Source organism: Polypterus senegalus, chromosome 2 (genome assembly GCF_016835505.1).
Source record: "Polypterus senegalus isolate Bchr_013 chromosome 2, ASM1683550v1, whole genome shotgun sequence".
Taxonomy (NCBI): domain Eukaryota; kingdom Metazoa; phylum Chordata; class Cladistia; order Polypteriformes; family Polypteridae; genus Polypterus; species Polypterus senegalus.
This window is the reverse complement of record NC_053155.1, coordinates 107,966,904-108,543,619: the sequence shown is the minus strand read 5'-3', so window position 1 is coordinate 108,543,619 and position 576,716 is coordinate 107,966,904. Positions and strand designations below refer to the sequence as shown.

The 576,716-nt window shown below is 37.0% G+C and overlaps 2 protein-coding genes across 3 annotated transcripts; one reads left to right on the top strand and one right to left on the bottom strand.

Moving 5' to 3' along the window:
* The first annotated feature begins 96,715 nt into the window (after positions 1–96,715).
* On the top strand, positions 96,716–512,497 carry arhgap42a (Rho GTPase activating protein 42a). 2 transcript variants are annotated; one of them, XM_039744345.1, is made up of 24 exons: positions 96,716–97,190; positions 232,338–232,433; positions 260,263–260,324; positions 340,422–340,493; positions 423,912–424,013; positions 425,674–425,784; positions 430,460–430,564; positions 433,159–433,288; positions 435,874–435,974; positions 439,195–439,304; positions 445,229–445,307; positions 449,921–449,960; positions 450,280–450,342; positions 453,290–453,364; positions 467,482–467,566; positions 468,304–468,362; positions 476,096–476,201; positions 481,445–481,604; positions 482,101–482,251; positions 484,992–485,363; positions 487,382–487,538; positions 493,117–493,179; positions 508,584–508,663; positions 509,959–512,497. In XM_039744345.1, the coding sequence occupies exons 1-24, from the start codon at positions 97,037–97,039 to the stop codon at positions 510,045–510,047; spliced, it is 2,622 nt and encodes an 873-aa protein (XP_039600279.1). In that variant the 5' UTR covers positions 96,716–97,036; the 3' UTR covers positions 510,048–512,497. The 2 variants fall into 2 exon arrangements, with proteins under 2 accessions (XP_039600279.1, XP_039600280.1); XM_039744346.1 differs by lacking the exons at positions 96,716–97,190; positions 260,263–260,324 and having other exon boundaries at positions 232,344–232,433.
* Positions 512,498–520,088: 7,591 nt separating this feature from the next.
* pgr (progesterone receptor) lies at positions 520,089–552,741 on the bottom strand. Its single transcript, XM_039744344.1, has 8 exons — positions 551,552–552,741; positions 548,612–548,766; positions 540,102–540,218; positions 529,168–529,473; positions 524,722–524,866; positions 524,467–524,597; positions 522,104–522,261; positions 520,089–520,405 (listed from the first exon to the last, which is right to left on the bottom strand). Exons 1-8 carry the CDS (start codon positions 552,373–552,375, stop codon positions 520,253–520,255), a joined length of 1,989 nt encoding a protein of 662 aa, XP_039600278.1. The 5' UTR covers positions 552,376–552,741; the 3' UTR covers positions 520,089–520,252.
* Between the last annotated feature and the right edge of the window lie 23,975 nt (positions 552,742–576,716).

Genomic DNA, 576,716 nt, shown 5'->3' with positions numbered 1-576,716 from the left:
TCCCATAACTATGATCATTATTTAAATATCCTTGTTGAGCAAATTTAACATACAGAAAGAAATTATCTATCAGCATTGTTTATTACAAAACTTATCTAGCAGCCAAGTTTTTGAAATAAATAAACACATTTTCAGTTGAAAACTGCATTAGATTTCTGAATCTTAGCAATATACGGTGGAGCATCCATCCATTTCCTTAACTTTATACACAAATCTGCAACGAACCAATGTAAGTTTGTGTGAACAGTCATGCACAGTGAAGGGCTGGTGGTTAATTAAATATCATGTTTTCTCTTATATTTGATGTTACCAAATTTTTATGATGGAAAAAGGAAGCTGATTATTCAGAAAATATATGGATGAATCAAGTTACTTATACTTTAATTGGAATAGTTGCAGACTTTAACCAATGCCATTTTTGTTTCATTTTGACCAGTTATTCTCAGCATGAAAGATAAAGAATGTGAGAAATGTGCAGTAAATATTATGTACAAATATGGGTAAAATGTATCTGTGACAGCTTTTTGACTTTTTCACAGTTGCTCAGTGGAAGTATTGAATAATGTTGCATATATTCCTTCACATAGATATTTTATTTTTGTTGTTTACTGGTCTTCCAGAATCTGAAAGAGGTAACTGAAGTAGATACACATAAAAGGAAAAAAAACCTGAAGGATTCTTTATCTTGTCAGTTCAACTAAAGGCAAAAATATAGTATTTCAGTTGCATTCTACTGCAAAGTGTCTCCCTAGCTCATTACTAATGTTTACTTCTAATATTTTAAACCCAATTATCTTATTAAAATTCTTTTCCAGTGTCCCTTCTGAATAAACTTTTTTGATTATGAATTTCTGCACAGGAATTGTATACCAGTCACAATGGGTACCATGTTTAATAATAAAGCACGCAATCACAGCACCTTCTGAAAATGTAATGCTGAAATATTTCCAACTTTTTTTGTTATTAGCTTTAATTAATTTTGAGTTTTTGTTTGCATGCATATGAGGCTTTTTCTATTTCACAAAAGGTACTACTGTATATTAAGGAAATTCTAATAAATGAGGATAAAATTGTGTTGGAATGACTAGTGCTGTGTCTTCACAATTCCAGGTAACTGAACTTTAATCCTGGTGACTGTATGTATGGAGATCATGCACTGTTATATTTTCTGGGTAACTTGCTTTCTTCCTGTAAGTTGTATTCATGTAATTTGAAAGGCAATATCTGAAAATGCATAAAGGGAATAATATATGTCAGAACAGTATTATTGTGCTTATTTATTTAATAATACTGAAGGTCAATGCAGCTAATTAACTTTATTAAGTGATAGACTGTAGTCTCTCTTTGTCTTTAAACCTGTAGCTTATTTAACACAATTAATAACAGAAGAAATATATTCGACAACCCTGTTTTAATACAGTATGTTTATAATGTTTAATTGGCACCCAACTCATTTATTTTCTTTGTTTTATTGATTTCTGTTTATTTTAAAAATTAAAAGAACTTTTCAGAATGGTGTCCAGATATTATGCAGAAGCTCATACTACTGCTCCTCCTGATTTAGAGGAATCAATTACTGTAAAGTAGAATGGGAATTTATATAAGTAACTCCAAGCACAGTGGGATAAGACTAAAGGCCAGATCCAGGACACAGTGGAAGGATCATGTCTTATAACTGTTCTAAGACTGCTTGGGTATTGCTCAAGAAGGGTTTGAGTGTACTTCCTGCACTAAATGGCATACTGAATGGAATCAAGAGAAGGATACAAAACATATAAAGTAGCCAAGGTCAAAACTAGGAGATAAAGAAATGAGAAGTTATACTTAGTGACAAAACAAGAAAGTCAAAAACCCAGGAATTCATGCAGTTTGGGACAGAAATGAAAGCTGAAGGATGTGTTCAGAAAGAACAGATAAAGAGTTTGCTAGCAGATATCAATTACAATAATCAAATCAAAAGCAAAAATGACTATTCTTTGTTCTCCAAAACCCCAAAAATGTTGTTTCAAATATTTTTTAAACTAATAATGAGTTTTCAAAAAATTAAAAAAAAAACACCATGGACCACATGTATAACACTGTGCATAGAATTCGCACTATAACATGGCGTAAGCACAAAAGTGGGACTGTGCGTACACACAGAAAAATCCAGATGCAGGAATCTGTGCATACGCAAACATCCACGTTCTTCCGCTACATAAATCCCGATCAGCTTGAAAGTAACGCTCGTGCACACGCCTGCTGTCCTGCCCCAACTCCTCCCAGAATTACGCCTCTTTGAATATGCAAATCATTATAAATAGCCCTTAAGCTCAGCCTTCTGTGAAAAGACAATAGGAAAAGCGCGGGGGAAAATATAAGAATTTCAGGGAATACCAAGCGGAGGCAAGGAAAAACGTACTATTTGTTGGTTTAAACAGTGGTATAATCAACAAAAGGAAGTTGAGCGAGTGACAGAGTGTCAGAGAAACTTGAAAGCTCAAGTTCACAAAGTCGCACAGTGCCCAAAATAAAAAAGAAGTTGTCACATATCAAAGCCACCGTGAAAAGGCGAGTTGTAGCCCACCGTCTGAGTGTCATATGAAAGCTTATTAGGGTACAGAGAAAAAAAATAAGGCACACTTTGGGAAAAAAGCACGAAATTTCAACTTTAATCTCTAAATTTCAACTTTAATCACGTAGTTTATATTGTCATTAAAGTAGAACATTATAAACTTCATCTTAAAATCGTTTAATTTACTAGTTTCTCAAATCCCATCGTAAATAAAGTAGCAGGTTAAATGCTTTGTTTTGTATTTGATCTTCTATGTGCTCTATGTGTGTGAATCACTATGTGCTTCCGCGCTTTCTCGTTCTCCGACAGGACACAGAATCCATTACACTCATAATATTACAGCTCTCTCTGAATAATTAAAATACTGAGATGTATACGTGATATCTTTTTCATGATGATAGGAATGAAAGCAAGTTATTAAACATGGGAACACGGTGGCGCAGCGATTGTGCAGAACCTTCGATGAAATTATTGCAGCAGTACTGTCTGTTTCCTGTCCTTACTTTTCTTTCCCCAAATACCCAATCGCCACACAATCAGCTCTATAATAGACCTTAAGCCATCAGTAAGCTTACAACGACGATTCCTCAAAACTTTTAAGGAACATTGAAATATCTTCATAGTACATGTTTAATTATTCTATCCATCTATCCTTCCAGTGTCGTGCCAGCCCAGCAAGAATACAGCACAAGGTAGGATCAATCCATGAACTAGCTAGCTCTGCTGCATCGTGTCCTCACATGTTTAATTATTAACAATACAGATTATTTAAATGAAGTTAAAGTTTTATCTGTATAATATAATCAACATATTTTTCTGCATTTCATCTTAAAAATGATATCGTCATCATATGTAAATACAATACTAGTGCAAGTTTACAGTGAGTTGATTGTACTTATAAGTACAAACAGTTCTACAAGGAGCACTTGATGGACTGATTGATTGTGTTTACTATTTCTGAACCGCGAGGTCTGTACTGGAAAGTCTCTGAAGCGTTTTTCTGTGGCTGAGGCAGCGTGTGCTTGATGCTGTATCCCGATAATTCTCTTTCCGATCAGCTGCTGCTGTGATTCCCCACTCAGATACAATGATATAAATACTCCGAGTGGTGCAGTGAGAGTAATATGGAAAAAGATGATCCGCTGTGGCAACCCTTAACGGGAGCAGCTGAAAGAAGAAAAAGAAGGTGCAGTGACAGTAACAACGCTAAAGCAGTTATGGTATTTGGAATACTGTGGCTATTCCCTGGACCATTATATTGTTACAGGTTAAATACAATCAGATGCACTACACTAATAAACAATATGCGGTTAGTTTCAATGTATTTATAAAGCCGCGTCAGGAATGTGGATCTAAGAAAGAAAAGGTAACCACACAGGAACAGTAGCACTGCTTTTGTGCTGGATGCCGCCAGTCTGCAAACTTCCGTACGACAGGGTATGAGGTACCATAGAAATGTGCGTGGCTTTATGCCAAGGTTAGGTTTTATACATCGCGCTTTGAACATGGAAACGTTCGTATGCAACATTTCTGTGCATATGCACCATTTATACATGAGGCCCCATTTCATGACATGGCTCCCCCCCTAAGGTACAGCCTCCAAATGCATTCAGTCTCGCTATGCAAGGGTTTTGCAGAAGTTTATCAGTACTATTGAGGCATGTACATGATCTGCTCTAAACCAAGTGTGATCCTTGGGACTATAGTCTTGCCAGTAGATAAAATATTTCACCATGGAACCAGTGTCAAGAAACCAAACTTTTTTGTACTTCATACTTGAACTACAGGAGGAGAGAATTTTGTTTTGCAATACAGGCTGCTATAAACAACTTTCAGTGGTGACATATGAAATGTGGAATGCAGGTTAAAGTGGACACACATTGTTTTTAATCTAATAAGATCCAATATACTTAGGAATTCACAGTATACCAAAGAATACCTGATTTATCCTTTGTGTTTGATCATTATTCTCCCGATGTTAACCCCAAGTCAAATGTATTTCACAACCCATTATTTTGCAAATGATACTAATTGGGGACTATGAAACACAATTATCGAAGAAGGAGAAGCATATAATCGATGTTCCTTTTTAATAAATTCTAGAAAAACGCAGTACCTATGACACTTGAAGTTTCTAGAAATAACATGGTTTTGTATGACCAACTGTTGTGTTTGCAAAGAATGACTTGCATTTATAATGCTCATGTTGTATGGTTGACCTCCACTTGTTATGCCTTTTGTTTTGCGATTGAAATATATGATTTTCAGTTTATCAGTTGGCTTGTGCAATGCACTTTACTGTCAGTGCCATATGCATGCACAGCCATTGTCTTCCTGTGTGCTCTGGCTAGTGCTCGCACCAACCCTTGTGGTTTCATGTGCAACCATTGTCTTCCTTCCTAGGGCACGTGCTTGCACTGTTGCTTGCTATGTCCCTTCCCTTGCAGCCGCTTGTTTCCAGTCAATCATGGTGCACCGCTGCAGTTCTGCTTGCCGTGAGAAGGACCTGAGGCTGAACTTTATGACTAAGATATCTCATACGACCAATTCATGGCCTATGTTCCGTATATCACAGCATAAGCTCTTAATTAAGATCAAGATCAAACTGCAAGGCCCAGTGGTTTGCAAGTTTTAATATGGCAGACAGACAACTCTTGCCATTTTATATGTATTAATATCTGTAAGCTCGCTGGCCAATTTCAGTTTCTTCAATGAGATGAAACTGACACATTTAGAGAACTGATAAGCCACTACTAAAACAGTTGTATTGCCTTGCAGATTAGGTAAATCAGTTATGAAATCTATTGATATTTGCTGCCAGAAATAGTTAGGAGAAGAGCTTTGCGCAGTTACAAAGTTTACATGGTAAAATGTAATATATATATTTTTAACATTCTATTTAATTGGGAGGCACTGAGATGCTTAAACATGTGGGGTGATCGTGTCCATTCTAGCACTTTTGTCCTTAATTCGGGCAGCACATAATGTTTCCCTCAGGGAAGCTGTTTAATTCAGGAATTTATGGCTGACTTACAACCTACTGTACATCCTCATTTGCAACATTTTCAAGATAATTAACAAGGGCAACACCAAGTTATTCATTGGGAGATATCTCCACTGGCTCTGCAGAAGTCTCATCTGGATTGTAAAGTCTGGAGATACATCCTTCTTTCCATTTTTACTTTCTGCATTATATGTTATGGTAAAATCAAAACAACAAATAAATAAAGACCAATTGGCTTGTCTGGCATTTAGTGTCTTAGCTGTCTTAAGGTAAACTAGATTTTAATGATCAGTAAATATTTTAATGAGATATTTGGGTCCCTTGAGTCAATGTCTCCACTCTTCTAGTGCAAGTTCAATTGCTAGTAATTTTCGGTTTCCTGCATCATAATTCTGCTGGGGAGCCATTTTTTTCAAAACAAAGTAAAAGGATGCATCTTACAAGAATCATGAAATTCCAGTAAAAGGACTGTGCTAACCCCTATACTAGAAGCATTTACTTCAACAATAAATTAATGGGTCAGGATGTCTTAAAATTGGGGCAGTTGTGAATTATCTCTTCAACTCATTAAATGCTGCCTGGGCTTCATGCATTAAGGAAAATGCCTTATGTATCTACTTTGTAAGTGATATAATGGGAAAGATAATTGTACTGAAGTTCTTAATTAACCATTAATAATAATTTTCAAATCCCACAAAGTTTTGAACCTGCCTTAAGCACTTCCAGTTAAGTGTTAATGTAACTTTTGTTGGATCCAAAGACAAATCTGTACAAGTGATTTAATATTCCAAAATAAAATTCTGTCTTTATGAATTTTGTATTTGCATGTTGAATCTTTAGATCGTCATATCATCAGTACAGATGACAACAGAGTCACAGAAAATGTCATTTACAAAGACTTGATATACTGCATTAGCCAATCCATAGGGCATTACCCTATAATTGTAGTGTCTATTAGCAGCATTAAAAGCAGTTTTTCATTCACTCCTCTCTCTAATATGAATTAAGTTGTAAGCCTAATGTACATCTTAATGCTGTAGATTCAGCCACTTGCTTTTTTAACAAGGAAGAGAAGAAAGAAATTGGATAGTTATTTTTCACTCTACTTTTATTTAGTTCCCGTAGTCAATACGCCCCCATCTTTCTTTTCGTTGAAGAAAAAAACTCACACTGATAGGACTATTGGACAGAGCAATAAAATCATTTTGTAAATTTCCTTTAATATAAGTGTCAATTGCTTTACTTTCAGGCTTAGAAAAGGTATGCATTTTTCCATTTAGAATTGAGGCATTGTGTAAGAAATAAATTGAACAATCATACTGTCAATGTGGGGGCAATAATAAAGATTTCTGCTTATGAAACACACCTTGATAGTCCTTGTAATCACTAGAAAGAATTTCTGCATATTTGCTGCAAAAAACAGACAACATGATCTGCCTTTAATAATTTTCTTCACAGACGTGGTTCCAGTGAATAATTTGTTTAATATGTCAGTCTTTAATAGGACTGTGTCACTGCAATTAAGAAAAATCCAATATTATTTAGGGAATGAATGAAGGAATGACAAAAAATCCCATTGCTTCTTCACGCAGTGAAGAAAAAAAATGTAATTGGCTGGATTATGTTTTCTAAAATTCTGTTTGAGTCAATGTGCTGTCCTCCAACACCACTGATTTGTAATGAAACCTGAGCACTACTTAATTTATTTCTAATGCAATGTTAATAAAGTTTTATATAGCCCAAGTCAATCGATGCTGACATCTCATGACCCTGAATCATTATTGGGACTGCTAAAGAATTCTTGCAATTAGTTGTCACACCAAGGACAATGTTATCCATATTCTACAAAACACCTGAACTTCTGTATTCCCCCAGTAGTTATTATTTTTATGGCAGATACTTAAACCCTTTTTATGCATTTGAATCTCAGTAGTCACATCAATAATTTTATTTGATGAAGGAATCTAGTATATATTCCTTCCATCTTAGGATTCTACATGTTTCTGTGCTAACTGCACTAAATGACAGAAGTGTTAATGAACAATAGAATAAGGAGAAGGGAATAAAACATAAATTAGCCAAGGTAAAGACAAAAGCAAGATTTGAGAAAATGCAAGCTCAGTCCATGAATAGTATCTAGGAGGCATAGCAAAAAATAAAGTCAAAAATCAGGTAATCTGTGCAAACTGAGCCAAAAATTCCAGCTGTAAGATATGGTCAGACAGAATAGAAAAAGTTTCCTAGCCAGAGATCAATTATATTGCACTGAAATGATCAGTAAAGTTGTTGGGTTGTATGGCTACTGAAAGCTCCACGACAAAGATTTATATATCTGTCATGTTGATGATGTAAATGGTGAAACCTTCTGGGACACAGACCCATTCTTGTGTCTTGACCATGAAGGCACAAAATTGTGGTGCTTTCAAGAAAAACAAGACGCGGTTGCAGGAGAATATGATTTAATTTTAACAGTGTAAAAATTAAGAAAATAGAAATATAGCTACTAGCTCTAAGACCACCCAAACAGTGTGTGAAATATTTTATAAAACCAAGGATTACTTTAAAAAAATGAAAAACAACCACCAGATCATGATATGAGGAAGCTGCTGGGGATAAAGAGACCTGCTTAGGCTTGTTGCCACTCTCACAAAGAAAAGCAGAACGAAAATGATGATGCCGATTATGTTTCTAGAAGTAAACTATGCTTTTTTATTAATCTGACTGAATCCTTCTTTCCACAGGCTTAAAAATTTAAATTGTTGTTGAGTTCTCTTAGGATTTTAAAAATGTACCTACTTGGCTGACACCTTTACCCAAGGCGAGTTACAACATTTATGTTGTAAATGTTTACATTTCTTTTGGTTTTCCAGTTGGGGTACAGGCAGGTCAAGTGACTTGCACACGCAATGTCAGTAGCAGGCTTTAAACCCACAACCTCAGGGTTTGAAATCCAAAGACTGAACCACTACACCACATTGCTTGCCTTTTCAAATGGCCATGGGCATAGCAGTGCAATCAGTTTCAAAATTATCCTGCTTCCGTATAAATGAATAAATGCTTTAGCATTCACTGCTTTTTTGTATTTATTAATGACATATGTTATTTATTAGAACTACTCACTTAAATTTAACTGGCAAATTCTTAAAAAACTGTACATATCAATTATGTCTGGAAATCACTGAGATATATCATCTCCCATAATAACACCAGATCCATCAACCACCAATTCAAATTCAAACATTGAGTATGGGTGTCTCAGAATTGGGACTGGTGTAAACATTTTTTTTGTTTTTTTTTTCAGTTGCATAAATTCTGTATGAACATATACAATATGTTCTTTAAAATTTTGGGATAGTATCTTTTGGGCTGGTCTATTGATTTAAATTTTTGTAGAAACTTTTTATCCAGACAATTAGATTTACATTTTGTAAAATTCATACTTTTCCAGTTTTGCAAACATTTCCTAATCGCAGTGTCAAAGGTACTGGATAAGCTAGAATCATCAATAGAAACACATTAAAATGATTCACACAAAAGATGCAAAATATGTGAATAGCAAAACACTGATGTGCTGACATTATTGCTAATCAATAGTAAATGACAAAGCAGTAATAATGTAGCAATAATAAAGGTAATCCTCAAATCATCTCCATCCTAAATTCAAATAAAAATATAATGTAAAAATTGTGGATTGCCTAGCTCATTAGTTGCTAACATTCAGTCCTTAGGACCTCAGGTGGCTGCAGGTTTTTGCCCCAATCCATTTATTTCCTTAATTGGACTCCTACCTCAATTAAGTTAGCTGTTATTTTTAAGTTTCTATGTTTATTACAACCATCTGGAAATTACAAACTAGTTGTGTAATATTTTTACTGAATGATGCAGGAATTTATATGTGAAAGATGGATAAGAGTTCTTAATTTTTCTTTTCAAAATATACATTTTTTAAATTTTGTAATTACCGTATATACTTGTGTATAAATCGGGCCTTGAAACCCAAAAAATCAATCATAAAATCAGACCCCGACTTATACGCCCGTTCAAAAATATGACACTAATTATTATTATTCTTCTTGCTTCCTTCAATCTCGCACCAGTTTCTCAGACACATCGAATTTTTTTGTAGCAGCGCAGTTACCAATTTCTTTCACCACTTCAACGATTTTTAATTTAAAACCAGCTTCATATTTTCTTCTGATTGAATGCTCCATCATAGATAAGGGATGCTCTTACGATAAAGGTGTGTGAGATTCAAAACACAAAACAGTGCAGTAATAGTTTATCTGTCTGGAGCGGATCAACCGCTATAAAAAAGGGTTTACTGTATAACTGTGCGGAGAATATTTATAAACAGTGTGGGAGAGTTTCTAAGAGCTTAAAATACTGTATATAAAAATAACCATACAAACATATGGTCTCTACTTCGCGGATTTTCACCTATCGCGGGGGGTTCTGGAACGCAACCCCCACGATCGAGGAGGGATTACTGTATATAGTTTCTTAAAGAATTGATCTCTGGTTTTAAAAGTTCATTCAGATGCCCCTTGTGTGTGGTGCGGGTTGCGACCACATAATGTTTTTATTGCAAAGCTATATGTTCTAAGAAGGAAATACTATGTTCTTCATCTTGAATTTGATTTACTGGTTGCCTGAAGAAATAAACAATATAGCAAGTATTTGAACTGATGGTAAACAATTATTGCAGTTCATTTTATGTCTTTGGACAATATCCTTTTGATCTAATTGGTATTGTACAGAAGCACCAAAAGAAGCCTCCAGAGTATCTGATGTACAGTGGATTCCAGAACCTTTAAATGTCTAGTACCCCAGCAATAGTTTACCAAGTTTGGAGAAATCTGTGAAATGGGGGAAATTGGCATGACCAATATGAAAATCTGGTCATAGCTTTTGGATTGACAAATGCACCACCTGTTTTTCAAAATTTTTTACTAACATATTTCAGGGTACTTTAAGAATCTATTTTCTAGTTTACATTGTTAACACTCTAATTTTTTCAGCAAATAAAACTACATACAGTATTTAAACATGTTTACAAGGTTTTATCTTGTTTATGGTAGCCACTGGATAAAATTATAGAAATGTGCTCTGTTTTATTTTGAGGATATAAAATTTCTTCTTCAAAGTTATGAATGGACCAGGCCATAGAAAAGCAGTCCAGGATTGGAAATCACCTACCTCTCTCAAACAAGTAGAGTGTGATATGCCAATTATTATTGCAGATTTATTAAGAATTTCAGTGCAATCAAAAATCAAAAGGAAAAAATGTGTGAACAACAGACACCCAGGGAGCTTTTTAGCAGCTAAAGTAATTATTTGTAACAGCTCCAATTTTGCAATATGCAGACTGTGCTCTTCCTTTTAAGCTCCACATTGATGCCTCCAGTATCTGTCTGCAGGAGGTTTTTATCCCAGATGTCCCCTGCCTCAAAAAAGCTTTACCCATGCATCTTTTTCTTTACAAAGTTAAGACTAACTCAACAAAACTATTATGTAAGGAATGGAGAATTATTTTTATGAGATTAGTCTTAGAGGAATGGCGCCACTGGTTAAAAGGACTATTATTCATTTTCATTGAACATAAAAACCATTGTATACTGCTATACTGTGTATGGGTGGTATGACAAAACCACTTGACTTGACTAGTAGCATATTTAATGATTGCAAAAAAGATGGATGCTTATCAGACCCACTGGGCCTTATTCTTTAGCTAAGTTAATTTTGTAAATTCATATCATTCTCGTAAAAAGAATCTAAAAACTGACTCTTTGTCTGTGTAGTTTCATTGAATGTTTTGAGAGCAATAAGGAGGCAGAACAGATTTCACTGACAGATTTGTGGCTCTACTCTTTTTTCTTTGGTGATCTAATTGATAGAATTATTGCCTTTGGAGGGAATCAATCAATACCAGAAACCTAGCAAGTATAGAATTAGTTCCTGAGGGTGTTTTATTTATCCTGGAGTACTATGCTGGACTACTAAAATTACAAGAATTAATCACAAGATATATTTTTGAGGCCCTCTATGAGAAAAGACATCAAAGTTTATGTGTAGCGTTGTAATAGGTCCATGACTGCTGCCGGATGATGTTTTCGGCCATTTCAGCCACTTCCTGACAGACCATGAAATCTGTAAGTTTTTATTTGTGAATGCCATCATTTCCATAGATTCCCCAAGACAGTTATTTTAGATTGAGGTCATAAGGCAAGTTTCCAAATTTGCAAACATCTACTGTATGTGCCAAAGGTTGCATACAACTGAGTTTAACTCTAAGTTATCATTCACAGAACAACAACCACTTAAAGAGGTAAATCAAGAGCTAGAGACATGTTCAGGTAGATGTTAACCACTCTGATTGGGAAGAGCTCACTCCCTTCCCAGTCAGAGAGTCAAGAGTTTTAGTCCAGCAAATGGCATATCCACCTTTGAAAGTCAAAATAATTTTAAATTTGCACTCTTATCTCCTAAATTACTAAGCCCTCCTCTTCTTTGCCTAACAGAGCACTTGCAAAATATGAAAAATTATTGAATCTTTCTAAAATATAAATTTGATTATGCTTTTAAATTTTTTGTCGGCTTTGATATCTAGTGTGATGATTATTTGTTTTCAGACTTTTGTTAGTTTTATGCATGCTTTACCCTTTGCATTTTTCCTTCTTCCTTTTTTCCACTGCTGAAGAAAAATCTTCATGAGCAGATGCCACTTCTCCGATGATCATAACATTAGGAAGGTGTGTTGCTTGGGGTGTTTTCTATTGGCTTGTTTTCTTTAGAGTTATAATAAAAAAGTATTGCAAAAATATTGTTTAATTTAAAAAGACAGGAACTGTCAATTTTATTTAATTTCATAGTTATACAGTCTTAATTCAAAACCTATTTCTCAGTATTTTTAGTAATCAATATTACTGCAGAATAGAACATTTTGTCTAACATTTCACAAACACAACTAGTTGTCCTCAAGTATAATTATTTGGAAACTTTTATACTTAAGATTTTCAAAGTGGTTGCAATGACATAACCTGTAGGTCATGTTTGTGTATGTGATGTCATTATCTGGTGAATATGATGCCTGAACTACATATAATAAAATACAGTATAAACAAAAGTCAGCATGAAGTAAACAGTTTTATTTTGAGATGCATTTTAAACATATTCCTAAGTGCTCCATTAAGTACTGAAAATCAATGCTGTATACTGCATTCACATTACGGGGATTCTACAGTTAGCACAATAAAAAGGTTCTTAACGCCTTAAGGTACCCAATCCAGCCACAGGGGATGCACAAACCAGTGTTTTTCATTGTGCTGGTCTCAAGTCCATATAATTGGTGAGGGTTACGTCAAGAAAGGCATCCGGTGTAAAATTTTACCAAATTAATATGTGACAACAATACAGATTTTCATACCGGATCAGTTGAGGTCCGGGTTAATAACGCCCACCATCAGTACTGTTACACAACAGGGTACTGGCAGAAATTGGGCTACTGTTGACTGAAGAAAGAGAAGAAGAGGGGGGACACATTTCCGGAGGCAGGAGGAGAGGAGGAAGGTAAAGAGAGTGGAACTGAGGGTAGGAATTTTGAATGTTGGCAGTATGACTGGTAAGGGGAGAGAGTTGGCTAATGTGATGGAAAGAACGAAGGTTGATGTATTGTGTGTGCAAGAGACTAAATTGAAGGGAGTAAGGCCAGGTGGATCAGAGGTGGATTCAAATTGTTCTATCCATGTTTTTGGGAGGAAAGAATGGGGTAGGGGTTATTCTGAAGGAACAGTATGTCAGGAGTGTTTTGGAGGTGAAAAGAGTGTCAGACAGAGTGATGATTATGAAGGTGGAAATTGAAGGTGTGATGATGAATGTTATTGGTGCATATTCCATGTAAGTTGGGTGTGCAATGCATGAGAAAGAAGATTTGTGGATTGAGTTGGATGAGGTTATGGGTAGTGAACCCAAGGGACAGAGAGTGGTGATTGGAGTGGATTTCAATGTGTTGGTGAAGGGTGGGTATGGTGTCAAGGAGATAAATGAAGAAGATCAGATGACAGTGGATTTTGTGAAAAGGATGGACATGGCTGTGGTGAATATTTTAGGAAGTGGTAGGAACATAGGGTGATGTACAAGAGTGAAGGAAGATGCATACAGGTAAGATTATATCCTATGCAGGAGGGTCATTCTGGAGGAGATTGAAGTGGTGGCAAGGGAAAGTGTAGTTAGGCAGCATAGGATGGTGGTCTGCATGATGACATTGGAGATCAAGAAGAGGAGGAGAGTGAGGCCAGAGCCATGGATCACATGGTAGAAGTTGAAAAAGGAAGACTGCAAGGTTGAGTTTAGGGAGGAGGTAAGACAGACACTGGGTGACAGTGAAGAATTATCTGACAGCTGGGAAACTACAGCAGAAGTAGTAAGGGTGACAGCAAGAAGGGTGCTTGGCCTGACATCTGGACAGAGGAAGTAGGAAAAGGAAACCTGGTGGTGGAATGGGGAAGTACAGAAGAATATACAGATGAAGAGGTTGGAGAAGAAGTGGGATAGTTAGAGAGATGCAGAAAGTAGACAAGAGTACAAAGAGATAAGGCATAAAGTGAAGAGAGAGGTCTTGAGGCTAAAAAAGGCATATGATGAGTTGTATTGAGAGGTTGGACAATAAGGCGGGAGAAAAGGACCTATACAGATTGGCTAGACAGAGTGACCGAGCTGGGAAAATTGTGCAGCAGGCTAGGGTGATAAAGGATAAAGATGGAAACATACTCACAAGCGAGAAGGTTGTGTTGAGCGGATGGAAAGAGTACTTTGACAGGCTGATGAATGAAGAAAATGAGAGAGAGTGAAAGTTGGATGATGTGATGATAGTGAATCAGGAAGTACAACAAATTAGTATGGAGGAAATAAAGACAGCTATGAAGAGGATAAAGAATGGAAAGGCCATTAATCCAGATGAAATACCTGTGGAAGCATGGAGGTGTTTAGGAGAGGTGGCAGAGGAGTTTTTAACCAGATTGTTTGATAGAATCTTGGAAAGTGAGAGGATGCCTGAGGAGTGCAGAAGAAGTGTACCGGTACAGATTTTTAAGAAGAAGGGGGATGTAAAGCGCCATAGTAACTATAGGGGGATAAAACTGATGAACCACAGCATGAAGTTATGAGAAAGAGTACTGGAAACTAGGTTAAGAAAGGAGGTGATGATTAGTGAGCAGCAGTATGGTTTTATGCCAGGAAACAGCACCACAGATGAAATGTTTGCTTTGAGGGTGCTGATGGAGAAGTATAGGGTAGGCCAGAAGGAGATGCATTGCATCTTTGTGGACCTGAAGAAAGCATATGACAGGGTGCCTCGAGAGGAACAGTATTCTATGAGGTAGTCGGCAGTGGAAGAGAAGTATGTAAGAGTTATACAGGATATGTACGAGGGAAGTGTGACAGTGGTGAGGTCTGTGGTAGGAGTGACAGATGCATTCACCATGCAGGTGGGATTACATCAGGGATCGGCTCTGAGTCCTTTCTTATTTGCAGTGATGGTGGACAGGTTGACAGATGAGATTAGACAGGAGTCCCCGTGGACTATGATGTTTCCTGATGACATTGTGATCTATAATGAGAGTAGGGTTGAGGAGACCCTGGAGAGGTGGAGATGTGCTCTAGAGAGGAGAGGAATGAAGGTCTGGAGGAACAAGACAGAATACATGTGTGTAAATGAGAGGGAGGTCACTGGAATAGTGAGGATGCAGGGATTAGTGTTGGCAAAGGTGGATGAGTTTAAATATTTGGGATCAACAGTACAGAGTAACGGCGATTGTGGAAGAGAGATGAAAAAGAGAATGCAGGTAGGGTGGAGTGGGTGGAGAAGAGTGTCAGGAGTGATTTGTGACAGACGGGTATCAGCAACAGTGAAAGGGAAGGTCTACAGGACGGTAGTGAGACCAGCCATGTTATATAGGTTGGAGACAGTGGTACTGACCAAAAACAGGAGACAGAGCTGGAGATGGCAAAGTTAAAGATGTTAAGATTTGCACTGGGTATGATGAAGATGGATAGGATTAGGAACGAGTACATTAGACGGTCAGCTCAGGTTGGACAGTTTGTAGACAAAGTAAGAGAGTCAAGATTGTGTTGGTTTGGACATGTGCAGAAGAGAAATGCTTGGTATATTGAGAAAAGGATGCTAAGGATAGAGCTGCCAGTCAAGATGAAAAGAGGAAGGCCTAAGAGAAGGTTTATGGATGTGGTGAGAGAGGACATGAAGGTGATGGGTGTAACAGAGCAAGATACAGAAGACAGGAAGATATGGAAAAAAATGATCCACTGTGGCAACCCAGAAAGGGAGTAGCTGAAAGAAGAAGAAGAAGAAAGCCTTGAGGTACCCAGCACTTAAATTTTTGAATAATGTAATGATGAATGAAAATAAGTATTGATTTTTCTGAGGAGCTAACATAGGCCTCAACACTCACTGGTACAGTGTGCTTTTCCTAAAGCCTTTTTCAGTTTTCAAGTCATTATTGTTTGTCATGTTACATTTAACTACAGTGCAGTTTCAAACCAAAAAACTCATCCTCGGTATCCTTTCACATCTCTGTGCCTTTTGTCCATGACTCTATTTGGACTAAGAGGTTTCTACTGACTTTGGAAAATCACTACATGGAGAAAGAGAAATTGAATGCCAGTGCTGACAGACCTAAGCATCCAAATATCACAGTTTTAAACAGTGGTGGACATTTGCATGGACTTGTTTCAAGGATAATAGATCTCTTAGGGTATAGTTTTAATCAGACTTGAGTTACTCTTTTCTAGTCTTTCACTATCATTCATCTATAATACTCTCAGAAAGATCATACATCTCCATCAATCTGTTTATTTTCTAATTATGTTAAGTCCATTTCGGGGTCCCAGGGAGTCATAGCCTATCCCATCTGCCAAGCATTTGAATGTGTCTGGCTGAATAAAGGCAACTGCCAATTCACTAGTGATCGGGGGTGATGTGGGCATTATAGGTTTTCATTTAAGTTACAAATCAGTTTCTTTTTCCTGTTTCAGTGACCATTGCAATTTACCATTGCTAGGCATACCACTCTCTACTATTCCTGACTTCACAAAATGACATGTACAGTTGCTCTCTCCTTGATCAGTATGGTTTTTGCTTAATTTTAAATTCTTTCCCTATTCCATTCTGGTGGTGTCCTTGTCCCTTAAAAGCAAAGGTCAATCTACTTTATAAACCCACTTTGACAGGTTCAAGTCTGTGGGGAGCCAGGGCCCGTCCCAACATTAATGGACTTTTGCAGGAACTAAATCGAAATGGGTGGAAGATTAATAATTCAATTCTGTAGTTTGCATCCACTAATCGAGAGACTTGAAGATAAATGGGAATAAATTATTCATTTGTTCATAGGCTGCATGGTCAAGGTCAATTGCAACTTTTAACCTATTTTCAGCAAATTTAGTGATGGAGTTAAAGCTGTTCTGGCCATACAGTTAGATTTGAACACTGTGAAGTGTCTATGTTAAGGCTTAGCATGGGGAATATAATGCGGGCAGTGCATATACAGTATGCTGTGGTCTGTTAGTTGGAAAGTCAAAAACTGAGGTGTTTGGTGGTCAGCTGAGAAAGTGTTAAATGCAGATCTGTATATATGACATACTCTGTGGACTGATAGGAATTGTAGACAAACTGGAGGTGACTTGGAATGTTCTGTTTAATGGATCCCAACGTCAGTCTCTCAAAGAAGTTCATCATGACTGTAATGAATGCCACTGGTCTGTAGTCTTTTAGACATTCCACTTTTGTTTTCATATATACAGGGATAATTGTTGAATTAGTTGAGAGCCACCGATTATTTAAGTGAAATATTAAATATGTCAAGTAATTATTTTCTAAAATAAGCCCTGAAATTCCTCCCAGACTAGATGTATTATGGACATTAACTTATTTAAAAGTGGTGTAGAAACAAATGAGGATGAATCATGTGGTTCTACAGGCAATCGAATGTTCAGCTGCTTGTTATTGTGATCAAAGTGACCACAGAAAGCATTAAGTTCATCAATGAGGGAAAGTGAAGGTAATATTGTTTTAGGTTTTACTTTGTAGTCCAATGGCATCTGTAATCTCTCTTTCTCTCTTTAAATTACTTCTGAATATTAAGGATTCACAGGTCTTATAATGAAATATGCAATATCAAGAGACATACGTCTCATTTAAGCCACCTCGGAAAGTTTTAAAGTGAAGTTATTTAATTAACCATACTGCAAAGATAAATAATCACGTTACTGATGCTTTGTAGGTGTATTGTCACCAAAAGAAGCCTTTGTTAAGTTAAATGTGTAATAGATGTTTTTTTTTTTTTTTATAACACCTAAACTAAAAGTGTTACCATAAACAATAATGCCAATGGACAGATATTGTTAGGGTCTTTTCATTTTAATTAGTTTGCAATTTATTTTACTGAATGTGTGAACTAATCTGTATTTTTATGTGTGTACAACATGTGATTTGTAAAGGTTATAATTGTATTTTACTTGTAAACTTGTTACAGCACTCTGAGCCTGCACTCAGAAAAGAGCATTTGTCACACACACTCGTGCCTGGGAAACAACTTCAGGGCTTTTCCGCTTGTAATTCCACCCCAAGCCAGGGACTGGCACTCTCTTTCCCTCCTCAGATCTAGAAACCAACATATCACTGGTCTATGACATCTTGTCATGCCCCTTCTGCATTACCAACTTCATAACTGGTACCACCACCATCTTTCTCCAGTCTGATTGGACGCTTGTGTCTGGAAAGACGTTGCACAGACGACACATTAAATTATGTATATTATTTTGACACCATAATATACAGTGATTTTATCTGTGTTTCTGTGCTTTATTTACACATTATACATGATTAAATTCAAACATATGTTTTCTTTTTTCAGTTTGACACCCTATTATTTACCTGGCACAGATTACTTTTTAATACCATACTGTGTCATTCATAAATTGCAAAATAAGCAATCATTCAAATGTATCCATTTACAAATCAAGTACTATTTGTATAAAAATGTTCAGCGATGGAAATACTGCACAAAATCAATCACAAAGCCAAAATATAGATATCATGGAAACAAAAGTCTTTTTAACCTAGTTTTATCTTTAGGAAAGCATAAACTAATTTTACACAATTTTCTTTCCTTTATTAATTTCATGAAACTATATATTACCTTTAGTATAATTGAAAAGAATGGAGACTTCAACAGATAATAACATATTTCTTATTAAATTCAGATCACAATGTATCTAGAGAGTTATGAAATTGAATAGCTCACATGTAGTTCTCATTCAAAGGTACTGAAGTATCTTGAGGGATAACAAAGTCCCATGCTACAGCATTAATAAATTCTGTCTGAAGTAGCTATGGACAACTTCTCAAATACTGTAGATATTTTTTTTCTCCTTTCAATTTTAAATAGTTTTGGACAGCTTTTTTCCCCCACTGTGTTATATATGGTGGACCTACTTGAATAAGCTGTAGTGAGAAGCAGTGGCAAGAGATGTTTTAGTGTGCAATATTATCATATCTGGTCAAACTCTGAACACTGATGTAAGTCGATTTGGGAATGTGAAGTGTAGGTAAATTTCTTTCTCCAGCATGCTCTGAGTGTGGAACAGTCCCAAACAGTGAGTAAAGAAAAATAAACCAAACATTTTGGGAGTTTTTACTTTGTTTCTTTGTACCATTTTATCTATGGCACTGAAGTGCCCTCTGTAGGCAAAAATCTAAATTACAATAGCTTTTTCCTTAAAAAAAATGTACCTGAATCATATGTGTTAATTATTGTTTTAGTTGCAATAATCACAATTTATAAGTTAAAGTAATGTTAAATATATGGGGAATCCTTTATAATTTAAACAGTCATTTTCATGAGAAACCTTTACTATCGCACAGCTCCAGAATGCTGGGTTCAAATTCCAGTCCAAGTTTATATATTCTACTCAGATATGCATGGGCTTTTGTTTCTGTACTCCAGTTTACCCTCAGATCACAAGGACACATCTTATAGAATAATGGTCAACTCTAAATGAGCTCAGTATGAGTGAGATGCGCTGGTATCCCGTCCAAGGTTTGGTCCCTACCTCACGGTCCACACTGCTGAGTGAGCCTCTTGCATCCCTGAAAAGAACTGAGTGGATTGACAGAATGTAACTATCCTAATTAGTTGTCTCCAATATATAAAGTTAAGTACCTGTTTTCTCACAATCTCTAATATGTCTTTAAACTGAGAGAAAGATTATTAATAGATTTTAAATTCTCCAAAGCAAAGAAAGGCAAACTAAAATAGCTATGTTGGCATATGTATAATAATAAAAGTCATAGGTCTAGAACCTGCTGATGGGGCATTAACAGGTTTGATTTTCTACTGTAGGCCTAATGCCCCTCCTATCCTGTAGTTTATGCCCTAACCCTGATTGGATTTTCAATGAAACCACTAGGTTGACACCTCCCACCTGAACTGTAAAGCCCAGACAGCTTTACGCTTCAGCCAAATTAAGGCTTAAGCATAAAATACAATAAAATGTATTATAAAATACAACAAGCTACAGTTCTTCCTTTATAAAATATACTTAATGTGTAAGCAAAAAAGTCCACTAGCACTGACAGATTCTGCCCTTCTCTTCTGTCTTCAAAACTGAATGTCTGACTTAATTAATCATCAATCCATTAATTAAACCATTTCTGGTCAACCCTGTCAATTTATTTTTTTTAACAACTTCTAGCCTTCTATAGTCATTTTTAGTACTTCTCCTTTTCCTCAACCTTAATTTAACACATATAAAACATATAAAATATACGTCAAGTACATTTCCTTGTATAATTTAATTTTTTTAATTACCCTTGTTTCTTATCCTAATTTTAGTTACAGCAACCCAAAAGTCTCAAGCTTACTATTCCATTACTTTGAAAAGCATATGGATTTATTATTTCATTAAATATTTCAGAGCAGAAAGCGTCATTCATGACACATCTCAGTTCAAAAGGTCACTTTAAACTACAACCCCCAAGAATAGAAATGTAATCCCCTATGGTTTGGCAAACTGTGTCCAGACCAACTCTTAGAATTTTTCTTAAACTTTCATCTTGCTTGATTTGTTAACTTTTTAAATGAATTCACATGTTTTATCTTTTGATTTCTTAGGGCTTGAGCACTGTCAGTTGACTTCTGGCCTGAATCAGTTCTTAGGTCAAGCCTTTTCTAGTGGGCCAAGGTGACAGAACAAAGAACATAAAAATACATCAAAACAGCAAATACAATTTGAAATCTATTACATATGTGCAAAATCTATAAATATAAACACAAAACAGTAAAAGTCTACTATTATATAAAGAAATATTACACTTATTTCAAAGTATCTTTTATAACTGATTAGAGTGAAGACAGGAACTATGGGATGAGTTATTATCCGTGTTGATGGCTGCATGTAAAAGAGTCCCATAGAGCATCATAGACAATAAGGTGGAATGAGCCACTAACTAAAGGTGGTCCAGGATAGAAACAATGGCCTATAAATTCACCATTATCATCTTTCTGACACTGAGTAGTAAGTCAGTGGTGCATGCACAGGGTGGTAAAAGCTTTGTTGTTAGTGCTCAGAGTAAATATGTGGCCATAATTGTACAAAGGCCACATTTCACAGTCCCAAGTACCTGCAATGCCTCCTTCTCCTCTTTCTCTGCATTGAAGGCAAGGGCATAGATTTCTCAAAACCATCCTCCAGGCTTTTCAAAGCCTGTGAATACCTTGGAGACAAAACCAAGAACACCCTCTTTCTCAGAAGTTGACACATTTCAAAGTGAGAGTTACTCACTCACAACCCTGCCCAGAAATGAAGCGATAAATGCGTCTTCACATTTGACAGATGTAGTGACGTACCCTGAATCCAGCATACATGCTGATTATGGGAGCGTGAACAAAGATTTTTCAACATTGTGTGTTGGCAATCGGAATTTTGTAAACACCGGAAGTGAGTCTACTCCGCTGGGCCATTGAGCAAGACAGTTCACCTGCAATTGCTTCTTCCTGGGTATGACGTTAAACTGCATCCAGCAGGTCCCCCAACTTACAGGGAAAACTTGGGGGTTGGTGGCTGGATGCCACAGTAAAAAAACCTCACACTTTTTCTGCGTCATGCTGAGGTGTTACCCGCTGCACTCGGGACACAATCTAGGTGGTGTAATGCGTGCGGCAATGCGCTATCAGCGCATTCTCCCAACTTCTGTGTTTATGCAGCTGAGAACTGCCAGTGTTGCCCACAGGTAGGGTTTCATTATAGATGATAGAGAAAATACAGGAACCCCTGCAAGGACTGGGGATATTCTTAACTAAAATCAACAACGAATTGAGAAGTAGAGATGTAGAGAATAAAGTAGAGAAGTTGAAAATGCCTTCTTGTTTAGCAGACACTGGCAGCATAGGTGTCAAATACAGTCTGACTTCTGCTGCCTAAGAGTAAAGCAACTTTGAGGTAACCTTGAGGAAGTTTGAGCTTTGGAAACATTTTTCATCCTGGCAGTGGGTGGTCTGTAGCTGGTAAAAGTGTAACAGTTGGAGATGATGGATTTGTTGATCACTCTCAAATCCATGCACAGTCACAGGCCTCCAATTTTCTTTTCAGCTGTGATAAAGATAGACACCCATGGGGAAGCATTTAATAGCTTGATAATACCCCTTGACAGCACATTCTGTAGTTCAGTGATGATAGGTACATGCAAGGCTGAATAAACAGAATGACTGCAGGACTTATTGATAAAAGGTTTATGCATAATAGCTGTCAGGTTGGACCTTTCCAGGCACCACAGTAAGGTAACATTCATGATATTGTTTAACCACTAATGTCCAACACTGTGTGGACTTGACCCAGATACAGACAGGCGGACATATTGTTAATCCTCACCACACGTTTATTTACAATATTTACAACATTAATAATGGTCACTCAGACCCAGTCAGTGCACACCACCCCAAATACTCAGTCCTGGCCACACAAATGCCTCTCTTTGGGCCGCCTCCACACCTCTCCTGTGCTTTGTCCTTCCGCCTCCTGACTCCAGCCCTGAATGAATGGAGACGGCTCCTTTTATCCAGTTCCCGGATGAGCACCAGGTGTTCCCGACAGTCCTCCCTTGGCCACGCCCCAGCATGGCGGAAGTGCCGGCTGTCCTCCCGGCAGCTCTCCAAGTGTCGTCCTAAATCTTCCCCCCAGGGGCAACAGGTCCCCAAGGCATTGGGGCGCCTCCTGGTGGTGACCACGGGCCCCTACAGGGTGGAGCTTCCATACCCTGAACCCGTGGCCCTCAAAGCAACCAGGAAGGCAGCCCCCATGTGATCCCAGATGGGCGCACGCCCACTTCCGGTCTTCCAAGGCGTCCCGGCCGGGTCATCGCCCCTGGCATCCACGACAACTGTAAACTGCAGACAGATGTAATGTAAAACAGAGAACAAAGGTCAGTCCTTATGTTTTCACCCAAAACATATTTTCACTTTCTTATATCATCATAGATTATTGGTTTGATTCTATAAGGGTAAGGACTGTAACATGTTAAGGAGTGACACATTAGCCAATGTGTTGAGCATAATGGATACCACCAAATTGAAAGACACAGCACAGGAACAAAGCAATATGAATGTCTGCAGGGGTATGTCAGCAGAGTTCAAGCTATACTAGACAGTCATTCTGGCATTAAAGTCTACCAAATGTGTTACCTAGTGCCATTTAGATAAATATTTTTGCTTTGGATACCGTCATAGGATAACTTACTCACAAAAGCTTATGCAAAAGACATCAAATAAAGCCAACATTACCAAACTGTTGGTGCTACTGTGCTATATAGGATCTAATTAGACATGCTCTACAAGTCTCAGTAAAACAAACAATTAAGGCTCATGTGAATCTTGAATAGCACATAGCATAAAGTGTTTCTATTCTCTGTGTGCACATTAAAGAGAGATTACACATTTTTGTCAGTGTCAAAGTGCTCTTTTCAAGGAGAAGACCCTTCTGCAACCATAAACTCACTAGCTTGGAGTTTTCTCTGTTGATTGGTCTATTAACCTTTTGGCATTGATAAGATTCAAAATGTGTGATGTGAAATTGTGTTAGCCTCCGACTGCTGACAGGGAGTGACCTGTGCTTTGATTGCAGTTCCAGTGCATCATGGGACACACTCATGCATACATCAACACTAACCACTAGCTGAACGAATGAACTGTTCTCATAACAATCCAGATTTGAGCTGCTCACCTGCCTGATCTTTATGTTTTTGGGATATGGGAGGGAAACCAAAGAAGACACAGCGAAAGAAATACAAACACCAGATAGAGACAGTGACCAAGAACAGGATTTAAATTAAGGTGCTGCCAAGCGGACACTGTCAGTGATAAGGCCATGATGCCATGTGAAGGATGTGCTTGTGTGTGTATGTGTGTGAATAAGAGACTGAGACAATGACAGTGAATGCACTTGTAGACCAACATTTACAGTAGAATGCCAATTGCTACTGTATAAATACTTTGGCCTGTTTATGTAGCCGCTGACAAGTCTTGAGAATGACCCTGGCTTGAATAGGTTGACTGAGGTGGGAAAAGGAAGTGCAGATGGTGTTGCCGCTGATCTCAAGTGACTGAGAAATGGATATATAAGAGAAAAGATCATTGGAGCTGCATGGAAGGAGCTCCAGTAGATCAGAAAAGTGGTAATGACTTAGAAGGTAGCAGAGGAAGAACATGGCTTTGGGTAAACCTTGCATGAATAAGTGAGTGAGAGACATTGTGTGTATTAGGCTAACAGCACCAGTAAATGATAAAATGTCAGCCAAAAAACGCCACAAGAAATCACATAAAATGATGATCTATCAACATATTATTTTGTCATATAGTACAATCACCAAATAAAAGTATTAAAATATATCTTAACATCAATGTCAAATACTAAACACTGAAAGGAGACACTCAAATGAATATTAATAAATCTTCCATTTTTGTTCAGTGGGCAAAATGCTAAATTATATTGTATATAAATAATCTATGTAATTCATGATTATGATGATGGCTACTCCAAAACTGCAAGATATGTAAGTATTCCACACCCTATAAATTGTGTCTCAAAAAAAATAATCAGTGGGGAATATAAAAGGGCTCAAGCCTTCAAGACCCAAGCCAAAACTTTAAAGTTCAAGTTGCACATGCACATATGTGATCAAATATAAGAAAACTGCAAGATTAAAGGATCTACTATAGCAACCCAGAAACAGGTTAGCATAACCATATACAACGGACATTTCACATTCTTCAGATAAGTATTTACTTTGAGAATGTCATTGTAAATTGGAAAAAGTTGAGTTTGCTATAAACATTTTAACATTACATTTAATTATTGAGGTATGTTTACTTCTTATGCTGGCGGATTGGGAGCTAGTGCCCCATCTGCCATTAATGCAGAGATGTCACTGCCGGAAGGTATGAAGCAGCAGAACTAAACATACTATAACCCAACTGTAAACAGATACTGTACATTTAGGTAAATGCAGTTATGAAAAATGAATAAAATGTATGGGATTTTATATTGCCTTTATTATGTAAAACAGACGAAAGTTGAGAATGTTTCATTTCTCTCAAATGTATCTCCTTGCATATTTCAAAATCAACAAAAAATTGCTCCTTTAATAGATAAAGATGCACATAACATTTCTACAGACTAAAGATGAGGAAACACGTTACAGAAGTAGACAAATAGTACAAATTAACAGAAAAGACAGGTGACAGCCACTACCAATGGCAAGACTTATTAGCAAATATTATGGATTCTCACCGCTTAGAACAGAGCATACAAGTTAGGAACTAAAAGAGTCTGCTTCAGTTTTTGCCAATCATGTCCACTTCTGTGAATGGACTGTACTCTTTTTCTTCTGACTTTTAGGCGTAAGAGCCTAAATTCTAAATAAAACAAGGTATTTTGACATTTTATTATCAGAGCTTTGTCATTTAATCATGAAAATATCTAAAGCTTGCTCAAAAGTAGTACACCATCCATTACTATCCATTTTTTGTTCTAGTAGGACTCAGCAGTACTGTGGTTAAGAACTAGTCCACTCTAGAGCGCACTTACTCTACACACACCAGGTATTTGGAAGAAAGCAAACAATGGCACAGGGAGAATGTGCAAAGCAGCAGCACTTAGCACTGAGCCAGTGTACCATTCTCAGTGTGCACATAAAGAGTTCAGATTTAGGATGATGATAATGTAAGCCTGGAATTCAGGGACACGACAACCTGAATAAGGCAGACAGATTTTTGTGATAACCAAATGTCACTTGATTTACTGCCATTATTATTCTTATGTTTAAAGTGTGACCTTCAATACAGAAGCGAATAACAGAAAAGGAAAATATTACTGTGAGCAGCTATGACAGGACTCATATATCCAAAGATTGTCCTCATAAGTGCAAGATGAGCTAAACAAATGGACAATTCCCCTGTTGCAAATGTCACCTCCTGCTTGCATTTTCTTTACAGAATGCTGTTCTTCACAGCTCAGCAAACATTTCCAAATCAGTTTTGTTCGAGTGTTTCATACACAGCATTCAAGATGCTGCCATTTTTAACATATCACCTGCTGATGCATTGTGTACACAAACAGACACAGTAGCCTTTCGTTCCCTTAAGCTTGAAATTACAAAATGTGTAAGCAATAAAGCATTGTTATGAAGTTAACAGTGTAGAAAACCAAAACTTAAATATAAAATGGTTATAATAATAATACAACGGTATTTTTAAACTTGGCTGTAGTTAAACACTATATATCTTATTTTGTTTCTGAGAAAGCAAAATATTTTCTATTTAGTTTTTACTGTGAATTTAATTGACATGCTGGTATATTAATTTCCTTCTAATTTTGGGGCTTAATCTTCCTGGGCGTTTTATATTCAGTCATGTTAGGTTGCATTTTATATTTGGAAAGAGGAAATTCTTATACAACAGTAGATTGAGAGTTTTGAAACCACACATAATTACTCCATATCTACTAGAACTTTCAGCACATGGGCAGAAAGCTTAGAGAGTTCCCTAAACCTTCTGATGGCAGCACAGCATACCTATGTACTTCACGTGCCACCCTCTGCCCTGTTACAAAGAAGAAGAGGTGTCAAGAATATGAGGTGTGGCCTGCCCCACCTTTGTTGTGGAGATTTAGAAGGGCAGAGAGACCTAGGACTGGTAGAAGAAGCTCAGAAATAAGGTTACTACATTTTCTGTGGGTATTCTTAATACCGAAAGTGGTATCTGAATTTATCGTGGATTTTTATGTCAGCTAAATTAATAAAATAACCTTTTTTTTTATTATATCTTGCCTGAAGAAGGTGCCTGAGTTGCCTCGAAAGCTTGCATATTGTAATCTTTTTAGTTAGCCAATAAAAGGTGTCATTTTGCTTGATTTTTCACTACATTCATAATGGCTAACATGGTAAAACACTCTAGTACTAAAACATCCTTTATAATTATTAGGGACTCTTACATATAAGAACTGTTTTTGCAATTTTTCCAAGCACTTTAATTGCTATTATAGTTTTTGATATGAAAAATTAAAAAATGATTCAAACTGAGGTGCTTAAAAGGTTAGCAGTTAAAATTAATGCATTGGTTGCCATGATCATTATACCGCATTGTTTACAATTGAAAGCATAAAGTTATAATCACTCATTTGCTTACAGTATATACTGTACTCATATTACATGGCACCTACTGAACTCCCAGTACCTTTTATTTACTGTTATACTTCTAAGTGCAGCAAGCATTTAATTGGTTGCTCTAGTGCACAGTTACCTGTTAATCAGCTTAACCACACATTTAAGTTCTTTAAATCTCCTTCACAGTTCAATATACTGCAAATGTTGTCATATATAATGTAATGTGTAATTAATTTAAACTTAACTATATTGTTATTTGGCTTTTCATAGTATTTATCTACCTTTCAAATGAACCTTGGGAAACATACAGTAGTTTTACTTCTCAGACTGTACTGAGTGTCTTATTCAAATTAAGCGGTTTAGACCACACATTAGCACATTCTTTGTTCACTCATATTACTCTGTTCTGCTGTATTTCTATACGAAAGTTCAAATTTCTAAATGTACAATTGATTTTCTGCAGAGGTGGATTTCAAATGAATTCACAAATTCCTTCATTGGCTATATTTTATTCTTAGTATTAACTCATCTTCTTTACTAGCAAAACCCATGAGATCAAATTAGGCTCACAGACATCTAGCATGTCAAAGTTGTGTCATTTTACTTTGGTGAAATGCCCTTTGATAATTCTCAGTCAAAGCATGGATACCATTGATTAAAACAGTAATAAAAAATTACCATTGCACATTGCATTCTTACTTCTTTATGACTTTTAATGATGGGTCATTATTACAAATGTAGAATCAATCCACCATGGTGGCTTCATTTATAGTGCACACAGTAGAAACACAGCATAGCCATACTAATGATGTCTTGCCTTGGTGGCTGTTCCTGATTTTATTTCTCAATAAATTTAGTATGCTAAGAACCTCAATTGAGGCTTTTTATATGGTACATAACATCCATCCATTATCTAACCTGCTATATCCTAACTACAGGGTCATGGGGGTCTGCTGGAGCCAATCCCAGCAAACACAGGGCACAAGGCTGGAAACAAACCCCGGGCAGGGTGCCAGCCCAACTCAGTGGTACATACAACATACCACAAAATGAATGTGTGACGTGGCCCCAATCAAAACTGCTTACAGCCTTCTATTTATTACAAATCTTGCTTAATTCATTTGTTTCCAAATCCTATTCCACGGTACTAGTTAAGAAGACAACAGCTGGCCTCAGATCATGCAGACTCAGATTCCTACCCAGAGTGACATCATAACTTATTATTGCCAACTTCGTCTTTTTATTGCAAATTGCAGTGAGTCACTGATATGCCTAAATATGTTTCAGCCTTTTAAAATTCCATCTGTGTCATTTTAAATGTAAATGTTGCAGTTCATTAGACTAAGGAACTTATGCAAAATAAATAGTGAACAATTACTGATGTCAACCTTAGCTATAACTTGCTAGATAGATTATTAAGTATATGGACTGAACAAGAGAACACAAACATAGAACAATCAAAAGTGAGCTAGTAGTTCCAAAAAATACACTACATTAAGGTAACCCCTCAAGGCAAAAAAGAAGCACCAAAAGAAATCTAGCTTGCTATCATTATCTCATGCATGTCCAAGATTTTGCATTAATACTTTATGTTTATTATTGTTGATTTCAGTGTTTAACAAAGTAATAGTCTGAATTATCACATGCTTTTAGTTTGGAGTGCTTTGAAATTACAGTATGTCTGGCTGTTTTCCATTATACTAAAATAGGTTCATAAGAGAATATACTTTAACTGTTAGCTTCAGTTCCGGTCTACACCATTACTGCATTTATGGTGTTCCCAAGTGTTGATGAGTGAGTGGATATACAGTACTTGAAAATATAGTTTCATTTTTAGTGCTGTAATGTTTTTTGTTAATAATTAACTTTATTTACTGTAATATCACATACTAACAGTAAGAAAATGTTTCCTCAAAATAAAGTATCATCAAATTTATTTAGAGACAAGTCAAGACAAGATCTTTGAACATTAGGAAAAGAGAATAAAAAATGAGGGGAAGAACGTGTCCCACTTTTTGTGGAAAAGTAGTGCAATGTATCTTAAATGCTACATCAAAAGAAGCGAAAATTAATCAGCATGACAAACAGTTGAAGAAATAGCTAGAAAACATATTACTAGAAGCTGCAAAATTATTACACGGAAAATAATATTTTATTCAAGTCTCAACCCTATTTATTCATTATATAACAATGTACATTTAATGTGATCCATTATATTAAACAGTCGATTAAACATTTATGAAAAATGTAACGACTTTGTCTACCTCTGTAAGAATTGCAATGTTTTTTATTGGGTTTATCTTGCTTCATTACATTTCATTTAATTTCTGTAAATTTACGAAGACATTTTGTAAGTCATTCTGGAGTTATTAATACTTAAAACTTATGAATGCTTAGATTTAATTAATGGCATTTACTTACTTGATGTTTAGTCTACAATTTGTTCAGTATTTAAATTTTTATCAATGTGTTTTGCTAAATTGTTAAACCCACTGAGCAGTCTTTATACATCAGTTTGGCTTTTATGAGTTTACATTAAAGTCTCATTAATTTCAGTTGTCATCCATGGCATAGCAATAAAGAGAAATAAAACATATAGAGTTGCCAGCAGTTAAGACTGGTAGTTACCAATCAAAATATAGCCTGTTTCAGAATCATTGCGTCTACGGTATTATATAATTACATAACACATTTTGTTGATTGAATGATTTGTGGTAAACAAAAAAAGTATCTTGAGATTTCAAAGCAAGATCTATGTGACAATAAACTTGAACTGGAACATCATATGAAAAGATTAGCTGAAATAAAACCTTTAGGTTGTAGTAGCCTATTTTTTCCATCAATAAGCATAGAAAGCAGAAGTTTTTGGTAAAGTGTTCTTAATAAGAAACTGGAGTTTTCTAACAAGTTACAATAGTCAACAGTCTAATAGTCACATGTGACCCCAGTTTTGGACTACATTTTATAAGCGAGAGAAAGTCAATCCAGATAGTACCAGGTGGAAGGGCAGAGTCAGCTATCAGGTTCAACAGATTGTTGAATGTATTTTCGCTGTTGTTGTCCATTGTTTTCTATGATCTATCACTCTAGATAGATAGATATTTCACTTATTTATTAATCATTCTCATCATAACAAATATAGGGAACTTAAAAGCAGAAGAGCACTCCTAAAAATAAGCCAGATTTTGCAAAACAGGTTTTACAAAATGATGATTCTTAGAAGTTAACAAGATACTTTATGGGAGACGTAAATAACGTACAAGCTTCTTTTTTAGCTGGTTTCCCAAAACTCTTTTTAATAGGCCACTATGTGGATGTGAGTATAAAGTACTACTTTGTTAACTTCACTTCTACAGTGAATCATAAGTTAGCTGAAAAACAATCAGTTGACAATACTTTCATTATATGGTGTCTTTTTTGGTCATTTGGTGGGATGAAATAAGGTTGTAAAAAGTAATATGTAAGTAAACATTACATCATAATTTAATAACCAAACAAGTTACAATTTATAGATAGCACAAAATTGGACACCATTTTTGTCTAAGTTAATACCTAATAAATAAGTAAATTACTCCTTTTTCCAACACAGTGTTATTTGTTAACACATGCAATAACCTTTTCAAAAGAAAGGAAAAATAAAAGTTGAATGAAACAGTAAAGAGAATACTTGATTTTCAAATTTTGTATTTAGAAAGTTATGATTTTATTTTTTCTACTTTTCAATAAATCAACTGTAATTATTATTTTGATGGACCTTGTTTTTTTGATGGTTAGTTCTCCCACTCTGAAAATTATCAGAACAAAATGGCAATCTTAATAAACTGTCACAGCTACATTCAGCCTGATGTTAATGCTATTCATGATTTTTTTTAGATATAAGTACTCCGATTTTACAGTTTCTCATTGATTGTTTGAAGACAATAACAATTTCGGATGAGATGCTGAATTTGAGTGAAAATTTAGGAAAGATTGATGAAGTCTTAATGACCTTATTTAATGTGTTTGCAAAAGTTAAGTCTGCAAAAAGTAGTTAGCAATTAGCAGAACCAGAGGAGCATTTAGCAAATCTCCTTAGAAATGTTAAAGCTGTGTTGAACACTTCATCTGACTATTTATAGTTATCTGATTAGTGTTAAATAGGTGTTGTGCAAATGAAACACCACTAATACTAGAAAAAACATCAATGAATAAAATTAACAAAAACAACTTGCACCCACCATTCTGCCACTCAGCACTGACCTTCTCAGCAGACCAGGTGAAGAAACAACTATGGAAACTCAGTCAATGCAAAGCTGCCCTGACTTGATGATGTTAACCCTAAGGCACAAAAGAGGTTTACTAGGCAGCAGGGTGTAGCTTTTCAGCATATCTTTAATCTGAGTTTCGTTCTACAAAGGGTTCCAGCTGTATGGAAAACATCTTGTGTTGTACCAGTCCCCAAGACAGTAAAGACGAAAATCTTAAATGACTACCAACTGGTGGCTCTGACCTCACACATTATTAAGAACCTGGAAAGGCTAATAGTGGCTCACTTGCAACCCCTAATCTGAAACACACTAGACCCTATGCAGTTTGCCTACCAGGACCACATAGAGGTGGATGGTGCTGTCATCTCAAAGTTGAAGAGAGCCTGCTCTCAGCAGGAGAAAGAGGGCAGCCGGGTGAGGATATTGTTTGTTCACTTCTCTTGTATATACAATACCATACAACCCTATCTATGGTCAATGAAGGTTGATACTAACATTGTGCCCTGGGTAATGGACTAATTAAATGGTAGAACACAGTTTTTGTGGCTTATTAATTATGTATCTGACATGGTCATGAGTAGCACAGTTGTTCCACAAGTAGCTGTACTGGCTCCTCTTCTGTTCACTCTGTATACCTTAGACTTTAAACATAATACTGAATCATGTGTTCGGCTGAAGTTTTCCCATGACACAGCCTTAGTTGTGTGTATCATCAGGAGAATGAATACAACACATTAATGAAGGACTATATTGAATGTTGCAAACAGAACTGCCTGCACCCCAATGTTAGTAAGATAAAGGAAATAATCTTAGACTTCAGGAAGGCCAAGCCAACTCTGCCTCTGGTTATAATTGATGGTGAAGATGTGGAGAAAGTGAAGACATAAAATTACCTTGGGGTGCATCTGAACGAGAAGCTCCAAGGAGCGCTATGTAAGGTTGTGTCTAACCTCAGACATCAGTGTCAACAATGAGTCACTCCTCGGCTGAGGAGATATTGTTTTCTGCTTGCTGAATGGTACTGAACAGATCAAGTGGTCATGTTAACTAGAAGTGACTCTGTGTGCAATGTTCTGTGCCAGTGACTGAAATCCTATACTATAAAATTATAACTTAGTTTATAAGTTGTGTATGTCCAATTCTATTAAATTTATACTTATTAAATAACTACACTTTGTTATTTTATTTATAGATAATCCTTGTTATATGTGTAGTTGCACCTTGTTAGCACAATTAAGATTAATATAATTCTTATTATATGTATATTTGTGCCTTTTTTTTCTGCTGTAACCCTGCAATTTTCTTTTGGATTAATAAACTACCTATCTATATATCTAGCCTGAGATTTCAGTACTTTCTACATAACATGAGCTTCCAGTCCAGTGGTCTCCACTGGGAGGTGGTTCTGCTGTCCTGTTCTCCGTGACCTCAGTAGAGGTTGATCTAGCGTTTTTGCACGAGTCCCAGACAGCCAAGATCCTACCAGAGTTTCTGCCTGAGTACCTTCCTGCAGAGAGCCTACCAAAATTGATGCCCCACTACACTCCAGCAGATCTCCAACAGCTGGTGGTGCTTTTGAGCATTTGTTTGTAGCCCTGGAGGAGGTCCAAAAATAGGAATAAAAGGATGAGAGTGTTTTGAGATAGTGAGACAGCTAAAGCTTTCAATAACAAAGAAAAAACCCTGGTGCAGTAGATTCTGAAGTGGGAGTAAAAAAAAAAAGTAAAAGATGGAGGAAAGTGCCAATTATATCTCTTGCAGACCGGATCTGATTCTGGGTACATTGGAGAAATGTTTACGATAAGAAATAGTATATTATTTGGAAAGTAATTTTGCTCAGATTTTTTCTTCTTGTTCTGTTTCAGAAAACCTAAGGGTATGCTAAACTATAAGAATTTATTAAAACTGTATCTATGAATTTTTGAGAAGCGGTGCCTGTACAGTCAAGAAAAGAAACATGCTTGGAATTTAGAATACCTGTACTACATTTACCAGATTATTTAATTTATCAATAATGGAGAATTGTAGTTGCTCTGAGTTGTATTACTTAGAAAGCTGGTGGAATTATGCTGAAGCTTTATCAACATATCCATCTTTAACACTCACTATATCAAGCATACACAAGAGATTAATTGCAGGCTATGTCACTGGAGGTGGAAGCACATCATTTGCCTTAAGGGTTCTGCTGACAGCAATGACACTGAATCAAAGTACTGCCTGCAATAATACCAAATTCTTAACAATTCTGGAAATACTGAATTTCTGACATAGTTATACGATTTATTTAATAAAAATGAACACAAGATAACATACTGTATACCTGTATACAAGTAGTGATACTAGACTCCATTTTAATTTTAACACAATCCAGTCCCAACTGAGTATTACATCATTCACTCCCAAATTTTAAAGTCTCTGCCATCACTGCCTAAAAGCCATGAAACACCAAATCTCCCTCTGTCTTGGGTTTTTGAAATAATGAAATTGGGTCACTTTTTAATCCAAATTAATGAGGATGTAATTCAATATAATTTTAATCATATGCACCGATTTTTTGTTATATGTTAAGTTCTTTGTTTGTTTTTGCTTTTTTTCCCCTTTGGTGCCACCATACAAATGCATACCAAAGGACTGAATCAATCTTTCGGATTCTGATGACATTGACAATAATTCCTATAGCCCATAACATATTTTATTAGATCAGTTTAGTGCACTGACTAACGGGGACAAGATTTGGTTAGAATTGTCCTGAAACAAGCACTAAGAAGATAAAAGAAATGCAATACCTTTAGCAGCCATTAGCATGGGGAAAATTTGACTTTTTTTTTTACTCTTTAAACAGATAAATATATTTACACACACTATGGTATGAACACACACCTGAATGGTTGAAAAGGAAGAAAAATGTAAAAAGAAAAAAATTAAACTTCTGACTTGGCAGTCACAGCCACAGTGAGGAATCATGCAGGCAGTTGGTATAAAGGAGCCCCAGTAGCATTTCTTGAGACAGTTACACTGAGTAATTGTTGGCTGGAAAATCCTCAGTTATCGCATCAGAGAGAGGGTGTGCAGCATTGTTCATAATGGCACTCAGTTTTATTTTAATTCTCTCCTTCGCTATGACCTCCCTGGGTCCAGAGTGCATCCTATAACTGAGCTTGCCTATTTAATTAGCTTGCTGATTCAGTGGGCCTCTTCTTGAAGTGATGTTACCAGCCCAGCACTCCACATTGTAGAAAACTGCATTGGCCATCACAGAGTTGTAAAAGATGTGAAGGATGTCACTTAATACCTTTCCTGATAAATCAGAACGGCCACAACATAATGCATTGCTTAGAGGAAAACTGGATAAACTACTGAGGCTCATCAAAATTCAGAAAGCTTTAAATTCCTTATGAAAGCTGCAGGTTCAGATTATCCCTGTTAATTAGTCAATATAATGCTAGCTATATTTGAATAAGTTAAAGATGTTAACATACTGCCACAAACATTATGCCCTGAGTTTATTCCCACAAAGTTGTAAGAATATGCATCTTACAGACCAATCTCATTACTGAATATTGATGTTAAGATTTTGGCAAATATTTTAGCCAAAAGAATTTAGAAAGTGCTCTCTGAAATAAAATCACAAGATCAAAGTAAGTTTGTTAAATTCAGGCAGATACTTGCAAATGTTCACTGCTTCCTTGACATACTATATACTCTCTCAGTAAATAAGTTTCCAGAACTCTTAGTGTGTCTAGAGGCAGAAAAAGCATTTGATGGATTAGAATGGGGATATCTCTTTACTATACTGCATAAATTTTGGTTTGGCCCAGATCTTTAAACAATATAAATTCGGAATATTTCTAATGAAACATAATACAAAAAAGTGATACCTATTTAAACCATAAAAAACAAATTTCACTGCAAAGACTTCACTGAGCATAATGATAAATTATAGTAATTCACAAAAGAAATTGAAATGATTAGAATACAGTATGTCAAAATAGTAAAATCACAACAAAAGGGAGCAAGATGCAGCATTTCAAACAGGTGAAAACCTAAAATGATGAAATGGGAACTTTCTTTGTAGGACAACCAACAGCAAAAAACCTATGTTTATGTTATTTGTACAAAATGAAGCTTCAGGACTGGAATATCATAGACTGACCCAGGCTATGACTTTAGGAATTAACCCAAATCTACATAAGTAGCCCCATTAAAATTTATCAGAACTTTTTTTGCATCTAGAGATGATAGTACTTGTGGCAAACCAGGTAAATATCCAGTACAATTTACAGGTGACAATTTAAAATAAAAATGCTGGTTCATAATAACACCTGATACATTTAATAAGATAATAGAATGTCAAATCCTGACAAAGTACATATGGAAACAAAAATGTAGCATACTGCAGCTAAAGAAATTTTAATTCAGAGAGTCATATTAAGGAAACCTGAAGGATTAGTTAGGGTTATCTCTCTAATGGTCTGTGCAAATTAAAAACTGAGCTAATTGAGCAGGCAACTGAAAATAAAGGCAGCTCTCAACCATTGTGTGCCTTGTACTTTTTCTGGTCTTCAAATGACAAAGGTGGTTGGTCTCTGTATTCTTTTAAGTCATAACAGTGAAAGGCATGGAGGTAGAGGTACAGTGGTGCTTTTTGGAAATTTTAGGGGCCAGATGGGGCCTGGGTAAAATCTTGAGGGGGCACACAAAAAATCAGTTGCATAGCTTAACTTGATGTTTAGAACTGTTGTGTTGTACAGTTACTGATGGCAGCATGGGTGTCCTGAATTAACTTGTTAAGTAACAATTTAAAAAGATTATCAAGTCAAATTAAATAAATAAATTGTTCAAATCATATTCTGCATCATTTACATTGCAAAAGTAACAGGCATTGCAACTTGAATTCAAATAAGCATCATATTAATTTATTGTACTTAATTGTAGATTTATTTATGAATGGTAAATAAAAATATTTTGAGGCATACTAAAATAATAAAAAAAAATCTTTAATTTCATTTATTCCTAGTTTATATTAAACTAAAGAACATGCTTGGTTCATTCTTTTAAATTCAGTCTGAAGACTCACTACTTCAGTTTAGCATATTTTGAGTCAAGCTGCTGATTAGCTGTGCATACTGCATCTCTTTTGTTAGTCATTATTATTAAACTATAAGTAATATAATATTTATAAAATGTTACAACCCATTGCCTGTTCTATTTCTCATCTCGAAACTCACATGTGGGACTTGGTGCCACTGCTCTACTACCACATTGTTTGCCAGCCAATGTAGAAAAGTAATATCAGATAAAGGAGCACTGGAATTATCAGGCAGAAGAGTCATTTCATCATATTGGCTGGCCCAGCACTGATTTAGCTCTAGAATGGCCAATGGGAAAAGGCAGCTTGTTGGCCAAGGTCTCCAGCACTTTTACTGTGTTTAGCTTGTCTGACTCTGGCAGTGGTTCTACAATTAGCTAATCGACAGGTATTGTTGTTTATTAGTTTTGGTAGTTATTGTCTATTTTGATGTTAATGTATTTAAACAAATCTTTATGTGATAGTTCTGTTTTATATTTACTCCATTTTCTGACATCCATTGAACGCCCAACCTACCTGGAATGGGGTCACTCTCTGAAGTGCCTTTCCCAAGATTTCTTCCATTTTTTCCCTGCAATGTTTTTTGGGAGTTTTTTTTTCTTGTCTTCTTAGGGAAGTCAATGCCTTGTTAAAAAAACAGGGTCTGTTAAAGCCCATTTAGGCATTCCTTGTGTGATTTTGGGCTATAGAAAAATAAATTGTAGTTGTTACTCTTCTTCTTCTTTTTCTCATTACTATACTATTCCACTAGTTTAGTTCTCATGTCTTGTTTTTGTATTTAGGCATATTTATCATCCTTAAATTTGGCTTTTTAGTGGGGCCACAGGATGTGCCCACCTTGATGGCACCCCTGTAGAGGTGGAGTCAAACATGGTTTCCCATTTGAAGGTTCTCCAAACGTAGGCAGAAAGAACAAATGGTTAGATGACTGTGTAACAGTAAAATGGTTCCCTTGTATAATATTTCAATCCTTTCTTGTTAGACCCACACATGATCCAAGTCTACATTACTACATTTTCATTTGAAAATTCAGACATTAGTCTCCGTTTTTGCCCTTCGACCATGCTACTATGGTGTGTTGCCAAAAAGGGAACTTTTGAAAATGATCCCCAGAACTGTATACTTCTGAAAATGTATCCTTAGCATTGTAATTAGGTTTATTGTTATTATGTGGCTCTTCCCTGACTGGTTTTTGCTTATTACAACATCTCATTCCCTGATTGGTCAACCTTCACTGAAAAAAACTGTATTCCAATGGAAGAGTTGCTTTCCAAGGAGCTTGTTGTGTTGCTTACCTGTATGCATCTAAATTGCATTTTGTACTGTTTGAATGCTGCATAAATGTGCAAAATGCAAATAATTTACCACTTGCTACAGTATTGAAATAAATCACTTTGCCATCAGTTTTAACATCTCTTCAAGGATTTTTCCAGCAATGTGTGTGTGCCCAGTGTCGGAGAAAATCTATGTCATATGTGTTTTCGGTTGTTTTAGTGTGGATACTTTTGGAAACAATTTGGAAATGAACAAGTGTAAAATATAGTAGCATGGTAGCATGGAAGTAGCCTCTGACATCTGCTATTTCTGAATCCCTGGCTGTGGCAAACAACTGCCCACCATGTGACTTCCAGTTTCTGACCTCTATGTAATGGGCAGACTTCCAGTTTCTGACCTCTATGTAATGGACAATTATTTTAAAGAAGTCATTGCTTTGGCTTGGAAGTCCACTGCTTTCCAGTTATCCCTTCAACAAAACTATAAAGGCTGGCATAAGAAAAAAGGGACAGTTAATTGTCTGACACCAAAAAACAGGTTATATGAGCACTAGTTAAAATTATAAAAGAGAGACCATAAACATAACCGATAGTTAAGGGAAATAAATACTAGATAAAATGAGAATCTCATATTGCTCCATGCTTTTTTTTTTTGGTATTTCATGCCTAGTGTGTTTTCTGACAGAGTCTCTGCTTGTCCCTTTATGTTCCTTACATTCCCTGCAATTTTCTTTGTTTTTAATAATCAGCACTGATCATAACTCTGTCCTTGATAGTCATGACAGACACCAGGAGCACACTTTATTTATTATGAACATAGAGTGTACTCCTGGCATTCAATACAAGTCTTTAAGAGTTTTAAAAACTTTACGGGAATTATAACATTTGATAATACAATGTACTTTCACAAAGAGTAACCAAAAAAGTATGTTTTTCTGCTGCTTTTGTGAATAGTGCTTGACATTACCAATGTGAATGGGCTTGTGCCAAACTCTGATATATCCAAATATGTTGCTTTGGAAAGCTTTGAACACCATAAAATAGAAAAACATTATGAAATGTGGTACATGAAAGCACATAGAGTAATACAGTCCAAACATTTCCTATACTTGCCAAAAGTTCATTTCACAAAAGCTCTGTGTGTTCATACTATCAACATGAGAATAAAAAAATGAACAAAATCTTTTTTTCCCCATATTATCAAAATTAACATTTCTTTTACCAAATAAAAATGTAAAAAATGTACTTCAAATGTAAGTCCTATTCTAGTTAGCTTTTAAGTCCAGGATGTCCTACTTAGCTTAATAGTTTTGGGTGTTTTGTTAAAGATTTTTATTTTATTTGTCGTACCAGCTAGGAGGGGGTTGCATCATCTTGTTGATGCTTATTTTTAAATTCTGCAACAGAAAACATTCAATCTGTTTCGAACACTTTAAAGATGAGCCATTCTGAACACTGTTATCATCAAGCAGGCAACTATAGATGAAACAGAATTCTAAACAGCATGTTCCTTTTGGAAACATAGCAAACTGGACCTGCTTGATCGGCAGCACTATATTAGCCCAGTATGAGTGTAAGTAAGGGTGACCTTTAGTGAACTGGAGCCTCCTCCACTATTGTTTGTTTTTTGTTTGTTTTGTACAAAATGCAATCAGAATAGGATCTTTCCCTGACTTTCTGTTATGAGAGTTTTCTATCAATTAAACAGAAATATATATATATATATATATATATATATATATATATATATATATATATACTAGCAACCGCAGCGCAAGTAAGTAGTGCATTAAAATTTTTATTAACAAGAAAATTAAACCTTTTTAAACTGTGGGAAAATATGCCAATAATTATTTGTTAAGGATCTCTTTGTATACCATGTTGTCAGTTCGGCCCTCCGGTTGTAATCTGACCAAGCTGTGCGCTGAGCTTACTCTTGAGCATGCAACTTACAGTTGGCCATGTGAACAGTAATCTTGTCTCAAATCTCACAGCTTGGATTGCTGCTGTCATAATCGGTTTTGAGTTTCATGGTTTGTTTCAATTACGACAGTATTTGTAGGACTTGTGTTGAAGTGACATTTGGCATCTGTCAAGCGTTGTAAGCACACAACCGGTTTCATCGATAACTTCACATCCAGCTTTTGAGAGTTTAAACATTCATAAACATCAAAGTGTCCACTACTGAAATCGTCACCTGTCAGTCTAAGATGTTTAAGAGGCATTGGCGGTTGTCGAAAGGTGTAAAATATTTGGCCTTTTCGGTACACTTGAAAGCGACAACCGAACAATTCAGTGGCAGCCATCAACTCACATGCAAAACCATAGGTGAAGGCCTTAAGCATTTCACTCTTATAAAGCTCATGTGTAGTCTAATTATCTCCTGTACCGTCATCAGTCCACACCTTGAACCTGTCCCAGTCATTCAATACATAAGACACAATGTTTCTCCAGATATTAAGACTGAGCCTGATATGGCCGTGCAATATGTAACAAAAAGAATGGAAAAGGTAGGTGGTATCTCCGGGCATGGAAACCACTCGGTAAGTGACAGTTCTTTGATTGATAGTGATCATCTCGATAGACATGGTAATGGGGGTTGGAATGATAAAGGAAATGGGTACCTGAGCAATGTAAAGTAAGTGTAAAATACCTACACAATAACTATAATCGTAATAAACAAACAATAAAACAGCGGAGAAGCTGTGGATTAAACTAAAAGGCTATAGTTATCAGTAGGGAGATGTGAATCCCGTGGCAAAGCAAGGAAGGGAATGCAGAGACCGGAACGACGGACAGCCTTATATAGGCAGGCAGCCAACAACGGGAGGCGTTGGGATGGGGGACCCAACGCCGTCTCACACGGTGACTGAGCTGCAGGCTAAGGATGTATATATGTACGCAAGTAGGATTAAGTTAGCGTTGGGAACCCGAGTACCAAATTTCTTGATGATGGGCCCATACGTAACAAAGACTGTTGAAAAGTTCAATATGGCGGCCGACAGTGGCATCATACCACCGAAATAAGTACACACATTTGTTTGGTTAGTGCAGGAAAGCCTACCAAATTTCGAGAAGATGGGGCCATAAATAAGAAAGTTCAACATGGCGGACGTTGTTGACCGTTATGACTATTACGCGTAGAATTTCGAAATGAAACCTGCTTAACTTTTGTAAATAAGCTGTAAGGAATGAGCCTGCCAAATTTCAGCCTTCTACATATACGGGAAGTTGGAGAATTAGTGATGTTGGAAAATTCAATATGGCGGCTGACAGTGGCATCATACCACCGAAATAAGTACGTACATTGGTTTCAGTTAGCTCAGGGAAGCCACCTACCAAATTTCGTGAAGATGGGGCCGTATATAAGAAAGTTCAACATGGCGGACGTTGTTGGCCGTTATGACCGTTACGCGTAGAATTTCAAAATGAAACCTGCTTAATTGTTGTAAGTAAGCTGTAAGGAATGAGCCTGCCAAATTTCAGCCTTCTACCTACACGGGAAGTTGGAGAATTAGTGACGTTGGAAAGTTCAATATGGCGGCCGACAGTTGTGTCATACCAACGAAATAAGTACAGACATCAGTTTCCGTTAAAAGTTCAATATGGCGGCCAACAGTGGCATCATACCACCGAAATAAGTACCAAATTTCAGCCTTCTACCTACACGGGAAGTTGGAGAATTAGTGACATTGGAAAGTTCAATATGGTGGCTGACAGTGGCGTCATACCACCGAAATAAGTATGTACAATGGTTTCAGTTAGCGCAGGGAAGCCGAATACCAAATTTCGTGAAGATGGTGCCATGAATAAGAAAGTTCAATATGGCGGACGTTGTTGACCATTATGACCGTTACGCATAGAATTTCGAAATGAAACCTGCTTAACTTTTTTAAGTAAGCTGTAAGGAATGGGCCTGCCAAATTTCAGCCTTCCACCTACACGGGAGGTTGGAGAATTAGTGACGTTTGGAAAATTCAATATGGCGGCCGACAATGGCATCATACCATCGAAATAAGTACGTACATCAGTTTTGGTTAGCGCAGGGAAGCCACCTACCAAATTTCATGAAGATGGGGCAATGAATAAGAAAGTTCAATATGGCAGACGTTGTTGACCGTTATGACCGTTACGCGTAGAATTTCAAAATGAAACCTGCTTAACTTTTGTAAGTAACCTGTAAGGAATGGGCCTGCCAAATTTCAGCCTTCTACCTACACGGGAAGTTGGAGAATTAGTGACGTTTGGAAAATTCAATATGGCGGCCGACAATGGCGTCATACCACCGAAATAAGTACATACATCGGTTTTGGTTAGCGCAGGAAGCCGCCTACCAAATTTCGTGAAGATGTGGCCATAAATAAGAAAGTTCAACATGATGGCGTTGTCGACCATTATCGACCGTTATGACAGTTACGTGTAGAATTTCTAAATGAAACATACGTAACTTTTGTAAGTAAGCTGTAAGGAATAAGCCTGCCAAATTTCAGCCTTCTACCTACACGGAAGTTGGAGAATTAGTGATGAGTCAGTGAGTGAGTCAGTGAGTGAGTGAGTGAGGGCTTTGCCTTTTATTATTATAGATTATATATATATATATATATATATATATATATATATATATATATATATATATATTATCACAAAAATGACACAGACATCTCAAAGGTTTGGGGCAGCCACCTGTATAAAATGCCTTGGCTGCAAAATAGGTAATGGTTAAGATATATTCACAGGTCAGAGTCGAGAACATAACTGATGGTAGGTATGAAGGAAAGCTAGTGGCTTCAAAGGCCAGTACAGGAAGTGACATCAATCGAATCTGGAAGTGATGCTGCCAGAGACAGGAAGTAATGTCATCAATGGCACCGGACCTGGAAGTGATGTCTTCGGTAACAGAAGTGACGCCTTCAATTGCACTGGAACCAGAAGTGACATCTTCATAGCGCTGGCACCAGAAGTGGCATCTTCAATGGTGCTGGAACCTAGCGGGATTTCCCGTGGATGGTCTGCAGAGGATTGAGAGAGAGGTTTAGTGCAGCTCGCCATCCCCTGGTCTGATGTGGTGCTACTGTTATTCAGGCCCTCTAGCTGCCTCCTAATCACATGTGTATGACAATATATAGTATGAATGGTAAATTAACCTGGTATTTTACTTATGATAAATATCATGATCATAGCAATGAAACAAATATTGTATTGTCATATCATTTTGTAATTATTTACTGCTTTAATGAAAACACTTTTTTTAATTCAAAACCCGCTTTTTTTAATAACATGATCATTGAAAGCTGAAATTGATCCTGGCAGCAAATCTTGTCACTGATATTTAAAACTTACCTGCTTTTGGAAAGGTGCACAAGCCATTTCCTAAGCAAAGGTCAGATTTTTATAAAACTCAATCTTGGCACTCTACCATATTCACTGAAATTTCATTTTCTGCATTTTCCAATTGTTTGTAGTAAAGACTTTACTCAGGAACAAGGCAAAGTGTATATGGTGATTAGATCATGAATGGTGTTTTTACACCATATATGTTTGCTGAAAGGAGGTGATGGGAAGTGCCTAAAAGCATGTCCATGAGCTCATATTTGATCTTGGCATGGCGTGTGTATGTACGGTTTTAAAATATGATTTTTATTTGTGTGTATGTCATTTTTGCATTTTGAGAGTAAGCAAAATTTTTAATAGGGAATCTATGCAAGGTTTTATACTTGAGGTCATAGAATTTTAGTCTTACCAATGAGTTTATAGTCTCCTATCAACTTAACATTATAACTTTGGGAGGAGAATGGAATACCCAGTGGAGACCATTATGGACTTACCAATACATCTGAGCATAGTGTATTAAGGATTACTGATTGAACGGGCCAAATTTGTTCTCAGGAAATAAACTAGTTATGTATTTCCTTATATATTGTTCAACTGGTTAAAGGGTTTATTAAGAGTGAAAAAGCATTAGTTAAAACATTTTTTCTTTTGTTCAACTACTATTGGTTATATACATAGATTATAAAGTACTACACGTCTGATGCATGTACAAAGCCTACTTAGTTTATTTTATATAACCTGTATTTCATATATCATCTAAACTTAGTATTCACACTGTACTATTAAAGGGAAATAAATGGTATATTATTCACCTGGGAAGAAAACTGTAACAAATAAATACAATTTTAACATTTATAGTGGATTCAGAAATAATTCAGAAACCTTCACTTACTGTACAATGTATTGTGTTGTAGATTTAATTATAAATGAATAGATTTGCCATTTTTGCTCATTAATCTCCAGTTAATAACTCATAATGACAATGTATACATATTTTTTCAGAAAGGTTAGAAAACTGTATTAAAAATCAAAACGTGATATATCTTATTAACATAAGTACACTCAAATTGTGGTCAGGTTTGCTTTAATTGTCATTGGGATGTGTCCAGAACCTGATTGGAGTCCAACTGTGGCAAACTGAATTGATTAAGCATCATTTAGAAAGGCACACATCTGTATATGTAAGGTCTCATCTGTATATATAAGGTTCCACAATTCACACTGTATGTCAGGACAAAAGCCAAAAAGTCCAATGAACTTTATGTGGACCATACAGCCAAGACAATGCTGAAGTGGCTTCAAGACAAGTCAAGACAGCTAAAGCTCAGACTTAATCCCCTTAGAACATTTGTGGAGAGACCTGAAGGTGACAGTTTACAGATCCTTGACACCCAATCTAAAAGAGCATGCCAGGAAGAATGGGATACATTACCTAAATTGTTGAGACTCAAAGCTGTTATTGTTTTTATTGGGGCTTCTTCAAAGTACTAAATAAAGGGTCTGAATACATATATGAATGAGAGATTTTAATTTTTGATTTTTAATAAATTTGCAGACCTCTTTGGAAACATGTTTTCACTTTGTCATTATGGGTTATTGAGTGTAGATTGTTGGGCTAAACTGGTAAATTTATCCGTTTAAATGAAATCTACAACACAGTAATGTGTGTCGGCAATGACGTGGTCTGAATACTTTCTGAATCCATTATAGAATATAATAATACTGCCTTTCAGAATTGTAAGGCTCTATTAATAATAATTATAATTAATAACAAATTATTGGATACTAAGTACTTCTTATTGTCTAAAGCAAATTGTTGGTTTATTTTTGCTTCTTTTGAATATATTTTATGTACTGTACTACAATTGATATGAAAGTACTGTATATACAGTATTAAGGAAAATTCATTTTAAATGTAAGGTTACAATTGCTTCATGAAGGTGCTTTAGCTCAGTATGTATTCATTTATTTGTCCAAATGTCCAATCATTTTCCTACAGATACTTTGGTTTTTCACTTATGCATTGTTGTAGCACTGCATGTTTTTCCACATTTTCATCAGTCTATCCATTATCAGATCCACTTAATTTTATAATATGGTGTTACGGGCAAAAACTTTACTTGTAAGCTTTGAGCACTATAGTCATGCATTCCTGTGGAAGTGTCACAAAGCTTGTGGACCCTGACTTAATGGTTTGTGGTGTGCTACATAATTTAACTGCTGTGGATGGGAGCTGGGTGTTTCAGTGCAGGAGCAGTTGAAGATCTGGTAGAATTTGTCAGAAAATGGGTGAAAGCAGTATTAAAAAGTATGTGACACCCTAAAAACATTTTAAAGCTATTTCACTGTAGATAGAATCATGCCACAAGCTATAAAAATGCATGAACAACATCTGTTCATATGCCAAGAACTGAGATTATATTATTAAAAGCTAAACCAGGTACACAAAGAAGGTCAACAGGTATACAGTACAACAGCTACTGTAGTTGCTTTAAACTAATGTTTAAATTATTAATTTCAAGGCTAAGCAATTTTTCCCTAGAACAAATTAAAAAAAAATTAAGCCAATACAATGCCAGTTTTGTCTGATGGTGGACTTTTTGGAAGTTTGTTTCAAGTAAGGGTACTTTTAAACATGTAGATACTCAATTAAGCTAACACTTCGAATGCTGGGCCTTTGACCTTGAGGGGGAGTTAGACAGCTGATATTGTAACAGTAAATTGCTGGAACTCTCCCAGGTATTGTTAGAGAAAGAGAGAGAGAGTGTAAATTCTTAGAATTGCATTAAGAGGAAACTACAGGCTGGCAGGTCGAGACAGGTGGGTCATGGTGTAAAATAAGAGGTGCACACTATGGGGAGGATTGATTTCAGAAATTACACAGGTGGTCGGTGACTCTGACAACTTTGGAGTTATAGAAATGACAGAGGAGCCCCAGCGGATCACTTCTTGACCAGCTCCCTGAAAGAGGGAAACATTGAGAGTAGGAGTAGTTATTAGAGGGGCTGACACACATGTTTGCTGCTTTGTAGTGTGTGTTGCCTTTTAGTTCATCTGAAAATTGTGAACCATGAGAAAACGTCAGAGAAATCTGCAGTAGATGAGTAAAAAGCTAAGAATGAAACATGAAAAAGAAAATCAGTTATATAACATGTGCAGGACAGTTAACTTCAACATGAACCACATGAAAGTAAGGGCAAGCAATACTTTAAAAATATATTAGGGGGTATTAGAAATAGTGAGGGTTAAATTAAATATACTGAAGCTAAAAATCAAATGCTCTAAAGTCATGTTAAACTCAAGTTTTGTCTATAAAGAACATACTCAGTAATTTGTGGAAATGAGAAAAAAGGTGGCTAAAAAGAAATAAATTGGCAGGATGAAGTAAGATTCATTTAATGCAGTGATTTTCAAGTTTAGCCTTTGGGACCCCTGTGGTTGAAGATTATTATTCCCAATAATATCACAATTACCACTGCTTATACAGTATACCAAGACCGACACAAGGCAAGTCAAGTTTATTGTCATGTGTTCATAGTGTAATGAAATTTGTTACATGTCTCCTTAGGACAGTTAACAAAATACACTACTATAGAAACAAATAAAGAAAGAAAGAGTATACAGTAGTTTGCCTGCAGCATACAGTATATACACAATTATATGCAATATGTATTGTCACACATGTGCACTTAGGGGGCAGCCAAAGGGCCCAAACGAGCGTGAAAATACAAACGACTGGGGAGCAGAGCAGAGTATTAATGCCTTTTCTCTTTCATCAACAGAACAACAGAAGTAAAATACCACAAATCCACGTGATCATGGTACTTCTAGCTGTCCGCAATCTCTCGACTTCTGGGTTCCACTACCCAGACATCACGTCCGTCCAGTATCGTTCCAGTCTCACGCCAAAGACTTCATTTCCAGCTTCCATTGATGATGTTGTCCCTGTCCACCAAAGAAGACGTTAATTTCACCTTTTCACTTCCTGCCAACTCAGTTCCATTTTGTGTTCATCTAACTACCTATTTCTCCTCTATAAAACACCTCAGAAAACTCTGTCTTTGTCGAACGTGTTCATATGCCATTTATGACCATGTTTCAATCTAAAACGACTACTCAGCGACGCCAGACATTATACAGTGAATTCCCCCAACCTTGATCGATTTCTCTGTGTTTTATTCTCGTTCATAGTATTTTCAAGTATTACATATCTAATATATACAGAATATGCATGCATTTTTGTTATGTTACAGTATTTGTTCTTATGAACAACAACATTTATTTATATAGCACATTTTCATACAAAAAGTAGCTCAAAGTGCTTTACATAATGAATAAAAGAAAAATAAAAGACAAAATAAGAACTTAAAATAAGACAACATTAGTTAACATAGAAAAGGAGTAAGGTCCGATGGCCAGGGTGGACAGAAAAAACAGAAAAAAAACTCTAGACGGCTGGAGAAAAAAAATAAAATCTGCAGGGGTTCCAGGCCACAGGACCGCCCAGTTCCCTCTGGGCATTTTACCGAACATAAACGAAATAGTCCTCTTTGTAGTTACAGTTCTCACGGAGTCACCTTGATGTTGATAGTCATACAGACTTCTGGCTTTTAATCCATCCATCATTGTTGGAACATCGGGATACTGGAAAAGGAAACAGAAGAGAGAGTAGGGGTTAGTACAGATTTTAGAGCCACCATGAATAGTTATTATAATGAGTTGGATATACAGAGTATCAGGATTTTAATTAGAGTGAAGTTATGAGAAGGCCGTGTTAAAGTAATGTGTTTTCAGCAGTTTTTTAAAGTGCTCAACTGTATTAGCCTGGCGAATTCTATTGGCAGGCTATTCCAGATTTTAGGTGCATAACAGCAGAAGGCCGCCTCACCACTTTTAAGTTTTGTTCTTGGAATTCTAAGGAGATACTCATTTGAGGATCTGAGGTTACGATTTGGAATATAACGTGTCAGGCATTCCGATATATAAGATGGGGCGAGATTATTTAAGGCTTTATAAACCATAAGCAGAATTTTAAAGTCAATCCTGAATGACACAGGTAACCAGTGTAGTGACATCAAAACTGGAGAAATGTGCTCGGATTTTCTTTTCCTAGTTAGTATTCTAGCAGCTGCATTCTGCACTCGTTGCAATCGATTTATGTCTTTTTTGGGTAGTCCTGAGAGGAGTGCGTTACAGTAATCTAGTCAACTGAAAACAAACATGTGAACTAATTTCTCAGCATCTTTCAATGATATAAGAGGTAACTTTAGCTATGTTTCCTGGTGAAAAAATGCTGTCCTAGTGATTTGATTAATATGCAATTTAAAATTCAGATTACATTCAACAATTACCCCTAACCTTTTTACCTCCGTCTTGACTTTTAATCCTAATGTATCCAGTTTATTTCTAATAGCCTCATTGTATCCATTATTGGCAATCACTAAGATTTCAGTTTTCTCTTTATTTAACTTGAGAAAGTTACTATTCATCCATTCTGAGATACAAGTCAGACATTGTGTTAGTGAATCAAGAGAATCGGGGTCATCAGGTGCTATTGATAAATACAGCTGTGTGTCATCAGCATAGCTGTGGTAACTCACGTTGTAACCTGAGATAATCTGACCTAACGGAAGCATGTAGATTGAGAATAACAGCGGACCCAGGATAGAGCCTTGTGGAACACCATATCGGATATCATGTGTCTTCGAGTTATAATTACCACAACTAACAAAGAATTTTCTCCCTGCCAGGTAGGATTCAAACCAATTTAAGACACTGCCAGAGAGGCCCACCCATTGACTAATTTTTTTTTTTTTTTTTTTTTTTATTTATTAATTTTATTACAATCAATACATAGCAATCAATTACAAAAAAAAAGAATTATGCTAAGAACAGATCAATCCCCACCCTTGAGAGAGAGAGCAAGCCAAACGGTGTAAAATTTAAGGCTTTTAAAAAATACCTAAATCAACAAATTCTCTGTACTTTATAAATCATTTCAAAATATTACTGATTAGATCCTGCCATGTTTTGAAAAAAGTCTGCACAGATCCTCTAACTGAGTATTTGATTTTTTCCAATTTTAAATAATATAACACATCAGTTTCCCACTGACTTAAAAGAGGAGAGTTTGGGTTCTTCCAGTTTATCAGAATAAGTCTGCGTGCCAACAGTGTAGTGAATGCAATCACAATTTGTTTGTCTTTCTCCACTTTAAGACCCTCTGGAAGAACCCCAAACACAGCTGTTAATGGGTTAGGAGGGATTGTGAGTCCAAGACTGTCTGAGAGGTAATTAAAAATTTTTGTCCAGAATAATGTTAATTTGGAGCAGGCCCAGAACATGTGACCTAGTGAGGCTGGGGCTTTTGCAGCGTTCACAGGTTGGATCATGCCCTGGAAACATTTTGAGAGTTTTAGTCGAGACAGATGTGCTCGATATATAATTTTGAGTTGTATAATTGTATGCTTTGCATATGGAGCTTGAGTGAATTCTCTGCATTGCTACTTTCCACTCCTTTTCTGATATATTAATTGAGAGGTCATTTTCCCAGTGTCCTCTTGGATCTTTGAAAGGAAGGGATTGTAAAAGGATTTTATATATTGTAGAGATGGAGTCTAACTCCTTGAAATTGAGCAATAATTTTTCCAGCGTGGATGAGGGTGCAAGATGAGGAAAATCTGGAAGGTTCTGTTTAACAAAGTTCCTGATTTGAAGATAGTGAAAGAAATTTGTAGCTGGAATGTTAAATTTGGAATGTAATTGTTCATAGGATGCAAAGACGTTGTCTATATAAAGATCTCTAAGCAAGTTAATTCCAAATTTTTCCAGATATTAAAACTGCATATGTTTGTGAGGGTTGAAAGAGGTGGTTCTTTTGCAGGGTGCCACAGAAAGAAGCTTCTCCGTCTTAAAATGCTTTCTACATTGGTTCCAGATTCTAAGTGAGTGGAGCACAATTGGGTTATTAGTGTATTGCCGATAACGTGTGTTTATTGGAGCACAAAGCAAGGAATACAAAGAAGTACTGCAGGATTTTACTTCTATTGCGGTCCATGCCTGTGTATGTTCTTCTATTTGTGTCCAGGTTCTTATCGACTGTATATTTGCCCAGTAATAAAACTGGAAGTTAGGTAGAGCCATGCCGCCTTCTGCCTTTTGTCTTTGTAGGGTCGCTCTTTTGATGCGTGGATGTTTAGAATTCCAAATAAATGAGGTTATTGTTGAATCTAATTGCTTAAAAACGATTTATTAATGTATATTGGTATGTTTTGAAATAAAAAGGAGCTTAGGAAGAATATTCATCTTAACAGTGTTAATTCTTCCAGCTAGTGTGAGATGAAGGGTTGACCATCTATGCAAGTCTTGTTTAATTTTTTCCATACAGACACGAAATTTTGTTGATAAAGAGCTTTATGTTTACTTGTGATGTTTACCCGAGGTATTTAAACTGTTCTGCAATGATAAAAGGAAGGGTGTCTAATCTAATATTATATGCTTGCGAATTCACGGAAAGAGTACACTTTTATTCAGATTAATTCTGAGACCAGAGAGCTTTTGAAATTCTGTGAGTGCTGCTAAGACTGCAGGCACAGAATTTTCTGGGTCCGATATATACAGTACCATGTCATCTGCATATAATGAGATTTTCTGTTCCAGTCCTTCTCTGCTAATCCCCTTTATCTGATCAGTATTTCGACAATGTATTGCCAGTGGTTCAATGGCAATTGCAAACAGCAGTGGTGACAAAGGGCATCCTTGTCTTGTGCCACGTTCTAGTTTAAAGTAGTCTGAGCAAATGTTATTGATGCAAACTGAAGCTTCTGGGTTAGTATACAGTAATTTAATCCATGCACAAATGTTGGGCCAAACCCAAACTTCTCCAAAATAGTAAAAGGTATTTCCATTCAATCATGTCGAATGCTTTTCTGCATCCAATGATAATAATATTTCTGGGGTGTTTGATTTAGTTGGTGAGTATATTACATTAAACAGGCGTCGAAGATTTGAAGATAAGTGTCGGCCCCTAATAAATCCAGTTTGGTCTTGTGATATTACTGAGGGAGCACTTTCTCCATCCTTCTAGCTATGATTTTAGAGAGTATTTTAACGTCGTTATTCAGAAGTGAAATTGGTCTGTATGATGCACATTGTAATAAGTCCTTATTTTGTTTTGGAAGACAGTGATTAGTGCTTGGCGAAAGGTTTGTGGAAGAGATTGGTTATCTCTGGCTTCTGTAAATGTTGCTAATAGGAGGGAGCTAGCTGAGCGGAGAATTTCTTGTAAAACTCTGCAGGGTAGCCATCAGGGCCTGCTGCTTTTCCACCTTGGAGTGACTTTATAGCATCCAGTAATTCTGATAATGACAGAGGTTTATCGAGCTCCTCCACACTAATAGCGTCAATTTGTGGTATCTGTAATTTATCCAGAAATGCATTAGATTGTATATTGTCTTCTTTAAACTCAGTAGTATATAGGGATTTATAGTAGTCTCTAAAAGTGTACATTATATTTTTGTGTTCGATGATTTTATCTCCATTCGTGTTAGTAATTACGAGATTGCGTTATGCATCTTGCTTGTGAATTTGTTGCGCTAAAAGCTTATTAGCTTTCTCTCCATGTTCATAATAATGATGTCTGGATTTGTAAATTAGTTGTTCGGTTTCTTTAGTTGTCAAGAGGTTTAATTCTGAATGTAGAGCCTGCCTCCTCTTATGTAGAGTCTCGCTTGGTAGTCTGGCATGTTCTTCATCTATTTTAGTAATTTCGCTTTTATCTCTGCTACTTTCTCGCTTCGGATTTATTTCTGTGGGAAAGATATGAGATAATCTGTCCTCTTAAGAAGGCCTTAAGAGTTTCCCAGAGTATTCCTGCAGAGATCTCAGGGGATGTATTTGTCTCTAGAAAGAATTCAATTTGTTTGGATATAAATTCAGTACAATTCTCGTCAGCTAATAGAAGCGGATTGAGACGCCATCTGCGGGGTGAGTGTATGGGGCTTAGTAATTTCAGCTCCAAGATCATCGGAGCATGGTCTGAAATAACAATAGCATCGTATTTACAAGATTTAATCTTAGGCAAGAAGTTATTATCTATAAAGAAGTAATCAATCCTTGAGTAGCAATGATGTACTGGTGAGTAGAAAGAATATGTTCTTGAATTTGGGTTTAAAACCTCCAGGGATCTGATAAGTTGTGATCAGTTATAAACTTTGTAATTATCTTTGCGGTGTTAGTTGCGTTCCCCTGTGGAGGAAGTCTTATCTAAAAGTGGATTTAGAACACAATTAAAGTCCCCAGCCATTATAAGTTTATGAGTGTTCAGATTGGGAATGGATGCAAATAAATTTTGTATAAATTCCTTATCATCAACATTAGGTGCATAAACATTTATCAAAATCATTTTACAGTTAGATAAGTCTCCCATGACCATCACATATCTCCCTTCAGGATCCAATACTACATCTGATGCTACAAATGGTACTGTTCTATGTATGAGAATTCCCACCCCTCTAGTTTTCTTTGTAAAACTAGAATGGAACATTTGGCCAGTCCAGTCTTTTTGCAGCCGGAACTGATCCTTACTTAGTAAGTGGGTTTCCTGTAAAAATACTATTTTAGCATTTAGACCTGTTAGGTGAGAAAGTACTTTCTTTCTCTTTAATTCGTGATTCAGGCCTTTAACATTCCAGCTTACGAAGTTAACTGTCCCATCATGGAGACACTGATTCTGAGTTTTTGGTGTCATATTATAGTCTTAACTGGAAGTGAAATAGTTTAGGTCTTAATTTCCTATTCCCCCAAGAGTTGTTGCCATGCAGCTTATTATTACGTTGATAGTTATAATTATAAAGATTGAGATGATAGATTAGATATAGATCAAGCCTGCTCTCTTTCTCTTCCCCCCTTAACCCCCACCCTCCCTTTTTGCCTCCCCAGGTGAGGCTAAAACCCACTTCATGCAGTCCCAGTCCTCTGACATACCCAGAGACAGAGCACGTCCAAAGCACATCAAGCCCCCATGCAGTGGCGCTTTAAGGTTAAAAGATAGAGATATCTGTTACCAATATAGTCTTTAAAAGAGGAAAAAGAAAAAAAAAAAAAGAATTTTGCACTTAATATATATACATATATATATATACACACATATACATACATATATACATATATATATATACATACACATACACATATACATATAATCTTCATCAATTTTAGTGCATTAAGATGATATCCCCAGATAATAAACCCAGGTGATGGTGTTAAAGATGTGTCCAAAACAAGCATAACAAGTCTTAATGCAGTAATAGCAATAACAGCAAACCAAGGGTATGATATTGAACAGTCTCATTTAGGGTACACATGAAATAATTAGAAAAAAAAAAAAGAGGAGGAAAACGTAATTAAGCACAATAAAACATAAACATTTAGCCCTAGTAATACTAAGTAATGATAAGTAATAAGTAAGTAATAATAATATAAGAATATGAGAATATATGCTGATAAAAACCCGTATTTTAAAACAAATAGATCAGACAGTAGATTATTAATCCTAGCGTTATCATTTACCGCCATGACTCACAATTATGTATCAGAATAGTCCCGGATCAGCTTTCTTAACTCATTTTCTGCCTCCTCCTTGCTAGCGAAAACATAGAAATGACCCTGCCATTCCACTTTCAGTTTTGCGGATACAGGAGGCCGTATTTGACATTGGCTTGCCGTAGCAGCTGTTTAATATTATAGAAGGCGGCGCGTTTAATAGCTGTTGCTGGAGAGAAGTCAGGGAAGACGCGAATGTGGCAATCTTCATATATAATATCTTCCCCTTTTTTTTTCCTGAGGAGTTCCATCACCTCTAACTTAAATGATAATCGTTCAAAACGAACTATAAAAGATCTTGGTCGGGTCTGACGGTGTTTGATCCGCGTGACGCGTAAGCGCTGCTATCTCAGATTCTGCTTTAAAGTCGCCCCGATTATTTTAGAAAAAGTTCAGTTCGAATTTCACGGGTTTAAACTTTCTCGATTCTCCGCAGCCTTCAATTCTGACATTATACCTTCTATTCCCATCTTCTAAAGCAGCCAGTCTGTCTCCAAGTTTTTCTCCGAGTTTTTACATTCAACTGACATTTACTGCTCTTTCCTCGGCACTGGCAGCTAGATGTTCGGCTATTTCGATCCGATTCGTGAATGTCTCACTAAGATGCTCCAATCGATCAGCAAGCGTGCTCAGTTTAACTGAGTTTTTCTCAATGCGCTCTTCAATTTTACCCAGCACCTGTCGAAGTTCAAGTTGTACCTCTTGGCGCAGCCTTTCATTTGCCTGTTGGATTTCCTGTTTTAATTCCTGTTTCAGTCTCTCAAGTGCCTTTGCCGTTGCTTTCTCATTAGCCTTCGCTTTTCTTTATATCTTGCCTGAGCTCAGCGAGCAACACTTTCAGTTCAGATAGCTGAAATGTGCCTTCTTGTACCGTAGATGAAGCAGCAGACTCTGCTGAAGCCGGTGTCCCGCTGCTCCAGTCCCGCGTAATTGCGTAACTGAAGCCGCGGACCTCCCGGCCTTTTCCAGTTTCAGGTAATCCTCTCCAATCGGCGAGCTATCCACATCTGCACTCACGATCGCACCTTCGCTCCCCTTTTCGCTCTCAGCCGGCGACGATGTAGCGGACCGTGGTCCCGAGGAGTCTGTACTTTCGCCCATCTGATCCAGGTCTGTCTCTGAGAGGCCGTATCTCGAACTAGGGCTTGCTGATCGCAGCTTGGATGTAGCTTTCGTCTTCGATTCTTTCGGACCCCCCTTCTTGTTGGCCATGTTTATATGTGTTTACATATACTGTAGCGGTCCCTCTCGGGTTGAATAAATACAGGATATCTCAGAATAATAAGCAAATAATATGAAAAATAGCACCACTGCTAGCGGAGCTCCACTTCAGACGTCCATCTCTCGCATCGGACGAGACCAACCCAGGCGATTTCTAAGAATGTTGTGGTCAATGGTGTCAAATGCAGCACTCAGATCTAAGAGGATGAGAACAGATAAATGGCCTCTGTCTGCATTTGCCCGCAAGTCATTTACTACTTTAACAAGTGCAGTTACTGTGCTGTGATTTGTTCTAAAACCCGACTGAAATTTATCAAGAATAGCAAGTTTATTTAGGTGGTCATTTAACTGCATAATGACTGCGTTCTCCAGAATTTTACTTAAGAAAGGCAGGTTAGAGATGGGTCTAAAATTTTCAAGAGCAGAGGGGTCGAGATTATGCTTCTTAAGTAGGGGTTTAACTACAGCAGTCTTAAGAAAGTCTGGGAAGACCCCCATATCTAATGACGTATTTACTATGTCAAGAACATTATCAATTAGCACTCCCAATACTTCTTTGAAGAAATTTGTTGGTATTGGGTCAAGGACGCAGGTGGAGGGTTTCAGTTGAGAAATTATTTTATGTAAATCAGATAAATCTATCCTAGTGAAAGAGTATAATTTGTTTATAATGGAATATTGTGTTTTAGGTGGATCCTTAGTGTTCGGGAGATATACTATGTTATTTCTAATATCATTAATTTTTTGGTTGAAAAATACAGCAATAGCCTCACAGGTTCTACTGGAAGTACTTAGGAGGCATTCCTTTGAGTTACCTGGGTTTAGCAGACGATCAATTGTAGAGAATAAGACTCTGGGATTACTAGCATTGATATTTATAATCTTAGAGAAATAGCAGCGCCTCTCAAGACGGACAGTGTTATTGTATTCTGTTATTTTAACTTTTAATATTTCATGGTGGATAGTAAGTTTAGTCTTCCTCCATTGACGCTCAGCTCTGCGGCATGTTCTCTTTAAATCAGACACTCTTTGGGTCTTCCATGGTATAATAAGGCTTGAAGATTTTTCATCTGTCTTTTCAGGTGCAACTATGTCAACAGCAGCTCTCACTTTAGTATTAAATCTTTCCACCTTATTATCCTGGCAATTATAGTTGGCACTATAAACGGACTGATTGCTTAGAATGTTTGTAAGTTTTAAAGCTGCTGATGAGTCAAAGAAGCGTTTTTTAACAATATGTTTCTCATGGGTATTTTCTATCATTATTTCTATATTAAAAAGTAGAAGAAAATGGTCTGATACACCAATATCAATGATCTGCTTTATATCAACTTTCAGTCCTTTAGTAATCACTAAGTCTAACGTATGACCTGCTTTATGTGTAGGCTGATTTACGAGCTGTCTCAAATCAAAAGAATCCAGGAGGTTCATAAATTCTTTTACTTTTTGGTCACACTGATTATCTATATGAAAATTAAAGTCGCCAACTATTAAGAGTGTGTCATAGTTCGTAATTAAAATTGACATTAAGTCAGAGAATTCCTCAAAAAAAGACGCGTTGAATTTTGAAGGTCTATACACGGATAATACCAAAACTTGAGAATCTCCATGGATAACAATGGCGAGATACTCAAAGGACTTGAACTTACCAAAACTGACATCTTTACATTTTAAAGAAACCTTAAGAAATCCAATATTTTTGTCTTGTAATTTGGCTGGCTTCCTTTCATTGATCAGCTTTTTTGATTCAACATTCATTGAAAATGTCCCCATTGCCTTTCAACTACAGTCTCTCCACGTTCTATGATTGCATCCCTGAAAGTCTTCCACTGTGTATCGAAGTCTGTGTTGCCAATGTCTTGCAGTTAAACTGATTTTTGAATTTGATTTGGAAGCATTAAGTCATTGTCTCTTCCTTGAGCTTCTCCACATCAATGGGGTGCATGATTTCTTTTCTTCCACGACATCACTTAAGTCGCAGTTGGAGATTTGCTCTAAGTGGATAATAATCCAACCCAGTGTCTGCTCCTTGTTTGCACTGTATGTCTAGCAATGTTGAAGGCTATCGTCTGCTAACACCTATGTAGTCAGTCTCATTTTTGGTATGGCCATCAGGTTAGCGTCACATTTTCTTTAGTATTTCTTTGTGTGGAAAGTATGAGTTGCCAATATATAGATTATTCATACCACACAGGAGGAGTTTGCCATTATTGGTTGTTCATGTTGCCGATCCATGTGGTTCTATTACTTGTTCCAATCTGTCTTGAATGTTGCTCATATGTGCATTCATGGCCCTAATCAGTGTTAGCAAATTGTGGCCAGGGATATCTGAGAGGACATCTTGAAGTTGATCTTAGAATGCATCTTTCTCAACTTCATCAGGGTCTTTGGTTGGACCATATACTTGGATGATCATCGTCTTCATACTGTACGTCTTGATTAGAATCATGCAGTGAGAATTTGTATGTTTGCATGTACTGTATGATGTGAGTCGTTTACCCAAAAACAAAATCATTGTTCTTTCACTAGTTAATTTTCCATTTCATGTCTATCCTAGTTAATGTCCAGAATATCAAGATGGTAATTCCCTATCACTTGTAACAACTGTGCCATCACTTGTAACAACTGTGCCAGTTGGTTACACTGGTGACGTATGTAAACACTCCATATTCCAGTTTGCATGAGGATCTTGGTACTGAAGACATTTGGCTGCATCTGGAATTGAATATCCAAAAAGGGTTTATTCCACCTCCATCTTTGAATATTTGCATCAGTGCTAATTTTGCTGGGGCAGCACGGTGGCGCAGTGGTAGCGCTGCTGCCTCGAAGTGGGTTCACTTACCAGGTCCTCCCTGCAAGGAGTTTGTATATTCTCCCCGTGTCTGTGTGGGTTTCCTCTGGGTGCACCAGTTTCCTCCCACAGTCCAAAGACATGTAGGTTAGGTGCATTGGTGATCCCAAATTGTCCCTAGTGTGTGGTTGGTGTGTATGTGTGGCCTGCAGTGGGCTGGCACTCTGCCCGGTGTTTGTTCCTGCCTTGCGCCCTGTGTTGGCTGGGATTGGCTCCAGCACACCCCCGTGACCCTGTGTTAGGATATAGCGGGTTGGACAATGACTGACTGACTGACTAATTTTGCTGAATTCATTGTTTTTTATGCACCATTTTGATACCAATTGTGGTTTTATGGGATGGGTTGCTAACCCTGCACCAAACCTTCTCTTTTCAAAGCTGGGCTTAGAATCATCCAAGGTGGTGTAATATTTACTATAATTTCCAACAAGGCCTATGCTGTTAAAATATCTCAGTTCAGGAAACTGAATACAGCACATTGTTATTTTTTCATGGAATGGTTTATATAGGGGTGAAAAAGTGCAAATTGCAGTAAAACATTCTGATGGGGGGTGTAGTTGTGAGATAAAGAAGTATATGAGCCTGTTGTTCATATTTCTGACTGTTCATCCTAAAATATATCAATCCAGCCAGGAAATTTAATCTGGCTACAAAACAGAGAAGGCAGCTTGGCACTGCACCATGTGGATATAGTGTATGCACATTCAAAAACACCTGGCACAACTAGGGCTGTTCTGGAAAAGCCATCGGAGAAACAGAATCTGTTTTTCTTCTGAGGTGCAGCATAAGGCCAGCAAACCAGAGCATCTTCTCATTTTTTGTTTTTTTCTTCCTTTTATACTCTTTCTTTATGTCACATATTCCAAAAAATATATAAGCTTAATTTTTATTCCCACACAATATACAATGATAAAGTTTTACAAGTCTGTCATAGACTAAAGTGAGACAATAGTGTACAGTATTTGTAGATTTTTACTGAATGGTATTTCAGTATATTAAAAAGTTAACTATAAATGCAAAAACAAGTTTACAGTAATGACAGTATTTCTTTACAGAGATCACATCAGAAGGCATAGTACAGTATATGTTGCTCAGGCATCACAGCCTCAGGTGAAACATGTGTCACAGTTTTTCATTCTTTTTTCTGCTTCTTTGCTTAATGATGGGCATGATTCTGTAGTCACTGGGAACAGAAGTGTAAAGGACAGCTATAGCACTTGACAGTGGAGGTTGCTAATTATTCTAAACCTCATGGCAAATGCTGTTTCTAACCACAGACCTGGTAAACTTTAATATTTTGTCCTATACTTAGATAAAAATTTAATTTGAGTTGTCACTCCTAGGAAGCAAATGAACATTTCATTTGGTATATTTATTTTCACTGAGAGTCTTTTTTTTTTTGCTTATTTGACTGTCCTAACTTGTTTCACAATGGTCTCTGCAAGGCATTTTTGTTGAGCCTTTGCTTTTATGCAAGAGGCTTTCCTTGTGGGAAAATGGGTAATATGGGCTCCTGAGATTTTTCTGAACCCAAATCAGCACCAGTTAGGGTATAAATAGTATAAATATTTTTTAATTATAAAGGCTAGATCACGGGTGTCAAACTCCAGTCCTGTAGGGCTGCAGTGGCTGCAGGTTTTCATTCTGACCACTTTCTTAATTAATGACCAATTTCTGCTGCTAATTAACTTTCTTTGTCTTAATTTTAAATAACTTGACTCAGGCCCCTTAGTTGTTTCTTTTTCCTTAATTTGCAGCCAAACAATAATGAGACACAAAATAAGCTGTCACATGACCAGCTCACCGGTGCCCATCACACAATATCTGAAAATAAAGAAAGGTGAAGTTCTCAGTAAGGTTGATCTCTCAGGTTACCAAAATATATTGATGGTGTTCTTAGGAAAAACAGAAAATCAACAGTTTTGGAAATGTCTGCTGTGAGAGAATGAGAGCAGCAATGAGCCATGGAATTAAATAACGAGTTTAATTAACAGCAAGAATTGGCTTCTCATTAAGAAACTGGTTGGAGTGAAATTGGCTGGGGTTTGACATTCCAATTTAGCTCGTCATCGGTTGGCTCATTTCACATCTCAGTTCTGTTTGGCTGCCAATTAATGAAGAAAAAAATCAATTCAGAACACTGAATCCTTAAAAACAGGGCTATTAAAATGATTGGAAAAGAAGTTAATTAGCTGTGAAAACTGTTTGTTGATTAGGAAAAGGGTTAGAATGAAAACCTGCAGCCACAACGGCCCTCCAGGCCTGGAGTTTGACACCCCTGGGCTAGATGAAGATACAGGGAAAACTTAAAAGTACAAAGGAATATACAAAATCAAGCCTAATACAACAGTTGGCCTATCTATGCATAAATCTGACTATAATGCTGCTCCACTTTCCCACATTGACCAAACACCACATGCTCATCACTGCCATCTGAATACCATGCTGGTTCTCTTCTACACTGGACTTTCATTTCGCTTGGGAATGGAAGGTTTCATCAGCAGTGTAAAGCAAGTTTGACTTTGACCTGGAATCTGTTTCCAATAACTGATTTTGTAGCATTGACCTTTTTATTGAGACCTTGTAATTTATTTTTTGTCCTGAATTCTCAGAATAGTTAATTGAGAAAATTACTTACCTGTTAATGTACTGCTTCCATGACTACAATTACATCCTAGATGAGTGATTTATCCTCTGAATCAAATCCAACAAAGTCCAATGTTTTGGAGAATAGTAATCTAGTATTTATGTATAAGAATATTCTTGGGCTCATCTTATAGCAAAAACCAGCTCTGTGGTTTGGTGTATTTAGATTAATTGTCTTTTGAAGTGTGACAAAATCCAGAATTTTTGTATTTATTTTATTTTGTTTGGAAAATCAATTACAGCTGATTTGAAAGACTTTTAATACATTTGCAATATCTATACTGAGTGGACTACATTAGTACTCAGATTTCAAAGAGCACTGTGTCACACACCTGTAGTTGGAAGACAACTTGAATACTTGCTTGTCTAATGGTAATTCTTCCCCAAGTTGAGGGTTGACGCTGTTGTCTAATGCTTATCTTCCTTTCTCCCCTACAGGTTAGATGACCAGCAGTCCCAGTAATAACACTTCCAGGTCATGGTTTCCTAGATCCGCCCTTTCTGGTCTGGCTTCTGCTTAAGAGGCTCTGCCGCCATTTTGACTCTGTCTGTAGTTTGACTCCAGTCTGAAAAGACTTATATGATATTTATTGTTTTTTCCATAAATTACATGGGGTTTGCCTTCAGGGTGCCCCAACACTTTGCCTTGTCTTATGTTTTATTACTGAAAAATATTGACCGGTTGTTGTTGTCCATATGGCCTACTTTTCTTGACCCAGGGTTACATGAACATTAAATTGTGGTGCTTATGCAGACCGTATTATGAAAAAGGTTTACAGTAACAGCTTAGTTAATGAATGCTTTGAGGACAAAGCTTTTTTATAACAAAGTCATGTGATAGAGAATTTGCAAATTGAAGTACTAGTCCACTAAACCCTGTGGTAGTCATTATGCAACTTCTTTAAACAGAAGTCATCTGTTATTGTTACCATGTGTACTATAGAATAAAACGTTACTATATGTGAGTGCTTGGCCATTTCATATTTACTTTATTCAACCATCCATTTTTTAATTACAAAATTAAAAAAACATCCATTATCCAACCCGCTATATCCTAACTACAGGGTCACAGGGGTCTGTAGGAGCCAATCCCAGGGCAGGAAACAAACCCCAGGCAGGGTGCCAGCCCACCGCAGGGCATGCACACACACGGGACAATTTAGAATCGCCAATGCACCTAACCTACATGTCTTTGGACTGTGAGGGGAAACCGGAGTACCCAGAGGAAACCCATGCAGACACGGGGAGAACATGCAAACTCCATGCAGGGAAGACCCAGGAAGTGAACCCACTTCTCCTAACTACGAGGCAGCAGTGCTACCCACTGCACCACCATGCTGCATGTTTACTTTAGTTTATAAATAATAAATATAATTTGCTCAGTATGCTACAAAAACATAAAACAATATCTTTGCAAACAAAAATTTACATTATAAAGAGGGTAGAAGAGAAGAAATGCCATGTAGCAGATATGCTGAATGTGCTACATAATTTAACCTGTTTGTTAAGTCTACTCAAACAGGAAGAAAAGACAGGAAGATACCATGTCTTGTACTATGTTTATTATTTGGTGTCAGCAGCAGCAGTGTGAGTGGGCAAGCTAGTGAGAAAAAAAATGTTATTTTTCAGTTAGGTGGATACCTACTATCAAATCAGTTTGACTAGCAGAGCATTAACAAGCCCTTTGACAGATAAGAAGTGAGCCTCTGTGCACAATTAGTCATTATTACATTTGTTATTTGTTAAATATGTTTCACTGTAAAAAGTATCTACAAATAAGGTATATTGATATGTACCAAAACCAATACTTTGTCCAATATGGATATGGATTTTTGGCCAAACCCTTATGCTTTATAAAGACCACTTACATGCATGCACTTTAAGGACACTCCTCTGCTGCTAAAGTGTATTGGCATTAATACATGGTCACTAACAAGTCTCCTTAAGGATGCTGGGTTGTATTGGGAGAACAAGAAACCTTTAAACCAGACTTCTCGGCTATGAGGGAGCCGCTCTAATAATTGCTAACTATTGCTATACCATGCCATCCATTCTGGAAGGGTGTTCCTCAGAAATGTTCAGGAGGATGGTTTATATATTGTCACAAAAACGCGAGTAGGAAGCAGCCAAAAAACCGTAAGGTGACTGAATACTCTCTCTTACTTCAGAAACAAAGAAGGAAAATAAAACCACTCTACTCCATTCCAGAAACCATCATGGCCAGTCCATACTCTCACTTCCGTCCTCCTATCGATGATGTCACTTCCAGTCTCATCATGATGACATCACTATCTGTTTTGTCACTTCCAGCCACCAGCTTGTTATTATTTATCTATCAATACCCCTCAGTATCAGTTGCTTGTGTCAAATGTTTTATTTTGAACTGCTTGTTCATTTTCATTTTGACCTGTCCTTTGGACATTATATGGGGAAATTCGGCAACTCTTTAAAATGACTCGAAGTCGATTATTTCTTTGTTACAATATATATGTGTTTACTGCTCAAATAATTATGGGAAAACTTAAATCACACATCGAATCTTAATGAGCAAAATATTCAAGTGGAAAATCTCTACTGAGTAATAATATGTAATTCATTGAGAACAAAATGATGTAACAAAAGTCAATGGAAACCATAATAACCAACCCATCGAAGGCTGCGTTCAACATCACACCGAAAATCAAAGTCAAAAATTGAAATCACAGGCTGATCCAACTTGTGTGAATTTCATCATGGCAACTCATAATGTGACTCAGTAGTGTGTATGGCCCCACTATGCCTGTATGCACTCCTAACAACATCTGGCCATGCTTCTGATGAAACAGCGAATGGTGTACTAGGGAATCTCCTCCCAGACTTGGATCAGGACATCAATGAACTCCTGGACAGTCTGTGGCGCTACTTGGCGGCATTGGATGCACCGATACATAATGTCCCAGAGGGTCTCAATTGGATTCAAGTCTGGGGAATGTGCAGGCCAGTCAATGACATCAAAGCCTTTGTCATCCAGGAAGTGCCTACACACTGTAGCCACATGATGCTGGCATTGTCCTGCACCAGGAAGAACCCAGTGCCCACTGCAGCAGCATAGTTGCAATGACAGTGGTTCTAAAGATTTCATCCCAGCATCTAACATCAGTCACAGTACCATTGCTGTACAAGTGGACCCTCCAAGGATATTTCTCCCCAGACCATCACTGATGCCCTGCAAAACCGGTCATGCCGGATGATGTTGCAGGCTGCATAATGTTCACCACAGCGTCTCCAGACTCTTTCAAGTCTGTTACATGTGCTCTTTGTGAACCTGCTTTAATCTGTGAAGAGAATGAGGCACCAATGGCAGAGTTGCCAATTGTGGTATTCTCTGTGAATACCAATCAAGCTGCTTGATGATGGGCTGTGAGCACAGGTCCCACTAGAGGACTTTGTGCCCTCATGCCACCCTTACAGAGTCTGTTTCTAAAAGTTTGGTCAGTAGCCAGCTGGAGGTCATTTTTTAGGGCTCCGGCTGTGCTCCTCCTGTTCCTCCTCACACGAAAGAGCAGATTCCACTTCTGTTGCTGGGTTGCCCTTCTATGCCCTTTGTGTAACAGCCCATCTCCTGGAGACACGGCAAACCTTCTTGCCACAGCACTTATGGATGTGCTACACTGGAGGAGTTGTATTAACTGTGCAACCTGAATCAGCTGCAGGTACTGCCTCATGCTACCAGTAATGAGAAGGACACTAGCAAAAAAAGCAAAACTAGAGAAGAATCTGCCAGGAAGGATAAGGAGAGAGCAATTGTCTGTGTCCACCACCTACAAAACCATTCCCTCTCCAGGGCACCTGTTATCACTTTAATTTGCACCAAAGGAGGTGAAGTTGATTCACAATTGCTTATGCTTCCTAACTGAACAGGTTGATATCCCTGAAGCTTAACTGACTTGGTGTTAGAGTGTCATGATTGAGTGTATCCTTCATTTTTTTCAGAAGTGTATATATATCATGCATTATACACATTTACAGTGCATCCGGAAAGTATTCACAGCGCATCACTTTTTCCACATTTTGTTATGTTACAGCCTTATTCCAGAATGGATTAAATTCATTTTTTTCCTCAGAATTCTACACACAACACCCCATAATGGCAATGTGAAAAAAATTTACTTGAGATTTTTGCAAATTAATTAAAAATAAAAAAATTGAGAAAGCACATGTACATAAGTATTCACAGCCTTTGCCATGAAGCTCAAAATTGAGCTCAGGTGCATCCTGTTTCCCCTGATCATCCTTGAGGTGTTTCTGCAGCTTAATTGGAGTCCACCTGTGGTAAATTCAGTTGATTGGACATGATTTGGAAAGGCACACACCTGTCTATATAAGGTCCCGCAGTTGACAGTTCATGTCAGAGCACAAACCAAGCATGAAGTCAAAGGAATTGTCTGTAGACCTCCAAGACAGGATTGTCTCGAGGCACAAATCTGAGGAAGGTTACAGAAATATTTCTGCTGCTTTGAAGGTCCCAATGAGCATAGTGGCCGCCATCATCCGTAAGTGGAAGAAGTTCGAAACCACCAGGACTCTTCCTAGAGCTGGCTGGCTATCTAAACTGAGCGATCAGGGGTGAAGGGCCTTAGTCAGGGAGGTGACCAAGAACCCGATGGTCACTTTGTCTGCGCTCCAGAGGTCCTCTGTGGAGAGAGGAGAACCTTCCAGAAGGACAACCATCTCTGCAGCAATCCACCAGTCAGGCCTGTATGGTAGAGTGGCGAGACGGAAGCCATTCCTTAGTAAAAGGCACATGGCAGCCCGCCTGGAGTTTGCCAAAAGGCACCTGAAGGACTCTCAGACCATGAGAAACAAAATTCTCTGGTCTGACGAGACAAAGATTGAACTCTTTGGTGTGAATGCCAGGCTTCACGTTTGGAGGAAACCAGGCACCGCTCATCACCAGGCCAATACCATACCTACGGTGAAGCATGGTGGTGGCAGCATCATGCTGTGGGGATGTTTTTCAGTGGAAGGAACTGGAGACTAGTCAGGATGAAGGTAAAGATGACTGCAGCAATGTACAGAGACATCCTGGATGAAAACCTGCTCCAGAGCGCTCTTGACCTCAGACTGGGATGACAGTTCATCTTTCAGCAGGACAACGACCCTAAGCACACAGCCAAGATATCAAAGGAGTGGCTTCAGGACAACTCTGTGAATGTCCTTGAGTGGCCCAGCCAGAGCCCAGACTTGAATCCGATTGAACATCTCTGGAGAGATCTTAAAATGGCTGTGCAACGACGCTTCCCATCCAACCTGATGGAGCTTGAGAGGTGCTGCAAAGAGGAATGGGCGAAACTGGCCAAGGATAGGTGTGCCAAGCTTGTGGCATCATATTCAAAAATACTTGAGGCTGTAATTGCTGCCAAAGGTGCATCGATAAAGTATTGAGCAAAGGCTGTGAATACTTATGTACATGTGATTTCTCAGTTTTTTTAATTTTAATAAATTTGCAAAAACCTCAAGTAAACTTTTTTCACATTGTCATTATGGTGTGTTGTGTGTAGAATTCTGAGGAAAAAAATGAATTTAATCCATTTTGGAATAAGGCTGTAACATAACAAAATGTGGAAAAAGTAATGAATTGAAGCAAATGAATTTGAGGCAAGTTGAACATTACTACTACAACTTGCATAACCCAGTTCTTGAAGTTGTATTACACCTCCTACTGGAGTTGTTAAAACATATTTATACCAAACAATATGAATGTTAAAAGATAACGTGGGGTCAATCCTTTTCAACAGATGAGACTTTCTGATTGTTCAGTATACTGTGTGCTTTCTTTTTTGATTGTAGCCTATCAGCGACTCAGAAGATATTCTTTGGCTCATATTACCATGGTTTGATTTTTGAAAGTATTGCATTTCACAACATTTAATTTTTAGTGATACAAAAATGGGCAACATTTCTCATTAAGCTTTGATTGCAAATACAGCATTAATGAGGTTCTTGAAGGGGTTCATATATAACACATGGTACTTTAGGGACATTTACCCTTTGGATATAAGATAAACATTCACATAGTAGAATGCACATAAAAAGTGTGCTGGCTACATCAGTACAGACAGATTGAGTAGCACATGTAAATTAATAATTTCACAGTTCAGAGTGGCATACTAAGAGCTTTTGATAGTCCAGTGAAATTTCTAGTGAATGTGAGAACCTTTTGTGGTCTTATTAAATATTAATTAAGGATTCACAGGTCTTATATTGAAGTATGCAATATTGAGAGACATACTGTATTATCGCTCACTTAAGCCACTAAAGTGATGTTATTTCAGTATACCTAAGGGCACAGTGATAAATAACCGATTTATTCATGCAAATCTTATGAAGATCAAAAGAAGTCTTATTTAATGTCTTATTACATAACAGTACTGTATATGATTAATAGATGCATTATAGGTAGTCAGGTCTGGTCTGGTCTGTAAAGCACTTTGAGCTACATCATTTGCATATATATCATTTCTATATACTGTAAATAAATGTTGTTGTTGTTGGTCGCTGGTAGGTGAGAAAGTAATCACAGATCATATTGAGGATGTCCCTAGCAAGGACCTTACCCGCCACTGAGAGCAGTGTTATCCCCCTGTAGTTGCCGCAATCCAGGCAATCACCTTTCCCGTTTTCCAGTCAGTTGGGATAACATCCATCTCCCAAATGGAAGCAAAGATTGCTTGCAATGCCAGGAGAACAGCCTTACCACCAGCCTGGAGAAGTTCACCCCGAATACCACAGATCCCTGCAGCCTTCCCTGCCCTCATTGGGTGGTTCACAGCTAATTGGAGGATCAGGCTCAAGAACCTATCTATCCTATAGTATGTAATCTAAAATTATATCAAACAATCCATAACTATTACACAATTCAAAGGCACTTTACAAATAGAGAAGGGTTACACAATAGTGTATGTTTGTATGTATTTATTTACCTCTAGCCCCTGTGGTCTCTATAAACATCCCCTCAAGAGGTCTCTGCTCCTCCTCAGCATGTCTGCTGAATGTCCCTACTCTCATTTGACATGTTAAAACTGGACAATGTGACTGAATTCTCACTTCCAAGCTATCGCGGCAACTTCCCACAATCACTGAACTGCTCTCAATGTCCTGTGTGCTCACAATTTTTACAGGGTACCACTTTACCAAGAACAAAGGGACATTATACCAGTCTGCTCTACTCTTTGTTATCTTTAGATGAACTGACCCAATAAGCCTTTGAGCAACATTGGTTCTGAGTTCCTGTTTATCCTAGCCTTGGTTCTAAATGTAGTATTATGATTCTTGTGCCCTACTTTAAAGTATATTCTTTGTTGATGGTTAACTTTTTTCTTTTGAATGACTCCAATTTTATGTATAATGGTTTGCTTTATAAGTCGCTTTGTATGAAGGTGACGATCAAATAAATCAAAACTCCATGCCATCTTAATGTGACGCTCCAAATGTATGATCACATTTTTGGGTTAATTTCTGGTCTCGTTTTTATTAATTTACTGTTTTTTGTGCAGTTCTTCTGGGTTGTGTTAAGTTAAATTAAAAGAAGAAATCATTCCTGTGGCAACCAGTACTGGGTGCAGTGAAATGCGTTGTGTGCTGTTCAGGCTACACTTTGACCTTGGTTGCCGCACGGATGCCTCACTCAAATGGGCATGGCTTCACACAAAGGTAGCACGGTTTCACTGCCTCTATTTTCCTTGTTACAAGTGGATAATATAGAGTTTTACCACAATAATCATCACCAAATTACATGGTAACACTTTAGCTTAAATGTATTAATAGTTCTAGTGCAGTGGTTCTTAACCTTGTTGGAGGTACTGAACCCTACCAGTTTCATATGCACATTCACCGAACCCTTCTTTATTGAAAAATAAAATATGATTTTTTTCAAATTCAGGACATAGGTATATGTTTTACTGGTTTACAAAATGAATAGTGTATTAACATCACTGAGTTCAAAGAGCAAAACCAATATAATGCATGAATTTGCAACAAATTGCATACCTTTTCACAAGGACATAACCTTTTTTAATATTACCACACTGAAATGATTTAAATTTTTAAACTTATGTATTCCAATAATAAACTTATTGTATTATGCTATTTTTATCATTTTAACACACACCCGTCATCTAATTTTCACCAGGCTACAATAATAATGAATATTTACTGCAAATCAGTGTGACTTCTGCTGTTGCCTTTGAGAGACCAGTTCAGAAATGTGTGGCTTCATCTTGGTAAATGCCACTCTCATGTCATTTTCACAACAAAGTCTGTTCCTTTTCTTCGTTTTTATGTCTAGCATCCTTGAAAAAGATTGCTCGCAAAGATATGTTGTAACAAACGGTATAAAAATTTCCAGGGCTTTCCTAGCAATAGTAGGATAACTTACAATTTGTCGACACCAAAACGATGAGAGCGTTGTTGTTCTGAAGAGTTGCTGTTGAATCTGGCTCTGTTGAATTTCAATGTTTTTGCCGAGGTATTCATCATTGACATCTGATGTCTCAATGTCAAACATAGATGGCTGTCTCACCCATGCTGGATATGACTCTCTTGTAGGGAAGTATCCGTCGAGAGACTTTGCAAGCTCATCTAAGTGCGTGGCAATTGCTTGCTTCAGTTCCGTAGGTACAGAAATATCTCCAATTCCAGACACATCTTCGATCTTACTTACACAGTCGTCCAGCAGAGGAAAGTTTGCGAAGTTATCATTCTTTGTTCATCGTTTCCATAGCGGCAGCTTTTTTTGAAAAGCCTTTAGGTTTTCTTCTGCTTCGATGATGTTGATTCCCCCACCCTGCATCTGCTGATTGAGATGATTAAGAGCTGTGAATGTATCGGCCATGTACGCTAAAATTAGAATGAACCTAGAATTTTTAAAACAATCTGCATGACGATGTTGGTGCTCTTGTAAAAACTGAGTTAATTCCACACGCATAGCAAAAACACGATTCAACACCCGTCCCCTGGATAACCACCGAACGTTAGAATGGCACAGAAGTACCTTGGATATCAGAACCCATTTTTTTACACAGCTCACTGAAAATGCAGTGCCTTGTCGCACAATTTCGCACATAGTTCACACATTCAACTACAATTTTTAATACTTCCGTCATTTCTGGAGGCAAGGTTTTTGTTACCAGCGCATGCCTGTGCAGAATACAATGTGTAACAATGATGTGTGGTGTGTCAGCTTTCACAAGCACACCAAAACCAGACTTTCTTCCCAACATGACTGGAGCTCTGTCCGTACAAACTGCAGAAACCATATCCCACGAAAGATTGTTGCCTCTGAAGAAGTCATCCACAAGTTTCTTCACATCGGCTGCCTTAGTTGTTGTTGTAAGAGGCTTACAAAATAAAAAATCTTCCTTTATCATGTCATCTTTCGCATAGTGCACAAATACAGCAAGTTGACTTAGATTAGAAACGTCTGTGGTCTCGTCGAGTTGGAGGCTGAATTTTGTCGGGCTTGAAATTAGATCTGCAACTACTTGAGCTAAGATGTCTTTGCTCATATCCTCTATTCTGTCATTGATGGTGTCATTTGAAAGAGGAATTTGTGATAATTGAACTTCGGCTGCTTTTCCCAGCATCAGATTCGCCATCTTCTACACAGCTGGTTTTATGAGTGTTTCACCAATGGTGTGTGGTTTGCAATCAGGTAAGCAACTTCGTACGATGCTGTTAGGATTGGTTTGTTGATGGGTATGAAACTGAGAGCAGGCAGAGTGGCCTTTTCATCAAATTTGGCTCTTTATCTTGAATTCAGAAAGCATTGTGTTCTTGTATTCTCTATCTCCATGTAGGTTAAGGAAGTGTTCTTTTAGTTTTGCCGGTACTAGACTAGAATTGCTTAACTTGGCATTACAAATCATGCAGATAGGATGCTGACTCCCATCACGTTCTGTTATATATGTGAATCCATGTTGTACATATTCGTCCAACCACTTTCTTTGTTTGTTTGACATAGTTAGTATGGATTAAAATATTAAGAAAGAAATCTCACAACATACTATCACGACAGTCACAAGTTGACTACTGAGTGCACCAAATTCCCTGTGGCACCGATTGGCCAAACAATGTAGCATAATTACCTACAGCTAATGATGACCAAGTGGGGCGTGTCATACGAATCATATGAGTCGGTATGAGTCGGGTGCATGTCTTGACCTCCCGGCGCCGAACCCCTGAGACTGACTCACCGAACCCCTAAGGTTCGATCGAACCCAGGTTAAGAACCACTGTTCTAGTACAAGAATGCCAATTTTGTATTATTAATGACTTACAAGTTTACTTCTTATGTTTTTAAAGAGGACAGTTTCTGTGTCATGTGACTTTACAGCCTATGGACAGCATATTATTATGTATTAACTACTGCACATTCTTAGTAATGTAATATTCTACTTTACACCCAAATCTCAGCAGATGAATCATTTTAATGGTTTTTGACCTTATTATGTTTTGTATTTTTTTTTGTAGTTTCTGTGTCATGTACTGTATATATTAGCAAGTGGAAATGTTCATGTTAAAGATTAAACTGTTAAACAGCTTGTTTAGATAAACAATATGTTGTTGTATTGTGTCAGGTTTTTAACATGGGCAAGCTCATTTCTCTACAGGTAATAAGTACTGACAACAATACTACAATATTTACAATATTATTGTTCCATTAATTGCTATGCATAGGGCATGTGTACATTTAAGCACCTTTTTATATTGGATGTTACCATTGAAAGAAATTGACAGTAATTTAAAGATGAAGCTATATTTAATAAAGATTCAAATGAGTGCGGCTGCACAGAAAGGCAGCATGGTTTCACTGTCTCTATTTTTCTGGTTGCATTTAGCTTTACTGCTAACACTGCCCTACATGTTACATTATCCAATCATTTTTAAAATTCAAACTTAGCTTTAGCTGTATATTTTCATTTCTTTAGACTTTGTTTTCTTTATGAATGGTCTCTACTGTTCAGTTTATATTTGGTTTAACATTGTATTCATTATCCTTTGAGAAGGCCTTGTGGGTTCTTCACACTTAACGTTTTTCACTTTATCTCTTCCCAAAAAGTCATAAATAATGTAGCAGTTGTCTTTATTCTACACCTTTTTAAAAGAGCCAGGGAGATGGAGTAAGATACTAAACATTTGTTTAAAGATGTGGAGACTGCCTGTGGGTGCCATTAGAACATTAAAACACTCTAGACGAGAACAGGCCGCTCAAGCCCAACAAAGCTTGCAAGTCCTATCCACTTATTTCTTCCAAAAAAACATCAAGTCGAGTTTTGAAAGTCCCTAAAGTCTTACTGTCTACCACACTATTTGGTAGCTTATTCCAAGTGTCTATCGTTCTTTGTGTAAAGAAAAACTTCCTAATGTGTGTGTGAAATTTACCCTTAACAAGTTTCCAACTGTGTCCTCGTTTTCTTGATGAACTCATTTTAAAATAACAGTCTTCATCCATTGTACTAATTCCCTTCATAATTTTTAACACCTCAATCATATCGCCTCTTAATCATCTTTTGCTTAAACTGTATAGGCTCAGCTCTTTTAATATCTCCTCGTAGTTCAGCTTCATTGCTCTTCCCTGGACCTTTTCCAGTGCTGCTATGTCCTTTTTGTAGCCTGGAGACCAAAACTGTACACAGTACTCCAGATGAGGCCTCACCAGTGCATAATAAAGCTTGAGCATAACCTCTTTGAACTTGCACTCCACACATTGTGCTATATAACCTAGCATTCTGTTTGCCTTCTTAATGGCTTCTGAACACTGTCAGGAAGTTGATAGCTTAGAGTCCACTATAACTCCTAAATCCTTCTCATAAGGTGTACTCTCGGTTTTCCGACTGCCCAATGTGTATTCATACCTATCATTTTTACTTCCTATGTGTAATTTTTACATTTACCGATATTAAATTTCATCTTCCAGAATTTGCCCAAGCCTGAATGCTATCCAAGTCTTCCTGTAATGATATAACAGATTCCAAATTATCTGCTAATCCACCTATCTTGGTATCATCTGCAAACTCACCCAGCTTATTACTTATAACCATCCTTTATCCAACCTGCTATATCCTAACTACAGGGTCACAGGGGTCTGCTGGAGCTAATTCCAGCCAACAAAGGGCGCAAGGCAGGAAACAAACCCTGGCAGGGTGCCAACCCATCGCAGCTTATTACTTATATTCCTATCTAAATCATTTATATATATATTAAAAATAGCTGCAGCCCTAGCACTGACCCCTGTGGAACATCACTCTTAATATCATCCAATTTTGATGAGGTTCTTCGCACCATCACCCTCTGCTTCCTGTGTCTGAGCCAATTCTGCACCCATCTAAAAACATCACCCTGAATTCCCACTTCTTTTACATTGATGCCCAGCCTCTCATGTGGCACCTTATAAAATGCTTTCGGAAAGTCAAGATAAATAATATCATAAGCTCCACTTTGATCGTATCCTTTTGTTGCCTCCTCATATAATTCCAACATGTTAGTAAAACACGACCTCCCTCTTCTGAACCCCTGTTGACTGTTCAGAATAACTCCTGTCCTTGCCAAGGCTCAATCTTATCCTTAATAACTCCTTCCATTAATTTTCCTGTGATGCATGTTAATCTTACTGGCCTATAATTGCTTGGATCTGCCCGGTCACCCTTTTTATATAATGGGACGATATTTGCCATTTTCCATTCCTTCGGAATCTCTCCAGTGTGCAATGACTTCCTAAAAATATGTGTCAAGGGTTTATATATGTACTCACTAGCCTCCTTAAGAACACGAGGATAAATATTATCTGGTCCTGGTGATTTGTTTGATTTCAGTTTATTTAATCTGAGCAGCACTTCTCCCTCTGCAATTTCCAAATCCCTCAGTACCTCCTTAGTAGTCGCATTTACCTCTGGGAGATTATCCACTTGCTCACTTGTGAACACCTCCGAAAAATATAAGTTTAGGGCAATCACTATTTCATTGTCTGGATTTTTTAATTCCCCTTTACTATTTCTGATGCACTTCACCTCCTCCTTGACTGTTCTTTTACTACTAAAATACTAGAAAAATCTCTTAGGGTCTTCTTTCGCCTTATCTGCAATATTCCTCTCCAACTGTCTTTTAGCCTCACTGATGTTGTTGTTAATGGTTGCTCTCATGTTCTCATACACACTACGATTCACTTTGCAGTCATTAGTCATATATGCCTTATGAAGCAGTTTTTTCCTTTCCTTTCTTTTTTAAATCATTATTAATCCACGGTGGAGTTTTTAAAAAATGTCCTATTAATTGCAGATTTAGATATGTACTGTCCTGCATTACATGTAAAAAAATTTTAAACCTATTCCACTGTTCCTCGACTGTCTCCACACTTAAAAACTTATCCTAGTGTATCCTCCTTAGACTTTGGTCTGGTCTGGTCAAAATTTGCCCTACCAAAGTTCAGCTTAACAATTTTAGTCTTTATATATGCACTCTTACAAAATACTGAGAATTGTATTATATTATGGTCACTTGACCCTAGTGGTTGAATCACCTCTACAATTTTAACTTAATTATTACAAAATACTAAATCCAGACAAGTTTCACGCCATGTTGGTGCTTTAACATACTGTGTTAAAAAACAGTTACTGATTATTTCTAAAACTCCTGGGTCCTCGTGCATAATGCCATGCGTAGAATTTACACTATAACATGGTGTTCGGACAAAAGCGGAAATGTGCTTACGCACAAAAAAATCCAGATGCATAAATCTGTGCGAATGCCAGCTTCCACGTTCTTCCGCTACATAAATCCCGGTCAGTGTGAAAAGTAACACACATGCACATGCCTGCTGTCCCACCCCAACTCCTCCCAGAATTATACCTCTTTGAATATGCAAATCAACATAAAAAGCCCTTAAGCTCAGCGTTCTGTGAAAAGGCAATGGCAAAAGCATGGAGGGAAACAGAAGAATTTCAGCGAATGCCTAAGTGGAGGAAAGGAAAAACGTAACATGCATTGGTTTTAACAGTGGTATAAACATCAAAAGGAAGTTGATTGAGCGATATAGAGTGTCGGAGAAACTTGAAAGCTCAAGTTCACAAAGTCGCACAGTGCCTGAAAAAAAAGAAGTTGTCAGATATCAAAGTTGGTGTGAAAAGGTGAGTCATAGCCCACTATCTGAGTGTCATATTAAAGCTTATTAGGGTACATAGAAAAAAAATAGGCACACAGTGGGGAAAAAAGCACGAAATGTCAACTTTAATTTTGAAATTTCCACTTTAATCACATAGTTTATTTTGTCATTAAAGTAGAACATCATAAACTTCATCTTTAAATCATTTAATTTACTAGTTTCTCAAATCCCATTGTAACTAAAGTAGCATGTTAAATGCTTTGTTTTGTATTTGATCTTCTATGTGCTCTATGTGTGTGAATCAGTACATACTTCTTAAATAGGCTTTCTCTTCCTCCGACAGGACACAGAATCCGTTACATTCGTGATATTACAGCTCTCTGAATAATTAAAATGCTGAGATGTATACGTGATATCATTTTCATGTTGATAGGAGTTAAAGCATGTTATTAAACATGGGAACACGGTGGCACAGTGATTGTTCATGCCTCACGCAAGATGCTTGCTGCGCGATCTTCGATGAAATAATTTATTGCAGCAGTACTGTCTCTTTCAAATGTACTAACCCCCAATTCCTGTCTTTAATTTTCTTTCTCTAAATACCCAATTCCCACACAATCAGCTCTGTAATAGACGTTAAGCCATCTGTAAGTTTAGAACGCCAATTCTTCAAAACTTTTAAGGAACATTGAAATATCTTCATAGTACATGTTTAATTATTCCATCCATCTATCCTTCCAGTGTCACGCCAGCCACAGCAAGAATACAACGTGAGGCAGGAACAATCCGTGAACAGAGCGCCAGCTCCTCACTAGCGCTGCGGCACGATGTCCTCACATGTTTAATTATTAACAATATACTGTAGATTATTTAAATGAAGTTAAAGTTATATCTGTATAATATAATAAACATATTTTGCTGCATTTCATCTTAAAAATGATATTGTCATCATATGTAAATACGCGCTTTATAAAGTGACTCAGGTTGTGCAATATTATAACTGTATCGCAAGTTTACAGTGAGGTAATTGTACATATAAGTACAAAGCATTCTACAAGGAGCTCTTGATGGACTGATTGGGTGCATTTATAGTTCTTGGGATGAAACTGTTTCTGAACCACAAGGTCTATACAGGAAAGGCTCTAAAGCATTTGCCGTATGACTGCAGTTCAATAGACAGCATGGCTGAGGCAGCGTGTGCTTGATGCTGTACACTGATAATCCTCTTTCCTATCAGCTGCTGTGCAGCTGTGATTCCCCACTCAGATACAGTGATATAAATACTCCGAGTGGTGCAGTGAGAGTAATATGGAAAAAGATGATCCGCTGTGGCAACCCCTAACAGGAGCAGCTGAAAGAAGAAGAAGTTGCAGTGAGAGTAACAACGCTAAAGCAGCTATTGTAGTTAGAATAGTTTGACCATTCTGTGGACCATTATATTGTTACAGGTTAATTACAATCAGATGCATTAAACTAATAAACAATATGCGGTTAATTTCAGTGTCAGGGATGTGGATCTAAAAAAGAAAGGGAAACCACAGTGGAACAGTAGCACTGCTTTGATGCTGGATGCCGCCAATCTGCAAAACCGAGCTCAGAACTGGCGTACGCCAGGGTATGAGCTACCGTGGAAATGTGTGTGGCTTTACACCAAGTTTAGGTTTTATACATTGAGATTTGAATGTGGAAACAGGATTATGCAACATTTTTGTGTGTACGCACTGTTTATACATGAGGCCCCTGGTCTTGTGCTCCTCCATCTGCAAGGTTATCCCAGTTAATATTCGGATACTTAAAGTCCCTCATAACTATAATATCTCCCTGTAAACTTGCCTTTTTGATATTACTAAAAAGATGTGTGTTGAAATTACAGTCTGAATTGGGTGGACTATAACACACGCCTATAATTTCCCTATTTTCCAGGCGAAGCCACATGTCCTCAATAACATGGGGCTCATTGTCTTACTGAAGAGGACTTACATTAAAATTCTGTTTGACATAAACAGCAACCCCACCTCCTTTTCTGTTCTGTCTATCCTTCCTAAATAAATGTGTATCCCTCTATGTTACACTCGTCCCCATCTTTGTTAATTAGCCAGGTTTCCGTTATTGCTATAACATTTAGTACATTTAAGAACAAATGCAGAAATTAAAGGAAAAGTAAATATTTCTTAGGTTAAAGACTCAAAATTTCAGAGTGTACTTGGAAGGAACAATCACTGGGTGAGGTCAGGTTTGCTGCAAGGCTTTCTTTGGCATACCCGTGTAAATAAAACCCTTCAATTTCTTCTGTCTGACTTTTCATTCTGGGAAATGTATGAATTTACAGTATATATTAACTAAATTGACTCTGTGTCTTGCTCAAGAAGTAAAATAACTTCTAGCCCTTGGGTGTGTTGGAAATATAAGGCTGAACTATAAAGATTTAAGCAGACCATGTAGGTGTACCTGTATTGGTGATTCCATATGAGCATCTCTAGTGCCCCAACAGGCATGGTAGATGTTGTCTCCTCTTGCACTTATTTTCAGTGTTTCTTAAAAAAACAGGTCGCTGACATACTTGTAATACGTCTCCACATTATTGTGTAGTAAAATTAGGTAAGCTCATCCATAAATTCTGCAGCAAGTGATATACCACCCTGTGATGTCCAAGTTGTACACAGCTGGCATAACATCTTTGAACCAAGGACATTAATAGTCATTGAATTGCACTTTATTACAGCAATATTCAAAAACAAAGTGCAGCACTTCCTCAAATAAACAAATAAATAATGAATCCCAATAAAAGCATTCACCATTGAGGAAAAAAAACAGTAAATAAGTTACAATACCACACTAAAACCATATAGACATCACATTTTCCTTTGTTTCCTGGCAGCTCAACATGTCTTTCTCCCTTCGTCTCCATAGCTCATCCATAGAGTGTTACAGACAGATGGAGACACCAAGAGCTGTGGTCCCTCTCTCTGTATCTCATCCTGACTACCATCCTTCAGCTTCTGCCAGGACACTTGGAGCTCCACCTCCATATTCTGTACATCCTCCTTGGCTTCTATAGAATCTCTAGGAGTTCACTTGATTGTTCTCTACTTCTTCATTGTGCTCAACAGGGATGATCCACCTATGGAATGTTGTTCCTTTCACTTCCTCGCTGACTGCTTGCCTCCTCACCACTGCATTTGTTCACACTCCCAATCCTGCCCCTCTTGATAATTGGTTTTGTTACTGACTTCCACCCTTGCATCTACTCAGGTTCCTTTTAAGCTCCCAAGGGAGTGGTGTCCTTATTACGACCTGCAGAGAGTCAATGAGGAAACTGGAATCAATCTCACACTCACATGCAGGCTCGATCAGCCCAAATCTCCCCGTTAAACACCTCGCGGCCACATTACCATGCATACCTATGGGGTCTGAGCTGCACTGTCTTTTATTTACAAACTCGAACGCCAAAGACTCATAACACAGTCTATTTAGTATACTAGTACTAGTATACGATGCATCAGCTTTCATTTATATGGTATGAAAATACAATAACTATTGTCCATTGCACCACCACCTCTCTTACTACCTGTGTGGAAATTAAACTGAGAAGACTAACAGGCATGTACAAAAAGGGGGGAAAGAAGAGGGAATGACATAGAAAAGCTTCTGAGATGAAGGAACTGTGGTGTTAGTTTGAAAATATAAGTTGTGGCACAAGGTTGTCATGATTTTCAGGGAATTGTGGGAAAAGTGTACATAGAGTGGGAGTATATATATGTATAGTACCGTGGCAGTGTTGTAAACTAAGTGCAGTTTTAGTGGCCATTAGCAATTAGCACTGTGCAGGGTAGCCTGCATATTTAGTACTCCCCTATGACTCTGTAAGGAAAACCAAGATCGGATAGATGAATATATGCGTTTATAATTAACATGAGTGTACAACGTTGGTGTACGCTGCTAATGTGAACAACATCTTTCTAGTTTGTGGCTGTTTTATTTGGGATAGAGCATGCCACTTAAGTATTCAAAATATACATTGAATTGCTTTTGCATATGACCATTAAAAATTTCCTCCGAAGTGGATATTTAAAAGGCAGGATTCTTCTAAATGATGTAGCATGTGTACATTAAAAAAAGAAATAATGACATATTTCCACATAGTTATTAAAACTAACAAAGATAATGCACATATTGTAATAAAAGGAGTTGACACCTTTTCTTCCAAAATTTTACAACTAATTGCATAGAATTCAATTAAACCCTTCTGCGAGAGTAGAACTATAATGAGCAACAAGAACAAACCTACAGCAATTTATTTTATAATATTATGCATTGTCCTGCAGTGCCAACTGATTTTTTTTTTTGTTCTTCACATCTGTCTCTGAAAATTGTTTTTTTTTTTTTTATCCTTCCACTGAATTGGAGAAAGATAAATCAGAACAAAAACACACAAAAAAGAAAGAAACAACACAATACACACAGGCACAATCTCACAGGTTCTTCAAAAAACAATGTACATTTGTTTTCTAACATCAGGCCTGGAAAACAATACAGTTAGTGTTCAGCAGCACTATGCCATCAGTTTTCTTTCCAGGCAATGAAAACTGGAAAAGCTAAGATAATATGCAGCTGCTATTGTTTCTGAATAGAAAGGTACTCATACTTTGTAAACTGAGTGATAAGAAAGGAAGCAAAAGGGAATTTGTTTTAAGATTGTGCCCTTGAGAAATGCCTATTCCCAAAAAAGCCTCGCGGCTACATGTTTTGCATGCAGCCGTGTAAATATACCTTACATTTCCTTAGGATACTATTTGAAGAAAGCTGTTCTGAATTTAAAAATAGATGAATTTGCATCATGGTTTTCTTTCTTAAGAATAGTTTAAGCTCCATTTATATTTTTTTCCCACATGTGTTGTTATAGCACCATATAAATTTGACTGACTAAATTGACTGTTGATCTTTGGGCATTAAGAGAACGTCAAACCACCCAAAGGACGAGAGAGTATGCATCTTCACATTGTAGATAAGCCAGCACAACACTAAGCTAATGACACTTAGGGCTACCAAGTGTCTTGAAAATATTTTTTTTTCTGAAAATGTGTCTGGATATTCTACAGGTAGGTAAATAAAAACTACAGCATATACAGTAAATTGAGAAAACACATTCTGTCTTAAACAGGAAAAAAAAACCTTCCATCAAGGAGTACAAATAAAAACAAGAAGCACAATGTAATAACACGACAAATCCTTCCCTCCTGTACACAAAACTGTTGCAGTTTTTCCACAATCTAAAGCATCATCACAGAATAATTTTGGACAAAAAGAAGAAAGTGGTGTATCTGATACAAACATGGGAATGAGAGCTTAAAAGCAACCTAATCAGGGGTGAATCCTGACTTTACAAAATAAAATGTTTCTAAATAGCAGAAAATATGTCAAATACTGGGCAAATACTTTAATGGAAAATTATTATGTACAGGCTTTCATATATTTATGACTAAATGAAAACAACAGTGGGGAGAGGGACAAATTTTCTATTTACTATATTTTGCCCCTCTGTTTGTATGTTTATTTGGTAAATTTGCAACTAAAATGACATTCCTATCCATGGTGTTGCATTAAGGTTTAGTTTGTATTATTTATTGAACCTAATACTGCAAGATAAAGCTTGAGTTCCCTGCAAAACTGACCAGTGTGTCCATAGAGTAAATGTAGCATCTAGTGGAGACTATATAATCAAAATAACATTGAAAAACAATTAAGAGTAATTGTAAAAAACTAAGCAATACCCAGGACTACAAGAAGAATTTGGACTAAATCAAATGAAGTGTTACAAATTTTCAGTCTTGTTGTTTCTGAATGCCTTCTGGTTTTGAGGCCTTTTTGAACTGGATATTTGACAAGTGGGTATTCAGAACTAAGAAAGAAAACTTGCTCTTAATTTTTTATTATTTCACAAAGTGGCTCATATGCTCTTCATGTTTCTGCTTGTATTGCCATATCATTTTATTTAGGCGTTTCTTTTTATAGTTTAACACATTTTTCTGGTAATTCTTATGCTGCTATATTTAAATTAAAAGCCTGCATTACTCATTATTAGAAACACAATATTTTTATAATACAGCTTACAAAAAAAATTACATTATTTAGTGAAGGAACATCCCATATGAAATATACTGTAAATATCAAGGTTTATGTTGATTTCATGTAAAAAGCATATACAAATGAAGAAAGCATGTAGCGGATGGGTTATGTGCTATGGTGCAACTCTTACAGTATATGTTCGTTATATATGACCAGTGTTTTAATAGATTTTATTTAAAGCAAAGCAACATTCCATACAATCAAGACTTACTTTTACAACAAAGGAAATAACATTACATACAACAAAGTCAAACTTAAAAAACCTGAATTTAACTCCAACCCGAGAGAGAGAAGAGCCAATAGCAAAAGCAAATTTTTAAAAACAAGGGAGAAGACAGAATATACAGGGCGAGTCAAAATTATGTTAACACTAATGGTACTGCTCTGTATATACTTATATACAGCTAGCCATGTGCGCCCAACTACGTTGCGTGTGTTAAAGTTGTCTGTGAAGGGCTCCCTGGCTGCCAGTCATGAACTGGGCCCTTTGTTGCACAGCATTATGATTTTTTATAAGGGAAACAAAATTACAAAAGAAAACCCTTGGACATTGATTCGATAGGAACGGCCTACTCGGAATCACTGTCCGAATAGTAATTATGTGGTGGTGTAGGAGCATTTCTGCTTCTGTCCGTTTACAGTCCGTCTCGTTTTCACGACGCTATCGTTTCCTCTCACGATGTCTTCTCAACCTTTCTCCAATCTCGCTGGTTGCTTTGTGGCAATCCAAAGAGTAAGGCAATATACACGGAGCAATGGTTATAAAAGGGGGACACATAGGTATCCAGGCTCTTTAAAGCATAAATATGGGTCACTTCACTGACATGTGAGCAAGCCATGGTACAACTGTGAGACGCGTAGCACTCGCCGGCTACAACATAAAACAATAATAATTTCCGGAACGTGCAGTTATGTTGTCATTCATTTTACCCACTGTCTTTCTTTCATTCATATGTAACGTAGGCACGTACCTTTTATCTTCGGCAATCTCATTCTCTAACCAGGCCACAGGAGCTAACCAGCGTAACACTGTCCACCACCCCTTTCTTTATTCCGGCACATTGTTGACATCCGTGAGCAACAACAACATACTAAACTGGAAGGTGGTCTATGCATGCATGGAATTCGTGGACAAACAAAGATCAAGATCTAAATGAAGATCTCTTTAGTTAATTTAAAGCACAACAATTTGTTTAGTTTGAATGTCTTCTTTTGAGGTTTGACTGGAGTACTACAGGCTTCAGTAGTATAATTCTGGAGGAGATTGTTAATGCAATGCCTATGTTTTAGCTGTCTCTCTACTGCCATCTAGTGCTTCTTCTTCTAATTCATTCACGGACAAACAAAGATCAAGATCCAAATGAAGATTATATATAGAGATTTTTGTGGACAATTTATGTGCCACAAATGGTATGTGAGTTGAACATAATGACGAACAGGTTGAGACATTCCTGTAAATCATCTTGCAAATATGAAGTATGTTTTGTGAATAAATTGTTTCCGCCATTCAAATGTTTACATAATTTTGACTCACCCTGGACTTTCTCCGATGTAAAAGCTAATTCTAAAATTGTATTAATTAGATCTTGCCATATTTTAAAAATAGTTTTGCATAGATCCTCTAAGTGAGAATTTAACTTTTTCCAGTTTCAAATAGTATACCCACTGACTTATAGCAGGTGAGCTGGGACTCTTCTAGCTGAGCAAGATAAGTAGTAGTGAGGTAAAAAGTTTGAATACTGTCTACGTTTGAGAGGTTAGAAAAAGGTGATTGTCATGTAGAGGTGCAACAGATAAAGGCTTCTTTGCCTTAAAGTGCTTCCTGAATTGGTTGTATATTCTGAGTGATTGATGGAAAAACTGCATTATTGGTATACTAACAATAATTTGTATTTACTGGTGCATAGAGTAGGACAAATAAAGATGTACAGCAAAATTGTATTTCTATTGCAAACCATGCTAGTGTATATTTATCAATTTGTGTCAAATTCCATGGTTTTGTAGCTTTTATATTTGTCTCCCAGTACTAAAACTGAAAGTTAGGTAATGTCATACCCTCTACTGCCATTGAAGGTTTCCCCCTTGGATGCGTGGATGTTTTGAAGTCCAGAAAAATAAGTTTATAACTGAGTCTAATTTCTTAAAGTTCCCAGTTGGGGCTGGGTGGTCTTTTGGCCTTTGTTTTTTTTTTTTTCTCCAACCTGACTGGAGTTTGGTTTTTTGTTGTTTTTTCTGTCCTCCCGGCCATCTGACCATACCTTTTCTATTGTTACTTAATAATAATATTGCCTAGTCTTAACTGTTTTTATTTTCTTATACCTTTTTCTTTGTCATCTTGTAAAGCACTTTGATAAACATTATTGTATGAAAATGTGCTATATAAATAAATGTTGTTGTTGTAAAGAACAAATTATTAATGTATATGGGGATTGTCTGAAATAGAAAATGAAGCTTAGGAAGTATGTTCATCTTGACAGTGCTGATTCTCCCTGCTAATGTAAGATGGAAGGTAGACCATCTGCTTACATCTTATTTAATTTTTTCCATGCAAAATTTTGTTGAAAAATATCTTTATATTTACTTGTGAAGTTCACCCCTAGGTATTTAAATTGATCTGCTAAAATAAATGGTAAGTTGTCCAGCCTAATATTGTATGCAAGAGAGTTCACAGGAAAAGCAAAGTTTTATTCAAATTAATTTTGAGTCCCAATATCTTTTGAAATTATGCTAGTGCATTAAGAACTACTGGTACAGAAGTTTTTAGGTCTGATATATACAGTACCATATTATCTGCAGATAGTGATATTTTCTGTTCAAGTCCTTCTCTGGTAATCCTCATTATGTCTGATGCATTTTGAATGTAAATGGCAATGGCTCCATGCTGATTGCAAAAATTAATGTTAATAGGGGGCATCCTTGTCGAGTACCACGTTCTAGTTTAAAGTAGTTTGAAATAACGCTAATGCAAACAGAGGCTTCTGGACTGATAGACAGAAATTGTATCCATCCACATATGTTTGGGCCAAACTCAAATGTGTGCAATGTGGTGCATAGGTAGTCCCATTCAACCATGTCAAATGATTTTTGTGCGTCCAAGCATAATTAGATTTCTGGTGTGTTTTTAGATTTTATGGGTGAGTATATTACATAAATCAAATATCAAAGATTAGAAGCTAAGTGTCTGTCTTTAATAAATCTGGTTAAGTGGGTCTCCTGTAAAAATGTTGAATTAAAATTAAAACTGAGATATCTTATGATAGTACATTCCAAATACAATAAATCTAAATAAGTCCCTTTTGGGAAAAAATGTAGATATCCTATAATAGTACAGTCAGGATGCAAAGAACCTGGGGTATGATGTAAAACAGTCCCCCAGGAAGGAAATAAAGTTTTTTGAGATATCTTACAATAGTTAAGTCCAAATGCAATAAACTTAGGGCATGATAATAAACAGTTCACTTAGGAAATTAAAAAAAAGGAATTTTTAATGGTTACCAAAATATACATACTGTATTGAATATTTAACAGAATAAATTTCAATATAGCAGCTGTTCAAAAAAAAAAAGTGGCCAAAAAAGGAATAGAACAAATAGTTATGGCAAATGTTGCATTTCAGATAACCAAGTAGCAAGCCGAATCTTCTGTGCATTATCAGGACGCTACATGGCTCATGTTCACATTCCGGACAATGTCAAGATCAGTCTTTTTAGCTCTTTTTCCACTTCTTCTGTAGAAGTAAAGATATAGAACTGGCCATCAGAAAACACTTTAAATTTGGCTGGAAACAAGAGGGCGTATGTGATTTCAGCTTTGTGTAAGCACTGTTTAATGCTGTAGAATGCAGGTCGTTTAGTAGATGTTGATGAGGAAGAATCTGGGAAAATATAAATGCGTTTATTTTCAAATGCAATCTTCTCTTTCTGTCTGAGAATCAACATAAAATTTCCATCACAGCTAATTTATCACCTGAACACTTTGCATTCGGATTTTATAGCAGTTGGTTTTTTGCCAATGGCAGATGTTGATTGTTCAACTTCTTCAATTTGAGCATTTGCTTAACTTCTTCCAGGTGATCGCCATTACTCTTATTTTATTCTCAATTCTGCTCAAATGTTCCTGCATTTTATCATCAATACTTGCTAGAAAGTTTTTAAGGTTTACATCAAATTTATTACTTCAACGTACCTCCTAATCTTTTATTTCCTGAAGTAGCTAGTCCATTCAGCTTTCTATTCTGCTATCCATTCTAGTGTCAGTTTTGTCTGTTCTTTTGTGTATATCCTCTGTTACATCAGTTATCTTTTCCCAGAGTACAGTAATCATCACCTTCAGCTCAGATAGCTTGTTCTGACTGTCTCCATGCTCCGAAAGCAGAGTTATCCTGCTGAAGTTAATTCTGCTGACTTGCAGGGGGTATTGCTAGTAGTTGAAAGCGGGGATAAAGAGGCCAGTGTCCCACCTGAGAATGATGAATTCTCGTTGACTGCCTCACTTGCAGTTTTGCTTCCATATTCATTCTCAGTTGGAGCAGATGCTGCAGCATGAGGTCCTGGCTGATCATCCCTTCGCCAGTCTCTTCCAACTCAGTCTGTGACAGGCTGTGATGTAAATTTGAGGCTGGCTTAGACTTTGAACCTTTGCCTACTTTTTCCCTCAATTACTGACCCCTTGATCTCATGCTTTTAATATACTTGTAATTATCCTCCCTGGTTCAATAAACACATGATATCTCAGACAGAATAGGCTAAATAACACTGGTGCCAGAGAAGCACCATCTCAGATGTCCATCTCTCGCAACAGACAAGACTAACTTGACCAATGGTTTTGAACATTGAAAGGAGCATGTAAGAGTCAGGAAAGGAGCTTAGGATATTCATAGATTAGGCAGGGTGCATCTTTTGAAAGTTATAATAAAATTATTCCACCCAAAAAGAACAAGTAAAAACGTTTACTATGGCACATAAATGAAGGAGAAATTAAACTCATCTTCAAGTTCAAATATATTGCTATTTCAACACAGACAATGAAAATTGTATTTGCCCTCAAACAACAACAAAAGGCAATGAATGCAGCACAATGCACTGAATGCAATTTCAGATGTTACATACTAGAATCACTGAGGCAGTTTACATTATGAGTAGCTGTTGAGCACCATTATGCTATGGCAGGTAATGGCCTCATACCATTTCTTAGAACAGAGAAAGAAAAATGAATATGTAAAACAGCCAAAGTGTTTTTCTAAGGCATTGTGTATTATATATTTGATGAACAGGAAAAAGCTGTGTGCAAGGAATATTCTATGTCAATATCACCACATTCTCCAGTTTTTAGCTGTTCTGTACTGGCAGTTGTCAGACCAGGGTGCTATTCAGTCAGTAAGGAAGGATTGCACTGTGCATCTACAGAACTTGGTGATCATAGATAAAGACACTCCAAAGAAAACTGAGGAGGTAAAGGTGTGGGCAAGCCTTACTGTTGATAGCCAAGATGTGTTATTGTTCTTTTTGGTAGGAAAGAACAAAAAAATTTGGTTTATTTAGGAACGAATAGGGGATGGTAAGTTCACAAATGTAGTCAGAAGAATAGCTGAGGGTTAAACTGTAAATCAAAACAAAACTGTAAGCGATGGATTTGGTGAGATACTAGTGATATTTACGGTAAAAAAATCCTTAAATTCCTGAAATGCTTTGCTAAAGTCCCCAGTAGTAAAAAATAATCTCTCAGGCTTTAAATGTTCATACTTTTTAATGCTATTGCATGCTGTAGTTTGCCCATTGCCATGCTTGTATTAGCTTAAAATGAAATATTTGAATACGAATCAGAAAAACAATGACAGTGGTAATATTTTAGAATGGTAAAATGGGCAGCACCTGATCAAAAATTACTAGACTGTGTGAGCATTTTGCAGTGAGTGTACTTTCTAGGCACAATATATTGTTTAACATCAGTTTTATGTTACCTCTTCTGCTCTTACCTGACAATTCAGTTTGGTAGTGATAGGAACTATCTACCTGCATCACATGATCTGGGGCCTCATGCATAATTCGTGTGTAGAATTCACACTATAACATGACGTAAGCACAAAAGCTGAAATGTGCTTACGCACAGAAAAATCCAGATGCATAAATCTGTGAGTTTGTCAACTTCCATGTTCTCCCGCTACATAAATCCTGGTCAGCGTGAAAAGTAATGCTCGTGCACGCTCCTGCTGCCCCACCCCAACTCCTCGTAGAATTATGCCTCTTTGAATATGCAAATCAATATAAATAGCCCTTAAGTTCAGCGTTCAGTGAAAAGACAATGGGAAAAGCACGGGGGAAAATAGAATTTCAGCGAATACCAAGTGGAGGCAAAGAAAAATGTACTATTTTTTGGTTTAAACAGTGGTATAAACAACAAAAGGAAGTCGATCGAGTGACATAGCGTGTCGGAGAAACTCGAAAGCTCAAGTTCACAAAGTCGCACAGTGCCCGAAATAAAAAAGAAGTTGTCACATATCAAAGCCACCGTGAAAAGGCGAGTCGTAGCCCACTGTCTGAGTTTCATATGAAAGCTCATTAGGGTACAACAAGAAAAAAAAAATAGGCACACAGTGGGAAAAAAGCACAAAATGCCAACTTTAATCTTGAAATTTCCACTTTAATCACACAGTTTATTTTGTCATTAAAGTAGAACATCATAAACTTCATCTTAAAATCATTTAATTTGCTAGTTTCTCAAATCCCTATCGTAACTAAAGTAGCACGTTAAATGCTTTGTTTTGTATTTGATCTTCTATGTGCTCTATGTGTGTAAATCACTACATGCTTCCGGGTTTTGTCTTCCTCCGGCAGGACACAGAATCCATTACATTCATTATATTACTGCTCTCTGAATAATACTGAGATGTATATGTGATATCATTTTCATGATGATAGTAGTTAAAGCATGTTATTAAACGGTGGAACAAAGTGGCGCAGTGATTGTGCGTGACCTTCGATAAAATAATTTATTGCAGCAGTACTGTCTCTTTCAAACGTACTAACCTCCAATTCCTGTCCTTCCTTTTCTTTCTCCAAATACCCAGTCACCACACAATCAGCTTTGTAATAGACATTAAGCCATCTGTAAGCTTAGAACATCGATTCTTCAAAACTTTTAAGGAACATTGAAATATCTTCGTAGTATATGTTTAATTATTCTATCATTCATTCATTCACAATCCGTGAACAGAGCACCAGATCCTTGCTAGCGTAGTGATACCGTGTCCTTTAATTATTAACAATATAGATTATTTAAATAAAGTTAACTTTTTATGTGTATAATATAATAAACATGTTTTGCTGCATTTCATCTTAAAAATGAAATTGTCATCATATGTAAATACGTGCTTTATAAAGTGGCTCAGGTTGTGCAATATTATAACTGTATCGCAAGTTTACAGTGAGGTTATTATACTTATAAGTACAAACAGTTCTACAAGGAGCACTTGATGGACTGATTAATTGCGTTTAGAGCTCTTGGGATGAAACTGTTTCTGAACCACAAGGTCTATACAGGAAAGGCTCTGAAGCGTTTGTGCCGTATGACTGCAGTTCAATAGACAGCATGGCTGAGGCAGCGTGTGCTTGATGCTGTACACTGATAATCCTCTTTCCTATCAGCTGCTGTGCAGCTGTGATTCCCCACTCAGATACAGTGATATAAATACTCCGAGTGGTGCAGTGAGAGTAATATGGAAAAAGATGATCCGCTGTGGCAACCCCTAACGGGAGCAGCTGAAAGAAGAAGAAGAAGGTGCAGTGAGAGTAACAATGCTAAAGCAGCTATGGTATTTAGAATAGTTTGACCATTCTGTGGACCATTATATTGTTACAGGTTAATTACAATCAGATGCATTAAACTAATAAACAATATGCAGTTAATTTCAGTGTATTAATAAAGCCACGTCAGGGATGTGGATCTGAAAAAGAAACACAGGAACAGTAGCACTGCTTTGACAATGGGTGCCACCAGTCTGCAAAACTGAGTGGAGAACTTGCGTACGACAGGGTATGAGCTACCATGGAAATGTGTGTGGCTTTACGCCAAGTTTAGTTTTTATACATCGCAATTTGAACGTGGAAACATTCTTACACAACATTCCTATGCGTATGCACCGTTTATACATGAGGTGTCAACCACGTCTCAGAGAAACAGAAAATGCAACAGTTTACTTGCTCTGATATCATTAGGTTTATCATCCAGCAGCTGAATGCTGGCTGGACGAATATTAGACAGAGAACCTTGGAAGACTTAATGCTTTGTCCTCATCTGAATGCCTCCAATTTAACCCTGTTTCCTTGTTCACTATCTGGCTTTTCCCAACTGATTCATGCTGGCTGTGTTTACTGAAGATAGCTAATGAAAGAAGCTCCATATTTAACAAGCTAAAACTTGAACATTGAATACTTGCTCTTTTATTTATTTATTTATAAAGCACTTTAAAAACAACATCAAGGCTGACCAAAGTGCTGTACAATAAAAAAAAGAAAACCCAACAAATCAGGGTCCGAATCCCAAGCTTGGCTCCTATTTGCGTGGAGTTTGCATGGTCTGCACAGGTTTAACTTCACTTTTCTTCCCACATTCCAAAGATGTGGGAATTATTTTAATGGTAAACTTTAAATTGCCCTATGTGAGTGTGTGGATTGGCAACCTAGCAACCCTGAAATGGATTAAGTGGGTGTATAAATTATATGCTTATTATTTAAACTTTGCCATTTAAACCCAATAATCAATTAATTACTCACAAAAAAAATAATTTTCAACTGAGACATAAGTTATTAAAACTGCTATTACATTCATTGAGCCACCATCGCACACTTCTAAATGTTTCCTGTAGGCTGTAGAGTAGCAAAGTAATTAATCCACAAACTGCAGTGTCACTTTTATCAATATTTATAGACTGGCATATTCATACCTCTAAGTGACTTGCCTACAACAAAGATAAACTGGACACACTTAAATGCAATATGCAAATTAATTTAATCCTGTGTATTTTATGTTCCTGACACTGCATGACTTTTTGGCCTTTGACCTTTTTTATTGCCTTCTTAACATCTTGTTCAGTAAAAGTATCACAAAAGAAATAAAGATAAGAGAATTTTTGGCAACATCAGTTATACAGGTTAGTAACCATTTTTGCAGCAGTCCATTGTAGAGCACACACACATCAATTCATATTAAAACAATTTAGATTTACTAGTGAATCCATATAATTTGAAGTACTGTGCACCTTGACCAGAAACTTAAAAGCTGTCTTATTTAAAATGCAAATAATGTAACACATGTAATAGAATTAAAACCGATTTGGCCATAAAAAACAATGTTTACCTATCCATCAAGTTTTATCCAGTAGCACTGTAGTGTGCCTATAATAACAGTACTGAGTGCAAGGAATGAGCCAAACAAGAGTGGAGACTAAGCAGGTTATATGCTTATACACAGCATTGCCCATTTCCACTCATTTAATAACACAATGCTGTAGTATTATAAGAAAGAACCATAGTTCCTAGAGAAACTGCGTGACTTTTGTTTTTAGTGTGATAGGCTATTGTTGTGTTTAAAGCTTGCATGTTTACTGCCATTGCACCAGATATAACTATATTATCCTGTGACTCTTCTTGGTCTTATTTGAATGAAAACTGTGATTTTACGTCCTATGGATCAGACTAGCAATAACAAGGAAACCTTGTTCAGTTTTTAACTGGTAAAGTGCATATCTTCAATCTTTTTCCATCACCTTACGGAAATATTTCTCAATATAGCCATACAATATATATATCACATAACTTTTTAAGTGATTCAGCCATTGCCTGGACAATGAGAATGTTGTGGCAATGTAAACTAATAAATACTTTTCAAAAGCTGCATTATGTAACTCCATGCCTCTCACATTACACCTACTTGCAGCATTTTGCAGTTTTCTACAATAAGAATTTGACCAATTTTAAAGACTGTCTAGATCTTTTTAAATTGCTTTCTCTGTCTTCTCCCTCTGATTTTATTATCACCTGTCACCTGTTTCAGAAGTTCAATAATGATACCAAAATATCTGCCATTAATATAAATTGAAAAAGTAACAGTCCAAGAACATACCCCTTAGGAACTCTGATGACTTCATCTAGTGTGAAGCAGTCTCCTCTTACCTGGACTCTACTTTCTACTGATTAGCTAACTTGAAATTCACTTAATACACTTGCCAATAACTTCTGTTTTTAAAATAGCTTGTCTGTGTCATATTGTGTAAAATTCTTTTTGAAAACCTTAGTAAAATCTTATATACATTGCTTCTGGCAACTATCCCATTTACATACTGTATCTGACTGACATCTTTATCCAAGGTAACTTGGAACATTTTAGATACAGCTGGTTATATTTCTTTTGTTTTCTCAATTGGAACAAAGATGGGTGAAGTGACTTGCTCATGATTACACAATGTCAGTAATGGGATTTGAATCTGCAACCTCAGGGTTTGTCCAATACCTTAACCACTACACCACATTTCCATTATTTGGTATATACTTTTCACTCAGTTCTTTCCTGATTTATTAGTATAATTCCAAGAATTTTGCATAGTACAGAAATAAGAAATATTGATATCAAGATACTAGGATCTATCTATCCATCCAGCTATATCCTAACTACAGGGTCAAGGGGGTCTGCTGGAGCCAATCCATGGGCACAAGGCAGGAAACAAACCCTAGGCAGGGCACCAGCTCGACCGCAGGGGACACACACACTAGGGACAATTTAGGATCACCAATTCACCTAAACCTGCATGTCTTTGGGAGGAAACCAGAGCACCCAGAGGAAACCCACACAGACACGGGGAGAACATGCAAACTCCATGCAGGGAGGACCCGGGAAGTGAACCCAGGTCTTCCAACTACGAGGCAGCAGCGCTACCCATTGCGCCACCATGTATTAGGATCTATGATATGTAAAAATTATTATTTAGAGAAAGAATTAGATTCCTACTAGAGGTAGATGAAGGGAGAACTTAATTATTTCCTAATACATTTTTTGTATAATGGGATTCTTAAAAAAACACGAATAGCATAAAAGTAAAACTAGATAGTCAAGATCAAAATCAAAACTCTTTTTTTTGCTCAAATGAGTTCTTCAAATACCTGATCTGAGTTCCTTTCTCATGCTTCTCACACAAAATAATTCAGATATTACCAAACCTCATTTTTTGTGCTCAGCACACAGAGAACACTATGTGCTAAACACATCCAAACTTTCCTATGGTTCATGTATTTAGATTTTCATGCATTTCTCCATTTTACACTAGAAACGGTGTTTATTACTTTTTTATACAAACACAAATGTTTTCCTTTGCTCTTCTTTTACAAACATTAAAGTTTTCCTTTGTTCTTTTGACCTCACACACACTATAGTTTTCTGTTGCTCTCTTTCTTCATAGTACAATACATTTATTTGGCTTATTTTGAATAGTATGTAGTAGGGACATCTATAAAGGTACTTTGACTAAAAACATTGGAGGAGGTCTGAACAATACAGTAAACAAACTTAAGTGAGCTTAAATAAAGAAAGATGCTCAGGCAACTAAAACTGGATGCTGCTCTGATTTGTGAAAAACAGGCAACATTATTCATTATACAATATGAAATTCTAATATACAGATAAAACAATAGCATATTTACTTCATGTGACTTGTTTTACAGAAAAAGTAATATTTACAGTACTAGCCATGTGCGCCCAACTACGTTGCATGTGTTAAAGTTGTCTGTGAAGGGCTCCCTGTTTCAACGCGGCTGCCAGTCATGAACTGGGCCCTTCGTCACACAACATTATGATTTTTTATAAGGCAAACAAAATTACAAAAGAAAACCCTTGGATATTGATTCGATAGGAACGGCCTACTCGGAATCACTGTCCGAATCATAATTATGTGGTGATGTAGGAGCATTTCTGCTTCTGTCCGTTCACAGTCCATCTCGTTTTCACGACGTTTTCTTCTCAACCTTTCTCCAATCTTGCAGGTTGCTTTGTGGCAATCCAAAGAGTAAGGCAATATATACGGAGCAATGGTTATAAAATGGGGACACATAGGTATCCAGGCTCTTTAAAGCATAAATAGGGATCACTTAAGCGCAGCACTCGCTTGGCTACAACGTAACAATAATAATTTCCGGAACGTGCTGTTACATTGTCATTCAATTTACCCACTGTCTTTCTTTCATTCATATGTTACGTAGGCACGTACCTTTTATCTTCGGCAATCTCATTCTCTAACCAGACCTCAGGAGCTAACCAGCGTAACACTGTCCACAACCTCTTTCGTTATTCCAGCACATTGTTGACATCCGTGAGTAACAACAACGTACTAAACTGGAAGGTGGTCTACGCATGCGTGGAATTCGCGGACAAACAAAGATGAAGATCTAAATGAAGATCTCTTTAGTTAATTTAAAGCACAACAATTTGTTTAGTTTGAATGTCTGTGTTTTGAGGTGTGACTGGAGTACAACAGTCTTCAGTAGTATAAGCCTGGAGAAGATTCTTAATGCAATGCCTATGTTTTAGCTGTGTCTCTACTGCCGTCTAGTGCTTCTTCTTCTAATTCATTCGCGGACAAACAAAGATCAAGATCCAAATGAAGATTATATATAGAGATAAAAGGGAGGAAAAGTGCTGTACAACTTGCTAAACAATTTGGTGTTGTGGGGGTCATGTCTACTGAACCTAGAGAGCATTTTTAGACAGAGGCCTACCATTTCATTTCTTAATTGAGCACTTTGTAGCAATTGTGCCATGAAACAAATGGGGACACAAATGTTAATACACAGATCATTAGGGATTTCAGGAATAATAAAGATGATGAGAACATACAAAGGACAGATTGTGGTAATTTGGCATCTTTTTTGACAGACAATCTTTAAGTTTGCTGATCTGGATAAGGCAGGACTTAGCTCAGCTGATTAAATACTTATACATGTAGAATGTTTGGTCCCAGAGAAAATTAATTCTTAGACTAAGATGATTAATGTACATTTTCTGGATTATTTCTTCAACCAAAATCATCTCATGCCATATATCTTACTCTTTTTTCTCAGAAAGTACTGTGTTCTGATGCCATGTGAGTCATAGAACATTTGAAAATAATTTCACTAACTTTTTCCTTCAATTCTGGACTAGTTTTGCCAGTTGCAACTGTCTTAGGAAAGTGTGTAGATCTCTCTCTCTTTAAAAGAAATTGTACAGTACATGTGACTTGTAGGTTACTGAAGGACAGGACTTCACATGTTATTGATACTTTCTTATATATCATTATTTAATGTTTTAATCCAACAGCTCATTGTTTAAATTGAATATTTTTAAGATATGACACTAGATTTTCACCCCCTTTTCTTGTCAATGTTATTTTACTGTCTGTCGTTCAATACATTATTCCCTGTGCAGTAAACTTAGTCCTTTATTTTGGCAGTGTAAATTTCCTTGTACTAACTGTGAGAGGAATCATTTTGAATAAAAATTAATACTACAAGACTGTCCTATTACTATGTAATGGTTCCTAATTTAAAAACCTAATCAGTAAACTTTCAAAATTCAAAAAATATATATAAAAAAAAGACTTTCACTACCAAAGAAACTACATTTTTAAGCTCCAAAAATTAAGAAGTGAGTGCAATATGGCTATTTGGATTTATTTCACTTATTTATTTACTCATTTTTTAAGCTGTGTTGCAGTATGGACTTAATCATTTCAAGTGTATAGACAAACTGTAACATGTTGAATTTTTTTGAAGGTCCATAATGCCCATATTTTATTTTCCTATTGTGAGGCAGTTAATTCCACACTTCTTATATTTTATAATCCCGGTCCTTTTTCATAATAGGATTCAAAGTTGTGGAAGCCTGTCCAAGGAACAATGAGAACAGAGCAACAACCAAAAAAAGGATTTCCTTGCAGGATGTCAAAGACCAAATTCATAGACACATACTGCAGTTATTGATACCAGGTCAATTTATAGTCATGCCATTTAAAAGGACCAGTAGCAACAATACCTACACAATAACTTAAAACCCATTATACAATTTCCATATAAGCCAATTTCAGAGCACGCTAATTCATTAATTTGACATCTCAAGTATATCTGCCATTTTATCATTGTTCCGCGGAAAGAAATGCTGAACACAAAGAAAGAATATTTATTGTATTTTTGAAGGAAGAATGGGAATTAACAGCAGGTCCAAGAACTCTGAGGCAGCTACTAAACCACTGAGCCATCCATCAGTGAATACACTTACCAAATCTACATATTTGTTTTGTAAATGACAGGCAAAAATAACTATAAAACATGGTCTAACTTGTACTCACACACTGGATTATGACAATCCACTTTTTCCAGATCAGATTTAAAGCTTGTATTTGGTCCTTGTTTTATATTAAAGGTAATCATGTTAAGGTCTAAAACAAAAATGTCCCAATCTAACTAGTCACATGACTGAGTGCCCTTAAGTAACAATTTACAATGACATTTGCAAAAGACATATTACAAATACAGACCAACATACAGTAAATAGCATATAATGCCTGAATTATAACTTAAGAAAATACTTCTTGGTTCAAACAACTGACGTAATTTAATTGACTTCTTAATATGATTAAGTTAAAGCAGTGTAACATATAGGAATTTTAATATTATCCATATTTATCTGGCTAACACCTTTACCTAAGGCGACTTAAAATCAGAATACATTTCATTTATTAAGAACCTTACCAAGACAGTGGTGTATTAAATACCAACAATTAATAATGTGCAGTACAGTACTGACAAGTCAAGGACGGGATGGCAAAAGACCAAGTTATAGATATTTGAACAACAAACCGAGAGCAGATGAAGTGCCACAAAGCTGTCTGAAACCGTAAGAGAGCTGAGCAGTAGAAGGTTTAACTTTCCCCAAGGTGGCGCCTTAAGGTCTGATGTTGAGTCAAAGCTCGTTTCACAGATTGAGTGGAAGAACTGAAAAAAGTGATCATTTTCTGCCCTCCTACTGAGAAGTGGCACATTAGTTAGGTGGGCTGTGACAGAACTAAGGGTTTGAAAAGGAAAATATGTAAGTCAAGAGAGTGGCGATAGTGAGAAGCAGAGCCATGTAGGTAGCTATAGCACAGGACAAGAGTTTCAAACTGAAATTAGAAAAATTTAGGAAACTAGTATAAAGAAAAAACGAAGCAAAACAGCGGTGTGAATTAAATAAAGGACAAAATAATCCAGGCAGGTTGCTAGCTGCCTTAGGGATGCCTCTGAATGATAGGAATGCAGCCACAAGGCACAAACAAAGAAATAAAGCAATTTACGCAGTGACATATGATACAGATGTAATCACATTTTAGCCACTACGGAGAGATCTTGTCATACACAAACATTCACTATTTAATAACTGCACATCGAAACCCATTTTTAGCAGTTTTGATAAACATTTTGACTGTATTTTATTTCTAACATTTTTAGAGAGCTAAAAGTATGCATCGTCACAATGACTCTAGTCAGAACTATATTACCTGTCTCTGCTGGTCTAAAATTGCGTTAGATGCTGTTCCCACATGGCCCATTACTTAAGGGAAGCGTTGTATATGTGTAATTTGTGAAAGAATAATAATGTATAATCCTTTAAAACTAGAAGTACCTTTAATAAAAAAGAAAAAAATGACTTTACAGCTTTATATGTACAAAGTAACTGAATATTCCAGCTCAAAAAAGAAGTTATTAAAACATGCAATAGCCGTTCGCGGTCACAAGAAAAACAGTATCTAAATGAAGAATTTAAAAAAGGGGCTGTTTCTCGCCTTTTCCTTAAATTGTCCGTTTTATTAAATGCCTTCAGGGAAGAGCTTTTTTAAATGCAATCACATGTGAGAAGCCGCCAGGAGTCAGTCAGTCACTTAAGGACTGGTTAAGAATGGCTCTCCAAAGTTGATCACGTAGAAACTGACTGAGAAAAAGTACCAACAGAAAGTGCCGGAAGTGCCTGAGAAGGGGGAAAAACTTGAAAGCAGCTACAATGTAAGTCACCGCAGCGGGACAATAAACGTTACACTTTTTTAAAAAGAAGAAATCGCAAGTTTCAAACAACTCCGGGCTTCTCTGGGACAGCTGAAGGAGCAGCTTCTCGGGAAATCGGGATTTCGGACTTTTTTTTCCCTCACCCGCTAAAGTTTGCTTTCCCATATGTACAATGGGTCTGCCAACACTGGAGTTCAGCGATTCTTTTCTGGACAGTCCTGACTTTAGGGATCGTCTGAAATGTCACGAAATTGAGTTGGAACGAACTAACAAATTTATTAAAGAACTTATCAAAGATGGAAATATGCTCATCAGCGCGTTAAAAAGTAAGTGAAACGCCGGAATGTAATCTGTGTAGGTTACTGGATCTTAAGGTGAACACAGTTTTGAATGACTGAGATCAGCAGCGCTCTCCCATTGGCTACAGCTACAATACTAAGTCAGAGGTGTCCTGAAGTTAATCGTGTAGAATGTTGTTAGAAATAAACATAATACGGTTTACATGTAGTTTAAATAGAATATTTAAATATAACAGTGTTTAAATTGCTTGTAAAATATTTGTACACCTATGAAAAGACTGCTAATGCATTTTCCCGTAAAAGTTTATGGCAACACTTCTGTCTGTTCATTTTAAACATTTGCCTGATTTAACCATGTTTTTTCAGTACTGTATAGTATAATTTACCATATTAAGGGCTATACATTCTACAAGTTACTGAATGCTTTAAATTGGCTGCATATACTGTTCATTTAGGTAAAAATAAACTATTCTGTGTGTTTCTACTTTTTTTCTAGTACAGTATGTAAACCATATAAATTATATAAAAGTATACAACTTCATGTTTATAGTATTCGATGTTAGCCTTTCATTGTTCGCATGTGTTCAAAACGCATTCGTTTTCCCATATCATTTAACTATGTATCACTGAATGCAACTTAATCGAACAAGTTTTGCCCCTCTATTTAAGTGCGATTCATTTTAGAACGCCATTCGTTAATTTCTGGAAAATAAAGAAAGACTTCATACTAATGAATCGATCACAGAACATTCATATATGTTCATACTGTCAGTGTTATTTAGGTGAAGTGAAAAGTGCTTTCATCTTGTGGAGGCTGGATCGCATTGTGCTGGAGCGTTGGTATGGTGAACTGAAGAATTCGCCGATGTTGCTCGGTTATTTTCCTGTGATTTTAGTGGGTATACTGTTAATACCTTTAACAGTTAAAAGCTTAGAATGAATCTAACCAGACCTAAACGGATAAACTTAAGAAAACGTCTGTAGACTTAGGCAGCCCGTATTACTGTTACCCGCGTGTGGCTGTGTAGTGAAAATTACAGTAACGGGTGTGCATATTGAACACTTACGGTGTAGAAATATGTTTGTTTCTGTCAAAAGAAACTGTAGTTTCACATAATTTGTTACTCATTGTTTCCTTCTACTTGTCCTTGGTTTCTAAACTGTCCCAGAAATGCAGAATCAAATCTAGTTTTCTTGTGCTAGTTTATGTTTGACAGTGAAATCGCGTCACAGGGCCCGCCTTTACAGCCTATTAAATATCTTCGGGATTACGTCAGCACACCTCGCCACCAATCACGTGACGTGCGCACCCACTGCAGCACATTTGTCTTGTGTAGTGTAGTTCAACGCAGTCTTGCAATGCAAAGCCCCATGTGCGGTCGGCAGGGACCGTTTGGAAGATAAAGCTTAAAGGGCCATCCTCCACTTTTAAGATACATTAGAAATAAGAAAAGCTTCGGAATATTCGCAAAATGAGATAACTACATTTGCAAAATTGTGCATGCATAACCAGTTCACCCAGATGCAATTATCAACTGAACTTAATGCATTCTGGACTCATGTAGCTTGGCAACCCAGATGACAAAAAATACCTGGATGGAGTACTACCCGTTCAATGCTAAACCAGTTTAAATAAGTTAGTATACTATGACATGACTCAAAAAGTATCTGTTAATTTTAAATACACATACAGTATATGAATAACAAATATAAGGAGGTCTGGATGGCAATTTCACAGATTTGAAATTTGTAATACAATTCTAAGCAAAGTTTTAGTCCATACTTTTTAAAAAATGTCATTTTTTAATTTTAGTTTCATAGTATGAAAAGTAAAGCAAAATGGCACCTTTTATTGGTTAACTAATAAGATTACTATATGCAAGCTTTCAAGGCAGCTCATAAAAAGATGACAACATGCAAGCTTTCCAGGCAGCACGGCCCCTTCTTATGTTGCCTGAAGATAAAAGGTGTCATTTTGCTTGATTTCTCATTGCATCCATAATGGCTAACATGGTACAACCCCCTACTACAATAGTTGCACAGTATTATTATATTAAGTAATTATTATTATTACACAAATACTTGAATCACCTTTTAGATAACAAGTATATTTCTAAAGTGTTGACACCCATCCTGGAGATTAAGCCTTAGACCAAAAAATATATGTTTATATGTATTACTATTTAATTTAATATTGTTTCTTTGTATCAGTATACTGCTGCTGGATTATGTGAATTTCCCCTTGGGATTAATAAAGTATCTATCTATCTATCTATCTATCTATCTATCTATCTATCTATCTATCTATCTATCTATCTATCTATCTATCTATCTGTATAAAGATACTTTTGGAGAAAATAATCCTATATATACTAATTCTTCAACAATAATATCCTTCTTATTTTTTATTGGCATATGGTGATGTATTTAAAACCCTCAGTTGACTATAGTGAAGTGATGATGGCTATGACATATTGACATGGTGCAGAACATTTGCAATGTAATTGAAAAGTAAGGTTTAGAAAAAATAGTCAGCTTGCCTTCAAATAATCATTTACAAACAGCAATCATGATAGTGGAGAATTAAATCCATGCTATGCAAGCTGTCTGTCTTCTATGTAAAACTCTACCCAGAACTGTAACCATAAGCAATTAAACTTAAATAAAATAATAAAAAAAATAGCCTCACATATGTCCGGGAGGCACTACATTAATAAGCACTTATAGGTTTCAGCTTTGTTGATTGTTGATTGTTTATTTTATTTTTATCATACAAAATAATGCAACATGACATTTTTTTAAAAGTTTTGTGTTGATACCCCTTGAAATGGTTTAATCAGTTCATTTGTAATTTCTAATTTCCTCAGCCCTGCTGTTCTTCCTGCGTCAAATAAGTAACAAGCACTAATGTATTCTCAAATAACTTTAAATAGCAATGTGCATGACTTCTTCTGTCTTTGCTTTTATTCAGATTTTAATTAGGAAACTATACACATGCAAATGTACATCTAGACAAAACATTGTGTACAGGTGAAACTGCTAATGAAGTTCCATTCCCTTGTGACAACACTTGACTCTGCAATCTGTTTCATTTGTCATTGTATAACTTGTGAAGGATAGGCTTGAAACTTTTTTTGCATTTATTTTTCAATCTGGTGAAAATGATTTAGTGGTTGTAGACTTGCTTTTTGTGCACTTTTGTATCTTAATATTGTGGTACAGCACCTGAAATCTCTTGGAACTTTGTTTGATTCTCAGATGCACTGTTCACTCTTAAGAGTATGCATGTTCTCTTGTGTTTGTATGAGTTTTCTTTGTAGATTCTACTTCTTCGGCCACATTTGAAAGATACCTAGTTGTGGTGATTGTCAAATCAGCATGGGCTTACTGTGAATGAATATGGCTGTGTATGTTGCTTTCCTAGAGTTGGAGAAGTTCTGCTTGATAGCTGATGCTATAGGATAAAGTCTCATACTATGCAATCAATTTTTTCCATTTAAGTATTTGGTAAAACAATAACAATTTGTAAATAGATTTTCTTCACATATATATGTATCATTTTTGCCAAATGACTTACGGTACATTGCACTATTATTTGTTACAATTAGAGATCCTAGTAAGAGGTTATAAATATACCAGAAAAAATACAATTTGGACTCTTGTATACTGTATTTTAGTAGATATTAATTTAGAAGAAGCTATGTCATTTTATTTCAGTGATTTTGGTTTTGCAGTTATATAATAAAATGTTTGTTGCAATACTATCCTTTTTATATGGTAATTACAATGCAATTGTCTCCCATCACAATATCATACTTATTAATTTACACATATCTTATGGATACTGTTCTTTATAGTACAGTTACCAGTTAAGAGATTTATTATTATGTGGACTGCTGTGATAATTTGAATTACTATATCAACTTTTATTTAAATAATTTTTTAATTAATATATTGCTATTAGGAACAGGTCTTTCTCAGTATTAAAAATACAATATTATTAATAACATTTTTTATAAATCAGCACAAAAATGTATAAGGTCACGTACCTTACTGGACTGTTCATATCAGTTCAAACATCATCTGAAAATTTGAAATATCTTAGTATAATTAAAACTTAAACTGTGTTTACTAGCTGCTTTCAAATTAAAATTTATTAATAGTAGATAGATAGACAGATAGATAGATAGTCAGATATTTCATTGATCCCACAATTATCCCCAATCAATTGATCAATCAATCACTCGTTTAAATTGCATTCCACACAAAGTTCATCATCACAATGTGTGTTGCAAAGCAGACAAGAGTACAATAGGCAAGTAAAAAAGATTTGAAAATGAGTAGTTGTTGGTCAAAATAGAAAAAACAGCACCGTTTTTGTAATTAGTCTATCTTTATTTTATAGAACTAATTTGAAAACAACCAAAGTCAAAAAGAAGTTAACAAAATTACAAAACGTATGTTAAAAGCAGTCAGTGTTGAAAGGTGTACCACTCCATTCACAATGTATTCTAGACATAAAGGCTAAATTCAACAGGAGAGTTAATGTAGCAAATAGAAAAAAGTAAACATATACTGTAAAACTATCAAGCCAAAAGTAAAAAGCATATTCACTTTATTCTACAATAAAGATACAAATTGAAAGTTATCAGAGTTCAATGAAGTCAAATTAGTTTTGTTTACTTCTGTACTAAATCTCCAATCTAGAAATTTGAAGATCACCTTGAGGTAGAACTGTGTTCCAGCTGTGCATAAATATGTGGTGCCCTTTTCACCTTCCACTGCCATTTCTCTCATTCTTACACATTGATTGTCTTTGACAAGATAATCCTTTTTCTTTGAACCAGTAGAATTAGTTCATGGATGGACAACCATAACAGGGCAGATGATACCATTGTGTTAATGTTTAATCTTTGCTAAACAACTAATTTTGCAATAATTTTTATACAAATGTTAATTGTAACTCCTAAATGTTTTCTGATTTTGTTTAACTATTAATCTGTTTTCTGAAATAAACACTGTAATTTCTAGCTGGATGTTTTCTAATTTGTAGTTTCCTTGTACATAAATGGCTGAATTGATTATAAAGAGCTATTACAAAGCAAGGGACATAATCCTTTGAAAAGTATTGTAACTTTAAATGTGAGAATAACACTAATGAAACCTCTAGCTAATTTTAACATTGTTAAAGGAATATTCCTTCCAAAAATGTATTTTTTTAAAATGTTACTTATCCCATGTAGTCTTTAATGGTGGCTGAGAAAAAAATAATTGTAATGTTTTCATGGAAAAAGCATGTAACAAAGATTCAAACAGAATGGGACTGAATAGTGACCAATGCAAACAATGTGAAAAACGTCCATGGAGAAAAGAAAAAATGTTCCTGTAACACACAATCCACTTATCAGTTATCCATTGATATGCTAAAAACCTACAAAATGCAAATATGTTCTGCTAAAGTATAATTAATACTTGATTCTGGAAAACTCAGTGTACAATTTAAACAAAAAAGGCATATTTCTGTAATACTGTGCTGTGATGTCATGCTCGCAAAGCATCATGGTGCACTGGGAAAGGAGTATTTGTCTAGACTAGCTGCACAGCAAATTTCCAGGAAAGAATTTGGTGACTATAGCATATTTATTATGAAAAAAGCTTTGACAAATTATCAACAGAACCTCTAGAGGTCTGCAGAACAGAAAGTTTTGATTCCCAGGTGTCTGTAAGGAGTTACAAAGGAATTTCAGAAGAATTTGAAATTAACTGTATCACATAATGGAAAAAAACTAAGATCACCAACAGTCTACCAAAAGTGGTCTACTCTACTAAATCCAGCTAACCAAAAGATTCTCAGATAGAATAGGAGCCCTGTTAGCTTTAGAAAATTCAAAGTTGTTTCTTCCACAGTAAATGAGAAGGTTCATGAGTCTGCTGTTGAAAAGTATGTGTCCCTTCTTGGGAAAGCAAGAAGTGGCAAGTCTTTTCTTACAAAAAAAATTCATTGTGCAAGTGACCTTTGCTAAAGATCATCTTGGTGCAAAACAACTATAACCACCATGAATGGCACTAACTCAAGACAGCTGTTGTACTGTAGAGTGTAATGATGTGATACTACATTGCTGCTTTAGGGCTGGGCAGTCTGCTATCAGTAAGTCAGTTATTAACACCAGAAAGTATTCTTGAGCATAGTATAATTAATACAAAGTACATTACGTTATCAATCTTCTAAGAGGTAATGGTATAAAACAGTCAAATTAGTCCAGCAACAGAATAGAGACTAACGAAAGAAACAAAGAGATTTTTTCCTAATATCAGACTCCATGTCCGAATGTCTGTCCTCTTGAAATGCCAAATGGAGATTTGTAGCAGATGACACATGCAAGGAAATTCTTGAAAAATCATACAGCTGAAGAAATTCCGTATGAAAACATGAAAATATTCTATCTTAATCGATGTACAGTAAATAACTGGGAGACAGAAATAACATGTGCATGATGTTATTTCTGAAAAATTGGAAAAACTGGGTGTTGAAGTTTGGGCCTTCAATTACTTTACATCACTGCAAGGAAACTGCATTTTTGCTTAATTTGTCAAAACCAATATACTCAAAGTAATTTGTGTGTGTTTTTAGATCACATTTCCACTTTCAGGTATGTTAAAATATTAACTTTTGCATATTTTTCATCCCCACTTCTTGCATATACTTTATATACATTTTTCGGAGTCTGATTTCTCTCTTTTTGAATTCAAAATGTCTTTTAATTGAATCAGACACAAGGCAGGAGACAACCCAACAGAAGTATAGCAGTCTATTCTGGCTCACACACACGTTCATGCTCACACATACACAAAGTGAAAAAATGTTGTCATTCAGAATTAACTTACAATATATGTGTTTGCGATGTGGGAGGAAAATGCAAATGAACATGAGGAAGACATGCAAACTCCATATTAACAATGATCAAGTCAGCAAATGAACCCAAGTTCTTAGAGGTGTGTCATTAGAATGAGACATGATTTACAGCATTGGTATTGATCTGATTTACAATCATTTCTTAATTAAGGTGAAGGTTTAATAGTAAAAAACCTATGAATTAACCACCAGATAAATTTTATTGACAGACCCTAAATTTAGTTGTGATTTTAATGATTGATTAACATGTTTAACATGAAAACAAGTTCTGTAGATTACTGTATATGTTAAGAATTTTAACCAAGGGGTTTAGATTGCTTAAAAGTATTATTTTAAATTGGAATATCTTCTACATACCATGTGTGAAATATTGTGCTTATTGTTCTAATTACCTTATTAGATAACCAGTCAATGTTAATTTGACATAATACATTTTGTATGAAATTGCACCCTACATTTTGGTTAATACAAAGCATCCTTTTAAATATAATGCAAAGCATTCTGAAAAGTACTTGAGAGGAACGTAATATATCAAAAAGAAATAAAAACAAAAATACTAGTAAATTGTAAATCATAATAGGCTTTCTCTCAAAATGAAATGAGTATTATAAAGGCAAAAAAATCATAGAATACTATGTGTAGAGTTAAAAGAAAGACACTTTAGAATATGTTGTATAAAGGAAGAGATACAATAAAAGCAAAATCTCTCACAGACTAAATATTCAATAAAATTTTATAATTAAAGTGATAATAACCCGTTGGAAGAAAATGTAAATGTAAAGTGATTCAAAAAAGTTAAAAGTGGCACAACATAAAGCAATAATTTAAACTGCCGAAGGAGTCACTTTATATACTGAACCAGAAGTCACCAATGATTGGACAATATTTAATACTTTCTGCATTTCAGAAAATACATTCTGTATCAAAAACATAGTTATACCAAAAAGCAGTCTTTTTATTGGTCTGGCAAAGCTGGTTAACATAGCAAGGTATGGAAATAAGTACTTTTGCAAGTTATTTCTTTATTTAAAGTATATGTATTAGAACTCTGTAAAAATGTGTAAATCATAGAACTTATAACTTAGATCATATAAGCAGACACTTGTATTACCATTACAGCACACCAAAGAGGCTTCAATGACAGATAAACAGTATATCCATCAGTTGAGGCCAGGTGGTCAGCCCAAAGTGACTGCATTACATATTAGCTCTACACATATGGCGGTAGGAAATGATTGCTGTGTTGATTGCAGAAAAGGTCTCATATCTGTTGTAAAGGATCTACTATGACAGTACCTCTGCCAGGAGCTATTTACTGTCAGGTATCTCCTTGGACTACAGAGGGGTGATTTACAGAGATGGGAAACCATTTATGGCTCCTTTGATTGTCTAGACAGATATTATTTATTTGGCTGATGCCTTTATACAAGGTGCCTTACAACATTTATGATACGCTTAGCTACATTTCTTTTTCATTTTCCAATTGGAGCACAGGCAGGTCAAGTGACTTGCTCATGGTCACATAGTGTCAGTTGCGGGATTTGAACCCACATCCTCAGAGTTTGAAGTCCAAAGCATTGACCACTACTGGCTTTCATACTGCTATACTGTCATGAAGTGGCACTGTGCCATCTTCAGTGATGATTCCCATTGAAACTGACACATGTAGATGACCCAGGCAATGATGAACAGAACATTTTATGATATGAAATGCCATTTAGTTACAGGCAATTTAACTTTTTAATTATTATTATTATTTAACTACCAGCAGAAATCCAACTTATGATTCTGTATTAAGTCTGGCTAATGCAGCTTTTCAGCAAAATAATGTCTAGTCACACAAGGCTACCACCTCCATGGAATGTATATGTGATATAATTTACAGTTAGCTGCATACCGTGTGCAGACTATTGAGTTAGTGCAGTAGCAGCTGCATAATGGTAGACTAGAAACACCACAGGGCACCCTCTCTGTTTCCATGCCATGACACATACTGTAGTTGTTTGCATTAGCTCTATATATATAAAATCCAATGTCTGTCTGTATGTCTGGCTGCTTTTCACAAGAGAACTACTTAATGGATTTAGATTGGGTTTTTTTTCTATAATTTGCTTGAACATTCTAGTTGGTTTTGCGACTTCTCTCATCTCGCTAAGAATCATAGTTTGCTGGTAGGAACGATATATTTGCGCTAATCTGCAGCCAAGGGGAGAGAGAAGTGTGAAGTCAGGAGTGGGGAGCCGGGCAGGGCCCTCCTCACTGTCCTGTTTCACTACGTGGGCAGAGCTGCGGAGGACGGCTACTCATACATAATAGAAATGACCCTTCCCCTGCTTCTTCCAGTTCTGGATCAAAATATTGCTCCTTTACTGTGGTTATATAATTATTTAGTATGCCTGTATATTTCAGTATTTTCAGTAATTATCCTCCTCCTCCTCATCATCATCTTCATCCTCCATTCGAAAACAAAGAATATTAAATTCATGACTTCGCCAAATACTCCTATTGCAAGTTATGGCTGGTTTGTTTCTGGCTGACTGACACCTGATTCAGAGATTAATCCAGTATTGAACTAAGTAGGTTAAGAAACTGTAGTTATGGAGAGAGCATGACCTTTATGATGTTAGATAAAATACTACATGGGATGACTCTGTATTGTGCATGTTATATTTTTAGAATTAACAAAAGTAATTGTATTTTACTATTTTGCACTACCTTAATTTGGATTAAGTGGGTCTGAGAATGAATGAATGAATAAAGGGAATTAGCCCACTATGATGGTGATGTGAGTGTGTGGACATGTTCTGTAAATAATATAAAAAGTTATCTCTGTGGAGCTTCAGTTTTGTTCTTCAGTGTCACATAGAAAATTGCACATCTTACAAAAATACATATTTTTTTGTTTTATGCAAATTCCCAATCTGGAAAGGGAAGGGTGATCGCCTGGATTGCAGCAACTACAGGGGGATAACATTGCTGTCAGTTCCGGGTAAGGTCCTTACTAGGGTTGTCATCAATAGGATCGGTGATCACTTGCTCACCTACCAACGACCGGAACAGTCTGGTTTTACTCCCAAGAAGTCTACCATCGAACGCATCCTGGCACTGAGGGTTCTCATGGAGTGCAAACGTGAATATTGACAGAGTTTCTTTGCAGCCTTTGTTGATTTTAGTAAAGCGTTCGACTCAGTTGATCGAGCTGCCCTGTGGGACATCCTGAGGGTTCGCGGGATCCCCTCGAGGTTGCTGGATATCATGGCCGGCCTATACACTGGTACTGTGAGTGCTGTGCAGAGTGGAGGCAGAACCTCTGTGTTTTTCCCCGTTGATTCTGGGGTTCATCAGGGGTGTGTTCTTGCTCCTACTCTGTTCAATGCTTGTATGGACTGGGTGTTGGGCAAGGTCGTGGGGTCCAGTGGCTGTGGGGCATCTGTTGGTGAAGAAAGATTCATGGATCTTGACTTTGCTGACAATGCTGTGATCTTCGAGGTGTCAATGGAGGCTCTGATCAGGGTGCTCGAGAGGCTGAGTGAGGAGTCTGAGTGTCTGGGCTTGCAAGTGTCCTGGATAAAAACCAAGATCCAGGCCTTTAATGACCTCTTGGGCACAGCCATCAGCAGTGTGTCTGTTTGCGGAGAGAGTGTTGACCTTGTTGAGAGGTTTACTTACTTTGGCAGTGACAATCATGCCTCTGGTGACTCTTCCAATGAAGTCAGTAGATGGATTGGGAAAACATGGGGGGTCATGGGGTCGCTGGAAAGGGGTGTGTGGTGCTCCTGATATAATTGCAAAAGGACAAAGGTCCAAGTCTTTAGAGTCCTGGTGCTTCCTGTCTTGCTATATGGTTGCGAGACATGGACACTGTCCAGTGACTTGAGATGAAGACTGGACTCCTTTGGTACTGTGTCTCTTCGGAAAATCCTTGGGTACCGTTGGTTTGACTTTGTGTCGAATGAGCAGTTCCTCATGGAGTCCCACTCCACGGCACTACGGCCATGTGGCGCATTTCTCCGAGGGTGATCTGGCTCACAAGATCCTAATTTTTGGGGACCTGAGTGGCTGGACTAGGCCAAGGGGTTGCCCACGTAACACCTGGCTGTGGCAGATAGAGGGTCAATTCCGGAGGGTGGGACTGAACCGTGTGTCTGCCTTAGAGGTTGCCAATCGGGATCCCGAGTTGTTTCGTCGTGTAGTGGGTGCGGCAACGCACTGTAGCAGTGCATGCTCCCCAACTTGACTTATGCAAATTTAGTTATTTACAGATTGTACTTTCTATTTACCCCAAATGGTTCCCTTTCCTTGTGCAACTTGCTGTCATTTTCCATAAAGAATTATGCTCTTTTTCCACAGTAGATCTGTTTTATCATTCTCAGGCTTGTAAGGGCAATTTATGAACTTCTGTTTGCTTCATCAATTAAATCCACAAGTCTGCAGTATTGAAATTTCTAAGGCAAAATCTGGCACCATAATTTAATTCCATTGTTTAGTATCTTAACCTCAGCTTCTTTTTCAGCTATGTTATGGTCTGATAAGTAATTTTAAGGCCAAGTATTCCACACTGTCCTTCCGTAAATTTTTTTTGCTGGTGTCATAAGATATCTCATGCTTTCAAGAAATTAGATCCTTTGTGGTTTAGCTTTTTAAAACATATCTCAGAAACTTACAGTTCCCAGGACTTGTAGGACTTCCTGTATGCTCATAAATTCAGCAGCTGGCAGTGTTCCACATCCAAAATTAGTCTTTTTATTCCGGAAAGGGAGCTGACTTTAATACCATATATTTTTATCAGAATATGACTTTTTAGAGCAGCTTTTAGTGATTTTGAATATGTTCACAAACAAAACTGTTTTCTTTTTGGAAACTATGCAATGTCTTAGTCCCCTGATAATCTTACATCATACCCTGTCTACATCATGTTTCACTATTGCCCATCTGAGTGCATTTTTTCAATCCTGGTCTCACTAATATCACCAATTAAAGTGGTTCCTGAAAAAAATATAATAGAAGGTTGCATTATCAAAAGAAGAAAAACATTTTTAAACACACATATATGGACTACCCGACAGAAAGCTGAAAAAAAACTAGCACAAAAATAGTTTGTTTAAATTCATTATACTATAAACATATTTTACCCTCTTGCATTGTTCTGAGAAGAATTATTCATAATTATGTATATTAAATGGTATCTATTGTAGTTTCCTGCCTTTCTGCAAATGCTGCTGACATAGGAGCTTGCTCCCCACAGCCCTAAATTGAATTATTCAGGTTAAGGATATGAATAGACAGGCTTCATAACCAAAAGGAGCATTCTCACGTTGCAGCCAAAATAATAGAAACATTGTTAATTTATTAACAAACTCAACATAAGTGCAAAAAAGAAGAGCATGAGGTGAATTGGAAAAGCTAAATTGGCCCTAGTGTGTGTTTGGTGTGTGTGTGTGTGTGTTGGCCCTGTGATGGACTGACACTCTGTCCAGGGTATGCTAGGAGGGATAGGTTCCGGCACCCCCAGTGACCCTAGTCTGAATTAAACGGGTTTGAAAATGACATGACATGACAAATGTTTTTAAGTACAAAATAGCCTGTAAAATTAGAAAATCTGCTGACTCTCTGGGCCTGGCTATACAAATGTGGATTCCTACGTATCAGGGCTGCTGATCTGTAGATTCACAATGTCAAATTTCACAGATCACTCCCTTTATTCACCTTCCAACCATCTGTCTTTCTCCTCTTTTCTGTAATCATGGTTTTGCAACCTTTTTTCGCCATTTAGGATTTTGTCTACACGTCATTAGTTCATAGGGACATTATTGTCACATGTTCAGAGTAGAGTGAAATTTTTACTACATGTGCTAATCAACATGCAACACATCGCCAATATCCGGCCTCATGATCAGTGAGTATTATTACATTATCTCAAAATGTTTATCTTCCTCAAGTTGAAAACTGCTGTTCATTAAGCTTGTTTAGGTAACCAATGGTTAAAATGTCCTAATAGCTTATTCAGACATTAAACACTTATTGGGTATGAGTCAATTGCTCTAGGTGGCCATGTTGCAGTTTGTTTTGATATTATTATTATTTTTTGTAATCCTGAAGACACCATTTTGTGTTCTGTGGGTTTCAGTGGTACAGATTACCAAGCCCATTGCAGGTCACATGATACTCATGTCACATGACAGTTTGTGTCATCATTCCCCACCTAAAAGGTGACAGTGCACAGGTCCTGGTATCTCTGTACTGGATCTAATCTTAAAAAAACTGCATCCTTTCTAGAATCAAATAAAGTTCTGATCTAATCTAATTAAGAAATCTTTGTTAATGCTAGTGGAAGGATCTTCCAAGAAGAATTTACTGATTCTGGCTTTGACATTTTTAGTTGTTTTGTTTCTTATTTTTGTTCCGCTACTATTGTCATTCTTAAGTCCCATATAGATCGTGATTCTGTTTTTACCAGTAATCCCTTGACCCAGTTCACCTCCTCATTCAAGACTCAGAGAGCTCTCTACCTTGAGAAAGCTTTAAAACCATTGTTGTATCACTTTCTGTGAAGTCCAGAACTCCATTATGGGAAGTTCCCAATTGTGAACATTTAGTAGACATTAAACATTCTATCAGAAAACCTATGGAGTCTTTTACTTTAAAGAGTGAAACAGTATTACACTTTTTGCTCTGAGATCATATGCTGTCATTTAACAGGTTTGAAGGACACAAATGACTTCTTCCAGTTCTTGCATACGTAAAGGCAAACTAGTCTCGCCATTTGCTGCCTCTATCAGCCATGAGGCGTTTTGACTTCCTGACAGTCATCTAAGGCTTCTTTCGCACCTTTGTGAAGGGTCAGATATTCCTACCACTTGCTAAATTGTAGGCTGTCTAGTGTTTTCCCAGGAGTCTTCTTCTTTTAGAGCCTGACTGGATCCTTAACCTCTCCTTTACCACTCTTCCTTTCCTCTTAACTACTTTCCCATTGGGCATCTCATTAAATAATTAAATGTCATCAAAGAAGCTGTCAATTGCATACATGATTAGTGTAAAAAATATATTTATTTACTTCTTTATTCTCAATTTAGTAAAAGTAAAATTTTATATTAAAATAATTACAAACTGTTGTCTTGAACAGCTGTAATGTTTCAATATTATGCACAACAGAAATAAGAATACATTACAGAAAGACAAGAAATTCAAGACAACATTTTCAGGTCCATCTGGTGCCTAGTAAAGAGTCTGTACTTGTCTTGCACCTGATGCTTTCAGGATATGATTCAACCCTAGGTAACCTCGAATTATAATAAGCAAGTTAAGAAAATGAACAGATGAATAGATTTACAGAAATATCACAGATTAGCTCACCAACTTGAAAAAAGATATATAATTTAATGTGTTCTGATTTAAATAAAAACATCCTCTACTTCTAATTAAATTCACGATGAAAAACACAAACAAAACAATAGACCCTAGCAGAATATTAGTTACAGGATTAAATTAAAGCTAAATTAGCCAATACTGATGACAAAATGAGCTGCACACGGTCTGCCTCCATGAGCCATCTGGCAAAAAAAGAAAACAAGGCTGCCAGGCAGTAATGGTAGTGTATGTTGAAAAATTTTAATTATAATCTACAGGAAACATTTATACAGTGAAGTAGACTTTTCTGTCAGTCCACTTTGTTATAAAGCTTATATATTTAATTTATTAATGGTGGATGTGCGTGAGTTGTCATACTCTATAATGTCCTCTCACATGATACTTGGACTCCTGCTAGGTTTAAAAAATTATATTAATGACATCATTTTTGGTACTCACTTACAGTAGGCAGTTGAATATGAAATAAAAGCCAGGATGGAATTATTGCCCTTTCCAGCAGCATGTATGCATCTCTTTAAATTATCTCACAGAAAAAAAATATTCTTTTCCAAGCATATTTTTTTCAAAACTGTATGAGAGATTGTATAATGTATATATGTTACTATATCTGTGTTCTGCTAAAGTGAACTCTGTTTTCTCTGTGATTTAGGAAAGTCATTATAAATCTATCACAAACAATTTTGGGAGGTTTGTTTTTTTCTGTTAAATTAACAAATGACCTAATTGAATTTAAATTAAGACAAGGTTAGGTGTTAGTGCCTCACAGACCATAAAGTCCTGGGTTTGAAGCTCAGTCTTGGAAGTGCCTGTGTGCATTTTGCACATCCTTCCAGTATGTGTGTGAGTTTTCCTTCAGCCAATATACACAACTTTTAAGTTTATTGATTATTTTAAATTAGCCTATTGTCAGTATAGAGGTATGTGCATAAGTCTGCCATTTTAATTAACCTGCACACCAGGTAGGACTGATTCCAGAAGCTAGGATACAGTATATCTCAACCCTCTGCAACCCTGAAGTAGATGGATAGATGAAATGAAATAGAAGAAATCAGATACCATGGTATTTAGCTTTTGGATTATCCATGGTTAATACTGCATGTCAGCACACTATTTATTGCTTTGTACAAAATAAAAAGGTTTTAGGTTGAAAAAATAATTTAATAATAATCATAATTCTAATATATGTGTTTGTTCCATTTGCATACTTTCCACAGTCTAGTTCTCCCAGTTTTTTATCTCTGGATTGTCTATTGTGCGAAGTTTACACATATTTCACTTTTATTTTCCTGGAACCTACTTAGATTCCCTTAAATTAGATTCCCTAGATTTGCCCAAGTATAACTGCAGATATGACAGTATCTACAGTATGTATGATCTATCTATGATCTACATCTGACTTCTTTGGGCCAATGTATTTTGTTTCCTTCAACTCAGAACTTGATTACAGTGGTAATAAAAAAATAAATGGATAAACCAACCGGTAAATGGATGTAATGTTTTGAACAGATTTTGCATTCAATGAATATGTAAACTCAAGTTTATGTTCTTAAACACATTCGTTTGCTGAGTAAATTTGCTTTTCTTAGAACATGATCAAACGTATGTTGGTTCTTCCTTGCAGGAAGCAGATTCCAGTTTCAGTTTCTCAAAGGCCACACTAACTTACTGCTTTGACCCAACACCAGTGACATTACACTGTGTCTTTAATTAGGTGAATAAACAAAGTTATTGTACGTTTGCAACTGTTTAGTGTTTAAGGGTTGGAAAAGTTTTGTGTCTATACCTGTCAATCTTCATCTAGAGATTCCACGGGGTTGGTACTTTTTCCTTTTTTAAATGATTATCTTCTCTGTCTGTACAGTTCTTGCAACAATCCAAACAAATATCAAATGTTTACAGAGCTGATTCTTTTGACAGAGAGGTTATATAAATTTTCATCTCATTATCTGTTAAAAATGGTGATGATGAGGACATCCCAGGGCTCCAATTTGTTTCAGTGCTGCTATATTAATTCAAGAAACTTCAGCCATGGCTGCTGTTGCAAAACAGGGGTTAAACTACTGGGTGTGACAAATCAAGGAATAAAGAGAAACTGGTTCATATTACTGGAGTACAGTACTCCACTACTACCACCACTACACAGCCACAGCACACATGGGGCACACGCAGTGTAACTAGCCTCAAAGCTTTTCATTAATCCATCTAAATTTCAACATGAGTAAACAAGATGAAATGTTACTTTTCTGCTTTAAATGCTACTCACTCTCTTGTTTTCTCACTCTGCTTACTACAGACAAAAGCTCTTCCAAAGCATGCTTAATTAAATAGATAAATTGTGTCTTATTTTTCATGTTTCCATAATGAAATCCATCTAAATGATAAATGCTTTATTAAATATAATAATACCTTGTAGATGTATTACCAGAAGGTAACATTGAAACACTATTTTAAAATAAGAAACAAGGAATTTCTGCTGAAATTTCTAAGGCCAGCATCAGAACATATTCAAGGTGAATTCCCAGGTCATTTTGCACACATTACCAAATACCTGGAGTGGAAGGCGAACAGTAACAAAAATATCTATTGTAAAAAAAAAAAAAGCAATAATAGAGCTGACCTGCCCCTATCAACATGTCTATTGAGGTCCCTGCCCTACTGCTAAGCTTTGTTGCACCCACAGATTACGTGCGGCACCAGAAAACAAATAGTCGCCCAGTTAGTTAATCATTTTTTCTCAACTTCCTTCCAGTCCCAATGGCAAGATGCCTTTGATTCAGAGGAATAAGTGACTCCATAAAATTCCTACATCTGTAATAGAGTTGTTATAAGGCTGTTAAAGCTGGTACCTCAGTTTTAGGAGTAAGCAAATATGATCACCACTTTAAAACACCCACCCTTTAAAATGCTTAACCCAATCTGTGTCCTGCCCTGTTCAAAAAAACACAGACCAAGTAACTGCACATTTCCAAATTATCCCATTCGAAATCTAACATCAAAATAAGTCTTATATATAACCTTCCAATATTGAACATTCCAAAGTACTCTGAGGTATAGTTCAACATTTTTGTATATTGTTTTTCAACTGATGTGTAGATAGTTTAATTGGCTTACAAAGTGATTGGAACAAGTAAGATCAAGCTGGCAATCTTGCATTTACACTCACTGGCCACTTTATTAAGTATAACTTGCTAGTACTGGGTTGGACCCCCTTTTGCTTTCAGAACTGCCATAATTCTTTGTGGCATAGATTCAACAAGGTGCTGTAAATCAATTAAACATTCCTCAGGGATTCTGTTCCATATTAACATAATAGCATCACGCAGTTGCTGCAGATTTGTCAGCTGCACATCCATGATGCAAATCTCCGGTTCCACCACATTCGAAATGTGCTCTGTTGGATTGAGATCTGGTGATTGTGGAGGCCATTTGAGTACTGCGAACTCATTGTCATGTTCCAGAAACCAATTTGAGATGACCTGAGCTTTGTGACATGGCACATTATCCTGCTGGAAGTAACCAGATGGGTACATTGCAGTCATAAAGGGTTGGACATGGTCAGCAATAATAGTCAGGTAGGCTGTTGCATTTAAACAATGGGGCCCACAGTGTGCCAAGAAAATATTCCCTAGACCATTACACCACTACCACTAGCTTGAACCATTGGAACAAGGCAGGATGGATCCATGCTTTCATGTTGTTGACACCAAATTCTGACTATACCATCCAAATGTTACAGCAGAATTCGAGACTCATCAGACTAGATAACGCTTTTTCACTCTTCTGTTACCCAATTGTATTGTGTGAATTGTAGCCTCAGTTGCCTGTTCTTAGCTGACAGGAGTGGCACCCAGGTGTGGTCTCCTGCTGCTGTAGCCCATCTACTTCAAGGTTCGACATGTTTTGCATTCGGAGCTGCTCTTCTGCACACCTTGGTTGTAGGAGTGGTTATTTGAGTTACTGTTTCCTTTCTATCAACTCAAACCAGTCTAGCCATACTCCTCTGCTCTCTGGCACCAACAAGGAATTTTCTCCTAGACAACTGCCACTCACTGGTTATTTTCCCTTTTTCGGACCATCTCTTTAAACCCCAGAGCTGGTTTTGTGTGAAAAATCCCAGTAGATCAGCACTTTCTGAAATACTTAGACCAGCCCATCTGACACCAGCAACCATGTCATGTTCAAAGTCACTTAAATTACCTTTCTTCCCAATTTTCATGCTCAGTTTGAACTTCAGCAGGTCGTCTTGACAATGTCTACATGCCTAAATGCAATGATTTGCTGCCATGTGATTGGCTGATTAAATATTTGCGTTAACATGCAATTGAACATTTGTACATAATAAAGTAGTTGGTGAATGTATATTCCGTAAGCATTAGGCATAATTACCAGGCAACAATATTAGTCGTTTACTATGCTTATACTAAGTCAATTCCATCCATTATTTTTTAGTAGTGTTTAATCCAGTTAGGGTCAATGGTGGGCTAAAATCTTTCCTGGCAGAACAGGGAACAAGGCAGGAACTGACTTTGGGTAGAAGGCCAATCTGTTTGAGAGCACATGCACATACACACACAGTAATCTGAGAGGTGTAGGTAGCCAAGATCACCACTCTTTCATTAAGGTAGACATCCAAAGTACTTTAGATTAATTTGTTCAGTCATCTTAAAGGTAATTGATTAAAGATGTGTCAGATTTATTTCCTCTTCCCACTGATATAGTGAGCCTTCTTCCTTTTTATATAAAGCATAAGTTTGAACAAATAATCTTTTTACAAAATAAGATCAGCAGTTTAGAGCTTAATGCAGTATGTGCTCCCTAGCTGACAAGGCTAAAACCAGTTCAGTGCCCTTCAGTAATTTCATATCTGATTCCTCCATACCAGTGTGACAGATGTGAACTGCCATTCTTCTGTCTTTGATTTTCTTATATAATGTCATGTGACTAGAAAGTGGCATCTATTTTTCCAAAGACCTTAATGGGTGTGGTCTCATTCCCTTCTTGTTTATGGACTTTCTTTGATGGAGTCTCCTTGGAAGACTTATGGTATTCTCCTGTAAAGAAAGCAGACCTTTCTTGTGACATCTGGAGCTTTTCATTGGCAGCCCCTGGGTGTTCTTTGGGTTCCCATCATAGGTGTTTTTTGATGGAAGTGTGAACTGTCATAACACAAACCCATATTCACTCATACCCTAAGGAAAATGTACAACATCTGCAGACCATGACTGGTCCTCCACTGTAGTCTTTTAAAGCTGCAGCAGCAGTGCTAAGACTGAGCTATCCATGTACAGGTTTGATAATAATATAAATGCAAAACCTTAAGTTTGTAATAAATAAAGTGGCTATTTATTCCTTTTCACTCTCTTTTATATTTTTAAAATGTATTCGTTCTATAAAAAAATACATACTTTTTCTTTCTCACATGAGTGTGCAAAACAAAACATTTCTTCATTAGAGATTATTCTGTTATATCTCTTTATATGCATAAAATTCTCACCAGATAAAATCCAGGGTCATATATACTAGAAGCGGAATTGTTTGTGTAGTGTGGTCTATAGAAAACAGATTAAAGAAAATGCCACCAGACCTTTTCTCACTATATTTGGTTTAATAAAAAAAGCATTGCTTATTAGTGGGTATTATTTTTCCAATGCTAGCAGAACCTTTGAAAATAAAGGTTAAGCTTAGACTAGTCTCTTTAACTGAGATGTTGAGCCACAACTACTAATTGAAATAGTTTGGAATGAAGTGTCGATCAGACTTTATTGCTATGGCTGTAAAACAGCTTGACCTATTGTAATGATTTCTTGAGCTGGAGTGTGGTTTTAAATTCAGTACAATGAGATAAAAAACTTGCTATGTGATTAGACTGATGCAGTTATTTGTGAATGGTATTCAGTTTTTTTAACATTTCAAACTGTGCATCTACAGCATTGTGGTTTGGATGGTCAAAATATAAAGTAAAAATAATGTTTGTCAGCAATAGGCATTGTGATTATGTTATTGAACATCGCATTTAGAGGTATTGCCCCTAGACATTAAACTGTTATTCAGTGCTTTTCTATGTATGTGGAAAGTTAACTAAACACCATGTCATATTACCTGACTTTTACGGTGATTTTCAATCACAGACTTCATTTACATAATCCTAGTGAGTCGGAGGCAGTTGGAGTACACTCCTATAACCACCAGTCATGTCGTCTGACATATACAGAAAATCAGTCCAACCAGTTTGCAACCTGTCCCAACAAAATCAAACATGTTTAACAGAGACAAGTCGTAAGGGTTCAGCAAATTCAGTCATCAAGTTTGACATCCCCTTTTGAGAACAGTGCAACAAAACTTTTTGATGTTTTTGTTACTACTGACCCTACTCAGGTTACATCAGTTTCTTGTGTTTGTCACAGTGAGACATAAAGGCCTATATAGTATGCTACTCTTTGCATATACCTACTAGGTAATAATTTAATGTATTAAGAACTTTTGTAGATGTCTGGAGGATTATCAATAAATCAGCATTCATGTGTTGGTCTCTTTCTTTCACAAAGAATGTATTTTAAATTGCCAGCTGTCACATATTTTATTCATTTCTTTTATAGCATTAAGCACAGAACAAACACTCACACAAACTGTATACTGCATCGTATGTACAGATTACCTCTAAAAGTCAGTCTTTCATAAATATATTCAAAAGCTAGCATGGCAAAAATCTAAATCCCAAAATGTAGACAAAATGCCTTCAGTGATCCCACTGGGACTATTGATTCTATGGACTAAAGTTGAAATCCTGGATAATAAAATAAAGCATCTGAAGTGAAAAGAAACAAAAATTAAATGCATAAAACTGATAACAGATGAGTGCAAGCATACAATATAAGCTCCAGTTGTAGAATCTCAGTAGCTTGTATAAAAGGTGCTGGGAGAATGAAAACATTCTTCATTGCAATGCGGATGTATTCTTGGAGGAATTAAGTATGTCAATAGGAAAATTGCCACATATCTGCCGAATTTAAATTCTGTCCATACTTAGTTCTATATTGAGTTAGCTAAGGCCCTTCAAGTAGTCTATTAATCTTCCTAATTTAAACACATATTTAAACGTAACTTTTTTGCTCAACACTTATCTGATTCATTTATATAACTTTTAAAAAGCAAGTGTTCCAGCCCAGCACTGTCATGATAGGTGTCTAATTTTAACATCCTCTAATCTGGAAAAGGCTGTTTGATATTTGACCAGTTGTTTAAACCAATTCTGTTTCAATGTGCACATTAAACTCCAAAAGCTTGCTCTTTAAACAATTTCTGAAAACAAGGACAGGTAAGCTCATAGATCTTGGAGCTGTCAGAGGTTTAGCAGCACTTTATGAGTGTACCTAAACACACTGGAACTCACTGGGTCCCTGCCTAGTGCTGTTGTTAAAATCTCTTCCTTTATATTGCATATACTATTCAGCAGTACAAGTTAAGATATATAATATGGGAGGAAAAAACTTCTTTACAGCACTGATGTGCCTTTGTACTGTATACATTGTGACAGATAAAGGCGCTGTTGTCCCCTTGAACCCTCAGATCAGACGCCAGACACCAGGTAAAAGTCCAAATATTGAATTTATTATAATAATAATGTGCACAAAGCACCCTCCACTCCACAATATTCATAAACAATAAACTAATCACAATAAACAATAATCCTCCAATCCACCCAGCAGCTCAGTCACCCTTCCTCCCAACTCGGCTCAGCCTGCTGGGGTTTCTCATCATCCTTTTAAAGTCCTTGACCCGGAAGTGCTTCTGATCCCTCAGTCCATGTGATTCTTAACACTTCCGGGTCAGGTGAAAACTCCTTTTCTTCATCCCGGAAGTACGTCATTTCCTCTGTCCCTGTGACCAGGATGTACTTCCGAGTTATAAGGCAAATAAAAGTCTCTGAGCCTCCCTGCACTGGCCCCCATGGTATCCAGCAGGGCTATGAAGAAAAACTCCAATGTCCATGATACCCTGCTGGAATTCGGGGCACCTCCATGCTGCCGCAAGGGCTCCATCTAGCGACGTAGGGGTATTTGCTGGGATGCACGGCTGGCCATATTCCACAACATATACTCTAAAGAATAAGCATTATATGTTTTGGAATTTATTATTATTTTGTCTATTGGAGGAATCTATTTTTATAAAACGTGGCACAGATTAAAAAATGTATGGTATTTTGATGTAACAAATGCCTTTTTTTGTTTCAAGAGTTATAGACTATATTTACTTTATGATATTTATGTCTTGTATAGTTAAGAATTTTTTCTGTATATTGTTCACAGGCTTAGAACGTATTGGAAGATACTGTATATATAACTAACATTTATTGACAATAAAAATAATTGTGGTATTGTTTATAGTAAACAAAAGAATTGCTATTATCCTTGGTCTCAAAACATTCAAACGTCAATGTGACATGGATCAGTTTTAAATTAACATATGTTTAATATTTCCTGGTTTAGTACTGTGTGCTACAGTACTGTATTTACAATGATTACTTTATATTTTATAAGTTTTTTTATGACCTTCGAGGAAGTTTAGTGATTGTGAGAAGGCATAGTTATTTCTTGAACTTAGGCCTGGCAGGAATTCCCTTGGCGTGGGAGGACAGTCTAGCTGGTCAATAGCAAAGGCAGTGTCTTCCTGTGTTTAAATAAATTGTGATGTAAACTTAATTGAAGGTGGCAGCTTTTACTTTTTTTAAGGAACATTTACAGTTAAGCCATCTAACAAGAATATTTCCTCCTACCTATTTCTACAAGAGTGAATAAGTGCCAAATAAATTCAAGAGCTGTCATATTTGATGGTGTTTATTGACTAAACATGAAGGAGGAATGAACAGAGCCTTTTTACACAAGATTAGATAGATATCTGAAGATGTTGCTTCCCCACTTTCCCAGCTTCCAAAGTACCACAAGAACTTTCTCTTTTCTTCTATCTCTCTTTTTATTGCTGTATGTATTCTAGCTTTTCTTTCTTTGTACCAGTGAGCCCTGGCTATAGTCACATACTATATAAACTCAAACGCCTGACAAGAAGTGGCTTTAAAATTCCGTTAGGACATGGACAGGCCACGAGAAAGCATCTGTGGTCAGGAATGCCCTGTTTAGCTAGTATGTTGTGAATAAAATCCACCCCTTAGACCTGAGTGGTATCTAAAAGGGTCAAGCTGACAAGGCAATTGTTTAGCTACCTAATGATTGAAATGGACAGCATGCTCTGATTTTCCACCCATGGTGTGCCATTCCTGTCATTTGTACAAGTGGTAGCCTCTTGCTAGTCATTGGTTGCTTACCATGCTCATTGGTAGTCTTTGAGAATTTATTTCTGGAGTACCAATAAAATGTACAGTCCTTCTCTCACCTTATTGTTTCCCGTTTTCCCATATTGGTGTGCAGACGGCCAGTCGTTGATTCTAATTCTCCAAGGTCCTTTGTGTCCTGTCCTGTGCCCTTCTGTTTTCACACAGTGAGAATCCCTTCCCATTTTCAGTTAATTTCTTAAGCTAGAAAGTCATTGGCTTTATAAGATGACAACACATAGTATTAGTTGTGAATGGGTTAGTAGCTCGGCACTAGGTCTGGCGGCAAGAGAGTGCTTAAGAGGTGTTGACTTACAAAAATGACATTAAAGCTTGTAGGCACCTTTGGGATTAATTATGTTCCAGATGATACATATTGTTCTACCCATGGTCAACCAGTACATTTGTCAGGAAATCAATTCATTTGTTGTACACACAGTAATAAAAATGAAAGCTTATTTTTTCTTTCTCTTAATTTGCTGTAACTGTAATAAATGGTACAGTTCATATTTTGCAGATAACAGTTAAAGGCTCCAATTACAATGCAAATTGTACTCAATCACAATAATCTCTGCTCTGTGACCCTGAGATTGAATTATGTGGGTCCAGACAACAGATTGACGGAGGGACAATACTCTGCTTACAACTCTCAAGAGTGTGCTTACATTACAGTGGAACAGAACCCATAATGTCAGAGAGAAAGTTAATTCCTCCTGTGAGCAAATTACTGCCAGGTTCTCCATGGCGTGTACTGGAAAACATCATGTGCTAAAATGGATGGATGAACACATTTAGCTGGTATTTTTATCTCTATGCTGTAAAGGTATTTCACATAATAACTGCCTGACAATCTCATTTTCAGCCCCACCATAGTACTTTCACTTCTTAAAAAACGAAGCATTTAAAAACTGTCTGTAATATTTAGCTTTCTTGGAGCAGAAGTACAATATTTCTTTACACACAGCAAAAACTATTTCTTATTGAAATTGTCATGTAGTCTTTATTTTAAGAGCTTTGTAATAGGCCTTTATGGCACTTTATTTTATTATGAGAGGCTCATGATAGCCTAGGATTTGATGCTGCTATAGAAGAATATTTTGTTTATTTTTTGCATTCTAAAACCTATCCCTGTCAGTATGATGTTATTCAGTATTATATTACTGTAAACTTTAGGAGTCCTGGTGAGCTGTCCCTGAACCCAAATAAAAGACCAAAGTAATAAAAGAAAATACATTTTCAGTAAGAACAGAAAATGGAATAATATCTAAAGATGTGAAAATAACACAGCCTAAGTCTTATGGAGTTCTTAAGCACACAGGATACCTGATTACTTCATGAGATGGCTGGTTTACGTAACAGCTAACACTTTAATTTGTTCACCACACAGATTCTCGCTTCTCTATCTCCAGACTTGTGGCCTGCCTTCTTTCCTCTCATCTATTGAGAATTCATCACCTGACTATGTCCCAACTCCAAGCTTTAATGCACTGGCTGAAAGGAGTTATTAATTCCAAGTCTAGGAGCATGCCAGGATAACCCTTTATAAATACTTTCAAGTTACCCGGCCACCATTTAGAGACATTTCGGTGCCCTTAGAAACTCCTCATGACCGGTGGTGCTCGATTTCTCTGAAGCAGGGCCATTCAATTACAAATTCAGTTGGACCAGATTGTCAAACCAAAAAATTTAGCTGGGCTTGACATTTTCTGCGTCCCTTTTAAATTTTGCCACATCTGACACAGGCACATCAAAAGGTGCATGAAAAATAATACAAAACCTATAACTGAACAGAATCTAATTTAGTAGCAGTACTTTTTTTTCCAGTTTTGAAAAATAAATATTTTGGTCATACTGTATCTGACCTACAGACACATCTCACACAAATAGTGTGCAGTATTGGTGATAGCATTTGTTTATGTTTTGATATATGACCCAGGCACATCACAAAGTGCATTTAACAGAATAAAAAAAAATATCAACGCTATCATAGAACAAACCCATAACAATTGATAACAGTAACTAGCACACGTGAATACAACGTCTACTGCACACTGAGGAAACAGAGGTTTATTTTAAATCAGTGCCTTTTTTGTTAAGAAAAAGGTGGCGGTACACATACGTTGCATTTGGATCAAGTTTAAGGTACTGTACTGTGAAGGGATATAGAGGCTGAACGTCCAAGCACTACGTTTTGTTTTGGTGAAAAAGCATAACATTTAAAATCTGAAACTGACAAATTGTCAAGTATAATAATAATTCTTCACATTCATATAACGCTTTACTCACTACGCTTTGTAAACTCAGGGAAAACCCAGGATGTGAACCCATGAGCTCCTTAAGCAGCTATGCTAACATTACACCATCTGCGTAGGCGTACTGTGCTGTGTAATATTGTGCTTGACAGTTTAAAATTACAAACAGAGAATTTCCAAAATCGAAGAATATTAACTGTGGGTTAATAATGAGCTGTACATTCTACAGAAAATGTGTTATGTAGTCCTGAAAAGCAATCTGTGCTTAACTGGAATGAGCTTTAAAGACAACTTTTTGCATGTTTTCATTAAATGCAGTCTTTCTAATCAGTTCTTTGCTTGTCAAAGGCTCATCGTTGTCCTCGAAATAGCCATGAACCTGCTGGATCAAAGGGCCAACCAATCGCATGAAGAAAAGTGCAGAGACAGTGCTTGTCAGTAAAAAAACTTTCATTGGAGCAACAATTAGGTTAATTTGTGAAAATCCATATTTGTTCTCACTTGATGAAAATGGAATACAACTAAGACTCGGCACACAATTGATTATAGAATCATTTAACATGAAGTCGATGCCACGACCGGCTGTCGAGGCTAAAGTAACGGTATGATGACTGGCACATACAGTCACAAAAATTAAAAATCATTATATCATAGACTACTACCACCACTTCTAGACACACAACAAGGTGCTACATTGTGGGATGAATGTTGCTAGGCCACGAGGAATATTGCATTCATGGTCTGTACTGCTGTAGGAATTGATGTAGGAATTTCAAAAGGCACACAAAATGTGTTTTTCTTGCCTTTTCTCAACATTTCTGGCAGGATCACAGGCTGGGACACTTGGAGGTTGCTTTTGGGCCGCACGTGGCACTGCGGGCCACAATTTGGATAGGCTGGCTCTACAGGATACCCATACTACAGAGTGTGACTGGGGACTGAAACACTGCCTGATCTTTCCAGTACACTTACAAATGTAACCCACTGTGTCCTCTAGCAGCATGGGGAACATTTACAAGGGTAACATATCTGTTATTACTAGCACCTATTTACATTATACATCTACTATATAATAAAACACTAAGGTTAACATTCTGTGGCAAGAATATTTTCAGGCAGTCAGTGAGAAAAACAATGTATTTACTTTACTTTTATTTAAGGCACATTCAGCGTATTTTTCGACCAGACATGAATTAAAATATAATATGCCTTTGTTCTGCAAATTGGCATGAATTTTGTCTATCGTAATGAAAAGCAATGAATAATATGACTGATTTCTTTTTAATTATGATAAAAAAATGTGCTAAAGTTACATTTACTGTTGACAAGGATAATCTTCCATATGTGCAGCCTGTCCTCTATAAAAGACACATTGGAATGGTGGGAACACTGTGTAGACATATATTTTCCCAAAGGAACTGGCTGGTTTCTTACCATTCCCCCATCATATCTCTCTTATTCCAAAGTCCATATATAATTTATTTTAGGGATACATTCAAATTTAGAATTTAAAAGAGTTATAACATTTCAATTTTCTTTATATCAAGTTGCACAATGTCTCCTCAGACGCTGTTGTCATGTTTCCAGATTTTACATATTGTTCTAGCCATGGTCAACTAGTACATTTGTCATTCGCGTGTTCATTTAGATGCTGCATGTTGTAACACAATATGTGAGGTCAAGCTGGTTGTCTTTATATTTTTCAGTTTTTGAAAATTTTCTGATATTTGTTAAAACAAACAAACAAACAAACAAACAAAAAATAACTCCTTAAGTAAAAAATGCAAGATTCTCCAGCAATTTCTCTTCTGGGTTTAAGTTTTGGTTTTAACTTTTACAAGTTTAGAACATACAAGTTTTGCTGTTGTTGTATAATTCTTCTGATAATCTCCTGACCTTACTTTATCCTACCACCTTTCTTCTAATGTTGACATATCTGCCACTATTTTTCCTGTATATCTGTTTTGCTTTAGGAAAGATCTAATGGTCCTGACACACAGACCCAGGCACTGCTACCATCCACCTACTCACACTGGCATTCAGGAGAATTCATCTTTTTTCCCAGTGTGAGCTTTTCTCTTAATATAGTTTCCCTGTTTGGATTTTCCGTTTCATAGGCACATATATTCCTTATCATAGGTCTGGCAACTCCTTACCAGACGAATAGTCTGCTATATTATATAGCATGCAATACATGAGCTTAACCATATAGCATGAGAATGCAGTAGTGTAACACCAGTTTCTTAAAGTCATTAAGCTCTTTCCAGACTTCCAGCCTTAACCAAAACATTCTTGTCACTAAGAAAACACCAGAAGCCAAATACTTTGGGGGGATAAGGTCATAACATTTGAACGACAGATGCATTTATTTATATAGGAAGATAAATCTCACCAAGTAGCTCAGCAGTACTTGCTTTAAAAGAAAATCAAGTCAACAGCAGATCACTAATATTTCATAAAAAAGTAGTCTTGTTCCAAAATTTGTAGAAATAAATGTCCTTTATGTGATTTATTAAGTATCTCGGCACTTATACATCTCTGGAATGGGAAAACAGCAAAATATTTCAGGCTGTAATTCATGTACATAGACTGATTATATCTCCTTTTGTAGTGCTTTTCCAATGCCTTAACTGGCATTTCCAAAACCTATTTTCTATTAAGTCTAGGAGCAAATGACATTTCAAAGATTTATCATTGGCAAAGCTTCCCAAAGCCCATGGTTTATCATTTGTAGGTGGTTCTGCCATTTTAAAGAATCTCAGATAAAGCTAGATTGTATGTCTTTACTTTTTTTTCCCCAAAAATGATCTTTCTGCAATTATTGACAAAAGATATTCTAGCAAATAACAAAGTCAGTAAGCTGTTTCAGTCTTTATGATAAAAATGGTAGTACCATAAATGGATGTTAAAACAATTGCAATGCTTTTTGACATATTTGTCATTTTGATTTCAAGCTGATTTAAGTTATGCTTATAACATGAAACAAAAAAAAAAACTAATATATTGTCTTTATGTATAACTGAGGCAATTACTGTTTTATCGAAAGAGCTGTTGATTGCCTAAATGGCCAAAATGAAGAAAAGTGTGTAATCAGTGATTTTACTCAGGTTTCAGCAGAATATACATTATTCTTATTACTAATGGAACCAAATCAGTTTACTTTTGTATGCTTAATTTGTGGAGATATTTTGATAATAAATCTCAGTATTATAGTACCGTAATAATTTGCTTACTTTGGACTTCTAATTTAGTGTACCATTGATTGTTCTATAATTTTGTGTTGAGCAGCATATGGAAGCCCTATGCTAGAGCAGCTCACTGCTAAATATTACAGAATGTTTCCAAATATAGCACAGACAGGTTAAACACTTGCCCAGTATCACACAATGAATCTACAATTCATGTCCATAGCTTTAGCCTTGATGTAACGCTGCCTGCCAGTGTTTAATTGTCTTCCTGTCTAAAACAAAGTCTGATACGGCAAACTAATTAGTTGCTAAGAAGAACAAAAAGTAATTTGAGAGCCTGCGATACTTGCCATTTAACGCATATGCACTAGACCAGAGTGGAGAAGAGCTTGAGGAAACGAGTCCTGTCGGTTACAGTTTATCTGCATTCCATTATGGATTTAAGAAAGTTTTTTTTTTCTAGTTGGAGAGCCTAATACCAGCAAGGTTAGTTCAGAATATTGTGAAGCAGTTGGCATGATAATCATCAAAAATGCCAGCCCTCTGTGAGATCAGGATGCAACTAGACTGCCTGTAATATCAGCCATATGCTTTAAATCTTGATACGTGCCTTCTGAATATCTTTCAAAACAAGGTTTACTTTTGTTCTGTCAGACCAACCCCTTGGCATTAGGATGTGAACTCTGCTTCATCAACATGGTTTGGTGTCAGTTAAAACATGACCTTAGTTTTTACAGTTCATCGAAAGGCCAGAGTCCAGTGTGATTTGGTCAGATGGGATTTCACCCTGGAACACAGTGATTTCAAGAATGTTTTAATAAACGCTTAATTCTCACAGCCTTTCACATTTCTGTTAAAAAAGCAAAGTCTGTGACAGTCTATCTTTGGCCACAAAGAATTAAAAATCTTGCAGAAGTATTTCCACTCAAGCATGGTGAAGGGATCATAAGTATTAATTTACAATATACTCTTCACTCTGCTTTTGTGCCTGGAATGCATTTACATATCATTTTAAGTGATTTGTATAAATACATATTTTTACGTGTTTATTTGTCAGTGTTTTCTTAATGCTGTGACAAAAAAAAAACAATAATAAAGACAAGGAAAACATTTTTAAGGTGAAAACCATTTTGTATCCATTTCCCATCTGTTGCTTTTCTCTTCTTCTACAAGTCCAAGATTCAAATCCTCTGTGTGAAGTTTGCACATTGTTTCTATGCTTGCAATTTTTTATTTTAAGGATGCTTTTGGTATTTTTCAAGTTGAAGTTATTTCTTCATAATCGTGTTATGTATTGATTTGCCACATGAGTGTGTGTGTATGTGTGTTCATTGTGTGGTAGACTTGAATGGTGCCCTGTCCAGCTGTTTTACTTGCCTTGCGTCCAGCTGCTCTGCAACCCTTCCATGGATAAGTGAGTTAAGAAAATGGATGAATGTTCTAAATTTTGTTGTAAAGTGAAACATTTTTTATATATTTCAAAAAAATACCTAGCCTGTATTCTCATTTTCAAATGGTAGTGGTGGGGCAGGAGTCTAAACATAAAAGTAAACAATCTAAGGCTTAAATAGAAATATTGTATTATAATACTGTATAATCTTTTATTTATTGTAATATGTAAAAAGCACAATGGGACTCATGTGCATGCTTGATTGGCATGCACGTTGGCATGAATCTCCTTCAGTTGTCTATGTAAGAAGATTTTTTCCAACAGGCATACAAGTTAAATTGACTGGTTACTCTAAAACTGATGTGCTCTGCAATGAACTGTCCTTCCTGATAATCTCTTAAATTGTACCTAATGAATGCTTCATTCCTGGTTGGTCCTATGATTGGAATAATCAGGTTCAAAAATACATTGATATGCAGTATTCTCTCCAGTGCCTGTGACGCTATTTGTAGTAGATTCACACTGAGCCTTTGCGTATTTGAAAATATGTGGATAGTTAGGCTAGTCACTAATATTCAGGATTACAAGAACTCAGAGAGACTAGCACTGCTGTCTCATGGCTTCAAAGTTCTTGGTTTGAATCTCTATCTGTTATTTTCTGCATAGAGTTTGAACATTTCACCATGTCTGTGTGTTTTTTCCTGAGGGAATTCTGCTTCCCTTTCCGCATCCCAGAGATGGGTTTATAATTTTTTGATTGACAATTCTGAATTGGCTCTGTGTGAACCAATGCTGCCTGAACAGGCTTTAGGCCCCTCACAACCCTGAAGCAGATTAGGCATGTTTGAGAATGTAATGCTGTGCTACTAGCTTATGAAAAACTACTTTACATGTGTAATAACCTACAGAAAATGTAGAAACTGAAGAAATACATAACAATCCAGAACTATAACAAGGAGGGGACATTTTTTCAGCATATTAATACGGTGTAATGCCTAAATTACGTTCAAGAGATCCTAAAAGATTCCTTCATTCAGATGGTGTTATAATGTCTTCCAAAATGTTAGTTTTAATTCAGCATTGTCTAAGAAGACAGTACCAGATAGAACAACTTTTTTATTATGCCATCAGGGGACACTCACCAGGTAAAGTTACTTGGCATTATGCATTTTAAAATTTATTTGTTCACAAATGTTGCAATTTTTCCTTATGGATGCATTTATTGAGTATATTGAAGATCGATCTTGAGGTGTATGTCAGTTACAACTAAATGAACCATTTAATAATAATAAGAAACTATAGAAAGTAATTTCTATAAAAAAAAATGGTCATACAATTAAAACGAACAACTGACACCAGAAACTAGGCATTCAACTCATATATGGCTTATCTGAGAGTACTGTGACGCTGCACCAGGTTGTTGGCAGAAAGACTGAGTTTAGCTACTATATCTGGTTATTTAACATAAAAGTCAATAAAACTTTATCACACTTCACATATATGCTCATAATCTAATCTTTAATTGCTTTGCTGTTTTTAAAAAAAGATACATGAAATAAATAAATGACAGCATATCTGAAGCTGATTTGGCCAATTTGCACATGAACTTGATGTTAGCATGTTGTTCGAACTGCGACATTTCACCAAATGACTATGCACACGTCTAACTCAAACAGTAATTAAAACAATACTACACGTTGAAACCAATCCAGACCTGTTGTAACTGGTCTACAGACGTGCTTCGCTTCCCTCCACAACAATGTGTGCATAATCTGATCACTCACTGTCCCGCTATATCACAATTCCAAGAACTTTTGATTGCCCCTCGTATTTCTGCTTGCAGATGTAGTTTAATGTGCCAGTGACATAATCTAAAATGCAGTGATTTCTAAGATGATACTGAACATATCCTGTCCAAAACAGCACCGTCTTACCTTTCCTTTTTAATAAAGAAATGCATTTTTCCACTTTATTTTTTTTTTACTTTATTAAAAGAGTGTAACATTCCATACAATCAAATCAAACTTAATAAAACTAAATTCAATTCCGTTCCCGCCCATGAGAAAGAGCCTTTTTAAAACTTTTGAGAGCAGTAATGAGAGAAAGGAGTGTATCTCCCCAATATAAATGCTAATTGTAAAATGTTATTGATAAGATCCTGCCAGGTTTTAAAATGTTTTGAACAGATCCTCTAAGTGAGAATTTGATTTTTTCCAATTTCAAATAGTAAATAACATCAGACCCACTGACTTAACCCACTTCTGTAGGAAACTGAAGCCAAGCCCTGCTGCATCAAGTGCAAGGCAAGAGTCAACCCTCGTTAATTTGCCAACACTTATGGACACACTCAGACACACTCCCACAGCGACAGTTTAGAAATGCTAATCAGCCTAATAGAAGTGGAAATAAGCCAGAGAACCCAGAGAAAAATCATAAAAACACAGGGAGAATGTGCAAACTCCCTGGACAGTGGCCAGGCCTGGAACTGAACCCTGGGTCCTGGAGCCAAGAGGCAGAAATATGATCTTCTGTAGTATTATTGATTTAAAGCAGCCTATCCTTCATGGTCATCACCCAGGAAGCTCTTCACTGGTGAAGAATTTGCTTTTTGTAATGACAGAAACAACACCATTTGCAAATAATATTTCATTGAAAGTGATTTGGAAATATGAGGTTGCCTAAACTAAGTCTTTGCCTTAGGCACATAATTATTTGCCATAGTTTATTAACCAGGTAACTGAGATATTAGTAGTTATTTCTGTTTGCTTCTTATGTTATTGAATCAAGGTATAAATCCACTCATTTTTTTAGATGCAGTAATAATATTTTCTGTGTCATACTCTTTTCAGCATGGGACATTCGAAATTGCTACAGCTATAATCTATAGTGTGAGTTTGTGTTATTGCTTTTCTATTTCAAAACAAGCAGGTTTTAACTTTATTCTTCCCCTCTTTCATCTCTGCAGACTACACTACTTGAGCAAAAATGAAGGGTCCTCTATTGCTGTCTTATAGGTCCTTGCTGCCATTCCCCTCCTTCTTCTTTGCTTATGGAATGTAAATTTCCTGTTCATCTGTGATTCCTGCTTTGAAGAGAGTCTCCTCATATGTTATTCTCTGCCTGTGCCAAACTTCTACATTGTGGCTACAGTATCTACTGTATTTCTTTTTTTTTCTTTCTTTTCTTCTTTCTGGGACAAGTTTACATATACAAAAATTAAACTCTGTTTGATACCATGTGATTTGTCTTCAGCTACTTTTGTCATACTCTTATTGCCTCTTCTTCCTGCTCATTTGTCCTGTATTTTATTCTACAGTTCTCCCACCAATTACCATGTCAGTGTCTCTTCAGAGTCCATGGATGTACACATACACTATATCACAGTACAACATGTGATCAACATGTCTTCCAAATGATCTTACTTTCTTTACAAATTTTCCATGTCTGAGTCACTCTGCTGGGCCTCAACATAAGTATTTATTTTATATTTAAGTATAAAAAATGTGTTTTCTGTCTGTATTCTGTTATATGATCAGTGAATTAAAATGTTTGTAAAAATATATCAACTTTTGGACCAGCATTTTTCATATACTACTACTCGTTTTTCTATAAAGTAGGTTAATCTAAGGCAACCCAATGGTATACTGCATTTCTCATTAACAAATTAATAAATAAAAATATACATCAAAATTAATTCTGTACGGTATATTTGAATTCTTTCAACTGTTCTTGATATACAAATCGTAATCCAGCTTTTGGTCAAAGAGCAGTCTTAGCAAGGTCAGGTTTCCAAAGGCCATGAAAGGAAGGCAGCTTCGGAATACAAAATGCACAATTACCCCATCTTCCTTCTTCATTGAGTTTTTTTTTCGTTCATCAATACAGACAACACAAATAACTGATTCTCTGTGTGATTTCTACACATTGTTTTGAAGTTTTTTACATCCCAAATGTATGTGCTTTGGTTAAATTATAAGTTTGGCATATTTCAAGTGGAAGTTATTTTAGTAGTAATCATACTATATGAATAGGAGCAGGCAGTGGTGGATTTAGGTATGGGAGATATGGGCAGCTGCTGTTTATAAAAGTTAAAGATCATGCACTCCATTAATTTCCACATTATGTATACAGAGGGGTGCTAAATATATAATTGAAGGAGTGTGCACTCTGGACATTGAGAGGGACAAGGTCTATAGACACTGAGAGGCATCATCCATGTCTCCTCTTTCTAGGACCCCAAGTGGGCTTCAGCTGGCACTGGAAACAAAAAAAATATTGTTACTTCAAGAAAATAATACTAAGAATATTAGACATATATAAACAAAAGACCTGTGTGTGTGTGTGTGTATGGAGCAGTTCGTTCTGCGCATGCTCAACCACAGCCACTATATGGCAACTGCATGCACTTTAACATTTTTTCGGCACTTTCATGCACCTCAGTTCTCACTATGAATGACGTGTGTGTGTGGAGCAGCCACTTTTCTCACACTCAACCACAGCCACGGGAGTTGGTATGAATTCTACGGAAGATGTAGAAGCTTATACAAGTGTGACTTGCACTTAGTGAGGTGGCGCATGCATGCACTTTTCAATATTTTAGCCACTTCCATACATCTCACTTCTCATTCAACCCAAGCATCTTTGTGGTACATTCATGTTGTACATTCACACTGTGAGCTACCATACATTTACCTGAGACAGATTCCAGCCTGTCCTGCTCAGTTTGTGCCACAGTTGCTCTCGAATACACATCAGTTTCAGACAAGATACGATCCATCCTGGCTCACTTAGCTGACAGCACTTGAAGTTCACCAATATAGTAAAACATCTAGGGAGTCTTTGGGTTGTTTTTTGTCCTGAAGACCTCACACAGCTAGTCTGTAATAAAACGTATTATTTTCAGCTTACTTTTGTTGCCTCAAGCATGCCTCTGAAATACAGAAGGCACATTTTTTGAGATCAAAACCATTTCTGCTTCAATGTGGACGTTTTAGTAAGTTTTAAGGCTTTTGTTTTCACATGTGAATCTCTGCTCCATCATTTTGTGTTTAAAACATAAGAACAGGTTAGGAATTTTTTAAAATGTATAAAAAATGGTTCACTTTAGAACACTTCATGTGGCAAATTAATATATACCATGATAGTGAAGAAATAACTTCAACTTGAAAAGTAGCAAACATATCCTTTAATTGTTGAGTCTAAATTTTCTGAGAATGAATACATATCGGTATGTCTGCTTTGAGATAAACAGGCATGTTATCTAGGGTTGTTTTTGATTTTATACTCTATGTTTTTGGATTATGTGATCACTGAGAGAATAAATATGTTTAGAAGGACAATACTGATAATATTTTTTATGTTTCATCATAAATTACAAGCAATGCTCCAGATATCCACTAAGACCACCCAAGAGGTGTCCAAACAGCTATGTAATTTAGTGTTGTTCATTCACAAGCACACCCACATTCATTCACACTAGGTGAATTTAGAATCACCTATTAATCTAACCTGCACTTCATTGGAATGTAGAAGGAGAACTAGAGTGCCTGAAGACACAGAGATTTCATGTAAATCCATACAGAGAGGCTCTCTTCACACCTAGAACTAACATGCATTTTCGTTGCTCCAAACAAAAATCCAAAAGTGTACTGCCTGCACTAAACTGATGCAGTGAAAATGAAGAATGGAATCGAGAAGGGAAAACATGTAAACTAGCCAAAGTCAAAACCAAGAAATGAAGAATTGGGATAAACAAGCTCAGGACCTACAGCCAAAAATCCTAGTTAGAGGAATAGCAAGAAAATTAAAAACCCGCAATATCAGGAGCCAAAAATGGAAGTCAAAGGTCAAAGTCATAAAGGACAGACATCAATTATAATGCATATAAACTAATTCTAGGATTTTTGGCTTGTATCCACAGAAATGGACAAACAGCAATTGCATGACACTGACATTTTTATGCCATCGCAGTAATGATATCTCGTGTTGCACACTTTTGGCCTAATTCAGCCTAACATTGGCACGCCAACAATCAAAACAACTGTCTCAAAATGGTGGCGACTGCATGAAAAACAAAATGGTGCTGTCAAAGAATGAAAAACAAATGTAACCACTAAATTCCTTGGTCTCCAAAATCTCCAAAATGGTGTAGTTGAAAACATTCTGAAAAGAAACACCAGATCATGATAAATAGCACTTTGAAAACCAGATCCAAATGCTTTTGTGATCTGATTTCTCAGAGCACATTTTGACCTAGTTAGAAATGGATAGCAACCACATTAGACACAAGTGTAAATGTAAATACATTTTCCATCAGCATACAACAACCACATAAATGGAAGCCGATTTTAGTTTTGACCTGGAAAATGATACTGTATCTCAATCCAGACATGATGTGAACACTAGAGCCACATTTTATTGGCAGTTGTAAAAGTGGCCATAGTGACTAGGCTGGATATTTTGAACTCATTCTCCTGGACCTTGAAACAGTGGTTAATACTATGAAGAATGCATGTGACAGAATAGTTCTTGATCTGTTTTTAAAAACAATAAAATGTTCATTAAAAAAAACTTCTTCATGGATAGGTTTTCTCTTAGTAGCCCATCAAGAAATAATAGAATGGAATTACAAAAAGATTTAATGAAAGTGGATTCCAGTATTGCCATCTTTTTTGAAAGAAAGGTTCATATTTAGAGCTAAGCAGAAACAAAGCCAAGAAACTGACTTTTCAAATTCTTCTGTTATGGCAGCAGCTAATGTGGGTGTCTCTCACATAATAATGTTGATCTTGATCTGACTGATAAAATGTATGGGAAACTTTTGATTTTGCAGCCATCCAGTTAGTAGTGCCAGACATCTAAGAACAATCAAATATAGGCACCTTCTGTAAGCTTTAATCTTCAGTCCAAGTGTTTGGCAATCAATTGTTCTGCAAAAACTCCAGTCCAATCAGTTTGCCTTCCTGCAGATGCTCACACAGAAGTGGGTTCAGGAAATTGCTGTTACTGCAGCTTGTTAAGTCTTCTAGAGATTAAGGATAGACATTAAGTACGTTTAGGACCAGATTTACCAAAAGGCATGCACATGTGCACCATGTTTGCATCTTTAGCAGCTCTGCCTGACATTTATGAAGGGACTTCCAACCAGCTGCCAACTAATATTTATTTTGCCATGTTTAAATGCCAGTCTGCAGAAGAAGAAGCACACTTGATTTTGGACCCAAACTGCTCAATGTTTAATTATTTATTAGCAAATTTTATAAAATTACTCTAATCATGGTACTGAGCTATCTAGATGGCTCAAATATCTGTGACATCATTCAAGCAAAATAATTTTATTTCTAAATTATACAAAAGTGTCCTCTCACTCCACGAGGCAAGACTTAATGAAGGCAGAAGGGTGAGGTTAACAAGTTTCTGTTATTCTAAGGGATTTAAGAATAGGCATCCATACCAGTCGAGTTACAGTGGTTAAGGATCAGAATATTTTATTAAACCCACCTAATCACATTCAGGGTGAGGTAGTTTTATTAACCCTCAATGTCAGGTGCTAAGTGTCATTCTGTTGCAGGGTACACTTGCACACATGGCTGTACTCAGTTAAAATGGGTTGTTTTAGAGTCGTATGATAGGCTAACCTGTGTGCTCTTTGCATGTAGAAGAAAAAAATAGAGTATGTGGAGGAAAACTTATGTGGGCACAGGGAAAATGTGCATATTTCACATTAATGGCTCCACCGTGACTCTGGAGCTTTGAGAGAGAAGTACAAATCCATGTACTTCACAGGGTTAATGTGCAGATCTAAAATAATCTGTAAGCATATATATGTGTGCTTAATGTAACATTCATGTTTTTTTTCAAGCTTGATTGTGCCACATAGAATGAAAATCTTAACAAAACTTTTCATTGTCATTGAATTAGCTTGATCTTTTACATTGTTCTCTTTTCTCTGATAGATTTTCATCATGTTTTTCCCCAAAAAATATAAGATTCTGTCTCAGTTACGTTCCTTTTTGTTAACAACTGATTTAACATTTTTTCATTACACATTTCAAAATTGCTGCGTACCATTCAATTCCCAAAAGATTCCACTTCCTGTGCTCTCATTTACCTCCCTGATGGTTTCCGAGTCTCAGCTTTCAGACGACTGCACTCTTAAAAAAAAAAAAAAGGTGCCAAAGTGTTTCTTAAGAGCCATAGGAGAACCATTGTTGGTAGCCAAAAGAACCATCCACATGAAGGTTCCAGAAAGATCTGTTATTTATTTACATTTACATTTTATTTATTTAAATACTCACTTTCATTTAAGTGACTCCCCATTCACTATGAAAACCGCTTTTAGTAGTGAGAAAAGCACTATATAAATGTAAAGAATTATTATTATGTAGATCTGTAACATGCCCCATAAATAATCGTGAATGTATGAAAATGGGTTCATGATTTTAAATGGACTCTTGCTGCACACAATAGCACAAGTTAGGTTCAGGTTTCAGTTTCTCTTTGTCCACATATTAGGGACCCTTTTAAAGAGACTAAAAACTAATTTCATATGCAAAGAACACTTCAAGGAATGAAATGGTTCCTTGGTCAGGCAATGGTTCTACGAGAAACTGCGTAATCCATTAGCCTGCCCCTACTACACTTTTAAAAATGATGGCTTTTTAATGGCAGACTGATGGACTGTGATAATATTCTATTCATGGACATGTCTGTAGTGTAGTGTATTGGGGTACAGCACCAGAGGATATTATTTCATGTGTAAAGGTCACCCCAAAGGTTCAGAAATCACATTTATAGTGCCAGACATTCAAACCTGTTGCTATGTCTTTGTCCCTCATCTAAATTTCCAAGGCCTTTCTCTATTGTCGGTAAGGCCTTGAGAACAGTGCTGTGACTATCCATCTAAAGCACACACTCACCAGAGTGCAAACTTGAGGGCATCATTTCAGACATCTGTCGCTACTACTGTCTGCTCATCTCTAATTGAGATACTGAGCTCAGTGACAAACCTTCTAATATTTTGATCACGCAAGAAGATATGCTTTCCCAAGTCATAGCACCTGCTTTATAGTAAACAAAATTAAGCTAAAAGAAAAAGTTATTTGCAGAATATTTTTTTTCTTTAAAAATCTGATGCTTTTTATTACCCAAATATGCATAACTGTTTTTTATTACTTCAAATTAAACAGATTCTGTATATCAGAGGAGCATTTCAGATAATCTTCATTTATTACCAAATTCATTTACAATCCATCCTGGGTATGACGTTAATCTGAATCCAGCCCTGCATGTAGGCCCTCCAACCTTCAGGGAAAAACCTGGGGGTTGGTGGCAGAATTAGCACCCCAGCCACCATAAAAAAACCTCACACTGTTGCACTCCATCTGAACTAGTGTGGTGCTGATGTGTCACCCATTGCATGGCTGGTCCTAATCTGGGGATCCTGAGTTGGTTTGTCATGTGGTGGGTGCGGCAATGTGATGTATGAGTGCGTGCTCCTAACCTCTCTCTCTCATTTACAATAATAGATAAGATAAACTTTACTAATCCCAGTAGACTGAAAGAAAGTAAAGTACTGAGTTGCAAACTTTAATATATATAAAACACATTTGCAGTTTCTATAAGGAAACAAAACAACCTTCCTAAAGTATGAGTAAGTGACACAGTGCTTTGTGGTAGGTAATGTGGCCTAGTGATCAGGGAACCATAACTTATGTGAGAAGTTTTTAACTTACATTATCACATCAAAGTCTACTTGTGAAACAGAGTATATCAATTAAACAATTTAAACTCCATGTATACAAAATGCGTAAAGACAAGAGTACTGTATCTTTGTATTTGTACCTTGTGAAGGTGTTTGCTAAAGGAAGACCATCTGTCTGTCGGCCGTATCATAACCCAGTATGAATTTCTTTCCCAGCCTGGCTATTCTGTGTGTGTGTGGAGTCTGCATTTCTTTATGCGCTAACTTGTGTTTTTACTCTGGGATCCTTCCCAAGACATGCGGGTGCATTGATGATGCTAAAATCAAATAGTTTGTATATACACATGCCTTTTGATGGACTATCTCCCAGTAGTGGCTTTGGAAATTAATGAAAGGATGTGTTTATGACATTAATTATGCAAATGTAGTTAGATGACAGGAGAAACAGCATATATTAAATGCACATGTTTTAGTCCTTCCATCCGTTTTCAAAATGCTTTGTCTCAAGAGCCATCTTTACATCATTTTAACGGCAAAAAATGAATTATTAAGTTGCATAACTTTTGAAAACAGGATATTTAGTAAGTTTAGTAGGTTAAGTTTACCAAAATAGTATAGAATTACTTTTCAAATGTTCAAATCCTACAATATTTATTAAGAAAAATAGGTACGCATTATTATTTATTGCCGAAAGAAAATTCTGATTGGAATGCTCATAACCATAAGTGGCTAAATGTTTATTTTATGATGTTTAAGCTTTGCACTCCATATTAAGGGTGCTGGCAAACACAGCTGACATGATGCTTTGCTGATAAATGCAATTGTTTGAGGGAGTGTGTTTTACAGAGGGAGAGTTTTTGTTGTTTGCCCATACATGGACTCAAAGCAGACAGGGTAACCCAAGGAAATCCAGCCTATACTGGTATGCAGTAGGACAACCCACAGAGAATTTAAAGACTGCTAATCTAGTTAGTAATGTGGGGAACAGATGCTGGTTCAGGGAAACAATAATACCATGTTGAATAAATTCTTTTTGCATGATAAATAAATGTTTTGGAAAGGTTGCTTGGAAAATTACAAATAAATTCCAGTCTTATAATATTGTCCACCTGTAGGGTATATTAGTATTTTTTTTACATCAACATTCCCAAAATCAATGGAGGCCTGGCTAAATATTCCAAAAAAATATAGGGAACTCTGTATATTTTTGATTAACTAATCCTTTTATGTTTGTACTGGCATATAAATGTTTGATCGAATCATTACTCAACTGCATTATGTGTCAGATTGCATAGGCAGGGGAGCAGATCTAATTTTTTGCACACTTCTTGGATCCCCTTAAACTAAAACTGGATATTTTTGAAAAACAGAAGATTACTAGAAAGAATCAATAATCAATACCTAACAGCAAAGGTTTGCCATGTCAGCCTCACTTCCAAGTTATTGTGTGAAACTGAGCAATCATTTACGCTGCTTGTACTCAAGTAAAACATAATTTATATCTGTGTATCTATAACATGTCCACTACCTCTCTGAAGCCCTTAATAAGACTGACAGTAAAGAAATGGCTTTGAATCCAAAGTCATAAAATGTGTATGCATCACCTGAAGGTGATTCTGATCAAGAAGTATTTTCCATATTTCATTTTTTTCCATTGTTGTTTTAAAAATTAATAGTTACACTTAATTTCAGCCTTACTAAAAGATTACATGCTGCTATGGGAGTGGTGCTAATGCTACCTGTGTAATTGTTTTTTGTTTTGTATTATTTTAAGAGAACAAGAGTCATGCAATTTCACACAATGGTGCAAACCAAATCAGAAATGTGGTTGATACTGGATTTCCCATTTAGGCTTTGGAAGTAGTCATCCATCCATTTTCCAACCTGCTGAATCTGAACACAGGGGTCTGCTGGAGCCAATCGCAGGGCACAAGGCAGGAACCAATCCCGGGCAGGTTGCCAATCCACCGCAGGACACACACAAATACAACCACAATTTAGAATCGCCAATCCACCTAACCTGCAGGTCTTTGGACTGTGGGAGGAAACTGGAGCGCCTGGAGGAAACCCATGCAGACAAAGGGAGAACATGCAAACTCCACGCAGGGAGGACCTGGGAAGCGAACCCGGGTCTCCTAACTGCGAGGCAGCAGCACTACCACTGTGCCACCCGAAGTAGTCGCCTTACTTTTTGAGCACACTCAATTTGCTTATTTACAAACTTACAGTATATGAGAAAACCAGAATACTCAACCACTATGGGAATTGCAAAACAAGTTTAATTTAATTTGAAAAATTTAAAGGGCTACTGTTATATTATTAAGAAATAACTATGTACTTTTGCATACAAGTGCCTCCACTGTGTACTACTTGGGCAAACAAGGACTGTCTTATCTCTTCTTTGATATCAATGCACATAAAATGAAAATGATGTCTTTCTGTCTGTGATCATATCATGTGGAAATATATCCAATGCTGATATTCTCCACCCTGCAATAAAATTTAATGTCTTGTGACACATACTCATTTTGACAAATAAGCATACTGTGCCAATTAATAGTGTACTCTCTGGCCGAACTCCTGCCCACAAAATGCAGTAGATAGTTGGCGCTAAACTCGGAGAATGCAATGTTCTATCTCCATGTCAGCTTGGTCGCTGCTCCTTCACTTCTTACCCTGATCATTTGACAGCTAGCAATCCCATTATGCAATTTAAGTCTTCGGAAATTGTTTAATGGGACATAAATTTAAATAAAAGCCTGTTGTTATAATAGGACCAAGGCAGCAATCTTAATGGGAGTGAGTAAAGGAATATCTGCATTCATTACTTGAATTCATTCTAATTACTAATTGCAACTCAAATACCCATAGTTCCCTACTCGTGTCTATGACGGCTTCTTCCAATGCCAGCTTTATGTAAAATGCTTGAATCAAAGTAAGGAACTGGTTATTTGCACTGCACCCTTAAGATAGCTAAAAACAACTTACCATGAAGTTCTGTACTAATATTCATTGCCTGGTAAACTTTATATGTCTAATGACCATAGTTTGATTGCTTTAAAAAGTATTTCTAATTAATTTTTAAATAGTATTTACTGAGGCAGGAAGCTCAGCTTGTCAATTAATATTAATTGTATACAACACCTTTCATAGAGAACATAATCAGAAGTTGTTTCATATACCTTGCAATTTTTTTTAAGTCTATTGCCTATGCAGTAGCATTGTTTAATCACTCTCTGAGGATAGACTTCAATGGCAGTGACTCATAAGGCAGCAGTGGGCAGTAGAAAGAGATTTTCAGTTAATTAGTTAGAAGGCGCTCTGCATGTCAATATCAGGTCTTGACGAGAATTTGAGAATGTATTCTCTTACATTAGTTTAGTCCACAAAAGGTTACAATGAGAGCAAGTTTTCATTTTAATCAGAAACTAAAGTACACATCTTTTTGAACTTGTCCTTTAGGTAGGTGTGTGTTACTTCCATGTTTGTAAGCTCAAAATGAGATTCTAAATGAAGAGTTGAGGTTGTGTTTTAAAAACATTTAGCAAACCCATGAGAATAGATGGATGGAGTTCTATGAGAATTTAACCACTTGTCAACTTTCACCACATCTCTAAAATTAATAAATGGATTTCAATTAAACCAATATAGCAGTTTGTAACACGTCTTTCAGTGAATCCACATTTCCATGATGACTCATTTCAGAATGTTATGTTCTAATTGCCTGTTATTTAATAGATAAAAAAAACAATATTTGTCAGAAAGTGAAGACATTCATGTGAACCAGCTTGTCACCATATTATAATGTAAAATGACCAATCAGTCACTAACTAAGAGAAGGGTATAATGAAAACCTCCATGAAGTTGTGGAATCCATGTTTTCAGCTGAGTGATCATTTATTTATGTAGAAGATATTAATATTCCAATATCTATTTAAACCAAATTTACTGAACAAACATTAGAAAACATTTTGTCTGTTTTTCTTTGAGTCTCTTTTGTTTAGCTAAGTTAATTAATTTTTTCTTTATTTGTATGGTTACAAAAATAAGGTTCTGCGTAGTCAAATACAGACAGGATTTCCTGTATGCTTTACCTAACATGAAGTTATTAACTTGGAGTTTTAGGCTGTGCGGGCAGTTATAAAGGCTTCTCAGATAGTCAAGGAATTTGTAGAATTTTCATACATTACAAATAAAGACATGAATTTGAATTTGCTTTTTTGTTTCTTCCATGCCAAAAGGACTTAACTTGTAGTTTGGTTGTTGTCTGTTTATTATGATAGCTTCCAAGGCAAAATAATATTAGGCTAGATATTCTTGCATGTAAAATATTTGTCATTTTATTGTCCAATATAAGTACCATGACCTTGTAAGAAGATGAAATGCAAATAGCACATTTTCTCAATATGTGTTTTCCAAAGCAAAAAGCTGTGGAGTAGCAATGGGAAAGAAGACATTTAAAGACTGAGGTGTAGCAAATGCTACAGGTTTAATGAAAATCTCATAGCAGCTCATAGCTAACATGTACTGTGTCTCTGTATCACAAAAATATAGATCTTTGAAAGCTATTTGACATAAAACAGTAAGATGGATTCAGATTTAGTTACCTTTTCTAACAAAAGCCAAGAGGTTAAAGAGTGTTTGAAATCTTTTTATTTTTTTTTTTGCACGAAAAAGAAAAACTTGGAGGGATGTCAAGTAGGAGGTTATATCACTCAGTTACAGATGGCATTGTATAAATATAGAGAGAGGCCAGACAGCAGACCTGGGTGTTGCTTGATCTAAGTGTTAGAGGGGCAGGTGAAATGGAGAGCTGAATACTTTACCACGGTCATGTGTGACTCCAAATTTCTTCTCCGTGTTTTGTTAATAAAAAGTTCATTCCCTGAGCTCTCAACTGAAAAATTGAATTTTACTACTAGAACTGTGCCTATGTTCTGATTATACTGGTGTTATTTTTGCTAATATTTATGTAACATGGCAAATGGAAGAAATGAAAGTAAATATTAGATTAGCTAAACTAAGAGTTGTTCTGTTGCAAAACATATGGTATACTCATATTGGCTATGTATAATTTTAACATGCCAAACTGTAAATGATTTATTTTTCATCTACTAAAGCAAGAATGAGAAGTATGAAACTTTTACTTGAGCCAAAATGTGCATCTAAGTTTTTTTTAATAGACCATACTAAATGGTGCAATAATAGGTTAAATATTTATAGTTAATCAATGGGTTGCTGTCCCTAAACATGGGCGCCGGCAGGGGGGTGCAAGTAGGTGCACGTGCACCCCCCTAGCTTTTGAAAAAAAAGGAAATGGAGAAAAAAAATAAATCTTTCAATAATAAGAAAAAACGCGAAAAAATAGTTTTTATTTTAAATTTTTAAATTACAATTAGACGTTTACATTTTACAACTATACATAAACAATCATTCACTTTGTTTCTAAAAGAGCATCTCAAGCCTTCTTTTTTGTTGTCCAAACTTGTCTACAACTTTTTCGATAAATTTTGGACAATTATTTATTCTTTTTTTGTGTACACTAAGCATACATAATCCACTTAATCTATCGTCACTCATTGTAGATCGGTTCCAAGTTTTGACGCGCCGTAATGTGCTAAAAGATCTTTCAATACTGCAGGTTGTTGCAGGAAGTGTCATGCCAATCTTGAGTGCCTCGGAAACAGCCGGATAAAACTTCGTAGCCTCTTATAGTGTACAGCTAGATCTCTTTTTACGCCGGTGTATAGTTCCGATTTATGGGAGAACAGTACGCTTTAGAGAAAAATATTTATCATAAAAGTTGTAGAACTTATCAATGTCTACAATTTTTATTTGAAATATTTTTCTCTAAAGTGTACTGTTCTCCCAGAAATCGAACTATTAACCGCGTAAAAGAGGTCTAGCTGTATGTAAGTGCTTACAAAATTACATTAAAAACTTAAGGAAAAAAGCACTATCTATGCCACTGAATACATCAATAACATTTTTAACTATATTCCAGTGATCATATGATAACAAAAAAAAGTCGATGATTTTTTGTCAGAAAATTAAAAATTAGGTCATGCCTTAAGTGGTTAATCTATCAATGCAAAAACTGACTGCTCTGTACTGTTCAGAGATAGCGACTGTATTGGCAGGGATTTAATGGGCACATACATATACAAAAAAAGTTTTTGTTGCGGGGGGGGAGCGTAGAAAGAAAAAAATCTCTTTATGCACCCCCCTGAATTAAATCCTGGCGGCGGTAATGTCCCTAAATAATGCAGAGATGAACCTTAAAGACTAGAATCTCAAATAAAGTGAATTAAATTTACATTAATTCAGGTTTTCATGGACTAGCAGTGAAATATCAAAAAGAAGTAAAGAAAATAAAACATTAAAATCAGTGCTATGTGTGATGTATGCACAACTGAGATGCTCACCACAAATGCTCTCTTTCACTTACTTATCATGGTGTTTGGTGGCAAAAGAAAGAGGGAGATACAGTACATATCTCCAGTATACTCGCTTTCTCATACTCCACCAAACTGCACACTGATATAAGAAGTAGGGAGATGTTCTGATCCTTTTCTCTTTTTCTGTTTCACTCATCTTTATTTGTGGTGGTGTGAAAAGAAGCAAGGTGTGTTCCCTTTGTAGATATGGTCTGTATTATTGTAACTCGTAGTAGCATAAAGAGGACAATGGCACACTTCCCATATATTCTTGCTCTGTCAAACTTAACACAACCTATGGTACGTGAAATAGAGATGCAGTCTGCCTGTACTCTTGATCCATCTCACCTAACACTAACTAACAAATAGTGAGATATACTCATCTGTGCTATTGTTCTGTCTCACTTACTGTATATGTCTTCTCATAAAGTGATATGACCAATTGGTGGCACCAGGATTTCATAAAAGAGGGGCATTCAATTTATTAATGAGTATGCAGTACTTTCGTTTTAAAAAACGGTCATACCAACATAAATGGGGACATACAATACGTTTCTAGCCCAGTCTAGTTTGAAGACATTTTTGTTAATACTAATTTAACTCCACTAACAAACAGCTAAGATAAACTGGCTTTTGATGATACATATGAAATACCAGCCCATCGAAGGTATAAACTCTCAAATAATATTTGTTATAAACTTATCAGCTTTGGTTTAATCTTGGCATCAATTCCAGGGTTACAAGCAGTCCTAGATCTACAATGAAAATACTAGGATAGAACTGCACCAGCAATCCTTGGTGGCCCTACCTCCATAAGCCTTCCATATGCATTAAAGAACCAGTTCTTTATGGTCTTACCCCAGCTACACTCTTAATAATAAAGGTGCCAGAGTGGCTCTTCAAAGCGATGCAATAGGGAAACCATTTTTGATTCCCAAAAGACCCATTAATATGAAGGTTCCATAAAGAACCTTTATATATTTTAATCCATAACTGGCTCCATACAGTAAGAAAACATGACAAGATGGCAAGAAATGTGTAAAATACCAATATTCTCGCTGCATAAATCAACACAGGTCTAGTAGATTTTTTCTTAATCTGTTAGCGTTTTGCTAGATAGTCAACCATACTTTTCAGGATTTTTTTCTACATACTGTATTAGGAAGTTTTTCAAAACGTAGAGCACCAACTTCATAATCAAAGAATTCTTTTCTAAAATGAAATGGTGCTTTGTCAAGTAATGGTTTTATAAGAAAACATATAACCCAGTAAATAACTATAAAATGCCATTAAAGAACCATTATTTTTGAGAGTGTATACCACTTCTGTGTAACATGGGCCTTCTGGCAGTTATACTGTATGATATTGTCTCTCCTGGCATTTTCTTTACAGCTCTCACAAATTTATGAGAATGTCAGGCAATCCTGACCAATACTGCAAGTCCTGGGAGGCTGTAATCTTGTGTCACCCAAGCAGCGCTGTTCTCTCACTACTGTATCTAGGTCAGTTTGAATTCCAGGGTGGATGGCATAACTACAGTGAATATCATCTTTCTACTTTGGCATGATGATGTGCATTATCATGCACCGGTACCTCCTTCTCTTTCTCTGTGAGGGCTTTCCTGTGGTTTTCATGGCTACAAACTCCAGTCTGCCATGCCAGTCAGTTCCATGTACTGTACACATGAATGCACAATCTGAATTTGGAATAACTGCATTGATATCTAAAATATAAACAATCTGTAAAATGCAACATAGTAAACATGTACTCAATGTCTAGTATATGTAGTTGTAGTAATGTCAAGCTTCAACATTTAGAGTATCCTTTTAGATAAAAAGGAGAACATAATTTTGAACTTCAATGGGAACATTCTGTAGTTGAGTTTCAGTTATGGCACTGGTCACATTTAATATCTTAATATGAAGATTTAAGTGTGACCCAACATTTGCGCGGCGACAAAATAGCGTGATTAAAACGCGCCGTCAAAATCGCGATGACAAAATCGCGAAAGTTTCATTAAATATGAATTACTAGTTTAAAGCATATATAATAATGTTTATTTTAGAAGTCAATATTATGAGACGCGGCATGTCATCAGCACGGCACGCAGATAGATAGCCCTTAAGATCACGCCCTGCATATGTAGGAAGAATTGCAGCAAGGGCGTCCCACTCTCTTAACCTCTCTTGCGATTTTGTCGTGGCGATTTTGTCGCCGCGCATTTGAGAAAACCAGTTAGCGGGTTTGTCGGCGCTCATTAGTCGGTCGCGGTTTTGTCGGGGCGCATGTGTCTATCGTGCTTTTGTCGGTGAACCAGATTTAAGAGTCAGGTTTTGTTACAGTAAGTGTATTTCAGTTTTAACGTGGTCCACAGGAAAAATCTAACGGTGACAATAGCTGATAATCTGATACAAACTTAGCCAAAGAATGCAATTGACCTTCCTTTCAGTATAGTATGAAATTTATTTTCTGAAGGAAATTATAATAAAGGAACAATTAATGGATCTGTTTAAATCCTAAATGGATTCCCTGCATGTCTCACTTTACTGTTTGTTTGTATCTTACACAAAAAGTTATTAGAAATTAGAGCATCACAAGAACTCTATGGATATTTTGTATCTTAACTTAGTTATATTTGTTGATTTTTAAAATGCTCTGGGCTAATCCAGTACAAGATCACAGGGGCCAGAGTCCATCCCAATTGTGTTCAATGGGAAGTGTGCTCCATAAAAATACATTAAAAAAATAAATATAAGTTTCTCTGAAATCTTCTTTTGTATGCAATTCATAAATGAAAAGGGGAAACAACAGTATAGTGTGATTTTAGTTTTATGAAGTAGAAGCACATCAATAATCTAAACCCTTATCTGAAAAAACAAAATAAAATTCTTAATGCTGTCTGATGTATTGGTTCACATCCGCCTTACTCAGTGTTGCAGTTTAAAGTTCCCTGATAACAGTTATCTTGTGATAAATTTGTTAAAACATGCTCTGGTTTACCTTTACTTTTCCCTGGCTCAGTTATGATTACTCTTGTATCTGTTTATACTGTTCAAGGTAGACAGACCTCAAGATTTCAGATGCATTCAGAATTTAAATTTAACTTGCAAAGTAATATAATTATGGTTAATTTTAACAATGACAGGTTTAGGTTTTTTTTTGGGGCAGCAAGGGGTGCCAGCACCAAAAATCTGGAATGGTGATTACATCCTGAGTGCAATTTAAGAAATTAAAGAAGTGCTCTCACCATGAAGTCTTTGTTATGTACACAGAGGGGTGGCAGTTATGTAACTGAAGGGACGCACACTCCAGACAACGTGTGGGAAATTTTTGTTGTCTAGTAATACTGTTTGAGTGCGCTCCTAGTCGTCAAAGTCTAACAATGACTACCTGCTATGGAGACTGAGCCACCCTCCTCCCCCAAGGGCCATCTTAACGACATTATAGGCCCCCGGGCAAAGCAGTGCACTTGGACTCCTGCCTTCACAACCATTCAGCAAGTCACGACATACATAGATTAGAATGGGGCCCCTATGATCGTGGGGCCCCTCGGTAACTTCCCAGTGTGTCTATACGTTATGATGGCCTGCCTCCCACACCACTCTAGCCTAGTGCTAGATTTTTATAACCCTAAGAATAAGTTTTAGTTACTTAGTTCATGAACTCTGGAAATGTCCATTTTACTTCATCAAGAGAGTGACAAATTGTTTATTCACTTTGACATGTGCTATAGTCCATGCAAAGGTCTAATCTTGTTTTTTTTTAAACGGTTCATGTTAATAGATGGTATACAATCATTTTTTAAAGAAATCATATTAAGACCTTATAAGATCTTCTGCTACTATTGATTAATCCCTACTACTGGTGAACCTACAGTAACTTTGTGTGGCATGAGATTACTATTGAATCAGACTTATGTCTATGTTGTATGCAGCCATGACTTTAGAGCACACAATAGTGACTTCATGTTTTCATTCCAGTTGCTTTATTACTTAGATTACAGTTTTTTTTGCTGTAAATGGATGATCTAATTTCATTAGATGTTTTGAGTCTGCTTTCATTCCAATATATCAGACGTGGTAACTAGTGTGGATAATCAGGAAGTATCCTGTGGATGCTTCTTAAATTTTTATCTCTCTCTCTCTCTAAATGTCTTATTAAACAGTATCTCTGTGAATCATGACTCGCAGCTTTAAATGGTACTGACTTAGATGGATAATTGTTAGATGTCCTTTTATTTGCACTTCAGTGTTATGTGGTTGCTGTTTAAGAAAACAGAAATAATTAACCTCAGAACTTTAATAGGAAAGTAGGTTACAATGAAGCAAAATAAAAACGTGTAAAAACATTAATTTTTCTAAATTTCACTTTATGTTAACTAATGACTTTTCAGAGTAAAGTGTGTGACAAGATTTCTAGTTCAATGAGCAATTCATTTAACACATTTAAAAGGAGACACCAACTATGCAACACAGATGCAATTGTGAGGTCATGTCTTGAGGTCTGAAAAAGATATTTTTGAAAGGTAATTGAGTTTATGTCTTAAAGGTACACAGAAAAAAGGGTCAAAATGAGGCACAGTGATGCTTTGAAAAGAACAAGAGATCCCGATCTTACATTGCTGTTTTACTCATTTTAGATATTATGAAGCTACAGCTGTGTTATTACCCAATATAATAAACAATAATTTACATCTATAAAGCACTTTTCACAGTACTCCAACCACTTTTCATAGTGAGTGGGGAGCTACTTCAATCACCAGTATAGTGTAGCACCCACCTGGATGATGTGATGGAAGCAATCTTTGCACCAGTATGGTCACCACACATTAGCTATTAGGTGGAGAAGTGGTGAGAGAGATAGCCAATTAGAGATAAGGTATGATTAGAGGACCACAATGATTAGGTCATAAAGGACATCTTGCCTGAAGAAGGGGCCTGAGTTGCCTTGAAAGCTTGCATATTGTAATCTTTTTAGTTAGCCAATAAAATGTATCATTTTGCTTGACTTCTCAATAGGTCAAAGAGGGTAATTTAGCTTGGATATTGGAATACACTCTGCTCTTTACCAATGTGATATTTTATGACCACAGACAGTCAGGACCTCGGTTTTGCATCTCATCTGAAGGACGGCATAATGTTTACAGCACATTGTCATCATCTCTGCACTGGGGCATTGGGATCCACATTCAGACCACAGAGTATGCATCCCCTGTTGGCCTCTCTGACACTAGCTTTTTCCTACAAGATCTCTCATCCAAGTACTGGCTGGGCCTGAATATGCTTAGCTTCAGGTGGATAACCTTGAATGTACTACAGGGGACTGCAAATACAGAAACCAAATAAAACAAAAAAGCTTACAAGACCATAAAACATTAGACATTCTGTAAAACAGGAGAAGAAAAACACTTATCATTAACTTCATGTAACTAATTAAGTTCCGCCCAGTAACAATCACAATGTTTGGTTGCTTAGAGATAATAACCAGCCAGAAGACAGGAGGTTTACTTTTGCTTAAGTCCCTTCAGAGTAAACATTGATGAAGGCATTGGATCTGCGTTCATTATTTAAAATTATTTCACACTTAGCTTTTTTAGCATAATGTAGGTGGAAAAATTACAAAATGGTGAAACATTTCTGAAATGTTAAGTAGGAATGAAAGGTTTTATCACAGAAGTGTTTTTCTGTTTACATTTTCCATGTGAGACCTGTGCTAGGATTAATGTAGCAGAAATTCTAATTAAAAGGAATCATTTCTCCTCTAAATTTTTCAAAGACTTGAAAATGCAATTGCCAAAAGTTGGTGTTCCTCATATTTGTGTGCCATGGAAGTGCATTGAAGAGGCTCAATATTACATTTATCAGGAAACACTAAATCAAGCAGTGCCAATTAGAAACTTTTTACAAGTATTTATTACCGGAAAGGTTATTAAGTTGTTCAGATGGGTGAAGCATTTTAACAATGTCTTCTGTACATTATACTGTTATACTTTCACCTTATTGTTTCAAATGACTCCCACGAAATAATAGATCAGTATGCACATGTTTCTGCTGTTTAACACATGTGTACTTAATGTTCTTGGAATTTGGACTGATGGCTGCCAGGATCTGTCTCCTACTCCAGAGTGGCAGGTGCAGCTTCATTTTGCTGTTTCTTTCACTCTAAAAAAGCTGGTCTTCATTTGTGTGGGGTCAGAGCCTTGTTGTGGGTGGTAATTGTGGGTGTTCTACAGTGAATAAGGATCCTGAGAATCCCATTTTGCTGCTGCAAAGCAAACGTCTGTAGATCTAAATACTTCTAATCAATACAAGGCTCAGTATTCAAGACTACTGGTTGAAAGGTCTTCCTTTCCATTTCTGTTTCAGTTACATTTCACCTTTTGAAGGTTTCATAATTAGTACTAATTGAACCCACTGCAGTACATAATATTTTGGAGTTATTCCATGCTCAAGTGTTTGTTGGCAGGGGCCCAGACAGTCAGTCAATAGATTAATATAACTAAACCCAGTATGTGGAAATTCATATAATAAATGTCAGTTTGATTGTTTATGCTATTTTATTTTTACTTCTTATTGTTATACCATGTAAACACCTAATTAACACTAGTTACAATGAATTTAATAAGCTAGTGTTGTTTGGGTACAGCACACAGTGGAGGCGTCAGAGGCTACATTACCTTTACTATGGTGTGAGACCCCCAAAATCTTTGATTTAGTTACAGAAAATTATAAAAATTTTCAAAATGAAGAAAGGTAAATGTCAAATCAGACTCTTTTCAGCAGAAATACCTTTAACATACAGACCAGCATTGAACATGCTTCTAATTGATAAACTGGGCAAATTCATACACACCTTGTATAGAGTACCTTGAATGGTATATAGAATGAAGCTTAATTGCTTCTGATAGTAGAGTTAAGAAGTAAAAACATCACTTTGTGAGTTTTTACAGAAGAAGGCTTTTTAGGAAAAGAAAGAATTTCAATTTTAGTATGACAGAAACACGAAAACATTTACAAAGTGTGTGTACGCATAAAAAGAGGCTCAAAATGTGCGTACACAGCTGAAAACATGACGGAGAAGCACTGACCCATGTATATGCAACATTTCACAGAAACTGTGAAATTACAAATCCCTTGATCAAGTGCAGGCAAATCAGCAAAATGATGAGTCACACGTGTAATAGTTCAAATTACCAAGCTCTTATTATAGTGCATGTTGACGTGAAACACATATAACACCTCAAAAATGATGAATATGAAGCAAAGACTATTTTAGCTCCCTTTTAACAGGGCCAATGCTGCATATTTGTACTGAAGAACGTTTTTTTTTTTATATCGGCTACCTCTTGTCACTTCCCAGGGAACTGGCAGACGAGTCAGGAATATCTCAGCTAAGCTTTGCTCAGTCATACCTGCTGTGCTGGAAGCCATTAACTGACTGGCAAGGCATTACATCCAGCTTTCGTATAGTGTGAGTTGTGGACGCTAGAGGCACCGTTGCACCGTTGAACCCACCAGACAGACATCCAAGACACACTTGTAAAAACACCAAGAAGATTCATTAATAATATTTCTTCAATAATAGTGCACAAAGCACTGCACACTCCATAGTTGTCTAATAAACAATAATAATAATAACAATAACAACAATAACCAATCCTCCACTCCCAGCAGCTCCGTCACATTCCCTCCCAACTCCGGCTCCCTGTGCTGGGTTTCCCACGGTACTTTTAAAGTACATGACCCAGAAGTATTCCTTCTCTGGGTCAAATGCCTTCTTCAAGTATCCCGGAAGTACTGCAGGTTACCGCCCTTGTGACTCCGAAGTGCTTCCGGGTTAGCGTCACGGTAATATTCCCCAGGTTCTTGGTGAGCTCCACCTGGTGGCACCCATGGCACCCAACAGGGCTGAAGAGACAGACTCCATGTCCCATACTGCCCTGCGGGAATCCGAGGAACCATTTTCATCCAGGGGAGCTGCCATCTACCATCCCGGGGGATATAGTACCCTGAAAAGGCTGCTTTCTTCTGTTGAGGGACGTTCTGGCCAGATTGAAACACCGGCCGTCCATCACAGGGTGTACATACATAAAACATAGCATGTTTTTGCTAACAAAAAAAGGCAATTTGCACCAGTGTCCAATTCTCCTAACATAGTCAGGGTTCTTTACTGCAGTCATATTGCAATAAGACAACTAGTGAGAATGAAAATGTTTTTGTTAACAGTAAACAGTTACATTCCATTAATGCCAAAATTATGCATGTTACTGGCAAACATTGCCTTTCCGTGGTCTGGCATGTTGAGGCAAAGTTGCTTTGACAGAAGTGATGATGTAGTACGTGATGGCTGATTTGTTGGTAAGATGACTAGCTGAACCCTCAGTGCTTCATATGGCCTGTAATGTTCATTGAAACAGCAATCATATCATCACATGTGTCATGTCATAGTGAATATCTGTTCAGTAGCTGGCAGTTTATGCCTCTCCCTAACCCCCAGAATGCAAAGGAGAGGCGCTATAATGCTGCATATGACCTTGCGTGCTCAGTTGCGGAGCACTGCCATTTAATCAGGTGGAGGGGTCTTGACACAGCAGGGATGGAGCTGCTCCATCAGCCAATGGAGTTTGGCATGCACATATTTTCACATTTGAATCCATACAAAGTTTTATAAACGAGGCCCCAGGTTCCTATTTTAATGTCAAAATGTACTGATTAAATCAGTGTACAGTATATAACTATTGGGGAAAGTATACAGATATACACATTTTCAAAACTTACTTAATATTTTTAGAAATTCAGCTGCAGTATAACACATTTATTATTTAAGCCGAGTCCTCCAATTTTATAATACATCACTGTTCCTTCAACACTATGGCCATGTAACTTTTGATGTGAATATCACTGCATATTCTCATTTAAATAGCACACTTATTGTTTAATTTAACTTAATTTCATTTCATGCTGATATCACAATTTCATTCATACTGTAACTCTCTGATTTGCGCATTGACCTACAGGAAAAACATTTTGTCATTAAACATGAAAATTTTTGGTTGGTAGTTATAATAATAGTATCTTTAACCTTCATAGATAAGGATATTTCAACAATACACATATTTTTAAAAATAACTTCACATGCTCACTCTCACTGTGCCTTTTTAATTCTGAACCATTAAAATTTTGAAACCTAAGCAGTAGAAGGAGAAGAGTTCAGGTAATTTATTGGTACTAATCCATTATTCAAAAATCTCCCCCGATGTTTATAAATTTTTTCTGGTGCATTATTCTGTGGATGACTGCTGCAGACTTAATTGTAACGAATCCCAGCGTGAGCTTAAGAACTTATCTTTTTTTATATGCTTTGCCCAATTAAATATAAAATATTTCTGCTATATTCAACTTCATTGAATTGAAACCTTTCAGTGTAATTATTGCATATTAAATAATTGTGAGGAATGTGAGTACAGTAATAAAGAAGTAAACAAGGGAGAAAGATGATGGAGCAGAGGAAGTGGTGCACATAAGAGAGCAAAGCTGAATGAGTCTAATATGATCTGACTATACAAAGTATGTCCAGGCTTGCTTTTAGAATTTGCTGTGAGGAACTTAACAAAACTATGTACTAGGAAGACAGAAACAGCTGTAAAATTGTGCTGCTTGAGCTATCCCATGGCACTTTACTTCCCTTCCTCTCACTCAGATTCTTCTATAATTAATTTCTAGCAACAAACTTTGAAACATGTTCGTGCATTAGATAATTGTAAAAAAAAATCACATCATTGTAAGATGGTAAGACATTGTCAGATGTTTTATGATGCCATTTAAGATGAACATTCTTTTTATTGCATACATGTCCAGTAACTGAAATTCTCTACATAGATGTTATTTCCCCACTATCTATCTATCTATCTATCTATCTATCTATCTATCTATCTATCTATCTATCTATCTATCTATCTATCTATCTATCTATCTATCTATCTACTAAGGTAAAGGAAATTGCTTGATATTACATTATACAGTACAAATTGGAATGTGAAGTGGACCAATAGATTTTATTCAGTGATAATGTATGTAAATAGAATACAAAATAATTACACCAAACAAGGAAGAAGGTGCTTGACAAGAAGCATTTATAGGCTGGCTTCACTAACATTTCTTTCACATAGCCTTGACTAAGAAAGCAGTGAGAAAGGAAGAAGATGATTTTTTTAACCAATAATTGTGTTTGGATTCTTGGATCGATCACAGTTACACTTGGGTTTTACCGAATGTACAGAATGCCCTGAAAAACGCATTGTGCTACTAGACCACTGGCAGCATCACGGCCTTAGCTGAGGAAGAGCTCAATGAAACTAATACCCTTTCTAAGCATCCTACTATCTGACAGTTTTTGGCCATGGAACTAGTATCTAGAAATTCTTAGATTTATGAAAGAATATTAAAACAAGTTAAGAATAAGGATTTTTTCCCTTGATTATTTGGCCAGAAATTCATGCTGCAGTTTATTGGTCCTAGTAATTGGTGTGGTAAAAGTGGTTTATACAGTATTGGAGATGGTGTTTAACAAAAGTACCAAGGGAGTCAACCTGGAGGGGTTGGTTCTTATATACTTTGGCAAAAGACCAACAATAAGACAGCTTAAAGCATTTTTCAAGTAAATTCATGGTCAAGGAGACCCCGGCACGAAACTGTACTCATCTTTGGAGCTCCTTCAGCTGGCATTGAACAAAATGGTGTACCCATCAGAGAAAAAGAGGAGCATATAGCAGCTAGCAGTTTTCCCCTGAATGGCAAAACGAGGAATTTATATCATCCTGGATCCCTGAGGCTGCCAGTACAGTCATCAGTCAAGGAAACTGTTTTTAGCAGCTGTAGAGTGACCATTGACTTCTGAGAGCCTAGGTAGTGTTGTGAAAGTGCCTCATCTGGAAACAGAGGGTGTCAGCTGAAGCAGATAATTGAAACCTGCAGCAGGGGAACCAGAAACCTGGAAGAACATGGGCATCTGTCACAGGCTGGGGGACCTGCCAAAAGCGATGATCAGAAAAGCATGTAACATTGTCATTGACCTGATATGGTCTTTGCTGACTGCAGATGACAGCAAACCTCATTCCATAGCCCCAAAAAAGTTAAGCTGAACTGCATTGCAGATGGTAAAGCCCCTGGCAGAAGCAGATGACATCTGACATTACTAGACAAGACTTGGCACGGGAATGGTTTTCCTAAAGGAAGTCATGGTAGTGGAAATGACCAGATACCTAATTTCCAGAGTCTTTTATAATAGTACCAACAACCATCCACAGTGAAACTATGGCACTTGGAAAAAACTTTGTGAAGGAATGAGGTAGGCCATGGATTTGGCATGATAACAGTTCAGGTTAAAGTTTTAGGCTGCTGAGATACCATAGGGAAGTTTAGTTTGACAGAAATATACTCTCCATAACCAAGCTGCTATACTTGCAACAAAGTTTAAGATAAAGGTGGATACTAAGCATTATATTACATATAATTAAACACGTCAAGGGGCTATGTGCTGGACATCTCTAAATTATGTTTGTCCCAGCATTTTAAACATGTACAACACTAGTGCAATGAAATAGACCCATTGTTTATATCTTATAAGGAAAAGATGGCTCAGGGCCTATTAGTAAGAATGAGTAAATAGGGCATATTTAAAGATAGATCCATTGAGAGTTACGTGAGCCTGTTCCTTGGGAGAAGAATAGGACATGTGACTGGGGATAATCACAGGTTGGCATCATTCATTGGAAGGCTTAGCTGTTAACAGAAAGAAATTAATAGACAACACGTAAACCTTAACATGGCTTCATTAAATCCTTGTCCTAAGCTCTGCCTTAATCTGTATACAGTGTGTATGTGTGTATTTCCATTGAAGTTTTTTTATTGTTATGTGAAAGTGGCCCCTTATAGGTTTCATTTAGTTTAATGATTTTCACTTCTTCATAACTGCTTGCTTAGACAAGCAGTTGAATGCACTCTGAGAAGTAATTCTTGTAAATAATTCAGACAAGGGATATCAGCTGTGGCATGTCAAGTTTGGTCTCCATTTTGTGGCTTCCCTTTTTCCTTATCTCATGACAAATAACATACATTTTTATGCACCTGTTTTCAGGGTCATTTGCCAAGTAAAACTCTTTATTGCTTTCTTGACAATCTTAGATTTCCTGTTTTTTTTTCAAAAGATTTGAAATAAGTGCACATATTACAAACAGACAATAAATAATTCATTAGATGATTTATGAATAACATTTAATGACAGATTAACAAATACCTGTATACATAGCTAAAGCTTAGAAAATGTATATTAGTATACATGATATTTTCCAACCCACTCAATTTAGGGTCACAGAGGCCGCAGTGAATCTTAGCAACTTCAGAAAATGTTCCACTCATCTATATACACACACACCAAATAGTCCCAATTTGATTTTGCTAATCAGCCTTATATAAAAACCTTTATAATGTGTAAGGAAACCAGAGAACCTGGGAAAATGTACAAACTCCACACATACAACACAAAGACAATGACCTGGCACTGGATTCTGATACAGTACTTGATCTATGAGGAGGCAACGCAAACCACTGTGACACAGAGTCACCCTTGTAATCTTCTTATTCTTTTATGATTACCACAGAGCTGTCTACTGTAAGTAAAGTAAGTGCTTTGACAACCTCCTGATAAATTATTAGCACAAGTATCTAACATTGCAGCTAAGCACAAGTAGTCAATAACAAGTAAAATATGAGGGTGATAAGCACTTAATGGCAACTGATAGATGCACTCAGATACAGTGGTCAAATTTGTACAAAACTAGGCAAGAGGGACCAGGAAAAATAGGTTTGTTTGTCCCTGTGCATCCCTGTGCTCACAACCACCAGTTATGGTTGTGATATGCAGAGAGCTGAATATCTGCACATATCCAGAAATAGGTATACTGGCCAGGGACTGACAAACCCAAGACATACTGTGACAGATAGGGGGCGCTGTCATCCCCTTGAACCCTCAGATCAGACACCAGACCCCAGGTAAAAGTCCAATAATTAAATTTATTTGAACTATACAGTGCACAAAGCACCCTCAACTCCACAATACTCATAAACAATACATAATACACTAATCAATACTACAAATCCTCCTCTCCCAGACACGTTGTTCCCTTCCTCCCAACTCAGCTCGTCCATCTGGGATTTTCCAGAGTCCTTTATAGTCCATGACCCAGAAGTCCATGTGATTATCCAGCTCTTCCGGGTCAGGTAAAAACTCCTCTTCTTCAACCCGGAAGCTCGTCATTTCCCCTGTCCATGTGACTGGGACGTACTTCCGGGTTGTAAGGAAAATACAAGTCTCTGGGACTCCCTGCAGCGTCCCGTGGCAGCCCCAACGTTATCCAGCAGGGCTGTGCAGGAAAACTCTAATGTCAATGATGCCCTGCTGGAATTCGGGGCACCTCCATGCTGTAGGAAGGGCTCCATCTGACGGCCTGGGGGTATTGGCCGGGATGAATGGCCGGCCATATATCACAATGTATACTAATTAATCATTTTGATTTTCTGAGACTAGCATTTCTGCTATGGCACATCAACAATACTTGATGAGCCATTTGACAGTCATATGTACAATGTATTACTGATACTGTTTTTGTGAGTCTGGATAGAGATTGTAATTTAGCATGGTAATAGTTGGTAAAATGGATGTGACAATGGCATTGTGCTTGGTCAGTTGCAGGAAGGACCTTACTTTAGGTTTGAATGATGTGGCAGACTCGGTGGAGCAACACGTCTGGAGAAGCAATGGATTTTGGTTGATGTTTTCCATGAGCTCAATGGATCACCAATAATGCCTCAGACCTTTGGTCAATGATGACAAAGATGTCAATCCTGACTTCATGCACTTTTCACCTCTGACTGTGTGGGATTGCTGTGGACCTTGATTTTCACTGGAATTAGGTTGAGTTCAGTGACAAAGCCTCACTTTTTATTTTGGGCCAATGGTCATGAGATTCACACATGGAAACTAAAAAATGAGAATAGCAAAGTAAATGAAGAAAGTGGCAGAGGTGTTCTGAGTGTATCACCTCTATGCCAAAATTCCACCAGACAGCAATTCTCAGAGTGAAAACACTATAGTATGTTCTTGATGCATTGACACTCCTAAATGAAGTGCTTTTCAGAATGTGTTGCAGGTTGAACCACAACACGTTAAGAAAACTGAAACACGTGTCAGTAGTGGTTCAATGCAAAACAGGTAATCTTCTTCTTCTTTCGGCTGCTCCCATTAGGGGTTGCCACAGCGGATCATCTTCTTCCATATCGTCCTGTCTTCTGCATCTTACTCTTTTACATCCACCACCTGCATGTCTTCTCTCACCACATCCATAAACCTTCTGTTAGACCTTCCTCTTTTTTTCTTTCCTGGCAGCTCTATCGTTAACATCCTTTTCCCAGTATACCCAGCATCTCTCCTCTGCACATGTCCAAACCAGCACACACTGGTTTGTGCTTCCCCTGTGGCAGGGTTCAAGGCAAGACAGGTAATACTTAGAATAAATCTATTAGTTAAGAACAGAAAAACAATGGGATTATAATGATCTGATGTACTGTGAAAATTTGCATTTAATTTTTAAAGGAACAAAGATGTGCCATGCATTTATGTGAAAATATATACATGGTGTTCTATTCTTGTTCCTTCTTCAGTAAACTGATCTGTAAATGCTTAGATTGATACAGTGACATCAAACTGTTGATTGTAAGGAACAGGTGGTAAAACTTCTGCAAACTGTAATTTGGATTTCATTAATACATCCCATGAATCTCTAATTTTGGCATAACTGATGAAGAGTTTAAATTAGTACTGACAGAATGTGACTTGACATTATACACCTTGGACAAGATTATCATGAAAAGCACAGGAATGAGCAGATTACAAATACTGTTTTTTTTTTTTATTTTATTAATTGTATTGCTTACAAATCAATCAATTTTTGCAAAAAGTAGGATTGAGAACAAATCGACAAATTACAAATACTGTTTTTTGACTGGAGCATGTTTGAGAAACTAGTGACTTGCGTAACTCTGTCTCTGCAACTGTATGTGCAACTAGGTGAACTTCACTAGTCATAAAGGAAAAGCCTTCAGATTATCCTTCCTGTTAAAAAGGCAACAAACGTCATATCTGATGAGTTAATGCTGTGAAAGAAAATGGAAGAATGTGTATTTGTACTGATCCTGTTCATCAAAGATCTCTTGAGAATGCACTAATTTGATGTATCAGGAATAGTGTGCATTTAATAGCAAATATAAGTATTAGTCATAGTGGATATAAAAAGTGGGTTCTTTTAGATATTACTGGGAAAGACTTTTTCTAAACTTTCTTAGTTTTTATCTCCAATTTGCTTATACACCATATCTACAGTATACAAATAAATATTTTTTTGAGTACTATATGACATTGGACCCAATAGTAAAGTGAGAGAGCAGCAGACATCCTTGTCAGATCACTGATGCCAGCATGGTTTGAGGCCACTGTTACCTCCCAGTAAAAAATGTTTATACTATGTATGGTTGGGATCAAAGGTGATTATGTTAATCTTTCTGGGAAGTAAGAAAGACTTTGAATTCCTCCTGTACAGCTCTTGGACCCATTGGGTCTTTCCCAGGAAACATTTCTGTCATTATTTAAGGGAATGGAGCAGATAGAATTCAATTTTGCATAGTTAATTTCATGACAAGGCAACACTTTAGTGTAGGTACTGTAAAACTGAATCTATTACTCATTTTCTATTATGTAACAAGACCTTCACATACACTTCTTTGGGTCTTCTTAACAATTACAAAGCATAAGTAAAGTGTTTATTCCATTTCTGCAATGTGACCTTCTCACAAAACTTCACTTTGGAGTGGTCTGAGGTGGCTTAATTGAGACATATTTCTCCTGATATTACATATTTAGTATACAATTCGTGTCAATGCGCTACACTGCACAGAGATGAATAACCTATCTACTGATGTTTTATATGTGTTTTGAACACCAAAAGATTCTTTTATTAAGGTTTTGATACATAAGAGTAAAGGAGTAATAGATGCATTTTTGGAGTACCTAAGCTAAAGTGTCACCCATGACAGAACTTGGATCGCGGTTTCCTCAGATTTAACTTATCCTTATATAACAACAGTTATTTTTTGCCTAGCAATGATATCTGGCTGGTACCATGTGGCTGCTGGGTATTTCACGTGTAACTGTGTATCTGTTTAAGTTAGCAGCAAGGTAACCTTTTCATCTTAGATCCTTGACTTTTTTTTACTATTCTCTCCCTTGTTCTTTTTAGTTACCTTCATTTCTTTGTGCATGAATTTCAGATTAGGAGTTTTGAGTTGATCTTCTTTCTGCTCACTGCAATTTCCCATTCAGAAGCTTGACAGTCACAGTTTTAACAGTTACATTTAAAGCCATAAGTTACACAGAGTAGAAATATTTGGGAGTTTAGGTAGTAGTGAAGAGGTGATACCTAAAAATGTTATATATATATATATATATATATATATATATATATATATATATACATATATATATATACTCAGCAAAAAAAACGTCCTCTGACTTTCAACTGTTTTTACTTTCAGTAAACTTAATGTGTAAATATTTGTATGAACACTAAAAGAGTCAACACCATAAGACATAAACTAAAATTGTTTCACAATGTGTCCCTGAATGAAGGGAGGCTCAAAATCAAAAGTACCAGTCAGTATCTGGTGTGGCCACCAGCTGCTTGAAGTACTGCAGTGCATCTCCTCCTCATGGACTGGACCAGATTTGTCAGTTCTTGCTGTGAGATGTTACCCCACTCTTCCACCAAGGCACCTGCAAGTTCCTGGACATTTCTGGGGAATGGCCCTAGCCCTCACCCTGCGATCCAACAGGTCCCAGGCGTGCTCAATTCCTTGACGATAAACACAAATCCGTCCATCACCCCTGGTGAGACAAAACCGTGACTCATCAGTGAAGAGCACTTTTTGCCACTCCTGTCTGGTCCAGCGAAGGTGGGTTTGTGCCCATAGGCGGCGTTGTTGCTGGTGATATCTGGTAAGGATCTGCCTTACAACAGGCCTACAAGCCCTCAGTCCAGCCTCTCTCAGCCTATTGCGGACAGTCTGAGCACTGATGGAGGGATTGTATGTTCCTGGTGTGACTCGGGCAGTTGTTGTGGCCATCCTGTACCTGTCACGCAGGTGTGATATTCGGATGTACCAATCCTGTGCAGGTGTTGTTACACATGGTCTTCCACTGCGAGGATGATCAGCTGTCTTTCCTGTCTCCCTGTAGCGCTGTCTTAGGCGTCTCACAGTGCTGACATGGCAATTTATTGCCCTAGCCACATCAGCAGTCCTCATGCCTCCCTGCAGCATGCCTAATGCACGTTCACGCAGATGAGCAGGGACCCTGGGCATCTTTCTTTGGGTGTTTTTCACAGTCGGTAGACAAGTCTCTTTAGTGTCCTGCGTTTTAGAACTGTGACCTTAAATGCCTACTTTCTGTAAGCTGTTAAGGTCTTAACGACCATTCCACAGGTGCATGTTAATTAATTGATTATGGTTAATTGAACATGCATGGAAAACATTGTTTAAACCCTTTACAATGAAGATCTGTAAAGTTATTTGGATTTTTAAAACATTATTGTTGAAATACACAGTCCTGAAAAGGAACGTTTCTTTTTTGCTGATATATATATATATATATATATATATATATATATATATGGCATTAAGGTAAACAGATGTTCAAGAAGAGATTTCTTTCAGCTCTTTCAGTTGCTGAACATTCAGGAGCTTCTGAAATGAACACTAATAGTATACCTCCACATGGTCCTCAGCCACAGGACTGCCTTTATTATATGTGCCTTACTGGCTTGCCTGTACAGGAGGAGTAGTGAAGAGTATTCAGAATAAATGAAAATGTCAAGATCTTTTGTAGTTACTTTCTAGTAGTGGTCAAACTCATACTATGGCAGCGGTTCTCAACCTGTGTGGTGGGCCCCCCTAGGGGGGCATGAAGTAACAAAAAGGGGGCCATGAAGATGTGAAAAAAAGAAAACAAGAATCAAAAATATGAAAAAAACATCTGTTGAAACCAAAACAAATTAACTTAAGTTACATTCTGATACTAGAACAATAAATATAGCGTTAGATAAATGTCGATAAAAGTTAAGTAGGTATAATAAAATATGCATCTACATTTCAAAAAAATGTTAGGGGGGGCGCGATTAAAACTGTTATGAAAACTCGGTCGCAAATACTTAAAGGTTGAGAAACGCTGTTCTATGATATTAGTGAGGGAGATTTTCAAGAATCCTTGAAAAATAATTCTTTACAAAACTAAAGACAATTTTGACACATTTATGTAGGTGTCTATCTTTTACCCAGACTGCCTGCATTACAGATATTATTTGGAACCGACTAAGCAAGGTAATATTTGTAAAGCCAATTAATTACTAAAGTAGTACAAGAGTACCTGATCAAAAACTCATATCCTTGTAAATCTAGCAATTATCCTAACATTTTCAGATCCATATAGGTGCCAGCCTCACACAACCATATTTTAGTATAATAATTTCTTCAGTGTAGTTGCTTAAATTATAGAGTACCCATAAGTAGTACAGTACCTTTTTCTGTACATGGCAGACATGTTCCAATCTTTTGTTTCTTATGCCTATTACATATTCCAAAACTAATTTACACAGTGGGACTTAAAATTTGGAATAATTTTATTACTTCTTAGATATGAAGAAATTACAATACTGTCTTCCCTTTAGGGAGTGCTAAAAATGACATGAATAAACAGTGAAATAAAGGGGGTTTCAGAAACTTGGCACTAAATATGCAGTTTCAAAGAGGGATCTTTCAGCACTGTAGTTTATAACATTCATTAAAGATCATTTCTAAGCTGAGATAATAAAGATAGACAGCCTTTAATTAACTTGGTAATGAATCGGTAGCACAGCGCTCCCAAAACTTAGTGAAGCCTTTTGATATATGTCAAAGGGCATTTATTAAGAACTCAGACTCCAGCCATGACTGTGTTACCTAGCAACACATAGCCCACCTGCTTGGTTCCTTGGAAGTGATTTCCATTTTGTTAAGTGGAGAGATATTGAACACAAGCTTGCATTCATTTGGAATAACAGAACACTGGGATTCTTGAATTATTGCATTATCTTTCAAATGATACCACATATTTAAAGACTATCAAGCCCCTTCAACACATTGGAAAAGATTCAACATACCCCATTACCATTCCGCAGTGCACAGCAATATTTATAAAATCATTCAGGGGTTTTCTTTTTTCTTACAGAGTATCTATCACCATTGATGTAAAGGCTGCCTAGTATTAATAAATTTCAAGCAATCAATAATTTAGCTGCTTGAGTGGTAGTACCCTTTTGTTTTTCTAATGGTACATTTAGGGATCAAGTTAGCTTTTCTTGATATGATAAAGGCAACTGGTCTTTTGATTTTGAGAGCAACCTTTAAAGCAGACATGGCAAAATCTCTGTCACAGAAGATAATCAGAATTTGTATTTATTCTCTGCTTTTAGCTTTTATCTACTCATTTTTAATTTGCTTGCCTTTGCAGACTTTGTTGTAATATACAGTACACTTTTCTTGTTTGTAAAATGTTGCTGATCTGTATTATGAGTGAAGGCTTACTGTTATCAGGTATTTGTAAGTCTAGTCTAATAGTTATTTTTGCATTTTTTCTTTGTTTTTAAAAATTCCAGATAGTTTCTATCTATGTGAATACTAAGTAGCACCCTGTGTTAGTATGTCTCGTTACAAATGTTTTCCAGTGTTCTGTGAATAAGAGTTTTTTGTTCAGAAGCTTCAGTTACAAGACATTCTGTTTAGATAGATAGATAGATAGATAGATAGATAGATAGATAGATAGATAGATAGATAGATAGATAGATAGATAGATAGATACTTTATTAATCCCAAGGGGAAATTCACAGCTATCATGTAATGCTACTAGGTTAATCACAATGGTGCCTCAGTGATCAATCAAATGAATATGTAATAGGTCAATTAAAACAAAAAGTGAACGATGAAAACCAGTTTAAAAAACAGCTGTGAACATGTTAAGAAGTTTCCTACCTGACAGGTTACATTTATCTGTATACTTATCCTTATAGTACTTTTTGATTCTCATTTTTTTTTAACTTAACATGATTTTTTTTTACATTAGAACTTTCAGCATTTGTGTTATCACAAAGTTTTCTAGGCCTCATTTTTTATTCATTTCTTTTTAAACTTCCTTGTGGTGCTTAGACATTTGATTTCCGGTTTCTTACAATAATTTATAGAAGGTTTTAATGGAATCCAGAATTAAATTATTGGTCTTTTTTGCCACTTAATTGCATTAAGTTTTATTAAGCATACATATTTTTTATGAGCCTAGTTTGGTACACAATTATTACATGTATACTCTTATTACATTACATTTTTCATGGTACCAGGATGGTGGTAGAAATTTGAGACCAGCATAAGCCTGATGTTCAGACTAATTCACTACTTTGTATCTTTGTTTCAAAAAGTATTTCCAAAACTTTTGAGCCATTAATCAAGCAGATCTTAAAAAAATGCACTTGTTCTGTTGACATGGCACAATTTATCAGAAATGGTGGTGAGACAATTTAATTTATGACTCTTCTCAATATGAATGCACAGCATAAACCCAACACTTTAGCAATCCTACAGTTTTGACAATAATGACTTTCTGAATGACTTTGCTGTTTTCCTTACACACTTATCTACTGTTTCATCAAACATAATACTTCTGGGGGATTTCAATATACATATGGATAATATCAATGTCCCCATTAGTAGAGACTTTACATCCTGCCTTGAGAGTTTTGGATTCCAGCAGCATACTGATGTTCCCACTCATTCCAAAACACATATCTTGGACTTGATTTGCTGTTCTGGAGTTACCCCGCTTGATTGTACTACAGATGAACTCCTCATAACTGATCACTTTCTTATTTCATTCAATGTTAAACTTGCACTTTCCAACACTTAAGCTTTCCCATCTCATGTCTTTCCGTAATATTAAGAATATTAACTTAGACTCTCTTTCCTCTAGTATTGATTCCCTTATGGACATTCATAATATATCCACTCCTGAAAAACTGGCCTCACACTATAACACTGGACTTAATGGTATTCTTAACTCTGTCACTCCATTAAAAACTAGATCTGTTTCTTTCTCCTTTTCTGCTTCCTGGTTCATGCCTGAACTTCGGCTTCTGAAAGCCAAAGGCCGGCAACTTGAATGGTTATATAAAAAAAACTGGACTCTTTGTTCACAAAGAGATGTACAAAAACCATATACTTTATTACAAGGACTGCATTGCCCAAACTAAATCTATTATACTCACATTATTTCTTCCAATGAAGGCAATACCAAGTCATTGTTTTCACTACTTAACAATATCACACAACCCCCGAATTCTTTACCTTCTCACCTTTACTCAACTGAATTTTGCAATTCCCTTATGTCCTTTTTTAATGAAAAAATCCAGATGATTCATCAGTCTCACTGTACGGATTTCTCCAGTACTTCATTTGAATTTCAGCCACCAACTCACTCATTTTCCTCTTTTCAGCTTCCTACTTTCTCAGAAATCTCAGATCTTGTCTGTAAGGCTATGCCATCCACCTGTCAACTGGACATACTCCCTACAGTTCTGGTCAAAGCCTGCCTCCCCTCTCTGGTCCCTCTTATTTCTGCTATAATCCACTCTACTCTCACTACTAGTACTGTTCCTTCATCTTTTAAAACTGCTGCAATAATCCCAGTACTGAAAAAACCTGGTGCAGATCTAATTTCAGTAATTTTCCAGAATTCTTGAAAAAATAGTGGCAATTCAACTTCATTCTCATTTATCTCAAAATAATCTGTATGACCAGTTCCAGTCTGGTTTTTGTCCCCTCCACAGTACAGAAACGGCACTTTTAAAAATTACTAATGACTTCCTTATGGCAGGTGATTCGGGTTTAATTACTGTTCTCATACTCCTTGATCTGAGTGCAGCCTTTGACACTATTTGTCACACTGCTCTTCTCAATAGATTATCTTCGATTAGCATTACCCACAATCCACTAGATTGGTTCAGATCCTACCTCTCAGGCCGTACTCAGTTTGTTCATCTTAAAACTTTCACATCCCAAACCACTGCTGTTATTTCAGGTGTGCCCCAGGGCTCTGTCCTGGAGCCCCTCCTTTTCATTATTTACCTCCTTCCCCTTGGTAATATCTTTCGTAAATATAACATTAGCTTCCACTGTTATGCTGATGACACCCAGCTCTGTCTCACTAGCAAACCTACTGCTTCCTTTCCACCCTCCTCACTTATTGTTTGCATAGCAGAAATCAAATCCTGGTTTTCTTCAAATTTTCTTAAATTAAATAGTGACAAAACTGAGGTTCTCCTCATTGGTACAAAATCAACATTATCCAAAACTGATCATTTTTCATTTGTTATTGATGATTCCTCTGACTCCCCTTCCCCAAAGGTTAAGAGTCTGGGTGTCATCCTTGACAGTAGTTTATTCTTTCAGTCCCACATCAATAACATCTCCCGGTCTGCATATTTACACTTGCATAACATTAATCATATTCGCCTCTCCCTCACTCCCCACATCACTGCTATCCTGCCCCTAGAGCTTCGTCCTGCTCCAGCTCCTGACTAGGCCCCCAACTGTAGGAAGGCGGGCCCTTTTTATGTCCACCTGGATGTGCTCCAGGTGCTCGTTGATGACCTCCGGCCAGCACTTCCTGGTGTGGCAGAAGTGCCGCACGAGCACCCGGAAGCACTCCGGGTGTCCCTGGAAGGTTCTTCCTCCACCTGCCCAGGTGTGGCGGAAGTGCAGGTCTCCCAGGCATCATGACGCTCGGGGCACCCCCTGGCACTGGCCACGGGCCCCAATAGGTTTGAGCCTCTTTGCTCTGTCCCCGTGGTCCCCTTATCACCCAGGGCGGTTGCCCCCACGTGGCCCGGGGAACGTATAGACCGCCTCGGTCTGGTCCCCAGCCTCCTGCCACACTGGCTAATTACCTTCAGTGTTTAACCATGGGATATGAAGAAGATAAAAGATGTCATCATTAATGGCAAGTTGTATTTGTGTCATTTGCTTATTTTGAATTTAATTCCTGGAAAATTCCTGGAGTTTTCATCATATCCTCCCTGTTTTAATGTAGGCTTTCTTTAGGGATTTCCATTCACTACTAATTTAAGGGTTAATTGCAAATATAAGTTACTTAAGTATGAGGGGCAGTATTTGAGTGCTGTCTGTCTGAAAGAGTACACCAGCCTGGCATTATCCAAAACATACCCCGATCAGCCACAACATTAAAACCATTGAGAGGAGAAGTGAATGGAGCAAAGGAAAAAGGTGCCCTGGTGTGATGAATCACATTTTTTTTTACAGATTTTGTGGACAGCTGGGTATGTGTATATATTTGTATGTGTATTTTCCTGAAGAAGAGATGGCAGCAGGATGCACTATGGGAAGAAGGCAAACCGACAAAGGCAGTCATGTGGCTGCTACTTTGATAGTACCTCTTACCAAATGATTGTTGCAGACCACGTACACCCATTTATGGCAACAGTATTCCCTAATGGCAGTAACCTCTTTCAGGAGGATAATGCGCAATGCCACACTGCAAAAATTGTACAGGAAAGGGTTGAGGAACATGATCAAGGTGTTGACTTGGCTTCCAAATTCCCTAGATCCCAAACCGAGTGATATCTGTGGGATTTCTAGGAAAACAAGCTGATCCTTGGAGGCCCCACCTTGCAATTTACAGGGAATAAAGGATATGCTGCTAACATCTTGGTGCCAGATACCACAGGGATCCTTAAGAGGTTTTGTGGAGTCCATGCCTTGACATGCCAGAACTGTTCTGGTAGCATTAGAGGGACCTATACAGTATTAGGTAGATAGTTTTAATGTTGTGGCTGACTGCTGTATAATATAATATAATATAATATAATATAATATAATATAATATAATATAATATAATATAATATAATAATTTATTTGTCCCGAGGAGGAACTTTGGCTTTTTACAGAAGCTCAATAATTAAATTAATATTATAACAAAGAACAACAAGTCCACTCAAATACATACCAGAAATACTTCAAAGAATGAAAATTCTCATTTGGTTCATTTAAAGATAAAAAGAGCAGTCACAGTGAGGTATTATATTATAAAATACAGTAATATGATATAATATCTGCTGTGTACATGTATATACTGTACTGCAAAATGCATTTATATAGGGTGGTTTGAAAATTCTTTCTTTCTTTGTAGCTATGCTTGTAAGATTCCAGTCTGTGCCATCTCCATGCAGAGTCAGTAAAATGTGGTAATGAGTAAAAGCTCAACAGATGTTTTGCTATTTTACCTGCTGTGGATGTGTGATTTTGAGAAAAAGCGATTCCAGTTATATTAGTCAGCTTATTAGATTTTCCCGATTCCTGTTCGTGAACATTTCTTCTCTGAATAGGTGTTAATAAATCTGCCACGGGAAGCATTAGCTGACATAAGTACTTTAGAAGAGCGGGAGGGCTGCTGTGTGAATGAAACCCAATTTTCATCTTTTTTCTTGAACCCTCATGAATCTACAGACTATTGCTTCATATCTCATAATACTTGAAAAGACATCATCCAGTTATTCAGTGACATTACATATTAGGTATAGATGTAAAGAAAACTCTTAAGTATTAGGTAAAGTATATGTATCCCACAGTTAATATCAGTATTTTCCCACACACTAGATGTATTAGTCTGACATGTCTGCTGTTAATCCACTGACAGAAAGATAATAAACACATTTTAGGCATTTTATTTTTCTTGCATTTCATTTTCTTTTATAAGGAAAACAAGGGAAGCAGTCTTGAAATCTTGTAAAGTATTATTTACAACAGAGTCATTAGAGCCCATCTAAATAGCATAAAAGGGCAGGCTATGGTACCAACACATACACCAGAGGCTGAGACCCACGCAGGAGGTAATGTCAACAGGTTCTTTATTAAAGTGCTTTCAACTCAAGCTCAGTGGAGGGATAAGGAGAGGAAGACATCTGCAGAACATAAATAAATACATTGAGCAAATCATAAACCCCACTGGGGCCCGACCAAATACAGGTGTTTTCAACCCACCACCAGAAGCCTGAACAGAATTTTTTCCCTTTCATTCTTCCTAATGTTGTGGTTTTTTCTGAACTTCCAGTAGGAATTCACTGCTTTTCCAAGTCTGATTTCTCAGAGAGGAAGTGGGGTTCAGATTGTTACAAGATGTTTGCTTTTTTTTTCTTTTCTTTTTTTTTAACCACTGCAATCAATAGAAAGCATTCTGAAAAAGTAAGGAGGAAATTCATTGTGTCACAGAATTTAAAAATCATGTTGTATACAGTACATCTGACCGGGTTAGTAGACCACCTTGGGTATACCAGTTTGCTTTTACACACAGGGTCTATAAATACACTGTCACAAGGAAAACATTTATCACTTTTATACATTTTTTTCTGTACATACAGAAGAATATTGTGTATCTTAAGTGTTTTGTATGCAGGAGATACTTTGATTTTACTATGGTAATTGCTGCTCCAGGAACAACACTGCCTCATTTATAAAAATGTACAAGAAGTAATAGGAAAAGGCTATTCCAAACTTTATTCAGCAAAATTGTGGTGTGAAGTTAAAAGTAACCATATTATAAAATGTAAAGTTTTTTTATTTTATTTTAATGGTTGAACAAATTACAAAGAGCAGTGGGTTGGTACAATGGTTATAGATGACTGTCCCACAGCTCCAGAGACTCAAGATATCTTCTTGACTGGTTCTTCTGCTTGAAGTTCCAGAATGTTCTTTCTGTGCATGAATTAGCTATTGTGAGTATTCTACTTTCTTTTCACATCCCAAAGACATGGTTGCAAGGTTGATTATTATTTTTTATTTAACAGATTCCATTATCCAAAGCCATTAAAACAGTGATTTTTTACCATTTTTTAAGTCATGGACCTCTTTAAGAGTCTGATGAAAGCTATGGAACCCCTTCCGCAGAAATATTCACATAAACACAACTTTGCATACAATGAATATAATGTACAGTACTTTATTTATCGAGATTTGATTGTCTCATAGATATGTCAGTCAGTCAGTCATTATCTAACCCGCTATATCCTAACACAGGGTCACAGGGGTCTGCTGGAGCCAATCCAAGCCAACACAGGGCGCCAGGCAGGAACAAATCCCTGGGCAGGGCACCTCATAGATATGTGACATACACAAAGTATTATTAAACTTTAAAGTAAACACTTTTTATGCAAAAAGTAATGTCCACTCATTATAATTATGAAATACAATCCTCTTGTGCAAATTAAAACAGATCTACTACTGCTATATTTTCTACTATCATTACTACTACTACTACTACATCTACTCTAAATCAACTGTACAGTGAATATAAATGTTAATTTTTATCTGACCCTCACAGACCCCCAAAACCCATCCATGGATCTCCTAGGGGTCCACGAACCTCAGGTTAAAAACCCCTCCATTAAAACATATGCATCTCATGCATTTGGGTGATTGCCAACAAATACAAATTTTCAAATTTAACTAACAACTCTAAATAAAGTCAGCATAAGAAAAGGTAAGCATGCATTACATTCAGGATTAGCGATTTGTTGTGCTCACTATTGCTGAAATGCATTTCAATTCTCTCTGAACCTTTTAATGAAGGAAAGTTTAACAAGTGGATGGCTGGTTGGATTGACAAAGGCTGACACAATGGCTCTTTGGTTACTTCAGGAGCCTTCCAGCTCCAAGAGATTGTGTTTAAAATGTCTGGTTAGGCTTTCTTCCAGACACTCCAGTTGTCCTTACACGTCCAAAGTTAACTGTTTACTCCAAATGGGTCTGGTGAGAGTGAATGTGAGTGTATGCGTGATTGTGCTTTATGATGAAGTGGCACCCTATCCAGGTCATGCTTCTGTTTTGTGCCAATGCTGCCAGGTTAGGCTCCATACCCACTGTCTTAAACTGGAAACACAATTACAGATAATGGATGTAGAAACTATTGGATAATAACATCAAAGCTTCCTATTCAGTAAACTTGATTTTGATTGGATTGAGGTTTTGATTGTTCTGAACTAGTGCTGTTTCAAAAGCAACAGCAAAATTAGTTTATTCCACAACATGTAAAGTATCATGCCTGACCACTTCAGCCCATATAAGCCTAAATTGATTTAAGATGATTTGAGAATTTACGTACAACATATTAGACAACATGTGCTTCCGTTAAGTTTCGTAATTAACCTCCTTTTCTTATTCTTCTGTATCCTTGCGGTTGTGTGCCCATGTAGTAGATGTGAACACCAGCCTAGATGTATGGTGTCCATATTAGGACATCCTCCTTCCTCAAACGAAATGGCATCCTTCCTTAGGCAAAACTCCATCCTCTTTCCTGTCTCTTTTAAAACAGCAGTTGTCCACCAACCTCTGACAAAATTCCAGTTGCGTTCCGGTTTCTAAGAAAATGCCATCTATCTTCCTGCCTTCAATCTCTGCCAAAATTTTGTTCGCCTACCTCAGACACAAAAACAAGAAAAATGCAGACTGAGGACTTCAGAAGGAGGTGTGATAGCCCTCAATTATTTTATCATGGGTGGGAATACATTTTAGCCAATTGCATTCACCCCACTTTAAACTTTTTTTCCACGATACACCTGCATGCTGCAGCCTCATTATGCCATATAGCATTTCACTTATATATTTGCTTTTTTGTAATGTGCATTTTTATAATCTGCTTTAATACATGAAAGTTTTGTCGAATGATGGATGCAGTTTTGACATATGTAAGAGGGAAGATGGACTTTGCCAGAGGAAGGATGACATTTTATCAGAGGGTGGAGATCCTCCTAAAATGGACACTGTATTTTGTTGATCTTGGCTGGATCACAATGCTGAATTCTATGACCCTGAATTTGGATTAAACAGGTTTCAGTTTTTCTTTTTTTCCATCATGTTGCTGCTCCTCATTAACTCTAAGTAATACTTAATATGTCTCATGTCAATGAAAATCTGGCCTGTCCATAGCCTCTCTGTTATATTTGTTAATGTAGCTAAAGTGAAAACTAGTTATACGTTTTTGGTAAGTTACTGTGTTTTTGTGTGGCATCGAGTACTCACAGACATGTCTTTCATGGCAGCATTTGACACTGAAAATTAATAAAGGCTGGGATGAAGAGAGAGACCGTGGTGTGAATTTTAATTCTCTTTCCATTAAATCTTTGATACACAACTCAGAAGTAACTTCTTTTCCGTTTATTTAGTTGAAAGTAATAACTGCAGTGTATATATTATTATGAAATGGGGTCTTTGATTTCATTTTACATGTGTCTTTTTTGATTTATTATTATATCACTTTTGTTGCAGACCTCTGTCCATTTTGACTACATCTCCTGGCCTTTTGTTTTGTGCTCTGCCGTTTCTGTCCTGTCAGAATGTATGTATTAATTCAGCAGCATGTTACAAAGCAACTCCTAAAATATTGGGTTGTTTACCTGAAAATAGTAAGAATCACTACATCCATTTATACCTTATTTGCATTTATTAATAGAATAGGTGTATGTATAAGGCCAAACATTTTAAAAAATTCTTATTTTATGGAACAGTTGCCCCTCCTATGAGTCAATGGGCATAACACTGGACCCTACATGCAAAATGCACACATATAATATATGGGTTGAGATGACTTAGGGTTTCCAGTTGCCAAGTTTTCATTATTCTAGCTGCCTTTAGCATTGGATACATTTCGACAGAAGCACAGCCTGAGATTTAGTTTTATTTTTATCATGCTGTTGATTCTGAAGATCCTGAATAGCCACATTCGTTCTTCATTTCCTTGTTCCTTTTTTTCTGTTTTGTCGACTTCCTCCCCACTGAGATGTTTTTCTTCAGTTTTGGAAATCCTTACTGAGTCACTAACCAATAGATAAACTGGTGCCCAGAATTGACATAAGTGAGACAAAATGTAACATTCTGGTAAAGCTGTTAGAATCCCTGATGTTGTGCCAGTTGTCTCCCCTTGATAAATGTCCTGTGAACCAAAAGGTTACAGTGATCTATTGTAGCACTTTTAGAATCATGAACTCTCCAGAGATGGAATGCAGTAGCAACAAAAGTATCAAAGGGATACGCTCTTTTTTTCTTTAGATAAATTTGGGGAAATAAGAATGTGCTACTTCAAAAGCATGAAAATGTAAGATGGTGTTAAATAACCTCCTGACTGTTTTAGTTCTGTGTGATTATCAGGAAATGTTCTAGTTGAAGTGGAGTAAAATTATCGATCAGGAAGTATCCTTTTACAAAGTGCAAAGTTTTAATATCATTGAGTCACAAAAATGAATATAAAAATATTTACAGAGAAGATCATTAAATCATTTTAGCTTTGACAAGACTTAAACAAACTGAGTCTATGTACGGGTTTGAATGTTTATGTACAGTATGTATGTATGTGTGTGTGTGTGTGTGTGTGTGTGTATATATATATATTAATTATATTGTATTAATTATAGTGTACTATATTAATGTGGCCTGTTCAACGCTTTAAAAAATATTGTCACATCCAGTACCGGTAACGAGACAAATGCCTGAGGCAGTGTTTTGTTCAACTTGACATTTTCATGTGTTTTTTTTTTAACATTACAAAAACAATAATTCAAATAATTTAAATGTGTCTCCAAAGAATTACATACACATCCTGTACTGAATTTATATAATAACTTTAAACATATAATGAAATTAAATTTTAATTTAAAGGTTTAACATTTTGTATTATGTGGTTCACAATGATATGCCACATGTCAATACGTAGCACTGGTGTTCATTTTCTTGATTTATACATACTGACACAGGTGAAGAAGAGTGGGATTTATGGCAGTCTAAAGAAAAAGCTATACTTATACGAAGGTATAAGTTACGCTCTCTTATTTTTTGTTTGTTTTTATTTCATGTTTCTGTAAGAAGATACAATCAATGTCATATCACATAAGTGCTAAATAAGTTATCTTTGAGTGACACTAAAACCAAAATAAGCCTCTGGTCCCTCTGTATTTAACTCGGCAGTCTGCCAACCAGCTCACAGTGCTGACTGCCCTAATATAATCACAAACTTCTACAAAATAGAAGTGGCTAATAATGATAGTCTAATGATAACAATTATCCCTACCCATGATTCATGTTTGCAGTATCTTTACTAATGTATGGAAGAATGCAATATAACCAACCAAGTAAAGCAAGGCGTCAGTTTTTAAGAGAGATTGCATACTATAGAGATATTTGTTAGCGTGCCAGTAGCAAAGGTGTAGGTAGAGCAGGTTTTCCAACCATTTTTCTATGGTAGCACAATTTTTGTAACCCAGAAAATCCCAAGGCACACCACAATTCTAACAACCACAAAAGCATTCAATCTATACACGTGCTACAAAAGAAATGTAACCAATTGTATCATAAATGTAAGTTACCTTGGATAAAGGTATCAGCTAAATAAATAATTGTAATGTAATGCAAACTGTCTGAACAGAGGGCAGCAAAAAAAGAAGCTTGGAGATTGCCATTCACATACACAGTACTTAGTGAGCACTTGGGATGCATTTTCTAGCTGCTTTGTTCCTTTGCCCGCTCTTACAGGCAGTCCTCTCTGTGTCTCACTCCACTGACCTGAGGTCAGAGGCAACTTGTATGTCCAACTGTCCATCATCTCTGTCAGAGTCACTGGTGAACACACTCCAAGGCAGCTGAACCCTCAACACATCTCTTGGCTGCTAAAGTGCTCTCTAGTGCTATGTCTCCAAAAGGGAGATCACAGAGCTGCCTTTATGTTGGCTTCTCCAGCTAGCCCTGTCCTCCTTACACAGGTCTCGACCACATGACAAGCATGTCTCTCTCAGGTCTGGACCCAGGGGCATTACACTGTTATTTCCAACAGTTGAGAAACACTTGTGTAGAGTATCATTATCAAGTCGTTAATGGTGATGAACGATTGAGGATAGGATTTGTGGAGTTTTAACACAAGCTTTGATGTCTGCCCATTTAAGAGATGCGTATTCTTTCAATTAAATCAGTTTTCATCAGTGCATTCAAAGTTAACAGTCGTTTCAGTCATTTAATTTTTACTTTGACACATTTGTGTCTCATATGCTATGGCAATTTTAATTTATACATTGGCTTTGTTTTCTTTTTCCTTCTTTTAAACTTGCCTTTTAATTATAATAATAATAATTCTTTACGTTTAAGTAGAGATTTTTTCACTGCTCTAGGAACACATTGAACTTCAGGTTGTACTTGCTCAAGTAATACTTTGTTAAAAGTCCAGATTTAAGTTCATTGTTTATGTTTAAACAATGCCATTCATTTATTTAAAAATCCCTTTGTGTTGATTCTATGTTAAATTTGTGATTCAGTGTGTATTTACTTTGTGATTTATGTATTTTATGTTACATGTAGTTAATCATGACTAATTACATACATTTATATATAACTTGGAATAAAGATCATTAAAGTCTATGGTTATAACAAAGGTTATATTTTGTGAAATCTTTCAAGTTTGCCATTACTCCTTGGATAGTAGGGTGTTTTACAGATGTGTTTAATTCAACTATTATTTAGAAATTATTCAAGCAATCCCACAAACTGTCTGACATTACCTCTAATGGTTAATCAAATGTTTCAATGGTCTTTTTCATTTCTTTCATAACTAGGATGGATGACATGCCTGATACAATAATAGCCTTAGGGTAAGAAGGATAATAATCTTTAACAGTTTAACAATACGGAGTTGGTCTGAATGGGACCTTAAAGGTCAAAGCTCAGTTTTATCTAAGGCCTTGGAGATAATTCAAGTGGTTAGAGAGTCTGCTCCTCATGTACTAGCTGTTTCAACAAACAAGTTGAACAATTTCTGATTAGTCTTTCAGCATCACTTTTGGATGAATAAATTTGCACCTTAGATAGTTGTTTGTAAGAACCTTAACTTGATGTGTCTCATAAGTTGATTTTTGGTAATATAATTCTCTGTCTCCTAAAATGCAGCCGATCATAGGCAGATAACTACCAATAAGCTTCTTCTTCTTCTTCCTCACCACTCTTATCTGTTGGTCATTTATTTTAAACAGTTTCTTTAACATTGATTGATGCAATAAATCAACTCATCTGAAGCTGTTTAAAGCGTACTTCCTTCACTTGGATGTAGTTTCTTTTCACTAAGAAAGCTTTCTTTCCACAGACTCATGTTCTGTTTTCTTACAGTGTAAACATTTTGCTGTTCACACTCACACATTTGTCGATTTTTGTGTGTTGTTAACTTGAACTTGTAACATTAAAAGCACTCTTGTCTTCTATCTCTTGATTATGTCATGCTAGACTGCTTTGTTGTCCGATATTTAATTGAGCAATCCAACCAGTGTTACTTGTAAAGTAAACGTGATACTCTCCAGCTTTGTTACTGTAGTAGACTCAAAAATTCTATCAACTTTAAGAGCTCTTTCTAACGACAGTCCCTCCTCATGCAAAAGTATGTCTCTTCAGTGCATATTTTTCCACAAGCTGATCTCTTAATGTGTCCATTTCCAGTGCTCCAAAGTCACATGATTTAGCCAATTCTTTTAGTCTACATAAATATACAATCAACAGATTTGTCCTGAGACAGTGACCTGTCTAAATCTATGCCTTTCCAAAATTACTATGGTGTAAAGTAAGTGGTGCCTAAGGCAGCTAGAGTCTGTTGATATGCCCCTTTATCTTCCGAATGATTTGCAAGAATCCACTGCATGGGTGCCTTGATACAATGTAGCAATGTAGCTAATCGTAGAGAATCCAATCTGTAATTCTGCTGGTTAATTCTTCCATTTACTAGTATATAAACTGAGAGTTCCCACGCTCAGTGGAAGTGGTGGGAGAGATGTATGAGAGCTAAGATTCTTGCTGTGGCTTCTGTGCCTTACACGGCATGGGCTAAACTAACAGTCACAAAACGATATATACAGGTACAGTATGTTTTTTTCTTCAGCATGCGTCTAAGAACCTCTTCTGGTTGCTTTTGGTTTGTCAAGTACTCATCTCTGTTTTCCGTGAATGTAGAGTCTGTTAATAAAGAGAAATTCACATCTTTATTATTCTTTTCATTTTATTGTTCAAGTAACTGCCTAGAATCCCTCTTTACGTCTGCTGTCTGACTCTCGCTATACTACAAGTTGCTCTGTCTCTGCAGAGTAAGACATTTGTTATCACAGTGTGACATGTAACTTGATAGTTTGAAATGTCTGTTGCTAAATATAACTCGGCAAGGATTGTTCTGTAAAAGGTGTGCAAGAACTGACACTGTGTTTCTTTTCTAGATGCTTCTAAACACCATTGCCAATAACACAAAGCAGCATACTATATAGCACATGTACTTTTGCTTTACTGCAGCAGAGGCAGTGTTAGGAGTTTTCCTTAAATACATTGCAAATCCTTTATCTCTCTCATGTCTACTGTCAGTGAGAAATATAAAAACAATCTATAATCTGTCAGTAATAAACCTGCTTGAAATGCATTTTGTTTTTGAAACAGGGCACATATCCACACTCATATTATACTTACAGGTATTTGTTTTACTTTATGTTTAGTTATATAGTAACTCATAGGTTCTCAGATCCTGACTACATTTTTTTTGTTAGAAGGGATGGAAAACTTACTGATTATGTAATGAAACAGATTTCAGTGCTACTTATTACTTTCTCTTTTATTCATTGACGCAACATACTTAAAATATTAAATGACATAACCCATTTGTTTACTATGACTTTTACATGCTCTCAAGTCACATACTGTAATTACATCCACATTCTTTCCTGATCACTCTTTTCTACTCTGTGTGTTTTACTTTGTTGTTTTTCCTAACTAAACTGTATATTAATTTGCTTGAAGTAGCTTTGTATACCCAGAAACTTTATTAAACCGAGGGTTTACATCCCGGTGTCTGGGTGGATTTCCTCTGGGTGCTCTGGTTTCCTCCCACAGTTCAAAGACATGCGGGTTAGCTGAACCGGTGATACTAAATTGGCCATAGTGTATTCTGGGGTGAGTGTATATGTGTGGTTTCACCCTGCGATGTCTAAGACTGTATTCGGGACTAAGTCGGTTAGACAATGACTGACTGATATTTGATGGCATTTTAATAAGTTCATCAGCTGTTGTACTGTTTACCACCATACACATATGAAGTCGAACACTAAGCCATACATTCATATGTTACAGTATTGTCAAAAGGACACCATCAGCAAGATATAAGGTTGTCACTGTTTCCCCTCTGACAGACATTAGAATATGAGCTTCATTGAAACCAGAATACTGGCCACACAATCACCTCCGCTAAATGGCATTGAGACCCTGATGTCCTGATACAACATGGTGCTAAAGGCCTTTAAGGTGAGGTGTGTGGGTCATTTCTCACTCCAGAAATCACTTGAAACCCACCTGGTATACTTCCAAACATTTCAGATACAGTACTGAGAAGTGTGAGTGATTATACTCTGCTTTCCAAATTAGCATAAATCGGTACATCGGCATCCTATCAAATATTCAGTTTCTTAACATTTATTCATATTTTCTTCATATTTCTAATAGAATGTCTCATTTCCAAGTGGTTAGCTATAGTTTCATTCTGAAATCGGTTTAATATTTCTGTACAGGCAGCTGTACTTTTATTTTAGGTAGCATTCTTTATTTTCTCATTTTCTATTTTGATTGTGATTATAAGGCATAATTCATATAATTTTTATATTTTATTGATTTTAATACTTTCATTACTATGAGAAGCAGTAAGACATGCAGTACTACATCAAATGAGATTCCTCTGATTTCTATATCATTTGCACAAGTTTTTCAACGGAAATGATGTATACTCCATAATTTCCTTAGAAAACAATGAATGAAATAGACCTCTTTAGACTAACATTGACGTTTTTGGAACTGGATTCATAAAAAATGTCAAAACAAAAATAAAGATAGTGTGAATATTATTGCAGTGAGTATTTTATCTAGCATTCTGTAGTACATGAAACTGCTTCTTTTTCAATTGTAACAATGTACATCCTGTTTGGTTTCAGCATGCTTCACTTATAACGAGACAGCCTAATATTTAGCAGACATAACAAAAATAGTTTATATTCGATGTAGTGCTTGGAAGGCAAGTAGCTCTAACCCTTTTTGTTACAGGTCATTGCAATGAAGACATCTGAGCCACTGGTTTCCTATTCTTCTGTTTTCTTCTGATACGCTGACCTCCCTATTTTTAAATATTCTTAAGTATGGCAAATGTAAAGTAATAATAACCATAACGATGTTCTCATGATTGTGCACAATTGTTGGAAAATGTTTTTCTGGAAAGAATATTTATATTATTGAGAAATAATATTGTTTTACTAGGCTGAAAGGTTACATAGCTAAATATTTTAAGAAAAATGATGTGTTGTAATGTATTTTTCTGACTGTAATGAGTAAGAGGATTTAAACCATTGTCAAAAAAGTGAAAAAGCATGTGATTCTAAATGTGGTCAGCAGTGCAATTAAAACGTAACAAAAATCAATCCATTGACCACTTTTAAATTCACAGTTACTGTACTTTCTTCATTAGCATTACCAAAAGTTACTTCACAAATGCTATTAAAATGCAAGATAAATTATATTACATATAAATAATACAAAATACGATTTTGCATGTCAGCTGTGGGTGTGATTTCAAGTGGAAGAGGATAACAGAAGCTCTTCTGAGAAAAGAAAGCTAGTTCATTTGGCAAACTTAACTTCACTTACTTAATTTCTTAATGCCTGTCTCCCTCCATTTTCTTTCTGTTCTTTCTGCTTTCACTCATTCTTTTTAGAAACAGTTTACTTTTTATAAAACACACTTTATCACACTACAGATCATAGACGTATGAATCAAACTGGTCAGTCAGTTTAAACAGATGTTCAGCTACGATATCAGAACGAACTGTGGCAAATACTGAGACAACTCAGAGATAGGCTGCTGAATGATACAGATACAGTGCCCTGGTCTTGTTTGTAAACGTCCTTAATTTCTAATGTTTGTGATGTTCATTCATCAGATTTAACCATACTCCATTGGCTTGTCTACACTTTAGTATATAGAAACATATTTGCGGAGTTACATTAATTGAATTTACTGTACTATCCAGTAGGTTAATAGTAATGTAAGAGCCAGAATCTATGGTGTCATCATCATGCACAAAGTAGGAGCCATCCCTGGAGAGAATGTCAGTTCATTGCGGGGTATCGTTAGTAAATACCAGTGTTTACTTATGCTGGGTCTATGTTGTCAACAAAGTAATGTAGCAGACTTTTCAGCCTGAGCTAAAATGTAAATATTGTATGAACTGTTTAAGAATGAATTAGACACAGAACAAATAAGAATTCCATCAATATTACTAGAATCTTATTTGCATCCTGCCAATATACACACAATATGTACACTCTTACCACAATGCGTGGTATGCTCAAAAATAAATTAAACTTTGCTTATGGGGTAGCAAAGCAGCTGTGACCATACAAATCACTGTGAGATATTGATATCCGTACATGTTTAGATTTGTTCATTAACTGGTGTCTTAGTGTATTAATACTGACTAAAACATTCAAAAAGGATGGTGGCTCCCAGCTGTTCACAATAAGTGTACTTTGTGCAGCACATCAAAACAGCACTGTCAGCATCAGCGTGAATCATGGATCACCTACGTGAAAATCAGCATATAAACACTGCATTCTATGTGTGACTCAGCAAACTTTAACAGCTGTAATAGTTAACTTCAAGGCATGTTTAATAAAGAAGTAAATTCGCTGACACAAGTTAACATGTGGCACAAGCACATGGACTTTTTACCTGTAGCAATAATACTATCTTTCAGACTTTACCAACCTAACTCCAGATTGAGCAGATAGAAAAATGAGGAAGTACAATACAAATTCTGGTTAAAAGTGAGCATTATGGCAGTAATTTTGGGGGTGATGTGGCCTTCACTAACAAGAACACCATTGCATTCTTTTATGAAGAGGTACATAGCATCTGTTCTAGCAATAATATTTAATCAGTTCTTGCAGATTGAAAAGTAGGGTGTGGATACAGGAAAAGGGACAGGATCCGAGGGAAATTTTAATTCCAAGATCATCTAACTGTAACATTTAAACGGAAATCATAATTTTGCATTTTTTTTTAGTTTTGTTTTTGTTCTGAATTTGTTTATTTTTTGAAATTGAAACACCAAAGTGTAATTTTGCTATTGTTCTGCAGCTACTTGCTGTGTTAATACTGGGCATGTATACCATGAGCTTGCCATCCAGGAGACCATCTTATTTAAAGACTCATATCGAATCAAATCAAGTGATTTATTACTGACCAAAAATTATTTCAAAGATACTAGCTAAAGAAAACTGTTTTTTTCTGACAATTTATTGAATTTTGGTTTTGACCATATTTTGTTATACTGTACTTTCAAGCTCATTTTGTCCTGTTTTAGTTGTGTAAACTTAGTACTGTGGTACTCAATGAGGCTGCTGCAGGTTTTTATTAAAACCAGTTTAGCAACCAGTGAGTCATTTTACCTGTAACTGACCTAATTATTTAGCGGCTCCTTTTTTCTATTATCTTGTTCTGCATTCACAAAAGCAGAGCAATGCTATTTTTACATTAATAAGACATCCACCTTAATGAAAGTGTCTGTGTGGTGCAAACAAATGGTGCATCACAAACAGTTTTACTAATAAAATGCATTGCATTTATCATTTCAGCAGGTGGGAGCACTGCTTTTGCAAATGCAATACCAAAAGGCATATAACAGAGACATACTGTATGCATTGCATGGAGTGCTGCAAACATTAAAGTCTATATTGACTAGTTCAATGTCAACCATTCTTAGACACAGAGCACAGCCAGTTTAGAAATATCTGTTTATTTGCTATTACTTTAAATGCTTAGCTACTATATTTTTTTGTTCCTTGGCTTTATTGTTGCATTTTTCTCTGTTGTTCGCTTCCTTAATTGTATTCTAGTAATGATAGTTAACAGTGAGCAGAGCAGACACACTGGAAAATGACACTGAATACTGAAAGGCTACAGACCTGCTAACGTCCTCATTAGTAAATAATGGGTTAATAATTCAGAACAACTAGAAAAGCTGAATGAAAATTATGATGATGAAAATCCTGTAAACCAATTAAAAAAAATTTACATGCCTAAATGATGACACATTCAAATAAAAATGTACCAAACTTAGTTTTGTAATGCCTACCTTGACTTGAAAATGTAGAAACTGGAAAATAACATTTTGCTTAATTTGACTAGGAGTCCAGTTAAAAGATAAGTTGGGTGGAACAAAAACCTGCAGCCACACTGGCTCCGCAGGACTAAGTTTGAGAACCACTGCATTGGTGTTTCGACTAGTGATTTGTGCAGAGTAATGTTTGCCTCAAAATAAAGACATCAGCCTCACTTTTGTAACAGCTTTCACATATTCGGTTTACTTTAGTATTATATCAGATTGGCCATGACACTTGAAAGGAATGGCTGGTGACTTCTTCACAATTTTCCATAACGCTGTCCACTTAGCTATGCTTTTTGACATCCTTTTAAATGATGTTTTCACATAGTAGGAGGAACTTGGAAAATTAAAAAGGAGCACAGTATTATGACAGTGCTCTAACATTATGCCTTGACATTCTTTTTAGCATAGTACTGCATTGTGTTTTTCTAAATATTTTGCATTTTTACTGTTTGTCAAATAATTTAAATTGTATTTTGCTTACCGTTCTATATTTTAGACATGTTTTATTGGTTTGGGTTTTACAATTGCTCATTTTCATCCATAACACTATTCTGATTTGCAGAGCAGTTAAAACTTTGGATTTAAGAGAAGAAACAAATAGGACATTAACATCAGTAAAAAAAACTGTAAAAATGGTAACAAAATATTGTATATACAATATCTCAAGAGGTGTCATTTTTCTTCCTTCCATAGTTTGTATTCTTTAAATTACCACTGTGAAGTGAAGAAGCAGAAACAAAAGTAGATCCAAAAGGGTGCCCCGTTTAATGGTGTTGTTCACAGGATGAAAGATAATAACAGCAAGAACACTGATTTTTTATAACACATTTTCATACACAGAATGTAGCTCAAAGTGCAAAGAAATAGTTACAAGAAAAGAAGAACATCTTTAATTAGGCAAGAATAATAATGAATTAGTGATAAAAAAAAAAATCAATATGAGCTTACATAACATACACATTTTGTTAGTAGTAATACCAGATTCTAAGTCTGTAAAGATGAGTATGGTGATAAGGTCAAATGGCCTGGAGGACAGAAAAAGCAAAAAAAAAACTCTCATTAAGCAGGAGACATAACATCTGAAGAGGTTCCAAGGCCAAAAGACCACCAAGCCCCCACTGAGCATTCTACCTAAAATAAATGCTCTTAAGTCAACCACAAATGTATGGCACAAAAGACTGATTTTAAGCCTTCAGAGGTTTAAAGCATCTACTGTAACACTAGTAGCAATTTTCTTTCCCCCTCAATATTAAAAGGCATTTATTTTTTAAATTACATTCATTTGTTTTATATAATCACAGAGGCCTTGAGTTTATCCTATCATTATTAGTGTAATGTTTCAGCCAGCATTTTCCTCCTGAATGGTGTGCACAGTTATGTTTTTTGTTTGTTTTATTTTATTTTATGCCATTTATTTGTATTAATGTTTATTTATTTGTCTTGTTCATTTTTTATGTGGATATTGGGAAAGGGGAATGACCTAGGTGATGTCCCATGTGCTTTGTGGGTGGTTCCCCAAGGTCCATCTTCCAGGTGGAATGGATCTTCACACTATTTACGGGAGGGCCTTCCATAGTTCCCCGCAGTTCCTCTCAAACAAGCTAGGGAGTGGAACATTTATAGTGAATATCTGCCTTTTCTTTGCCTTGCAATTGTCTGGATTTTTGAGCCTCTCCTTGTTTTTGACCACGTATCTAGATTCAGTATTGGGACTTACTCACTTTTCATGGAATTCTTTGTGCTCTTTGAATCTTTTTTATTGCATAGCCTTTTATTTTTATAAAGAATTTTCTTGGCCCTTTGGATTTCTAGTCTGGGTTTTGACAGTATTTCCCCTTCTAGTGGGCAATTATTAAAAGTACTTTTGATACCTGTGCTTTTGAGACTCCAGAGTTCACAATAATTAGGTGCAAGGTATGAACCAAACACCATATGAAGTACCAGTTCATCAGTGATCATACTTACATCAATCAAGTCACCAAATAAATACACACATCTTTGGAATGAATGAATATATAAGAGAGAAAGATATATGAAAAAAAACACACAGACACACTACAGTCAGTGACTGTGTTGGGAATTAAATCCAAATTCTTTTAGCAGTTTAGATGTTTTTATTGTCAGCTGTTCTGAGGAGACAAGCAAGTACGAATTTCATTGCACTGTGCAGAAATTACAATAAATTTGACTTGACATGAAATGTATTATAATTGCTACCAGGAAAGGACAAGTCAGGGTAATATATGTCACTTCATTTCATAATGAGTATTTTGAATTAACAATATATAGTTGTGATGGCTGTGATAATCAGTGCACAGTACTGGTAGAATGGTTGGCATTACACTTAAAACATTTTTATTCATTATGTACAGTGCACCTCATTAAAATGCACTGAAGATTATTCCTTGACGAACATGTTGTAATAGGAAATATATATTACAGATTACCATATTTACTCCATACTTAATTTTATTTTATCAAATTTTGAAATAAGTAATACTAAACAAGTTAATTTTATCATAGGCTGACACAACTATTATAGTTGTTGTTGAAGTGTACTTACAGCATGTGTTCTTTCTTTCTTAGTATTTGTTGATTTACTTCAGGGAGATCTGTAAAGCAGGATTACCAGGTGGCATTCTGTATACAGTATGCAATTAAAGGATTATAAAAGCAAGAATGTCTGTCTCCCTTTGAGAATAAAACACCTGGGGCAGGAACAGGGAAAGGTGCCTTAAAAAGAGAGCCATTAGTGTTATTGTAGACAGACATCATTAATCTCAGACAGGGCAATGGGCAAGCTGTGACCTCTTAACCATAGTAGGGGTGCCTATTAAGTTACTTCAGGAAAAACTAGGACCAAGATATCGAACAATTTTAGAGTTTAAAATACAGAAGATGATTTGATTGGTTGATTTGGTTAAAAAGTAAATATTCTCTTCAGTCTCTGCTAATTGTTGATAAACAGCAATACACAACTTAGTTCTAGTATAACCTCTTCAAATTACAGCAACTGGAGTTGGCTTCCCCTGTCAGAAGTCTTCCAGAACTTAAAGAATTTGCCATTTAAAACAAATGAAACTCTTACTTTTGTTCTGACACTCATTTCTAATCCACAAGCCAAGAGTGAGTCTGACAAAACCGGGAACTCAGAGAATGGGAGAAAGAAACTGGGCACACTCCTGTGATGAGTCATGAAGATTTGGAAAGAATTACGCAGCTTCTTCTGTTTTTTTTAATATCATTTTGTAAATTTCCCAGTGGTGATAGGGTTCATGTCACTAGCCAGAAAAAAGAAGGAGAGAGTTTCACTTAACAGTGAATGGAGTTAAGGAGAGAAGAAAGTCTGGCAACTGTAATAGCGTATGAGGCACTGTATAGTTTGGTTTGTTTTTGTTTAGTGTACGCAGTCTGGTTTTTTTCAACAATCATTTTTTGTTTCTTCTGATGCACTTGGGGTCTTCAACTTCTTATGTGGCTATGACTGTAACATGTTAACACTGTTGTGGGAGCTAGTACTAAACATTATATATATGTACAGGAAAAGATCACCTAGGTTTGTTGCAGATTAAATCTGACTCAAACTCCCCTGTACGCTATGTTGTGTAAAGATGTCAGTTTCTTCTAATCAGCGAGGCACTTGGTTGTAGAGGTGGCCGTGTAGCTTTGAAACAGCTGAAATCATTATATATCTGGTCAGTGCTAATAATAAAAGTGACAGCAGATGTGAAATACACAGTTCAGCTCACTGTGACAAGCAAGCTGCCAAAAAGCTCTTTTCCAATGATGCTAGAAAAAAGAGAGTGAGGGAGAAAAAAAAAATAACAGGCACTCTATAATTGAACAGAGAGCTATCATTGACACCAGATGGCCTTTCTGCCACTTTTGATTGGAGGATGCTCTTATGCTTGCAAGCATACACATTACTGAGCAGATAGCAGTTAGTTGTTGAAGTGTAAAAACTGGAACAGGTTTTGCTGGGACTGCTATTTCAGAAATGTGAATGACAGCAGGAGAAGAGAAAAGTGAAACATCCGGCTTCAAATTCCTTCAGGAGACATTAATAATGAAAACAAGAGAGATGATTAAAAGGTTTTCACCCAAAATAGGAACTGAAAATAAAAACATTAGCATAAAACAATTTACTAAATGAATCATTCTCAAGACCAATAAATGTACTGTTTTTTGGACCTTTGAATTTATGGCTCAGTAGTTTCTAATAGACTATAAAGCAATCTTAGACTTCAAAAGAGTACAACATATAAGGTGCCTGTTTGCTTTTACAGTTACTTAAGTTTTGTGTGTCCTAAATCACTATCCTAAAAACTAAACTTATTCATTTCTAGATACTTGAAAGTTCTCCCCCTGTCTGTTTGGGTTTTTACCGGGTACTGCTATTACCCCCCACAGTCCAAAGACATGCAGGTTAGGTGAATTGGCAACACTAAATTGGCCCTACAGTGTTTTTGCCCTGCAATGGACTGATGCCCTGTTTGTTCCTACCCTGCGTCCTGTGGTAGCTGGGATAGGCTCCAGCCCAACTGTGCCCCTGGTCTAGATTAAGCAGGTTAGAAAATTACATGACATGACTGGGTGCAACGGTTTCTTCCTACTGTCCAAAGACATGCAGGTTAGGTTAACGGGAAACACTAAGTTGTCCCTAGAGTGCGTTTGGTGTGTGTATGTGTGTGTGTGTGTATGTTTGCCGTGCGATGGACTGACACCCTGTTCAGTGTTTGTTTCTGCCTTGTGCCCTATGGTAGTCCGCCACAGCCCAGGACTGAATTAAGCAGGATGGAAAAGCACATGACAACAATGAGTCACTGACACAGATTATTATGTCCTCTGGGGTCATTGTTTACATTTTCTTCTAGGAACTCATTTTTTCTTACAAAGTAAAGCAGAATGTTAACAATATAGTATAGGATCAGAAATAATATAACATTTGAAATATTGGAGAGATCTCTGTCTCTTTTTGAATTTTAACTTGAGTAAAAATGGTATTTAAAACAGCACTGGACCAAAGTTCTTTTTTTTTTGGCTTCTGTATAAGATGCCACATACTGTAACCTTGAGTGTTTATCTATACTAATAAAAGGCAAAGCCCTCACTGACTCACTCACTCACTCACTCACTGACTCATCACTAATTCTCCATCTTCCCGTGTGGGTGGAAGACTGAAATTTGGCAGGCTCATTCCTTACAGCTTACTTACAAAAGTTGGGCAGGTTTCATTTCGAAATTCTACGCGTAATGGTCATAACTGGAACCTATTTTTCTCCATATAATGTAATGGAGTTGAGTTCGATGGCCGTGGGGGGCGGAGTTTCGTGTGACATCATCACGCCTCCCACATAATCACGTGAACTGACTGTCAACACAATACGTAGAAAACAAGGAAGAGCTCCAAAAAGCGCTGAAGAAAACATGCATTATACAATTGAGAAGGCAGCGAAACAATAAGAAGCGAGTGAGTCACACATAGAACCATATTCATGAGTGCAGCTACTTCGGAAACAAAGCACGGTGTAAACCTAAACTTTAAATTAAGTTCATAGACAGGCTGCCGCTGGCATTTGTCATGCCCACAGCTAATGCGGAATACAAGTTTAATGAGAGGACGCAGGATATAAACGAGAGTTTTGATCACTTTGTAACTAAGTTAAAATTACTGGTGAAGGGCTGTGCTTATGCAAATTCTGAGAGACTGTCTTTGTGGGGGGATTGACAATTAAGGCGGGTGGGAGAGTCACGTCATCATCTCCCCTCCCATTCACCTCATTTCGCTGTGAGCTGAGCTCCGCAACGCAGTCTTGCGTTACCAACTTTGTGATGCTGCCACCAAATACTCACAGAAAAATCCACAAGTTAATACACACGCTGTCTCTACAGTTTCTCCACACTCTGAATTCTCCAGGCACTACTTACAAAAGGTTACATTGACAATCGTGTTACGTTATTTTTAAAATGTTTCCTTTTCTTAGCACAAGCACAGCTGAGAAGTTTTGATGCATGTGCTCCATAACGTGTTAAAAAATAACGCATTTAATCACACTTTGCATTCCAAGCAAAGGGAAACTTCTGTCAATGCATGATTTCCTGGTACACCGATTACATTGATGCACACATCAGAGCTACAAAAATGTAACAGTCGGAAGAAAGCGTTGCTACGACTGATTGGAGGAAAATTTCATTTCAAAAGACTACCCGACGGAAGCCTTGATAAAGGCGTGGTTTTGTGCATATATATATATATATATATATATATGTAGATGTATATGTATATATACTGTATATATGTGTGTGTATGTATATATGTTTATGTGTGTGTATATATATATGTATATATATATATGACAGCAACACTCATGACAATGTGAATCATGTTACGTTATTATTAAAATGTTTCCTTTTCTTTTTCATTACTGCTTTAACACACTACTTCTCCACTGCGAGGCGTGGGTATTTTGCTATATATATTGTGGAGCCGACCTGGACACAGACAGGCAGACATGTTGTTCTTCACCACCACACGTTTTATTTACAATAATATTTACAATAAATGGTCACTAAGACCCAGTCCAAAAGTGCACAAACCCCAACACACAGCCCTGGCCACACAAATGCCTCTTCTCTGGCCGACTCCAAACCACTCTCGTGCCTTGTCCTTCTTCCACCCGACTCCAGCTCTGAATGAAGGGAGACGGCCCCTTTAATATTCTCCCGGATGAGCTCCAGGTGGTTCCTGGCATTCCCCTCTTGGCCACGCCCCAGCGTGGCGGAAGTGCCGGCTGTCCTCCCGGCAGCTCTCCAGGTATCCTTCTAATTCTTCCCCCCAGCACTTCCTGGTGTGGCAGAAGTGCTGAGGCAACAGGTCCCCAAGGCATTGGGGTGCCTCCTGGCGGTGACCACGAGCCCCTGCAGGGTGGCCCCCAAAGCAACCAGGAAGGCGGCCCCCATGTGATCCAGGGTGGGCGCTGACCCACATCCGGTCCCTCACGGCGTCCCGGCCTGGTCGTTGCCCCTGGCATCCCTGACAATATATATATGAATGACCTCCAAAGAGCGCAGAGACTTTTGATCACGTGAACGTGTCTGCAAAAAGTGTCGTCTCCTGCCCAGCAAAAGTCGAGCAGGTGGCGCGTGCGCATAGCTGTGCCGGCCTTTGAGACGCTGACTGCGCTACTGCCTTAAGTCAAAGTGAGCACTTTTAATTTTTTTCATCCTTCCCCTGAGCTATAGCCCAGACAAGTGCAAACATGGGACCCCTTTTCTATACCGCGGCAAACTAATATTAAGGCGCTTCGCACTTTCTTTTGCGCGTATACGATTATGAGGTCATCAGCTCGGATTATGAAGACACGCACAGGAGTGGAGGACTGACAGTGCCATCACAGCCGATTAATGGCATGGATGTCTCACCAGTCTACACAAGACCCACCGTGACTGTCCCCAAAAGGCGCTCATATCGTCAGTGAAGACATCTCTCTATACTATATAAAAGAAAAAGGCAACTTTCCTTTCTTTACACCTTTTTTCCTTTTATCCCAAACCAAAGCCTTTCTCTCTTAACACTGCAGAGCACACAAAACTAATTTTCTTTAATTGCTGGTAATGCCGGTAAGGCACATTACCAGAGGCAGAAATTTGGACGTTTACATAGAAAATATAATTTCTATACCACAGCCGTCGTGTAGTGCCTTTCAAAAGGGATCTACTACCGAGAAATGATCCATATACATTTTAGCTGCTGTTAGTACTACTTACCTGTTCTGTTACACCGTCTTTAAAATGTAGTTTACCCGCAACCACTCCAGTACTGCTCAATGTACCTTTACTTCTTAAAACGTTAATGTTTTACTGTTTAATAACTTATAGACTACATTTTATTATTTTTCCCTTGCACTCAGTGACCAAAGCTATACACACACATATAGACACATACATATATATACACATATACATACCTGTGTGTATGTTTGTATGAATGTGTATATATATATATACACACACACACACACCTATCTACATTCTATATATATATACACACACACACATACATACATACACACACACACATATATATAATTTGTGTGTGTATATGTATGTATGTATGTGTGTGTATATATGATGTAGATAGGTATGTATATATATATATGTGTATATGTAGATATGTATATAGATATGTATATATGTATATAGATATGAAGATATGTATGTGTATACTGTATATATATATATATATATATATATATATGTAGACTAAAACCCATTATGACAGCAGCAATCCAAGCTGTGAGAAAACAGTAAAAAGGAGGCGTGTCAGACGTTGTGGTACATTTTCCGATGCAGCTAGACAAAAACAACTTCGTGACGCTGCCGCCAAATCCACAAATCAAATACTTTGACAATCATGTTACGTTATTTTTAAAATGTTTCCTTTTCTTTTTCATAACTTCTTTAACACACACATCGCTGCAAAGCGCGGGTATTTTGCTATATATATATATATATATATATATATATATATATATATATGACAGCAACACTCATAACAGTGACAAAAACAATTACATTGACAATCATGTTACGTTATTTTCAAAATGTTTCCTTTTCTTTTTCTTTCCTTCTTTAACACACTACTTCTCCGCTGCGAAGCGCGGGTATTTTGCTAGTCTACTATATAATAAAAACCTACTGTTTGTATGTATGTGCATCTGGTTCCTCCAAGCAATCTGATCAGTCAATTTTATTTTGGTTACTCATTCTCGATCGAGATAGGAATTGCTGGGCAAGAGGGGCTTACACTCTTGAAGATATAGCATAAGAGGAATGCTGACAGTTGCCTTCAAAGATGAGAAGTATTTACAACGAATACTAATCATATTTTCACAGTGGGTATTGGTGGTAATCAAAAAGCTAACAGGAGACGAGCAAAGTGCATTAAAATTACAGAGTCAAAGAAGAGGGTATTATGGGAATGTGATCGATAGAGAAAGTTTTCTGTCCATGGCAACAATAGGCATAGGTATTATGTTGTAACATTGCTGTATAGAGTGTATATGTCATTATTTGTGTACAAATAAAAAATACTTTTCTTTGTGTTAAATATTTTTCCCTCAATGAGTTTGTATACATTATACTCTTCCTGAAGCTTTCATTATCTGTTGCTCATACCCATTGACTATTCTGGTGTGCAATGCATGATTACACTCTACAACTGTCCTTGAAGCATCAGATAAATCGTCCTTTTAGTTTTAACTTAAGAAGACTATGGAATTACTACAGAATACTTAAATTAGTAGTCATTTTTTAATGGACTAATCCAGTCATCCATCCATTTGACAGTTTTCAAAGAGACCGAAATCCCATAAGTTATGTGTTTGTTATTCATTGTTCTTTACTTGTTTTTTCCATGTGTGTGAAATTTATGGTGCACCTCTTATTCAATTTAAATGTACAGTACAGTATTTTAAAAATTTGGTTTCACTAAATGAAAAATAGCATCAAATACAGAGGATTTATACCATAAAAAATCAGTTAAAGCAAACTGTACTTACTTGTGATGTAGTATAAACCTGAGATTTAAACATTAATGAGTATGGTTTGTTTAGTTTTGTCTCTTTTTTGTAGAGACAGACTCAGGTTAGCCTACTGTAATCACATATGAGAACTGCATTCCAGTGACTTTAATCAGCATTGGATACATGTGAGGGAATGTGTTCAGGAAGATGTTGATGACAGAAAGATCCCAGCTATAATCTGCAGGCAGTCCTTAAATACATTCTGACTTTTCAAATTCCATTTTTTCTATCAATGCATACTCCTTAGATCTTTTGTGTAAAATACTTTTTTTTGCTGAGTTTTGTGAATCTGTAGATTTTTGTACAGTTAATCCGCCACAATAGATCAGGAAAAAAAACTATTTAGAATTAAATTGGCATAATTTTTTATGACCAATTCTCTTGCTTACAAAATACAAGATATAAAAATACAAATGTTTGCTTTGTTAAGTTTGACTTAACTGTATGGAATGTTATCTTCTTCTGTTTAAAATTAAAATCTATCTATCTATCTATCTATCTATCTATCTATCTATCTATCTATCTATCTATCTATCTATCTATCTGGGAATTTTTGACCATTCTTCCAGGAGAGTATTTGTGAGGTCAGGCACTGATGTTGGACGAGAAGGCTTGGCTCGCAGTCTCCGCTCTAATTGAACCCAAAGGTGTTTTATCGGATTGAGGTCAGGGCTCTGTGCAGGTCAGTCAAGTTCCTGCACACCAAACTCGCTCATCCATTTCTTTATACACCTTGCTTTTACTGGTGTGCAGTAATGTTGGGACAGGAAGGGGCCATCCCAAAACTGTTCCCACAAGGTTGGGAGGATTAAATTGTCCAAAATGGGTTTGTATGCTGAAGCATTAAGAGTTCCTTTCACTGGAACTAAGGGGCCAAGCCCAACCCCTGAAAAACAACCCCACACCATAATCCCCCCTCCACCATACATTACACTTGGCACAATGCAGTCAGGCAAGTATCATTCTCCTGGCGACCACCAAACCCAGACTTGTCTATCGGATTGTCAGACAGAGAAGCGTGATTCATCGCTCCAGATGACACATCTCCACTGCTGTAGAGTCCAGTGGCGGTGTTGATTTGATGCTTTGCATTGCGCTTGGTGATGTAAGGCTTGGATGCAGCTGCTCAGCCATGGAAACCCATTTCATGAAGTTCTCTACACACTGTTCTTGAGCTTTTGGAGGTCTGTAGCTATAGATTCTGCAGAAAGTTGGCAACTTCTGCACACTGTGTGCCTCAGCATACTCTGTCCCTGCTCTGTGATTTTATGCGGTCTGCCACTTCATGGCTGAGTTGCTGTTGTTCCCAATTGCTTCCACCTTGTTATAATACCACTAACAGTTGACCGTAGAATATTTAGTAGTAATGAAATTTCACAAATGGAGTTATTGCACAGGTGGCATCCTATCACAGTACCACGCTTGAATGCACTGAGCTCCTGAGAGCGGCCCATTCCTTCACAAATGTTTGTAGAGGCAGTCTGCATGCCGAGGTGCTTGATGTTATACGCCTGTGGCCATGGAAGTGATTGGAACACCTGAATTCAATCATTTGGCAATATATATACTGTATATATATTGTGAAGGACAGCCGATTCCCATGCCCGGCAGGGACTCCCCTGCTGCTTGTGTTCCGGGGGAGCCACCATGGGCAGTCCAATATCTCCCCCGGGATGCTTGGTGGCAGCCTCCCTGGCCGACGGTGATTCCCCAACCACCCTCAGGGCTCCATGGGAGATGGAGTCCTCCACAGCTTGGTTGAGGCCTAGGGTAGCCGCTGGGGGGGGGCTGTCTGCTTCCAACAGCCCGGCTGGACGAGTCTTCAGCCCCACCCGGAAGTGCAATTAGGACCAGGTGGTCAATCACCTGGAACATTTCCGGGTGGGCTATAAAAGGGCCCAGGCACCACCACTCAGAGAGCCAGAGTTGGGAGGAAGGAGACGAAGCTTGAGAAGGAATGGTGGTAAAGGAAGAAAGGTGGTGTTGCTGTGTGTTGGACTGGTGTTTTGTGGGACTGTGTATCGCCTGTGGGTCACGGGGAAGATGTGCGCCCACGGGTGAAGAAAAATAAAAGCCTTTGTACTTTTTATATGTGTCTCCGTGTCCATCTGTGTTGGGTCCAGCACCTATGTAGCGCCTTTGTTACAATATATATATATATATATATATATATATATATATATATATATATATATATATATATATATATATATTTTATAATGAGGATTATATCATAAAATGATGCGGATTAATTAGGACATAACAAACAAAGAGGTGGTGATACTCAAGCCCTCAATCCCCCCCCGCAACCATCTACTCCCATATTTAGCTGCAGTTTAAAGAAAACTATTTTTAGTTTACAAACAATAAAGTCAAATGAAAGTTATTAAATATTATGGACGTTAAGAAAAAGAAAATTAAAAATTTCCTCTATCACATACAATCTCCTCAAAACCAAATGGATGTATAACATTAGGTGAGATAAGCAATATTATTTTAAAAAAATAAATAAATAACTTGTATATAAATGTAACCTGGATTTTTGGTAGTGTGGGACATTTCTTATATTTTGAAATGTCGTTTTTTAGAATAGGGTCAAGCTGCAAAGGAGGAGGAGGTCGTCCTGCCATATCTTGCTAACTGGGAAGGCTTTGCAAGCCACTTTGCTTAATAAGAGGCAATCACCAAAACAGGGCCTGAATTGGAGCAAAGTGAGTTTAAAAGACTACATTATGGGCGAGAGTTTAATTGTGATTGAAGACCCACCCCAGAGGCTTTTAGTGTGGAATGAAGCTGTCAGTGGAAAAAGCACGAAGAGGGAGATGAAAGCAAGAAAAAAAGTCTCAAATGTGCACATCCCTAAGCTATTTAAAAAGATATTGCCTAATGAGCGGATATTTTGGAGTGTCTGGGGGTGATGGTAATGGCTAGGCCGACCACCAACAGGAAAAGCATTATTATTAAATAAGGGAGAATGTATATACCATTTTAGCCAGATTCCTAGTCAGTTTTCTACAGCACAAACGTTGTGAGTAGGGTTGTGCTAAAATATAGTTCAAATTATTTCAGAGACAAGTCAGCAAAAAAAATGTCTTCTTATTATGAGACCCTTCCTGATAGTTTTAAAATCATGTCAGAGAGAGCATATAGGGATTTTTAACTAGCAGGCAGAAGGCCAAATGCCACCAGCAAGGTGTTTTTATCTAGACCATGACGCTCTGAGGTCATGACCCCAGCAGACCAACATGCCTTGTTTTGTTGTGCAATTCAAAATGGACCCCTATCCCCCTGTCTGTGCCGTGTTTGTAGGTCCTGCACATTCCACTTTTTTAAAATAAGAAAAAAAAAATATTCTTGATCCAGTCAAATGTGTAATTTTGGCCTGCACTCAGTAGTCTTTATTTATATGCAATAATGCTTTTTTTTAACTTGAGGAAAACTATGTAACATAAAACAACAAATGATTAATTTTTATTTTCCTGATTGTCTTGTTTTATTATTTTCAAGCTTAAAAATGATAAGAGGATTTTAGTTAGTCGGTTCAATTCGAGAATATGAAGTGCCTTGGAAAAAGAAAACTTTAGAAAAAAATATATTGTAACAAAGAAAGGTTCAGTAAGTATATAATCTGCATAAACCAAATATTTTTAAAGAACACTAAATATCTTAATAAAGAAAACATAGTATGTCACATTAAAGTTTGGTTATGCTGCAATACAGCTATTTAAAGTAAAAAATCTGTATGCAGTCTGAGGCAAATTAATATTTTATGCAGTAAGTGTAAACATATAGACTCTTAAGTGTCATGATAATTTTTAATTAAGTAGTAAATACAAGTGTATTTATTTTATATTTAAATTGTGCAGTTTATTTATGGCTTACTTAATAAATGTAAAATCTTCCATTTTTTATACTTTATATTTTCAGCAATCAAAGGAGGCCTGAGGCAGTTTTCCAATTAAAAAAAAAAGTTGATATTATATATACTGATATAACATCAGTTTCATAAGTATGCATTTTTTTTGCTTTTAGTTAGATTTATGTAAACTCCCTTTAAAAAGTATGATTGTGTTGAGGCTGGTGGTGTTTGTCTTAGTCTCGAGCACATTCCATAGGTTCTCCACACTTCCAGCAGGTGCGCAGTCATTTTTCTCTCTGTGTAAGTAAGAATCAGTATAATAAGAAGATCATCCACAAAAAGTCATTTAAGTAAAAGGAATTAAAGACAAACTCCCCTCAAATTCCAGAATGGATCCACTAATGAACTGTTTACAATGCAGAGGTGAGACTGAGCTGTGGCAGTTGGACTCTTGTCTAGTTTTCTGAAGGCTTCAAATCCTGATGGAGATGCAAATCTGTGTTGGCTTGTACTTAGGTGCCACATAATCTTTAATACATATTTATATGATTTGTTTATTTAATTTAAATAAATAATTCCAGCAGATGGTTGTATTTCAGTGGGGCTGGAGTAATTATGTTTTATCTGATTCCACAATCATTCCAGGTTTAAAAGTGGGATCTGTTTAATTTTGTATTCACATGTTGCCCAAAGTGTTAATGTTACATGTTGGAGTAATTTGAATTATGAATAAAGACAGATGCTCCTTCTGTCCCCATCTGCACTTATAATAATGTGCACAAAATTAAGTGGGGAAATTTAATTATTCAAAGTTTTTCTTTAGAAAGAGTTATACTCATTCTTATTTACTCTATCTGCTCCGATTGTCTGAAATTTTATCTTAGAACTGAATTATACATTTATATTTGATTTTTAATGCTTTATATTAGTTTTATACATAAATAAATGCACGTTACTGGAGTTTAGCTAAAGTATTTGTAGCAGTTTCAGACATAAATACATGGTGGTAGAGATTTGTTGACATTTAATTCAGGAATGAAAAATTAGTGATTAATAAGCCTAGTGTAAAGGGGGTAATAGTTTTGCACATAAATGTTGTCTACTCTCATGCCAATTGCATTGAATATAATAGCTCCTAACTTGCAAAAAAATGATTATGATAGGAAGAGTCCGCATATCACATCAGGATTGTGAAGTCCAGTATAGTGGCAGGGATGATTTACCTAAAGTTACTACCCATTTCAGGCTGAACTGAAATTGCCCACTCATGTAAGAAATACATATCAGTGTAGAACTTTTCATTTACATACTATACTTTTACACCCTATATAATAATATATATAAAAGTAACATTATACCCTTGGCCTATTGGTGTGTGAAATGAAAGACTGAAGCCTTGTCATATGTTTACATTTTGCACTGAGGCCACTGAACAGAAATAAAGGCTCAGCACCACCTGCAGGATTGGGAGACACCTTGAAATATGAATCTCCCATGACAGACAAGAATTTGGTCAAAGCAAAGTTAAAATAAAAAGAGGGAAGTTAATTTTATATATGTGCATTGTTTTACGTGCACCTATTTGTATTTAAGGGAGCAGCCAGTAAAGTACTTAGAGAACAAAACCAGGGCAAAACTGAAGAGACATTGTCAAAATAAAGAAAATATTTTTTTAATAGAAATCAGTTATTAGAGGGTTACTTGATGGTTTTAGATTTCATCCACAAACCCTGACATCCAGGAAGTCTGCAACACTGATGCTTAGACTGTCAACCTGCTGATGTCATGCGCATTACACTTCTAGTTGACCTCACCTAGCAACAGCATGGCAACTGTAAACAGAAAGGTCTCAAAATGGCGGCGTCCATTTAAAAAATAAGATGGTGCCACAGAAGAATAAATTTCATAATTAACATTGCTAAAAACATGTTGAAACAAAATAGTTACCTATCCACTGGATTCCTTGGCCTCTTACCCAGAGAACAATATTTTAAAATGATTTTTAAAAATTTAAAACAAAAGGCAGATCATGACACATAGCTTCTTTCAATCATCTAATAACTTACTAGAGACTAAGAGGAAACCAATTGTATATTTATACAACAGTTTGCCTGGCTACACACAGCAGATATTTCCTTCAGCGTGGATTTGTTTTGTTTGTCTACTTGTTCGTATGTCGCACATAAAGGGTTCCAATGAGGGATCAGCTTTCATACTGTATATGCCTTTTTTCCTGCAATTGTCCTGCATGGAACACATCTGAAGGTTGGACTAAATTTGGTTTGGCCAGAACCCAGTCTTCATTTATGGAGCCTTCACAGTGGACTGATAAAGGACTGGCAGTGCAACAGATTAAATCACAAGCTTTAGAAGGACAGGAGCACAGAGTGGAGTAGGACTTCTGTTTTTTCACTTCAGTTTTTTTTATAGCTTCATAGATTTACCTAATCCCCTTATATGATATGCTGTTGAACTATTGTTGATTTAAGTCAGTAAAAACTTGAATGTTATATTGTCAATCTTCAATCATACAGCGGAAATGTAATTTTTCTAGTTTTAAATATATTAATTTATTACTGTTTTGCTAGAGTGTGCTGTGCCCTATAGCCATATTCAAGGTTTCTAGCACTTTCACAGTTTAACTTCTATAAGGTCAGGAAGACAGTATATGTACGGCAAGCTCTTTTCTCTGAGGGTATATGTTTCATTTCATTTATGCCCCAAACACTGTTTTTTTATAATCAATGAAATACACTCTTCACCAGTAATTAGCACTTTATTGCTTAGATTTTTCCATTTTTACATAATATGCAACCATATTTTAGCAACAAGAAAACTTGTACTGCAGGGTTTCCATTACAGTGATAGTTTAAAATATCCTATTTTTTACAAAAAGAGGTATATGTTTGTAATTAATTAAATAATTTGGTTCATGAAAATGTAATAGCTTGACTAGAGCAAATTATTACAGGCAGTTTGAACCTTGAGGATGTAGAGTTCAGAACTAAAGATTCAACCAGTGGCCAATAATGCTACTGTCCATTCAAACTTTACTAGTTTGTCATAATTTATACTTGTATTCTTTTGCCAAAAAAGGTGGTCTGTATTCATTTAAAGTAAATCATGTCATAACAGATTTTATAAATATTGACCATATTACCATACAGTTGTCCATCGTTGTACTTGGTGTCACTGTTAGGTATTGTCCTGTTGATAGATAACTTTTTTCTTGTTTTGTAGCATAAATAATGTAATGCTTACAGTTTCAATTCAGCAATGGACAATAAAGTTATTTTTTAAGTACTGCCGTTAGAAGTTTTTAAGAGCATATCATTTTAACAAATATCTTTTCCTGTTTCTTATTGTTTCACATTACATCTCAAACCTCTGTCACACATAATGAGTTTTCCTGAGATTGTTCAGTCATAGTCTTCTGAAAGTTATGAAAAAAAAAAGGAAAAATTTTAAAAATAACGTAACATGTTTGTTAATGTAATTGTTTTGTCTTTGATATGAGCGTTGCTGTCATATCTATCTATATATATATATATATATATATATACTGTATATATATCTATCTATCTATCTATATATATATATATATATATATATATATATATATATATATATATACACACTCACCTAAAGGATTATTAGGAACACCATACTGATACGGTGTTTGACCCCCTTTCGCCTTCAGAACTGCCTTAATTCTATGTGGCATTGATTCAACAAGGTGCTGAAAGCATTCTTTAGAAATGTTGGCCCATATTGATAGGATAGCATCTTGCAGTTGATGGAGATTTGTGGGATGCACATCCAGGGCACGAAGCTTTCATTCCACCACATCCCAAAGATGCTCTATTGGGTTGAGATCTGGTGACTGTGGGGGCCATTTTAGTACAGTGAACTCATTGTCATGTTCAAGAAACCAATTTGAAAAGATTCGAGCTTTGTGACATGGTGCATTATCCTGCTGGAAGTAGCCATCAGAGGATGGGTACATGGTGGTCATGAAGGGATGAACATGGTCAGAAACAATGCTCAGGTAGCCTGTGGTGTTTAAACAATGCCCAATTGGCACTAAGGGGCCTAAAGTGTGCCAAGAAAACATCCCCCACACCATTACACCACCACCACTAGCCTGCACAGTGGTAACAAGGCATGATGGATCCATGTTCTCATTCTGTATACGCCAAATTCTGACTCTACCATTTGAATGTCTCAACAGAAATCGAGACTCATCAGACCAGGCAACATTTTTCCAGTCTTCAACTGTCCAATTTTGGTGAGCTGTCAAATTGTAGCCTCTTTTTCCTATTTGTAGTGGAGATGAGTGGTACCCGGTGGGGTCTTCTGCTGTTGTAGCCCATCCGCCTCAAGGTTGTGCGTGTTGTGGCTTCACAAATGCTTTGCTGCATATCTCGGTTGTAACGAGTGGTAATTTCATTCAAAGTTGCTCTTCTATCAGCTTGAATCAATCAGCCCATTCTCCTCTGACCTCTAGCATCAACGAGGCATATTCGCCCACAGGCCGCATACTGGATGTTTTTCCCTTTTCACACCATTCTTTGTAAACCCTAGAAATGGTTGTGCGTGAAAATCCCAGTAACTAAGCAGATTGTGAAATACTCAGACCAGCCCGTCTGGCACCAACAACCATGCCACACTCAAAATTGCTTAAATCACCTTTCTTTCCCATTCTGACATTCAGTTTGGAGTTCAGGAGATTGTCTTGATCCACACCCCTAAATGCATTGAAGCAACTGCCATGTGATTGGTTGATTAGATAATTGCATTAATGAGAAATTGAACAGGTGTTCCTAATAATCCTTTAAGTGAGTATATATATATATATATATATATATATATATATATATATATACACATACATACATACATACATGTGTACATATATACACACACACATATACTATGGGGTGCCAAACAGGCAAATAAATTGATTTTGTGAATATATAAAGTCGGCATCAGAATATATAAAGTCAAAACTTGAATATATAAAGTCACTGTCGGAATATATAATTTCAAAACTTGAATATATAAAGTCAGCGTCGGTATACATAAAGTCATTCCTGATTATATAAAGTCAACATTGGAGTATATAAACTCACTCCTGAATATATAAAGTGAAAGTCAAAATCTATTGATTGTAATGACTCTGAACTGAACTAAGTGAACAAAAACGTATTCAGAAAAATAAATTTAAAAAACACTGTTCAGTTAATGTTTTGAAAATGATGCATGTGCCCTGCCCAGGATTGGTTCCTGCCTTGCGCCCAGTGTTGGCTCGGATTGTCTCCAGCAGACCCCCGTGACCCTGTGGTCGGATTCAACGTGTTGGGAAATGGATGGATATTCCAGCGCTGACTTTGTATATTCTGACGCTGACTTTATATATTGAAGTTTTGACTTTATATATTGCAGCGCTTACTTTATATATTCCGACGCTGACTTTATATATTTAAGTTTTGACTTTATATATTCCAGCGTTTACTTTATATATTCCGACGCTGATTTTATATATTAAAGTTTTGACTTTATTTATTCCGACAGTGACTTTAAATAATCAAGTTTTTACTTTATATATTCGCAAATGACTTTATATATACAAGTTTTGACTTTATATAGTTAAATGTAGTCATCATTGCATAACTTTTTCTTTACCATAGAAATTTAAAGGCTAAATTCAACTTCCATTCCTAACAAAGATATTTCTGGCGACTAAATAGATGCTACTTATATCCAAATTCGAGCTATTGAGCTGTTGCCTGCCTGCCTGCCTGCCTGAATAAGTCACCCTCGCTTCGCTCTTACTTTTTTACCGTTCATTTAATCATGGCTAGTGGCGGAAAAATTATAAAATGGAAGGAGGATTACACTGAGTATGGCTTTACCTAGGGTGACCAGACGTCCTCCAAAAGGAGTACATGTCCTCTTTTTTAACATGGTTTCCTCCGTCCTCCAGGCATTTCAAAAATTCGTTAAAATGTCCTCCTTTCACAGAATCACGAACAGAGTTGACCGTTTTTGACTAATTAAATATGATATATACTGATAATGAGCAGCCTTCAGCCATTCTCCATTCATCTGCGTCACGGTGTGACATTACGTTACGTTATTACGTTATCAATAATTGTAACATCAAGTAGCGGCAACATTGTTTATATTCTACTGTATTTCTGCCCAACGGCGCAACGGACAGCGGTTAGCGGTTGATTGGAGTTGGAAAATATATTTGGTCATTTTTGTCCTCCTTTTTGACTTTTTGATTTTCCTTTATAGCTGAACCCATCTGGTCACCCTAGCTTTACCAAAACAATTATTGATGGCGAATCGATTATTCATAAAGCTTCAATTGGTGATCTGTTTTTCTGTGTTAACCTCATATTTTTTCATACTTTTTCTCAAACCAAGGGGGTGCGAGGCTAAAATGAAGCGGGAAATGAATCGGGAAGCGCTGATCAATGTAATCGGCGTACCAGGAAATCATGCATTGACAGATGTTCCCCTTTGCTTGTGATTAAATGCGTGATTTTTAACGCGTTATGGAGCACATGCATCGAAGCTTCTCAGCTGTGCTTGTGCTAAGAAAAGGAAACATTTTAAAAATAACACGATTGTCAATGTAACCTTTTGTAAGTAGTGCCTGGAGGATTCAGTGTGGTATTTGGTGGCAGCGTCACAAAGTCGTAACACTGCGTTAGCTGCGGAGCACAGCTCAGAGCGAAATGATGTGAATGGGAGGGAAGATGATGACGTGACTCCCCCACCCGCCTTAACTGTCAATCCCCCACAAACACAGTCTCTCGGAATTTGCATAAGCACAGCGCTCACCTGCAATTTGTATTTTTACAACCTGCGTTTGTATCCTGCATCCTCTCATTAAACTTGTATCCCGCATTACCCGTGGGTATGAGAATGCCAGCGGCAGCCTGTCTATGATCTTAATTTAAAGTTTAGGTTTACACCGTGCTTTGTTTACGAAGTAGCAGCACTCATGAATATGATTGTATATGTCACTCGCTCGCTTCTTATTGTTTCGCTACCTTCTGAATTATATAATGCATGTGTTCTTCAGCGCTTTTTCGAGCTCTTCCTGGTTTTCTACGTACTGCGTTGACAGTCAGTTCACGTCATTATGTCGGAGGCGTGATGATGTCACATGAAACTCCGCCCCCCACGGGTATCGAGCTCAACTCCATTACAGTATATGTAGAAAAATAGGTTCCAGTTATGACCATTACGTGTAGAATTTCGAAATGAAACCTGCCCAACTTTTGTAAGTAAGCTGTAAGGAATGAGCCTGCAAATTTCAGCCTACACGGGAAGTTGGAGAATTAGTGATGAGTGAGTGAGTGAGTGAGTGAGTCAGTCAGTCAGTCAGTGAGGGCTTTGCCTTTTATTAGTATAGATATACATAATCTAAGCGAATCATAGTCAGTAGTGATGTACATATGGGACCACTAGCCATGTATTGTAAAAGTGCTATTTGTCTGTGATAGACTTGATTGTCACCAATCACAGGGATGGTTTCCAGTGTGCTCAAAAGTTGTCAGCTAGTGAGAGCACATCCAGAAGCACAATCCACTTGATTCTGTTGCGTGCGACCAAACAAGTGTTTAACGATATATCCTTGTCTTTTTCTCACAGTGTTCTCTATATATTTCATTTACGTTTATGTTGTACACCAATTCTTATTTCATGTTGGATCATGTAGATTGCCAGTCAAAATATGTCAAGCTCAGGATACTTCTAAAATTCCTATTGTGCAGCAAAACTGTGCTATGAAGTTGTGAGGTGAGTCGTGTAATCTGTTATCCATCATCCTCTGTGATTTATAGTTATATAAACTCATATTCTTAAGGCAATGCAATACATCAACTGTAATTGTTAATTGTGCTCTCAGACTCGAAGTTGTGTAGTATTTGTGTAGTATAGTGTTATGCTAGCTTTTTGGAGACAGTTGGTCAAATTAATTTGTGAAAATAAGGATGAAATATTTGTTTTTACTGTCTGCATTTAGATGTTTTCAAGGAGTTCTAAATTACTTAAAAACAGAAAGACACTTATTTCAGATCTATTATATCTGTTTCTTTTTAACCTCAGAGCGGATTGTACAGTTAAATGCTTATACCTTGAGTAGTATATTAGTATATCTGTGAACAAAAGATAAACTGAAGTTACATTGAAGACTGCCTTTATTCTCTCATTTTTAAAACTGAAAAAAACACCAATTAATTTTAATACACTCCTGTTACAAAGCTTTCTTCTATTCTAACTAAACTTCTAGCAAACCCAAGAGTGTAAGGTACTTAAATTATATGCCACTTGTTATCATAATATGATTTAACAGAATTGGAAACTACCTACTGTTAGGATCAGTGCAATGCAATGCAAACAGTTTAGGTAAAACATGCCTGGTACTGAGGGGTGTCCCACAAAGGACCCATTTTTGAGACCCGATGTATAAGATATTTATGTTAGTAAGGATGGTTAAATGTGTGAAATGGAAGATTTTATTAATGTAGCTAGCTCTGCTATTTATTGTTCTGCTGCTAATTGCAATAATAACTGAAGGGTTACAACTTTCAATTCAGTTACATTTTAAACATCCAATGATACAGCTAAACCATGGTAAAAAATAAACATGAGTTTAGTGAAAAGCCAAAGAAAAAATTGGGAGTGGTCTTTCCTAGACTTTCTCGTATACTCAGATATTGGGATGGATATTTGAGGAGTAAACCGCAAGACAATGATTATATTTTTATATTATGTACAATAAAGAGGCATTAACAACAAATCAAATCAAATTAATCATATATTGAACAATTATTATAAAGTAAATGAATGAATGAATGATTTCTTATGAAGCAATTGGGTAGGAACAAAAACCTGCAGACACTGTGGCCCTCCAGGACTGACGTTATTTACCTATGATTAAAATGGTTTCAAACTTAAATAGCAAATCAATTAAATGAAGTTTGTTAGCAGCAAAAATGGTTCACTAATTAAGAAAACAGTTACAATGGAAACCTGTAGCCACTGTGGCCCTCTGGGATCGGAGCTGGGCATCCCTGCTTTAAGGAAATAATAATAAAATAATGCCAATGTGTAACTGTTTCAATATTTTGATGGATGACTGCTTTACTTTTCCAATTCAAGTTAAGCCTGTGATGTTGTTTAAAAATAAGGCGAGATTGTATTTCAGAAGCAAGACTGCTTTTACTTCAAATGTTAAAAAAGTTTAGTTACTGCTGCCTTTCTTTCATTTAGTAGATTACCAATCCAGCAACTACTGTATATGAAGAAAACATGGTCTGTATAGCTCTCTGGAGCTAAAAGACACATCAGTTTTAATCATACTGCATAGTTCAGAGAAAAGAAAATAAATGTCATCAGCGATCCAAGAGAAATTTTTGTATTACTGAAATGAGTTGTGCACTTTTGTCTTCAACATTTCCAAGGGGAACCAACTTTCCTCACACTATGTATACCTTTTATTTTGGGAAACATATTCATTAAAATTTTGAATTCCACACTTTATTCTTATTATATTATACTAGCTTAACTCTTTTATTTAACTCTTTGCAAAAAGATTCCACAGTCATTTACTTTTTTAATGCAGTAGAGTATTAAGCTGGCAGCTCCCAAAAAGTGGACAAGGTTGGTCTGGCACATAAGTACATGGCAATTTATTTAGTTTTTTCTTACTTAGGGAGCTTTGCCCCCTGCTCGCTTTGCTCGCCAACCACCGTGTTTGGTTTTCTGGATACACACTTTTAAGATTTTTTTTTCTTTGAATTGTTGCTATTTCATTAGTTTCACTTTTATTTCAGAACTCCGTCCACTTCCACCCGACATCCACCATCGACTGAAGGGAGGCGGCCCCTTAAATAGGAACCCGGATGGGCTCCAGCTGCTTCCCCGCATTCCTCCGTAGCCATGCCCCAGTGTGGCGGAAGTGCCGGCTGCGCACCCGGAAGCCGTCCAGGTGTCCCCTGTTGTCTTCCCCCCAGCACTTCCTGGTGTGGCGGAAGTGCTGGGCTCCAGGGATATCCAGGCACCGGGGCGCCGCCTGGCGGTGGCCACGGGTCCCTACAGGGCTGGACTTCCAAGCCCTTTACCCGAGGCCCCCAACATAACCAGGGCGGATGCCCCCTCGCGGTCTGGAGGAGGCACAAGCCCTTCTCCGGTCCTCCTGGGCGTCGATGCCACAAGAGACAGGGTTAAAGTTTTACAACTGATTATCATTTAATCAGGCTGTGATGAGAATAGCTATGATACAGTAATATGTATTTTTATTTGTTAAAAAACACTTATTTTATTACCAACACCAGGAAAGCTATTATTAATTAATAAAGTCATTTTTGTGTTCACCCTGTTGTCACATCATGTAAATATTATAGGAAGTGGAAGTAAAAGAAAAGAAAAGAAATAGATTTAACAATTATCTGATAATTCCATAAGGAGATATTTCTAATATTTATTTTTTTACTTATTTATTTAGGAATCTATGCATATATTTCGTCTGAACTCCAACTTTTACATATTTTAGTGTACTAATGGAGGCTTCACAGTACAACACTGTTGTGCTTAATGTGGGCAGCCATTTTTTTAAAATCTTAAGCACTTACTTGGCAGTGTACTGGCAGAGATGACTGACTACTCATGGAGAAGGCTTTAATTAATATTCAGATACTGTCAAGTTATTTGTATTCATTTGAACTTTAAAAGTTATTACCCTATAGTTGTGTGAAGGGATGTGATTTGCTCTCACCAAAATCCTAAGATTATATACCACCCTTAGGAAAAAGTAGGGACAGACATATATAACCTCTTTAACTGCCTAATTTTTATTGACAAATGGATCATAATGGTATAGTAAAACTTACATTCAGCCTTAATTTGCAAGGATGGAACACAATAAATGTTATAAAATGCCACAAGAAATGATAGAAAATGACTTCTTGGTTATTTTCAAATGTCAGCATTGTGAGGTAAAAAAACCACACATTCCTTAAAATAGTCACTAACTATAGCAGTTTAGTCTAAGTCAAGGGGAAAAAGATAAAAAATACTGTACCAGCTGTGTTTATTTGTGAATTTTGGTGTACTGGATATTCCAATTGCTGGGGTTACAGAAATCACTCTATGTGTATCCTAAACAATAACACCACTCATTTTTGTTTCAAACAGCAATACAAAATATTGTTTGATTTAAGCTTTTGAAAAATACCTCAATAGCTTTGAACCTTAAATAAGAATAGTATACAGAACTATAGCCCAATTATACAGTCAGATTCACTAGTTCACATTTCTGAAATGTGGCTAGTCAATTTGGCATAGATTAAACTTTAATACTGTGAATGGTTCAAATGTATCTTGTGCAAACCTGAAACCTCAGTGTATTCTGTTTCTGGAGTCATATAACTATCATACTAACCTCACAAAATCCAAATCATTAAACACGCAATTGAAAAAAGAAAAGAATTTTTGATGGTTACTCTTCACATTCACTTGAACCATTGGGACAAAAAAGAAATTGGCCAATGTAATGCAAAATCGCTATACTACCTTCTGGCAATTAATTTGTTAATTAATTAATTTTGTTCTGTAAAATCAATGGTGGAACAGCCATCAGTCTTCCGTTCTGCATATATATATATATATATATGTTGTATATAAGAGAGATGTTTGGAGATCCACCCTGTATATTGTCACAAATGAGAAATCTTTAAGGACTGTGTCCAAAGTGAGACTGATAGGAAAGGTGAATTGGCTGGTCTTTATAGGCGGTGAACAGGAAGAGGCAGGTCCAAAAGAAAACTGGCAGAAGAGAGGTCAGTAGGAGGGTGTGGTCTGGAGGGAGGATGAGGAAGCTGGTTGGGCTATAATTGGTCTTCCCTTTTGATGATCTGTAGAGGAGGGATAAAAGCCAGTGCACTTTGTTAGTGCGTCTTGCCCTCAGTGAAGCCCATTTACTGCTTCCCATGTGCTCGTGTATGACAATGTACATTCCCACATACCTAAACCTGACAAATAAGGTTACAGAAGATCGATTTTAGTTCTACTGATGAGTTGCTTAGGTATTCAATCAGATGAAGAATGAAGTGCAGCAGTCAACAGTGTAAAAAAACCACCAAACAACACAAGATTGTTACTGTTATATCTCAAGTAACCTGAACTACTCAAGTACATTCTAATGTTTTATATACAGAGCAGAGCCCCTGTCTTTCATCTGGACAACCCTTCTACCAATTAATGACTACAGTCTCACAGTCTTTTAGGCCACCAAGCTTTCATTTCTCACTCTAACCATAGTTGCAGAGCAATGACTTATCATAGGGCCACACTGTGTAGCAACCATTTATTCAGGTCTATCAATAGGGGGTTCCTTTCTGGCCTCATTCTAGCCATGTCTAGCCTTGATTTCAGCCTTTAGCCATACTTTAGTGCTTCATCCATCTAATGGCGATTTTATTTTGCTGGCCTCATATTTGTGACTTTCTTGAGATTTCTCCAACTTCCAATATCCAAAATCAAACTTAGGAGTCTCATCATGCATTAATGGATTATAAATATATTATGAATGCTTTTGTACCATAAAATGAAACCCATTCCAGGTTTGCATCTTGCCTAATTTTGTCTTCCTGTGTGGTTAAAAATGAATAAAAAAATTGTAAAGTTTAACAGACAGATGTATAATTTTTATTAAATCATCGAGACATTGTAATTCTGGAAATCTTACTTTCAGTTTACTGATACAAAAATGTCTGTTTCACATGAAGTATATTAAGTCACTAATGCTACTTGTATAGGCTGTGATGCCTATGTCTATGACAATGAAATGGATTGAGCCTGTTTAAGAAAATGGATGAACAGATATTTGGATGGGGAGGATTTTCAATAAGATGACAATTCAACAGGCTTGTACACCAAATCCAGCTACGTTTCCTATTCAGCAATATTTTGTCTGTTGTGGTAATGAAAGCAACTGGAGCTTAAAATAAAAGTCTGCAAGTTATGATTTTGTTTCTTTGGATCTACAATTATATATAAATATGGGTTATTATAAGAAAATAGGGATTACTGTGTGAATGTTTTTAAATTACAGTGTTTTTCAACTAAATATCCTTTTGAAGAGTTGCACTGCAAAAATGAAGAAGGATAAATAAAAAATAAAAAGAGTTCTCTATTTTGAATAGTATTCCCTGACTCTATGGTGCCTATATTTTTGGCCCCTTCGTTACCATGGCAACTGACTCCTACATTGATTCTGTCATTGCAGGCTCCGGATTTGACAATAGAGCATGTGGTCTAATAAGGCTCTACACTCCGCTCAAGTGAACCCTGAACACTAAGCTGGCTGTAAACATGGCTTCACAGATGCATGCTTCCTTTAGAAGCCAAAGACAAAATGCTTGTTCAATTCAGCACGTTGCAATGCCTTATTGCTACGGTAGCCTACAGCTGGGAGTTCTGCCTATGTACACTGGGGTCTTTGTACTAATCAGCATATGCCTATGGATACTTTTAACTCTTCAAATGCATTCCTAACAGCTATAATTGATTGCTGATGTGCAGTGCACTAGCAGGGTTCCCAAGCTCTGAACTATTTATAAATGCATGTTTGTTTTAACAGCAGAAACCCATTGTATGTTTTAAGTCAACTCCTAGGAAGCTGTACAATAACAAAGTAGGATATTCTAAGTAAAAGCAGAACATAATTAACCATTTATGGAAGATGAACGCCAATTGGCAACATTCTCTAAGCCTTCATTATAACCTTCTCGGATTAAGATTTCAGCAGTTTATAGCATTATAGCAGTTTATCTTAAAGTGTAATTAAAGCTTAAAAGTTTTAATATCCAAACAGTTCTGGAGTATCAGGATTTTTGAGAATTAGTAATTGTAGAGTCAAATGATCAGAGGTTGTGAATGATTTGTTTATCACTTCAGTATATCAGGAATAGCAATTTTCTCAACTGGACAGCATATGAATTAGGTGCCAGAACAAAGAACAGAGGAACTGGAGATTACATTCTTGGTGTTAACTGTTAATGACAGGTGTAATATTAAAAATACCACTGAACAAAAATGTTATTTATAATAGGAAAATCAGGTCATTTAGAAGTTGGGAAGAAGACATACTGAAGTTAACCAGGGGTCGGTATGCAATAAAAAAATGCCTAGTTATAAACAAAATGACAATTCTGGTAAGATACATACTACAGAGTCTGTTGAAAATGTTCAGAATTAATAGCTCTAGGGAACATTGTTAACCTGCTTAATACAATTGAAGGTCATGAAGGCAGAGGAGGTAGGTGTCAACAGCATTGTGTTCAAGGCAGGATCAAACTGTGGACCACCGGGCTCAAAAAATACATCACACTCACACTCTACCACTACAATGTCCGTAAAAGTGTCAGAGACTCCCATCTGGTAGCAACATTTGAAATCCGGACCCTGATTCTGTAAGGGAACATTCACAGAAAACAAAGCATCATGTTAAGTTATTTTCATTTTAGGTAACACAGGTTACAAGAACTATAGAAACTAAAGTTACTTTTTTGGTTCTCCTACATTTTCACAGGTTAACATTTATTCTCTACTAGCTTTCCAGTTTACTTAAGTTCAAAGTGCAGCTAGGCAAAAGTTAATTTCTCTTCTGAAGACATTTATTCTAATATAGTCTCTTGGAAAACAGGAGACAATAGCAGAAGCACTAGAGATAACAGTAACCAGATAGGGACTGCACACCATTCTATCATATACTGACACCAGTCAGAATGATTAAGTCAAGTTTAATTTTAGGTTGTATGTTGAAATGTTAAAACACATTTTTAACTCTAAGAAATGCAGAAACAATACGAGCACATTAATCGACATTACATGAAGTTTAAATGGGAAAAGTTTTGTTTATATACAGTACGTTTTTGAATTTGTGTAAAAGAGCCAGTTGAAACATTTATAGTGTGGTGATGTGTTATGGGATCACTTTCTTTATTTGATTAGTATTTAATAAAGCGTTTGGGGTTTTCTGTGCTGTTGAGTATAGAACTGATCCATTCTTTGTTAAGGAGTGCACATAAGCCTGAAGTACTCGAGATTTAAATACTGTACACATAAAATGTCACTAATAGTACACTGTAATTTATATAAATAATTATGTAAGTAACACCAAGTGAGGGTTATCAGTTAAGGTTGTCTTTATAAGGGTTTTAATTTTTAAAATAAATGTTTGATTTAAGGAAATGTATGAAAAAGTTAAATGAAAGGAACAAACTAATGTTTGGCATTACTGTAGATACTTCTCCTTATGAGAAATATTTGCTAATCATTGTGGTCACATTTGTGTCCACAAACAGCTAGTTCACAGAATGTGAATGAACTGCTGTGTTGAGGTACTAGATAGATAGATAGATACTTTATTAATCCCAAGGGGAAATTCACATAATCCAGCAGCAGTATACTCCTCAGAACGATCTCCTCAGTCTGTCAGTGGAGCAAGACAGTGACAAAAGTCTGTCACTGAAGCTACTCCTCTGCCTGGAGATAACGCTGTTCAGTGGATGCAGTGGATTCTTCATGATTGACAGGAGTTTGCTTAGTGCCCGTCGCTCTGCCACAGATGTTAAACTGTCCAACTTTACTCCTACAATAGAGCCTGCCTTCTTAACAAGTTTGTCCAGGTGTGAGGCGTCTTTCATCTTTATGCTGCCACCCCAGCACACCACCGCATAGAAGAGGGCACTCGCCACAACCGTCTGGTAGAACATCTGCAGCATCTTACTGCAGATGTTGAAGGATGCCAACCTTCTCAGAAAGTATAGTCTGCTCTGACCTTTCTTACATAGAGCATCAGTATTGGCAGTCCAGTCCAATTTGTCATCCAGCTGCACTCCCAGATATTTATAGGTCTGCACCCTCTGCACACAGTCACCTCTGATGATCACTGGGTCCATGAGGGGCCTGGGCCTCCTAAAATCCACCACCAGCTCCTTGGTCTTGCTGATGTTAAGGATTAAGTGGTTTGAGTCGCACCATTTAACAAAGTCTTTGATTAACTTTCTGTACTCCTCCTCCTGCCCACAACTGATGCAGCCCACAATAGCAGTGTCATCAGCGAACTTTTGCACATGGCAGGACTCCGAGTCATATTGGAAGTCTGATGTATATAGATTGAACAGGACTGGAGAAAGTACAGTCCCCTGTGGCGCCCCTGTATTGCTGAACACAATGTCAGACCTGCAGTTCCCAAGACGCACATATTGAGGTCTGTCTGTAAGATAGTCCACAATCCATGCCACCAGGTGTGAGTCTACTCCCATCTCAGTCAGCTTGTCTCTAAGGAGCAGAGGTTGGATGGTGTTGAAGGCGCTAGAGAAGTCTAAAAACATAATTCTTACAGCACCACTGCCTCTGGCCAGGTGGGAGCGGGATCGGTGTAGCATATAGATGATGGCATCCTCCGCTCCCACCTTCTCTTGGTATGCGAACTGCAGAAGGTCGACGGCGTGGCGGACCCACCTGTGGCCTCAGGTGGTGAAGCAGCAGCCGCTCCATGGTCTTCATCAGATGTGACGTCAGAGCAACAGGCCGGAAGTCATTCAGCTCACTAGGATGTGATACCTTTGGGACTGTAGATGCTTTGCCTATAGATGTGGCAATTGAGCTTTTTAATGCAGTTGAAAAACAGTTTTATCAATATCAATTATGATTTTGATCTCCATATGACTATAGTAACATAATGGCATTAGAGGGAATTCCAGGGAAGAAACATCAGGAGAGAGAAATGTTTTCCACCTATGTAGATTCAGAACAAGACTAGATCAGACAGAACTATTTACAAGTATGCAGGGAATATTTAACTTAATGCAAGCTTTCACTATGAAACCAGTTCTTTAATGAGAACATGGGGCATAAAAGTACAGTAGAACATGGTAAGGCAAAAACACTTTCTGAGAAAAAGAAATAAGGATATATGTAACCCGTTTCTAAACTTCTTGGTGCTGCTTGTTCATTATTTTGTTCACTCAGTCATAACAAGTTCACAGTGTTTACTTAATTTTCTAATATCTGTTCATATGTTCCTAAATTGTTCCTAGTGTGTGTGTGTGTGTGTGTGTGCACGCCCTGCGGTGGGCTGGCACCCTGCCTGGGGTTTGTTTCCTGCCTTGCACCCTGTGTTTGTTGGGATTGGCTCCAGCAGACCCCCGTGACCCTGTAGATATGATATAGGGGGTTGGATAATGGATGGATGGATGGATATTCATATGTTGTTAAGTGTGTCTGGGCTCTGTGGCAGATGGAGCAAGTACAGATAGTTTTAAAAATAGTGCGGCTCAGACATCTTGAGTATGGATGAACATAGAAGTGACAAACAGCTGCAAAGCTCTTAATGGTGGAAAGGATTGATTAGGCATTCATGTGCATCATCCTCATCCTTCTCTCCTCTGTGTTTGTGTCAGTGAATCATGTGTCTCTGTGCCTCACTCTACACTCCACTCCTAATGGTCTTCTTTGTGAGTTTCCAGGCTGTGCACTTTGTTAATAGCTTTCTACTCTTATTGGTCGAGCCTTTTTTTGTACAAGTTGTGGTTGAGATTCTTCAGTCTTCTTCATACCTTCCATAGTCTAAAAGGAGCAAACCTAAGAAACAAAACTGTTTCGATGTCATGACTTACTGTTCATCTACTGACCTATTTAACTCATTTTCTCCGTTTTTGCAAAAAAGTTTCCTATCTTTTACCCTCTTTTCATCGATTAGCATGTCATTGTTTTGATGGCAAAAATACAGGAGTCCATCCTCAGAATCCATCACCATATGCAATACTTTTGCTCCATTCTCAACTTGTATTATCTTTTTTGAGTCTATCAAGAATATTGATGCTGATTCATTTAATGATTTGCCATCTTTTATTTACTGTTGTCATCGTTTGCCAATTTCACCTTATATTTTTTCCATAGTAGTTTTTTTTGCTTTACAGTATCTAGAACTTTTTCATAATCCACAAAAGATATAAACTCTAGTCATCCCTCCCACTAAATTTTTATTAAAGCTATTATACCCATTTTTATGCAATTTTTCACAAATTGAAGTAGCAGTTTTCCATTGAAATTGTTTGCTTTAATCTATACCTTTATTACCTTAACAATGATCTTTGATGTATGTGAAATCAAGCTGATTTTATTCCGTGATCAGCACATTTCATTGCTTTTACTTTCTTTTTGCCGTAGCAGCCTGAAGGCATTTAATTCTCAAACCAGTGTTGGCCTAAATGAATTGAATTTACTCAACTTTGAAGAGTCATATGTATGTTGCAGTAACTCACTTAGGAATATTTTGATCTTTGTATTTTAATCAGAAGATTTTTTCAACATGCTACAAAGAACATAAAATGAACAATGTGATTATACAGAATTGTTGGATCTTTTGAATGTATTTCTTTTTGATCTAATATCTGCACCTTAAAATGAGATTTTGATCCTCTTGAACTTCTTTACCTTTTGTATTCTGTGTTCTTAAATCTTCACTTTATTTTTTAAAGGTAGACATAAGGGTGAAGTAGTTGGATGTAAGATTATACGTACATTCAAAATCATACTACTGCCTGGTCAATTATTCTGTAAGCATGCATGCAGATTGCATTGAGATGTTGTAAATGTCTTCTGACTAGGATGCATTAGAAAAATAGATGTTCTTTCATGTATAGATGCACAGTACAATTTCTATCCAGGAGGCTCTTTCCACCTCTTATTACATTGTCTATTTATTTTGAAAGTCTTTTTTTCTGATGTTAATAATTTATTGAAAATGCTCTTTACAAAAGGAAATGTTCCTGTTTGCATTCCTCCACATAATCCAGGAGATCTTTGCTCAGAATGTTAAAATCAATTCATATTAATGAATAAGACATTTTGTGAAACTGAACCTTTTGGATTTCAAAATGTTAAAATCAGTAAATATTTACAAATAAGACTTTTTGTGAAACAGAAACATTTGCATTTCGTTTTCCAAGGTAGCTTTTATAGACTTCATTTTTAACCTTCCTGATGGGATATCCAGCTGCCAGGAATCTGATAGGGGCCAGTAAGTAGTATTGCCAACGAGCCACAGGGCAGCCGCCAGGAAAATAAGAGAAGGAGGACCACTGAATGACAGTGTTGGAATGCAGGAGCCAGTAGTGGGCTGTAATCCTTGTACATGTAAAAAGGGAAAGACTTTCAGTAGTGAGCAGTGCCTGGCCTTCTGAATAAAGAGAGTCCGAAAATGACAAGGGCAACCCTTTCTCTTTGCTACTGGACATTCAGTCCCTGAAGTGGATCTGTGCTGCCTCATTAATAAAGCAAGCAGTCAGAGACTTATTTTTTAAGGGCAACTGAAGTCCAGGGGTGCAGCTAAAGAGAGTACCCAGTCTGGTGTTCCTGGAAAATAGAAAGCTTACCTAAATCCCTTTCAACTTATTGTTCATGTTGAGTGCAGAGTTAGGAGGAGAGTGGGATAAACACCCTGCTGGCAGTGTGTATAAAATGCCAACATCTGGAAGGTGAAAGAAAGGAGGACTAAGGGGATGGGGTGATACAGTAGTGTGTTGGTGGGCGAGCTATCTCTCCAGATTGAAAGGGGTCAGACCTGTTAAGTTAGATCCAGGGGGGCATTGAGATTTATCTTTTTTTTTACTTTTTCAATTGCTTTTTGTGTATCCCACCTTCAAGCATTTTTGTTTAATAAGGGTGCCCTTTTAGCTCATATATAACTGTTTAGTGTATTTCTGGGTGTGGACAACTGCCTTGAGGGCCTCATCTTATCACATTTCAAAAACGTTTAGAGGCTGTACTAAACCTTAAATAAACAGTTGCCTTATCTAATGCTTTCTGTCCCGAGCCACTTCATCCCTATTAACCTAACAGCTCTGGGTGGAAATCATTTACCATCTCCATGCTCACCTTTACAGACACCAACACTTGCTCGAAGGGAGATAAACTAATAAGTATGCGTGATACTTTAAAAGACAAAAATATTGGTAGTATATTAACATTTTATTTACATCATTTGATTTGTGAGTGAACAATTTAGCCTAGTGTGAGCCAACATTTTGGATAGCTTTATAAAATTATACAAGTAGGAAAAGGTTTACAAGGAGTTACAAATGAGGTGCACAAGAATGTTATTTTCCTCTAAGAGGAATCTTGTGATACTTTGTGAGAATGCCGCATTGATAATGTTGAGGCTGAAGATGCAAAAGGCACACACCAGAGTTATGTAAGCCAATCTTTCTGTCTTTTTCCCTTTGCCCCATCCAACTCTTTTTTTTGGCCAGTGTACATGAGGACTGGTGCCAATTCTTCCATTGTGTGATGTGCATCTGGAATGTGCAGTTGTGTGGTGAAGAAGAAATTCCTTTGCTATTGTGAAGAAAATCTGAATCCAAACCATCGTTTACAAAAACAAAAAAAGTTATAAGCATCTGAATAGCTTTACAGTATATGCTGGTGGTTTCAATTTTAAGTTAAAAATGTAAGATAAATCCATCCCTTCTTTTTCAAAACTGATTTACTCCAGTTTATATAAATACACATTTATTTATATATATGTTTATTGATTGATTGATCAGCTGAATTATTTGTCCTGTGAGTCTATATCCTTTGTAGTCACCCATTTATTTAATTGTCTGAGCAAAAACAACATTCAATGGCATAAAAAGGAAACTAAAACTAAGACCAACAGAATATCTTGGCTGTTATAATTTGGGCTCTTTTGTCTGCTGTTTAAAGGTTGCGGAGCTCCATTGCTCTGGAAAGTAGTAATGCCTCCCTCCAGGCTGTCATGTTTTTATAGCCCAAGGACTAGAAGGGGCGGGGCCAGTTACCCTCACTGGGTGGTTCTTATGGCCTGTGGAGGAAAAAAAAGACAAGACAGTGACAGTGCCGCCTCTTGGCCTGGAGTGGTATCACATACCTGGGAAGAAGTTGGAGAGTGACCCTCCGACAGGCATGCATGACATCTTTTTTTATGTTTCTGTAGCTGTATACATCTGAATCTCCCTTGGGATTAATAAAGTTTATTTAATCTAATCTAAAAAGAAATGGACCTTAACGTGGGAGAGCTGAGTGTATTCTAATCAAATTTAGATTAGATAAGTAGATAAAATGTATATGTTTTAGATGTGAAAAGAAACTAGGGTAACAAATTAAAGAGAAAACAGGCAGTCATATGAAGGACTGGCAAATTCAAAACAAACAGTCGCCATTTTCTAAAAAGAATTTGGGTCCCTTTAAGCTACAGTACCAGACAGCAGTCTTAACAACTGTTCCACACTTTAAAATGTATCCTTTTCTTTAATTTCAAGTAATTTTTTTAAAGAAACAACAAGGAAACAGTGAAGACATTTTGATGCTCTTAATTTTAAGGAAATGTTTTTAAATAATATGTTATGTTAAGAAACCACACAATCTGGTGTCGTCACATCATTATGAGACATCTCATTTTGCTGCCCTAATTTGATGTGACAACTTCTTGTGATGGTTAACCTCATGTTAAACTCTGTCGGCTGTTAACTGTTCAGTACATCCCTCTACTATGAAGAGAATATGTTGGGGCAACGAGACAAAACCAGGCCCCTGGCTAGAATCCAACAAATAATACAAGCTCCAGTAACTGTGTTTAAAACAGTATCCATTTTTTACTAACACATCTATACAAGAGTCAGTTTAAGTACTCCTAATAGAGTGCATTAGTAAAAACCACAGCAATGAAATATAATACTGTAACTGTATTTCTCTGCCTACTAACTTAGTAGAGTTGCTACCAGCATTACATTTACAGGTAGTCATATAAATGCGATTATGCTATAGTTCAAAGTAGTGTAAAGAAAAATAAAGAAGCTCACCCAGGGTTACAAAATGTATAAAGACCACAGCAATGACAAGGAGTCAAAAGGAAAAAACTTTCATTGAGGCCTTTTAAAAGCACAAAATAAGTTTAAACATATAATTATAAAGTCTGCAGATAAATTATTAGTATGTCAACATGTTGACTTGTTTAAAAACAACCTAATCTATACGGGCCCAGGCTGCAATGCAATGAAGTAAAATATGCCAGTGGAAAAAAGTAGTTGTAAGGGAAACTCTTCATTTTATTGTTTATATCCTTAGAAAAATCCTTAAAAATGAATCATAATATCAGTGGTTCTGTAGAGATGGTCTTTTTCTCCCCAATAATCAAAATCTTCTATACAGCAGGTGTGCCTGGAAGAATGCTTTTGCTTGGGAAAGATACTATCCTTGTGTCCCTATATTTCATTTTCTTTTTTTTTTTTCTGAGGCCCAGAAAAATCCAGCTCCACCAAAAGGTTGATTCAATTCTGAAATAAAGTCAGAGAAAACTCTAAAGATATTTCACATCATGGATGTGCAGCTGAGAAATCTGCAGCAATTGTGTGATGCAATCATGTCGATATGGGCCAAAATACCTGAGGAATGCTTCAAACACCTTATTGAATCTATGCCACAAAGAACTACGGCACTTCTGAAGGCAAAAGGGGGTCCAACCCGATACTAGCAAAGTGTACCTAATAAAGTGTCCAGTTTCTGTATACTTAGATCCTTCCATAAGTGAAGTTAAAATTGCTAATTACTCAAGAAGTTAGCTTTTGAGATGAAAACATGAATAACAACAAAAAAAAATTGTATATTGTGTTTCATTGTCCAATTTAAGGTAATATAATTTTGGGATATGTTGACTTCAGGTAAAGTGAACCATCTATTCACCCATTGTTGTTTAATCTACTTTAGAGAAAATTGAAAAACTATAAATTTGCTATGGCAGAGTGGTAGCACACTAGTTAGCAATGTGGTTCCGGTACACTGAGTTAAAGTGCCCACCAAGGAATGTTTTATGCAGACTTTGTATGCTCTTCCTTTGATTATGTGATTTTTTGTCAGTATTCTTGAGTTTTCCGTTTATATCTTGAAGTATGTGTTAAGCTTATTGGCAGCTTTAAATGTGGGTGAGTTAAGTGAATGTATACAATGTGTGTAAATGAGTAGCTTAATCTTGATTTTTAGAAAACATTTCATAACGTGCCACATGAGAAGCCCGGCATTAAACTAAAAGAAGTTTATAGATGGAGGCAAAATTGGCTCAGACACAGGAAGCAGAGGGTTATGGTGGAACCTTTTAAAATCGACTGAAGTTATGAGTTGTGTCCCACTGGGGTCAGTGTATGGGCTACTGGTATTTTTAATGTACAGTATATAGATAGATAGATAGATAGATAGATAGATAGATAGATAGATACTTTATTAATCCATATAAATGATTTGGATAGGAATATAATAACAAGCTCGTTAAGTCTGTAGATGATGCCAGGATAGGTGAATTGACAGATAATCTAGAACCTGCTGAGTCATTACAGAGAGACTTGGATAGCATACAGGCTTGGGCAGATTTGTGGCAGATTAAATTTATGTAAGTAAATGTAAAGTATTACACACAGGAAGTAAAAATGATAGGTTTGAATGCAGAATGAGAGGTTTGAAAATCAAGAGTACAACTTATGAAATGGATTTAGGAGTCTTAATGGACTTGCCACTATCAACTAGATTCTAGTCTCACCCTGTTTTAAACTGAATTAAGATGGGGCATGGGGGATGCTGGATAATGCATAGATAGAATACAAATTATGAATTGATTCAATAATCTTTGCATGCTGTAACAGCATGAAGCATGTGACCAATTGCTTTACTCTTTGCAGATAAAGCACAAATTATCTTGTAAAGTAATTTTACTCTGCTGTTTGTCTAAGTCTTTGCTAATGTAAACGTTTTCACTTTTTCCACCAATGAAATGCTTGAGCTGCTTCATTTTTGCATCAAGTTCTTGCTGTGTAATATGGTGAATGTTAACTTTTTGAGTCGTTCTGCTCCTCTAGTCATTTTTTACATCATCTTTAAATATGATTGCGGCAATTTCAGAAGTGGTCTTCAGAAGCAATGAAACTTCCCCCACCAAGTTTCACCAATGAACTCGTGTACTTTAAATCATCTGCATTTCCCTTGTGTCTCCATTCATATTATTTGCCTTTGCTTGGATATAATTTAATTTGGCGAAACTTGTCTGTAATCTGGTTTAAATCTTTCATTCATAATCCTTCTGGGCCAATTTGATACTTTTTAGCAAATTTTCAACTGTCATTATACAGTGTTTTTGCGCTGATCAGAAATTAAAATCTTGCAATGTCATTGTTATAATTCTCTCTGTCACAGTCCTCCTCTGTAAACTGTAAATTCTTTCACCTCCGAAATGCAGAGGTTGTTGATAGTTTCAGTGACAGTTGTTTAAGAATTTCTCTTCACAGCTCAGTTAATTTTTCTTGATTGCACGGCTTTGTTTTTGGTCTACCAACTTGCTTGCTGATGATTTACAGTCATATGAAAAAGTTTGGGAACCTCTTAATTCTTTGGATTTTTGTTTATCATTGGCTGAGCTTTCAAAGTAGTAACTTCCTTTTAATATATGACATGCCTTATGGAAACAGTAGTATTTCAGCAGTGACATTAAGTTTATTGGATTAACAGAAAATATGTAATATGCATCATAACAAAATTAGACAGGTGCATAAATTTGGGCACCCCAACAGAGCTATTACATCAATACTTAGTTGAGCCTCCTTTTGTAAATATAACAGCCCGTAGATGCCTCCTATAGCCTTTGATGAGTGTCTGGATTATGGATGGAGGTATTTTTGACCATTCTTCCATACAGAATCTCTCCAGTTTAGTTAAATTTAATAGCTGCCGAGCATGGACAGCCTGCTTCAAATCATCCCACAGATTTTCAATGATATTCAAGTCAGGGGACTGTGACGGCCATTCCAGAACATTATACTTCTACCTCTGCATGAATGCCTTTGTAGATTTTGAACTGTGTTTGGGGTCATTGTCTTGTTAGAATATACAACCCCTGCGTAAATTCAACTTTGTGACTGATGCTTGAACATTATCATGAAGAATTTGTTGACACTGGGTTGAATTCATCTGACCCTCGACTTTAACAAGGGCCCCAGACCCTGAACTAGCCACACAGCCCCACAGCATGATGGAACCTCCACCAAATTTGACAGTAGGTAGCAGGTGTTTTTCTTGGAATGCGGTGTTCTTCTTCCACCATGCAAAACGCTTTTTGTTATGACCAGATAACTACATTTTTGTCTCATCAGTCCAAAGCACTTTGTTCCAAAATGAATCTGGCTTGTCTAAATGAGCATTTGCATACAACAAGTGGCTCTGTTTGAGGCGTGAGTGCAGAAAGGGCTTCTTTCTCATCACCCTGCCATACAGATATTCTTTTTGCAAATTGCACTGAATTGTAGAACGATGTACAGGTACACCATCTGCAGCAAGATGTTCTTGCAGGTCTTTGGAGGTGATCTGTGGGTTGTCTGTAACCATTCTCACAATCCTGCGCATATGCCGTTCCTGTGTTTTTCTTGACCTGCTAGACCTGGGTTTAACAGCAACTGTGCCTGTGGCCTTCCATTTCCTGATTACATTCCTTACAGTTGAAACTGACAGTTTAAACCTCTGAGATAGCTTTTTGTAGCCTCCCCCTAAACCATGATACTGAACAATTTTTGTTTTCAGATCTTTTGAGAGTTGCTTTGAAGATCCCATACTGTCACTCTTCAGAGGAGAGTCAAAGGGAAGCACAACTTGCAATTGACCATCTTAAATACCTTTTCTCATGATTGGACACACCTGTCTATGAAGTTCAAGGCTTACCGAGCTAATCCAACCAATTTGGTGTTGTAAGTAATCAGTACTGAGCAGTTACATGCATTCAAATCAGCAAAATTACAAGGGTAGCCAAATTTTTGCACAGCCAGTTTTTCACATTTGATTTAATTTCATACAACTAAATACTGCTTCACTAAAAATCTTTGTTTGGAAAACACCCCAGTACTCAGATGTTGCTGGGAAATGAAAGACATACCACTGTTATCTTTTTTGTTGAAAGTAGAGTAAATTATTATGCAGGCTGAGAGGGGTTCCCAAACTTTTTCATATGACTGTATATGCACCCCAGTAGTTCCTTTCTTTTTTACAAAATCCATATTTGTTCCTTTTGCCATGCTCAGTTTCTTGCACCCTGGCTTCAGTTCAGTTCTTTCTTTTTCAGCATCTGGTTTTCTTCATTTTCTTCCAAGGGCAGATACATAGTGTTTATGCTGGTTATGTGTACTAACTCCAGAAGTGGACACCACAGCAATAGCAAGAGTAATGGCTGAATTCAGTACTACAAATTCACAGCTCTTTCATGACCAGTAAGGAACAGCTGGCGACAGCTTATCTCAGTGCTTGTAGGTGTCATAGTTTATTTTGAGATTATAGTGCTTTGATATTCTTAAATATATTTTTTATTTATTTATCATTTTCACTGGAGCTTCCATTTTCTTTACTGTGTTGCCTTGTGTCACTAGGGATATATTCTAAGGGCATGTGCATGCCTGTGATGTTATGGCAGCCACCTTATTTAAGAGTGGGCTGTATGCTCAGTATTATCACAGCTTTGTTTCTGATATTTGTTTATCAAGTGAATGGAAGTTTCTCTTGAAAATTTCATTTCAACTCATTTTTTTACTTTAGGTTTTGAATTTTGCTGAATTTCGGCCTATTTGATCCTAATTTTCTGGTAGCTGATGTTTCCAATGTCCATGTTTTGATCTCATTTAACTAACTTCTTGATTTGACCTCAAGACTTTCTGCCTTATTCAGATTAATCTTTTTTGAGTTTTTCTTAAAGTAACCAAACATTGAAATGGGGCTATGGACCACAAAAAGTGGTATTATTTTAAATCATTATATCATATATGCAATGTGCACAGATACTCAGAAATAAAACTAGACATGACATTTGTCTAAGCTGCTTGAGAATACATCAAACATTAATAACAAGGATCCCAGTTTTTTCAAAGGGCACTTGTTTAAACGAATATACAATCTGGAAAAAAAAAAGTTAAAGAAATACTGCGTCCAAAAATGAGAATTTTTATATACTGTTTCTTTTTCTAAATCTCAGATCGATGTGCTTATATATCAGTTTCAAGGGAATTATTGTGTTGAATTCTGAACAAAAATAATTACAAAAGTAATTTGACATAGGTATTTTTATTACCCGGTACAAAGCATTGTGTAAAATTAGAGAAATGTTGTCCTTCGTGGACCCGTTATGACTAGGAGGAAAGTGGGTCTGATCTGAAAAAGATCTTGAAGTTAATGAGTGCCATCTTTAATATGTATTTAGTATTCATTGTTACTTATACCTTTGTCTTCTTTGCTCTTTGTTGATTAGCACTATTGAATATAATTAAATTTTATAGAAAAGAGTGAAGGAAAAAGGTCCTCATTATGTATTAAAAGCTATGGCTATGCACATTTTCCTTCCTAAAGTAAATAATACAATACTATGTATTTGAGGCTACATATTGAGATAAGAAAATGTCTAGCCAATTAAACTAACAGTCTAACTAAGTAAATAATTAGTCCCGTCTTATGAAATTGGGTGGAATAAACATCTCAGGGAATAATGTCTCAGGGGCTTCAGGCCTGAGATTGAAAAACCATTCCTATTGTACTGCTTCAGCTGTGTTAGGTTTGAATTGTACTTGTATCTACATTTTAATTTAGGTTTTGCTGCAGTGTCTCGAAGCGGTTATTGGTTTGGAAACTGAGTTGTGCATTTCAGAATCATGAATATCTTGTAATTCAGCTGGCAAAGACTGGTTTATACAATATAGGCCCTTCATCAATTATCTTCGGTTTAGCTTCATCTGTCAAACAGGTAATCTCACATTTCATCTTTTACAAACTCTTATATTGTGTGAAGGCTTAATATATTCAAATACAGCATGATGTCCAGATTGTGAGCCAATAAAGTGGTTCCTTTACATCAATCCCAGCTCCCTTCACAGTACTTGATGAGCAACAGTTTTACAAGCAATGCAACTCAAGTGTTGGCTCACCAGTCCAGATCACATTGCCTTTGTATTTGTACGTCTCATTTGAATCCTGGTTTGAAAATTTAAGCCTCGTACTATTTTTCATATAGAGCAAAGGTTTCCTCTTGTCTATCATTTTTTATAGTAATATGACCTGTGACAATTGTCCCAAAAATAGAAGCCCACAGATTCTTTGATCTGGGGATTCTTGAAAATTTGAAGGAACATAAAGCAATCACATTATGGACAAAGTTTTGGTATGGTTTGATGCCCTCTTCTTTGTACATTTTCAGCTTGGTTGATTTCTGTCCATCTGTACGTGATCTCTCTTCAACTGTAGAATAATGAAGCACCCATGCAGAAGTTATTTTTTTACTATTTAGAGATGTCAGCATCCTTTCTAGTGCAACATTTTCACATGTTTTTCAACTGAGCATGATGAGTTAACAGTGAATTATGCAAGTCTTTCAGTTTTTTCTACACATTTGAAATTTTTCCTGATAATCTGTTAAATATATGTACATTCTAGAGCACCAAATTCCAACTTACGTGTTTAATTCATTTAACGGGATTACATTTCTATGAAGAAGTAAGTGTTGTTGCTAAATAAGTGTTATACTTTTAAGAACAATGAAGTGAAGTTTTATTGTGTTACTCTTCTTTGTGACTTAAAAATAAAACAAATAAGCTGCATGAATAATACAAAGTTGTAATTCAATATAAACTCTGGACAATATGGATTTTTTAAATGTATTATTTGATCCTAATATGTTTCATATATGCATAAGGTAAAATCATGATCATAAATATATTCACTTGGCTCAATACTAAAAATATGATTTTTCCATCAAAGGAAAATGTATGTTATTTCTACACCCCCCCCTCCCTCCCCGTACTGATAATAGCTTATGACATCAGATTGTGCAATCATCTGCAGTAGGTTATACTGTAACTCCAGACTGTTATTTGAAATGTGCCCCATACTGAGAATGGTTACACCATTCATTTGATTCCCTATAGCTATGCTTGAAGCAATCACAAGAGGCTAATGTTTAAAGACTATTTCTGCCCACTCATCTGTTCTCTTCCTGGAAGAACAGAGTTAGGTTTAATGGATTTAATGGTTATTCCTTTAAACTAACTTTTCCTGAAAAAAATACAGTCTATGTATTATTCATTTCATTCAAAAATAATCATGATTTAAAACACAGCTATGAGAATGCTATTTCCCTGGGAAGTAAAATCTGCTTCTTGCGACTACTTTGCCCCCCTCCTCAGAGTAGCAAAAATGAAAAGTTTACAGTCAGTTGGGCTAAATGGCATTATGTTTGTCTGAGTGTCTATTTAGGATTTTCATGTGCTGGTTCTAGTGTACACAAGAGTTTGAATAAAGAAGTAATATCATAGAGCATATGGATGACATCAAGTTTACTCAAGCCCTGTTACACCAGCACAAAACTGTAAGGTGTTTGGAAGCCTTAATATAAAAGTGTGCAATGTTTGGTGTGTTGGAAGTTTCTGATTCTCATATAAGCCAGACAATGTCAAAAACTGAAAAAGTCTTTATTTTTTTTACTGTAAATCTGAAATTTTCCTGCATTATCATCATCATCATAAATGTCTGATTTAATTTGTAAAATGAATATTCCAGTTTCTCCTAACAGCTCATTATTTAAGAATCTGTGTGTAAAAAGTTTTCACATTCAGCTACAGGTGAGCATTAAAGCCATGCACAGACAATACACAATTCTCAAATAAATGAGGCATAAAAGTGAAAATGTGACTTACAGTATTCAGCTCCAGTTTCTTTAAATTAAAGTTACCTTGATTTGACTGTTAATCTCAAATTGATGAATGCATTTATTTATGCAAGCAAAACATTATTTAACTACTTATAAAATAGCATAATATGAAAAAACAAATGGTAAAGATCCTAAATTTGTTCCTTGGCAATGTATATAAAAATTTTGAAAGACCTTTTTTCCAGTTTGGGATCATGAAAGGACAAAACACAATTCTACAGGAGCTGGCTCAGGGGAAGAACTAAATCTGAATGGCCTGTGAGACCACCACAGAACACACACTCCAATGCCCCCACCCTTGCATAACAGACCAAGCAAAAATCAATGCTTTGTTAATTGTTATTCAAATGGTGCTATGTTACTTCTCCTATATCACTCATATCAAGCATATGTCTTTCAGCTGTTTAATAGTGATTAACTGATGCTGCATTTGTCATATGGCGGAGTTGGGAAGTCGGATGTTACAATTTCATCTTTGGTGGTAATCGAATGTGAAGGTAAACATGGACGCCTCCATGAAGGCTGATGTTTCAGCAACAAACGCTAACAAGCAGTTCTATAGTGTGGATCGAAAAAGAAACAACTGAGCAAGAAGGGTGCAAGAAGTATGTTGTTATGTCTAAAAAAGATTATTATGCTCTTGACCACAATACATAGTACTATTTCTGCTTGGAATCTCCAATTAAAAAACTGCACAAACCAACCATTAAGCACAATGTACGAATAGTATCGCATTTCAAGCTAACATCGGTTAGTCCCTTACTGTTTGTTCTGGTAATGTTAATGTTTACCTAATCTATATTCAGTATTATGGATTGAGGTGATTAATTTGAATTAAATTCTTCTAATAAACAAATTAAGCCAATATTAATTGTTACTGTACTTCCTGATCAGAAATTACGAGTTCCAAGTTTTAGTCAAATCCAGCATTAAGCATTAATGACTTGGCTGTAATATATTTAGCCAATCTTGTATATAAACATGTACATGTGGAAGTGTGTGTGTCTGTCCGGCCTGGAAGTGAGAGGTGGAGTCGGGGTAAGGGCTTGCTAAGCCACTAATAACACAAGCGAGGCCAGCTCGTCAGCAAAACGAAACCTCAGAAGAAAGACAAATTCGCTTAGCCACAAACATCGGCAAACCGGTATCCCTTTTACTTTTCCTCCCGCCACTAATGCACAAGCGAGGCAAGCACATCAGCAAAATGAATCCTCCTAGGAGAGAGACACCCAGAGTAGTTCCTTTCAATTACCTGACATCTCTACATTTCAGTTTTTCTTTTCTGAAGATTTTAATAGCTTCTAGGACCCTGGGCTTTTTACAGCACAGGCTTACACATATTCGAGCATTGTTTTAACCTCGTTGTATTTAATGAAGACTTTTTTCTATTGGATATTAACCTCCACTTCACTTCTGTTTACAGCGATCAGTTCCTAGTGTACATTGTTGCAATGTTACTTTTCTTGGTGGTTTATTAAATTACAATTTTTTCAAATGTTCATGTTTTTCCCTGTGCTTAAAACTCATTAAAAAAAGTATTTTTAGCGAGTGGTTCGTAGCGCTATGTTAGTTTTCTCTGTTGTTCAAGGTTTTCTCAGTGTTATTCAATGTTTTTACATTTAGTTTACTATAACGTTGTGCATTCTATGGTATGATTAACTATATTTGTGCTTAAAAACCTTTAAAAAAATATTTTTACATACAGTTTGTACGGTCTGGAACAAATAAATTGTATTTACATACATTCCTATGGGGGAAATTACTTTGGGTCACGACCAAATTGGGTTACAATCAGAGTTTTGGAAAGAATTATGGTCATGACCCGAGGTTCCACTGTACCTGATTGGTCTCCGTGTGGTAGAAGAACTGCTGCGGGCTCTGTGTGGTGCTGTTCAGCCTCTGTGAGACTCATTCCGGGCTGTGTGCTCAATTAATGAGCTGATGCTTCAAATAATGTACAGTAATTTGATTGGTATTTATTTTGATTATTGAAACTTACCAGTAGCTACTGCATTTCCCACCCTAGGCTTATACTTGAGTCAATAAGTTTTTCCAGTTTTTGTAGGTAAAATTAGGTACCTCGGCTTATATTCGGGTCAGCTTATACTCGAGCATATACGGTAAGTTATAAAAATGCTCTACATATGTCATTATTCTGCATATTTGAAAAATATCCTTATATTAATAGTTCTTTTCAAAGTGATCTCACCTCCAACCATTGCATGCAAGCATGTAGGACATAAAGAGCAGTGCATATGTTTTTGTGTACAAATATATTTTAAATAACTATGTGGTATGTCAGTACTTGGAGGCCTGTAGTAGTTGCAGGTTTATTTTCCAGCTCAGTTTCGTAAGGAGAACTGAATTACTGTCGCGCGAGTGACATTAATATGTTTCAATTAAGTTATCTTGTTTTTTAAGATGCCCCACCCTTAATCCCTTATTTTATTAGTCTTAATCAGCAGCATTCACTTTTAAAATTTCTCCTTGTTATCATTAATATGCAGATGACAAAGGAACCAGCAGTTCTCCATCTGTTTATCATGAACTACTGTATCTTGTTTAATAAAATATTTGTATGGAACTGCAAAGAAAATAGTGAATGACTTATAATTATTAGTCCATTTCAGGCTACAAATCATTTGAATGATATTAAAAATCTGTAATATATGGATGTCCTGATATCGCAAAATGAAAACACTTATAAGCGATAGTATTTGTTATTGGTTTCTAATTAAACAATCAGGTTAGAACAAAAACCAACAGCTGGTACAACCATTCAAGACTAGCTTTGCGGACACCTGTACTACACTGTCCTTTATATCTTGAGATTACCAGTACTCTTATTTACAGTGTTTGTATTTAAAGAACTCTGCCTTCCCTATATTAATATTTTAAATTAATTTCTGTGTTCTCCTGAACTTGAAGCCTTTAAATGAAGAATATTGCTAGACTTTCATCTGTCTTTAACCAATTAACAGGTTTTTCTCTATAGAATGCCCATCATGGTATGAGTCAGATCAAAGCAAGATGATCTCTAATGCAACATACAGTTTGTTTTATATAGAGAAGACAAACCCATATTTTGCTATTAACATGTATTTTTTCAAGTGTATTTTATGCAGAGCCTATAAATATTGCCAAGTGCCGACATAATTGCCGTTTGATTTTATGACTCAGTATAGAATTCATTTTTTTAGTTGGAGGATGAGGCTCATACTTGCCAAACAAAAGCAGATGAAATACAGCATTAACTAAAGTACAAGAGGTGAAGGCAGCCTCTCTTGTCCAGCTGTGACCCCCATTAAGATTTTACAACAGATCTGCAGTAAATTCTGGTTCCATGGGAAAAAACAAACATCACTTTCCCTGTTGCTACTTTTGGGTCATTTTCTGTTAGTTACATCACACTGAAAGATAGAAGAAAGCAAAAAACTCAAGTAATGACTTTCTTCCCTTGCCAGGGAACAGAAATATTATACTGAGGAAATCTGAGATAGCTTTTAAGTAAGATGTTTATACAACTAAATGCATTGTTATTGCAGCATTCACATACTTGTAAACACTAGTGTTGTAAGGAGAGCATTAAGTGAAACTCTCAGATTTACATATTATTTTACTTAAAAATATGGTAAGTGTACAATTGAGACTTACCCTAATAGTGCATTACAAAACTGGCAATACATTAAAAAATGATAAAACCTTTTAAACCGTTCTTACACCAAAACAGTTAGCAGAGAAAAAATGCCATTTCTCACTTACATCCTTTTACACCAAAAACCAGTACCCTGCAACCAGAAATAACCAACAGACAACATTTGTACTTGGTATTTTGCAAAGGATGCTCAATGACAATTGCAGTGTGTTAATTTATGTGTAGTAAACTGGCACCATTAAAAACTAGTCATTTTTTGTACTAAACAGTTAAGTGACAAACATTATAAATCCACCTCCATTTCACATTCTGTGTAACATTTATCTGTTGAGAATGGAAACATAACTATTAAAGAAAATTAAACAGAACTATTAAAGTGGTCAGCATTAAAAAGATCAGTGTTATTTACTCTCCCTCTTCTGTTCTGTGTAAATGTAAAAGAAATCGTTCTGTTTTTTTGCTATACTGCATTTACAGCAGTGCTAGAAAGTATATGAACCCTTTAGAATCTTCTCAGTTTTTACATAGTTATGACTCAAAACACGATCACACTTTTGCACAAGTCCCAGTACTAGATAAAGAGAACCCAATTAAACAAATGACACGTAGACATTATACTTGTTCATTTAGTTATTGAGGAAAATTATCCACTGCAACATGTTTGTGTGTGAAAAAGCATGTGAATCTTTGCTTTCACTAACTGGTGTGACTTCTCACCTGGACAAAGCTGGCAGCACTGTGAAAATTATATTTTGATTTCTCTATCTCCTTCAGTACCATTCAGCCATTGCTGTGAAGCGGTAAGCTCAGAGATATGCAGGTGGATGAGCCTGTGGTGTCCTGATAATGGACTATCTGTCAGGCAGACTGCAGTTTGTAAGACTCAAGTACCGTGTTTCTGATACGGATGTGAGCAACACTGGGGCACCACAAGGAACAGTCCTGTCTCCTGTTCTCTTCACTCTGACTACAAATATAACAGCAAGTCATGTCACTATCTATCTATCTATCTATCTATCTATCTATCTATCTATCTATCTATCTATCTATCTATCTATCTATCTATCTATCTATCTATCTATCTATCTATCTATCTATCTATCACTTGAACTAAATGCACATCGGCTTGAAAGAACTTTAGCACATCGGCTTGAAAGAACTTTAGCCCATTCCTCCTTGTAGAACTCCTTCACCTCAGAGATGTTGACGGGCTTCCTTGCATGAACTGCTTGGTCGTGGTCCTTCCACAACATTTCTATATTATTAAGGTCAGGACTTTTGTGTGTTTACAGTGATTGTCTTGCTCCATGATCCAGTTTCTCTTGAGCTTCAGTTCACATATGGATACCCTAAAACCTTCCTGTGTAATTGGCATGTACAGTTCTGAATTCACAGTCCCATCAATGATGAAAAGCCGTCCTGATCCAAAGGCAGGAAAGCAGGTCAAACCATGATACTGCCACTATCATGTTTTACAGAATGGATACGGTTGTTATGCTGGAATACAGCATTTCTCTTTTTGCCAAAAATAGTGCTTCTCATTCAAGCCATAAAGTTCTGATTTGGACTTGAACTGTCCACATAACATTCTTTCAGTGTCCTTCTGGCTTCTTCACGTAGTCATTTGCAAACTTTAAACGGGCAGCATTGCTCTTCTTGGAGAGTAGTGGCTTTCTCCTTGCAATCCTGCCATGCACACCATTGTTGGTCAGTGTTCTTCTGAAGGTGGACTCATGAACAATGACATTAGTCAATGTAATAGAAGCCTTTAGATCCTTAGATGTTATCCTGTGACCTGGGATATTACATGCCTTGCTCCTCGAATGATCTTTGTTAATTGACCACTTTAGGGAATGGTGTTGAATCTCCTCCATTTGTTCACAGTTTGCCTGTTCATGGAGTCCAAACTTTTTATAACCTTTTGCAGCTTGCTGAGCATCAACACCTTTTTTTGTGAGGTCCTCAGAAATTTAGTTTGACCAAGGCATGACACACTTCTACAAGCCTGTGTAGTGTACACCAAATTTTGATAATGATTTATATTCTATACATAGGGCAGGGCTTCACATACTTAGTTGTCATTCCAATGATTGAAATACCTGACTTTACTTTCTCCTTCAAATGAACTGATAATCCTAGAGGTTCACATATTTTTAAACACATATATGTTACATTGGATCATTTTCCTCAAGAAATAAGACAAGTATAATGTTTTGTGTTTTTAGTTTTATTGGATTTTCTTTAGGGCAGCACGGTGGCGCAGTGGTAGCGCTGCTGCCTCGCAGTTAGGAGACCCGGATTCACTTCCCGGGTCCTCCCTGCGTGGAGTTTGCATGTTCTCCCCGTGTCTGTGTGGGTTTCCTCCCACAGTCCAAAGACATGGTGGATTGGTGATTCTAAGTTGGCCCTGGTGTTTGTGTGTGTCCTGCGGTGGGTTGGCACCCTGCCTGGGATTGGTCCCTGTCTTGGCTGGGATTGGCTCCAGCAGAGCCCTGTGTTCAGATTCAGCCGGTTGGAAAATGGATGGATGGATTTTCTTTATCAAGTCCAAGGAATTGTTAAAAAAGTGTAAAAATGTAATCCCATTTTAAACCTATTAAATTTATGTTGAAATACAGAAACTTCTAAAGGTTTCACAAACGTCTTGGCACCACTGTTTACTTATGTGAATTTCCCTTTGGTCAGTGCTAAAGGATCATAGCTATATGTCATCCATATACACAGAAGGCAAAGTTTCTGTAGTCTTACTAAAAGTCTATAAAGCTGGCTGTGACAGCTACAGTACATACACCATAGTATGTGCAAGCATAGTTGCATTTTAGTTACTGTTATGCTACAACTGTCTTTCAAAATTAGCGTTATTATTATTTAATGCCTTGGATGATTTTCTAGATTTTTGTTACAATCAATTAAAAATATATATTTTTTCACTAGTTCAAATGTTAGAACACTATTTTTTTAACACATTGATCCATATGTTAGAACTTTTGTACAATCTTGTGTCGATAACATTCTTAACTAAGTAGTGAAAACAATTTGTGTTATGGTGGCATAGTGGAGCAGAGTGGTGCTGTTGTCATGATCATACAGATTTTTTCCATGTACATATGGACAATGCAAAACTCCTTTTGGTTTTTTTTTGTGTGACATTGATTTCAAAATTTTAATTATAAAAAAGGTATAACAGTGTCTTAAATGTGATGTTTTATTTCAGATCTGTCTATGGCAGTACAAAAGTTCTCCCAGTCACTTCAGGATTTCCAGTTTGAATGTATTGGTGATGCAGAAACAGATGATGAAATTAACATTGGTAAGTCTTTCTTGATATGTTTGACTTATTTTAATGAGACCTTGATCCCTGCCTTGTAAACAGATTGTGAAAGGATGTATGTTTTGTTTCAGATTACATTATTTAATAATGTTACTTTAATTGCTTTTCATATATACACCTGTTTATCTGTAGTTTTTTAAATTCATTGGAGCTATTCAGAGTAAATAAAGATTTCATTGCCTGCTTAATTCCACCTAATTCCAACAACAGCCAAAAGATTTTATTATTATTTTACAGCTTTATGAAAATGTTTGCAAACCCTTTGCAGTGACATGGATTTTTGGATTAATTACTCATACAAATTTAGTCTGATTATCAACTATGTCTCAACACTAGACAATTAATAACATTCACTTGTACATTCTTCTTGTCAGTACTGAAAACATTATTGAAACATTTACAGGCCACATAGTACATGAACCCTCACTTTTACTAAATGGTAGAACATCCTTGAACACCAAGTGTTTTCTATAGTTGTTGAACAGACTTGCACAATGGTTATGAGGTATTGTAGTCTATTAATCCTTGTAAAAGTGTTTCAGTTCATTGCTATTTATGGGATTGCTTGAGTTAACAACTCTCTGCAGGTCATGCAACACCATCTAAATGGGCTTGAGTTCTGGACTCTGACATGCCTGTTACAGAATTCAAATTTTCCTTTGTTTTGCATTTGATTTACTCCAGTATTTCAGGTCATTGTTTTATTGCATCTCACAACGTCTGTTAAGCTTCAGTTGATGGACCAGCTCCCTGACATTCTGTTGTAAAATTTCTTGATACAATTTTTCATTGTTCCCTTTGTGACAGCAGGCATTTCAGGCCCAGAGGCAGCAAGGCGTCCTCAAACCGTGATGCTTTCTTTGCCATGCTTTATGGCTGGAATGAGGTTTTGGTGCTTGTATGCAGTGCTTTTTACCTTACGAACATACCGTTGTGTGTTTCTGCCAGAGAGCTGAATGTCTGTCTAATCAGTGCACAGAACATCGCCCACAAAGCATTGCAGAATGTCATGTTGGGCCTTTGTGAATCTGAGACATGCAACAGAGTTTTTTTCTGTGGTGTCCATTCATGAATACCTTTCTTGTTCAGTGTTTTCTTTTTTTTATAACAGATATAGGAACACAGAAGCAAAAACGTTGGCAAACTCTTGCAGTTTTTATAGGTCCTTTTCTGTTACCATAGGGTTTTTTTTCACCTGCTTCAGCATTGCATGCTGTGCTGTTGTTTTGATTTTTACAGGATGCCCTCTCCTAAGCAAATTAGCAGCAGTACTAAATTTCCTCTATTTGTATATAGATTGTCTAACTGTGAGTTGATGAACACCTAATACAAAACTTTTGTTCATTATTAGATATTTGCCAGACATGTAAAAGCTGTAACTTACAGCATTATGATATACTTTAATGCCTTTTTACAGTTGAAGTACAGACAGGTTAAGGGACTTGTTGATGAATCAGAGATAGTGATACAATCAGAAACTTCTTGCTTTTAAGCCTTGGTCCAAGCAACTAGACTACACTGGTCTTAGACATTTTCTCTTAACATGTTTGTTTTGTCTGTTCTTTGCCAAACACTGGATATCTTCATCCTGAAATTGGATGATATAAAACTGGACATCTTGTCTATAGTCAGTAGCAGATGTAATTCAAGTACATGAAAACACCATTGGAGAATGAATGTAGGTGCCCTAACTAAAAACACAGGAACCTTAAATAGCTCAAAGGCAGCAACACTCACCGAGGTCTACAGTATGGTATATTAATTGTTTGCAATTACAGGTGAAGGCATGGTTAACCACAAAGCATGTTCCTAATTAAGCATTTCCTTTGCCTTTTTGAAGTTTTATTTGTGAGTGGGCCACTGGTGCTGCTGTGCATGTCTGTAAAATACTTCGGCTACTAATTTGTGTTAGTTATCACTCTGGAAACAGTAAGACAAAACCATAAGCTGAACAAGAGAGGTCACTCATGTTTCATTACAGATTAACCAGTTTGCTCTTTGGTGTGTTACATAAAATCATTATACCGAGTTGTTGTCACGCATATTGAAACTGAGAACTCACATTCACAAGACCACACGTTTATGCTATATAATTATATATAAATACTGAAGCAAATAAGTTGAGTCTATATACCAATTGAAAAAATGTATGAACTCTTTTGGTAATAACTGTTTTCCTAACCCGTCTACCAGAGCATACATGGATCCCCTCAAGAGCCTGACAGACAAGACCCAGGGGTCCAATAGTCAGGGGGGCCCTCATGAAAAATTAAACCAACTTGATGTTTGAAGTTTCTAAAGAACATAGAGAATGAATGGAAAATGAAGACTTTGACTATACTGATAATGAATTTGCTGGGAGAAAAACAAGACAGAAATATCTATAAGATATGTCAAGTGGTACTAACAGAAGGAGTAAAAATAATAAAGCCTTTGTCTTCTAGCGTCCCTAGGCACACAAAACATCAGACCATGCCATGGGGTGGCTTTGTTAACTGTGCACATTCATCCTTCTCTTTTTCCAGAAACATGGCCTACGTTCCTTCCACCTCTCTGTTAAGCTCTTGTCACTGGCTTCCACTCAACTGCAAGTTTCCAGTGTACTGGGTGGAAGGGCCTCTTAAGCCAAAGTTCAAGAACATTTCCTGATAACCACTGAAAACTACTCCGGAGTTATATGACAACCATGCAAAAACTTGTTGGGATTTCCCAGGGACTCCTTATCCTGTACCACCAGGCTTCACTGCAGGCTACCCATACAATAGAGTGTGACTGTGGAGTGTCAGACTGTTTGCTGTCCCCAGTACTCTTGTGAGTCCATCCCACATTGTTTTCTAGTAGCCTGAGAGAACATATACAAGGCTAACAAATCTACTGTCCTCAGAACATTCAGGTCAAATCATGACACTGCCACTATCTTGTTTCACAGATGGGATATGGTTCTTATGCTGGAATGCAGTTGTTTCTCTTTTTGCCAAAAATAGTGCTTCTCATTCAAGCCATAAAGTTCTAATTTGGACTCATCTGTTCACAGAAAATTCTTTCAATGGCCTTCTGGCTTCTTCACATACTGTAGTCATTTGCAAAATTGAAATGGGCAGCATTGATCTTCTTGGAGAGTAGTTACTTTCTCTTTGCAACCCTGCCATGCACACTTTTGTTGGTCAGTGTTCTCCTGAAGGTGAACTCATGAACAATGACTTTAGCCAATGCAATAAAAGCCTTTAGATCCTTAGACATTATCCTGTGACCTGGGATATTACATGCCTTGCTCCTGGAATGATCTTCGTTGATTGACCACTTAAGGGGTGGGTGACAATGGTGTTGAATTTCCTCCATTTGTACACAGTTTGCCTGTTCATGGAGTCCAAACTCTTTATAAATGGTTTTATTACCTTTTCCAGCCTGTTGAGTATCAACAACTTTTTTTTTGAGGTCCTCAGAAATTTTGTTTGACCAAGGCATGACACACTTCCACAAGCCATTGTAGTGTACATCACATTCTTATAATGAAGGCCCAGATTTATGTTCTATAAATAGGGTAGGGCTTTGCATACTTAGTTGTCATCCCAATGATTGAAATACCTGATTTTAATTTCCCTTTCAAATTAACTGATAATCCTAGAAGTTCACATATTTTTATATATATATATATATATAATAGCAGAATACCCGCGTTTCGCAGCGCAGAAGTAGTGTGTTAAAGAAGTTATGAAAAAGAAAAGGAAAAATTTTTAAAATAACGTAACATGATTGTTAAAGTAATTGTTTTGTCATTGATATGAGTGTTGTTCTCATATCTATATATATATATATCTATATATATATCTATATCTATATATATCTATCTATCTATCTATCTATCTATCTATCTATCTATATATATATATATATATATATATATATATATATATATATATATATATATATATATATATATATATATATATACTGTATATAGCAAAATACCCGTGCTTGGCAGCGGAGAAGCAAAAAGAAAAGGAAACATTTTAATAATAACGTAACATGATTAACAATGTAATTGTTTTTTCATTGTCATGAGTGTTGCTGGCATATATATATATATATATATATATATATATATATATATATATATATATATATACAGTATATATATATATATATATATACAGTATATATATATATATATATATATATATACACACACACATATACTATGGGGTGCCAAACAGGCAAATAAATTGATTTTGTGAATATATAAAGTCAAGGCCAGAATATATAAAGTCAAAACTTGAATATATAAAGCCATTCCCGAATATATAAAGTCAAAACTTGAATATATAAAGTCAGCATCGGTATACATAAAATCAAAACTTTTTTCTGAATATATAAAGTGAAAACTTGAATATATAAAGGCATCGCTGGAATATATAAAGTGAAAACTTGAATATATAAAGTCAGTGTCAGAATATATAAAGTCAGCGCTGGAATATATAAAGTCAAAACTTGAATATATAAAGTCAGTGTCGGAATTTATGAAGTCATTCCTGATTATATAAAGTCAACATCGGAGTATATAAACTCATTCCTGAATATATAAAGTCAAAGTCAAAATCTATTGATTGAAACAACTCTGAACTGAACTAAGTGAACAAAAATGTATTCAGAAAAATAAATTAAAAAAACACTGTTCGGTTAATGTTTTGAAAATGATGCATGTGCCCTGCCCAGGATTGGTTCTTGCCTTGCGCCCAGTGTTGGCTGGGATTGGCTCCAGCAGACCCCCATGACCCTGTGGTTGAATTCAATGGGTTGGGAAATGGATGGATATTCCAGCGCTGACTTTATATATTGAAGTTTTGACTTTATATATTGCAGCGCTTACTTTATATATTCCAACGCTGACTTTATATGTTGAAGATTTGACTTTATATATTCCAACGTTGACTTTATATATTTAAGTTTTGACTTTATATATACCGACGCTGACTTTATATATTCAGGTTTTAACTTTATTTATTCCGACAGTGACTTTATATAATCAAGTTTTGACTTTATATATTCGCAAATGACTTTATATATACAAGTTTTGACTTTATATAGTTAAATGTAGTCATCATTGCATAACTTTTTCTTTACCATAGAAATTTAAAGACTAAATTCAACTTCCATTCCTAACAAAGATATTTCTGGCGACTAAATAGAACCTACTTATATCCAAATTCGAGCTATTGAGCTGTCGCCTGCCTGCCTGAATAAGTCACCCTCGCTTCGCTCTTACTTTTTTACCGTTCATTTAATCATGGCAAGTGGCGGAAAAATTATAAAATGGAAGGAGGATTACACTGAATATGGCTTTACCAAAACAATTATTGATGGCGAATCGATTATTCATAAAGCTTCAATTGGTGATCTGTTTTTCTGTGTTAACCTCATATTTTTTCATACTTCTTCTCAAACCAAGGGGGTGCGAGGGTAAAATGAATCGGGAAGCACTGATCAATGTAATCGGTGTACCAGGAAATCATGCATTGACATAAGTTCCCCTTTGCTTGTATTGCAAAGTGTGATTAAATGTGTGATTTTTTAACGTGTTATGGAGCACATGCATCGAAGCTTCTCAGCTGTGCTTGTGCTAAGAAAAGGAAACATTTTAAAAATAACGTAACACGATTGTCAATGTAACCTTTTGTAAGTAACGCCTGGAGGATTCAGTGTGGACAGCGTGTGTATTAACTTGTGGATTTTTCTGTGAGTATTTGGTGGCAGCGTCACAAAGTTGCTTCCGTAACACTGCGTGCGTTAAATGCGGAGCTCAGCTCAGTGCGAAATGAGGTGAATGGGAGGGGAGATGATGACGTGACTCCCTCATCCGCCTTACCTGTCAATCCCCCACAAACACAGTCTCTCGGAATTTGCATAAGCACAGCCCTTCACGTGCAATTTTAACTTACAAAGTGATCAAAACTCTCGTTTATATCCTGCGTCCTCTCATTAAACTTGTATCCCGCATTACCTGTGGGCATGTGAAACGCCAGCGGTAGCCTGTCTATGAACTTAATTTAAAGTTTAGGTTTACATCGTGCTTTCTTTCCGAGGTAGCAGCACTCATGAATATGGTAGTATATGCCACTCGCTCGCTTCTTATTGTTTCGCTGCCTTCTCAATTATATAATGCATGTTTTGCAGCTCTACTCCATTACAGTTAATGGAGAAAAATACCTTCCAGTTATGACCATTAGGCATAGAATTTCGAAATGAAACCTGTCCAACTTTTGTAAGTAAGCTGTAAGGAATGAGCCTGCCAAATTTCAGCCTTCTACCAACACGGGAACTTGGAGAATTAGTGATGAGTCAGTGAGTGAGTCAGTCAGTCAGTCAGTGAGGGCTTTGCCTTTTATTAGTATAGATATATATTGTGGTAGATAGGGGGCGCTGGCGCTCTCGCTCCCTTGAACCCCTGTCCATGACTCCAGACACCAGGTAAAAGTCCTCAGATTGACTTTATTAAATTGCCACAGTGCAGAAAACACCCTCTCCTCCACTATTCTCCTATAAATCACAATACCAATCAGAAATACACAAATAACCAATCCTCCAGCTCCCAGACGCGTTGCCACCCTTCCACCCAGCTCAGCTCCCATCTGGGAGCTCCCACAGTCCTTTTATATTCCCTGACCCGGAAGTGTTCTCAATCCCCAGTCCATGTGATTCTTAATCACTTTCGGGTCAGGTAAAAGCTCTTCTTTTCAACCCGAAAGCCGGTCGCTCTTCCTATGACGAACTTCCAGGTCATAGGGCACGAAGAAGTCCTCGGTCCTCCCTGCAGCTCCCTCTTGTGGCCCCCATGGCATCCAGCAGGGCTGTGCATAAAAACCACATTGTCCATGATGCCCTGCTGGTCATATATACTCAGCAAAAAAAGAAATGTCCCTTTTTCAGGACTGTGTATTTCAACAATAATGTTTTAAAAATTCAAATAACTTTACAGATCTTCATTGTAAAGGGTTTAAACAATGTTTTCCATGCATGTTCAATTAACCATAATCAATTAATTAACATGCACCTGTGGAATGGTCGTTAAGACCTTAACAGCTTACAGAAAGTAGGCATTTAAGGTCACAGTTCTAAAAACGCTGGACACTAAAGAGACTTGTCTACCGACTGTGAAAAACACCCAAAGAAAGATGCCCAGGGTCCCTGCTCATCTGCGTGAACGTGCATTAGGCATGCTGCAGGGAGGCATGAGGACTGCTGATGTGGCTAGGGCAATAAATTGCCATGTCCGCACTGTGAGACACCTAAGACAGCGCTACAGGGAGACAGAAAGGACAGCTGATCATCCTCGCAGTGGAAGAGCCCGGATCTCAATCCCATTGAGCATGTCTGGGACCTGTTGGATCGCAGGGTGATGGCTAGGGCCATTCCCCCCAGAAATGTCCAGGAACTTGCAGGTGCCTTGGTGGAAGAGTGGGGTAACATCTTACAGCAAGAACTGACAAATCTGGTCCAGTCCATGAGAAGGAGATGCACTGCAGTACTTCAAGCAGCTGGTGGCCACACCAGATACTGACTGGTACTTTTGATTTTGAGCCTCCCTTCATTCAGGGACACATTGTGAAACATTTTTAGTTTATGTCTTATGGTGTTGACTCTTTTAGTGTTCATACAAATATTTACACATTAAGTTTAGTGAAAGTAAAAACAGTTGAAAGTCAGAGGACGTTTCTTTTTTTGCTGATATGTTACATTGGATCATTTTCCTCAAGAAATCAGTCAACAAGTATAATGTTTTGTGTTATTAGTTTTGTTGGATTTTCTTTATCAAGTCCAAGGACTTGTTAAAAAAGTGTAACAATCTAATCACATTTTAAACCTATTTAAATTTATGTAGAAATATAAAAGGTTTCTCAAACTTCCTAGCACTTCTAGTTAGTAGTAAACAATCATAGTATCATGAACAATAGCATGAGTCTATTTTACCAGACCCATCTTTACAATGTATTAAAAGTGCAAACAAACAATTGCATTCTACCATCAAGGACAGAACCAGTGATCTATCTTACTTTACATCTTTTTTTATAAATGAAGCAGAGTTAGTGATTTGTTCAGATATCACCCTTTAAAACAAAAATGGGGAATTAACTGGCCATTTTGTGGTTTTTAAGAACAGCATCTTTAGTACTGTGCCAAATGTTTCATGCTGAGACATCCATCCATCCATCCATCCATTAATTTTCCTAATCCACTTATCCAGGGCAAGGTTGTGGTGAAGCTGGTATCTATCCCAGCAAGCACAGTGTTCAAGCCCTGACCAATCCCTAGACAGGGCAGTGGCCAATCACTATATTTCAATATATGTATGCTTCAGAGAAATATGTAAAAAAGTGTAATATATATAGCAAGTGGATTTACTCAAGCTCAAAATCAAATAAAGGAGTCTACATTGAGAATGAACATCCGGATGATTTAGTTAAGATCTTTTTTTAATAGTAACCTCTTTTTTCAATATTAGTTCTCTAATATATTAGAGAGGAAAATATTACTGTTCGATGAATGGTGACTCTAGCCGAGACTGAATTTAACACCATTTTGAATTGATTTAGAGCTGCCAGCACATAATAATATATTTCTGCCTAGTCTAGTTGAGCCTTTTGAGTATTGGATGTAAACCGATCTCTGTGGAGACATACCCAGAGGTGTATTGTAGCTGGGCAGCAAAGAAAACACCAACCAAGCATGTGTGAGGCAGACAGGTCAAAACAGCAACTCCTAGAAAGCTGCCATGGAAATGGGGCATGAAGCATATAACTGGTAACACATTAGGACTACATGTAAACAAAGCTGTGATGGTATCTGGAACTATTTGCTCAGGATGTTTTCATGCTGCACTCTTTAAAGCTTTTAAATTCCCTTTGAATAAAGGAAAGGGAATAATTAGGTAGGTGTTAGTGCAGTACTGTGAGCACTGCATTCAGAAAACTCAAGTCTTCATTTGTAGACTGCAACCACTGTTTTAAAAAAGATTGATTTTGAAGCATTTATCAGTAATATCCCACCTTTCCATAGCGAACACCATCTTGCAGATGGTATATAACTATATTATAATTGTTTGCAAATGTATTCCTACATTTAGAGTACAGTCAGGTTAAATGACTTGCTCAGGGTCATAGTGGAAGTGACTGAAGTAATAGCCTTATAGTTGAGCTTTTTATACAGGCAATGTTCAAAGTGTAGCAGGGTGGGCAAAATAAAAGTGTGCCGCTCCTTTTGCTGTCTGTTATATTTTATTTTGTTTTAATTTATTTTTTGATAAGCAAAATCCTGCTATTCAATTATATACAACACAATGATGTTTTAAAAATAGTTGAAAATGCAATAGTCATGTAAAGATTTGGTCATTTTTTTTCTCAAGATATTGTTTTACTCTAGCTTTCATGACAGCTGTGTCATGAGTCATGCACCATCTGGATGCAAAGTTAACTTACATTTATAATGAATAAAATTTGTAGCAATCTTAATTTCAAGCTTTTACTCTGTTTACAGCTAGCCAAAGCGCTCAGCTTTCAGCAAGTAATTATGTGCAACAAACTGTTTTTTTTTAACTGAAATTAATATAAGTTGACATTTGGGGTTAAATGAGAGTAATTATGCACATGGTAAATAGAAATTTACCACACTATGATTAAACAAATTTTTAATTTGAAGCAGCCCTGTGCTGAACTGGCATCTCATCAAGAATGCTATTAATCTGAAGGCTAGCAGTTGTTGACATTTTTTCTACCCACCTGATATGAGAGAAGCCCAGCCTGACAAATAATTCTAGGGGCTTGCCATTCTTAAAAAATATCACCACTAAAGAAACATCGGGTTGCCATCTGGCGATAATGTTGATTACTCTGGTAACGTTGACAAATTAAAAAAAAAAAACTGCTTCCCACCTGCAGCTGGCCATTCGACTGAGATACCCAAGAGGTCTGCTTGGTTTAATGAACAGAAAGACAAAGTATAAGCATATATTTTATTGAGGTATTAATTAGGTGGGATGTCCATCTTATACCAAGATCCAGGCATTTAATGACCTCTTGGGCACAGCCATCATCAGTGTGTCAGAGAGAGTGTCGACCTTGTTGAGAGGTTTACTTACCTTGGCAGTGACATTCATCTCTCTGGTGACTCTTCTTATGAAGTCAGTAGACGGACTGGGAGAGCATGGGGGGGTCCTGAGGTCACTGGAAAGGGGTGTGTGGTGCTCCAGATATCTATGCAAAAGGACAAAGGTCCAAGTCTTTTGAGTCCTGGTGCTTCTTGTCTTGCTATATGGTTGCGAGACATGGATGCTATCCAGTGACCTGAGATGAAGACTGGACTCCTTCTGTACTGTGTCTCTTTGGAGAATCCTTGGGTACTGCTTGCTTGACTGTGTGTTAAATAAGCAGTTGTTCTCATAGTCCTGAATGAGGCACATTACCTGCTTTGTGAGGGAGCATCAGTTACGCCACTACGGCCATGTGGCGCGTTTCCCTTAGGGTGATCCAGCTCGTTAGATCCTCATTGTTGGGGACCCGAGTGGCTGGACCAGGCCAAGGGGTTGCCCATGCGACAGACAGAGGGTCATTTCTGGAGGGTATGACTGGACTGTGTGTCTGCCTGGGGGTTGCCAACCAGGACCCTGAGTTGTTACGTCGTGTGGTGGGTCCAACAACACACTGTACCAGTGCATGCTCCCAACTTGACTTGTCCATCTTAAGAAATAAACATGGGAAATTTTATTAGCACCAAGTGAAACATTATATATTGTAACATTTCATGCTAAAAAACGTTTTATGAAAACCCAATTGATTATAACACTTTTGAAAAGTTTGGAAGTGTGCTTTCCTCTTGTGCACCTCCTTTTAAGCATATAAAGGCATTGTTACATGCTGAAATTAACATTAACAACTTGTTTAAGTTTTATCTGCAAGAAGTACATTTGATGAAATAATACAGTGTAGAAATGGCCTGGACACAGACAGGCAGACATGTTGAAACTCCTTCTGTCTTGTCCTGCTTCCACCCGACTCCAGCGCCGAATGAAGGGAGGTGGCCCCTTTTATTAGCACCCGGCTGTGCTCCAGGTGAATTCCGGCATCACCCACCGACACGCCCCTGTGTGGCGGAAGTGCGGCTGTACTCCCGGAACCTCTCCGGGTGTTCCTTCTTCTCTTCCCCCCAGCATTTCCGGGTGTGGCAGAAGTGCTGAGGTCCAGGACTCCAAAGGCATCGGGTCAGCCCCTGGCGGTGACAACGGGCCCCTACAAGGTTGGGCTTCCAAGCCCTCTACCCGTGGCCCCCAAAGCAACCAGGGTGGCGGCCCCCACGTGATCCAGGGTGGGCGTAGACCCTCTTCTGGTCCTCCAGGGCGCCCCGGCCGGGTCGTCGCCCCTGGCATCCCTGACAACAGATTTTTAAAAAATCAATAAGAACAACAAAATGACTGTTCCAAGTTTTTTAGTTTATGTTTTTTTTAACTATGCAAAACATTTTTCAAATTATCTGCACTAAATAGCTTCAGTTTTGTTGAAAGTGACCAATGACCAATAAAATCAATCAAAGTTATACACTTTATAGAGTATTTATTTAGTCTTATTTTGTCTAATTTGTGCTCAAGAAAAGAAAATTCAGAAACTGGAATTGTTCAAATATAATAGAGCATCAATAAGGAAATATGTAGAAGTAAATCTAGCTCTCAGCTAGACACAACTTGACCCATGTCACACATGCACATCTGGAGATCACCTTCCTGGCTCTGTCAAGATAAGTAATACCACCCTGGAACAAGAGGGGATGCTGATGCCAACCTTATCTTCTCCTCCCTCCTCCATAGTCAAGGAAAAGTGCCCAAGAGTGACCCCTCCCACCACCCAAAAAACTCAGCCTCTTCTGGTCCCCAGAATATAAAGCATTCCTGGATGGTGGCATCAGATGCTAAACTGACTAATCTAGAGGACTGAGCTCCTACTGCTAACTGCTACCTGCATTTTTGAAGATTAATGATTTTGCTTGAGCCGTTATCAGCTGTCTTTTCAGTTTGCAATAAAACCTTCTTCATCCCGGTCCATCACACATTGGACCACTCAAGACACCATCTATAATCTGATTCCAATTCCATTCATATTAGTAATATAATACTTTTTCTTTCATACAAGTACAAAAAAGCTTTTGTTTTTTGCTGGAAAAAAAAACGTTGGCTCTCTTACAGATTTGTAAATGAATTACACCAAGAACCAGCCAGTGAATGCCTGAAGATTTCACACAAGAGATGTAGGTTAATATGTTTATGTATATAGTCAAGATCTTCAGAAAAAAGTAATGTTGAAGTATTATTGCTACACATCCAATTTTATGTTAAAATTGTATCTGGAAAATATCAAAGCCTGAGTGAAATGTATGAAATACTAATAAAAGAATCATTTTCATCTAATTGTTGTGAGACAAAGTTAAGGGCTCAGAATAAAATACAGAAAGAACTTTACCACAAAGCCCTTGTGAAGCAACACTTAATAGATGCACTGCTCAGTGCATTAGAAATAACATACAGAGAAGATGACGAGGCCTCTTACACAACACTGGTAGGGAACATCAGCATGTTTATAGCCAAGAAACATAAGTTTGCCAGATTTTTCATCATTAGAGGATAATGTGTAGCTTTTTTTCTCATTCATGGTCACAACTGATGTAATAATTTGCTTACATTTGTTTTAACTTATTAAAATTGCTGTTTTTTTATGTAACCACATACTGAATACTGTATACAGCATGTATTAATGTAAAGTATCCATTTTAATATGTTTCAGTGTATTAGACTGCATTTGTGTAGCACAGTGGTGCTGGAGTTGCAGTTTCTGTCTTTGAGCTGCAGAATTCACTGTTCAGATCCCACTGGTAACACTTTAGTTTAGGTACTGCAAAAATGCATCTACTACTTATTTACTCTTAAGTAACAAGACCTTAACAAAGGCTTCTTTGGGTCTTCATAACATCTATAAAGAATCCATAAATACGTTATTCGTCTCTGTACAGTGTGGCATATTGTCATGATGGTAAGATGACTTGTTAATATGAAGGATTCATGGGTGTTATAGTAAATATGTAACATCATGAGAAATGTGTCTCAGGTAAGCCACCTCAGACCACTCTAAAGTGAAATTTTGTTACAAGGTCAAATTGCAGAGATGAATAAACACTTTAATGATGCTTTGTAAGTGTTATGAAGTCTCAAAGAAATGCTTGTTAAGGTCTTACTGTTAGGAAGGTGTACCTACTAAATTAACTTCTTTGCAAAAACAAATACAGCTGTTACTCTAGCAAATTGAATTGGTGAGTTGATGTAACCCAAAAAACTAACAATTCTATAGCTTTTAAAATCAGACAAAATGTTCTGATGATCCTTGTGTTGTTTCACATGCAGTGGTATGTTTCACCAACATAACATTGACACTCTCCTAAATAGAATCAGTCATTGCTATAACTTTGTATATTTTGGTTATAGTCTGTTTCATGATGGGTTGTTACTAATAATATGCTTTTTTTAAATAAAATGCTAAGCCTGGATGGCGTTTTGTGGACACCAAGAATAGGTTGTAGAATCACCTTCTTCTAGGAGCTGTTTGCCTTCTTAGTTACATTCTCAAAGCTTCATTAGTGTAATTTTTAGATATCAGCATTTTAAAGTGAACACCGTCCCAAGGTTTCACATTTCAAGAGCTATTGCACAGTTGTTTTTATATAGTTTTCAGTTTTAGAACAGGCAAGTTAAACGTTGCATTCAGAGTCACACATTGAGACAAAGATTAAACTAGCAACTTGATGGTAATGATTTTTGTTACTGATCTGCTTTGTCCAATATCATCATATTATATGCACGATTATTCATAATTGCATAATAGATGTGCTTCTAATGTTACTGTATTTTGGACAATCTTCCCATTTCATCCCTTTTCAATCAACAGGTTAAGACTGCTGTTTTGGTCAATGACCTCTTAAATAGCTATTGTGAAAGGGAATTATATACTTTTGTTAATATTAAAAGGCCCAAGATGTTGATGCAATAATGAATCATCAGTGGATGCTTTTCTGTTCACATTGCCCAATTACTGGATGGTGATACAATCTTGAATCATCACAGGATAAACGTTTAAACTAAAGAATGACTGAACACATTGTCTATTACATTTGTTCTTTCTGTAGTTTGTTTATGTAAAAGGAAGTGATCTAAATTAGGTTTGTTTTTTTAATATCCATCACTTTGAGTTTCCTTCCCGTGAGGCTGGCATTTCTGTTATTTATCTATAGAACAGTCATAATTTTTGGAAAAAGAATCTTTTGGTTTTCTTTTATCATTTTTTTTTTCTGATCATATAGTTCAGTAATGAGACAGATTTGTTTTGTGATGACTGTTGCTGTGGTATTCTTTGACACTGCAGTGCTCAAATCTAAGTTAAAAACAGGAGTGGTAAGGTTTTGCTCAGGTGAAACCCCAGTACCAGCACTACTACAGTTATTAAGATGGACGGATACCATAACCATAAAAGTATCAGTTTGGTCTGGATATGTCAAAAACCATTATCTATGTTCTGACCAGTCATTAGTCAGTGGTATTCCTTTCACATCTAACTTTACATCCTGCTTGAAGAAGGGGCCTGAGTTGCCTCAAAAGCTTGTATATTGTAATCTTTGTGGTTAGCCTATTGGTGTCATTTTACTTAACTTCTCACTACATCAAACTATAAGTTTAGATTAATTCTTTGTGAATTGCTTTAATCTACTCCTTTAAACAAAGTTGTATGTGCTAGCACATCTGATTGGGTGTTTTAACCCCGATTCTTTTAGATTGTGCTTTCTGAACACTTCTTTCTTCATTAAGTTGCAATTCAAAAATTCAGTGAAATATGTGAAACTATGATAAGATGATGTAAGAACAAGGGATAAGAAATGTAAGCTGACACCATTTGCTTTTGCTTTAAATTTACCTTTATAAGACATTTATGAGATTATTTGAAATCTTCTTTTAATATTTCTAAGTGGGCTTTTTACATATAGTGGCAAAAATACCAATATATTCATTAAAAAGAGATGGTTTTATTGTTGAGAATATATACCTTATTAGTTTGGCAAAATATCAATAAGATCACACAGTGAGTTGAAAAAATGTTTAGATAACACAAAAAAATCAAACATTTCAGAGCAAACACAAAATAAAGAATTAGATTAATATACTCCAAATATTAAATTATTTCTGCTTTTATTGTCATGTTTTAAGAAATTGACTGTTTCTTCTGGCACCCTGCCCAGGGGTTTGTTCCTGCCCTTTGCCCATTGCTACCAGAACTGCCTTGGTTGACATTGTAGCGGGATGACAATATTAGTGGAGATTTTGAGGGAAGGATTGTTCTTCTTAAATTAAATAATATGCTGATTTTTATTTTCTTTAGCTTTGGATTACATGGTATTTTTTTTCATTATATTTTCTAATTACTTTTCAGTCAATTTTCTTCTAGCATTCTAATGACCAAACATCATGACACTCAACACCGATGATTTATACTGACATGCATAACAAAGGAGCTTGATCATTTAATATAAACTTTGTTTTTAGGAAAGCATAAAACCTATACTTACAACTATTAAATATAGAGAGAATGTGCAATACAGGCACCATTGCAGAAATTAAAACTGGGTCTGAAACTTAAGCCATTTGTTCCTCATATGGTCTTGAATCTATTAGTGCTGCTGTATAATAATGTTACGCATGGCGCCAGGCTGGTTAGCAAGGATGCATTATCTCCTTCTATTATAAAACTGTTAGCCTGTTTAAGTGGCTGCTTTCCTTCAAGAGTAATCTGGACATGGGCTGTTATCTGATCTGACCAGAAAAGCAGCTAATTAGAAGCAGGAAAGGGTCATTTACAGTGAGTGGTACTCAATATCCCAGAGAAGGTTTTTCTTATGGAAGTGATAGACAGAGAGAGTGTCGTTTAAATCCAACTTGTATCAATATATCTGTTTCCAAGTGGGGCTTCATACTGTTAATTCTTGTTATTATGATATACATTATATTAATGTATTCATTTTCTATTCCATCTTATTCTAACATAAGATCACAGAAAGTCATAGAGCCTAAGGTGAAATGAAAACAACCCTGCATGAGAAGCCAGAAAGGAGTTTATGCAAGCGATGTTATTTTGTTTAACCACATTTCATTATAAAAGAGAGAGAAGCACAAAATTTAGCTTTTTGCCCCTATAGCCTGGGTTTGGTTCAGGGAAAGGGTAGGTTATGTTTTGTTTTGCATCACGTACAGTATAATATAGGTCCAGGTGTTCCAGTTTCACATACTGTATCTTTCAGTGTTACACAGGTTAGTGGATTACAGGCTCTAAACTGCATTGAAGTGTGTCTAGGTGAGGAATGTACCAATGTGCTTGATGTTAATACGCTTGACTACAGATGAGCTTAATCAATTAACCTTTATATTGTGCTACCCCATTTACAAATTGCACTAGCACAAGGCCTTAAACAAGGTATGCGAGAATATAAATCAAACTAATAAGGTGGTGGGGGATAGTGCAAGACTAGAAGATGTGAAACCATAAGAAGAACCTACAAATCTCCAGAAATAAATAGGGAAAATAAAAGGAATCAAATGAATATGGGGATGAATGGTAATTGTTGATAAACAGACTGTTGATAGAATAGGGTTTGGGAAAAAAGTAGTACCCCATACAGTATATAAAAGTACATAATATTTCTAAAACAGTTCAGTGTAATTCAAAGTCAAGGTAGTGCTGAGTTTTTTCCAGCACACATGGGCACAAAGTAAGAACCAGCTCTGGGCAAAACACCATTCCATTGTAGTGCTCATCTACTTTAATTTCAATTGGAATTTCAGGTGTTCTTATTACATGCACTAAAAACTACTGGTTGTGTGCACTTATGTCCAATACTGAGGTCTTAAACTGGATCCATTTATAATTTATGTTTTCAACCTACCCAGTGATGTGATTCAGCCTTATCAGTGTGCTGGATGCACAGGGTGGTAGCAGTTTTGAAAAGAAATGGAACCAGGAGACTAGGAAAAGTTTAAAGTAGCCAAAGTAAACTGCCAGGAGATCGAGAATCTAGAATACAAGCTCAATGCACAAAAGAAAAGTCTCGGGGTGTAGCAAATATATGCACTGTGGCGGACGGATGGGGCCCTTGCCCGGCCAGGACGCCTCTTCTTTATATGGTCCAGGGTAACAAGCATGGACTGAACAGTACCTCCCTCGGGATGCTAGATGGCAGCCTTGCTGGGTGGCAGTGGTGCCTCGGATTCCCGCAGGGATCCATGGGAGATGGACTTCTCTACAACCCTGTTGGGAACTGAGGGTGCTGCCAGGGGGCACTGCAGTAGTTCCTGAGCCCATCTGGGTGGTTCTTCCACCACACCCAGACGTGTAGCCGGAAATGGGTCACGAAACACCTGGAGCACTTCCGGGTGGGCTATAAAAGGAGCCAGCAGCCACCACTCCGGGAGCCAGAGTCGGGTGGAAGGTGGACAAAGCTTGCCGAGGAGGAGTGGAGGAGAAAGAAAAGAGAATTTATTGTATTATGTGCTACGTTGGGTTGGCACCCTGCCCGGGGTTTGTTTTCTGCTTTGTGCCCTGTGTTGGCTGGGGTTGGTTCCAGCAGACCCCCGTGACCTTGTAGTTAGGATATAGTGGGTTGGATAATGGATGGACGGATGTATTATGTGCTTTTGTGTTGGCGGGACTGAGTTGTGCCTGTTGGAAACGGGGAAGGCGTTTCCCATGTGGTGAAGAAAAAATAAAAAAAACATCTTTCTTTTTATCAGTGTGCCTCTAGCTTCTGTCTGTGTCGGGTTGGGTGGCTGGCATGCCCAGTAGAGTTGTTACTGAGCCAAAACATAAGCTGAAAGACAGAAAAGGCCTTGTAACCAGGAATCAAAATGATGCATAAAATGTAATGCTAGAGATTTTGTAAGCTGAATCCAAATAATCTTCAAGAAACCAGGAAAGCACGGCATTGCAGTAATGATGTCACATGTTGCACACTCCTGGCCGTCTTGCCTAATGATGGCAAGAAACCACCAAAACATTGTTTCACATGGAATCAAGTTAAGTCAAGTCAAGTTGGGGAACATGCACTGGTGCCGCACCCACTACATAATGAAACAACTCGGGATCCCAGTTTGCAAACCCCCACACAGACACGCGGTCCAGTCCCACCCTCCGGAAATGACCCTCTATCTTCCGTATTATGTGGGTGACCCTTTGGCCTGGTCCAGCCACTCGGGTCCCCAACAATGAGGATCTTACGAGCCAGATCACCCTCGGGTAAACATGATGGTCCACTGATGCTCCCTTACAATGCATGTAATGTGCCTCATTCGGGACTCCATGAGCAACCGCTCATTCGGCACAAAGTCAAACCAACGATACCCAAGGATTTTCTGGAGATACACAGTACCAAAGGAGTCCAGTCTTCATCTCAGGTCACTGGATAGCGTCCATGTCTCGCAACCATATAGATAAGACAGGAAGCACCAGGACTCTAAAGTCTTGAACCTTCGTCCTTTTGCATTGATATCGGGAGCACCACACACCCCTTTCCAGCGACCTCATGACCCCCCATGCTCTCACAATCTGTCTACCGGCTTCATAGGAAGAGTCACCAGAGACATGAATGTCACTACCAAGGTAAGTAAACCTCTTGACAAGGTTGACACTCTCTCCACAAACAGACAAACTGCTGATGAGTTCATTAAAGGCCTGGATCTTGGTTTTTATCCAGGACACTTGCAAGCCCAGACACTCAGACTCCTCGCCCAGTCTCTTGAGTGCCCCGATCAGAGCCTCCATTGACTCCATGAAGATCACAGCATCGTCAGCAAAGTCAAGATCCGTGAATCTTTCTTCATCAACAGATGCCCCACAGCCGCTGGACCCCACAACCATGCCCAGCACTCCATAGCCAGTCCATACAGGCAGTGAACAGAGTAGGAGCAAGAACACACCCCTGACAAACCCAGGAATCAACTGGGAAAAACACAGAGGTCCTGCCTCCACTCTGCACAGCACTTACAGAACCAGTGTACAGGCCATACCATTTTCCAATGGAGCTGTGGAAAAATGTGATTTAAATATAACAATGTTTAAAACATATCAAATTGATAAACAAATAAAATCATTGAATTCCGTGAACTCTAAAACGCTCAGAACAAAATTTCAACTATTTTTGAAGTCAAGAAAAACATATAAAAAGTAGAAAACAAAAGTAAAATCGTGACAATCAGAAGTGTTCTTTAATTGCCCACGATTTGATAAAATGATTCCCTGACCACCTGGTCCAAGTACCTTTGTCAATTTTGAGTAGTAGTATATCTTTACATATATATAAAATCTAACGTCTGTCTGTCTGCTTTTCACGAGAGAACTACTTAACGGATTTAGATTGGATTTTTTTCTATAATTTGCTTGAACATTCCGTTTGATTTTCTGACCTCTCTCATTGCGTTAAGAATAATGGTTCACTTGCAGGAGCGATAGATATATTCGCGTTAATCCGAGACAGAGGCTGCAGGCCGAGGGGAGGGGGAGACATGACGTTAGGAGTGGGGAGCCGGGTAGGGCCCTCCTTACTGTCCTGTTTCACTACTACGTGGGTGGAGCTGCGGGTGACGGCTAGTTTATAATATAGTGCTTTCTTGTGGAGAATCCATGACTAATAAAGAAAGAGAATTTAGCACTTGAATTCAGATCAAGAAAGCCACTTTTCCTACTTATGCTTCTTCAGGGGTCTGTATTATTCAGCATGTGAAGGTGAAGTCTCCAACTAGGAGTCGCTAGACTAGAATGCTGTCACTTTTTCTAAGAAGATTGTATATAGTCTGAAAAGGAATTAGAAGCACAGAAGCAAAGAACAGTCAAAAGTTTGCACTCTGCAACTTAAATTTACTTTAAAATGAGTACACCATTAATCAGAATAATTACAAAGGCATATCATCCACTCAGGGACATGTGAGTATTCATGAACTCACTTGAGGCATCTCTTGTGGAACAACTCCAGAGTTTGACAGAGATCATCCCTAAATAAGAAACCTGATACCAGAGCGAATGCTGTGCACAGGCATAACTCTGAATATATCTAGCAGTATTTTCTATCTTCCTATATAAGGTCTGTCTCCTTCTCCAGCCATGCAATAAGATCTCACATCCCAAGAGCTGCTGCCGTTGCCAAGGTCTAGTTCATCTGGATGTTTTCCACACATGCACAACTTCCTCTACCTTCCATTCAAGGTGGTTATGTATGTACAGTATGTAGTATTGAGTCGGAGTTTAGCCTAACTGCTGGGCACTTGACTCCAAATTGTTCTTTGTTTGACTCCTTAACTTCAGTCAAGCTATGTGCATGTACAGTGCTTTTAAAGCTCTCCAGAGAACAGGAATATTTTCAGGCACAGTGCTGAAATTATAACTGACAAAAAGCTATGAATCAACCTAGTAAGAGGTCCTCAAAGCAAGACTAGAGGATGTGAAACAATAGGGAGAGCCTACAAATCTCCGGAAATATATAGGGAAAATAAACTGAATTGAATGAATGTGTGAATGAATTTGTAAATGTGTGGATAAACATCACAATATTAACACAGAAGACATAGAATAGTTTAGGAAAGTGTAGACTTTGGAAAAAAGTAGAACCCAATGCAATATGTAAGAGTGCATAATATTTTCAAACCATTTCAATGTAATCCAAGATCAAGGTGGTACTGAGTCTTTTCCAACAGCACTAGGCACAAGTAGGAACCAGCTCTGGGCAGAGCACTTGTCTTAAATTGTTCTTCATCTTCAGTCAGGGTGAGAGCTATACGCATGTACAGCCTTTTAAAGAACATTAGAGAACAGGAATATTTTCAGGCACAATGTGAAATTATAACTGTCAAGAACCTATCAATCAGCCTAGTAAGAGAGCCTCAAAGCCTAAATCTGCATTTACATTAGCTCACTCAAAGTTGCAAAAATCGGGGTTTGGAATTACCAGCATCAGAAAATCATATCCGTCGAAAGAAATTATATGTTACAAGCAGTGACAGTGCTATTCTATGTTGATGGAATTTACAGCTTTGTAAGTAACAGAGTTTTTAAAGATAATTTGAAATCAGTGTGCTTGAACCATTTGAGTGATGATTTATTAATTTTATTTGGTCCCAGTTAAGGCTCTGGCAGCAGCATGTTATTATCTGTTAATACACTGCGTAGGAAAGCCATTAAAAGATAATTGCAGTTATCAAGAGGTAATGAAGGTGTCATAGCATTTCTAGAAGAGAGGTACTGTAGTATTGTACTCTTACACAGATGATAGAAAGTTTTCAATACAGCAGAAATACAGTATTTAATTTTTATAGTGGTCCTAAATATGACTTTAAAGCTTGTGACAGAGGACATTTGGATATGTTTGAAGAAGCTATAATTTACTGTGAAGTAGCTAAACTGGAGATCCCATAAAAAGCAGTTCAATTTTGTTTTTGCTCATCTACACAAATTTAGCATCCCATCCATAAAATGGTATAATTAATGCAGACAGTGTTTGTCTTATCTATATAAAAATTGTTTTTGGATGGACAAAGTTATTGTATATATGTGGTGTACTGTAATGCTTTTATTAAAGTGAGTCTGAGAGAGAGAGAGAGAAAAGAGAGAGAGGAAAGGCTATTAATACTTCTTTCTTGTTTTTATTTGTGAGACAGGCAGACAGGAATTCAGACAGGAAGAGTTGGTTTTACTAAAAAAGCAAGTCACACTTTATTTTAGGTGTCCACTATAAACCAGCTACAAACAGTCTATAAACAGTTTATTAATTATGCAATTAACGTCAAACATTGTAAGACTTCAGATAGGGTAGCATGATTTTACATTGTTTTATATCATACTAGCCATCCCCCACGGCTCTGCCCGTGTAGTAGTGAAACCGGACAGTGAAGACGGCCCTGCCCGGCTCCCTACTCCTAACGTCATGCTTCCCCCTCCCCTCAGCCTGCAGCCTCTGTCTCGGATTAGTGTGAATATATCACTCCTGCAACTATGATTCTTAGCGTGATGAGAAAAGTCACATAATCAACTGGAATGTTCAAGCAAATTATAAAAAAACCCCGGTCTAAACCCATTAAGTCGTTCTCTTGTTCACTAGCTAAGCATAGGTAAGGTGTGTGAGTGAGGAGGGCCCCGACCCCATCTTCAAGGCCTGCTGCGTGTCTTTCGGATTTGCGCAAATAAATTGTTACCCCAAGCAAACTATGATACATATCACAATTAGAGAAATCGCAGAAGCCAACTGGAATGTTCAAGCAAATTATAGAAAAAAAACCTGATCTAAATCTGTTAAGTAGTTCTCTCGTGAAAAGTGGACAGACATACAGACAAATAGATGTTGGATTTTATATATATAAAGATTAACAAAGTTTATAATTTGTTCTGTAGAATCAAGACTGTTAATAATAAATATCTAAACTAAAGTGTTATTGATAAAACCAAAGGGAAAGTCAAGTCATATTATAAGTTGTTCAACAGGCAAAGATAAAAAAATGGCAAAGAAGAAAATGATTTGTGCAAAATTAAAATAAGATGAGATTAAAGTGAGCTTAAATTTAAGTAAACAAAGAACAGACCGCAAAAATTTTCATAAACTCGCCTCTGTGACTTCACACCCAAACACATGCCATAGCAATATATGACGCTGAAAATAATTTAATTTCCGTAATTTCAGGGCAGTGCCGTAGTGAACACAACTGAAAGCAGCAGTGGAGTCCAAATTATTGGTAAACTATGGTCTGCTGTGTCTGAAAAACTGCACATGCATTGTGTACACTTTGATACACCTGAATATATAAGCTTATACAGTATATAGTATATATACACACACACACATATATTCCAAGACAGTATCTCTTTCTTATGCCTAGACAATTGTTTACTTCTCATATAATATAAACACTAATCCCCACTAAAATCCATTCTTTCTTTTACTTTGGCCGCTCTTAATCCTCCTGCTGGGGAGCAGGTCACTCTTGCTTTCCAACTCTCAACAAAAATTCAATGTCACTTCAGAAGACAACAGCTTTTCCACTCCTTCCTGAATATTCTATCAAAACATGGCAAGTCTAGATGCCTATTGTCCCAGCATTACATAGTGTTTCATATTTAAAATCAAGCTCTGCTGACATAGTACATAGAAACTGAGATCATCCTGGATGATCATGTTTTTTCTCATTTATTTTTTTACAAATTTCCAATTTTTCTTTATCCTGGTTCAGTTTTTTTCAAGTTGTAGGTTTGTGGAAAACCAAAATATATCACATAAGTTTCGAATGTAAGGCAGGAACTACTGTAGTCTTGTTTGCAGTTTAAACCTGGTGTATACAGGCACACCAACACACCTATTTTCATTCATTCAATAACAATTTAGAGGCAGCAGTTCCACACATATCTTTGGAATACTGTAGGAATCTGGAGGACATGGAGGTAATTCATGAACATGGAAATTCCATGCTGACGGTGGCTGGGGTGGAAGTATAGCCCAGGAGTCTACCATGCCACTTTTGCATGATACCGTATGAACGCAAACATTTCAATATACTAGTTTACACGTGTTGTTCTTTTTTAAACTTTTAATTATTTTGCATTCATATTTTTCTCCTGCTTTAACACCAGGAAAAAAATAGGAATAAAAATACTATTTAAATTTATTTTTATTGTGTGGTAAACACGAAAGCTCATTTGCTGAAGAAAGCTAATCTGGTCAAAAGATGCTCATTTGACATTTCATCCACCCATTATCTTTTTTTCAAATTTGTATTTATTTTATTTGATGAAAATAACTTTGCATACTATACAATCAAGTTGAGATGATACGACAAATGATTTTATAGTCCAATTAGGAAAAAAAAAATAGAAAAAAGTCCATCCATCATCAAAATGATTTCATCCAGTTCAGCGTCATAAGTGCAGGCACCTATCCCCATAGCACTTGGAACAAGGCAGGAAATCAGCTAAGGACAGGGCATACCTAGCACTGTTTAATTTAATTTTTCTTTCTTCAAATAATAGGGCAAAGGAGGTCATTTGGAAACCAAAAATACTGCAGTACAGTATAGCGCTCAAGATTATATTACTTAAAGGGTCATTTGGTCCATTTTTCATACTGCATATCTTGCAAGACATTTTCAGCATAGGTTTATTTTTCATTCATGTAGCATGTCTTGCAAAAGGTTTTAAAAAATCTTTACCTTAATGCAGCTAGTTGATTCACATTTATTTGATCATTGAGCAGAGAAAACAAGAAGTGTGTCCAAAACCAAGAGAACAAAACAAATAAAGCATTGCTTTGGACATCACTTAGTTATGCTTATGGAAATTAAATTAAGAGCTTTTCAAAACAAATCTCCTTTTGAATGTAGATGGGCCTGTTATGTGAGTTAGTGTGTGTCAAGCATTACCAATTCCTTTTGGGTTTTGGGAGAACAATTTCAGAGACATAAGTCTAAAGTTTCATTAGCAAGGAAGTAGCTCAATCCATTGTCAATTGAATAAGCCAGAGATGAATATTAAGTTCCTTAGCTGCTTTTCTTTGCTTGAACTCTAATGATTAGTTTGCAGAAGGACAGGAAAGAAAAAAAAAACCCTATTACCCTTTTAGTTGGCAGCTACACAAGTAGGCTACAAACATTGTGTAAAGAATGTACTGAAGTGACAGTGATTCTCATATGTGAGTTCCATCCATCCATTATCCAACAGTTATTTATACTATATAGTATACAGCGTTTTTGTGTGACCAGAATAATTATTTCCAATTCACTGTACAGACTGTAATAATAACATAACATTGTGATATGTGACACACACCCTAGATATACACTTTATGTACAGCTTTCTTTGTTTAAGTACCAATGCAGTGGAAAAAATGAAGCAAAACCTGTGAGGAAGCAATTATTCTTTCTCCAGGATAATATAGAGAAACCACAAAAGCTTGGCTGAAGGTCACCTTCCAGCCAATAGCCGACAACATATTTTCTTAGGATTAAATAATTGGAAATATGTTGCTTTGATATAGGAGGACACCAGGAAGAGGTTGTTGTTTTTACTATTATAGCTAATTAGGTTGCAGCACCTCCTTCCACTTGAATGGCATATTGCCCTTTTAATCAGGGTAGGCCAGAAGCTGCCTATGAATGAAGACTTAGTGTTGCAGTGGTCAGAGGAACCAACAGAGGCCAATAATATTTTGTTGTACCAACTATAACAATCATTGCCAGACCTGCATAAGTCATTCCTACAGCTTGAATTTATGTAATGGCAGAGGAGCAGATAAGCTTAGAGTTTGGAAAAGTAGGAGGGCAAAAATGTTCTTGGTGGAAAGAAGTGAGGAAGACAGCAGGTGAAAGAAAGTTGGACTTTTGTTTTACTTTACCTTATGACCTCATAATGAAATAAGCATATTCACAACATTGAAGGTAGGATGCATAAATGTATTTTATGCTTTTAGCTACGATTTAAGCTAAGAGGCATACCAAGTGACACACGACAGCCATGCAATGCTTGTCTTCTAAACCTGTTGTTAATTTAATTAGTAATTCTTGGACCTGTTGCCCTCAAAGAACCACCTCCATGAAACACAGCACTCCAGGCCACTCCATTGAGGTTGCTGCAATGTCCTTCCCAGCCAGCCAATGTTGTTGTGGCTCTGTTCCTGACAGACATTATGCTTGCTTGCGTATCCATTGTTTTTGTGGCAGCCATGTTACGTGCCTGTGTGCCGTCATTCACCTGAAACCCAATAACATGGCAGAGGAAGTCCGCACCTCTAATTCCTTGGTTGTGTATGACTTTCTGTTGTGCTTGGAGTGAAGGACTTTTACTTATGATGAAAACAATCATTTGGCCAGTGCAATGTGCTTCAATGTGACCAGAGGTTACAATGGTTCTTCTCCTGTTCTCAATGGCTATGTTTCCTGTCAGCTGGGGTCTGTGCCACTGCTTGTCATGAGAAGGACCCAAAAGTCAATTATGTGGGTAGCCTGGTCCACCAGTTCTTAGTCCGTGTTACATGTGTCACGTCATATGCTATCAATTAAGACCAAGATAAAGGTTCAAAGCCCAGTCAATCGAGACTTTTTGTGTGACAGACAGACAACCTTTAGTACAGTATTTAGTTTATATAGAGATTTAAACAGCAAACATGAATGAAGCACCTCTTTTTATCTGGCTAGAACATTTCTCTCAACGCTCCTCATATATCTCACAGTTGTGGTCTTTAAGAGAAGTAATATATGGATGTACAATATTCTTAAGCATGCAGATTTCCTTTTAACAGCAGTTATGGATGTTGTTTGTGCAAATCAGTCATCCACTAAGTAGCCCGGGTTATACCTTCCTTGTCCTCCCACATGAGAATTTTTGTTATGAGATGCTTCAGATTGTCAGGGTTTTTAGATTCCCTGATGAATATTTGTATCTCTGGTTATACACATGTATTTGTCAATATATTAGTATGTTATCAATATAAAACATTACAAAAGAAAGATCACTAATTTTCCAAACTATTATATCAGTGAGCAATTTCAAATTAAAATGTAACATTGCCCTTCTGCCTCTTTTGTAAAGATAAGCAACATAAGCAAAAAAAAAAAAAAATTACATAGAAAATTGAGAGGGTGGCGTGGTAACACAGTGGTAGCAGCACTGCCTCAGAATAAGGAGACCAGGGCTTGTGTCTTGGGTCGTTCCACCATTGCGTTTGCATGGTCTCCTCCATGCCTGGCCAAAGACATGTTGGTTAGATGAACTGGCGATGCTAAATTGGCCCCAATTTGTGTTTGATGTTTGGATCTGTGTGTGTGTGTGTGTGTGTTCTCCCTGTGATGGACTGGTGGCTTGTCCAGGATTTGTTCCTCCCTTGCACTCTGTGCTAGCTGGGATAGGTTGCAGCACCCCAGATGACCCTGGTCTGGATTAGAAAATGACATGACTTAGAAAAATGTCTTCTACTGTGATCTTCTACCATCTGGTTGTTCTATGTGTCTTTATTGACATCATAAGATACTGTGCATTTTCTAAAAGTGGAGACCAATGGTTTTGAAGAAGAATTTTAGCAGAAATAGAAGGCCTATTTAATAATAGGAAATATAAATAATTAATTTTACAATTACCCACTTGGTAGTTTTTAGGATTTCAACAAATTAAAATATACCAACACATTTAAACAAATTATAGTGTCACTTCCATCCATCCATCCATTATCTAACCCGCTATATCCTAACTACAGGGTCACGGGGGGTCTGCTGGAGCCAATCCTAGTCAACACAGGGCGCAAAGCAGGAAACAAACACCGGGCAGGGCGCCAGCCCACCGCAGGGCACACACACACACACACACCCACACACCAAGCACACAAATTTAAAAATGTTGCTTGGACTTCTCTCCTCCATTTAGTTTAATAGAATTTAGCAGGCTCTGTAAGATTCTGGTAGAGATGAAATTCAGCTTAAAATGAGCTAAATGAAAAAGAATGACAAAAATATGAACTTGGAAAGTAATGCTTCAAACTAATTAGGTTAATATAATATGCCCAAAAGAACACATTTTTCTCACAATGGAAAATGTGCTAATAAGTTATATAATAAGTTTTATTTAGGTGGCACTGTGTGATATTAACTCCATATTTCTATTAATGCTTGAGGAATATTATTTTCTTATTTGAGAAAATGTGTCAAATCTTGTGCATTTTTTTTCAGCTCAGTCTTTCAAAGAGTTCGCTCAACTGCTGAATACAGTAGAAGAAGAAAGAAGAAGATTGGTAAGTGGTCTGTCTTTCCGCCGACAATTAGGCAGATTTTTATGATTTTATGTTTCTTTAAATGGAACGCCACATGTTATTGAGTTTACCAACTCAATCTGATGTTCGATTAGGTATTTAAATTGCACTAACCAAAGGCAGCAGAGATGTATCTTCTAATTAAGGGCTATGCATGTGAGTATGATTTCAAATAAATGTAATTGAACACAGACGAATAAAGCATTAAGACAGTGTATCAAGGCTCACACAAGAACCTGACTTATTTAGCACCATAATGTCATGGGCGGAATCAGGAAGAGAGATCCCCAAACAGCTGGAATCCAGTACAGTACAACAATTATGTTAAGAAAAATGCTGGGTGGAATAAATAAAAGAATTCATGGAAAACACTTCAAACACGATAGTATTTAGTAATGGCTACACTTTGAAGAAAAGAAACTGGCTTGAAATTGAGACTTAACTCTCTGCTTAAGCTTCTACATACATTCATTCATTTGGGAGGATTTGTTTTACCCATACTAACTGTCAGTTCAATTTCTAAATAACAACCAAAAGGATTTTCAACTTTTTGTTGAAGATTAATGTTTTGCTTGCTGTAGGAAAAGAAACCTGGCACTTCCACAAGTTAGAAACCAATACTAGGGCCAGGTCTCCATTGGGTAAACACACACACACATATTGAGTCAAGTTTGAGATGCCAAGACAACTAATGCACATATCTTTGGGGTATGGAAGAAAACAGATTAATTAATAAAACAAATACACATACAAACTCTACATGAACAGTGAGTCCAGACCAAGAATTGATGGACCATCATTGACTACTTTGTTTCACTATTCTCAGGCCAAAATTAATCAACTGTATCATTTCTGCGAAAAAATATCAGTCACATTTCAGAAAATGCGCCTTAGACTTTATTAATAATTTTTTTTTATATTTTATGATTTATAAAGGTGCCAGATTGCTTCTTTTAACAACACATAAAGTTGAAGTGTCCTGAGTTTGTTTTAATTATTCACAATCTGCAAATCCACCATGTGGAAATGTATGCCTTTGCTCAATTGCTTCATTTTATACAATTTTCTGCATCATTTCCTGTTCAATTCAATTTACTTATATAGAGAACCTCTCATTAACAAGCACAGAGTGTTGTACACATTGCCAAATATATCCATTCATCTATCTATTTTCTGACCCCGCTTACTCAATTAGAAATTCACAAGGTAGCAAGATTCTCATTAGTGTTGGGCGCAGGAGAGAACCTAATCTCAGACAGGCCACCCGTCCATTGAAGCAAACACTGACACCCTTTCCAACACTCACTTAAAATGTCCCATTTACGACATACCATTTAAAAGTATTTGAATGTGTTTGGTATGCATGAGGAGACCAGAGAACCTGCTAAAAATCCAGTGTGAAATACAAGAGATGAAAAATTATGAAAAGCTTTGGGGTAGTAATGGTAACTTCCTTTTAAAAGGAAAAACTAAAGATATCAGAAAAAAGGGGTGTATGTCACCATATTAGTGGATTGAGGCTTCTTGATCTTTAACTGACAAGGACTTTGTGTTTATGTGGTGGAAGACAAGAAGAGATGGGGCTTACTTGGAGGCTACTTTTCTTACTTTTTTTTACTTTTCCATTTCACGATTCTCTGTTCCATTCCATCCTCCCTTAAAGTTGGACCCCATAACGAATGCATTATACTTGTGCATTTGATACTAGGCTTCACACAGATAGTGACCTGATCTTGGATTCAGAACTGGTGCTCTAATTAACATTAAAATTGTGGAATCAGTATGACCAATTTTTCAAATTATTGGACTTGTATACTTGTTACACTTACTGCCACTAGGAAGCCGCTATAACCAAGCAGGGTCAAATCATGGTGACCTTAGTGTGCCATTTTACAAATACTACAGCACACCAAACGTGTTACACTGGGGTACCTGACACAGTTAAAAAAACAAATGAGGAAGTCTAATGGGACTGAATGACTAGTATTATTCAGGGCAGGTATTCTTAGGACAGTATATAGCCCAAATGTTGTTGATGTAACAATAGGATGCATCTGATGACAGTGTTTGCAGGAAACCTCTCAGTCCTGTTGGGAAAGATTTGGCAGAGCCAAAGCAACATCATAAACAAGCCATATTGTGTGAAAAGCTATAATATTGCCGATAATGATGCCTTTCACTCTTTGAAGAGTTGTGGCACCTTTTACTAATTAATGCCTTTGACAATGTGGAGTGACTTAAAGAATTGGAACTCCATACACAGTGTCAGTTTCAACGTCTGGCATCATTGTCAGCTTTTTTTTTTTGGAAGCAGTACTGGATTCAAGTGGTGTAAACTAATGTGGTCTGGCATCAAGTAATTATCATAATTAGCTGATGATACAGATAATGTTACAACCTAAACAACATTTCTAGAATGACACATGGCCACAACACAGGTCTGTGAACATATTTCCTGCTGAGATACACTGATATTTTGAAGAGATACATTTAACCATCTTAAAATCTTTTCTGGCAGGCTAACCTGATGCAATTTTTTGGGAAAAAGAAATGTTAGCCTGTCTATGGTTGCCATATTCTGGGAACACCCATCCCTGGTCATGTCCATAGACATCTCACCAGTATAGCATTTGTGGGACAGCTGTCATAAGTAAAGATGTTTCCTAAATAAAAAAGAATGATAAAGAAAAAGCAATTCTGGGACACCAACTAGAGCTCACTATAAAACCTGTGTAGGTTATTACCACCAGGAGAAATTGTATGATGCTTGTTTGGATAAGCCATTGGATACATCTTCTGCATCAACAGCAAATGATTTCTAGTCACTACAGAGTTGCTTGCATTAAAAGCTTAAATATTCCTTGGTTGTGGTTCTGTTCTGAAATACAGCAGTGTTCCTTGCAGTGATTTGGACTTGTTTCTTATTCATGTGTCACCTTTTTATTTATGTGTTGTCATCAAAATTGGGCCAGTTCTTCTAGACTAAACTTTTTAAATAACAGAGTGTAAACTCTATACCTAGATGCTTTCATATAATACACATTTTATAATCATACAGTAATTAACTATAACAATGGTAACATTGTATGAGTAAATGATAATGCAACATATATTGAACTACAGTAAGCTAATACCACTTGACCCTACTCACTAATGCGTGGTTTCCTTTAATTTGCTTTAATATTTATGAACATTGTAATTCCACTTGTTTAGTGCTTTAGTGGGTTGTTTCGATGCTTTTCAGCATTTGAACTCCAGTTCCATTCCCAGCTAGAGTACACTGTGGGGTAAGCTTTCATATTCTCTGTGCAATTGCATGGGTTTCCTTTGGGGTTTGCTGTGGTCTAAAGATATGATGGCAAGCTCCTTGGCAACTCTGAATTGGTCTGGTTCAATTGAATATACCATAGGTATCAGGTGTTTAATGTGTGTGTAATATACCAGGCAGAGTTGGCTGTTCTTTTATGTCAGTTGTTGCTTGACTGCCTCCCCAGAATCCTTTACTATATGAATCAGACTGTGAAATCATGTTGAATGGTGTGACCCCAAACCCTTGACATAACTTCACAGACACCAGTCCCTGGTTCAAAAGAAGTACTGTTATCAAACAAAGTACCTTTAACAGTCTTCTTTTCCACAAGCTCAACAGAGTAATCCAATTTTTTATTTTCTTTTTATCTTTTTTTTGATCTTCCACTCCTCCCAGATGAGTGTTGTCAAGTTCCTCTCCCAGTTCCAAACTCAAACCTGGGTGCAGTGAAGTGGCCTTTTTATGTTGGACCTGGGAGTAGTTCTGGTGTGACAATATTACAACTAGGAAGCACTTCTGGGTCAGGCTGAACTTTTTTAATTGTGGAAAGTTATTTCTTAGCAGCTCCCCATGATGGCAGCCAAGTACCTCAGCAGAGCTGCCTAGCAGGACTACAATTCCCATCTTGTCCTGCGAGTGTACAACTAGTCGCTTCACCAGATAGCTTCACCACCCATAGTATTGGGGAAATATATAGCCCCATGAGGCAGTCTCCCAATGTCCATCCACTCATATGGCCTCCTGGCCAGCAAACAAACTGGCTGGGATGTCCAACCATCCATATCCTTCCATTATAAAGGCACCCCAGCTGTGTGAGAAATCAGTGATACTGTCTGGAATGACAGTATCTGTGACAATGGATACATTTAATTTAAATATTTATTATTATTCTTATTATTATCCATCCATCCATCCATCCATTGTCCAACCCGCTGAATCCAAACACAGGGTCACGGGGGTCTGCTGGAGCCAATCCCAGCCAACACAGGGCACAGGGCAGGAACCAATCCTGGGCAGGGTGCCAACCCACCGCTGATTATTATTATTATTATTATTATTATTAACTTATATTTATAGTTTTCATTTTGGTGCCATTTAATATTTTCCTATGCTAGCATTTGAGCTGCATTTATTACAAAAGTTTGAATGCTTGATTCAAATTTATATTTTGCTCTGATGCATCAACAGTAGGTTGGCTTGCACAGTAGAGTGCATATCAAATTTTAATGCCAGAGGCTTGTATTATGGGAAATAGATTCTTCATACAGCAGATGCTAGTAAGAGGGTCATGACATTAGCAAAGAACCATGTCAAAAAGCACGTATATTCAGAAAGATTTTTTTTTTACTTAAAATTAACATTCAAGAAACAGGGCAGCTAATAAACAACAAGAGTTCATTTTACATTTTGGTTTCCACGGAAATGCTAAATTTGGCAGGGTAACCTCTTGAAGGAGTATTCAGCTTGCTGTAAATGTCAGCCCACTCTCCCCCTTGTCCTAAAGACAAAGCAGCCAGACTGGAAGTTAACAGCAGGATAAACATTTTGCCTGAATATTCATTGATCTTCTTTGCAGATGAGTAGTATTAATTTGTGAAGGAGAACAGTGAGAGTCTGTGTGTTTAGTGGCATACAGCTTTTTATTATCTGGTTTGTAAAGTTTCTTCATTGATGCTAACCCTGAAAGCTATTATATCCTGTAAAAGTATGTCTGCTTTTTCTGAAAAGAGAAGTGCTACTAGTATTTGCCATCTCAGATTTTTTTTTTTTTACATTTTTTCACTATTATGTGTACAGTATCAAAGATGTTATATGCTGTATTTTCAGCACTACTTTATCAGTAAAGCCATATATAAAAAATGTTTCTAATGTGTGCTTAAGTGACTGAATTAAAAGGCAGCAAACTCTGTCAGACGTTTTGTTTGCAGGACTGCAGATGTTGGTGGTACCAGGTTGAGAATCACATTAAAGTGATGGTAACCATTTATTAAAGTCAGACAGAATATAAGATATGTTAAGCTATAGGATTTTTATAAGCAGTAACGAATAACTCTCTCTCTCCCACAGTGCGTCTATCATTTATTTTTAAAGGACTTCAGGGAATTCAATTTCACAAATTAATGTTTGCATACAGACACTCGTTGGACCCTTTCGTCCAGTTTTTACAGCTTGTATGGCATGTTGGAGACATTTGCTGCATATTTTGGACAGGTGAAACAAAGTCAGCCAACTGACTGGGGCTAAGGAAGCAGATTATGCACCCTCAACGTGCCATTGGTATTCTGAAATAATAATTAGGCAGGGAACATACAGTGGATTTTAAAATTCAACACATCCTCAATCAAATTTCAGGTTTGCATTTACATTAGCATTTACACTAATTATATCAAATGAAACAAACATTTTTGTAATTATAAAATGTAAAAAATGCAATAACACTTGAATAAAATATAATAAATAATAATATTCATTGCATCCATATACAGTTCATATCAAAAGTCAACATATTCTATTAATTCAGCTTGTATTGAAATAAAACAAATCATGCCAGAGGTTTGTTCTCTTTTTAATTAAAATGACATTTTATTGGTCTTTATGATATTTTAAATACAATCATTATCTGGTAATCAACAATATCTATGTAAAAGAAAAAATAGGTGTGTACACAATATGAGCGCAACCATTATGTCTGACGGCAGCAGGAATTTTGCAATATTCTTCCACTCTTTTCAGAAGAGTGCAAAAGCCCACTCAGATTCTGTTTGGAATGCCTCTGCTTAGTTCTTATTAAGTGAGAAAGTGTATTTGTTATACAGTTAAGGATTGGGCTCAGATCAGACCATTCCAGAACATTCATCTTCTTTTTTTTTAAATCATCCCTTGGTTGGATTAGCTGTGTGCTTCAAGTTGCTGTTGTCTTGAAAGCCATTCTTTAGAGTCAGGTTTCAGGCAGTTGAACTGTAGGTTTTGCACCGAAATACAGTAACTTGTATTTTCCAGTTCACCATGATCTGAACACCTGTTCCCACTAAAAAGAAGCAGTCCCATAGGATGATTCTGCCACTTGCATGCTTAACAGTAGGTACTATGCTGTTTATACAGTGAGCAGTGTTGGATTGGCACTTAATATACAGTATCTTAAGGAATTAAGAAATAAAGCTCTAACTTGATCTCATCAGATCATAACTGACTTGGTTTTGAGAGAATGAATGTGCGTTCTTACAAAGTTTATATGAGGTTGCATGTTATCTTATAATCATGTCATGTGTTCTCTGCAATATATAAAGAGATTCCAATAACTGCTTCATTAAGGTTACCATTGGCCTCTTGGTAGCTGTACTATCTCCTTGCCTGGTCCTTTGCTTTGGAGGGACATTTTGATATTGTCCTGGTGGTGCCCCAGTTTACTCTTTTCTTAATGATGATCTTCAGGGTATTCTATGATACACATGACATTTTCAAAATTATTTACTTTTTCTTCTACTGATAAGAACGTGCAGATCTTAAGTTAGCTACTTGCAGACAGTGTTTATCACTGAACTATGCATCCACAGAACTTTGAAGCCCTTTGTATTGTATTTCTGAGGTGGCAATGACAGATTGGACATCTAGCTCTGTGAAAGGGATTACTTGTATTCCTGTTTTGTGTGTTGTATTGATCCCAGTTTTTGACACCAATTGCACACCTATCCTACCTCGAAGGGGGTCTCTTTCTGAATTGCCTTTCGAAAGATCTCTTCCATTTTTTTTTTCGACAAGATTTTGTTTTTGGAGAATTTTCTTGTCTTCTTAGAGAGTCAAGGCTTTTGTCAAAAAACAAAAAAAAAAAAACAGAGCCTGTTAAAGCGCATTGAGACATTCCTTGTGTGATTTGGGGGCTATACAAAAATTAAATTGTTGTTGATGTTTTTGTTAAGAAAAATTCCACTGAAGCATATTTATTTATGGTTAAAGTCACTTTAGCTGAGATCAGGCCAAAGAGTTCAATACTAAATAATCTGTATATATAACTGGCTCCATCTGACTACAAACTTCAAAATAAAGAGTGTGCTCATTTCACTTTTGCTAAAAATAATTCATGTGTGTTTCATTTTAAAATTATTTGTTACCTTGTTACAGAAACGATGAAAAATAAGGTTATAAGTTTTGTTTGGTTATAATCAATACTTCAATAAAAATATGTTTCAGCAAGTACATGGATGCAATGAGCCAGAATGACCCATTCTTTTTATTTAAATGTTTTTGCATTTTATTTCTAGTTTAAAAATGTCAATAATTTTTGCATCATATTTCTATTAGTATATGCTTTTCTTGTTTAACTACCAAGATTATTCCATCATATTATAAACTACTGAGAAAAATAAAATGTTTCTGCATCAACAGTTCTGTTTATGGCATACTAGCTTCTGCATTCCTTATTATGTGTTTATAAGTGCATGACTTTTTCTATCTTTTTTATTTTTGTGCATGACCTGTATTGTACGTGAATTGAAATTAACAGTATTACTTTCTGGGTCAATGAGAAGTGCTTAGAATGAAGCACGAAAACCACACATGTGTGCCATATTATTAATTCAAATCAGGATTATGGTGAAAGCAGAGGCAGGTCATCCACACTCCAGCTGGTAAGGACATTACTGTGGAAAATATTAAGCACTGGCATTTAATCATCATTATAAACTCTAATATTAATCACACTAAAAAGTATTTTGTGCCTTAGAATGAGAACAAGAGTTCAGTGCTTACGTAACGCTCTTCACTTATGAAAATGTAACATCTGCCCTCCCCATACCCATATTTACATTTATGCATCCCACACCTAACGCCACATCTGTTTTACTACTAATAAACTCAAATGAAGCTTAATGAGTCTATTAATCCATCAACTCTAAATTTTATTTTATTGTTTCAATTTGAATAAGTCTTGAATTAACTAAAGAGGGACAAATGCCATAGTCATTAATTGTACTCACGGAGACCTTTTTCTTAAGACTCACAAGTATTTTTTGATCCAGAATTAATTACATTCATGAAAAAACAGACTTTAGGATGGCACTAATTCCCTCATTAGTGTGCTGCCCACATGCCAGAGGATGTAACAGACCATTTCCTTAAATAAACAGCCACATATTTGGCATTAGCTTGCTAGCCATGATACTTAAACACCCCATATTGCACCACTTTGAAATGGAGTACCCCGTAAGGTTATGCACAGTAACTTTAATGCTGCAACTTGTTGAAATTCTAAGCCTTTATTTTCTGCTGAAAGACTGTACAACATTTATTTCTGTAACACATTTTCCTACACGTGATGTAGCCCAAAATGCCTTAAACAATGTCGAAAGAAGTAATTACAAAGCAAAGCAAATTAAAATTACACAAGGAAAATAATGCTTAAATAGTATACAAAAATAATGGACGCTTACTTAAGACAAATATATAGTTAAGAGAAAAATGAGTTCTTCAATATAGAATTTTAGTCTCTAAATGATGAACTGATGATAGGGTCTATTGGCCAGGGTGGACATAAAAAAATATAAGGCATATAAAAATATGTAAGTGAATAAATAAATAAAAAAATTTAGGGGTGCAGGCCAAAAGACTGGGCAGCCCCCCACTGGGCATTTTACCCCAAAATAAATATTCTTAAGTTGTTCTTTATTGGTTTATTTTAGGGCTGCATCTACAGAATTTGACGCAGTGGGTCTTGTGTCAGGCTGGGGTATCTGCTTATATTCAAACATCACAGTTAGTTGCACAGGATTTTGTTTAGGTGGTAGTGGCTCCGAACACCACCATGGAAGAACCAGATAAGAAAACAGAAAAAAGGAAAGATTATTAAAGATTGCTGGTTCCTTAAAGAGTATGATAATTTGATGCATATTACAGGTTTTAATAAGGGTAGAACTAAGTTGTAGTTACAAGAAGACCAAGTAAAATGGAGGGTTTTTAGTTTTTTTATAATGATCCACAGTGTTAGCCTGGCATAACTCAGTTGGTAAGGTATTCAAGATTTTTGGTGCTTAACAGCAGAAGGCTACCTCACCACTTCTTTTATGCCTGGCTCTTGGAATAATAAACACATCACTATTAGAAGATCTAAGGTTACGACTTGGAGTTTAGGGAAATAGGCATTCCAAACTATAGGAAGAATGAAGATTGCTTAAAGCTTTATATACCATTAGTATTATTTTAAAGTGAATTGTAAAAGACATGGATAACTGTGGGATGTGCTCAGATTTTCTTTTTCTGGGTAGTATTTTTGCTGTGGCATTCTGGACTAACTGCAACCAACTGGTGTCTTCCTTACGTAGACAGAAGTGTGTTACAGTAATCTAACTAAATAAAAACAAAAATGTGAATTAATTTCTCAAAATCTAGTTAATGTACGATTTAAATAAGTCCACCTAAATTCTTTACTTCTTCCTTGACTTGTTTTTGCCTTCAGTTTATTTCTATTACCCTCATTTCTTTTGTTTTTACTAACAACTAAAATTTCAGATTTTTTCTTATTTATCTTGGGGAAATTTCTACTCATCCATTCCACAATACAAGCTGCATGTAGGTAAAGCTGCATGTCATCTGCATAGCTGTGGTAGTTCACCTACTGTTTTGAGATAATCTGATCTAATGGAAGCAGATAGTTTGAAAATAACAGTGGGCCCAGAATAGATCCTTGTGGTACACCAGATATAATATTGTGGATTTGTGAACTACAATTACCACAACTAAAAAAGTATTTTCTATTTGTTAAATAAAACTGAATTCAAGACACTGCCAGACAGGCCCACCCACTGAGCAAGACAATTTATTAAAGTACTGTCGTTTGTAGTGTCAAAAGCTAAGCAGAGGTCTAGTAGAACAAGAACAGATATGTAGTCTCTGTCTGCATTAACCTATAAGCAGTTTACTACATTAAGCAGGGCAGTGTTTGTCCTGTGATTTGTTCTAAAAGCTGTCTGTAATTTATCAAAAACAGAATGTTTATTTAAATAGTCATTTAATTGCTGAAAAACCTTTTCTAGAATTTAACTTCAAAAATGCAGGTTAGAAATAGATCTAAAGTCATCAGGAGTCAAGATTGTTTTTCTTAAGCAGGAGTTTAATAACTGCAGTCTTTAAGTTTTCTGGGAAGACCGCCACATCTAATGATGGGTTCACCATGTTAAATGCACTATCAATTAGGACATCCGAGATTTCCTTGAAAAATCCGATTGAGACTGAGTCAAGGACACAAGTGGAGGGTTTTAGTTGAGAAAAGTTTAGTTGCACTGTTTAAAAAGTTTCTTATCTGTTTTATGATTTGTGACATTTGGGTGTTGTGGACAAAAATAATCACCCTGTAGTCTAGTTACAGTATATGCAGAAATACTGATGCAGTTTAAGTATATCGGAAAATGAAGATCAAACAATACAATATTTAACATATGTTACTGTTTTATGCCTTAAAAAGTGAGTTTACTCCAACTAGTTTTTTTAATCACTTTGTCCTAAGCTGACAAATGCAAACGTATGCCAGAACAAATATTTCCAGAAATGAACATTGGATAGGGTGTCAGTCTTTGCTTAAGCATAAACATAAACACTGACTCTCAAAGAACCTAAAACATAAGAAAGACAAATAAGAAAAGCCAACTTAGTCCAAGAACCTTAACTAATGGCTAAATTGTCCTTGTAGTTCATAGATATTTTTTAAATGATGTGACTTAGTAATTTGTTTCAGATTCCCGCATCTGTTAATGTAAAAAAAAATGCTGCCTAGACCTTTTCTTAACATCCACAATTGTCCTCAAGTGCTTGAGTCACCCTTTAAATGAAAGAATTAGACTGGATCAACTCTAGTAATGCCAATTAAAATTTGGAATACCTGGATTAGGTCCCCATGTAGCCTTCTCTATTAAAAACTAAATAACTTTATTTCCCCTACCCTGTAGGAATAAGGCTCCATAATTCAAGAGGCATTAAAGAGCACAAACACTGGATACATTAAAAAGTACTCCATGTGTATTTACCTCCTCTACTAAATGCGTTCTTCATATTAAGTGATTCCTTCTTTTGTAGCTACTTCTTATTGAACCAAAAATTGTCCCCCAGCTGCTTTATTCAGAAAGGCTTTGTTCCTTTCAAAAAGTGATAATATGTACTCTATGCTGGAAACACCTTTGAACGCCACAACATTCTTCATATGTTGTCAGTGAACAAATACCTCAAAAACTTTCCCTTCCTTTCAAAAGGGCATTAATATAAAGAACATGAGTGGTATAAATGCACTGAAAGATGGAAGTGTTGAACAGAACTATGCAGATCCATAAATATCAAGAAACTTAATGGCCTTTACCTACTACTTTCAACTTTGTGTTCTTTGGAAGTGCATTTATGTTAATAATTTTGAGGGATTAAAGGAATTGGGAGGGATTGTAGCAAACACAGTTGCCTATTTGTCTTACTGTCTCTAAATGGTCTACAATACAATATAATGCATGATACAGCACTGTCGGAGCTACAGCTCAGAGCTCATCCTACATTTACTGCTTTGGCATCTTGTTGCGCTGTAGCTTGTAAGCAGTAGTTTACAACATGCAAATGATTTTCTGATGTTGATTACATGCAACGTATTAACAAATCCTCCTGCAAATAACTTAAACAAAATATCGCTATTATGATTAATAATCAATTAGTGCATAGCCACCTCTTCCCATATGCCAATCAAACTCTGTGTGTGAGGCCTGTGATCAGAGGGCTGATGTGGGGGCCCAGTTGAGGGTTCACAGATCTCTGCCATTCAGGAGCTCCGCTGGACAGTCAATTGGATTGCACATTTTTGTCGCTTGGTTTGCTTGACTTGAGTCAGATAACTCTTCCCCACAACCCTAATCTTAACAATAGTGTAACCGCATAACATCACTGAAGTATAATGTAAACCGACAATATCCCAAGTGGAGCAGAGCCCTAAAGATCTGCAGCTTGACTCTATTGGAGTTATTGCTATTTCATGAATTGTCAAATTAATGTTTCTGACAGTCGCTTGTTGTGATAACTTTTCATTAATCAGCAGAGAGATGGCTTCAAGTCAGCAAGAGTCAGGAGAACAGAAAGATAAAATTACGAAAGCATGAAGAATCAGTGCGTGCTGCTCTTGCAGCTGTGTTTAAAAATATGAATTTGTCAAACTTCCTGTAAGTACCTGTTGTTACATCAATTGCCACTACACTAAATCTACCAGTTTACTGGAGTAATGGAGTAGCATTATACATAAAAGTTCTAATATCAACTGTTTAACAGATGGGTAGCATGGTGGCGCAGTAGTAATGATGCTGCCTCGCAGTATGGAGACCTGGGTTCGCTTCCTGGGTCCTCCCTGTGTGGAGTTTGTATGTTCTCCCCGTGTCTGCATGAGTGTCCTCCCACTGTCCAAAGACATGCAGGTTAGGTGCAATGGCGATCCTAAATTGTCCCTAGTGTGTGCTTGGTTTGTGTGTGTGTCCTGCAGCGGGCTGGCGTCCTGCCTGGGGTTTGTTCCTACCTTGCACCCTGTGCTGGCTGGGACTGGCTCCAGCAGACCCCCGTGACCCTGTGTTAGGATATAGCGGGTTGGAAAATGAGTGACTCACTGATTGTTTAACAGCTATTATCTGATGTTACAGTATCTAGCTGACACATTGTTGCAGATTATTACCACCTCATAGACCATAGGAGCTGTACACGTTTTTAAAGACTGCTAATTTTAGTTGACATATTAAGTGCTCTGAGTGTTGTTGGATTGAGGGCACATTTATAAATTTCCCCAACACACAGGCTGTTCTGCTTACTAGCTAGTTATTGGCTGAACTGAGGAAAAGCACCACACAAGGAACTTTGACATACTAAATGCAGCTCGAATTAACTTCAATTGTTGATTGATTTTAATGGTGTCTCACATTACTGATTTAGTTAATGCCTTATTGGTGTCTGCTCTCGTTGGAAGGACAAAATGAGATTTTGTGATTCATTCAGATGTTAATTTTTTTAAAATATCTAAATATTCAGTTTCACTTTGACCATGTATTTACACCATTAAGTAAGTTTATTAAGCATGTTTTTATTTTATGATTATAATTAGTAGTAGTATTTTACAGTATATATTAGTAGTAGTAATAGTAGTTATATTTTATATTAGTAGTAGTAGTAGTGGTAGTAGTAGTAATAAAATTGTTTTTGTTGTATCACTTGTATCAAGTAAACAAGAGTAACGTCAAGACTGAAATCTTGGACCATTATTTATATTATTACTAATTAGACCTTCATTTATAAAAGAAACAAACCAATTTATTTATTGTTGCCATTAAATACCATTGAAGACTAAGTCTATGGGTTGCCCTCTGGATTGCAACAATCTTTCCAGTTACGTTAAGTTTTTCAGAACTTTAGCTCATCAAGACATATGTGAAGTCATCCATGTAACGGGAACATATAAGCAGCTAGTCTATCATCAGCATCAACTCAGACCTCGAACAGAAGCTGTCATGTGATGACCTCATAGATGACTTTGCCTTCAGAAAATGTAAATATGAGCTGTTGTGATATGCAACAAAAGACTGAAGAAACCTTTAAACATTCAGTTTCAAGTTTTAATTATTTAAAAAAAGTATTTGAAGGTAAAAGTTATAGTTAACTTTACGATGTGTGCTCCTTTATTTACTTATCATTAATTTATATATTTATCGTTCGAATTAAGGCTGTTATAAGAAATATTAATGTAGTGAACCAAAGGAAGGTACAGGGTATTGTGTACTGGGCCCCAAGAAGGTTTCGCTCCATGCCCCAGTTTGATTAGGGGCAGCACTGGTTTAGTTCTCGCAGATCAAATGGGTATACAGTTAAAAGCTATCAACATTAGATAAGAGGCATTTCCAAATTCAGAAATGTCCCCCCAAATTAGTGTTTCATCCTCTTTTCCCCTTTATATTTGTTTGGCCAGCCAGTGGAGAACATCTCCCTGTTGCAACATTGAAAAGAACACGCAAGACTGAGAAAACAAAAGTGACTGTTTGAGCATCTTTACCTTGTTTCAATGGCCTTATGTGTGCCCATAGTTATTGCACATGGATGAAGTCAAGCAGGATTGCATAATAGAATGTAGGTCCTCTTTTTCCCTCTGCTACACAGTTACTGTTGCTCTCTGTTATCAGCTCCAGGATGTCATGAAAAATGAGGGTTTTTTTTTCACTGTGAGATGTACTTCCTCCTGAATCCTTTTCGGTTGTTTCTGTATTCCACCACTTCCTACAGAGTGGCTCTTCATGTTACACTTTTGCGGTATGCGTTGTATCTTTACAAATACGCTACATTTGCAGGGTACAAGACCATATTGTTTTCAAACTGTAAGCTATGGTGTTGTTACGAGAAACGTGTAATATTCCGTCTTTGTATTAAGTTAGGCACAGGTTGCATAGACCACAAACCTAAGTACAAATTGAGGCTTTGACCTGTTTTTTTCTGATTCAAAAAGCAAAACATTTCTGAACTCCACTGTATTTAAAGAGGCACATCTGCACACAGTGCATGAGCTGCTTTTCCCTGGCTTTTGTGTTATTTTCTTTGGCAATTTTAAACAGGGTTCATCGCCTTTTTCATCTTAAAATTATATTGTTTAAATATCTTGGCTTCTAGTTTACACACCCGTATTTGCAGCTGCATTGTTATCATATGTTTTAAATTATACTTTGAAGGGTTTAAATTACTTTTCTTTTCTTAGCTTTATTTAATGTTAATTTAAAAGTATGGTTTATTTTGTATATAGTTTTAAATGAATTTGCTATTATACAAAACATAGGGTAACAACCCTATAAACCATCTACTGTGTATTTTGAAGATTAATTATGGCAAAATCAAAACCATCCTAAGGACTAGGCATTCCATAACCTTATAAATCCGAAACTAAGCTCAGCACTGACCTTTTACTGTTTTCAACAACCAAACTGCTTTATGACAGTGATAAGGAAGAAGATGACATGTAGATAATTCCACATGAGAACAATTATGAAAATTATTTAAAGAAGCTTATTAATGTGACTGAAGTATGACTGGACTAAAATGTCTTTTAAAATTTGTGGACATAATCAATTATCCATGTAAGGTATGCATTTTACTTGCAGTAAAAGTCCAGTTCAATGATATAGAGTTAACTACCTAACTGGAAAGATATGACTTCCCACTAGTTGTTCTACGACTCTGTTAATTCTCATTTAGTGTTCTGCCTACATACAGCAGATGAATTGAGGGGCTAATTAAACTAGAAATGAAAACGATTGAGAAGGCACTCATGTATTTGCAGCCGGAGACACAGAAGTAGGTTGATGTTGATTTGGGCATGGCAAGCTGTTATAGACATTTTATTCCTAATTTCGTCTAGTAGAGCTGCTCCTTTAACTGAAAAGATGTAAATATTGCAGTAATGTCTTACTGATTTGAAAGCCACTCTTTTTTTTTTTTGCCATGCTTTGTGAAATCTGGACTTTACTTAAGATTTATCCTTCAAACAGACACCAACGCCTGTTTGGGGTCTGTGCTGTCTCAGGTTTTCTACATCCCATTATTTAACTAAGTAATTATTCTACCTTTGAAAAGGAATGTCTTGCAATAAAGTGGGTTATTGAAGTGTTTCATTATTATAATGGCTGTATGGGCAAAAGGACATGTATTTCATAATCACTAGATGGTTCATTCAGTGACAGCCATGTAATATTGAATGAAGCAGAGTGGTAGGGCGTGAGTAGTCACTCTGCAATTTCATTCTCTGAGGCTGGTTCAAGTACACAGAAACAGATTTTCAAACAGCTAGCAAATACAGAAAAAAAACACATTTTCAGGTGGCTTAGAATTTACCTGTGCAGGATCAACTGCAGATGGCTAAAGCGGCAGCATATAAACTCATATCTCACACTTTTAGGAAGCTTTAAAGTCAGGTTGCTTACATAATATTTCGGTTCACTACTCAGATAAGTGTGCTGTCCTGTATATTGTTCACAGATCTAATTAGCACTGTTGGTGATTCCTTTGCATTCTTTCAATTTCCATGAAGAGACAACTGGAGTCAAATGAGTAAAGTTTATCGCATTTGCAGTCTACCTTAAAAAGACTCTGATACTGTTATTTCAAGTTCAAGAATAAAGTGTGTTTTGCAAGCACATACCTGTCTTTTTATGCAGTTCAGAAGCCCAAACACAATGATATATATATGCTGTATAGTACAAAGAGTACACCACACATGTTTTGCCCTAATTGGGGCAAAAAGGGAAGCAAAGGTGTCTACACCTGTTGAGTCCCAATTAGGGTGAAACAGGTGTTGCGTACTTTTTGTATTATTTGACAGGTACTATAAAGCATATATATATATATATATATATATATATATATACATTGTTGTGTTGTTATCGTTGACAGGTACTATATGGAATGTCTATAATCTTTCAGATTACTCACTGCTGAGAGGGCATGGGTGATGTTTGCCTATTGGCCGGCCAACCACAACTTTTACCTTTCAAGTAGCCACCCAAATAATCAGATTGTGATCAGATCTATAGATGTAATAATCCAATCTTCACCATTCCCTCAGGTGCCGACATCCAAGGTTCGATCCCCGCAGGGGGAAACAAAGCTGACAAACCCCAGTTAGGGTGAAACATGTGTTGTGTTCTCTTTTATTTGATGAGTACTATATGGCATGTCTATGATCTGCTTCTTGCAGCTGAGAGGGTGTGGTGGATATGTGCTAACTGACCAAGCAACCACAAGTGTTAACTGGCAGGTAACCACCCGAATAATCATATTTTAATCAGACCTATATATATATATATATATATATATATATATATATATATATATATATATATATATATATATATATATATATATATATATATATATATGTCGCCCGGGAATCTGTAATCGGTGAATGTCCCAAATGAAAGAAACAGAACATAGAAATAGAACAAATAATTTTCTGAGGGGCATTTTATTGTAAGTGCCTCCACTCTGGATTCTGTGTGGTGTGGAGTGGACCTTCCAATTCTACGTCTTCTTTTTGGTGGCATGGGTATATTAGGGAAAAGCGGGACAATTATAATGTGTTACATGGCATTACGTATGGAATAAGCACCACAGTGAGAGGAATTTACCTTATTTACAATACGTCGGAAAGCAAACAAATAGCACCACTCAGTTAGAAAGAGCAACACTGAAATCGTACTGTAAGTCGAAAAGCGAGGAAATAGCACCACAAATACAGAAAGCCAGTGAGAAAGAGTAGCACTGAAACCATATAAGGAAAAATGGTGGGGAGGGGTGCTCTGTTTGTAAGGAGCGTCTATGTTGAACCGTGCTGCCATCTAACAGATGTTGGCGATGGTAACTATAGAGAGAAGATGACTACAACCGCTGCTGCGTGTGGGGAAAATGGTGGGAAAGGATGCTGTCTTTTTAAGGCGAGTCTCTGTTCAAACATGCTGCTATAATAATGGACGTTGGCGAATGAAATACAGCACTATCAGTGCGTGTGGGAGTGTGACCCGTGGAAACGTGGGTGTGTCAGCTGATCACGCTTACTGGGTTGTTCACGTTTTACATCCATACGGCAGTTCCCCTTCACATGATCAAAGCATTCTGCCTTCTCATAATTGGACACTTCTGCCAGGTCTTGACAATTTAAAAAAATATGGGTAAAGAGCGACGCACAGCGGGGGAAGAATGCTGTCTTTTTAAGCATAGACATATATAGATAGACGCCACATTCACTGTGTTGCCTAGTCGATACGATACGTCAGCGCGTCCGCCCTATTGCGAGTGGCAAAAGTGCCATTTAAACTAATACAGGTAGACGATGTGGAAACCAGGGTTTCTGATGAAAAAGCAATAACGTTTAAAACAGCATCATTTACATACAACAGATTTTGGTGAATCATTTAAATGCAATTATTTATATCCATTTATACACTAATAATGGCAATTATTAAATAATAATAATAATTATTATTATTAAATAATTCCTCCCATATAAGTAACATTTCTCGGACGGCCTTCTTCCATCTCCGAAACATTTCTAGACGTTCTGTTCTTACGCAACACAGTACTTAAGTATTGCTTAATGCCCGAGTCACCTCATGTATAGATTACTGTAATGCTATTCTATCTGGCATCCCACAAAAACTTATCCATTGCTTACAACCTCTTCAGAATTGTGCTGCCAGGATAATAACCTGCTGTTCTAAATCCACTGAACACATCCCACCTATTGTCTCTCAACTTCACCGGCTCCCTGTTAACTACAGAATACAATACAAAATACTGCTCTTAACATTTAAAGCTCTCCACAACCTCACTGATCTCTTACAGACTTACACTCCTCTCACTCACTCAGATCGTCATCTGCAGCTCGAGTTTCTGTCCCACACATCAAACTGTGTGCTATGGGAGCTCGAGCGTCTCTCATAGTGCTCGTCAACTTGGGAATTCTCTTCCCTCTCATATTCGTACAGCACTATCAGTGCGTGTGGGAGTGTGACGTGCAGAAACGCGGGTGTGTCAGCCGGTCACGCGTACTGGGTCGTTCACGTTTTACATCTATACGGCATTTCCTCTTCACGCACAGAGACCAAAGCCGCCGCTAGATGGCGCAGCGGTGACCGTCAGTTGCAATGTGCGGCCATCTTAAGTACGGGGACGCGTGCCGAATGTAGTGTTGGTGAAAAGGCGCCCTGCACTTGACAACAAACATTTTTCCCAACCAAACCTACCCCATGACCTTCTCCTGGTCACAAAGGACCCCTGTGCCCAGTTTGGTGGTGATCGGACGCCCGGTGCAGATTTGTATGGTGGACAAACAAACATACATTGACTCTGCTTTATTTATTAGACTAGCAAAATACCTGCGATTCGCAGCGGAGAAGTAGTGTGTTAAAGAAGTGAAGAAAAAGAAAAGGAAACATTTTGAAAATAACGTAACATGATTGTCAAAGTAATTGTTTTGTGTATTTGGCCGCAGTGTCACGAAGTTGTTTTCGTCTAGCTGCATCAGAAAATGTACCACGACGTCTGACACGCCTCCTTTTTAGTGTTTTCTCACAGCTTGCATTGCTGCTGTTATAACTGGTTTGAGTCTATATATATATATATACAGTATATATACATACATATATACATATATACACATACATATCTTCATATATATACATATATACTGTACATATCTACATATACACATATATATACAGTACATACCTATCTACATCATATATACATATATATATATATATATATATACATACACATACATACATACATACACACATATATGTGTATATATATTGTGGTCGGACGCCCAGGAGGACGAGAGGAGGCACAAGCCCTCCTGTCGTCCTCCAGCGCCCCGCGGCTCCAGCTCCGCCGGCAACTGCATGGGATCAACCGCATCGGCGCCGCCTGGCGGTAACCACGGGCCCCTACAGGGTAGGGCTTCCATGCCCTCGACCCGTGGCTCCCAACAAAACCAGGACGGACGCCCCCTCGCGGTGTGGAGGAGGCACAAGCCCTCCTCTCGTCCTCCTGGGCGTCCCGGCCGGGCCCCAGCCCCGGCCGGGGACCACAATATATATGTATGTGTCTATATGTGTGTGTATAGCTTTGGTCACTGAGTGCAAGGGAAAAATAATAAAATGTAGTCTATAAGTTATTAAACAGTAAAACATTAACGTTTTAAGAAGTAAAGATACACTGAGCATTAATTGAGTGGTTTTGGGTAAACTACATTTTAAAGACGGTTTAACACAACAGGTAAGTAGTACTAACAGCAGCTAAAATGTATATGGATCATCTCTCGGTAGTAGATCCCTTTTGAAAGGCGCTACACGACGGCTGTGGTATAGAAATTACATTTTCTATGTGAACGTCCAAATTTCTGCCTGTGGTAATGTGCCTTACCGGCATTAACAGCAATTAAAGAAAATTAGTTTTGTGTCCTCTGCAGTGTTAAGAGAGAAAGGCTTTGGTTGGGGATAAAAGGAAAAATAGTGTAAAGAAAGGAAAGTTGCCTTTTTCTTTTATATAGTGTAGAGAGAGGTCTTCGCTGACGATATGAGCATCGCGGTGGGTCTCGTGTAGACTGGAGAGACGGCCCTGCCATTAACTGTCCGGGATGGCACTGTCGGTCCTCCACCCCTGTGCGTGTCTTCATAATCTGACCTGACGACCTCATAATCGTATACGTGTAAAAGAAAGTGCAAAGTGCCTTACTATTAGTTTGCCGCGGTCTAGAAATGGGATCCTGCGTTTACAGTTGTCTGGGCTATAGCTCATGGGAAGGATGAAAAAAATTAAAAGTGTTTACTTTCACATAAGGCAGAAGCGCAGTCAGTGTCTCAAAGGCCGGCACAGCTACGCACGCGCGCAATACGGCTGCCCGACTTTTGTAGTATTTTTGCAGTGCAGGAAACGGCACTTTTTGCAGACACGTTCACGTGAGCAAAACTCTCCGTGCTCTTTAGAGGTCTTGCTTTCTCTGCGTACTGCGTCCATAGTCAGTTCACGTGAGCCGTTCGGAGTACATGCATCTAAGCTTCTGAGCTGTGCCTGTGCTATCTCGTGTGATCTTGCGATGTCCACGGCGTTATTTAATGTTAGCTAAGACCCGGCACTTAAAAGTTTCTCGCTACAGCAATTTTAACTCCATTACAAAGTGATCCAAAGTCTCGTTTATACCTCATGTCTTCTCATTAAACTTGTATCTCGCGAATAAAGTATTCGGCGTTTTTCTTCAGCGCTCTTTGGGGGCTCTTCCTTCTTTTCTACGTACTGCGGTCATAGTCAGTTCACGTGATTACGTGGGAGGCGTGATGATGTCACACGCAGCTCCGCCCCCCACGGCCATCGGGCTAACGTCCATTACAGTATATGGAGAAAAATAGGTTCCAGTTATGACCATTACGCGTAGAATTTAGAAATGAAATCTGCCCAACTTTTGTAAGTAAGCTTTTAGGAATGAGCCTGCCAAATTTCAGCCTTCTACCTACACGGGAAGTTGGAGAATTAGTGATGAGTGAGTCAGTTAGTCAGTGAGTGAGTGAGTGAGGGCTTTGCCTTTTATTAGTATAGAAATAAAATTTATTAAAAATACAGAATAAAAATAATTAATTTTTTTTCCATATTATTAAATAAATGAGTGATTTGGGTGAAATTTCAAAGTTAAATAAATCCCAGTTACACTAGTCCCCTTAATTTATTTATTATTTCATGCATGTGTGTCTCATTTAAAATGCTATTCAGTCCATATCAGTAAAACATTTAATTATTTCACTATAGTAAACTGAAATGATTGGCCAGCTCCTTCATTTCAGGATATAACACTAGAACAATTAGAACAATTAGAACAATCTAGACGAGAACAGGCCATTCAGCCCAACAAAGCTCGCCAGTCCTATTCACTTGCTTCCTCCAAGAAAACATCAAGTCGAGTTTTGAAAGTCCCTAACGTCTTACTGTCTACCACACTACTTGGTAACTTATTCCAAGTGTCTATCGTTCTTTGTGTAAAGAAAAACTTCCTAATGTTTGTGCGAAATTTACCCTTAACAAGTTTCCAACTGTGTCCCCGTGTTCTTGATGAGCTCATTTTAAAATACAAGTCTCGATCCACTGTACTAATTCCCTTCATAATTTTAAACACTTCAATCATGTCACCTCTTAATCTTCTTTTGCTTAAACTGTAAAGGCCCAGCTCTTTTAATCTTTCCTCATAATTCAACCCCTGTAGACCTGGAATCAGCCTAGTCGCTCTTCTCTGGACCTTTTCTAGTGCTGCTATGTCCTTTTTGTAGCCTGGAGACCAAAACTGCACACAGTACTCAAGATGAGGCCTCACCAGTGCATTATAAAGGTTGAGCATAACCTCCTTGGACTTGTACTCCACAGATCGTGCTATATAACCTAACATTCTGTTAGCCTTCTTAATGGCTTCTGAACACTGTTTGGAAGTTGATAGCTTGGAGTCCACTATGACTCCTAAATCCTTCTCATAAGGTGTACTCTCGATTTTTCGACCGCCCATTGTGTATTCAAACCTAATATTTTTACTTCCTATGTGTAATACTTTACATTTACTGACATTAAATTTCATCTGCCACAAATCTGCCCAAGCCTGTATGCTATCCAAGTCCTTCTGTAATGATATAACGGATTCCAAATTATCTGCTAATCCACCTATCTTGGTATCATCTGCAAACTTAACCAGCTTGTTACTTATATTCCTATCTAAATCATTTATATATATTAAAAATAGCAGCGGCCCTAGCACTGACCCCTGTGGAACACCACTCTTAACATCAGCCAGTTCTGATGAGGTTCCTCGCACCATCACCCTCTGCTTCCTGTGTCTGAGCCAATTCTGCACCCATCTAAAAACATCACCCTGAATTCCCACTTCTTTTAACTTGATGCCCAACCTCTCATGTGGCACCTTATCAAATGCTTTCTGAAAGTCCAGATAAATAATATCATAAGCTCCACTTTGATCGTATCCTTTTGTTGCCTCCTCATAGAATTCCAACATGTTAGTAAAACACGACCTCCCCTTCTGAACCCATGCTGACTGTTCAGAATAACTCCTGTCCTTGTCATGTGTTGCTCAATCTTATCCTTAATAATTCCTTCCATTAATTTTCCTGTGATGCTTGTTAAGCTTACTGGCCTATAGTTGCTTGGATCTGCCCTGTCACCCTTTTTATATAATGGGATGATATTTGCCATTTTCCAGTCCTTTGGAATCTCTCCAGTGCACAGTGACTTCCTAAAAATACGTGTCAAGGGTTTATATATGTACTCACTAGCCTCCTTAAGAACACTATTATTGACACTGTTCATTGTTTTTTTTTTGCTGCTTCTAAGCTCCATTCCATTTCTTTAAAAGCAGTTTGAAATTCTGCTACATGCTGGTTAACATTGCTCTATAATTCCTTACACAAGTTAATTCCTAAATCGTCTTATCTTCTCTAGCAGAACAAACTTACTGGCTCTTTCTTCCTGTTAAAGTTTCATGATTAGTGGCTCTTTAAATGAATTCCTACACTGAAACTTTTTACTTCAGAGTACTTCAAAGCAGCTAACAAAATATGATTCTCCACAGAAATGATAAAATAGGAATCCTGTATTCACCACCTGCAAAGAAAATGTGTCTATAGCATAGTTTTGTTGGGAAATAAGGGAGAAATAAATATCACTATAAAACACACAACTATAATATACAGTATACTTGTAAAAACACTTGACATTCAGCTCTGTGTTAACTTACAGATAGACACTGTTCAACCTCCTGTCTAATATTCAAGATGAATGCAACACTGAACAGGCTCAAATATCTAAGAAGGACTGAAGGAGATGAGCATACCTCTCTGCAGCTACACCCTATTGGTGTATCTGGAAAAGTAATATATAAAGCAGCTTTGTGTTCCTGCAAAATGTAGGCAGACAGACTATTAAAGATAAAAAAATTACTGCCAAGAGATTAAAAATTGTTCAGGAGATACGTTAAATGACAGACAGAATTCAGTGCACAGAAAGCTAAAAAAACAGATCATCGAAGCCAAACATGCAAAAGAGGATTTTTATTAGCAATGCCTAATAATCTTAGACCTCACCATCCAAAAGAACCCAATTGATTTACAAAATGTTTTTGTGTTAAAAGTAGGGTGGTGAAGTACAGTATGTACATTACTTTGACATGTTTAATATGCACATTGTTGATATGTTTTAGATAGGCTTGTTGCCCTGGCTTAAGTTTGTTTTTTTTGTTTATTTAATCATTTGTGTTTTTTCAAATATAGTTTTAAATATTGTGCTATGAATTCTGATCTTTGTTTTGTTTTGTCTTTGTGTAAAATTGTCATTTTCTTTGACATTGTTATTACTTTGTTTTCTTGTTTTTCTATTTTAGTATATGTAGTTTTGTCAGTTATTTGCCCTCTCTCCTTTAATTAGAACCAAAGAAGGCATGGCCACCTAACCATGCAGCTTGTGTACTGCTCCAGTTAGTATTTAAGGGAAATTCAGCATTGCATTTAAGCTCTTAATTCATGTTTTTGATCTGTGATTTATGTTTGGATTTTCTGGCTTTTGTCCCCTACATTCATTTAAGTCATTTCTTATTAGATTCTGTCTTGGATTTGTTTGTTTTCTATTTTGTGATTCCTTGTCTTAAAGTGCATTCTTTTAATATTAAGTAATTTTTTTGTGTGTGTTCAATGGACCAGAGATTTTTTAATATTGTTTTTTCAAATCCTACTTAAAGGGATTTTTTAAAATAATACTTTAATAACCTTAACCCGGGTGGCACGGTGGCGGAATGGTAGCGCTGCTGCCTCGCAGATAGGAGACCCAGGTTCGGTTCCCGGGTCCTCCCTGTGTGGAGTTTGCATGTTCTCCCCGTGTCTGCGTGGGTTTCCTCCGGGCGCTCCAGTTTCCTCCCACAATCCAAAGACATGCAGGTTAGGTGGATTGGCGATTCTAAATTGGCCCTAGTGTTTGCTTGGTGTGTGGGTGTGTTTGTGTGTGTCCTGCAGTGGGTTGGCACCCTGCCCAGGATTGGTTCCTGCCTTGTGCCCTGTGTTGGCTGGGATTGGCTCCAGCAGACCCCCGTGACCCTGTATTCGGATTCGGCGGGTTAGAAAATGGATGGATGGATAACCTTAACCCTTTGACTTGGGTTGGTCTGCCTGAGGTTAGACCAATCAAGTCACCCCCAGATCTGAAATAAAAGCAGTTCTGGCTTTTTGTTTTGGATTAAGACCTGCTCGTCCTTTTTGTGCTTCATTGTGACAGGAATCACAACAGTTGCCATGATGTCAAACATAGCCGACATATAAATGTGCTCAGTAATGGTAAACGACACAAGCTCATTGTGGTTGTATGTTGATGTCACAGAAATAACAACCCTAAAATACAACTGTTGTACAAAATTTGGTAATCCATAGTCTAGAGATAAAAAATTAAGGAATCATGACAAGAACATTCTCTAAATGTAACTATTTAAACATTAAGTGTAATTACTAACAAAGTTTGTATGATTATTTTTTAAATATGGTATTAAATGCCAAGGACAGCGGTCAGGCTGATACCATTTCTTTTTTTTTTTTTTTTTTGTTCAATGATGAAAATGTCTAAACGCAACCTTATTTTGTAACGGCTCAATTTCACAAAAGGACATGGTTTTGATAGAATGTAAAACTCATAAGAAGGTATAGCTGAAGTCTTGAATAAAATAAAATCTCATGGCTATTCTTGTTTGTAATATTAAAATAGTATGTATTTTTGGTCTTCTTGTTTCAGCACCATGATTCACTTCAGGCACATATATATTAAAGCCCATTCAGTGGAGCCCAGTGAAAGTGGAGCTTGCTGTTGCATTCTGTAATGAGAATCTAGTCAGACTGACCTGTGCAAGCTGTGTTATTACTTTGTTACTTGTTTCATCTGCACTATAATTTTAGGCTGCACAGTTTGATAGATTTTTTAAATGTATTCATTGAAAACTTACATTTTCAGAAGTCTGTACTCTAGAAAAAAATGTGTAATTTGTGCATAATATGGTATATCAGAAGAGTATGGCACAAATAATACATATGAGGGCATGTTGCAAGGCTGAAACCAATAACAACTTTTGGGCTGGCACAAAGCCCGTGTTTAATATTAAATTCTCCAGAAGGATCAGATACAGTAATATTGGTGACATATTTGTATGTGATACAGTGGCTCCTGTTACAACTGAAAGTGCCTGGAAAGGCACATGTCTCTGGTTTGTGAAGAGAGCTGCAGACAAGAAGTGGACTGGGAAAAAAGGCTCCTGTGGAAGGTCCTGTCTTCCAGACTTGGAAAATTGTTTAATTGCCTGTGGGAGATAAAGACTGTTGCAGAGGAAAAAAAGAGAATGAGAAGATTGTGGGTTACCTTCACAGGTGTTCCCCTTAGGGCAAATATTCTGATGTCTGCTCTTGGCTTGATTTAAGGCTCTCTTCACAACATAAGAAGGGTATCCTCTATCAATGAAGGAATTCTTCATTCTAGGGACTTCATTACAGAAGTCATCTTGATCATTGCAAAGGCAGTTTTTAGTGTGTTTTGTGTGAAATGAAATGAGTTGTAGAGAAGGTAACCGTGTAATTCAGCTTTTAATAGAAGGTAAACAATTAAGTTATATTGGCTTGTAATTGAGAAATTAAATTTTGGGAATTTGGCGAGAAAAGCCAAGCAAAATGACACCTTTTATTGGCTAACTAAAAAGATTACAATATTCAAGCTTTCGAGGCAACTCAGGCCCCTTCTTCAGGCAAGATGTAATACAGAAACTGGAGTTCACTGTGTTTATTTACACACTTGGACAAGAAACAACATTGGTAAATCTTTAAATGAGAAATCTTAAATGTAAAAAATTAATAGATTCATTCAGGCTATGGTTAATTTAACAAGAGAGAGAAGAACAATGTATGGTCAAGATCTTTGGATAAGATAAATGTCCAACAAAGTCTTTTGAAGTTTGTAATGAGTTTTTCAAAACAATGAGGATCTGTAGACAGGTTATCTGTGTCATTGTGAGAGATTTAAACAATGGCAGAAAAGCTAATATAAAGGAATTTTTGATATATGGACAGTGAACTAGAGAGACGGATGGAAACTTGGAAAATGAACTAATTCCTGTAACTGGCTTCTGGAGCAGAATGCAGCACAATACAATCATCACTTTATTGTTTGTACAGGACCAATGCAAAACATAGGTAGGAAGAAATAAAATGCCCTTCTGCCCAGCCTATGAAAACTTTGCCATAGCTAGGTCCCATCTTAGTTTCCACTGCGTCTTCATTGACCTGGTGATACAAGTTGTTATCAGAAGAATTGTACTGTATGTATGTTTATAGTTATGCTAAATGTCATTTGTGTATTGTATTTTATTGCATTGTGGAGCACTGTATCGTCATTATTAATGCCATAAAAGCCAAATGTATTAAAACAGCTTTATCATTATTATTATGGTAATATATTTCTAAGGAAAAAGTATAATAAGAATTCATTATACAAAATAATGACATAACATACTGTGTCTTAACACAACACTCTCAATCCTGTTTAATTCAATTCAGTGTCACAGCAATATATCATTATGAATACATTTTACAGGGGTCTCAGAAGTACTGTACAGGCATTACAGTTTTTTTGGATATTTCTTAAAATTAATGCTAGAATCAACAGTAACAATGAATATCATTTGGTGGAAACTAAAAATGAAGTTGCAAAACGTGAAAACCAAAAATGAAACACAAATTACAAGTTCGGCCTATTCATTTTTCAACTCTTTTTTCTATGGAGTAGCACACCTTCTAAGGCAAGTCCATATTGCTAAAGATAAAACAAAAATCTAAATTATAATTAGGAGTTAATTTAGAAATATAAAATAACTGTCCTATTACTTATAAGGCATCCTGTATTTAAAGGCATCCTTGAAAAAATAAATTCACTTTACTTAAGTATTTAGTGTATGCATTTAGTACTACATGTGCATTGATAAGAGATTTGTATGTAATTTATACATGTTTGCACATATTCTACATTTAAAGGATATTTCCATAAGAGGAAAAGAATCAAGAGTAATTACAGTCTTAAACTACCTCCAATTTCAGAGCCATATCAGATTTTCCTTCCATGCATATTATTTCATCTTGGAGCATGTCCTGGAATCAACAAGTGCAACTCTTTGAAAGTGATGCCAATCCATTGCAGTCTCGTCTCCTAACTCAGAAGATAATTGACATGCCTTGTTATTATTTTTTTTTGGTGAACCTTGTCTGTGCATACCCTATGCTCAGATTCAGGTGCTGATGTTATTTAACTTTATTTCTCTCCAATGGTTGCAAAATGTTTCTGTGCTAAACTCAACTTTTTGTCACTACTCCTTTTTGAGATAGAAGATGCCTCTACTGTATAACCCATTATAATGAAGAAAATGCAATTTTGTTTTAAAATTTGCCATATTTTGCAGAACATGAAGAACTATTTATTAAAAAGGGAAAAAAATATTATTTTATATTGCCACAATAGTTCTGTTGTTTAAAGAAGTTGAACTAAGCTACAATCTGTGGAATGGAAGAGAGGATATGGTGTCAAAATTATATTCCTGCTGTGACATATGGACTTAATAATGGGTATTGAAACTACAAATGTCAAATCATGGATTAATCAGAGATTTCCAGATTTCTGACCAGAAAGAAAGGTTCATGTGTTTTAAATTTAGGTATCATAGCTGTTTACTGACAGACATACAAGGTATTGATCCATTAAAAACTGACTATGTCTTGCTAGTCCGTGGGATCTGTCAAGCATAAAAAGCTTTAATATATGTTGTTTGGAAGCATGCCAGTAACAAAATCCCATTCCACTTCTGGTGTAGATTTTGTCTGCCTTGCCAGAATCCTCATGTGGATTATTTCAGAAGAAACCTATTAAATACCTCTATCTTAGGAAAAGCTTTGTAGATTTCTTCTAATGACACGTTTTTAACATTTTAAAGAAAAAAACTTTGCTGTTATAAATATTTTTAATCAGAAGATTCCTGCTGCTTCTGTAACTAAGTTAACTCCACTGTAGCAGCCACGGGGAATGCCTTCACAATATTACATTTTTCAAATGTATTTCTAGTTACAGTGTTAGCGTTTACCCTTTTCATTTTCCTAATTTACACTTCATAGCTTCTTCAAAAAAGGAGAATCATATTTGCCCTGAAGAGGTGCTTAAAGTCTGTAATTTTCTCTCTTTCTTTTTAAGTTTCTTTTTTCTTTATGCATATCTTTCCTTTAGTCTTTGGATTAAACACCTTTTATTTCTCTCATCGTGAAAACTGATGATTAGACTTTCTACAGAAAGAAATTAATCAAATTATTTGTCATTCCTGTACAGATCTTATTTTTTTGGTATTTTTTAATAAAATATTGTACCACTTTAGAATAGGATCTTAAATGGCTTTCCAGGTAGTTCATATATTAGTCTCTTTTTGCTGTGTAAAACAAACAAATTGTTTTTTAAAGTCTAGTTGATGGTTTCTGTTCTCAGTCCCGGGGGACCTTTGTGGCTGCAGGTTTTTATTCCAACCAGTTTCACAATCAGGGAGACATTTCTCTTCTAACTGATCTCCCAGTTTAATTATCTGGTCTTTTTTAATTTTCTTATTCTGCTTTTAGAAAGCAGCAGTAGTGTTAGGTAACCACTAACGTTTGATTAATAAGGGGTGTAGGTCATCCTTGAAATTTTGAGGGCTGTGACATATGTTTAGTCATTAGAAGATGGTGCTTCAAGTGGCACAAATGAGTTAGGGAATCCCTTTAAGTTTTGAGCGGTGCAAAATGTTGCCATTCATTTGAAGGAGGAGGTTTGGACTTGCATGACATGAGCCAGAATGCTAGACAACACTGCCGATATTAAACTGCTAAAAATTCAGAAGTGCCATTATTCTGTACCAGTGTGTACTGGCCCTCTTCAAGCCCTGCCCAGAACTGAGACTGGAGCACACTGGCCTATTTAAATAGCAGTAAGGGGCTAATACATGTACTATAGACAGCACCCATTGTAAAGCTCTTACTGGTGCTTTCTAAGTCTTGGCAAGCTCCTATTCTAAAACTCTGTTAACCGTGGGTATGCTATAAAATGTGTTATTAGTCTTTTTAATATAATAAAAAGGAATGAAAAAAATAAGAATCATGTTTAAAAATATATATAATTTTAAATGATAATTTATTATTGTTAATATTACAGTTAATAAAATATTTATAGATTTTATAGATTGATAATAGCTGGTTTATAATGGACTACTAATCCACTAGGTTTTAATCATCAAAATTTACCAAAGTGTTTTTTTGCAATGAATATGAATATATGACTTTGTTTGCCAAATATTTTCATGGAAATTTGCCTTGTGGTTGGCTTAGAAAGAAATTTTTCCCAGATCCCCATGATGCTTTGTGGGACAAGTGTGACATCATTGAGCAGTAGCAGGCATGAGCACAACTTTCATGCATGCATACTGTAAGATCATTGCCAAGCTATTCAAGTATGTATGATGTCACGATTGGATCATTACTTCAGCCTTCCACCATGCATGCCTTTAAAAGAAAAAAAAATGAAGGGGAGCATTTGCTGACATTACTGCCACCAAATATGTAGCACTTATCCCTGTCCCAGTGCAGTGCCACATGACTTATCTGCATACACAATTAGCCATGTGCTGGAGCTACCCTCCAAATGAAGTCTTAAAAGAGCTCTACTGCTTCTTGAGAAAGAAAACACTTACAACCCTGTAAAATAATAATAATATTGAAAGATTCATTACTTTTTACAAAGCATTTAATGATTCTATGTGGAAGAAAAAGTACAAAAAGTTGGAACTGTGACTTTAATCAATGGAACAAGCCATTCCCTAGCTGTCATTTCATCACACAGCTATTGATCTAAATGTTTTTTATTTACTGCTAGTTTGTGTGCATTTGTTGAATTTACTTTGTGGTTATCTTTCCGTCTCTATCTCATGTTTTCTGAGTTACAGTAGAGCAGAGGTTAACACTGCTGCCACACAGCTCAGGTCACATTTTTGATAACAATAATCTGTCCGGCATAGTTGTTAGATGCTTCCCTAGTCCTCAAAACTAGTTTAATTCCACCTTTCCCACTGACTTCAATACATTTCAGGGAGTTTGAACATTTACATGATTTTGCCTAACTCACGAGAAAACAGACTCATCCCTGATCATTACTTCCAATTGCTGAAATCTTTAAGAAGGATGAAAACTGAAGAACCTCAAGAAAAATCTTACTTACTCTATTAATATTATAAAATACTGTCACCCTGTCACCTCACCTCTTACCTTCCTCATTACTCATATTCTGTAATCATTGAATATGATTACAAGTTTAGCTTTGGACTTTTTCTACAGCATGTAAGAAACTTTCCTAATATGTAGAACAGAACTGACAAACTGACTTTTTTAATTAAGGGCCTGAGCTTCGTCTAATTTGCTAATATTTAGATATATGTTCACATAAAACACAACAGCTGACATTTTTTGATTATTATTAATGTTATGTTTTTAACATATTAGTTCTTGGCTGAGCCATAACTATTCAGAACATAATAGGGAAAAGACTAGTGTTGGATGTAAGTATTGATTGATTAACTATCTTTCCATATTCTAGCATAAGAAATTAGGGAGTGGGGGGTATTTTGATCTGTTGCTTGAAACACATATAAAAAAATAAATAAGTTCTCTTCTGTTGTGGTAAGATACACTTCTCCATTCAGACCTTCTTTCCTTGACAAAGAAGGTGAAGCACTCATAAATAATGTTGTCCATTTCATCTTTTTATATTTATTTTAATGCTGTGCTCATTGAAACATCTGGAGGGAATAATAAAAGTTGCAACATCTTAAAATTTTAATACCTAAAGTTTTACCACCACCAAAAATCTTGCAAACCCAATGCCCCATTCCCTTTTCTCTAATTAAATATTGTGATCCTTAATAAGTGCCATTACATTTCAGGTCACATTTCTGTAATACGAATATACCCCCAAATAAAATAATAGTGCTTCAACAACTGTATATCAAATGCTGTTGCTTGAAATTCCCTGAAATTTTAATTCTTGACCATTTCCTTTTTTAAAACTAAACTTCATGCTTCCCTGTTTACACAGGCTTTTTTGGATGTCTGTATTGTTTAAATAATTACCTGTAACTTTTTTAAAACTTTCTAATAATTTGAAAATGTGTATAATTATTATGATTATTAAATAATTAGTTTTGTATTTTGGTCTCCACAGCTTAATTTAGTTAAAATTAAACCTGTCACAGTAACTATTAAAGAAAAAAATTCAGTTATACATAGGCTAATTGAGATTTAACAAGGTTCGCTATTCATTCCCGGTTCCAACATTTAAGTCATTGTAGGTGTGGATCAAATAACAATTATATTAAACATCCTTTAAATTATGTTGGCTGTGCACATCCCAGCTTCTTTTTGTGAAGTACTCATGTTAATATTCTACGATTTCTCTGTGTGTCTTTATGACAAGACCAGTTACTCTGATTACCATGAGGACTGATTCCCATGAACCTTCCATTATCTTTTTTTTTGTAACTATTTTTTGTCTTCTTAATTCATAATCTCCTTGATGTTAAGTTTGTAGTTAAATGGAACCAAAATGTAAATTAGACTCATTTTGCTGATGTGTCTATTCACATAAATAAAGTCTGCCTTATTGGCACTGCCCGTAAAATTGATATGAACAGGGAACTCCTAGAGTATTTTTAAAGTTGTATTCTCAAATATTTATTGCTCATGCAGTCTCCATGTCCATAATGTTTACAGTGGTTATCCTTAGCTGTCTTTCCAAAGTTGTTCAGTCAATGTGTGTGCTGTAAATGTTGACTTTGAAATGAATAAATGGCCATAACATGTACAGTGGTGTGAAAAACTTTTTGCCCCCTTCCTGATTTCTTATTCTTTTGCATGTTTGTCACACAAAATGTTTCTGATCATCAAACACATTTAACCATTAGTCAAATATAACACAAGTAAACACAAAATGCAGTTTTAAATGATGGTTTTATTATTTAGGGAGAAAAAAAATCAAAACCTACATGGCCCTGTGTGAAAAAGTAATTGCCCCCTGAACCTAATAACTGGTTGAACCACCCTTAGCAGCAATAACTGCAATCAAGCGTTTGCGATAACTTGCAATGAGTCTTTTACAGCGCTCTGGAGGAATTTTGGCCCATTCATCTTTGCAGAAATGTTGTAATTCAGCTTTATTTGAGGGTTTTCTAGCATGAACCGCCTTTTTAAGGTCATGCCATAGCATCTCAATTGGATTCAGGTCAGGACTTTGACTAGGCCACTCCAAAGTCTTCATTTTGTTTTTCTTCAGCCATTCAGAGGTGGATTTGCTGGTGTGTTTTGGGTCATTGTCCTGTTGCAGCACCCAAGATGGCTTCAGCTTGAGTTGACAAACAGATGGCCGGACATTCTCCTTCAGGATTTTTTGGCAGACAGTAGAATTCATGGTTCCATCTATCACAGCAAGCCTTCCAGGTCCTGAAGCAGCAAAACAACCCCAGACCATCACACTACCACCACCATATTTTACTGTTGGTATGATGTTCTTTTCTGAAATGCTGTGTTCCTTTTACGCCAGATGTAACGGGACATTTGCCTTCCAAAAAGTTCAACTTTTGTCTCATCAGTCCACAAGGTATGTTCCCAAAAGTCTTGGCAATCATTGAGATGTTTCTTAGCAAAATTCAGACGAGCCCTAATGTTCTTTTTGCTTAACAGTGGTTTGCGTCTCGGAAATCTGCCATGCAGGCCGTTTTTGCCCAGTCTCTTTCTTATGGTGGAGTCGTGAACACTGACCTTAATTGAGGCAAGTGAGGCCTGCAGTTCTTTAGACGTTGTCCTGGGGTCTTTTGTGACCTCTCGGATGAGTCGTCTCTGCGCTCTTGGGGTAATTTTGGTCGGCCGGCCACTCCTGGGAAGGTTCACCACTGTTCCATGTTTTTGCCATTTGTGGATAATGGCTCTCACTGTGGTTCGCTGGAGTCTCAAAGCTTTAGAAATGGCTTTATAACCTTTACCAGACTGATAGATCTCAATTACTTCTGTTCTCATTTGTTCCTGAATTTCTTTGGATCTTGGCATGATGTCTAGCTTTTGAGGTGCTTTTGGTCTACTTCTCTGTGTCAGGCAGCTCCTATTTAAGTGATTTCTTGATTGAAACAGGTGTGGCAGTAATCAGGCCTGGGGTGGCTACGAAATTGAACTCAGGTGTGATACACCACAGTTAGGTTATTTTTTAACAAGGGGGCAATTACTTTTTCACACAGGGCCATGTAGGTTTGGATTTTTTCTCCTAAATAATAAAAACCATCATTTAAAAACTGCATTTTGTGTTTACTTGTGTTATATTTGACTAATGGTTAAATGTGTTTGATGATCAGAAACATTTTGTGTGACAAACATGCAAAAGAATAAGAAATCAGAAAGGGGGAAAATAGTTTTTCACACCACTGTAGATTCTATTCTACTGATTGGTGTCTATATTTTTTTTAAAGGTCTGCACACCCACCAACTTTATTTTTCAGAAAGGTGTTTAGATAATTACACCTGCTTATATTACTTCAATTAAGATGAAATTTCTGGCCTGATGAAAGACCTCACATGTAGAACTGTTTAGGCGTGTTTCACTGTGTTGTATAAAACAAAGCTGACATCTAGCTTTTTAAAGTTTATGGGCTGGTCAAACTTTGGCAAAAGCTTTGCAACATTAAGCAAAAGCATGTGGAACATATTTCGAGTAATTCTCAAATGTCACTGGAAGCCAGTACTTAAGTCCTGGGAAAGTGAAGCAATGAGGTCTTCAGCAAATAAAAATACAGTTTGTAATTAGTATCACTGGTGGTTGTGGGCTACCTCCTGTAGTAGCACTATTAGTTTGTTGTTCTATCAAAAGGATTTTCACTTGTCAATTAGGATTTTCTGAGACTGCGTTAACAGACTTTAAAATATAAGAAGGTGAGATTTGTACAGTTTCAAGTGTACAAAAAAGATTCTTTAGCTTAGGGTGTGTAAGAGATGGATGCTTTGTAATGACACCAGTAAAGTTCACATTCCCGTCGCCCTTGGCTTGGCTGGTTTACAAGGTCACAACTCACCCTGCTGACACAATCTCACTTCCTACACAATGTCCTCACCTGAATCTGTTTAGTGAATGAATGCTTTGTATCCAGTTCTGTCTCTGCTGCATGAATTATGGAAGTATAAAGAGATGAAAGGAATAGCAGCTGGAACTAAAAGCAGCTAAAAAATAGAGGAAAAAACATCAGAGTGGACCCTTTTTATTTAGAAAAAGTTTGAATAATATGTTTTCTGTCTAATTATACTGTATATCTAGAAATTATGTGGTCAAAATTGTTTTTTTTTCCAACAGTGGAAATATTACACATGTAATAGTGATTGTAATGTTTCTTTCTGAAAAGGCACATTTTAAACTAGTACACCTAGACCTAGATTCTATAATTCTTTAAGAGTGGCAACTGCACAGATTAAATATATTAGAATATTTTATAGTAGACAATTTCTTGTTATTATTGATTTAGATCATTCGCAATAATACACAGATTAAAAGTGTTGCTCCTGTTCATTCTTCTGGACTGCTTGGCATTCCTTCTACTTCTTTCTGACTCCAGTCCTGGATCAACTTGTTATGCTTCCACTTCAGTCTTTTGATCTTTTCTGCACAATTTTTAAGTGTATAATGTTAAGATTAGATGGACAGGGATCTAGGATACTTGTAGAGTCTACTAGATTTTTTTCGTAACCTCTGTTAAATACTGGGCTTACGAGATGACCAATAGTGGAGCTTAATGATTTTACACAAGGTGTATGGTGGCACACCCTGACAGTTACAGTATGTGTTGGCCGTGGCACAGCAATGATTCAAAACTATATTCTCTCAAAGCAGGGAACAAAGACAGTTACATTCAGGACAAAAGTCTTTTTCTTTTACCACCTAGACAGACAGTGCTTGAACCTAGCATTTTTGGATTTACCCATATGCTAGGATCATTTGCAAAACATTAACACCATATTTCATACCAGCACCTTGACGACATTACTCATATTATGGGTTGTCACAATAACAGACTGAAGACATTGAAAAGGTTTGGGGCAGCCACCTGTATATTGTGCCCTGGCTGCAATTGGTTAATTATGAAGAGATGTTCACAAACAGAACTGACTGAGAGGAAAAATGTGGCAACTTCAAACTGGAAGTGATGTCATTGGGACTGGAATTGACGTCATCAATAGCTCCGGGACCTAGTGGGATTTCCTGTGGATGGCCTGCAGAGGATTGAGAGAGACAGTTAGTGCAGCTCGCCACCCTCTGGTCTGGCGTGGTACTATTATTATTCAGGACCTCTAGCTACCTCCCAATCGCACATGTGTGACAGGGCCATTATGGATGTGCCTGCACAAACTCAAAATACTGTTTTGGTAAAAAAAATCCTAAAGAAATTAATATATATTGACATAAGGAGAACAGTCCAGAAGTTAAATAAATGAATAAATAAACCGTCTTTCTGATGGTTTGCATCAGCTTTAACCTATGATCATCTACCGATCAGTCCTGCCACAACGTGGAAAAATTGACCATCTTAATTAACTAATGGAATTTGTGTCCTAAGAAACTATGATTGCTTTTCAGTCAAGGTTGACATTATCGCAGCAGTACCTAGCACAACAGATTCACACCTAAGATGACTTTTCCTAAATTTAGAATTATGTGTCAAAAGGAACAATGGTAACAAGCTTTTGTATTGTCCACCTCTGGTACTCATATCACAGAGTCAAAAATAAGTGAACTGTCCTGTTTAGAAGGTAAAACACATTTTCACCCATTTTTAAAGCTGATTATTCTGTTTAGTAGGTTTAGTACATCTCTTTTTGTCATTTTTTATTATTTATATCAAGTTATACAGTATACATTTACCATGCAAAGTTACTGTAATCCAGAAAAAGCACCATACCCTGTGTACTGTTTTTAATGTAAACATTTTTAGTTACATATTGCACACATGGATAGACATGCTGGTTTCCTACTGTTTATATTTCTAACTGCCTAGTCCTATACAGGGTCGCAGGGGGTGCTGGAGCCTTTCCAAATCAGCAGAGGGCACAAGGCAGTTCATGGCAGGGCAAACACATACACCCACACAAACTCTAAGGCCAATTTAGTAATCGTATAACAGCAACTAAGTGCATTAAGGTATGAAGATATTATCAAGACAATCTGCTAAAGTTCAAAGTCAACATCAGAATGAGAAAGAAAGGTGATTTAAGTCACTTTACGTGACATGGTGGTTGGTGCCAGAAGAATAGGGTTTACAAAGAATGGTCCAAAAAAGGGAAAATATCCAGTGAGCGCCAGTTCTCTGGGCGAAAGTGCCTTGTTGATGCCAAAGGTCAAAGGAGAATGGCAAGACTTGTTCACACTGATAGAAAGGTAACAGTAACTCAAATAATCACTCGTTACAAACAAGGTGTGCAGAAGAACATCTCTGATCACACAACATATCAAACCTTGAAGCAGATTGGCTACAGCAGCAGCAGATGAAACTGGGTGCCACTTCTGTCAGCTAAGGAACAGACAACTGAGACTACAACTGACACAGTCTCGCCAAAATTGTACAATAGAAGCATGGAAAAATGCTGCCTGGTCTGATGAGTCTCGATTTCGGCTGTGACATTCAGATGGCATGGTCAGAATTTATCATCAACAATATGAAAGCATGGGTCCACTCTGCCTTATATGAATGGTTCAGGCTGATGGCGGTTCTGTAATGGGGTGGGCATATTTTCTGGACACACTTTGGGCCCCTTAGTACCAATTCAGCATTGTATAGATGTATATTGTTGCTGACTGTGTCCTTCCCTTTATGAACGTAGTGTACCCATCTTCTGACGGCTACTTCTAGCAGTATAACATGCCATATCATAAAGCTCAGGTCATCTCAAGCAAATTTCTTGAACATGACAATGAGATCACTGTACTCAAATGGCCTCCACAGTCACCAGATGTCAATCCAATAGAGCACCTTTGGGATGTGGTGGAATGGGAGATTGGTACTATGGATGTGCAGCCAACAAATCTGCAGCAACTGTACAATGCTATTATATCAATATGGACCAAAATCCCCGAGGGATATGCCACAAAGGATTACGGCAGTTCTTAAGGCAAAAGAGGGTCCAACCTGGTACTAGCAAGGTGTACCTAATAAAGTGGCCAGTGAGTTTACTTAATTATTTTATTATGCCATCAGCTAAGTCAGACTGGGAATTTTCCTCTTATTAATAACTTTTTGCAGTATGCACCAGACTATTGTGTAGAAACAACACGGCTCCTGAAAGCACACTACGTTTAAGAGCTGATGGTGTCCTTTTGTTCTTCACTACATTACAAATACTATATTTTATTTGTATTTTTTTTATTTTATTTACTTAGATGTCAAGTATAGCAGGTAGCATTATGCATATAATTTTTTCTAAGGCTTGTCTGGAAACCTCAATTCTTCATAGTTTGGTTTAGTTCATTAATCTGTTTAGACTTTCTCACAGACAATTGTTGCCCAGCTCTAAAGCAATTTTATAGTAAAAGAGATACTATGAAGACTTTAAATCAGATAATTAGAAAAACCCGTCACATTGCGTTCTGTGTTGCTATTACAGGCAGTCCCCGGGTTACGTACGAGATAGGGACTGTAGGTTTGTATTTAAGTTGATTTTGTATGTAAGTCGGAACAGGTACATTACTTTAATAAATGTTATTGTTAACCGACAGTAACCAAGTGCTCTGCCAATGAATGATGGAGTTTCACCTCTTTCTGACCTTTTTATTATTTCTACTTTATTTTCAATGGTGATGGTTTTTCTCTTCTTTACTGTAGCACCAGCACTTGCATCAGGTTTGCATTTCAGAGACATTCTTGAAGGGTGAAGACAAAAGGTTAAGTTCTTCTGTACAGCACTGTACACGCTATCACAGCAGATTAGGCACAAGTCGTCAACACGTCTGATGTATAGGGTGATCCAGATCTAATTATGCAATTTTCATTACGCTATAACTTACTCGGTTTATTACATAGAAAATCACCCGAAAAATCCCGGACCATCGAGAATTGTGCAAACTGACCACACGAAGAATCATCTTTGCGCCGAACTGGAATCGTCCCCGCATAAATCAAAGTCATCCAGACGATCTGGATCTGCATAATTAGATCTGGACCACCCTATACTGACAAGAGACAACTTCCTGCTATGTGTGTAACAGTACAAGCAGGCTTGCTATTGAGAATGAATGGGGGCAGCGAGGGGCGGTTCATCACCAGCCCACATCACAGTCACCTCCACTACAGTATGCTGCCTGCAGTGTCCTGCCGCACCACCGCCCCATTCAACACGCAGCCATCCGATGCACACTACAATGCTACCCCCCGCCTCCCCGTTCACCCTCAATGGCCTCCGTTCAGCCACAACAGGGTCACCACTTGCAGTGGGGGGCGGGCAGTGAAACCGCTTGCCGCAGGAAGCCGCCCGACAGACACTACACTGCACGATCAGCAAAATCGACCCCCTCCAGCCTCCGTCCAGCCACCGCTTGCAGCGTCCCCAGGCTGAAGATGGTGGAGCGGAAGTTACTGAGGCACATGCATCACAGCTGCGGCCCCGATTGTATGTTGTAGGTCATGTGTCTGTAACCTGAGGACTACCTGTACTAGTTTTGAAGTTTGTAATTATCATTTAATTTTTCCTATAGCAAGTCACAAAGAGTCATAGACCAAGAGCCTCATGCATAACACGCACTATAACATGACGTAAGCACAAAAGCTGAAATGTGCTTATGCACAGAAAAATCCAGATGCAGGAATCAGTGCGTTTGCCAACTTCTGCGTTCTTCCGCTACATAAATCCCGGTCAGCGTGAAAAGTAACGTGCATGCACGCGCATGCTGTCCCGCCCCAACTCCTCCCAGAATTACGCCTCATTGAATATGCAAATCAATATAAATAGCCCTTAAGCTCTACCTTCTGTGAAAAGACAATGGGAAAAGCATGGGGGAAAATATAAGAATTTCAGCGAATACCAAGTGGAGGCAAAGGAAAAACATATTATTTGTTGATTTAAACAGTGGTATAATCAATAAAAGGAAGTTGATCAAGTGACATAGCGTGTCGGACAAACTCAAAAGCTCAAGTTCACAAAGTCGGTACTTTAATCACGTAGTTTATTTTGTCATTAAAGTAGAACATCATAAACTTCATCTTTAAATCATTTAATTTACTAGTTTCTCAAATCCCATCATAACTAAAGTAGCAAGTTAAATGCTTTGTTTTGTATTTGATCTTCAATGTGCACTATGTGTGTGAATCACTACGTGCTTTCGTTCTTTCTCTTTCTCCGACAGGACACAGAATCCATTACATTTGTGATATTACAGCTCTGTGAATAATTAAAATACTGAGATGTATACGTGATATCATTTTCATGATGATTGGAATGAAAGCATGTTATTAAACATGAGAGCATGATGGCGCAGTGATTGTTCATTCTCACACATGGTGCTGCTGCGCCATGCATGACCTTCGATGCAATAATTTATTGTAGCAGTACTGTCTCTTTCAAACGTACTAACCTCCAATTCCTGTCCTTACTTTTCTTTCCCCAAATACCCAATCGCCACACAATCAGCTCTGTAATAGACGTTAAGCCATCTGTAAGCTTACAATGACGATTCTTCAAAACTTTGAAGGAACATTGAAATATCTTCATAGTACGTGTTTAATTAGTCTTACTTCTATCCTTCCAGTGTTGCGCCAGCCTCAGTAAATATACAGCGCAAGGCAGGGACAATACGTGAACTTGCTAGCGCTGCGGCACCGTGTCCTCACATGTTTAATCATTAACGATACAGATTAGTTAAATGAAGTTAAAGTTTTATCTGTATAACTTAATCAATATATTTTGCTGCATTTCATCTTAAAAATGATATCGTCATCATATGTAAATACGCGCTTTATAAAGTGGCGCAGGTTGTGTAATATTATAACTGTAGTGCAAGATTACAGTGAGGTCATTGTACTTATAAGTACAAACAGTTCTACAAGGAGTAATTGATTGAGTGCGTTTATAGTTCTTGGGATGAAACTGTTTCTGAACCGTGAGGTCCGTACAGGAAAGGCTTTGAAACGTTTTGCCGTGGTTGAGGCAGCGTGTGCTTGATGCTGTATACCGATAATTCTTTTTCCGATCAGCTGCTGCTGTGATTCCCCACTCAGATACAGTGATATAAATACTCCGAGTGGAGCAGTAAGAGTAATATGGGAAAAGATGATCCGCTGTGGCAACTCCTAAAGGAGAGCACCTGAAAGAAGAAAAAGAAGAAGAAGGTGCAGTGAGAGTAACAACGCTAAAGCAGTTATGGTATTTGGAATGCTATGGCTATTCCCTGGGCCATTATATTGTTCCAGGTAATCTACAATCAGATGCATTACACTATTAAACAATATGCGGTTAGCTTCAGTGTATTTGTAAAGCCTCGTCAGGAATGTGTGTCTAAGAAATAAAGGGCAACCACACAGGAACAGTAGCACTGCTTTGACGCTAGGTGCCGTCAGTCTACAAAACCGAGCAGAGAACTTGCGTACGACAGGGTATGAGGTTCCGTGGAAAAGTGTGTGGCTTTACACCAAGTGTAGGTTTTATACATCGCGATTTGAACGTGGAAACATTCTTACACAATATTTCTGTGCATACACATCCTTTATATATGAGGCCCCAGGTCACAGCAATTAAAAACAATAAGTTTGTAAAACTCCAAGTTCTCTTAATCATTGCTTTGTTAAAACTTTATAGAATAAAGACTTTATAAAATCCAGTATAAAGTATCTTGTGATCTCGCTAAGTTCATTCCTTTGGCCTAGTCCCAGGCAAATGGTGCCAGGAATGCATTCATCTATAACTGAATCTTTGCCTTTTATTTAATGTTGGATTTTAGAATAAGGTCTAAAAATGTGTTATTTTTAAATTCTTAAAAAAAATTCTTTGCATTTACATAGCGCTTTTCTCACTACTCAAAGCGCTCAGCAATTGCAGGTCAAGGGCCCAACTTAGCAGAGTCCCTTTTGACATTTATGGGATTCAGACCGGCATCCCTAGCCTCAAGGCCTCCACTCCGCCTTCTATGCAAGAGGCATGTGTGGGATCTGTTATTTTATCATTGCAACTGAAAGAAATGGTTATACCATTCCTCTTTCATTATTACCATTTATCTCAATATAAATTAAAAAACCCTTGCAATGCTGAACTTTCAAAAAACAAACTTTCTGCCTTGTCATATATGTCAAAACACACAATGTAGCTCTTCTAAAGTAGCAATAATTAAGTAAATATGTGCAAAGTTTAATGATTGGCTTTTGAAGTATTCATAAACATATATATTTTCAACTTTTGTTAACAGTGACTTTAATGATAAAGATTCTACTCATGATAAAAGAGTAATGACTAGATGGACAGACATTATAAATAAAAAAAGATAATAAATCAGCTTTTTAAATGAAGACTTCCCTAAAGACATACCCAGATTACAGAACAGATGGATAATTGGTTTTTAGAAAATTGGCACACCACTGCGCTTTATAATAAAATCATCTTGGCATTAAATGTGGCGCTTGGCCTCTTTTGTAAATGGGTAATTTCTATTTATAAGAATTAAAATTCACTCAGGTGATGTTTAGAAGGCAATCCACTTGAGATGATTAATGTGTATTTAATAAAAGGGCACCCTTTTTCATAAATACTTCACTATTGACATGAGGAAAGTTGTTTTTACATACGTGGATGTTAGGAACAGTATGCAATTTACTTTTAAAACAGATCATGAATAGATAGTCATATTAATCTGAAGCTAGACTCTTTTAGCCAAACTCGGAGTCGGTAGTACAAAACCAAGTAAAAAATTCAGAAATCCAAACTAAACTGAAACTACTAAATAGAAAAAGAAGCAGAACTGAGAAAATTGCCAAGGTCAAAGCTTTTTACCTGATGACAAAATATGCTATCTTACCAAAAAAAGTCTGTGGTAGTCACAGACCACATATGGCGGGAGTTCAATGAGGAAATGGAAAATTACTGTAATGTAGTATTCAAGATATTTTGGTAAGTCATAGAACAATTCACAAAGGTAGACAGAATGTTGTCCTGGTGGGTTAGTAAGGGTTTTGAGTCTGAAGGAGCTTCCAACAAATGTCCTAAACCTGTTGAATCTGAAATCAAGTTCTTTAGTTGATGTCATTGGTGTGGTCAGAAAAATCCTTACTGTTGTTGTAAAGCAGAAGGGGGAGCGGCAGAAATAATAAAGGCAGTGGACATTACAGAAAGAATTTTGTTTAACAAATCCTTTAAATATGGCATGGAATGTGAGGACAAAGATATAGCAGACTGTGTTAAGCATGAAACAGGATGTTTTCTACCGTAAAGGGATTCATGTTTCTCATTTTTCCATGTCAAGCATTCAGCGGCTACTTCATTGGACTTCATATCCAAGGAGTGCAATTTCGTGTTCATCCTGGCGGTGGAATGATGGGCAAACTATGTCTAATTGCACAAGTATTTGAGGATCTGTTGGATATCTGGAGATCCTGTTTTGTAGATTCAAAGAAAGCTTATAATCGTTTACCCTAAAATATCTTTTAGGATTTACTATAATTGTATCAATTTTATCACTGTAGTCCTCTTAACCCCTGTATGTGTACATGAAAGTTTTTTACATATTCTTAGCATGAAGCACATTTTTGTCTCTAGTTTGTAATTATATAGAGGAAAAAAGACCATGTTCACAGTAAGAAGAGAATTCTGTATCTCCTTGATTCAGTTAAATAGGATCTACCAACTGCAAATCATTCATTATGAGACTTTGTGCCTACATAAATAAAATTGTGTTTATGTCATGGAACAGAGTTGCTTGTTGTCTTCACTTGAGTGGACATCCGTGCCTCTAATTGCCTTGATATTCGTGTTGGAGTGAGAACATGAGGGACCACAAGATTGATTAATGGACTGCTCTTAATGTAGGATCTGAGTGTTTGGAGGATACAGTAACCACTCCTCGATCGCGGGGGTTGCATTCCAGAACCCCCCGTGAAAGGTGAAAATCCGCAAAGTAAAAACTATATGTTCATATGGTTATTTTTATATATTTTAAGCCCTTATAAACTCTCCCACACTCTTATAAACATTTCACACACAGTTATACAGTTATATGTATTCTCTTAAATATTAGGTAAGATTTGTTGAAATTATGTATGTAAACACACTGATGTTTATATACATCCATCCATTATCCAACCCACTATATCCTAAGGGTCACTAGGGTCTGCTGGAGCCAATCCCAGCCAACACAGTGTGCAAGGCAGGAAACAAACCCTGGGCAGGGTGCCAGCCCACCGCAGGGCACACAAACATTAGGGATAATTTAGAATCACCAATGCACCTAACCTGCATGTCTTTGGATTATGGGAGGAAACCAGAGTGCCAGGAGGAAACCCACGCAGACATGGGGAGAACATGCAAACTCCACACAGGGAGGACCTGGGAAGTGAACCTGGGTCTCATAACTGCGAGGCAGCAGCGCTACCACTGCGCCACCCTTGTTTATATACAGTAAAACCTAAATATTATTTTAAAGATATCGAGCATCCCTGATATCACATATGTTACAGCCATAGACAGGCCACCAGCAATAAATACGTACAATGCAAGAAAAACTGTATACAGTAAAATGTGTGTACAGTGACACTAAACGTACGTACATGTACTAAGTACTGTACGTAGAAAATTAATTGTGGTTACTCATCAACAATGACACGACGACTTGTCCGATGACGATGAGTTTAATTATACTGCACAACAAAGGACAGCGTTACAGCTCTTCTAAAGGAGCCACTTCAAGCGACTGTGTAGCACTGCCGTTGTTCTTCTTCCAGCAGTCTTCAATCCAAATCCCTAAAGCAGATTCCATCCGGACTACTGCCTTATTACATCCACTTACAACTTGTTTTGCGCCCTGTTTAAAGGACACTGCGGCCGTAGATCTTATGTTCTTTTCCTCCTTTTTAAATAAAAAGAATCGTGGACTCATTGATGCTGTAATGGCGTCCTACAACGGTGTAGCTGTTGCCTTCCGTCAACATATCCAAAACTTTTACCTTTTCGGCAATCGTTAGCATCTTCCTTTGGCGCTTGGGCACGGCCCCTAAAGCAGTAGCAGGAGCAGATCGTTTTGGAACCATAATGGAGGGCTTGACTATGCACAAAGATAAACACAAAAGAGCACAAAAGTTAACTCTTTACACAGCGAAAAACACTCATGCTGAATGAGCGAGACGAGACTTCCTGGTTATCGCAGCAGAATCAAATTCAGCGATCCGTTGCTGAGCCAATCAGTACACAGGCACTTAATTGCGTGCTCTGATTGCGTAGCTTCTCAGTCATCTGCCAATAGCGTCCCTTGTATGAAATCAACTGGGCAAACCAACTGAGGAAGCATGTACCAGAAGTAAAAAGACCCACTGTCCGCAGAAACCCATAAAACAGCGAAAAATCCACGTTATATATTTAGAGTGAAGAATGAAGCCGCGAAAGTCGAAGTGCAATATAGCGAGGGATTACTGTACTCTTGGTTCACCAGTCAGCATATATCACCATCTTTGCTTCTGGTTATAAATTCTAGGTAGCAGACGGACATAAGCTTCATAAATTAGAATCCTATGTAGGTTTGCTGGGCTGTTATAACTGTTTGTGACAGTTTTGCAGTCTAGAACTTTACTGTAGAGTTGCTGCTTCTGTACTTGATTTGGGAAAAGTAGTTCAGGTGGTCTACGCATCTATTAAAGTGGCTTCTTGAACATACCATCCTCTGCAGTTACACAAGGTTTTTCAACTAGGAAGACATTGTAACTTGTGAGGTCTGGGGAATATCTCCAAAAGAAGTGTATTTCTTTTTTCTTTTTTTCTACATTGCTATCACATTCTTTATTTGAAACTTTTGATGGTTTATTTTTATTGATGGAAAATAAATAAATGTTGTATCACAAAAACAGAAATAGATGTCTCACCTTCCCAGTTGCTGTAAGTGGTAAAGAAATCAAATGGATTGATAGACATATGAGTAAGCTAAAAAATGGAACAAAAACATGATATTGATTTTTAAGAAGTGTAAAAAAGGTGCTGTATGGGCACCGACCCGACACAGACTGACACCGTGAACCACATGTAAAATAAATAAACTTTTTTTTTTCTTCACCTGTGGGGCACGTCTTCCCCATGTGCAACAGGCACAACACAGTCCCAAAAGACACACCAAACAAAACACCACCACAAAAACACTCTTCCTTTCCTCCAATCCTCTCGGCAGCTTCATCTCCCGACTCTGGCTCCTTGAGTGGTGGCTGCAGGTTCCTCTTATAACCCACCCGGAAGTGCTTCAGGTGGTAATTAGTCTCATTAGGCTGCACTTCCAGGTGTGGCTACATCACAGCCTGGACGGGCTTGTTAAGTCATTCAGCTCCGGTATTCCACGATTGTGGCCCTGAATACCACCCAGGGGGGCTTCAACCAAGTGTTATGAGGAATGTAATGAGCCTCCCATGGCAGCTTCCCCAGACTCAGTGCCAAAGGGGCGTCCTGGCCGGGTATGGGCCCCGGCCATCCGTCACAGAAGTAATGGACACATTTTGCACAGAACAAAAACACATCTTTGATAAGGGTGTGATATTTTGTTTTATTTACATAGCTTACCTTGTCATTGCTGGATAAATGCTTTTCTTAGTTTAGTTTGTATAGTTGTATATGCTTTTTAACTCAGTAGCAATTTTATCTTTAAATGATATGCAGTGTCATTTGTCTGCTATAAACTAGAGAGGTTTCTTGATTGAATGTGGTAAAAGTTTATATTTCAATGTACAGTTCCTCAAAAAAGCTTTACTTTCATAAGTGATGTTGCTATGGTTATATAAAGTGAAATGCATCATGGAATCGGCATTTAACCACCATGTGCATTTAATTACTAAAGTGACATAAAGAATATGAAGACATCAGGGTAACAGGAGCTGAATTTACCACGGATAAAAATTGAACTCAGCTTGTGGCTAGAGTGATAAACTAAATTCAACGAGTCTTGTGGAAAATGTTTTAAAATTGCTCACCTTTAATTTTGCTTTTTATTCCTCAGGGATTTGTTTTTATTTGAATATTTTCAGCTAGGTTTAAACCCATCTTCAGTAGGATAATTTCTAAAAACATGTTTAAAATAGAGATTTCTACAAGTTTCAATGTTAGATTTAAGCATATGGTTTACAGTTACAATAATGACAATTATAATAATATATTTATATACTAATGATAGCCCAGTGATGGACTGGTGCTCTGTCCAGATTTGTTCCTGCCTTGAGCCCAGTGCTGACTGAGCTGAGGCTCCTGTACCCCACCCAGCCCCCTGCCAATCTGGGAACGACTCTGGTCTGGATTAATGGGTTAGAAAATGACATGACATACTGATTATACTGGAAAAAGTCCACAAAAACATCTTTAAGTATTTTCAAAAAAGTGGTGAAATATATTATATTACGAACACAGCAAAATAAAAATGAATGTAAAAGAATGTCTTGGTTATTTAGATAATTTGATTAGTATAACAGGCAAAGTAAAGTACCACGCAGTATATCAAAATGTAAACAATACAGTTGGAGCCAAATTGAAATGAGTGCTTGAAAAGCTTCAATGTCTTTAAAGGTTGATGTTTACCAAGACATTACATAGACTAATGGACAGGCACCACTGGACGTTACTTCTTTAATTTTAAACAAAGAAGGGTACATGGAATCTCATCCAGAATTTCTAAATTCTCCATAGCTCTGAAAATTTGCATCACTATAGTCTAGGCAAAGTGAGATTAACATCCTTTTAACACCAAGTAGTTCAATGTTTTTTAATTTAGGTGACCATTTACATGTCCTTTTGACACTTTGCACATTCAACTATACAATATGGCAGTAAAATTATATTTAGGATGTAGTCATCTGAAGTATTATGAAAAGCATGATTATAAATAGCAGACAGTTAAGATTTAATAGATAGTGATGTTATGGAGAAAGAAGAGAGAAAGAGCAAATCATACAATCTTATTCTATGTGTGCTTAAATTGTCAGTCTGAGACTTTGCCATAAACATTGGTATCAGGGTTCAGAAGTTAGGACTGTAGAAATTTGCTGGAAAAAAAAATCTGTGAGACTGTAAGGTTCTTCTCATATTTTGAGACATACTCTTAAATGCAAAAATCGTTTAAAATCAATCATTCAGTGTTAATTGCTGAATTTTCTGAAATGTGCTATTTGTGATTGAATTCTTTTTTCACTTATTTTAATGTGATCTTTAAAATCGAGAAAACTAACAGATTTAATAGCAAATGACAATATACAGTGGGTACGGAAAGTGTTCAGACCCCCTTCAATTTTTCACTCTTTGTTATATTGCAGCCATTTGCTAAAATCATTTAAATTAATTTTTTCCCTCATTAATGTACACACAGCACCCCATATTGACAGACAAAAAAAAAGAATTTTTGAAATTGCTGCATATTTATTAAAAAAGAAAAACTGAAATATCGCATGGTCCTAAGTATTCAGACCCTTTGCTCAGTATTTAGTAGAAGCACCCTTTTGAGCTAATACAGCCATGAGTCTTCTTGGGAAAGATGCAACAAGTTTTTCACACCTGGATTTGGGGATCCTCTGCCATTCCTCCTTACAGATCCTCTCCAGTTCTGTCAGGTTGGATGGTAAACGTTGGTGGATAGCCATTTTTAGGTTCTCCAGAGTTGCTCAATTGGGTTTAAGTCAGGGCTCTGGCTGGGCCATTCAAGAACAGTCACAGAGTTGTTGTGAAGCCACTTTTCGTTATTTTAGCTGTGTGCTTAGGGTCATTGTCTTGTTGGAAGGTAAACCTTGGCCCAGTCTGAGGTCCTTAGCACTCTGGAGAAGGTTTTTGTCCAGGCTTTCCCTGTACTTGGCCGCATTCATCTTTCCCTCGATTGCAACCAGTCGTCCTGTCCCTGCAGCTGAAAAACACCCCACAGCATGATGCTGCCACCACCATGCTTCACTGTGGGGACTGTATTGGACAAGTGATGAGCAGTGCCTGGTTGTCTCCACACATACTGCTTAGAATTAAGGCCAAAAAGTTATATCTTGGTCTCATCAGACCAGAGAATCTTATTTCTCACCATCTCAGAGTCCTTCAGGTATCTTTTAGCAAACTCCGAGCCTTAATTCTAAGCGGTATGTGTGGAGACAACCAGGCACTGCTCATCACTTGTCCAATACAGTCTCCACATTGAAGCATGGCTTATTATTTGTTTTATTAAAATTTAAATTCTAAAATACTGCAATGGTTTATGTTGCCAGGGTTATTTCTCAAATTAAGACATACAGTAATTATTAGTATTTGAAAATATATATTGTACAACCGGCCAATTTATATATATGAATGAATTGAGATATACTGAAAGAATAAAAAAGCTGAATCGCCCTTTAGTGTGCTATTCTAGGTGCCCAGTCACCCTAACTAAGGAGTAATTCGAAGGTTCAACATGTTTCCCAGTACGGAAGAAATTTTAAAGTTGATTTCTATACTGTCAATTGCAACTTTACAAGACACTCAAACATTCTAACTTCTCAATTTTTACTTTGTATTGAGAGTTTAAATATTTTTATGTTAGGATTCTACGAACAACTTTAAAACTTTCAAATGTATACATTTTTACTACATACAAATTAGAGACTGTTAAGAAAAACTCTGACAACATTTCTTATCTTCTGTCGGTATCTGGTGTAGAGTCTACACTATTTTGGAATGGTGACTGCTCAAGCAACACTGCAAAACAAATCCAGTTTCTTCAAAAGACATGTAATTCTAGATAATGTGAGGCAGCACTATGAACTGGACCTTTCAGTTACAGGTTTAGAAAATGAAAAGGCATTAACTGTCAATAAAATACATTCCTGATCAGTTTGTTCAAAATGTGGTCCATTTATACTAAAAAAAAAACCCACGATTCACGTTTTTTTTCTCATTTGAAGCTATACAAAGAATATCCTAAAGTTGAACAATGTCATCGGGCATCTTCCTCATTGTATCATATAGTATGGTATTGTCCCACACTGAAACTTTAAGGGAATACAATTTTTTCTTGCTTTTCAGATACTTTTGGCTTCACAGTGTAAAACAAGAAGAAAACCAAAAGGTTTGGGACAGGTTCACCCTGGAGAAATCTTTTTACAAAAAAATGTTGACTTCTTTTCTGATGGGAATCTGATATAGAACTAATTTTAAAGATGGTTGGTCATATTCTTTCATTTCATTTTCATTCATTTATTTCATTTACAATTTCATTTACAATACAATACAATACAATTTATTTTTTGTAAAGCTAAAATCACACAAGAAGTGCCACAATGGGCTTTAACAGGCTCTGCCTCTTGACAGCCCCCCAGCCTTGACTCTCTAAGAAGACAAGAATAAACTCCCAAAAAAAAAAACACTTGTAGGGAAAAAGAAACTTTGGGAAAGGCAGTTCAAAGAGAGACCCATTTACAGGTAGGTTGGGCGTGCAGTGGGTTTCAAAAAGAAGGGGGTCAATACAATACAGTACAATACACAGAACAGAACAAATCCTCAATTCAGTATAAAAATAAAAATTTTAGAAGTACGGAGTAGATTTTAACATATCACATAATATGATTTGAATTTGTTTAGCGTCCTGGAGACCTCATCCATCAAGCTGACTCCCCCATTTGGCCATTCCACAGCTGAAATAGCGCTAATTTGATGAAAAGACCCCTCTTTCCCACGATTCCTGTGATCATCCATCAGAGATGACTTTACCTTAGGCAGGCAACACAATTTGGCAGGTGGGCTGTGGCACCAAGTGCCACATTTGAGTACCGAGAAGAGAAACAGAATAGGTGAGGGTTAGTATCCAATTATAACTATCCTGTTACTTATGTTGTAGTGCTAATGACTAACAACAGAGATGCAGTATGTACAGTAAATCAGCAGCTCTAGTCAGGATATGCTAAACTGAAGTAGTGAATCTTCAGCCAGGATTTAAAAGTTGAGACCCAAGGGTCATCTCTTATAGTAGCAGGCAGACCATTCCACAGTTTAGGGGCCCTGCAGCTAAAACCTCGACCTCCCACTGTTATTTTATTAATCCTTGGAATCCTAAGCAAACCGGCATCTTGAGATCTTAATCTCAAGAGCACTTTCAAGCAATATGCACTAAGTGCTTTTCAACAACAAAACAAATGGGCATAAAAATGGAATAAGAAAAATAAAATAGCCATTACAATATTTCATATAGAACTGTATAAAAAAATTAACATAGATAAAATACTTAATAAAAAGATATATAATCAACCCAAGAAAGAAATGCTTGTTTAAAAGAATGTGTTTTAATTGAGTTTAAAATGTAGTTACAGAATTAGATGCTCTAATATCAAGGGTAGGCAGTTCCAGAGTTTGGGGGCCATAACAGAGATGGCTGTATCCCTTTTTGTTTTTAATCTAGTGTGTGGAATAGCAAGTAAGCACTGGTCAGATGATCTAAGAGGTCTACCAGTATAATAAAAGTTCATTATGCCTTAGCATATACTGGAGCCAGACCATTCAGATCTTTATAGGATAGATGTAAGATATTAAACTGGGTTATGTAACTAACTGGTAATGAGTCTAAAATAAGGGTGACTTAAACCTGGTGAGGAGTCTTGCTGCATTTTGCACCATTTGCAGCCTAGATAGACTGGTTTTAGCTAAGAGTTGAAAGCAAGGAGTCACAATAATCTAAGGTAAGGTAATAAGGTAATAAAATCATGAATTGATTTCTGAGTGTCCCCAAAGCCCAATATGTGTCTGACTTCAGCAATAATTCTTAAATGATAAAAACAAGACTGAGCCAGTTTTCTTGACATGAAACCAAAAGTTTAACCTAGAGTTAAATATAACACCTAAGTTTCTGGCCACTGTTCTGAAGTTAAGAGCTAAGTTTCCCAAGGAAGCTTTAACCTGTCCTTTCCATTCAAGAAGGGATGGGGCAGGTCCAGGAGGTCAGGTCAGGTTGGGGAGCATGCACTGCTTGTTGCTGCACCCACCTCACAACAAACAGCTCAGGATCCTGGTTGGCAACCCCCCAGGCAGACACGCGGTCTAGTCCCACCCTCCAGAAATAACCATCTATCTGCCGCAGCCAGGTGTCACTTTGGCGGCCCCTTGGCCTGGTCCAGCCATTTGGGTCCTCAACAATGAGAATCCTGCGAGCCAGGTCACCCTCAGGGAATCACACCACATGGCTGTAGTGCCATAACTAATGCTTCATCACAATGCAGGTAATGTGCCTCATTCAGGACTCCGTGAGCGACACTCATTCAACACAAAGTCAAACCAGCGGTACCTAAGGATTCTCCAAGCAGACACAGTACCGAAGGAGTCCAGTGTTTGTCTCAGGTCACTGGATAGCATCCATGTCTCACAACCATATAGCAAGACAGGAAGCACCAGGACTCTACAGACTTGGACCTTTGTCTTTTTGCATAGATATCAGTAGTGCCACAAACCCCTTTCCAATGAACTCATGACCCCCCCATGCTCTCCCAATCTGTCTATTGACTTAATAGGAAGAGTTACCAGAGACATGAATGTCACCGCCAAGATAAGTAAACCTCTCAACAAGGTCGACACTCTCTCCAGACAGACACACTGCTGATGGGTGTACCCAAGAGGTCATTAAAGGCCTGGATCTTGGTCTGGACTCCTTGCTCAGTCTCTTGAGAGCCCCAATCAGAGCCTCCATTGACTCACGAAGATCATAGTATCGTCAGCAAAGTCAAGATCAGTAAATCTTTCTTCACCAACAGATGCCCCACTGCCGCTGGACTCCATGGCCTTGCCCAACACCCAGTCCATGCAAGCATTTAACACAGTAGGAGCAGAAACACACCCCTGATGAACCCCAGAATCAACTGGAAAAACACAGGCTTTGCCTCCACTCTGCACAGCACTCACAGTACCAGTGTCCAGGAGGGCAGAAAAACTTCATTGGTGGGACATTTGTCAATCTTTCATTCTGCATAGGGAGAGAAAAGTCATTAGCACACAGCACCATCCCCTGGTATGGTGGGCAGCTACTGTCACTAGTGCCCTTAAGCTGTCCACCAAGTGCACATGTGTGATGCCCGCTAAATGCAATATTCAGAATAACAGCCAATGAGCTTTCCATTTACTGTGGTAAATTATACTACATTGCCATCATATCATCTCATGTGGATGGGCTCTAACCCACCTGCCATAACATACTGGGAAAAGAATGTAGTTAAATAAAAAAAGAAAACGTCAAATTTACATTACAACAAACTTTTCAAAATTTGCATAGCATTTGGCAGGTATGAATTAAAATTGTTCCTAATTAATTAAGCATGATGAATCTCTTTGAACCCTTTAGAATGCTTTATTTTTTATCTTGAGTGAGTACCTCATGGTGACTCTTTAGATTTCATGTTGGGATGGGTATGAGTGGAACTGTTGCATCTGATTTGAGTAGAATATATTATATTCTACTTCCTTTGTTGTAATTCCTTGATATAAAATAAATACAAATAAAAAAAGGGAATGATCAATTTTATTAACTCATCCCATAACTTATCCAGCAAATGATAAATCTGAATGTTGTCTGTAGCCTTTTAAATACATCCATATCTTGTGTGAGTCAGTGTTCAAAGTGTTCATTTAACTTTCCACACATGAAACATTGAAGCCAAGATCTCTGTAGAAAATTTCAACTATGGTATAAAGTCAAAGAGAATGGAAAATAATTTGCAACAAATCCAGAAACAGGAAAACACCAAGTTGTGGAAGTGCTCCAATAATCATTAATGTTTATAGTTTCAAATCAGTAAAACTGAATTTTATATATATATATATATATATATATATATATATATATATATATATATATATATATATATATATATATATATATATATATATCCATAATTATATAGTTTTTTTGCACTTTTTTTGCCAATTCTATAAATCACAAAGCAGGTGATACTTCATTTCTTGACTTCTCATCAGGTACATAGTCTCACATTTTTTGGAAAAGGTTTAGTTTAAATATTCATCTTCATGTTGATGTGCTTATAGCAATCTTTGCTTATGATAACTATTTTAAGAAACTTTCAGTTTTTTTGTCAATATTCTTGCTTTTAGCTTTTAAGTGCTAACATTTATTTTTATCCAACATGTATTTACACTTGCCTCACTGTTTTCAAAATAGTATGAGCACATTTTATTTATAAATCAACGTGACATTGTTCAAAATCCTTTACAATAACAAACAAAAAGATTTGCAATGATAGTTCATAATTATTTGTACTGATTAATTGTATTGAATAAGATATATGCAAATCAAATAATTGTACATTTAAATGTATAAACAGTATATATGTCCATTTATCCATCCCTTTTCAAATCCTCTTCATCCAGTTGTGAGGCCTACACTTTCCTGGCAGAATCCGGTACAAGTTAGTAAACAGCAATACCCTGGACACCAGTCCATCACAGACACTCTCACAAACACATATTCTGGGCCAGTTTACTGAGACTTGACAATTAACCTAAAACACATGTCCTTGGTATCTGAGAGGAAAATCTCACACAGATATGGGAAGTATATGCAAACTACACATGAATGGACCCTGAGCTGAGATTTGGTTCTTGGAAGCTTGATCTGTGAGAAAGGGACATTTCCTAGTACTCCAACTTGCAGCTCTAAGACACAGGTACAAAAAAGTAATGCAATTATTATTATGTGTTATTTTAAGCACCTAGAATCTACTGGGTTCTATGGATAATGATATTTTTGCATAAATTGAGAGTTTCAAATATACCTTCACTTACAGTTTCTATATATTGCAGATGAATGCATATACAGTATACTAAAATGAGAACTGATTAGAACAGAACGACATAAAAAAGATAACGTTGATAAAATGTGTGAATGAAACACATTCTAAGCAAATGTGTAGTTCAATGGAAAATCAGAATGGATCTAACTATTGTGGCACTGATTATAACAAAAGTCAGTCTTTTGGAAGCCACAGTTGGCTTGATTTAATTATAATGTTTGAAGTTTTTATCTATAAAAGGATAGGCAGTGTGTGGTGGGAGGGATGCTTTTCCTTGAATCCCAATTAAATAATTTGTTTACCCAAAAATCAGCAGCCAGTGCTGAACTCCATAAATAGTTTTGAGTAAACTGCCACAATTCAGCTGAGGACACCAATATATGTGACTGAATGCTTTATTAATTTAGTATATATTGGTCAGAAAAAGTTTTTTTGAATAAAAGTTAAATGTACATGAAGCACAACAGAAAAATATAACATGTAAACACTATACATGTAATGCGAATGAAGAGGGACCACACAATCATCTAAATAAAAGGTATATTGTGCAGTCCTTTGGAACAAGTCTAAAAGTGACACCTGTGCATAAGCTGGCATTAATATTGATTGAACATAGGAATAGGTGGTATTGGCAAAAATCCATGTCAGGGTATAATTAAAAATTCAGATGGTTTTGGTCAATACTGGCCTGATGTATTTGTATGTACTTTTCAGACTGAATAATATTTTTTTTAAACCGATGACATGTATTAATAATTAATACAGTAATAAAAGTGAATTAATAATCATTAAATCAAATAATTAAATTGATAGTTTAAGGGTTTAAATCACTTGTTAACACTCTGCTGCTCAAATGGATATGAGAGCAAACATTTTTTTTCACTTTCTGCTTCAAATATTACACCACTCTGAGCAGTATCCCTAAAAGGTTAGGCCCACCGACATAAAACACATTTCCTGTTTCCTTTTGCATGAGTAATATTTTTAAGGACAAGTAGTTCTCATCTATTCACTTCTTTAACTCACTGACACAACCAAATAAGGGCACCATCACAGAATTGTCATTTGGTCTAAAAAAGCTTAATTAAAGTTATGTTTTCCAATTATAATTTCCAGTGAAAGCATATAAAGTGGAATAGTAAAGGGCGCAGTACTGAACCCTGCAGGATACCATATTTAACTTCTGAGCAAAATGATGAAGTGCTCTCAGCACATTTCTGTTCATATTGAAATTAGCAAATATGAACTAAACTATGCAAGCACGGTGCCTGAAAGCTCAATCTAACTTTTTAGCCTATGTAATAAGATAGCATGGTCAATGGTATCAAACACTGTGCTTAAATCTAACAACATAATTACTGTGGAATTTCTTAAATGAAGTGGATATTCGAATATTGTTTACAATACAGGTTAGTGCTGTTTCTGTACTGTGACCCGTGCAAAAGCCAACCTGGAATTTTTCAAATAGATTGTGATGAGTAATGTGAGACTGAAGCTGAGTGGCAACTACTTTTATAAGCATTTTAGGAAGAAAGGGTACATTTGAAATAGGTCTATAATTGTTAAGCATATGTGGATTTAGCCCCATTTTTTTCAGTAATGGTTTGATAATTGAAACTTTTACTGCATCAGGAACTGTGCAATTCAGTAATGAGTAATTGATAATGCTAAAACTCGGTGCTGCCAGAACAGCTATTTCACTTGTTTTGTTGGTGGCTGGGCCTAAGGCACAGGTTGTAGGTTTCACTTTAGAAATTAAAATTATGTATTCCACTTCTGTTATCAAATTAAAACTACTAAACTGGTGTGTGTAAGGCGAGACAGGGTTTGCCAATGTAATATTTGGTTATTGAGGTGATACTGAAATCTGGGATTTTATATTGTCAATTTATTATTAAAGAAGTTCTTTATTTTGCCTTGTGGAATTCTCATATGTGAGATTAGCAACTGTACTGAGCAGCACACAAGGAATCTTCCTGTTGTCACCTATTAATCTACAAAGGTAGAAAGAGCAGGCCAAAACAGGTCAAAAATAGAAACACCAGTTAACCTAACATCTTTGGTGTGTAGGAGCAGGGTGCTACACCGGTGAACAACACATTAACTCTTCACAAATTGAAACTGAGGCAGGTTCCTCACTCAAAATTTTTACATTTGTAATATTTGTTATTAGATAAGATTTGTTTTTTGTTTAAATCCGTCATACTAATTTTTACAGTTAAGTTAGATTTAAATTCATTAGCATGACATAAAGTATAAAAAAGATAAATTGGATTGTAAAAGGTTAAATATATATTATATCCTTTTGAGAAGCAGTAATGTTATAATAAACTCACTTTTTTTCAAGTGTGTTCTTTTTCCCTCCCAGTGGAATATGGCAGCTCTGTTTCTTTTTTCCTTCTGGTTTGAGTTGGCAGTAACCAACAATGTGAGAATTGTTTGGCTGGCATTGTGGGCAAATTAGATAATAGTTTCTTCGAACAGATTTAAATGGTGAAATATGTTCACAGGCCATAATCCTTGTTATAATATGATAAATTGTACATGTGTAAGGTTAACTGAATTACATATTTTGAATAAATATTTCATGAATCAGGCGTAAATATTTATTAAATTCCAACTGATAACTTCTACATTGAAAATATGTAAATAAAGCAATTTGCCAATTTTTAATTCTTAATGTTCTAGTTCAATCAGCAATTAACATATGGTACATCAAAATGTAATAGAAAAAAAGCAGTTAAGCTTCTTTATGGATCAACTGCTCAACTGAATCTTACCATCCATGTTACAAATTGCAGTCAACTAACTTACAGCTGGCAATGATTCCTATAGCAGGGCCCGGCAGAAGTGCTGGAGTCATGAGGCTTGGAAACATGCCTAAAGAAGCCCAATGAGGTCCCCAAAGTGGTAAGAATTTCTCTTTTAACATGCTGAAATTAAGTTATGATTACTGGACAAATAAACTGGAAAAATATCAGGAAAATATGTCTAATTAAGAGTAATAAATAATGGAATGTTATACATTTGCAAAGTAAAAGTATGAGCATTAGAAATAAATATTGGGCTGCCCGTCTGGCTCATCCTGGAAAGTTATTTCCCTAGGCCTAGAGAAAAGGCAAATCTCCAGCAATGAAGAAAAATGGTTTGCTTGGCTGTGATACCTAAATCTAAATTGAAGAGTATTAAAAGCAAATGGATCTTCCCTCACAGTTCCTTAGCAAATGAGAAGATGTTCCAAAGAGCATGTACCATTTTGCTCTGAAGAGGTACAGGGGGTGACTTCCATTTGTGACAATGAGTTTTTCCTGCTCAAATTCTGCATGAGTCTGCCTGTCATATTGTGCTTAAATAAATGTCATATGTGAAAAAAATCACTGAAACCATTTTCTGTCATGTGCAGATATTTCTGTTAAGGAATGTGATGTTTGTTGACAGGATTCCAATAGTATAATGCTTTCTTTGCCAGTTATATTTGATATTCTTAAGCATATTCTACTGTCCAGAATGGTATCTCTGGCACTGCCCTCCAGTAGTTTATGTCCTATCTGACTGACAGGCAAGAATTTTTTAGTCTTGGTAACAGCAGGTCCCGCTCAGTGCCAATCATTCGGTTCTACTTGTTTTCCCTTTGCCATATTGTTTGTAGCTTTGGACTGGGTTATCATTTTATGATTATGATGATACTTAGGTCATTTCCTTGTTAAAAGTGAAGTTTTATGAGTTTTCTCATCTTACAACTTGCCTCAGGGAAAATAAAAACTGAATGGAACAAAACTCTTTAAAATGAAAACTGCAGCAAAGCTGAAGTCATGCTAATTGACAATAAAGCTCACCTTCAGAAAATGAGCTTGGTGAGCATATCATTAAACCTTCTCCTACAGCAAGGATTCTTGGTGTTATTTTTGATTCCTCTCTTTCTTATTCAATCCACATGAATAACATCTACCAACACTCCGTAACATGCTCCATGTTCCCTCATTCCTGTCATTTTTGTAATGCTGAGCAACTTACCCATGCTTTTACTACATCCCATATTGACTACTATAACTCCCTACTGGTAGGTTCCCCTCCTAATATGTTACCACAGCTCCAGTTGGTCCAAAACTCAGCTGGTGCTCAGATTCATGTGAAGGAAACAGGAAATAAGAAAAGGTTTCATAGGTAATAAAATGTTGTGTAAAATAAACATTTCATACTTTTAGTAAAATGCACTTTGCTTCTTTGCAGTGATATAAATGAAGGTCAGAGGATATAATTGATTTTAGTGATGTGCTGTGGGTTATACACATTTATTGGCTGCTGAAGTGATGCAGGGAAGTGAGCAAGCCACGAAGAGTGATTGAGGTCAGGGGGGAAACTTTGGTTGGCAACATTTTTTGGCCTCAAGAATGCACACAGTTCTAGAGTGGAATATATAGGGTTCAGCTTTGCCCTGTAACGAGCTTACATCTGGGGAGCTACCTTACAGGCCTTGCACTTTAGGGGCATCTAAAGGCTTAGTGGTGCAAGAGCACTAGAGGCCACAAGAAGGAGCACTACTATACAGCCTTTTGAGCAGTTAGAAGCATGACACGACTTTAGAAATGATTCCAGGTCTTGGTTGTAAGTATCCTAGGATAGTTGTTTAAAGTCATCTCATAGACTGGAGTTTTTTATAGGCATAATTCTCATCAGTTGTAATCAAAAAGGTCAAAGACTGGAGTAAGCGAGACAGAGAAGAAAAGACTAGCAGACAGAAGCAGAGAAAGAGACAAGAGAAGTGGAGACTTTTGTTACTATGGTAAGTGGACAGGCCACATCACCAGGTAGAAAAAGGTGTAAAAGCCAAGACAGGTTGATTTTTTCCATTTATTTTGTACATTTTGTTACCTGTGTATATCTCTACATATGATTTTTTTCTTTAATAAAGGTGTCTTTCATGAAATGGAGTCTTTAAAAAGGCAGAAGGAGTGTGAGGTCTCCAAACATAAGCTAAGAAGGACCTTGACTAGCCTGCCCAGAAGAGGCTTACCTGAACTCAGCCAGACCCCAGATACTACTGGCTGGCTTCACTCAGTGAAGACCTTAAAATGGAGATCTGGTCAAAACAACATGAAATATCCACAAATATATCAAAAAACACCACAAATTTGGGGGATAACTGTCAACCCCCATCTTGTGAACTTAAAGGGTAATAAGGAATCTTTATAAATTGAAGATTTATGTATCAAAAAGAATAATACAGAACATGTTCAACAGTGCAAAAAGAGACAAAAAGAGTTGCCTTAAAGGCAATCCTTTAGCAAACAAGTCAAAAAACACTATCCAGCAATCAGAATACTTAACCAAATGCAAGAAAGTAATAAAAACAATTAATCCAACAAAAACAGCAATAGTCATGCATACTCCACCATAAATGAAATGATCTCCAACTCCTGAGCTTTCTCAGCTAACTTAAATAGCAGAGGGAGGGCTTAGGAGTGGTAGTGAAAGGATGGCCCCGCCTCCTGGAGCTCCACTCACAAAGAACAAGGAACATAAATAAACTTAAAGAGATAGTATACAACAAACCAAATGCAACAAAAACTGCAACAGAACATATGAACATATGTTGATATATAACGATGTCACTTTTGTTTACATTTTTTGTACTATGCTCTATACACCATTTTATTTCATATCATGCCTCTTCCTTTTATTTATCCACCTGCCAGGTTCTGTTAAATTTTATGTATCCTCCTCTTAATTTTGCATGTTTTTTTATATATTGGTCTGCTTCCCTCTATTTATTATAGTTTGCTTTATAGTCTACTATATTTATAAAGAAGACTACTTTTTTATTTATAGGAATTATGTAAAGTACAAAATGTCTTTTGTTTTGTGACATAAATGAATAGGTAAAACTTTTATTTCGCCATTTAAGGCTTACATATGTACAGTACAGAGTAGTCCAGATCTAATTATGCAGATCCAGATCGTCTGGATGACTTTGATTTATTGGGGGACGATTCCAGTTCGGCGCAAAGGCGATTCTTCATGTCGTCAGTTCATACACTTCTCAATGGTCCGGGATTTTTTGGGTGATTTTCTATGTAATAAACTTAATAAGTTATAACGTAATGAAAATTGCATAATTTGATCTGGACCACCCTATATAATTAAGTCAGCTGTATTAATTACAATAAATTAATGACATTTTCTGAAACTGCCTATCCAGAGCTTAGTGTGGGAGATAAATTAATTTATATCTCTATTTTGGTTTCAATACTTAATGTGCCCGTTATATAACATTACAGTAATTATAATGTGATAAGATGTCTTTGCCCAGCACCACAGACAAAAGGGTGATGAATGTTCTGTTAATTATCAAGATAGATAGATAGATAGATAGATAGATAGATAGATAGATAGATAGATAGATAGATAGATAGATAGATAGATAGATTTATGTAAATACAATCATGAAATCTGCCCTCTTGTGATACATCCCCAACAACACTTACTAATGGACTAATTTGACCTTGTTCTAAACAGTAATTTTCTGGTTTTCCTAAATGGTGCCTGAGTGTTTTATGAGGAACACGGGTTAAATAATTCTTGCTAGTACAGCTGCCTACAAATGACAAAACTGCTTTCCCCTTGTCCTGCACACAGCTCTTTATTGTATAACTTGTGTGGAAATGTTTTCCTGCCTCAGTACTTATCTTACGAAAATGTGAATTTGTGCAAGAGGAGGACTAATCTAATGGGAAAATCAGATGTGGCCTCTTTGACCTCTTCAAATATATTGTTTTTCTGTATATTAAATTCAAATTTGATAAACGTCTTTATATTGTATAGGGATGAAAGACTCATTTTTTAATTATTTAAATGTGAATTACAACCTGAATTCTTCATTTGCATTTGAAGAAGCAAAAGAGCATCATTATATCATAATCAATGAAAGACACTCGCAGAGTGAACTCATATACACTCACAAAAGGCCAGTTTGGATTGACTAATTAACCTAGAAGATGTGGACAAAAAGCAAAAATAACGACAGAATAAGCCACACAAACTTTAGATAATGTGCAAACTCCAGAAATGCAGTTGCAGGCCATTTGACTTGAATATGGGACACTGAATTCTTGAGATATCCGTGTTGCCTCATGGCAGAAATAACCCAAAATAATATAACTCATGATTAATTAACGGTCTTCTTGTGTTAAAGAAGTAATTTAAAAAACATATATCTTTACTATTGGGAAACATTGAAAACAAAATAATCCAGACTATTCAGGCGGTCTTAAAATGAATACTTTAAAACTAAAATATCAGAACATCATTATTTTGCACAGTATTCAATACTTTGGATGTAATTATTGCTTCTGGGAGTGATTGAACATGTGAGTATTATTCTAGTAAATGAAGTTACCTCTGATAATTATGTCTGTTAATTACATTTGACTTCATCCTGACTTTTCCAGCTACAGATTAAAGCAAGAACAATGTGACATTTAGACTACAGATTATATATATATATATACTAGCAGAATACCCGCGCTTCGCAGCGGAGAAGTAGTGTTTTAAAGAAGGTACGAAAAAGAAAAGGAAAAATTTTAAAAATAACGTAACATGATTGTTAATGTAATTGTTTTGTCATTGATATGAGTGTTGTTCTCATATCTATCTATCTATCTATCTATCTATCTATCTATCTATCTATCTATCTATCTATCTATCTTGTTCTCATATCTATCTATATATATCTCTCTTCTATCTATCTATATATATCTCTATCTATCTATATATATATATATCTCTATCTCTATCTATCTATCTATATCTCTATCTATCTATCTATCTATATATATATATATATATATATATATATATATAGCAAAATACCAGCTTGGCAGCGAGAAGTAGTGTGTTAAAGAAGGAAAGAGAAAGAAAAGGAAACATTTTGAAAATAACGTAACATGATTGTCAATGTAATTGTTTTGTGTATTTGGTGGCAGCGTCACAAAGTTGTTTTCGGTAGCTGCATCAGAAAATGTACCACGACGTCTGACACGCCTCCTTTTTACTGTTTTCTCACAGCTTGGATTGCTGCTGTCATATATATATACACACACACATACACACATACATACATATATATAATATACATATATATATACACATACATATCTTCATATCTACATATCTATATACATATCTACACACACAAATTATATATATGTGTGTATGTATGTATGTATGTATGTATGTATGTATGTGTGTGTGTGTGTGTGTGTGTGTATATATATATATATATATAATCTATATAGGGGTGTGTGTGTATATATATATATACACACATACATACATATATATACACATACATATACTTGTGTGTATGTTTGTATGTGTCTATATGTGTGTGTATAGCTTTGGTCACTGAGTGCAAGGGAAAAATAATGAAATATAGTCTATAAGTTATTAAACAGTAAAACATTAACGTTTTAAGAAGTACAGGTACATTGAGCACTACTGGAGTGGTTTGGGTAAACTACATTTTAAAGACTGTGTAACAAAACAGGTAAGTAACTAACAGCAGCTAAAATGTATATGGATCATCTCTCGGTAGTAGATCCCTTTTGAAAGGCGCTACACGACGGCTGTGGTATAGAAATTACATTTTCTATGTGAACGTTCAAATTTGTGCCTCTGGTAATGTGCCTTACCGGCATTTAAAGAAAATTATGTTTGTGTTCTCTGCCGTGTTAAGAGAGAAAGGCTTTGGTTTGGGATAAAAGGAAAAAAGGTGTAAAGAAAGGAAAGTTGCCTTTTTCTTTTATATAGTATAGAGAGATGTGTTCGCTGCGTTATGATCGCCTTTTGGCGACAGTCGCGTGGGTCTTGTGTAGACTGGTGAGACGTCCCGCCATTAATCGGCTGTGATGGCACTGTGAGTCCTCCACATGTATGCGTGTGTTCATAATCCGAGCTGAGGACCTGATAATCGTATACGTGCAAAAGAAAGTGTGAATCGCCTTAATATTATTTTGCCGTGGTGTAGAAAAGGGGTCCCGTGTTTGCACTTGTCTGGGCTATAGCTCAGGGGGCGGATGAAAAAAATTAAAAGTGCTCACTTTGACTTAAGGCAGAAGCGCAGTCAGCGTCTCAAAGGCCGGCACAGCTATGCGCGCACGCTGGCTGCTCGACTTTTGCAGGGCAGGAGACCCCTTTTGTACACACTTTCATGATATCAAAAGTCTCAGTGCTCTTTGGAGGTAATTCATATATTATATATATAGCAAAATACCCGCGACTCGCAGCGGAGAAGTAGTGTGTTAAAGAAGTAATGAAAAAGAAAAGGAAACATTTTAATAATAACGTAACATGATTGACATTGTCATGAGTGTTGCTATCATATATATTCCTGCCTAAATAAGTCACCCTCGCCGCTCTTACTTTTTACCGTTCATTTAATCATGGCTAGTGGCGGAAAAATTATAAAATGGAAGGAGGATGGCTTTACCAAAACAATTATTGATGGCGAATCGATTATTCATAAAGCTTGAATTGGTGATCTGTTTTTCTGTGTTAACCTCATATTTTTCATACTTTTCTCAAACTAAGGTGGTGCGAGGGTAAAATGAATCGGATGCGCTGATCAATGTAATCGTGTACCAGGAAATCATGCATTGACAAAAGCTCCCCTTTGCTTGTAATGCAAAGTGTGATTAAATGCATTATTTTTTAACGCGTTATGGAGCACATGCATCGAAGCTTCTCAGCTGTGCTTGTGCTAAGAAAAGGAAAGATTTTAAAAATAGCGTAACACGATTGTCAATGTGACCTTTTGTAAGTAGTGCCTGGAGGATTCAGTGTGTAGAGTATTTGGTGGCAGTCTGACGAAGTTGCTTGAAGACAGCGTTAACTGAGCTCAGCTCAGAGCAAAATGAGGTGGGAGGGGAGATGATGACGTTACTCCCCCACCCGCCTTAACTGTCAATCCCCCACAAACACAGTCTCTCGGAATTTGCATAAGCACACCCCTTCACCTACAATTTTAACTTAGTTACAAAGTGATCAAAACTCTCGTTTATATCCTGCGTCCTCTCATTAAACTTGTATCCCGCATTACCTGTGGGCATGTGAAACGCCAGCGTAGCCTGTCTATGAACTTAATTTAAAGTTTAGGTTTACACCTTGCTTTCTTTCCGAGGTAGCAGCACTCATGAATATGGTAGTATATGACACTCGCTCGCTTCTTATTGTTTCGCTGCCTTCTCAATTATATAATGCATGTTTTCTTAAGCGCTTTTTGTAGGTCTTCCTGGTTTTCTACGTACTGCGTTGACAGTCAGTTCACGTGATTACGTAGGAGGCGTGAAGATGACACGAAACTCCGCCCCCTACGTCTTTGCAGCTCTACTCCATTACAGTTAATGGAGAAAAATACCTTCCAGTTATGACCATTAGGCGTAGAATTTCGAAATGAAACCTGTCCAACTTTTGTAAGTAAGCTGTAAGGAATGAGCCTGCCAAATTTCAGCCTTCTACCTACACAGGAAGTTGGAGAATTAGTGATGAGTGAGTGAGTGAGTGAGTGAATGAGTGAGTGAGTGAGTGAGTGAGTGAGTGAGTGAGTGAGTGAGGGCTTTGCCTTTTATTAATATAGAGATATATATATATATATATATATATATATATATATATATATATATATATATATATATATATATATACAGTGGTGTGAAAAACTATTTGCCCTCTTCCTGATTTCTTATTCTTTTGCATGTTTGTCACACAAAATGTTTCTGATCATCAAACACATTTAACCATTAGTCAAATATAACACAAGTAAACACAAAATGCAGTTTTTAAATGATGGTTTTTATTATTTAGGGAGAAAAAATCCAAACCTACATGGCCCTGTGTGAAAAAGTAATTGCCCCCTGAACCTAATAACTGGTTGGGCCACCCTTAGCAGCAATTACTGCAATCAAGCGTTTGTGAAAACTTGCAATGAGTCTTTTACAGCGCTCTGGAGGAATTTTGGCCCACTCATCTTTGCAGAATTGTTGTAATTCAGCTTTATTTGAGGGTTTTCTAACATGAACCGCCTTTTTAAGGTCATGCCATAGCATCTCAATTGGATTCAGGTCAGGACTTTGACTAGGCCACTCCAAAGTCTTAATTTTGTTTTTCTTCAGCCATTCAGAGGTGGATTTGCTGGTGTGTTTTGGGTCATTGTCCTGTTGCAGCACCCAAGATCGCTTCAGCTTGAGTTGACGAACAGATGGCCGGACATTCTTCTTCAGGATTTTTTGGTAGACAGTAGAATTCATGGTTCCATCTATCACAGCAAGCCTTCTAGGTCCTGAAGCAGCAAAACAACCCCAGACCATCACACTACCACCACCATATTTTACTGTTGGTATTATGTTCTCTTTCTGAAATGCTGTTTTCCTTTTACGCCAGATGTAACGGGACATTTGCCTTCCAAAAGTTCAACTTTTGTCTCATCAGTCCACAAGGTATTTTCCCAAAAGTCTTGGCAATCATTGAGATGTTTCTTAGCAAAATTGAGACGAGCCCTACTGTTCATTTTGCTTAACAGTGGTTTGCGTCTTGGAAATCTGCCATGCAGGCCGTTTTGGCCCAGTCTCTTTCTTATGGTGGAGTCATGAACACTGACCTTAATTGAGGCAAGTGAGGCCTGCAGTTCTTTAGATGTTGTCCTGGGGTCTTTTGTGACCTCTCGGATGAGTCGTCTCTGCGCTCTTGGGGTAATTTTGGTTGGCCGGCCACTCCTGGGAAGGTTCACCACTGTTCCATGTTTTTGCCATTTGTGGATAATGGCTCTCACTGTGGTTCGCTGGAGTCCCAAAGCTTTAGAAATGGCTTTATAACCTTTACCAGATTGATAGATCACAATTACTTCTGTTCTCATTTGTTCCTGAATTTCTTTGGATCTTGGCATGATGTCTAGCTTTTGAGGTGCTTTTGGTCTACTTCTCTGTGTCAGGCAGCTCCTATTTAAGTGATTTCTTGATTGAAACAGGTGTGGCAGTAATCAGGCCTGGGGGTGGCTATGGAAATTGAGCTCAGGTGTGATACACCACAGTTTGGTTATTTTTTAACAAGGGGGCAATTACTTTTTCACACAGGCCATGTGGGTTTGGATTTTTTCTCCCTAAATAATAAAACCATCATTTAAAAACTGCATTTTGTGTTTACTTGTGTTATATTTGACTAATGGTTAAATGTGTTTGATGATCAGAAACATTTTGTGTGACAAACATGCAAAAGAATAAGAAATCAGGAAGGGGGCAAATAGTTTTTCACACCACTGTATATATATATATATATATTATTGAGCAGCCACCAGTCTCAGTGAACACCACTAGGCCAACATAAAGCCAAAAACAGCTACCCAAACTTGCACATCTTTTAAATGGCGGATGAAATTATTGTTTTTATCTACTGGTCATAAGTTTACCCAACAGCCACTCAAGTTCTTGTACAAGGACTGGTCAATTGATTGAGCAAAAAAGGAATTAATAAAATTAGAGCTTTGGTTTGTCTTTCTCTGAGTTTGGCCCTGGACTGAAACCATTCTCCTCTTCCGAGAAGTTCTTAAGTCAAAGAACAGGAAGAGATGAAAGACAAAGGAGAGGCCTGAAGTGAGGTCAGTTTCTTTAGGGCTAAAGGCAGAAGTAAAAAACATTTTGGAGGTCAAGCCCTCTGCCTCACATCTGTCCACGTAACATATACATTTATATATGACAAGCTGAAGCACCTGCCATTGCCTGGGTATAAATAAATGGTTAAAAAACTGTCTTTTGGAAATTCAGCATAGCTAAACACAATCCATGATGAGACAAAACAATGTACTGTACTCTTGATAAAAGCTTTAATCCTACGAGTCAATGAAACTGTTATTCAGATTAATTGAGAAGAAGTTTAAATTGAGCCTATGGTCTTAGATAAAATTCCACTTTGGTCGGTATTTTAAAGTTTGTGCTCACTGGTGACGATATCCTTGCTTCAGCCTCAGTGTCCTCCTGCTGTCTGATGGGAATTGTGGTCTCTGTGTTACAAGATGATTTACAGTAATATCTCAACCTGTTCGCCATCATGATCAACACACAAAAAACAACGAGCAACAGTACCATTTAAAGCCCTGACACACATTTTGTGGGGAAGAGATGATACCACAGTCCGTATTCTGTCCTTCAGGTCATTGATATCACAAACCTTCCTACTATACACACACTCCTTCACCATATCCCATAACCAGAAATCACAGGGTGTCAAATCAGGGGAGTGTGGAGGCCATGGCAATGGTCCATCATGACCTATACCATCAATCTAGAACGGTGTGGTCAAGATAAAAATAATCCATTAGTGTTAACATAAATTTTGACTCACCCTGTATATATATATATATATATATATATATATATATATATATATATATATATATATATATATATATATAATGGATGGCCGGCCATTTATCCCGCCAATACCCCAAGCCGCCAGGTGGAGCCCTCCTTGCAGCGTGGAGGTCCCCAGAAGACCAGCAGGGCATCATGGACATTGGAGTTTTATGCAAAGCCCTGCTGGATGCCGTGGGGCCACAGGAGGGAGCTGCAGGAGGACCGAGGGTTTTCGTGCCCTGTGACCCGGAGGTTCGTCACAGGAATAGCGACGGACTTCGGGTTGAAGAAAGGGACGATTTACCCTGACCCGGAAGGAAAAGGACTTGTGGACTATTGGGCAGAAACACTTCCGGGTCAGGGATTATAAAAGGACTTTGGGAACTCACAGACAATGAGCTGAGCTGGGTGGAAGGGTGGCAACGCGTCTGGGAGCTGGAGGATTGGTTATTTGTTTATTATTGTATTATTGTGAGATTTATGAGTATTGTGGAGGAGAGTGTGCTTTGTGCACTGTGGAAGAGAAATAAAGTCAACATTTGGACTTTTACCTGGTGTCTGGAGTCGTGGACAGGGGTTCAAGGGAGCGAGGACGCCCCCTATCGTTCACAGTGGCGTAGTGGCAGGATACTCTAGCGCGCTTGCAGAGGACCTGAATCAAAATTTCTGTGGGAAACGAACCCCGAGAAGACTGCGGAATCAGGAATCACCACAGCATCGCCAAAACCGAAAAAACCGAGTCCAAAATGGGAAAAAAGAAGGGCAAGCAAAGCGACAACCCAGCGGGAGTGCCGTAGGTGCAATGGCCGACGCTCGGGAGGAGTTAAGGAGAGGCCTTACAAGTCCGGAGAAACCTCCAGGAAGCAACGATCCTCTAAGGTGCGTGCGGGAGCGACTTTAAAAATCCTTTTATTGTTTCTCACCTTGTCCCGTGCATGTACCTTGGAGATGACCACCTGGAGGCTCCGAGGGGAAAAGGAGACTGCCCGAAGGCGACGGCCTTCTCTTGTCGAAGCCAGAGCACCTAGAAATCGACTTCCGCATGATGGCAGCCGACGAGGGACACGGTAGCAAACCCGGTGCATCCTGGGAAGGAGGAGCTCCGCGTCCTGCTGTTTGCACCTTCGAGCCCGAAGAAACGGACTTGGTCTTTCCGGAGGGAAGGGGAGGCGGCGAGGCATCGCTCAAACCACAAGAAGGTAAGGAGGGTCGGGAAGTAGCTGATCGGGATGTCGCTAAAGTATTAAAGACAGACCGCAGTTGCCGAAGAAGGCAACTCGACCCTCCGAGAACTCCAAATCCCAGAAGCCTCCCGAGATTCCGGCCAGAGCACGTGCCTGAAGCGGGCGTGCTCATTGGCTCCCGGTCGGCAGGTAACACGAATGAGGAAATGAGTGTACTGCGGTCGAAATGAATAATTATTTAAACTTACGGGAGCTCGAAAAACTAATCGAGCCCGTAGCGAGTATTTTGCAGGTCCTGACGACCATTGAAAAGATCGTCGGGGATTTGGGAGCGGCAGCCAGAGAGCCGTTGGAGAAGGTGAGGGCCTACGTGCGGCGATTTGGTGAGGAGCCTCCCGTAATGAATGATGCGGCGATACAGGTAAGCGAGACCCGTATCGTATATAATAGAGGGACGCTGTGTGATCCGGGCCCGCGTTTAATAAGTAGCGGGTGCCAATACACGCGTACCCTACAAAAGAGGTCGGTACGTTAACGAGTGGTCGGCGGAAGGGCTAATCGATCCGGGGCAGCTAGACAGTGCTGACTCCGGAGCGAGGCAGCCCTGAAGACGCCGCCGTAATTTATAAAAGTAAAGGGGTGCAAACAGTAAAGGGTCTCTCTTTACTTAATAGAGAGACTCAGACTGTGGACAAGCCCCAGATTAAGCAGGAGATCCCGATAATAAAACGGGGGTCTCCTGACAAGAAAGGGAAAGAGTCAAAAAGAGAAAAAGCACCAGTAGAGGCGGCAGGGGTTTCTCTCCCAGCAAAAGGGGCGGACCTAACAGTTCCTTATTGTTTTCAGTCCCGTAGGGGAAGAATACCAGGAGGACAGAGGCAATGTTACGGTGCGAAGGTTGGGCCATATTTGGCGGAACTGTCCTTGGAGAGAGGGGGACAAGAGGTCAATTTGGAATAATATTCCCCCTAGGTTCTCCAGGGACCAAGATGTTCGTTTTAATCAAGGCTCAACCAGGACGTCCTCTTGGAGGAAGACTTCCTCTGGGGCAGGCCGCTCGAATAATAATTGCCGCTGGGGAATACTGTAATGGATGGCCGCCATTTATCCCGCCAATACCCCAAGCCGCCAGGTGGAGCCCTCCTTGCAGCGTGGAGGTCCCCAGAAGACCAGCAGGGCATCATGGACATTGGAGTTTTTATGCAAAGCCCTGCTGGATGCCGTGGGGCCACAGGAGGGAGCTGCAGGGAGGACCGAGGGTTTTAGGTGCCCTGTGACCGGAGGTTCGTCACAGGAATAGCGACGGACTTCCGGGTTGAAGAAAGGGACGATTTACCCTGACCCGGAAGGAAAAGGACTTGTGGACTATTGGGCAGAAACACTTCCGGGTCAGGGATTATAAAAGGACTTTGGGAACTCACAGACAATGAGCTGAGCTGGGTGGAAGGGTGGCAACGCGTCTGGGAGCTGGAGGATTGGTTATTTGTTTATTATTGTATTATTGTGAGATTTATGAGTATTGTGGAGGAGAGTGTGCTTTGTGCACTGTGGAAGAGAAATAAAGTCAACATTTGGACTTTACCTGGTGTCTGGAGTCGTGGACAGGGGTTCAAGGGAGCGAGCCCCCTATCGTTCACAATATGTTCCATTCAATGTATGTTGCATTCATTGACTTTTTGAGTATGCTGTTGATATTGTATTACTGTCACTAGTCTGAAGAAGAAATTCCATATTAAGCATCAACTGGATGTTCCTAATTAACCATTGTATATGACTCTGCCAATGGACCTCAGACATTGTTGTCTTGCGTTAAACATATCATCTGTATTTTTATATGTTGCATGTATTTAGTCAAAAGAAGATTATCACTCTTGTGTTTTTATTACATTCCTTTACTTGCTTCATATTTTATTATTATATTATTATTGGACACATTTTGACAAAAAAGGGTAGACACCTAATAAATTGGTAATAATGATGCCCTCCTACATTTGATTTTTGAATACATGCAGATTTTCAAAATATGAATTAAATCCACCTGATACCTGAATAAGCCAATATATTGCCACAATAACACTCTGGCAATAACTATTAAAGTTAATTTTACCCTTAATTTCTATTTGAAGCTAAAATTATGAGGAAAAGAGCTTTGAATAACCAACCTAGAACCTTTTCTGGCTGCAAGGAAACCAGAAAAAGGTATTCTGTAACTATAAAAATATGCACTTCTCTTGATTTATGGCTAAGGATTGTTCACATTTATAATAGAAAGCACTTGAGAAAGCAAAAGGGGGTGTTAAATGGGAAAAATCATATAATGCCAGAGTTAGAAACTGCTAAAATTAGACATGTTATGATGAGTATGCTAGAAGGCTCAATTCCCCGTTCATCAACCACACTCAAAGTACAGAATAACTCTCTAAATAATACCAAGTGCTCTGCGACTGGAGACAGCTCAGCACAATAACAAAAGAAGTGTGTTGTCTGAACATGAATGGCGAGAAGGATATTTCTTCACAAATTACTACCCACACCGCACTCTGCAGCTGGCACGTAGCCTCTTTCCAGCATTTGCTTTGCAATCTTCTTTTTCTGTCACATGTCAGCATTAATAATACAAGGTTTTTGTGTTCCTATTTCTCCTCTCTTCATGATTTATGAATGTTTTACTTTTTATATCGTTTAAGTAATCATGAAAAACATTATTATATTAGCATCTTTAAATAAAATGCATTATTATATCTGACATGTCCTAAAGAAGTGTCTATAACATGCATACTGGGTTTCTATCTATCTATCTATCTATCTATCTATCTATCTATCTATCTATCTATCTATCTATCTATCATTATAAACTTCAATGTTTCTATTGTGTTTTAATGGACCTTGCAGATCTTTCCACTATATCTATCTCTTTTCTAAACCCTCTTCCTCGGCTCACACAGACTCACATTTGCTTACCCTAAGCCATTGTAGAGTCACCAGTCTTCATTACGGTATGTCTCTGAAATGTTGGTGAAGCCCAGAGTTCCAGTAGTTAATCGGCACAAGAGAGCACATGCAAAGTCCACACAGAAGGAACCATGGCTTGAACCCAGACTGTGGCAACACATGCAAAGATCTATTGTGACTATATGCAGAGTATGGAATGTATTTGTGAAAAAAAAAAAATGGCTTATTGCCCAATGAGTGTAACAGGCTTCAATTAAGCAATTCAGCCCCCTAACAGAAGCTGTAATGGCGGCTTGGACCTAATAAAGTTGGCCTTTATATCTAATGGTTGCAAGGCTTGTTTTCTGTACTCTACAGAGGAGAGAGCTGCAACTTCTATGACTTTAATTTGCATCCGGGCATAGGAAAAAGCTTGTGACAGTAAAGTGCTGGCTTTAACGCACAAAGTTATAACAACAACAAGAGTCGCTAAATAAGCCCTGATGTATAATTATATTGTTGCCCTATTTACCCAAGGAAGCACAAGCATTTTCCTTTAACTGCTTCCTCCTGCTACGTTTACAAATACTGGCTTATTTTCTTCCCTGCCATCATTGCTGCCTCAAAGCTCAAGTCCAAAAGACTCTGGCTACTTTTGAATATTTGCCTAAAGTCAGTTTTTGCATCATCTCTGACAGCTGCAGTTTTTTGGAGCCCTTCGTATTGCCAAGTAAGTTAAAAAGACACAGAGTGTGATTTAAATGCATTTGTTTGCATTTTTATGTGCATAATGCTAGCCAGACAGAATGCATCCAACTTACCTCCTCGAGAGAAATAAAGGATGAACTTTACAGCAAGAGCTTGAACCTCTAAGTCCCCACAGCATCCAATAATACAGGATACCACTTTCTTTCTGATTTCTTAATATGAGACTCTAATGCAAATTTGCTGGTAATAAACATGTATAAAGACATGTATCTAAACCTACCATTTCTTTTGTCAGAGGAGGATTCTAGACATTGCGTTTGTAGATTTACAGTTTTAGAAAGTCATTATTTTCATGTGCAAAGAGTACAGTAAAATTCTCACTTGCATGTGTAATAAAAATGCAACACATTGTTACTCTCTGCCACCATAATTAGTGAGTATAACTACTTTACCTGGAAACTTCTATCTACTTTTCCAGAACAGTCTCAGAACATGTGTGTCATAACCTGGAAGTACAGAAGAATACTGATCAGCCTGTGGCTGCACTTTCTTAGGATTTTAGTTGACTTCGGTTTCTGGAGTGAGTTTTTAGTTTGTTTTTTTATGTGATTGAATTTTCAATTTTGAGTTCAATGTGACTGAAATGTTGATCACTGCCTGCATGTGTTCATGTTGTGGCTGTTTGGTTTTATTAGGGGATGCAACTTAATTCCAATCACCTTCTGGATGTGACCATAAAGTTAAGCATTTTATTGTGTTGTAAATGGCTCTTATGCCTTAGATTCATTTTGATAGTCCACATTTCTAAGTGTTCTAATCCTTAACTCCACTTGTTGAGCCCCTTCAATTATTCACATTCACATTCAAATCATGATTAGAAGCCCTCTATAAATTTTAGACCTGTGAGGTGTTTTTTTTCACTCTGGAAAGGATTTATGGTTTATGATATAAAATTTTTTAACTGAGTTATCAACTGTTTCTTTAATTAATTTATTTAAAATTCAAAACTATTACTGTCAATTGAGCTTTTTACATTCATTTTTGGACAAGTTCCATTCCCTCTCTTCAGACCACCAGAGAGGAGGTACTGTGGTATACATAGGTAGATAGCCTGCAGCTGTATGATGACATGTATTTTTTAAATTCTCTGCACAACAGAATAATACTTTAATCTATGAAGCTTTCCTTCGATATGATGTTCTCCCCAGTGCCTCCTGTGTGCCATTCTATTTAAAGGATCTGAAGTTTGCATTTAATGGATATTTGACACTTTGTCAGTATGTTAAAAATATATAAATATCCATTAAAATTGGAGGTTATAACCAGAGACAGTCGTGAAAAAAATGAGCCCCAATGCTTCCTTCTCAAATCTGATGGATTGGCGGCAGGAGACATGTGCTCTTCAGTGTAGCACCTCAGGATTTCCAAAGTCAAGCCAATGGGGACCTGAGCTAGGATTTGAAGGTGGACTGTACCTGTCAGCCGTCGTCTCCTCCATCTGTGAGGTCTAGATAGGATTAAGGTCGCCACACTGAGGTGCACATGTCTCCCACCACCAGTCCCTCTGTGTCCACAGGAACACTGCATTTTGGGCCACTCCTAATCCCAGGTAGGAACTCAGTAGGAGCACCCCTTCCACACCTTCTGGGTCGTATAACCCTGAGACTCACACCCGACCACCTGCCTCATTCAGTTCAGCACGGAGGCTCTTTCTATCTCTGTCTCTTATTTCTTCCTTCCTCTTCTTGCTTTAACCTCCTTTGTGTGTCTCTCCTCCCTTCTCTCTCACTGGCCAGATTATTTTCTCCTTTTGTCCCTCTTGCTGGCTCCCCCTTAAATGCCTCCATGGGCGCAGCACCTCAATCATGCACTGCAGAAAGCCGATGAAGCAATTGAGACTGACCTCATATGCAAGTGAGTCTCCCCCCAACTGCTTCACCAACCTCCCACAGTTGCGTGAGCACGCACACCCATGGAGATCGTGCTGGCCAATTAATTATTTATTTATCTAAACCGGGCTCCCGATTGTTAAGCTGTGGACATGTCATTCCACAAGAGCACTATACAAAAATACATGTAGTTGAATTAAATTGAAAACTTCAATTCTATATTATCCTAAATTGAATAAGGTAGCTTTGTAAAATGGATGGGTGACAATAAAATGAATAATTCAAGGTACAAGAGTAATGTTTACAATTGGTAAATGTTGATGTGTGTGTTGTGGCACCTAACTAACACTTTAATTAGGTTGGCTCACTTGTTCTGTAGTCATTAAATTAATGTAGTACCTCATTAAATAGAGCTATCCAGTGTTCTGTAGCACCCATGATCATTGCTAAACTCCTTTGTACTTCCTCTTGTTTGTTTAACAATAGCTTCTGTCACATGGAGTCATACCTTTTCTATCTGCCTTCTGTGAAACAGAGAAATGCTGCTGGGAGCCCTGTTTAACGTCCTATGGCACATCATATTCCAGTAACAGATACATATCTGAGGAAGCATTTTCTGTTTTCACATTCACCTGTGTCACTGCTTCTCTAGCACCTCAGAAATGTCCCTTTTTCTCCCAACCTGATAGGTATGATTTCCTTGGCTGTTGCAGTATTTTTCAGTTTATTTTTATGAAGGTTGCATATATTTGTAGACAGTCTTTGTAGAGAGTCTTTGGCTGAAAAACAATTTTTGGATTAATTTCCAGAGCGTAATCATTTGTGATACTAAATCCATATTTTTATGATTTATTTTGCTTTATAGTAAACAGCAACCAAAATGAAAATGCATGGTTACATAAAGGTTAGTGATGCTGCTTCTTCTATCTCGAGTTCTTGGTTCAGTTTCCTGCCTCATCATTATCTTGTATAGTGTGTATAGTGTGCACAATCTCTTCATCGCTGCATAGGAGCTTCTTTGGTGTTTTCCATATCCAAGAGACGTGTCGGTTAAATTGAATGTCATGATTAAATCAGTCAGACTTGTCACAAAATGAAGACCAACAGTATCTGCGGCACCAGTCCATGGCAAGACACACTCATAACACAATTTTAAAAAATTAAGATTTGACATGAAGTCATTTTGTGGCAGCCTAACTAGTTTGTAGCAAACAGTATATAGAGTGATGAACAACACTTGATGTGCTTGGCTGATTGATATGATCTTCATATTAGTCAACAGAATAATTTTGTTTTCATGAAGACTTGCAACCAATACTAGCTCTTGATTCTTCATCTTAAGCATTTTAACTTCCATTAAATACTTAGATAAGGCTCTGGCAGTCTGAAATTGTATCACGCACTTGTAACTGTAGGTGCATTTTATACATCACCAAAAACACATTTTCTTGGCAGAAGCAGAATTCTGCCACATTGTGTATGCTGTATACTTCATAATGAAAAAAATTGGTTATGCATCTGTTTAGTTCTCATCAAGGCAACTAAATGGTTTTATTAAAGGAAATTAATTCTTAATTCCTATCTTAATGGAGTTTTAGCAGTTTTGTTGAGTTTTACTATTTTGTGACTTTTCTCATATTCTGGAGAATTATATGCTTTTTTTGTAGTATGTTGTAAGTCAAGTTGGAGCACCACAATAAGGATTGCTAATGTGGAGGCAATACTCTTTATGAGAATTCTTATTAATCTGGTTTGGTTATTCTGGTTTGAGGGGCAGCCCAGTGCAACAATGGTTTACAGCTGCCATCTTACAGCTTCCGCATCTCCATAGTTGTCCATGTGGAGTTTCCAAGTTTTCCCTGAGTCTGTGTGAGTTCCCCAAAGGCGTGTAGATTCATTGATTATTCTAAATTGGTCCTTTTCGAATGTAAGTTGGTCCTGTTTTGGAATGACATGACCTTGAATTGGATTACTTGGATTTGAGAATGTTATGTTGTTCTGGTTTCATATTGAAGCACATTCATATTAAATGATTTGTATTTAATAATTGCTTTTATTCCACTTCCAACTCAGCTATTGAAGCCAATGCTAATTTTTAGCAATGCTAAAGTTTGAAATATATAAATATAAAAACAGAAACAATTTTAAGTGCTACTGGTGAGTTTTGCAGGGAATAGAGTCTGGCAGCATTGGGTATAGGGAAATAAGCGACTTCTAATCATGACTGTGCACACTCTCACACATTTACACTTTCAAATTTGGCTTCATTAATCTAGTTAATGTGCCCAGCTTGAGTATATTGGAGTAAACCAAAGTATCCAAAGAAAGACCAATGCAGATGTTGGGAGACCTTGCAAACAGCATACAGGTGATCATGGAGCTGGGAATTAAGCTCAAGTATCTGGAGCTATGAGGTGGCAGGGCTAAGCACTGTCTGTTTTATTTTTTTTAACAGTAACAGGTAAAAATGTAATACAAATATATATATTGCTCCTGCGTATACCTGTAATATACTGCATCTCTTTGTGTGAATCAGTGAGTTTGCCTAAGTGTGATTTTTGAATTTTAACTGCTGTTTTGGATTCGTCAATGAAGAACGAAAGTAGGCAATAATAAAAGAGGCATTTTGTCTCCTGCTGTGCGTCTTCTAAAATAGAGAAAGTAATCCAGTGGCAGTAACATATGTTGAAGGAAAGAAATTCTGACAAAAAATATTTTAAAAAGTGTAGCTTAATTCATGACAAGATAAAATGTTTGGGCATTTTCTTTGAAATGAAAAAGTGCTGCCCTATTTTGGTATGTAATATGATGCAATATACTTTGGAATTTGATGCATTCACTTCAGTAGAGTGACAAGATCAGACATGCGAAGCGCTTGTAGTTATTGTTCTGTGACTGGAATATTCTGTTTCAAATACAAACTAGCTTTGGAGTTGATCTTAGGAAGACATTTTTACCTAAAGAAAATTCCTATACTGTATTTAGACAACAATGAGCTAATCTGGCATCTTTTTTCTGGTTTCTTCTGTTGTAGAATCAGGCATCTGTCATAGAGTTTTTTCTTAGCTGATGCAATTGTCTTCCAATCAATCTGACATTTTGCCAAAGCCCAAAAGGAGTAGATTGGTCAGGTTACTCGTCACATTAAATACCACACACAAGATACAAAGAAGAAGAAAAGCTTGGGGAAACATTGGCAAGAGCAACTGTTTACGAATGGTACACTTGAGTATAAAAGGACAACTAACAATAATATATGCAGTATAAACAGCCATGCCAGCTGCTAAATAGGGACAGACTCTTTTAAATTAATAACTTGTATAGCCATAGTATAAATGATAAGAAATTTTTTGCACTTGAAGATGGAATGTCCTAAATATTTAAGCCCCGGTAGATAAATCCTGTATTTGCTAAAATAGTTTTGTGTATCCTTACTTTTATACAAAAAGCTACTTCTTGTGAGTTTTGTGTATTCATTAAAGCACAGTTCTTCAAGTAAATGAGGGCATTCATGCTGCTGATATCTTTGTACATTAGAAGAACAATTCTGAAGTAAAGCCTAAGCTTATCTAGTAACAAGTGCAGATACTTGGTGCAGAAGTCATAGTATTAGACACCATAATTATAGGTATGAAGGGTTAAGAATAACCAAGTGTTTCTTTAATGTGGGAAATTACATCCTTCACACCTTCTGCAATTGTGTGATGGCCAGTGTGATTTTCTGCACTGTGGTGTTCAGGGCTGAGTGTTCGCCAATCAACAAGTTAATTATAAGAGCAAGCTCAGTTATACGATGCACTCTGGACCCTATGGTTGTAGCAAAGGAGAGAGTTAAGACAAAACTGGGTGCCATTATGAACAATGCTACACACTCTCTCTCTGACACACTAACACTGGGTACTTTCAGCCAACAAATTATTCAGCAGAAGTTCATCAAGAAACACTACTGGGACTCATCTATTTTATTAAATTGTGCATATATATTTATTTATTTAATTACTCACATATCTCCCTGTTTATGTATTTATTTATTTTAAGAGCTTCTGTAAAAACATGAATTTCCGATGAGGGAAAATAAAGTTCTATCTATCTATCTATCTATCTATCTATCTATCTATCTATCTATCTATCTATCTATCTATCTATCTAAGTGTTCAAAGGACAGGCACATGAATCATCATGCATAAGTATACTGTTCATATATATGCAGATCTTTTCATTTTCATCAAAAAGCTTCTTTCTTTTGATATACCAAAAGGCAAACAAGTTCTGACAAGAGCTAAATTTTTATGCATAATGAACAATTTATTTTCAGGGGTGTTTACTGCTATGTACAAATAGACACAAATCAAAACTCCATCATAGAATTCATCATAAAAATTGAAACTGTTAAGTGTGATGTATACAATATATGTGTATGGATCAATATAGAGGAGGGGTGGAATAAATTTGGGCAAATCATACTCTCTTGTGGGAACTGAGTGCTTTCTCCTTTGGCTGGTGATTCAATATCAGCTGAATTTTGTGTTGTGCATCATTTACCAGAGGCTTTACAATGGATAAATGCAAACGATTTTTTTTGTCCATAGAGACTTTTGCTTGTGGAATTCTATTACTTTCCTATTTGACTCTGATAATTTGTAATCTTCTGTAGGAGACAACTGACAATTATTTTTCTTAACTTGTTAATGACTCAGTTAGTCTCCCTAATTGGTTTAATGATTTAATTCTGTTGCAATGGGGTGTCAAAGGCTAAATATCTGGCGGATTCAAATCTTGATAGTTAGAAGTTAGCTTTTCAGACAGAAAGCTGCTACAGTAGGGGTGCTTATGTTATGTATTTTTCCACCACAAAAACGTAACTGGATTTCTGATTTTAATTAATGCATTAGTTTGGTAACAAATCAAGTATTTTAAAAAGGTGCTTACAATTAATCCATTCCAATTGTCAAGTGTCCCATTTTTCTCTTTGATACAGATCCAAAATGCAGATGATGTCCTTATTGGGCCATTGGAGAAGTTTCGCAAAGATCAAATTGGTGTTGCTAAAGTAAGTCATACATTCTTAACCTCCCCTTCCAGTAACAACTTATGTTTTCATTTCTTTTCCACACAATATTGTTTTGCCTTCAATAAGAAGCCAACAGTGTACAAATAAATGATTAAAAACAGTACTTCACATCTAACGTAATAATATAATTATAGTAAGCAGCATATACTCTCACTGGTCACTTTATTAGGTACACCTGATCAACTGCTTGTTAATGCAAATAACTAATCAGCCAATCACATGGCTGCAGCTCAATGCATTTAGGCATATAGACATCGTCAAGATGACCCGGTGAAGTTCAAATTGAGTGTCAGAATGGGGAAGAAGGGTGATTTAAGTGACTTTGAATGTGTCATGGTTGTTGGTGCCAGATGGCCTGGTCTGAGTATTTCAGAAACTGCTGATCTACTGGGATTTTCATGCACAACTATCACTAGGGTTTAAAGAGAATGGTTGGAAAAAGGAAAATATCCAGTGAACGGGAGTTATCTGGGCAAAAATGCCTTGTTGATGCCAGAGGTCACAGGAGAATGGTCCATCTGGTTCAAGCAGATGGAAAGATAACAGTAACTCAAGTAACCTCTCATTACAACTGAGATAGGCAGGAGATCATCTCTGAATGCACAACATGTCGAAGCTTGAAGCAGAGGGGCTGCAACAGTAGGAGACCACACCAGGTGCCCCCCCTGTGAGCTAAGAACAAGCAACTGAGGCAACAATTTGCATGGGATCACCAAAATTGGACAAGAGAAGATTGGAAAATGTTGCCTGCTCTGATGAATCTCGATTTCTGCTGTGACATTAGAGTCAAAGTATATGAAAGTGTGGATCCATTCTGTCTTGTATATGGATACTGGCGGTGGTGTAATGGTGTCGGGGATATTTTCTTGGCACACTTTGGGACCCTTAGTACCAAATGAGAATCATTTACATGCCACAGTACCTGTGTATTGTTGCTGACCATGCCTATCCCTTTATGACCACAGTGTACCCATCTTCTGATGATTTCTTCCATAAGTATAACACACCATGTAACATGTACTCAAATGGCCTCCACAATCACCAGATCTCAATCCAACAGAGCACCTTTGAGATGTGGTGGAATGGGAGTTTCACATCATGGATGTGTAGTTGACAAATCCACAGCAAATGTGGGATGCTATCATGGCAATATGGGCCAAAATCCCTGACAAATATTTCAAGCATTTAGTTGAATCTATGCCACAAAGAATTACAACAGTTCTGAAGGCAAAAGCAGGTAATGTAATCTTAGAGCTTTAGAAAGGTTTGGTAAAAGATTGATTTCAGTCTCTTCAATCGATATATTTATTAAAAGTACACTCTTAAAAATAATGGTTCTTTAATGGCATTTTATGTTTTTTTTATTGGGTTCTTTATTTGGGTTTTGTGGTTTCTCGTAGAACTATCGCTTGACAAAGCACCATTTCATTCTGGGAAGAGTTCTCTGCATGTGACATTGGTTCTTTGTGCTTTGAAAACCTAGCTTTTATGTAAAAAAAATGAAATCTTTAATGTTTGGTAGACTACCTAGCAGGACACTGACAGATTTAAAAAAACAAAAGCCTGTGCTTTTGTATGAAGCAAGAGTCCTTTTAAAATAATAATCCTATTGGTATTTCGCAAACCTGTTACTGTTTATGCAGTTATTTTGTGTATGGAGCCAGTTATGGACCTAAATAAATAATGGTTCTTTTTGGAACTTCATATGAATGGGCCTTTGGAAACCAAAAATGGTTCTCCTCTGGCATTGCTCTGAAGTATTACTCTGGCACCTTTATTTTTAAGATGTATTTATAAAACTATTAATTTTTCAAATTGAAGTTTATAAGTGTATTCAGATTTAAGAAAAATCACTAACATTGTGCCATATTGTTTTACTAAAAGCATTACCAAAGGTATTAAATTAATCTTCATACTAAATCTTCCATGCTGAAGTTCAGTGAAGTCAATAAATCTTTATAAATAATTTGTTGCCCATTTTGCTTCAGCCCTTGCTTCACATTAGACTCCTGAGTAAGTAGGTAAATGGACAATTCTGGAAAAACACATTCCACATTCATACTTAATGAGTGCGGGTGGAGCAGCAAAGAACACCTCATGGGGCAGATGTCACCCTGACCTACTGAGCATTCACAATTAAGCCAGTCCCAGTCTGTAGTCCCAGTAGTGCAGATACAGTAGTGTTACATTTAGGTCTGGGGATTTATGTTGGGCATCACACTTTGGATCAGATCCAAATGTAATTTTATCAGCTGTTGATATTCTGATATGCTGTGTTTTTTGTAGTAGGAGTGTAGCTTTTGTTACCTATATGAGCTCAGGGTTATTATAATCTGAATCTTTCATAATTTTACTAGTGTGTTATTTCTGCATGTTTTTTTAATTCTTTTTACATTTGTATTAGCAATTTGGAATGTGCAGAATTTATATCTGCTCTATAACTATTTTTCAGATTTATTTTTGAAGATATTCATATTTTTCACGTCTTTCTCGACTCCATTTCTTTTCTTTATTGGTGTCGCCATTTTTTTGTGCTGGTTGCTATGCTAACTAGCTCGGGCAGCACAATGTGTTGCTTCATTGACGCAACCACATAAAGGTCAGCCCCAAGGATTCCTGGGTTATCCGTTATTTGGATTAAAAACAAAAGATCCCATTCATTTGGCAGGTGTTTTGTAGTGAATTTACTTTATTCTGAATCTTTGCAATAATTATTATGGTAATTATTCTCAGTTATGATTTGTATTTTGATGAAAGACAGGAAGGCTTGGTTCTTGGTTACATATCGCCTATTGGTCCTTTTCTAAAAAAGAAGAAATCTGCCTTCACTTGAGTATAAACAGAATAACAACCTATTCAAAGACAACTATAACTCACTCCCCACCAGAGGAAATGCTTTTTAACCATTGATTAAATGCTATTAGTTATGGAGAGTGACATGCAGACAAATAAAAGGACAACAGAAATCATAATTTTTAAAGGCCTACAAACAACCAATTTAATATAAACCTATATAGATATATTCATCATTTATTACAAATGATCTAAACAGCCCATTTAACACAAATAAACAGGTATATTTATCAATTTATTGCAGGTGAAATTTAAGCTTAAATATAAAGTTCATATATTTCATAGTTTTTGGATTATTAATTCTATTAAATTTATTACACCTAGTCTTGATTGAGTGAAGCCATATATTGAACTAGAAGGAAGAAAAGTAAACAGAGTGAGCACATGGTGTTATAGGTTGAAAAAGAACATGATAACTCTATGTTTCAGTTTGCCAAAACTGAACAAATTCATAATAAGAAGGTGATAAACTTCCTTCAGATGCATTGTTTTCAGGGTCTGGTTGAGTTACTCCAAACACAGTGCATTGACCAGGGATGATAAAAAGCAGTTCAGCCAGATATTCTTTAGTATAAAAATCTACAAACTCAGCTGACTCAAACTGAGCTCAATTATTAGTGGCCCCAAAAACTGGAAGAAATGTTATATTGGTGTTAAGTGGAAGTATGGTATCTCTTACAAAGAAACCACTTGTTCTGTATATTGTAAAACGATTGGAGCACCTCCAGTTTGTTTCTACTTTCTCAGAATGAACTCCAGAAATCCATAGGCTCAACCTGCTTTCTGATTAGAGCCAACTATAAACTCCCCATTGCTACTCACTACCACCCAAGCTTAAGAATTAATTCAAAGTTCAGTGATGGTCTTTATGGCTAAGGAGATAGCAGACTAGAGCCCCCTCTAATAGCTTGCGTTGTCTGTGCAATCCATTTGCTTCTGTAGTGCTTGAAGGGTTATGTTTCCAAGGTAATACCTCAGCTGTCCATTTCCATAAAGGCACACTACCCACTACCAGTCACCAGTTGGGATGCAGAAAAATGCCTTGACTGATCTCACCCTTAAATTAATAACTTTTTCAACTTCCCCAGCTAGGCACCATTTGCTGCCACAGGTTGGTTTTAATGCATCCTGCCAGCCATCCATATTGTTTCTTTCTGTCTCTTGACAGAGGAATTAAACACCTCCAGAAATGTTTTGGTTGCCTATCCTCTATTGTTCTGAGGAAAAATTGGACCTTTCCGTCTTGGGTAAAAGTGTCTTTCTTGTTTTGGTGCTTTTCAATCACTGAAACTCAACACCATGCCTAACATAGTCAGCAACACCACTGGTTGCTCCTGCCTTCCCACAATGATGTATCTATTTACTCTTTTATTTGCAAACATGGCTCTCTCATGGAGGTTATGAGGAGGAATGTTCCTATTTCTTTGATATCTTGTTTCCAATCCATGGTCAGTAGTCAACCTAATACAAATATTTTTAGATGTGGAACGAAGCTGCAGTACTTAGAGACAGTTCATAAGGACATGGGCAGAATGTACAAAGTCCACAGAAACATTGGCTAGGCTAGAAAAAGAACCTGGGCATGCAGAGCTGTGAGGTAGCAGTGCTAAACATTATATGTCCATGCTGGTACATTTTCTTGTACTTTATATATCCATCCATCCATCCATCCATCCATCCATCCTCTTCTGCTTATCCAAGATTGGGTCGCGGGACAGCAGCTTGAGCAGAGATACTCACACTTCCCTCTTCCCAGTCACTTCTTCTAGCTCTTCCCGGGGAATCCTGAGGCGTTCCCAGGTCAGCCGAGAGACATAGTCCCTCCAGCGTGTCATGGGTCTTCCCCGGGGCCTCCTCCTGGTTAGACATGTCCGGAACACCTCACCAGGGAGGCGTCCAGGAGGCATCCTGATCAGTGGCCCGAGCCACCTCATCTGACTACTCTCGATGCGGAGGAGCAGCGGCTCTACTCTGAGCCCCTCCCGGATGACTGAGATTCTCACCCTATCTTTAAGGGAAAGCCCAGACACCCTGTGGAGGAAACTCATTTCAGCCACTTGTATTTGCGATCTCGTTCTTTCGGTCACTTCCCACAGCTTATGACCATAGGTGAGGGTAGGAACGTAGACCTTACGGCTCAGCTCCGTTTTCACCATGACAGACCGATGCAGAGCCCGCATCACTGCGGACACCGCACCGATCCGCCTGTCGATCTCACGCTCCATTCTTCCCACACACGTGAACAAGACCCCGAGATACTTGAACCAGTTGGGGCAGGATCTCACTCCCAACCCTGAGAGGGCACTCCACCCTTTTCCGGCTGAGGACCATGGTCTCGGATTTGGAGGTTCTGATTCCCATCCCAGCCGCTTCACACTCAGGTGCGAACCGATCCAGAGAGAGCTGATGAAGCAAACAGGACAACATCATCTGCAAAAAGCAGTGACTCAATCCTGAGTCCACCAAACTGGACCCTCTCAACACCCTGGCTGCGCCTAGAAATTCTGTCCATAAAAGTTATGAACAGAATCGGTGACAAAGGGCAGCCCTGGCGGAGTCCAACTTTCACTGGAAACGGATTTGACTTACTGCCAGTAATGCGGACCAAACTCTGAAATCGATTGTACAGGGACCAAACAGACCTTATCAGGTGTCCGGTACTGCATACTCTCGGAGTACCCCCACAAGATTCCCAGAGGGACACAGTTGAATGCCTTTTCCAAGTCCACAAAACACATGTAACTGGTTGGGCAAACTCCCATACACCCTCCACGACCCTGCTAAGGGTGTAGAGCTGGTCCACTGTTCCGTGACCAGGACGAAAACCACACTGTTCCTCCTGAATCTGAGGTTCGACTATCTGATGGACCCTCCTCTCTGGGACCCCCGAATAGACTTTTCCAGGGAGGCTGAGGAGTGTGATCCCTCTGTAGTTGGAACACACCCTTCGGTCCCCCTTCTTAAAGAGGGGGACCACTATCCCAGTCTGCCAATCCAGAGGCACTGGATGTCCATGCGATGTTGCGATGTTGCAGAGGCGTGTCAACCAACCAGCCAACCAAATGAACAAGCTTCAAGTTGGGGGGCAATAAGTATGCCCACACCCACTTGGTGCCTCTCACCGGGGGCAACTCCAGAGTGGTAGAGAGTCCAGCCCCTCTCAAGGTTCCAGAGTCTAAGCTGTGCGTCGAGGTGAGCCCGACACTATCTAGCCGGAACCTCTCGACCTCATGCACTAGCTCAGGATCTTTCACCTTTAGAGAGGTGACATTTCATGTCCCGAGCCAACTTCTGTAGCCGAGGATCGGACAGCCAAGGTCCCCGCCTTCGGCCACCACCGAACTCACACTGCACCCAACCTCTTTGGCCCCTCCCATAGGTGGTGACTTCATGGGAAGTGTACTGTATATATTTATCAAAGAATTAAAATGTATTTATTTTTACTTTGTAGCCCCATGTCCATGACAACTGAGTAGACCATAATTCCCTCTCTTTGAAATCATCTAAGATAGGACACGCTGCCCGAATCATCAATTTAACATAGTTGCTTTTGTTCCTTTGTTACCTTGCTACCTATCCAGAAGTATAAATTATACAAAATAACATTTATTCAGTGGGATGCAGCCCAGCTGTTCAATACTTTTTGAATTAATGGACCAATTTTAGATCTCAAACAATTAACTTCTACTGAATTACAGTATTAGGTGGAAATTGAGGGGTGTGGTGATTAGTTAAATGAATATGTAAAAGAAAGGCAAGGATAATATTGTATAATTGTAATAGTTTATAATAATGTACTGTATTGTTTGTCAAACTCCAACAAACGATTAAAGGCAGTGAAAAGTAAGTATTTGGAAAACCAATTTATGAAACATACACATAATGCAGACCATATAGTTTCAAGCCTATAAATATTTTCATCTTACTGATTGTTTTTGGGTTGCTGTATGTAACCAAAAATAATCCTACTTTATAGGCGTAATGAAATTTGTAATGAATGCGAGCAAATGATACATCATTTTTCTTGTAGTCATTTATTTCAGTGTTGAAAAAATGTTTTAAAATGCATATAAAATGCATACCTGCCACAAACACGTCAGTTAAAGCAATATATGATGAAAAAGTGTGTAAGCTTTCAGCAAAAAGCTATTATGATGCACATTTCTGAAATATGTTTTCTCCTACTTCTAATTTACTATATTGGTAAAGTTACTGTAAAGGCACATTTATGAAGCATAATTCAGATTTCTTTATTTATTTATGCATTTGTTATAAGTACTATTTGACATATCTAATGCTTACTATAGATTTCAAAAAGATGACACTATTCTTCTGTAAGGCAAAAACAGTTGTTATATATACTGTATATAAATTCATTTTAATGAAATTACTACTCTACTTGAAGAACGAAGGAATACCCTCTGAATTACATCTTTGGTTAATCTTTTTGAAATACAGACTTTTCCTTCTTTTGGTTCCCATTAAATTTTAAATATATTCAGCATTCCTCATCCTACTTCACATCATGACATGCAATAAAATTAATGGTTATTATACCATCCGTCCAGTTCAGGATCCATAAAAAAGAAAAAGAGTTGTTCATCCAATGTTTGCACAAGCTAGAAAGTTGCAAGAAACACAGACTGAGCAATACATAGCTTGAAAAATTTTCTGGATTACTGTAGATCAGGGGTAGGCAATTATTTTTCCAAAGGGGCCACATGAGAAATTGGAATGGTTTTAGAGGGCCAGAATATATATAATATAGTTCATATATACTTAATACAGTACCTATAATATTCTTAATTAATCTATACTAATAAAAGGCAAAGCCCTCACTGACTGACTGACTCACTCACTGACTCATCACTAATTCTCCAACTTCCCGTGTAGGTAGAAGGTTGAAATTTGGCAGGCTTATTCCTTACAGCTTACTTACAAAAGTTAAGCAGGTTTCATTTCGAAATTCTACACGTAACGGTCATAACAGTCGATAACGGTCGACAATGTCCGCCATGTTGAACTTTCTTATTTATGGCCCCATCTTCACGAAATTTGGTAGGCGGCTTCCCTGCGCTAACTGAAACAGATGTACGTACTTATTTCGATGGTATGACACCACTGTCGGCCGCCATATTGAACTTTCCAATGTCACTAATTTTCCAACTTCCCATGTAGGTAGAAGGCTGACATTTGGCATGCTCATTCCTTACAGCTTACTTACAAAAGTTAAGCCGTTTTTCATTTCGAAATTCTACGTGTAACAGTCATAACAGTTGACAACGTTTGCCATGTTGAACTTTCTTATTTATGGCCCCATCTTCACAAAATTTGGTAGGTGGCTTCCCTGTGCTAACCGAAACCAATGTACATACTTATTTCAGTGGTATGACGCCACTGTCGGCCGCCATATTGAACTTTTTAATGGTCTTTGTTACACATGGACCCATCTTCAAGAAATTTGGTATGCAGGTTCCCAACGCTAACTGAATCCTACTTACGTACATATATACCATACGTCCATAGCCTGCAGCTCGGTCACCGTGTGAGGTGGTGTTGGGTCCCCCATCCCAACGCCTCCCACGTTGTTGGCTGCCTGCCTATATAAGGCCGTCCGTCGGTCCAGTCTCTACATTCCTTTCCTTCGCCACAGGATTCACGTCTCCCTGTTGATAACTACAGCCTTTTTATTTAATCCACGGCTTCTCCGCTGTTTTATTGTTCATTTATTACGATTATAGTTATTGTGTAGGTATTTTAGACTTAGTTTAAATTGTTCAGCTACCCATTTCCTTTATCATTCCAACCGTACCCCCATTAGCATGTCTATCGATCAAAGAACTGTCACTTACCGAGTGGTTTCCATGCCTGCAGATGGCATCTACCTTTTCCATTCCCTTTGTTACATATTGCACGGCCATATCAGGCTCACTCTTGATATCCGGAGGAACATTGTGTCTTATGTATTGAATGACTGGGACAGGTTCAAGGTGTGGACTGATGATGGTACAGGAGATGATTATACTACACAGGAGCACTATAAGAGTGAAATGCTTAAGCCCTTTACCTATGGTTCTGCATGTGAGTTGATGGCTGCCGCTGAATTGTTCGGTTGTCGCTTTCAAGTCTACCGAAATGGCCAAATATTTTACACCTTTCGACAACCGCCTATGCCTCTTAAACATCTTAGATTAACAGGTGATGATTTCAGTAGTGGACACTTTGATGTTTATGAATGTTTAAACTCTTAAAAGGTGGATGTGACGTTATCAATGAAATCAGTTGTATACTTACAACACTTGACAGATGCCGAATGTCTCTTCAACACAAGTCCTACAAATACTGTCGTAATTGAAACAAACCATGAAACTCAAACCGATTATGACAGCAGCAATCCAAGCTGTGAGATTTGAAACAAGATTACTGTTCACATGGCCAACTGTACGTTGCATGCTCAAGAGTAAGCTCAGCGCACAGCTTGGTCATATTACAACCGGAGGGCCGAACTCACAATGTGGTATACAAAGAGATCCTTAACAAATAATTATTGGTATATTTTCCTCTGTTTAAAAAGGTTTAATTTTCTTCTTAATAAAAATTTTAAGGCAGTACTTCGCCGCTGCGAAGCACGGGTATTTTGCTAGTTTCCAATATATTTGATATCCCACTATAAGGAACAGTAAATGAAGCATTACAATGAGAAAATGTGGAAGATAGAATTTTATTTATATATATATACTGTATTGTGGGAAGATTGCCTCTTTGAGAGAGGAATACAACTCTACCAGTGATACTGACTTAAAACGTTCTGCTAGTAGATTATCAGACTACAGATCAATGAGTTCAAGCTGGACATCACTGGGTGCATTATCCACACTATAAGTAAAGGGAGAAGAAATCATGTGCATTTCATTCTCAACTGTTTTGAAGTCTTCAAATATTCTTGAAAACTCACCATGCAGTGCCCCTAACATGGATGAATATTTGTGGAGGTGATCAGCTGATAGTGCGACTTCTTTCAGTGTTGGCATGTGAGTGAGAATGTTGCCCTCTAATTGACTTGAAAGAAACTTCAACTTTCTCTTGAAAGCTGTCACCAAGCTGAACATTTTGTGTGCAAAGAGGCTCTTGCCTTGCAGCTTGGTATTTAGTTCATTCATTAGTGCAGTCACATCAACAGCAAAGGCCAGGGGCCTCATGTATAACGCCGTGCGTAGAATTCGCACTATAACATGGCGTAAGCACAAAAGCCGAAATGTGCTTACGCACAGAAAAATCCAGATGCAGGAATCTGTGCGTATTCCAAATTCCACGTTCTTCAGCTACATAAATCCCGGTCAGCGTGAAAAGTAACGCTTGTACACGTGCTTTATGTAGCGCACCAACTCCTCCCAGAATTGCGCCTCTTTGAATATGCAAATCAATATAACTCGCCCTTAAGCTCAGCCTTCTGTGAAAAGACAATGGGAAAAGCACGGGGGAAAATATAAGAATTTCAGCGAATACCAAGTGGAGGCAAAGGAAAAACATACTATTTGTTTAATTAAACCGTGGTATAATCAACAAAAGGAATTTGATCGAGTGACATAGCATGTTGGAGAAACTTGAAAGCTCACGTTCACAAAGTCGCACAGTGCCGGAAATAAAAAAGAAGTCACATATCAAAGTTGCCATAAAAAGGCGAGTTGTAGCCCCCTGTCTGAATGTCATATGAAAGCTTATTAGGGTACAGAGAAAAAAAAGGCACACAGTGGGGAAAAAGCACGAAATGTCAACTTCAATCTCGAAATTTTAACTTTAATCATGTAGTTTATTTTGTCATTAAAGTAGAACATTATAAACTTCATCTTAAAATCATTTAATTAACCAGTTTCTCAAATCACATCATAATTAAAGTAGCATGTTAAATGCTTTGTTTTGTATGTGATCTTCTATGTGCTCTATGTGTGTGAATCACTACTTGCTTCTTAAACTGGCTCTCTTCCTCCGACTGGACACAGAATCTATTACATTCGTTATATTACAGCTCTCTGAATAACTAAAATACAGAGATGTATACGTGATATCATTTTCATGATGATAGGAGTTAAAGCACGTTATTAAACATGGGTTTCATGGAGCAGTGATTGTGCGTGACCTTCGATGAAATAATTTATTGCAGCAGTACTCAGGGGCAGCTCTAGGCTTGTGGTGGCCCTGGGCAGAGAAAGAATTGGTGGCCCCTTGCCCGCCAATGTCAATATGGTATCTTATGCATGGCGGATGGCCACGTCCTTTGCGGACACTGCATAGCTGCCTCATGCTCATGACACAAGCGTTTACCTTTTGTTGAAATTTGCCACTGCGTTTTTAGCTATTCAATATATATTGGCGTGGCCGCCCCTGCAGTCCTTGCTTTTCTTTCTCCAAGTAACTGATCGCCATTCAATCAGTTCTATAATAAACGTTAAGCCATCTGTAAGCTTAGAGCGCCGATTCTTCAAAACATTAAGGAACATGGAAATATCTTCGTAGTACATGTTTAATTATTCTATCCTTCACGCCAGTCCCAGTGAAGAATATCGATTATTTAAATGAAATTAAAGTTTTATCTGTATAATATAATAAACATATTTTGCTGCATGTCATCTTAAAAATGATATCGTCATCATATGTAAATAAACACTTTATAAAGTGGCGCAGGTTGTGTAATATTATAACTGTAGTGCAAGTTTACAGTGGGGTGATTGTACTTATAAGTACAGATAGTTCTACAAGGAGCAATTGATTGAGTGCGTTTAAAGTTCTTGGGATGAAACTGTTTCTGAAGCGCGAGGTCCGTACAGGAAAAGCTTTGAAACGTTTTGCCGTGGCTGAGGTAGCATGTGCTTGAAGCTGTATACCGATAATTCTCTTTCTGATCAGCTGCTGCTGTGATTCACATTCAGATACAGTGATATAAATAATACTCCGAGTGGTGCAGTTAGAGTAATATGGAAAAAAAATGATCCGCTGTGGCAACTCCTAACGGGAGCAGCTGAAATAAGAAGAAGAAGAAGGTGCAGTGAGAGTGCTATCTATGTTGTAGGAGGCAGGTCTCCGGCCATTAGACTTATATCAAGATAACTGAAGCAATCATGTTTTAAGAAACTGAATAATGCTATTTATTGATAAGCACAAGGATTACATTGCATATATATACTGTGTCACACACGTGCGCATGGGAGGCAGCTAAAGGGCTTGAGTGAAGGCAGTTCGGAGGCATGCCGGGGTGTGGCAGAGTGCACTGACTCTTTTTCTCCCTTGCCTGTAGACCATCCCCGGGGGATTTCACCTGTATCTCCTGACATCACTTCCGGGCCTGAGCCAATGGAAGTCGGCCACACCAGCTCCAGTCCCTCTGATGTCACCTCCGGCTACGAGCCAATGGTGGAAGACCACGTGCCAGATCCATACGACCTCACTTCCTGTCTCCCCCTTTAAAACCTGCCCCTTTTCCTTTGTTTCTTTAGTCTTGTTTTGGACTCGGTTGTGTGCACTTCAGTGCTCTGTATTTTGTTAAGAAAAACGACTTTTGCAGCCAGGATACCACAATATACGGGTGGCTGCCCCAACTCTTTATCTGTCAATGTCTCGTTCTTGTGACAACTGACATATAAGACTGGATTCGGACAGAAATACCAACGTAACTTTTAGGATGGCTGTTCAATGGTTATTTAGAGATCTCCTTTATCTTGGCACAGATAAATAGTTTTATGATACCAAGTCTATTGATGATGTCCAATTTTGTGTGGAGTCAGTGCTTTTGTTTCTGCTTCAAATTAATGTGAGAGATTCTTCCTGCATTGGAGAGCACTCTTGCTCTTTGCTGCATGATCATTGTCAGCACTGTGCTGCTGCTTTTTCAGCTTGTTTTCTGCTGTTAGGCCCTTTATTGTGTTATCTGCAACTTAGGGAATAGTATCACTCTTTCTGGCACAAGAGTTTAGATGCTGAAGTTCCCTTCTGGAAATGATGGCTACTTCTTAGCCATCAGAATGACTAAGTGTTTAGCTTGGCTAGCTGGATCTCAGCTCTCAGGCTCACAAAGAGAAAAGTTTGCCAGATTCATCTTTTCAAGGAAGAGCAGCTTATAACATTTTAGGCTTTTGTGATCAGGTATCAGGAGGTAATTTTGCATATTTCCTCCTCCCAGAGAGTATCCCAGAGATAGTACCATGACAGAATCCTCAGGGAGTTCAGTGAGTGTCCACTGAAATATAATAGAGGCCTTCTTCCTTTTTCTTCTTTTGAGAGTTGGGGTGAATGTAGTTTTAAAGGAAAGTTGAACCTTCTCCTGATTGGATTGAAGTCACTCCCAGATACAGAACTGATCTCTCTCTCTTCATAGGCACGTTCCTCTGTCCGTCAGAGTTCTCATTCCTTGAATTATAGGTGTTTGTTCTTGCTTGAGTCCATTTCATGCCTTCAAGCTCAAGAGGTCTGTAGAGGGGCTTCTGGAGAAAAGTTAGCTCTACTCTGATGTACACCTTTCTTATTAGATGAAACCTAGGCATTTCCTGGTACAAGCTGGATCTTGGTCACTTAGTTTGGAATGCAAGCGGAGGAAGACACAGATGGATGTCTACAACCCTATTAAATCTACTTTCTTAACAGCCCTGGTGTGCCACAAAAGTCTAACAGAATAGACAATGCCCACTTTGTTCTACAACAGCTGCAATTGTTTTTAAGCATTGTTTATTATTCTTTTTGATTAAAAATCCACCAGAAGCTCAGAATGTTCTCTTATTTTATAAAGACTAGACTCAATATAAGTGAGAGTGTAAATGAGTTAGCTTTAAATGACAAAAAATTAGAAAAGAATAAGAAGGCAAAAAGCTGAACCACATAGCAAGAAGTAACCCTGCATATAGAGCAATTGAGTAGCACTGAAACACGATGGCTCACTGGCATGCAAGGCCCTTGGTTGCAGAACATCTGGATCTTCTGCAGTTTTCCTATCAGACACATATAGGTGTGGAGGATGCTTTCATCTAAATGCATACAGAGCCTACCACCACTTGGACAAAGCTGGCACCACATTCAGGATAATCTTCTTTGATTTTTCCAGTGCTCTTAACACCATTCTGGTGTCTGGGGAAAATGGTCAAGGCTTTGAAACTTGCTCCCACAATCTCCTGGATCACGGATAAAGTGACCAACAGACAGCAGTGTGTGAAGCTAATGGACTGTGTGTCATACTAGAACACCTCAGGGAACTGTCCTGTCCCCCTTCCAGTTTACCTTCTACACAACAGACAATACTAGCGCTTGTCTTCTACAGAAATTTTCAGATGACTCCTCCATCATAGACTGCATTAATAATGGAGACAAGTCAGAGTATAGGAAGGTTGTGGAGAACTTTGTCTTGTGGTGAAGGAACAACAATCTGCAATTCCTCATCAGCAATACAAAAGAGATTGTGCTAGACCCGTTGTGCCACGGAGCTTCTGAGATCAGTCATCATTCAGCAAGATGACAAGGAAGTGGTGCAGAGTTACAAGTACTTGGTTATTCACATAAAAAAGTGGACTGGTCTGACAACACAGTGGCACTGTACAAGAAGGGCCAGAGCAGACTTTACTTCCTTAGGACTCAGGTCTTTTGATGTATGCAGCAAGCTGAAAATGTTCTATCAGTCCATATTAGCCAATGTGGTGTTCTACGCTGCAGTCTCCTGGAGAAGCAACTTTAGCTCAAAAGAAGCACAATGCCTGAACAAACTTTTCAGAAAAGCCTGCTCCATCACAGGGTGAACCCTGGACACACTGGAAACTGTTGTGGAAAGAAGATTGTGGCAAATTTGGATGCCATCAAGAAAAAAACCCTTCTATCCCTTCCAGGAGGTGTTCTCTTGGAGCACTTTTAGCCACAGGCTCATTCCACCACAGTGTGCTAAGAAGTGTCTCTGGGGGTCTTTTCTGTCCGCTGCTATCAAGCATATCAATGCTTCCTCCTGATGTACTCAATAAATTAATTTTGAAATATCTGCACAATATACATTCATTTATTTATTGATTGATCAGCTGTATTATTTGTTCTGTGAATCTGTATCCTTGTTTTTATCTTCTACTGAAAGCATCTGAATTTCCTCTTGGGATTAATAAAGTTTGTCTAATCTAATCTAATCTAATTTAAAACCAGAATACAGAATCCATGGCAACAATCAAGAAAATCATCAGATAGTTGAAACTTCTGACCGTGTGAAACATTGCTTTTACATCTGTAGATTAATGTTTCTTAGAAGGCCACTGCTTAGCAAAGTTAAATCAGCAGTGTGATAATTAATAAACTAGATTTTAAAATGGTAAAACCAAAAATAATGTGTTGCTGAAATTGTAATGTTCAGCTTGTTCTATATGATTCACTAGCAGTAATAAAATGAATTATAACTTGTGTAAGAAGTAACTACTTACAAAATATAAAATGTATCAACAGCTCCTTATCTTTAACTTGGTTTTTATTTGCATTTTATTTTAGGCTTGTAGATTTGCATACTTCATTACTACATCTCTAATTCAGAGTGATTACCAATGCTCTGTCAAGTCGTTTTATCAACTGGTAGAAACGAAGGGCACCCAAAGTTTGTAGAGAAATAATGAGAAATGGAAAAGTGAGTGCATTGTGTGTGGTGCTTCAGGCACTGTGCTTTGAGGTGGCAAGGTGGATTGCTCATACCTGATTGTGGGAGGCAAAACCAGGCTTAAACAGGCTAAGGTTGTGATGGTTCACTTTTGTATGTGTTTTGAATACAATCATTAATTTTGTTATATGTTCTGTTACTCCTTATCCCAGCTTACAACAACACACAATCACACAACTTTGATTTGTGAGAAACACATGCCAGTACTACCCTAAATCTATCACTTTTAGGCTTGTTCTAGAAAAATATATATCTTCCAAGTGTGTGAACCACTTGTACCTATGAACTATGCAACCAGGAAACCTTCAAGGAAATTATGCTGGAACAGGCGATTTTACCTAGGTCTAATCAAAACTACTTCAGTTCATGCCAGGCGAAGACAAATTACTTTTGTCAGTGATTTGGCATTTACCTTTAATTATTTTTCCCTATATCTTGTTTTTCCTTTTATTTGGAACATAATGTTTGATGCGAAAATGCTATATATGATTGAACAAATTCTGACATGATTGGTCTTAATTACAGCAGTCAAAGCTTAGATTTCAACAAACGTGAAAAATTTTGATATCTTTTCTAGGTGAAGTGGACTTTGTATCATATGGGACATACAGCAAAATAAATGGTTACTTATTGTTTACAGAAGTGTTGATAATTATTTACCAAACAGCAGTTTATCAAACTGGTTTTAAGTATTAGAACATTAACCCTGGATGGTTTGTCAGTCCACTGGAGTCCAACTAAGTGGCACCATGGAACTTAACAGACACCTTTTGGGGATTCTGAAAGAAATCAGAGTTCCTGGAGAAAGGCCATACCAGATACACAAACTGCACAAAGATTCTTGAAAAGCCATGAATGAAACCTTTGTGTCTTCAGCTGTGAGGCAGCAGGGCTAACAACTGTGTCACAGTGCCACCCCCATATACAAGCAATCCATTTGTAATGTTTTGTCCTTTCTAGTCCTTCATGTATTAATAATTATTGAACAGATAACTGTACTTATAAATATGTTTTCCATCCAGATATTTACAAAAGATTTGACTCAAAATGTGCATTATTTCTGTAACAGACATACCTTCATCAGCCTCTGTTTCAAAGAAAGGGAACAACAGCTCTTTTTTTGTCATCCATGGAATACTAATTACATTTTGCTTTCTCTGTCTCACACAGTTTTGCCAGCCTGTCTGAATTCTAACTCAAATCCTCCAGGGAATTTTGGCATAAACTTTGTTCTTGTGCTTGCTTTGCAGAAAGCAAACACTGCTGTTTTCACTTGTGTTTGCTAGGTCAATGGCATCCTGGGATTCGTTGTTAATGAGCAGGGGGGTGCGTTCTACTTCTAAACAACCCCTTTAAACCCACTGGGTGAATTGATTAATGATTTTCAGGCAGAGCAATAATGATAAAAGTGAACTTTAAAATATGTCCTGCTTTATGAGAAATTAGTTTCTCATATCAAACATTTTCTTTAATGTTGTGCTCATTATATAAAGTGCATGAATTTGTATGCACATTTGGAAATCCGTATTTTTAAAATGCCACATGTATTTACTTATTTTACAGAAATATTTGCTATCTAGTGGTATAAAGTTGCCCATACATGAATATTCAACTGTGGTTTTTGTTGTTATTCAAACTAAAATATTCATGTCTTGCTTTTTTTAACTTTATTTCTAAAATAATTGACATGAAGTAAAAACATATTTTTAGTATGTTTTTGTCCTGTATAAGGACAAACATACCTAAACACTGAAAAATGTTATAAGAGTACATTTTTATCCAGAGGACATCGAACTAAATGTCTTTAAAATGGCACAAAATCAAACAAAAATTAAACAATAAACTTGGAAATAGGACTGTGACTCTAGGCATTGACTGTATTGCTAATGGCTGATTTAATTTATACTGTAAGCATTTCCCAAACAGACTTACATTATAACATGTGTTACATCTGGTACTCCATTGTTCACTACCATGTATGACTTGATTAATAACACGCTTTACATTCACTCCCAGCATGTTAAAGAAATTCTCTAAAGTTGGACTTAGGGGTGGAAAAACTCCCTTATGTTGTATATTGATTGGATGGTGATATTGTTTTCTTTGCATACATTTGCGAGAATATGGTAAAAATGAATTAGGTTTAAATGTTTCATAAATAGTCCTCCCTGCGTGGAGTTTGCATGTTCTCCCCGTGTCTGTTTGGGTTTCCTCTGGGCGCTCCAGTTTCCTCCCACAGTCCAAAGACATGCAGGTTAGGTGCATAGGCGATCCTAAATTTTCCCTAGTGTTTGCTTAGTGTGTGGGTATGTGTGTGTGTGCGCGCCCTGCGGTGGGCTGGCAACCTGCCCAGGTTTTGTTTACTGCCTTGTGCCCTGTGTTGGCTGGGATTGGCTCCAGCAGGCCCCGTGACTCTGTAGTTAGGGTATAGCGGGTTGGATAATGGATGGATGGATGGATGTTTCATAAATAATCATTATACTGTACTTCTGACCCATTGATTTTTTTTTTATTATGTTAAGCTAGTCAGTATATTTCAAGGATGTAAATAAAATGTATATGTTTATGGGGCAGTATTTTAAAGTAATGTTTGTGCTGTCACCTTTACCAAAAGCTACCTCTTAGGAAAGCAGGTTAAACAGAGAGGTGCCTTTTTAAATATATGTGATTTTTTTTACTCATGTGACACAGATTCTAGAGAAATGTCAATTGCAAAAGACAGACGGACAGTACAGCCAAGTTGCTGCGTATTTTCTTAAATTCTATACCTGAACTGCATATTTTTCACAGACACCATTGCAGATATTGCTATATGTAATCAACCACAACATTCTGAAATTGCTAAAGTGCTATTTTGTACCAAAACCCTCCATATCTTGTTCTCACTAGTCCTGGCTTTTCTCTCATGTCCACAAGTTTCCACATGTCACCAGTTTTTTTCCACATGTCACCAGTTAGCATATAGCTGGTATGCATTATTGTCTAATTGGTCACATCTGCCTGATGAATTACTTTTTATTCATTTTTCAGATTAAGAATAGATATTGTTACACAATTATATTGGATGTGAATCGCTTGTAAAATTAGTTTGAACAGTCAAACAAAAACATCAGACACAAGCCATAAAATTGAAACTGGGTCACTTTTATGTGCAGTCTGAATGCAGTCTTAGTAACCTGTACCAACATATAGACTGAAACACAGTCGATATGCACCATTGCAACTCTTCTTCAGCATTGCTTCAGGATTGGGGGAGCAGTTGCACAGAAATCTACTAATACAAGATGTCTATGCCTACTAAGTACAGCAGGAACCCACCTCTTTAGATAGATAGATAGATAGATAGATAGATAGATAGATAGATAGATAGATAGATAGATAGATAGATAGATAGATAGATAGATAGATACTTTATTAATCCCAAGGGGAAATTCACATAATCCAGCAGCAGTATACTGATACAAAGAAACAATATTAAATTAAATAGTAATAAAAATGAAAAGAATTAAAATAAAATTAATGTTCGCATTTACTCCCCCGGGTGGAATTGAAGAGTCGCATAGTGTGGGGGAGGAACGATCTCCTCAGTCTGTCAGTGGAACAGGACAGTGACAAAAGTCTTTGTGATAATCTTCTACATTTTATTTTTTACTTTTTTTATTCTTGCAATAATTACTCCTGGGGCCATCTTAATGTATGGCCAGGAGCCCGAGGAGCATAGGGGCCCACAATGTTTTTGATGCCTATGTATGTTTTTGTTTTGCTATCATGGCCCTCTGACTATACTTCCCCCAGAGGTATTCCATACACCATCCTGATATGTCCTTGCTAGTAATACCTCCATTCTTTTCATTGTCTATTTTTTCTGACCTTGTCCTGTACCACCATACCCAATTGCCTGCAATCTGTGCCTCCATACATTAGAGTCTAGTGAAGATTTGGTTGGGGAATTGTGAAAAGTTTTAAAAAAGTGCAGTGGTGTCTGAAGTATGATAGTTTAAAATAGCATTCATCCCTCTGCACAACAGTCTATAATCTGCAATACCAGCAGGTTTGTGAGGTTCAGATTGAAACATATGATTTTAATAATAAATAAATAGGTCCAGAAGTGATTGTTGCAGTGTTCAAAAAACACAAAAAAAGTTCTGAAAGAATTGTCTTTTTTGATATTGTGGAACACGTTGATTTGTAAGCCACATTTTGTATTATTAATGTAGTAGGTTTGGGAAGTAGGGTAGATTTGAGCTGCAATAACAGTACAACTAAAGATAGAACTGGCTTTTACAAACCATTTTTTACGATAAAGGCAAAAGAATGTATGAAGAAGTAAAACAACTTAATAATAACTACTAAAGACTATTCACTGAATAAAAAATAATACCAATGCAAGCTTTTTTCACTGTAGAGTATAGTAACAGGAGAAATAGTGATTTTTCTAAATGACGGACTTGTAGCCAATGATCAATGTTTTTGGAATCTGTTGAAAAAGTTGTTAAAGAAGTTCAACAGTCCCAGAACATTTGTAATCACTTAATTATGCCATATCATTAAATAGTATCAGAAAAGTGGCCAATGTACATAAACCGAGCTGTTCATGCAGAAAAATTCTTTATTTGAAAACATTACAGAGGGTGCCACTTTCAAATGCAAGCACCGTGGGATTAATGTCAGTTGAAAGCACCATACAGCTAATGGGAGGATGTGTGTGAAATGAAAAGCGAGAAACTATTTTGCAAATCAATTTTATTTCAAGCCACTGTCCAACAAAAAGAGGGAAATGTCCATGCAATCAAATAAAAAAAAATCCAAAAAGAGAAAAATAATGATGAAATAGCTGCACAAATTAAAATGAAGAAGAGAAAGGAAAGAAATGATGTAAATTAAAATAAATTGACAATAATGCGGAAAGTAAATGGCATTGGAATTTTAATGAAAATTGCCATGGGGCAAGAGTAAATTTAATTAATGGAAAACATATTGCGGGAAAGAAAGCTCTTGCATAAGACACCCAGTAGACGCATACTTAAAATCTTTAGGATCTTTTTCAGAATCACATGATTTACTGACTGGAGACAATGCATGTGATAATCAAAAAGACTACATCAGACAATCAACAGAGTGAGTGCATTCTAGATAAGTTGAAAGATTTTCCAATTGTCTTGATACAGAGTACTGCCACTCATCAACAAATGAACAGGATGATGCATGGCACCTAGTCTTTGCTAAGAAATCATTGATAGCTATGATGGAACTTTAAAAAAGAGTATACATAACAATTGTGAGTGAGAAGGTAACATGTGGACCTATACAGATTAAACAACTAAAAAACTAAACTTAAAACAGGCTACAAGAGATGGGTAAGTGGAACAGATCATTTTTGTAGTACTTTCAAACTATTGGGCCATAAGCATTTTAAAAATTAATATCAGTCCCAATATCAGTGTCACACTTCATGAAGTCCTACACTTAAAGCTATGAATCTGTGTGCTGATGAAATAAATTGACATGAAGTAAACTTGACAAGTTCTAATCCATACTCCTCAAATCTCAGTATAGACATTTCCAAATTTAACAGTATAAGGGTTTTACTGCAACGGAAATGCAGAGTCCCTATGGTAAAATGACATGGGACCTATGGCAGGCAAAAAAGGGTGAAGAAAGAAAAGGAGTTGTATTCTTCAGATCTTTAAAAAGCTATATGACAACAGTGGAATATGGAATAAAAAAAGGAAAATAAAATAAATAAAAAGTGACTCTTTACGTTGTCCATGGCCTTCAAATAACATAGTAAAATAAATTCTTTTAGAAGACTCAGTAGCCAAGTTTTTGTGATTTTATTTCTGCTGTATTGTTGTTGCAATCCCTTGATTTTATTTGTTTGGCATATCACTTTTTTGAAAATGAACAAAATTTCCTTTAAATAATCTGCTAAAGGAGTATATCTGCTTGAAGCTGCTTGAATTAATTTAACACAGTACTTTTTTTTGAAATACAAAAACACTGATTTTCAATAATGCCAATGCCAGAGGCTCAGTGTTTTGGATTTCAGCTGAGTGATAAGTGCCAGCTTTAATTTATCTGCATGAAAGTCTTTTTAATGAATGTTAACAAAGCAAAGTAATGCAAACTAAGCTATTGGAATATTTCTGGCAACTCTGTATTAGATAGAAGCTACAGAGGTAATGAGATATTTGCTGCAGAATAATCAGCTTATGTACTCTGGGAAAACACAGGTCCTGAAGGTGATGAGCCATCTGGGAAGACGTGTCTGCTCTGTGCCCCTTTAAGAAATATTATAGACCTTGAGAAGAGTGGGTGACTGCTGGCATACTACATTCTGAGCCTGGACTATTACAGTACATGACACACAGACTAAATTAAAATAATAGGTAATGATGATAACAGTTACTTGTACTGTATTATGGTGTTGTGAAAATAATTCTTTGTATTTCTAAGCATTAATACCTGAGTTTGGCCAATTACCTGACCTTAAAAAGTTGCTTCACATCAGGGCCGTCTTAACACATGGGCATGCTGGGCAGTTGCCCGGGGGCCCCACGAGCATAGGGACCCCGTGCTAATATATGTATGTTGTGACTTGTTGATTAATCTTTGCTGTACAGCATGTTTTTTTAATGTTTAAACACTGGTTTTGTTGGAAGTACCAATACAATAAATACAATATATGTTTAATTTTGTCGACCATTTACATTTTTATTCCTGTGAATGGTTGTGTAGGAAGGGGCCCCAGCCCACTGCTTTGCCTGGGGGGCCTATAATGCTTTTAAGATGGCCCTGCTTCACATGCTTTACATTTTTAAATTTGTAATAATTACTTGAAATTATTTTAGCCTACCTGCCTCATCATGTAAGCATACTGTTATAAAGTGTGTTTACATGCACCCTGAAAACCAGGATAAGGTCAGTAACCCAGTTAAGGCAGTAACCTGGTTTTTTAAAAACCTGTTTACAGTACATGCACAAGTCCACTTATGGAGTTCTCCTTTGGCAAAATGCTCTAATGTCTTAAAACTCTTCTAAAAAAAGATTAAACTTCATAAATGGCTACAGCAAATCCAAAATAATCATGTTGCATGTGTCTCCTGAGATTGTGCTGCTGAGCTTAGCATTGTACATTCAGCTCATCAGCATAAATCTAGCGATTTCTGAAATAGTGGGACAGATTATTTCAACCAGGAGAAGGAATAATGCGATCACCCGAACATTTGCATCGGATGCTATCTTTGTGGACGCTTCCACTGTTTTCTACCCATGGCTGCTGAATGCGTGTATGAAGCAAAGACACTTGCAGGCTAACAGAGTACTGTACAACAGACATGCACAGAGTTCAAAATCCATAACTCGGTTAAGGGTTTACATAGCCACATAACTGGGTCACTCATGGAGAAACCTGGTTTCTCAGAGAACAATATCCCAGTTTCTCTAACCAGAGTAAGGGTATACATTGCATTTTAGAAGCCGAGTTTGTGTGAATATACAGGTTATTAAAGTGCATATAAAACTACTGTTGAGTCAAGGCAGACACACTTTACATCAACACAGTTGTATTTCATTTTTGTGTGTTCACCTTCAATTATGAGTTCTTTTGCTATAATGCTGTAAATTCAAAGTCTCTTTAAAAACTATGCAAATTGAAATAAGGGATATTCCATGTAGTTTGTTTTTAGTAAAGTGAGTTGTTCATATCACCTGCAAACCAAGTGATATACAGAACATGTTAATATGTCGGAGGCATGTTGTAAAAAAGAGTCAGTATAAGACTTGCCAGCATGCATTTGTAAAAGATAAAATGTTAAAGGTAATCTCCAAGCTGGAAATGAAAGAATATTAAAGACATGACATTTCATCAGGTGTACAACTGAAAAGGAATGAGCAGGTAAAGCACATACGAAGCCAGAGTAGATGAAAAAAGTGAGAGTAGGTGAAATAGAAGCCACCATTAGGGAGGATGGAGATATAAAAAGTTAGTCAATCATTAAGACTTAAAGAAATATATAATCCCAGGGTGAGCTTCTTCTGTTTTTGTTTGAAAAGTGTCTTTGAAGCCCTGTGAAAAAACATAGAGATATCACTGTGCCTGTGATCAAGGGATGTGAATAATAGGCTTTGTATGGTGTTTGATCCTAATGGCTCGAACATGCTGCCTTTAGGTTTAGCCTTTAGGTAAAAAAGTATGCAAGTATGTGTACGGAACACATTTAAAATTCATATAAGAAGCATTTTTTATGTTTTCTTTTCATTGTGAATTGTCAAGGCTTTTTTTGTGTTTTTGATTCTTTGAGTATTAATCTTCCTTCTTAGTGAAGTTCTCTGGCTAGCTATGTTTAGATAGATAGATAGATAGATAGATAGATAGATAGATAGATAGATAGATAGATAGATAGATAGATAGATAGATAGATAGATACTTTATTGTTCTACTACAATTCCTTGACTAACAGATGGGCTGCGTGAATTAATTGATTTAGATATTCTGCATCCCATTTTACTGTTATAGGCAGTCATAACTTTTTTTTTAATAATCAATCTGTCCCTGTTCAGAAATCTTGTTGATTTCCTTGCTCAAACATAGTGTAGTCTTTGCTGAGGCTTTGAAAATGTTCTGCTTCCATAGCGTGTTGAATGGAAACAGGGTGCAATGAGGGTTATCTATGGTCTGTCTTAATATTGAAGCTTGGCTCTGCTTCTTCCACTCTACTTTCATTTTTTTTAACCATGACATGTTTCTGCACACAGAAGCTCACAATACACTAATAAATTTATTCCTACTACTTCTATACAGTGAACAATTAACATCGTACAATAAACTGTTCAAACTGAACATCTAAGACTTCACTGTCATCAAAATCTGCCAACCTGTCACTAAATGCTGTACCTGAAGGTAGATCGTTTTCTTATGTGTCCCCAGAGGCAGATTTACCCAGAGGGCATTCTGGGTACACACTCAAGGGCCCATGATGGCAATGGGCCTTTTCATTGGTCCAAGGTACAATAAAAAGATCGAGTTTCCATGTACTGAACACAAGAACGTGAAATACCGTGCAGCGTTAAATGAATTGGTGTCTGTGTGCTATATTATTAAAGTGTGAACTACTCTCTTTTAAGGAGCTAAGTCACCAGGGACATTTGGGGTATCTTAATTAGGGCTTGTGTACCCCCCATGGATTTGACACACAACAAAAAAGAGCTGCTAATCTTGAAACTGCAAGGTATATGACTAGCACTTGGTGTACCATTAGGGGTCAAAAAATAAAGGTATAGTATGACAGCTGAAGAAATGATTAAAATATGGCATTCCTGTCCACTGTGTGCATTTCTTTGCCTAGCACTGATGGCATTTGTGTCTGCATTAATAAGGTATTGTTTTTTTTAATGATATCTATTTGGAACACAGTTTCATAAACTGTACCTAATCTAACTGATGAAACTTTTTGGGCTTTATAGTATAAACTTAACAATATAATGCTTTACTCTAAAAAAATAACAATATATAGCACAGAATTTATTTCCTGACTGGTAGTCCATAATTTTTAATCTGTATCTTTACTTGACACTCAATATACTGTATACATCTATTCTTGTTATTCCCCAATAAACAGTAAAAACAGATTTTTGAAATTGGTTGGAATGATGTATAATATGGTGTAAAATTTCAGCCCCTTTAAAGCAGAACAGTAAAATAAATATTTTTGTTGGATTAAATATTGCCATATTTTGAAACAATAAAGAAAGCAGATATAGTTCAGCTTATTTATGCAACCTTCTTATACTGTATAAATTATATAAACAAGGTTAATGATCCTTTTAGTTATTTATTAAATTAAGATATTAAGCATTATCACAATTCTTTCAGTTTACTTATTAATAATGAATGTTATTTTTACTTAATGAATCTAATTATAACAAAAAAGGATCACACCTGCTTCAGTGAGTTCACATATATTTCTTCCTCCTACCATATGATTTTTTTGACAAAATCACAAGTGTATTTGCAACTCTTTATAAGCCATAAACATTTAAAATCTGCAGATCTGTTTCAGCTGTTTTTTTCTTGCAATGTTGCCTTTCAAATGTCATGATCATCTATACTTAACAGTGTTTTTTTTTCTTATATTAGAGCTTGTGTTACCAAAGTTATCATTGCTTAAAGTGAAATCCCCTGTTTCAATAGTACCATCCTAATGCTTTTTTTCAGTTTTAACGAAGGTGTCACAGTGGGAGTGTAGATAGAACTATTGCTTCCCCAAATGAAGTTTATTCAACTTTTACAAGCTCTTCCCAATTTCAATGGGTTACTTCCAAGGATTTAAATTTTCTGAGGATGGGCTGTTACTCTTAATTTTTCCTGATATAAAGGAACTCCATAAATGTGCCTTGTATAAAGCTAGTACTGTGGATAGGCTGGTTCCCATTTTCTAATCATTGTTGCGATGAAAGTCTCCAATGGCTCTCCAACCTAACAGAAAAAAATGGAGAGTTGCTTAAGAATTAGCATTTAAGGATTTTTTAGCGTGACAACTTTAAAGAAAAAACCTGAAATATTTTCCACCTACTGAGGCCCACAAAGCTCCTTTGTTCTCAGCAGTGGTATCCAATTCAGTAATCTACCATTTCTTTTTTCTATGTTATCACTCTAAAGATGATACTTCAAATGCCTTCTGCATCTCATGAACATGCATTCTGATATGATGCCCATGTGATTTTAATGTAAGTTATTTGAAATATGATGGTGTAGTGACTGGGGTTCACGTTCCAGATGTTCCCTGCAAGGAGATTGCTCTGGATACTCTGATTTCCTCCAAAAGCCTAAAAACATATTGGTTAGGTGAATTGGCTTTGCTAAATTGGCCTGTTTGTGGGCACCCCATGCCCAGGTTTTGTTCTTGCCTTGTGGCCATTGATTGCTGGGATAGTTTCCAGCTGCCCCATGGATTAGAAAAATGTATGTATCTAAATTACGGACTGTCAGTGATCTGTTTGATTAACCTTATACTTTAATAGGAAAATCGATATATAAAAACCTATTGTTTGACTGCTTGCTTGTTTAAAGTAATTAAATGCAATATAGATATGTTCATAATTATTCAATATTGCCGTTCTCTTTTTTCACAGCAACATTAGACTGTTTTCTATGCACCTACAAAGAATAAAAGTAGAGCATTTTATGTCAAAATGCAAATGTTTGCCCTTTTTCATGCATTCAGTTATGACAATGAAATGATTTTGATTTATGTTACATTCTTATTAACTTAAAGAACTGCCTCCTTTTAAGCAAATATGAGCTTTTAGAACTGGGGTTTTTTGTTTGCATAACACACTACCTAAGAATAGTTTAGCACCTCCCCTAACACCTTCCTTCTAGTAGCCTCTACACCCCCCAAAACGTTTAAAGTCACTTTGTTTCTTGCCAAGGCAAGATAAAAGGGAGTTATCAGGAGGGGCTGTCCAAACTTCCCTAATGCTGAGAATTCTGATGGATTGCAGAAACTGACCCCTGCAATTACTACCCAAACTGTTGGGAAAAGTCAAATGAGCTAACTGGGAAAGGATTTGAGGCATGAAGCAGCTTTCCTTATTTGGTTATTATGGTCGTCTGGTCCCCAGCTGGTTCTGATAGTGAGGTCATTCAGTGATGTACTGTCTGCTTGGGCTTAATGAAACCTAGGCCCTCCTACTCAGTTAGCCACTCACTGAGATTCTTAAAACAGCACTTATATAAATATGTATTGGCCTCCGTCTTTGCATGGAATGGAATAAAGAACATTAAGAGCTCATTTGTGTTATGTTAGGCTATGATTTTAAAAGGAAACTTAAAGAGCTGATCTTTCTTTTTTTAGCAAACTAGTTTATGACTTGGGCGTTTCCATGAATATGTTACAATTGTTTACTTAAAGATAGGATCAAAGAAATTTTATATTTTCCATTTTAAATGTGTGTTTAAAACTTAAGAACACAAATTAAACAAAATAAAGATAAATTCTTAACTACTCTTTACATAGTTGTTATATGTGTAATTTTTCTTGCCCACTTTTAGGATCTCTTTTCTGACATCTGTATGTACAGTGCTTATAAAAAGCATTCAGTCCCTGGTCATTGTCACATTTACTTATTCTATAAAGTTGAACCAGTGGATTTCATTTGTCGCTTTAATGTCAAAGTGCAGACTGATCTCTGCAATGTGATCTACAGGTACTTTAAATGAATTACAAATATAAAACACAAACTTTAATCACATAAGGATTCACTCCCCTCAAGTCAGTATTTAGCAGATGCACCTTTGGCATCCATGACAGCCTTGGATTTGTGTGCACAGGTCTCTTTTAGCTTTGCACATCTGCACACTTTAATTTTTTCCTAATTTATCTCTGTATAGTTGCTCAAGCTCTTTCAGGCTTCATGCTGATTGTGAGTGAACAGCCACAAATTCTCAGTTGGACTGAGATCTGGACTCTGGCTATGCCACTTCAGGACATTAACAATGTTGTTTTTAGGCCTTTTCTGTGTAGCTTTGGCTTTATGTGTGGGGTTGTCGTCACGCTGGAAAACAAATCTTCTACCAAGGTGTTGTTTTTTTTTGTAAACTATATCAGGTTTTTCTCCAGGATGTCATCATGACTTGCTGGAGTCATTTTACCTTCTTCCCTCACAAGATTTCCAGTGTCTGCTGTCACCTCCATGTTTCATGGTGAGGATGGTAAGTTTTTGATAATGTGCAGTGTTTGACTTACACCAAACATAACATTTAGTCAAGTGGTCAAAAAGCTTAAATTGGGTTTCAACAGACCATAAAACCTTCTTCCAGGTGACTTCCAAGTCTCCCATGTGCCTCCTGGCAAACTGTAGCTGAGATTTTGCAGTATGTGTGTGTTTTTTGAAAATGGCTTTCTGTTTGCTGGTCTCCCATTAAGCTGAGTCTTGTGAAGCACCAGGGCAACATTTGTTACTTGCACATGTTATCCCCTATAGCTTGTAACTCATCTGGAGTCATCATAGATCTAATGAAAGAGGTCGCCAAGAGTCTTCTTCTTGCACCATTACTCACTTTTTGTGGATGGCCTGCTCTAGACAGATTTACAGTTGTGTCATACTCTTTCCATTTCTTAATGATTGATTTAACTGGATTTCAAGGGATATTCAGTGATTTGGATATTTTCTCGTGACTTCTACTTTTCAATCTCCTTTTCATGGAGTTTCCTGAAATGTTCTTTTGTCTTCATTGTGTACTTTAGGCCACCAGACTAACTTACCACAAGTTGGTAAGGTGCATTTAGACTACAATCAACTGAAACCCCAGACAGGTCATCTCAATTGAACTAAAAATGTGACTTCTAAATCCAATTTGCTGAACCACCAATGATTTAGGTGTGTCAGAATAAAGAGAGTGAATACTTATGCAGTCATTTTTTTGTATCAAATAAGTAATTAATTGGCACCACTTTGCAGAGATATTGTTATCAATTTGCCATTAACTAGTCTTTACTGATGATCAATGTCAAAAAAGCCAAATTAAATTCACTGTGATTAAATGAGAGTGAATAGGTTCTATAGGATCCAGACGGCTGCAATTGTCTCAGCACCTACTCATCTAAATCAGCATCTACTTCAGCTTCAGGTGGATGGTCTTTGCGATGCACCATTTCAGTTGTATTAATTTATGTCATCATTCAGTTGTTTTATGCCACTGTATATATTCTTTATAAAACCTTGCAGAGCCAATTCATAAATTCATACAGCACACCTCGATGCATATTCCTTCTTTAGTTATATCCCATGAAATGTGCCTCTCTTTTGTACACTAATGTTGCCCAAATTTATTATCAAACTTTTTCTTTAGGGAATAATTTTTGAAATGCTGCTATAATGTTTTTTCACTGTTTCTATCATTTTTTTAATGCATGATCCATTGTTCTCACATATACAGTATCTAGTTTCTGTTCTTCAATATGACATTTGTGATGGACATGGTATGACATTTTAAGGTGTCAGTTGCCATGCCCCAATGTTACAGGCACTATGTAGTATATCTATGTGGTACTCTCAGTACTCTTACTGGTGATTTGTTTGTTGAAAAAATAAGAGAATAATAATCTAAAAAATGAAAAAAATAAAAGAAATATATATTTTGTGCAGGGAATAAAAAGAAAAGAGTGTTTTCTTTCTGAGATCTGAGAAAAATGTATTACTTTTTATTTTTAGAAAAAAGACCAAAGGACCCAATGATCCAAATTGCATATAAGCACAATGAATACTTAGTGACAGAGTTCTTTTATATTTTATCACTTGCCATTGTTCTTGTCCTGCATGCTGCTGCTTGAGTGAAGACCCCATTGTTTCTGTTAACATCTTAATGCTTCCCTGAACTACTGCTGTGACCCATTTGTATTTTGCTCTTGGAAGTCATCTGTGTCTCGCAGTATATAACTAGAGCAATGGTAACTGCTTTGTACTCACTTGAAAACTTCAAAAATAGTCTTCTGCATTCATCATGACCGTTTGTGGTCCTTGAACAGTTTCTAAAACTAAGTTTCCAATCAAATTCTCTTTTAAAACGTGTATGTTGGTTAGGTAAGTATAGTCAGCTTATTCTGTATGTGAAGTATAGTCTCTGAAGCAGATGGCTCTCAAACATGCAAAGGTGCCATAGTCATTCATATGGAGTTTTACATTTCAAGTCAAATGTCTTCTGCCTTGTTGGTTTTTTAACACATACAATTCCTTCTCCTTTCTGAGGTAAAACAGAATACTGCTTTACATTGCATGCTTGTTTTGTTAATAAGGCTTCTGAACTTCTTTAACTTATGAAGCGGGGTCCCAGGTGACAAGAGGTTACCAGAAGCAAAGATGCTATCAAGGTGGCAGTCAGGGAGGGGGATTCTGTATAAGACCCACAAAGGCCACAATAGCTGTAGAACAGGTCTTTTAAATGTCAGTGTGGTTGTAGCAAGGGGTATTCTGAAGGGGAATAGGTAGAGACATTAGTAAAATCATTAGTAAAGCTAGCTGTGACCATGGCAAAAGTGTGTAATATTTCACAGTACACTAAAGAATTGGTTACCCAGCAGATGGCAGGGATGCATGACCCTTTTCATAAATAGAATTTGTGGCCAAGGATGGATTACAAGATTGAAAGTTCTCCTGGCCGTGTGGTTGTATTATGTCATAACAAGTTTGTAAAGTTGAAACTTCCTCAAATGTAACATTAGAGAGTTGTGCCTTACCGCTAACTTGGTGGAGAGAAGCAGAAACAGACATAATCATGAGTACAATAAACTTTTACTTGCATATCCAACCAACACAAAGGATTGTGTTGTTTCTTTCAGGAAATGAGCGCTGAAGAAGCTAGTTTTATCTGCAACTGAAAGTTCAAGAATACAGAAATACCAGGAGTTGCTAGAGGAAGTTCTTAGGCTTGTGTCTCTGTACCAGACAAATGGCCACTTTGTAAACCGATGCAATACAAGGGCTTAGCTAGAGCTGACCTGAACTTGGGGGGGCACATTAACTTTACAGTTGGGAACATAATTCAGAATGAAAGCTCACCTAACAGGAGGAAGGGTCCAATGTTCAACTGAGAGAAAGACAGAGGGGTGGAATGTGACAGATTGAGTGTTTTTACTTTTGAGGTGGGTTTGTGGGCAAGCCATTCCATGTGGTAAATGCAGCAGAAAGGTGTATGTTGTTCTTGCTTTGTAAGGTACTCATACCTTTGTGATCGTCCTACATTCATCCCTCATTGTGTGTTTTACTATATAAACACAGATTTAGTATATTTTGGGCCCTGTGGTATTATTCTGGATGCAACGGTCACCATGGTGGGTCACCTCCTATCAGAGAATTTAAAACAAATTTCATCTATCCCTCAGTCTTTTAACAATCTCAATCCAGTCAACTTAGATTATCACATAAACGTCTTTACTTAACTGGATAGGTCTTTTACTTTTTACATGGGCTAACTGAACTTTACATTTTTTCTGTTGTATAAATTCTTCTAAAGAATGTATTAAATTTGTGTATTTAAACACTTACACATAAAGACTAAACTGGATTGAACATGGAATATACCTTAACATTTATATTTAAAGAACTACAATAGAAGTTCACAAAATTTTCAAACTTTAGTTTATAAAAAATATATTTTTGGTAATGTTAAAATATGTATAGGGTTATTAATGACTTAGGACCATATGAAAGCCAGCGGGTTTGTTACATTGGTGATGAACTTCCAAGACCTGGCTTGCAGCTGAACTAATTTTAAAACAGGATGCCAAGGGCTTGCTAGACTCGTCTTCAGAAAGTGAACTATTGCCGAAAAACCAACTTTCATCAGAAAAGGGAAGAATTCAGAGAAAATGCCAGGGGAGTCAATCAAGTGCATCATACCCTGGGAATTAGGTGTCTTTTGGAAAATCTTGAATCCACTTCACAAAGTAAAGCTTCAGGAAAAATACAACTGCAGAGTATTTATTTACTTTTACCCGCTTCCCTTTAGGCCCAGAAAGAAATTCCTTTTCAGTTGTGATTGAAAAGGATAGCCACATTATTCTTCATTGAATATAGACAAAAGTTTTCAGTTCTTCCGTTTTTTAGTAGTTTAATACTACTCTCATTTCCTTGATGCATTTTTCAGCTTTTTTTCTAATTCAAGAGAATAGATTAGAAATCTTAAATAAATATTATGCATTATTACAATATCCCAGTGTGTGTCTAAATTACCTTCAGTATTTCCAAATTAAATATTCAGTGAAAAGTTTCAGCAGTTATTTAGTTTGCTGAGAAGTTTATGCCTGAGGGCAAAAGGGTATCCGCCATGCAAATTAGGACTTTTACCTACTTTATCAGCTTTGACTATAATGGGATGGGGAGGGGAAATTAAATTGGAAAGATGATCACTGTGACAGAACAAATTATACCAAAATATTTAAGGAGAAGGTTGTGAAAAGAAAGTGTTTAGACAGGTTTTGAAACGATGAAAAGTATAATAATAACCACACCCAACAGACTGGGCATGATCCGTCTAGACAGACCCAGTGGAGCAGATATGCATTTGTTTTGCTACTATTTAACTGTCTTGGCATCTACTATATGTTTGGAAGTTACCTTTACATTGACTGTCAACTCCGTTTGACTAAGAAAAATAAAAGGGAACTGTGTGTTCTTTTTTTCTTTAATTTGTTTTTGACTTGGGGTAACACTGTGATACAAGTTTCTCCCAATTTGTTTTCACCATAGACTTTAGTTTCCCTCCAACATTTAAAAAATATGCATGTTGTGTACCTGCCAACATTTCTTTAAATGTGAAAGTTTCATTGTTTAATCTGGGTTTTCTTATACTATTTTGTATGTCATTCCAGTTTATTTTCCTTAATTCTATTGCAATGCTTTGCATATCCTGTAGGTATCTTTATTTAGTGTCTTACAAAGATATTATCTGTATTCAGTGTTAAATACGCCCTGTTGTTATTTCTCAGTTTCAGTGAAGTGATCTGAGCTTGGGAAAGATGTTATATAAATAAAATATAATATTATTATTATTATTACTATTACTAGGTTAATTGTTAACTCTTAATTATCCCTGTATGAGTAAATGTGTGTTTGCCTGGGTAAGAGAGAGACCCACACAGTTCAGTGATAGACTGGTTTGTGGTCCAGGCCTGGTTTCTAACTTACAGTCAATGGTGCTATTCTGTCAGTGGAGGGATGCATATGTTCTGCCTGTTGTCTATTAAACTACTGCATAAATGAAGCCATTGGGTCACCTAGATTTTAGAGAGAACTGGCAATACTCGTTACAGTTTAAGCGTTGCAACTGAAACTCTGTATGGTCAGATGTGAGTGTCTGTCTATACAACTAGCTCCTAATGGGCATAAATAAAAACTAAGATGGTAAAAAAGGAAAAGGCACTTGGAGATAAGCAAATAACACAAGCACAAAATACAGAAAGACAATACCCAGAATAAGCAGATTTGCATGAAAACTACAAGAGCATAAAAGGGCCTGTTACAAGATAAGCACTCATCGTCAAATGGCCAAACCGTCACCTGAGTGCAAAGAGGTCATGTGATAAGTTTAGGCTTGCATATCTTAATAATCTGTTCTGTTAATGTGTGAGATTATTAGTCCTGGTTTTATGATTTTTTAAAAATATTTTCATTATTCTGGTGATGGTTTTGCTTTAGTTTGGCCTTTTGCCTCTTTGTGTCAGTTATTTCAAGCCATATTGGTTGTTGCTGCTATGTCTGTGTTCAGTCACGTGACATGGAACTTATGTACCATGCTATGACATCACACTCTGTATGTTTAAGATAGTTGCATGCAACCTCAGGCAGCTAGACTTTCAGGTTTCTTATGAATGCAAAAATAAGGACAGCAGTTAACATAGTTAGGAACAATCAATTAAGGTTTGTTAGTTTGAGGTCCTCTGTCTCATCCCCCTTATTGATACACTCCATAAGTGCAGAATCAACTGAGCATTTCTGCAAGTGACATGACCTGGTGCTACATTTATAGTCATGTACAGAGTGAAGTGAAAAGGAGACAGGACTGTTCCTTGTGGTGCTCCAGTGTTGCTCACATCCGCATCAGAAACACGGTACTTGTTTATCCACAACACCACATGTTCATCCACCTGCATATCTCTGACTTTTATCAGTATTATTTTGAATTTCACTTTTTTCAAGCTGATAAAAATATAAAAGCAATGGTGGGCAAAATAGTTCATAGTTTATATGACAACCTGAAGAAATGTCTACATTTTAGCTATTAATTATACATTGTTATGCAAAATTGATTAATATGCTTTCAGGAAACACATTTACAACTTATTCCATTGTCAGTGCAACTTAGCATCATTAGTGAAAATGTAGAGATAAGACTTTAAATAAGCAAAAAAAAACTTTTATATGAAACAAATAAAAAGAAAGACATTTCTTTGCAAACATGTATCTTATAATATTCTTTTGAAGGCTGTGTGGTACATTTCCTTTATTCACTAATTGGCAAAGACACACATCCTTGATTACCAAACCACAGAGAGTATCTGTATGAATATTTGTGTCAAGATGTACAGCTGCCACAGTTGCACTTCTTTTTAATCATTTCTCCAAAGAATAGCCTCTGTTCCTGAGACCACCGCTGCTTTTGCTTTCTGTGTCGTTTAGCAGGGTGTACCATAATAAAGTAAAGTAAGAGAAAAACGGAACAAGGAATTGTCTACCTGTTTTGGCCTTACATGCTGTATTACTTTTATAGTAAAAGTAAGAGAGGTTGGAGCTATACAGTAGCTACTTTACTTGAAAAAGATTTTTAGCTTGTGTTATTGGTGTTTGCAAGTTAATTGTGCCAGAACATATTTTTACTGTTGTATTCTCTTTTGTGTGCATTTTGAACATCCAAAATATGCAGCACAAACAAGATAAACATATATTTATTTATTATTATTTTTTGTGATTATTAAAATGCCCCTGACAGTTTTTTTACGTCTGTTTCATCTTTGGGCACAGTGTATCATTGCCAGAATACTTCCTGGTTATTTTAGGAAAATTAACAATTTTAAGTACTGGAAGTTAACAAACTTAAAAACAGTTTACCCCAAAGAGCACACATATACTTTAAGGACTTTTACAAATAAGCAAAGCTCATTCAATCCATTAAACATTTTGTTAGTTAATAGCAGTGAATTGTCACAATATCTAATTTGGTATTTTCTTTAAAGTCTCTTTGCTTAAACTACAAGGCTCATTAGTGTGTTCCTGCAGTGCAGAAACAAGCACAGAATATTGCAGTCAATATCTGAAATGTTAAATTTGTAATGTTTTGTTAGATAGTATCACTTTGTTGAGAAAAAAAGATTTAGGTTTAAAGGCATAAAAGGCATTAAAAATTTAATTTCATCAAGTCCTGTACTACTTCTTTATCAGTTTCCCCTGAAACATTCTGTGAGTTCACAAACATTCCATAGACCTCATCTTCACTTTCATTTATTAAAAGACTAGCTTCCTTTTCAAAACAATTTAAAAACAACTCTCTGTTTCATACAATCAAGAACATAGTATTTATGGACTGTGACATCTGCCATAGTGCATTTTTCTTCCAAAATATTGCACTAAATGTAAACACATTTTTTTCAGATGTTGGTCATAACTTGTTCTTGTGTCATCCATGACTTTGCATACAGTAGACTTTTTCTGTTTAATGTAAAAAATATTTTCTTCCAGTGGAATTTTTTTAATTGTCTAGCCATCCATCCATAAATCTGTTCACTCATCCAATCATTTCTGAACTCAGTTTTTCAATAAAGAATAGATAGCATGGATTCTTTCAGTTTGCATTGTTAATTTTCATATGTATGCATTACCTCAATAATACTATAGATATAAACTATATTGTTATTATAGACTTGTATATAGGCGTCTTTTTGATTATTGTACAGCCTAAACCTAACAAGCATACAAGCCAATTCTGCACTAGCTCTCCAAAGCAGGTTGTACCCTAGTTTTTCCAAATCTAGATCTAGATCTTCCAAGGTTAGATCCAACTTGTTTCTGTATATAAGTTACCCTTGATAAGGGTGCGCCTGAAGGATATAATATGACATGCAAAACCTGTTACACTTAATTTATATACAATGTAATTTTATCTTTTGTAACATATGTAGCACATGTGACAGTTTATTCTCGCTCCCTTGAACCCTCAGACCACTCGTCAGACACCAGATAAAAGTCCAAATAATTGATTTATTATAATAATAATGTGCACAAAGCACCTCCTCTCCACAATACTCCAATACCAATCAATAATTAATCACAATACAATCCTCCAATCTCCCAGACGCTTAGCTACCCTACCTCCCAACTCAGCTCGTTGTCTGGGAGTTCCCAGAGTCCTTTTATATTTCCTAAAAAGTCCTTTTCTTCAACCCGGAAGTACGTCATTCCTCTTGTCCATGTGATTTGGACGTACTTCTGGGGTGTAGGGCAAATAGTCGCTTCTCCTCCCTACAGCTCCTTCTAGTGGCCCCAGTGGTATCCAGCAGGGCTGTGGATAAAAACTCCATTGTCCATAATTCCCTGCTGGAATTCAGGGCACCTCCATGCTGCAGGGAGAGCTCCACCTGGTGGCCTGGGGGTATTGGCCGGGATGAACGGCCGGCCATGTACCACACACAATATATCTGGAAAAAAAATGTGAAAAAAATGAAAGGTGGTTGTTTTTAACTCCAAAGTTTGATTATTTATATAGTGTATTCTGTAGGTTTGTCAAAGGAATCTACGCAGTCTACTTTTATGCCCTTAACATTTATTGTAAAATTGAACTTGCTTTTGGCAAATGTAGAGTTAAAGAGACTACTAACCAGATTACACATACAATGAAAATAAGAGGTGTAGTTTGAAATTCTAGTTTGATAAGACCTTAAAACTACCTTTGTAAGAAAATAGTTCTAATGTAGCATTTAATTTTGATATGCTTTGTTAATCCCCAACAGGAAATTGTCTTTTCACATTACCTTTGGGGGTCAGAGTCCAGGGTCAGCAATTGTGGAGCAGCCCTGGAGCAATTTGCAGGTTAAGCAGTTTGAGTAGGATCTTCTGTGGCTGCATCGGGCTTTGAACCGTCAACCTTACAGGTTTGAACACAGATCCTTACCCTTAGTTTACAGATGTTAAAAAAATCCCAAATGATTAAGCTATTTACCGTATACTAAAACCTCAGGCTGTTTGTTCAATAAATTTGAAATTGCTTCATGATCTGCACATATAATCATAATATGGTGATGGTTCTTAATTTGGTTGTGTCATGTAGTCTCTCTTATCTTTAATATTTTTTCCCTAGATACTACTTTCATTTTTCTTCCTACCTTCATGCCTTTTTATTTTTTCACACCTTAACTGTCTTAAAGGGACATGTCGTGATCCTTATTGTCATTTAGAAAACTTTGTTCTCCAGTTCTGTTTTCTTTTTGCCATGTATATCTTCTGTGCATTTCATCTCCCTTTGATGGCTTCCTGATCATATGGTAAGTTTTTTTTCTTCTATTCACTGTTATCTGTACCTTTCCTTTATTGCAAGTGTATGCATGTGTCCATGTTTATACTTTTCTTTAGGTCTTTCTCAAGTCTCTTTATTGCTTTCATTAGAGTTCCATGTCTTTCTTATTCATGATTTCACTCTTCCAGTGTACTAAATTTCTTAATAGACCCTAAAAAGCTGCATCACCGTTTTGCATATAAGTTGCCAGTATTGGCCTTGTAATGATAGAAAAAAAATGCTGTTTTCTTACTTTCTCCTTTAGGATTCTTGCATTAGTCAAAATGCAATTTTATTTTTCATTTTGACCCATTTTCTTTAGCTTCAGTCATTAGAATTAAGCCTAAAAATGACTATCATCGCAGCAAAACATATATTGTAATCATTTTACTCCAGTTCTTATCTTACTTCACTGCTTCCAGTCAGGTATGGCATTGAGTCAGAGACATTCTTTTTAGAATACAGTATAAGGCACTAATGAGGTTGACTTCTCCCTGTCTTGGCAAACATGTATCTTCTCGTATTTGTTAGTCATAGCAGAGTTTCCCTGAAAGGATGCTGTGATGCACAGAAAGGTGCAAAAATATGGTATGACTTTGTGGGAAATGTGCATACTCTTTTGGCCGGCCACCTTCTAGCTTAATACACAGTACTGTACTTCAGCCTTTACAAAACTAAACTAAACTAATAGAAGACCAACCAGTTTTTAGAGATATGACACAACAATCAAGAATATTAATGTGGATACTTTTTAGTTTTAGTGAGGACAGTGACCACAGAATCTTTCTGTGTGATGTTTTGTCTTTAATTTTTTTCTGATTATCCAGACTTTCCACTTTCATAAAACACTTGTTCTCAAATCAGGTTTTAGAGAAAGTAATATATTTTAGAAGTATACAGAAATGAACCAACCCTGGATGTGATACAAATACAACATAGGACATGATCACTCATGTAGATAAGGTCACTCATACCTGGCCAATTTGGTGCTGCCAATTACGATAACATGCATTTATTTGCACGTATTAGGAAACTTAATTAGCTGAAGAAAACTCATGTGAACATGAGGACAACTTACAAGTGCTGGTTAATCTACTACTTCAGTAGGTTTCAAATGTAATTTCCAAAAACTGCAGGTAGAAGTGTTGTCTAATGCTCCACTATGCCGTCATGTACATGATTATGTTACGCAAAAATAACTTGATTTTTCTACAGCACATGGTTTCCACCCATATACAGTGGGGGAAATAAGTACTGAATGCATCAACTTTTTTTCTGTAAATATATTTCCAAAGGGGCTATTCACATGAAATTCTCACCATAGCATTTAAGGCCATAAATAAAGGTTGTGTAATAAAGTAGATTGGGAAAAAGTAAAAAGTATTGAACACGCTAATTTAATAATTAGTGGAGAAGCTTTAATTTATAATGACAACTTCAAGGCACTTCCTGTATGAAGAAGGCAATTGCCTGCAGTGTTCAGGTGTGACTTTGACCCATTCTTCTAAAGTCATTGTCTTTAAATCTTCAAGATTCCAGGGGGGCCTATTTTGGGCCCTGATCTTTAGTTCTTTCCATAAGTGTTCAATTGAGCCATTCTAACAACTAGATTTTCTTTCTGTAAAACCAACTGAGAGTTTCCTTTACTCTATGTTTTGGATCGTTGTACTTCTGGAAGGTCCAACCACATATCATCGTCATTATCCTGGTGGACAACAGCAGATTCATTTCAAGAATTTCTCGGTACATGGCCCCATTCATTTTTCTTTCAATTACATGAAGTCTGTCAGTACCATGAAATGAGAAACAGTCCCACATGATGCTTCCACCTCCAAACCTCACTGTTGGTATAGTGTTTTGTGAGTGATGTGTAGTGCCATTTCTCCTCCAAACATTGTGAGTAGTATGACAGCCAAAACGTTCAACTTTGGTCTCATCTGACCAGACTTCTTTCTCTCAGTATTTCATAGGCTTGTCCAAATGTTGTGTAGCAAACTTTAAACAACCTTCAACATGCTTTTCCTTCAGTAGTGGAGTCTTGCAGGGTGAACATGCATAGAGGCCATGTCAGAGGAGTGCATTACCTATTGTTTTCTCTGCACCTGCTGCCTCCATGTCTTTCTGGAGCTCTTTCTATGTGGTCCTTGGTTCTTGGGCTACTCTTCTGACTATCCTTCCAATTCTGGATCAGAAGTCTTGTGAGGAGTTCCTGTGAATAGCTGGTTGAAGGTAGAGAGATATTCCTTCCACTTGTGGATAATGGCCCCAAAGGTGTTTGCTGGATGATTCAGAAGTTGTGAAATACATCTGTAACCAGTTCTCTTGGGAGATCTCTTTGCTTTTACCCATCATGAGATGTTTCTTGTGTGACACCTTGGTAGCAAACCCCTTTTTATAGCCCATCAATATTTACTAACCCAGCTGATATCAATTTGCATAGACTGGAGGTGGAATTAATTTCTAACTACTTATGAATTTCTGCTGGTTCCTTGCTTTTGAGTTCAGATCAGTTAGGCCGTTCATCCTAACCACACTCTTACAGGTTTCACTGTCGTTGCCCACATGAGCGTTAAAGTCCAGTAGAATGACAGGGAGAGAGAGAGCACCTTCCAGAACCCACCCAATGTTCTCCAAGAAAGCCAGATCCTCTGACCAAATCAGAGTTTTTCCCCCAACATGAAGTCACAGGGAGATCAGTGGGGTAAACTCCAACATATACGCACAGAGCTTGGGTACTATGAGAAAGCAACAACTATCTGATGTCTCCTACCCTCCAGGGTGGAAATAGTCCACCCTTTCTCCCTGATTGTCAAAAAAGCGATATATAAATAAAATCTTGAAAATACTGTCCCCCTGCATGTGCCACTGTTCTAAATGCCTTTATGGTTCAAAAGTGACTTCTTAGTGAATTACTCAAAGTTGTCATTATAAAGCACAATTTTGAACAAGTTTGTAATGCCTGTAGATTTGGTTTTGGTTGTCTTTGAAAAGGTTTGCTGGTATATATAGAGTTATTAACTTAATAATTTCCCTTTATATTTATGTTTCATATTTCTATTTTGTGGTACAAGGAATTTTTGGATTAAAATGAAAATGATACAGTTTTAAGATATGCAAAGTTAAGATATGCAAAAGTTAGATGTTGCATGAAACATATTTTGCATACCCATTAGGCATGCGTGATATAAGTAGTACCGTATAGTGATGCAGACTGTACACACTGTATAGCATGAAATGCATACTGTATTGTATAGTTACATTCTCTTTAGTTTAGTGTTTCATGTCAAAGTGATTTATTGGGTTGAAAAGGTTTAAAAATAAACAAGGTGATTAAATATTTTTCAGATGTGAACAGTAATAAGGCCAAAGGACGGATTAAAGGTCAAAATATTGGGAAATGTCAGAAATAAAAATCATCTAAGCCATAAAAATGAGCACCAAAAATCAAAAGTCAAAATGCACTTCAAAAAGGTCTTAATCCTAACTGTAAGATTATCTGTAGCTAAATCTTTTACCACAAGATAAGTTTTAGATTTTCTAAAGACTTTTAGACTATTGTGCCACTATGTTTTACTGTACACCTGATGATGCCATCAATGTAGCAGCACACATTAAGTGACATGCAACAGAAATGGCAAATATTCACAATATAGTTCTCTTGAAATTGCAACAAAGTGGCACCCCAAAATTATCACAATAAAAATAATATTTGTAATTAATTAATGCTGATGAAAACCAAGGTTCATGAAAGAAGTTTGTACTTGTATTATCAGGAATTTAAAAGACCCAAAAATTCTATTGTCTCCAGGTTTACAGCACTTTGGAGTTTTTGTTTTAGTGTCTTTCATTGTTATCTAGCATGTATTATATATCAAATTAATATTTTATGTGTGACTTTATCTATTCAGTATTCTTTGTCAATATATAATGAAGGGCTCTGCAGAGAAATAAACCAAAATGAATTGAAAACCTTATGATTTTTATTACAAATTCCAGCAGATAGTACTTTATTGATCTGAAGGTACAGTCTGAAGTTAAGTTTATTGTCATGCGATTTCTGGGTTATGCCAAACAAATATAAAAGATGCACAGAATAAACTCAAGTCTAAACCAACTAAATACCTGCATACATCTAGTGTTTTTGATTAAGCAACATTTGTAGTCATTCTGTATGCACTGTTATTTTAATTGATTCATTTAAAAACAAAATGATCAGAAATGCCTACCATCAATTTTCTGAACTTTACCTAATAGGTGTTGAAATACAATCCTTTCTGTGTTTATTAGATCTGAATTTTTTACTTGATATTCTTCATGAGTTGTAAAGCTGTTGCAACATTAATTTGCACTATTTAAACTAAAACATAAAAGTTCAATGTGACCTTTCACCCATGCTACAGAGTGAAAATCAGTATTCTGGCTTGATGAGCTTTAATGATATAATTTAACTGATGTATGTGCTCAGCGGTTTGAATTTTCTTTCAGATTTATTTTAATAGTTGGTTTCAGATATATAAAAGAAGAAATGTGGATAAAATTAACCGTAATGAATCTACAGTAGATGTATAAATGATGTAGTCAAATTTCTCAGAGTTAAAGCACATACAGCATATAAAATAACCATTTAATGTATTTAACTCTGAGAATCCAAAGTTATTACAATCTGTTACTTTCATTTTTTCTGAAATAAAACGTGATAAAGCTTTGACCAGTAGGGGGCATTGCAGCACACCAAATCTCAGAGAACACCACATAAACACAAGTCCCAGGTTCAAATAAGTAATTTATTAACAATAATATTTCAACAAGGTTTTTTCCAACACACACAATAACTCTTTGTTCCTCCTCTTTGTCCCTCTTGCCCACATCTCCAGGCAAGCTTTATCCTCCTTCCAAACTCCAACTTGCATGGATGTCAGAGTGACTGCTGAAAAAAACGGGTCTGGACCACTCTGTTATGTCTAACTTTAGGCCTATTTCCAAACTACCTTTTTTGTCCAAACTCTTAGAAAAAGTCATCTATACCCAACTGAAGTCCTTTCTGAACGAACATGCAATTCTGGAAGTGTTCCAGTCTGGGTTTAAAACTCACCACAGCACTGAGACCTCTCTGTTAAGGGATTTTAATGATATTCTTTTAACAATGGACTCTGGTGACTGTGTACTACTTATGCTTTTGGATCTAACAGCAGCCTTTGACACGATAGACCATGAGATCCTCATCTCCAGGCTGGAGCAGTGGGTGGGCATCACAGGTTCAGCTCTCCAATGGTTTAGGTCCTATCTCTCAGATAGAAGTTTTTGTGTCAGTATTGATGATTTTACTTCCACCTCTGTTGCCCTCCCCTGGGGGGTACTACAGGGCTCCATCCTGGGACCTCTTCTGTTCTCCTTGTACCTGCTGCCACTCGGTGCTATTTTTCGGAAACACAGTATTTCCTTTCATCTTTATGCAGATGATTGTCAGGTTTATTTCCCTCTGAAGTGCCAAGGCCTATGTTCTGTCCAGCCCCTGCTTGACTGCCTTATTGACATAAGAGAGTTGGATGGCATTACATTTTCTTAATTTTAATGAGAACAAAACAGAAGTCATGCTATTTAGATCCAATAGCACCAGCGGGACCCCCTGCATCGACCTTTCCACTGTGGCTCAATTTGAGAAAACCACAATCACAAATTTAGGTGTGAAAATGGATCCAACTTTGAAACTTGATAGCCATGTGAACTCAGTGGAAAGTCTTGCTTTTTCCAGCTGAGGCGGCTGTCAAAAAAATGAACCTTGAAACAGTGATACATGCTTTTATAACATCTCGTCTAGATTACTGCAATGCGCTTCTTTTTGGAATTAGCCAGGCCTCCATTGCTCGCCTACAGCTGGTACAAAATGCTGCTGCTCGATTTTTAACTGGCACAAGAAAGCATGAGCATGTTACTCCGATTTTGGCTTCCCTTCATTGGCTTCCAATTCGCTTTCAAATTAATTTTAAGATCCTTGTATTTGTTTTTAAATCCTTTAATGGTTGTGCCCCTCTTTATCTGTTGGAACTGCTGCACCCTAATGTACCGTCTCACTCTCTCAGGTCGGGCAGACCAGATGCTTTTATGTGTTCCCAAGCCACGATGCAAACTCCGAGGTGAACGAGCCTTTTCAGTTGCAGCCCCAAAACTCTGGAACAATTTGCCATTGCACATTAGGCAGGCTCCTTCGCTAACTGCATTTAAATCATTTTTAAAAACACATTTTTACTCTCTGGCTTTTAACTGAATATGGGATGTGGGCTAACTGTATATTTTTTTATTAAGAATCTCTTCAGTTCTTATGTACGTATTTGTTTATGTGTTTCTGTTTCATTTACCCTTTGGTTTTGTGTGTCTGATATGCTGTGTTTTTATTGTACAGCACTTTGATCAGCCTTGACTTTGTTTTTAAAGTGCTAAAATAAATAAATAAACAAATAAATAAATAACTCTTTTGTCTTATTGATGTTGAGATGCAGGTTGCTGTCACTGCACCACAAGACAAAGTCCTCCACAACATTCCTGTACTCTGACTTGTTTCCATTATAAATGCAGCCTATGATGGAGGAGAAAATTTCTGTAAATGGCAAATGCTGGTATTGTGCTGGAGGTCTGTTGTGTAAAGGGTAAACAGGAAGGGGGAAAGGACAGTTAATATTACACACCACCATTTCTGACGCAAAGTCCCTCAGCCTCACAAACTGTAATCTGTTGGTTAGGTAGACCAATCCAGGACATTGTGGGAGCATCAAGAGGATGTAGTGCTGATGAGTGTGTCAGTTTCCTATGAGATGTACCATGCTGGAATAGGATCTGGTCCTTGTGACCTTCTACTGGAAAAATGTGTTTAGAAAATATTTAGAGAAATGTGATTTTTCCATGTCCACTTCTTTTTCAGTTACCCATTTTTGCCTGTTATCCATAAGCTAATTCTGTGCAGTGCCATCCAGATGTTTTTTTCTGTTAAACATCGCTAATCTGCAGTTGGGTAGATTGATGTTCATTTCATGCCTGACATTCCACCTCTACAGATGTCCCAAAATCTGACCAAGTGTCTATTTTTGCATCTCCAGGTTAAGGTATAATCTTTTTTCACACTTTTGCATATTACAAACGGTTAGTAAATAATTTGACACTGGTCACACAGTCCCCCACTGCCTCCCTTTTAAGAATTCCCCATTTCGTTATTGTTGCAGTCAGGGTCACAGCGTGTCTAGGAAGTGCCTCAGGCAGGCAGAGTTGCCTGCAATGCATCCTGTGGTAAATGGGGTATAGTGAAGCCCTGCTTCCCAATTTATGATCCTGGAGCTGCTCACAAATTAGTCGGACACATTTAAAATAGGCTTGCTCAATACATTGTACTCATCACTAGATTTGCTTTACATACAGTACAGGTGTTTAAAATTCGGACAATTTGTTCTTAATACGGTTTTAAGTGTTTGGGTTCAGCTTGAAGAATTGTGCACATTGTGTAGCAAAAATACACAAACTCCAAAAAAAAGTTTGCTTATAATATGCATGTCATGATCATGCTTGAATATTCACTTTTAAATCAATGAATGTTATTGTTTATTAAAAAATATATATATTCTGATATATTTAACTGTCGATCCATTGTCTTTTTCTGTGATGTTCTTGTGCAGCTAAGGCCTGTCTTAGCAGCATTGAACAGAATGACAATCCATAAGAGAAACTGCATGTTCCAGTTAAACTAAAAGCAATGTCTTTGTGAAATAAAAAGAGCATCTTGAGAAAACAGGAAAAATTGTACTGAGAGCAGTCAGGCCAGGAATCAATGTCTGGCATCAGCAGCTTTGAGACAAAATTACTAATCACTGTGTTGCTATGCTGGCCAGAAGATATACAGTCCACCAAAATTCAAGTTTATTTACATATGATAAAAACCATTGCCAGTAAAAATTTAGAGTGAATGAAAACAGGCAAATTATTATAAAATTAGATTTGCAGGATGATAACAATGCAATAAATATGTGTAACAAAATAGTGTCATGCAGACAATAAAGACCGCTTTACCTCTTTTTTGGTGCCATGTGGCTCATATAGCATAAGGTTAGACCTAGTCAGTCTGTCTGGTTTGTTCACGCTGTGCCTGCAGAACACCTATTTTTCCTCCATATCTCTAAATTGTGAAAATTATATTGACCCAGCATATTGGTATGTGGGCTAAATGCCATGTCCTAGGTGGTCCCTTGTCTTGTGCAAATTGCTGTTGGAGTCAGTTTTAGCTTTTCATGATCTTATATTGAGATAATGAATATAGATGTAAGAGTTTCTTTTGTTAACCTCCTTTAATCTTTGATGATGTACATATATGCAACCATGAATGCTTAAATAAATGAACGTGACATTGCTGAGGCTAATGGGAATAATTGAGTGAAGTGAATTTCTTCCTCTAACACTGCATTTCCTAATCATAACAATGGGGCTAGTAGACCAAAAGATGTGGTTTATCAAATGTGACTTCTTTCTTGTGAAGTTTAGCACCCTGAGATTTGACCCCTTGCCCAGTTCGGAAGAGGAGATTGTCATTTCACATTCCGCAGCCTACTTTTATAGCTGTCTTTATTGTAAATTCAGGAAGCTGTGGCAAGAAAATAGGCTTTACTGTAAAGGGAAACATAAAGCATGCCGTTTTATAGCACTCAGGCTTGTCGCTTGAGGGATCATGGGTTTATCTGATGGCTGGATTGTGCAGGATAAAAGTAGGCAGCCTACACGCTTTACTACACAAGAATGCAGGAGTATTGGGAAAAGAGAGTCAAAGAGTCACCCTGACAATGCAGGCTGAAAATATTCTTTTGATGCCTTCATGTTTTAATTTGATGCATTTCTCTGTTATGTTTGGGATAATGATTTAAGTAGCCATCTGTTATTTAATGGTAGTTTAAAAAATCACTTTCAGTTCCAAAATGACAGTGTTTGAAGTTTTCATTGAAAGGTTTTATTATTGTATTGTCTGTTAAGATGTGTTTCATTTATGGGTTAGTGCTTTGTCAAAATATTCACCTAACTGTATGATTCTCATAATGTGCCATCTAAAACAGAACTTAAAATGCATTCAGCCTGAAGTTTGTTTCATCACACAACATATAAGCAGTTATTACTGAATTATTCACAAGTAGACTTGTTCTATATACCACGTCAATCAAAATAAGGTAAATGCCTTCTTTATTTAAGCCCTTTTGCTTATGTGCCTATGTACAGTCCATAATTTGATGCAGTTTGGTCCATTCTCCTTGTCAGAAAAGTGCAATCATGCCAAATATTTTCTATCAAGATTCAAGTCTTCGATTTGAATATCATCTAAAATTAATCCACTTTCTTTTTTCTATTTCAACTGTGGCTTTTAAGTTGTATGTAAGATCTTTGTGTTGTTTTCCAGAGCAGTTTTTGGGACTTCTTGGTGGCTCTCCTGGGGTTTCTGAGATTGAGGAATTTGATTAATGAATTTATTTGTCCTCTTTGTTCTTGACTAAATTGTAATTTTTTGTACCATTTTTTATTGCTGGCAGGCAGTGCCTTTTTATGACATTCACACTGGCCATTGCCTAAGCTACCTCCCCAGGAGGGAGCGTACTGGCATGACATCATGAATGTGACCCTTTAAAAAGGTGTGTGCTATTAGGGTATCTGTGTTTTGAATGAAACTGTTTGCTTCTCAATATTTTAGTTCTTGGTTTTCTGACTTACTTTCTGGTTTATGATTCTGATTCATATCTCATGTTTCTGGCTCGATGAAAGATCTGTTTGTCTTTTTGGTGCCTACTCCATTTTTTTTTGCTTTCATTTTATCTTCTGGTCCTGAAATAAAATCATTCTGCTTCCACAGAATTTAATCTTTTATTCCAGGTTTATGTCTAAGATGGTCAATGTCAATGTCAATTTATTTATATAGAACATTTAAACCAACATAGAGATGCTGTGGCCAAAGTGCTTTACAATAGTAGAATAAAAGAAAACATACAAATAACATAAAAACATAGAAATAAAATATGTGAACATAAATAAAATAAATAATAAATAGAAGTAATGTTTCATAATCACAATGAGGAAGCCATCAGTATTACTGAAAGTCATGGAAAGCAAGTGAATAGAAATGAGTCTTTAATCGTGTTTTGAACAGTTCCATTGTAGACGACTCCTTTATGTGATGAGGTAAAGAGTTCCACAGACAAGGAGCAGCAGCTGCAAAGGCCCTGTCCCCCTTAGTTTTGCACTTGGTACGAGGGACAGCAAGAGACAACTGACCAGAAGATCTTAGCACTCTGCATGGCTGGTGTAAAGCATACAATTCAAATAAATAGGCACGAGCAAGCCCATGTAAAGATTTAAAAACTAGCAACAAGATTTTAAAATCACTTTGAAAACTGATGGGCAGCCAGTGTAAAAAAGCTAATATTGGAGAAACAGAATCAGACTTTCTTGCCCCAACCAGGAAGCGATCGGCAGCATTCTGGACCTACTGTATCAATCATTTGGGCTAATTTGAATAACAAAAACATAATTCAGTCAAAAGCACAAAAAATAACATTCCAGAAAACAAAAACACTTTACACCACATTTTCCCAGCTCAGAAACCCATATTGACAAAAATCCTATTATGACAGGAGTTCATTGTGTATATTAAGAGATTAAAAGATCACATATCAGTGGCAGAGGTCCAATAGGCTTTTTTTTTTTAAAAATCATTAAATAATAGTTTCCAAAATCTGAAGATTTGCTCCATTCTTCATAAGCACAGTTGGGTTTTCTAGTTTTTAAATAATAATGAAACATGTCCATTGATTTATGTAGATTAGGTTAGCATTCATATAGTTAAATAAGTTAAGAAAACATCCAAGCAATGTAGTATGGCAGATCACAGTAAAGTTATCATGGCCAGTGATTAGTTCCTCCAAAATGGTCTTAGTGTGGAATATTCCCAAAACATATGACTTAGCAAGGCTCATGCATGATGATATTGTTTGCACTTAGGATTTTTTTGAACTTAGGCAAATTTAATTTAGAATTATGTCTATGAAGCACTTTTTTTAATGATTTGAACACATTGAAGATGAACTGTATGTTATGAATAATTGCAATGCAATAGAATAGTAGTATGTTGCTGAATGTTTGTGTCTGGAGCAAAGCTGATCAAACAATAAATACACACAATTTCAAAACAGAGGTCTCTAAAGTTCTGGACATTTACAACTTTCATAACTTAAATAAGGTAAAGTTTGAAGAAGGATGAAATACTGCATGATTATCATGCACAGATGCAGCAGAGAATCACATATCTATCTGCCTTTGAGTGTTCCCTATAATAGTTCCACACTTTTATCTTATGGACATTTACAATATTTATGTCTTTTTCAGGGCAGCACGGTGGCACAGTGGGTAGCACTGCTGACTTGCAGTTAGGAGACCCAGGTTCACTTCCCAGGTCCTCCCTGCATGGAGTTTGTATGTTCTCCCCATGTCTGCGTGGGTTTCCTTCGGGTGCTCCGGTTTCTTCCCACAGTCCAAAGACATTCAGGTTAGGTGCATTGGCGATTCTGAATTGTGCTGTGTCTGTGCATGCCCTGCCTAGGGTTTGTTTCCTGCCTTGCACCCTGGGTTTGATCCAGCTGACCCCAGTGACCCTGTAGTTAGGATATAGCGGGATGGATGGATGTCCTCATCACCCTCCGCTCCTGTTTCCTTGTAGTGATCACTCCCTCTATGTCTTCACATATCTTTAATCTAATAGTCACTCTCCTGTCCATGTATTTAAACCTCTTTTTAATACACCTTGATATTATCCTAGGCAGCCCACCTCTGGTAAAGATATTGTCCAGATTATATCACAATCTGCAACCAAACATTCAGCAATTAGAAACAAAAAAAGATTCAAAATAAACCTACTACAGTTCCAAGGAAAATACTCTGAACTTAACAACTTTAACTACACCACCTTCACATGGAACAATCTGTCACAGTTCTACTCTTCTCTAATGATAAGAAAATCCACCATGTCTTCCATTTCCTGCATATAAATTAGAAGCCATATTTGTAACTTAAAGATACATTCTCTAATCTGCTTAACACAATGCAAGGTCACTGAAGTGTAAAAGGTGAAACACAGTGATTAATGACTGTTGCAAACTCATGCACACACCCAAATTGTTAAATTAGAGGCACCAATTGGTCTACCAAGCATCGTTTTGGGAGTCCTGTACTCAGAGAAAACCCACAGAAGCATGTAGGCGATTGTCCAGTCTCAGCATAAACAATGATGTGTATGGAACTTAAACCGAGGGCACAGGACTAAGAACCATCAGCATTAACCAATGCATCACCAAGCAACCTAGCAACGTTTTAATCATAAATATATATAAGCTAATCTGAACCTCTTGCAGACTCAATTAGTACAAAATTTCTACCTTTCAGTTAACATTATATTCTAGATGTGTATTTTTAAGGGAAAGGGAGCGATATCGAGTCAGTGGTTAAGAGGCCAAAATACAAGCTCAAATTTCTAGAGCACTTCATATATATTTTAGTGTCTATATTTTAGTATGTAGTATATTTTATTAAAAATTGCAGATACCTGGAATTTGTTTATATTATTGTTTTACATTCATTTCCGTGTGGTCAATGTTTGTGTGTATCTTATACATTCTCCATGTGGATTTTTCCAAAAGAACTGCATATTTCACTTAGACCCTAAAGACATACTTGTGAAGTTGTCAACTCTGAATTGATTAGGTATGAGTGAAAGTGTGTGAGTGTGTGTGTGCTTGTCTTATCTCATTAACTAGTATCACATCCAAAGCTGGTTATGCCTGATGTGAGGATAAGGTCTGGTTATAACAACCCTAAATTAAATAAATAGGATCAGGATAAAATATCCCTGCAATGGAAAAGTGGATTCTGGATATTCGATTAAATGTAATTCTTTTATAGTGCTTATCCAAGAATGCCTACTCATATAGCATGCAACGGTAATTGCCCTAATGATAAACTGCATGTTCTTAAAACCTTAAAATTATTTTCAAGGAATAAATGTAGGATAGTCACAATCAGGCATTTACAATTTAGGTCCTGGGGTTTCACAGTGGCAGTGGGTTTTAGTTCATCTTAGATGCTTAATTTGACACCATCACTTGCTGTTAATGGATAATTGGCTTAATACTACATTCATTCTATTATGTTAGAAATTGCTGCCGGTGTATATTTTACTTCCTGTAGAAAATAAAAAAATGTTCTGTGAATAGGCATGAGTGAATACTGCTAATTTGTTTTTCTTTTTTGTAAGTACTTTCTTAGAGCAGCTTCTTCTTATCAAGTGCAAATGATGCCATCTTGCCTAGTCAACTTGCTACTGTGTAAATCATTATTAGATAACTTCTGATTAAAGAAAGAAAGAAAGAAAGAATTAGGAACACTAGAATGAGTTAAGAGAACCAGAAAAAGAAATATCTGCAGAGTCTCACATGTCCTGGTGCAGTCACTACTTTGTTTTTGGACATCCTTGCTGTGTCTGAGGGAGTTTTCTTCTAGGTATATAGGTGGTCCTTCTCCATCATCTCAAACCTGTGTTTTATGTTCATTTATAGCTGTACTTTGGCCCAGAGGGGGTGAGTACAACCTTTTCGGACTTGGTATCCTTATTGCACCTATAAAAGCCCGGATCAATGCTCCACCATTGCAGTCCTAAACAAGCTAAATGGGTTAGGAAAACAAATGGCTGAATGAAACCATAGCAAATGTTAAAATAATAAGCAGCATAATCATTTTTATAAATAAAAATAAAACATAAAATACAAAATATAATTTCTCTGATTGCTTAGGGGCTGACTTCAAATAAGAAAGTAGTTATAATAATGGACAAACAACCCATGTAGCTGCTGTAGTATCCCAGGTTGGGACTGCCTTCCCTTGCTCTAAAGTGTTTTATTCTATGGCTAATATTAAGACTTGTGGTGACTGAGGAACTAGAATTGAGATGCCCTGGTTAACATGTTTAAATAAAACCTTCAAGACAAACACCATGAATTATACTTTACAATTTATTTTCTCCAAATAATTTAGCTGAGAACTATGTTGAGGTATAGTCTTGTATCAAGGTAATCAAGGTATTTAAGGAGACCCCTGACCTATATTCTGTAATGACGTCGACTGTTTACTGTTTGGTTTTTTTATGAGGGGAATAGTCCTTACAAGGCTAAGCTTAGTCCTTATCTAGAACAGATGCAAACAATTATCCAGTATCTATTAGCAGCTGTTCTTTGTAACAAACTTTCATAAATAAACAGAAGCTGTGGGAAAATATGACTCTTTTTGTTGTCTAATAAACAATTAGGAAATGACCAAATACTCTTCTCTAAATAAGAACAGATTTATAGTCAATTACGTTATGATGGAAAAAATTGAAAAAAAAAAACTAAGAAATCATTACAAATTGAATCCTTGTGAAAATCACTTCTCAGAAAATATCAGCAGTGGAGCTGTTTTATATATTTCTGAACTTTTTGTTTGTTCTTTTCAGTACCGTGTGAACTTTTTTTTTACTGTGCGGCCATGTGGAATCTGACAATATTTACCTGCTGGTTTTGTCTCATGTAGCTACAATTGAACAAGAAATATGCACATCTGTTAGACTTGCAGCAAACATTTTAGAAATTTGTATTGAGAGAATGCTCTCAAAAAAGATTTACAGTTATTAAAATACTTTAGTTCATGATACTAGCATTTAGTTTGTTGTATATTTTTTAAAATGTAGAGTTGAGAATCATAAGTATGAATAGCAAAAAAGATATGTACAGTTGCAACTGCAGCAGCACGAATGTGCCCAAGGGCTTGACTACAGCTAAGGATTCTAGGCCTTTTTATTTGCTTACTTCAATGTACAAGATAATTGGTGAAATATATTCAGTGATCTTGTATAATTTATGTTGTTACTTTCAAATGTATTGATATATAATGATATTGAACTTTGTTAATGGTGCTAAATTATATAAAATATTGATTAATGAGCTTTGGTTGCTATTGGTTTTGTTGTTTTTATTATTGTAAGGTCCCCAAAGATGTAGCAGCAATTATAAGAATCTGCCAGCTATGAATGCAACACCAAAGTTTAATTATCAACCTTTAAGCCTGTGTGTGTTTAGAAGGACAACATCAAAATATACTTGTCAATTATTTTGTCCCTTCTTATGGACATAAATAAGTAGGCTTTCCTCAACATAACCAAAGATGGACAGGTTAGAATAAATGGTGATTAAAATTTTTCTCAGTGCAGGTATGTGTGAATGCAACTTGGGATGGCCTACACCATTCCCTGGCTCTGGCTCCCTGTGACCTTCAATTAGATTAAGGTATGAGGATGTTATGTTTGACTGTGGTGTCATTGCTCTTCCACATGAAGTTTTCAGAGAACTGAGTGTGCAGTATTGTATTAAATATTTTTTTCCGTAATGTACTTCAGCAGTTGTGGGGCATCTGTTGGTGAGGAAAGATTCACTGGTCCTGACTTTTGGCAATGATGCTGTGATCTTCGTGGAGTCAATGGAGGCTCTGATTGGGGCTCTCAAGAGAATGAGTGAGAAGTCTGAGTGTCTGGGCTTGCGAGGGTCCTGGATAAAAACCAAGATCCAGGCCTTTAATGACCTTTAAGGCAACGCCATCAGCAGTGTGTCTATCTGCGGATAGAGTGTTGACCATGTCAGGAGGTACTTACCTCAGCAGTGACGTTCATGTCAGATGGATAGGGAGAGCATCGGAGGTCATGAGGTCACCTTAAAGAGGTTTGTGGTGCTCCCGATATCAATGCAAAAAAGCGAAGGTCCAAGTCTTTGGTCCTGGTGCTTCCTGTTTTGCTATATGGTTGCGAGACATGGACACTATGGAGTTACCTGAGACAAAGACTGGACTCCTTTGGTACTTTATCTCTTTGGAGAATCCTTGAGTACCCCTGGTTTGACACATTACCTGCATTGTGAGGGAGCATTAGTTATGGCACTACGGCCATGTAGTGCAAATCCCCGAGGGTGATCCAGCTTGCAGGACCCTCATTTGCTGAGGATCCAAGCAGCTGGAACATGCCAAGGGGACACCCCCATAATTCCTGGCTGTCGCAGAAAAATAATCGTTTCCAGGGGGGTGGGTGTGACAATGCAGGTTCAGCTCCATGCTCACATTTTACTTCTGGGAGCTCTCGAACCCGACATCATCAGTAATGTCACCGATGAGCTGGGCAGTGAAGACATCAACCATGAAGCAAGGAGATGGTGCAAGAAGTGCTAAGTGCTTTTATTAAAAATCAACAAAATCAAAACAGTGTTCAAATGAATAAGTGCAGTGTCTCTCAAATCTTCAAATAAATAATCCAATAAAAACAGGTGAAAGGATGGAGGTTAAAAACACACAAGAAAAAATCCTTTAAAAACCGAGGTTAAAATAACGGCTGGAAACAGTCTATCTTTTAAAACTAAAGCCAGGTGTGTTCTTCTACTAGCGGCTTCCCTGCTTCTCCCATTCTGGCCCCGCAACAGGGGAGTCACCCAACCAGCAAATGCAGCTCCCTTCAATACTGGTCCAGTAGCCCTCCAATCCCCGGCTACGTCGGGCTCCAGCCGGACTGAGACCTGGGTTCCTTCCCCAGCAGTGGGGCTCAACACGGCCAAAGCCTCCATGACTCTGCTTCCTTCAGCAGCCCATCGACTCCACTACCGGTCACTCCAGCTCCTCCAAAATGCTCAGCTAGAGCGACCGCATTAATCTGCCCCCCTCCAAGAGTCAGCCAAACACTCCTCCGGGGCTCTCCTACTAGCTGCATTCCACCTTAACAGAGCCAGCTTTCGCACTCACTCTCACTCTCTCGCACCGGCTTTCTCCTTCCTGCTACCTATTTCTCCATTAACCTCCCATTCTTTCTCTAACTTCCTTCCTTCCTCTTTTCTTTTTTTTTCTCCTCCTTCTTTCCTTCCTCCCCATCCACCTCGCACTTCTATTATTTATCACGGGGACGTGGTTCAGCTGTGACAATCAGCAGCTCCCAAAAACAATTACGGATGTGGACGACTCCTCACCTGTTTACTTAAGCGAGGACGATCTGCATCACAAATCACCCAGGAACCGCTCTGGCCACACTACCATGCCCCCTCTCTAAGCCGTGAGAGCTCGATTATTTACAGTAGGCCTATTTAAAAAGTGGCCTTTGATCTGAGCTGTGGACCCGCTATACCACAGTGGGACTGGACCTTGTGTCTGCCTGTGTGGTTGTCAACCAGGATCCCGAGCTGATTCATCATGTGGTGGGTGTGGTAACGTCCTGTACCAGTGCATGCTCCCCAATTTGACTTGACTTGACCTGACCTGTACCTTCAATCACAAAATGAAATAGAAGACATGAAAGATACAGTATAAATAGTGCAATGAATTCTAAACTGAAAAACCAGAACACCGATATAATGCATCAAGGATTAAAAGATGTTTGCTACAGAATTTCTGTTACCCCTAATATCTGATTAAAGTTCAGATATTATAGATAGAGGCAAGCTCCTTTTCACTGTTGCTTCAGTGCCACCTATGGATGTATTCCTGTGATGGTGGAGAGATAGCACAGAGCTCAATTTGGTGATAACCAACCTGACAGTTTTCTTCTGTAACTTTCATATTTCAGAATCTTTCCAATTTCCTGTCACTGTTGAGATATCTAAATTTATTAAATAAGTTAACTACCAGATAATTATCAAATTAGTTATAGACTTTCATTAAAACTTACATATCCTGTGATTAGATTTCTTGTTATTGTTTGTCTTGCAAACTGAATTGCTTGTACATACTGTACCTTAAAAAGGCACACACCTATGTGCATAAGGTGACACAATTTACACTGCATGTTAGGATTAAAACCAAGCAATGAAGTCAAAGTAGCTCTGTATAGACTTCCATGATAGAACTGTGATGAGATATAGACCAGGGCAAGGGTATAAAACCATTTCTAATGCTTTGAGTGTTCCCCAGAGTTCAGTGGCCTCAATAACTAGTGAAGCAGTAGAATCTTCACCAGGACTCTTTCTAGTGTTGGCCATCTGGTCAAATGGAGCAACCGGCAAGAAGGGCCTTGGTTGGGAATGTGAGAAGGAACCCAATGAACAATCTAACAGAGATTCAGAAGTCCTCTGCTGAGATGGGAGAACATGTTGGAAGGACGACCAACTGAGCAGCACTTCATCAATCAGGCATTTATGGTAGAGTGACTTGATGGAAGCTACTGTTGAGCAAAAGGCATGTGATAGTTGAAATGAGTCTGAGAGTATGAGGAAAAAGATTCTCTGGTCTGATAAGACAAAAATGTAACTCTTTGGGCAGAACTCCTAGCACTGTGTCTGACAAAGACCAGCCACTACTCATCACTTGCCTATTGCCATCCCTGTGGTCTAACATTGTGGTAGCAGAATAATGCTACTGGGGTGCTTCTCAGCAGCAGGCACAGGGAGACTGAACAGTATTGAGAGAAGGATGAATGCAGCCCATTTCAGAGAATTCCTTGAAGAAAACCTGCTGAAAACCATGTGACCTCAGCCTGGTGGAGACAGTTCACTTTCACCATGACAATGGCCTGAAGCCAAGACAACACTGGAATGGCATCAGGATAAGTCTCTGACTATCCTTGAGTGGCCCAGCCAAAACACAGCCTTAAATCCCATAGAACATCTATGGAGAGACAAGGAGATATCAGTTTATAGACAGTTCCCATCCAAGAATGGGGAAACTGTCCAAATTCCAGGTGTGTAAAAATTGTGGAGACTTACACAAGAAGGCCTGAAGCTGTAATTGCTGCCAAAGGGGCTTCTGCAAAGTACCAAAATAAGAGTAGTGATAAGAACGAGAAATTTTAGTTATTGATTTTTAATAAGTTTACAAACCTTTCTTAAAACTGTTTCCACTTTGTCATTATGGGTTATTTAGTGTAAATTGCTTGGCAAAAATATCAAATTTATCTATTTAAAATTTAATCTACAATGCAATAAAGGGTGCAGAAAGTGAAGGAATCGAAATAATTTCTGAATCCAGTGTATTTTTCAAGGTCTTGTGGTAGGAAATGCTAATAAGATTAGGAAGGCTAATAAAACATATAGGTAAAGCTTAAATTGCATGCTTAGAAAATTAAAAGATGGCTAATACTTTTGTTATACAGTCTTCATCAGGTGTGTCACTAATCGATCTGTATAAAACAATAAAATGTCCAGCATCCACAAGAGGGCTGTAATGCCAGATGAACAAAAGCAACAAGAAGCACAAAGAAAGAGGAGCATAAGGGCTAGCATACCTGATGAACAGAGGTTTCTACTGAGTATGCACAATGTGATTGAAACAGATATACTTAACCACTGTGCCATTGTGCCTGTTTTATTAAACGGAAGTTTCATTATGCTAATAACAAATATTGTAAATCACTTGGACTAGTCCATGTTTTTCCTTGAGTCCTTAAAGAAGCCAGTGATCATATTTGCAGACAAGTCTGAAAAACATAAAATATTGCATCAATTTAAAATTCATATCTGATCTATATATAAGATAAGATTATATATATATATATTGTGATGTGCAAGTCCCCGTCTTGCACCCCAAAACACGAGGCTGAGTCTCAGTGCCTTAGCAAAACCAACTTTATTCCCCTTGAAACAGGAACAGCATGGTTATTTATTGTAGTAACACAGCAGCCATACAGGGTCGTGGCCAGGTTAGTGGCCAAGTAATACTGTTCCCTGCAGTTATAATGTTCATGGCATCACCCTTCTATGGCAGGTGCTCATAGTGTGACCGTGATCTTTTCGGATTTGTTTTTGCGGTTAGCTGTTACAGCTCTAGGAGCCCGCGGTTGCCCCTATGTCTTTAGAAGTTTTTAATATAATTTGCTATTTATTGTATTACTAGCTGCGTTTGGTCTTCGGAACAAAAAAACATCCTGAAGACGCCCTTGCAGTTTTACTATATTCATGAACATGGAGTGGCGTCAGCTAACTCTTAAGAATGACCCAGGGCAGAGGACGTGGACCCACCTGTGCTTGCTGCCCCACTGGCTTTCATAAGAAGACACTGGCGATACCATATGAGTCCTATTAATCTTTGTCTCGAGAAAATATCTCCAGATAATGTTTTAGTGAAAACTTAAAGCCTTGCTCACCGTTGCTGTGGTGTTTCACTTGCAGCCGCAGCATTTGCATTTTTTCAACATTGTGTCTCTTCATCTGTGTCATTAACACAACATCGTTGTTTCTCTGCGGTGTTTGCAGCACACAGATCTTTCGTAGCAGGCGGCGAAAAAATGTAAGAGTGCATGCATTCACCATCTAGTGGCTGTGGTTGAGCATGGGCAGATACATATTGATACATGTCTAATCTTATTATATAGGAAAAAAAATATAACAGCAAAACACAAATCAATCAGGTAAATAAGATAACATAGCAATTACAATTGTATGCTCTAGGAAACACAGTCTTTAACTCTTGCCCTGTCCTATTTATTTATTAATCGTATTCATCTTTTTGAAGTATTTTATGAGCTTCTGTATCTTTCTGTATTAGTGTTTGCTGTGTAAAAACTACCAGTGCTAAAAGCACAGCTTTGAAAAATGGGTTGATGCTGGTCCATCCAGACTGACTTAATCTTTTTAAAATCACAAACTAAGTGCATTCCAAGCACTGGTACAAATCTGATTGTCAAAAGTTTCCTGCATTTTGTTATTTAGATGTGCATGGTGATTATTTTGTGTCCTGTGTTCAAAGCCACCTGAAATTGCACCCTGAAAAAAGCATGGTGGATGTTTTTTGTGCTTAAGTCTCATGTCACTCTCATAAAGCAAGAAAGAGAAACACAACTATTGTAGTGTCATGTACAGGTAAGCAAATTTGTTTTAAACAAGCAGCACCAAGCCTCTTAGATGCCTACCACTGTGTTATCTGATTTCAAGTAGTGTACACAGCACAGCGAGTGATAATTGTATGTTGCAAAGTTGAGGAAAACACATTGAAAACATTATAGCTGCTGTTAACCAGTTTCTCATTTTGAACATATGGCTACGTGAATTCAACAAGGTTTTGCATTGATAGTAAATAAGTACACTTACAACAAGCATCTAAAAGTGAAGAACCTCTGCTGGAGGCCGTATTGCAATTGCGTTCTCTTGGCTATACCATTTTAACTGGAAATGCAAGCATGGCTAAATTGTTTGGCTCCCTGCCATGCAATCATTTTCTGCATGACAAACAGAAACAAGTCTATCTTACTGCCATATCTGTATTAGTATTAGGATGCTGTCACATATGAGTGCTGTATCTTTTAAAGGAAGACTTACCCTAATTTTTTTTATTTAATCTGAAGTATTAGAACCATCTATAAAAGAAAAACTTGGAAACAAATAAAATAATGTGTAACGGACTTTAAGAGACTATATACCAAACAACTGAATAACACTCCCACATTAGTTTAGGGTTGTACAAATACTCTGAAGGTGTAAATCCGCTAAGTATACTGGTGATGGGGATTCTGATTGCAATACACCACATTAGGTGGTACAACATTTAATGATATAGATAGCTGAGGTTACCCTTAATAGTGCAAAACAAGTTTAAATAAATTTTTTTTCTTTAAAATATTTGTTCTATAGTAATAAGGTGTTAGCCATTATGGATGTAGTGACAAGACAAGCAAAATTACACCTTTTAACTATAAAAAAAATACAACATGCAAGCTTTCAAGGCAACTCAGGCCCCTTCTTTAGGCAAGATGTAATCATATGATTTATAAAGTGAATGTGTGTTCACATCAAGGCAGGTTTAATTCAAATAAGCCAAAGGTGTTTAATTATGATGTCAGAACTGCCCCATGACCCCAGAAGACAAAGGTTAAATTTATACTGTATGGTGAGTGACTCTGAATTGGCCCATTGTGTTTCTATGTGCTGTGAGATAAATTTCTTTTCTCCCAGTATGGCCAAGATAGGCTGTACCTCCATAACCCAAAACTGGGATAATCTAGTTTGAATCTGTACAACATCTGCAAGAGCAGACCTTATCTGACAAAGTATACAGCAGCTTGTAGTCCTGGCTTTGGTCTTATCACATATGGATTACTGCAACTCACTTCTGGCAGAAGTACCCGCATGTGCTATCATGCTGCTGCATGTGGTCCAGAATGAATCTTGTATTTAACCAGCTGAGACAAGCACTCCTTTCTTCGTTTTGCTACATTGGCTACTTGTAGCAGCACACATTAAGTTCAAATCCCTGATGCTTGCCTATAGAGCAGTCAGTGGGTCAGCACCTGTGTATACAGAGATCAGGGTGAGGTGCGATGCTCCTTCTCACCCATTCGGGTCTGCCAGAGAACAGCATCTAGTGATGCCACCTCTGCGTGGTATCAAGTTTCAATCTGGACTCTCTTCCTGTGTAGTTCCCAGTTGGTGGAACAGACTACCCGCCTCCATCCATACTGCTGACTCTGTCAATGTATTTAAGAAGCAATTGAAGAACCATCTGTTCTGTGAAGATCTGTCCAATTGATTGAGGGGATAAAAAACTTTGCTCTATGATGTTTTGTATTGTTGGCTAATTTGTTGTTAGACTAAAGTTAAATTGCTTTATTTATTGTAATCCATGTATTAGTCATTACATCTTTATCACTTGTGGCAATAAACTTGTTGTTACCTGTCCTACTACACTTGAACAAACAGGGCCTAGCCTAATGTTACTCAATTATGTTACTTTTTTTGTAAATCATTTTGGTTAAAAGCATCTGCCAAGTAAATAAACATACATGTAAATTTGAGGTCTGTATATCAACAAGCTTCATCAGTGGTTACTTTATGGTATATACTGTGTGAATGGAACCCGGGCACAGACAGGCAGACATGTTGTTTTTCTACCACCACACGTTTATTTACAATGTCTATTTACAAAATCAGTGCACACACAAACCCCACAAAGTCCTGGCCACACAATTCTCTTCTTCTTCGGGCCGCCTCCACACTCTCTTTTTCTGCTTCGTCCTGCTTCCACCCGACTCCAGCCTCGAATGAAGGGAGGCGGCCCCTTTTATCCACACCCGGATGTGCTGCAGGTGCTCCCCAGCAATCACCCACTGACACGCCCCAGTGTGGCGGAAGTGCCGGCTGTACTCCCGGAAGCAATTCCGGGTGTCCCTGCTTCTCTTCCCCCCAGCACTTCCTCGTGTGGCGGAAGTGCTGAGGTCCAGGGCTCCAAAGGCATCGGGGCGCCCCCTGGCGGTGACCATGGGCCCCTACAGGGTTGGGCTTCCAAGCCCTCTACCCGTGGCCCCCAAAGCAACCAGGGTGGCGGCCCCCACGTGATCCCAGGTGGGCGCACGCCCTCTTCCGGTCCCTCATGGCATCCCGGCCAGTTCGTCGACCCCTGGCATCCCTGACAACTGTATCTAGTGTTCTGCTTATTTTGTTTACCATGTATTGTTATAGGATTTATAAGGTTCCTAGTATAGGTACCTGGTGTGGCACGAACAAAATAAATTAAAAACTAATTGAGCAACAAAAGAAGATGCCTTTAAATGCACCATGAAGTCCAAGAGGATGTGAAATATTAGCCTATGAACACAAAGTTTCTTATTTGAATGTAGGGTCAAATATCAGAACAGTACATTTCACATTAAAACACACTTTCTTATAGCAGGAGTGCTTTCTCTTCCTTTTTGAAACACTACCTCATATTTTGGAAAGAAACATTCATCATGACCTTTACTTCTGATTCCCTTCCCATTCAGTGTGTACCTTGTATCATACTTTTTAATTTCCCTATACTAAGAGGTAACTCCAAATATGTAAATATACAGTATGTGTGAAGTACTCAAATATGACTTAGTCTTCCAGGTTCATGGTTTCTGAAACTTTTTTATGCTTGGTTTACACTATATTGTTGTACTTTTGCCTTGTGAACTCCAGTTTTTGCCAAACTATTTTTGTGTTCTCCTTCTGTCTTCATTAAAATGAATGCTACAATCATTTAGTGCTGGCCAACTTCACCATTCCAAGTCTTTTCTGTTCTTCATATTAGCTATGCTAGCTAGCTAGCTAGCTAGATAGATAGATAGATAGATAGATAGATAGATAGATAGATAGATAGATAGATAGATAGATAGAATTTTATTTGTCCCAACTAGAAATGTAGCTTTTACAGAAGCTGTTAGTGAATGGCTAATAAGACTGTCTCTGTCTGCATTTATCCTTGTCTACAGAATCCACTAACCTCAGACCCAGCACCTTCTATTAAGAGGTGATGCGATATTTCATAGGAAAGAATGTTCTTCTTACATACTAAACGTGTCAAAAGTGTAACCCAGTGTTATTTCAATAGAGAGAGTGATTTTAAATCAAAATTCGTTTGTTAGGAGGAAAACACGTGTGAACAGAAAGATGGTGAAATATGTGTGAGTTGAAATGCCAGAAGCAATGAGCTCACATGCTGGTATATTTCTTGCTTGAGAAAAAAAAATGTATGCACAGTGGTCTGCCTTAGTGTGATTAACAGCCTTGGCCTTGACAGGTCATGTTCCTGTCAATATGGATTAATATTAATGTATTAAATTATAAATATATTTCCTAGAGTGAGAAAGATCAGAGTGATATGAGTTTTATGAGCTTTAGTTTGCTTCCCCAGTGTTAAATATCAAAGAATCACCTGTATGTTTTAGACATGGGGAATGTTCTAAAAGGTCCTGCTGTTTTGCTCTAATTCTGTTTGCAGTGATATGGTCTTAGCTGCTAACAGATCAAGGCAACCACCCATTACTAAGCACTTGCTGTTTGGACTCTGTATGTCAGTAAAAATGGTTCCTGCTCCAAATTCTTATCCTCACAGGGGTGCTAACAGCTCATGTCTGCCAGTGGCTTCATGGCTTCTTCATTAGGAGTGCCACGCTTAGCTTCAAAGCATCTTCAAACACAGTTAAAATGTTTCTTCTTTACTGCTGTTTATAGTTGTAAGTGTTTACAATGGCAAATGACCATTAAAGAAGCTGAGTGGCAAGTTTTGGGCTCAACGGGAGACTGGCAGATGCCTTTTTGAATTACAGCCTTTCATTACTTTAATCTTTGTTCCCTCAGTACGTGTGATTAGGCAGCTTAGCATATGGTTCACTTCCCTTTGAAAGAATCCAAGTCAATAAACCTCTTCCCGCTAAACATGTAACTCAGTTTTAATTTCAGTTTCAAGCTAACACTTTACTTTTAATTTATGCAAAAACCAACAGCATTGATCAGGTGCTGGTGTCACAGACTTCTTTGTTTTACTGTAGGCATGAAGGAGTATATGTTTTTTAGTTTTATAAAGCAAAATTTATCTGAAAGTAAAATAGTTTTTCCAAAACATCTGGTTTTATACACATCATCATTGAATTTTGAACTTTTATTTAGAGCTACAGTATATACATAAGGATGTTCTCTGAATCTCTTACACTCCACCCTGCTGTCAGCATTTGTATTTTTTTAAAGGGCCCACTTATTGAGTTCTATGTAAATGCCCATTAAAATGCACTCCAATAGAGACAGACAATATGGCTCCAATCTATCCTAGAAACCCAAGTTAAGAAAACAGTGTGTCAGAGCAAAGTGTACTCAGCAGCAAGGGACTGTTCTCATCAGGCTATTTCTAATACTGTAGTGCAGAAATGTACAAAAAGTCAAGCAAGTAAGACATTTCTGTTTGTGAGATAACTTAGTGTATCAAACAAGCAGGTACATATTGGCTCTGTGGTAAAATCTGTTATGATGAACACTTTTTTCTTCCACCATTTTTAAACATTAACCTTTCTTCTATATTTTTTAAGACTAATGTTGAATAAGAGCCAAAGGAAAACTTTTTGAATCATAAGTACTATGTGTTTCAGTGCAAGCAATCACTTATAATAGCTCATGGAGTCAGATGACAGTGCCCACGTATGGGATGGGAGTGAATATGGTGTCATCTTACGCACCTGGAAAATGGCAACCTGCAAGACTTGCCACTCAGCGAAGGGCCGCACAATACATGCACATACAATAGTTGATTGTGCTGATCTCGATGAACCAAAGGTAAAGACGTCATGATGAAAAAATTTAAAGATGTGCTACCTGAAAAGATCCAATAGAGCCAACAAAATAGACATGACAGTGAATACAAAAAGAGCTAAAACTGAAAACATGAACAAAACTCTAAAGAATAAAATCAGGAGTGGTCTCCCCCAGACTTTCTCTTATACTCAGATATGGCGATAGATAACCAGAAGACAATGATTATATTTTTATATTATGTATGTTAAAGAACCATCAACAACAAATCAAATCAAATTAATAATATATTGATTAATTATTATAAAAGTAAAGCTAAATAAATCGAACTCTGCAGCTGCATAAAAGGTAAAGTACCACTTCTGGTTAACAAAAGTTGATAGAAATACATGTTTTGCACCTAATGCTTGTGTGCAAAATTTGGTTGACCTAAGTAAAGGTGTACTCAAGTTATCGTGTTTACATACACACACACACACAGACAGGCACACAGACATAATTCCAAAAATTTCAGGGCTCAGGGAGGTCTAAGACGTCGACATTCATCAAAATCACGAAATGGAATTTTTGGAGGATTCCAATATTTTCTCTCTGCTTCATATACAAGAAAGTCAGGGAGGTCTAAAACATCGAGATTCATCAAAATCTTGACATTGAATCTCTGGACGATTACAATATTTTCCCAATATTTCATATAGAAGAAAGTATAAATAGCAATCCAAAAAAAAAATAAATTAGGGTAATTAAAAAAAAAAATAAAAAAACACTAGAAAAAACAAAACTATGAAGGCAGCTCTAAACAGTAGCCATTGCAAACACAAAAAATTGAAATATTCCAGCAATGCCAACATTATAATTTCCTTGGTTGCCATCATGCATCAGCTACATCATTCATGTTGTGCAGCCATTGGCAGTTTTTAAAGTAGGCCAGTACTGGCACTTCTCTATTGTTTGCAGCTGTGTATCAGGTGTGTTTCACTGCACACATATCAGATAGCTTGGCTCCCCCCAACCAATCTCTGATCAAATGTACATTTCTATTCGGACACCCCACCATCACCAAAAGATAAGCAAAAGGAAGAGCTGGAGACAGAATCCCAATCCATTTCTGATATATGGTATGTCTTTTGTCAGCCATTTGCTTTCCCCGTAGACTGCCTATTATTTGTTATACTGTACATCCATAGAACTTATGTCATATGTCAAATATTGTTGCCTACCAAATATATCATAAAGCATCATAGCCATAATTTTGTGCTATGATCTCCATGATAAACGAGTAGGAGATGAAAAATGAAACAAAAAGAGCAGAACTGAATCTTAAGTCAAGGACCAAAAAACAGAAATAAGCAGAGATATAGAGACTGAAGTCAAGCTTGGAGAAAACAAGAAAACCAATCCTAACACTTAGTCATTCTTGTTGCTCTCACCTAAGTCTTTATTTTTTATTTCTGTGAATCTAATAAATACATGTTCATGAAATGCACTGCTGTCTTGAAATAGCATCATGCATTGTAGAAACAGTGACTGCATGTCAGACAATAAAGCTTTATATCAAAAAGGGAGTCAAAAAGATGGTGCCCCAATGACGCAACCATCACAACCAAAAACAATTGTCACAAATCCAAAATCAATTAGCTCAAAAAGTATAACAAAGGTTCAATAACTCTGGTTATAATAGTGTGTTTTATCAAACAGGATGTAGAGATGCAGTTAGGATCATGCATAGTAATTCATTTTGAACTATTTTTTGTAAAGATGTTAAAGTGCAAAGGAGTGGAATAAAGTGAGGTACACTCGTGTGAAAAAATGGAGATTCTGCAGTCACGAGTCATACCTTTTTTGTACTAATAATCAATGAACAAGCCTTGCCTCTCATACTCAAAACTACCTGAGTTTGGAATACAGTATGCCGTAAGTAATATGCACAATGATGATAAAATAATTTTTGCTGATGTGTTGTTTAATACCTTCTGATCTGATATGGATGTTGTAAGCTTTTTTATTTTCAAGTGTAAAATGAATCTCCACCACTTAAAAATGCTCGATCTTTAAGTATTTATAGAGCACCCAAAATATTATAATACAATCTTACAACAATCCATAGAATCTGAAGCCTATTATTCAGTAAGGTAGTTTCCAGAGTTTAGTTAAAGAACTTCATAACCGTTAGAATTTAAATATACATTTATCAATCATATATATGTAAGCAGCTAGTGCAGTACACTGCAGGTAATATGAAGGATGTTCAACAAGTTTCTGTACTTTTATATATAAACGGTGAAGGCAGGAGGAGTAGTAACTGGTCATTAAAAAGTTGATATAGAGCATTTATTTTAAAATTTGATATCAGAAAAAGCTGCTGCAGTTGCCCTAGAATTGTTGTATGCCTAGTACTATATATTCTGAATTTACACAAGCATTTATTATAATGTAGCTTATGAGGATCAAAAGCCTGAGATCAAACTGAATAATAAAAAGGCATAAGTTAAACTAAACTGAATGCACAAACTGCCTCAGCATTTCACACCAAAATGCTTAACAGCTTCTCACAAGTGCTGCTCTGCTTTCAGGGAACAACATTCATGGGATTTAAGAGTGAGTCTTGCATTGGTGACATAACCACTACCATGTTTCATATAGTGTCTTGACAGAAGATAAGAACAGTTCATAAATCAACCATTGACTTTTCTACCATCTGTAGTATATTTTTAAGAATTCTGGCCAAAACCAAAGTCACCAATAAATATTCAGCTATTGGTTTGCCAATTATTGTGTTCATAAAAAATATTTATGAATACTTTGAAATCATTTCAGTTTTTGTTCTCCAGTGTCTCTTGATTTACCAGTACAAAAAAAAGTAGGTAATACACTTTTTGACTCGTCATGGTAATTAGTTATGCAAGATGTCAAGCATTTTGGGCCCCTCATAGCCCCCTGTTTTTAGCGTTGTAGACAAGAAAAAAAAATCCCTCGTTTTAGGCCATTTTTGCACATTTAGTGCAGAAGAATACACCCTTATCATAAAGAGTACAGTCATCCCTCGCTATATCGCGCTTCGACTTTCGCGGCTTCACTCCATCGTGGATTTTAAATGTAAGCATATCTAAATATATATCACAGATTTTTCGCTGGTTCGCGGATTTCTGCGGACAATGGGTCTTTTAATGTATGGTACATGCTTCCTCAGTTTGTTTGCTCAGTTGATTTCATACAAGGGACGCTATTGGCGGATGGCTGAGAAGCTACCCAATCAGAGCACGTATTACATATTAAATAAAACTCCTCAATGATATACGATATGCTTCCCGTGCGCTGCTTCGCACATTTAAAAGCTCTAACAGCCCGTATTGATTTTTCATTGTTTGCTTTTCTCTGTGTCTCACTCTCTCTGAGAAATACAGGCAGATACTTATCTATCATGCAATACCATCAGGGAGGCGTATGATTGGCCCCATTATCTGCTCCTGACAGAGGGGGTGTGAGCAGAGGTGCTGTTTGCACAGTGGCTGTTTGCTTAGAAGATACGGACGCGCCTGTAAAAAAATGCTGAAGGCTACCTTCACATTGATCCCTTCATTGCGCCGCTTTATCGTGGTGCTTGCATACTTAAACGTCCAACAGCCCTATTGATTTTTGATTGTTTACTTTATTCTCACTATCTGACATTCTCCATTCCTGATGGCGCACCTTGAAGAGGAAGATCTGTTTGCATTCTTTTAATTGTGAGAAAGAATGGTCCTCTCTGTCTTGTCATGGAGCACAGTTTAAACTTTTGACTAAAGGGTGTTACTTCATGTCTAGAGGGCTCTAATAATGTTAAAAAAACATATTTAGAAGGTCGTTAACAGGTTTTCAATGATCTAACTGTGAAAATATTAGATTTATAAATAAAGAATCCTACTTCTTGGAAATCCATTTATCTGTCTGGAGCAGATCAACCGCTATAAACGAGGGTTTACTGTATAACTGTGCAGAGAATATTTATAAACAGTGTGGGAGAGTTTCTAGGAGCTTAAAATATATAAAAATAACCATACAAACGTATGGTCTCTACTTCGCGGATTTTCACCTATCGCGGGGGGTTCTGGAATGCAACCCCCGCGATCGAGGAGGGATTACTGTAAACCAATAGGTGTCTTCAGCAAAAATGATCAGAAGGATTTGAAGTTGTGCAAGCCACATCAGTCGACTCCAGGGGTTCGCCCCCTATTGGGATCTGAGGGATCAACATAACTACTTTTCACAAAACTTTGAAAAAATGGGGATCAATGAATAGGCATGTGGAAGTTATTGCTATCGGTGTTTATGAATATATAGAAATATTTTTGATATTTAATTATTTACCAGTGGACCAAGCCCTGTAAGAGGCTTTTTCCAAGAGATTAAAATTGAGAAATTTCAAGCATAAGCATGTGACGCATTGTTTTAGACTGTTTCAAGGTCAGTGGTTATGAATGTTATTTTGGATTTTTGATCCTTTACTAGTGACCATGCCTTCCGTGGACCTCTATCAGTGGGTGAAAACTAACACGTCTATTACAGGAGAATATTAACACTTCAAAACATTTCATCTGAAGCGCAGATTTTAATATTTAAAATATTTGACACAACTATTCTTGTTTGGTATGTACTGTACTTCTACTTCATGAAGTAAATCATCACATTTTTTAAGAACACCTCAGATTAGGACAGCTTACGCTAATTCAGACATTATATTTTTATTTTTAATTTTTAAAGTGCTTAGTTTCTGTAATGTTTAACTTCCTAAACCATACAATGATGAGCACTGGCTCTATGCTATATTAGGTTAAACATCTGCAGTTTCAGAAATTGACATTGTCTGCAGCAGTTTACACAAAGAAAGGAACGATTCAGTAGTTCTCAAATGGTAAATATCAGTTGTAACAATCAGCTAAATTATCAATACAGTATCCATCTATATATTGTGGCATGCGGCTGGGGGTGGTACCCAGCCGGGACGCCCAGGAGGACCGGAGGAGGGCTTGCGCCTCCTCCAGACCACAAGGGGGCAACTGCCCTGGTTGCTTTGGGTACCACAGGTAGAGAGCTTGAAAGCTCAACCCTGTAGGGGCCTGTGGTCACTGCCAGGGGGCACCCTGATGCCTTTGGTGCCCTGAACCTCAGCACTTCCACCACACCCAGAAGTGCTGGGGGGAAGAGGAGCAGGGACACCCTGTGTGCTTCCGGGGATACAGCCAGAACTTCCGCCAAACAAGGGCGTGGCGGTGGAAGATTGCCTGGAAGCACCTGGAGCACATCAGTGGAATTATAAAAGGGGCTGCCTCCCTTCATTGAGCGCTAGAGTCAGGTAGAAGACGGATGAAGTCTCTGGAGGAGGCAAGGAGGCGGTCTGAAGAGTAAGGCATTGTTGAGGGCCTGGACTTTTGAGGGTGATTGGTGCTGCGGCACTGGGGTGTGCGTGTTCACTTTAACTGTAAATATAGTGTATAATAAACGTGTTGTGGTGCATAAACGATGTCTGTCAGTCTGTGTCCGGGCAGTTCCCCACAATATATAAAAGTCCATGTATGTGTGTGTGTCTGTGTATGTATGTATGTATGTTCAACTATCACTTCCGAACCCCTAGAACGATTTTCATGAAATTTGGTACACGTTTCTCATTCGTTGACTAAAAATACTGTAGGGTGGAATCAACCCTAACTCACCCCCTTCTGGGTAGGGTGGGGGGTGATCTTGTGGTCTTGTATGCATGTTATCATCCAGTTGACACTCGGAATGACCACCAGAGGGCGAACTGGAGGTGACTGTCAGCATTCTCTATGTTTGAGCACCACCGAATGTTAATTACTTTTGAAATTATTAAAGTTGGCCAGTTCTGAGCGTCAACTGGATGATAACATTAGTGAGGCTTCATTGTTTGTTAAGTTATTTTTATTTCTAAATTTGTGGTTTTTTTAATTATATTTTTCTCAAACAATTAATAAAAAAAAAAATTTTATTTCCTCCCGGGCAATGCTGGGTATTTCAGCTTGTATCCAATATAGCAGAATAGGAAAAGTCACAGCCTGAAAAATGCTGCTGCCTGAGAATATCTGCTTTCATATCAGGGTTCATTATTAAACATTTTTAAATACATTTTTGATTAAAATTATACATTTCCTATGATAGCCTTTTTTTCTGAAATTGACATAAAAAGTTTGCCACAGTGTTATGAATTCACTTAATAGCAGAAATCTGTGCCAAATTATTCATTGCCTAGTCAATTTCCTGACTGTTGGGGTTTAATTTGTTAAGCTAATGGACGATGTTACCAGGAAAGCCTTCATGCAGATTTAATGAAACTCTGATTATGTATTTTACAGCAGTTTTGTGGAAGTAAACATCCATATTTTGTAGGGTATTGTACTTTAATTTTATTTTTCCTTACAGTTGAAGGTAGTATATCAGGATGCTATTGAAGAAATTAAAAAACAGCATGTGTTTGTTATGAATTGTCTTTCTGTTGGCTGTGGATGTAGTTTACAGTCAGGGATAAGAGTTTATATCCTGTGTTGAGGATATTTTAATTACTTACCAACAGCCCAATTTATTATAACTGTTTTGAAAGATTTATATGAAGAACTTGCAAAGCTGTTGACTGAAAATGACAAGAAGCTTTTTCTGCAAACGGAAGTCAAGCTTTCATAAAGAAATTTATTGGTAACAGAAATTAAATGATGTGTCAGTTTTTCCTTATTTATTTCAAAATATGATCTATCTGAATATTGTACAGGTTTTAGGAAAAAAAAGTTTAAAAGCATATGAAAAGGGCTTTTCTTTCAGCCTATAAATGAGTGTCCACAAATGCATGGTCCGTTATATTTTGCCATAGCTTATCTTGAACTACACAGACTTGTAGAGGACTAAAAGGAATGCATTAATTAATTTTTTTTTTGCCATTTCATTATCTCATTACTGTTGTCCAGCTGAAGCGTCCAGTTTTGACTTCTTAACAAACCACAGACTATATGTATAGGAATATTTCATTTAAAAGCAAAACCTGCACTCTTGAACTTAATAAAAACTTTGAAAGTAATTTAATACATAGGAAAAATGTGTTGTTCATTGAAATGACTTTATGTTACAAGCTTGTCTAATGGTGGAATACAGAAAGTCATATGAAAATAATTGATAGTATAAAATTAGAAATTAAAGTATCATCATAATAGAAAGAAAACTGTAAAATGAACATAGTTAATGTTGTATTTGTTACAAAACAGACAGTATTTTATTTAGGTAGAATTTTATTTGTCCCCAGGGGGAAATTTGGCTTTTTAAAGTAGCTCTTTAAATAAATACATACATGCTCACACAAGAATAAAAAGTTCTGACTTGGCAATCCTAGTCATAGTGAGGCATTATGTAGACGTATTGCTGTTGGTATAAAGGAGCCCCAGTAGCGTTTTTTGACACACTTCCACTGATAAATTCGTTGGCTGAAAGTCCTCAGTTTTAGTGTGTCAGAGATGGGATATGCAGCATTGTTCATAATGGCACTCATTTTGTATTAATTCTCTTCTTTGCTACGATCTCCAGGGGTCCAGAATACATTCTATAACTGAGCCTACCCTTGTAATTAGCTTGTTGATTGGTGGACACTCAGCCCAGCACACCACAGCATAGAAAATCACACTGACAATCACAGAGTTATAGAAGATGTGAACGATGCCACTTCTCACATTAAAGGAACACAATCTCCTAAGAAAAAAGACCCTGCTCTACCCTTTAATATGCTGTTCCTCTGTGTTCTGAGAACAGTCCATCCTGGCATTAATGTGGATCCCTAAGTACTTGTAGGAGTAGATCATCTCTACATCCACTCTTTGAATAGTGACCAACAATAGAGGCTCTTTGGTGCAGCGAAAGTCAATAACCAGTTCCTTGGTTTTCCTGATGTTAAGATGTAGACAGTGCTCTTTGCACCAAAAAATAAACTTCTCCACCTGACTCGAATACTTTGTTTTATCCCCTTTATAAATACACCTCATAAGTGCAGAATTATCTGAGAATTTCTGTAAGTGGGAGGACCAGATGCTGTTTTTATAGTCTGAGGTGTAGAGAGTGAAGAGAAAAGGAGACAAGACTGCTCCTTGTGGTGCTCCAGTGTTGCTAACATCCGTATCAGAAACACAGTAATGGAGCCTTACAAGCTGTTGTCTGCCTGACAGATAGTCCATTATCCAAGACACCATAGGCTCATCCACCTGAGTATATATGAATTTACCCCTTAACAGGGATGGCTGGATGGTATTGAAGGCACTGGAGAAATCAAAAAACATAATCCCCACAGTGCTACCAGCTTTGTCCAGGTGAGAATAAGCCTTGTGGAGCAGACAGATAATTGCATCCTCCACTCCAATCTTTGTCTGATAGGCAAACTGCAGTGGGTCCAGGTGGTCTACCGCAAGATGACTACAGGGCCATCCTCTCAAAGGTCTTCATGAAGTCAGACATAAGTGCCACTGGGCTGTAGCCATTATGTGAAGAGGTGCCTGCTTTCTTTGGATCAGGAGCAATTCTGAACGTTTTCCAAAGCAGGGGCACTTTCTGAAGTCTTAGGGACAGACTGAACAGTTGACAAAGGACACCACAAAGTTGGTCAGCACAGGTCTTAAGAAATCGAGGGCTAACTCCATCTAGTCCTGCAGCTTTTCCTGTGTGTAACTTCCTCAGTTGTCCCCTTCCTTGGTCTTCAGTTATGGACAGTCCACAGTGAAATGTTTTTTCTTTCTTAACATAGATACTTCAAGATTTAATCTTCATTTAAACAGTATTTAGATAAAGGTGATGTAATTGGGGAGAAAAGCAAAATGAAAATTTAAACTTGCAGTAGTTTATTCTACAAAACATAAATATATGCTATTTCCATATGTAGACAAGTTAAGTCCACTCTTGGCACCTTTGGCAGAAACAACTTCAGAAAGGTCTTTTTTATAACTGTCTATTCAGGTGACCAAATAAGGCCCTGGAAATGATCATGCGCCCCCTGGTGGTGGCTACGGGCCCCAGCAGGGTTGAGCTCCCATGCTCATGACCCATGGCCCAGCTGGAAACCAAGGGGGCTGCCTTCTGTCGGCCCGGGGGAGAAACTGTCCTGAAAATATTCTCTCCCTCAATCCTTCCACACTTAGGGCGTCCCGGCGGGGTAAGTGCTCCGGCCACCCACAACATGATGTTCTAATGATTTTCACTTGATCTGGTGCACTTAGTTTTAATTTTATATATTTGAGGTAGTGGTAAATGTAAGGGCATACTTACTTGCATTTGGTTATTTAAATTATACAATGGACTACAAAATGTAGATAGATAGATAGATAGATAGATAGATAGATAGATAGATAGATAGATAGATAGATAGATAGATAGATACTTTATTAATCCCAAGGAGAAATTCACAATATCTTATCTTTTATCTTTGCGCCAGCTCGGCTGCCCCGATATTGTCTTCTTACCTCGTCAGGTAAATAAGGAACCACACCGGCATAAGCATTTCTTCTCAGTGCTTTAAGCTGACTACTTGAATAGGCGATTCTCGGAGTGTAAAAATCCATGTCAAGTAGTAAAATAGTAAAAAGTGTCCAGGGAGCAATTCCACATAAAAGAAAGTGGTATAAGTGATCAGTGAAAAATAGAGATAAAAAGGTAAAAAGATAAAGTCATATACGGAGCTGCTGGAAAGGCTGCCACTCAGATGCGGCGCCGGAATATATATATATATAATATAGTATGTTATATCATGTTTATCTAAAGATACCGTTGAAAAGAGATCAACATTTTGCTAAGTCCACATATTTTAAAAAAGAAAAAAATATTTCATGTTTAAAAAATGTTTTTTTTTACCTAAAAATAAAGCACACAAGACTTGGATAGAGCAAGATTTAGACAGTGTGAAAAATGACAAGGAGAGAACAAACAGTTTAAATTCCAACGGGACCTTCCTAAACAGGTTAAATACCCTGACATACTCATTGGAAGGCCAGTGCACTAAGCCACACAGTTTTAGACAAAAAGACTCCTCTAAAAACCTTACACATTTTTCTGGACTTTCTTCCACTGCCAGTTGAGCTTTTTTCTTCACCTGCTCCCCTGATTCCAAACTTGCAGGAACAAAAACCAGAAGGAGGTTTTACAATTTGAGAAGGATTACTAAAAGGTTGAAACTCTAGACCATTTTTGGTGTAAGAAATGCATTCTTCAAATCGATGAACTGGCTCCAAAAGCACCAGTTGTAGTCCCAAGTGTCCCAGCAGTTCTGCACTCCATTGCATCCTTAAAAGGTAAGGTAATGCAACAGGAGTGGCGTCCAAACTAATAGGTGGAAGGTAGCGTGGCATACACTAATTCACCTCCTTGCTGGTTGGGGAATTCCTGCTCTGACTCTTGCATATTATTCCCCGATGTACTTCCATTATTTTTATGTCGCTCGGCTATCTACTTCCATTATTATGGGATATACCATCCAAAGGCAATGTCGCCAGCATTGGAATTGCCATTGCCAGTGAACTTCCAGCTAGGTTGTCGAATGACCCTTTTTTGGTTCTGGGTGTGTTTAAATAGGCTGCAATTCCATTCCCAACAAGGAATATGTACAGTTCAAACATATCTGAGGCATTCGTTTTATGGATTATTGCAACATTTTTCTTTTTTGTTAGCCTAAGCAGTCAATTTCAAAATCAGCCTGTATTAATTTATTCATGAGAAATGTTCTCGCTCACCCAAAGTACATTGTTTCACTTTATTGTTCAGCTTCAGGCAGGTGTTCTCAGTCTTCAGGAAAAGTGGGCACAAAGAAAATCAATCAGCATGAACTGAACTATAATACTGTAGCCCACAAAGTAATCTACTTGAAATGAAAAAGCATAACAGTTTTACTTACTGCTGAAACATTGAGGGCACTAGCCTTCAACATTTCAATGCAAAGCGTCTGTACTTACAGCTGCTAAGAATTAGAAAATGAATTTCTGCTTCAGCAGAGCCTCATTAAAGCATTTAAATGGAATTTGTGAGAAGAGCTATTGGAGAGAATTCTTTTTTGTAAACGGCTTGCAACTTATATTAGATATGCTGACCTTTAGTGACCCAGTACTTACATATTAAGCTTTGGAAGGTTCTAGTGTATAATACTCTGCTGAACCCTGCTGGTGAGACGACTAACTATCATTGGTTTTGTCTCTTTAGTCTGTGTTAATGATACAGCTATTTAGTGTAACCTTGTACAAAATTCAGGTGTTCTTGCATTATTTTAATATTCTGCAACATGCCTTGTTCTACTAGGAACATTTAAATATCTTGACTAGTTTCACTCTTATGATACAATATAGAACATTATTCTATGATTCCTTTCAGTTTTGTTTCAAAGCAAAGTTGCTCATGTTTGATGAACAAAGGTGCAGCTGCTTTCATTGCAACCAGTGTCTTAAACACAGGCTAATTCCCTGTGTCATATAGTTAGAGCTTATTTATTTAAACAGTTTGGTTCACTTTGTGTGCAAATCAAACACTCAGTGTGACTCTGCAGTATGTGTTTTGATTTTATAACACAAGAAGCTAAGTTGTGTTCAATAGATTTAGGTCCCCATCTTTTTAATTTCTATCAAATACTTGGTATTAGAACACTTTACAGATTGTCCACTGTTTGTGTGAGGTTTTCAACTTCCCCTCATGTCTCTCGGTGCTACGTTACCTGCAGTGTCTCTAGTCAGATAAGCATCAATGTCAATGAATGTGCCCTGTGATGGGTTATTGTCCTACTCATGGTTGATCTCGTCCATGGTTTCAGTGGAGCTATGTTAATAGTAGTAGCATTAATGTTTCTAATGTATGGAGTTTAGTGAAATGTAACACATCACCAATCTCTAGTACCAAAATAAATAAGAATGTTTTAAAATACAGAACTTAATTTTATTGAATAGGAAATAAAAATTAGCTTGCTGATGGACTCTTTTCTCCTGTTTCTGTGCTCCCATTTCCAGAAACCTTGAGGCAAAAACCTTGATTTACTTTATAACTTCCATCACTCAGACTTGTACACAATTACACTTTTAAAGAGACTTTATTCCATGATGTTTCTCAGCCTTTTTAAATTGTTTTACCTTCTGAACATCTATATACTGTACATCTTCAGTGCAAATTTATCAAGCCCAGTGCCAAAGGCTGTTTCAACCTGATGGCGCATACTCAACGTTGTTAAATGCATTGAAACAAGTGAAAGAGATCATGAGACAAAACATGTAATTTCATAAATTTATAGTTAGTTAAAAGCCTCAGACCAGCTTGTCACAACCCTGCATTAGTCTTCCATTAAAGAAAATAAACGAACAGATGAATTATTGTAGATATCTGTACTTCATTTAAAACTGCCTAATTTTGAGTTTTACCCAAACATTGCTGGCTGGGGTTTGCATGAACCTCCTTTTTGTATACAGGGTAGACTCTATGTGCGGTGTTTTCTCCCTGCACTCCTTACCTTGACATCATATTTTAAGGGGAATGTTTTCTTTATGGCTGAAAAATCTGAAAGCATAGTCAAAAAATATAGCACATTTTAAAACATTGTATAATGGCATGTTCTTCCAAGCTATTTTGGCATCATCATTTTGTTAACCTATGTGTTCCAAATTCCATTGGCATTACTTAAAACCTTGAAAATCTGCTTTTTATACTCTGGAAAATATGTGACAAAACTTAATATGAAATACATTTTCACTTATGGCTTTATTTTACTAAATAAGACATCAACAATGTTGCAACCAATGAATTCTTAAGTGCTTAATCTAACCACTCTGATCTCCATATCAGACTTCCTGGAAAGAGATTAAAAACTGTAGTCCCTGCATTTATTGATGATATTTCCACCGTGTTCACCTCATTAACTTTACTGATCACTTCATTGTATTAAATTATGAACATCTCGTAAGATGTCTGACAAGCTATCCAGTCCATCAAATTCATTTGATTAGCTAACAGCTAAGATGTCTCGGTATCGCACAGTTTTTAAAACTTCTCAGGATTTCCACTTTAATGACATGACTTGGGAGTTTATTTCAGATTCCCACAACTCCTTCCGTAACGAAACCCTTCCTGGATTTTGTCTGAAACACACTTCCTTCATTTCCACTGGCCTCAATAAGTACATGATTTTCTATGTAATCAAAAGAATTTTACTGGATCAATTTATCAATGCATTTAAGAATTTTGATTAGAATTTTGATTAGGTCCCCATACAATTTCTACAGCTCAAGAATAAACAGGTTTAATTCTCGGAACAAGTGAGAGTAAGACATACCCTTTAGTCAAGGAGATACATTTGGTTGCTGTCTTCTGTACCACATAAAGACGTTCACACAGTACTCTAGATGTGGTCACACTAGTGCGTTATATAATTTATTTCTTGTATAACCCAAAGTCACACAAGAAATGCCTCATTGGGCTTTAACAGGCCCTGTTTTTTGGCAGCCCCTCCAGGCTTGACTTCTTAAGAAGATAAGAAAAAACTCTCAAAACAAAAAACGCTTATATTGTTAAAAAAAATAGAAGAAATCTTGGGAATGGCTATACAAAGAGACACCCCTTCCAGGCAGGTTGGGCGTACAATGGGTATGAAAAAATGGGGTAAATACAATACACAAAACAGAATACAAGTTATCATCTTCATAGAGCTAAATGGCCAATCTGTTATTGCCACCTCGGGAATACAATACAATGGTTAACGCTACAAGGCAAAATGCAAGAATAGATGATACCACTCACTAAATACATAGCTATCACTTATGATGATACAGATTTGTTCAAATACATCAAAAACTAATTCGAAACTAATTAACATAAATGGAAAACAACAATTTTTGTCCATCAGCTAATTGTAGAACCACTGCCAGGTTGTAGAAAAGGAGTCAGACAAGTGTAACATTCCTTGATTTACGTTCAACAATTATTGCAAAATAACCTAATATTTTATTTATCTTTTTAAATGCTTCTGCACATTGTCAATACAATGAGACTGTTGTATCAACGTAGACCACTAAATCCTCTTTTAGAGATTGCAATCTGCCCTTCCATGTTGTATTTTTAATCAACATTCCTTTTGCCTGAGTGTAGTACTTTTCACTTTTCTAGAGTCACCAGCAGCCATAGCATGTGCAATTCAGAAGAGGTAACCCACCTGAAGCTAAGCATGTTTGGGCCTGGACAGTACTTAGATGGAAGACCATTGAGAGAAAGCTTGGGTTTCTACTAGAAAGAACTGTTGGGAAGGATAACAGGGGCTGTTTATGTTGTGGTCTGTGTGTGGATTCCAATGCCCCAGTGCAGTGATGGGTACACTGTGCTGTAAAAATTGCAGTATTGTTTTGGGCGATACGTGAAACTGTGGTCCTGCCTCTCTGTGGTCATAAAAGATCCCTGCATATCCTCTGAAAATTGTAGGTTGTACTCCGTGTCCTATCTATTTTGCCCACAATGGTCTTGTCATTCTGGCCCCTCATTATCTCCTGTTCTTTATTGGTTAACTGTCTCTCTCACCTATTCACCACCTAATAGCTAATGTGTGATGAGCGTACTAGCCCAAGAATGACTGCCGTCGCATAATCTAGGGGGATACTACTCTACTCCTCTACTGTCTGTGTGAAACACTTTGAGTGTCTAGAAAAGCACTGTATAAAGGTATCTATCCATCGATATTAAACTACATTTTACGAGTGTCCGCCCATTCCAAAGATTGCTCAGGACTTTTTAAAATTGTTTTTAAATTATGAAATATAGTAATTACCCATGACTAAAAATGAAAAGAAAAAAGCAAAATCAACTGTAGCGTAACACCAAAGACCTTTCAAATTTTATAAAGATTATATGTTAATTAAGTTCAGGATGTAATCATTTCTCCATGTTTTTGTTTTATTAGCTGCCATCTCAGATTTTAGTATTGAATTAATGATGTTGCTCACTACGTTTAGACTCGCGCACTCCTTGGAATGCACATTTATTATTGTGTACAATTAGTCAGTTCTTTTTAACTGTCCATGTCAGTCAAGTACTCGAAATCTGAGTTACTGTATTGTGATTGATTAATCCTAACAGAAGTGATTAATTATGATTTGTCACCTGAACTGACTATTCTGTCTGAATCATGTAACATGAAAGACTTTCTGCTATGAAATTACACAAAGGCAACAGCAGACATCTTTTCCAAAGATGGGTTTTATACTTTACGCACTGTAAATTTGTTTGCATCAAGAGCATTTTAGTTAAATAGGAAATTTAGACACTAGACTTGCCATTATACAGTATAATCTTTTTTTTTGAAGGTGATTGTATCAAATTATAAACCCTGAGCAGCATCAACATGCACAGCTACCTGGAAACAGGATGTGTATCACATTTTTAGTGCTAATTTCTAATTCAGCACTGGGTTGGGTACAAGCACAAGAATATGGTGCCGATCGTTCTTAAGCACTCCCTACTGCAGGACACAACACCTGAATTCCAAAAGTCTGTGATTTAAAAAAAAACACTGTCACAATATATATGTTAAAAAAGAGTCATGAGGTCAAAGGATTGTCTTTTGTCGACAGAATGCTTAACTTGGAACAACAGTTAACCATGAAGGTCATTACATGACAGAGTGTGAAAGCTAAGCTTACTCATCATATACTGGACATGCAAAAATGGCTACTGGCTAGAAAATTATTTTAGATTTTTTTTAATTTACAAAGGTAAACCATTCATACATTAGTTATCATACCCCTTTTTATTTCAGTGTCACTGGATGCTAAGCGTGCAGAAGGTAGGGATCAGCCCTAAACACAAAATTCAATAATCTATAAATCAGCACTTTACTTTTTAAGAAAAGCAAACACTTTTGTTAGAGTGTTTTGATTACAAAATTTCTTCCATTCCTTCAATACACATAACGTTTGGTGAGTGTGGCTCTGGTTTCATGTTCCATTATGGCAACAAAATCCTAAACTTTATTCTGACTACAATACTTGATCCACTTCCCAAGCGTTGTTTATTTCTTTTTTAATGTTCTCACAGTTTTGGCTGGTTATTCAGACTTTGCGACTTCTGCTGATTCCCTTTCCATTCAAAACTGTTGCAGTAAGTACGGCATCAGCACATCATGTAATTTGAAGAAAACAGTAAGACGCTAGCATTTCTTGCCATTTCCTGTAAGGCACAACTTAATTTTCTTTTATTATTTTTTTGCCATAGTCCTTCATCCACTTTCCTACCTGTTTTTTCCGTATCAGTGTCACACAGAACAGATGCTTGACTCAGCAGTAGCAGGTGCAAGGTGGAAACCAAACTTGGATGGGCACCTTGCGGAACAAATTTTCATAATAATGCTGGGAACTGTGCACTTTTTTTGCATACAGTATTTACTGTTTTAAAACTTTTTTTTTAACTTTTTTATGTTGCCAAAAGATGTAGCGAGTATCTTCATATCTCTTGAGGCACACACAGCATGTTTGTTTTGGTAGATGGCTTGTTGAATACATGTTGGCTGGCCTTAAATGAGAAACTCCACAGGGAACTAATATGAGAATAAAATATTTTCATGTTGATTTGAAAAGAAAAACTGCGGTATTTCACATTACATGAATGTGTAAGGGAATTGATGTTTTTACTCAACCATATAAAGCATAACACTGTAAATTGGTATCCTATTTTCATTATATCCCCTCGAAATGTGTAAACATGAGGTATACAATTAATATGTATTTTTTTCCCCCTAAATGTAACATATTATTCTCAATGCTGTTTATTCCACTTTACCCCAGGACAGGCCACTGGTCTGTCACAGAGCCTACACACACCCACGCCAACACACACAAGAGGACTGTTTAAAATTACCAATTAACTAAACTTACTCATTATGTGGGATGTGATAGGAAAACTATAGTACTCGGTGAAAAGCCCATGCAGATACATTCAAACTCCATGTGGACAATAATGGGCATGGGAGTCATTTCAAGCCCAGGATGATGAATCTGTGAGGGAGCTGTGCTAAGCACTATGCTGTCATCTCACCATGTACCAAAATATATTTCTTCAAAACATGAGACATAGAAGTCAAATGGAGAACTTTGTTTCTTGGTGCAAAGAGAATTGCCTACATATTAACATCAGCAAAACCAAGGAACTGGTTATTTACTTTCTCTGCACCAAAGACCAAAGGGTCTCTATGTCCAGTCAGTATTCAAGAAGTGGATGTAGAGGTGATCCACTCCTACAAGTACCTAGGGGTCCACATTAACAGGTTAGACTGGTCTCAGAACATAGGGGGACAATATAGGAAAGGGCAGAGCAGGCTCTTATTCCACAGGAGACTGCATTCCTTTAATGTGGGAAGTGACTTCCTTCATATCTTCTATAACTCTGTTATGGTCAATGCAGTGATCTACACTGTGGTTTGCTGGGCTGATAATATTATTTGAAGAGTCAGCCACCATATCAACAAGCTAATTAAAAGGGCAAGTTCAGTTATAGGACACACTCTTGACTTCCTGCAGATAGAAGTAAAGGAGAGAATTAAAACAAAGCTGAGGGCCATTATGAACAATGCTGTACATCCTCTCTCTGACACACTAATACTGAAGACTTTCAGCCAACAAATTATTCAGCAGAAGAAACACTACAGGGGCTCTTTCATACCAACAGAAATATACCTGAATAATGCCTCACTGGGATTCTGACAGTCAAGGCAGACGTTTTCTTTTCTTTCTTTTTAAAATTTTCTTTATTTTGAGAGATTCTGGTGTGTGTGTTCAGACTATAGTGGGTATGTACTGTATATATACTTATCTATTGTGACCAAGATAAGAGATCAACAGCAACAAAAAAGGAAGGTTGGGGCACCATCCAGGTAACCAGTTTAAAGAAGCTCATTAAATGAAATAAAAGTAGTGCTGTTAGCACAACTAGAAAAACTCCTTCATTATAGTTTCTTGCTATCTAACAATAAGGCTTCATCAGGGTCTCCATCCTTAGTGATACTGAGTCAAATTCTGAAGCTATTATTTTGGTTGTATCCATTGTTATGGTGGCCAGGCCAGAAGGGGGTGTGGTGAGTCTGAGTAAAGGATGGGAAGTGCCAGGCAACCTTCTTGCGTATGGGATCTGGCCTGAGGCAAAAGAGAACCCATTTTCAGCTACAGTGCCCCCTCACACCCCTGGGTGGTATTGCTTACCTTGTCTAAGCTTGGAAGGTGCTCCCCAGGTGCACATGCATGACACTATTTGTTTATAGAGTTTCTGTAAAAAGCCAAATTTCCCCCTGGGGCCAAATAAAGTTCTGTCTTTTTCTTATTGTTTAAAGCATGTAATCAACTTAGTTCAAAGATATATAGATGTATTAAAATATACATACAAATACGTGTGTTCCCTTGAGCTAGAGTATTTTTAAGATTAAAGGAATGCACATTTAGAGAGGAATATTAAGACTCAAAGGAATCTTTGCAACCTGTCACTTTGGAATTTTGTGAAATAAAAACTATAAAAATACCGATTCAATTAAACCATCAAAAGCAAAACAGTACATATATTTGTATCTCTAAATCATCATTTTTTACATCATGTAGTGTAATAGCCTAGATTCACTGTACTGTTTCTGTCATGAAATTACATTCTGTTAATTTTTATTGACTGAGCAAAGGTAAACTAATATTTCACTGTTTTTGTTAGTTATCTGTCTTTAACATATTGATAACATTAAAATGAAGAGCAAAATTCCTTATCGTCACATTTGTTAAAAGGTTAATCTCTTCGCAGCTTTACTTAACGTTTTCAGATAAGGAAAATTAACAGACAGGTTTACTAACATTAGAAAATACAGACAAAGACTTGGGAGAGCAGAAGAAAGTGATGTGAGGGGTACTGAAAAGGAGTTTGAAGTAAGGGAGAGTGGAACTTGGATGAGCTGCCGGCACTCCTTTTCCCAATATTAGCTCGTACATTGTGGTACTCCCAATATTGTCATTACCTGTTTCCGACAAGTCTCCTGTTCATAAACATATTTATTTCTATAGTCACATGTATGGATACACACTATGTGTAAATGGTTACCTTATACTCTTTAATTCCTCTTCTTCTTTCTCAGACACTTTCAAACTAAAGGTCTATAATGCTTCCAAATGCAGCCCTCGTATTACTTTCCATGCTCTAAAGTCTCCATTTGATAAACTGTTAGTATAAGTCACATGCAAAGGAACACGAAAGCCTGTTCCTTTTCATTCTTATACTCAAAATGGCAGAGAAACTCATTTACAGAATTCTGGAGGCAGATATATACTGTGTTTATCATTCCCTGTAACCCTCGAAGAGTATATGAACAAAATTATTATATACTGTGGATGCTTTTGGCAAGTAAATTCTGTTACTAATGGCATAATGTTACCATCTAGTGGTAAAGAATATAAACCTTTCTATTTGTAATTGTAATGTGTTGTTTTTTTTCTTTATGTATAAAGGAAATATTACTTTTAACCATTTTTACCCACTGGATTTGAAAGTAAAAACAGATATCAGTCCAAAAGTATTGTGAATAAGTTGCAAAAATGGGCTTTGAGTGGAGTTCATGAAATAAGCACAGTTTTTATATGTTATGCATTTGAGCGAGACAATCCTGTAATTTTTCTTGTTAGGACAGTGTTGCTGTCACCACCTTTATATACCTGTTTCTGTTCATTGATGATCGGAGAGATAAATGAATGATCTGTTTTCCTTTGTAGGAAGGAAAGAAGAAATTTGACAAAGAAAGTGAGAAGTACTACGCCATATTAGAAAAACACCTGAATTTATCGTCTAAGAAAAAGGAAACATTGTTACAAGAGGTGGGTACCATCGGCTGTTATATGGACGACATTAAAAAAACAATCTACAGAATATTACACAGCATAGAGTAATTTCTGAAACCCTCAAAAGACTTTTTAGGCTTGTAATTTATGTTACAATATTGATTTAGATGGTGCATAATTAAGCAAGTAGAGTAATCTACTGTACATCAACTAACTTTGCCTCAATAGTTCCTATGTATTATTTTTTATATTTTTGTTTATGGTCCAGTTGCACAGTAGTGTTTATTAGCCATTATCAATAATTTATTCATCTTGCTGTACAACTAAATGCAGTGTTGTTTCAAAAGTGCAAAATTACCTTGACCCCCTTCCAGGAGATCAGTCATTCAGTAATACAGAAATCAATAAAAAAGGCTTAGATGTGCATGTGTAATGATCTACTGCCTGAACTACTGGTAGTCAAACAAGTCGTGCTTTTTTTAAAAAACATGGAGAATCATAGGCTCCAACTAGAATAATGAGACTATTTGTGATATATAAGGAGAGTATCAGAATTCTATTTGCGGGGGACTTTCTTTGAAGGGCTGCTCTTCATGAAAGACAATTTTTCTCTTTTTTTACCAAGTACAAAACAAAAAATGGGCTGAATAAAAGCATAACACCATGAATGATAAATATACATGTTCATTTCAAAGTAAATGAGTACTTTATTGCTTACTGCACATGCTGTGGAGCTTATTGCTGTGTAACAAAATCCAAGTTCACTAATAAAATGTAGTTTGTCTTTCAGGCAATGTTTATATGTCCCTCTGAATTGGTTAGATTTGTATTATATAGTTTAAGGACGCATTTGACCATAGCTTAGCGTGCTTTATTGTTCTTTACAAAAGTACTTTTGCATTGTTAAGTCACATTTTGAAGGTAAGTTCTATCCCATACATAATGCACATAATGCGTTGTGGCTGGGTGTAGGAATGACATGTCACAGAACGGACACAAGTTGGGTTGTCCTGTTTAACTGGAAAAGACCAGCAAAAAATTTGGCTTTTTGTGTTTGTACACATAACCCCTGGGCAAAATAATAATATAGTATTCGGCCCTTAGCTGCAACATTTAAGGTTGTATACTGGAACTCCATGCGGCAGGTCATTTTGATTCAAAAGATGCCTCCTTCTGGGCAGCTGGGCTTCTTAAAGCAGATGAACAGGAACAGGAACGCCGATTTGCCTATGACCTCAACTGACCAGCACTACCAAAGACTAGAATGGAAAACTTCAAAAGAATTTATTTAACTTGTTTGTAGTTTATCTTCTTGGTCATCTCTCCCTCTTTGACAGCACTAGTTAAATAAGATGTATTTCTTCAGTCATTATGATAATTTAAGCTCATCAGTCTAGTTCAGCTTGTTGCTTGGCTTAATGCTGTGTAAATCTTATAGTATCTGGGTTCTCATTTTTATAAGACCACATTAAATATTCATGTACTTAAGTGCAGGTAGACAACATGTAATTGGGCAGTTTTTTTCAGAATACTTAATATTTAGTTCTTTGCAATTTTTTTTAATAAAATGAGGCAGTGCTTAGAATTATTCATTTTACTCCAGGAAGTCTAACACTGGTGGTGCTGCATAGCTGCATAGCCAAAAGCAGCAAATCAAGAAATTTCTCTGTAAATCCTGTTTTCTTTTTGTTTTCAGGCTGACGTCCAGATAGATAAAGAGAAACAAAACTTTTGTGATGCTTCTCTCGAATACGTCTTCAAAGTTCAGGAAGTTCAAGAAAAGAAGAAATTTGAGTTTGTTGAACCGGTATGATCTGTGAACGGACTAAGCAGAAGTTGCTCCAGTAGTACAAAGGCTGAAAAGCAGCTAATTTTCTTAATATACAGTATATCACTGTTTCCCATGCTATTACGTAAAATCCCCTAACCAATAAAATGAACTTTTTGATTTTTTTTAATTCTTTTTATTTCAGCACAAAACAGTATTTTCCTACAGCCCTAAAAGTATAGTATGCCCAGTTTCACATTACTTTCTCGTGCTTCATTTCTTTTAATCTGTGTCTTCAAATATCCTCTTATTTTTCTGTGTTGTTTTCCTAAGAAATATCTCCTTTGTCCTCAAAAACTAATATATGGAGGTCAAAAGTGTACTTCATGATACTAAAAAAGAGCAGAAGTAACTGTCAAAAAATTCTAAGGGTTAGGGTTAATAATCAATTAGCTCCACATTAATTAAATATTTTTAATTGGTAGTAACAAGCTCGGGTTCTTGTAAACGGCAAACCAACATTTTTGCTAGGGGAATAAAGAGTAGAAAGACTATATAAAATAGTTCAGCTCAAATTATTACACATGTTGTCAGTCTTTTGTATTCACCTAATTGCTCTGCTCCAAATATTTCTCAAAACAGCTGGATCAGGCTGCACACAGTATCAAAGATTTATTTTAGCTCACTGTTTCCTACTCCTACATTTTTTTTAACTTAGCAAGGTAGCTCCCCAGGGTGTACTACTGAATTACTTGAATTTCACATGTATAAAAGTAAAGATAGCCCCTCTATGAATCCTATTTCAACATCCAATCAGTGAGCACCCTGAAGCTTTCCATGCCGTGCTTTTTTATTGTAAGTTTTCAGTAAGGCTTAATAATGTGCACCCAGGAAGCCAAATTATTTCAGACTGTAGATGATTATTACTTTTTCAAGCTAGTAAACTGTTATAAAAAGCTCCATAACTAGTAATTTTATGTGTAAATTACATATATTAATATAATATTTTAGCTTGATTAAAAAATAAAATTAGCGAGCAATGCTAATTATTCCAGTATATGCAGAGTACTTTATTAATACAGTAAGAAAAATAAAAAAAAATGACACACTTTAGATAGAAAATTATAAATATGAACTGTACCACATTATGTTGTATCTGAAATTGCTCTGGAGAAATAACAGGATGCAATCATTTTAATGATGTTCAGGGGGATTCTGTGCAGTTGTAAATGAGTAGTTTAGTTTATCAAAGTTTATTAAACTGAAATATAATAAAAAGATTAATTGGAATAGACAACAAAAAAAAAAAAACTCAGAATGAATGTTGATAATGTAACAGTGATGTTCTTCTAATAGTAACATCTATCTGCCCACATTCTGAAACCTTATTACATGGTTGCAGGAAGAGGGAGCCTGTCCTAGCAGCACAAATTCATAGCTCACCCTTAACTGGACTTCATGACTACTAGTTACCCAAACTACAAACACTTATTCACACAGGACAAAATTAAAGAGAATCAGTTAGCTAACATGCTTACCTTTGGAGACTGGAGAGAAACTGGAATACCCAGAAAAAGTCAAATGTGCCTGGAGCTGTAAGGCCACTGTCATTTACTGTGTATCAAAACAAAGGATTTTGTACTCCTTTACTACTTTGTTACTACTGTCCAGTTTTTGATTGTATTTTTTTGGTGTACATTCAGCATTCTGACCAATTTACTAAAGTAAAGAATGTTGAATAAAAAAATATGTCTAAGTTGTTTGATAACCAGGATGCCATTATCAGTAATACACAATTACTGGTTGTTGTTTCATAGATCCAGCATCCTGGGTTTGAATCTCATTCCTTGTAGCTGTCTTTGTGGAGTGTGCTCATTATCTCCATGTCTTTGTGGGTTTTTCATCCACGTTCAAACAGATGTGTGTGTGTGTGTGTTAGTTTAATCGATTCCAACTTGGCCCACGTGTTAACTTGACTATGGGTGTGTGTAAATGGGCCCAGGCCAGGTCAGGGTACTAGAACAGGTCACCTGAAATAGGATTAAGAGGGTTTAAGATTGTTATGTTACGTCATGTTTTTATTATTTCATATTACAATTGGCACATCTTTCTTTATTATTAGCTCTCAGTAATTTCCGTTTTCTTCAGGTGTCTGTAAAAAGAGAAATATAGTGAGGTGCTGAAATGAGCCTAATTCCAAATCAGTGCCTGATTATGTGATTCTCTATTAGTTCTGTTCTGTTCTGCATTGCTCAAATTTTGAAATTTGCAGCCTTTTTTTATTAGACTATTTTACTGTATAAAACACATCACTAACTACAATGCCACTTGATTTGTACTACATGTGCAAATTAATTTCTGGGGAAGTTAGAAACAAGTTTCACTTAGCAGATTATTTTACTAACCACGTCCCCATGGATGCAGTGCTCTTTGATGTACCAGTTTTTGTTAAAATGGCATAATGTTTTGTGGCTGTTAGTGGCCAGGCCCCTAATTTTAACATTTAGTTAGGGACTGCTGCATTAGCAGGTTCCACCTGCAGCATCATTAAAAATGTATACAGCCTATATTATATGTTTCATACAAAAAGGATGCAGTTGCCACAGCAGGAGGAGGATGTATTCGAATAACTGAGTGATATCCTACAGTTTGCATGAAACATTATAATGAGAAATTGCTCGTAAACAAGGAATTAAAATGTCCATTAGAAAACGTGAAAATTTAGAAAGAATAACTATTTTCGCACAGAATTGCCTAGCAAGTACACCGAAAAATGGGCAAAACATAGCAAACAATACAAACTACTGATATTTTTGACCATTAGCTATGATAACATTTTCTCAATTCATTTACCACACGTTGATGTTGTATTTGTTTCTTTCATGTTGACATTGTATGCATTCCTTTCTGATTAATAAAACTGTGCATGCGATCTTTTTTAGTGTATCTCTTGCTGAAGTACTTTATAGAGCTATTACATAAATCAAAATTCAATTTCCAAAATGAATTTTAAAGACATTTCTGTGTTTAATTGATACACAGCTGGCTATGTAATGAGGTTAGTAGAGCGCGTAGTGCTGTTGCCTCACAGCCTCAGGACCCCGAGTCCTAACCCTGGCCCTGTCACTGTGTTTGGTTTACATATTCTCCCAGTGTCCAGGTTCATTTTCTCTGGTTAGGATTCCTTCTGTATCTGTACATGCTATGCTGAATGCTGGATAACTCAGTAAGGATGTGTCTGCTGTAGCTTTGGAAGCCCATGGCTGCAGCTTAAAATTGTCTTGCAATTTTCATTTTAATGTCAGTGCAATATTTTACGTATTGTCATCAATTCCAAATAAACTGATAATTTTTTTCATCATAGTTGTAAGGTCGTTTTCATTGTTAGCTACAGTACTTACATTAACCAGCATTTTTCAAAGATATGCATATACAGAATAAGCTAACTCTGCATGTCAGAATTACTCCCACGATGAAATACAAAGTGACACAATACTGAATCTCAATACAACATAACGTAACATTCTCGAGCCACCTTAAGCTAAAACATTTGGGAAGAAATGTTTTCTTTAAAAAATTGACTGTATTTTATTATAGTATTTTGTTATTATAAACTATGTAACCTTACTCCAGATTTTGTCTTGGGTCTGGGTGTATTCTTTGCCACTATGTGTGTGCTGTAGTTGTGTTCACATGGTCTTCCTCAGTGCACTACAGAAGATCTGGCTTTAGTTTAATTGCTCTCTTTAATTCATTTGTGTCAGTGACTTTACTTGTATACAGTATGCTCCACAATGGACTTGTACTTAATCAACAATGTGCTTCAAACTTGTCCTTGATAATGCATAGGCTCCAACTGTTCAGAACCTTCACTAAGATAAGAAGTGTTAAAACAAATAAACTGAAAAGAGAATTGATTCTATCTCAGAAAACAAGAATTCATCAGAAGCTAAACTAGAGAGGTCATTAATGTCGTGCTCACCCCCATTCCCACCACAAATGGGAGAACAACACATACAAGGCCTGATGTTGTACTCATTGTTAGTTTTTTTCTTTTTTCTTTTTTGCAAAAATAGCATCATGCTGCCCATTATTTGTAGACATTTAAAAAAATTGACTATAGCAATGCATTCTCTGGTAATGTACAAAGATCCATTTCTTATATAATGGTGTACTTTGATTTTACTTCATTTTGGGACAATTTTTTTATTACCAAAAGAAGTGAAATGCATGACTTGAAGGAAATCTAACAATGGAATTGTCTATGTTCATTAACACCAAGTAAGAGATTGTTATAATCAGAAAGGCAAAAAGGAAAATGCACAATAAAAATAAGAGCAGTAACACTGGGCTGCTCATTCAGTCCAAACCACATGCTCACTGTATACTGCTATAGTGTGTCACATAACTTCACAAATCTGGAAATGTACAATCATTGCTTCAATACTGGACCTGATACCTTCATGTTTATTGTACATAAGTCACCTTTTTCGCAAATAAATTTGCTGGTCTGTGGCATTGAAATTTAATGAGAGACTAAAAACCACATAACTCAGTTCTATAAGAAGAAAAAAAAATTACAGTTGCTTCTTAAAAAAAAACATTCCTTTGTGCTGCAGTTGATTTTGATCTTTGATAACATAATGAGCATATTAAAATGTGTAGATAATATAAGGAAATAAACTCTCCTTTATTTGATATTCTCCCCTCATAGCTTCTGGCATTTCTCCAAGGCCTCTTTAATTTCTACCATGAGGGCTATGAGCTGGCCAAGGAGTTTCAACCATACAAGGAGCAGCTCCAGTTCAATCTGCAGAATGTAAGATACTTTTGTTGTATTGTGTAGGTACTGTACAATTTTACAGATGATTTGAGAGCATGAAAAACAAATGCAACATTTTTAAAGAAAACAAAATGAAATAATGATTTCAATATGAGAAAGTAACATGTGAGGCATGTAAAAATGATAGATTTTGGCAAAATGTAAAAGGTGAAAGGTGATTTGTTAAATTTGATTGATAATATTTTTTTTTTAATTCTCAGGGTTATTTAAAATTTTTGTGTGAACAGCATATTTTGAAAATGCATTCAGTCCACCAAATGCAATTTTGAAAATATTGCATTTTTTTTAATAAATGAATGTTATTTTCTGTCCATGCAACAGCTGATCTTTTTTGTACTGTACAAATCTATCATAAGATCGTATATCTAATATCTCCTAAAATAACCCAAAATATACTGATTGCATTTTGCAAATTTTCTCTCTAGTTTTTAGATTTTACATTGTAGTTGTTATGTCCTGTATAGAATAATGTTTAAAGAGATAATGATATCATTATAGCATCTACGGTATATTCAGTAACGCAGATAACAGCAAGGAACACCAAAGAGGTCATTCTTCCTTTTTTGACTTACTTCAAACTACACATTACTAAATTAACCAGCACACACATCTTTGTACAACAGTCTAACAGTGCAATATGTTACTCAAATATCATTTCAAAACAATAGTTTTACTTTTCCACAGTGCAACAATGGCAAAAAAGGGAGAACAGGGTCCAGTTCAACAAAAACAGACCCTGACTTCTCTTTTCTTGCCCCAGAAGCAGGCCTCATCCCAAACAGCCTGACTCAAATGGCAGGCTTCAAGGCCTACAAAGCCCCAAACTGGGGTTTGGGCTTTTAGAAATTCAAAATACTCCTTCAATTAAGAGGTTAACTGTAAAGCCCTGGCTGAAGGGAATTTACTTAACATATGCACATAATTATAGCAGTAAATGTCAGCCTACATAGTGGTAATTTAATGTACAGTGCATTATGCGTAAACAGTATTTCAAATATATGTGACCTGTAGAAAGTAACATTTCTTTACTATTAGAACTACATGTTTACAGTGCAACTTTACATATTTGTTTGTGCAGGATCCCAACTTCAAACAGACTGTTACATGTTGATAAAATTATATTGAATCATTTTGTAATATCAGTCGTACAGTATGCCACACTACTAAATTCTTTTTTTAATTAATTTTTCTGTTATGGCAAAACATATTACTGTATCAGGCTGAATAATTTACTTTATAGATAGGTACCATTCTACCTGTTCAAAAGTGATGCTGAAATTCCAGTGTAGTTTTGCTTGTATCGAGGGTGATTTAAGTTCAAGTGAGTGCCATGAAAATAATTCCTAAATAATTTCACTATCTCCTTTAGACTGCATTGTTGGCACCAGTAGAATTGACACATGAGCATTTCAGGTTTCACCATACTCTACTCATTCCGTCAGCATCAGTACAAAAGGAAATTCCTCATGGCAGGCAGTGTTTCTTCAGTTGTCTGCACCTTTTCTGCACTCATATTAATGAAACTCATTTGGGTCATTTGTTGCCATACTGAAAGTGTGACGTTGTGAAATGAATTTTACCTTTTGATAAACTTCTTTCATCACTACTGTTGTCCTCAGCTCTTAGTAGAATTACTGTATACAGTATACTCTTATTACATTTCACAGTCATGCCAGCCTCTGTTGACCAGTTTTATGATCATTCTGTTTCTGGCCTGGACAGCTAATAATGGAATGTATTTTTGCATTGTGCCCCACTCAAGAACACTATGAACCTATCTCATGTGAAAACTCCATTAAGGTTGCTGTTAATAATACACTCACAATTGTGCTTCTGGAGCCTTGTTCAAAGCTCCTTGTCTTTAAAAATACATTAAACAAACAAATGTCATCCATTGGTAATTGCTTACCTGCTTTAAATAACACCAAACTTGCAATTGTACTGTCGCTGATTGAGCAGCTAATGACATGGGAAAGACAGGTATGCCTAGTTCATTTTGCCCTCATTGTTTGATTAAGCTGTTTTAGCACTTTGTCTAAAGTGAAATCAGACATTGTTTACACAATATGAATGTAAAGTACTTCATAAATTAACCATGCTTGTTTTGGCAAATAATTTGTGATAAAATTAGTTTGAAACATCTTTTAATGTATGTATTTACTTTCCATGCTTTGTTATGCCTACCCCTATATTTATTGTACAATACAGCTCTAACAGATTCTCTATAATGACTGTCATTTTTATTCTGAATTCAATTACATCTAGGACAGTAGCAGAATATGCTTCAAGTTAAAGTATTTTTTATTATTCATTAAATGTAATTTTAAATTTTCCTTGTCATTAGTACAAGCACTTAGTAAATGCTTCATTAGATATATTAAAAGCACATGCGGGTAGTGGGCCAGCTATGAATGTAGAGCTTGTAAACCTCACAAGAAAACAGTAAGTATAAAAAAAAGTAATATGGAGTGCATTACATAAGTACTGTGTGCTGTTTTTGTACTTTTTTTCAACCAAGATGAATGGCAGTTATGATAAATGAACAAAATTTGTTGGCTTTCTTTTAAAAGACAAGGAATAATTTTGAGAGCACTCGGCAGGAAGTGGAAAAGTTAATGCAGCGCATAAAGACAGCAGACCAGGATTATAAGCCACCTGGTCAGTGGACAATGGAAGGCTACCTTCATGTCCAGGAAAAGAGTAAGTATCAATACCCAATTCTGAATAATGATAAATAAAAAATTCTGATTTTGTAGAATTATTGAAATGCTTTTTTCATACAAAATATTTGTTCACTTATTTATAGGCTCAGAGTGTTGATTAGTTCTATTCTACCTTTTAAAACGATGCTTGGTTTATTGTGCTTTGATTATATATTATTTATATATATATATATATATATATATATATATATATATATATATATATATATATATATTTAGTCAATGTACCATGCTGCTGCGTTGCAGTACAGAGATCATGGGTTTGCATCCCAGTCTTCCCTACATAGAAGCACTTTGAGTAGTGAGAAAAGCGCTATATAAATGTAAAGAATGACTTATGTATACATTTGGACATTAAAATTTGGTAGCTCTTTCTATACTTGAATCAAAATTAACAAGACTTTTCTGCAGTATTTACAGCTGATAATTTTAAATGTTGCACTTGCCAAGGATGTTCAAAAGGACTGGTATTTTGTGCTCCATGCAACTATCCTTCTATCCATTTTCAAACTGGCTTATCCTAAGCAAGATCACGGAGAAGCTGGAGCCCAGCAAGCATTGGAGGCAAAGCAAGAACACCACCAGGAGAGGACACCAGTCTATCACACACACACACACAAACACACACGTGCACACACACACATAAGCCAACTTAGCAACACCAATTTGCCTAACCTGCATGTCTTTGAAATTCTAAACTGTGCAGAAAGAGCAGTGTTTAGATTTGATCTCCCATTATGAAGCTCAGGGTGGCATCTTTTTGTCACAGATATTTTCTGGTAATGAAGTATGAATCAGTTTGAACCACAGATGAAAAGACACTCAACGGAACAATATCATCCAGTGTCTTTAGTAAAGAAGGTAATGGCCAATTATTTTTGGGATGCACATGAGGTGATTTTAGTAGTATTTATGGCAAATGGTCAACCATTAACTCTTATCTATAAATTCAAACTACCATAAATGCTCATGTATAAGTCGGGTCTTGAAACCAGAAAAATCGATTGTAAAATCAGACCACGACTTATAAGCCCGTTCAAAAATGCGACACTTAATTTTTTTTTTTTTTACATCTTCTTGCCATCTCCAATCTCGCACCAGTTTCTCAGACACATCGAATTTTGTTGCAGCAGCGCAATGACATTTAATTTAAAACCAGCTTCATATTTTCTGCTGATCGAACGCTCCATCATAGATAAGGGATGCTCTTATGATAAAGGTGTATGAGGGTGTGAGATACAAAAAACACAAATCAGTGCAAACGTTGCTTCGGAATAGTTTGGGTATTACTGTGTGGTCACATAGGCACAATACATAGAAAAAAAAGGCGGTGTGCACCCTGGTTCCTCTCTCAGGTGGCCATTAGCATATCATAATCTCTTGGACCAATAGCGTGAATTTTCTGCATTTGACTTATATGACCGACATAAATTATACTGTAAAATCAAGTCCTGACTTATCCATGAGGGAACTTATTCGCGAGTATATACGGTAGTGAAAAGTTACAAATATGTTTAAGGAGGCAGTCCTTTAACACAGTAACCCATAACCAAGCATTAATTTAAAAATACAGGAAGCAATCACAAAGCTCAGGTAAACTGTTCTTCCCTATCCAACATCCATCCATCCATTATCCAACACGCTATATCTTAACTACAGGGTCATCACGGGGGTCTGCTGGAGCCAATCCCAGCCAACACAGGGCACTAGGCAGGAAACAAACCCCGGGCAGGGCGCCAGCCCACCACAGCCCTATCCAACATTCAGTTTAGATTTGTTTCCAGAGGGGGAGCAAAAACCTTCTGCGCAACCCTTGTACATTAAAATATAGATAGATGCAAACTCCAAAGGAAGCAAATGTATTTCATCCAAAAGACCATCATTTTGCCATCTATAAGAAACATAAACCTTTTGCAACTACGAATTAATGTATTATTGTATATTTAAATACCCTGAAACCACAGTAGGACAAAGGGATTCCATAATGACATTTATTTGTTGAGATGATTGTTCTGTTTTCTGCTCTCACCAGTTCTGCTCTTATATTAAAGGCATTCCTGCTTCCTCTGAAACTCAGTCACAGCAAGTGCAAGGGAGAAGTGGGACTAACAGTGACTCTCTCAGACAATAACAAAAACATGTGAAACTGCCACGTAAAAGTACCAGGAAAAAAAAAAAACAAAAACCAAGAAAACACATATTGATAAGGCTTTTTGTGTAATTCACAAACTAAACAAATGCATAAAACAGATAAGATAACTGAGATCACAATGCCATTAGTTTACCACTTTTGACTTGCTAACATTTCTAATTGTTTGAGAAACTGACAAATCACCTTTTTTAAATTTCATTGCTGTGATGGGCTGGTTTCCTGTCCAGGGTTGGCTCCTCACTTTTATCCAAAGTGGTTTATAAAAGTTCCATCTCCTTGTGAAGCTGTACATAAAAAGCAATTTTGGAAAATTGTGAATTGATGGATAATTGTTTTGTACTTGTTTCCCACAAATCAATGTTCTGTTGGTTTTTTCAATATTGCTTTTAAAATGTTCTTCTTTATTTCAGGGCCCTTGGGATTCACATGGGTTAGGCATTATTGTACATATGACAAGGGGACCAAAACATTTACAATGAGTGGATTTGAAACAAAGTCAGGTGGAAAAATGGTATGTATTTTATTCTCATGCTTTACGCAATATTATTACTAATAAACATCCTTCAGTAAAGTGCAACTGTTGTTTTAGTCATTTAGATATTAATTTGTCATATATAATTTTCAGATGTGATAAAACACCAGAACAAATACATGGACTAAATGTCTTTTTCTACAAAAAATATTCAAGTTTCCTTTTGAGAACAACTCATCAGTGCTGATTATTTTTAATGCTGTCCCTGAATTTGTTACATTAGTAGTTTTCTAAAGAGCCAGTCCCAGCTGAAGTTGACCCAAACTTCATGGATGAGAGACATGCAGTGCCTAATATACACCCCGTCTGTAAAATAAAACATAATTTTGAAACCACAGAATGGCTACAATGATAATAGCTTTCCTGATTTCTGACGGATCAATAGTTAGTTAATGTATTATCTTTAAACTTGTTTTGCATCTTTTTTACTTGTGTTAGTTTTAGGGCAAACTTTTCTGTTAAGAGTTACTAATAATTACAATTATATGAAAGAATTTGCCACAATACTCCATAAGGGAAACTGTCATCCTTTACATAGGTATCTGTTTGAAGTCAAAATATATTTGTTGGAAGTTGTTGTGAAAGATATTTTAATATTCTTAATGAGAGCCTGCCTTGATTGAATTATTTGAGCAACTTTCATGTTCCATCCATTTCATATTATTAATAAAGTATTACCTGAGCCATTTCATAAAACTGGTTTACAAAAAGTAATTAAATGAGATTATTAAATGCATTCATTTTCACTATTTAGAATTTTAAAGAAATGAAGTTGTCCCAAAGTCATATTCAACCAGTTCTTACATTTTCTAAGTGCATTCATTTTAAGTATAGGCCTGCATAGTATGATCCAGATTCTCACAATCCTTGGAGTCATTAATGTTATTATTTTAAAATCCTGCTAGAGATATTTTTGTTTTCAGATAGGCAAATTAAAGAAGAAAGTCATGGGAGCTATTCATCTTTCAGCCTTAATTAAACGAATAAACCCTCATTAAGAATGTAAAAGATGCAGCTCTGCAAATGTTGCTCATTATCTATGCTTTTGTTAAAAATGTTAATTAAATATTTTGTGAAACAGTATAGAGCACAATTTTTTGAAAAAAATTGATTCATTTTATTGGATACTCAAAGTCAATAATTATACAAACATTTACAAAATGTGTAGAGACTGTTGGTCAGCTGATGATTACCTTATACAGTGAACCCTCGTTTATCACGGGTAATCCGTTCCAGACTCTGCCGTGATAAATGAATTTTCACGAAGTAGGATTCTTTATTCATAAATTGAATATTTTTGCAGTTAGAGTATAGAAAACCTGTTTACAACCTTCTAAATAAGTTTTTTAACATTATTAGAGCCCTGTAGACATGAAATAACACCCTTTAGTCACCATTACACTCGTATTACCCAATATATTAGACAAAATAAGAGAAAATAAGACATATTAGACGTTACAAATATCATATTATTGCTAGGCTCACCTGCCTTTTAAGGCGACCGACTTTTATCCTCAATTTGTGTGCGCTCCATGTGTACACCAGGCATGTAAGTGTAGGGAATGAGAACATTAAAGTGCCCATTTATAACATCTCCCGAAAACTTACGTTTTTTTATCCCCTTGAGTACCTGTCCAAAGTCGTACAATGTCAGCCTGAATCTGTACCACTAAAGACGGAGTTTCATGCACTAAATAAGCTATAGATGAGAATAAGCAAGCACCATCTCCCTTGATATTTACTACGCGATGAGGCATTTGTACTCCATCAACATTAATTATTTCCAGAGACATAATTTTGTCTATTTTTCCAGCGCATCACGCACAATAGCAAGGGAACGATGGGAGCACCAGAACTCTGCTCACATCGCTTCGCTTCATACCGCAATCCGCAAGTAGTAAGTCTGTGATAAGCAGAATACCGCTACGCTTTGCACTCATGGGACGGAAGGACAATCCCGACCACTTTTATATAGTAGATTATTGTACTGTACATTTAATTACACACACACACAGTTCTTACACACAACCACTAACCTATGAAGGCACAACCTCAGTAGGAGAGCCTTCAGGTGGTGCAGTATCTTCAGCAGGTGCATCGTTGTCTTCTTCCGCTGAAGGAGTACTAAGAGTAGGCAGTGGGTATCTGGGTATGTGGCTAAAGAACATCTTGATAGGCAGTTGCTGGCGCTATCTTTTCATAGGGTATTGCCATTATTGATCATATCCAAGAGTTTCATCTTCTCCTGGATAGTAAGCATCTTCCTCCGGCACTTAGTTTTATTGCCAGAAGGCTTAGAAAAAGCAGCACGTTTAGGAGCCATCGTGGGGCTTAGATAAAAGTTCTCAGAAAGCGCATGCGTAGTGATGTAAGCGTGTATGAGAAAAAATCTCGATAGAGTGAAGCCACGAAAGTCGAAGCGTGATATAGCAAGGGATCACTGTACTACTATTTCATCCAGACACTTTCAAAAAGACTTTGGGTTATTCACCTTGACCAGATCAAGTTTCAACAAGACTCCAGGACGAATATCGATAGTTTCCATTGATTTGACTTAAGAATTGTCTGGTGCAAACACATGTTCTGTTTTTAAAAATTTACAAACCTTTTGCTCTGTTCTTGAATTATGATTTTTAGTACTTGTTTGAAACATCTGCTTACCTGATAGTGTTCCTTAAAATGGCCTGAAAGATTTTACTGCAATAGCATAGTCTGTTTTTGTGACTTCAGTAGACACAGTAGGTTAAAGCTGTATCCAAATAAATAGAATGTTTAAGGATTTTTTAACCATAATATAAAATGGTGTACATATTTTAATTATAAACTAGAAACCTTAATTGAACTAAGTGGGTTTGAAAATGAATATATGAATCAGTTTTAAATGTTGAAAATATATATGTGTCTGTGTTACATTTAACCCATGCATTACTGTGCTTAAATCATTTGTCCTAATTGACAAATGTTAAATATCAACAAGTAAAATAAAATGTATTTTTATTATTAAAGGCTACTGGCTGAAAACTGAGAGATTGATGAAAATAAAAAGATGGTTAAAACCGCAAAACTCTCATTCGATTTTAGATAATCAAGAAGTGTCTTCACTTCATGCAGCTCTTTCTCAGAATGTGATATTGTGGCCATGAAAATTTAGTGAGAGTGACAAGAATGTCATCGGGTGTCATTCTTTTTCATTTTTTAGAATGGCCTCATTATGAGTCCACCGGAGATGTTCAAATTGAAGTCATGCATCAGAAGGAAGACGGACTCAATTGATAAACGATTCTGCTTTGATATTGAAGTAGTGGAAAGGTTTGTATCATGATTCACGTTTATAGTCTTTGGACAACATGTCTGCTCTTTCTTTTCTGAGCATCAACATATAGACTGATGTTTGTGACTTTAAAAATAAGTAAACTAATTATTCAAACTCTTGAGAATTGAACAGAAAAAAAGGAATGACATCCACCAAAGGCCAAAGATAATGTTGCATGCATCAGTGGGTTAATATATTCCTAAAAACTGAAAAAAAAATCCATCATTCATTTTCTCTTTTGTCACTCTCATGTATTTAGCCATGTAAGATATATAGTGTACATTTGCAGTTTTAGATTTTTTGCACCTCAGCAGGTGCTGTCATTAGCTTGATAAAATCATAATTTGTGTTTGTATCATATTATTACACATTGTGCTAACATGACTGGATTGATATTTTATAAATCTATTTTATAGTGTGTATTCTAGAATTCCTCATTCATTTCTGTACTCTTCATAACAATGTCTGTTTCTTAAAGGGTATATTTTATGCACAAGAATACTAAAAATTATTACTAATTATTATTAGCTCTCTTTAGCAAATCAAAAACATTTTATTCTACAGATGTCACACATGGAAAGAGTCCACTGTGTTTTTGAAAGGAACCTTGTGTAATTATTCAAGAATTAAATTGTAGACTCAGCAGGATGGTGAAACAATTCACAGAACCATCATTTACTGTATTTAAAAAGCAGCAGTCAATATTCTATTTATATAAAAGAAGAAATTTGTAGAATGCTAATCAATGGTAAGAAACATCTCTGCGATAGATAACTTGCAGGATAATGCCCTCAACCTAGATTAAGTTTTCAAATCCCTAGATGATACACATATTTTTCCTGCCATCTAAGCACCCACCTTATTAAAAGTATAAGTGTCTGTGTATATTTGTCGTCCATCCTGTTGCTATATTTGTGTCATTGCAACAGATGGTGCATCACAAAAATTTTTAGTAATAAAATGCATTGCATTTGTCATTACAATAGATGGCACATCACAAACATTAACAATCATTTTACAAAACCCATGCAAAAAGTCATATAACAGAAACATATGCATTGTATTTGTCATTGCAACAGATGGAGCATCACAAACATTTTTACAAGGGACATTCAAAAAGTTTCCACACTTTTTTTAACTCTATTTATTTGGAATTTCAAAACAAATTTACATCACTTTTGTACCTAGTCACCGTCATTTGCGATGCAATTTTCCCAGCGTCATACTAACTTTTTAATGCCCAATTACTACTCCTCTTGCCTTCAAAGTTTCCAATGAAAATATAAAAGTGCGGAAACTTTTTGAACATCCCTCATAGTAGTGCATTTTATTACTGAAAATGTTTGTGATGTGTCATCTGTTGGAATGACAAATGCGGTGCATCTTATTACTGCATGCATTACAAAATACATTCCAATAGATGGAGAGCTGCAAATGTTAACACTTTGATCTATGTTGATTATTTAGATTTAAACCTCTCTTAGATCGGTAGCACAGCTAGTCTTAGGATTAAAAGACACAGAGAACTGAGAAACAAAAGCAAGTGTCTTTATATAAGTCAGGTTAAAATACGGTAAATAGTATGATTCAGGGGTTGGGGCTCTCACCTTTAAACCACAAGGCTGCCAGTTCAATCACTACCTCAGGCTCACTGTGTGTCACTGAGCAGGCTGACAACATCTTCTGTGCTCCAACTGGTAGAAAAGTGTAATATTTCATAATCTTGTAATAGACCTTGGGTAAATCTACTCAACAACAACAAAAAATATATAAATAAATTATATGGTAAGAGGAAAGTTCAGCTTCTAATGAATCAAGCAGCAGATGAGGTAAAAATAATCAACTGAAAAGTTCAAAGTGCATGTCAATTAGAAATTACAAACAAGGAGGGCTAAACAAAATCTATGCACACAAAAATTACACAGATTAGAAACATGGGGAACAACAGAGCCAGAAGTTATGGTGTTATGGACAGTGTTCAAGGAAAAATACTGAGCCAGGAAAAACCAGGAGATGAATGTTACAGTTAGGAGCAGGTAAAAATCATGGCTTTAGAACAGGCTAGGGCCAGTAGTTTCTGATTGAGCAAATTAACTGTTGAAACAAAAGCACAAAATAACAGTGCAACAAGGTCCTAACCATAACTTGAAGTCCTTGTCCCTAACTACCATAAATCTTGAGTGACTTGTGGTATTACCCATAGCTTGAATGTCAGAACTTGTTCATCACCATCTCAAGTCATATTCCTGTGACCAGCATTAGGCATTGTTGCCATAAACAATATGGCCATGACCATTAGAAATGACAGCAGTAATATGGTGTTGAAAAGATGTTATCATCATAATAGTAAAATGTTTCATCATTTAATACAAAAATTGGACAAAGTTAAGATAACAATAAATAGTTTAAAAAAACAGATTAAGGAGAGATGCCAAGAACATGAAGAAACACACCAAACAAGTGCAGACTTAGTGTAAGGAGCCAGCCTAAATACTAAAAGAGCGGAACTTAATCAAAGAATAAGAGCCTGACAATGGGCGGGCAAACAGGCGGTGAAGCAGATAGAGTACTCATAAGTGAGGCCAGCTCCAAAGGTAAACCTCTTATATACAATTTACTCTGTTTTTTAACTACTCAAGTACTGGACTAAATACATAAGTATTAGAAATTTTGTATTAAAATTTTGAAACAGCTGTATACTTGCATGCATACTGTATAGACTGGCTATTTAAAATCACTTCTTCTCACTAATGTCTCGTTCAGCAAATTAGTATTTGTTAAACTGGCAATAGGGAAAAAAGATCTGATGATTCTTTGGAGCAGCAGAGGAACTTTGGCATTAGTTGTTAAATTGCCTGTTACAAATGGAATGTGTATAAATAACAGATTGCTTCCTCCTGTGCTCCAAAAGTGTTTTGAATGTATGAAATGAATAGGCTCTTGTAAATAACCTTTTTCTATTTATACCTACCACTAATATAACTTTCTTTCATCTCAGCCTATTTTAGATAACTGTTTTTTTTCTAAATTCAGTTATTTTTTTGGAAATCCATATCCTTCAGAAGGTGAATGCCACTGACGAAAGTATTTTAATCAGATAAAAAATATATGCTTGGGTTAAACAGGATGTCTTGAATTTTGTTAGAAGACTGGCAGCATTTATTTGAAGAGTTGTTAGGTTTTGCTAATTTATGATAGTAGTTCAATTAATTTAATAAGTGACACTAATCTGAAAATATCTTCTCTGAAATCATAGCTTATTGAAGTAATATCTTTTTGATGGAATTTGGAAAGAAAATGTATTAGTTCAAATGATTCACTTTTCTAAAAATATAGTTAATTACAGAAAAAAAGATTTGGAAAAGGAAATCAGTCTAACTGAAATAATACATCTTCAAACATTTTAAAACTAATTTTTAGGTTCAGTTGCAATTTCTTAAACTAAAAGCTCCAAATTTCTATTTTTGTGGGGATCCTTATTCAAGACAATCTTTCGACTTTCATAGCAGTGAAAACGGTAGATTTTTGCACCCATTTGTATTCACTCTACCAGCCTCGCTTTGAAGGCGTGTAGATCCCTCATTAACTTCACGAGTAGTAGCCTGCTGTCCTTACACCCTCAGCCAGTCTCCTTTCTTCTGTTCTAAAAAATGTGTCTTATCTCTGGGAGGAAATGGCCATTTGTATCACATAGCCGCTTCATCACTGGGTCAGGGGTCACTCTAAAAAAAGCACAGGACGCCAAACATTTCTGCCTCCTGGATATCCTGGCATACACAGTGCCTTTGATCGCTGAAGGATCTGTTTATAGCAGTACTCGTGAATGCTCATCCTTCACCACCTGTAAAACCCCTAGAAAACCTAAGGAACTGTTTGGTTCTTGTTCACTCACGTCAAGTATCTTTCAATGTGGCCATGTTTCACATCTCCAATTGCTTTTGATAGAGGTACAGTATCTTTAATCTTTAATTTTGTACACTTTATTAGGACAAAAAATGTTTTTCATTCTGCTCTGCTTGAGGTCTCAATCCCATTCAAGTCTTTACCTGTATCTTTCTTATTATGTCTTTTTTCTTTTCCACTCTTAAAAGGTCAAATTCCACAAGGTAGACATACTCCCTAAAATTGTACATATGGGTGAAGTTTGAAAGCAGTTGTGTCAATATGTTACCTTTGTTCAAAGGTCACATAAAATATATTGGCTCATATAAGTTCCTTTGTTACATTTTGTTTTTTGTTTTTTTCTTTACTTGGAAAAACAACCCTCTCATAAATTAAACTAATGATTTTTAAATGTAATGGAGTCACCTTAGGATTATCGCTTGACAAAGCCTTTCAGTTTACAAGTTCAATTTATGATTCTGCAATAAAAGACCACATGAGATAGCTAAGTGAAAATAAATATTTATTGGTTGATTAAAAGGCCTGACAAAACTACAAAGCTGAACATTTATTTTCATCATAGGTCTTTGAACCTAATATACACTGCACCATTAGAAGCGAGAAAGCTTTCCCATTTTATATCTTTTATATTGTTTTGGACAATACCTCTTATATATACAAAGAACATTCCAGAACAACAGATTGTTAGAGATGTTACATTCTCATTTTTTATCATAATTCCATTCCAATTACAAACTGCGGACATCTGATATGCTACTATATAGATTTTCTACTCAGTACCTACAGAAAATAAAGTAAATCATGTTACATTGTATATCAAAGTCCTTGTTGCATGTCCAGAAAAGCCTTCTCTTGTATTATAAATAAATCCTCTCGTAAAAGTAAAATCATCCTGTTCCAGGCTGAGCTGCCTTCTCTCTTTCTTTTGACATTAAACACACATACTGTTACAAGAAACAGGTAATTAATGATAATCTGCTCTGGTAATAATTAGGATTACTATGTGTGTAATCATGTTTTGCAGTGAATTGGCATTTGGGCAGAGTTTAACGGGGGTATCCTGCTCATCCAACAGATGTACTATATTCCTAAAATAAGTCTAAAATAAAGGGCATTATGTCCTCAAATATTTTAAGAGCACAACTAATGTAAATATGTTAATAATCATCAAGTGTGTAACATGGGAATGTAGTGTTAGCTCTGCTGCCTCGCACTCTGGGGTCCCGGGTGCTCACTGTATGGAGTTTGCATTTTGGACTGTATGGGTTTGCCTCAGTTTCCTCCCACAGTCCAAAGACATATAGGTTAGGTGAATTGGTGATTTTCCTTAGGGACAAATAAAATCTAATCTAATCTAATGTAAATTGGCCCTGTGATGGGCAGGCGTCAAGTAGTCATTACAAGCTATTGAAATTGTTGTGTGTGTGTGTGTGCGTGCCTGACTGTATATGACAATCTCAATCACATTTCACATAAAGTACTTTGACAAAATATTTAAAAAACAAAAATGTGATATCTGATAAAGCAAATAAATAATTGAAAAGCCCCAAATAATAATCAGTTAATGAAGTCACAGAATACATCAGAATGTTACGCCGTGCATTCTTTTTTAATACTTATTGAAATATAAGGTAATGCTAATTTTGCCACAATTGCAATAAACAGATAAGCAAACATAAAAAATAATCAACTTTTTTGTCATTTAAATATTGTTAACAGTAGTTTTCATAATTTCAAAGTGTTACAGCAAGTGAAATTCACATCATATTGTAACTTTATATTAAAAACAATTAACAATATTTGACATGGGATATGATGTAAATGTGCATCTGTTTTGTGGTTCATGTGGCCCACCAGAATCCACCCATGCCTTTTGCTGCTTATTATTTTTCTACTCTTAGCACCACAATATTGTTATGTTATTTGTTACATGTTTGGATTTTTAACCTATTGGCTAAAGGTTGGCAATCAAAAATAAATCTATAATCATAATTGCATTTGTTTTTTGCATTTGTAGACATGGGATCATAACCTTGCAAGCCCTATCAGAATCTAATAGAAAGCTTTGGCTTGAAGCTATGGATGGAAAGGAGCCGGTAAGATGGAAATGCTTTTATTGCACACACATACACACACATGCATTTTATTTATATATATATATATACTGTATGTATGTATATATATATATATATATATATATATATATATATATATATATATATATATATATATATATATATATATATATATATATATATATATATATATATTGCATATTGTAAAACTATGCAACATTCTGTGATCTGCTGAAGTTTGCCGACCAACCACAAGCATTACCTGGTAGGTAACCACCCATACAGTCAGATTGTGATTCAGACTATGAATGCCATGAATATATATATATATATATATATATATATATATATATATATATATATATATATATATATATATATACTGCTCAAAAGAATTAAAGGAACACTTTTTAATCAGAGTATAGCATAAAGTCAATGAAACTTATGGGATATTAATCTGGTCAGTTAAGTAGCAGAGGGGGTTGTTAATCAGTTTCAGCTGCTGTGGTGTTAATGAAATTAACAACAGATGCACTAGAGGGGCAACAATGAGATGACCCCCAAAACAGGAATGGTTTAACAGGTGGAGGCCACTGACATTTTTCCCTCCTCATCTTTTCTGATTGTTTCTTCACTAGTTTTGCATTTGGCTACAGTCAGTGTCACTACTGGTAGCATGAGGCGATACCTGGACCCTACAGAGGTTGCACAGGTAGTCCAACTTCTCCAGGATGGCACATCAATACGTGTCATTGCCAGAAGGTTTGCTGTGTCTCCCTGCACAGTCTCAAAGGCATGGAGGAGATTCTAGGAGACAAGAAGTTACTCTAGGAGAGCTGGAGAGGGCCACAGATGGTCCATAACCCATCAGCAGGACCAGTATTTGCTCCTTCGGGCAAGGAGGAACAGGATGAGCACTACTAGAGCCCTACAAAATGACCTCCAGCAGGCCACTGGTGTGAATGTCTCTGACCAAACAACCAGAAAGACTTCATGAGGGTGACCCAAGGGCCCCATGTCCTCTAATGGGCCCTGAGCTCACTGCCCAGCAGCATGCAGCTCGATTGGTATTCGCCATAGAATACCAGAATTGGCAGATGCACCACTGGTGCCCTGTGCTTTTTACAGATGAGAGCAGGTTCACCCTGAGCACGTGACAGAAGTGAAAGGGTCTGGAGATGCCATGGAGAACATTATGCTGCCTGTAACATCATTCAGCATGAGCAGTTTGGTGGTGGGTTAATGATTGTCTGGGGAGGCATATCCATGGAGGGTCACACAGACCGCTACAGGCTTGACAAAGGCACCTTGGCTGCCATTAGGTATCAAGATGAAATCCTTGGACCCATTGTCAGACCCTATGCTGGTACAGTGGCTCCTGGTGCACGACAATTCCTGGCCTCATGTGGTGAGAGTATGCAGGCAGTTCCTGGAGGATGAAGGAATTGATACCATTGACTGGCCACCACACTTTCCTGACCTAAATCCAATAGAACACCTCTGGGACATTATGTTTTGGTCCATCCAATGCCACCAGGTTGCACCTCAGACTGTCCAGGAGCTCAGTGATGCCCTGGTCCAGATGTGGGAGGAGATCCCCCACAACACCATCTGTCATCTCATTAGAAGCATGCACCGATTTTGTCAGGCATGTATACAAGAACACAGGGGCCATACAAAGTGCTGCGTACAATTTTGAGTTGCTGCAATTAAATTTTGGCAAAATGGACTAGCCTGCCACATAATTTTTCACTCTGATTTTTGGGGTGTCTTTGAATTCAGGGCTCTGTAGGTTGATCATTTTCATTTCCATCAAACGATGTGGCATCCTTTCGCTCCTAACACATTACCCAGTCTATAGCAGTATAGATATCCAGGAGGATTTCTTTTTCCCATTGAGATCTGATGTGTTTTCAAAGTGTTCCTTTAATTTTTTTAAGCAGTTATATATATATATATATATATATATATATATATATATATATATATATATATACTGTATATATTTGTAGATATACAGTATTATACATAGTATATATTTTACGACAACCTAGTTGAGACTAGACCAAACCAGTCTATCTGAGGAGCAATAGAATGAATTGCTTTGGACTACTCCGAAGTATCCTGAAATCAATGTTGAGCTCCCAGGCCAACTGATTTGGTAGACTAAACTAGTTTAGCCTGCAATCGCACTTTTTCCTCTATAGTATAAACCAGTTTGGCCTAGTCAAACCTTGCATATATATATATATTTATATACAGTATATATATAAATATATATATATATATATATATATATATTTATATACAGTATGTATATAAATATATATATGTATAGTCAATTATTCTATTATTGAATAGTTTATTGCACAAATGAAACATCTATAACACTTTAGTTTAGGTGCTGCAACCTAACAAGACTTTAGCAAAGGACTTAATACATTTTTAAAGAATCAGTAAAATGGTAATTCATCTCTGTGCAGTGTGGCATGTTAAGTGCCTTTAATATACTTGTGAATACAAAGGCATTGCAGGTCTTACACCAAAACATCAAGAGAATATGTGACACTAAAGCCACCTCTGACCATTCCAAGATTAAGTTATTTTAGTAGGCCATATTGCAGAGCAAAATAAGCACTTTGTGTTTGCTTTGAAAGTGTTATTAACACCAGAAAAACCTTTGTTAAGGTCCTGTTACATAAACATAGGTGAATAATAGATGCATTTTTGCTGTACCTAAACTAAAGTGACACCTTTCTTCAGGATTTGCATTTGTGATGCTGTGCTTGTATTCCTGTTTTAGAGTGTGAAAATCAAGCACCACTCAATCTGAGCTTAAAAAATCCTTCCTGCCACCCTAAAAACCTGCATGGCTTTTTCACTGCGAGGATGATGACGTTGCACTGTAATGGTCACTAACGTCACAACTCGCTACTCATTACACCAGCAACAATGGCTTGCTGTTACTTTTGTAATTCTTGGAAGTTATCATAGACTAAGTAATGATTCCTATTGATCCAATATTAATTTTTATTCAAATGGTATACATTTCATTTTTCTTCTACCAGTTATATAATAAGCCAGGTGATCTCTTATTTACAGAGGAATATGTTTGGATTACAGCCTTGAAAAATAATCAATGTGGAAATACTTGATTAAATCTTGAGCATTTTAGGTCATTTTAAAATTCAAAGTTTTGGTGTCATGAATGTGTGGATGTTACATACAGTACATAATCCTAACAGTCTTAATTGAGTGACAGTGATTTTAGGGTTATTACTGAAGGGAAGAGAAGATACCATAGATGTAGTTAAGGTAAGGCATGATAAAACATCGATCCTCCTGTTAAAAGTGGTATGCCTAATTCAGAGTCAGAATCTAAGCCAGAATATCCCTAACCATAAGGGTGCTTAAAAACAAGGTATTTTATCTTGATGTCTTTCCTAATTCTGTAAAGTTCAACCACGATTTAATGCACAAAGCCATTTTTTCTAACATGATCACCCACCATAATGTCACATAAGCAGAACCACATAGCATCATAGTGACCTGACACATGCTGGCACCCATTATACTACAGTAGAACCAGAAATTGTTTGTGTCCATCCAAATAACATAATAATATAAAAATAATGCCAAAACATGACATTATCAAAATAGTGTTAAAAATAATATATAAATGCTGAACTAAAATGAACTGTAATTTGCACAATTGAGACATTTGGATGTAAAATACAGCCATCTGTTCACTTTCTCTTGGGCTTGTAGAGAAAAATGGCAAATGTTTACAAATTCAAACAGCACAACACAAAGTGTTGTTGGTAAGTGTTTATCCATGTATTTTCAAGTTAGATTGTATGTATTTTGCATTTACATTTTTTTCCTTTTATTATTAACAATATGTCATGTTGCACTGATAGAGCAATGGTACTTGTCAGTTTCTGTTCAAATATTTTAAAGGCTCTAAGATATTTGAGCCACTTGTTATTTGTTAGCAGACTGCACTGATGATCTAACATTTATTATAATATTATGTCTGCCATCACCATGCAGGGTGGCTTAGAACCCTTTAGATGCATATATTTCTAACCTTACACCTGGTATCTCATCTTTTATGACACTGTATACAATATCGTAGGGTTTGGCCAGCAACATGAAAAGCTGTCTATGAAATAAAGATTGATTCGAGTTTCTAGGTCAAGCCTTTAATGATGCTGCTTTCATGTGTAGCAGAAAGGGAGACAGTGAACCAAACAACATTCATAATATTTTCCACAGATCTGTTGTCAGTACAATCCAGTTGGCTTTCATTAAAACACACTCTTTCGCTTTAAATTAACATCTCCAGGAACCAATCAGTCTTAAAAAAAACCCTGAGATTGATTGTATGACGTGGGTTAATGACCTCTACTAGGAAAAATGCACTCCTCTGAAAGGTCTGTTAATCATGCTGGGTATTATGAGCATAAATTTAATTATGATAGGTCAATACAAAGGTGAATGTGGTATCCAGGAGAATATTTTAAGTCACAATATATTATAAACAGATGTGGAATAGGTGTTTGTATCGGCTATTCTTTTGTGTCAACAGGAATAATATCACTAAACGTTATGTTGTCTTCATTTTGGTTTAGATATATACTCTACCGGCCATTCTTAGCAAAAAAGAAGAAAGTAAGTTTGTTTTTTTGCTTCTTTTTCACATCACCATTATAAGCAATTGCTTTTGTTATTCTATATATATATATTCTATATATCTTCATAAATTAAAAGTCAAAATCTTGAGTTTAAGGTTCCAATGTTTCCATTAGTAATTATAGATAAATTCAATACATTTTAATTTGAGGAACTGGAACCGCACGCAGCATTTATGTTAAAGAACTTGTTTACCGCTTTGTGGTTGCTGTTTGCTTACTTTGCTGAAATCATTCTGAATCTGCTAGTTTCTGTGCTTTTTCATTTATTTAAATCCTAATACTTTTGCCTTCCTCAGTGTTTCTGAATGAACAAGGCTTTAACTTTGTGAAGAAATGCATCCATTTGGTGGAGACCCGAGGTACGAGGCTATCACGTTCTTTTTAGCATCTTTTTAATTAATTGTTCAAAATTGAATGCGGTTTTTATCAGTTAAATCAAATTGATGCTGTCTACCACTTATTGTTATTATAACTTTTCACAATACTGTACTTAATATAAGTATCTTCCGAAATGTGACAACCATTGTTTCAATTTGTGTAACACTTTACAACTAAATACAGTGATATTTTGTTAAATGTCTATTTTCAGTAGAGTTTGATGTAATAAGCCTTGATAAGTTTTAAACGTCAACTTCAGGAATAGACTAGGGCTCTGCCTACAGCTGATGGCTACCTTGCGCCCAGTGCTGCCAGTACAGGTGCCACTGTATTGGGGTTCATAGATTAAATGAATGAATGAGATTCACACTGGATGACTGCAAACAGTACACATTTCAACATCCCATACAAAGCAGAGTTTTGTTTTGTGTTAGAATAAAGCTATTATAAATCAAACATGAAATTACAGTGAATTAATAACATCCACCCATTATTCAACCCACTATATTCTAACTACAGGGTCACGGGGGTCTGCTGGAGCCAATCCCAGCCAACACAGGGCACAAGGCAGGAAACAAACCCCAGGTAGGGTGCCAGTCCACCGCAGGAATTAATAACATACCTGACAAAAATCAATCTTAACAATTTACAGAGCCTACAATATTATTTAAAAAATCATTATACAGTATTTCAAAAGCATCGGGTTGGCCGTAATCATTACTATAAAAAAAAATCGAAAGCACGTGGGACAAAAGAGTGCTGTGACAAATGTGTATAACAAAAATTTGAGTTCATAGACTAATGGACTCAGCTAGTAATCCCCCTTCGGGGTAGTTTTATACACACACATCCCTGAGACAGAAGAAAGAAAGTTAATTCTGTTGTATTTTTAGAATAGAAATATAAATTATAAAGATCTCTGGTTGTATTATTAAAAAATATTAAATAAATACATACATAAGTTAACAAAAAATTGAATGCAATGGTAAAATCTTCATACTTAACACAAATGAAAATGTACCACAAACCCAAATACATAAAATGGCGCCTGTGCTGTGCAATCCTTTGCAACAAGTCTAAATGTGGCACCTGTCCAGATGTTGGTAGTAACTATTGCAGGTGGAAATCTGTTCATTTGGATGTATGAGTGGATAGTTCTGTATGGGCAAAAACCTATATCAGGTTATAATTAATAATTTGGTAGATTCTGCTGTAATATCTTTGTATAAACATTTCAGATCAAATTTTTCTTTTTAACAAATACCACATGTATTAATGATAACACTGTGGACACAGATGCAGCTCTTTATCTGTTGAAACACTTGTTAACACTCAGCTACTCAAAGGAATTCAATAGCGGTTATCTTCTTCTATCTTTAGTCCTCCTTCAAATTGCTGAGCACTCTAATATTCCTAAAGGGATGAGTTCACTTTAATGGCCATTTTCAGATTAAGTCAGTTTAGCTGGCTTCTTCTACTCTCTGCAGTCCTGGGTATCATTTGGCACAGGATCCATATCACTCATCTAACACCATTTCCATCCACCTCTGTCTTCATCTTGGTGGACCGCTTCACCCTGTCATCATTATTTGTCTTTCATTTCACAAGCTGAAGGCTCCTCAGTCTGTTTCTGCTTAGCACAACATCAATTGCCAAATTTCTTTTCTTATTTAGCATTCTTACTCTCACTCTGTGACACTCCACACTTCCACCAGATCATTTTCATCTCTGTTTTTTTTCAGTTTTCCTTCAAATTTTGACTTAATTTGCCATATTTCACTACCATTTACACTTTACATCTCTTAAATATATTCTGTAAATTGCAAATTGTGTAATATCTGCAATTGTTTGGAATATTACTTGAAATATTTGATTAGGAAATGTCAGTCAGTCAGTCATTTTCCAACCCGCTATATCCTAAAACAGGGTCATGGGGGTCTGCTGGAGCCAATCCCAGCCAGCATAGGGCGCAAGACAGGAACAAACCCCGGGCAGGGTGCCAGCCCACCACAGATCAAGAAAAGTGTATCATATTATTTTTTGATTATTAGTATAAAAGAGAAATTCTGTATTTATAGGGTTACAGAAGTATATTCAATTTGTTTTACAGAATATGGCTTAGGAGCTGTAGTCTGCCAGATAGGCAGGTCCATTTCATACCATTCTCTTTCAGCATCCTGCCACCAGAATAGAAACAGAATGGCCTCATGCAAAGTTGATTCAGTGATTTTAATGGCAAGGGCAAGGCCTTAATGATGCATTTTTAATTTAAGTGATGTACTGTGATTTGAGATTATTAAATTATGATCTCTAGGAGTTTCAGTTGCAAGCACATTACATACTGATTGGGAAAAGGATTAGTTCTCTAACAAAGAAAAAGAGCAAAGATGTTAATACTACACCTCAGTACATTGAGCACACAATGGGTAGCAACTCAAGTTGTGACATGCTAAAATTCAACTACAACCGTGAATTGGTAACACAGAAGTCAGCAGTCATAGCAGTGGCAGATCATTTATTTGCCATACTTAGAAATTTCACCTTCAGCATTTTTATCTAGTATTCATCATCCATCATATCTTTGGCACAACTGTGACATCTAGTGCTCAGAATCACCTCATCTGGTAGGCCAAATCCTCCTCTTGTGCATTCAGGTTTCACATCACTGAAACAGAAGAAAGAAAGTTTGTTCTGTTGCATTTTAAGAATACAAATATAAAGTATAAAGATCTTTGGCTGTAAAAATGTGTTTCAAGTCTTCATTATGCAAAATTGTAGTTTTATTGTTCATTTCTAATCTCGTATGCACCAATGCTATTTTGTTCACTGTTCTAATTAAAATGCCACCAGTCATCTAGTTGTGTGAAAATTTTGTAGCGTTTCTATCAGGCTTTTAACAGACAAACACATTTTCTGCTCTTTCAACAGGAATCAACACATTGGGTCTCTACAGAATAGGAGGTGTCAACTCGAAAGTACAGAAGTTAATGAATGTAGTTTTTGGTATGTTTGTAATTTTAGCTTTTCACATTTTTCAGTTTGTAATTTAGAAATACCCTTTTACAGTGATGTTATACTTCAATAGTCTTTACACTTATGTCATTTGTGTGAACCTTTCCAGAGGCTTAATTTGTCATATGATTAGAGTATATTTATCAAAAGTATTATAGCTTGCAAATGAATTTTTTTTCAGAATAACCTAAACTCCTTGCACTGTTGATCACTTTAATATTTAGGTTGGAATTACACTTCTTTGTTGAGATTCAAACAGCATGGCTTAGTGTTCATTCAATCTCTGCTGTATGTGATTTTGCACGCATAGTGTAGTATTATTTTTTCAGTCAATCTCTCAGCTCTGCAGAGGGTGCCAAACACATCCAGAAATGTTACCCTGGGGGCATTAATTAAGTTGATCTGAATTTTACACATTTGGTTGTGGCTTTAAGCCATATATAAAACGCTAAATGTTAAACAAACCACAGTTTCCAGATTCGTGAACAAAGTAAAGTTTTTAATATTCTCTGCCATTTCTTACAGTCCTTCACACATGTCAATAGCATTTTTAACAGCATTCCTATAATTGCATAATGTTTTCCCATCAGTGTAGATTATCTGTCACAACTAGAAAAAGTTTTTCTTTTAACATCACATTATCCCTAAGTTTGTTAAAGTATTAATATAATTGCTTGGTTACCCAAAAAGCAAAGGATTATGGTAAAAGGAACTTTTTCAGAACTAGGTGTCGTTAGATGTGTTGTCCCCAAGGGATCAGTGCTGGTGCTGCTGCAGTTTTTAACATACATAAATGATCCTGATAAAAGACAAGATGGTAAAGTTTGCAGGAAGTACTAAACTAGGAGAAGGGGAAGATAATGCAGAATAAGCTCAATCAATACAAAGGAACCGGGAGAAAATATAGGTTTGGGTAGATGTGGGGATTAGAAATTTAACATGATCAAGTGTACAGCCTTACCTGTTGAAAATAAAAATGTTTGCTATAAATACACATTGGGAGGTTTGAATCTTGAAATTATATATTATGAGACAGACCTAGTGGATTCATCACTATCATCATCCTGACAATGTGCAGAAGCCAGCATGAAGGCTAATAGAATGTTAAGTTATATTGCAAAATGTGTAGAGCACAAGTCAGGGGAGGTTATGTTTAAACAATATAACACTCTGATGAGTATGTAGTTTTTATCTTCATAGTACAAAAAGAGTAGAGTGTTGTACCGTGTTAGCCATAGACTGATACAAGAGAAAGTAGGGTGAAATTACACCTTTTATTGGCTAACTAAATAGGTTAGAAATGCAAGCTTTCGAGGCAGCTAAGGCCCCTTCATCAGGCAAACTTGCATTTGTAATCTGTTTAATTAGCCAATAAAAGGTGTCAATTCACCCTACTTTCTCTTATCGCAAAAAGAGACATAGCAGCACTAAAGAAAGTCCAGAGAAGAGTGACATTGTTGATTCCAAGAATGCAAGATATTGATTTTGATTCAGTTGAAGATTTGTCACTAACACAGTTATACACATACAACCTGTAGTGAAATATCAACCCGGTTCGCTGCTCAGACTATGCAAAAGAGAGTAAAAGGTAAGAAATATAGACAAATAAAAAAGCAAGTATACGACTAAATAGAACATCCTAAATTTTAAATATAACAAAGCTAAATAGAAACCCCCTGAATGTTAAATCTAAACTAATAATATACATAGTATAAACTGTATATACTGTAGTGTGACATATAGTACCAAAATGACATATTACATCATTTATTATATTATGACATAATAAACATATAACCGTTGTGCCAGGCAAACGTATAAGATACAGTACTACAAAGTGTATAATAACACAAGACAGCATGTGCAGATGATTTTGAATTCCTCTATTAAATTCTATGAACCAGCAGTATTGCAGAACATCTCTTTATTTAAATTTATATGTAATTGTAATATAATACATAACATGCAGTATGTGGACATCTAAACTTAGAAAATTAAGTTATATATAGTATTGAATAATACTAAAGATGACTAATAATTCTTGTAATCAGTCAATAGTATGGGAGTAGGGTGTAGTTATAGACTATGCTGCTAGGTATTGTATGCCTACAGCCTTGGTAATCAGTCTGCCAAGTGACATTGTGCTGATTAAAAAGAGTCCCCGTGAACAGACTGTTACCAATGCAAATATTATATTGATCTGCTGAAGTGTCTGCGGAGTTGCATTAGGGAAAAAAACATCCGGAGCAACAGCATACACAAAACTGCATACACCACTACACCATAAAAACACTCCTGCACGCACCATGTTGTTAGTCAAAGATTCTCAGACCAAAAACACTGTGGTTTTTTTGCTTTGCACCCACCTAGATTTATCAGATCTCACTGACTGTGATGGTTTTTTTTTCCTAAATTAAAATTGAGCCTTAAGAGAAGATGATTTATTACCATGGAGGAAATCCAGGGAAAAAAATCATAGGAAGTTCTGGACATACTGTAGTAACTAAAGATGAGTACAAGAAATGCTTTAAGGAGTGGGGGATGTACATGGACAACTGTATTGCATCTCAATGTGACTATTCTGATGGTGACTAAAATGAATTGCTGTATGCTTGTAAGGCAGCCTTTTTTTAAGAATTCCAGGAATTTTTCTTCCCCACCCTGCATATCCCTATACTGTATATATAAATCAATAAAACAACATGAGGCAGGAGTGAGATCAAAAAAGATCAGTGTGTAAGATATGTTGAAACTAGGGCTGCAACTAATGATTATTTTGGTAGACAACTAATCGTTCAATTTATTTTTTGATTAGTCGATTAGTCATGGTTATTTCATGCCTGACTATTTTGATGTCTGCGACCTGTGGTTGCACATCCTGTTCTGGGCTCAATTGCATGTCTTATCTCATCTGCTCACGTCTGTCAACCTGTGAATGTCACCCTTTTGTCTCTGCATTAACACATTTAAAATTAATAATAATCAAATTAAAATAACCAGTGAAACATATGAATTTGAAAATAATCAGATGTTTTTATATTAGTGTGACCATCACAATAAAAAAGAAATACATTAAACGATACAAACTAAAGTGCACGTAGTCTTTAAACAAAAAAAGTGCATTTGACTTAACCAAAAAATACATCATTAAAATTGAAACTTTTTTTATATTTTAGTAATAACTGACAAAATGTAGACATATACTATATAATATGTGAAGCCTGAAGTGCAAAGATCAAATAAACACTTTCACAAAACGTCCAAGGATGATACAATACAATACAATACAATACAATACAGTTTATTTTTGTATAGCCCAAAATCACACAGGAAGTGCCGCAATGGGCTTTAACAGGCCCTGCCTTTTGACAGCCCCCCAGCCTTGACTCTCTGAGAAGACAAGGAAAAACTCCCAATAAAACCTTGTAGGGAAAATGGAAGAAACCTCGGAAAGGCAGTTCAAAGAGAGACCCCTTTCCAGGTAGGTTGGGCGTGCAGTAGGTGTCAAAAGTAGGGGGTCAATACAATACAATATACACAACAGAACAATTCCTTAAGACAGCATAATAAAAATTTTAGAATTACGGTTTAACAGTAGATGATATGACATAATTAGGTTTCGATATTTTTAGAGTCCTGGAGACCTCATCCATCTAGCTGCATCTCCATTTGGCCATGCCACGGCTGAAACATTGCTCCGATGAAAGGACCTCTCTTTCCCATGATTCCTGTGATCCTCCATCAGGGATGACTTTACCATAGGCAGGCAAACAACTTGGCAGGTGGGCCGTGGCACCAATGGCCACATTTGGGTACCGAGAAAAGAAACAGAATAGGTGAGGGTTAGTATTCAAATATAATTATCATGTTACTTATGTTATAGTGCTAATGACTAACATCAGAGATGCAGTATGTACAGTTAATCAGCAGCTCTAGTCAGGATATGCTAAACTGAAGTAGTGAGTCTTCAGCCGGGATTTAAAGGCTGAGACCGAGGGGACATCTCTTATGGAAGCAGGAAGACCATTCCACAGTTTAGGGGCCCTGTAACTAAAAGCTCGACCTCCCACTGTTATTTTATTAATCCTTGGAATCCTAAGCAGACCGGCATCTTGAGATCTTAATGTGCGCTCAGGTTTGTAAGTCATGATAAGTTCAGACAAGTAAGCCGGACCTTGGCCATTTAATGCTTTATATGTTAAAAGGAGGATTTTGAAATCTGCCCTAAATTTAACTGGGAGCCAGTGTAAAGATTTAAGAACTGGGGTTATGTGTTCATATTTTCTTGTTCTTGTAATAATTCTTGCAGCGGCATTTTGGATTAACTGGAGGCTGTATAGAGAACAGTTTGAACAGCCAGTGAACACCGCATTGCAGTAGTCAATCCTACTAGAGATAAATGCATGAATTAATTTCTCACAATCCTGTTTATTTAGAAAGCGCCTTAATTTCCTAATATTTTTAAGATGGAAAAAACAGGTTTTGGACGACTTTGTAATATGCGCTTTAAATGACATGCTAGAGTCAAAGATAACTCCTAGATTGCGGGCTGATTCAGTAAAATTAATTGGGATTCCAACTGAGTTAAATGACGACAAAATATTGCTGTGATCAGCGTCATTCCCTCCAACAATTAACATCTCTGTTTTATCTGTATTTAAAGACAAGTAGTTCTCATTCATCCATTCCTTTAATTCACTAACACAACTAATTAAAGACAACATCGGAGAAATACAATAGCTTCCATGGTGCAGCGGTAGGAATTGCAAACTTATAATCAAGAGTCCCCCGTTCGATCCTGACTGCCTTGTATGTTTACCGTTTGAGTAGTGAGTTGCTCTTACTGTTAATATTATACAATAAACACATGTATTTGATTTGCATCTGTAACAGCTACTGTATTAAATGTATAGTACTTTTAAAAGTTACCTTTTTTTTTTTCACTTTTATTCTGTCAGTCACGATCACAATACATACATCCCCCCAGGGATCTGACGCTGTGACTTTTTATCTGCAGCTGGGAATAACTGTAGATATGAGTGGTGTTTTGAGACAATCAAACTGGAAATTCTCTGATCTGGATGGATAAAAGCTGACACACAAACGCTGGCAAATCTGCCTTATTTGTATCTCATTGTCACTTGATTTTTTTTCATTCAATTTTATTGAGTGTTCCTGCTTACGATGAATTAGTATGCGCCTTAAGGCCCATGATGTCAAAGCCGCACTGACAAAAAAACAGAGACATAGGTACAGTATATATGATTATTTGGAATTATTAATTTTATGACCTTATAGTACATTTCAGAAAACATTGTGGCACGGATGCAAAATTATTCATATTCATTCACATTCTTTCTTGAGGTTGTAATTAATGACCGCATTTATTACCACCCCCCCGATCTTGCCCAGTCTGCACAGGACTCCAGGACATGCAGAGGAAAGAATGTTCTTCAGCAAGTTGTGCCATGAACGCTCTTCTTTTCTCAGTGGACCGCATACATGCCTTGCACAGTACATGTGCTTTGATCGACGCCAGGTCAACTTGTTATAGCACAAAGTAACCGGCCACCTGCGTGCTGCTGCTAGCACTGAATAAGCTCACGCCTTCTGGTGTCAGCGTGCAGCAACGGGGGGAAAAAAAAGAAAGAGACAAATATATGTGACATTTTGAAGAAATCATTGTATGACCTGAATAGTACCAATCAGAAAACATCATCTCACTAATGCAATATTATTCGAAAGTGAACAGATCGGGTGTAAATTTGTTACTTGTAAAAGTTAGTTTTGTTGACTTTTATTTTCTCAGTCTCGTTCACGCTCTCCCTCCCCTCCCGATCTGACCCTAACTCAAGAGACGGCGGCATCACATCTCCAGGATGCATTCGTTTCAGATGCTCATTTATCGCGATGGAGCTGCCGTGAAAAGAAAACTCCACTTTACATAATCTGCATTCAACTTTTTTTCTTTCTTTTCTCAGTGAAATGCTCCTCCACTTTAGAAAGTTTCTGTCTCACTTTTTTCCATCTCCTTCCCCCTCCTCTACCCGACTCGCCATTGCAACCACGTTTATTTTCCTCTACATTCTTCTTCTCTTCAGACGTTCTTCTTCGTTGGTAGGACTGTGTGAAGTCTTGACAAACAATAACAAATGATACTACCCCTAGACGTTCATGTAGTGCATTGCAGTTACAAAAACCAATGTGGTTCTTTGTGACTGGAGCCTCTATTGAAGGTTCTGTTTATGACACGTCGACAATAAAAAATCCGCGTTGACAATTTTTTGTACTCGTCGATTACATCAACTAATCGTTGCAGCCCTAGTTGAAACAATATTGTATGGCACATCCTGATTGAGAAGATGCATGGTCTGAGAATCCAAGCTCCTCATGAGCCTTCCTGTTTTGTCCATAACCAGAGTGGTTTGCCTGCTTTTAGCAGGAAGAAGAGTTGCTTACTAGGGTGCAAGGAGTCCTTGATAATTTTTGTTGCTCTGACCCTACACCACTTAATGTAAATGACCTGTTTGGGGAGAGCAGATCTATTGGTGTACTCCACTGCTTACACCACCCTTTGAAGGACATTATAGTCTTAGGCAGAGCAGTTGCAAAATCAGAATGTGATGTTCAGTGTCAGCATTCTTTTCACAGCACCAGTGCAGAAAGTTTTTAGAATTGCTTGGGAGATTCAAAATTTTCCCAGTTAGCTCAGAGAGTACAGACGCTGCCTTGCCTTTTTGATCTGAGCTTGGATAAGCTGAGTCCATGTCAGGTCTTCAGAGATATGAACTCCAAGGAACCTGAAGTTGCTCACCTTTTCCACTGTACATACTTAAAAATAATAGATCTTTAATGTTTTTTTTTATGGTGCTTTACTGGGTTGTATGCTTCCTCGTAGAACTGTTGCTTGACAAAGAATCATCAAAGAATAATTCTGAGATAGGCTTTTTACATATGAAGTTGATTCTTTGTGCTTTGAAAAACTTCATCATATGCAGAAAAAATGTAATCTTTAATTAATGGTAGGCTACCTAGCAGGATAATACCAGATTAAGAAAACCGGAACTTAACCTGTGTTATTGTATACAGCAAAGGTCCTTTTAAAATCAGGAACACATTGGTATTTCACAAATCTGTTAACATATCTCATTTATTTGGCACTTGGTGCCACGGCCCACCTGCCAAGTTGTTTTGCCTGCTGAAGGTAAAGTCATCCTTGATGGAGGATCGCAGGAATCGTAAGGTAGATGGGTCCTTTCATCGGATTGACTGGCCCAGCATTATCTCAGCTGCGGAATGGCCAATTGGGGGAGGCAGCTTGATGGCTGAGGTCTCCAAGACTCTAAACAAATCCAAATTATATTATGTGATATCACCTACTGTTAAATTCTGCTCCGAACTTGTAAATTTTTTTTTTATACTGTATTGAGGATTGCTTGTGTTGTGTTCTGTGTATTGTACTGTATTGACCTTTTCTTTTTGACACCCACTGCACGCCCAACCTAAAGAGTTGGAAAGGTGTCTCGCTTTGAACTGCCTTTCCCTACAAGGGTCTTACATTTTTTCCCTACAAGGGTTTTTTTAGGAGTTTTTCCTTGTCTTCTTAGAGAGTCAAGGCCGAGGAGCTGTCAAGAGGCAGGGCCTGTTAAAGCCCATTGCGGCACTTTTTGTGTGATTTTGGGCTATACAAAAAATAAATTGTATTGTATTGTATTTACTATGTGAAGACTGTTAAGGATCTAAATAAGTAAAGATTATTACTGGAACCTTAACGTGGATGAGTCTTTTGGGAACCAAAAGTGGTTCACCTTAGTTTGGTGAATAGTCTGTTGGGAACTAGGGTTATGAAAGTTAAACAGTACTTTCTGATGTTTGATGATAGACTGATGGAGTTGAACCTTTTAAGTCGGAGCAATGGAGATTAAGAAGTGACATGATTGAATTGTTTAAAAATATGAGTAGAAATAGTATAATGAATCCTAGCTGTAAATTCCTCAACAAGAACATAGGGACACAGCTAGAAAATTGTTAATGGGAGATTTTTAACAAACGTTAGAAGGTTTTTTTTTCACACAAAGAACCGTAGGCACATGGAATAAGTTACCAGATTGTGTGGTGGACAGTAATACTTTGGAGAAATTCAGTAAAAACAATTAGCAAGCTTGTTTTGCTGAATGGCATATTCTCATCCAGATTGTTTTAATGTTCTAACAACTTAGGAGAGCTACAAAGGCATATACCATGTAAGAAACACAGGTTTTTCACTGGGGCTGTCAGTTTAAATGCTCTTTCATCTAATTTATTTTACACTGTAGTATATGTTTGTTTTATTATATTTAGATATACTGTAGATTGCACAATTGCATTGCTACACAAAAAAAAAAATGCCACCAATACAAGCCACCCATGACTCTGCCATCTGGCAAACTGGAAATGAGAAAATGAAGCAGTAAATTTTAAAAAGTAGAAATAATGATAATGTACTGGGATTTTTTTTTTAATTAATGTAATTTAGTCCCTATGATAATATTCACAAAATGTCTGTCTCTAACTGGAAACCAAGAGTTATTTCTAGCTAATTACAAGTATGTTCGATCTTTTATTTTAGTGAAAATAAAACCAGATTTAATTGCTGAATTTTACCATTTTCAACAACTAAGGCAAAAGTGATTTATGATTAAATTCTAACAGTAAATCAAAAACTTCCTAGAACTCATACCTCCAGAATTTCAAGTACGTGCAAACAAAAAATACAAAGCAGGATTTTGAAGAAAGGGAAAAGCTGGAAATCAAACTAAAATGGATCCACATCCTGTACTTTGAGTGAAATAGTTATTTATTTGTTATTTATTTGAGTATACAGCTTAGTTATGGTTCATCTTTTTAGCGAGTACTCTGCTGCACATTATTAGAATAGCCATAGTGTTTTATGTTTATCGGTATTTGAATATTTACTCATTATTACAGTAATTCCATCAATGACACATTTTTGTTTCCACTGGAACAATGCATCAATCATTTTTTACTTAAACAGTGACAGTGACTTTCGTATTACAAACACTGCTGGAAGCTTATGAAAAGTGCAATCAGAGAAGATTCAGGAAGAAATTCATAGAAAGGGTCTTGGGAATTTGGAACAAACTACTAAGTCGTGGAATAGTGGAAACTTTGACAACTTTATAAAGTTTCTAAATGTAATACTGGGACAAGTTAACTATCTAATTAAATGAGTTTGATGAACTTCATGGTCACCCCTTGTTTGTCAAAAGTCTCATTCTTCCCATCTACTGTAATTGCCAGTATTAACCAGTTTAGTTATAATTCATTTTTGCAACGTAAGTGAATGTTTCATTAAGCCTGTCAAGTAGATCTTCTATACATTATGTTCCCTTTATACTTCAAGTAATGCATTCTAGCAAGTTTAATTACTTGTAAGTCACACAGTACAATAAATGGAAAGCCAGATGCAGCTCATTTTATTCATCTGATGTGCCTTGTATATAATTTCCTCTTTCATGGATACATGAATGTCACATTTCTGAAAGCTATTCATCAATAGTTTTTTTTCTTTTTTTTTTTTGTTTGTTTTTGCAGAAAGTAGTCAATATTTTTGAAAAGCAGTGAAGACCTTAACAAGGCCAAAGATGTTAATCTGTTGAAAGGTCAAAATACATATTACTCATTCTCTTCATAAGTACATTGTGACCTTGCTGTTATAGTGTTAGCAGTTAAGTTATAAGGTAGCAGCGTCAAATTGCTTCTTTGTTTAGTTGTTTCCGTGGCTGTAAGAGTGTCAATGAAGCCTTTGCTAAGTGATTATACAAATACTATATCTCCATATCTTTTGTGGGACAGTGTTTATTTTGACAAACACTGCAGAAATTGACACAATTCAACCCATAAAGTAACATTTTCTCTGTAACAGAAAACTTATTTGTCCTAGTAAACTCTAATTCAACAAATAAAGAAGGTTATTGCAGGCCTTTTTTGCTAGTTATAACAACACCAGTCATAATTTTCTAATTGCAATATTGCAATTTAATCTTAGATACTTACCTGTCCCTTTTTATTGTATGATGAGTACAAGCATCAAATTTTCAGATGCAAGAGAAATGTGTACATAAATATCAAACATTGTCAATTGCATTAAATATTGCATATACTTCACATACCCTTGAGACCTGGAGTTAGAACAAGATTATTGTCCTGCTTGACCAATGTCCTTAATGGTTATTAAAGGATATCAGTTCTAGAAAAGGCATCTGGCCATGTAAATTTCTGCCCCTTTTCCTTGAAGATTTGGTGGCAACTAGCCAACCTGGCTATTCCCAGAAAGTGGCTGTTATATCTGGCAAATAGAGAAATATTGTATTTGATGTATCCATCCACCAATTTGCTCACTGTAACTCACAACAGCAGAATTAAATAAAAGGCATGAATCAAATGTTAATGGATCTCCAGTCCATCACAAAGCATGCTCACTGAGCCAATTTAGAGTGGTCAGCTACACATAACATACACATTTATGGAATGCGAAACCAAAATCAGAATGTCCAGAAAAAAATCCATGCAGATAGGAGAAAAACATGCAATCTCCACACTGACACAGACTGAGCTGGGATCTGAATCTACTCTCCAGGAACTTTGATAAAGTATCACTCATCTGTACACCATGATATCATTTTTTTCTAAATAGATTAGATTACATCAACTTTATTATCCCAAGGGGTAATTCTAATACATGTTATGAAGTTGTTTTCCATCCATCATCCAGTCCACTATATCCTAACTACAGGGTCATGGGGGTCTGCTGGAGCCAATCCCAGCCAACACAGGGCGTAAGGCAGGAAACAAACCCTGGGCAGGGCACACACACGCACACCCACTCACCAAGCACACACTAAGGACAATTTAGGATCGCCAATGCACCTAACCTGCATGTCTTTGGACTGTGGGAGGAAACCCACGCAGACATGGGGAGAACATGCAAACTCCACGCAGGGTGAAGTGAACCCGGGTCTCCTAACTGCAAGGCAGCAGCGCTACCCACTGCGCCACCGTGCCACCTTGAATTTGTTTTGGTTATCTTATATACAGTATAAACGTCTATGCGTGGAACTGTATGTGCCCAGATGATGAGTGATGAAAGACAAACTCACTTAGCCTGTGAGAGACAAGGGGAGGGAGCACGTATACAAAATGAAACCACCGACTCTGCATTTCAATTTTTTTCTGATGATTTAAATAGTTTCTAGGAGCCCAAGCGTTTAACAGCATGGGCTTACACAGCTAGTAGTATACAAGAATACAACAAACTCTTTGAAAACATATTCTAAATGAAGTTTTATTTATTAGAGAACTTAACAAAAGAAATAATGATGGATTCCCAACCGGTCCTTGGTTGGTTCCTTCCTTGAGCACACTTCTCCTCTGATAAGGGTTAGGAAAATATTAAGTTATGTTAAGGGGAGGAAAATAAATAATTAAACAATCCAAAGATTTAACTACTTTGATTCCTTTAACTTAAAAATCTAGCTTTCAGAGCTAATAAAATACAAAGGTAAAAAAAAACCCTTTCATTTTTTAGTTTTGGGTGAGGTGTTTTCCTGGTCTTGGGTCAGTTTGGCTACTTAAGTGGATACTGAAGCAAGTATGAGTTTCTTGTGTAACTTTTGCATGATGTTCAGAACCTTATAAAATGTTAATATAGCTACTTTAAATGAAACCTTCAGTACTTTTCCTTGTTAGGTGTGTTCACTTAAAATGCAAAAGCACCTATTGTCATCATTTCAGGATTTGATTTTGTTGCATTTTTGGTGCACTTATTCTTCTGAAAATGTTTCAGAAAAATAAAACTTTCATTCATTTACAGTAGAACCCCAATGATAATGGGGACCACTTTGGATTAAAAATTACAGATATAAACAAATATAAAAGATTTTGCCAATTTATATGATACAGCATCACCTTTAAGCCTCTTTTCATATCTTAGTGAATTTAATGTTATATAGAAAACAAAAAAAATATAAATTCACACAGATTTTAAAAATATAGTATTTATGCACTTTACATTTACGACAAAGCTTGTATGAATTATAAGAGAAGTAGTATACTATACTCACAGGTTCGTTTCAGATAATGTAGAACCACAGCATGGATAATCGGAGTTCAACTGTATTTTGATTAGAAAGTACTTAACAAATTTTTAAAGTATCGAAAACTCCCATTTAAAAGGCATTGGTGAATTTTCTAATTCATTGTATTTCTGTTAATTAAAAAAAAAAAAGATAAAATGTTGGGAAGAGGGCAGATACCTAGTTTAATTATAGTAACAGGATAGTTTCTGAGGCAGCCGAAGCAGGACCATCAGGGTTATACTGGAAGTGATGTCACAGCCCATCCCGGGACTCATTCTGTGGTCTGCAGCAAAGAGTGAAGTGTTTAGCTATCGCTTTTGCCTTGCCATTGCCATCTAGTAGGAATCACCTAGACACTATCCAGGCGCTCTCAGGAGACATCATTTACTTGGACAGAGGTTAATTAAACTTGTATATTTCCCTTTTTCACATGTCTGACAGCTGCTCCTGGCAACAAAACAAATCCCCAATATAATCTTTTGAAATGCCAGCACGAGGACTTCAATATAGATTTTCTCTCCATCAGATACTTTTTAAATAAATTTTATGTTTAGGAAATATAAACAATGATTCGATGTAAACCCACTCCACAGCCAACAACTACAGTAATAATTTATATATAATTTGAATTTGCATCTGGTGTGTTTTTGACCAACGTAAACCTACTTGGGCTTTGTTTTTAACTTCATGACTTTATCAAATGCTATTAAGGATGTATTGTATGTACTGTACTAAAACATGTTATTACACTGTATTATCACTATTAATTTTGAATATAATTTACTGCTAAAAAATGTAATAAGACAGAATAACATATTTATGTCTTTGATGACATAAATAAATAAAAACTAAAATTTTCCAGCTTTCACAACAGTTAATTAAACCCCCACATGCACCTAAATGTTATGCCAATCATACAAATTGGTCTTTGACTTTGGCTCTTACTCTGTCTTTTGCAAACCTCAAGTCCGTAGTCTTGGTGTTATCTTTGACAGTAACCTCGCTTTTGAGAAACAAGTTAATTCTGTAGTCAAGAGTTGCTTTTTCCAGCTTCGACTATTAGTTAAGATCAAGCCTTTTTTATCTTCTAGGGATCTTGAGAAAGTTACTCATGCTTTTATTTTTTCTCGCCTCGATTACTTCAACTCGCTGTATTCTGGGATTAACAAATCCCTGATACGCAGGTTACAGTTGGTGTAGAATGCTGCCATTAACTTTCTGGTTGGGGCAAGAAAGTCTGACTCTGTTTCTCCAATATTAGCTCCTTTACACTGGCTGCCTGTCAGTTTTCAAATTGATTTTAAAATCTTGTTGCTAGTTTTTAAATCTTGACATGGACTTGCTCCTGCCTATTTATCTGAATTGTGTGTTTTACACCAGTCATCTAAAGTGCTTAGATCTTCTGGTCAGTTGTCTCTTGTTGTCCCTCGTACCAAGTGTAACACTAAGGGGGACAGGGCTTTTACAGCTGCTGTCCCTCGTCTGTGGAACTCTTCATCTCATCACATAAAGGAGTCGTCTACAATTGAACTGTTTAAAATGAGGTTAAAGACTAATTTCTATTCACTAGCATTCCGTGACCATCAGTAATACTAATGGTTTCCTCATTGTGATTTTATAACATTACTTCTATTTATTATGCATTTTATTTATGTTCTTATATTTTATTTCTATTTATGTTATTTGTTTGTTTTCTTTTATTCTATTATTGTAAAGCACTTTGGCCACAGCATTCCTATGTTGTTTTAAATGTGCTATATAAATGAATTGACATTGACATTTTCTAACTTGTTTTTGTATTGGTTGTATTACTTTGCAAACCCTTACTGGAATGTAACAACATAACCATTCAGTTCTGGTCCACTGTCAATTTATATACGTTGATCACCAATTCAAGATATTCTTGGTACACAAATTAAGTAAACAAGCGGTTAAATCATCATTTATTTTATTACCAATGTGTCATTTCAGCACCCAAATCACCTCCTGACATGGATCTTGAAGCTGACATGTGGGATAATAAGACAATCACCAGCGGCCTGAAAAACTACCTCAGGTATGTGTGTTGTGCCTACTCGGGCTAGCAAAGTTGTGTTAATTCTTGTCGGTAATATAAAATAATAATTTGGAAGCAGAAAAACAACATGTATACTATAAAGTAGATAATTAAAATAGGCACACTCTTTTAGAAATTCTGTGCTGTTCTGTTATAATGGGAAGAAGAGTTTGATCATAACTTTATTAGGAAGGTAACCTAATGCAGGTACTCAATGTTTTAACTCTACAATGCACTGCAATGTATGTTAAAATATATGCAAATCTTTTTCCAGATATCTGTGTTGTTTATTTAAGGCAAATGTATCAATGCAAAGTTGCATTTTGAATTCAAGTAAATGTGAGTAAATGATTAGACTTCTCACTCTTGACAATATGTGAAAATGGTATTGCGGGTAAAATGGGGCAATAAACAATCATTCAGTTATAGAGGAGGGCATCTGGCAAGATATCTTATATTTAAGGGGTGGCATTTGAGATAGACAAGGCAAACCAATGCCATTTATATAAAATAAACAATCAAATGAGGCCACTGTGATATAAGTGATTGTCCAGCCCTTCTGCAATAAAGAAGCACCATTTGTGATTGTCGGTAGCACTGCTATTCTTTTAAGTATCTCTTATTTACATAGTATGCAGACCTTTCCTTGTATAATGTGTATTTAAATTGCACACTTTATGAAATTTAAATAAATGGAAAGTGAAATGTTGTTTGCATGTTGTTTATTTCTTTATTAGATGCCTCTCAGAGCCCCTGATGACTTACAAGCTTCACAAAGACTTCATACTTGCTGTCAGTGAGTAATAGCTTCTGCATAATAAATTCTAGATGTCTTCAAGCCATTCTAAGTTATCAGGTTTTTTTTTGCTTTGATTTTGTCATACACTTGTGGATATAAGGGTTATGCATTTAAGTAACAATAGAGGAAATGAGGCTGAACTCATTAAAATACATAGGGTGTTTATGTAGCTTAGAATACAAAAGCTTATAAACACCTAATAGAGACACAGTATTTTCACTGTCAAGAAGTAGTTTAACATTTAATGCATTTTGGACGATGTTTTCTTGGCATACAATTGACAAAAAGGGACTGAGCCACTGTCACTTCACCAGTAGCGATTATTTATTAGTTTTGTGCCAGTGCGAGGTATGACACGGGATCCAAAATAAATGTTGGCGCATCAGCCAGGTTGCTCCATTTAATTAACAAAATTGACTTCAACAAAAATATCTTGCAATCGTGCATATAAAGCAATATAACACATTTCAATCCCTTCTCGGGGTTTCTTAGGTCTAGACTAGAGCTCTGTCTCCGCCGTGTTAGTCCACAATGAGACACCACTTTCCAGGAGCACCATGAATATATAGTCCTCTGACCAGAAGGGGTGGAGTCAGTTGCTCTCATTAGGTGTTTTTTCTGTGCTATAGGAACAGAAAGAAACAATATCATTAGTGACAACACTCTCTCACCCCAGGGTGGTATTGCGAATCAACGTTGAGCCAAGAGGATCATCCTCAGACGTGCATGTGTGATAGCTTATTAATTGGCAATGGAGGAGTGCTGTCATTGGCTGGTGGTACCATCGCCAATAAAATCTGGTTAACATGAGTAAATCTCAGACAAGCTTGTTGACTTCTGTGTTTATGTTGTTTCAATGGTGGTATTTCTTTATATCTGGAAAGAATTTTAAAAAAGCCAGTGCACTGGCCAGACAATATGATTCCAATGAAAATTAAAGGACTTTGAACTAATTATACTAGGTGTTCATTTTTGAATAATTATTGTTCAAAAATTCCTGGAAACTAAAAAAAGGAATTGTTCCCAATGCACCTGCTTTAGTGGATCCAGTTCAGCTGATTATAGATGGTTATGCTCAATAAATAATAATAATACTTTACATTTATATAGCGATTTTCTCATTACTCAAAGCTCTCTCCATGCTGTGAAGACCCAGGAAGTGAGCCCACAATGTACATACTGCAAAGCAGCAGCACTACCACTGTGCCACCCACCCCCAGAACACACTACTTGACCACTTTGTGTTATGATATATCTTGTAGAGAGCCAAGGATCTTTTTCTGGGTGTTTTTAGACAGACTGCAATTAATTTTGATATTGTGGGCTGTATCAGATGTTGTAATGCCTGTACTTTTTGTAATTGTTTCATACAGGTCCAGTTTAGCCATTTCTTGTGCCTAAAGGATTTAGCATGGATATGTTCAATGACTTTTTACTGATCTTCTAAACCTTTCAGGATTTAACCCTACTTTATTTTTTTACTTTCCAAAAATATTGATTTACAGTATTTTTTCTACTATATTAATGAGACTGTATTATATTGTATTATCCATCCATCCATCCATCCATCCATTATCCAACCCACCATATCCTAACTACAGGGTCACGGGGTTCTGCTGGAGCCAATCCCAGCCAACACAGGCCGCAAGGCAGGAAACAAACCCTGGGCAGGGTGCCAGCCCACCGCAGATATTGTATTATATTGTAACCTATTTTCACATTGTAAAAAGATACACCTCTATATATATAAAATCCAATGTCTGTCTGTCTGTCTGTCTGCTTATCACGAGAGAAGTACTTAACGGATTTAGATCAGGCCTTTTTCTATAATTTGCTTGAACATTCTGGTTGATTTTGCGACTTCTCTCATCAAGCTAAATATTATAGTTTGGTTGCAGCACCGATTTATTTGTGTGAATCCAAGAGACAGACAGCAGGCTGAGGGAAGGGGGAGGTGGGATCTCAGGAATAGGGGAGCCAGGCAGGGCCATCTTCACTCACGCATCAGCCTCCATTCAAGTTAGATCATATCGTGCCTCTGCTTAGCTAGCGATACCTGTTTGTTAAGCAGACGTTATCATCTAGAGATTGTTAAATAGCAACGTTTGAGGTCTTTGCGAGAGAGATCACAACTATGTGTGTTTTAGAGGATACTTACTCATTGACAGAGATCACGACCACGTGCTCTTCTCCCCACTCGGGAGGCGCTCTCCCATCAGAGCTGAACACGATCATATATAGTGACAACTTTTTGATGTCGGAGGATACCTACCTTCCGTTTGGCCAGAGAAACCTTGCCAACTTTTAACATTTTTGGCAAAGAGATCATAGTTACATTCTTGCCCCTGATAGCAAAACCAAAAATTTTGTATATCAAGAAGCCCTCTGATACAAAAGCAACCACAATAAATTCTTCTCAATACAAATTATTACATTTTTTTAATTGATTTTTAAAGTTTGTCCTGTTTCACTTCTATGTGGGTGGAGCCACTGGGGACAGCTAGTTAGAAATCTATACTAATAAAAAGCAAAGCCCTCACTCACTCACTCACTCACTCACTGACTCACTCACTCACTGACTCATCACTAATTCTCCAACTTCCCGTGTGGGTGGAAGGCTGAAATGTGGCAGCTTCATTCCTTACAGCTTCCTTACAAAAGTTGGGTAGGTTTTATATTGAAATTCTACGCGTAATGGTCATAACTGGAAGCAGTTTTTCTCCATTTACTGTAATGGAGATGAGCTTCAACGCCGTGGGGGCGGAGTTTCGTGTGACATCATCACGCCTCCCACGTAATCACGCAGTACATAGAAAACCAGGAAGACCTCAAAAAGTGCTGAAGAAAACATGCATTATATAATTGAGAAGGCAGCGAAACAATAAGAAGCGAGCGAGTGACATATACAACCATATTCATGAGTTCTGCTACTTCGGAAACAAAGCACGATGTAAACCTACACTTTAAATTAAGTTCATAGACAGGCTGCCGCTGGCGTTTGTAATTTAGTGCCTGCCCATATAAGGCCGTCCGTCAGCGGCAATCCAATAGCAAACTGCCACTAAATATTCACGGGTGAAGGACTGTGCTTATGGAGAGGAAGATGAGATGGTCAGGGTGGTGTTTGACACAAACTCAGCGAAACTGCGAGAGAAAGTTTTAAGTGCCAGGACTAAGGTAACATTAAATAAAGCTATGGACATAGCACGAGATGGCACCAGCACAGCTGGGAACCTTCGATGCAAGTACACCGAGTGGCTCACGTGAACTGACACAGTGCACAGATAAAAGGCAACAGTTCCAAAGAGCGCTGAACAAAAACCGAATTACACAATTGAAAAGGCAGCAAAAATATGAAGCGTCTCATACATACAAGCATATTCATAAATCCAACTACTGCGGAAACAAAGCACACGTTGGAAAAAGTCAATGTCCCGCTAAAGGAAGACAGTGTAAAAAAAACCCGTGCATGCAGTGTGTCAGGTCTCAGATAAAGAAGAAGACGAGCTGTTTATTGATGCAGTAAGAAACGAATCGATGAATGAAACCTGTCATCTTTACAACGATTGACAAACACGGAATGTAACTTGAACACAACACATCCTACAAATACGAACCTGATTGAAAGAAATAATGATAATCAAATCCTTGATGACAGCAACACTCAGTAACACTCACAAAACAAATACTGTATATTGACAGTCATGTTACATTATTTTTAAAATGTTCCCTTTTCTTTTTCTAGCTTTTTAACACACTACTTCTCCGCTGCGATACGCGGGTATATATATATGTATATATATATATATATATCCCGCTCTACATACGCGAATAATGAATACTTTATTCGCCATCAATGATTGTTTTGGTAAAGCCATACTCAGTGTATTCATTAGATGAATGGTAAAAAAGTAAGGGCAAGGGGATGACTTATTGAGGCATGCAGGCTGTAGTGCGCGTCAACTCTATCTGAATTGCGCGATCACATTTGAAAAAATATATACTTTTCAAGTTCTATTTAGTCCATATGTGTCAAACTCAAGGGCATGGCCACATCCGCCCGGCGTGTAATTATATCCGCCCGAGATCATTTTATATACTGTATTATTGTTATTAATGGCCCGGGTATATGAAGCGCTGGTAACACAATAAACTACAGATCCCATAATGCAGCACTTCGCGAAGCTAGAGTTATTGTGCACTGAGTTTGCACGGCGCTTTGGTGACTTTGAAGAACAAAAAAAGTCCGTCTACATGCGGCTCGAACCTTGTGCATGTTTGGTAGCACATATTTGTGTGAGAAGCTCTTCTCAGTTATAAACACTAACAAAACAGCACACAGGAGTCGCCTCACTGATGAGCACCTGCAATCCATCCTGTGAATCTCCACAACACAGAACCTCACAGCAAACAGAAACGAACTTGTGGCCAAAAAAAGATGCCAGGCGTCCAGCTCTAAAATGACATATGAGCAAAGACAACTGAATGATTTGATTTGTTATTGCACGTAAGAGCGGGAGTCAACCGTTTTAACAAACAGCGTATTGCACTGATTCGAAATAGCTGTGTGTGTATATATGTAGATATGTATGTATATATACAGTATATATGTATTTGTGTGTATATATGTGTGTGTATGTATGTATATGTATGTATATATGTGTATATGTATAGATATGTATATATATATATGTTTATGTGTGTGTGTGTATATATATATATATATATATATATATATATATATATATATATATGACAACAACACTCATCACTCACAACAGTGACAAAACAATTACATTGACAATCAGGTTACGTTATTTTCAAAATGTTTCCTTTTCTTTTTCATTGCTTCTTTAACACACTACTTCTCCGCTGCGAAGCGCGGGTATTTTTCTAGTAAAAGTATATAATGGGAATTTTATTAGGTCACTTTTAAGAGGAAGAGTCCAGTTCCTAGCTTAGACACTGTCCGAGAGGAGTTTGCACCTACTGCACTTCTTGCGCCCTTGTAATTTTTCTCTGACTACTTTAGTTTTCTTTTTACATTCCAAACACATAGGTTTATTGGCAACTCTAAATTGTACCAGAGCAAGTGAATGCATGTGGTTGTTTTGATTTCTTTTTATATTGCTGAGATTCCTTAGACCAGGAATCATAGTGCTTAGATAGATGTACAAATACAATAAAACAACATATTCCTACAACATTTACATACATAAACTTAATATAAGGTAAATGAAAAGTAACACAGAAGTCAGTATCCTTCTTTAAATTGTAAACTATGTCATGGTAACATTTTGGCTAATAAAGTATATATTTAATTGACAGCAAAGGAGAAGAAAATGAGAACTCAAGTTAACATTGACATTTAGCAGAAATGTCATGGTATGCCATTGTTCGTTTTAATAGGCAGAGTCTTTGTTTTTTTTTTACTTTGATCAAATTATAACCCTTACTCTTCTGGCCATTTTGTAATTTCATCTTCCATGTGCTGCAGTTCACAAGCATAATAAAAATATGACAGTCTGTTACTGTGAGGTTGTGAAGGAAAAGAACAGGTTTATTAGTAAACCATCGACATGTATTCGGAACGGGAGGTTGTATTTTACTAATATGCTGGAATTCTATGAGGAAGCAACAAAAGAACTTGATCAGAGAGGTGCATATTATTTATCTTGGTTTTCAGAAGGCTTTTGATATGGTGCCACGTGAAAGACTAGGCATCAGATTAATCGAAATGAATTCAAGGTATAGTGTAAACAGAAGATAACTGCAAAACTGGCTCAAACACAAGCAAAAAACAGTAATGTTGTAAGGAGCTAAATCAGTATTTAGGTTATGGTAGAAGTAGTGTTCCTCAAGGATCAGTGCTGGTGCTGCTCCTCTTTTCAAATGTATATAAACTTTATGGTGTCACACACGTGCGAGTAGAAGGCAGCTAAAGGACTTGAGTAATTGTAATACCACATCAGATCGGAGGACGGAAGAGTGTGCTGACTGTCTTTCTCAATTCATTGCAGACCATTTCCAGGAAATCCAACCAGGCTCCAGCGCCTTAGATGATGCCACATCCGCTTCCAGTGCTTTTGATGACATCACTTCGAGGTGGCTGCCCAAAAACCTTTATGATATCTGGAGTTTATTTCTTATCACAGTGGCATAGTCTATTCCATATTCTCCCTTTGGGAAAATACTAGCCCGGTTTCGTATTTAGGAGCCTGAACCAAGTCACTTCTGAACCCCGGACAAACTCCCAACCCAGAAACTCTGCCCCAGTACTTTTCCACCTGGTTAATTCTTAGGTCCTGTCCCAGTTTCTTCTGGGAATCAAAATCCTGCTGACTACGCCACTTTGATAAGAAATGCACTGCAGACATCATAAAGGTTTGGGGGAGCCACCTTTATAATACAGTTTATCCTGGTTGCAAAAAAGGTTAGATAATTGAACAGAGATGTTCACAAGACAGTCCAAAACAGAACTGTTTGACTGGAAGCAAGATGGCAGCTTTAAAAGCCCGTAGAGGAAGTGACATTATCGGCGCCAGAACCGGAAGTGCCATTGTGTAATGCCCACCCCTACCCAATCCCACACCCCAACCCAAAATACACACACACCCCACAAACCCCCCCACCAAAAAAAAAAACCAGAAGCGATATCACCAAAGACACTGGAACTGGAAGTGACATCATTCAATGCGCCGGAACCTGGTGTGGTTTCCCGGGAATGGTCTGCAATGAACTGGGAAAGACAGTCAGCGCACCCTGGTCTGATATGGTATTACAATTACTCAAGCTCTTTAGCTGCCTCCTACTCGCACGTGTGTGACAATGGATAAGAATATAAATAACAAGCTGGTTAAATCTGTACATGATATCAAACTAGGTGGATTGGCAGATCATGTAGAATTAGCCAAACCATTACAGAGGGACTTGGACGGAATACAGGCTTGAGCAGATTTGTGGCAAATGATATGCAACGCATGCAAATATAAAATATTACATGTAGGAAGTAAAAATGTTAGATATGAAAACACAAACTGAGGTCTAAAAATTGAAAGTTCGCTTTATGAGAAGGACCAGGTAGTTGTATTTGACTCATCATTACCTACATCAAGACAGTGTACAGAAGCCATTAAGAATACTAACAGGACGTTAGGTTATATAGTAGGATGTGTGGAGTGCAAGTCAGGGGAAGTTATGCTAAAGCTATACAGTATAAACACTCTGGTGAGGCTCCATTTCATCTCCATATTATAAAAAATTCATAACAGTGCTAGAGAAAGTCTGGAGAAGAGTGACTAGGCTGATTCTAGGGCTGAGAGGTATGAGCGATGAGGAAAGACTAAAGGGGCTGAAGCTTTTTAGTTTAAGTAAATTGACATTAATTACAAGCAATTAGTACAGTGGATCCCAGCTGTTACTTCAAAATGAGTTCTTTATCAACAGCACAGAGACACAGATGGAAACTCATTACATAAATGTAAATTTTACACAGTTTTTAGGAGGCTTTATCAAACGTACAATAGATTGCCAAGTTCTGCGGTACAGAACAGAACATAAGGCACTTTAGAAAAAAATCGACTTTAAATTATTTTGGAGAAATTGGATAAATAGGATTGGTACTTTGGTGGGCTGAATGCCTGTTATTGTCAAAATTAATTATGTTAGAGTGGCCAAAAGCTACCTATTACTAGTGAGTTACTTAAAATCGTTGTTTTGTTGTTTTGCAGAGTCAGATGACCAGAATTACAGAGTGCGGGCTGTACATGCACTTGTGTACAGACTGCCTGAGAAGAACCGAGAGATGCTGGACATTCTAATAAAACATTTAGCCATGTAAGGTTTCTTTAAATACATTGCATACCAAAATAAAAGCGTAGAATTGTTTTTGTACTGAATGTCTGATATATACTTTATAATTATTGAGATAAAATGCAGTCTACTTCTTTTTCATCCTCTGACAATTAATTCCAAGTTTTTAATCAGTGTTTGATTCTGGATGAGATGTTCTACAAATGTTCCTTTTGTATAAATTGTGTAAGCACTGATTAAAATCATATAGTACAGATATAGATACAAAGCTTATGTCAGTGCATACTATTATTTATCAGGTATGCCTCTTTTCAAAACCCAATTAAATGAATAGATTTAAAGTAAAAAAAAAATCTAGTTAGACTACATTGTCTATTTATGTAGTTACTGATGGTCTACACTAGAGCAGTTCATGTATTTGTGTGTGTTCTGATTATATACAGTCATATGAAAAAGTTTGCGAACCCCTCTTAATTCTTTGGATTTTTGTTTATCATTGCCTGAGCTTTCAAAGTAGCAACTTTTTTTTAATATATGACATGCCTTATGGAAACAGTAGTATTTCAGCAGTGACATTAAGTTTATTGGATTAACAGAAAATATGCAGTATGCATCATAACAAAATTAGACAGGTGCATAAATTTGGGCACCCCAACAGAGATAGTACATCAATACTTAGTTGAGCCTCCTTTTGCAAATATAACAGCCTCTAGACGCCTCCTATAGCCTTTGATGAGTGTTTGGATTCTGGGTGGAGGTATTTTTGACCATTCCTCAATACAAAATCTCTCCAGTTCAGTTAAATTTGATGGCTGCCGAGCATGGACAGCCTGCTTCAAATCATCCCATAGATTTACAATAATATTGAAGTCAGGGGACTGTGGCGAACATTCCAGAACATTGTACTTCTCCCTCTGCATGAATGCCTTTGTAGATTTCAAACTGTATTTTGGATCATTGTCTTGTTGGAATATCCAACCCCTGCGTAACTTCAACTTTGTGACCGATGCTTGACCGTTATCCTGAAGAATATGTTGATATTGGGTTGAATTCATCTGAACCTTGACTTTAACAAGGGCCCCAGTCTCTGAACTAGCCACACAGACCCACAGCATGATGGAACCTCCACCAAATTTGACAGTAAATAGCAGGTGTTTTTCTTGGAATGCAGTGTTCTTCTTCCACCATGCAAAGCGCTTTTTGTTATGACCAAATCACTAAATTTTTGTCTCATCAGTTCAAATTACTTTGTTCCAAGAAGAATCTGGCTTGTCTAAATGAGCGTTTGCATATAATAAGCAACTTTGATTGTGGCGTGAGTGCAGAAAGGGCTTCTTTCTCATCAACCTGCCATACATATGTTCTTTGTGCACATTGAGCTGAATTGTAAAATGATGTACAGATACACCATCTTCAGCAAGATGTTCTTGCAGGTCTTTGGAGGTGATCTGTGGGTTGTCTGTAACCATTCTCATAATCCTGCACATATGCTGCTCCTGTGTTTTTCTTGGCCTGCCAGACCTGGGTTTAAAAGCAACTGTGCCTGTGGCCTTCCATTTCCTGATTACATTCCTTACAGTTGAAACTGACAGTTTAAACCTCTGAGATAGATTTTTGTAGCCTTCCCCTAAACCATGATACTGAACAATATTTGTTTCAGATCTTTTGATCTTTAGTTGCTTTGAGGATCCCGTGCTGTCACTCTTCAGAGGAGAGTCAAAGAGTCATGATTAGACACACCAGTCTATGAAGTTCAAGGCTTAACGAGCTAATCCAACCAATTTGGTGTTGCAAGTAATCAGTACTGAGCAGTTACATGCATTCAAATCAGCAAAATTACAAGGGTGCCCAAATTTTTGCACAGCTAGTTTTTCACATTTGATTTCATTTCATACAACTAAATACTGCTTCACTAAAAATCTTTGTTCAGAAAACACCCCAGTACTCAGATGTTCCTAGGAAATGAAAGACATACCACTGTTATCTTTTTGTTGAAAGTAGAGTAAATTATTATGCAGGCTGAGAGGGGTTCCCAAACTTTTTTCATATAAATGCATATATATATATACTGTACATAGAAATAAAATATCTATCTGTCCACCATCTATGCCCTTGTCCTGGCATAATGTCATCCAGCTTCCACAAGTGTCTGGGTGGTTGAAATTATTTAAGGGGCCAGCGTAAGATAGTAAACTGTGTGGGGGACAGCCATATATCTGGGTGTCATGTTGGATGAAGAAAAGCACCAAGAAGCACAAAGAAAGAGGGATGTAAGGTATGTCCGTTGAACCGAGGTTTGTAAATGCACAATGCGACTGAAATAGATGGACATATCATTGTAACATGAATCCATTTTTAATAAGCAGGTGTTTCACTATGCTTGTACACTCAATAATCCCTAATTAGAAAGTTAAAAAAAGGTTTTCAGAAAGGTTTTCAAATTTATTTAACATCAAATATTTAAATCTCTTGTTCATATAAGTATGCAGACCCTTAATTCAGTACTTTGTAAAAACCCCTTTGGCAGCAATGACAACGTTTTGTTGGTATGTCTCTGCAAGCTTTGCACACCTGGATTTGAGCAATTGATCCTATTAGATCCTGTGGAGATTACAAACTCCATTAGATTGTATGAGATGCATCTGTAAACTGCCATGTTAAGGTCTTTCCACAGATGTTGTAGGAGATTTAACTTTGGGCTATGGCTGGGCCAGTCAAGGACAGTCAGAGACTCGGCAACTCCACTATTGGGGTTGGCTATATGCTTTGGGTCATTGTCATACTGAAAGGTGAACCCCAGTCATGCGTGCTCTAGATCAGGCAATCTTCAAGGAATGGACCCTCATTTCTGGTCAGTCTTCCTGCTCATTCCACGGAGAAGCACCTCCATAGCATGATGCTGCCAACAACATGCTTTACTGTAGGGATGGCATTAGGCAGGTGATGAGCAGTGTTTGGTCTTTGCCAAGGTTAGTGCTTGCAGTTAGTTCTGCCCAAAGAGTTCAATTTTATCTCATCAGTCCTTAGAATCTTTTCCTTAATGTTCTCAGAATCCTTTAGCCACTCTACCATAAATGCCTGATTAATGGAGTGCTGCTAAGATGGATGTCCTTCTGATTGGTTCTCCTGTCTCAACAGAGGACTTTTGAAACTCTGTTACATTTTTCATTGTGTTCTTGGCTGCCACCCTGGTCAAGGTACTTGTTGCCCAGTAACTCAATCTGGCCAGATGACCAACTCCAGGAAGAGTTGGAAGAGTGCTTCTGAACTTCTTCAAATGCACACTTATTGAAGTCTTTGTACCCCTGAGACACTCAAACCTTTCAAAGTGGTTTTGCCTTCATCTATGCCATGCCACAACTTTATTGCAGAGGTTGATAGAGAATTCTTCTGACTTTCTGGCTTGGTTTTTGTCCTAACACGCAGTGTGAATAGTGTCACCTTATATATACAGGTGTGGGTCTTTCTAAACCATGCCCATTGAATTTAGTTTGCCAGAGGTGAACTCCAACAAAGTTCTAGAAAAATTTCAAGGATAATTAAAGCAAACAGGATGCACCTAATTACAATTTGGAGTGCCACAACAAAGGGTCTGAATGATAGAGTTAAATTTTTGATTTTTATTAAATTTGGAAACCTCTCTGAAAACATACTTTCTCTTTGTCATTATGGGTTTTTGAGTGTAGACTGATGGCCAAAACTGGCAAATTTATGCATGTAAATTGAAATCTACAAAATAATAAAACGTGCAGCAAGTAAAGTGTCTAAATACTTTCTGACTTCACTATATATCAAAACTTTGTAAGGTCAAGTGCAATTTTCCAATTATATTTTCTGTTATAACACTATATACACAACAAAATACCTTTCAATGTTTTTCAGCAATCTCCACCTGAAGGGGGTGATACCCCAAACTAAAGCCTTATTATTCAAACAATAAATCCAGGACAATCCATTTTTCACTAAAACCTGACAGACAACTTCTCAAGTGAGATAGATTCTGTGATTGTATCAAATTTAAACATTCCTTTACTTAGAAACTATTGCTAAACTAGGTAAAAAAAACGTGTTCACAGTAATATTTCTAAATTTTTATTTTTTGATACAGTATATCTCATGTATAAGCAATGCAGGGCATTTTTTTCACTTTAGATGCATTCTGAGACAACTGTACCTGTCTAAGGTTGATAACACAAAGAAATCAATAGTTATGACATTTGGCACCATGGGCCCCCCCTCCCCTATCCAAAACCTCTCCAAACGGGGATCCAAGTTCAAAACAATTTTATTGCACTTAAAACAGTGAATCATATAAAAACTCTGAACCCATTCCCCTAATATACTCTTCAACCCAAGTACTCCCCTAACTCACCTATACATGAAACTAGTTACATTGTTTGCTCCTCCTTCAAATTGTGTATTTTTTCATTATGCATGCCATCAGTTGTGATTCATTATGTCAATGTGGCGGATGTCCATATCGTTGGAGACATCACAGTCTCTGCCATCCAATGGTATAAAGTTTGCGAGTGTGTGACCTATTGAGTCAGAGATAATGACCCGTAAATACAGTATAAGGTCGTACTGGCCTAAGATTGTATTGTGACTCTTCTTATTTGGGGCATATCTCGTGTTGGATGCAGTGCACAATAATGTGCTTAGACTTGTTTTGATCATTGTAATCTACTGTAAGTACTGATGTGTCACTTGTAGATATTTGCTGTTGTTTTGTGAAGTAATATGCCAGAGTGGTGTAACTGTAACATTGTTTCCGGTTTTCAGCCTATAGCTTGTGTTTGCTCGGTCAATTGGAGGGTTCATCACATTGGTTGAAATTATTGGTCTGGACTTTTTGATTGATGCATAACACTTAGGTATTGTTTATGCAAAATAATTACTACAGTTTTTTCAAATATTTTTGGGAAAATTTATGTAACATTACACGTCAGATTTCATACCAAAATAAAAGCCAACTTTAAATATTTTAACAATTTGAGTACTAGGAGTGTGAAGTTGACACCCGTCGTTTGCAAATGAGGTATTGCTTCTGTCAGTGTGTGGTATCCTTGATATGTATGAAATGGCAAAAGATTTTTAAACACTTGCTCAGTCTGGTATGAGCCTATCTAAAATAGAGGAACATGGTACTTAATTAGCATTCTTAGTTAATAAAAACAATGAAAATAAGCTACATACAATATTTTTAAAGTGAAATTGCTAATAGGTTATTTGCTTTTAATTTATTTCTGTATTTTTATTAAATGTAGGGTATCAACACACAGCCAGCAAAACCTGATGACTGTTTCTAACCTTGGAGTGATCTTTGGGCCAACTCTAATGCGATCCCAGGAAGAAACTGTGGCAGCTATGATGAACATTAAATTTCAAAATATTGTTGTGGAAATACTAATTGAAAACTATGAAAAGGTGAAAGCAATACAAAAAAATATTGTATATTAGTTAATCTTTATACTCTGTCAGTTTATATAAATGACAACCATATGTGTTAAAATAGCACAGTGTCATATCCAATATTATTTTTAGTCCATAGAGAAGATTAAAATTATTTATGCAAATAACAGCATTGCTGATTAATGAATAATCTTTAACATAAAGTTCAAAGAATGACTGTATCTGTGCCAGATACTGTAGCAACAATTGCACAGTCGGAATTCTTTTTAGCCAGTAGAGGGAGGCAAATGCCAGCTGTTTTACAGATCAGTCAAACCTTTGTTTTGCTATTCTTCTCATTTATTTTAGCATGCAAGTAAAATTAAATGCAGAGTTTAATAATAATGAGTGCAAAAACCCTGATATTTATAAATTTTCATTTGTTTAATTAGTGAAAATAGTTTTTTTTATTTGATTATTATTTAGATAATGTAGAAACAAATAAAATTATCTATGTACATTTTGGTTTTAGATCTTCCATCAAGCACCAGACCCCAATGTACCACTTCCACAACCTCAGTCACGAACCAGTTCCAGAAAAACTCGTGCAATTTGTCTTTCCACTGGCTCCAGAAAGCCCAGAGGCCTTTATAAACCCACACTTTGTCTAGCCGATCCTGACAGTAAGTTTTCCCTCAAAATGCATTAACTTTCTAAAAATGAGTAAACTGAAGAGTTTTACCAGAGCATTTCTTTATCTTTTCCTGATCGTTCTAATAAATGCTATCAATGATGCTGCACTGATTATTATGGTTATGTAATCTGTTTCTTAATATTCCATCCATGTAAATGCTAGGGTAAAGTACTTGTTGCCTTATACTGCTGTTAATTCCATCACCTCATAGCTCCAGGAATCTAGATTTGATTCTCACCAGTCACTGTCTCATTAGTTTGCATGTTATCCTCATGGCCAGAAATTGCTTTTTAGGCTAACAGGCAACTCTAAACAGTCAAGATGTTAGTAAGTGTAGGTGTGCCCTGTGATTGTCCAGTATCTCATCCCAGAATGGTCCATGTCTGGCACTCTTGGATAGCCACATGTGACTCTGTATAAGAACAAACATGTTTCTGAAAAGTACAGCCTGAGAAGTGTAAGAACATTCTAATTTCTATTCCTTCATCAACTAACATATTAAACTTTGATTACTAAGCCATCATTTAGGCTTTTTTTTTTTACTTAGACAACAAAAAATGAATCTTGTAATATCTTTAGTGACATAAAAATTTTTTACTTATTTCTCATGCTTCTCTCACTAATTTTTCATTAGTCTCTTTCTCCACTTTCTCAAAGGCTTGCTTGAAGCCCGGTACAAGAGAGACTCTCAAATCAGTGAAATGAACCCACGTTCGAAAAAGTCTTACCTTTAAGAGGCAAAGCTGGTTAAAGTTTTGATAAAAGTAGCAGTTTAAAATAGAGACCCAATATGAAGCAATTGAAATTAAATAATAAAATAATGAGAACATTGAAAATAATGATATAGGAAATATTGATAATAATATGAAACACAACAAAAGCAAAAATTTAAAAACACTGCAGTGATGAAGTTATTGATACTTGTAACACCATGTTACGGTTAATAAATACATTCTGAGGTGGGAAGAGGGAGCTAATGGAAAGATGGCACGAACAATCCAAAAGGAAGGAAACTGTACTACAAAACTGCAATTTCTGTTCTAATGGAAAAGTCCCAGAATACCTTACTAATGAGAATTAAAGGTGTTGAAGCAGTGCCAAAGACATGGTAGCTGACTAGCCAAGAAAATTTCTGTGGCTGATTCTGGCAGACAAAAAGAAATAGGCCGTCTATGTAGCAGTGTTTTTAAAAGAATTGAAATGCAATGGAAAGAAAGTGTGGAAAAACAGTTGATGGGCTGCACCAAACTCTCAGGCCATGCATGAAAAGTGTGTTTATTCATATATATATATATATATATATATATATATATATATATATATATATATGTATATATATATATATGTATATATAATATTGTTTGGTTGACCATCCTCAAGTTCTTCCACCTCAAGTGGTGTGCTGCTGAGCTAAGTAATGTTGTGTAGTAGTTTTTGGTTAGAATACATTAGGCTGACATCTGACTGGTTCGATGCTTTAAAGTGATCTTTTAAAAAACATATACACATCTCAATGACTTATCTTGTGTATGTAGATGTGATGCCAACAGCCATAGGTCTCTTCCATTTTCCCAAGACAATAGCCATAACTGAGTTGGACTAAGGTGAATGAAGACACAAACTAAAAGTATGGTGCAAGGTGCTCAGTGCTTTTTACTAAAAAACCAAACCAAACAGTCTCCAAAGTGTAGTTCAACAAAAGTTCAATTAATGATTCATAAAATCAATAGTAAGGTGAGAAAGATATAACCAATAAATAAATCCAATAAACAGTTAAAACCTAGAATAAAACCAAAGTCAGGATGGATTTTAATCCAACACAATAAAGGTGTCTGAGTGCATCTTCAGAGCAATGTCTCATGGGAACCATTTTTGGTTTCCAAAAGACCCATCCACATAAAGGTTCCAGATAGAACCCTTTATTTAGATCTGTAACAGGCTCCATGCAGTAAATAACTATGAATATATGGTACCAGAATTATGAAATACCAGTGGGACATGATTTTAAAAGGTCTCTGGCTGCAAACAATAACTCAGGCCATGTCCGTTTTTTTAAATCTGGTAGTGTCCTGCTAGGTAGCCTACCATACATTAAAGATATCAGGAAGTTTTTTCAAAGCATAAAGAACCAACTTCATATGCAAAGATCCCTTCCCAGAAGAAAATAGTTCTTTGTGAAGCAATGCCTCTATGAGGAACCACAAAATCCAGTAAAGAATCATATAGTCCCATTAAAGAAGCATTACTTTAAAGAGTGAACATGTTTGCAGTTCTCCACTCCCATGTCTCATTTTAAATATTCAGAGAAAATGCTAAAATATATTAAAGATGTACTTGAACCTTAAACAAATTCAAACAAAAACAGAAATGTACATTATATGCATTGCATATGCACCATCATATGCATGACCAATTAAATTTTTCCCTGTATAGTGTCAGTGTGTGTATGGTGCTGAGGTGTCACCTGTTGTAAGGCTGTACTTAGGTCCCAACATAGTTCTGCTTTACATTTAAATTTAAAAAATTAAACATTATACACATAAAATATCCACTTCTTTTCTTTGTATATCTGTGCTATACAGTTAGCTTTTTATATTATCTGATGTGATTGAGAAGCATCTGATTTAGGCTATAATCCGTTGCTGTTAAAATAAGTACCTTAGGAGCCAGATTAGATTGCAGCATTTTCTACATCTTTGAGTATAATTCATTTGGTGTTGTGTTTTCAGGTGACACATTCAGCAGCAGTCCAGGAAGTACTCCTATGGGAAGCATTGAGTCTCTATCCTCACATTCATCAGAGCAAAATAGCTCAACAAAAACTATCTCATCCCAGCCAAAGGAAAAGGTGGTAAGTGGCATTCCATGGATCACTTCGCAGATTTCTGCCAATGGACAAAAGAGCTCTGCATGTACCACAAGCCCAGATTCCAGCTCCAAGGAAGACGCCACTAAGACTGATGGTGATTCGGATACACAAAGCTTGTCATCAGTCACCACTGCTGGAAAAAGATCACCTAATTTGGAACTTCCCACAAAGACCCCTTACTCACTGAAACGATCCGGAGCACCTTCACTGAAATCTCTAAATTTGGCAGATGGTAGGTTGTTTTTTTTTCTTAAAATATCAACTCAGTTAAGTTCATCATTCTTGCAGACTGCTTACAATCTGACCTGGACTGTATTCTTTGTGAAATTTGCAGGTCATAATGTTTCTGTTGATTTTCCTTTTGAAATCCAATTTCAACCCTTAGTCTGAAAAACTTGATAATATTTCTATTAGTGTTGTTAAATCTCCCTAATAAATTCTGCTGGTGGTGATTACGTATGTCATACCCATTGCTTCCATAATAGACTACAGCATTTCTGCCAGGACAAGCAGGCCTAATATTGTATCAATGGATGACTGCAGTTATAATTGTGCATAGCACAGATTTAATAGCAAAGGAATTATAAAACAAACACAGATTTAAAAGACATTTCATAGCTATCACATTTTCAAAGCATTTTAGACAAACAGTACAGACATTAATTTAAATTCTTCAAACCAAGCAGTTTAACTGAGCTACTATGGGTCACAAATGTTGTAAATTTTTAGAACTGAAGTTACTTTGCAGTGTTAATGGTTTTCACTCTAAGACCTTACTTACTAGACCAATTCATATTTTCTATTTGTTAACAAAGTTAAAGGAATACTCTATCAAAAAAATATTTTTTAAAAAATATGCTACTTAGCCCATGTAGTTTGTAATGATGGCTGAGAAAAATTTTTACAGTCATGTTTTCATGGAGAAAGGAATTAACAAATATTCTGATAGAATGAAGATCACTGCTGGACCACAATCAAGCTTTTGAATTGAAGACCCCACACCCTATTCATTTTATGGAAGTATTCATTAAACAACATTTTAGCAAAACATGCACATATTTTCACCATGGTGAGCATCAGTGACTTTGTTAGGTGCAGTCTTATGGGGCTGTAGCCCCTGATCTTTGAGAGCCCTTCCTACAACCTGTCCAATGAAGTTCAAGATCCCAACCCTTCTTCTGACATGCATGGACAACTATGCAAGAACTCTATGGGGGAAACCCCCATTTGTTGAAGTACAGCCCCTAGTAAGTGCTGAAGCTATTAATGCCCCTGGTGAGCATACAACTGGATGTCTTTACGTCCGAATTATGTGACATGAGCAATGTGAGATTTTCACAGAGTTTTTCTTGTGGTTCAATGTTGGTCTCCATAGGCTGCCATTCTATCAGAAAGTTTGTTATCTCCATTCTCTATAAATACATGAGATTAAAAAGTTTTCTTGGCTGTCACCACAAAGCACATAGGTCAAGTAACATATAAAAAAATCATTTTTGAGTGGAGTATTCTTTTAACAGTATGAAAATATTAATGGGTTTAAACTTTAAAAGATACCTAAAAGCATATTTTCCATTTTCAGCTTCAGTTCTATGCAATATGTCTTAACTTCATAGTGATCTAAGCAACAAACCTAGTAATAAATACTGCTATTTTATTGGTAATGTTGCCTTAAAGTTTTATTTTTGCTTTTAAAATGGTATTTGAACCATTTAGAGTAAACTTACCATTTAAATAAAAGAAAAATAATTTCCATTGTTGAAATATTGCAAGGTAATTTTTCAACCAAGTTGGCCAAAACATTTGGCAATGTATCATGTAATGTTATTATATAAGTATAACAGTGTTGCATGTATTTAATCTAAATACAATCAAAAAAATTTACATTTTGTATTTAATCGGGAATCTAAATCATCATAAATTTTAGAATATTTACAATTTAATGCCAATATTTCATTTAAATAATTTACCTATCTATATCTGATTTGATTTCTGTTTGAATTATGAAGGTCTTTATGATAAACGTAATACTTATTTTATTTAGTTACATTCTTTAGGTTTACTTTTTAGTTATCTGTGATTATTTTTTTTTGTTCTATACAATACTGTGTATCATAACCTTTCAGCTTGTCTGCAAAACTGTAACATAAAAATAATTTTAAACCACAAGACCCAAATGCTAGTGAAATTGTTCTATCTAGCAAATAGTATTTTAAATAGTTAACAAAAATCAATATTGAATGGTGTACACAGAAAACAGAAGTTGCAGTGGATCCGTTCAGAGTCTTGCCTCTGTGGAACTGAAGGATACACCGAAGATGCCGCTGAATCCAGAGCTGCCACCAAAACTTGCCATAAGACGCAGGCTTGAAGCATCATCAAGTAACGGCTATCAGAGGCCAGGATCCGTGTAAGTCACACTCATTCTGTGCTTTAGAATGTCAGGTTTTCTATGAGGTCTTTAAGAAAGAATGATAGCAGCAAAATACATAGGTGTGTATTTTATTTCTTGAAGGTCATTTGCAATTTATTTATATTCTAATTGTATTGTATTCTGGTTTATAATATTTGGCTTGAGCTTATTCCTTTATCCTCAAGATGTCAGTTAGATACATTAGTCTTTTTTCCCCATCTTATACAGTGTTATTATCCACTTTTCAGAAAATATGGGGTTGTTTCTTTGAAAGGAATAATAGCGTTGTATTAGTGTTAGTCTGTAAGGAAAACAGGAAAATATGTTCATCCATTATCAATCATGTTATTGCAATTTAAAGTAGGAATGCTTACTTCTATCCATTCCACACTGGAGGCAACACAGACAAAATCTCCAGAAGCATGACACATGACCCACTCATACACACACACTCACATATATCAAACGGTGCTTTCTAAGTCACCAATCAATACAACATACACAACTTGGGAGTGTGGGAGGAAAACTTGAATAACTTGAGAGAAAAAAAATTACACATACGAAAAATGTACAAATTAACTCACCACTCTACTTAATTAAATACTGAAACATGAAAATAAATTATATTCTATAAACTTTAACTCTAGAATCTTGTCTGAATTTTATCTTGGTTGCTTTTCAGTCATTTTTTAAAATTTACAGTAGAGATCATCACCATCATATGCTTGTTGAAAAGCTATTGAAAAAATCAGTTTCTAGCAAATTTCTGCTTTCCATAATAGAATCGTAGTCAAATATAATAAGTATAATAACAAAAATTGTTACTCCATACATCATTTACATATAAAACACAAATTAGTTTAAACACACAGTAGACCAGATAAATTTGAACTTGATTATCCTAAACAAATCATGACAATGTAAGTGCAGTTGCATAATAATTGAAATATTTCCAGTTGACCTTAGAGGAGAGGAAAACAAACACCTGTCAAAAGAATACTTGGAAAGGGTCCATAGTCATTTATTACTGACAAAGTCACAGTCAAATTAAGGCATTTTCACATTTGTCACCCCTTCTTGTGCATGCCACAATATTACAAGTAAATTCAGTTTAATAAAACCAATAATTTCTTCCATTTTTGGATTCCAAGACATCGAATATCCCTTATGTCACTCCCCATGGCCAGGAGTAGTAGTGCCACAATAGGAAAGCAGAATAAAACAGATCATTACAATTGCCAAACTGTACTTGTGTACAAATGACTAACAAACAGAGTTGCATAATGAACATTTAATCAGTATCTCTAAGTAAGGTATTGTAAACCCATGTAACGATCCTTCAGATGGGATTTAAATGCTGAGATCAATGGGGTGTCTCTTGCACAAGCAGGGAGATTATCCAAGACTAAAATTTCAAGTAAACTTAATTTACATTGTAATGATTACGGTGAAAACAAAGCTGCACAGCAATGACATTCTTATGTACTTTAGCAAGAAAATGTACATTTGAAATAAGAATTACTTTTTTCTCTGTGAAGAAAAGTCCAGCCCCAGATGAATTACAGGAGGATCAAAAACATTACCTTAATTCCCTGCAAAGTATTTTTCAATAACTTTATTTTCTTTTAATCCAGATGCTCAAAGCAACCAATTTTTATACAGTAAGGCTTTCTGTGTGCAAGTCTAGTACAATGGACATCACCTTACTAAAGCCATTAATTGAATATGAACATTAGAATGCCTTCCTATTAGAATATTGTAAATGGTGTGTCTGGTGACATGATGCATTTTTTAAAACAAGCTGGATCACACTTAATAGCCTAAATATTACATTTACACGAATAGGTTAAAAATATTAGAAATCAGTATATTCTCAATGTAGTAATACTATGTAGTAATAATAGTCAGTTGACTTCTCATGGGTCGACCAACTGATTTGAAGGCCTGCAAGCCAGAGGGCTTCTCTGAGCTTATATTAATTTAATGGGGGCCCTTTTTTCAGTAGTCACTCCCCTGGTGGGTTTTTTTTTCTGTTGATAGAAATGGTTGAAGTTTGCTAGAAATTTTTAAACTACAAACAAAATAATTTAAACATTTTTTTGTTACCAACAATAAGCTAATTTCATTATTTTTAAATTTCAGTTTTTTGTTTTTTTTTGTAGATTTATTTACACTATGTACAGATTTTCCATTTTTGACTCCAGTAGTCCAGTTGCATGTGGTATGCGTAGAAGCACAGTGTGGAACATTGCAGTCTCTGCAGCAGTATATGGTTTCCCTCCTCTGCTTGTGTGGCAAACACACTACATATCTCTTATGAAGATCCTTTTTTAGTGGCAGTTGGTGAATTTATCTCTGGGGAATTTCTTCCTGAAAACTGTAGGTGTGAGTCAAGTTTTGAGCAGATTCCAGATGCCTTGGAAGTTGTTCCTCCGTATTTATTGAACAACCAGTAAACGAGATCTAAACAGAACTTCAGATGATTGTCTTTTCCTCCTTGCTTCCTATAGATTACATAAGAGTTGGAAACACATAAGTCAAGAAGGTGTCGGAATATCTTTTGATAGTATTTTTTCATTCTCTTCCTCGCCGTACTGTACGTCACCATTTACTGATCCGAAAGATCAACTCCTCCCATGGAGTCATTGTACTCAAACAATGGCAAGAAGTTTCTCCTTTGAGTTCCCTTTCCTGTCCCACACTGTCTTCATGCTAGCATCATAGATGCTTCTCAGCATGCAAACATCTCTCCTATCCTTCCACTTCAAAGCCATCAACTTATTACTGAATGCAGTGGCAACTTCTACCGATGTAATTTTTTTTTTTTTGTCATTCTGTTTCATTTTAATGTTCCTACCGTGCCGGGTTCCATTAAATTCAAAAATTCATACAGCTCGGGACTGCTGTAGTAATTGCCTAGTCCTTTCAGATAACTCTGATTCTGTAGCTTCTCCGCAAGTGTTAGCACAATTCGCAACGGTTTTGTAAAATTATGCACATCAACCCCTCTTACATCGTTTACAAGTTCCGTATCTTTTCCCATGTTCTTCATCATCATTTTCCGCACATATCCACTTTTTGCCTCACAAAACTTATAGGATTCCATCCCAAAACGTGATCTTTTTTTCGGAATGCATACCTTCCACCCTAGACAGCCTTTCCATAGTAGTAAACTTTCATCGATCGAAAGATCTCCCTATGGAATGTAACTTCCAGAAAATTTTCGAATGCTGCGGTCAGAGAAAGGCTTGATTTTATACATCTTGGGAGAAACTGGTCCTGCGTCACGATATGCTTCATTATCAAATAATGGGTAACACAAGTCTAATTGCTACACAGACAGAACAAATCTCAAAAAAGAAACTTATAAAGCACCAAAACACGCCAAACTGCTAATTGAGTTACCACTCGCAAAACAAGAGCAGTAATCAAAAAAATTTTAAATGTTCAAAACACGCTTGTAACTTGATAAAAACTGCCAAGGTACACTGCTGAAAGACAGTTGTGCGTCCATTAAAAAGAAATGCCAAAACTAAATCCTTTTCCCTTAGAAATGTGACTGAGGGCAAGTGAAAGAAAAGGTACCGTTAGGGGTTCTTTGGTCTCGAAACTACCATAAAATTTTCACCCAAGTAAAGGATGTCTGTACTTCTGCCACAATGACCACTGAGTTAAAATAAATCGCACTAGGCAGCAGAACCAAGCAGAGCATAGATCTGAAGGAATTGCGTCCATAAACACATTCCCCGAGGAGGGAAAATCTTTTTATTAACCACGTCGATTCAGCATCGTCTTTGGAGTGTGTCTAAAGATGTACTTCCCATTAAAGGGGTTAACCACAAGCATGCTTTTGAATTGGAGCAGCTTTGCATGTGCCCAAAGCCACTGTGGGAAGGAAAAAAACAGAAAACCAAGTTTAAGAGTTTGCCGGCAAAGAATTTGTGCGGATATAAAGAAGGGTGAAAACACTGAGTGAAAGTAGGTGAAAGTTCACCACTCAGCTTTCCAGAAAGGTGAGCGAGCAGCTGGCTCAGTACGGTTCTGATCACGTGCAAGGAAAGTTGGAGGTTTAAAATAATGAAACTGCACCTGAACAGAAGAGAATGTAGGGTGCATGACTCAATGCTGTGCTATTGGAGTGCCCAGGAAGACGTGAGTAAGGATCGGCTAGGCAAGAGGGCTAGCTGCATAAAACTGAAGTGCTTGTGTTTTGATCGGTCTTTGGGCTTGCAGATGCTTCTTTACTGGTGAGTTGGTGGAGCAGAGAGGAGAGTACTTAAGTGTGCATATATTAGAGAGGACAGTTTACTTCCGATTTGTATTTATTTTTGGATGGAAGTAATCTGTGGTTGTGGGTGCTCAATTTTTTCTTTCACTTTCTGTTTTTGATTATTTTTTTTCCATCCTTCATGAACTGTCTGTTGAAGAAGAAGGTGGAAGAAAAGGCTTTTTTTGTTGTTGTTGGATTTTCTCATCACTTTTGGCTTTGGAGTCACTGCAATTATTGTACATAGCACCTGCACTTATTTGTCTTGTTTTTGTTAATGATCATTTTTGGGAAATTATAAGCTTTTTAGGTTTCCCTGTAACTGATTTCAAATACTGTAGTTGGTTTGGCTATAATAAAAACACAAGAAAAATGGGAGAGACTGTGTCTTGGCACTACCTAAATAATTTGAAAGTAATCTTTGTTGATTGGTGAGTACACTAGAGAAAGCAAAGTCATTACAATTTAACAGAAACATGGAAAATGTAGTTTAATGTAAATAAATGCAATGTATGGGATTCCTCTGGGCTTCCTCCCACAGTCCAAAGACATGTAGGTTAGGTGCATTGGCGATCCTAAATTGTCCCTAGTGTGTGCTTGTGTGTGTGTGTGTGTGTGTGTGTGTGCCCTGCGGAGGCCTGGCACTCTGCCTGGGATTCGTTCCTGCCTTGCACCCTGTGTTGGCTGGGATTGGCTCCAGCAGACCCCCGTGACCTTGTGTTAGGATATAGCAGGTTGGATTATAGATGGATGGATGGAGGCTTCATTAAATAAGGGTTTATAATTATGAAGGAATTTAGTAAGGATGTTAACATTGTTGTAGATATTTCACTACATTTTTCACTGATTAATCTAATTCTGAAGGTCATACTGTTATCTTGGTCAATGTTTTCCAAATTATCTCACTTTGTTTCCATAAAGAGAAATCCCAAGGCTAACTGAATGAATGACATGTTTGCCAGCACTTTCTATAATCCTTAATTTGTTTAGTATTTCCTTAATACTGGCCTGTTCTTTTTATACATGAAAACAGCATTCAAATGACAGAATCTTTTTAGAAATTGTTTGCCATTCATAATATAAACATAGTTCAAAGTGGATTGTGAGAGAAAAAAAATAAAGGCTTTTTATAAATTAGTGCGTCAAATAATTTTCTGGTTTATGTATTTTTTTTACACATCTAGATGTGAACCTTTTTTTATGTCATAGTTTTCAGAGAAAAATACTGCGACAAAATGCAGAAAGTAGCACATATCTACCTATAAATATACATACTTGAAAATAACTGAATCTTTGGTTTTTTTTCAGTGTCGCAGCTAGAGCAATGATGTTTGAAAATGCCAGTGTCACAAAACAAGGCTCTGATGGAAGGTAATGTAATGAAATGTTCTTATTTTTAATTAGCAAAACTTTTATTGTCATATTAATAATAGTTAACACGGTTGCTTGCATTTTAGTTTGAATACAGTTTTAATTGTTTTCCGTTACATTCTTTAAAACAGGAATTACGTAACCCTAAATATTTGCATTCCACTGAACCTGTCTGAGAATTTAAAAACTCAAAAGGGTTAATTTGAGGCATTTTGTAGAGACTCCGACACTTGGTTATCTCCTACATGTACAGTACACCTGTGACCACATATAAGCACTAACCCAACTTACACTGCTGTTGTGAGCCTGATCAAAAGATTCTTAACATAAACAGTAGTCAGACTGAAAAATCATGTTACCAGTTTAAAAAATAATAATTCTAAAAGTCAAAAAAGAAATTGATAGTAGTAAATAAATAATAAACTTAGGCCCAAGATGAAGAACCCCAAGCACCTCCTTTTGAGTGAGTAGTGACATTAGAGGATAGGTGTATTGTCACATCACCAATAGTATAGAAACTGAGAAAGTACAAAGGCAAACCTGAAAAAAGAACATGGAGCTGGAACCAGAGTCATAACATGATAATAAGTCCTTCTCCCAGAAAGACGGACGCATCTGCAGCCTTACACATCAGACTAGAAAGATATCTCAGATGAAGGTTTCAAAGCAAGAGACATATTGTCACTTTTCAAAGACACAGATGACACATACAATAAAGGAGACAAACAAAACCATAAGAAAATTTGAAAGACAACAGATGTTCGTAGGCAACATGTACTTGTGTGGAAACATTTCACTAATGATGTTATAAAGATTAATACACCATGAAAATAAATTTTAAGTTTTTTGTGGATAACTGGGGGTGGCAATTGCTGTGAATCCCACAGTATGCTATTATCTTGATATTTGGGTCACAGTAAAATTTCAAAATATTATGCACTATGATTCTTATCTCCAATATATGGTTTCCTTTATAGTTGCTTGTAGTTAAAGTTCAAATAATATATAAGAAAAAAAGTGTTAAGAAAAATTATTGACTCAATTCAACCAATTTGTTTAATTGTGAAATTGTATTTTAAGCTAAGACTGGGATTACTCAGTCATAATTCAGAACACACGCATTTGTACATCATCTAAATTTAGCAACTGCATTGGTGAGTCCCTGTGAGTTACACCTTTATATCTGTAGTAGGACTGTCAAAAAATAATTAACATAAAGTGTTTCTTATTAAAATATTCTTTGAATTCACCCAAATTTGCAATTAAAAATATTGGGGCTACATACATGTAACTCTACTGTATTCTCCGGCAAATTATTAAACAAACTATCACAACATAACAGGGTTGAAACTATCCACTTCTCAAATTTTGTGCAAAATAAAGAGAACAACCGGTCATTAAGGGTTAGGGTCCAAAAGCCCTGTTTAATCTCCAGTTAAATAAATAAATAGACCAAACAGCTGAAAAGAGAGTTATTGCAATTTTCAACCAGAAATTTGTAAACTGCTGTTGCGAGAGCTGACTTCTAAGTTAGCAAGTTCCAAAATGAATGTTGACTTCCATTTGGTTGGTGTTTTAAGTAGCAGTGAGGGTGGGGCTAAAGTCGTCATAACTGTAGTGACGTCAGAGGTCATCCCAAGTGTTCTCTTTCATTCTAGTATAGGAAATGGAACAGAGGCTAGCACTGGTTTCGTGGTTTCTTCTCTCTTTGTTTCCCTGACATAAACCCAAGAGACATCCCTACACTAGTGTGTGTGTGACACTTGATAAAAGTTCAGATTTAATTTATCATGCAAAGTAAGAATTTTTTTCATCTTCATTGATCCATACATAGAGATGAACCTACGTCAACCAGGACAGAAGCAAATAAAGCATGCATAGGGCACTTGGCATCACTGTATCTCAATGAGATCTCTTCCTTCATTGATTTCTCTTTGATCACATCCATCATAACCTGGAGTTTATTTTTTTATTTTAGTTTTTTATTTCTTTATTCATTTATTTTAGTTTCTCCTTGGCTGTAAAAATAAATTAAGCTTCATTATGGGTGTTTTGGAGGTCAAGGAATATGGTTGTCACATTAGCTTTTGAATCTGACATATGTTTAGAAGTAAATATGTTCCTCTGTGGCGCCATCTTGTTTTAATTATAAGAGCCGCTATCTTGAGCACCCATAGTTAAGGACACATTCCAGAATACTAGGCGATATTTTCTGAAGTTGCACCAAGTGACATATTCAGCATAACAACTTACAAGCTGGCAACACGAAGCATACATTCTGTACATTTTTGGATATAACACCCACCTCTACCACTAACCATACCCTCAAATGCAATAGATTAGAGATGTAGTATGTTCTTTATAAGGACTGCTTATAAATAACCAAAAACATCAAGCTTAAAATCTGAAAGGCAGATATCTTATGAGTGACCAAAAACCTAAAATTAGGATTCACAAAAGAACAACAAGAGAAACCAGAAACAAAATTATTAAATTATGTAGACTTTCAAATAGGGAGCATCCCCTCGGGGATTAATACAACATACCAAAAGATACCCAGTACCTGATTAATATATGAAAAAACATCATCTTGGCAGTAGCTCAGTAGTAAAAAAAAATTGCATTTTCTAAATTTTGCATGACTGCTTATTTTCTGTTGGTAAACTGAACTTAAGAGATCAGAAATTTTAATTCAAAGATATACACACTTTGAATTTCTAATAGAAATCTATATATATAATGCAAAGTTGACTGACACATTCACTCACTTACTTACTCATCAACAAAAACACACTTTCCCTTTTAGTTGAAAAGCTGAAATTTAGCAGGATGGTCAAAGTCTGCAGGTATCTGCTAGGAAAGGGCAGTTCAATATCTAAATTTAGTGGTAAAAACCCATCTGTAATAGAAAACTAGAACTCCCAAAATCTCAAAAATGCTTGAGGGATTTGGTTGAAATTCAGTATCATTATTGGAATAAAGAAAATTAGCCAATATGTGTTTATTTATTTGTTGATAAAGTACTTATTTGTTGATATGCATTAATATTATTCTAACTTAACATGCACTGCACTAAGAGTGTGTTTTACGCAAACAAAGGATGGAGCAGAAGCGACTAATGGCCCTCACGAACAGCACCACTAACCAATAGGGTGGACAGACAAGTGAAGTCATAGTAATGTCCTAAACAGAAAAAAAAGATATAATCATGCTATGAAATTCAAAGTGAAAATTCTGAGAAGTTCAAGGAAGATATAAAGTTCAGTGATTATCAATTGTGTTTTATGCTGTTGACTACCAGCACTATTAGATGCATACTGGGACTTGTCTTGGTTATTCGTTGTGCTCAGTTGACTTCCAGCTCTCAGTGGCTCTAAAAACCAACTCCCTCTCCACCCCTGCTCTTTGAATGCGCGACTTAAAGAATTAAGAGAGAACTCCCAGCAAAACCCCACTCTGCTGTAAACTCCAAGAGAGAAACATCAGTCTTAGATAGTTATGCTTGAATTTCAAAAGAGGAAATGCTTTGTGCTTCTTGCTGTTTACGTTAATACATCAGTGTAAAACACAGAGTAGCAGCACTTACGTATATACTTCACGCACTGCTTTGCATATGCATTCACAGCAGTGGATTTTAAAGGGGGACTACATACTTCTAATGAAAAACACAAAAAGAGTTGTGGTGTATACAAATAAAAAATGACATCTAATAACTATAATAATATATAGCCAAGTTTTACATTATTCCTACTGATTACCCGTTTCAATTAAAAAAAATACTCAACAAAAGCCAAGTCACCAGGAATAGCAAAAAACAGCAGGAATTGACCTAATGCAAAAATGTCTTACTCATGAACAATTGTGCATAGCATGTTCAAGAGTAAGAACCTCCTGTGACTTAATAATATGATTATAATTACTTTTTATTTGACTGATACCTTTAAACAAAGCAGCCTACAACATTTCAAACACAATTGGTTACATTTCTTTGGTTTTTACAATTGGAGAACAGGTAGCTGAAGTGACTTGCTCTGGGTCACACTGTTATCAATAACAGGATATGAACCCACAACCTCAGGGTTTGAACTCCAAAGTCTAAGGATTTGGTCTCATCCATTGTGAGAGATGGACATCTGAGATTGTGCTCTGCTGGCAGTGGTGTTATTCAGCTTTTTTAATATTTACATGACATCCTGTTTTTAATCAGTCCGAGAGCAATCAATTGCAAGTATATTAAAAACGCGAGCATGAGACCAAGGGATCAGAAAGATAAGAAAAAGGTAGCTAAAGTTTCATCAAAATCTAAGCTGGCACAAGTTTACGACATGGCCTGCCACAGAGCTGAGCAAGGAGAGATGGGCGAAGGAATGGATCTGCCAGGACCTCATAATGCAGCAATCTGCTCCAGCTGATAGTAAAAATGGGAGTTAACCGAGAGTGGCGGGCAATGAAAACTCGCCAATCTCTGGCGGTATATTAGAACTGAGTATGGCCTCTCTATCCCTGTTGCCAACTACAACCAACTCCCCCTGTGAGTCAACAACATCAGCTCCAATGGGAAACGAAACTCTGTCTTCGGGATACGAAACTCCATCTTCGGAGTACGGAGAAGATGGAAGCGAACTATGTGCACTGAAGGTACTGATTACTATACTAGGGGTAAAAATACATGATGCAAAGAAGGATATTAAGGAGAATATACACAACAGAACAGACAGCATGCTTTAGGAAATAAAAAATATCCTAATCGAAGGTCTCACTGAAAACCATAAAAATCCATCTCCAGTGTAATTCATAGCTGAACTATTTTCTAAAACAATTGGAAAGAACTTTAAATTGGAAAGTGAGATCTCCTCAGCTTATTGCATACGTGGCTCAAATGCTTCAAAACCAAGAAGCCCAACTGTCCAATTCAACAAAATATGGATTAACACTAGAATTACCAGAGCCTACAAAAAAACTTGTAGATAGGGCCCACCTTAAATCCCATCACACCTCTCCATCAGCATATTTTGTCCTGTAAATGTGCTGATAAAGACAAGCAGCAAGCAGCCTGCTATTCCATCCCCCCACCGCCACAGAACGTGCACAACGTTCTCTCAGCTCATGCCTTGATTGATTATCTGGAGTGAAGTGCTGGAGTTTTAGAGTGGAAATAATAGATCATTATTTGGAACACATGCATTTCATGTGTGTTCTGTTTCAACAATAATCTGTGTAAATTCGTTGTTAAAACAGAAACGTTTTTCATATTTTAGTAGTAACTGACAAAATGTTGGCATAAACTATATAATATAATAAGCCTGAAGTCTAAAGATCAAATAAACACTTTCACAAAAGGTTCAAGGATAAGACCACAGCTTCCATGGTGTAGCGGTAAGATATAACTTGTAATCAAGAGTCCCGGTTCGATCCCAACTGCCTCCTATATTTGCCGTTTTCAGTAGTGAGCTGCTCTTATTGTTAATATTATACAGTACACACATACATTTGGTTTGCATCTGTAATAGACGGTGTAAATTTATAGTACTTCTTTTGTACTCCAGGACATGCAGAGGAAAGAATAGTACAGAGAGGTCAGTTCAGCGCTATATGCAATCATCAGATTCAAATGTTAACAGTTCACACACATGCAAGGACCGTCCTTCCTACATTTACGACGCGTGTACCTGTTGCAATGCGCACACTTCTCTCTTAATAAGTATTTATTTCTCCTTAATAAGTAAGGACCAATTTCAATTACAAAGATATTGAATTGGCCAAATTTTTCACTTTATCTATATAAAGAAAACTAGAGGTGTAGGAATCTTAATACATAAAACAATCTAATTTGTAGTATCACATGTACTATCTGATCCTGAGGGGTGATATGTAATGGTGAAGGATAATTTATTTAAAGTAATTTAAAACAATTTTGATAAATACTGTATCTATGCACTTAATTTTATAATAGAGCGTTCATCCAAGATGTTTTTGTACCAATTTCCAATATGAACACTCATAAAATTATAATGGCTGGAGACTTTAACTGTGTTTTAAATCCAGACCTGGATAGGTCTTCAATTACAATGTCTATAACATCTAATACCACAAAAAGCAGTCACAGAGTTTGTAATGGATCATAACTTATAAGACCCTTAGAGAGTCTTAAATCCAAACTGAAGAGCAAATTCCTTCTTCTCACCAGTACATCACAGTTACTCAATAATTGGTTATTGCTTTATTAATAACTAGCGAAATACCCGCGCTTTGCAGTGGAGAAGTAGTGTGTTAAAGAAGTTATGAAAAAGAAAAGGAAACATTTTAAAAATAACGTAACATGATTATCAATGTAATTGTTTTGTCACTGTTATGAGTGTTGCTGTCATCAAGGATTTGATTATCATTATTTTTTTTAATCAGGTTCGTATTTGGAGGACGTGTTGTGTTCGAGTTACATTCCGTTTTTGTCATCAATTGTAAAGATAACAGGTTTCATTCATCGAAGTGTTAACTACCCAAATCGCTACTTGTGAATCTAGGATGTTTAACAGGCATTCCCGGTATTAACTTGTGGATTTGCCTGCGAATATTTAGTGGCAGCGTCTCTATGAACTTGTGGATTTGCCTGCAAGTATTTAGCGGCAGCATCTCTATTAAGTTGTGGATTTGCCTGCGAGTATATAGCGACAGCGTGTCTATTAACATGGATTTTTCTGTGAGTATTTGGAGGCAGCGTCACAAAGTTGTTTTCATCTAGCTGCATAAGAAAATGTACCACAACGTCTGACATGCCTCCTTTTTACTGTTTTCTCACAGTTTGGATTGCTGCTGTCATAATTGGTTTGAGTTTCATGGTTTTTTTCAATTATGTTAGTATTTGCAGGACTTGTGTTGAAGTGACATTCGGCATCTGTTAAGCGTTGTAAGCATACAACCAGCTTCATCGATAACTTCGCATCCAGCTTGGAAGATTTTTAAGAGGCATTGGCGGTTCTCCAAATGTGTAAAATATTTGGCCATTTCGGTACACTTGAAAGCGACAACCAAACAATTCAGCGGCAGCCATCAACTCACATGCAGAACAATAGGTGAAGAGCTTAAGCATTTCACTCTTATAGTGCCCCTGTGTAGTATAATTATCTCCTGTACCGTCATCAGTCCACACCTTGAACCTGTCCCAGTCATTCAATACATAAGACACAATGTTCCTCCAGATATCAAGATTGAGCCTGATATGGCCGTGCAATATGTAACACAGAGAATGGAAAAGGCAGGCGGCATCTCCGGGCATGGAAACCACTCAGTAAGTGACAGTTCTTTGATCGCTGGTGATCACCTCGACATGTTAGACATGTTAATGGGGGTACGGTTGGAACGATAAACGGTACCTGAACAGTAAACTAAGTCTAAAATACCTACACAATAACTATAATCACAATAAATGAACAATAAAACAGTGGTGAAGCCGTGGATTAAATAAAAAGTCTTCAGTTATCAGCAGGGAGACGTGAATACCGTGGCGAACCAAGGAAGGGAATGAAGAGACCGGAGCGGACGGCCTTATATGGGCAGGCAGTCAATTACGTGGGAGGCGTGGGGATGGAGGATGCAATATAGGCAGGCAGCCAACTACATGGGAGGCGTGGTGATGGGGGACGCAACGCCGCCTCACACGGCGACCGAGCTGCAGGCTATGGACGTATATATGTACGTAAGTAGGATTCAATTATGACCGTTATGCGTAGAATTTCAAAATGGAACCTGCTTAACTTTTGTAAGTAACCTGTAAGGAATGAGCCTGCCAAATTTCAGCCTTCTACCTACACGGGAAGTTGGAGAATTAGTGATGAGTGAGTGAGTGAGTCAGTCAGTCAGTCAGTCAGTGAGGGCTTTGCCTTTTATTAATATAGATAATTTATGCCCACTATCAAATCTTGCAAGTACAACATTATAGCTATCTCCGATCAAGCCCCGCTGATCTTATAGCTTGAATGACAATGCCTTACACACTCATTTCATAGCTGATGTCTTAACCCCCTGTCATTAGCGGATAAAAACTTTACAGAATTCATCTCTAAACAAATTTATTAGACAAATGCATATTCAACCGCCTATGTGGGAATATACTGGAAAACTCTGAAGGCTTTTTTAAGAAGACAGATTATTTCATATCTTTCCCATAAAAATAAATTGTAGACCAAGAAGACAACAGAGTTAATCAACGAAATTACCAAAATAGATCAAAAATAACATTGAACATTGAAATATCTTCGTAGTACATGTTTAATTATTCTATCCTTCACGACAGTCCCAGTGAAGAATATAGATTATTTAAATGAAGTTAAAGTTTTATCTGTGTAATATAATAAACATATTTTGCTGCATTTCATCTTAAAAATGATATCTTCATCATATGTAAATACGCGCTTTATAAAGTGGCTCAGGTTGTGCATTATTATAACTGTAGTTCAAGTTTACAGTGGGGTGATTGTACTTATAAGTACAAACAGTTCTACAAGGAGCAATTAATTAAGTGCGTTTAAAGTTCTTGGGATAAAACTGTTTCTGAACAGCGAGGTCCGTACAGGAATGGCTTTGAAACGTTTTGCCGTGGCTGAGGTAGCGTGTGCTTGAAGCTGTATACCGATAATTCTCTTTCTGATCAGCTGCTGCTGTGATTCACACTCAGATACAGTGATATAAATACTCCGAGTGGTGCAGTGTGGTGTTATGGGTCCACAGCTCGTTGAGCAAAAGCCATTCGTTTTAAATTAATGATCGCGGCTTAGCGAGGGGACATTGGGCCATAGTGGGCCGCGGGACGATCCGTAGGGTGTGGGCATTTCTCACCTAGTGCGCAGATGAGGAACTGCCCACATTCGTGATTGTCCCGTGGCTAATGCTGCAGCTGCTGTGGCCCGCGTCATTTTAAAAATGCGCGAGGCGGCTGAGAGAGGGAAAGATCTGAGGATGAAAAAAAGATCGAGATCAGGAAAGAAAGGAAAAGAGGATGGAGGTTACAGGGAGTGAGGAAGCAGGCGGTTCAGGAGAGACAGACACGCAGTGTGTGCGTGTGGTGAGCGCGCAATCGAGCGCTCGAGGGCAGCTGTGAGGAAGCTGGGTGTTAGGCCGACACCCAGGCGTTTGAGTTGATGTTGCTCCCGCTGAGCGACCATGTAGCGGGAGTGACCAGGTGAAAGCGACGAGCCGCAGAAGGCCGCGGAAAGGCAGCGGAAGTCGGGAGGCTTGGTGGTGGAGTCCCCAATGTGTGCGTCCTGGCCATTGGTGGAAACTAAGTCTCGGGGACCGGGATGAGTGCCAGACCGAAACCAGGGATCGGGAGGTCTCCAGTCTCGCGTGTGTGTAAGAGGAGAGCAGCTGCAGAGAACGTCTTGCCTGCTGCTAAGCCCAAACGGGATAAGCAGTTGAGACGCTACCAGAAAAGCACTGGACTTGTTGTTTTAAGAACTGCTTCCTAAAGAAGATTTTAACCTCTGGTTTTTAAGGATTATGTTTTTCTATTGGTTTTAACCTCCACCTTTTATTGGATTATTTATTTATTGAATTTTGAAACTACTGCACTATTTATGAACACTGTTTTGTTTTGATGGACAGTTTTAAATAAAAGCACTATTCACTTTTTGCACCACCCCTTGTTCAATTGTTTATTTGCCTTCACTGACTAGCTCAATCGGTTTCATTATCGACGGTGTTGGGTTCAAGGGTTCCCAAACAGCAATGGGAGCGTGGAGCCAGATCCCACATTGTCACATGCAGTGAGAGTAATATGGAAAAAGATGATCTGCTGTGGCAACTCCTAACGTGAGCAGCTGAAAGAAGAAGGTGCAGTGAGAGTAACAACGCTAAAGCAGTTATGGTATTTGGAATACTATGGCTGTTCCCTGGACCGTTATATTGTTACAAGTTAATTACAATCAGATGCATTACACTAATAAACAATATGCGGTTAGTTTCAGTGTATTTATAAAGCCGCGTCAGGAAAATAAGGTGTAACCACACAGGAACAGTAGCACTGCTTTGACGCTGGGTGCCGCCAGTCTGCAAAACCGAGCGGAGAACTTGTGTACGACAAGGTATGAGGTACCGTGGAAAAGTGCGTGGCTTTACACCAAGTGTAGGTTTTATACATCGCAATTTGAACGTGGAAAAGTTCTTACAAAAACATTTCTGTGCGTACGCACCATTTATACATGAGGCCCCTGGTCTGCAATAGAAATACAGTCTTGCTGTACTTCTTTATATGCCTTGCATTGTGCCCTAGTAAATACAAAGTATCGTCAATATACCAACAATCCAAGTGTAATTCAATTGCCCAGAATATAGAACCAATGCAGGAAGCACTTCAAGGCAGCAGAGCTTTTATGTGTTGTACCTCTGTATGACGATTACCTTTTTCTACCCTCTCATACCCACCCAGTATTTAATGTTTGGAAATTGTCCAGGATTAAATCACTTAGAAAATTGTATACGGATAGTGTCTTTGCATCTTATGAACAATTACGATTTATATATAATTTCCCATCAACACGATTTTTCCAGTAGTTTCAAATCCTACCCAATTTTTCACACCTCCCACCCATTCCTATTCCAGAAGAAATGTTGACCAGTCTTGAAGACTGAGAGAGCGTCTCACTAATATATAAAAACATATTAAAGTCCCTTCCTTTCAGAGATCCCAGGGTACAGTGGGGAAAGGATCCTTCACTTAATATCTCAGAAAAGGAGTGAAAGGTCACCATGCATAGAATACACTCTAGCTCCATATGCAAAGCATTTAATCATTCAACTAATACTCTTTTATCAATCACATTTATCTCATTTAAAATTGTCCTTAATTTATCCAGGCAAGATCAGACCTGTGAGTGTTGCAATCTATGTCCAGTCTCACTGGGCCACATGTTTTGAAGCGCACAAAATTAACATCATTCTGGACAAAAATGTTTGAATCTCTATCAGACAGCCTTGGTGTCACAATCACTTGTAATCCATTAAACAGCTGTGTTTGGTGTACTCTCTGATGGGCTTAAAGTGGAGAAGGACAAATTGATTGTAATTGCTTATACCGCAATACTAGCACAAAGACTTATCTTGCTTAACTGGAAGAATCTCAAACCACCTGTTTTCAGGCAGTGGGCAAGTAATGTTCTATACTATTTGATATTAGAAAAAAAAATCTAATTCTCACTTAGAGGATATGTTCAAAACTTTATTAAAATATGGCAAGATCTAATTAATAACATTTTAGAATAAGCATTTATATTGGGGAAAAGGACATTCTCTCTTCTTTGTTGTTTTTAAAGATTTGCTCTTGCTGTTGGTTCTCCTTTCTTTCTTTGTTTTTGGGGCTGAATTCTTTTTTGTTAAGTTCGATTTGATCGTATGCAATGTTATTTTCTTCAAATAAAATTAAAACAAAAAGAAAAAGAATTCCAAAGTCTTAACTACCATGCCACTCTGCCTGCCAATAATATTATTTAGCCATTTGTAATTAAAGTAAGGAATATTATATACAGTATCACGCATATATGCCAGAGGAGTACCTTCTGGGCTTACCTAAGGTATGTGATACCCCGCCAGGGCAAGAGGGGACACTGTTGCTAACAGTGTCACCTGGTTTCAACTAACTACTGTATTTCCCATCCAGTCAGAGAACTATATAAACCCGACACACCCCGAATGTTGGCATCTCCTTTGGACCTGGGCTGCCAAAGCACGGAACTCCAAATGACAGACTAGCTCCTGAGGGTAACCTATTTTAAGAAGCCAAGAAAGCTATTGATGTTTGATCTAGTTTGCATTGTTGTGTGCCTCTCTTGTTTGAGAACTTACATTTAAAATGCCTGACCCGGCTAACATCCCAACACTTCTTGGGATTCACCCTGTGTTCCTTCCACCTGTCTAGAACAGAAAAGCATTTAGTTGCATAGTATTACTGATAGACCCGATTAACTAATGGCACTATAAATGATGCCTACTGTTTTATGAAATTTCCAGGGCAAAGCTGGGTAACACAGCTAATTATCTCTAAAATAAAATCATATAACCTCAACACAAACTTAGTAAAGGTATTAATGACATCTGTGACAGAAGGTAATGTCTTTTTAAGACAAAATGAACTGTGTTAGAATATCAAAGAGCATTAAAGCTAGAGTGTAAAGTTATGTTTACGACCAGCATAACAGAGAGATTAAAAAGATGGGCCATTGTTCTGATATGTGCTCTGGAACTATTTGCTTGGTGTCTCAGGCACTTTTCTATTTGAATACAAAGAAAGATGATGCTCTTTGGTAAACATTTCATTCAGGGTGAAAAAAGTGAAGAAAATTAATAATATACAGTTTAGTGAAGAGAAAATAAGAAAGAAAGGAAAATGTATTGGTTGAAGTGTAAAGGGAACCTTCAGCAGTATAAGAACAATAGAAATCATGTGTTTACAAACTATTGGAAATCATAGTATATGGAAATGTTTAGAAAATCAGGTGTTTACAGCCCAATGAAGCCCTAATGATTTACTGTAGGTACAAGAGAACTAAATAATTGTAAAGGGTTTATAGCAAATTCAGTGTTTAGAAGGGAGAAGAATGAAACATATTTATTTAGTAAAACAGAATGATATTAATTAACATAAAAGGAGAGAGAAATCTTAGTATTTGGTTCTGTTATTCCGGTTCTGACTCTGTCACTCCTTCTTTTAAGATTCTGGTCTGCATTTTCTAGTCAGGATAGATTTATTTCCTTTTCACCTTGGCATTTTGATATGTAATAGTTTAAGTTCTCCAACAGTTTAGCTATCTTGTTATGAAAGATTTGATGGCTACTGACATTTCAAAGGAATCTAAAATATGAGCTTGTTTAGCTTCCAGTTTCCTAAACCTAACTGAAGAAATGAACAAACAGTTTTGTAGCCAATAAAGGAAAATTTCATCTTTGTTTTCTATTTGACTACACAGGAGCAAAACCTTTACATTAAGATGCATCTTTACTTACATTTTGCCACCAGAAATAACACTGAATTGATTCAATAGTTTTCTTAACACCCGAATGTGCTTATGAATTATGTCCTTCTTAGAAAACTAAAAGGACAAATGGTTGTGGGCGCAAGCTGAACGTCTAGAGAACTATTCAACAGAGGTAGTTCTGCTTGACAGGCTTCTTTCATAGAATCTTTCACATTAACAGAAAAATAAGCACATGCTTTTTCAGAATATCTTCAGAGTGGATTGAAATGGACAAAGAAAATGTGACATCAAAAGAAAATAGTAATACACCACAGAACAATACTTGCTTAGTAACCCCAGTCTTAGCAAGACTATTGCATACCCTTTTAAATGGATCTTCTACTGCCTTTCAGTGATGTAACCTCTTCTATAACTTAGACTTAAATTCAGGGACAGCTCTACCATTGACACAAATTAGGAGGTTGTTTATTGCAGCACTTCACTTACTAGCAATGTATGGTCTTAACCTTTTAATCCCGAGAAGCCCCACTTGTGGGACACTGCCATGTTTCAAAGTACATTGCAATAAACTCACAACTGTGTCATGGTTTCAACTGTCATACCTGGACTCGGTCTGCTGCATACTCTCTCTGTGTTATTTGTCTGAACAGTGCTCTTCCAATTTCAACTTTGTGAACTGGCGACATTTCTTAGCATCCCTGTGAGTACTGTTATGCCGTACCCGTGCCACTTGAAATCTCACATGGGAGCCCCCTGACAATCTTTGATCAAATGTCCATTTGTCATGCTGCTTATAATTTCATGGGGGTCTGCTCTTCTATTATACCTTCCAACTTCTGCTTTTTTGCTCAAATACTAGTGTATTGACATAAAAAATAAAAAACAACCACTTGTGATTTGTTCCAACTTCCAGCACTGTTTTTGATTTTGCTATTTTTCCTCAAGCATGCAAGACATGTGCTGTTTAGGTTGATTTGACACTCTACAACAGCCAATGTGTGAATGGTTTAGGGCTGTGTGTGTGTGTGTGAGTGTGACTAGCTCTGGGGTTCTTTTCAGGACTGTTTCTGCATTGTGCCAAGGGCTGCCAGGAGAGGCACAGGATGAAGTTCGTATGAAAATGTATATATGTACTTACCTCATTGCAAATGTGAACTGCAAAAAAAAAACAATACAAAATAAATAAATAAATGAATAACAAACTACACTTCCGTAGGGCAACTGCATCAGAATACAGGAGATAGTGAGTGAATTGTAGCATAAAAACCCCAGCCTTGTGTACAAAATGTAATGTTTTTTTGTGCCGAGTGGTAAACAGAAACTGTTTGAGAGATTGATATCTAGTGTGTGAGTGTGTGTGTGTGCGTGTATGTTGCTACATATAGATACTGTAAAACTTGTTTTGAGAGATTGTTTAGGTGCAAGAGACTAAATGGTTCCAAAAAAGGGCAGGAAAATGTTTCCAAAAGGAAAACTGTGTTAACTTGGCAAAAAAGAAAAAGCTGACAGATTGGTGCACGAAAGAAAATGGATTCCAGGGCAGTACGTCGTAAAATGTCTTGTTATGTACTGTAAAATCCAGTTTTTTTGAGGCGAAATCCCTAAAACACCTAATTTGTTTGTGTTTTATTTAGTTGATATTAGTGTAGTATTTATTCATATGATACTTTAATAATTTGGAGTGTTGTACTCACTGTTCTTTAGACATTTGCAGCTCCTTTATTACATAAGCACAGTTATGGCCATTCATTTTTGGGTTTGTACTTTAGGTGCAGTAATGCCAAAAATCCCTTAGTGCATTACATCTGCTGACCTACATGCACAAGTCCTTTATAGGTTGTCTGCCAAATCGTAGACTGCACTATGCTTGACCTTAAAGGGTCTCTCTTAACTGAAAATGTTTCTTTATTGTCGTCAGTTGACAGTAGTTTTGTTGTAGTACTCTAAACTTTTTCAGTAAGTTTATTTATCTCATTTTCCATCCATTTTTCTACATTTGGTTGAAGCAGATTATGAATTCATACACATATTTTTCATTCTGTTTCTTTGTTTATTTTGCAAAAATGGTGCTTTACCATTGCAAGCGATTTAGGAAGAATGGTTTATGTGTCTGTTATGACTCCTGACAATATCTAAAGCAATGCTCCATCCAAAAATTATATTTTGTCATATGTTTCTTACACAGAATCGCTTGTATTGATGGCTGAGAAAAAAAAATTAACCTCATTTTATTCATTGAGAAGTAAGATAACAAACTTTCTTTTAGAATGGGAGCCTATGGTCACCACAGGATGGCTGTTTGTTCTGCCATCCTGTTCCTGTCATGAAAAAATAAGTGCACAGTCAGTTTCTCCATTGTAATGTTTATCTGTATACTATGTTTTAACTTGTGTTTGTGATACACATGTTTATATTTATTTTTATTTTTTTTCTTTAATTTAGACAAGCAAGAGCAATGTATTCATGTAAAGCAGAGCACAGCCATGAACTGAGCTTCCCCCAGGGGGCAGTGTTTTCTAATGGTAAGTGACACTTAAATATTTTTTGAAAAGCGATGTTCAAATCCAGTAAACAAGATGAGTTTTTTTCTGATGGATATTGGTCTACCTAAACAGTATTTCAAAGGTCCATTTTTACATTCAAAAGTATATTTCCTTATTTTTATTCTCAGTTGGAGAATGGCATTTTTAAATGTATTGGCATAGTAGGACAGACTCATGAACCCTGTGTTCCCCAGAACCCTGTAGAGTACTGACAAAAACTAAAAGTAGGTCAAGACCATGATGCAATCGAATGTAAATACATGCTGAAAAATGCAATAAAGTACTATTACATTTAAAAGGAGAATGATACTAGTGCTAATGTTTTTAATTTTCTAAAGCAGCTGACAACAGAGGATACAAGGTGGTCCTTAATTATACTCCAAGAATAGACTAAGGGGGCAAATTGTGACTCACAGACAGAGAATTCTGTAATAAATTCTGTCTCATAAGATACATTACAATGAATCATTTATTTTCAAACTGCTCACCAGAAATCATTTAAGCAAATGATTTGTAACATTAACACAACAGTTTGGAGAGAATTTGGTTTGGATACAACAACATAAGTTTCAGTTTTGTTAATTCGGCCATTAGTCATAATTCATACAACAGTTGTAATGTAAGTTATTTTTTTCATATGGAATTGTAAATTTTGTTATGATTAAATAGAATTGTTCAACAGGCCTGCAAATTATTAGTGAAAAACCAATGATATAAAGCAAGGTTTATCACTTCTTTGACCTGTAGTCATTGTGTTATGAATAATAACATACACAATGAAACAGATAACTAATTCCAGTATGTACTAGAGATGCTTAAAAAAACAGAACCACTATTAAAATTGAGTGGCCCAATGATCAGTCAGTCAGTCAGTCATTTTCTAACCTGCTTAGTCCTGAACAGGGTTGCGGGGGTCTGCTGGAGCCTATGCTATCTAACATAGGGCACAAGGCATGACAAACCCTGGACTGGCCCCCCAAAAATAATAACTTAGCCTTTACCATTCCATCTTAGCAGGCTGTCTTTTTATATGAGTAAAAATTGTTACAGTGGTTTTATTAAAGGAATGACGGCAGACATCAAAAGTGAAAGAAACAGAATTTCATAGAACATATCAGGCAGCAGGAAAATTATACTGAAAAAGAAAAACATAAAACAGTAGTGCAAAACTATGCAAAATAAAAGACCTTGTTATTTCACGTGTGAAGACTATTAATTTGATTTTATTGCTGCCTTGTTTCGTAACTGATACTATTCCTATTCTCTTTACACAGTGTACCCCTCAGTAGAGCCTGGGTGGCTGCAAGCAACATATGAAGGCAAAACTGGGCTTATTCCAGAAAACTATGTGATTTACCTCTAAATTATGAGGGACTGGCACAATTTCTTCATGGTATCCATGGTTACAAAAAAACTGTACAGCCGTTATGTGGGATTATCTTTCCATTGTAGGTGCTTGTGCCTGTAGCATATGTACATTGTAGACGAGAAATTATAATTGAAACTTCACGTGAAACAAAGAATTCTCTACTGTAGATTGTACATAGAAAGTAAGAGGTCCTTCCTCAGAGAAGTCCTGTTATGAATAACAAGCTAAATCTGAATTCAGTAGGGTGCTAACTATGCCACTTCTGCTTCATGGTTTTGCTGTGCCCAAAAAATATACAATCACTAAGACTAGTTTTAAACTGAGCGGCCTAGTCGCATTTTTTGAATCCCATCAAAAAATTTTAGACATTTTTTATAGACTTGAGGATGCTGAATCCAAATCTGGTAACAAAACACATCAATCACATCCTGTGTTTGAGAAATTAAAGGTTTAAAATGAAAGAACACTATTTTAAGGGAAAACAATATTTTTAAAAAGAATTCATTAGGCTTTATAAAGTATAAATTTTACATAGAATTGTTTTTATTATAATTGCTACTTACAAAGAGTAGTCAGTTGGTAGTTTTTCCCTCGTATAATCTTCTGTTAATGGTGTTAATGGTGGAATGACCAACAGACGTCTGCTAACATACAGTAGACTTGCTCCACTTTCCACTGTAACATCTCTTCACTTGAATGACATCCAGTTTGAACCTCTCCCCATGTTCATCATAAACCATTCTGTATATTATCCCAATGAAACTGTAGGAAATGCATCTTTAAAGGTATCCTGCACCTGAGTGCTGGGTAGGTAGGAAGAGAGAAGCTCCTCACAAGTCCTTTGTGGTTTTTTACCTTCGTATTTCCAAGAAAATCATGGCATGTGCTTTTTTTTTTTTTTCAAAAGGAAAGCTGTGTGTACTTTTACAGTTTAATTACCTGTTACTTTGTCCTGACAATCGCTGGATCAACTTGATATTTCTGTAAAAAAAACATTTACACAACAATTTTCTCTCTCTTTTGTACAATTAAAAGGCATCTATCTAACTTTCTAAATATTCATTCATGGCTATTTTAAAGGTATAAGAAGAGGAAAAAAAAATACTGACTGAGAGCAAAAAATGTACAGGAAATGTTTGATTTTGAGTTGTTTCTACCTCAACTAACGTTAAAGAATGAGGGAGACATTTTTTAGAAATTAAATGTTTTGTTTTTTTTCAAAGAGATTGTTTCTCACTTAATCCAACATCCAATATATGGTAAAGAAACACGCGTTTCAGAAATAGATTCGGAACTATCGATCTAATCTATAAAGCACATTGATTTTTTTGCATGTTCAGGAGGTTCATGTTTCCATATCCACTTTAAAGTGTTAATATTTCGTGGCAGCTTTCAGTCGACAAAACACCTGCCTAGAATTGCATTGCTTCCTTGGGACAGATAAATAAACAGATAAATTCTATTTTTCCTGATGTCATTGTGATGTACAGTAGCTAGTTGACTCAAAAAGTGAAAGAAATGTATAAACAATGTGTTCTTTTTATTTAGAAATGATAAAGTTTTTGCTGCTTATATTTATTGTTATTATATTTTAAAACATGAATCAGAAATGGCAGTTACGGTACATAAAAGTGTTCAATTAAGAGTCAGATAAAAATTGTAATGCAACGTTAATTATCAGTATTTATAAAGCAAATTTATGTCTGCTTTGCGTCTGAAAAGTGGTTGTGAGTGCAATTTTTAATACTCCAGTGGTACGCTGTATTTTGAATGTTATTTTCTGCAGATGTGCAACAGTGCCTTACTAATAATAACAAGATTAAAATAATAAGCAAACTGTGGATTTACATTCCAAAGAGTTTATCAATAACAGAATAAAACATCCTTTTATAATTGTTTTTATTATATTATTGTCAATGTCCGGCTGCACTTCAATTTTTGTGTTTTTTTGTTTTTTTTTTCGGGGAGCCCAGTCTCTAGCTGGCAATGAGCCAAAGGTGTTCCACAAAACAGCTTATTCCAAGTTTTTTTTTTTCATTTCAGATTTTCTATCATTACAAATCACATCTGCTTTATTGATGGTAAAAAATAACTTCTTTAACTTCTTTTTCCAAACAATAATAAAAACAAGTCGTGGAATGCTTTGCAGTGAATTGAAATACTGTACAAGGCTGTCTGTGCCTTGAAGTAACCGAATTGATGCTTGAGACTGCCAACTTTAATATAATGTGTAAAAATATTCATATTTGAGAAAGATGGCACTTTTTATTTATCTACTCCCACGTCAATTTACATTCATGGTACACTGGTGTACTGTAATTATTTGTTTGTAATTAATTACGTTAGATCTTAGACTATCAATGTTAAGATATACTTTGAAAAAGTGAAGTGTTGTATTTAACTTCTTTATTGTAATACCACTGTATTTTAAGTACTTGCTGTTTTTTAAACAAAATGTAAAATATGTTAAAATGTAATGGCAGTGTCATAGTAATAAAAGATTTTTGCAAGAAATTGGCATTTGCATTTATTGAGCTTGTTACACTTCCCAAGCAAATCAAAATCACTGATGGCAAGTTGACAGATAAACAAGCCTATGGTTACATAGTTAACTATGATAAAATGGAAGCTTCCAGCATTCTTGACAAAGTGTCTCTCTGGTCAGCGTTCTGTTTATTTGTCTGGTTTAGGTGAACTAACAAGTATGAGAGAGATAGTTCAAAAGACTCCAAAAGTGGAAATAAATGTAATAAAAGCGAAACCAGTTTCACATCTGAATGCAGTAACAAAAGAATGAATATTCTTAGCCTTTAATTATTCAAACATTTTTTGAGAATCCCTTGTCTACACTGTCTTAGAGATGCAATTAAAACAATAGTGCTTATTTAATTTTTCATTAAATTCTATTAGTAATTTACAGATCCAATTCACCTTTGTGCCCGTTAAAACAGAATTGGAAACTGGCAAGTTCACAATTATTTCAACTTTACTGTTATCCTCTTACAGCCTTTAATATATGTTATAACTTGTGACATATGAGATTCAGTTTTTGTTTAGAGCTTAGTTCAGAGTTTTAGTTGTTTGGAAAAGATGAGTGCTGTTTGAATTAGTGGGAATAATAACTGTAGGAAAGGAATACACTGCTTTGACTGTATTTATCGAGCCCTCTCTAAAACCGCTTAACGTATATGACCTTATATGGTGGACATGCTGGCTGGGATTATGTCAGAACTTACCTCCATGATGTGACTAAGTTGAGATGCTGATATGCCATTTGGTAAAGCCAAACAAATCCTGTTTGGTCTGAATTGATTAATTTCTGAATTACCCGCTGAAGTTTTCTTGCCAGATATTTAGCCAATAACTTTTTGTCTTTGTTTATTGAAGATATGGGATAACATTTTAGAATCCTTCACCTGCTTTAGAGTGATGTGTGACTGTATATTTTAAACTGTTCTCTCCAGCCCTAAAAATTTTATGTAGAACCCTCTGTAAAACATTCAGACATCCAGTGGACTATAAAACACTCACATCCAAATGCTCCATTGGCAGTTCCCACCATACCTGTAGAGGAGTTATATGTCTCAATGGTCTTTTCAATTTTTGATTCCTTCATTTAGCACAATTTGTAGAAGCACCCGTAAAAAGTGGAGTAAGAAAGTGATCAAACCCTTTCACTCTATGCACGTCTAATTGTGTTGTAGATTTAATTTTAAAAGGATAAGTTTGCCATTTTGGCCCACACTCATAATGGTAATGTCAAAATGTGTTTTCAGTAAAGTATACAGATTTATTAAAGGTCAAAAACTGATATCTTTGATATACAGTAAATGTTCAGATCCTTAATTCAGTGCTTTGTAAAGTACTTTATCCTTGAGTCTGCTTGGGCAAGTTTCATCAAGCTTTGCACACATGGATTGGGGCAGTCTATCTGATTCTTGCTGACAGATCCTCTCAAGTTCTGATGGATGCGATGGGGAGTGTCTATAAATTGTCATCTTCAGACCTCTCCACAAATGTTCTATGGGGTTTAAGTATTGGCTTTACCGGGGACATTCAAGGACAGTCAGAGACTTATCCTGGAGCCATTTCTGCATTGTCTTGTCATCTTTTCGTTTTGACCACTTCCTGTCACTGAGAATCACCCCCATAATATGATGCTGACACCACCATGCTTCTCTATATGAATGTTTTAGGCAGGTGAGCAGTGCTTGGTCTTCGTCAGACATGGTGCTTAGAGTTCTGCTCAGAGACTTCAATTCCTTTTTTCATCAGATTGTTTTCCTAATGCTCTCAGAGTCCCTTAAATGCCATCACACTGTATGCTTTTACTCAAGAGTGGCTTCCGTCTAGCTACTCTACCACAAACACCAGAATGATGGAGTTCTGCAGAGGTGGCCGGCTTTCTGACAGATTCTAAAAGTCTGTTAGTCTAACAACTGTGTTTTTGGTCACCTCCTTGACCAAAGTACTTTCTTGCCAGGATATTTAGTTTAGCCAGACAGCCAACTCTAGTAAGAGTCCTGGTGCTTGCAAATGTGTTACAGTTATTGAGGACACTGGGCCTCTGGGAACCCTCAAAGCTTTTGAAATAGTTTTTATACTTTTGCCCTGATCTGAAAATTACTCATCCATTTTAAACTTCAAATCATTTGGATATTAATATAAAGGAAAAATTAGTTAAAACACTAACACGGCAGGAAATTAAAGATCATCTTTTATTGACAAGGACTATTTTTCAATTAAGCAACCGGATTGGAACAAAAATGTGCAGCTGCTGTGACCCCCCAGGAGTGAAGTTGCTCAGCCCTGCTCTACGCCAACTTTACAGCATATTCTTCAGATGGGCTTGCACACTCACTCTTGTTCTGTTGCTTTTCTCTACTAAAAATACAGCCTTTCTCCCATCCAGCTGTGAATGATGACTTTGTTCACCTTTCTCCCAACCCCATATTACTTGTGACATAACACCCTACTCTTTCATTTTCCTTCAGTGGTGTTTGTTTTTTCTTGTCTTCCTCGTTTTCTGCATGATGCCTCCGTTGAAGACTGTTGTTTTCACTGCTGTTCCACCTAAGCATGTTGCACGGGTGGATCTAGGTAAACTCAAACCAAGGGGGATGATTTGGGAATAATGTTTATTTGAAGGTAAGGTGAAAAATCAATATTAGTGATAGCCAGGTGAAATTATTGGGCTCTGTTCTTAAGAGAAAGGTAATCATCTTCAAGTTTTGCATTCTATCTTTCTGTCTCAAAATCATTAAGACCCATTTGCATCAAAGTATGTAATTGTGTATATTATAAATTTCATTGTACATAGTGTTATGTTTTAGATGAAATATGTATACTTAATGTAAATGTATAGTTTTATTACAATTGAAAGTACAGAATGTGTAGGAATATGAAGTAGTGGTTGGTTAATAGTCCCTTTGTATGTAATAAGTAGGAGCTCCATTAGTTTGTCCTGCAATGAGCTTTAATACTGTAATGGGGCTTTGACCAATTATTGGGTGTTGAGCACAGCATGAAGCAACAGGTTTCTGACCATACTGTGCCCCAGACGGCTGGGGACCCTACCCAGCCGGGACGCTTGAATGGTCCACGAGAGCGACGATACCTTCCCTGGGCCACGAGAGGGCAGCCGCCCTGGTCTGCTTGGGGGCCACTGGAACAAAGCTGGGAAGCTCATCCCTGTGGGAGGATGTGGCCACCGCTAGGGGGCGCCCGGACAGTTATGGAACCCTGAGGTGGCAGCACTTCCTCCACACCAGGAAGTGCTGCCGGAAGAAATCCCAGGGGCACTCCGGGTGCTCATCTGACACTTCTGCCACACCAGGAAGTGTCGTCGGATGGAGCGCCTGGAGCCCATCCGGGTTATTATAAAAGGGGCCGCCTCCCTCCAGTAGATGAGCCGGAGTTGGGAGGAAGGAGACAGAGCTTGTGAGGTGGGGAGTGGAGGACAGAGAAGGAGAAAGCGAGACAAGAAACAGCTGTTGGTGATAAGGCATTGTGGTGCTTAGAAAGTAATAAACGTGTGTATTTTGGACATTCTAGTGTCTATCTGTCTGTGTCTGGGGGCTGGCTTTCCACAACTGTTAAAACAAATTAAGGTTATCAACTTAGTCAATTGTAAGGTACAGGTTAACTTAGATTTGATATGTCAATTATATCCGTTATTTGCTTAAGTCACCTTATTAGGTTCTTTAAATTTTACAAAACAAATTACAAGTGGTTCAGTAGCTCAGAATAGGCAGTGCTGCTTGACAGGGAGTTCACCACTATATTGTCTTTTTGTCTCCACTTCAACAAAGGTGGAGGGAGATTGGTATTAATGGGCAGCTAGGAATTATACCCCTGGGGCTGCTAATGACATCAGGTCTATTTAGTTGTGGAGAAAACCTCCAGCATGTTAGTCTTCTTGCAAAAAGCTCTTCCCCTTTCTTTGTTTTCCTTAAGACAGTTCCTGTGTGTGAGTCAATGGAAAGTCGCTTTTGTAGCACCTACCTTGCTGTGGAACTTGATCCACTCCTGTCCTCTGCAAACATGGTGTGGCTTGCTACTCAGTGACCAAAACCTGAAAGATGTTAGCTCCTCCACCTAAAACTTAAGATCCTTCCTTAATATTAATCAATGTACAGTATATACATTGCACCAGCTGGAAACATTCTTCCTAGCAATTTAAAGATCTACTTTTGAGATTTACTTTTATAGTCTGCATAGTCAGATGCCCTCACTATTTTGACAGTTCTGGAGAAACTTATATATCTTTTGTCATCTCTGGAGTTATCACTACCAATGATAGTGTGTCCTCACATGAGCAAGGTTATGGAAGGCTGTGGAACTGCTTACTAAAGACAAGGCAGAACACAAGGCAAAATCCACATGGGCAAGACTGAGAAAGAAGCAAAATGTATGCAAGGTAATCCCATTTAGTTGAAAAGATGCAATTAAGCTAAAAAAAATCCCTTAAACAATTTTAGCTGTGTCTTTCCCAAGACTGAATTATGTTACCTTATAAAATAACTGTGGCTTTCCATAAAGGACAGAGAAAATTTATTGTTTTTTAGACCAGGATGGCAGGAAAATGAAATGGTTGCCTTTCTTGCTTGAAATTTTTTCATATTGTAAAGTCCTTGCTTATGATTTCTGGATGGAGACTAAATGTAACTACATTTTTCCTCTGTTTTTCACTAGAGGTCCTTCTATTAAGTTCTAACACTTATCAGCATTATGAAAAGGCATAATTTGAAACATATCTAGCTGTCGTCTTGGTGATTTAAAATGGTGCCTATATGTGTAACAATATTTGAGAGAGACATACAGCTGTGTTGAGGTAGATCTGCAGACAAGGACTTGAACAGACATTATCACTATATGCAGATGACATGGTACTTTATACAGTATATCTGCCCCAAAAAGTTCCTGCCAGTAGTCCTAAAGACTCTAGCAGATTTTCAAAAGATATCTGGACTTGAAATCAATGTGAATGAAAGTGTGCTTTATCCAGTGAACTCTCTAACGCTCAATACCAGACTGGACACCTTCGCATTTATCTTTGCAGATCAGGTTAAAATACCTAGGGGGAAACATCACAAGTAAATATGAAGCTCTTTTTCAACAAAATTGTGCAGAAACACCTGTAAATCACAGAATAACATTTCAGAGAAAAGTTATGGGGGACATGTGTACCTACTACAATGCACTACTGTCGTTTCAACAGGAATCCAGTGGTTTAATGCTAAGTCAAAATATGAACGAGAGCAGAGGACACTTTAAGTCCAAGATGTCAGCATTAGTTGCATCTGTGCATGATAATAATCTATCCCAACCATCCTTAACATATAAAGTTTTCAGTCCATGGAAGAATGTTGGTTGTTGGACCTTCAGAGATTTTCTATTGATAATATGTCAGTGTTCTTCAAACATCTACCTCTCATATTTAATCTTCCAGCAACCATTTATTTTATTAAGTGCAAGTTAACAAGATTGGTTAAAAGATACTTTCCAGGATTCCCTAATTTTCCTTTAATACAGGTGATGAAAACTACACTATCTTGCAATAACAAATACTGTATATGCACAGTATTTGTACCTTTTGTCATTTTCTCCAAATGTTTCTCCCTTAGATATCCAAAGGAAGCAGCTGAGAAAGGAACCTTGAAATTAAAGTGTGTAATAAAGAATGGAACATGGTCATTAACATGATGTACTGTTGTTAATCTGTGTAAAGTAGGGTGTAAGTCAGATAAAACTTGTACCTCTGTACACACTTATCTCAAGTTAGTTTATCGGAAATGTGCATAGACCAAGGTGCTAGTCCAACTTAATAAAAGGGTCAGTGTTTATGTGTCATTCTGGTTGCTATGTCTCTGGCACATCACAAACAGTTTTAATAATAAAATGCATTGTATGTGTCATTCCACACTGCCCTTACAAATCCCATACCAAATGGAATACCACAGAGACAGACACATAACATGCTATACTGCATATATTAACCCCGAGGTCCATGTTGATTACTTAGATATTAACCCATCTTAGATGGGTAGCACAGCTAGTTGTTAATGAAATTGTCAGGCACACTCAGACCATATTGAGAAAATCTTTTCCTACCTGTCAGACAGCATTGCGACCATTTTAGCTGTTAATGTACTTTTGGCAGTTTTAAGAGTATTATTGGATGAGTTTATAATGTTTTGTGAAAAATTTGTTGTGATATCTTCTATTATGTTACTTTCTCATCTTATTCAATTGAAAAAATCTTAATTCACCCTCAATAACACATTAGAATTTGGCACAAATGTATTAATATTGCCCTTATGGGATAAATTTGGTATACCTCAGGTTGTTCACAATTCTGGTTCAATATTAATTTGCCACATGAAGTTGTAATATAAATTGAAACATTTTTGATGCATTTAAAAAATGCCTGTTCTTGGAGTTTAAAATGGGTATCAAGGGGCACAAGTCCAAACATTACAACAAAAGCCTTAAACCATACCTAATTCACCCAGTTTTAAGCCACATTTTCTATTTAAAAAAATGTATTCTGCCTTTATGAGTCATGTTTCTGACAACAAAAGTACACCATAAGGAATACATTTGATCACAGATCCTTGGTACGCTTTTGTCAAGGTAAGGATACATTTCCTGTAAGCTTGCCTGCAAACGAATGTTCATAGCATAGTAATTAGCCCTTTAGATGCTTCAGTATTTCTGACTGACAACTACATTTTGGGCTACTTAATGTCATATCTCTATATGTCTGTCAGGAAAAACACAGTCACATGCACCATTGTCGGAAACAACACCACAGGGGGCTTTGGGTTTTCCTCATGCAGGGATGCAGCCACATACCTCATTACAAATGGTGACACGGTGGCATACCCAGGCTGGCTGAACAAGTACAGCAGCGCATGCTGGTGACAAGTGCTGTGACAGTGAGTGACATTGCAAAAGCCGACTGAAAGTCTCACACAACCAAAGAGCTGGAGGTGCGGGCTTCTTACACCACATTAGTGGGCTTCAGGACCATCAATCATGTGGCTTGTCTGTCAGTAAACTTGGTGCACCAAGACTGAATGGCAGTGAAGGACATTGTGGCAACTTTGGCTTAATGGTCTGGGGTGTTGCGTTTCGTGATTGGCACATGTTCCATCTTTCTTTAAGGACTGGAGGTCTGAGTGTTACTAGTCGGTTCTATAATATGATGCATTATTTTATTGGCTAGTGATACTGCTGCACATACACTGTATAAGCCTGGAACTTGAAGGATTTAGTTACCAGTAGGGAGTCAGTATGTGTGTGTCGTCACTAGCTGTATAAGTCTGTTTGTTAGTAATGGCCCCAAGATATCATCTTGACTCCCGAATTTCATAAAAAAAAACAGATTGTGTATGGTAAAAAATGTGAATTTGTATGAAATATTGTACTATGTATTGTATGCTCATTTGTTTGAGTTTATTTATTGTATTTTTTTTTAAATATAAAACTAATAAAGTGAAAAAAGAAAATTCAACCCACCGTATTAACATGTTACAGTCCAATAAAAAGCCCTTTATGTAATTCTTTCACAGTTTCAATGCCTCCACACTTTTCAGATGAAGAGACATAGGAACACTCAAGAGAGCTACATAATACATTTAAATATTGCAATTTTAATTCAGGAAACACAAACTCAAAACGAAACGTAAGAAAGATTATTTCTTATGAAAATAAAGAGGCTTGACCATTCCTGCAAGGATCTTTGGCAGCTGAGCGATGATAATTTCTGACATCATTTCAGGAAATGTAACATTGGAGCTTGACTGGATAAATGTATTCAGACAGTAAAGGTGCAACTTTTTCACAATCTGTAGAGAAAAAAAATAAAATAATTATAATGTTGAAAATGATAATTACAATGTATGTATGGGCTTGAAATCTACTGTATCTGTCTGTCCATTTTGTGAAATCATTTATTCAAAGAGGGCCGCGTTAACAGCATCGGGCACAAAGAAGCAATCATTCAGGGGCAGACTCACACTACTTTACTTATGAACATATTTTGAATCAACGACTAATGTAGTTTATGCATATTTGGAAAGAGCACAGTTATCATCATTATCAAAAAACAGTTATTAAACAAGAGGCAAACTGAGGTCTCTAGAGCTTTGTTACCAAAGGAGAGTTATAGTTAACATATGATACATATTCAGTTCTGGAGAAATAATTTAAAAAAAGGCTGAAATACTTCCACCTGTTTGCAGAATACCTCCCTTAACAATTGCCTTAAGAGGTGCATTGTGTTAAATGAGAGCTTTCGCTCTTCAGGACTGAACAATTCAATATATCTTTGTCATAGTGAAAAATACAATTGTGCAGTGCAACGGCGTTATGAATCAAAATTTAAAGAGGATATAGCACACAATGCATTTTAGAGGTTCCAGGATTCTTTTTCATGTAAAAGTCTCTGGAAGCTCTTTGTGAATTTGCAATGTCGATACGCACACTCCTTTTTCACAATAAGGACATCGTATTTTCTCACCATTCTCTAAGCCTATTATGCACAGTCAAGAACGAAAAATGTCTAAATATGACCACAGCTTCTCCAGAATATATTTTTGGTACTTCAGCCCAGAGAGCAAGGAGATATTTCCCTGTTGCTCCTAGAGAATGCCTACCTAGTTTTGTCTTTTTCATATTATCATTGTATTTATTTAATACAATATTTAAACTTCTTGTTATATTTATGCAAAAATCTTATAAATGTAGATGATGTTTCTTTTAATCTTTAAAAGTTATGATTAAAATGAGATGAAGATAGCAGACGAGGTACGAATGCAGCAAACTGCTATAAAAACTGATGGATGGTCATCTGTGCTTTGTGGCAATGTACACATGAAAGATCTCTTAACAAACACAGCCCCGTAAATATCACTGCTATGATAAGATACTGCTGCAAATAACTACTTGAATGGGCATGTAGGATGCATTGCTCTATTTAAACTCTATTGGACCATCAGGTAAGAGGCATTTCTGTCCCTAATATCCTTTACTCACAGTTAAACACTTTGTAGTAAGTTAGTTCTATGTGGGACGCTGCTGGACAGCTTTAACTGTCAGTTAAATCATTGTCAAATAGTACATATTAAAAATTAAATAGTTATCAACCCTTCTCTGATCAGTGAACAGCAGTGCAAAAAACATCTGCCAGCATATTTTGGACCTGCCATTTTGTTTTGCATTTGAATAAACTTTGAAACAATGTATAAGTTTAAAATCCATCTGTCCTTGCATATATTTGTGCAGCTAATGATTTTACCGATTGGACAACTGTTGATATACATGCGCCATTAGCACTCTAGCCAGTTAGTTGAACAGTGATTGTGTTTAAAAGAGCAACCTTGGGCTTTATGGTTCAACCATCTTCTACTCCTTGTCTTTAAAAATGTATCAAATTACTGTTTTTTCCTTAATTTTAAAGTTCTTAGATTTTTGCATTTTGTTGTGTTAATCTTACTGTAGTTTCACCCTGGACTGAAGTAAATTAGTTAAAAAAAAATGGTAACCTTATGCATAGAATCCATTAGTTTGGTCAGCTGGTAGAAGCGTTGGGAGCTTGCAACAATTCCCTTTGTTTTCCTGTGAATGGCTTTAGTAAGTTCCTTTATGTAGCATTGCCTCATATCATCAAAAAAGCTTTGGCTTTTTAGGCCTTCCAATGGTACTGTCAGAAAACAGAATTAGTTACAGAAGTATTTATTAAAATGTCTTTAAACAGGATGATATTAAGATATTTCTTGCAATTATACATTTTAAGATGCTCAGGGATCATAGGCTTTGCTGTTTTAATAATCTGAGTGATGAGTTGCAATGTCTCTGACTGGTTTTGTTCTCATGTCAATATTTTTCAAATTGTTGGTATCGTCTTGCGCTCAGATACATTTTTACTAGGTAATAATGTGTTCCTGAAAGACGAAAGACTTATAATTAATGCCAAAGCCACGGAACTCCAAAACGTTGTGATTTAAAACTCTCAAACTTCCAGCTCACAACTAAGTGGGGACAGAGCATATCGCAAGAGCACCATGCAGTCTGAAGCAGCCTACTAGGACACATTAGTCCTTCAGAGCAGCCACTCTTGTGTGCAGGCACACACACTCTCACAGGCTCACACCACATCAATTTAGACATGCCAGTCAGCTTAGTCTGCAATGTCTTTGGGGGCATGCGAGAAAAATCTGACCGTCTCTAGAAAAACCCATGAAGACAACTCGAAGAAATTTCGTACTCCATACTGACAGTGAAAGGAACTTGAAACCAAGTAAATTGGATCTATCAGGCAACAATCTTAACCACTTGAACAGCTAATTATATTTTTACAGAAACTAAATGAGAATATATTTTATTTTTCTGTTAAACTGCTTCAAGGACCAGGTACAGACACAATTATAGCATCACAGATTACCTGAAAACCGTGACGTACAAGGTGAGCCTCTGTGAATGGAAACACAAACACTGATCCATCAATTTTCTGAACATGGTTTACAGTGTTGGGCCAAAGGAAGAAGCAGCATCAATAACCCCGAGCACCAAACCGGGATACAACGCCAAATCGATCACACAGCACACTCGTGCACACACTCACTCTCATGTTACTACTGCTTACACATTGTCCTAGACATCAAGTGTATATATGCTCAGTTCTGTCTGTCCATCTCTTTCTAATGCTACTGGGCTTTTCTTTGGCATGTCTCCAGGGAGCATCTGTGAATACAAAAGTCACAAATACTAAGGGATTCTGTATTTTTAATGCCATTTTCATAGTGGGCTCTGAGGGTTGACTTTGCCTTAGTATCTGAGGTCAGTTCACAGCGTGCTCAACAATCTACGGTAGGTCAGAGTCTCCACTGCAGTTTATAAGACCCTTAACAATGTGCTGGTACAAAACACATTTACAGTGTCCTCTGAATGTAGTCTACAATATCTGATGTAATTTCACCTCCCTTTAAAAATACAGTGCTAGTGGTCAGGAATATTATTTCACCAAATCAAAAAATCACATGCAGTGTTTTCCTTTATTTATTATTTAAGTACTACCAAATCTGAAATAATCAACATCTCTAATTTAGGTGTTTTCATTGCCAGTCAAAACCCCCAAATCACTCTTGTCTGATCAGAGTTGGGGCGGCACGGTGGCACAGTAGTAAGTGCTGCTGCGTCACAGTAATGAGACCAGGGTTCACATCCCAGGTCCTCCCTGCGTGGTGTTTTCATGTTCTCCATGTATCTGCAAAGATTTCCTCCTGGTGTGCCAGTTTCCTTCCACAGTCCACAGACATGAAGGTTAGGTTGACTGGTGATGTTAAATTGGCTCTAGTGTGTATCTGGGGTGTATGTGTTCACCTTGCAATAGACTGGCACCCTGTCCAGGGTTTGATCCTGCTTTGCGCCCTACGGTTGTTTGGACAGGCTCCAGCACCACCTGTGGTTTAGAAAATCACTGACCGATCAGAGTAGACACAACGAAGCTGGATTAAGTCTGATGAAATTAAATATATTTGGGCTAGCATGTAGCACTTAGTCCAATACCATTAGAGTCCTCCAATATTGTGCGATGCTACTTTATGTCTGTATATCAACATTTTGAACATTGTTTTATTTACAAATGTAGATAAATACATCTTCACTTTTCTTATAAACATCTACATATTCAAGTTGTAGGATTATAAAAAGGCTATTTTGATTTTATTACAAGTGTTGCATTATACATGTATTACCTATAAAGTACTAAAGACAGAAGTGCTCGACCTCTCTCTGGGGTATTATAAAGTATTGATCAAGTTCTTTTTTTGAGAAGGCTACCATAGTTTTTACTCTTCATTTTAGCTTGTTGTATTAAACTAGAAGTAGAGGGTTTAGAAAGACTTACTTGTATTGAGTAAAAGAAGAACTTTCATGCAGAGAAACTCTTCCTTTGTTATTTGAAGATGTTGAAATTCTTCGGGGATGATTAGCATTGATAAGCACAGGTCATAGATTGGAGACTGTTTCATTGTATCCCTGGAATGATAAGGTTTAGTTTAGCAAAAAATGATAACACTATTTTTAGAACACATACTGTACATAACATATGGTGAACAGATAATACTGTATTTAGAAACGGTTATTAGTTCAGTACACTTACTCGGTTAGAATGAGGTCAGGAGCAAAGTATAAAATTCGGTGGGAACCATTTTGGTAGGATCGCCATCCCATTGAGAAAACCATTAAGCTCATCCAGGAGTACTGAATTAGAATCATTTGGTCATCAAGGTGTAAATTGCGAAATCCTTCAAAATATACAAAAACAATTTAAAGCTCAAACTAAAGAAAACAACAATTGAAAAACATTTAACACTTCTGACTGTCATTGGTATCACTGAAATAAATCTAATTCATTTCCACATAAATTATACTTTTCTATAGCATACAGTATTTACATAAAATAAATTTTGTAAATTTGCATCCACTCAGACATCATCTCGGCAGAACTCAAAATTTGAATACAAATAAAAATGTCAGTTTTGGTCCAGCATTCGATTTTACAACCAATTCTGTAAATACCATGTAACTACTGTAAATACTGTTATTTACTACTCTTATTTCTAGGCACAGCTCCTGTAGTCTGGCCATATGGGAAAGCTCTTTGTGGTGGAGCAGGCTTCTCTTATACACAAATACATATAAAAATCACAGGAAAACTGTAAACTGGCTGAAAAAATCAAGTTACTTCAAGACATATAAAAGATAGAGTTCTGATATACAGATATTATAGACCAAAACGAACAAAAATTTAGGAGAAAGAATTCAATAGAGGAGAAATTATCTATCCATCCATTCTTCTAACATGCTTGTCCAGGTCAGGGTTGTTGGACAGATGGAGCTTAACCCAGCATTCATTGGATACAAGGCAGAAACTACACTCATACAGGATGAAAGCCTATCACAGAACAGCAATTCTATTGTAACAAAATAGATTACATTCAACATGAATAAAAGGGATAGGCAAAGGGAATGATTATATTGCAAGTGAAATAAAAGAGATGATGAAATTAACGCAAAAGGAAAATCAGTTACAATAGTAATAAATGATGGTAATTTTTATGCCCTGCAGTGGGCTGGTGCCCTGCCCGGGATTTGTTTCTTGCCTTGCGCCATGTGTTGGCTGGGATTGGCTCCAGCTGACCCCCTGTGACCCTGTAGTTAGGATATAGCGGGTAGGATAATGGATGGATGGATGGATTTTTATGCCAGAAATATACACTTTGTATGTATTCCAATTACATAAATATTTATCCAGTTTAGAGTTTTTTGGTGATTGATTGATTAATAAATAAATCAATAAATAATGTGACATTATCTTTGTAGGATTCTTTTTAGTGTATTTAAGGCGTTTTTGGGTCAAGTTGGAAGGCATTTGGTTAGTTAGAATAACCTGCACAATCCGTTGTTCTCTGGTTTTACATTAATAATAGTAGTCAATACACACAAAAAGTGTGTACTGTATCAAGTTTTTGGAAAAAAAAAAAAATATATATATATACATATAAACTGCTCAAAAAAATTAAAGGAACACTTTGAAAACACATCAGATCTCAATGGGAAAAAGAAATCCTCCTGGATATCTATACTGATATAGACTGGGTAATGTGTTAGGAACGAAAGGATGCCACATCGTTTGATGGAAATGAAAATGATCAACCTACAGAGCCCTGAATTCAAAGACGCCCCAAAAATCAGAGTGAAAAAATTATGTGGCAGGCTAGTCCATTTTGCCAAAATTTTATTGCAGCAACTCAAAATTGTACGCAGCACTTTGTATGGCCCCTGTGTTCTTGTATACATGCCTGACAACATTGGTGCATGCTTCTAATGAGATGACAGATGGTGTTGTGGGGGATCTCCTCCCAGATCTGGACCAGGGCATCACTGAGCTCCTGGACAGTTTGAGGTGTAACCTGGTGGCATTGGATGGACCAAAACATAATGTCCCAGAGGTGTTCTATTGGATTTAGGTCAGGAAAGTGTGGTGGCCAGTCAATGGTATCAATTCCTTCATCCTCCAGGAACTGCCTGCATACTCTCACCACATGAGGCCAGGAATTGTCGTGCACCAGGAGCCACTGTACCAGCATAGGGTCTGACAATGGGTCCAAGGATTTCATCCTGATACCTAATGGCAGCCAAGGTGCCTTTGTCAAGCCTGTAGCGGTCTCTGTGTGACCCTCCATGGATATGCCTCCCCAGACAATCATTAACCCACCACCAAACTGCTCATGCTGAATGATGTTACAGGCAGCATCATGTTCTCCATGGCTTCTCCAGACCCTTTCACTTCTGTCACGTGCTCAGGGTGAACCTTCTCTCATCTGTGAAAAGCACAGGGCACCAGTGGTGCATCTGCGAATTCTGGTATTCTATGGCGAATGCCAATCGAGCTGCATGCTGCTGGGCAGTGAGCTCAGGGCCCATTAGAGGACATGGGGCCCTTGGGTCACCCTCATGAAGTCTTTCTGGTTGTTTGGTCAGAGACATTCACACCAGTGGCCTGCTGGAGGTCATTTTGTAGGGCTCTGGCAGTGCTCATCCTGTTCCTCCTTGCCCAAAGGAGCAGATACTGGTCCTGCTGATGGGTTATGGACCTTCTATGGCCCTCTCCAGCTCTCCTAGAGTAACTGCTTGTCTCCTAGAATCTCCTCCATGCCCTTGAGACTGTGCAGGAGACACAGCAAACCTTCTGGCAATGACACGTATTGATGTGCCATCCTGGAGAAGTTGGACTACCTGTGCAACCTCTGTAGGGTCCAGGTATCGCCTCATGCTACCAGTAGTGACACTGACTGTAGCCAAATGCAAAACTAGTGAAGAAACAGTCAGAAAAGATGAGGAGGGAAAAATGTCAGTGGCCTCCACCTGTTAAACCATTCCTGTTTTGGGGGTCATCTCATTGTTGCCCCTCTAGTGCATCTGTTGTTAATTTCATTAACACCACAGCAGCTGAAACTGATTAACAACCCCCTCTGCTACTTAACTGACCAGATTAATATCCCATAAGTTTCATTGACTTTATGCTATACTCTGATTAAAAAGTGTTCCTTTAATTCTTTTGAGCAGTATGCAGTATATATATGTATATATATATATATATATATATATATATATATATATATATATATATATATATATATATATATATATATATATATATAAATATGTTCAGTATATAACATGAAAAACCTTTTTTCCCCACACATGTGACTAAAATGTTTAATTTGGTTCTGTGTAATGAATATAAGGTATAAAATACTGACATATAAATGTAGACATAGCTAAAAAATAATAATCTTCATAGCCTACTGCATAAAGCATCTGTATACACCACATCAAACTAAATATGAAACTGGAAGAAACTTAAAGTTTGACAACTCCAGAAAGTAAATACTCTACGAAGATGCTAACAACATGTATTTATGACACTAAGTTTAGGTATTTTAGATAGAGACAAATGTAGAGATGTATTCACTTTTTTTTCACTTCTGAAATTTGCATTTACTGTATGTTTTCAATTATACAATGGACTACAAATTGTTTAAATGTGGCATGTTATATTATTTATATCATCTTTTATCTGTAGATACTGCTTAAATGAAGATCAGCAAATCTTGATATAGCCACATATGTTAAAAAAAGATTACATTTCATGGAATGTACTTCACATGACTGTATTTTATTTACATAATCAGGGGCTTAACCTTTATCTTTAGTTTGTAGTTTCAATGAAACTCATTTTTCTATATCCTGCAATGTTGACTTAAGAATACTACTGAAAAGTTACAGCAAGTTTTGTTGGTCAACTTCAACTCCTACTGGCACCTGCAAAGATCCACAGTTACAGCCAAAGGCTGTGAAAGATGCATTATGAGTTTTTCATTTAGTTTTACCATAGTGTATAAATATGCTCATAACAATAAATATGAACATGTCTGTAAAATTAAGTGTACATTTGGATTTTGTTAAATGTGGACCTTTTGGTGAATAAAACCCACTGTACATAGACCATATACTTGTTTCAGATGGCTTTAGAAAAATAGAAAGATACTTTGTAATAAGAAAATTAAAAAAACTGCTGTTTATACCTTTCTTTTTGAACCAGTAAAACAAGGGTTAACTTTAAAAGTAAAGTGAGCAATATCTCCTAAAAATCTAAATAGACTCCACAGAACATTAAATCCTAGGAAGCATCATTGTCTTGAATGTTAGGATCCATTCATGGATTAATGAAAACTGAAAATAAAAGTGTACTATACAATGTGTTAATTTTCAGTACTGAGTAAAAATATTCACACTGCATTATTTGTGTGCAATCCATATTTACTAAGCAGAAAGACAGCATCTCCCAGTATTGCATGCTATAGACACTGTTTAAACAACTTTGTTCTTAACGTATTCTTATTTTTTTCCACATAAGTGGTCATTGGTTTTGAATTCCTAACATGGTTTTAAGCTACAGTATTTGCCATTTCTTAAAAAAATAAGGAAAACCTTTTAAGGAGCATCTCTCTCAGTTATTTAGCCAGTAAAGAACAATAACCTGGAAGTGTTTTGGTCCATTTGACTATAGACAGTAGCTGCCTCTCGCACAGTTGGTTCAGGCAGCTTAGCAGAACGCTGGGTAATTCTAGTTGGCAGTTATCAGTTCCTGCACACTCCACATCAGGCTCAGTTGTCTCTAGAATACAGATAACCTGTGGATTCTGCTCAATTTCCTGAAGTGAAGGCAAGTACGATAGTTTGCCCAGGTCCTGGTTTCCATGATGCCATATTTGTGAGGATACCAGAGGTGCTGTCTGTATTGAACTTATAGCCTTCAGATTTCCAAATTTTTTGATTTTTCGTCCTGAATGATGAAAGAAATAAAACAAATGCTATCAATTATTATGTCAACAGCTGTCTCTGAGCAGGCAGGAAAGCAGTTACATAGGAAGTAAAATACAATTGTATTCACCTTATTATGATTAGCTTTCTTTCATTTCTGTAATTATTCAAAAGCAGTTTGCTACCTTAGCTTCATAACATGCGTCAAAAAAGATTGAAATTAAACACCTTCCATGACTCACAAAAAAAATAATTTCTTGATTTGAAATATATTACTGATATTAACTATATAGGTTGCTAACATGATTACATATCCAAACTTTGGTACAAGTACTTGCATTCCCATATTTAGGAGCCATAAATATGCAAAATTACAAAAAGTTCACTCTCCTCCTGTAGATTTTCTGGCTCTATAGGACCTTTCCCATTAGGTTTCGGTATTGGGAACACCTACCACTCTTTAAATTCTTACATGTTCTTAAGTGTGTTCCAGTAAAGTCATTTTAAAGAATGTAGACAGGATAGCATCCTTTAATTGTACCAGTAATCTGCCTTATTTGAGGAAGTGCATCTATAGGGATCAAAAACAAAATATTTGAGGGCATTTAGACTTCAAACTGCCCCACTGGATAGAAAACGTTAAGGAAAAGGATTGAGATGTCAACTGTTCATGTTTAATGAGCTACTTTGAAAAGGGAATCTGGTATCTCTGGGATAACTAATACAAAAACAAGACTGCAAAACTGTAGGTTTTAGTTGATCGAATAACCCTGAGATAAAATGACAAAACCTTTTACATTTAGTTAATCAGACATCAGACATGTATAACAGGCAAGCAGGCGAAACTGAACTCCAGTTTTTCAAGTTCAGTGATCTACTCTTGGCTAACTGTGTCATTATTACAATTCTGAACGAACTGAAACATTATGTCTTTGGGTTGTTCTTATCTTGTACTCTAAGAGTATCTTCTACTCTGGCATTCCAGTGGACATAAACAAACATTTATTTTTCATACAATAAAAGAAATCATGACAGCAGTATGTTTCCAATGAAACACTCTTTTTACCATTTGGCATAAATAGTAAGGTAATAAATATTTGATCCGGGTGCTTTCGTTTCCTCATAAAATAGCAAATAGCTTAATTTACTAGAGGTACAAGACTCAGGCTTCCCTCCCAAATGGTTTTGTAATTTTTCTGGTGTTTTTTCCACTCATATTTTTGTGTTAAAAAAAAGTATTGCTTTCAAAATTGTCATGTAAATTAGACTGCCACTAACACCGTGTAAATTCATTTGTTCATTATTTTCACTCATGACCTATGCAAAAATCTCTGCAAAAGTATCCAATTTTTAAAATATTTTATACAACATAATGTAGGCTTTCTGCTGTATTGATGTACTGTTAGAAATTGTTATGCAAGAAATTTTAAGGTAGAAATGAAATAAATATATGTAGACGCATATGAAGTCATGAAGGGCCTCACCTTTTAAAGAAGAAATATTCACACGTATACTAATGAGTATATACACATGTTGCTTTTTTCAGCAAAAAAAGCAGGATAGGCTGCAAGGTGCCTATTATTATGATTTCATTGCATTAAGAAATATCTGATTTTTTTCACATGACATTTGACTAATAATTTCCTGAGACTTATATTATCACTGAATAAATGAGTAATAGCAATGTTAATCAGTGCAGTGAATGAATGTGCAAACAAATAGACTCTGCAACAAATTAAATCTGGGTTGCATTTCGGAAAGCATTGTAACACTAAGAACATCATAGTCTTCATCTTACGACTGATTGCTAATTTAAGAGCGTTTCACAAAATTCATCATAAATAATGTAGCACATTAAATCTTTTACAATCTGCATGCTCCCTGACCCACTCCCTTCTTAAACCGGCTACCTCTTTTGACAACTGCAACCACTGGCAGCAGTCGGCACACAGAATATGTTAAATATACAATATGACAGCACTCTGAACATTTAGAATATTTTATGCTTGAGTTTGTATTCTTTTCATTATGAAATGCATTACAAAGTTATGTTGATGATATATCTGGGTTTTGTAATCAATTTGAAGAGTCAGTTTTCTAAGTCTGCAGCTATTTTTTTTTTTTTTGTTTGGTCTATGAGATATTTTGTGTGTTACAATTATGTGGAAATAGGAAGAAAAAATACAGGAGGATGGGAAATGGGAGCTGATATGCTTAGATACAGAAAGCCTATCCCAGAAGAACAACTAATGAATTCTGTTTACCTCACAAACAACACTTACACATTATTTAAACTAAACCAATAGGATGATACCCCTTCATACATTGGGCCTCTTGGAGCCTAGTTACACTTGCCATAAAGGTTCTCTGCAGTGAACATGCAGGTGATTTTGCAATCACTAAGAACAATGTGTCAAAAAGCAACTGAGAGATAGTAGGTTTTCTCTTAATGCTTGACATCAGCTGTATCTGTCTATATTCATAATTTTTCTGGTGTTGCAACCCACTTTTTCCCCATGTCTAAGTGTATTTGTGATCCATCTTGGTAAATCGAGTGTGAATCTCAGGCTGTCAAAACATGATCGTCACTGCGACCCACTACCATTATAAACAATTGTAACTCGTGATCCACCAGTGACAGCCTGGATTTCATGCCAATGGTTGAAAAACACTACTCTATGGTCTCCACAATCCTATCTACCTTCTCCTTATAAATGGGTACAATCACACTGTTCTTCCACTCTGATATGTTCACCTGTTTAAAAATCTTGTGTGTTATATCCCACAGTACATCTCCTTCCTGTCATCCTACCTAACACCTCTTCACCTACTCTGAATACTATATTGCTGTTCTTCTCCCATTACTCCTCAACACTCTCAAATGACTGTACTCACAGTAACTTAAACATTCTCTCTAGACCTGTTCCTAAGCCCTTTGTGTTTTAATCTCTACCATTTTATCCTTGGCACTACTTGCTCTAATTTTACTCTCTCGCTTACCTGATCTCCCAGTCCTTCGCTAACACATTGCTAGCAGCACTATAAAAGGTCCAGAGAAGAGCGACTAGGGCTTACAGGGGTTAGATTATGAGGAAAGATTAAAAGAGCTGAGCCTATACAGTTTAAGCAAAAGAAGATTAAGATGTGACATGATTGAAGTGTTTAAAATTATGAAGGGAATTAGTACTGTGGATGGAGACTGTTATTTTAAAATGAGTTCATTTTTAACACAGTGACACAGTTGGAAACTTGTTAAGGGTAAAACTTTGCACAAACATTAGGAAGTTTTTCTTTACACAAAGAATAATAGACACTTGGAATAAGCTACCAAGTAGTGTGGTAGACAGTAAGACGTTGGGGACTTTCAAAACTCGGCTTGATGCATCCTTGGAAGAAATAAGTGAATAGGACTGACGAGCTGAATGGCTTGTTCTCATCTAGAGTGTTCTAATGTTATAATGTTATACTTTGCAGTGCTTTTTATCTCTTGAAATGCACTGTTGTTAATTCAAGTTACATTTGTTACACTTACCCCATTTATGATCTCACAATTCTTTAACTCTTTTATAGGAGATTTTTAACACATTTGAAAGTCTATTTGGCTTTCTCTTCATGTACAAGTATAAATCACAATGTGTTTTACTTTCTTCTAAAAAATGTGTTAATTGTTATTAAATAAAATATCATGGCAAAATCTACGATTTTATCCCTGTTTCTTATCTGCTACTCCTAATCTTCCATCTATCATCTCGCTTCTCCTTCTCATATATTCATGATCATCTTTCCTCTCTCTTGTACTGCTCTAAGCTCTTCATCCATTTGTATCCAGGAAGCCTTTTTCCTTTCTTCCTCACAACCCACTTAAGGAGCATATGTACAAATGACATTAACTGCACTCTCATCAAGCCCCAGCTTGACACTCATTACCCTATCACTCTTCTTACTTACACTGACAAGACTATCTATGTTCTTTGGATACTAGTATCCCTAAACCATTTCTCCCTTGCTCATTTCCTCCACTGTACAACAACTTATAAGATCCTCCCAATTCTCTTCCATCTCTTCCTATTCCATCTAGTTTTTTGGACACACCACTCTCCCACATTCCTCCTATACAGTATATCAAATATGCCAACTCACTCTATTTAAGAGACATTGTTCCAACACTTTACCCCCAACCTACCCTTTTCTTTATCCTTTCCCCATCTTCTTCTTCTGGAGTAACTACTTTAACCAAGTAAAATCCTCCCCTTGCTTAGTTCCCACAAAGGTCAGGTAAGCCCCCTGCATGTTGCCTACAGGGTATGCCCTAGTATTTTGAAAGGCTATCTTTAAATATTTTCAGTAAAGTTTTATAGCTGGGTGTCATTTCTGACACTAACCCGCTCTGTTTATCCAGACTTGGGACTGGGACCAATCTGCCCCCTTGGTGGCTAGATTCTTCATAAATCATCATTAGTTAGATAATTTATTGGTTGTGGGAAAACTAAGATTATATAAATTAACTATTTACACAAAGAATGCACCAGTTGCCACCAGGCTCTCCAGTTGATCCCCATATGTCTAAAAGATAGTAAAACAGGTTGTGATTCTCTTCTTTGTGTCATCCCACTTTTGTTTTTCTTGCTGTTGTAAAGGCTGCTGTGTGCCTTAAGTTGATCTCGCATTACATATTTCTAGTCAGAGTGAATGTCAAACTCAATGACTGCGGTTGCTGAGCTCATTACCTGTACATGTCACATTACATAACTGGTATTAGTTGGGGTTTCTCAAATTAGATACTGCTTTCTGCAGGTAACTACAGGGGCAGGATTAACAAAGTTATACTTTATACTCACTCATAAAGTGACCAATTAAAAGGGGATTTGGGAAATGTGCACAAAAGTAGCTTGTATGTTGTGTATATTGGTTGTTAATGTCAAAAGATGCACAATTGTCAGGAAATTCATCTCAGATGGATTACTAAAAAATTATTAATACTGAATGTATTCAAATTTTCATTGAATTATTAAGTTATAACATATTATCTAGTTAACAAAGAAAACATTTGAATTAGAACTACTGGAAGTACACTTTTTAAAATATGTTTTCGCTGTGCATGTCAAAGCATGTTATGTTCTACTATTAAGTCTGAATGTATTTACTTAATTAATGTCTCTGAAAGGTTTTTTTATGTTTATATTAATAGTTTCCCAAAAAACTTGTCAAAAAAATAAGGCATAACCTGCCACACGGAATTAAAAAGGTTTAAGAATCGGATGAGGTAAAAGGGATAATGTACTTTATTCTAGATTATTGACGTTTATTAAATATCTTAAAAACTAAAACATTTAAACATACAAACAAAAACTCTTTAGTACAAATGTTAAAATTTCTTCATTTAAAAATAAGTGCTCTTATACGTAAAATTACAGCTTGCCGCTTTCTAGGTTAAAAAAATGCACAGAGATAAAAGCATTGAGGAATTAGATCCAGTAATTAAAATCATCAGTATTTCCTGTTTAAGCTAAAACATGCCAAGCAAATCCAAAAGCAGAACATACAGCTAATACTGTTGTTTACTCATCAGCAATCTTCTCTGTTATGTAAACTCACATCACAGCAACTGAAGCAATGCAAAATGAAATCTTCAGATCTAGGCAAGTTACCACATGGTAAAGCAGTCTTATTAACAAACGATGGATCTTATACAGTAGGAGAAGTTCAAGAGGATGAACACTATAACACTTAGTGAAAAACACTTAAATACCTCTTACAATCACTCATCAAGCTACTATCAGCAGCAGCAAATTGATGGAACAGGGGCGCCACAGCACTAAAAACAAACATGCCTGAATCATGATACAAGAACTTTCATACACCCGCTCAAGTTAGCAACCAGGTCAGCATGGTCTTGTACTTGTAAATAAAAGGCTTCAAACTGACATTAACTGCCTGTCTGCTTGTTTACTTTCCCTAGCCAACTTTATATTAAGAGATCCTCATACTCCCAGATCAAACATACATCAGTAGCTTAATAAAACTTGTATTGTATGCTATCCAAGTACAAAATGTCACTTCAGGAGAATAGCTTAGGTACGAAATGCCCTACCTACCCTTCATCAAAAAGTACAAATGAGGGGGCAAAGTGCATGTAGGGATAAAAGTAATCAGTTTATCCATCTGTTGTATGCTGGCCTGAAATACATTATACTATAAAAGCATAACCATTTAGCACTATAAAAAGTTAGAACTTTTTATATTTACCATTATACTGTTGACTATTCATTTACAATTTCCATTTTATCAACACTTACAAAATACCTGTCTGCACATCAGGAAAAATCACATGATTACTTCTAAAAGAATCATTTACATACCTTTTGTTGCTACTGTTGTAAGCAACTGTTATAATAATGTATAACATGCTGTATAATATCTGCTAAAACAATTACTTTTAAAATGAAGACTTACATTTAAAGTTAAATTAGATTTGGTCAATACAGTGAGGCAGTGGTTAGCACTGCTGCCTAACAGAGCCAGTGTCCCGCATCCATTTTTCAGTGTGGGGATGTACACACGTGTGTGTATACAGGTGTGGGCTTTCCTTCTGCCACATTCTGAAAGACAAACGTATTGGGATAGTTGCTGATTTAAAACTGACCCCTGGCACTGTTTCCCATCTTAGGCATGATGCTGGAGGCATAGGTTCCAGACCCCCAGCAACCCTGAATTGCATTAGGCTGGTTTGGGAATGTAATGTTATACAAAAAGTCATTCACATGGTTGACTTTAGTATAAAATATATTAATGTGTTACACTAATTCTAATACTTAATACTTACTTGTCACAGTACTACTTGGACATACAGAAAAAGGACTAACACATCAGTCAAAATACAGTATCACCAATGGAGACTCCACGAAATACAAAGAAAAAGGACTCCAAGGCAGACTATAAAGATGATCAAGGCAAAGACATAGATGAGAATAAACAATAATAACTCACTCTTACATAAAAGATAATTAAAGGATATTGGAAATCAGAATTCCATCAAACAGTGCTCTATACCATTAGGTGCATGGTTTAGCATAAAATCAATCCAAGTGTGTAACGGAGAATGTCGATAATAGAAAAAGAAAAATCACACACAATCAAACTGACTCCAACATGGAAGTCTACACAGATTTCCATGGACTTTGTGGCTTGCCTTTTGCCCTGACATGCAGTGTGAATTGTGAGACGTTATATATACAGGTATATGCCACTCTAAACGATCAATCAATTCAGTTTGCGGCAGGAGGACTCCAATCAAGCTCAACATAGATCACGAGAATGAATAAAGCAAACATACTGTAAGTCACCTGACCACAATTTGTGTAATTTTTATTATTATGGATTATTGTGTAAAAAAATATGGATAAAATGGTACATTTATGCATTTCATTTTAAATCTACAATTAAATAAAGTGTACAGAAAGTGAAGGGGTTTGAATATTTTCTGAATCCATTGTATATTGTCACATACGTGTGCACAGAGGATTCTTTCAAGGCTATAATGAAGTAAGCACTATGTTGATGTATGTCATGGGGTACTGCAGCTAACAACCTTATTCTTCCATCTGCAGCGCAAACGCCTGATCACTCCAACCACAGATTTCAGATTTCAACTTGAGTTGTTGTCTTTTAACCCAGGGAGAAGAGAGAGAGATAAATCAAGATCCTCTCAAGCATATTTTGGAGACTTACACAGCAGTGGTTTGTTCGTACCGTCAATATCTCTTTTTTGTTGTGGGCAAATAGGGGTTACTGCCTTGGTTCCCCAAACTGTGAATCCATGTCCACCTACAAACAGATGGTTACTATCTTGTGTTTGGGAAAGATGCCAGTTTTTCGAGACCTTTATATTTAATGAAGAAAAAGAATGGTGGGTATGAACTTGAGAGGGCCTTGCGGTGGACTGACGCAGTGTCTAGGGCTGAGACATGCGTTGTACCCAGTGCTTCAGATTTAGGCTTCAGCCCCAACCATGACCCAGAATTGGATTAAGTGGGCTTGCTAGTGTCCCATTATGCATTCTTACTTACATAAGTTCTCTCTACTGCAGAATTTAGGGCTTACAAAAGCTTGCATTATTGCAAGCCTGAGACATAAGATTAATATAACATTGACACCATTTGCTTATTAAATATTTTTTGTTTCCTTATGACATACTGTAGTTAGTCACAAAAGTCAAGTGACAAATGTGCCTATTTTACAATTAGTTCTGTTGATTCTAAGTACATAACTAGTCTGCAGTTTTATTTATATTAGTTCTTGTCTTTAGCTCTGGAAACATGTGAGATAAGCCCTTTAACTCAATGTCTGTTTAAGAATGCCTTATTTTTAGCCTTGTTTCCTTCTGTTGCAGAACCCAAAAATACCTGTCTCTGTGATTGTAAGCAGACCTTGAAGGTTTCTCACAAATACCCTTTAGCTCTGTTTATTGGTTTTCTCACTACTGCAAAGACAGGAGAGATTACATTTCTGAGTTCATCTCTTCTTTTTCCTGTAACATACAGTTTAGAGTTGCATTACTTTCTAGCTGTGGTACAAGTCCAAGACATGTAATAGAGTAATTTATAAATACTCCACCTCGGTATACATCCTTAATCCGTTCCAGATCTTTTGACTTATACCAAACAGGACGTATACCAAATGATTTTTTCCCATAAGAATTAAAGGGAAAATAGGTGCATTAGCGATTCTAAATTGTCCCAAGTGTGTGCTTGGTGTGTGTGTGTGCCCTGCGGTTTGCTGGCGCCATGCCCGAGGTTTGTTTCCTGCCTTACACCCTGTGTTGGCTGGGATTGGCTCCAGCATACCCCTGTGACCCTTTAGTTCGGATAGAGCATGTTGGATAATGGATGGATGATTAATCCGTTCCCATGAAAAAAACTCCTATTGTTTTAGGCATATTATACATTGATGGGGTTGTATAAAATAATTTAAACACTTCTTAAATATAAAATACACAAATACAAAAGCAATTCAATGAAATAAATGAAAATGTAACCTCACTTTACTTTTTAATAACGTCTTTGTTTTTCACAATCGTAGATACCGTCGTTCTCGGCATACGGTATGCAGCAGGCATGTCCCGGATATGCATGCCACCTTCATACTTTTCAACAATCAATTAAAATTTATGTGAAAAAACACAAAATCGCGTGAAAATTCACACAGAGTTATAGCTATAGGTTGTTCACTGAATGCTAGCAACTGGCGTACTGACGCTCGTGGGCAGTCGTGGCTTTGTTTTGAAAGAGGTAAACAAGTGTAGCGCGCGGTGTTCTAGCACGTGAATCGTATTTCAAACAAAGGTCGTATGCCAAACAAAATTTTTCATGTCCAAACAGGACGTATACCAAGTTGGACTTATTCAAAAGCGGACGTATACCGTATATCTCTTGCCCTTTTAACACCTTTCTTTCATATTTGCGTGTGTCTGAACCTGTCTTTACCGGCACTTTCTTTCTCAAGTGTGTTCCCATAAAGCCTGCTTCTCAGACTCGGTCATTATTTTTAAGACACTTTTAATCCTGCCTGTCCAGTTCCCTCAGTGTGCACTTTTTCTCCTCTTCGTGCTTCTCACACTTGCTTTTCTGTTCCATCACATCACCAAAGACAAACTGACTAATCACAACAAAGACAAACTGGCCAATCAAAATGCTCTGAGGGCCTGGACACAGAGACCTTAGTGTTTTATATTATATAGTAGATATTGTTTTAATGTGGCTATACTACAAATGTAGGGTGCATTTTCAGAAACTTGCCAATTGCCATTAATCCATCCATTTTCCAACCTACTGAATCTGAACACAGGGTCACGGGGGTTTGCCAGAGCCAATCCCAGCCAACACAGGATGCAAGGCAGGAACCAATCCCAGACAGGGCGCAAACCCACCGCAGGGCACACACACACCCACTTGGGACAATTTAGAATTGCCAATCCACCTAACCTGCATGTCTTTGGACTGTGGGAGGAAACCGGAGGACCCGGAGGAAACCCATGCAGACACGGGAAAAACATTCAAACTCCACACAGGGAGGACCCGGGAAGCGAACCCGGGTCTCTTTACTTGCAAGGAAGCAACGCTACCACTGCGCCACTGTGCTGCAATTGCCTTTAATGTCTTAGTCAATACTAATTATTTTTAACTCATGTACTAGCTTTTTATACAGAAAGTACATCTATAAGATCTTTCGTGATATTGATCATTTAGGGAAAAACACACTCAATTTCCTCTTAAAATATCCTCGACTCAATAACTGCAAAAAAAATTTTTTTTTTGTTATATGTTATTCGTGACATTTAATTCATAAGATTTTCTCATGGAAAATTTTAAGATTTTTGTTATCTGTTTTTTTCCGAAACATGTAATAAAAGTCAAACCTTCATTTTATAGTGTTATTCTTTTGGCTTTTAAAGTCAGCAATCCAGCTGCATTATAAAGCCCTGTGGGATTGTCTCTAATATTTGCTTTGCTGCCAAGCAGTAAAAGTAGCTAGGTCACAATGGCCTACTAAGTTTATTACTTTTCATTGTTTCTTTATGTCATAGCCATGAAAATCAATGCCAATATGCAAAACAATCCAAAATTAACAATAGCACATTGTAAACTTGCTTACCTCCAAGCATCATGCCAGCTTCGTAGCATTTTCGGAGACGGCAAGCTGGGCAGTTCTTTCGACGAATTTTATCAACAATACAGTCATTTCTACCAGCACACAAATAAGTATGATGACCTATGAGACAAATGGCCATTTAATCATTTGAAAAGAACAAATATGACAGGTGCTTTTAGTGAATATTTTTCTCAGGAAGAGAAGACACTTAAGAATAACTTTTGCTAAGCTTTATTCTATTAGTGTGTTTTGCTTTTAAAAATAGCATTATATTAAAAAAGAAAACCCAAGTACACAACAAAATATCTAATATTAATGCCATTACTAAAGTTCATTTGTTCATCTGAAAACAAAGGAAGGAACAATTGAATCATTATGACTTAGAGCATTGCAAATTGTAGTGAGATTTATTTCACATTACCTTTCTGCTGTTTCTGAAGCTGACAATAGAGAATGCTGCCACAAAATGTCACTTGTGACTAATATTTCTGATCAACTGTTATACATGCAGATATTCCTTTAGTAATGCAAATAATGTTAACTAAGTATTAAGTAATGCAAAGACTGAACTGTCAGATTACCATTAAAAATTAACCCTAACAAAGCACAGAAAATATGTAATTCTTTGTATAGGCCCTTCTATCTCTAGTATTTGTGCCACTCAAATTCAGTTCACTTAAGCAGACTATGACAGGTAATTCGATTCAGAAGGCAGCATCTTTGACTCCTTGGCCTACCACACAAAATAAATTCAATACACTGCCTGTTGAAATATTGTAGTCAGCATGTAGGTGTTCATGTGCTTCAGTTTTTTTATTATGTAATCATCCCCAGTTCAGTCATACTATTGTGATATATATGTTTCAGTCGTTAGAAGGAATAGTAGCTATTCTGAGACTACACAAGTCTCAATGGTCAAGTGGTTGTCTTTTGGATTGAAAACCTATATCAATATTGGAATACAGCAGAACAAAATGTTAATATTTTCAGTAAATATTATAGCTATGCAAAGCATCTCATCATTTCTTTGCTACCGTCACTTATTAGCATAATTCTACATTGCATTCGCCACATTAATTTTCCTAAAAGCATTTATGTGAAAAGTACTAGAATTCTGTTCCAATGTTGATGGACTTCCATTTCAAATTCCTGGATTTCAGGCAGTCATCGTAATAACCACTCGCCAATGAAGCATAACAGCAGGCAAGTCAAGCCAAGGGAGTGCAGTTTTTTGAGTAGAGTGCCAGGCTGGCTCCACCCTGAAACTAATTATTACTATATTGGAGCTTTTCTCAAGAAATGGAAGCATAATAATTTGGGTAAGGGTTACATCAATGTTTTCTGTTCATTGACCCGACGTTCTGCATTTTAATACATTTTTGCTTATCATGGTCCCACTGAACTCAATACATGTAGCAGTACTACTACTACTGTTATGACAAAGAAAGTTTGTGAATTCTGAAGATGTAAAAAACGTACGTATTTGGCCAATTGCGAAAGGAATCACTGTGGCTTCTGCACAATTTTACCAAAAATGTGTAGAATACAAAATGTGCAATGAATGTTCTTTATACTCCTGACAGTACATTTTATGAATCACTAACTACTACTGTGTTTTTCTACCTTAACTTTGACCTTCTGGTTAGCAATTTTATTTAATTATTAGCTGTAATATCCATCTAAGATAGATTGAAATTGAAGTAATCAGTATACTGTAGCTCTTAGTGTTAATGTTTGCAGTGCACTATCTATTGGAATGTTTTTTGCAATGCAATTAGTAATACAATGCATTGTATTTGTCATTCCAACAGATGGTGCATCACATGATGCAATGTCTGTTGAAATGACAAATGCAATGCATTATATTACTACAAAGATTTGTGATGTGTCATGTGTTGAAATTACAGAGACATAGCAACTGGAGAGACACACATACACAGACATAGGGACATTTCTCTGTTTATCAAAGTGGATAAGCTGATTCCTGTCCATCTGGCAATTATTCTTGGATGTATTTGGAGCTAACGTCTACAGTGCAGTGTGCCCATCTGGTTGCTATATCTCCCATACATGCCTCTTGGTACAGGTTCTTAAAAGCAGTGCTAGTGCTTGTGTAGCACCATCTATTAGAAATAGAGACATAGCAAATGAATGGACACAGATTTACAGACAAATACGCATAGACAATTGTCCTTTTATTAAGGTAGACTTAGTATGGGATTCGTAAAAGCAGTGCTAATGTTTGTGATGCACCATTTGTTGGAATGCAGACACGGAAACACAGAGAGACACACAGACGCTTATCCTTTAAGTAAGGGGGACTGTAAGTGTAAGTTATTTACATTTTTACTTTTAGCCTAATTGGCTGTGCTATTTTACTTTTTAGTTGACCTTAAAATATCACACATTGTTATTTTATTTAAATATGTTACACTTTATTTAATGTATATGGTTCAAAATCAAGAAGAACAGACAGGTTCCTGCATACAAGTCCCTGCTGAAGAGCACTAAATCAGCCCGCAAGAGCATCGGAGTGTGGCAGGTTGGTGCGGTTTCAGCTCTCTAAGACTGCTTCGAATTGACAGACTGGGACATTTTCAGAGAGGCTGCTATGGATGGTGACTCCATCAATCTGTGACTGGCTACATCTCCAAATGCATAGAGGATGTTACTGTTACCAAGGATGTTACCACAAGAGCCAACCAAAAGCCCTGGATGACAAGAGAAGTGCACAAGCTACTCAAGATCATAAATGCAGCCTTCAAATCTGGAGACAAGGCCGCCCTCAGGGTGACCAGAACCAACCTGTCTCATACTATAAGGAGAGTTAAGTGGGCATACGCGCAGAAGATCAACAAACAATTCAGCAGCACCAGAGACACACGTCGTATGTGGCAGGGCGTTCAGGCAATTACAAACTACAAGCCCAACCCACAAAGCAGTGATGGTGATGCCTCCCTGTCGGATGAGCTGAACAACTTTTTTGCATGGTTTGAGGCACAGAACAAAGAGCCTGCGAGAAAAGCAACACCTTCCTCCACTGACCAAGCACTCTGTCTCACCATAACAGATGTGAGGAGGACTCTATCCAGAGTCAATCCACGCAAGGCTGCAGGACCTGACAACATACCTAGTCTTGTGCTCAAAGAATATGCTAGTCAACTGGCTGGTGTCCTCACAGACATCTTCAACACATCTCTGAGCCAGTCGTCAGTCCCAGCATGCTTCAAGTCGACCACCATCATACCAGTGCCGAAGAAGTCATCAGTGACATGCCTGAATGACTACCGACCAGTTGCACTCATGCCAATCATAATGAAGTGCTTCGAAAGGTTAATCATGTCACACATAAAGACTAATCTCCCTGCCTCCCTTGACCCTCTTCAGTTTGCATACCACTCAAACAGGTCAACTGAGGATGCCATATGCTCTGCCCTTCACCTCTCCCTGACACATCTGGATAAAAATGACACATATGTCAGGATGCTATTCATAGACTTTAGCTCTGCCTTCAACACAATCATCCCTCCAAAGCTGGTTGTAAAATTGAGCAGGTTGGGCCTGAATACCTCCCTCTGCAATTGGATCCTGGACATCTTGACAGAGAGGCCCCAGTCAGTTCAGATGGGCCACAACACTTCCAGCATCATCACACTGAGCACTGGAGCACCACAGAGCTGTGTGCTTAGTCCACTGCTGTTCACCCTGCTGACTCACGACTGCACAGCCATGCACAACACCAACCACATCATCAAGTTTGCAGATGATACGATGGTGCTGGGACTGATAAGAAGGGATGAAGAAAGAGCATACAAAGATGAGGTGAAACGGCTGTCCGCATGGTGTGAAGACAACAATCTGTCTCTCAATGTCGACAAGACAAAAGAGATAATCATGGACTTCAGAAAATCACGTCCTGCCCACATCGCACTCAGCATTAACGGTTTAGATGTGGAGATTGTTAGGAGTACCAAGTTCCTCGGTGTGCACATAACTGAGGAACTTATGTGGACACATAACACCTCATCACTAATCAAGAAAGCCCAGCAGAGACTACACTTCCTGAGGCGGCTGAAGTGAGCACGTCTTCCCCCTTCCATCCTCACTGTTCTACAGAGGCACCATGGAGAGTGTCCTGACCGGCTGCATCACTGTCTGGTATGGAAACTGCAACCTATCCGACCGCAAGCGCCTGCAAAGAATAGTGAAGACAGCAGAGAACATTATTGGGGTGCCTCTCCCTTCACTACAGGACATATTTTACAAACGCAGTGTCCGCAAGGCCTGCAGCATTGTGCAGGACCCCTTACACCCCTCACATGGACTTTTCACACTTCTGCCATCCAAGAGAAGATATTGCAGCATCAAAGCCAAATCTGCCAGGCTGCAGGAACGTTTTTACCACCAAGCTGTTAGACTCCAGGCTGCCCCCTGAGACCTTCCACACTGCTTCAACCACCTCTAAAAACAGAACTTTTATCCATGAAAACCACTGTCCTGCAAAGATGAGTGTGCATGTAGAAAAGAACTGAAAATCTCATACTGACCTTTAAGGATTTTGACACTCTTGATATCCTTCTGCTGTGAAGCATTCTGACCTGTCATTGTTTACACATGTCTTAAACAGCTATTATAATACACTGAAAATTTCTGTATTATCTATATCTATTATTTATTATTCATTTATTTATTATATTACATATCTTACACATCAATATTGCTGCTACTTCTTTGTCCTATCTTTGCACAATGTCTTGTCTTGTTTGTGTTTTAATTTTTAATTTTTACATTTTTTAATTTTAATTCTATTTTTAATTTATTATTTGCACATCGTGTTGTTACACTGTGGACCCTGAGCTTTGCAAATTTCGTCTATCTGTATACTTGTATATGGTTGAGATGACGATAAAGTTCACTTTGACTTTGACTTTGAAAAAAAGTGCAATGTGTTGGCATTAAATACAAGATTGGTCATAAACACCCAATAAATAAAATGTGAAATTATATAATGAGACTTGTTAATTATAAACAAGGGACACTGACATTATGATCAGTGTGTATAACGCACTACCCAAGCCATGTTTGGAGTAATGAGTGCAGTTCTGGTCACTATGCTACTAAGACCCGTATCTCTAGAAACTGTGCAGAGGAGAGCAACTACAGATCACCCTGGACAAAAGAGCTAAAAGTACTAAACCTCTTTACTCATGATCAAACAAGGCTGAGGAGGGACCTAACCCAGGCTTCAAAATGGTTTCTAAATGGTTAAAGGCATCAATAAAGCTGAACCAGATGAACAGTGAATAAGTTACTTGATGACACCGGTAGAAACTAAGGGAAAAGTCAGGAAGCACTTTCTTACACAAAAGGTTTGAAGTAAATTACCACAGAGTGTATCTGTAGTGGTAAACTTAACAAAATTTTAAAAGTATTTCCATGAGGTAGTGGGACAACATACTGTAGCTACTAATTCTTCAGAGTCTTTGTCTTGTTTCTTTAATCGCACATCAGTTAGCATTTCTACATTGGAGTAGCTAGAGTCTTTGATTTTGACATTTGCCCCCCTTTACAAAATACATAATACATATCATACAAAAAATGAAAATGATGGAAATTTTAACTACATTTTTAATTATTAATTATGATCGAGGTATTTCAATAATGCCCTTTATTCTTTTTTAATACTTTTGCCCCTCGCCTTTTTCTTTTTGTCTAAAAGCAGCACCACTATCATTTGTTTGCTTCATCTTGATATAGAGAGAATAATGAAATATTACTAATGAGATTAAAGAGTTTGTCCCTTTCGGTCAGAGTAAGTCAGTGAACTGGTAAAGATTGGCATTTGTAAAATATAACTTTGCAACATATGTTTTTGTAACAGTTTTTAAACATTAAAACTGGTGTAATTTTGACATATATAACACACATTAGCTTGCCAAAACTCTTTCAAACAAAACTGTCAAAAGTCTAAAATGTCTAGTGCTAAAGTTTATTAAAAAGTGCCACCATTAAAAAAGTGCCACCCAGTGTGTGTATTGTGACAGACTTCAATCTGAAGATACTAGACACACACATATGTCATGTTAAAATATTACTATACGGTACATTTCTTAAGAAGAACACACTTCCAGGTTGTTCTGAATTAGGGTTAAACAATAAGGAAATTTTAAGGCAATAGTTCATGTATATGCTTGATTTAAGGTGTTGTCAATGTGGCCCTCAGATTCTGCACCCTTAATGTCATGAAAAAAGATATAAACAAGTTCATGAGAGGTGCATGAGAGAGAGCAGTAAACATGGAAAGCAAACCTCATAATTCAAGCGATGCACAATATGAAAGTTAAGTGTATTGGTGCAGTATTAGTTAGTGAATCAAACTTGGTATCCTTGTATAATAATAGTTTCATGTCAAAACATGACATTTTGTGCTATGGCAATCAAAGAAGCAATATTAGTAAAACTTATAGAAATTAATAATGATGAAATGGGTAGTAATAAATACAAAGAGGCTGAAGAAATGTCACAAAATTAATTCTTGAATTATATAATTTTCCTGTCAGGCTGACTACTGCTGTATAATTTCCCTGTTGTGACTGTGCATTTCTCTTAGCCACAGTGTATTCCCTGTCCTCCTTTCTGTTTCCTAAACTACCAGAAGATTAGCTAGGAAAATGAATGAATGGCTAATGCAATACTCATTTGAAAAGATCCTCAACCATTTTTAGAGCAATTACACAGTTAACTTCAATAACACATATTGTAAAATCCAAGTGTACTGCCATGCTGTATATTAGAATGTACTGTAAGTTACTTAAGATGCAGCTTCATTTACTTACACAATATGCCTGTGACTGTACTGTAGATACAGATTGATGTAAAAGGGAGTACTGTATATTTTATTTCTCAAAATATTTCTGCAAGAAAAACACATCTAATGAATTTTGAAATAAATAGAGTAGATCTATTTTTATTACTGGATTAATTCTTAGTTGTGCCAGGGTGAAATATATATCTGCAAAATAAAAGTTGTAACTAGCAATGTAAAGTAAAACTCGACATATAGCACAACATTTACAGTCATTTACAGCCATTTAGTAGATAGGTAGATTATATATAAACATATATAAACATATATTGCATATACATATGTATATCTATCTATCTATCTATCTATCTATCATCTATCTATCTATCTATCTATCTATCTATCTATCTATCTATCTATCTATCTATCTATCTATCTATCTATCTATCTATCTATCTATATATATATATGTGTGTGTGTGTGTGTGTGTGTAGTTCACCTTTTTCTACAAATTGCTAAAATTCTGTTTATACAAAAGCAACTGAAATCTAACCAAAGTTTTTCAGCTGATTTTTCTGATAATGTAGAAATTGCCTTTTATACCACGAATCAGTAAAATTAAGCAGTGACAATGATGTAAGCTTATCTCAAATGCTCTTACTTTTGAAGTGGAAATTTCTTATATTTGGTATATTCTTTTTTAATATACTTTTGAAGCTGCACAATCACATACAGTAGATTATTTTTGAAAACTCCAACCCTTACAGTAAATCTGTTCACTTTAAACTTAAGGAAGCTTTCACTGTTTTCAATATACATCCCACACTTTATTGTTCATATGACTTCAGCCTAACACATTCCATTGTATATTTTCCTACTGTATTTATTCAAATTTTGTGAAATTATAGGAACAGTATATTTACTATTTAATCTTTATTGTAGCTGACATTTCTCTTACAGTCATTATGAGTAACCAATTGCTCATTGGTATTTTTTGGAGTTTACAATCATTCAGTACACCCTTAAAAATACTGATTATTTAATGGCACTTTACTGGGTTGTATGGTTCCTTGTGGACCCATTGCTTAAGAAAGGGCCATTTCATTCTGGGAAGAGTTCTTTGTATGTAAAATTGGTCTGTTGGGCTTGGGAAAGGTTCCTAATATATAAACTAAACCAAAATCTTTAATTTATAGTAGGCAGCAGGACTCTTAACAGTTCAAGAAAACCCCAATTTAGCCTGTGTTATTGTATGCAGCAAGAGTGCTTTTAAAATCAAGGGCACATTGGGATTTCACAAATATGTACTCATCTCTTTAGGAGTAATTATAGGACTTGCCTCTGATCTAAATAAATAAAGGGTCTCTAGGGAACCTTCATGTGGATGGCTCACTTGGAATCCAAAAAAGGTCCCCTTATGGCATTGCTTGAAGAATTACCTGGGCACCTTTATTTTTAAGAGTGTGGATGTAAAAATTGATGCTGTTTCTTACGCATTTATAAACAAACATTTACATGACACAAAGTTTAACATTTGTACAGAAAACATCAAAACAAAGAAAAAAAGATTTTATGTTAAATTAAGCAAGATGTGCTTTCATTATTGTGATATACAATTAATAATGCTGTTTCTATACTTAATTGATGAAAGCACAAGTTTATTAAAGCTACCAAAAAAAAAAAAACAATTAAATAAACAACTTCTTACCTTCAACAGCCCTCTTAAAAAATACTTTACAGCTTCCACAGGTGAGCACCCCATAATGACAGCCAGATGCCTCATCTCCACAGATCAGACAAAACTTTTGGGGAATGATGCTGCAAACTGACCGAGGGCTCTGCATTCTCCTGTCATCTGGGCTTCTAAGGAGAAAATCCATATGGACAGGACAATATGTAAGTTTTTACTCGTTTAAGAACAATATTTTTCAAAGGAGATAAATGCAAATAGGAACCATCACCCTGTTTTAAATTATGAATATAGATTTTTTTTTAACAGTATTTTTTCATCTTCTTTTTATTTCATACTTTTGGAGTGGATAAACAGATTAGAAAATGGACTAGAAGTCCTTTAAAAAATAAAAATGCACTTGCATTACTGTAGTGATCTTAAACTACAAAACAGATCAATTTTAAAGAATAATTATATTATATAAGATCTCGTTAAAGAAAAGAATGACACTCACTTTTTTTTTTTTTGCTTATACATGATTAACAACAGACTCACATAACCATATGCAGTACTTGTTCTGTATTAGTCTTCTTTCACTTGTGTACAAGAAAAGGAAAGACGTGTAAACCTAATGTCACTGCTTCCATCCATCTTCCAAACCTTCTTATCCTGAGCAGGGCCATGGGGAAGCTGGAGCCTATCCCAGCGAGTATCGGGCACAAGGCAGGAACAACACCTGGAGACCTGGTCACTGACATCATAATCTGTTCTGCAAATGTCTCAAGACATTTTTAAAAGGTGGGATTCCTTTAATTACACTACAAAGTGTGTAATAAATGTTTATCATCATGTACAATATTATAATGCAAGTTATATACTTATTGTTTTAATGTATACAGTGTAATTAAAACTTTGAACAATATAGAGCTAATTGCCTACATAAAGCTCTCATCTGGTTTACAGTTGTTTCATGATTAAAAGTATTTTCTGTCCATCCACTTCAGGGTGTCAGAGTGCCAACATGTATGAGTCCTTTATCTATGCAGCATATTTTCTGATTTTGAATTCTTCATTTTGTTGTTTGCAGGAGCTTTTATTTAGGTTCAGCGGATCTAATCAATTTAACAAACTGAAGACTCCATATTTTTATTTATTGATTAAGGACAAGGAAGAAAAAACGTTTGCAACAATCTTATAAGAAAGCTAACAAATACAATATAGCAGTTATCATCAAACTACATATTTTCCACAATATTGATGGACATGCTGCACTGTCATCTGTTAGCTGTCTTATTCTAGTTTTACAATATTAATTGAATATTGTGTGAAAGTGTTTTGCCTTCCATTTCTGTTACCTTTTATTTTAATTAAATCAAAATGCTTCCTAATTGGTGACATAAACCAATCAACTACTATGCATAATTGTGTGTGTGATTATTGTAACACATTGACATGGATATGTCGGCAATTAAATAATCAAGATGAAACATTGACGTTTTGTGAAATTGTGCATATTTTATAATATACTGTACTGTCTAATTAAATGCATATTTTCCTTCTTAATGAATGCACACATAATCTGTTAAATAGTTCAACATAAAGCAGAGAGAAAAATAATTAGACCACTGCCCTAACTGAGAAAACATTTCTTAAGTAAGTTGATGTGCTGACCTGGCAGCAGATCTTACGTTAATGTGCGGAGTTTGGTAAAAATACGTAAAAAGTAAGAAAAAAGAGACAAAAAGTAGAAGGATCTTAAAGAGTTTGTCGCAGAGCACGTATTCGTCGCTTACTGCAGTGTGGCACAAACAAAGCCGCCGTTCAGGTCTTGTTACATAGCAGCATGTGAATGATAAAGGCACTAGATGTTACGTCTCATCTGTCACTGGGGTTTTATAAAACTTAAGAATTGGTTAAGGTCTTTATATATAGATATAAATGACTAACTGATGCATCTAGACGGGATACATCTGTTTTGCTCTTCACTAAAGTTAATACAGCAATTGGGCACGAGCACAGCTAGTGATGGCAATCTGCGTCAGTCCGTTCTTTTTGCTCACGATTCTAGAACTGTTAATATTAATATGTGTTGGTAATGCCGGCTCATTCATTGTGCGAACCAGCTTTTGATGCCCGCGGCGTACTCGGCTGCACCGTACAAAAAATCTGACATCGATGCATGTGGATATGAGTGATCTCACGTCTCACGGCCAAATTCACACTCGGAAATGCCCATCAATGCGGGCAAACCTGGCCCTTTTATAAATGTAGCTTTGTACATTTAAAGTGATGTGCGAAGGTGATGCGAACACTGTCTCTTTGAAAGTGTCACTTTATGGCTGGGAGTCGAGTGGTCAACTTCTTGGAGCTGTTTTAAACAGTTACTGGGTACTAGAATCCAGGACGTTGTTTAGCATTTTCAGACAGTTTTACAATTTTCAAACGTATATAAAAATACATAACCTTTCGAATAAATTAGAAAAAAAGCAAAAGAAAGAAACTGATTGTTTTTCAATAAAAATCCAAATTCCTAGAGTGACATATCTTGTCAGTTATGCGTACAGTGTCTTGATGTACATAACCCGTTATTACACGAGACTTCAGCGCGGTTGCTGTCCAAATCTCATGGCGAAGTTCATGAGATCGGGTATGGTGGGTTTAACCTACACTCCAAAATATGTGCCTGTTACATTGGACTGGTCCATTGCAAGCGTCCAGATGATAGGAAAATGTTCGTCGGTAAATGAACAGCTGCAAGGTTTACAAATAACATCGCTGCATGGTACTGAAATGTTCGTTCGTACTTTTGTGCTATAATACTTTGTTGCTGCGTGTAAAACAAAATTTCTTTCTTTAAAATCGATACCATTACTCGGCTTTTTATTCCTGAATCCGTCACTCCAGATAATCTTTGCTATACGTTAAGTGCACACTATATAACTGTGTCTTTTAAAAACTAGCAAATCAAATTCTTACCCAAAGTAAGCTCCGTAACTTTGTGGATAAGTGGTGTAACTGTGAATGACATCTGCCTGGATGCCAGACGTTATGTAGCCCGCTTCGGGCAGCTGAAGTTCTGGGTGAAACCAAACGTGAGTGCCGCATGCTGGCGATGAGCGCATGGCCGATGGTGCGAATTCATTCCTGAATATCACGCTGTGCCTGGGGCTTCCCAGCGCAAGGGCAGCCAGGGCATTCGTGCTGTCAGGGTCCACCTTAATGCTGGGGTGTTGGGGGGCACCGCTCGCATCGTTTGTGTTGGTGCTATGGGTGTCTGGCAGAGAGACTTTGTCGTCCGCTTGTTCTTCTCCGAGAGTTAAGATGCACTGAATACTTGTCACTTCATGGGATGAAGTGGACAACAGGGCATCCAGGCTGGAGATGCTAGCTTCTGACATTCTTGTCTTTTGGGACTCGGCGGTATTCTTCTTGCTTGGCAACAGTGCCTTCTTGGTATCAACAGGTTGCTCTTCTGTCAAACAGATCCGATCAGTCAGCGAGGAAGGTGGCTTTTCAGTATTATCAGAGAGATCTTCCGGGATGACTGAACCATCCAATATGCCCAGCGCCTCCCAAACAATACGCTCTGTCTCAGCACCGAAGCCCCGAAAACTTGAGTCGTGGCCATGCTTTACAGGTAGCGGTGCCGGCTGAGTACAAGTGGAGTTGCTTGGGTACATCACGGCGGTGGAAGAATTACTATCCGGCAACAACTTGTAATTTTTTTTCATGTCCTCTTGGGTCGCCTCTGAGAGGGCGGTGAAAATCTGTTCGACAAGTTCTTTATCTGCCCCGTCCATCGCAGTCCCTGAGCTGTGCGCTGTCAGCGCTGCAGTAAACGCTGTCAGAAGGTTGGAGCTCAGTAAAGCACTCACGTGTGCCACTGAGTGCCACTGCCGCGTGCGGTCCCTAGGTCCCTACCAACTAGAGTGTCGTCCGAGAAGTAAAGCACCCCTCCGAAGTCCATCAGACGAAATCCGCTTGGCAGGGATGAATTATTAGTGGAAAAACTGAGCTCTCATTATCAGTGCAAACCCCGATTAGGTAGAACGGAAGATCACAAGCACATTACTACAAGAACTGTCAGCTTCTTCTGTCGAGAATGAAAATGAGGCTTGTTTTGAAAAAGTTGCTTTTTTGCTTATAACGCCAGTTACAGATTGCTCTTGCATCATAACGACTATGACGTCTAGAATGTGTGCGTATGTGAGATAGCACACACCCCGTCGTCTCCAGACTGCGCCCGGCTCCGCGATCCTTTGACTAGAAACGTACTTGGTATCCGAACAGCCTTAACCCGGCGGGTGACAATCAGTCAGAAGCAAAACTGTACAACATATCAGCAGAGTGAACTGGTGAGATGCGAATTGTTTGGGATCTCTAGTATGAATGGTCTGATCAAAAAGATCGGTCTTAGAAAATGGGTAGCCTGCTGTATATTAAAGCACGTTTACTTTGCAATCGACAGAAGAATCAGCCACTGAGGGTTCAAGCCTTGAACTCAATTGGAAAGCAGTCTCAAAAAAATGCTGCATATGACGTATGTACCTGCGATCGCCTGGTGCCCCGATTTACATTGTCACCGACCCTGAATTCGATTTGCTCAAGCACAACATTTTTTCGTGCAAATTAAGTTCTTTTTTGAGTTAAATATGCTCGCTGATATTCATGACAAGTATAGTGTAATGACGTCTACTTGTTGTTACATTTCGCAATTCCAGCCTTATTCTGTGACTTCCAGGTTATTCTTTGAATGATTTCAGCCATTTCCCTTTATTTCATTTCATGACTGACCCATTGGTAGTCCCATACAGGAAACAAAGGGATTGTCTTATACTTGCAGTATACTCAATACCCAAAAAAAAAAAATGTATTTTTCATTTAGTCTTTATTATACTGCATTGTTTACTTTCTTTGGTACAAATGGCTGTAAAAGGAAAACAACATCCTTAAAGCAAATACATCCACCTATTCATCCATTTATCCACCCCATTACTCGATTTTCTGAAATCCTTTTTTCCATTGTACTTGCATGGGAACATTCTCCTAAGCCAGCAGTGTCCCATATAGGACAAGGACCAACCCTGAATGGGATGCCAATCCTTAAAAATAAGGTCCCAAAGTGTTTCCTTTAGAGCAATGCCATAGAGCAACCCATTTTGAAGGTTCTTCAAACCTTCACGGATGCTTCTTTTCTTGGTTTAGATGCTTAACAGGTTCCATAAACAGCTATGAACAGACGATAACAGACTTGTGAGATAACAATGTGTTCAAAGAACTCTTGCTACCTACCATAACCCAAGCTAAGTTTTGGGTTTCTTTATCTGTTGTATCCTGCTATGTAGCGTACTGTATATTAAAGACAGTAGTTTTGTTCAATATTAGGAAAATTGTCACAGCCCAAAACCATTTTGTGAGCAAAATCCTTTTTGAGAGCAATTCTCGCTCAATGTTGTGTGGGTAAAGTCTCATCATTTTGCATTAATCTTAGAGAGTTCAGATGCATTTTGGTACAGGCATTGTCTCATAAGATTATTGGAACCCCTCACACAATGAAATGGTACTTTCTCAAGCAAAGGAACCAGACAACCCAGTAAAGGAACCATTATTTTCAAGACTATGGGTCACACAGGTCACTTTAATATGGACAATAAAACTGCATGAATCTGAAAAGTGAGACAAAAAGGGAATCTGAAAAAGAAGAAACACACAAGGAAGAGTTGGAGAATAAGCTAATTTCACACAGGCAGTGGCCAAGGCAGGTCCACTTGAGCTGTAAAGCAGCAGGATAATGACAATGCTGCCATGTCGCTCCAAATCTTATACACCTTTAGGAAAAGAGTGCCTTTTTAATATAGTGCCAGAAATTCTACTAAAGTTGCTAGATCTTATCTCATGTAATTCAAAGTTGTTCCGACAGCTCTCATATGGCCGTTGGTTTTTGAAATTAATTTCTTCAAGCATTTAGAGATTATTGGAAAATGAATTGCTCCAGAAGATAAGAATATGTTTCTGAGATTGAATTAAAAAATATACTTTTTCAGCTATTTTAAGCAACTATTTAACTGACCTTAACATAGCTGAAAAAACAGCATATTTTCTGGGCAAATACATATGTTTGTTTTTATTCATTTGAATTTTATGTAATTGTTAGGTAAGTGACCTTTTGTTCTTCAAGAACGGGCTCATCTTGTGCAGCAGTGAATCTCAGACGTAAAACCACAGCGACTGATGGTTTTCATCCAACCAAATTGTTACCCAAGGCAAATTCCTGATTTTAACTTTAAGGTGAGGTTAATTGAAAATGTCTTTTTTTTTGTATTTGTAAGATTTCAATCAGGATTTTACTTATCATAATTTGTTTTACTTTCATGTTGATTAATAAAAAGACTATTTAAGTTAACATGCAGATAACCAAGAACGGAACTGTGGATTTGGAGTTTTAAACATTTCCCCATACTCTTGTTATTCAGTTCACTGTCCTTTGATGGTTAGTCTTATTAAATAGTTTGATAACATTCTAAAATCTGCCTTATCTAATTCAGGGGGCCAATGCTAATCCCAACAGAAGTGCGGGCCAGTGCTAGAGACACCAGTCAATCTCAGGGCCAACTTACATAATTGTATGTTCATGCACACTCACACCATCATCAGTTTGGAATCATCCATTGATCAAATATGCACATCCTTGGAGGATGTGGAAGGAAAACTAGAGTAACATGGAGAAAACAAATGACATAGGCAAGGGGAGAATGTCCAAATTCTTGAGGTTGTATTGTTTAGTTAAATTATTGATTCCATATTTATAGCTGGATTGGTTTCTATGCCACCTTGTTGTTTATGTGGATTGGCTCATTTTCCCTAAGTCTGAAGTGATTTTCTTTGATACCCTGAAGGCCTGCTCACCAGAGACCTTTAAAGTTGCAACAGTATGAGTGTTCTGACTGACATCCTGTTCCCACATATTGCAGAGTCTGGCCTCCTTGTGACCCTATGATGTTGAAGCAAGTGAACAAATAGATTGATAGATTGGAAAGGGGCACTATATGATAGATAGATAGATAGAATTCACAAGACACTGTGTACTGTTTTTTTTTTTGGTTGTATGTTAATATTATTTAATATCATAAAATAGTTTAAACCTGTTCTGAGTGTTCGAAGATTTAATTAATTATCTTTTTTGAGGAAAGCACAGAGTAAGATAGTTATACCCACAGAGCATTTTATTATCTTGCCTTATCTAATCTTTAAAGTTTGCTCAAATTCTTCCGCTCCCCTATTTGGACTGCTTTTCAGACATGGAATTCATATCTGTGAGTCACTGCATGTTTGTTATTCTCTTATACCCATAGTTGATGGTTATAATTGTTATGCAACCAGCCTTGTCCATTAGGTGTGGGATATGATTAATAATAATAATAATTTAGAGTCATAACACTCACAGTTGTACTGTACATTGGCACACACTAAACTGAGACTTAAAAAACTTAGGCCCTGATATTCTTCCAGGAGACAGTGACACTAAAAGTTAATGCAGCCTTTAAAAATAAAGATATTGTAGCAGTACAGAGATCATTGGAAACATTGTTATCAATTAGTTCCACATGATCTTTATAGTGTATATCCAGGATTTTAATATGGATGTGTCTACGTGTTCAATACTGGAGTGGCATGCTAGTCAGGTTTGTTGTGCACCTTAGATTCCTGTAAAAATCCTGTGCTCTTCATGCCTCTTCATTGTTAAGCAACTGAAGGTAATTTGAAGATGGTTGTTTGGCCATTACAGGGTTCTGCTTGGCCTTATAAGTGCATAAAATGAATGAACAAAATGTCCACTAATTAATTAGCAATCAATCTCATTCTATATCTTGAGGTCATGAACAGAAAGAAGAAACAACACACCTAGACACCCAAAATGGAAAGCATAAAAAGTACATAACATCAAAGGCGAAAGAAAATCTTAAGGGATTGAAGTTTTTTGTTGCAATGATAAAACATAATATTAATATGAACATCTAGACCTCAAACAGTAAGATCTTTATGTTATGATTTTCTTTATTTTTCTGACATTAATTATGTTTCATGTGAATATTAATTTTTTTCTTATTCTTTATTTCTTTTTTTTTATCATTGTTCTAGCAACACCATTTTGTGTTTAGTCTGTTGTCCCCAGTTTGTAAGAATCATGCATGTTGTTTAAGGATCTTATTATTGTGTTTGTTTACATGCTACCAGTGTTTTCAGAGCTCTGGCTTGTCAAGTTTCACCTTCCCACTTATGTGCATTTTCAGAGACTGTACCAAATGTATTAAATGTGTGTCCAAATTCAGTTCTACCAGGCAGACCAGGATATATATTTTTTTTATTTTATACAAATGAGTGCAAAGTCTCAACTTGGGGAATTCGGGTAGCTCTGTTTTCTCTGAATTGTCTCGAAGATTGTATTCTGTTCACGTGGACTTTCTAATTTGGCAACTTGTATTTAGTGTCTGTCAGTGTGATAGCACCTGAATGCTGCATGTGCTTGCTGACAGTCACATGATGAATTATGTTATTGCCGTCTACCTATGTGAGATGACAGTATGCAGGAGCAGGTAGCCTAGCTTTTGAATAAAACTTAAAAACCTCTTTTGTGTGGAGCTTGTGTTTATTCATTTTTGTAATAGGGAACATTTATCTGTTTGTTTTAGCTCTTCACACCTTTGCATTGTTTCCATACTTTGATTTCATGTACAACATTTTGGCCTTGATTTCTTTTTTTCTTGTCCTTTTGATATTTGACTTCAGATTGTCTTTGTTTTGGGTTGTTTCCTAAGCTTGATCTCCTGGTCCTTACTTACAAAATAACATCAAATATAACCATGAGCCTACTGCAGCATTAAAACCAAATTAAAAATATTACTTTTCCTTGATGGACTTTAATTACTTACCACAATTCAAAGATGATCCCTGTACTACTGCATGTGCATGCTGAGTCGGGAGTGCCCAGTTATGAACTGCCATTCCATCTTGGGCTGCTTTCTGCCTTATATTTTATAGCTGACAGCAACTTGTAGCCCCCTAATAATGGATAGCTTAATTCCTCTTTCCATCTCTTTATCCTTAAGGACAAATGGACAAAGCCTATCCTCAGAAACAGACGCCAGCTTCTCCCCATCCTGTCATTTATCACTGCATGTGTGTAGTTTCCTCACTCTCTCTTTGTTTGTGTTGGTGCTTCTTGGGATACTCCAGTTTGTCTTATGAGTTCTTACAAATTGAGAGTTGCTGTAATGGGTAACTAGGATGGGCTGGTGTCCTGTCCTAGGGTGTCTCCTGCATTGAGTCTGATGAAGTCAAGTCAGGCTGAAGCCTTCCATAGCTCTTAACTGGTGTAAAAATGTGTAGTTAAATCATTATTTTTGCAGAATCCTAAGTCGTGATTGTAAATATTTAGCAGTAGTAGGTCACAAGTAGCTCTGTAGGTGATGTGATCAGGGTCGAAGGTAATTCAATGTTGCTCCTTTTTTTTTGAGGATAAAACAATTGTTTTTTTTTCATTGGAAAACCAAACAGCCTTGTGATAAAAGGAATTATGAAATTTAACAGAACTTATAATGCCATGTTCATTCAGATTTTATATACTAAAGATAAGCATGCACAACAGCATATAATTCTTAAAGGACTACATCAGGCATGAGGATTGGTTATGTGGCAGAAAGGTGCATGTTTTTGTTATTATATCATCTATACTTTAAAAATGCTCACTTCTAAAATAAATATGTAATACTTGGTTGGGCAAAGTTTGTTTTTTATTTTTAAATTAGAATAAAAAATGAATAAAAAAATTAAAAGTGCCTCAGTTTTTCATAGAATGGTGAATTTTGTCTGAGTGAGTGGCTAAATTGATACAATACAGATAAAAAATACCAGGAGATTCCTTCTGTTCATTCATCTATGTATTCATTTTCCAAACATACCTCACTGAATACAAATTGTGAAGGTGCCAGAGCTGATCCAGGTGGCTTTGAGCCCCCGAATACAAAGCCACGAATCACAGAGCATACACATGTACAGACCCAAATTCACTCCCACTGGGCCAATTTAGAGTCACACGTCAAATTTATACGTAGCTGAAAAAATGATAGACATGAGGTGACAGTGCCATCTCTACACTGACGGAAACTTAAACTAAAATTAAACCCAAGCCTCTAAAGCTTTGTTATATTTGTTATTTTTGTTATACTATCTTTGAATACTATATCAGTTTTCCATTTTTTTTACACAAACCCCATTATCAAATATCACAAGTACCAAAAAATGTCATTTCACAACCCTCACAATCAAATAACTCAGTTGCACACACAGCGAGAGCATGTACTATATGTGACTCACATTGTGCATTGAATAAGATATACTAGCATATGACTTGCACTGAAGCAAAGTCTAAAACCAGAGGTGCATGAAAGTGCATAAAATTTAAAGGTAACATCCCAAGCCAAATAATTCATTTAGACAAATCGGTTTTAGTGTTTGCTAGTGGGCTCAGTGTTATGTTAGTAAGAGTTAAGATTAAGCTGTTGTATGAATTTAGATGAGTTCAGAGTTAACCTGTTGTATGAATAAGTATGCAGGTCCTATATTGGTTTCCTTTATCAGTTAGTGTTTAACATACGTATGTCTGAATATTATGAGTATCTTCTAACTTACGACATGTACAACATTGTTTACTTTTAGTTACATTGCATAACCTTATAGTTGGAATTACCACATCACCCCCAGTGGCATCTGTGTCTGAATCCTGATTGTATTCACATAAGCTATATGTACATCAGAAACTTGATTATATTCAATACTGTATTTATTAAATATAAGTAATACAATATTTATAAGCTGTTCCTAACTTTCCTATATCCTGTTTCTCTTCTTGGTATCTGTCTCTTGGTGCCACTACTGTACTACGAGTCTGCTCCCCTGCATGTGGAAAAGTCATTTTGGATAAAGAAGCTTTGGAATCTGATGGAAAGATTCTCTCATCAGATTGGACCACCAGCACAAAATTCACAATAGAAAACCCAGCTTGGGGGTACACGGCCAGTTGGCCGAGGTCTCCAGGATTATGACTTTGTTTTTGACCTACTCTTTTACAAGTTTAATCTCTTCCATTGTCAGCTGGCCATAGTTCATATGTTAATTAATGGACAGGTATTGTTGGCTTCTATTTATGCTTAATCTGTTTCTACCTTGTTCTCAGTGTGTTTTAACAAATATGCATTTTTATGTGTTCCAGTTCTGTACTTAGTAATTAGTATAATTTATACTTGTATTTTTAACATAGAATTGTTCATAGCACTCTGCACCTGCACTCAGTGAAGGGGGCCAATACAAAAAATATGTTGTAGTTTTTGCTTTTCATTATTTTCTGCTACTGTACTTTTATTTTCTTTCTGGATGTTTCACTTTTTTAGTTGTTTCTGCTGTGTAAGTGTAAGTTGATTTGAGGTGTAACCAATTGTAAACTGAACAGTTTAATAGAGTTTGACAATGACTTCTAATTTGGTAAATTTTCTAAGCCACAGTGTACTGCTACCCATGTGAGATTACTCCATGATAAAGGGACTGGACCAGTTCTGAAACTCGTTAGAGTGAGAAATGGAGGTTTACTTCATCTGAAACAGGAAAAAGGATGTTACTCTAGAAATGAACAAAAAAAAGACCTGAATTCTCAACTGGAGGTACTATTTTATGTGTGAGGAAACTTTTTCATGTTGTTTTTCAGCTGGATATGATTAAACTGAATAGCATTTATCAGAATGGATGTTCAGGATTTATGTGACCTATTGTTCTGCCTGTAGACGTCTTTCTAGAGACATGAGCACATGATGCTAATATACACTTGACGTTTTTATTAATTTATTTATTTCTCTTTACACAATTGAGTTTGATGTCTGTGATTACACTGTGTGTTTAGTGAATTGAACTAAATTCTGATTTTTTGGTATTTATTGTATTAAGTTAATTCATAACTGTATGATTATTGCATGAAAGTGTGTATTTTTCACAAAAATATTTCATGAATCTGGCACCTAAGTTTTAGTATTGTGGAGCTGTAGTTCAGCTATCAGTCTATGGGTTTATGTATTGATGATACTGATTATGTATTGCTGTTTCTGGCTCTTCTAATCTAGCTGCATTAGAGGTACACTTAGTAGTGTTAGAGATATACAAATTAGTGTTTCTCTTCTCCTTTATGGTTACTGTTTCTTTCTGAGTAAGTGTACTGTTGATAGATTAGTCTAAGCTGGGCACATTTTAGACAATTTTAAATGAGTTTATGTGATTGATTAAGAATTTTTATTAGAATTGTGGTGTGGTGTATTTCGCAGTTATTGACTTGGAATGTATTTATGAATGGCTGATTTCCATTTCTCTCTATTATAAAAGAAAATCTTGAAATGAGATGAGACTATTGCCAAGAGATTTTTTCAACTCTCACCCTCCTCTCAGAAGAAATGAGGCTATTGCCAAGAGATTTTTTCAAGTTCCACCCTCCTCTCAAACATTTCCAGTTAAAGGCCCACGCCCACGGTCCTCTCACCTCTCATTTGTGTGAATACTTCTGTCGGACACAGTTCCTGCACGCTCAGCTCTTATAAATTTTTCCATTTTCCTCACTTTAAGTTCCCAATAAAAGAAGACTTATTATGTCCAAATCTTATTGAAGAATTTCATCCCGAAGGGTTATCAACAGAAGAAATGAGTACATGGGCAATCCTAGCACAGAGAAACGATGAAGTCAAACAAATTAATGTGAAAATTGTCAATCGGTTACACGGCAAATTGGTTAAATGCGTATCAATAGACTATGCTGAAACAGTTGGTGTTGACGGTGCGGAAGATGAAAACATCAACTTACAATATTCCGTATAATATCTACAACCGTTAACACCATCCGGTCTTCCACTGGCCGAATTACTGTTGAAAGAAGGATGGGCCTAATGGGCTATGCAATAGAACAAGATTAGTTGTATTCAAAATTAGTTGAACAATTCTGACATGTAAAATTTTAACAGGCGACAAGAAAGGTAATGTAGTACATCTTCTACGGATAACGTTAGATACCAAAGGAGATCCTGATATGCCATATGTATTAAAATGTTTAGAGTTTCCCATTAGAATAGCTTTTGCTATGACAATTAACAAATCACAGGGACAAACATTTGAAAAAGTCGGTTTATTTATTAGAGAGAAAGAAAAGATATTTACTTACAGGCAGTTTTACATTGCGTTGTCACGATGTAAGCCTAAACACGGAATCCAAATTCAATGTGATATTGACAAAAAGTTAATTACAAATATTATTTTCACTGAAGTTTAACAGTAAAAGTGTAAGTTTTAAAAGTATATGTGTGTTAATTTCAAAGCCAAACAGAACATAAACATACAGTATAACGCAACGAATACCTCTAAAGCAACATGAAACATAATTTTCTTTTAATTTATTACATTTTACTATTTTATACTATGGTTAATTACTCACTGTAATGTAAAACAGTTAGTTCTATTATGCATATGTAACAATTCCCATGACAATAGCAATCTGTTTAAATTGTACATCTGCTTCCCCATACGAGAGTGGCAGAGCTGCAAAGTAGCTAGTGCATAGTGTCTGCCTGAGGGTTGGTGAGTGAAGCAAGCAGGGGGAAGAGCCCCCTAGTCTTTTCTGAAAATGATATTGACCTTTCCCATAATTCCCTAAAATCAGTAAAAGATAAATCTATACTAATAAAAGGCAAAGCCCTCACTGACTGACTGACTCACTGACTCACTCATCACTAATTCTCCAACTTCCCGTGTAGGTAGAAGGCTGAAATTTGGCAGGCTCATTCCTTACAGCTTCCTTACAAAAGTTGGGCAGGTTTCATTTTGAAATTCTACGTGTAATAGTCATAACTGGAAGCTATTTTTCTCCATATACTGTAATGGAGTTGAGCTCGAAAGCCGTGGAGGGGCGGAGTTTTGTGTGACATCATCATGCCTCCCACGTAATCACGTGAACTGACTGTCAACGCAGTACGAAAACCAGGAAGAGCTCCAAAAAGTGCTGAACATGCATTAAATAATTGAGAAGGCAGCGAAACAATAAGAAGCGAGCGAGTGACATATACAACCATATTCATGAGTGCTGCTACTTCGGAAACAAAGCACAGTGTAAACCTAAACTTTAAATTAAGTTCATAGACACGCTACCGCTGGCGTTTGTCATGCCCACGGGTAATGCGGGATACAAGTTTAATGAGAGGACGCAGGATATTAACGAGAGTTTTGATCACTTTGTAACTAAGTTAAAATTGCAGGTGAAGGGCTGTGCTTATGCAAATTCCGAGAGACTGTGTTTGTAGGGGATTGACAGTTAAGGCGGATGGGGGAGTCACGCCATCATCTCCCCTCCCATTCACATCATTTCGCTCTGAGCTGAGCTCCGCAGCTAACGCAATCTTACAGAAGTGACTTTGTGACGCTGCAACCAAATACTCACAGAAAAATCCACAAGTTAATATACACGCTGTCTCTAGAGTTTCTCCACACTGAATCCTCCAGGCACTACTTACAAAAGGTTACATTGACAATCGTGTTACATTATTTTTAAAATGTTTCCTTTTCTTAGCACAAGCACAGGTGAGAAGCTTCAATGCATGTGCTCCATAACGCATTAAAAAATAATGCATTTAATCACACTTTCAATTCCAAGCAAAGGGGAACTTCTGTCAATGCATGATTTCCTGGTGCACTGATTACATTGATCAGCGCTTCCCGATTCATTTTACCCTCGCACCCCCTTGGTTTGAGAAGAAGTATGAAAAAATATGAGGTTAACACAGAAAAACAGATCACCAATTGAATCTTTATGAATAATCGATTCGCCATCAATAATTGTTTTGGTAAAGCCATACTCAGTGTAATCCTTCCATTTTATAAATTTTCCGCCACTAGCCATGATTAAATGAACGGTAAAAAAGTAAGAGCGAGGGTGACTTATTCAGGCAAGCAGGCGACAGCTCAATAACTCGAATTTGGATATAAGTAGGTTCTATTTAGTCGCCAGAAATATCTTTGGTAGGAATGGAAGTTGAATTTAATCTGACTTTATATATACCGACGCTGACTTTATATATTCAAGTTTTGACTTTATATATTCCAGCGCTGACTTTATATATTCTGACGCTGACTTTATATATTCAAGTTTTGACTTTAAATATTCCGACAGTGACTTTATATATTCAAGTTTTGACTTTATATATTCGGGAATGACTTTATATATTCAGAAAATCAATGTATTTGCCTGTTTGGCACCCCATAGTATATGTGTGTGTGTATATATGTACACATGTATGTACAGTGGTGTGAAAAACTATTTGCCCCCTTGGACTTTGACAATGCCACTCCAAAGTCTTCATTTTGTTTTTCTTCAGCCATTCAGAGGTGGATTTGCTGGTGTGTTTTGGGTCATTGTCCTGTTGCAGCACCCAAGATCGCTTCAGCCTGAGTTGACGAACAAATGGCCGGACATTCTCCTTCAGGATTTTTTGGTAGACAGTAGAATTCATGGTTCCATCTATCACAGCAAGCCTTCCAGGTCCTGAAGCAGCAAAACAACCCCAGACCATCACACTACCACCACCATATTTTACTGTTGGTATGATGTTCTTTTCTGAAATGCTGTGTTCCTTTTACGCCAGATGTAACGGGACATTTGCCTTCCAAAAAGTTCAGCTTTTGTCTCATCAGTCCACAAGGTATTTTCCCAAAAGTCTTGGCAATAATTGAGATGTTTCTTAGCAAAATTGAGACGAGCCCTAATGTTCTTTTTGCTTAACAGTGGTTTTGCTCTTGGAAATCTGCCATGCAGGTCGTTTTTGCCCAGTCTCTTTCTTATGGTGGAGTCTTGAACACTGACCTTAACTGAGGCAAGTGAGGCCTGCAGTTCTTTAGACGTTGTCCTGGGGTCTTTTGTGACCTCTCGGATGAGTCGCTCTGCTCTTGGGGTAATGTTGGTCGGCCGCCACTCCTGGGAAGGTTCACCACTGTTCCATGTTTTTGCCATTTGTGGATAATGGCTCTCACTGTGGTTCGCTGGAGTCCCAAAGCTTTAGAAATGGCTTTATAACCTTTACCAGACTGATAGATCTCAATTACTTCTGTTTTCATTTGTTCCTGAATTTCTTTGGAACTTGGCATGATGTCTAGCTTTTGAGGTGCTTTTGGTCTACTTCTGTGTGTCAGGCAGCTCCTATTTAAGTGATTTCTTGATTGAAACAGGTGTGGCAGTAATCAGGCCTGGGGGTGGCTACAGAAATTGAACTCAGGTGTGATACACCACAGTTAGGTTATTTTTTAACAAGGGGCAATTACTTTTTCACACAGGGCCATGTAGGTTTGGATTTTTTCTCCCTAAATAATAAAACCATCATTTAAAAACTGCATTTTGTGTTTACTTGTGTTATATTTGACTAATGGTTAAATGTGTTTGATGATCAGAAACATTTTGTGTGACAAACATGCAAAAGAATAAGAAATCATCCATCCATCCATCCATCCATCCATCCATCCTCTTCCGCTTATCCAAGGTCGGGTTGTGGGGGTAGCAGCTTAAGTAGAGAAGCCCAGACTTCCCTCTCCCCAGCTCTTCCGGGAGAATCCCAAAGGCGTTCCCAGGCCAGCCGGGAGACATAGTCCCTCCAGCGTGTCCTGGGTCTTCCCGGGCCTCCTCCCGGTTGGGCGTGCCCGAACACCTCACCAGGGAGGCGTCCAGGAGGCATCCTGATCAGATGCCCGAGCCACCTCATCTGACTCCTCTCGATGCGGAGGAGCAGCGGCTCTACTCTGAGCCCCTCCCGGATGACTGAGCTTCTCACCCTATCTTTAAGGGAAAGCCCAGACACCCTGCGGAGGAAACTCATTTCAGCCGCTTGTATTGGATCTCGTTCTTTCGGTCACTACCCATAGCTCATGACCATAGGTGAGGGTAGGAACGTAGATCGACTGGTAAATTGAGAGCTTTGCCTTACGGCTCAGCCATCTTTTCACCACGACAGACCGACGCAGAGCCGCATCACTGCGGATGCCGCACCGATCCGCCTGTCATCTCACGCTCCATTCTTCCCTCACTCGTGAACAAGACCCCAGATACTTGAACTCCTCCACTTGGGGCAGGATCTCTCCCCAACCCTGAGAGGGCACTCCACCCTTTTCCGGCTGAGGACCATGTCTCGGATTTGGAGGTGCTGATTCTCATCCCAGCCGCTTCACACTCAGCTGCGAACCGATCCAGAGAGCTGAAGATCACGGCCTGATGAAGCAAACAGGACAACATCATCTGCAAAAAGCAGTGACCCAATCCTGAGTCCACCAAACCGGACCCCTTCAACACCCTGGCTGCGCCTAGAAATTCTGTCCATAAAAGTTATGAACAGAATCGGTGACAAAGGGCAGCCCTGGCGGAGTCCAACTCTCACTGGAAGCGGGCTCGACTTACTGCGGCAATGCGGACCAAGCTCTGACACGGTTGTACAGGGACCGAACAGCTCTTATCAGGGGTCCGGTACCCCATACTCCCGAGCACCCCCACAGGATTCCCGAGGGACACGGTCGAATGCCTTTTCCAAGTCCACAAAACACATGTAGACTGGTTGGGCAAACTCCCATGCACCCTCCAGGACTCTGCTAAGGGTGAAAAGCTGGTCCACCGTTCCGCCACCAGGGAAAACCACACTGTTCCTCCTGAATCCGAGGTTGACTATCCGACGGACCCTCCTCTCCAGAACCCCGAATAGACTTTTCCAGGGAGGCTGAGGAGTGTGATCCCTCTATAGTTGGAACACACCCTCCGGTCCCCTTTTAAAGAGGGGACCACCACCCCGGTCTGCCAATCCAGAGGCACTGTCCCGATGTCCATGCGATGTTGCAGAGGCGTGTCAACCAAGACAGTCCTACAACATCCAGAGCCTTAAGGAACTCGGTATCTCATCCACCCGGGGCCCTGCCACCAAGGAGTTTTTTGACCACCTCGGTGACTTCAGTCCCAGAGATGGGAGAGCCCACCTCAGAGTCCCCAGGCTCTGCTTCCTCATTGGAAGGCATGTTAGTGGGATTGAGGAGGTCTTGAAGTACTCCCCCACCGACCCACAACGCCCGAAGTCGAGGTCAGCAGCGCACCATCCCCACCATATACGGTGTTGACACTGCACTGCTTCCCCTCCTGAGACGCGGACGGTGGACCAGAATCTCCTCGAAGCCGTCCAAAGTCGTTCTCCATGGCCTCTCCAAACTCCTCCCATGCCCGAGTTTTGCCTCAGCAACAACCGAAGCCGCATTCCGCTTGGCCTGCGGTACCTATCAGCTGCCTCCAGAGACCCACAGGACAAAAAGTCCTATAGGACTCCTTCTTCAGCTTGACGGCATCCCTCACGCCGGTGTCCACCAACGGGTTGGGGATTGCCGCCGACAGGCACCGACCACCTTGCGGCCACAGCTCCGGTCAGCCCCTCAACAATAGAGGCACGGAACATGGCCCATTGGACTCAATGTCCCCACCTCCCTCGGGGCGTGGTTGAAGTTCTGCCGAGGTGGGAGTTGAAGCTACTTCTGACAGGGGACTCTGCCAGCCGTTCCCAGCAGACCCTCACAACACGTTTGGGCCTACCAGGTCTGACCGGCATCTTCCCCCACCATCGAAGCCAACTCACCACCAGGTGGTGATCAGTTGACAGCTCCGCCCCTCTCTTCACCCGAGTGTCCAAGACATATGGCGCAAGTCCGGCGACACACCACAAAGTCGATCATCGACCTGAGGCCTAGGGTGTCCTGGTGCCAAGTGCACATATGAACACCCTTATGCTTGAACATGGTGTTCGTTATGGACAATCCATGGCGAGCACAGAAGTCCAATAACAAAACACCGCTCGGGTTCAGATCGGGGCCATTCCTCCCAATCACGCCCTTCCAGGTCTCACTGTCATTGCCCACGTGAGCATTGAAGTCTCCCAGCAAAACGAGGGAATCCCAGAAGGTATGCCCTCTAGCACCCCTCCAGAGACTCCAAAAGGGTGGATACTCCAAACTGCTGTTCGCATACGCACAAACAACAGTCAGGACCCTTCCCCACCCGAAGGCGGAGGAGGCCACCCTCTCGTCCACCGGGGTAAACCCCAACGCACAGGCTCCAAGTCGGGGGGCAATAAGTATGCCCACACGTGCTCGGAGCCTCTCACCGGGGGCAATTCCAGAGTGGTAGAGAGTCCAGCCCCTCTCAAGGAGATTGGTTCCAGAGTCCAAGCTGTGCGTCGAGGTGAGTCCGACTATATCTAGCGGAACCTCTCACCTCGACTAGCTCAGGCTCCTTCCCCTACAGAGAGGTGACATTCCACGTCCCAAGAGCCAGTTTCTGTATCCGAGGATCAGACCGCCAAGGTCCCCGCCGCCACCACCCAACTCACACTGCACCCAACCTCCTTGGCCCCTCCCATAGGTGGTGAGCCCATGGGAGGAGGACCCACGTTACCTCTTGGGCTGTGCCCGCCGAGCCCCATGGGTGCAGGCCCGGCCACCAGGCGCTTGCCATCGAGCCCCACCCCCAGGCCTGGCTCCAGAGGGGGGCCCCGGTGACCAGCGTCGGGCAAGGGAAAACGTCGTCCAAGTTTTATTCTTCATTGGAGGTTTGGAACCGCTTCTTTGTCTCATCCCTCACCTAGGACCAGTTTGCCTTGGGTGGCCCTACCAGGGGCATAAAGTCCCGGACAACATAGCTCCTAGGATCCTTGGGACACGCAAACCCCTCCACCACGATAAGGTGACGGCTCAAGGAGGGGATAAGAAATCAGGAAGGGGGCAAATAGTTTTTCACACCACTGTATATAGATATGACAACAACTTTCATATCAATGACAAAACAATTACATTAACAATCATGTTACATTATTTTTAAAATTTTTCCTTTTCTTTTTCATAACTTCTTTTACACACTACTTCTCCGCTGCGAAGCGCGGGTATTCTGCTAGTTTTTATATAAGCTATAGATCCTGTCTGACTCTTCATCCGCACTAGCCACTCTAGCATCATGAACAGATATATAGGGTGGTCCAGATCTAATTATGCAGATCCAGATCATCTGGATGACTTTGATTTATGCGGGGCCAATTCCAGTTCGGCGCAAAGACGATTTTTTATGTCTTCAGTTTGCATTCTTCTCGATGGTCCGGGAGTTTCTATGTAATAAACTTAATAAGTTATAGCATAATGAAAATTGCAGAATTAGGTCTGGACTACCCTATACATGAAATGTGTAGGAAATTGTAGAAGTTATTTCAACAAAGTTTCTAATTTGTATAAAGAAGCTTAATTGCTCAAAGAGTGCAAATACACTATCCATATTGAGAAAAAAAGGTTGAAGGTTAATTCTACCCTGAAAAGTAAATAAGTTAAAGATACAATGTTTTGACTACATAGCCTTCAAGTTAACAGTCAAGTCAAGTTTACAGCATTAAAGGACAGAGCAGGTAACATGTATAAGAGGGGGGGCAGAGAACAAAATCAGGGAGATGAAAAAAGGAAACAACTGAGTGGGTGAGAAAAAGCTGTCATTACAGAAGATAAAGAGAAAGAGTAAACAATTAGTCGGCCATTGAGACCTTGAGAAATGTGTGATCACAAACTGAGAATGAGCTTAGCTTCTTCTGTTTTTCTTTGAAAACAGAGCTCTGTGTCAGAACAGAGATCGGTGTGGAAATGATCAAGGGAAGTGAAGTGTTCTGCAATAGACTTTGTAAGATTTGTGTTTTTAACAACTCAGTTGTGCTCTCTGAAACAGCCTGCTAGTCGTCTCCCTGATTCTCTTATGGAAATGGCTGTGCACATCCAACAAGAAATCTAGTGGGTCTGTGGGTCTCTTTGAAGTGCGCTGCAGACATGAAGTTTGCATAGGTTAGTGGATCAACATAAGGAGATTAAGGCAGGTTTAGCAAAAAGGGCTCCTGTGGAAGGATCAATCTGCAAAATTGGGAGATTTTGTTTGATGACCTGTAGAAGAGGTATAGTCTTAAGGTGGAGTCAGAGGGGAAGTGGGAAGCGGGTTTCATTGTTTGGGTTCCGCTTGGAGTGAATGTTCCACAGATGTTGGCATTTCTTGGTACCATTCTAGTACCCAATGCAATTGTACTGACCTAGTGGAGTTGCAATGGGTACTAATCTCTGCCATCATTCTCTCTAATGACAGCTTTTTCCTCACCTACTCTCAGCTTTGCTCATTTCATCTGCCCTGGTTTTGGTCCCTCCTACCTCCCCTATATGTTACCTTCTCTTTCTTTTTCAGCTGCACACCTAATTAAGGTTATTCAGTGTAAACATTGTGTCTTTATCCTTCTTTCATTTCAGTATGGAAATAACCTTTAACCTTTTTTACCATTCAAGATGCTGATTGGCACAAGTCAAGTCAAGTTGGGGAGCATACACTGGTAGAGCGCGTTGCCGCACCCACTACATGAGAGAACAACTCAGGATCTCAGTTGATAACCCCCCAGGCAGACATGCGGTCCAGTCCCTCCCTCTGGAAATGACCCTCTATCTGCCACAGCTAGGTGTTACATGGGCAACCCCTTGGCCTGGTCCAGTCACTCGTGTCCCCAAAAATGAGGATCTTATGAGCTGGCTACACTAAATTCATTTGGATATATCTAAATGTCACAATCTCAAGTATCCTCTGTAGATTGAATACTGGATAGGTCAGAGAAATCACAAATATGTTATTATAATGTATAGAAACAACAAATAAGGGCCTGTTAATTATACTGTAAATGCATCTTATATTGGTTTCTTTGCTTAAGTAAATGTTGAATGCCAGTTTTGACACTGACAATAATTAATTAATGGTACAATGGTTCATTGGTAATAATTAGTTTTATAGAGCATAGAGAAGAGCATATGAGCAAGATATAGAACAAAGTTTAATTTCCATTGCAATCCAAGCAGGTGTAGATTCATGGACATCCATCATTTTCCAATATTGTATTGTGAATGTTTGTAGCCCAGTAAGGGTGCTTAAACTTAGGTAGAAATCTGTTTTCATGTTATTATAGACTAAGGCTTCTGGATTAGCATAAGAGTATTTTTTACATGCAAATATGTTCAGTCAAAAACACAACTCTACACTATGGTGATTAGAGATCCTCATTCAGCTTTATCCATGTTTTTTTCTATTATCCGAGGATAGTAAGACCTCTTCATAGTCAATGAAGACTGGAGACTAGGTGTCTGTCTTTAATATCTAGTTTGGTATTACAGTGGGATGCATTTTCTCAGTTCTACTAGTTAAAATTTTTGCTTTTATCTTAATATCATTATTCAAGAAAGAAATTGGTCTCTATGAGGCACATTCTGGAAAGTCTTTATTTTTCTTTAGAAAGACAGTAATAGATGCTTTGTGCAGTCTTGTAGAGTTTTATTTTCTCTCACTTCTATAAACATTGCTAACAATAACAGTGCTGAGAACTTTTCATAAAATCCAACTTTTTAGCCTAAGCCTGCAGAGTGCTAATGACATCTGTTATTTCAAAGAGGTTTATCAGGCTCTTTTACACAGACAGGGCATTGAGCTGTGGAATTTATATTTTATCAAAAAGGTCTTTGGTTTGAGCCTCATCCCATATTACTCTACATTGTGAAGAATATAAGGACTTAGGTATTCCTTAAATAGGTTGTTCTCACTAATTTTATTTCCCATGTTACCTACAGGATACAACTAACCAAGAAACCAAATATTTATATTAAGTACTTCACCCTCTTACACAGACAAGTAGTTCCTAAGGGTGCTTTCAGCAGCCATACCACCACTACAAAACAGGTCATCCACCTGATGCTAAGCATGGTTGGGCCCGGCCATTGACCGGGAGACTAACCAGGAAAAGCTTGGGTTGCTGCTGGAACAGGTTTTGGTGAGAACAGCAGAAGGTGCTTACCCTGTAGTCTGAACACGGATCCCAATGTTCCAGTGCAGTGATGGGGACACTGTACTGTAAAAATGGTGCTGTCCTTCGGATGAGACCTCAGACCAAGGTTCTGACTCTCTGTGGTCATAAAAGACACTTTGTCATCCTTTGTAAAGAGTAGATAATATCACAATGTCCATGGCTAAATTGACCACCATGGCCTAGTCATTCCGCCCCCTAAACATCCCCTGACTCTAATTGGCAAACTATCTTTTACCCCTTCACCACCTAACAGCTAATCTATGGTGAGTGTACTGGCCCCAAAATGGCTGCCATTGCATCAGCCACTCACTATGTTAAGAGATTTGGATAGTCTGGAAAGTGCTATATAAATTTATGGGATTATTCTTATTTTTATTACAAGTGTAAACCTCATTTCTTTCATTTTCATTCTCCTTCTCTCCATGAGAAGCCCTCCCAGATCAGGAAGAACTTCCCTATGACAGAAGAGCCTCTTGCTTCTTCTCAACATATATCTACAGCGGCACCTGCTCGCGATGTGAAGGGGATGGCTGAACGCACGCTTTGGAGATGCGGATGGATCACCTGTTTGCTTACTGCTCCTCCTGCCGTGCTGTGTGTTTTGCTTCTTGCGCTGCGCGTTGATCATGTCAAAGCCTGTACAGATGCTGTCCTCTCTTCACTCCCTTACACTCCCCACGCCCCAATCCCCCAATCTGGGGTGCCTGCCACTTCGCTTCTGTGCAGCTCGCATTGTGAAGGGGGGGCTGAATGCTGCAGGCGAGCTGCACATCGATCATTTAACACTACAATTACCAGAGCCTACGAAAAACTCGTAGATCCATCCCACCTTAAATCGCTTCTCACCTCTCCGTCACCGTCTTTTCTCCTTTAAATGTATTGATAAGCAGCAAACAGCAAGCAATCTGCTATCACATCCCCCACCGGCGCACAGTTTTCTCAGCTCAAGTCTGTTTATCTATGTGTCAGTTGCTTGGAGTTGTATAGAGTAAAAAGTCAAGCAAAATCACACCTTTTATAAATACTAAATCGTTATTTGGAACATTTCATGTGTGTTCCATGTCTACAACAATCTATGTAAACGCATCATTAAAAAAGAAACGTTTTTCATGTTTTAGTAATAATTGACAAAATGTAGACATGAAGTTTATAATGTGTGAAGCCTGAAGTCCAAATATCAAAGAAACACTTTCACAAAAGGTACAAATACTGTATACTGAGAGAATGAAACTGAATTAAAAAAAAAAAGCTAACCTTTACAAGTATTATACATTTACATCGGCCGTTACAGATTGAAATCAAATGTAGGTTTTTATTCTAAAGTAGTAAGAATAAAAGCAGCTCACTTCTCAAAACGGACTTGTTGGGGATCGAACCCATGAAGTTTTGATTGCCAGTAAACACTTGATACCATTGCGCCACCAAAGCAGTCGCAGGAAATGTGTGTCAATGTCGCACCCTAACGCGTGTTCTTTTTCTGCAGTTATATTTTTGAATAAAAGTGCACTTGTTCTGTTATATTTGTACCTTTTCTGAAAGTGTTTCTTTGATATTTGGACTTCAGGCTTCACACATTATAAACTTCATGTCTACATTTTGTCAATTATTACTAAAACATGAAAAACATTTCTTTTTTTAATAATAATATGTTTACATAGATCATGAAATGCATGTGTTCCAAATAACGATGTATTATTTATAAAAGGTGTGATTTTGCTTGACTTCTCACTCTATACAACTCCAAGCAACTCACACGCAGGTAAACAGACTTGAGCTGAGAAAACTGTGCACCAGTGGGGGATGTGACAGCAGACTGCTTGCTGTTTGCTGCTGATCAACACATTTAAAGGACAAAAGACAGCGACGGAGAGGTGAGAAGCGATTTAAGGTGCGACGGATCTACGAGTTTTTTCGTAGGCTCTGGTAATTCTAGTGTTAAAAGCCTGTACAGCAGCTGTCCTTTTTTTCTTACTGCTTTGTCTTGCGGGACATTAAAGTGTCTCTCATGGGACGTCGGGGCTGATTATTACTTTCCTTATTTTCTGAATTTGCACATAGATTATTATTGTTCTCTTGTGCATTCTTTTTTGCCTTCTTTTTCTCTCCAAAATATTGCATTGCTAACTTTATGTATTATTTTAAGCTTGAATCATATTGTCACATTCTCCAATGTTTATAGTAATGAAGAAGTTACTTTAAAAAGTTCTGTTTCTTGTGTAGATTAATTTCTAATTGAAAGCCATTTGGTAATAATAATATTCTTAATCAATTTTGGAAATCACCATAGACCAGTCTGATGCCCTTCTATGTTTGTGAAACATAGGAGATAATTTATCCTCTTAAAACTGGCTTCAGTGTTTCCAATGTTGTTCCTTCAGAAACCTCTGGGGAAGAATTAACCTATAAAAAATATTTGTCTGGTAATTATTTAATAAAGTCCTCATCAGCTAGCGACAATAAGTTAGGTTGCCAATTGTAAATTAAGTTTGCAGAGCATAAAGTATTTGACGTCCAAAAAGGGGAAGCAAGGTCAGAGAATGCAATAGTATCATATTTGCAAGATTAAATAGAGGCCATGTATTTTCATTGACATCACAATTAATCTGTGATGAAACCTTAAGGCAAGTAACACCAAGAATGAGAAATACATCCTTGACATGCCCCTGAGTGATATTGTCACAGGCCACAGACACTATCTCATGAAAATACACTTGTTGGTAAGGGTTTCAATCATTATCTTCAAACTCCACGTCGGCAGACATTCATAGATTTGATTGGGGGACAGGCACTTACTGTATTTTGAATTCCTATAAAATATATATCCCAACACACATTAAACTCATCTAGACCTTACCCAGAAGACAATCACCACAACCTCCCTTAGACTAAGAAATCCTAAATTGACTAATCTAAACAAAATAGTAAAGTAAAAAATGTGTTACTTTTATTAAGAATGATAATACTGTACTTGAAATAAACAAGAATAAACAAACCAAACCTAAAAAGAAAAGAAACAAAACAGAAATGAAATTAACTTAAGAACCTGCAACAGGAAGTAAAACAGTCACTAAAGGAACTAAACCAATAAGAGAAAAGGAATGAAGGAAAACAATTAACTAAAAAGAGTATTCAACAAAGGAGAAAGCAGAAAACAACACAGATGATTTAAATCAGAACAAGACTAAAATTGCAAAAAATATTACATACAAAAGACAAATTTAAATAATACTACTTAAAATGATCACAAAAAGAACTGAACCAAAGAATGTCACACTATTAAACTTAATGGTATAGACAAAAGAGAAAGCGAAACTGCAAAGATTGATGGGTTAGTCAGTGCCAAGGCTCCAGTAGCATCTTTTATGGAGCCTGAGTGACTGCCACAATTAGCAGAACACCTGAGGACTTTCCCATAAGTCATGCCTTCCAGAGCTCAATTCCAAAAACCATAGAAGAAAAATATTGGAGAAAAGTTTGTAGGGAAAAATAAGGAATTGGCCGAGACTCCAGCAAATTCCTTACAGGAGTATGGGTTGTTGGATATCGTCTGCAGGATGGAAGTTGGCATTATCCTATATCACAATATAGGCACAGTGCTTGTGAGTCTTACTGTATGCTGTCTGTCATGAAGAGGAATATGAGAAATTCCTGATAGACAGTTGGTTTGTATCGGCCCCCAGTACGCAAAATTACATCCACCTCTCTCCTTTAGACTAAAGATATCCATGTTTACGTTTGTCCTATGATGTTCCTCCTTCTGCAACACCTTTTGGTTGCATTGAATCAATTGCCTTGTGGACACAGACATATTTGATCAGGTCAGCATTTACATCAATATCCATATCATCTCAAACTCAATAATAACCATCTCCCGGCTTGGCTCACTAACAGACACCACTGAGTTCCTTTTTATTATTCTTGTGAGCAAAGGTGCTTATTTAGTATTTATTGTGTAAGATTTGCCCTGATTGATGGATCCCCAATCTTCACACTGCCTGCTGAAATTTCTCCAAAGGATGAATTAGAGTATGTTTGTTTTTGGTATGTTTTTCCCTTTTTATCAGTATCATGGTTAACAACCCAGCCACATGGGATGCACAAACCAGTGTGTTTCTTTGTGCCGGTCCCAAGCCCGGATAAATGAGGAGGGTTACATCAGGAAGGGCATCCGGTGTAAAATTTTGCCAAATCAAAATGTGGATAACAATACAAATTTCCATACCAGATCGGTCAAGCCCTGGGTTAACAACGACCCCCTCCAGTACTGTTAGCCAACAGGGTGCTGGCGGAAATTGGGCTACTGTTGGCTGAAGAAGAAGAAGGAGAAGAAGGGGGGTTACTTGTCCGGAGGCAAGAGGAGAGGAGGAAAGTGAAGAGAGTGCAACTGAGGGTAGGAACTTTGTTGGCAGTGTGACTGGTAAGGGGAGAGAGTTAGCTAATGTGATGGAGAGAAGGAAGTTTGATATATTGTGTGTGCAAGAGACTAAATGGAAGGGGAGTAAGGCCAGGTGGATTTGAGGTGGATTCAAATTGTTCTATCATGGTGTGGATGGGAGGAGAAATGGGGTAGGAGTTATTCTGAAGGAACAGTATGTCAAGTGTGCTTTTGAGGTGAAAAGAGTGTCAGGCAGAGTAATGATTATGAAGCTGGAAATTGGAGGTGTGATGATGAATGTTGTTAGTGCATATGCACCACAAGTTGGGTGTGCAAAGGTGAGAAAGAAGATTTTTGGAGTGAGTTGGATGCAGTGATGAATGGTTACCAACGGACAGAAAGTGGTGATTGGAGCAGATTTAAATGGGCATGTTGGTGAAGGAAACAGTGGAGACGAGGATGTGATGGGTAGGTATGGTGTCAAGGAGGATTGTGGATTTTACCAAAAGGATGGACATGGCTGTGGTGAATATGCATTTTAAGAAGAGGGAGGAACATAGGGTTACGTACAAGAGTGGAGGAAGATGCACACAGTTAGATTACATCCTATGCAGAAGAGTTGATCTGAACGAGATTGAAGACTGAAAAGTGGTGGCAGGGGAAAGTGTAGTTAAGCAGCATAGGAATAGTCGTCTGTAGGATGACGTTGGAGATCAAAAAGAGGAAGAGTGTGAGGGCAGAGCCAAGGATCAAATGGTGGAAGTTG

What these genes read in the sequence shown, in the direction of transcription:
- arhgap42a (XM_039744345.1), top strand. Translation starts at nt 97,037, where the DNA reads ATGGGTCTGCCAACACTGGAGTTCAGCGATTCTTTTCTGGACAGTCCT. An exon ending in GCTCATCAGCGCGTTAAAAA is followed by an intron (nt 97,191 to 232,337) that starts GTAAGTGAAACG and finishes GTTTTATTTCAG; the next exon opens with ATCTGTCTATGGCAGTACAA. An exon ending in GGCCTGAAAAACTACCTCAG is followed by an intron (nt 467,567 to 468,303) that starts GTATGTGTGTTG and finishes TTTCTTTATTAG; the next exon opens with ATGCCTCTCAGAGCCCCTGA.
- pgr (XM_039744344.1), bottom strand. Translation starts at nt 552,375, where the DNA reads ATGGACGGGGCAGATAAAGAACTTGTCGAACAGATTTTCACCGCCCTC. An exon ending in ATGGACCAAAACACTTCCAG is followed by an intron (nt 524,867 to 529,167) that starts GTTATTGTTCTT and finishes TATATTTTGAAG; the next exon opens with GATTTCGCAATTTACACCTT. An exon ending in CCTGACCTCATTCTAACCGA is followed by an intron (nt 524,598 to 524,721) that starts GTAAGTGTACTG and finishes TTATCATTCCAG; the next exon opens with GGATACAATGAAACAGTCTC.